Raw genomic sequence first — 574,318 nt, 5'->3', positions numbered from 1 at the left:
GTAGACTCCTTTCTTGAGAAGTTTGGGCTCTGAAGGGAAAAGAGGTAGGGCAATCTGACCAGGCAGATGGAAGGTTAAGACAGGGGAGACTTGAAGGCATTGAAATCCTGATAGGAGGGTCCAAGGACGGAAGGAAAAGTGAAGATGCCAGTGAAGACAAGCATGAGGGTTTGGCCCAGATGCTCATGGTGGAAGAAAAGGTGGGATCCAGATCCCTGCTGTAGCTCACAGAACTGAGATGAAATAGAAGGCACGTGGTTTATTTGTGAGATGGAAGGACACCAGCAGGGGAGTGGAAAGATGGCCCAGGGAGGGAAGGCAGCCAATGAGAGCTCATTATTAAGCCAACTGCCACAGTGGGTGAGTGCTTAATTCTGCAGAGATGTCTTAGAAAATGAGGCAGATGTGCACTTCAGAATTCTTCTGGCCAAGGGCAAGGGGCCTTGGGTATACACATCCCAACACCTGGCAGATGTTGCTCAATGGCCATCCCTGGGGTGTGTTGCAAGGGGTTGTGTGACACTTCTGGCCCACAATACATCAGGGGGAATGGGTTCCAGCAGCTGGAGAGCATCTCTTTGACAAACATCCATATTCTTGCTGTTTGAAATCCTGCTAATGGGCCCAGAAATGGTCAAGATATCCAAGGGGATGTGAGGAGAGCTCTGGCAGTGTCTGGTCTGTGAGTACAGTCAGGGTCTCTTCCTGTGTGTGTCCTCTGTATGCTCTCTGACCACTCTTGTTCCAAAGGGATTTGTTGGTAATACCAATTTTTAAAATGAAAACTTTCAGACGACAAAACAAAACACTTGCTAAGGCAGAGAAAGAACTCAAAATGGGCAGAGAGACAGTCTGTGTGGGTTCGGTCTTGGCTTTGCAAGTTACTAGCTATATGGCCTTGGTTGAGGTCTCTCTGAAGCTCCCTTCACCATATACAACACTAGGCTCTCAGAGCTCTGAGAAAATATATATATATATATATATATATATATACAAATCCCTTACATAATGTATCCTCTGTGGGGAATGGCACTGTTCCTGCAAGTTCTGAGTATAGCATCTCCACTTTTCTTGGGGCACCACTTCCTCAGCCCAGACTGTTGCTGGGGTGGGGCAGACCCCACTGCCAGCTCCAGGGGCAGGTAGTAATCTAGGTCTGGTCAATCACTGTCTGATGATTCATGCTGGTGGTGGGGTGGAGCAGGGACCAACCAAGGGAAAATGCCTCTCACTCTCCTGGAGGACTCTGGGGGTTGCTGGATTGATGATGTATCCATAGTCCTGGAGGATCATCTTTGCTCCCATGTGGAGAGAGCATGATTAAGCTTGGGGTTTTGGCTTACCTTGTGACAACCAACATGCTCACCCACACCCATGTGAGCATGTACATGCGCCTGTCTTGGGTTGGTCTGCTGCCGGGGAACCATACACACTCGTACGTACCAGAAGATAAACAAGAGCCTGCTGCTCCTTGGCTGGCGCCCAGGTCGGGGGTGGAATAAACAATCCCAGTGACTTTCTGAAAAGCAAGCGTGTGTGGCAACAGGCACCATGGAGACAAGCAGACTGTACCAGAGCAGAGACAGCAACCAGCCCCCAGTGCCACCCTGTGCATGCCTGTGATCACACACACACACACACACACACACACCATCATTTCCTACCCTCTCTTTTTGACTATATTATGTTCATATCCATTTCATTAAACACAGTTCAGCCCACCCTCATGACCTAGCCAGCTATTCCCATTCCAGCTTTGCCTGAAGCTGAAGGCTTTGGAGAAGGTCCAAGATCTCAATACAACTGTAGCCACAGTTCTGGACCCCTTCACCTGTACACTGGTCCTGATCTAGGCTGAATTTCAGCAAAGCAGTCCCTAGGGAAGGTGTGTGCTCTGTGTGTATGTGTGGGCATTGGCGATACCATACAAATCCAGCTTTCTGTAAAGTTCTTGCATAAAATTCTTGTGCTTCAGAGGCATGCATACAACACACATTCACATGTTCCTTCAAGAAACACCCAGGCCCTGTACCCCTTAAGACTTGTACCGAATTCAGATGTGCACCTAGCCTCATGAATGCAGTGCATAATGCAAGGTACCTGAGATGATGATAATGATGGCAGTGTATCATTTACTGACTCCTCCATGTTCAATAGTCATCGTTTCATTCTTAAGGAAAACCATCAGTGATGATACAATTATCGCTCCCATTGCACAGGCGAAGAAACTGACTGACATTCAGAGAAGCAGTAACTTGCTAGGGCCAAACAAATAGAAAGGGGCAAAGCTGTGAGTCACTCCAGCTATACCATCACCCTACTCAGATATACATGTAACACCACACACACAAACACACACACACACACACACACACACACACCTGCCACCTCAATCCAGATAACAGATGCTTATGGATTTATCTTTCTCTCCCCAACCTTCTTGCATGGCCTCCAGGCCATCACTGTGTTGGCCTGAGATCATGAGGCTCTCTGCCCTGGGCATACATGAGCACACCCTGTGGCCCAAAGATGCCCTCCTTCTTTGCAACTCCCTTACTCCAAGCAGCTGCAGGCCCTGGCCCGACTGGGGGCGGCCCTAGAATTTGGATCAGTGACTCAGGCTGAATCATGGCCCAGCTGCTCCTTAGCAGCCCCTCCCCCATTCTCCCCAGAAAGCCTGTTTGGAAGGCAGAGGTGGGCCACCGGGGGATGGAGGAGGACAGAAGGGGATAAGCACTTGAGAAGGAAAAATAGGCACAACAGGGCTTCTCAGGCAGCCAACACCTATGAGGTCTGTTCTGCCAGGAACGGGGTCCTCTGTCTAAACACAGGCCAAGGGCTCCCTCTCTAATCCCAGAGCCTGTTTGGGGTCCCTTCCCTTACTTCTTGGCCCTAATAATAGTAGCAACAATAACAATATTAACTATTCCAGTTGATCACTCACATTTTACAGCACTCTACAGATATTAAATTCTCCTATTAGCCCTAAGGAGTGAAAATTAGCCTCCTGACTTGAGAGCTGGGAAAACTGAGGCTCAGAGAGTTTGCATGAATGGACCAATAGCACACAGTTGGTGAAATGACAGAACCAGAAGAAGAGCTCCAGCCTCCTGGTCCAACCTGTGGTCTTGCATTTGGACAGGGTGAGGGCATGATGGGGGGCACCTGGCGCTAAATGGTGGTGGCCATGGGGAAGACATGGTGGGGGTACTGCAGGAGCACGGTTGGGCCAAGTCAGGGCCACTGTATGGGCATTAAGGGGCACGACTGAGAAGGCATGGCTGAGGCATAACTAGTGGCTTGGTATGTGGCAGAACTGTAGATACATTTTTTCCTTTACCATCCTGCAATTAATAGGTTATGGAATTACTTGTGCTTTAAAATCTTTCAGTGTTTCAGACCACGGCTAACAAATCCAGAGCATGGAGTTCCTGAGGAGAAAGCTTTAGTTGTGGGACCTTTGCTTCCTGAAGCCTCAGTTTCCCCACCTGAAAAAGCCACAGGCAGGGTAGACTATTAAGAGGCATGAGTGAAATCACACTCATCATGCCCTTTAGAAGCCTGGAAGGGTTTCACAAAGGGCTGTTTTTCACATTTTGTTTTATTCTTTAAAAAACATCCGTGGGTGATGGGCAGAGGGCACAGTGGGCTTCTGGGAGCCTGGGGGTGGTGCTGAGAGGGGAGTGGGTGACATATCTTCCTTTCCCCCTGCCTGGGCTCCGTCTGGCCTTCCCCCACCCTCAACCCAGAGCTTGTTTCTAGGCAACGGGATAGATGCAGGGATGGTTTGGAGGGGAAAGAGCTATAAATAGGGAAGGGAGAAAACAAAAATAAAGTTCCAGAGAAATCCAGGAAGCTGCATTACTGGGCAGTGGGGGTAGGTAGACAGATGAACAGTGGGGACACAAGGACAGCCCCCAGTCTTTAATCAAGGGGAGGGCCATTCTCCAGTTAGCCACCCAGCAAGGCCTCTGAGTGCTGACATGGGTGGGAAGAGGGTTTCTGTGTGCATCTTAACAGGAGAAGGGAGGTGAGAAGAAGTTGCTCTGGCCCGCTGAGCAGTGGCAAGAAGAAAAGATTTAAACAGGCAGAGTTGAGGGCAGCTTGTCTGGATGGAGGAAAGAACACAAGCAAAGGAAGAGAAAGTAGGGGCCAGTAGAGGTGGACCTGGTGCATAGACCTCTGAAGGCCCCCGATAAGTCTCAGCCTCACTGGCACACACTTTTGCACACAAACCCAGAGGTAGGCCCTTCCTCTACCTGCAACACTTGGTCTTCCGCAGATGTACCCACTCCACCCCCTTTCTGTTCAGTTCCAGTTCCACTTCACCTTCTCAGATACCTGACCCAGCCCCCTTATTTTAGTGTTGCTTTTCACTGCCTCCCTCCCTAGGACTCTATCACATTGCTCTCTTTTATGTTCCTCATGAAACTTGCAATTATCTTGTTGATCATTTTATGATCAATGGGAGGTGAGCTGACAGACCATCAGCCTGCAGGACTGTTCCCTCATGTCACTCGTCACTCACTTCTAAGACAGAGCAGATGTGTAACACACATTGTTGGATGACTAAGTTAAATGGACACAACACACACAGGCAGCATCTATGTACACATGTGAACACAGATACAGACATAGCACATACGCATGCCCATGCCACAAATGTGTGTGCACACAGCTCAAATTCACACACACATAATGTTGCTCCCCATCTTCACGGCATTGCACAAGTGCCTGTAATCTTCACATTGCTGCTTCTCCACGTTTTCCTATTGTGGGTGTGCTTCATTTGTTTGTCTGTCCTCAAAGAGAGAAAATGCTTGTTTTGGAAATTCCAAAGGTGTTGGCCTTTGCAGTCAGTCTTGGGGCTCAGTGTGGCCTTTGCCACTTCCAGCAATGCGACCAGTGAAGGTAGCTGTGACTCTCCAACCTGCATCTCCTCATCTGTAAACTAGGCCTCACAACAAGGAAGCCTTGAGGTCGGTTTCAAGTGAAATTAATGACGATAAGCACCACATCCCTGGGATATAGTGGTCACTTGGGAAATGGCCCCGTGCCTGTCAGGTGGGAGGAGCCCATGAGCTGTGTGGCCTACACACGCATGCAGTCAAGACTGCCGTCTGATACAGGGCTGACATCTTCTACTGACGCTTCTGGGCCTGTGCCTGGAATGCATTTAAAGTGGCCCTGGCAGATGAGAACACTGCTCTCTGTGCAGAGCCATTCTCAGTGGGTCCAGGTGTAGGGCTTGGCACCAGGGAAGGAGGAATAAATCTCCCCTCAGGCTAGGTGGAAAACCTGGTTTTGGCATCTAAAAATGGGGATCAGGTGTGGTTGCTGGATTGGAAGTCACAAACTCTTCTTTATAGGGCAGGCAGTTCGTGAAAATGAAATAAGTGGATAGGTATAATATAATAAGGAGGGAAAGGACCAAGGGACCGTGGCCAACTGGAAAAGGTATTCAGATTTTAAAAATTTAAAACCTGGTGCTGGCAAATGAAACCCACCTAGAGGACATATTTAGACCGAGCGTCATGAGTTTGCCATCCCTCAGGACTGTGAGTTGCACATAGTGACTTAATTCAGCCCAAAGGGATTTCAAGCTCCTCCAATCCTCATTCACTTGAGAGAGAATCCAAACCCACCCGTTCTTCTAAACGCAGACACACACTCACACATTCTCACTGCTCAACTGCCAGCTGCTTCCGGAAATAAAGACCCCCTACACTGCAGGCCAAGACTGGTCTACACCAGGCGCAAACTGGTCTCCCGCCGTGCTCAAGGCCTTTCCAGGATTGGAATCGCCTCGCCTCAGATGATCCCGGGGAGAAGGAGGCACTGATGTTTGGGGGTTGAGTAAATACAGCAATCATCTTCCAGCTTTGGGACTGAAGGTTGAGAATTGGGCTTTGGCTCAGAAGTGAGCCAGGGCTGAAGCACATAAGTGGGAGGGTCTTCGCAGGAGAGGCTGGAGGCCTCTGCGGCAAAGCCCTGTCCGATTCCCGCAGGTCAGGGGCGGGGCCTCTGTAGCAAGAGAGGGCAGGGGCGCTGCGCAAATCGGGGCGGGGCCCGGAGCTTCTGAGCCAATAAAGGTAGCGTTTTCCTCTGCCCGGGGCGGCGCCTCTGCTCAGAACCCACAGGATCACCCCCTTTTCTTCCTCACTCTGAGACGGTATTGGGGGCCCCCTAGTGCCGATCCTGGTCTGCTCAAGGATCCTGGACGCCTTCCTAGATGTCTGCAGATCCATTTCGGCCGAGAACTCAAACTTTCAGGCGCCCTTGTAGGAGGAGTAGAACACCGCCTGCCAGAGCTCTGTCCTCTTCTGGAGCACTGACCCATTTCCCCTCCCCTTTGACTAATTTTTCTGCGTTGGGCAGGTGTAGGTAGAGGCATGCATGTGCACACGTTCTGCAGCGGGAAGAGGTCTGTCTGCGTATAACAGCACAGCTGATTTCTGAAGGCTTCTCTGAGGCACATGTGCAACTAACAGACCGCACGTGTCTGCACGCGTGTGCACGCTTGCGCTGCCCGGGGTACGTACACGCGGGTTCTCGCGTGAGGGCCTGCGTACGTGCACGCGCGTCCCCCTGCCTGTGCGGCGCGGGGCTTCCCATGGCCTTGTACCCCTAGTAAGCACGTTACAGCCCAGCAGGTGGCGCCCCCGAGCCACCTTTCAGCCTCCCGGTCAACTGTGCGTCCCAACCCAGGAGAGACCCTCCTCTACCCCTCCAGGTCTTGGGCAGGGGCGAAGAGAAGAAGTCGAAGTCGAGGTCCCGGAAGCCAGTCCTGTGCCTGGGTCTAGTGTGCCAGATCCCAAAGGACAGAGGGCCACTCTGGGACCCGGAAGCCCACCTACCTCCTCCACCAGGCGCTCAGCCCTGCACATGCGGCGCTGGCTACAGACAGGTTGGCTTTATTCATGGACACACTCCGGGGGGCGGCCGGGCCCGCCCACCCGGGACACGCTCACACTGGGGTGGGTTGGGGACTCTCCATGCCACAATCACAACACACGACGCCCGCTCTCGGACCGGGCCAGCTGAGGGAGGGGCATGGCACAGACTGGCTCCTGGTTTTGGTTAAAAAAAAAGTTCTTGGGGTCGATGTGGGTGTGGGGTGGGGTGCTCTGGGGCTGCCCGGGAGCCCCTCGGAGAGCCTCTGTTAGGGGTGTTGGAGGAGCCGTCACTTTCCTACCTTCGTTTAAAAATACATAGAACATGCTACATTCGCTCAGACGCTGGACAGGATGGGACCAGAAGGGGCCACACTGGTGGGGCGAGACTCCTAGCCGCGGCGGAAGCCCCGGCCCAGTCCATGCCCCAGGGTTGGACGCGGGCAGGTAGGACAGACAGATGGACAGACACACAGACTCCAAGGGGGCGCCTCGGAGAAGGAAGATCTCGTGTTTTGGGGAAAAAGTAGAAGGACGCCCTGGCTCTGGGGGGGGGCGGGGCAGGGACAGGGAAGGAATTGTGCTGCTGGTGGGGGGCCGTCCTGGTCCCTTACGCCTCTGGCTCATATTCCTGATACTCCTCCTGCATCAGAGGGATAGGATGGGGTAGAGAAGAGCAAAAGGGAGGGGAGATTGGAGACCAACAGCCAACTCTGGCAGCCAGATCCCTTCGGAAGACATCGCACGCCCCTCCCCCTGGGCGGAAGGCACCTAGAGTTGGGGGTCAGCAGGGTTCCCTGGGCTCTGTTAGGCCCCATCTGTCCTCCCCTCCATTCTTCCACCCCTGGCAGCCTGGGTTCTAAAGAGGAACGGATTGGTGCTCCATTCTCAATCTTATCATGCAAGGGACGGCCCACCAGGGCGGCAGAATTGGCAGCAATCTTCCTGGACACCCAGAGACACACCCGGCCCTGCTACCCCCTCACCTGGGGTGGTTCCTCATAACTTTCCCCTTCTGGCTCCATCAAGGGCTCAATTAGTGGCTCCTCAGCAGCTTCCTGGGCCACTTCCTCTGGCTGTGGGCAGATAGGGCAAGGCTGATGAGAACAGCAGGGATATCTCCCAAAAGCCTGTGCTGGTAAGCCTCTGGCTGATTGGAAGAGCGGGGAAGGCAAGGACAGGTTGGCAGTGTAAGAATTTTTAATTAAATCTTTTATTTGGAGCACTTTGGAAGTGGGGTGGTGTGAGGGAGTAACCCTTCCTGATTATCACCCGAAGCTGGGAGCAAGGGGGTGAGGGTACAGGCTCTCTGTGCCTCTCCCCCCAGCACCTGGCAGCCTCTGCATGTCCATCATTTTCAACTGGATGGAAGAGGGGAGACCTCACACTCAGTCACCCATTCATCCCTCTCCCCTTTGTGTCTGGCTCTCCTGAATGGCAAGACCTGAGAGAACCCTGGAGATTCCCGTGCAGGGCTGGAGGGAGATGGAGGCTTAGGGACAGGAATGGGCAGGGCCTCTGAGCCATTCTCCTGCCACCTTCCGCTCTTTCCTCCCCCAGGGCCCAGAGTGGCCTGGTTTCTTCGCTGTTGCTATTTTAAGATAAGCTGGAAGCAACAGCTCATGGTGTTGCTTGGATGTGTGAGCTAAGACTTTCCCCTCCCCCTTGCATCTGCTGCCCAGATAGGCACAGATCAGCAGGCATGCATATAGGGGGCTGCCAAATACATGCCTGGCCACTTGCAGGTGAGCACATGTGTGTGCATAAAACACAGGACTGAGCTGTTTGCACATACAGACACATGGAACAGTCCCTGTCTAGGTGGACCCGTAAGTTTATAGCTCCTGACCTGGCTTATTCCTCCTATTGCAGGAGGAATATTTGCTTGCCCCAAGCCACCCAGCTATGACAAGAACCCAGGGAAGAAACATAGTGTTAAGAATCCTAACCTGAGCACATAATTTGGAAGCAAGCTATATGTGCAAACAGAATGGGTATGTACACTGTGGTCTAGTTACACAGTGGAATAGTACACAAGAATGAAGAACAACAATAGCATGTACTTTATGAAGACATTTACATAAAGTTAAAAAACATCTAACTAATTTGTGGTGGTAGAAGTGAGGAAGCAGGTACTCTTGGAGGGGGTTGGCAGGGCCAAGATCGAGGTAAGATAAATGAAGCACATAGGGTTCAATTGCTAGCCAAGTATTCGCTCCTAGGGCCCTATGAGTGGGTACCCTCTCTCCTCCCTTGTCTCTGTCTAGCCCGGCTTTAGGAATAGGGACTTGGAAAGGAGAACAAAGGAAGGGTGCAGGGTTGAGGGGCTGATATTTTGTCTTGATCTGACTGCTGGTTACATAGAGAAAATTTCACAGAGCTACATGCTTTATTGCATGTACGTTGTACTTCAATAAAAAGTCACTTAAGGGTCGAGTATACAGTTCAATGATAGAGCACATGCTCAGCAAGCATGAGACCCTGAGATCCATGCCCAGCACCAAAAACCCCCCCCAAAACCAAAGAACAAATAAAACAACCCCAGCCTGGCCCTTACTAGCTACCTGGCATCAGACAAGTCATTTCGCCTCGAATGAATCACAGCCTCCTGGGATGGAGAACAAGGTAGTGCTGTGTGCCTTGAGGAACTATGGGGAGGAGTCCATGATAATGTATTGAAAGCAAGCTGGAAGGTGGAAATCATCAGATATGCTGGCTCTGATCTTTTCCGGGTTCCCTCACCCCTGGGAGCCCTGGAGGGTTGCTGTTTGGATTGTAACTCTAATCTTGAGTCCCTTGAGAGAGTAGCCATGAGGTTTTCCAAGCACCAGTAGGAGAAAGATGGCCAGAGAGAAATGACTCTGTACAAAGGCCTGTCACAAAGACCCTCGGGATGGCGCATCAGGCCCAGACCTGCCTCTTTTTGTACCCCAGCACCCAGCACAGGTTTGGCCCTGTGTTGGCACAAAGTGACTCCCATGATGTAGACCTAAGCTTATGCTCCCAACAACCTTACAGGAGGGAAGGAGACAAGGGGTCTTTGGCAAGTCACTTCACACTTGAACCTCAGTTCTTCTATCTGTACAGTGGGCCAGTTATGGTGCCTTCCTCAAGGGACACTGGAAAGATTCAATGTGTCCCTCCATGTAAAATGTCTGGGGATCAATGAATGGGAATAATCACTGGTAATATGATTACAGGAAATGGAAATTATACAGATGGTAAAATTTGGAGACAGCACTGGAACCAGAGGTACTGAGTCAAGACCTAGGCTTTGAACAGTGGAAGGAACTAGTCATGCAAAATGTGTGGAGTGGAGTGTGGTATGGGGTCTCCCTGGCCCGATGGATACACTCACCTAGATTGCATCCTGATCATCCAAACCAAACATTGAAGAGTCTCCACTTCCACTGCACATGTGCGGGGACAGACACAGGGACTCACAGGAGGAATGTCTAGACACGTGTCTATAAGTGCATGGGGCACACTGTCCTTGTGGTACACCTCCATGCCCACCTGTGGTTACATGATCCTCTGGGGGCAGACACGGACTGCTTGTATGACCATGAGGCCAACTGGGCCACTCACTGTATGCAAGCCAGGCTCTGTCTGTATCTCAGAGTGTAGCCCCTGGGATTGCAGCATTAACATCACCTGCATACTTGTTAGAAATAAAAATTCTTGGGTCCCACCTCAGACCTAGTGAACCAGAAGTTCTAGGGATGGGGCTGACCTTCTGTATTTTCTTGTGGCCTCCTGGTAATGCTGATACATGTTTAAATTTTAAGAATTTCTCATCTGTATTATCGCTACCCTGCCTAAGAGGACTATTGTGTTCATCTTCCACGTTGTAGGCAGATAATCAGCTCAGAGACATGATGGGATCTGTCCAGGGCCACACAGCCAGGGAGTAGTAGGGCTGTTCCACGAGGCTCAGGAGCTCACAGCTCTTTCCCTACAGTGTGTCCTAATGCAGTCCCCTGGCTTCATGCTTACATGTGTAGCCACTAGCCTCCCCTGGGGAAACAAATGTGACATACAGACCCTCTCACCATACTTACACCTGCCTCCAGGCCTTAACTGTCTGAAATACACTTCTTGCACGTCTGTCTCATCTGTTGGGTGTCAGCTCAGACGTCACATTCTCAGTGAAGACTTTCTGGCTCAAGTAGCCCCCTTGTCCTTTGACTCCATCCTGTTACCTTTGTTGTTTTGTCTTCCCAGAACCTATCCTTGTCTGAAATCACCTTGCTTATTGGGTTGCTTTTTACCATCTCTTCCCACTACAGTGTCACCTGCATGAATGGAGGATCCCATTCACTGCAGGAGCCTCTAGGACAATTTCTCGCTGGCATGGACATTCATTTAATGAAATGAATGACACATGCAGATGTGGCCAGAAGTGGGATGCATGCAGACAGCCAATTCTGGGTCCCTGTCACAGGCAGCACTGCTTCTATGCACACATTCCGCGTGCATAGATGGCCTCATTCTGAGCCCTGTAGAATGGAAGACAAGGATGTTTGTACCCAGGCTGGCTGTGGGTGCAGGGGAGGATGCCTGGTGTGTGTGGGACACATGTGTGCCAGATGGTCACTCACCTTCAGGTCACTGGGGAACTCCTCCTTCTTTACCAGGCCTGTGGCCGCCGCGATATTCCCGGCCCCAGAGAAAACGGCTCCTCCCAGATGTGATGCCTGCTCCTTGGTTTTCTCAGCCACTGGAGCACCGAGGATGTGGGGAAGGGGTTGAGTGGCCAGAGTGAAGGAGGCATAGATGCCCCCACATAACATCCCAGGGCCTTCCCTTCCCAGGTAGCACCCCCCCAGATCATAATAGGCTGGAGTGAAGGAAAGGGGCAATGCCAGGGGTGGGCTGGTACCTGAGGCCACACCCTGTACCACTCCCTCTCTGGTCTTGCTTCCTGCAGGGAGGAAAAAAAGGAGCACATTTAAGGAGTCTGAGCTGAGGGAACAGAATCTAGCAGAGCATAGGAGTTGCAAGGTGGGCAGAAGGATATAGGTGGTAGTGGATACCCTGGCCCCATCCCTGCCTCGCTGGTCCCCACATCATGTAAGTCCTGCCCCAGTGTTAATGTTAAGAAGTGTGATTGGGTCCACATACCAGAAACAGGGGGCATGTTGAGAAATGAAGTTGGAATGGAGACTGAGGCAGAGCCATGAAGGGCATTGAATGCTAGGCTACAGGGAGTTGAAGCTTTAATGTTAGGGACTAGGGGGTACTGGGGGAGGGATTCTGGACAGGGGAGGAGCAGGAGGTGCCAGTCTGAGAAGGAGGACAGTGTGGCTTGCAGGCATGAAGTCTGTTAGAAGAGAGACAGTGACAAGGATGCCTGGGGTCAACAGGAGTGGAGCGGCAGGGCTGGCAAGGAGGCATGGGGGAGGCCAGAGCTGGGTCAGGCCGATGTGGGTTCAGGCCTTCCTCTGTCTCCATCACCACTGCCCTGGCCCATGCCACCCTCTTCTGGTGGCAACACTGTTTCCCAATGGGACCCCATGCAACTTGTTCTGTCCCCAGAGGCCCAAGAGACCTTTCTAAATGGAAGTCAGATCATGTCAGTCTGTTGCTTATGATCTCTCATTGCAATTACAATACTGTTTTGCTCTGCCTCTGCTCTCCATGCATTTGAAGGCCTTCATACCTGCCTTTTCTGCCCCACCCATCCCTCAGCTGACCCCTATTATTCAGGCTCAAATGCTACCTCTTTTTATCCTATCCAAAAACGGCCCCCACCCCTGCCATGTTAAACTGTGTCACCATGAGGAGATGAGGCACCCTTGTTGTGCTGTTCACTGGTACATCCCCAGCACCTGCACAATGCTTGGCACATAGTAGGTGGTCACTAAATGTTGTTCGAATTTCTACAATTCAAATCTGCTGTGATCTTGGGGCAACTTACTAGCCCCATGAAGCCTGCATAAGGGATACTTCTACCTGCTGCACACAAGCAAGCCTCCAGTCACCATATGGGCTCTGAAACACAGTAAGTGTAAATTCCAGCCCATCTTCTCTTTATGTAAATGACCCTATAAGCTCCTTTCACACTTAGGGAGAGTAACCACCTGGCCTTTCTCCTGACACCAGCTGGCAGCTTCGAGGAGGTTGGACAAGAGAAGAAATGGTGATAGTGGAACCACAGGCACTGGGAGGCAGAGGGACCTGGTGAGCAACTCAGTCCTGGTGATGGCTGGAGGGAGGGCCCACAAAAGGCTAGCTTCAGAGTCTATAAAGCTGTGTTTGAACCCTAGCTTCGGGTATAATCAGCTGTGTGACCTTGGGCAAGATAGGCGAGGCCCTAGGAGCCCCGGTGTCCTTGATCTGTCGAATGGGCTGGGAGCATTAAATGAGGTAATGGATGTTATGGTAGTTTGCACAGCACTTGGCCCAGAGCATGGGTTCAAAACCAGGTACTATCAGCTAGGGATTTAGCTCAGTGGTTCCACGCCTGCCTCACAAGTGCAAGGACCTGAGTTCGATCCCCAGTACAAAACAAAACAAAAAAACAACCCAGGTACTGTTAATAATGGTAATAGAAATTTTTAAAAAGGAGGCTCTCTGCTTTGCTCGCTGCAGGGGTCCCTGGTCTTCCAGTGGAACCCCACCTTCATCAACCCTTCACCAACCCAGGCTTCCGTGGGCTGCGTCCCCAGTGACCCCTGCTGACCCCGCCCCATCTGCTGACTCATATTCTCCTGCCCCTCTCTGAGGACCCTGTCCCCACACCCTCAGAGGACACCCAAACCCTGCACCCCAGAAGCCCCGCCCTCGCCCACCGACGTAGAGGACGCCTTCCTTGGTCTTCTCCGCGGCCTCGGTGACCCCTTGCTTGGTTTTCTCAGCGGCAGCCACAACGCCCTCCTTGGCCATGGACAGGCCCTTCATGAACACGTCCATCCTGGCGGCCTGGGAAGGGCGAAGACACGGGCACCGGAGCTCTGGCTCCGCACCCCCACCCCGCCCTTCCGAGGGACGCGATGCCCCCCTCCCCGCGCCTTGACGCCCCTTCTGGGTCCGGAGCCCTTTCCTCCTCCCTGGACTCCCCAGTGCGAAGCCTCAGGGCCGCGGTGAGTCCTAGTGTCCTTGAAACCCGGGACGAGGGAGGGGCCACCGCCTCTGTTATCCAGAGCCCTGCAACCTGCAGCCCCGCGGAACCGGGGTGCCGGGCTCGGCGCGAAGACCCGTGGCCCACCTGTACACACACGACAGTCACACGGTCACAAACACACACCACGGACACGCTCACGTGCACATACAGGACAGGCGGACGCTCAAAGGCGCACGGCCCGTCCGACACACTCCGGCGCGGACGCACGTCCACACGGCCGCTCAGTTGCAAACAGAGACCGACACACGTCCCCGGGGGTGCACACAGCCGCGCACCCACCCTCTCCCTGCAGCCCTGCTCCATTTTCCAGCCCCTTCCCCATCTCTAGCCCCTTCCTCATCCCGCCCCAGTTCCTTCTGGGTCCCCAGCCCATTCCCCACCCGGGCGCGCGGTCGCCTCACCTGGATGCCGGGCCCGGGGTGGGAATGGAGTGGCGGCTGCGGCGAGCAGACCCTGACGCTCAGCTAGGACCCGCTCGGGGTGAGCTCCGGGCCCGCGGGGGATGCGGCCGCGGCCAGGCGCTTGGGTCACGGGTCCTGAGCAGGGGAGCAGCAGTGCCCGGGCCTTGGTGCGATGCCACCAAGGTACTCCTAGCACCCAGCTCGCTCTCACGCTCCGGCTCCTGCTCCGGCTCCGGCGCTGCGGCAGCTCTGAGCTCAGCGCCCCCCCTGGCGGCCGCGCCGCCCCTCCGCCTGACTGACAGTGGGCGGGGAGGGTGACATCTCCGCGGAGCAGACGAGCCTCCCGGGCGGGCCTCTGACGCGCCACTGGGGACCCGGGGACGTGAGGCTTGTAGTCTTTTGGGGGTAGGGGAGGGGGGATGATGTGGCGTGCTGGGAGTGGGGAAGAAATAATGCGATCGGCTTTGGGGTTCAGACGGGCGGAAACCCTAGCTGCGGCTGTCACTGACTGTGGAACCTCAGGCCGCCCCGCTGTCGTTCCTCTTCTCTAAAACACGATGGCTGACTGGATGCGTGATTATTGAGCACTTAGGCAGGTGGTTCGGGTCCAAGGGGTGGAGACAGTGGAAAAGGAAATCAAGGTCCTTGCTCTTGTGGGGGGTCCTACAGGGAAGGAACCCTGAGAGCTCAGGGGATCGGGGATGCAGTAAAGAAGTGATATCTGAGCTGGGACCACATAGGATGGGTGAGATTTCATCTGGCAGACAGGGGGAAGGAGCTGTTAGGCTGCGGAGGTAGCATGGATAAAGGGACTGTGGCCAGAAATGCAGGGTGTGTGTGACAGGTGAAAAAGTGAGGCAGAACCAGCAGCCAGACTGCGCAGGGCCTGGGGGGAAATGCTCATAGGCTGCTGAGAGGGCTGCACTGCAAATTGGCGCAGTTTTTGGAAGGCAGTTTGGCACTGTTTACGGAAAGCATGAGTGCATTCTCCTTTTGAGCCAAAGCTCCCCTTCCAGGAATTTATTCCATGACTCTCTTCTCATACAAGTGCACGCAGACATTTGTGTCGGGATGTTCCTTGCAGCAGGCTTTATTGTTGCACAAAATTGTAGGGAATCTAAACATCCATCTGCAGAGGACTGGCTAGTTAGGGATGGCACATCCACCCAGTGACATGCTGCGCTTTGGTTAGAAAAGAGGAGCTGGACAGGTGTGCAGCGACATGGAAACAGGGGAAGATATGTAGGGTGCTAGATGGTTGTGTGTCGAACAGGCCAATTCTGATACAGAGAAAATTATATATGTACTTATCAATAGTATATTAAATGCATATAAATATATAAATTTTGGTATCAAAATATATTTATATAAATATATACTGGTGTATATACACATTTATCACATATCACACATTATTCACAGGCACCTTATATACAAATATATAAATACAGTTCACCCTCTGTATCTGAGGTTACACCCCATATACACCCCATGTTCCAATTCAACCAATGATGGATCAAAAAATACTTGGAAAAAATTGGATCTATTCTGAATATGTAGGGACTTTTTTCTTGTTATTAATCTTTTAAAAAAATTTTATTGGTACATTTTTATATACATAATGATAACACTCATCAGAGGGAATATGTACCTGTGCATGATATATCTTGCTTCTTTTTTCCCCATTCCCCTCCCCTCCTTTCAGCCCCTCTTCCCCTCCTTATTTACAAAAACTTTGTTTCCCTTTTTTTCTTTCTAGTCTTTTTTTCTTGTCCCTTTCTTCCTTTCCCCTCCTGCTCCTTTGTTCCCCTTCTCATTTGAACATTTTCTTCCCATTTCCCAATATCTATTATACATTCTGGTCCTTAAACTTTCAGTTTCTCACACTAGAGAGACTATGTGGTATTTAAACACGTGTGTCTGATATATTTCACTTAAGTGTATGGTCTCCAAGTGCATCCATTTAGTTAGAAATGTTTCAAGCTTATCATTTTTTATGGCAGAGTTGTACTCCATTGCATAAAAAAACCCCACATCTTCTTTATCCATTCAGCAGCTGATGCTATTTGGGCTGTTTTGAAGATTTAACTATTACAAATGTGCCACTATAAACATGGGTCCACATATATTGCTGTGGTATGATGTTTTTAATTCTTTTGGGAAGATACCAAGAAGAGGTATAGCTGGGTCAAATGGAATCTCTAGTTTTAGTTTTTTGAGAAATTGTCACACTGATTTCCACAGTGATCACACCAGTCTACACTCCCACCAGCAATGGAGAAGGGTTCCTTTTTCCTCACAACCCCTCCAGTACTTGTTATTGGTTGATTTCTTGATAGCAGCCATTCTTTCTGGAGTGAGATGAAATCTCAGCATTGTTTTAATTTGCATCTCTTGAATGACCAGTGATGTTGAACATTTTTTGGTATATTTCCCATTTCTACTTCTTCATCTAAGAAGTCTCTGTTCATTTCAGATGCCCATTTTTGGATCAGGTCTTATACATTTTTTTTCTTTTTTCTTTTTGTGGTACTGGGGATCGAACTCAGGACTTTTTGGTTTCAAGACAGAAGCTGGATGGAAATAAAGTCTTTGTAAATAGGGAAGGGTGGAGGGCATGAAGGGAGGGCTAGGAATGGGGAAAAAATAAGAACCAAGATGCATTATATAAAGGTACAATTCCCAATGAGAAATGTAATTGTGTTGTATACCTACAATGTACCAATAAAAGAATTTAATACATACACAAAAAAAGACAGGTGCTGGAACCACTGAGCTAAATCCCCAGCCCATGGGTCTTTAAATTTGGGGAGTCTAATTTTTTTGAATCCGTTATATATTCTAGATAGTCTTTTGTCTGAGGAACAGCTAGCAAAATTTTTTTTCCACTCTGTGGTTTGTCTCTTTCTGTTGTTGGTTTCTCTTGCTGTGCAAAAGCTTTTTAATAAGATGAAGTCCATGGGCGGGGGATTTAGCTCAGTGGTTCTGGCGCCTGCCTTGCAACTGCAAGGTCCTAAGTTCGATCCCTGGTACCAAAAAAAAAAAAAAAGATGAAGTCCAGGTTGTTGATTCTTTGTGATATTTCCTGTGCTATTGAGGTTTTGTTCATCAAGTCTTTGCCTACTCCCATGTCCTCCAATGTTCTACCTTCCAGCAGATTTAGTGTTTCTGTTTTAGTATATAGATCTTTGATCCATTTCAATTTTAGATTAGAGTATGGTGAGAGATATGGGTCTAAGTTCAATCTTTAGCCCTGTGGAAAGCCAGTTTTTCCAGCACCACTTATTAAAGAGGCTATCTTTCTTCAAGTGACGATGTTTATCTCCTGTGTCAAAGATAAGGTGGCTGAGTATGTTTGGAGTTGTTTCTGCATTTTCTAATCTGTTCCATTGATACTCAGGTCTGTTCTTTTGCCAGTACCAAGCTGTTTTTCTCACAGTAGCTTTGTAGTATAATTTCAAGTCAGAGATTGTGATGTTTCCTGCCTTGCCTTTGTTGCCCAGAATTCTTTGCTATTCTAGATCTCTTCTGGTTCCGAATGAAATTTAGAATTGTTCTAATTCTGTGAGATATGTTGTTGGAATTTTAATCGGGATTGCATTAAATCTGTACAACAATTTTGGAAGTATGGCCATTTTCAATATATTGGTTCTTCCTATCCAAGAACAAGGGATATCTTTCCATTTTGTGATATCCTCTTAGATTTCCTTTTTCAGAGAAGTTTTCAATGTAGAGGTCTTTTATTTCCTTCATTAGATTGATTTCTAGGTATTTCATTTTTTGGATACTATTGTGAAAGGTATTGTTTCCCTAAATTCTCTCTCAGTGAGTTTGTTATTTGTGTACAGGAAGGCTATAGATTTTTGAGTGTTGAATTTGTATCCAGGTATGCTATTGAATTTGGTTATCAAATCTAGAAGTCTTTTGGTGGATTTTGGGGGGCTTCTACATAGAGTATCATGTCATCTGAAAATGATAATAATTGAACTTCTTCCTTTCCTATCCTTATTTCTTTATGTTGTCTAATTGCTCCGGCTAATGTTTCCAGAATGACATTAAACAGGAGTGGTGAGGGCTGGGGATTTAGCCCAGTGGTTCCGTTGCCTGCCTCACAAGCGCAAGGACCCGAGTTTGATCCCCAGTACAAAAAAAAAAAAAAAAAAAAGAGTGGTGATAATGGACATCCTTGTCTTATTCTTGATTCTGGAGTTAAAACTTTCAGTTTTTGTTCATTTAGTATGATGTTGGCTGTTAGTTTTTCATAGATGTCTTTTATTAGATTGAGATAAAGACCATCTATATCAATTTTCTGTAGGGTTTTTATCATGAATGGGTGTTGGACCTTGTCAAACACTTTTTCTGCATCTATTGAGAGGATCATATGGTTTTTGTCATTGGCTATGTTACTATAGTGTATGACATGTATTGATTTGCATATGTTGAAGGATCTTTGCATCCCTAGGATGAATCCAACTTGACCATGATGTATAACCAGTTCTAATATTTCTTTGTTGGTTTTTTGTCTAGTTGATCTATTTATTTGTAACAGTGGGGGTATTTAGGTCCCCCATTACAATTGTATTAGTGCTTATTTGATTTTTCATGTTCATTAAAATTTGTCTTATATAGTTGGGTGCACTAGTTTTTGGTGCATATATATTTATGATTGTTATCTCTTCCTCTTGGATTGTTCCCTTTACAAGGATGCAGTGACTTTCTTTGTCTCTTTTTTTTTTTTTTTGGTACCAGGGATCAAACTTGGGTCCTTGTGCCTGCGAAGCAGGCAGAGAAACCACTGAGCTAAATCCCTGGCCCTTCTTTGTCTCTCTTAATCAGTCTTGGCTTGAAATCCACTTTGTCTGTAAATAGAATGCCCCTGCTTTTATCCAGGTTCCTGTCCCATGGAGTACTGTTTTCCATCCTTTGACTTTCAGTGTATGAATTTCTTTCTTTTTTTTTTTTTTTTTTTTGGTACTGGGGATTGAACTTGGGTCCATGCACCTGCACAGCAGGCGGCGAAACCACTGAGCTAAACCCCCGGCCCCAGTGAATTTCTTTTTTAATTAAATATGTTTCTTGTGTATGTAGCATATTGTTGGGTCTTGTTTTTTAATCCATTCTGCCAGTCTGTTTCTTTTGATTGGTGAATTGAGACCATAAACATTGATGGTTATAACTGATATGTATTGACGTATCCCTGTCATGCTATTTTCCTGTTACAGGCTCCCTTTTTCCTTCCTCTGTTTAATTTCTTGCCTCAAAAGGTGGATTCATTCTGTTGGGGTTCATGGAGTTTTAATCCTTGTTATCTTTTTCTAGAATATCCTTCAGAACACTTTGGAATGCTGGTTTGGTGGTTATGAATTTCCTCACTTGTTTTCACGGAAATATCTTGTTTCTCCATCAATTCTGAAAGACAGTTTTGTGGGATACATCAGTCTGGGTTAGAGGATGTTTTCTTTTGAAATACTTGAAATGCTTCACTCCAAGCTCTCCTTGATTTGAGGGTTTGTGTTGAGACGTCTGCTGTGATTCTGATGGGCTTGCCTTTATAGGTGTGCCGCAGACCAGCTGCAGTCGATGTAGGGTAGGAAGGGGAGATGTCCTGGGACGGCGATGAGAAAGAACCTCCACAAGCAATGTCCAGGTTCCCTCTGAGAAGCCTCAGGGTCTACTTTATTTTTATATCTTTAAGCAATAGCTGGGAGGCATTGGGCGGAACATGTTTACATTTTAAGTTGCCTTAGCAATTTCTATTGAAGTAAAGGTTATTTTTTTTGCTAAACAAAATACAATTCCTCTAAGCTGTTTCATCATGAATACATATTTAAAAATTACAATTGTCCCCTTATTTACCCACACCTAAACAGAACAGAAAGTAACTTAATCAAAATCTTTATATCAGTGGGGGTACAAGCAAGATTTAATCAATTAAGTGTCAAACTTGTGGTCGCCACCTGGCTCTTGAGAAACTGCACAATGGTTAATATAGTTTGCTATTAGCTCTCTATTTTACTTTACCTCTATTCATCTTAACTAAATGTCATTTAGGTTCATAGTCCATGAGCAGGAGATATTTACAGCACTTTGAGAAATATTGAGTAACTTGTCTCCTTGATGCATTTACCTGTTTTAACGTTCTTTCTATTTCCCATTTTCCACTATTTCTTTCATGTAAAGTCTGTCTTTCCAATCTTTTTGTAAGACCCCTTTAGTAAATAGAATGTCAACAATAAGAGGGGGAGTTATAGTAGTGGGGAAACAGAGGGGGTTTCAGGAGAGGTTTCTTTAGAAGTGGATGTGGCAATAGAACTAAGAGAAACTGGAATTTGAGACTTGTGAGCCAGATCAGATTTCAATATATCATTACCAATTTGCCTCATGGAGAATTTGTTGTTAGTCACAAACACAATGACTCCTGTGATCAGAGTAACAATTATAAACATTATGGCAAGAAAAAATAAAACATGAGGGTACGATGTGTTCCACCCTTTCTTTCCCCCAGCTGGAACTTTGTCAAGCAGGATTGGAGGTCGGTTGGGCTTCACCATAGGTGATTTGTTTCTTTTCTCTAATAGCTTTTAATATTTTGTTCTTGTGTTGAATTTCTGAAATCTTGAGTATTATATGCCTTGGTGAAGTTTTTTTGATCATGGATAATTGAAGTTCTGTATGCTCATCTTATCCATATGCCAAATTCTTTTTCCCTGCTTGGGAAGTTTTTTGCCATTACTGCTGTGAGCAGGTTTTTTATGTCATTTGCTCTATCTCCTGCTTTTTCATTGACTCAGTTCAATCTTATGTTATTCTTCTTTGCATCATCTAGCAGCTGGTGGATTGATTTCTTGTAGTCCCATGCTGTTTTTAAGAAATCTTTCTTTTTATGATCAGTAACCACAATCCTGTCTTCTATATCTGATATTCTGTCCTCACATTGGCTCATTTCACTGGATTTTTTTTCTTTTTGGTACCAGGGATCAAACTTGGGACCTTGCACTTGCAAGGCAGGCAGTGGAACCACTAAGCTAAATCCCCAGCCCTCACTGGAATTTTTAATCTCCTGAACATCTGTTTGAATCTGTTTCATGGATTTCATTTCTTTCCTATGGTGGGTGTTCATGGTCTCCATAATTTTCTTGAACTCCTTTATTATTTTTTAAAATCTGTATCTGCTCTAGAGTCACTAAGTATGTCTTTCATTATGGTCACCATGTTTGCAATTGTCTGAGAAATCATTTCTGCTTTGATTTTTTTCTAGAGGCTTGTTTATCTGCTTTGTTACTTCTGCTCTTACCACTTCAGAGAGTGCAGGTGGGTGGCTTTCAGATTGTTCAACCTCATTGCCCCCTTGGATTTGCCTTTGTTGAGCTAAAAGTCTGGGATTGCATCTTGTCTAAGTGTCTTGCCATTTTCTTTTCTTCTTCAATTCCTGTGTTGATGCTTGTAAATTGCTTATGGCAAGTAGCTTTATTGCTAGTATTTAGAACCTTTAGGAAATGACTACTTCTCAGAGATGTCTTCCAGGTTAGCTGGCTTTTGGGTTTTGTGTTTGTTGTAAGATCCTACCTCTTCAATTTATTGACAATGAGAAGTTGCTGCCTATATCACCTAGCCCCTGGTTCTTTGGCACTGGCTTATAGTATTATTTATGGCAATCTCAATCTTGGCATACTAGGAGGAACAACTGATTACAACAATTATGTCACCTTGGCTAAAGTGGTACAGTCAGCAATAACACATCATTAAACATAACCTAGAAAATGACGAACTGTGGTAACTATTAATTTTTCACCTTTTGTCAAGGACCAGAGGAGAATTAAGGCCTAATAGCCTCCTCTGTGAGCACAAAGGAAAAAGGGTGATTGCATATTAGGGAAAAATTAAGACAGCTGAGTTTAAGTTGTTTACCAGAGAATATACCGATGGATGTTGGCAATCAGATGAATCTTGTGTTACTTTGATTGCTCATGCCTGTGTTTGGGTGAATAAAAGTGAGGTGAGCCAAAGGCTTGGGGCTTCTCTGCCTACTAGAGGTATGAGGCCCCTGGATGCCCACATATTAAACTGTCTCCATGTCTCTTTGTTATTCATCCTGGTTTGGGTGAACAAGGTCAGGTCAGGGAGGAACAAAATAGGGGGTCTATGTCCTGGATCAAGGCTGGCTGGGTCAGGTGCAGTTGATGCCCCAATGTGGGGCTAGGGACCTGGGTCACCTACTGTTGGCACCCTGAACAGGGACCTGAGACCCAGAGTCACCTACAACCTTTAGCCATATGAACTGGATTTGTGGTTATATAACAAAATCTAAAACCAGAAAAATGTATACAGTTAATATGCCTTCAATATGGCAATTTTATCCTCAGGGTACAAAATAATTTTTATTTATTTATTTAATTTTTTTTGGTACCGGGGATCGAACTTGGGAACTTGCGCTTTCAAGGCAGGCGCCAGAACCACTGAGCTAAATCCCTGGCCCACAAAATAATTTTTGAATCAATAAATTTTATTTTATTTTGTCCCATTTCCCTCTCCTCAAGCACCCTCCCCTTCCTATGTACAAAAGCTTTGTTTCCATTTTTTCCTTCTACTTTCATTTTTTCTTATCTCTTCCTTCCTTTCTCCCTCCCTCCTCCTTTGTTCCCCTTCCTATTTGAACATTTTCTTCCAAGTTCCCAACATCCATTATACATCTCAGTCCTTATTTCCACATTAAGTTTCTTACACCAGAGAAACAATGTGGTACTTAAACTGATTTATTTCACTTAAGAGTATGATCTCAAGGTCCATCCATTTAGTTATAAATGTCTAAAGCTTATCCTTCTTTATGGCAGAGTAGTACTCCATTGTATTATAAAACCACATCTTCTTTATCCACTCATCAGTTGATGGGCGTTTGGGCTGTTTCCAAGATTTAACTATTACAAACTGTGCTGCTATAAACATGAGTGTGCATATATTGCTATAGTATGATTCTTTTAATTCTTTTGGGAAGATACCAAGAAGAGGTATAGCTGGGTCAAATGGGCCCTCTAGTTTTAGTTTTTTGAGAAAGCATTACACTGATTTCTACAGTGGTTGCACGAGTCTACACTCCCACCAGCAGTGGAGAAGGGTTCTTTTTCCCCCACAACCCCTCCAGCATTTGTTATTGGCTGATTTCTTGATAGCGGCCATTCCTTCTGGAGTGAGATGAAATCTCAGCATTGTTTTAATTTGCATCTCTTGAATGACCAGTGATGTCGAACATTTTTTCATATATTTATGTGCCATTTCTACTTCTTCATCTGAGAAGTCTCTGTTCATTTCAGATGCCCATTTTTGGATTGGGTCTTTAAATTTGGGGAGTCTAATTTTTTTGAATCCTTTATATATTCTAGATAGTAGTCTTTTGTCTGAGGAACAGCTGGCAAAATTTTTTCCCATTCTGTGGTTTGTCTCTTCTGTTGGTTTCTTTTGCTGCCCAAAAGCTATTTAATAAGATGAGGTCCCAGTTGTTGATTCTTTGTAGTATTTCCTGTCTGGTCCCTCACACAGGAAAGGGGTTATAGGGGAAAAACAGAGAAATAGGAGAAGAGGAAGAAATTAGAAGCAAGGCTGGAGGACAAAGGAAGAGTATGAGAACTTTGGGAAATTGGTGAAGAAGACAGGAGGCAAAGAGACAAGGAAGAAATAAAAATCAGAACATAACAACAACAATAAAACTAGAAACAATGTTCACACTCATCTAAAAACAAGAACAAACAAAAAAAAAAGAAAAGAAGGTGAAACAAAAGAAAAACAAAATAAAAAGAAGAAACAAAAGTCTACTCAGGGCATGTCTATGGTGTCACTGGTAGACAGAGTGCCAGACAGAGCCCAGATCTATGATGATTAATCCTGGCAAGACAGCCGTAGATTTATGATGGGGTAGTGGGATAATCCCAGAAAACCTGTACCTGTGGTTTCATTGAAGTTCAGGTTGGTTTCTAGTTGTGAGGCTGTGGAACCCAATTTATTCAGCCTGCAGCATTCTATGTGCCTCCTGTCTACTTGAACTTGATCCTTGACAACCGGATGACTGAACTGGGAACTGCTAGATGGAGCAAGCCCACAGCTGCTCTGAGTTCAGAGCTCAGTTGGCCCCTTTCCAAGATGGCTATTGGCCAATCCCCCTCTCCTGGGGGACATTTGAACCCTAATAACACCAGCTACTGCAGTCTGCTGTGTCCACTGCTCCATTCCACTGGTGCATTTGTCTGTGGAGCCCTCTGGGATTACCAGTAGTCACCGAGCGTCTGTAGGTTCAGGCTGCCCCTCCCACACAATGAATCAGGGGTTAGGGTTCAGGCTGCCCCTCCCACCTCCTTCTTCTGTATTGAGGTTTCTCTCTTTACTTGCCTCATGGGCCTGCTGAGTGGTGGGATTTGAGGCATCACTTTGAGCTGCCCAAAATTTGTTAATAAACTCCTACCTGCTTATATTAGCTAGAAGTGATTTGTGTGGCTTGTGACTAAGAAACTTTGCACATCTAAGTCTGTGATGAAGGATAAAGGGTGAACTAGGAGGGGCAGAGAAGAGGAGGAGAGAAGGACCAGACAAATGGTGGCTACATTTCATATTCTAGGAAATGGGAAATCACTGAGGCTTTTTAAGCACAAGAGAGACCTCATGAGATTGCATTTTACAAGGCTGAAAGGAGGGGAGTTGGAGAAGACCAGGCTTGAAGCAGAAAGGTTAGTGAGGAGGCTGGGGCAGAATCCACAGGAGGGACCAGGAGGGACCAAGAGGGCTGTGCACAGGAAAGCATGGAGAGACTGGAATGGGAGCAGATGGCCAGATCTGGTATCACTTGGAAGATGACATATAGGTGTTGGGGAAAGGAGAAAAGGATGGAGTAGGGAGATTTTCAGCCTTCTGGCTTGGAAAACGGGGTGAATGATCTGCTGCAAAATGATTCAGGCCTTGAGGGGGCAGAGCAGACTTGGGGGCTTGCTTGTGCAGTGAGGGTAGGGTGAGTCCAGTAGCAGCACTGGAGGAGTTGTCTTGCAGAGAGCAGGGTATCTGAGCTTGCAGGTCGGAAAGGTGCTCTGGGCTGACATGGGGAAATAGCTTCGGGCTGGGTGTAGTGGGAAGTGTTTAACAAATGGTACACATGGTTGCAAGGTTAGGCTAGGGTAGGGGTGGGAAGGAACACCTCACTTTGTAAAGTGTGGTGTCAGTATTCTCACCGTTGTTGATTTCCAGCTGTCAGTGTGATGCCACTGAACAAAGAATTGGTTCTGTTCCATGGTACTCTCATGATACAGATAACATAGATTTAAAAATAACCTTAAAGGCACAGATAATGGCAAAATAATGAGGCAGTCAGGATTTATGAGTATTTATTGTCTTTGTTTTTTAAGTGATGTACATATATCTATTAACCTTTTCTTTTTTTTTTTTTTTGGTACCGGGGATTGAACTCTGATCTTTGCGCTTGCGCAGCAGGCAGCAAAACCACTGAGCTAATTCCCCGGCCCTATGTACATATATCTATACATATATCTATCTACCTCTATCAATATTTTTTGAGATGAATTCTCACTATATTAGCCAGGCTGACCTCGACCTTCTTGGGTGAAGAGATCCTCCTGCCTCAGCCTCCCAAGTACTGGGATTACAGGTGTGTGCCACTGTACCTGGATACATAATTTAGTTTTTAATAATGGCTTTAACAACTGACTCACAAAATTCATGAAACTTTAACCATTGGTCTCACGAGCCAGGCCAGATCAGCACAGCACTGGTTTTGGAGTCACAATCAAAGGGGTGGTAATTGTTGCTAGGCTACATGGAGAACAAAAAGAACAGAGAACCCAGGACAGGATCCTTTTGCAACCTTCAGGGGTGGTCAGAAGGAGGGGCGCCTGACAAGAGACTGAGAGGCGCAGTGGAGAGATAGAGAAGCTAGAGAGAGATGGGGTGGAGACCTGGGGAGAGAGGTCAACTAAGTAAGTGCTGTGGAGAGGCCAAAGGAGGCTGGGAGTGAAGAGCTCTCAGATGGCAGCAGCCAGGCTGCTGGGGAGCTTTAACAGCAGTGCAGGAGAGTGCAGAGCCCCAAAAGGGGAGGGGCATCTGAGGAAAGCCTCCAGGGGTGCATGAGATTCAAGCTTCTCAGTCTTTCCCATGAGAGACAGATAACAGACAGGCCTTACAAGTGGCAGTGAGCATTTCCACCAGAGGATTTGGTAAGTGGCAAAGTCCAGAGTATTGAGAGAACAGAAAATAGGTTAAATTCTGAATCAGGCAGGAAGCTCATCTGGCTGTTAATACTGAAGCTCAGGCAACACAGACATGTATTCTTTTACTTAGGGATGTCCAGTGGTAGCCAGGGATGGTGATGCACATCTATAATCTCAGGACTCTGGGAGGCTGAGGCAGGAGGATTTCATGTTTGAGCCCAGCCTGAGTGACTCAGGGATTTAGTGAGACTCTCTCTCAAAATAAAAAGTAAGGAATGGGCTGGGGATATAGCTCAGTTTGAAGGCCCTGTGATCAATTTCCAGTATATAAAAAAAAACTGTCCAGTAGTGAGCAGTCTTCAGATAGTGTGATGACTTCACAATCATCAGTAACTAGATGCCTCCTATTTTTTTGTGGTACTAGGGATTTAACTCAGGCATTCACACTGAGCTGTATTCCCAGCCCTTTTTTATTTTTTATTTTGAGGGGGGCAGGTCTCACTAAGTCACTGAGTTGTACAGACTGAACTTGAATTTGAAATCCCCCTGCCTCAGCCTCTCAGAGTTCTGGGATTACAGACATTCACCACCATGCCCAGCTCCTCCTACCCTTCTTTTTCAAATTTTATTAATACATGTTTGTGGTGCATCACAATACATTCCTTGTGGATAGTTAGTACATGTACTAACACATCTTATTCCTTTTTCATCCCCTTCTTCTCCCCTCCCTCCCCTGCCCTCCATCTCTTGATCTTGTCTCTTTTGCAAAAGATCTATCTCCCTGTTTCCTATTATCTATATTTTATTTTGTTCTTTATTTATATTTTGGGTTTCTTATATAAGAAAAATCATGTGATATTTAAGCTTGTGTGTCAGATTTATTTCACTTAACTTTATTGTGTGGAATTGCATCCATTTTCCTACAAGTGACTCAAGCTTATCCTTTTTTTTTAGTACTGGGGATCGAACTCAGGACCTTGCACTTGCAAGGCAGGTGGCAGCACCACTGAGCTAAATCCCTGGCCCAAGCTTATCCTTCTTTATGGCAGAGTAGTACTCTGTTGTATATAAATATCACATGTTCCTTATCCATTCATCTGTTGATGGACATATAGATCACTTCCTCAATTTAGCTGCTATTAATTGTGCTGCTATAAATATTGGTATGCATGTAATACGGTTACTTGAACTCTTTCAGGAAAATACTTAGAAGGGGAATAGCTGAGTCAGATAGGATTTCTATTTTAAGTTTTTTAAGGAATATCCATACTGATTTCCATAGTATTGTACTAGTTTACATTTCTACCAACAATGTAGAATCCTCGCCAGCATTTGTTATTACTTGATTTCTTTTTTTTTTTTTCCTTCTCCTACTTTATATTTATTTTTTCCCCCCATTAACTTTATTGGTACATTTTAGGTATAAAATACAGTTACATTCATCTTTGGGATCTTGTACCATTACATGAGTCTCTTGGTTCTTATTTTTTTTCCCCTTCCCTTGCCCTCCCTTCACCCCTTCCACCCTTCCCTATTTGCAAAGACCTTGTTTCCATTTTTTTCCTCCTCTCATATTTTTTCCTTTCCCTCTTTTCCCTTCTCCTACCCCTCCCAATTCCCCTGCTCTTTTAGACCTTTTCTTCCTGTTACACAATATCAGTTATACATTTTTTAAATTACAATATTAAGATCTAGGAGACATCACCACAGATTTTACAAAATTTAAAATGATATAGAAAACATATTACAAAAATCTTTTTTGAAATAAATTTGACAACTTCTAAGAAGTACCTTGGAAGACAAATTAATGAAACTAACTCTGGAGGAAATATAAAATTTGAATAGCACCTGTTAAAGAAAGTATATTCCTAGCTTGAAAACCTACCTATATGACAACAACAGGCTCATAAACATTTTAACTGATAGATTATATCAAACAATTAAAGCAGAAAAAAGAAGGAACACTTCTCCCCTCATTTTAGGAACTCAACATTGTGCTAATCCTAAAACTGGATAAAGATAATATAAGAAAAAAGTATAAACATAGATAGAAATTTGTTTAACAAAACAAACTCTTAGAAGTCAGATCTGGCAGTATGTAGAAAGTGGTTTTGTTATAGGGATGGCAGTGCTGGTTCAGCATTGGAAGATCCACCCCCAAAAGTCATCATTTAAACAGAGGAAAGGAAAAAGCCATATGATCCTGTCAGTAGTTGGAGAAAAAGTATTGGATTAAATTCTACAGCTGTTCATGGTACAAGCTATCAGGAGACTAGAAGTAGAACAGAAACTTCTCAACAGATTAAAGACATGTACTCCATACTTCCAGCGAGAACACCTTATATGAATGGAGAAGATACATGCTTTCTCCTTAAGGTGGGGAACAAGGGCAGATATGCTTACTCTTTATCTGTCCATTAAACTTTGAAACCTAGGCCCCACCAAAATAGTCTGGAAATAAAATGACACAAATAGGATAAGATTGGCACGGCAGAAGCAAAATCTTTATATGTAGATGAAATGATCATCTACAGAGAAAATATTAAGAAACCTCTAGGAGCCCCTAGAACTTGTACTTGAATTTAGCAGGATTAGAAAACACAAGGTATATATAAAAATTCAGGTCTATGTATACTTGCTATAAATGAAGAACTGGATATTGAAATTTAAATGTTACATAGGAGTACAAAGGACCTAGAAAAGTTAAAAACAAAAACAAAACAGTGTTGGAAGACGTTTAGTATCTAATTTTAAGACTTCTTCTAAAGCTACAGTAATCAAGGCAGTGTTGGTGTAAGGAAGGACATATAGATCATTGGACTAAAACAGAGAATCTAGAAATAGAACCACACATATATGGTCCACTGAGTTTTGAAAGATTATTTAACATTAGCATTTTATAGAATATAAACTCAATTCAAGAGCCGAGGAAGAGATAGTGTTTGCAGCAAACGGCACTAGAACACCTGGTATCCGTATATAAAAAATTAACCTCAACCCTTTATTTCCATACATGAAAATAACTTGAAGGGATCTATGAACCTAAATAAGAAAGCCTAAAAGTATGAAACTTTAAGAAGAAATTATAAGGGAAAATATTTATGAACTCAGGGTAGGCAAGAACTACCTAGGATACAAAAGATACGATGTATAAAAGAAAAAAATTGATAATTGAGATTCCATCAATGTTTAGAACTTTAAATGACATCATTCAAATGAAAAGTAGTCCTTAAACAGACCATATTTACAATGCATATAACCTATGACCAGAATATATAAAGAACTCTTACAGCTCATTAATAGACTACCCAATTAAAATGTAGACATAAGAAGATGGTAAATAGCCAGTATAGCACAAGGAATGGTGTGCAACTCTAGAATCAGAAAAATACTAATCAGTACAATAACAAGATTGAATTATACACTCATTAGGGAGATGAAGTCAAAAGTTTTAAAAGCCTTGTCATGACTTTTTCTTTTTGTTGGATTCTCCCCCTTTGCGTTTGTCACCCCCAATGGATTCATTCTGCTGGGTTTCCTGGGGTTGTGATCCTCATTGTCTTTTCCTAAGGTATTGTCTAAAATTTTTTGGAGTGCCGGTTTGGTATTCATGAAGTTCCTGAGGTGCTCTTTATCATGAAAGTATCTTATTTCTCCATTAATTTTGAAAGATAGTTTTTCAGGGTACATCAATCTGGGTTGGAGGCTGTTTTCCTTTAGGGCTTGAAATACATCACTCCAAGCTCTTCTTGCCTTGAGGGTTTGCATTGAGAAGTCTGTTGTGATTCTGATGGGCTTTCCTTTGTATGTGATTTGTTTCTTTTCTCTCACTGCTTGTAGAATTTTATTCTTCTGTTGGATTTCTGGAATACTAACTATTAAATGCCTATGTGTAGATTTTTTTTGATTAAGGTTAGCTGGAGTCCTATATACCTCACTTATCTGTATGTCAAGTTCTTTTCCCCTCCTTGGGAAGTTTTCTGCCATCACTTCTGTGAACAGTTTTTTTATGTCATCTGCACTCTCTCCTTTTTCTTCATTGACTCCAATCAGTCTTATGTTATTCTTCTTTGCATCGTCTAGCAGCTACTGGATTGATTTCTCATGTTCCCTTACAATTTTAAAGCAATTTTTCTTTTCCTCCTCATTAATTGCAATCTTATCTTCTATATGTGAAATTCTATCCTCACATTGGTTCATTCTGCTGTGCAGACTTTCAATGGAGTTTTTAATCTCCTGGAAATCTGTTTGTATCTGTTTTATGGATTCCATTTGTTTGCTATGTTGAGATTCCATCATGTTCCTCAGATCCTCTATTTTTTTAATCTGTGTCCTCTCTAGATTTATTAATCATGTCTTGCACCATGAGCAAACTCTTTGCTGTTATCTGAGTAATTATTTCTGATTTCATTTTTCCCAGATCCTCTTTTGCTGCCAGTTCAGAGAGTCCAGGTGGTTGAGTATCAGAATGTTCCATCTCGTTTCCCTTTGGGGTTGCTGTAGGTGATTTGGAAGTCTGTTTTTGAGGCTTGTTTATGTGTCTTATCATTTCCATGGGGGGGATGCTTCTGGCACCCACATGGCTCACCTTCTGTGCCCTAGGAGCTTGGGATGGTAGCAGGGGGAGCTTCCTTCCGGGTGCTGGGACCAGGTGAGCTTCACTGCCCTAGGAGCCCACTCTTTTTATTTTTATTTTTTAAAATTTTAAACCCAGGGAAAAGTTACAATAATGAATAAAACCTGCAGATAGGGCCGGGGATTTAGCTCAGTGGTGCTACCGCCCACCTTGCAAGTGCAAGGACCCAAGTTCGATCCCCGGTACCAAAAAAACCAAAAAACCCTCCAGATAAATCCTCTTACCTAGACTCATCAATTATTAACGTTTGTCACATTTTTCTTTCATGTTGCATGGAATCCCCAGTAGGGGACACTGGGATGCCACTTTCTAACACAACAGTTTCCCAGTGTTGCATGTCGCCTACCCCAACCTTCCTTTAGGGCACAGGATAGCAAAGCCCAGGCTTCCGGGTTCTCTTGGTCAGGCCTGTGCCTGTGACTTCTCAAGGGCCTTCACTGTTTCTGTTGTCTCACTTCCTGGACATTGGCATCTCCATTCTTCTCGTCCCTCTCCCCTTTCAGAGGGTGTACTAAGAATGACTACTGGAGCTTGGGGAGGGAAGGGTGAGAGGACATGGGGAAAACCCTAGTGGGGAGAGCTCCTTGGAGAGGATCCCAGGGATCCCAGTCCTGCCTGGCTTCTGTGAAAATCCAGCTGTGCCTTAACCCTATGCATGGTGCCTGGCTGTGTGACTAAATATTTCTCAGCATTCCTACTGTCCAGAGACCTCAGGGTGGGGAGGAAGGAAGGCTCTCTGCAGGGCAGGCAGCGTACACACCCCACTCCAACAGGGGCCTGGCGAAGGAGCTTGGACAGAGGAGGCCCAGGCTCTGGGAGAGACAAGAATCTCAATTTGGTGGAGGAAGAGGGAGGCAAATGAGCAAAATTTATTGAACACCTACTGTGTGCCAGGTCCTCCAACCATGAAATCATTAAACACTGAAAACAATCCTTCCTAGTAGGCATTGTCATCCCCACAGTATGGATGAAGGGATGAAATGGGGATGGGGTCACTGGCATTTGTTCTCTTCAATCTCGATGGAGCAGAGATGAGGTGTCTCTCCTGGGTATTGCCCAAATTGCAGATATGTGAGAAGACGGATTATTATCATTGTCTTAGGCCCTTATGTTTGGGGTAGTGGTGTGTTTGTTATGCAGTGATAGATACTGGAACACCATGCCTCACCTCTCCAGGGCTCACCAAGTACCACTGAGTTTCCTTTTCAATACCTCTTAAATCTACCATCTCCTCTTCACCTTCTCTGCTACCCTCTCTGTCACCTGGACAACTGGATGAGTGTCCTCATCCATGTCTTTCCGCTCACTCTGCAGCCACAGGTTCCTGTATGGCCAGAGATCCAGAGATCGCACTCCAGGCCAGCTGCACCCACTTGAAGCACTTGGTGGCTCTGCACTGCTCCTGGGGGTGGGACTTATCATCCCCGCCTTCAGGCTTGAGCCACACTCTTTCTCCAGTACCGCATGCTCTGCCCCACAGGCTTGTCACAGACAGTACCATGCTCACCCTTTAGTTACCTCTCATTCATGTTTCAGTCTCAGCTCACTAAATGGATGCCTCTAAGCCAGCTGTTTTCCAAATGGAGTCCCTGAACAGCATCCCCAGGGAACTCGCTAGAAATGAACATTCTCAGGCCCAATCTCCGAAAGCCTGAGGCAGGTAGGGGCCAGGCTTGTTTAGCAAGCCCTGCAGGAGGTTCTGATCCACCCATTTGAGAACTGCCACTCCGAGGCCCCATTACAGGTCATGAACTGTTACTGTCTCCTCTCCCCAAATTCCTTTCTTTCAGAGCTTTGTGCTTGTGAAGACTCAGGCCTTTGTGAGATCATCTGGTGAATGTCCTCCCTGTAGGCCTGAGTGTGTGTGTGTCAGGGATTTAAACCCAGAGCCTTGCACATGGTAGGCCAGTGTTTTATCGCTGAGCTTCCACACAGCCCTCATCTATTGCTCCTTGTTGCATCCCGGCCCCTAGCCTGTGTTAGGCACATGTCAGGGTATGATTAAGCATATAGTTGAGCAGATGTTGACTATCAGCCTTCAGCTGGTTATGGACTCCCCACAGTGTGGGAAGGAGAAGGGATTGGCCCTTTCATGGCTCTGGAACCCTGAAAGTGGTGGAGGGGAGGATAGGAAATGTGTAAAAGCTTGAGGAGGCTATGTCCTCTGCATGAAAGGGGTTGTTCAGAAGGCTGGGAAAGGGTGTCCAGAGACAGGGCTCCTCCCACTTCCCTCCCTAGTCCCTCCCCACCTTGTAGTCCTCAGCTGACTTCCATTGAGCAGGGAGCCCCACCTTGTTGTATGGGCTGCTTGTGATTTACATCATCAATACAACAAGCTTCTGAGGCGCGCATTAGCATTCCCATTTTACAGATGGAGAAACTGAGACTCAATGAGGTTCAAGGCCAGGGTAGGGCAAGCCTTGAAACAGGCCTTGAGACTATGGCTCTGTGCCTTGCCATGAATGCCTGGGGGGAGAGCACTCAGATGGGGCAGGAGAGGAGGTGGGGCTGTGTGGGGCCAAGTGGGACCTTCCACTGGGCAGCCCAGCCATGGGGACCGTGGAACTGGGAGGCGGATGGCTTAAAGGCGCCAGACCTTCCAAATTCTCAAGAGAAACTCAGAGCTGATTTAATATAAAATCTCCCTGTTGCTGAATGTTAGCAAACAATTATATTTTTAAAAAGCTCAGCTGGGTATGATGGTACCTGCCTGTAATCCCAGCACTGTGGGAGGCTACAGCAGGAGCACTGTAAGTTTGAGGACAGCTTGTGCAACCGAATGAGACCTTGTCTCAAAATAAAAAATAAAAAAGAAACCTGCATCTGGTCACCAAATTTGACAAAACAAAAATAAAACAAAACTCAGAAGCTTCCAGAGATAAAGGCCTACACTTTGATGAGATTGGGTGGCTGCACAACAGCAAACCACCCCCCACCATGGCTGTGTCAATGCTGCTACTTCTGCCATCTGTTGGGCAGTCTACTTTAAATTCAGGGTCACCACCCTCAGCAAGACACAGACCCCCAATACTGACCTGACCTTCATTTCTCTGGCCCCACTGTGAGAGGCTGGAGCTGTCTGGTCACAGCTGTGTCCAGGGCCCTGGGCTGCGAGCAGAAGGTGCTCACCAAGTAAATGCTTGCAGATGGAGAATCCTGATCACCAGCCTCCTTTCCAAGCATGCTAGCTCCTCCCCCTCCCCTGCCCCGGGCAGGTGGGCAGGGTCCTGGTGTATTAAGAGCCAGCAGCTGGAGACCCCGGAGATGCTGGGTCCCTGTGGAGCTTGAGGCTTGGCATGGCTACCTTCTGCCATGTAAGTCCAGCTGGCTAGCCCTTCTAGGGCAAGAGACCACCAGCTGGGTGGTGGAAGTAAGTGAGGGGAGTGGCCAGGGCCAGAGCTTACAGCTAGCCCATCCTGATTTTCTTTGGTCAGGCAATTGAAGCTGAGGGTGAAGTCAGGGAGAAGAAGGAGAAAGAGGAGAAAGAGCAAGAGAAGGCAGAAGTGGGAGAATCCACAGGAGAGAAGGCTCCAAAGTCTCCTGGGATCACGACTCCCTTATCTCAGAGGGGAAAGGCTAGGGGTGAAGGGCCCGTGGAGGTCAAGCTGGAGCTGCACCCCCTGCAAAACAGGTAGCAGTGATCGGGCCAGCCTTGGGGCTCTCTGGCTGTATGGTTTTGGACAACCTTTTGCTCTTAGCTTTAGTTCAGCATGTGAAAGGCCAGAGCTGAAAGCCTGGGACCATTTGGCCCTTTCAGCTTTAACCAGCTGTAATTCCAGGTTTAACACCCCATTCCTCCCCCACACTTCAAACTAACCAACTTCAGTCACCTGGGGGGGGGGGTGTCTGTGCCCTAAATCTCATCTCTTAGCTTGTCCTTGAAGAGAAGGGGGGGTGCTCCTTGTTAGCCCAGGTGTTGCCCGGCTGGATACAGGGGCTCCCTGATTCGTCTTTCCCACCAGGTGGGCTCTGTGGTTCTTCAAGAATGACCGAAGCCGGGCCTGGCAGGACAACTTGCACCTGGTCACCAAATTTGACACTGTGGAGGACTTCTGGGCGTGAGTGTCTGTTATTTGGGGTGCCAGAGCCATAGCATTGAAGCTGGGGATTGCTTGCTACACAGCTGTGCCACTCTCCCTGGGGTCTTCAGCATTTGTTGATGATGGGGGCTCCTGCCCAGAGCCATTGGGATTGGGGCACAGCCACCCCTGGAAGTCTTGCTAGGGCTTAGGGAGAGAGCCTTGGGAGTAGAAGCAGCAGGAGGAGACCTTGGCTGCCCTTCCATGGCTTTGTGATCTTAGGCAAGTTCCTTCTCTCTGAACCTGTCTTGGCCAAAAAGTGAGGACTAGGCTGCCACAGAGTGTCCGTGGGAGATCAAGGGAGGAGGCACAACCCCCAGGGGAGGGCTCCCCCTAGCCCCAGGTGTGGGCTTCAGGGGACTTGGGTCAGGGGGCGGCTCCAAGGAGAAGGCGGGCTTCGAGGATCTGGTAAATAGGGATGCAGTTCTGGGCAGCAGCACCCAAGCGTACAGAAGCTAGGAGGTCAGAAAGCCGAGGGAAACTGTGGGTGTGTAAGGAGGTAGGAGGTTGGAGGCCAAGTAGGCCCCTAAAAGCCTGGGCATTCAGCATTGGCAGGGTGGTGGTGGTCTCTCCCTTCAGGATGTACAGCCACATCCAGCTGGCTAGTAAGCTCTCTCCTGGGTGTGACTACGCCCTGTTCAAGGTAAGCTCTGCTCTCAAGTCCTTCCTCCCCCAAAGGACAGGGGCCCGATTGTTCCCAGCTTCGGTGGCTTCCTCCCTCACAGGGAATTTGGGGGTGGGGAAGCACAGACAGCCTAGATCAGGGCAGGGTGTGATTTCTGATTGGAGGAGCTGCAGTACAGAAGCCCAGATGGGACAAAGAGTATCAGACCTGAGCTGCACCTGAAGGATGCTTAAGAGTATAGAAGGGAATGGGACAAGGGTGTCAGAGAAAGAGCCCAGGTCTCTGGTCTTAACTAGGGACAGGCATCAGTATTGCCTGACATCAATGTTTAAAGATCTCCCCAGGTGACTTATACCCAGAAAGGTCTGGGGACCAAGTGCCAAGCCTGGGATGTCCACTCTTGCCCATGGTGATGTCTATCCCAGAGGCTTCCTGAAGCCACCCCTGCTTGAACTCTTAAGGAATTTCATTCATTAAAGTGGACAGCGGTGCACATACAGAAGGCTGTAAAAGGTGACCAGCAGGCTGCAGGGCCTGGGGGCAGGTGGTTGGTAGTGACATCTGCTTATGCAGAGTAGATGGCAGTAACAGAATGTGGCCTACTAGGGCAGAGAGCAGATAAAGTTGCAGGCAAGAGAGCTGGGTCCCCACTTCCCTTTGAACAAAGGGAGGCAGTTGATCTGTCATCCCACCTTGCAGGATGGCATCGAGCCCATGTGGGAAGACAGCAGGAATAAGCGGGGTGGCCGCTGGCTGGTCAGTCTTGCCAAACAGCAGCGCCACAGTGAGTTGGACCGTCTGTGGCTGGAGACAGTGAGTGTCGGAACTGGTAGGGGGTGTCCCCAGGGGAAGAGGCAGAGGCTAGTGTGGGTCTCCAGGTTGCAGTGGTCTCAAGGGTGGCCAGGGTGGTCTCTGTGCCCCAGCGGGGAGGTCTCAGTCTCTGCTTGGGCCCAGTTGCTATGTCTGATTGGGGAGAGCTTCGAGGAGCACAGCAAGGAGGTGTGTGGAGCTGTCATCAACATCCGTACCAAGGGGGACAAGATCGCTGTGTGGACAAGGGAGGCAGAGGACCAGGCCAGCGTGTTGCACATTGGGTGAGGGCTGGGTCCTTTCTAGGAAGAAGGAGGGTAGGGGTAGCTTGGGCCCACAAGGGAGATCTTTGGAACTCTCCTCTCCCTGCCCTTCTTCCTTCCTCATCTGTATATCTGGATTCTAACCTATGTCTAGCAGTACAACTCTGCTTGCATTAGAGTCCTACTTTGGGTTTCTGCATGGGTAAAACACAACAGGAGTAGCTGCAACCGGAGTAGGAATTTGGGGGGCAAAAGATCTGCGCCTAGGTTACGTCTAGGACCCTCTGTTTGACTGTTTCCTTTCCTCTGTGCCCCATCCTCCAGGCGTGTGTACAAAGAGCGCCTGGGCCTCTCTGTGAAGACCGTCATTGGGTACCAGGCCCACATTGACACGGCCACCAAGAGCAACTCTTTAGCTAAGAATAAGTTTGTGGTGTGAGGGGCCCTTGGCACCACTCTTAATCTGTGGGGCAGCCACCTCTGAGTTTCTTACCGCTGTGAGATGAATGGGGAAAGGCAGGCTGTATTGCTGTTCCTGGGCGGCACTGGAGGACAGATAGCCTGGTTTTACCTGTCCTGAAGTACATATAAACACCTTTTTTTGTTTGGGGTTTGTATGTTCTTAATCACTTGGGCTAAAGCAATAGTCCTGGGTCAGCCTGCTAAGTGGCTTGGACCATAGGGACTTGCCACTTTGACCGGCTTCAAATGAACAGTCTTTAATGGGAGTTGGGATTAGGCCTGGAGGCAGGGTAGTGGTGGTGGCAGCAGTCTGAGGTCCAAGCCTTTCTTGGGGCCACAGGGCCATGACAGGGTGGAGGAAATACTTAGGTTTGCTTGTTTTACCTGGGGGCTGGATGGTGGAGAAAGCCCTGAAGAGCCTTTTGTTGTCTCTTCTCTGGACAGGGCCTGCCAGCTGGGGCCAGTGCTGCCTGTGCCTCGCCTGCTTTAGGGTTAGATTGAAGGAGAGGGCATAGACCAGCCCCAGCCCTCAGGACAGGAGCTAGGTGTTGACTGAGGCTCACCCTGGTTTTGTTAGTGGTGGATTCACTTGAAAATGATGACCTTAAGCTATTTTCTGTACCTGTTCTAAATAAATACTTCTGAACAAGCTTGGAATTATTTTTTTGTGAGGGCTCTAACTAAACTTTTGAGTAAGATTCAGTTTCACCTAAATATCGATCTGCCCTGTCCTGTCTTGAAGGAGCTCATGTGAGATTCCCAGGCACTGCGCCCGGGCAGGACCTAAGCTGGTGTGGGGGAAGAGTGAAAGACTGGAGCCCTCAAATGCCAAGGGGTGGGGGACTGGCGCCGGCTGGACCGAAGGGACAAGAACAACAGGCGTGGCACTCACAAGACCAATGTCGCCGTCTGGCCTGAGTTTGGGCCAGTTATCGGTAGAGCTGAATTTCTGTGAGTGAAACGTGATGTGATTAGACTCCGTTGTAATTACACGTGCTGACGTGTGTTAACTTGATCCAGATTCCCATCCGCTCACGCAAGCGGCAGTTACAGCATCTCGGGGATGGGGAGAGGACTGGGAACGCTGGTCCTGAGCCCGCCGTGACCAGCGCCCGCAGCGGGCGTCTCTGGCGGGTCTGAAGGACGCTGGGAGATTGCAGCACCGGCGGGCTCCAGCACTCAGAGGCGGGGCTCCGAGAGGACTGGGCTATGTTGGGGCGTAGCCCTGGCGGAGCGGGGGCTGGGGGGGGTGGAGCCGCGCTTTGGGCGGGGCGGTCCGCGCGCCGGGGGCGGTTCCTGCGGGGCGGGCGGGGCGCGGCGCGGCCAGGAAGCCGCAGCCGCCGGGCTAGGCCCCGGGCGGCTCCCAGCCCAGGGCGGCCTGCGGAGGGCTGGGTCAGGTCCCTGGTCCCCGGTCCCCGGCCCCGGCGTCCGGGCCGGCGGGTGGCCCCTCACCATGCCTGGCAAGCACCAGCATTTCCAGGAACCAGAGGTCGGCTGCTGCGGGAAATACTTCCTGTTTGGCTTCAACATTGTCTTCTGGGTGAGCGCAGGGTCTGCTTCGGGCCCTGTGCTGGGGAAGTGGGAGAAGGAGGCTGAGTCCCCAACTAGGGGAGACCACTCAGCACCGAAGGCTTGGGGCTCGGGAAAGATCCTCGACTCCTTCCACCCCCACGCCTCGTCCCGAGACCACCCGAGGGAGTTGCCTCGAGGCCTGGAAGCCTGGGGGGCGGGGCCCAGTACAGTGGGGGTGGGGGAGTCTCTCGGGTAACCCGGGAGGCGGATCGGAAAAGGAAGCCAGGTTAGCTTGGAGACCCCTGGGGCGCGCTGGGTGCAGCTCGCCCGCTCTCGCCCAGCCTCCTTGTAGGAGCATGAACCCCACCCTTGGTTTAGCCGGTGGGGAGGAGTCTGGCCCATCCCCGCCTCCTAACCCCTCCAAAACCTAGGTCTGGTGCCTCTCCCTAGGCTCTTGCAAAGTTGCTCGGGTCCTGCTCTCCCCGACCTGAGGGAGGTGCTAGGAGATTAGAGGGGAGGCGCAACCGAGTCCTCAGCCCCAGGGAGCAAAGCCCATTCCACAGCTGACCCAGCCAGGCTCGGGGTCGGCTCCGAGAAGGGAGCTGCTACTGACTGTCCCAGGGTAGCATCGGTGTGCACCGTGCGCCCTGCCATGTCATCTTTCCCTTCTCCCTCCCCCATGCCATCTCCAAGGCTGCCACCTCTGCAGTCTCTGCTTCCAAGCCTTGGGTCAAAATGCCAGGCCCTTTCTCTTGTGTTCAGCAGGATTTGGGCTCTGCTCTCTACCCACGTGCCTCTGGGGCTGGCCCCTTCAAGGGAGTCGCTGGGCCTCAGCAGTGCTTGAGAGGGTGTGGGCAGCTGTTCAGGGAACACTGTCGAGGAGAGGAAGTCAGGCAGGCCAGTCAGTCACATGCCTCGCTGTGAGGCCTTGGTCAGGTCCGCGCTCCTCTTCTGGGCCTCAGCTTTCTGGTGGGAGCAGAGGATACTGAAGTTTGCTCCTTAGGGTTCTTACAGGAGCAAATGAGTTCTAATGAGCTATAGTCCCACAACCACCTACGATTTACCTTTTACAGATGGGGAAACTGAAGGAATAAGCACCGAGAGCTTAAGTTATTTACTAGGATCACACAGCCTGGCTGACAGCTGAATAGCGGTGGATGGAGGGGAGGCAGAGCAGTGAGCAGAGGGGACCCTGGGCAGGGCAGTGAGGGGCAGGGCACTGGTGCTTTCTGTTAGGGCTTCCTGTGGGAGTGATGGTCTGATCTGGGTTTTGTGTTGGATGCACAGGCTTTTGTGTCTGGCTGCCAGGGGGAACGTGGGTGACACATGGGGCCTGGATGTGGGGGTCCAGGGATGAGGGTGGGATGTAGCTGGGATGGTGGGGTTGGGAAAGACAGGAAAGCTCTAGGAAAGTCATGAAATGGAGTTGACAGGACGGGCCACTTGGGGGCCAAGGCAGGTGCCTGTAAAACAGGCCCAGAGATATTTTTGTTTCAGTGTCAGGCAGGCCTGGTGTTTCCTGCCGGGAACTTTCTTGTGGTTTCTCACTGCTCCTGGACTCCAGCCCACTTGTCTCCCCATGGCCTCCCATTTCCTGTGGAACTGACTTTGCCACCTTTCAGTTTGGTCCCTGTACCGCAAGACATGGTCTTACCTCGGGGTCTCTGCCTTTGCCCTTCTGCTCCTTTCCATCGTTCAGACCTCAGCTAAAGTGCCCCATCTCCCTACTATATCTTGCTAAAGGAGCCCTGAACTCCTAGTCCCTAGTCTCGTCTGATTTTCTTTAAAGGATCTATTGATATATGACTTTTCCTTGTTCATTTGCCTGTTGTTTATTTACCCTACATGGTGTATTTGCCCTGGGGGCTGAGAGCGTTCATGTTCTATTGGCCAGTGTATTCCCAGGGCTTGGAACAGTGCCTGAGACACTGGGTATCTGTAGCAGGAGGGTGGATATAGGGGTCTAGAGCCAGGGAGAAGTTTGGGTGAAGATCCAGGAGATGGCAGTGTCATGGTAGGATGGAAAATGGGTGTGAAGAGGAGGATGGGGAGAAGGTTGGAACCTGGGGAGTGGGTGAACAGATATGGGGCAGGGGAAGGTATTGTCCTGGGAAGGAGGCTGAGAAGGAGCAGGGGGAGGAAAGGGATTGAGTGAACCAAGGGGAAGGAGAAAGTGTTGGTCAGTCACCTCTCCAAAGGCTGGGGACAGAGCAAGTGGGGCCAAGGTATAAGCAGTGCACATCATCAGGCCCGGTGCCAGAGAGGAAAGGGAAAATGCTCCCAGAGAGAGCACAGCAGTGGTGGAACCTAGGGCCACAAAAGAGGATGGTGGGGGTGGAGTTGACAGGGACCAGCTCCTCATTCTTGGGTGGAATCTCTTTCTCTGAGAATGGATGTCCAGGGACCTGCCCAGGATCAGGCCTAAGAGTGTAGGTGGTCTTGACATTCAGGATTTTTTCCAGCAAGGAGATGAGGCAGGATAGTGGGAAAGATGAGGATAGTGCAGGGGACAGGCAGGGACTGCTCAGGTCCAGAGCTGAATGTGTTCTAGGGTGGGATGGGGCTCATCACGAACTTCTCTGCATTGGGATTTTTTGTTCCTCAGGGGCCACTGCTGTTTCCTGCTGTTCTTGCGGTTAAAGAAGTGGGGTACAGGTTGGGAGTATGATCCAGGTGGTAGAGGTGGTGCTCAGCTGCACCACCCCCTGGGTCTGATCCAATCCCCAGCATCACACATGTGTGCACGCATGTGTGTACATGACATGCTGCATGTTGAGGAGCGTGGGGTGACAGAATTGCAGGCAGGAGGGCTTCGAAATGGGGAGTAGGGGAACTGGGAGCCTGGAGCTTCAGAAGTGGCCTGGAGTTGGAGCAGAGTTTGCTGCTGCTCCCTGTGGGTAGGAGTGTTTCAGCCACTTTCTGTTTCACTTTTAAGTTCCAGAACTGGGCCCCTGAGGTCCGTGCAGTTGCTAGAGGTGGCTTCAGTCCTCCAGGCTGCCATAAGGGGAAGAAGTCCTGAGATGTGTCCTTGGGAAGGTGGGAAGGACCCTGGGTCCATTCCCAGCCTGTGCCCCTCCTCCTGTCTCCCTGGATGGAAGGCCCTGAGTTCTGCAGAAGGATGCAGGAGGGTCGGGGAGGACCAGGTGCTGATGTCTACCCCTGAGCTGTTTGCTGCTGTTCTTGCAGGTGCTGGGAGGCCTGTTCCTAGCCATCGGCCTCTGGGCCTGGAGTGAGAAGGTAGGCAGTGGGGCGGGGTATGGGACTGCCTGTGGGGCCAGGTGCTGGGAAAGGCCACCCCTCACACCTGCGTCTTGTTCCCCTGTGCAGGGTGTTCTTTCCAATATATCGGCACTGACAGATCTGGGAGGCCTTGACCCTGTGTGGCTGTTTGTGGTGGTTGGAGGCGTCATGTCGGTGCTGGGCTTTGCTGGGTGTATCGGAGCCCTCCGGGAGAACACCTTCCTGCTTAAGTTTGTAAGTGCCCCTCCTAACCTGAGATCCACCCCAACCTCTTCCTAGCCAGTTCTTGTAGCTTTGTTGGTGCTTAGTGTGGGGTGGCTTTATTGTTACGCTATCATTATTGTTAGATTCATGTTACCTACATTTATTCTGGTCTTTTCTGTTTTAAGTGACCAAAACCCAGTGCCCTAATCAGAAAAAGATACTTGTTGGCTCATGTGAAAAAAAAGCCTAGGGGTGTGTGGCCATGGTGACCACCACAGTGTCCCCAGGCCAGGTCTCTCTCGCTTTCTCAGCTCTGCTCCCCCTGAGTGGGCTCCATTCCCTGATGGGAGAAGGATGCCCAAGAACAGGCCACAGGCTTCATCCTGCCCTCCTAGGAACCTGGGCTAGAGGCTGAAACACTTTTCTCTCAATCTCTCTCCCAGAGTGCTTAATTGCATCTTCTTTGTTATGATTGGCTGTCTCTGGACCAATCCTTGTGTTCTGGAAGGAAGTAGTGCTCTGATTGGTGGGCTGGTGGCACACCCCCTGTCCTGTATCTAAGAGTAGAGAAAGAGGAAAGATGCATAGTGGATGGTTTTTGAAAAGCAGATGTGGTTACTGGAAGAGAGAAGACTAGGTAAGAACACTCCTGCCTTGTACCATCATAAAACAGTACTAAAAGGGATAAGGGTATATCTCAGTGTTAGAATGCTTGGCTAGCTTATATGGAGCCTTGGGTTCAATCACTAGCAGTATCCCCCCCCCCCCCCACGAAAGGTAAACAGTGCAAAAATGAAAGAGAATGGGAACCAGGGATTCAGGCCTCCCTTGGGTCTTGCTGGAGATAGGGGTGGAGGTCTTCTCTGTGGTTCCCCAGAGATCTGTGTCTCTAGCCCTCACTGTCCATATACCCCAACCTAGTTCTCCGTGTTCCTTGGCCTCATCTTCTTCCTGGAGCTGGCGACAGGGATCCTGGCCTTCGTCTTCAAGGACTGGATTAGAGACCAGCTCAACCTTTTCATCAACAACAACGTCAAGGCCTACCGGGATGACATTGACCTCCAGAACCTCATTGACTTTGCTCAGGAATATGTGAGTATACGAGAGAGGAGCAGATTCCCTTGCACCAGTGCTACCCTTCTCCCACACCGGCCAGCAGGCCCCAGGGAAGAGCCAGGCGTGCCCCTGTCCAAGGAGGTCCTGAGTCCCATGTGCTAGCCTTGTGGGGACACGGGCTTGGGGAACAGGACAGAGGCTTCTAGCAACAGCTCCCAGGCCAGGGCTTGTGACAAACTTAGGTGGAAAAAATTTGACAGAAAAATATAAGTTTCCCCTTCTACTAAACCCTGGGCCCAGAGGATTGGCCAGAGCTACTTTGCTGCTGCCCCTTTAGTAGAAGGGGGGCTCTCTGTTTGTCATTGTCCCCAACACTGTATTTTATTATACCCATCAGCCATCTGCTCTCATTTATGTCATGGTCACTTGTCACTTAGCGAGGGGGCACATTCTCAGAAATGCATCGTCAGGTGATTCCGTCATTGCACAAACACCGTAGCGTGCACTTTCACAGACTCCGATGCTCTGAGGTCACCCATTTCATGCAGCCTCTTGATGCGGTGAAGAGCTTTGGTAAACACGAGAGGAGTGAAGTTGCCTGTGTGAATGTTTTACTGTTTTACAGTCAGCTTTTTTGAGACAGGGCCTTGCTACATTACCAGACTGGCCTCACACTCCTGGGTTTAAGCCATCCTCCTACCTCAGCCTCTTAGGTAGCTCAGACTGCAGATGTGTGCCACTGTACTTGGCTTTAAATAAATAGAAGGAATCCACTTCAAGATAATGATAAAAGGATAACATAGTACGTAAGCCAGTAACATTAATTTATTATCATCATAATTCAGGTATAATGCATGGAACGTAATTGTATGTGTGATATTTTATATGACTGGCAGCGCAGTAGGTTTATTTACACCAATGTTACCACAAACAAAAGAGTTATATGTTGCATTACAGCCTTATGACAGCTCTGAATCAGTAGATAGGTGCTTTTTAACTCCATGTAGTCTATAAGCCCACCTTCACTGGCAGAAACGTTGTGTATGGCTTTCTGTCTTTGACTTCTGAACATAGTTAGAGAACCCCGCAGCAGCTCTGCCCTCATATAAACCTAACTCCTGAGAGGCAGCAGCCAGAGAAACCTCAAGATGTTTCAGAGAAACTCTTGAAACCTAAGATGCCTTCCATCTGCACGTTCTTGCCCACTCACACCACAGGTGACCCCACACTCATGGTCACAGGCAGTTAAATTCCCAGAACCACAAGCTCCGGACAGCGTTCATCACCAGGAGTCAGCCCTGGGGCCTGTGCCAGAGATGACCCGGGGCTGGCGCCTGCCTCGAGAAGTTCTTGGCCCACGGCAGAGGCGGACATGTAGCCGGGGGCTTGTGGTTCAACACAGAGTTGAGACAGACCTACCTTTCACCAGCCCTGCGCCAAGTGTGAGGATTTGGTAATGAAAGAAGGTGGAACTTTCCCTATCGGGGATAACAGTCAGGGGAGAGATGAATGATAAACAAGCCAAGCAGATGAGTGCATGTGTATATCTGAGTGTGAAATTACAAATTGTGGCAAGGGCTGAGAAGGAGAAGGGTGGAGAAGGGAAAGCCTCTGAGTGGTGACCTTGAACCCTCCCAAAGGAGAAGGAGCAGTGGTGTGAAAAGAGGGCGAGATGCTTCTCCAGCAGGGACAGCAGTCTCTGAGCAGGTGTGCGCTCAGAGCCACACAGCCATGTCTTGCTCCGGATGTGGCCTGTGGGCCCCACCATGGCTGCTGCTGAGCCAGAGCCTCACTGCCTTTGCACTCCCCCAGTCCTAAGGAGCCAGCTTCTCCATACCCCACTGCTTCCCTACCCTGGATGTCTAGGCTGCTGTCTGCTGTCTACTCTTTGATGCCTTTGGGCCTAGGCCCATCTGCTGTGGGGGGTGGGGTAGGGAGTTGCCCACCTGCCTGGCTCTCTAGGTCCCTCCCAGCCAGCCCTGTGTCCTTGCTGTTGGGCCTGGCTGTCAGTCTTGGGCCTGCTCACCCAGGGCTCTCCTCTGGCCCCCAGTGGTCTTGCTGTGGAGCCCGCGGGCCCAATGACTGGAACCTCAATATCTACTTCAACTGCACTGACTTGAACCCCAGCCGGGAGCGCTGTGGAGTGCCCTTCTCCTGCTGCGTTAGGGACCCTGCGGTGAGTGGGGTCTGGTGAGGAGGGGTAGGAGTGATGCAGGATGCAGACCCTGCCTGAGAAAAACCACAATAGGGTCCACTGGGCTCTGTGGTTCCTGGGGCCTGGGTGCTGGGGGAGGTCACTTCAGCCATGTGACATGGGCACATGGTGGCCTGTAGGTGCGGCACTGCTCTCTCCTCAGCAGAGCTTGGCTCTAATTATGGTGAGATGGACACAGTGGGATCCTGGGGGGTGGGCACTGGTTCCCAGGCCTCCCCGCACCCTGCATTGCACTAGGTGTGGCACTGGTCAGCCCGTGGGATGCCCCCTTACTCGTCACTAACTGGCCTGTCTCCCCTCAGGAAGATGTCCTCAATACCCAGTGTGGCTATGATGTCCGGCTCAAGCTGGTGAGGGGCAGGGACAGGGCGGGGGGCAGTTGGGGGCACAGGGATGGGGAAGGAGTCCTCACACAAGCTCCTCTGCAAGGCCTCAGGGATTCTGTGGGGAGTGGGTGCTGATGCCCAGGAACCTGTAGGCCTAGGGCTGGTGTTGGGGGCAGTGCCCATGGGTGTGGGCCTTGGTGGGTTGCTCATTCCACCACTTTGTTGAGTACTTGCTGTGTGGCTAACATTGCCCTAGGCCTTGGAGATTCAGTGGTAACAAGACGGGAGTCCCTGACCTCAGGAGTGGAGGGAGTAAGCTCACAGCTGTAAACATGGACAGGACAGTCATGGCAGTTTCAGCTGAGAATGTGGAAAGTCATGGGATAGGGACTGGACACTCGAGGAAAGCTTCTCAGTAGAAGAGGCATCCATGCTGTGCACAGGCCTTGTGAGTGAGCCCTGGGGTGAAACGAGCGTGTTTGGGAAGCTGAAGGACGCAGGGAGAGCAGGCCTGAGATGAGGCCCACAGTGGCAGGTGGACTGAGCCCAGTGCTTGGGTTCCTGTAGGAGCTGGAGCAGCAGGGCTTCATCCACACCAAAGGCTGCGTGGGCCAGTTTGAGAAGTGGCTGCAGGACAACCTGATCGTTGTGGCCGGGGTCTTCGTGGGCATTGCCCTACTTCAGGTACTAACTAGGTGGCCCAGCATGCCCTCCCCATGCCCAGAGCCTGCTACCCCTCCTTCACCTGCCCTCTGTCTTACAGATCTTTGGCATCTGCCTGGCCCAGAACCTCGTGAGTGACATCAAGGCAGTGAAGGCCAACTGGTGAGACTGCCAGGGGCCATGGCCACACACCTGGCTCACCTAGGCCGCTTGTGGGGCCCCCCAGGACCCTCCTACTATGCTCATGGTGGGCAAGGTCCAGGAGGTTTCTGCTTGGACCTCAACCCCGAAGGGGTTCGTGAGCATGGATGTGCTGTCTGCACACAGGGAGAGCCACTGTGGTAGCTGCTTTTCCTGGAGCCTCATGTGCACGGAGGGGGTGTGTACAAGTGTGTATCCACACACATGCACAGGGGAGCCACCATCTCAGCAACCGTTGGGGAGGTGGGCTCTCCAGGGGACTGGGAAGCGTGCAGCTAAGAGGGCATGGCCCGGCAGGTTGGGGGCTGCTGTGGAGAGGTCTGCTTTTGTCCTCCCAGCCCGTGCTGGGACGCACCTCTCTGTGCATGGCTGTGTGGGGCAGGCTTTGAAGCCTGCTCCTCCCTGGGCCACTGCCTGACACAGCTCAGAGCTCTTTTTACCAGCTGTGAACTTGAGGTTGCCCAGGAGTCCACCTTGGCCTGTGTCCCAGACTCTGAAATAGGTCCAAGAATTTTTTCTCTCTTGCTTGCCTCTCAGGATCAAACATGATGATGGCTACAAACTACTCAAATAAACAAAACTTTGAAAACCACTGGCTTATGCCCACCATCTTGGAGGTTCTGTCAGCTGCAGGACCTTGACAGAGCTCTCCAGCCAGGGCTGCTGGCCCAGACCCACCCTCCCAGCAAAGCTTCTTTGGCCTGGGTAGTTTATATATTTGAGACAACCTTTTTCATGTAAAAATCAAGATGCCCAGCGTCTCTTGAAGAATGACCATCTGGCCACACCAGCTCTTCAGTGGCATTATCACCTAGGACATAAGCTTCCGTGGTCACTGAGGCCCCGTTTGGCCTGTTCTCACCTAAGTGCCCTGCCTGACCTCCATAGGCTGGGAGTTGGCCTTCCTCCACCTCTTTGAATTATTGCCTGCAAATACCACAGACTGCTGTGGCCAAGACTGAAGCAAGGCACAGGGATATGAAGAATGGGGAGATTGGACCTCATCCTGAAGAGGGGCTGGCTGCAGAGGGGGTCCAGCCCTGCTGGGGACAGAGGTGGATGCTGGAATGCCCAGGAAGGTGGCTGAGTGGTGGATGGGGATCAGGAAGATTTTGCAAACGAAGTAGCTGGAATCCCAAGGTGTTAGCACCTAGAGGGTTGAAAGGAACCTGTTTTGGGGCCATGGATGATTGTTCTTAGTAGTGATGGCAAACCTTTTAGAGCTTTCAATGATAACAAACATCTGGCTATGGCACATGTGCCATAGGTTCGTCACCCCTGGTTCTTACTAGGCATGGATGGACTCAAGTTCAGAAATCTTCCTGTGGCCTGCAGAGATGCCTTGTGGCCACCAGAGGGTGCACCAGCACAGCATTTCCTGGGTTTGGCTGTTTTCCTCCCCAACCTCACCCTCATCCCGGCAGAGCAAGGTCGGCCCTTCTTTCTAGCGCTTTAGATTCTGCCGAATTTGAAAACTCAGAGCAAAATAACTCAGGCTTGGGAAGTTTGCTTTTCAGCTCTGTGCTTTCACAGCTGTATTTTGAAGGGGTGTGTGAAGCCACCCCGCCTCACCCCTCCTCCCTGGGCCCACAGAAGAAAGGAGGGAGTGGGCTCCTTCTGAGGTCTCAGCTCAGATTCCCTCAGGGCCCAGCAGGTTTTTGCTGAGTGAAGTTGGCCTTAGAGAGCTGAGGCCTGCTTCCCTTTGACAACCACTGTTGATGGGGACAGGATACAGAAAGCAGTTGGTACCATCCAATCGATAGTGGCCTTGGAGGACAGTAGGGTGTGGCAGTGGCAAGGACTGTGGCAAAACACAGATCCCCATCTGCAGGTGCTGGCTGCTGTTCCGCTGAAGCCAGTCGCTGTTATCTGGGAATGCAGGTCTGATGTCAGAAATTTGAGAAGCCAGAAATTTAGATTTTATTGTGAGGTATCTGAATCTGGCAACTAATTAAAAAACTCTGCCAGCTAAACAAAAAGCATAGGACCCACCTTTAGCCCCTTTGCCACTGCAAATCCTTCTGGACAGTCACCTGCTAGGGCTCTCTGCTCAGCCATCCAGGCATGCTGGAGCCACTGCCAACTGGCCAGCTGTGGGGCATGCGCCCAGTGTCATTGCTCCTGGTGCAGGCTAGATGGTGTCATGGGGCCCTGGCAGGCACTGTCTGGTGGGTGGTCTGGACATGCTACAATAAATGCAGCTCAAAACACGGCATAAATGTCTTGTTTTTTTTTTTTTGAGACAGAGTCTCACTATGTCATTCAGGCTGGCCTCGAAATTGTGTCAGTCCTGCCTCACCCGCCTCAGTGTTGGAATTACAGGAATGTGCCATCACTCCAAGCTCTTGCAGTTTTAAATTTTGAATGCTTTTGCTTTCATTTTCTTCCTGAGACCTAACAATGTCCTTGTGAGGTGAAGTTTCTTTTCTTGAAGAAACTGGGACTCAGAGAGGGGAAGGAGGTCCCCCAGGGTACACTGCTGAGGGGAGGTGCACAGATCTGATCCTTCATGCTAGAGTTTTGCCCCGTACTCTTCTACCTTGATACCTCTGGGTAAAACCTGTGTACTTGAAGTATCAACCAATAGGGGCTGTAGCATGATGGTCATTTTTCAGGTGTGCTGAGCACCTACTTAGGTGCTGGAGACAGGAGAGAGAAGGGCAGGGTCCCCGCTGCACTGCATTCTCATGGGGAAGACAAAACAAGTGGTGTGAAGAGCATAAGAATGAGTGTGGGGAGCCTGGAAGGGTCAGCCTCTCAGTGAAGTGCTGGGGAAACCTAGGTTTTGCCTCCAGCTTCTGCAGCGTCCCCAAAGCCACTGTGGGCTTGGTATAAGGAAGCCCAGGGTGGCTGGAGAAGTGAGAGTAGGTGAGGGGCAGAGGGAGTGGGTGAAGAGGGAAGTGAGGGGCCAGGACGTTTGGAAACAGAGTGGGTGAGGTGGGCTGGGAATAATGGATAGGAGCAGTGACCCTGTTGGGGCCCAGAGTGCTCCAAAGCTCAGGACGTCCATTCTTCCACCCACCTGCCAATCTGCTAGTTCCTTCTCCTCTCCCTGTCCCTCCTCAATCCACTGTTGTCCACTCAGGTATGCCCTGGCTGGAGGTTGGGGTACTGAGGCAGGTGTGATGTGCCCCTGCCCTCCCTGCCCTGGTTCTTGGCAGAGGCAGATAGGGAGCAGTTGCAGGGTGCAGTGGGTACATGCTGAGCAGCACATGATGGTCATGCCAGGTGAGGCTTGAGACAAACTTCCTTTCCCGCAATAGGACACAGAGCAGTTCTCTGTACTGTTGGGCCTGCAGCCTCCACAAGTATGAAGGAAACTAAGGCTGGCTCTGCCCGTCCCTCTAGGACCAAAGTCACCCACCCCCTGTCAGCATGGGTGTACACTGGTTGGTAGTGACAGGGAGGATGAAGGGTGTCTGTCAGCTGGGAGTCCCCAGAAGCCCTGGACCTAGCTAATCTAACCACATACAGGGAAGGCTGCCCACAGCTCCCCCGTCAGCTTCACGGGGGGGGGGGCATCTGTGACACTAGGATATCCCAGAGAGAGCCAGAGCAGAGTACCAGAAAGGACAGAGTGCCTAGGTTGAGAGCAGTTTGAAAAGGGAAGGTGGCCCAGGAGGTTAAGGCAAGTGATCACTAGAGGGCGCCAGAGCGCCGCCCCTGCCCCGTACCCTGGACAGCACGGTGGGATTGGCAGCGGATGAGGCGGTCACTGTGGGACAGTTCCTGTGGCCAAGCAAGGCCAGTGCAGTATTCCAGGGGCCCGGGGGGCTACGCTGTTGGTGCCAAATTCAAGCCTTGCCAACTGTTTACCCTGTCTTCTCTAGGGGCCTTGGAGTGAACCACACTGCACACCCGGTGGATGCCTTTCCTGGTGTGCAGAGACCTTTCCTGGTGTGCAGGGCCTGCCTTCTGGGCTGGTAGGCATAATGTCTGCCAGCAGAGCTTCAAGGAGTGTGTGTGTGGTGGACGGTGTCACTTTCTTTAGCATGCTGGAGCAACACACTCCACCATGTGCACTTCCATCCAGCCAGATTTACTAAGCACCCACTATGTGCCAGGTGCTGTTGTAGGGCTTGGGATACAGAAGGGAACAAAACAGATCTGCTGGGCACTCCCACGGAGCTGTCCTGATCAGGGGCCTGCACACTTCATCTGCAAGGAGCCAACCAGGATAAGATTTTCAAGGCATGTAACCACTCAGTTTTTGCCATGTTGGCAGAGAACAGCTCGAGACAAGATGTAAACAAATAGGCATGTGCTGCAGTTATGTATGGAATTTGAACTTCATATAATTTTCGGATGCCATAAACTAGTATCCTGCTTTTGATTTTCTACCATTAAAAAATAGAAAACTATCTCTAGAGCTGGATTGAAACAGGCTGTGAGTCAGACTCACCTATGGGCTAGAGTTTGCTCGTCTCTAGGAAGGAAGGGGACAAACTGAACAGCATAGAAAGGTTTTTCTTTGTTGTGGTGCTGGGACTGAACTCAGGGTCTCTCCAATGCTTGGCAAATGTTCCAACACGGAGCTGCATCCCCAGCCAACAGTGAACATCATAATGGGGAACTTGGGTGGGTGCCATGTGCCATGAAATGTTAGAGCCATGTAAGGCACAGAGGCGGTCAGAATGGGCCTCACTGAGAAAGCAAAATGGAGCAAAAACCTTTTATGATATTTTTGATAGCCCAGATAAGATGGGAACCCCATTCTATCTTTAAAAAATGGCTGAAACTAAAGCCTATTCCCTGTGCCCTTCTGTTCCCCTCTACCTCCTCCATTGTAGGCCACACAGTTGTTCCTCAGTATCCATGGGGAAAGGGTTCTACGGCCCTGTGGACACAATTCACAGTTGCTCAAGGGCCTCATGTAAACTGACGTGGTACTTGTATATAAACTAAGTACATCTTCCCTTATATTTTGAAATTTTTATTGCTTGATAGATTGTGGTATTGGACCCAAGACCTTTGTATATCCCCAGCCCTTTAAATTTTTTAATTTTAATTTTGAGATAGGGTCTTACTAAGGTGTCCAGAATGGGCTGAAAGGGCTAGGGATTTAGCTCAGTGGTTCTGCCACCTGCCTCGGAAGTGCAAGGTCCCAAGTTTGATCCCCGGTAACAAACAAACAAGCAAACAGAATGGGCTCAAACTTGTGATCCTCCTGCCTCAGCCTCCCATGGTGCTGGCATTATGGGCATGTGCCACCACAACTGACATAAATTCACTTTTTAACTCATAAATCAAAATGTGAAAACTGCATATATTAGTACCATGTAATGTTTCAGTGCATGTATATATTGCATAAGGCTTAAATCAAGTTAAACTCATTTATTTCCTCCAACATTTGTCATTTCTTCATGGTGAAAATGTTCAAACTCCTTTCAGCTTTCCACAGTGTACGTTATCATTACCCACAGTTACCCCACTGTGCTGCTGGGTTGAACTTCTTGCTCCTATCTAACTGTAACTTAGTACCCGGGATCAACCTTTCCCCATCCCACCCTCTACCCCACTGTCCTCAGCCTCTGGTGACCAGCATTCTACTCTCAACTTCTATGAAACCAACTTTTTTAGATGAGATCATGGAATATGTGTCTCTCTGTGCCTGGCTTATTTCACTTAATGACCTCCAGTTCCATCCATGTTGCTGGACGTGACAGGATTTCATTCTTTTTAATGGCTACTGCACATTACTTATGATATCAAATATAATCTAAATGCTGTATACGTAGTTGTTATACTCTAATCAATGATGGCAAACTTTTAGAGCTTTCAACGTTAATAAACAAATGGCTGCAGCATGTGAGCCATATGTTCGCCACCACAGAGCTATATTGTTTGGGATAATGACAAGAAAAGAGTGTGTGCACGTTCAGTACAGACACAACCATCACAGACTGCCAAGAACACTGTGATGCTTTTTTTCCCAAATCTTTTCCATCCAGGGCTGGTTAAATCCTTGGATACAGAGGCTTGAGGATATGGTTATGGGCAGCCAACTGTATATCCTTCCAAAACTTTTTAACTCATTTATCCATAGAAAATGTTTAGTATAATTTCCTGTGTGTTTTAAATGTCAGGACGATGTCCCATTTCTGTAGCTTGTTTTCAGCCCCCAGGATGTATTTGGAAGACCTCACTGTGCATATCAGGCAGGCGGTTCACAGTCAGGATCAGCCATGTGTTGCTTCTCCAGCCAGCAAGAGAATTGGGCTTTTCCCACTGCAGAACTCCAGTGAATGCCATGGTTGAGCCGCCTCTCCTGGAGTTCTAGCTGGAGCAGAAGGATGAGGTGCATGAGGTACATGAGGGACATGGGGAGGGGTGGTCCCAAGTCATGGCTGATGGCAAAAGTGGACCCTGCACTCCTTTGCTCGGGCCTAGGTTCTCATTTCTGCTTGTCATCCTGACATTGGTTCAATGTGCAGCATTTCCATAGACCTGGGAACCTGGCACCCAACCTATCAGATGTGTGTAGGACACAATTAGCCCTGTGGCTGTGCCACGGTAATACCTCCCTGGTTCCCTTTGCAGTTCTGTGGAGAGAGGAGGATGTCAGCACCCTGCATAGAGAGCCCTGTGGTGGCCCAGGTGTCGAGCCCTTGGCTGGAGGCTGCCTTGGGTACTCAGGGCCTGGATATATCTGTACACCTGCGTTCTGCTTTTGGGGATGTGCTCTGTGGAAATCAGCTCTCTAGGTCTGCTTCCCACTCCCGAGAGCTGTTTCCTCGAAGCCAGCCCTTCCCAGGCTCCTCCAGCGTGACTCCTGGAGAGGAGGAGGTCCCTGTAGAATTCTACCTGAATTCCAGCAGGCTGACCCATTACCCAACATTTGCAAGAACCTCTGCCTGCCAGGTTGTGCTGGACACCAGGAATTCAGTCGTGACCCCAACATAGTCCATCCCCAAGGAGTTCACAGTCTGGTGCAAGACACAGACACGCACACCACCTGTCTGTGAAAGTGATTCATTTAGAAAGTGATTCCTTCACATAGAAGGTATGCAGGCAGGTGGTTAAAACTGCAAACTGCACAGCAAGATAAGTGTGAAACCTTCTCTGACCCCTGCCCTTCTTCTTCCCCTCTCTGAGGGCAGCCACTGCCACCAGTCCTGTCTGCATCTTTCCAGACATGGTCTAGGCTTTAGAAAGCGGATATTTCAAGAAACAAAGCAAGGCAGAACCAAATCAACAGCATTTTGCACTGACCAGCATTGCTGTGAGATAATTACACATCAGTATGTATAGATCACCCAGTTGCTTTCAACAACAGGAAGCCGATAACGATGGTGCAGACTTACATTTTCTATATGGGGGATGCTCCTTAGGGCACTTTATTTATATTAACTGACTGCTCCTGGTAACAACTCAAGGAGACAAGCACTCTGCTTGCTCCACTCTACAGGTGAGGAAGCTCCATCTGGTGGATGTGGTGTAATGGACTTGGAGGATGTTTCCGGGTACCAATTGTCCTTGTTCTTTTATCTTTGGACACTTGTATCTCTGTAGGATAAATGCTTGAAGACGAACAGCTGGGTTAAAGGGCATGTGCGTTTTAAATTTACATAGCTATTGCTAGATTGCCCTCTGAAGAGGTCATACCCATTTACAGTGTTGCAAATAAGGTGAGGTGGCACCTTCCCCTCCCACAAATGGCCTTTAGCTGCAATTTCCATCTGTGCCAATCTGATAGGAGACAAACGTCTCTCCTTGTGGTTTTGCTTTGCATGGTTCTTATGAGAGAGGTCGAGGGTCTCTTCATACAGCTCAGTGTGATCAAGTGTCCTTGGAATTACACAGAGCGAGGTAAAGGGCCAGAGGGTGGCCCGAGCCTGCAGTGGGTTTTCTGGCTGGGGTGAGGGAGGGGTGTTGGGAGTGTTGCAGGTCCTGGGTGTGAGGTGTAGATGCAGGGAGGGCACTGTTGGCAGAGGGAAGGGCCCGATGAAGCCTCAGGGAGTGGGAGATGAGGAACTTCCACATTGGACCCTCTTTTCAGCAGCTATCACCCTGCTCCTGAGTCCCTAACACCCCAGACTGGCTGTTTCTTGTTTTTGCACATTTGAGCTAACATGGAGTTGGGGAGGAGGGTCCCTTGACTGCAGAGGGCATCTTCCAGCAGGAGCCTGCCCCCCAGCCTTCAGTGAGGTGCCCCCCACCCTGCGACCTCCCTCCCACCTGCCCTGCCACCAGCCGAGCGTACATCCTCATTAGCACGGTTCAGTGGCCAGCTCTGGTAATTGATTTCCCTCTGGCCTGGTGTGGACAGCAGCTAATGGGGATGAATGGGGCGGGAAGTGCCTCCTGGGGACGATCACTGGAGGCCGGATCACTGGAGGCCCGGGCTGGGGTGAAGAAGCAGGGGGAGGTGCACCGAGCCAGTCTGGGATTCACACGCTCCCTGCCCCCTAATCCACACCTACTCCAGCCCTGGGGCAGAAGGAACAGTCAGGTGGGCAGTGGCTGTGGAATTCAGCGGTCCCCTGGGGTGGGAGCAGGTTCTGGGTGCAGGGACCAGGCTTGGAGGCGAGACTCAGGTTCCAGAAGGGCATGGAAGAGGCCGTGAGCACTGGGGCCCCAGGTAGGCAGGCAGAATCCCAGGCAAGTCATGCGTGGGCCCAGGAGGAACACTGAAGCTGCACTGAGCAGCCATGGGTCAGACGTGAGCCAGACAGGTTCACATTGTTCAGTCAATTGACAAATATCTGTTAAGCACTTACTGAGTGCCAGGAACTGTGCTAGGCACTGGATGGACTGGAGGCAGCCTGTATTATCTATAGTCAAGATATTCAATAATATATTCTTCTGTGGGTGGCGGGAGGCAGATAAATCCTCAGAAGAAATAAACAGAGTTATGTGATAGGGGTGGGTGAATGGAGGGGTTATTTAAGATGGGGACTGGGAGATGTCTCTGAAGAGGTCACATGCGCATTCAGCTTAGGGAGGAAGAAAAGCATTCTAGGCAAAGGGGACAGGCAGTGCAAAGGTCCTGAGGTGGGAATGAGCTTGGGGCGTTTGAGATAGTCTTTTTTTTTTTTTTTTTTAATACCAGGGATTGAACTCAAGACCTTGCTCTTGCCAAGCAGGTGTGATGCCACTGAGCTACATTCCCAGCCTGAGCTTGTGGTATTTGAAAAAATAAAGAAGGGCCACAGTGGCTGGAGCATGGCCCCTAAGGAAGAATAAACTGAGAAACTGGTGGCAATAAAGCAAGGAGAGTCATGGTCAAGGCCAAGAGCCCTGTTGCCAGTCTTGAGAGGTCATCATAGCCAGGATCCCTTTCCTGCAGTGGTGTTGAACACACAGAGGCAGAGGAAGGTCGTACCTAGGCCAGTTGGACCCCAGGACCCCAGGGCCCCAGGGAAGCCAGGCTTGGGAAGATGCCGGTCTCTCTGGTCACTGGGCCTGCAGTGGGGGTGAGGAGGCTGCACGGTGCCTGGGTCAGCCTTGGCCAGGCTGCAGCAACACAAAGTGGCCTTCGTGGAGAGGGCGTCTCACCCCTGTGCTGGCCCAGTGGCTTGCATTGTCTGGCTTCTCGCTTGACTTTTGAGCCCACATCAGATTCCGCCCCCCACCCCACGCCAAACCAGGAAATCTGTTAACGAATGTTAAAGTGGCACAATAAAGCTTAATACCAAAGCAGAATGGAGTCAGCCTGGCAGGCAAGCAGGAGCATTCTAGAATTCGTTCAGGGTTTTAGACATAAAACCCACGTATGTTTTTTATGGGCAATTTAAGCAATTTTCAAGGGTAATCTTGACTGTTCTCTTGATTTTTGCCGTATGTGCCGACTTCGCTGTTGAATACCCAAGTTGGATGTGGCTGTTTTGGTGCCTGTGTCGTTGGTTCAGGTGCAACCCGGAACCACCCTGAGCATGTGTTTGCAACCAGGGGAGAGAGTCTCAAAGAAAGCACAACGGATTAGTCCCCTCCTCAGCTGGCAGTTTGCACTCCTATATCCTTGCCTAGATTGTTCCCTCAAACCACAATGCCATCCGCCACCAACCGAGCTCGGTCTCTTTATGTTCTGTTCAAATGTTCCTTTCTTTCCCTGCTGTCCCTGACCTTCCTTGCTCCTTCTCTAGGCATCTGCATACCTCTTCCAGACAAGAGTAAGTACAGTCGGCCTGCAGTATCTGGGGCTTCCACATCCGAGGATTCAAAATAATTGCAGATCAAAACTATTTGACCTAGGCTCATTGGTGTACACTTGCAGTCCCAGCTACTTAGCAGGTGAGGCAGGAGGATTAATTAAAACCAGGAGTTTGAGACCAGCCTGGGCAACATAGCGAGATCATGTCTCTCAAAAAAAGATTGTGTCTGTACTGAACATGTATACACCTTTTCCTTGTCATTATTCTTTAAAAATGTAGTATAACAACTATTTATGTAACATTTGAGTTGTGAACATTCACGGATAAGATGGACCTTGTGATGGGAACATTCGTAGATGCAAACAATTTGTGGAAGTTGCTCACGTGTCTGCCGGACATTGTCATGGTTGTGTTGCCATGTGCTCACTGTACAGTGCGATGGTGTACAGTAGTACAATGCACAATCAGAGCCCAGGATGGCCAGAAGCAAGAGGAAAAGCAGTGATGATGTGGAGGGGACTGCTAGGAAGTGCAAAGTGATATACATTGTATATTTGTGTCAAAGGTGTGTAAAACTCATGTTGGTGGACTTAAAAACAAATCCGACTTTCAAATGTTCTCCAGGAATGGAACTTGTTTATAAGTCCGTGACTTATTGTATATGAGAGGATTTTGTAGGTGCTACACAAATATTATGTCATTTATATGAGAGACTTGAACATCTGTGGATTTTGATATTCATAGGAGTCCTGGAACCAATTCTCTGCAGATATTTAGGGATAAGTGTTTAGCTTTTGGGTTGCAGATCCCAGAAAAATGTGATCTAGGAAAAACATTTGTTAAATTTTAACATCATTTTATGATTTGAAAAAGTCACAATTGTTTAGCAACCAGGAATAAAAGGGAATTTCTTTCAAAAACATTAACTAGACAAATAAAACAAATTTCGTACTTAATATTAAACATGAATAGCAGGCATGGGATAAGGATGCTGACCCTCAGAACTACAGTCAGCAGAGCCGGGGATTTAGCTCAGTGGTTTCGTTGCCTGCTGCGCAAGTGCAAGGACCGGAGTTTGTTTCCTGGTACCAAAACAAAACAAAACAACTACAGTCAGCATTATATTTGAGTCCTAGACAGTGCAATAACACAAGAAAATAAACAAGAAACATAATGATTAGAAAACTAGATACGAGCTAACTCTTCTTGTTTTCAACTAAGTACACACTTAAAATATTTATTAAATCAGTTTTTCTGTGAAGAAAATTCTTAAGGAGGCAGTGGCAGAACTGACACTTTAATAGCAAAACTGGAGAAACTTCACTGGTCCTCAAAAGGTTCTGTTGATCATGGACTTGCTAACAAGATAGACATACAGTGTTTTCCTAAGACCAGAATGGAATAAGAAACACACATACCACAGTTATGCATTAATCAGTTGATGAAAAATGATGTGATCAGAGACTCACAGGAACCTAACCCCATATTTCCCTTGGAGCCATGGTTCAGAATTGGTGAATTCAGTGTTCTTGGGGACTTCTTAGGACATTTCCACAAATATTAAGGCTCCACTGTATATAAAATCATACAGATTACATCAGTCAGCTTTCTGTTGCTGAAACAAAATATGTGAGAACAACTTAAAGGAGAAAAAGTTTATTTTGGATAATGGTTTCAGAGGTTTCAGTCCATGGTCCCTGAGCTCTGTTGTTTTAGGGCCCAGTGGTGAGGCAGAACGTCATGGTGAGGAGTGCATGGTGGAGGAAAATTGCTCACCTTATGGTGACAGGAAGCAGAGGGAGAGAGAATGACTCAGAGAGAAAGGGGCAGGGATAAAATACAGTTCCCAACGTCATGGGCCTATGACCCATGCCCTTCAACCAGGTCTCACTTCCTAAGTTTCTTTCACCTCCCAATGATGAATTAAATGAGAATTTACCAAGGGATCAATCCACTGATGAACCTAGAGCTTTCATGATGCAGTCACCTCCCCAAAGTCCAACCTCTGAACATTGCTACATTAGGAACCAAGCCTTCCACACATGAGCCTTTAGGGGACATTTCACAATGAAATACAACACAATGCAAGGAACACACTGCTGAAACCCCCAACAACATAGACAAACCTCAAAACCATTATGTGTTGTATTTCATTGTGTGGATCTGCCATCATTTCTTCATTTGTTAACCAGTTGATGGAGCATTTGGATTGTTTCTAGTTTTTTGGGGTTTTTTTGGGTACCGGGGATCGAACTCGGGTCCTTGTGCTGTTTCTAGTTTTGAGTAATTATGAAGAAAGCTGCTATGAGTTTTTGTGTACAAATCTTTGTGTGGACATATGTTTCCATTTTCAGCCTATTTTCATATGGGCAAATAAATTTTAGTATTTGTTTAATTCTTTTAATAGCACAGTGAAGTGGTCTCATTTTATACATAAGGAGATGAAGCTTGGAGATATAGTGGCCTGAGGGATGCCACATGGGTAATAGCCACAGTCTTTTCTCTGATGGAGACCTGAGGGTCCCTACTTGGAGTCAGATCTGCAGTGGGACAAGGTCAAGGAATGACCTTGGCCTGCCATAGTCTTTGTGGTTTGAATGTGTTCCCTACAAGCACCCATGTTAGAAACTTGGTCTCCATGGTGTTGAGAATGTGGGACATTTGGGACATGACTGGGTCATGGGACTCTCCTCTTGTGGATGGATTAATTCAATCAGGGATTAATGGCTTATTTTAGGAGAGAACATATATAAAAGTGAGCTCTCTGGCCAGCTTGGTCTGTCTCACCAGTTGATGCCCTCCAGCAAGTTATGGTGCAACAAGAAGACCCTTACCAGATGCCAAGCAGAGGCTGGCACCGTGCTCTTGGACTTCTGTCTCCAGAACAATGAGCTAAATGCTATTTTCTGTAAATTACTCTCCCTGTGGTATTAGTTATAGCAACAGCCTGGGGAAGGAGGGTGCAGCCCCTGGTCCCAAGGCACTGGGCTAGAATCAAAATGACGATGTCTAGGTGGCCTGGACTGTTGGCTTCTTGGGTTTCAGCCACCTGAAATCTACCCCCAACCCCCATTCTCTGAAGTAATACTAGCACCTCTTTCAGGGCTCATTCTCCTCAGTCATGTACACTTTAGTGGGGAGTACCCATCAAGGCCTTCTGCTGTCGAGGTGAAGTCCTGCTGTCCCAGGACTCAGCCAGCCAGCCCATCTCTGCCTTGAGCCCTTGAGCCCTGAGCAGAGGCCTGACACAAGGGCTGAGAAGTGGCTGTTCAAGCTCCAAGTAGCCCTTGCTCCTCCCTCCCCCTAGGTTAGGCTTTCCAGCCTCCCATCAATTCAGCTGCCCCCCACCAAGCTCCCACTGCCTCTGGAAGCTTTCTGTTGCTTGCAGCCAGTTATCTTGTACAGCATAGTTGATGCTCCCCTGCCTTGTGGCCCAAAGACCTCAGCACATGTTGGCCTCTTGGGAAGCTCTGTATCTCAGGACTCTTGCTTCCTGGTCCTTTCTTACAGGAGGCATATGGGGCAAGAGCCATGAGAAGGCCCAGAACAAGTGATTCACGTAGAGAGATGGGCCATGGTGGGCTTTTCCAGGAAGTCTGAACTGGGAAGGCTGAGCAGGGCAGTAAAAAGCCACAGCAGAGAGGAGGACATTCTCAGGGGACTCTGCTTTTTGAATCTGTCCTGTGGACCTTAAAGGGAGCTAAGGGCTGAGCAAACAGGTGCATAACTGTCTCCTGCTGGGCTGGAGGTGGGCTGGTAGCGGTAGAAAGGGAGATGGAGGTGTGAAGAGGGGAGCCCGTGGGGACAGGCAGATGCTAGAGAACTGGGTGGGATGGAGGGGGTATGCAGGCCCCTGCAGAGGACACCCCAAGGTTACCTTGGCCTGTGGCTCTGCTGGCTGGAGCTGCTGCCAGCGATGACAACAGCGAACCAGCAGCCTCTCCGAGTTTTATTATCATTCAAATGAGGATGTGGAGAGGTATTTCATTTGATTGGTAGAATAATAGGAGCCATTTATCTACCTTCTCTCAACCTTTCATATCTGTTTCACTATTTTATGGGATCGCATACATCATAGTAAAGGCAAAAATGTATTTTTTTTCCCTTGACTTGGGTGTAGGGGGGCAGCAGGGCTGGGAAGGAGGATCTCAGAGTGGCTGGCAGGAGCTGAAGGAAACGAAATCGAAAAAGACTATTATTGGTGACAGACAGTTACATCTGAAAAGGAACAAGATGCTCCCCAGTGCAGGCAAGGATGAGGAGCTTAAATGGAAGATCTAACAGCCTTCAGCTCTGGGCCTGCAGAGAGACTGAGGGAGGCCGAGGTGAGGGGCAGGAGTGTGAGTGGAGGGTGGGGAAGGGGAGCCAGGCTGGTCCTTGAAAGAGACAGCAGCAAGGGACTTGTGGCCCAGCTGTTGGAATTCTTTGTCTTTCTGCAGCTATGATAGATTACACATGTCATACAAGGATCTGTTCTCCTTTTGAGAAAGTTAGAATATTACGGGTAAAATCCCCTGTGCCCACCCGCCCCAATCCCAGCCCCTCTATCCTTCCCCAGGCTACTACTATTTAGATTCTCTTTTCCTCTTGATTTTACAAATACTTAAAGATACATTAACAGTGGTAGGACCCCTTTGTGGTTGACCTCACCCCTTTATTAAAAAGTATTATACTGTATCATTCAACTCGTGTCTTTTCACTCCATATGTTTTTGAGCTCTGTGTAGATACATGTGTGTTGTGATCGTTTCTGGAACTATCTTGTGGTCCTCCTGATCAACTATCCCTGTCTGCTCAATAAACACTCAAGTCACTTCCAGCTTTTCACAATTACAGATGATGCTGCAGGGAATATCCTTGTCCTTTTCCTGGGCACTGGGACAAGCTTGTTTTGAAAGCAGGTGAGCAATGAATTTGCTGGAGGGGTGTGTGTGTGTGTGTGTGTGTGTGTTTACACACATTTTCAGATGGAGGAGATGCTGCTCAATTGCTCTCCAAAGTGTCTCCTGCCGGCTAGCTACCTTAGGGTGAGGTACAGACACTACTTGCACTCAGGTGATTCCATGTAGAAATACAGGAGGGTTCTTGCTTGGGGTTGTCTTGGGCAGGATGTGGATGGCAGAGAGAAGAGCAGCAAACATTTGGTTGTTCAGGGTATCAGAGCAGAGCAGAACAAGGGAGACCCCATCTGTGATTTGGTCCTGGAGCTTAAGGTACAACCCCATCAGCTGTGTGGCAGAAGATTCTAGTGTTACAGGCAGAGAACGAAGAAGCACGATCCTGAATGTGACTGTGGGGCCACAGGCACGGGCTGGAGGGCGGGTAAGAATCGGAGAACACTGTGGCTGGCAGGGATGCTAACCAGCAGAGCCAGGGCAGTGGGGAGAAGGGAAAGCCCAAACCTGAGTGGTGCCAACATGAGGCATGGATGTGCAAATCATTATCATAGAGGGGTCCTCTGGGGCCCTGGCTTCCTGCTGGCAGCACAGTGACCAGGAGAGGAGGGTCCCTGAACACGGAGACTGAACTCCAAGGTCCGTGGAGTGTGGAGCTGAAGCTACTTGCTCAGGCTTCTGTCAAGGGGTCAGCGTTTGGTTCCAGGCCTCAGGCACGTGTGTGTATGTGGTGGGAGGAAGTGAGGAGAGGGGGCATCGGCCTGATGGGGACTAGGCTTTCTACCCCAAAGACACAAGTTCCAGAATTTGCTAGTGAGGCAAATTGTAAGGATTAGAAGGTGTTGCTTTTTTAAAAAATTTAGAACAGTTTTGAGATGTAATCCACATACTATATAATTTCCCCACTTAAAGTACACAAGTCAACTGTTTTTGGTATATTCACAGACATGTGTCACCATAATTACAGTAAATTTAGAACATTGCATCACCTCTAAAAGAAACTCTTTAGCCATCACCTTCCTATTTCTCCACCATGGTTTGAATATGGATAATGTCCTCCAAGAGTCTGTGTGTTAAAGGCCTGGTTCTCAGGGTGACACTTTTGAGGAGTACTGTGGGCCTATGTATGGGAAGTGGGGTCTTATGGGAGATCTTTAGGTCATTAAGGGTGTGCCTTTGGAGCGGGTTATGGGGACCCCCTCCATCCTCTGTTCTGCTTCCTGGATAATGATGTAAGCTGTTTGTGCCATCATGTGCTCTTGCTGTGATATGCCACCTTTGCCAGAGGCCCACAGCAACTTTGAGTTGGAACCTCCAGAACTGTGAGCTAAATAAACCTTTCTTCTTTATAAATTAATTGCCTCAGGTATTTTATTGTAGTAATGTGAAGCTGACCGATACACTCCCCAGTCACTAATTTACTTTCTGTTGCTATGGATTGCCCTTGCTGGACAGTATATGGAATCATATAATATGAGATGTTTTGTGTTAGGCTTCTTCCACCTGGATAATGCCCTTAAGGTTTAATCATGTTGGAGCTTGTGTCTGAAAGTTGAATGGAAAGACCATCTTCTGTTTCTCCACTCATCAGTTTATGGGCTGCCTGGCTTGTTTTACTTTTATGAATAATGATGCTATAGACATTCCTGCACACATTTCAGTGTGGACATGTGTTTTCAGTTCTTTTGGGTACATACCTAGGAGTGAAGCTGCTGGGTTGCTTGATAACTGAGAAACTGCCAGACTCCCAGACTCTGTTCCACAGTAGGGGCCCATTTTACATCCTCACTAGCAGTGAATGAGGATGCTGAAGTCTCCACATTTCTCACCAACACTTGTTATGGTCTGACTTTTTGATTTTAGTCATTCTAGGAGGAAGAGTTGGTTTTTTGAGGCAACTTTGAAAGCTGATTGCAGAGCTTGGTCACCTCTGGGCTCCGGGGCCCTTGGAAGTTTATCCAGTGAGAGGTTGGCCTTCTCTCCACTCCCAGATTGGTGCTACTCTGGGTAGGCTTCATCTCAGTCAGAGCCTGACCATGCAAGCAGCTTCAGGCCACTTCCTGAACTGACCTTGGGACGTGGAGCCTCCTGCAGAGCCCCTCTTGACCTTCAGTTGTGAGTCAGCATATTTCTTCTTGTGATTAGACAGTCATAGGGGCATTTGGTCACTTAGAAGCAAAAGATACCCGACTAATGCCACTGGGACCTCTGAGAGGCTCAGCGTCTCAGAGCCCGTCAGGGGCCAGGTAACACTGATGGGACCAGGCAGATGAGACCATTGTCTGGAATCTGCAAGCTAAGGGACTGCTTCTGAGTTCCACTCTCTCCCTGGGTCTCTCCCTTTGATTCCTCAGATGCCCCAGGTGCCTTCATGGACCTGCCCTACAGAGAGGCACCCACCTCTGCAGCCCCTCCTCACAGGTATCCATCCTCCTAGCTCTCAACACAGAGTGTGGCCGCAACCTGCCAGGGCTTATTTTACTGCAGCTGGCCTAAGGTGAGGTCCTCCCTAACATGGGCAGTGGGTTCCTGCCATCCCCTCTTTGCCCCATTGCATTCCCCTAACCCACAGCAACCAGGCCCCAGGCTGTACAGAAAAGCAAAGGGAAACCAAAGAAGGTATGTCTAAAGCCAGGACCCATCACAGAGCATAGACTGGGGTTGGGGGCGGGGGCACTACCTGCCCAGCACATTTTTTAAACCCACCACAGATAGATAAAGGCCAACAATTCTGTGTGGTGGGGAAGAGAAGAATGTAAGGGATGAAATAAATGAGGCGGCTTTGTTGGAGCTTTTCCGTGTTATGACTGTGGGGTTCACCTTTGGGGTTCCCAAACCCCCAGGTGGGTCTGAGGGAAGGTTAAGACCCTTGGGTGCAGCTGGGGATCTGATTTCAGGGGTGCCGGGATCTTGTTTCCTGGGGTGGGGGTGAGGCCCCAGGTATCCTGTGCCCTGTGAGGTATGGTGACAGTGAGTGGGAAGGCAGCCCAGCAAGTACCCCAGTCCCAAAGCCCTGGGACAGCCCTGTTCCCAAGCAGGGCCCAGAGAGGCCTCCCAATTGTTGATGAGGGGAGGTCACACCCAAACCTGCCTTGGCGTTTACAAACAGAGAGCAGATGGGGACACAGAAACCTCATCCGCTGCCAAGGCGGAAGAGAGATGACAGGCAAGAACCAGATGTCCCAGTGTATATCTTGGGGAACCAGTGGGGATGACACTGACCAATGACCCATCTGCCATCCCTCCTGATGTTGTGACACCACTCACATTTGCTGGAATCCAGGGAGAAAGCAGAAGGGGGAAGGGAACCCGGAAGGAACAGAGTCTAAATAAACCAAAACGCTGAGCTGACTAAGACTTAATTTCTGCTGCTAGGCAGAAAATGGGGGTTTGAAATTAAAAAGAATACATAATAGGAAAATGAAGCTGTGGTTTTGGCCTGCATGGGTTAGTGGCCTGAATATTCAAACCCACCATCTGTGGCGTACAACTCAGGACAGGGACCATAGCCCTCTGTGAGGTCATCACCAAGGCAGCCACAGCAGGGCTCTTCTGCCCCTGCCTGGGCCATTCGGGTGGATGCTGGATGTGCCCTCCCCACTGTCCTTCTTCGGGACCCTCTGCCTTGTTGCATGCAAGTCTAGGGGTGGCAGGATAGGAAGGCCCGGGAGAGCATGAGGGGAGCATGTGTCTTTCTGTGCTCTGGGAGCTCCCTGCTTGTGAGCGAGGCTGATGGGAGGGAACAATGGAGCAGGTGAGAGCTATAGCAAGCAAGAGGCAGGCAGGGAACCTGGGATGCCTGAGGGTCACAGGGGAAGCCTGGAGAAATCTGGGGCCTAAGTCAGCACTGCACTCTGTCAGAGACTGGGGCTGCGCGGGGAGGGCAGCTCTGGGTCAGTGTCAGCAGACTTGGGAGCAGGCGTGAATTCTGGGGTTCCCTGAGCCCACCCAAACAAGGTGACTGCACCCTAAACAAGGTGGGCTCCGAAGTTTCTCACTGCCCCACATCATTCTCCTGCACAATTCTTATTTAGGAAAGCTTCCCTCCTAGGCCAGCCCTGACCTCTGGCTTCAGGTGTGCTGCTGTTTCCCAAAGGTTCATGTGGTAAAGGTTTGGTCCCCACAGTGGCACTTTTGGGAAGCGATGGAACCTTTGAGAGGAGAGGCCTAGTGGGAGATCCCTAGGGTCACTGGGGTATCCCCCCACCCCCCACCCCGCCGCGGCTTCCCAGCTCCTGAGGTAAGCAGCTTGCTCTGGCATACACCTGTGTCATGATGTGCTACCCTCGTCAGAGGTCCAAAGTGATGGGGCCCCTCTGTCTTGTACTGGAACCTCCAAAACCATGAGCCAAAACAAAACTTCTTTCTTTATGTCATTATAGTAATATGAAGTTAACACATGTGAATAGGTGATTCAGGCCAGGCCAAGACTATATTTTTGTACCTTTGTTAGAACTATTGGTCTAGAAAGACTGGTTCTCCCCTGGGTGGCTGTGCAGTGAGTACATGGCCCACTGGGCCCTCTCCTTCCTGTTCTCCTTGAGCTAAGCCTTAGACTCCTCAGGACCTTTGCACCTGCTGTTTCCTCCCCCTGGAAATGCCTTCTCCTCTGACCTTCACCATCAGCTCCTTCTTCACACTGGAGACTCAGCCCAGCAGCCCTTCAGTGGAAGGACCTTCTGGATATTCCTCCAAAGCACCCCCAAAACTGCCCAGGATCCTATGCTTACTATTCCTAACAACACTTGCTACCTACCGTCTGAAAGGAACTCCTGCAGTTACTTTTACGTCTGTATTGACCATTTTTCCTCCTCCTCTGATGCCAGGGTCCAAGGGCTGGGACCTTGGCTGTCTGCTCAATGTTGTAGCCTCAGCCCCAGGGCAGAGCCCAGCACAGCATAGAGACTTAGGGTGGCACCAGGCAGAGTCTCCCAGGTTACAAACTCAGGTGAATAGACATGGTCCTCAGATTTTCTAAAACTAACCTTAATTTCCAGCTCTACACTAGAATGCACTATAAATTTGGTCAATTCAGGGTCTCCTCAAGTCCACCCCCTTCTCGCTAGGGTCTAAAGCAGGGGAGGGCCCAGCAAAGGTCATGGCCCAGAGCACCTGGGGCATCTCAGTGGGCTTCCACCCTGTATCCATCTTCCAAAGGTCGCAGGTCCCCCACCCTGGCTCCTGCTGATGTGACCCCAGCCGCTCCTGGTCCAGGGTCCATCCCTTGCCACATACCCTTCCTGACAGCTGGAGAACCCTCACTTTCTCTGTGGCCAACGTGATAACTGTCACTTTAAAGCAAACATTCTGGCATACCTGTAATACCGGCACTCTGGGAGGCTGAGGCAGGAGGATTGCAAGTTAGAGCTAAGCCTGGGCAATTAGCGAGACCCTGTCTCAAAATAAAATTAAAATTAAAAAAAGAAGAAAGGAAGGAAAGGAAACAAGCAAGCGTCGAGGATGTAGCTCAGAGTGAAGGTCCTGGGTTAAAAGAAAAAGAAAAACAAATCAAAACAAAAACCCAAAAAGCAGCAGGACCAACTAAGTATATTCCAGCTTTAGACCCATGGTGGCTGCATTGCAGCTCTGCTCCAGGCCGGAGCTTCCGCATCACCTCAGAAGATGGGCAGTCCAGAGTCCGGAGCCCGCAGCCCCTCGCTTGGCTACCTCCTAGTCTGGGCCTCGCCGCAGCCCGCAGCCTCTGTGCACGCACCTCCCACCTCCCCGCTCTGCTCTGGTCCTTTCTCGCTCTGCTGCAATTTATTATTAAGTCTGCAGTGCGAGCGAGGTGAGCGGGATTCCTGGGAGACAATGCAGCAGCGGAGAGACCCACGCGCCCGGGCCGCCTCCTGCGGCGTGGCCCCCGGGCGATCCCGGACCGCAGGACCCCGCCACCGCTTAGCCGGCTCAGGCCGAAGGCTGGGGGACGGGGGCGCAGGGAGGCGCCTGAGCCCAGCTGGCTCCAGGGGTAGCCAGGGAGGGCATCACAGGGGTAGCCCCTGTAAGGGCGGACACACACCGGCCCCTTCCCCCGGGCTCCACAGGCCCAGGAGGCCGGATCTGCGCCGCGCTCCTGGGATCTAAGGGTTGAAGGTGGGGACTCAGCAGCAGAGGGCGCCAGGCAGGCAGGCGGGGTTTGCACGGACCCCAGGGAGGGTGCGTTCTAAGCAAACTGGGGTTACATTTAAAAACTCGGGAAGTGGGAGCCCCCCAGAGCGAGGTGGGGTGGTGGTGGTCCTGGATTGCTGGCTTCTCGTACAAAGCTGGTTGTCAACACCAGGCAGCCTTCGAGGCAAAATGAGTGCTGCAGCCTCCTTGAGCAGGGACCTGCATCTCACCATAGCCACGGCTCTCCTGCTTGTCTGCTCACCTACCCCGCGAGACCGCAGGGAGAGTTGGGTCTGAGAGGGCTGCTCTGCTTCTGCCCGTGGTCCAGCAGAGGCCAGGAAAGCCCGTGGGGCCAGCTGGTCTGTGTGGGATTCTGGAGGGCAAGACCCCCGCCCCACGCCACCCCAACACCAGGCCGGGCACATAAAGGTGTTGAATAAATACATTTTCACTTAACAACAGAATGGATGGTGAGGACCACCCAGCTGAGACTGAATGAGACTTTGCCATTTGACAAGATGAATTGCAGGTCAAGGAAGCAGAAGTGCAGAGTCTGGGGTCGCTGGAGGAGTCCAGGAGACTGAACACCCAGGGGTTCAGGAAGCTGGGCTGAGGAGCTGGGATTCCAGTCTGCTGGTTGTTTTGTTATCCAGTCACCTGAGCTTTTAAAACCGATCTGGGGACCCACTCCGGATCCATGGAACCAGACTCTAAAGGGGTGGGTGAGTGATCTGGATTTACACCCCCCACCCCCCACCCCCCAGTGGTTTTAGAGGCTCCACAAGCTACAGGCCTGGCAGGGAGGCGATCTGCTCATCCTCATGCCCTGTCCCCATCCCTGTGGGGCTGTCTTTCCAAAGCCACTTGTCACTCTTCCAGTGGTAGCTGGGCCCTGTGGGTCTGTCAGCACATTTTAAGTAAGTTTTAGAAGGAAAGAAAAGTATGAAATGGCTGTGTTTGTTTTGCCTAAGAAAGATCCATTTATTAAGTGCTGCACTTGTTTAAGAAAAAAAAAGCTATTGACAAAATATAAGAAAATAAATTAAAGCAGCAACTCCTTAAAAGGACCCTGTCCAATAATTTGATTTTTTCCCCTTCTTCCCTCAAAGGCCAGAGCGACACAATCGATCTTGCTGTCCCATAGGCTGTCTCGCTACAGCATTTTCTCAAGTGGGAAAAAAAAAATGGAAAGAAAATGAGTGCAATTTGAACACCGTCACTGGCCACCCTGTGGTGGGTCCTAGTTAGACCCTCTCTGCCCCCTGACCCAGGCTTCTTGCCCTCCAGCAGCTCAGCTGTGCCCCCGCCATGGGACCATGGCATCTGGTCAGCTCCTTTTGCCAACCTCACAATCCACAGACCCCATGGGGACCCTGTCTTATCCCCTAGGCCTCAGGTAGGTGGGTTCTTAAACAGATTTCTCATCCTGACAGTCCCTTTCAAATAACTGATATTTTTCATGTGTGCAGTGTGTAGACACACTTTGTGTACATGAGGGAGTCCACTATGCAGCATTTGGCTTCCAATATGCAAGAGCTCAGGTAGAGGCAGCTCCCACATTTCCATCCTGTGGTTACCATCCATTCTGGTCAGTGGCATACAGTGGGTACTTGCCACAATATTAGTGGCACTCTGACCACCCACCTTGAGCACAGTAACATTTGTGGGGAATCAAACCAGCTTGAAAGGCAGCCAATTCTGTTTGTTTAGGTCCAAGGCCCTGGTGTGTCCTTGGGCAAATCAATGCATCCCTGTCAGTTTGTTCACCAGAGAGCAAGGTCGATAACACCCAGGGGTAGTTGTGAGGATGGATTGACTGAGCAGCCGCATGTAATAATAATAATCATTTATAATTGAGATCAGTGCTTGATCTTGTGTTATAATTCTTTGCCAATATTATTCAGTTCATACTACTACTGAAATCTTCAGCTCATACTACTACTTACTTTATTTTACAGGTGAAAAGACTGAGGTGCTAAAAATTAGGTTAACTGTCTATATCTAACTGTAGGAAAAGGGAAGAGTTTTTTCTGAGACTTATATCTAGATGTTCCTCCCAAAGCCTCATGAGGTTTAGGAGGTGGCTGGATCGAGTGTGTGATGTTGGATTGTGGCCGCATCATAACTGAACCAGCCCACTGATTGGTTTAGCATTAGTGGTGGGTGATGAGATTATTGAAGAGGGAAAGTCCCACCCTGGGTGTAGGTGGCACCAAACAATAGGCTTGTAGCCTGGTAGAAATATAAAGGGAAAGAAGGAAGGCAGGCTGCTGCTTCCTTCCTCCTGCCTGCCATGCCATGAACTCTTTCTCCTCTATGATACCCCTCTGTCATGTTGCTATGCCTTGGAACCAGCCAACTATGGACTGAAACCACTACAAACTGTGCTAAAATAAACGTTTCCTCCTTAACTTGTGGGTGTCTAGTATTTTGTCCGATCACTGAGAAAGTAGCCAAGATAGGAGTTATAGAACTCTCCAGAATCCTCAACCTCCTCTTGCCTATTTGTTCTCATTTCCCTCTGGAGAGCTCTTCATTGAGTGTGGTCTTCATGGGAAGCCAGATGGTGCCCATCTAGTAGACATCTGAGAGTAGCTTTTCCCACACTATGAAGCTGGGTGTGACTCAGCTGAGAGCCTCAGGCCAAATTTCAGGCCCTGATGTTCCTAGACCTGGACCCCCAAGCTCCCATGGGAGCCCCAAATATACTTTCCCTTTTTGCTTACTATGGACAGCGTCTGTCTGTAGCTTGCAATCCCAGGACTTCACTTGCAACAAATTAAGGGATTATAGTAACACCAAGAGCAGCCATCTTGCTAGCACCATAATGACACCAAGGGTACCTTTGTGTTGGGTCCCAAGATAACAAAATTTATTATTGTACTTCATCCTCACCACACTCCTACAATTGTCCCTATTTCACAGGCAAGGAAACTGTGGACCATATATTTTTGGATTCTTGGTAGGATCACACAATTAGGAAGAGAAAGAGTAGGTTCCAACTCTGTGCTACTTGAGCACAAAACGTTGTTCATGTCCCTGAATAAGGGGCCCATTAAATGACAGCTTCAGCATGGTGCACATATGCATGCATCACACCTGTTAATAAGTTACTGGGGGGAGGGGCACGGGGATTTAGCTCAGTGGTCTCACTGCCTGCCCCACAAGCGCAAGGACCTAGGTTCAATTTCTGGTACCAAAAAAAAAAAGTTACTGGGGAGGTTCTGGTCGTAGGTAAGATGAAGTAAACACAGTCCACTCTATTTCTCCCCCTGAATGCAGCTTAAAACCCAGACTGAACACATACATGAATTAGCTCTTTGAAGTCTCTGAAAAGAAGACAATATGTCAGAGTAACAGCAATTCAGTGATAAGTTTATTCATTTTGTTTATCCCTCCCTGCATCCCTTGGGCTGAATTCAGTGCAGCCCCAAATCTTGAAATGAGTATTAACATCAAGTGAGAAAGCTCCAGGAAAAACCCCCTGATTTTGGCTTAAGAACCAAGAAAGGGTTCTATTGCTCAGAGAGTATACAGAAGTCTCCTTTTTTTCTTTTTACTTTTTTTGTTCTTCTCATTCCCATCTTCCAAGCAGTCATGTGGCACTGCCAGCAGCAGCAAGAACTTGAAGCTCTAAGGCAGGGGAACCTTCACCCCACTGGAGGAGACCCGAGGGTGGGGACATCCCTGCTGTTTCACCTGCTCAGCTGCCTGGCTTGACACATACAGTCACAGGAAGTGCAAGGTGGAGAAGAAATACCTGAAGCCCAGTTTTCTGGCCTGCAAATGGGGAACCCCAGTGAACTTGAAAGTGTAGGGATCACAGAGAGGAAAGAGCTGGGAAAAGTGACTCCTTAAATGTGTTCATGAACTCCTGGGATTATCCCCAAACTGTACATGATCTGTACATGATATCAATACACACAGACCTGAGAACTAAACTGTGGGATAGATCACTGCCCACTGGACATTGGGTGGCATACACATGGGACAGCTTGAAAGAAGTGCTGCAAAAGCCTTGACAACTGAATTAATTTTGGACTACAACCCACAGGAAGTTAGTAGGACCTTAAAACTTGACCCTAATAGGGTCACTTGGGTGCTAGCAGAAAAATGCCAAAAATCCCTCTGTACAGGAAGAACCAGAAAATCTCAAGGCATTTGGGAAAAGGCAATGCTGAGATACCTTTGCTGAGATGTCAAGCAAAGACTTTTCAGCAGCTGTTATAAAAAGGGGTAAATGCTCTTGAAATAAAGAGAAAGACATAAAGTCTCAGCCAAGAAACAAAAAATATCAAGAAGAACAAACCGAAACTGAGAACTGAAAAATATACTAACTGAAAATTTTAAAACCTTACCTGATAGGCTCAATAGAAGAAAGGTCATGTTAGGATAGAAAAAAATTGTCAGTAAACTTGAAGTTGGACCAATAGAAGTAATTTAATCCAAATAATGGAGAGAAAAAGACTGGGGAAAAATGAACAGTCTCTGAGACCTGTGGTGTAACATTCAGTCACTGGAATCTTGAAAGGAGAGGGGAAAGAATGGGGTCTGGAAAAAAAAAACTGAAGAAATAACACAGAAGATTTCCAAACTTGGGAAAAACACAAACCTACAGATTTAAGAAACCTCGTGAATTCTAAACAGGACAAACACAAAGAAACCCATGCCTAGGCATTTCATAATCACACTTCTAAAAAATAAAGACAAGTTGGGAGAGCTGGTAGATGCCTGTAATTCTGGTATTCAGGAGGCTGAGGCAGGAGGGTCACTATGAGTTTGAGGCCAACCTGGGCCACATAGTGAGTTCAAGTCCAGCCTGAACTACATAGGAAGACCTTATCTCAAAAATAAAAACAAACTAACAAAAACTGTAAAGACAAAGTAGAATTTTGAAAGCAATCAGAGACAAAAGACCTATTTCCCACAGGGAAACAATAAATCAAATGACTGTGGCTCTCTCATTAGAAACCGTGAAGCCAAAGGAAGTAGAACAACATTCTTAAGATGCTGAAAGAAAACAACTTTCAACTCAGATTCCTTTAGAGGAAATGTCCTCAGGAATGAAGGTCAAATGAAAATGTTGAAGAAGAAGTGTTAAGAGGATTTGTTGTTGGGAGGCTCACACTAAAAGATTGCTGGAAGAAATTCTTTAGATGGAAAGTGGTAATAGTAGAAGGATATTTGAAACATCAGGAATAAATGAAGAATAATAGGAACGGTAAATATTTGGATGGACTCAATAAGTTATTTTTCCTCCTGTTGACTCATTTTATGATGGAAAACAAAAGGAATAACATTGCTGTTGTTATTCAGAAGATAAACATAAGAGGAAGAGGATAAAGGGACCTATACCATGACGAGGTCCCATGTTTCATATGAAATGGTCAAACACGAACTCTGAGACTGGGAAGAATTAAGTACTGTATGTCTACTGAAGTTCCTAGAACAACCACTTAAAAAACTATTCAAAGAGGGCCGGGGATTTAGCTCAGTGGTTTCACCGCCTGCTGTGCAAGCGCAAGGACCCGAGTTCAATCCCTGGTACCAAAAAAAAACACCCAAAAACTATTCAAAGAGGTATAGAAAAAAACCCAAAATCTATAAATTAAAATACATCCATTGACTTAAGCCTTATCTCTTACACAAAAATGAACTCTAACTAGGTTATAGATTTAAAAAATTTGGAAGCAAACGCAGAAGAAAATCTTTGTGATTTGGGAGTCGGCAGAGTTCTTAGACATGATATTAAAAGCACAATCCATAAAAGGATAAATTGGACTTCATCAAAATGAAAACTTCTGCTCCAAGAAAGAGACTTGTTAAGAGAGTGAAAAGGCAAGCTATAGACTTTAAGAAAAATCTTTGCAAATTGTATATCCAGCAAAAGATTTGTATCTAGAATGAATATATATCCCTCAAAACCCAACAGGAAGGAAAAAGAAAAAGAACCCAATTAGAAACTAGGCAAAACACTTGAGTGTTAGACCTGATCTGGCAATGACCTGGTTAATAAATATGTTGTCTAAATCCAGGATACAGTCTTAGCAGATACAAAAACCCATAGCCCTCAGCAAAACACACCACAGGTGCGGGCTGTGCTGTCTCCCCCGACACAAGGCGTACTGTCTCCGAGCAGATAGAACACAGGACTGATGTTACAGAAACAAAGATAAGACTACAAAGCACAGCATAGCATCTTCCCAGCCCCAAGCTACCTGATAACATCTATACATCTGCCTTGACCGCTGCATGGACCCCAACCACAAATATTTGCTCTGATCCCCGTATGTGACAGACGGGCCAGACCCTTTCCCATGCCCCTACAAATCTCCCTGCTTTTTATTTGTTCATCACTGATAGCCTCTTGCCCTCACTCCACCTACACCCAGGTGACTAAAGTCTATGCCTTGTTGCTTTCCACTAGCCTGCTTGGGTGGTCTCATTCCTCTGTTTGTCACATTGAACACACACTTGACCAAAGAGGATCTAGGATGGTCAATAGCACATGAAAAGGTGTTCGGCATCCTTAACCATTAGAGCAATAAATTACAAATACACACCTGTTAGAATAGATAAAATAAGAAAAAATCCTGACGTCAGGCGAGGATAAGGATACAGAGTAACTGGAATATTTACATTGTTGGCAGAACCAAAAATGACAGTCTTGAAAACAGTTGCCTGCTTTCTTACAAAGTTAGACATATACGTATAGGACCTAGCAATCCCATTCTTGAAATGAAAACTTAGGTTCCTGTGAAAACCAATACACAAACGTTCACAGGGGCCAGGGATTTAGCTAGCGATTTCACCGCCTGCCTTGCAATCACAAGGTCCTGAGGTCTTGAGTTCAATCGCCAGTACCAAAACAAAACAAACAAACAAACAAAACAGCAGCTTTATGGGTGACTGCCGATAACTGGAATAACCTGAATGTCCTGTAGAGGATGATAGCGAAATTGTGATACATGCATATAATGGATACTACTGTGCAATACAAAGGAACAAACTGTCAGTACATGCAACAAGTTGACCGAATTTCAAAGGCATTCTTTAAAAAACAAAGCTATAGAGGTAGGAAATGGGTCAGTGATAGTCAGGGGTGTGGGAGGTGTGTGACAATTAGGGAATAGCACAAGGGAGTTTTGTGGGGGTGATGGAATTGTTTAGATCTTTCGTTTTGTTTTATTCTAGATCTTGATTGGGGCAGTTACATGAATTAACATGTGTGAGAAAATTCAGATTGTTATGTATATACACAAAAGATAATTCTCTCCTATTTTTAAAAAAATAAATAAAACAAAAATTTGGAGAAGAATAAAATTATTGAGGACTTAACCCCTGCTGGGTTTCCAGAAGTTGTGGGTGTACAAAAATGAAGCTGGTAAAGTTTAAGTTCCTGATGGTCTTATAAACAAAGCCAGTGACCACTTGACTGTCAAAGGATGGAAAAGGATTTGGCTTTCGCCCTAAATGTCACATTCTCCAAGGGGCCTTCCTTGATGAAGTGACTCCCTTGTACTAGTTTCCTACTGTAACAAATTACCACAAACTTAGATGTTTAAAATGACATACATTTATTCTCTTACAGTTCAGGAGTCCAAACTGGGCCTCACTGGGTATGAAGGTATCGGCCAGGATGTGTTCCTTCTCAAGATTCTAAGAGAATCTATCTCTTGCCTTTTCCAGCTTTTCAAGGCTACCTCCAATTTTGTGGCTCTTCCAAGCCAGCAGCAATGGGGTGAGTCCTTCCCATTCTGCTCTCTCTGTGGTTCTCTCTCTTCTGCCTCCCCCCTCCCTTTCTAAGGATCCTGTGCTTCTATTGGGCACAGCAGATCCTTCAAGATCATCGCCCCCAGGGCCAGGGATTTAGCTCAGTGGTTCCACCACCTGCCTTGCAAGCACAAGGTCCCAAGTTTGATTCCTGGTACCAAAAAAAAAGATCATTGCCCCAACTCAAGGTCAGTTGATTCCGGCTGTGCATTGACTACTGGCACCTGCCCTAGAGTCAGCACAGACTGCACAGGCCAAGGGCACCATCCTCCACTTTGGACACCAGTCACACGTTCAGGGGTTCCTGGGCCACCCTACCTTCCGACCAGTTGGCCACAAACTCAGGGGCTCTCACTATCCACTCATATCTGATAATTGGTTACAATGACTCATAGAACTCGGGGAAACACTCATGATGGAAAATCAGAACTGGCAACAGGAGTGACACACAGGGTGAGGGCCAGGAGGGTCACACACAAAGCTTCCATTGTTCTCTCCCTGCAGAGTGAGGATGTGTTATGGCCCTGGCCATCGATATGTGACAATACAGAGTACTGCCAACCAGAAAAGCCCACTAGAGCTTTGGTGGCCAGGGTTTTTGTTGTTTTTTTAATTTTTATTTTTCATGTCAACTCAATTGATGGAATTCATTGAATCACTGACCACGTGGTTGAACTTCACCTCTAACCCCTTTCTCTCCTTGGAGATCAGGCATATATCAGGTGGCTCAAAGCTTCAACCCTCCAATCACACGGTTGGTCTTTCTGGCATGCCCAGCCGCATGCATAGCATAAACTATGAGGCGCAGTCTCAGAGATCCCCTACAGATAACAAAGGCACTCCCACCACCCAGGAAATCCTGAGGATTTAGAGGGAACCTCCAGGAGCTGAGCAAAAAGGCCAAGTGCAAATGGACAGAGGAGGAAAAGGTCAAGGCTGGGAGTGCTGAGTGGACTGCTGGGCCCAGAGTACCGGGTGAGCTGTGGGAGGAAAGGGGTGTCGGGAGATGAGCAAGCAAGACCAGCCTAGACGCAACTGGTGTGTAAGGGCCAAAGCCTGGCGAGTACTCTCTAGTCCCCCCTCTCTCTGATCTGGATGCCAGGAGGGAAACGCCAGCATGTGACAAAGGGGCACAAATCCTGGCATCGGACAGGCATGAGCTCAGTCTCAGCTCTGCTGTTTGTGGCTATAGCCATGGGCAAGGCACCTCACCCATCTGTGGCTGCACATGGTTGGCTCTGTCAACAGTCTTATCCAGCCCACTTCTCCTTTGCTTTCCTCTACCATGGAGATTGGAGAGTCCAGTTTGCCAATCTCCCTTGTAGCAAGTGACACAAATCCGGCCAATGAATTGGCCAGAGGAAATGGAATCTTAGTGAAGGGTGTTCTGGGAGTGGAAAAGGCCCTGTAAAAAGGGGGTCAGAATTGGCCAGATCACAACTTGGCTCTCTTCTCATTCTTCTTCCAGGCAAGGGAACAGCAAGGGCAAGGGTCTTGGGGTAGGACAGCCCAGGAAGGACAGGTGGCCAGGGCAGAGTGTGAGGACTGGAGAGGACAGAGGTGGGACCACATTGCATCACTTGCTGAGCACAGTAATTCATTCCAAATGCAAAAGGGAAGCCACCGGAGGGCTTTCAGGGGGATTCAAGGCAACATCTTGAGTACCTGGCAAACCAGGGGCACTTCATAGATGCCTGCAGCCCAGGGTAGAGGTACAGGGCGGATCCATCCTCCCCTTCTCAGGCCCAATCAGCCCCTGCCCCTTCCGGGTCTCGCCCGCTTCACGCCCACCCCATATCCCCAGCCGGAGACCCCCTCGGGCTGCCTTTGAAGTCTTCCTGGCCCTGCGTCATCCTCCCCCGGGGCCGTTTGCTCCCTCCAGAGCAGGCGAGCATAATTGCTGCTTTCCACAACGACATAAAAATCTAAGAGGCACAATCAATACGGCTCACACACATCATCGTCTTTCATTGCAAACGATAAAAGGCGTAAACAACAGGGGTGGTGGCAGCTCTGAGGCTGCAGTGGGGGCGGGGTGGCCGTCGCCGTCTCACTGCCCATCATTTCTTTTGGGGGGACAGAGTCCCCCCCAGGAGGGAGGAGGAATGTCCCCACTCTGGGGAGTGGCAACTGTCATTAACACCCTAGTGAGGAAATGGGTTTTTCCTTCCAGATTCGGCAACCTCCGTTTTCTTAACTCAGCTTCTGAATTGCAATTTGTCCTCCCTTCGCTATTTGATCTGCTTTTTTCTTGCTTGCCTTCCATCTTTTGTGTCTCCCAAAATAGAGCTAGGAGTGACTTCCTGGAGGCAGAAGGACAGCTGGGGTCTGGCTGGTCAGGAGTCTGTGATTTGACCGTACCCCATTGTAAGCCCAGCCCACCACAGCCAACTTCTTTCCCTCAGAGTCTGGCCTGCCACCCACAGCTCCACTTGGAACGTGCACAGAAACCATTATGTCCTCAGCTCTCTCATCCTCCGGGCGACAACTTCCTCAAACTAGTTACTTAATGAACGTCATCCAATTCCGATTCTGTCTTGCCATAGTCTCATTTACGAAAGCCAATCTGCTTTACGATTTTAACCTCTGGCTAGAAACTGCTCCCAATTTCATGTCATCCATAAACTTGATGAACGATTAGCTTACTGCTCTGCAGTCATTCATTTATTTATTCCACCAGCATATAGTGAGTGCCTACTGGATGCTGGGCACTGGATACAGTTAAAGGAGTTGCTGGCCCTCCCTTTGAGGGACTCCCATGGTAGCCATAGAGCCAAACTGGAAATGGTTAGTATTTGTGTGCTCTGTGCTTGCCTGGGGCATGCTTTCTTCATGGGAGAGAGGGTGCTTAAATCACTTTAAGGTGCTGGAGGAAGATTTCAAACTGGAGCAGAAATGCCATCCCATTAGACGACAGTGTATACAGCAGATATTTCCAAGTGGTGATAGGGTGAACTCGAGCCTAAGGCTGATGAACCTCAGGCTTTGCAGCCATGTAGAACCAGAATGCCTCTTGGTTCTGATCATCCCAACATTAGCTTCATCTTAAGGCTCTGGATGGTGGCATAAGGATTACACCCTCCTAAGTACAAAAGGGAAAATGAAACAATACTCTTCTCTCAACAAACCCAGCAACACCAGGATCCTTGCGTCTCACGGATGCTTATTGGGTTGCAGGTTCAATCCTGACCAATCAAGGTTCCCGGGAGAAATATAAGTGCTCTGATTGGCCAGGGCTGAGTCACGTGGAAGCCACGGACTTTGGGTTGGCATCAGGACCAGTTAAATAAGGCTCATGGCTTAAACGGGGTGGGGGGGGAGTTGTTGGTGATTTCTAAAGGAAAAGCGGGTGGTGTGGCAGGGAAAAGGAAGGGATGTCAGCTCCAGAAACGCGAGGTCCACTATGTGGTCCACCAGTGGGCTGTGACCTCCCAGGTAGTGGGAGGGGGAACAGTTTGGTTCCTTTCTGCGTACTGTGTTCAAGGAAGCAGTCACCAGGCTATCTGGAGACAAGGGTGGGACATCTCATTACTGTGGTCTTCTGTTTTGTCCTGAAAATCAAATCTCCATCCTGTGCTGGATCCCCACACAGCCCGCTGCCAACCCCTTCTACCTGACTTCAGCATTAGGAGAACAGCCTGAGCCAGTTCTGTCTGCTTGATGGGCAGCTCCTTCCCACAGCTTGAGTGATACCCACCTTCTCCACCCGTGATTGCCATTCACTGTGACTTAGCAGTGTGCTGCAGGGAATGGCTCTGGGTTTCTGGAAAGACAGATTCTCTTTTTGGTGCTAGGGATGGAACCCAGGGCCTCACGCATGCTAGGCTGGTGCTCTACCACTGAGATGTGCCCTCAGCCCTAGATTCATGTTCTGGTCTGTAGCAACCAGGATTAGGGTAGGGTGTGAATGACAGAACCACCCAAAAGAGAAAAACAGTGCCGGCAAAAAGAACAGAAGTGCTTTTTCTCTCTTGAACAGTCAAAGCCTAGAGGTGAGAGCCTGCGAGTGGAAGAGAAGCTTCTCAGAGCTGGCAGTGACCAGGTGTTCTTGGTGTCCAGTTATCTTCTTCAAGCAGCATCCATTTCATGGACCAAAAGAGGGCTGTGCAGTTCCAGCTGCCGGGATGAGAAAGGAACAAAGAAGGGCATGCTCTCCCTTGGAGGCCACTTCCCAGAAATGTACTCTACACTTACGGTGTTATGGTCTGAATTTAGTCAAGTAGCCAAAACAGTGGCAAGGGAGGCTGGAAGGCACAGGGGCCTGGATTCCAGCCAGCCGTGGCCAAGCTAGAGGTCAGAGGGAGGCAGAGATAGCTACTGGAGGTAACTAGCAATCTCTGTCCCCAGACCCCTATGTGTGTTCAAAGCTGCAATCCCACCTGCTGTCCTGGGAGAGAGGAATACATTCCCCTGTTTTACAGAGGAGGAGGTTGAGACAGAGAGAGAGATGGGAAAGATTGCCCAGCATGCCCTCTGCTCTCTTTTCTTTGCTAATCCTGTCCTTAGCTCCTGCTCTGTGCCCAGGACACAGTTCTCAGTTGCCCTTGACTTATTCTTAAGAAGGAGGGTCTTTTCTGTCCTGTTTGTGGGTTCAGGTTTCTGGCAACCTAGGCCACCCTGAGAGAACAAGAGGACACCCTTGTCCCCAACAGATGCTCCTGTGGGTCTTGGTATTTGCTCTCCAGCGGAGGCCAGCAGCAAGGCTCAAAGCTTCGTTTCTGTGCAAGAGGGAGGAGTCTTGCCTGCTCTGTGTCCATTTGTTACCAGTGCTGGTTTAGCATCCAGCTGTGTGGGCTCTGTGACTCGGTGCTCCTGAAAAGTGTTTGAGCCTTTCTATTGGCACAGCCCATCTGTAAAGCAGGGCTAGGCCATGTCCTTCAGCTCTCTCAAGGGTCTCTTGGTGGATATCAAGTGCAAAATAATGTGTGTGATATGTCGTGAGAAACTCAGGGAGAGTGGCTGCTCAAACCCAGGGTACCACTAGATGGTAAGTGCCCCGGGCCCAAGGGGTCGCTGTTCTGGGGGCCTGGAGTGAGGAACACCAGTGGGAGAAGCGCTTCCATCTTGAGCGATCAGTTTCCAAGTGAGGCTGTCAGGACCTGGGGAGAGGGTGTACGTGGTGATGCCCAAGCATGAAGGACAAGAATGTTCCCCAGCGAGTGGTGGGCAGGGACAGTTCGAATTGTGGAAGTGTCTGGAGGCAACAAGCAATCAGGCATTGGCCTTAAGTTTGCAGTTTACTTTAGTTCTTAGTTTAGTTCAGTTTAGTTTATTTTGAGTCAGTCTTGCTATGCTGTCCAGGCTGACCTTGAACTCCTAGGTTCAAGCAGTTGTCTTGCTTCAACCTCCCAAGTGGCTGGGACTCCATGTGCACACTGCACTCCCTGGCTTGGTCCTAGGTTTAGAGGTCATCTCCAGCCTGGGGAAGGGACTGAGGAATGGTATACACAGGTGAGGGCCTGGACCTGGGCAGAGAAAGGAAGGAGGCAAGTTTCAAATGGAAGAATGTTTTCCTACAGAGGACATGGAGGGCGTGGGTAACAGCGTCTCTGTGGGGATGGCCAAGTTGGCCCCTGCTGGCCCCTAGTCCACTTTAATGCCCTGGTTCCCCGCTCTGGCTGAGCGAGTCACCACCCTGCATAGCCCTGGAGCCACAGGTGCCTAATACCCTGGGGACCCCCTGCTGTCCTCCACTTCCCAGCCCATCCCTCTGCCCCAGTCTCCTTTCCACAGCTCTCAGCAAGGTGACTCCCTCCCCTCCATCTAGAGCAAACCCTTCCATCCCCACCATCGCCCAGCTTCGTTTTTACACTGGATTTGAGGTCATCAAGATAACATGATTTCTTCCCCATTTGTTGCCTGTCCTGCCACATGGATGTGGGCCTAGAGCCTGCCCACTGCATTTCCTGTCCTCTCCACAGTGACCAGAACAGAGAGGGTGCTGAGGAACTCACCGGTGGACAGCAGCGTTGGTTTGGGTACCCAGAAACAAACTCCATGATCCCATATTCAATGGCAGCTAGTGAACCTGGGAGGTGACTGGAAGGGGGAGTGGACAGGGGACAGAGGTAACTGTTACAGGGAGTGTTGCACTGAGTGGGCACCTGGAACTCTGGCTCTGTGGAGAGCCTGTCTCGGCATTATCCCTCCTGAAACCAGCCGTGTGAGGGGAATATTTAATCCCGACCCCCATCAGTTGCTGGTTGAGAACTGCTCTTGGAGGGATTTGTTTCCTAGCACTTCTGGCCTGCAGTGACAGACTGAGTGGCCTTCAGACACCAGAGAAAGACCTCAGGCAAAGCAGTTGGGCACTGGCAGTGGGAACCTGGGGTAATGTGTGTAGGGGACATCGGGGCCCCTATATTCCCTGCAGTGGACTGAAGCACCAGTGTGGGCAGAGGGTGAGGCCTGGGCCTTGGCAGAATCCAAACCCATTGCCCATCTGGCATTTGGGATCAGGGCCTGACTGCTTTGTGTGATGATGTCCAACCTTTGCTTTCTCTGCATTCAGATGCCTCTGGCTGCAGGTAACCAAGCTGGTGCAAAGTGGGTAAAAATTTTATGTCATACTGCAGGGAGTTTAGAAGAAGACCACCCCAAGGTGCAAAAAATCAGAGGTGTGAGGACCTCACTTCTCTTGCCTTTTCTCTACCCTTGTTGGTATGTCAGCCTTATCCTCACCTTTGTACCCCTCATGGTCACAAATGGCTGCTGCAGCTCCAGGAATCACATCCAGATGCCACAGTGTACAGAGATGGACATATCTCTCCCTGCAATTATCTCATAGGAGAAAAGAAATTTCTGACTTCCCTTTGTGTGTCATTAGCTACAACGGGACTGCACTCTTACCACCCCTAAACAAATTACTGGACCATCAAGAGTCAATCTGCACAACATCAGATGAGAAGGAAATGGACACAGGGTAGGACTCCAAAGGCTGCCAAACACATTTTCCAGCTCTCTGCCAGGGAATGGACAGCTGAGAAGCCTGAGCAGCAGCCTTGGGAGAGCAGAAGTGCACTGGGCATGGCAGGTCCTGACAGCATCGGTCTTGAAAGGACTGTCAGCTTTTGATCTGAAAGAGACCCAGTGCCCAGGCAGATGGTTTTCTGGCCTCCTCAGGTGCTGGCTCTCCCAGCAGCCTCAGGAGGCCAGCCTGGGGCAGGTGGAGTTTGGAGAAGCTGCTGAGGTGGGGGGGACCTGCTCCCCTTTGGCAGGTGTACATTTTCTTTGGCAGCTAATTACTTAGGATGGATGATTCTGACGGCTGCAGGCCCTCCTCCCGCTCCTTCCTTAGCTGGGACGGAACAGGTGGCAGAGAGAGCAGAGGCCTCTGGGCGCTGTGATGCATTGCTCGAGGGCCCATTTGTCACTGGGGTGTTTATACCCGACCTGGGGCCACAGCCTGAGCAGAACAGGTGGTACACTGAGAGGAGGGGGTGGGGCCGGGGAGTCAACCCTTTGGCACTGTCCCCGAGAGTGGCCTGGTCTTGTGACATAGAGAAGTCGCACTGGGACCTGTGGAGGGGGCTAAAAATGTAGGGACCTGTGCACCAAGGCACATGGGAGGGCCGAACTGCAAGAGGCATTTCACCTTTCCCCGTATTTGAAGGTCTTGGTGATCAAAAGCATTAACCCAGAGTAGATTGGCTGTTGGTATTTTGCTGGGGGCGGTGGTGAGAAAGGGAAAAAGCCCTTGGTACTGAGCATTTGCTGGTGGGTAGCCTGCAGACGTTCTCCCCTGGCCAGTTTCAAGACATCCATTGTTTCAAGATAACCAAGCTCGGAAATCTTCCCTACTTAATGATTGTTCAAGGAGCCGGGAAAATCGCTCTCATGTAACTTGTGTACAAGGAGGTTTAGGCCTAGCATCTGATGTATTTATTCACGGGCTCTGTAAGAAACTACAGGCCCTCTCCACGTCTGGAACTGTGTTCCAAGGACTCCAGGCTGACCAGGCCCTGCTCCCCTGAGCACACAGAGGTGGGATACGATCACCTCAGACTCTAGGCGAGGCTCTAACAGAGATCTGAACTCACCTCTGTCTGTCCTGAGGCCCTGTGACCCAAGGCAGTCCGCCCGCAGTGAGCAAGGAGGGGCGCGCTTGAGTCTTTTCTGTCTCCATTCTGGAATTCTCTTCTACTCTCTATCATGTGCTCTCCTTTTGTTCCTTTCCTCCTGTCCCTCACCACGTAAGCCCTTGTCCTGGAGGGCATTGCTAAGGCCCCAAGACGTCCCTTGGGACCAACTGTGACTTACTTCTGGAGGTCAGGAGAGCCACAGAGACCAGGCACAGGCTGGTGCTGCAAGTCTCCAAAGTACCAGCGTGTGGTTCATGCAGACACAGGCGGCTCACGGGCCATCTTTTCCCTAGGTACAAAGACTTCTGTCCTTCAAACCTGCATCCCAAAGTCCAAGATTCCAGGAGCACTTAGGGGTGGGAGTGGGGCAGGCTTCCGGCCCAGGGTGGAATTTTACCTCGGCCTCTTCTTGTGAGGGTGGCTGCTCAGATTCCTGCCTCCTCCAAACTTTGATGTTTAAGGAAAATGTGATGGTCCTGGGTTCAATCCCAGAAGGAAGGAGGGAGAGAAGGAGGGAGGGAGGGGAGAGAAAAGAGAGGAGAGAAGAGGACAAGAGAGGGGAGGGGAGGGGGAAATGGTGGTACTTTTGGAGCCACACAGGGTTCTGCCAATAGTTTTAAACCCCAGGGTTTACATTAGCCTGTGGGCCCAGCTGACCCAACCACTTCCCAAGTTTGCATCTGGGGGAGCCTCTGGAGGGTCCTGTGGTTCTCATTCGGGGTGACACAGGCATGGGCTGTGCTTCACAATGCAGACCCAGCTTTCAGTTATTTTCTGTTGCACCTGAATCTTTAAATCATCCGTATCTCTTGGCGAGCTGGGGCTGTGGCGGGAAGCTGTTAATAATAGATACAAGCGACTGTCTGGTAACGAATTGCTGGAGACGGTAATTAGCATTTTAATTTAGCCATTTTCTTCTCAGTCACCTCTGGAGACCTGGGTTCGAATCTAGAATTGGGGTCACCAGTGGAGGTTTGCCTGAGGCCTCCTCATCTCCCCCATGGGTGTTTGTCTTTGTCACTCGAGCAGCTCCAGCCCAGGGCTGAGTGTGGCCTGAGGGGGGCACTGTCTGTCCAGGCTGCTGAGTGGCAGCGCCAGGCTGTGCAGCAGGGAAGGAGAGGAACAATACTGGTGCTGGGGTCGGGGGTTGGCAGGGCCAGGATGAGGAGCAGGGGCTGGGAGGGGAGAGGGTGCTGAGCAGGCTGTGTGTCCCCCAAACTCCCTGGCGCCAGACTGGGACGGTCAGTCTTTCCTTTTCATAAGCACTAATTTTCTTGATGTTTTTCAAGCCCAGATTTACTGCTTATCTGCCCCAGCAGCCCACAGAGGCTGGAGCGTCAGGAATAAATGGCTTCTCAGACTTGCCTTCGTTCTCCCTCTCTTTCACAAAATAAAATTCAAAACAACAGTAGCAACAATGAAAATTCTTAGTTATCTCAAGTGGCGGAGGGACAGGGAGCCCTGCGGAGCCTGGAGAGACTGAAGGTCATCCAAGTTTATGGAGTGTGGGGGTGACAGCACCCTTCATAGCCCCCTTTCCCAGAGCCCCTGCCTGGACCCCACCTAGGCAGATAGGAGTGGCTCCCACTGAGACAAATCCAGTTCATCAAGCCCTGCCGCCCCAGCTCCACTTCTGCCACTCACGTTTGCTTGAAGATGGTCACCAGGGCTGGGGGTGTAGCTCAGGGTCAGTGCGCTTGCCTAGCATGCGTGAGGCCTTGGAGTCCATGCCCAGTAATGAAACAGAGGAGGAGAGGAGAACAAGGGAACTATTTGTCTTGAAAAATGACCTTTATTTTCCCTCCACACAAAAGCACCTTGATGTATGGAGTGGTGACCCCAGGCCCCCAGAGCGAGGAGCAGGTGTCAAAGAAGCTGATTCCTTGGGCTTTGAATGTCCATGGTGGGTGTAGCAAGGTGTCAAGGGGACTGTTGACCCCAAATGCTCAAAGCAGAGCTGACCAACTCTCAGTGACGCTCTTAGGCCCTCCATGGTGCACATGGAGGAGACAAAAGATGGAGAGGTCTCCATTCTTCTCTTTTAGCTCCTCTCCAAGTGGCAAATGATGGAGGACAAGACTCAGACCAGCCTTTAAAACAAGGCAATGTACTTTTTCCTGGAAACAAAACAAGCAGTAGGTCCCATTTCAGGTAATGCTTGATCCAGCTACCCTATCTTGCCAAAGGGTCTGATTTTTATGGAGTCTCTGCACTGTTTTCCACAGCTTCATCCTAAGGCTAATTTTCTCAGAGTTACAAGTAAGTTGCCAAAACAACTTGAACTCCATGTTTCCTTATACTTTCCAGGACAAAAGGGACTTTCGGGATTCATTTTTAGGGAATCAGAATCCCTCACTGACTTGAATTAGGTCACATGCCTATTCTTGAATCAATTACTGTGGCCAAAGGGAGGGGTGTCAGGAGATCTAGAGCCAGTCTGGACCCACTCTAGAGCTGGGGATGGGGTCAGGTGTGCTGCTGCAAATGTGGGAGGGTGAATCCCCCCAAGAGACAAAGGGCTTGGAGGCCCCATGTCCACTCATCTGCTTGCCACCACCCACCCCGTGCAGAACTAGACAGCTGACCTCCTGCCAGTTGATTTTGGTTATTGTTGTCCTTTTGTTTGTTTATCATAAAGGCTTAGGCTTTGAGGTGCCATGTGGTATCTCAGTGGTTTCCACTCACATGGGCTGAGGATGCTTCTCTACCCCGCTGATGTCAGGCTTGGCTTCATGACTCACTTTGGCCAATGGAGTGTTGGCAGATGTGACATGAGCAGAGGCTTTCCTTCTGTTTCTGTGGCCCATATTGGCCATTTCCACTCTTTCAGCTGCCATGAGAAGAGCTCTCTTCCATGCCCTCAGTAGCTAATGGTCCCCAAATGTGTGACACATGGAACAAATCTGAATCTGACCTATGGCTCAAAGCAGAGCCACCTCAGCCAAACTTCAGTGTATGGTCAAGAAAAAAAGAATGGAGTCCTGCATGGTGATACATGCCTGTAATCCTACCACTCAGGAGGCTGAGGCAGGAGGGCTGCTGTGAGTTGAGGCTAGCCTGGACTACATAGAGAGTTCAAGTTCAGCCTGAGCTACATAGTAAGACCTCATCTCAAAAAAAAAAAAGTGTGTTTTTTTCAGTCCTTGAGATTTTAGAGTTGTTTGTTACACAACATTATTCCAGCAACAGCTGGCTAACACAAACACAAGACATTGCTAGGTTATTGTAGCTTTGACATTTGGGATGTTGGGAGGGGATCAGTATCAGAGAGGAACTTTCAGAATTTCTCCCTGAAGTGAAAAGTCCACTTTGCCCTCTAGAATGGCAAGAGATGTCAGGCCTTCTGCTTTGGTTTGCACTTGGCTTAATCCTCCAAGGATTTGTGTGTGGAAGTTGGCCTCTAGTGTGGTGGTATTGAGGTGAAACATTTTTGGGGGGATCAGGATCTCTAACTTGCAATCCTCCTGCCTCAGCATAGCTGGGATTATAGGCATGTGCCACCATGCCTGGTTAGAGCTGTTAGAATCTGTAAGAGGTGGGCCCTGGTGAAAGGTGGTTAGGTCACAGGGAGTGTGGCCTTTGGAAGGGATTAATGTGGTTCTCTCGGGACTCTAGTTAGTTCCTACAAGAGTTAAGTTGTAAAAAATGAACCTAAAGATGGCCTGGCAGGGTGATCCTGTGGTCCTAGTTGCTTGGGAGGCCAAGGCATGAGGATTGCTTGGGCCCAGGAGTTTGAAACAGCCTGGGAAATAGAGCAAGATCATAATTCAAAAACAAAAAGATAAAGAGAGCTTGGTCCATGAATCTCTCTGGCTTCCTGTCATATCATGTGACCCTTTCTGTAGCCCGTCCTTCATTGTGATGCCTCCACCAAGAGGTCCTCATCAGAGCTGAGGAGATGTTGACACGTTTTTGGATCTCTAGAACTGTGACCTAAATAAACGTCTTTTCTTTGCATAGTGTTCAACCCCAGGTATTTTGTTATAGCAACAGAAAATGGACTGATATACCATCCCTCCATCAGGATATCTCATGACTTTACTAGCCAAGGTGTCTGGGGAAAAGAGAATTCTTTTGCGGGGGAAGATGCCAGAACATGAGGCCATAGAATAAGGAGACACCTTCTGTCCATCCTCCCATCCTGGTCCCTGGACCCTGACAGCCTCTTCCCTGGGGAGAGCTGAAAGCAGATTCGGGAGTCAGGCAGAGAAAGAACCAAGGGGAGGCCCTGGGGAGCAAGTCCTTGTGGCAAGCCAAGGAAAGCCACCTGTTGGGGCTGTTTTAGTCCCTGCCATGGTTGCTTGACTCCAAGCCACCACATGCAGCTGGCATATGCCTAGACTACTGCATTTAAACTAAAGCTTTATAATTTAATCTCCTCTGGAAATGTCATTGAGAGAGTCCAGTTGGAGGGCAAGGAAGAGAGACTGCACACAGCCAGAAGCGCCAGCTCTAAACTTTCGGATTCTGTCCCACACCTGGCTGTGTGCTGGGCCAGCCCTTCCTCAGTGTGACAGGAAGCACTGGCACACATACTAGAAGGTGGTGCTGGGACAGGGGAGAAGAGTCAGCCCACATTTCTGATGAGGAAGACAGGTTCAGAGAAGGGCCCTGCTCAGGGAAGAGTGAGGTGCAGCCCAGCCAGGCCTCCTGATCCTATATGGGGTGTGGCCCAGCTTCCCTCTAGGCTGGGATCAGAGGGCCCCCTGCACCCTAGCTGGGGACATTTGTTGCCATCAGGTTGTTGGGCATCCTTGGTGCCTGCTCCAGGCCGGAGCATGGCAGGGTGTGGAGAAAAAGAGTGTTTTCTTTTCTTTGCCCTCCCATTGGCTGGAGGGTCTGCTTTGGCCTTGATGTCCAGGGCCCCGTTGACGTTGGGCCACAGACTTGGACTCTGGGCAGGTGTAAAGACCTAACTACTACCACTGCTCCACAAACTCCTTGAATAAATGCCTTACCCCTGAAATTCTTCCTTTCTTAGTGTGAAATAACAAAGATACATACTTGACAAGACAGCCGGCCTGCAGCAACCATTTAATAAATAGGAGTCACCACATTTGTTTGTGTTCAGAATTGGCAAGATGGCAGAATTGTTAAGAGCTTGAATTCTGATTTGGACTCTGCATGTAACCTCTCTGAGCCTTACTTTCTTCATCTGTAAAACGGGGATGATACTCACGCCCTCCCAGTGAGGTTGCATAAGGATTAAGTCCACTAAGTCATCCATTCCCAAGTCTGACTTATGCACAGAGTGCTCAGTACTTGTTTACTCTCATCCCTCATGTGCCACCTCTATGATTACCACTCTGTTGGGTGCAGGTGCTTGGGATGGCCTCGGCCTAACCCCTGACCTCCACTGGGCTTCCTCTCTTGTGCCTCCTGGATGGATGCTCCTGATCAGTCAGACAAAGGGACGGAGAAGAGTTGCAACCCAGAGCCAAGGACAGGTGGGGGTGACTCGAAAGTCCTTCCCTGCCCACAGCCGACTGAGGACCCCCAGCTCCTGTCAATACTGCATCGACTTGCCCCAGCTCTTCATATCTCCACATCTCTAACTGGAAGGGGGGTCTTTCCTGCGCAAAGAAGCGTTACCATGGAAACCTCTTGGTGACACAAAACAGCCTTTCCCTCCTGAATCAGCTGCCTCCTTCCCTGTCTCAGAGAAGCCACCACAGTGGGACAGTCAGAGCCCTAAGCCCTCAGCATGCTGGGCCAGAAGCCACCTCAGGGCAGTTCTCTTTACCTGCTAAGCCCTGAAGCCTGCCTCTGGATGGTGCACTGGACAGGAGGTTTGCATTTAACACACATTTAGTAAGTCTGTGATGCATAGTAATGCACCAGCTGCTGCTGGGGCCTCAGCAATGGGGAGGCCAGCCAGAACCCTGCCCTCGGGGCTAGAATTCTTGTTAGCTTCTCCTCAAGTAAAGTGAAAATGAGCCAGACAACTTTGGCCAGGGTTAAGGGCTGTGGAGGAAATGGAGCAAAGCCTCATGGCAGAGGGAGACTGAGGAGGGACACAGGGAAGACCACTCTGGAGATGCCATCTGAGCTGAGCCCAACATGCAGACCGAACCCCAGCCATGCACAACTCTGGGGAAGGGGCTGTGTGGCCAAAGGGGACATGAGTGCAAAGGTCCGGAGACAGGTGTGTTTGAAGAGGATGGAGAGGCTGGTGCGTGGTAGCTGAGGGCAGGCGAGGGGTGCAAGGGCTCACCGAAGAGGGCTTTGGAGGTCAGGAATGGGTACTTTATGTTACCTGTAGTGGGTGCCCACTTGCGGTAGGACCTTAAGTAGAGTGGAAATGTACTGTGATATACATTTTAAACAATTCTTTGGATTGTTTTGGGGCAAGCTGGGCTCCTTACCTTCCAGAGTTCCCTGCCTGAAGCCCCATAATTATTGAGTAAATTGCTTGTTCGGCTGAGAAATGCACTCATAGCGTTCTGCAGCTGGTCTTCCTGGGGCCCCTGGAGGTCCAGAACTGTCTGCATGGGAACTTAAAGGTCTCATCTAATACCACCACCCTTCTCGTGGGGACTTTGATATTTCTGATTGTTGACAGCAAAGCCTCCTCCCTCAGGTCCAGTCAATCATTTTCTACCCCCTCCCCAAAGGCATTGAGATTTCTCTCTGATGAATGGGTAGTCTCGGAACCATGAATCCTTCAGCCAGCCCAGTCCCAAGCACTCAGTCTCTCATAACTCTGTGTTAAGGATGTAGAGTGACACCCGAGACAGCTGGATAAAGGGTGAAATAAGAGTTCTGATAAGTGGGATTGATGGCTGTCCTTGTCCAGGATGGACCGGGGGAAGGGTGGAGGAAGGCCCAGGGTGAGTATTTCCTTCTCTAGCATGTCTGGGGCTCTGAGCTTTCCCATGTGTCAGACAGATTTCCATCACTCCCTGGTCCCTTCAGGAATCTCACTTCCAAAGCCCCAGAGAGCCCTCCCTGCATTCTGATGGCTCCAGAGTTTGAAAAACACAAAATACTTTGCTGGAGGCTGCAAACTGCAGACTAGAAGATGGAGCCCTAGGTGTGGACATGGGCCTCTAGAGGGTGGGATGTCAGGAAATAGGAGCCTCCTCTTCAGGTTCATCTGATTTAGACAGGATTCCTTTTATACAGGGCAGAAAACTAAGCCAAGTTTCCTAAGCCCAAAGGAACCTTATTGGGCTGAATAGTTCAGGGGTAGCTCCTCCTTCAGGTGCTGCTTGATCCAGGACTCTGACAATATGACCTGTCTTTCCATTTATTGGTTCTGAATTGGAATGGACTCTGTTTTTATTTTATTTTATTTATTTATATATATATATTTTGGCACCTGGGATCGAATTTGGATCCTTCCACTTGCAAGGAGGGTGGCAGAACCACTGAGCTAAATCCCCAGCCCCTGGACTTTGTTTTTAGCAGGCTTTCTCCTCATGGTTGCATGATGGTTGCCTGCCAGAAGCTTCCAAGGCCATCTTCTTCCTAATTCATATCTAACAGGAAAGATTTCCTTACTTGAATTAAAGTTCTGGACTGGAATTTCATTGGCTCTGATCATGCTGACTTTGGCCATGTGCTCCTTTATTAATTAGCCTATCACAGTATAATGGGAGACAGGAGATGATGACCTTGACTCAATCTTGAAAATGCATGTGGGGTCAATTCTCCCCAAGACACATGGCTGGGAAATTTGGGGTTCTCTGAGGAAGAAGCTCCTTGCTGGAGAGGCAATGAGCACATGTCCATACCACCAGTTAATTTCATTTCTTATTGCTCCCTCATCTGTCCCCAGGCATTGATCCAAGACCTTTAAGGAAACTCAGGCTCTGTCATTTCCTACAAAATCGTCTGTATCAGTCAGGACTCTTTGGTTGCAAGTGACAGAAACTCAGTTAAAATTGGCATCAGCCAAAAGGGAGTTGTCTCATATGATTGTCAAGTCTAGAGATAGCATTGTTGGCATAGGCCCAGTGGTTCCTGAGAGAGTCATCTGACCTTCATGTTTCTCCATCTCTCAGCTCTTGTGTGCTCTGCACAACTTTACCCTCAGGAGGCCATCCCCAAGGAGAGGCAGGACAGTCCCAGTGGTCCATGGCCCCAACCAGATGGTTTAGCAATCCCTGTGGGAAGACGAACTTTTTCCCAGTGCACCTCCAAGGTACCTCGTGATTCTCATTGGTCCATCTCTGACCAATCAGCGTGGATAAGAGGCACTAGCACAATTTGAATGGCCAGGCCTGAGTCCAGGGTGTGCCCTTTCCACTGTGGGAGAGGAACCCCACCTCATCTGCAGGGACTGAGACCTGGAGGGAAGAAGAAAAGAAAGGAAAGCCTGGAATCTGTGCAGAGGCAGCAGCAGCCTTTCCTCTTTTGACTTTGCCAGCACTGTGATACTCTGCATTATTCTCCCCAAATACCTTCCCTCCCTGCGACCTCGGGCATAGGAATCAGGTCATCTTCCTTTCTTGGGGTTAATAGGTGTTTAATAGACCCTGAAGAACAGAATACAGCTTGAAATTTGAAGTTGCAACCACATTGAGTGTGACTGGAGACCCCAGGTGCTTCATAAATAGCATTTTCAGGAATTACACTTGAACAATAAGATGGGAGTAGGGGAAATGGAGGCCCACAGATGTGAAGCAATTTGCCTGGGTCACATAGCTGGTGAGTGATAGCGCTGGGACCTTAATGTTTGCTGGCTCTGGAAGCCCTGGCTTTACCTCTCTTCCTGTGCTCCTTTCCTGTCAACCCCATCCTTCAGGTGAGATCCAGGGACCTGCAAGCAGCATAAAATATTAGGATCATTGTATTTGATTTCGTACCTTTTCTGACCAATCTTTTGTATGTGGAGAAAGTCCACATCGGTGAGTTTCAGGGAAAAGGGACAGTGACTAGGGCACCTCTTTTGATGTGTACCCCCAGAACTTCAAGGAGGGCCGAGTTCCTTGCAGGATGATTGAATTTGTTGATGTCAGGGTCTTCACACTTGCTGTTCCCTCTGCCTGGAATGTTCTTTTTCCAATTCTCTGAGCCACTTTTTATCACTGGTGTCTCAGCACAGTTGTGAGCTCCTCTCAGAGGCCCTCCCTTCAGTAGTTCCCTACCACTGAGATCACCATGCATTCCAGAACCCTCACAACCTGAACATTTCCTGTTTACCAATCTGCTTTTTATTATCTCATCCCATTACAATCATAAGTTCTAGGGACCCAGGGACATATCTGTCTGATTCACAGAAATAGGGTTTAAATGGTCCCCAGCACATAGTAGGTGTTCAAGAAATACTTAAAAACGGAAAGAGTGAAAGAACAGCCCTGCAGAGTTCATGATGTGCTGTTCCTGATTTCTTTGTGCATTAAATTATTCTTGTATTGTGTCTCACCTGCTGGGCTGCGACTTCCACTTGGCAACTGCATAGCAGTCTGTGAGCTTAGAGGATAGGGTAACACAATCAGGGCAGGAGACATTTTTGCAGTGGGTGCTGTCCTGCTGTCAAAGGTGGTGTCCACATGGAGAACTTGTACCCTGATCTGCAGCAGAAATGTTCCATGGGCCCCCCTGGGTCTGCACATCACCAGCATGTCTTGAGAGGCAGTGTGTGAAGGACTGCACAGCAGCTCCACACAGAAAGCTTTGCACCTCTTCACTGCAGCAGGAGCAGGTGGGTGGAGTGAGGTGGGGCTGGGCACCAGTCTCCAGGAGCCAGAGGGCTTGATCACAGTTCTGGGGCCTCTCAGGTCTCCCCACAAACACTGGAAAAGAGTGACAGCACCCGAATATCTCCTCAGTTACTCTTGAAGCCCTCCAAGTCTCTGATCTCACTATCATGGCTTGCTTTTCTTTGGTTTTCCCACTCTTTTCTTTGGATCCTACCACCTTTGTTGCCTCCATGCCCATTTCTCTATTTCTAGGAGTAGCAGTATTTCTCCTTCATCTGCCTTCTACCCTTCTGTGCCCAGCTGAGAACTCAATGAGAGGGGTGCAGGAGATAACAGTGGATCTCTGCCCTTTTCCCAGAAAGAAGGCAGAGGGTGAAGTCCAGAGCACTTGTACCATACCAGGTGAGGCGGGGAGGCACATCCGGGACAGGAGCCAAATGTCTTATAAAGGCCTTTGAGGCCCCTGCCCTGGTGTCATCTCCTGTGCCCCTGATGGGTCCTCTTCCTGGCACAGGACTTTGCCAAGCTGTTCTTGCCATCCAGAGCATTCCCATTGGACTACTTGTCATTCAGATCCCAGTTCATACACCATTGAAATGTGCATCAAAATATTCTAGACAGCTTATTAAATCCAGATCTCTGTGAAGCCGCCCAAATTTTAGATTCCAGTGGGTCTGGGAATTTGCATTTCCAACAAGTTCCTGGGGTTGTGTCTGAAGTTACTGGTTGAGACTCTCTGCTTAACCTTTTCTTCGTCATTGTACTCACTGCTGTGTAATTATGTTTTGGGTTTTGTTTGCTTGTTGGCTATTTCCACCATAGCAGACTGAATTCCAGGACAGCAGTCATCATGCTGTTTTCATCTTGAGTATCCACAGCATTAGGAATAGTGCCTGGCACATAGTAGGAGCTCAATACATGTTCGTTGGATAAATGAACAACGAGACACATCTTCCCATTGATTAAACAGGAGCTTTCTCCACACTGTGAACTCAAGGGGTCCCTTTGGGCATAGGAGAAAGGTCTTAGGGAATCTGCTTGCATTCAGCATGAGGTGTGGAGCTGTTGTGGTGATAAAAATTCCAGAGTTTGAAAGAATGTTGCCTGTCCTCGGCACACACCCCACTGAAGAGTCGAAGGAGGCTGTTTTAAAGCAGTCAAATGTTGCTTCTTTACTAGTTAGTCTATAATTGTGCTTCTGAAGCTTCCCTTCAATAACATGGGAAACGTAGACAAAATTATTATTATTGTTGTTGTTATCTAATATTTATTATGCACATCATGGAGGATGAGCCATTTCTCTCTTGGTTTCTAATCAGTTTTGGTTCCCAGAAGGCGATCTTGTGAGAAGCCTGTAAAGAAACCACAGTGCACTGGAGCATTGCAACCCACCTGTAGGGAGACTGTGGCTAAGTGCTAAGGTGGTTCCTAGGCCCCAGCTGGCTGGCAACAGAGCTCAGGAGGCCTGGGGGCCCAGAATGCCTTGAGATTGCACATCTGGCAGTCTTCTGTTCTTTTTTTTTTGGTATGGGGGATGGAACGCTGGACCTTTCGCTTGCACAGCAGGTGGCGAAACCACTGAGCTAAATCCCTGGCCCAAGGATTCTGTTCTTAAAGAGAATTCCCATAAGCAAGCGATTTCTGATAGCTCACTACCTCACAAATGCCCTTGCTGTAATACCCTTCCTTAAAACCCAGGGCGTAGGGGTCGGGGATTTATCTCAGTGCTTCTACCACCTGCCTCACAAGCACAAAGTCCAGAGTTCCATCCCTGGTACCAAAAAACCCCAACAAAACAAAACAAAACCCAGCGCACAGAGCTGGCTATGGAGATGGCCACAAAGCCATCCTGGAAACAGAGCATCTGTGAGCAAGGAGTGGTGAGGGAAGAGAACGGCAGTCTGGAGCTACTATGCTGTGGTTCACCTGTCAGGGATCCTCATCCTACAGCCAGTTAGGAATGGACGCTGCCGGGTCGGGGATTTAGCCCAGTGGTTCCCTTGCCTGCCTTGCAAGTGCAAGGACCCAAGTTCGATCCCCGGTACCAAAAAAAAAAAAAAAAAGGAATGGACCCTGCCACTCCTTTCATCTATCCACACTGCTCTGATGCACCACCTCTGCCCCTTCCATCCACTGCGCCCCATCCCAAGCTGGCCAGCCCTTGATGGCCCCAGCCCTCCTGGGAGTGCTGGGAGATGGCCCCTGGGTCTAGGGGAGCTTCCTTGGGAGAGACACATTTCCTGCCTAATGGGAGGTGGCTGGGTTGCTAATGAGCATTCCTGCTAATTTGGAGAAATGATTTAACACCAGGAGGAGCCCAGGGAAAACATCTTCTAAATAGAAAGAGCAGAGCAGGCTGACCCTCCCTCTCTCTGAAGTCGGCAGCTCAGAGCCATTTTACTATTTGGGCCTTTGAATCTGTCTACACCCAGAGGGCCCAGAGCATCCAGAGCTGTCTCCTTAGGAAAGAAGGCAGGGAGGCTGGCGCTAGCTCCTGTTCTGAGCTGAAGTGAGGAGGGAAGCTGCAAAACACAGATCCTTCCCACCCCCCAGCAAGGGGTTTGGAGGCAGGGTCAGGACCGTGGCCTGAGGGGCGCTCAGTTTCCCTGTCTACCTGGCTGTCACCTCAGAGATCACCGGGGACAGCGGGAGGGGGGCAGTGCTGCACACCTGTGTTTGTCCATTCAGTGTGTTTGGAAAGCACCTGCAGTGCGTCAGGTATTATTCTGTACGTTCGGGGTCTGGTGGACAAATTGGGGAGGTCCCTGCTCAGGTTTCACGGGGGAAGACAGACAACAGTCAGGTAAGCAGATAAATGAACAAGAGAGCATCAGGTTAATGCCAGCTGCAATGCAGAATACATAGCAGGGAGATGTGTTGGAGAGCACTGGAGCAGGAGAGGAGAGAGAGGGGACACTTCAGCTAAAACCTGGGGACAGAAGGTCTGGGGGAAGAGTGTGCCAGCCGGAGGGAACAGCCAGACAAAGGCCTGGAAGTGGGAATTGGGGAGAATGCTTGATGAAGCCAAGCAAGGCAGTGAGGGTAGGGGCCAGCCGTGGGAAGGACCTTATTCTGAGGGTAACCTGAAGTCACTGGAAAGCTCCAAAATGGAGAATTCCATGATCTGATTTACATTAGAGAAAAATAAATATCACCCAGAATGCTCTTTTAGCGTGGCAAGCATAGGTGGGAAGTGATAGAAAATTCTGGAGGCTGTAGTAAAACAGGATGGGACTGGACCGTGGGGTAGGGGGAGGTGTACTGCACAGTCCAGTCAGGGATGGATCTGAGGGTGGGGCCTGCAGCATCTGCTGCTGGAGTGAAGCTAGCAGGGGCTAGGGCAGGAGAGCTGTGGAGGAGTTGGAGGAGGAGGCTGGATCTGGAGTCTGGGCCTCCACGTGGGTGAGGCTGTGGGAAGACAGTGAGGAGCTCAGCTGGACTCCTGACTCAGGAGAGTGGGCCTGGGGATCTGTTTTTTATTGTTGTTTTTAAATAATGGAGCCCCCAGGTGATTCTGGTGAAGCTCTGAGCCACTATGTATATTAAAAACATAGCCTGAGGGTTCCAGTTGCCAAGTAAGAGATCAGGATACAAACGTATAAACATAGAAAACCATTTGTCATTTTACTCTTTGCTACTCTCCCAGCCCCAAACCAGGAAAGAGAAGACTTCGATGGGCTGAGAGAAGTCCTTTCCCTTAGGGAGGAAGTGAGTCCCCCTTCTCTGCAGTCCTCCATGCCCCAAAGACTTCTTATACCCAGAAAAATTCAGAAGGTGCCAGGACTCTCTGAGGGCTCTGCAGCCTGCTCCTCAGTGAGGAAATGAGCAGACAAGAGCTGATACCTTGCAACTATTAGTGACTTCAAAAGTCTGATGGAAGACCTCAGTTACACTCAGGAATCAAGGTGAGCTGGAAGACAGTGGCTCCCCTCTGAAGGGTTCATCTGCTCACTTAGGGCTAGGCTGGAAGTTGCCAGCTCAGGGCTCAGAAGACCATCTGTGGCCCTCAGGAACCCACGCTCCTATTTTGCAGTTGCACGTTCCTAGCATGTGGCCTCCATCCTAAGGTGGAGCATTTTACCAGTATTTTAGGATGAAAGCTCTGGCTCTGGGAGTCCTAGCAGACCAGGCTGGGCCACCCATCCCAGAAAAATGAGCTTTAATCAGCATGGATGTGCTGGCAAAGGCAAATAAAGAGGTTCAAGATCTGTCTTTGATGGGTTAACAGAAACTTTAGGGTTTCATAGAAAAGAGGAACAAAGGCAAAGGTTAGGTGCCACGTAGCTGGCAGAGCTGGTCATTCTGGTCAGGCCATGGGGTGGTCTGGCTGAGTATTATCTCAGGGTTGGTTTAGCCAGGTGGCTCTGGATAAGTCCTTATGGCTTAGGGGCCAATCAGATTCCCATAGGACAACTTCCTACTTAGGGGAGCAGTCTCAATTCCATTATGGGATAATTGGTATCACTGTGGGTTGGGAGCAATCTCATTGCGATGTTTTGTGTTCTGCAAGGCTCTGCCTTTCCTGGATTCCAAGGTGGCTGTAGGTTTAGGACAATGATTGGAGACTTCTAGGTGTTACCTCAGGGGGTCTGGAACAGAAAGTTGTAAAAGCTGGCAATGGGATGTCCCTGCTAATCTTGAAAATACCTTATTTATTATTTACTCTTAGCTTGGTGTTCTAAGTTGAAGGAGGCAAGATAGGCTAGATAAACTTAGGGCTAATAAACCTTGTATTATCAATTTTTAGGCACTCTTTAAGTGATTAACGTGCCTATATGCAGAGCTGAGCAAGGATCTGACCCAAAATTTAAGGTAATAAAGGGGACAGATATAAAATGAAGGGAGAGATGCCAAACTTTATCCTATTTTAGTTACCCATTGGGCATCTGTAGGCCCAGCCTCTAAATCCTTGTTATATCCTCATGGCCCAAAATGGCTACTAGACTTTCAGATATCATGTCAGGCTAAAAGGAGAAAAATGCCATGGCAAGGGAGATACAGCTCCTCCTTTTAAAGGAGCCTGCCTAGAAGTCCTACATTGGTTTGCTTACATCTCTTTGTCAGCATTTACTGCAATGACCACAGCAAGTTGCAAAGGAGGCTGGGAAGTGTAGTTTTTAGCCAAGCTCTTTGTCGAGTACTCGGGATGGTATGTTGGAAGGCAGGTAGCCACAGAGGTCTCAGAACATTAGTCGTGATGCCAAGGAAATAAGATCAAGGCATCTCCTTGTTTAAAACTCTCATAGAGCTTCCTGCTCCCTGTAGCCCCTTTGCCGTGGCCTGCAACCCTACTTTATCCACCCCTGCTCCACCTCCCTCCTAATGCACTTCTTCCTGATCTCCTCCTCTACCGAACATGTTGGGCTTATTCCCATCTCAGGACCTTTGTACTTGCTGTTCTCCCTGCCTGTAATACTTTGCCGCAAGGTCCTTGCACAGCCAGCTCATTTCATTGTGGCGGTCTCAGCTCAGATGTTGCCTCCTCAGAGAAGGCTGCCCCCTCATCCCACCACTGTCACTTTCAATCCCATTAACCAGTTTTATTTTTTCCAGAGCACCTAGAATGATTTGACATTTTCTCCTGTGTTTTATGTTTATGTTCTACGTAAGGAGGGAAACTCTTTGCTGGATACACTGTCCCAGAGAGGTGTGCACACTCAGGTGTGTTTGCAGGTAGAGGAGAATCCTTCATTTGTGTTTTCTTCTACACAGTGGTCTATGGGGTCAGATGTAAGATGGCTGTTGCCAAACACTCAACTTCGGTGTGGTCATTCATGTTAGGAATATAGTCATGAGCTGCAAAACCACATTGCAGTCAGTGAGAAACCATGTGCTCCATGGCAGTCTAATTAGATTCTAAAGGAGCTGAAAATGCCCCATCCCCTATGACGGTGCAGTGGTTGTAATGTAGTGCATTACTCACTTGTCTGTGGAGATGCTGATGCAAACCTTCTGTTGTCAGTTGTACAAAAGTATAATGTGTACAATGCAATTATGTATAGCGTGTAGTACTTGATAGTGATAGTGAGCAATTATGTTACTGTTAATGTATTTATTCTACTATGCTTTTTATCGTTAGTTTTAATAAGTGTTTATTTATTTATTTTTGGTACCAGGGATCGAACTCAAGTCCTTGTGCTTGCAGGGCAGGCGGTGGAACCACTGAGCTAAATCCCTGGCCCCTAAGTACGTATTTTTAAAAAGTTTACTGTAAAACATAATGCTGTGCTACAGTTTCTTGACTGTCACTCAAAGGGGTTCAGCTAGCTTGACCTAGACAATCTAGGTTTGTGCAAGTACATTCTGTGCTCTTTGCACTATCAATCGCCTAACAATGCATTTCTCAGAATGTGTCCCTGTTGAGTGACACACGGCTGCACTATGTTGTACTATGCTCACTTGGTTTCAGCCATGGACTGGCCTCATGTTGGAGCTTGTCAGCAGGAGGGAGGGTCCTCTTACTTTCTCTGCGTAGTTCTTTTCATTTTGGAGGGGCAGATGATTATAGATGTGGAGGTGTGCGTATGCTGGCCCACAGACATTCAAAGTACCTCTAGTCCATGCCTCAGACCCAGCAGATATCTGGGATCCCTCTTCACATGCCTCTTTGTCCTCTCTCCTAAATGGGATCCCCTGTGTCTCTGGTCACCTTTCTTGATTTGCATCCTGGTTGTTGTGCTGCACAAACTCCAGTGGCTTCCTGAAAAAGAGTGGAGGAGAATTCAGTCTGTTGTGATCTTGCATGCCTGAAGAAGTCTTTTTCTTTCCTCATTTGATTAATAGTTTATCTGGGTATAGAATCAAGTTTGGAAGTTGTTTTTCTTCAAAATTTTGAAAACATTACTCCATGATTTCTAGTTTCTCTGGAAACTTGCAGAAACATCTTTTGTTCCCAGGCCTCTGAAATTTTGTAGCACTGTGCCTTGGTTTGCATCCATTGTGGTGAGCAATTGTGAGTCCTTTCAACCCAAAAGCTCATGTCTGTTACTCCTGAGAAATTTTCTTGAATTATTTCATTTAGGATTTCTTTCTTTCTGTTTTCTCTTTGCGTAATTCCTATTACTTAGATGTTGGATCTTTTGAATTGACCTTTCAATATTTTTACCTTTCCTCTCATTTTCCATTTCATTGTCTTTTGCTTTATTTTTTAGACTTCCTCACATTTGCCTCCTAATCTTTTTAAAAAATTTGCCCTTTTGTGCTTTTAATTTTTAAAAACTCTTATTGAATTTTCTACTCTCTGAATATTCCTTTTATTAGAACTTCCTCGATTAACATATTTTCTTATCTCCCTGTGGTTAGTAATAATATTGTGTAAAGGTTTTCATCACCTTGCATAGTCTGTTTCTCTACATCATTTTTTTCTATTTGTCTGCTTTTTTCTCTCTGTTCCATATAGAGGTGTACTGTAGTTTGGACCTGAAGTGTCCTCCAAAGACACATTTGTTAAAAGCTTTATCCTAAGCCCATGGCTATTGGGAAGAGGTGGGAATTTTAGAAGGTGGGGCCTAGCAGGAGGCCTAGCAAGAGGTCTTCATGTCCTTGGGCTCATGCCCTTGAAGGAGTAGTGAGTCCCAGTCCCTTCTTGTTCCTTTCTTTCACTTCTTGGTTGCTGTGAGGTGAGCAGCTTTGCACCACTATGTGCTCCCAGTCATGACATGCTGACTTGCCACAGGCCAAAAAGCAACAAAGCCAAGTAATCGTGGACTTAATCCTCTAAAACTGTGAGCCATAATAACCTTTTCCTTTTACAATTCCTTCTCTTAGGTATTTGTTACAGTAATGAGAAACTAACACAAGGTATCCCTCAGCTGTCTGGTGACATGGGGTTTATCAGATCAAGATTAAGCACCAAAAGTCACATAAGAAGCTCCAAAATCTTGATGGGCCACTGGCTGGGGACTGGCCAGGGTCAGAATGTGGAAGTCTTACATTTGAGTCTGCCACATTCCCCAGCGAAAACTCCTTTAGTCTCTCATCTGGAGAAGCACTCTGGTCTTCTGGCTTCTGGCTCTGATGAGACAAAGGAGCTGGGCAGGGGTTCCAGCATCCTGCAGCCCTAGTTTTTAATATGGTGTCTCAGCTCTTAGCTTTTCCTTGCCTCCACCAGACCAGAGTGTACACCCTAGACTTTTGCTGTGGAGGGGAGTGGGCAGTGACAGGAGAGTTGGAGAGAGGTAGCAGTTCTAGTCTCACCAGTTTTCAAAAGCTTTTGCTTGGCTCTTTCTTGTTTTAACTTCCATTCATCCCTGTTTCCAGATGTACCTGGGGCTGCAAGTTTCTGAGGCTTTGAGGGTTCCAGGTATGAATAGACTTGGTTCTCCTCCAGAGAATCAAAGGACCTAAGTCTCTGTGTCCTCTTGATCAATTATTGCTCATCTCTGATTCCAGCTTCCAAAATTGTGTTGCTGCCATCTCCTCCCCTGATCTCTCATGTCAAGTTGATGTTTAAAAAGTCATTTGCTGTAGTTTTAGAGGTAGGGGCGAGAGTGAAATTAGATATTAGTGTTCCATCTGACATCATGTGTCACCCTCCACATCTTGTAAGTAAGGGGGCAGGGGGTGAGTGTTAGAGGCTCCTACACTTGTGAACATCTGGCCCCTCTTGTATATGGGGGAGATCCTCATTTTATGAGGCTGAGCCCCTATGAAAATGCCAGACATATGCTTTCCTGTTGTTCTTAGCAGCTAGGCTGTGAGTCTGTGCTCAAATGCAGCCAGTAAGATTCTCTTCTTGCCCCAGGTATAAGACAAGAGCTAGAGGGTGGAGAAGCAGGGGCAGGGAAGCAGTAGGAACCATGCAGTGTCCTGCACAAGTTGATATGGCCACAGTCAGGGTGCGGCAGCCTTGTCCTCACTGGGTGAGTTCATGAAGGATTTGGACCCTGATACCCTAGAACCTGGGATACACACAACCGGCCAGGGTGGGGGTCTCCTGACATGATGCCATGTCTTCTCCCCATGCTACCAGGGCCTGCTCAGCCCTTCTGAAGGGGTCCTTGCCCAGCCACAAACCTTCCACAACTTCTGTCCTGTTCTGCTTCTCTGCACTGGCCTTTTGCTGCCATTCCCAAGCCTGAACTTTTGACCTCCTGTTCCTTATCCACAGGCAAGACTCCTGTTGGACTTCTATAACAAAATATACACACTGGTAAATTTATAAGGAACAAAAATTTATTTCTCACAGTTTTGAGGCTGAGAAGTCCAAGATCAAGGCAGTGGCAGGTTTGGTGTCTGATGAGATCCTGACCTCCGCTTCCCAAGTGGTGCCTATTGCTGTGTCCTCACATAGCACAAGAGTGAAAGAACAGGAAGGGTGAGCATTTTTATAAGGATGTGGATCCATTCCTGAGGACAGAGGCCTTATCCTTCAATTACCTCTCAAAGGCCCCACCTGTCCTGTCACCACAATGGCAATTAACCTTCACTGGGAGGAGACATTCACACCCTAGCAAAGCTCCAAATGGGCTGCATATCTCTCTGTGCCCTGGGCATCTTTGCACCTGCTGAGTGCCCTCATCTTCAGCCATTATTTAAATATTTTTTAAATGTCCTGTTTCATATGCTTATACTTTGTGTTTCCTATAGAAATATAAGTCTTGTCCCTTCAATGCAGAGCACAGGCCAGGCAACTGCAAAAAGTGTTTTGTTGTTGTTCATTTTTGTTCTTTTTGTAAAACGTTCAAGAACTATTTCCCCACTTTCCTGCTCTGCTGAGGAAATAAAGTCCTTATGAACTCATGTGATTTACAGACACAAATGTTGGTAGTGAAAATTATTCACCCCTACTTGAGCTCAGTTTTCAACAGGCTTTTATTGTGTAAAAACAATATAACAGGAAAGAGGTTTTGGGTTTTGGGGAAAAAATCATCCATATTCTATATGGAGCAACTTTCCTCTTCCTCCTCCTCCTATCCCCCTTCCCTTCAACCCTTTTCTCAGTGTCCATGTGTTTAGTTTACTTCTTGTCCTTCTGCTCTGCCATCGTCTTTCGCTCCCTCCAGCATTATTATTTGTTTCCTTGTATCTCCTGCCTTGAGAGTGCCAGGAGTTTCCCAGGAGCAGGGAAGGTGTCCCAAGAGTCTCTATGTCCCAAGCACACAGCCAGCCAAGCGGCTCATGCCTCTCACAGTCACAGTTTTGTATTCTGGGCTGTCACTGTGCGTTAGGACAGATGCCTTTTCCCCTGTTGCTCTGTAGTTTCCTTAACGATCATTTCTAACGACTCCAGAATATTTCATCAAGTGGATGTTCCATAATGTAGTTAACCAGTCCTCTATTGGGGAACATTTGGGCTGTTTCCAGGGTTTTTTCCTCCCTATTACAAATAATACTGCAACAACCATTCTTGTGCAACATAGTTTATTTCTCCTTTTGAGTAAATTCATGGAATCCCTGGGTCAGGGCAGGCTCTTGCCTCTTAAACCCAATCCAGCCTGCCACAATTGGCTCCCCTGCTCCCAGCTCATGGGAGGGACACAGGCGCCCCCATGGCCTTCTCTTCCTTCAGCATAAACACATCCTGTGACAACACAAATCTGTCTCTCTGCTCTCCTGAGCGGTCAGGGATTGAGTTGTCTTCATTCATCAAATGTTTATTAAAGTGTTATTTATCTCAGACTCTCTAGAGCCTTGTCTTAGTCTGTTCTGGCTGCTATAACAAAGTACCATAGACTGAGTAGCTTATAAACAACAGCAATTTATTTCTCCCTCTTCTGGAGGCTGCAAGTCTAAGATCTGCAGGCCAGTGTAGTTGGGTTCCGGGCTGCATCAGCCAACTTCTCACTGCACCTTCACCTAGTAGAAGAGAGCTCACCAGCTCCCTGGACTCATCTTATAGGGCACTCATGTCATTTGTGAAGGTCCCACCCTGATGACCTCCTTGCCTCCCAAAGGTGCTACCTTCGAATACCATCACAGAGGGGTTAGGGCTTCCAAGTATGAACTGTGTGTATGTGAGAGGGGCACCAACATTCAGCACATAACAAGCCTAAAGCAAAACTGGAATGGCTGAGGCACTTATAGCTTCTGGCTGATCCATCTGCATGTCCCACATCTGCGACTTTTCCTCTGGCATTGGCTCACTGTTTTCCCCTTGAAGAGTTACTCCCCTCCCATCCTATATACACACCTGCAGTGGTACTGAGGTTACTTTTGACCCCAGCATTGGATCTGGGCATCAGGGCTGGTCAATCAGAGAGCACTGCATCCCTGCTCACAGGGACCGGTTCAGGGCACATCACAGGACTCAGTTGGAGCCGATGGCTTGTAACCTTGAGCCATTTGAGAGAGAAGCCCTTTCTTCCTATTGCACTTGGGCTGTGAGGATGATACAGATTGATGATATAGTATTGTTGATGTCATATTTGACCATGATGTCATAATATTGATGGCAGAAATTTGGAGCTGTTTGCAACCAATTGTGGCTCTAGATGGAGCCCCTGCCAGAGAATGGTGCCAACACTGGGTCAGTTGAACCAAGAGAGGCAGAGAGAACATTCCTTCATTTCTTCCTTCTAAATCTATTTGGTTTCACTCTGTGCCAGGTTTGTTCCTGGCCCTGGAGAAATGGCTACGAACAAGATAAAGTCCCTATTCTCATGGAGTTGACAGTCTAACAGGAACAAAACAGTGATGGTGAACTTTTTAGAGCTTTCAATGATACAAACAGCTCGCTGTGGCACTTGTGCCATAGGTTTGCCACAACTGCCCTAAAACAAAAAAGCACATATGTAAACAGGGGAGTAAATAAGATCATTCCAGGAAGTAGCAAGTGTTATAAAGAAAAAGAGCACATGGGTGAGAGCCAGTGGCTGATGGGGGCGCTGCTTTCAATTGGTCTTTTGGGGCCTCTCTGAGGAGCAGGGCCAAGAGCAGGGACTTGGTAACAGGAAGGGATGGTACTGCAGGTGGAAGCAGTTGCCTAGAAATGTCCTGGCCCAAGGTGGAATGGGACAAGTGCACAGATTGTTTTTGTTTTATTTTTAATTTTTGAAAGTATGATAAAATATAGCTAGCAAAGCACTTATTGTCTGCATTAATCAGCTTTCCTTTGGTGTGTCAAAATACCTGAGACAATCAACTTACAAGGAGAAAGGGTTTATTTTGGACCCCTATTTTTATAGGTCTCAGGCCATGGTTGCTTGGCCTTGTTGCTTTGGGCCTGTGGTGAGGCAGAAGCGGGATCATGGTGGATTCAGAGGGCAGAGGAGGCCTGCTTACCTCATTGTGGCTGGAAAGCAAATGGAGAGGAAGAGGAAGGACCAGGTCCCAATATTCCCTTCAAGGGCACACCCTCAATGACCTAACTTCCTCACACTCGGCTCCATCTCTGAAAGGTTCTGCCACTGCCCAGTGCACCACACACTGGGGACTAAGTCTTTAGCACGTGGCCTTTGTTGGACAGTCAAGATCCAAATTAGAGCACTGCTATGGTTTATATTGTGATGTCCCCCAAAGCCTCATGGGCTCATAGGTGGGGATTTTGAGAGGTGACTGAACCATGGGGGCACTGTAGCTAAAAGTGATGTGAGGAGGCAGGGCCTGGTTGAAAGAGGTGGGCCACTGGGGGCGTGGCCTGGACGGCCTATCTCCCTCCTTGACTAGTCCTGTCTCTCTCTGCTTCCTGGCTGCCATGAGGCGAGCAGCTTTCCTCCACCTAGGACTCTTCCACCATGCTGCTGAGCATGCAAGGACTGAAACTTTTGAAACGTGAGCCAAAACAACCTCTCCTCCTTTAAACTTTGTGTATTTTGTCCTAGTGACAAGGAAAGTGACTGAGAGAAGCACCGTCTTCACCATTTTTATGTGTATAGTTCAGTGGATGCTTGCTTTTGTTTTGTTTTTGGTGCTGAGGATTGAACTCAGGTCCTCACACATGCTAGAGATATGCTCTACCACTGAGATACATCCTCAGTCTCAATGCTCAGGTTTTGAACCCCCCGGTCTAGCAGTAACCAAATCAGTCCACCTCCTGATATTTCAGTGATGAGAACCAATAGTCACCCAATTTGGACCAAGTTTGATCTAGACTCCCTGCCACTGACTACCTGAGGCCTGATACAAGAGATATATTATGAAATGAACAAACAGATAAGGGAATAAACGGGAATTATAGGTTGAGTATCCTTAATTCAAAGCTCTGAAGTCTTTCAGAGTATTTGGATTTTGGTTTTTCAGATTGAGGGTATTCAACTGGAAAAGTCTATGCTAATATTCCAAAATCCAAAATCTTTCAAAATCGGAGAGACTTCTGGCCCCAGTATTTCGGACAAGGGATATTCAACCTGTAGAAATTTCTAGAAACATATGCTACCCTCAGCAATGTATCAGTTGCCTGCAGACTCATCTGTTCTGAGTATTATCATCCACCAACCTTAAAGCTCAGAATATGAAATTCAGGGAGGAAACAAGTGACCCAGGGAGAGAAAATGGGGTCCAGGCCTCACCCCCTTCCAATGATTTCTCAGCGTTGATCCTACACAACTGGGTTCAAGGCCTTTGTTCTTTGCTCTGAGCTGTTGTCTTATGGTAGGTTGTGACATTTCCACCTGGAGGTGTTCTGCTAATTGCTCTGGGGACATTTTTATTTTCATATTGAAAGAGAATTTCTGTGACAGTGGTGGCACTGAGGCTGCCGGGAGCCCCTGGCAATATGAGTCAGTCTGAAGAACAAAGAGGCAAATTTGCAGAAGATCAAATGCAAAGGCATTGGGAAAGAAGGAGAGGCTGAGAGTTCCAGATGAAGATAGGATGGGGCCAGCCCAGATTTGTGTGTTTCTCTAACACCTGAGAGCCATGAATAATGGAGGATCCACACACAGCCCCAGGAGTATGGGAGGAGGTGGGTCCCCCTAGCTCCATGAAAATGTCACTTTGCTGTGAAGAAGGGCTGGGTGCAACCCCGCAGGCAGGCAGAAATGAAACAGCAAAGAGGAAGGATGAAGTTAAGGGGCTGGAAATTTTATGTTGCTGCTTTGGCTGCATGCATATGAGCCTTGGAAGCTCCCTCACATAGGGAAAACACAATTTCACTACCGGTTCTCTAAAGTAGGGTCCAGGCATCCCTGGGGACTTAGGGGTGACACAGAGTACATAACCAGTTCTTCTGGACCTCACCTGGTGTACATGGCTCTCTGCCAGACTCAGGAAGGCACCCCGCAGCAAAGTTGGGGTGTAAGGCCTGAGCATCTGCCTGTTCTCTGACTCACACTGAGCCCCTGTCACTCTCACTTATTACCCTCAGCCTGCCTTCCTTTGATGACCCCTTGCCTTTCCCTGGTGCCCAGACTCTTTATGCTCAGCATCTTTCCCTGCACATCTTGCAGGTCCTCCTGGCCTCTGCTCTCCCAGCCCTATTGTGGTCCTCTTCCCCCACCTCCCTCTCTGGAGCTTCCACAAGTCTGAGCAGTTGTGCCATATCTTCTCCCTCAGGCTACCTGCCCTTGGGGTCCTCACTAGGTTTGAAGCCTGGGCCCCATCCTCTCTGCACCATTCTGAGATATCTGGCACCCTTGCCCTGATCCCATGCAGCACTGTCACTCTGGAGACATGGCCCTTCCTTCTAGAAGGGGACTCTCATCCTCCCTTCTGGCCACACAGGATCTGGATCATCTTCCTGATGAGGAAGCCTGCCTCCTTCTGTGTAGCCAGAAGGCTAGAGTTGCTCTGCAGCGCTCCTGTTTCTTAGGGTCAACAATCGTTTAACACCTCTCCGACCAGTCAGAGACGTAGAGAAGCGGGGACTATCCAGTATCACTCGACTATGACAGTCCAAGGGTAGTAGCGGTGCCGGCTGCTACCATACCCTTACCAGCTTGGAGAGGCAGGGGACAAGGGGCAGGGCCCACGTGGCTAGGTAGTGATGTCAGAGCAAAGGGCCAGGGCATTGGTGTCTCCGTATCTTCTTCCTGGAGGTTCAGCCTCTAAGCATCGATGCTTGGGCCTCCTAGAGGCTCTCTGGGGCCCAAATACCCTTTAATAAATGCTCTTTGTGTTTACAGTGGCCACAGTCTGTTTCTATTGCTTTGAATGGTATCCAGTTCTATTCTATTGAAATTCCCTAACTTGTCAATCACTTTTTTTCAGTTTCTGGGTGGCTTCCTCCTACTTATTCTAATATCCCTTTAGTATAAATTTAAAATTGATGCAAAGAAAAATACAAAGTAACTTAATTAGGTCTTTCAAATGATGACTCAAAAATCCGGAAGCCGGCAAAGATTTGACACTATCAAAACTGCAAATGCATATATTCTTTGAACCCACAGTTCCACTCTTGAGGATTTACCCTACTCCTATCTTATTCAATTAATATAGCCTGGAGGTTGAAGATCTTTCCAAATCTGAGCATAGACTTTTCTCTCATCTTCCCTATTTACTGTTGTTTCCATGGCCACAAAATATTCCATTGTGTGGACAGGCCATAGTTCAATGAGCTAGCCCCGCCGGTAGACGCCTAAGCTATTTCCAATCTTTTGCTACATTAGTACAAAGTGGAACAGCACCCTGGGAGGCTGAGGCAGGAAGATTGCAAGATGCAGTCTAGCCTGGGCAACTTAGTGACTTAGCAAGACCCTATCTTAAAATAAGGGCTAGAGAGGTAGCTTAGCGCAAAGGCCCTGGGTTCAATTCTCAGTACAGAATAAAAGGGAAAGAGAGAGAACAAGATAGGCCATTGTCCTAAGGTTTGTACAGGAAAGTAGGAAAATAAGAATATGTCTTCATATTTGTTGTACTTCAACAGAGATGCTTGGACAGGGTAGACACAAACCCCAATAAATATACCTGTCTTTCGTGGTCGGCAGTGAGGAGCAGTTGAGGGGGCTGGGGCGGAAAAGAGCTTTCTCCCCTCACTTTTTAATCTTATTTTCCCTTTGGAATCATGTGATCGTGATACTGTACCTAGTTAAAAAAAAAAAAAAAAAAAAAGACAGAACAAACAAAGGTAAATGAATGCAGAGGTGGAGCCCAGATGTGACCAAAATCCTGAAATGGCAATTTGGTGGCAGACTCGGAACAGCTCTGTACTGTTGGGAAGTCTCACGTCCAGGTGACTCCTTTTATCGCAGAGCCAACAGAGAGCTACCCCGGCACCCGGCTTCAAGGTCACAGTGGCCTGGAGTGTGGACGAGCCCCCCCCCCCCCCCGCTGCTCCCCTCACTCCCGCCTCCCTCCACAGAAACAAGCCTCCAGGGGGCCAGTGTGGCTAGGGATGTGGACGACCTGCCACGTGGTTCCCTCCCCAGACTCCATAGTCCCTGCCCCGGACCGCGGGACTGCGTCCCATCAGCGCTGCGCCCCCATTGTCCTCTGCCGCCCGCGGATGCCGGGCGGGGTGCACACAATGAAAACCCCCCTTGGCAGCCTGAGGGGGACCTGGGCCCTGGGTGAGCGCCGAGGAGCCGCGGAGCCGAGCGGTAGCGGGGGGAGGGCTGAGCTCCGCTTTTTGTCTGCAGCTGCCTTTGTTCGCGAATAAACACTCCTCGGCCTCCTCCCGCCACCTGAAAGCCGATTCTGCCGACGAGAGAAATCGTGTACATTCGCTGCTTTAGCCGTACAAAAAAGTCTGAAATTGCTTGGAGACAGGGCGGGCGGGAGCCCAGGCGAGGCAAGGGCGGGGACGAGCGGGTAATTGCGGGTCATCTATCTGCCTCTGTCAGCGGTGCCTGATCGGCAGAAAGGACGCCGTGAATTTGCTTTTCTCCCCATCTTGCATTACTTACTCTTTCCTCAGCAACAGTGAAACCTTTCCCTAGAACTGCCCTTAAGCAACACAAGCAGAAGTCTGAGCGCTGGCAAGAAAAACAAGCCCCAAATTGGACCAGTGTAAGGAGGGTTGAAGTCGCTTTCTCCCCCACCCTGCTGGCTTTGGGTTTAGAAGCCCTTAGAACCTGCTCAGCCCCACCTGCTGCTCCACACTTCCGGGATAGCTTTCCCTCTGGAGGCAGGGCAGGGCCTACTGCCAGGGGCTCCAGCGAGACCTGGGCAGGGGGTGCAGCAGCTCAGCTCCAGGGAGGGCCTGCCACAGGCAACTTGGCAGCTCTCCACCAGTCCTTAGCTCAGTCCTTAACTTCTCCAAGCCCTCTTGGAGTTTCCTCTTGGAACAGAGATAGCAATCACACGAGATATTTGTTGTTCACAAAAACATGCCAGGCGTGGCCCAAGCGCTATATGTGGAGGAGGTCACCTCTGCACAGGGAGTGCTGTGTCCAGCATGTGGTAGTGCTTGTAAACAGCGACTACGTAAGTCCACAAAGATTCCTACAGTGATGGAGACTTTCAGAGTTAAAAGCATCCCTGAAAACAACTGAGGCCCACCCTTTCTTTTTCACCATCTCAAACGAAAGCCCAGAGAGGAAAAGGGACTCTCCTGGGGTCACACAGCAGATAAGAATGCAAATATCCAGACTGGCCACATGCCTGCCCATAGTTCAGTTCTTTCCAGCTCTAGAGGTGGGGGATGTAGAGTCAGACACAGGCCTTCTGCCCTTGGTCTAGGAGGTGTCAGTCAGTGGAAGGAGGCGCCTATCCTGCTTCTGCTGTTCTTCCAGCCTTGGTTTTAGTGGGCTTACTGTCCTTAGGATCTCCCTGCAAGGAGTGCAGGGGATGGATTTGTCTTTAAGCCTCTGAAGGCTCCCCAGCTCCTCTTTCTCTAGGATTCAGGAGCCACTGACATGCCCTCTCCCGCATTTTTCCAGCTTCCTTTTCTGTCCAGGAGGAGGTGAGGGTACCTGGCCCTCAATGCTGCCCTGCCCATCTCTGTGGCTGTCAGAGGACAGAGGGGCAGGCACATCAAAACCACCAGCCCAGGAGAATGGTTAGGGTCCAAGCTGGGTGTGTGGAGGGGTGAGTCTGTGGGGGAAGGGCTGTCCCTCAGGGAGGGCAGGCTCCCCAACTCCCACAGCCAAGTCAGGCCAGCGGGGTGGGAAGCAGCCAGGGATGGACCCTCTGGGTCCAGCTGGTGGAGCCCATTGCAGGTGACCATGCTAAACTTTGAGAAAGAACTGGAAATCTGGGTTTTTGAAGGAGGAAATGTCCCGGGTTTTAGGCACAGTGCCAGTCACATGTGGCCCATGAGCCACCACAAGTCTCCATGGAACACCCCTTAGGGGGTGGCCTGGGCTCTGAGGACCAGTCCCTCTGTGGGGTGGGGCTGTGCTTGGCCAGGGAGGGGAGGCACCCAGCTTCCTCACACACTGAAAGCTCCTGCAAGAAGAACCCATTTCACCTCGGTGGGAGCTGTGGCCCATGGCAGTCCCTGAGGTCACTGAACAGAACCACATTTTCTTCCAGAGTCTTTGGATTTTAGGGTCTTCTCCTGAATCCAACATGGGGTCACCAGGGTGTTTTCTCCCTTCCTGCATGCAGATCCTTTGATTCGCCCTGCTGCTCCTCTGTGCTGGGAAGGCAGGATGGAAGCCCCCATGCCACCCCCAGCAGGGCCACCTCAGGGATCTGTCCAGAGAGCACTCCTGGCCCTGTGGATCTTTCATCATGGCTCTCATGACGTTGGCATTGTGTTAGTTCACTTTTCATTATTAAAATGAAATACTCAAGGCAAGCTACTTTATAAACAAAATAGGGTCATGTAGCTCACAGTTCTGGAGGTTCAAGGGCACAGCGCCAGCATAGGCTCAGCTCAGGTGAGGACTTCACATGTGACAGTGACTGGATATGTGTGAAGGAAAGGACCACGCTGGCAGATGGGAAGGCCCAAAAGAGAGGCGGGCTCGGGCTCAGCTTTAGAACAACTGGCTGTCCTGAGAACTAACCAGGGTCCGGGAGAACTATCTTGACCCCCTAAAGGCCCCCAATTCCCTGAGGACCTCCCACGAGGCTGCACCTCTTAAAGCTCCTTTGAGCATACTGAAGAATGAGCCCGACACACGAACCTTCAGAGGACCAGCCACATCTAAACTCCAGCAGCTGGCAAGCTGTTTTGCCCTCTTACTTCTGCCCTGGTGGACGTCACTGGCAGGGTTTCCCAAGCAGGACACATCTTTAGGGCCCTGGGGCCCTGCAGCACCCTGATGGCCCCAGCTCCTCATCTAAGCCTCAGTTTCCTAGCCTGTAAATTAGGGCCAAGAATTCATCCAGCCACCTGCAGCCTGCACACTGGCTCCACTCGAGTGTATTCTCTCTCTCTCAGAGACAGCGTCTTGCTATGTAGTTTAGGCCGGCCTTGAACTCACAGCAATCTTCCTGCCTCAGCATCCTGAGTACTGGCATTACAGATGTATACCACCATGCGAGGCACTCTTGACCTGGAAGACTCTCTCAAAAGATGACCCTGTGCCCCTCACTGTTTGCCTGGAATTTCTGTTCCATGTTACCTTATCAAAGAGGCCCCTGGGCCACCCAGGATGGGCCACTGACACCATGAACCCTGTCCCCCCTTGCCTCAGCTTTGATGCTCATCATAGACGTATCACACATGGCAGAACCAATGTTGGCTCATCCTTTCTCTTCCTCACCTCCACGTGAGTGGCCATGAAAAGGGTACCTTTGTCTGTTTTGCTCCCCGATGTCTCCCTAGTGTCTAAAATAGTGCCTGGCACCTAAGAAGGTCTAGAAACCCTTGCTGAATGGATGAATGAATGAATGATTGAACAAGTGAGTTGGTAAAGTACCTTTTGAGTATGTGTGGTGCTGGAACCCAGATCTTGTGCATGTCAGGCAAGGGTTCTGCCACTGAGCCTAAAATGTAACACATGAGCAGCCTGAAATGTAATAATTCTGAGACCCAGAGGAGAGTATGGCTGTGGATAGCTGTATTCACAGACCCTGCCCACCTTGGGAAAGGAGAAAGAAGGAGTGCAGTTAATGATGGGTGCCAGGGGGTATGACAGTCCTCTTTTTTTTCTAGGTACTGGGGATCAAACTCAGGACCTTGCACTTGAAAGGCAGGCTCTATGCCACTGAGCTAAATTCCTAGCCCGAAAGTCCTCCTTTTAGGGATGGGTAGTAGGGGCTGTTGTGAACCACAGAGAGGAGGTGGCTGGTGAGGTATATGGCCTTGGGGTCAGAGCCCTGTTCTGTGTCAGTACCGGTCTGGGGGATCCTGACCCAGGACTATTCAGTGTGACACAGGCCATCGGGAGAATCTTCAGAAAGAGCATTTGCAGGATTAGGAGTTGTTAAGCTGACTTGAGGAAGGAAGAGCAAGGAAGGAAAGGAGACACGAACACAAGGGCAGGATGTGTTGGGTGAATGGACATTCCTCCTCCTAGGACATCATGGGTTCCATTCAAGAAAATGACACGGGTGTGCAAACATTGGATTAAACAATTAAACTGGTTTCAACACTGCAGGACTTGTCAGAGCCTTCAATAGAGCTTTCAATGGGACATAGTATGCCCAGTTCTTCAAACTGATTTGTTTCATGGAGCTCCCTGAGGGCCCCGTGAATCATCTGACTCACTTTGGGAATTACTGATAGGAACAATGCATCCATGGGTGAAGGTAGGGCAGGAGGGATGCTACTGAAAAATGAAGCTGAGGCCCGTTTGTGAATGCTTCGAAAGTCCAGCAGAAGAATTTGGACTTTATCCTTTAGAGAGGTGATACTGACAAGGAATTAACATTCCACTCAGATCCATTTAGTGATTCGAAGGCAGAGGGTGTAACTGAAATGCTATGGGGACATCAGTGAAGAAGTCAGCCTGGTGCTGGGACAAACTAGAACACATGTGCCTATCTAAGGAAGGACAGGCTGCTACGCACAGTCCTACAGAGTGTGACCTGCACAACTGCAGGGAGCACCATTCCGAAAACTACCAAGGGAGTGATGCCTCTTGGAATTGTACAGTGCACATCTCACACACTTGTCCAGAATCAGGGGTTAGAAAAACTCGTGGTCACAAAAGCCTGTACTTCTCGGCCCCATCTGTTACAGAGCAGATGGGCTATAGGACTAGTTGCAGTTGATGAGATTTCAGCAGAAGTCAGATGCATGCTGAAGCTGGGCCACCACCACCTTGCTCTTCTCCTGTCTCTCTCTCCCTGAGACAGCAACTGACCCACCCATGTGTCTGAGGGGCCACTGAAAGATAGCGATGCCCCCAGCAGCCTGGTTCCCTTGGTGACTGTGTGGAGCAGAGCTCCCCGCCCCCCCCGGCCCCCGCCGTGGAAATGGAGCAGGCAAGAGCTCAACGTCGTAGGTCGGTGTGACAAAGCAGGAGACTTGGAGGTGCTGATTGCTGCAGCGCAACCCAGCTTGCCCTGAACCACAGAGATGGTGCTGAGTGTTGTCTCGGCTTCAGATTTCAAAGAGAAATCTTCCAGTATTAAATGTCAGGCACCAATTAAAAATAATACTGAGGGCTGGGAATTTAGCTCAGTGGTTTCACTGCCTGCTGCACAAGCGCAAGGGCCCAAGTTCGATCCCTGGTACCAAAAATAATAATAATAATAATAATAATAATACTTAATATAGCACCAGCCAAGCAGAGCCTGTTTGGGGGCGAGGTGCGGCCTCCAGGCTCCACCATCCAAGGCTGTGCTCTGGGGCTTGAAGAATGGCACCGAGCATGTGAGCTAACTCATTTTCCTGTACTTTTCCAGGCAATCGCAGATATACTTGTGGGCGTTATCAGGACAGAATGAGACTCGCTGGTCTATGATTAACTGGGAGAGATTGCCTGGTTACAAACAGAGGGAGAGCAGGCAATTCTATGGCTCTTTCATAAGTGGCTGAAAGGCAGTGTTTGGGTATTTGAGGGCCTTTGGTCCCGGCTATGAGCTGCTGAATCAGCCTGAAGGGATTTGCGTGATAAAGAACTCAGAGCTCAAATATCTGCTACTTGGAATTAGACCCTGGACTCATCCCCTTATCTCCCCGAGGCTCAGTTTCCTTGTGGGGACTTTGGGGGTCAGCACAGAAACCACCTGTTAGGGATGTGCTGATGGAGGAGGTGAGCCATGTGGGGCCAGCTCAGATTCTGTGTCTGTCCAGCCAGTGACAAAGGTTAGTGTGGCCTCTTCCTCTCCACAAGAGGCTCATCCAGAGACGGGCCATCCTGAGATAAATGCGGGCTTGGTGTCCCTGGAAATGGTCAGTTAGAGGCTGGCTGTATTAGTTTCCTGTGGCTGCTGTCCTAATTACAAGATTACCCCAAGTTTGGTGGCTTTTTTTAATTTAAAAAACTTGTGGCAAAAATCACATAAAATTTACCCTTCTAACCACTTTTAAGGGTATAGATCAGTAGTGTTAAATATATTTATATTACTGTGCAATAGATCTCCAGGACGTTTTCATCTTGCAAAACTGGAACACTTTGTCTTGGTGACATGCTAAACAACACAAATTCATTCTCTCATACCTCTGGAGGCCAGAGGTCCAAAATCTATGCCACTAGGCTCAAGCCAGGCATCAGCAGGGCTGGCCCCTTCTGGAGGCTTGAGGAGAGAATTGGTTTCCTGGCCTCTTCCAGCTTCTGAGAGCCATCTGTGTTCTTAGATCATGACCTTGTCCTTATATTACTCCAACCTTTTGCTTCTGTTGTCACCTTTCCTATTTCTACACCGAAGTCTCTCTCTGCCTTCCTCTTATATGGACACTTGTGATTGCATCTAGGGCACACCTGGATAACCAAGGATAACTTTCCCAACTCCAGACCCTTAACCTGATCACACCTAAAAGTCTGCTTTGCCAGGTTCCAGAGATTTAGGACCTGGACATCTTTGGAGGCCACTATTCACCTACCACCCTGGCCCAGGACAGGCAGGGTATGGGAAAAAGCCTCAGATGGGGCTATGAACTCAGGGGCATAGTTGTTGTTGGCCTCTACTTTGGCCCTGGCCATTTGGAACAGTGCAAGTATCTTCCTCTGGGTTCTTTCCTGGCCCTCTGGAGGGCAGATGATTTCCTTCCATTCTCAGCTTTCTTGGATGACAGCATCTACCAGGGACCATTCAGTGAACTAACAAAGTACTGGGGATACAGGCAAACTGCTTTTTTTTTTTCCCCCTACAAACTTTGTCTTCTAGACAATGAAGAAGACAAGTGTGTGGTACATGAGTTGGTAGTCAGTACTAAGAAGTAAATTAAGTAGGGACAGGGCAAGAGGGCTGGGCTGCCTGCTCTCTGGGCTATGAGGACTCAGGTCACACATATTCCCCCAGATCTTTATATGTGCCAGACACTGACCAGGGTCCCAGGAAACAGCCGTGCGCAAGACAGGCCCAAATCCTGTCCCAGAGGAGTGCCTGTGTCATCAGGGGGACACAACCAAGGAGATCAGATGGATGGGGCTATGATGAATCCACATGGTGCCTGGGCTCAAAGTGAGGGGATACTCAGGGAGGAGGAAGCAACGCCTGGGGAAGAGTCACACATGGAGACTCAAAGGGAGGGAGTTTCAGCTCAAGGGGATAGCAGTTACAATATGCAGGTATGTGCCTGCATGGCCAGCACCATGGCTGGTGGCAGGTGCTTGAAGAACAGTGTTGTTGGCAGTGAGGACTGGGGAGCTGTCTTGAGGCAAGGGTTTACGTTCCATCTGCTGCAGTCCCAGGGAAAGGCCTGCTGATGCCCGGTGGCCACCTTAGGCAGAACAGAGGCAGGACCCCAGCCCCTGTCGGGATGACTCAGACCTGGAGGGCCCTAGCCAGGGAGGACCCCACCTTGGTCCCTCACTCCATGCAGAGTCCTGTTCCATCATGCGGGCTGGTTTCTTTAACAAGACCATCTGTCTGTCTGCTTTTCCTCACTCCACTGAGCCTGATGGGGCTATTCATCTCCCACTTGTCCATCCCTGCCCGGGTCCTGCCATGCCTGCCTGGCTCTGAGGGGAGTCTTAGCAGTTTTGGCCTCTGGCCTTCCTATTTACTCTTCTCATCTGGCCACATCTGGCCTCCAGGCTGAGTCACCAGCTCCATCTGCCTGTTCTCTCTGTTGGATGGCGGCCGTCTCTTTTCTGGCTCCCTCTGAGCCATGTGGCAGCCCACGCGTGGAGCTGGTGCCAGGGTCTGCACACTCGTGGGGATGTGACTGAGCAGCTCTGTGCCAGCCTGAGTGCCAGTAGGGGCCCTCTTGGGGCCAGCCAGAGATCCACATGCTGAATCTCCAAGAGACCAAAGACTACAGGCAGGCCAACGGAGAATCTAAAATATTGGTGTAAAAGTTGGAGAATGCCTGGCTTCACTTGATACTGGGCCTTTCAATTTTGCACCTGAGCATGGAAATGGAGGCTGGGCATACAAGCAAGAATCATAAGCTGGGGGTTTGAGTCCCTGTAGGGCTGTTTCCTAGAACCTAGAGCTCTGAACTATGAATAGGTTACTTCATTTTTCTGAGCTGACTTTATTCATGTATTTTGAAAATTTACTAGTTGAGCTGAGGTGGCAGAATACCGTCCTCTATTCCATAGGCCCTGCATCTATAGGCCCTTTCTCTGGCACTTCAAATTTTCCTTAGCACCACCCTACCCACCCCACCCCAGTCCCATTATGCCTTCAATTTCTGTGATTTGGGCAGGGCTTACAGAGGATGTGTGGTCAAGGGTTAGCCAATCAGAGCACCGCAAACTACCACCCTCTACACTGATTGGTCCAAGGTCAGGTCAACACCAAGCTAGGTCAATTATGGTCAAGTTCAGAACATTTGCTGGAACTTTATCAAGGAAAGAGGTACTCTTTCCCCTGGGTCAGTCAGCTAGCAAGTTGTGGGCCTGGAGCTACTGGTGGCTGCCAAGTGGTGAGAGACAGTCTGCAAGATAAACCAGCGAAGAGGAAAGCAGTGCCAAAACATGGGGATTAAAAGCAGTTCTAACAAGCCCCTAGACCCAGCTGGGCCTGAAGCCAGTGCTACCTCTGGGCTTTTTAGTTACTGAAGCCAACACATTTCCTTTTCTAACATAGTTTCAGTTGGGCTCTGTCACTTACAACCAAAACAATTCTGTGAAATATATAATATGTATCTGCTATATAGTAGGTAATAAATGTCTATTTTAAAATAAGACCTTTGTGAGCCAAAAAAGGCCAATCTAAAGAAATAATATTGATGTAATATTCTTGAAGTGGCAGAATTATTGAGATGGCAAACAGATTCATGGTTGCACACAGGGGCTAGGGACGGTGGAGGGGTTGGAGGTGGGTTCGACGATGGATGAACAGCCCCAGGGGCAGCTCTATAGTGATGGACCAGTTCTGTATCCTGATTATTGGGGGGATTTTACAAATCTGCACAGGTGACAAAATGATATAGAACAATATATACCCATTGTACCAATGCCAGTTTTCTGGCCTTGGTACCATACTGGAGTTAAGATGTAACTACTGGGGAAAAACCCAGAGGAAGGTACATGGGACCCCTCTGTACTATCTTTCCAACCTCTTGAAAATCTATAATAATTTCAAAATTGAAAGTTAAAAAAGAAAAAATTCTTTGAGGGCTGTTACAACTCAGCAGTTCTTGAACCCCACAAGGCAGAAACATGGGTGCTGGAACAGATGGACCCAAGATCAAATGCCTGCACAGCCTTTTACCAGCTCTGTGATCTAAAGTCAGTCATATGTCTTCTCTGGGCCTCAGTGTTCTTGTTTGTGAAATGGGGCTCATCAGCCTTTCCTGTACAGTGGCTACGAGAAGAGAATGAAATAAAGACTAATCTGCCTATCTCAGTCCCTAGCATATAGCAGGTAATACCAGCAGCCAATGAAAGTAGCCAGAGGTGAATATTTACAGTGTAGGGGTCAAGTGAAGGCCTTGCATTGTAAGGGTCAAGATCAGGCTCTGGAGCCAGCCTCTCTGGGATTGATTGCCAGCTCTGCCATTCCCCTGCTGGGTGACACTGGGCAGGCTACTTGATCTGCCTAGCCCTTACTTTCCCCCTCTGTACACTGGAGACAATAACAGTAGCTAATCATAAGTTAGCTTGGGGGATTCATTGGGCAAATGCACCTGAGGCTGTTCCAGGTACATGGCAAGAATGGTGGGGAGCCTGGCTCCATGGGTGGGATGGGGGGCACTGGCCATGTAGTGAGGTCTGTAGCAACATCACCTTTGGGAAGCTTCCCTGAAGGTTCCCCTCCATGGTCCTGCAGGCACAAAGGGAGGTTGAGGGCAACTCTGCCCAGAGAACTCAGGCTCCTGCCTCTCTCCTCTGTCCTCCCTGTGGAGCAAGCACAAACCTGAACTGGATTCTGTGTGGAATGGACTTAGCCATCCAGCCTCCAGGGAGAAAGGAAAGAATATAGTGTTTGTGGTCAGTGAAAGAGACAATAGAACAGTAGGGCTTCAGTGGGTAACTGGAGAAGGGTCGGAAAAATTGTTCTGTCCCTGGATGTGCATTTCATGGTGCTGTCATAGTTTTAGTTTGCCTAAAAATCCATCGTCACCAAGCCTATCCCTTGTTAAACATTGTCTGGTTCTATGTTGTGTTCTTCTTTTCAAAACTAGAGAAGTAACATGTTAAGCCAGTAATGTGTATTAATTTATGACAGGCAGGCTAATGGCAGACTGAGGAGGCTCAGGAACCAGGCGGGAGGGTGCTGAAGGCTCACTCAACCTGCCCTGGCAGCTCTTGGTGATGAGCTATTTAAAGGCCTCCCCTTGATGGCCTCCTTGATGTAGACCTATCTGAACAGTTTCAGAGCTGTAGTCTTTATTTAATGCAGCTCTGAGCCTGGATGCACAGGGACCCTGTACTGAGAGGAGGCTGGCTCCTGGCAATGCCTAAGAGCAAGGTGAGTGTGTGGGGCCCGAGTCGGCAGAGGGGCTGTGCCTACTGTGCTGGGTAGCAAATGGCCATTCTCAACGATTTGGTGCCTACTGGGATGATGGAGCAGGCTGGAGGTGAAAGTCCCCACCTAGAAGTCTGTACTTAGGAAAAGAGCATCTCAATTTCAAATGAGCTGGCAATTGGATGGGATGGGAGAAGTTTTATTGAGCAGAGGCTGAGAATAAACCAGACTGGCATTAGGAAATGAGGAATGTGTTGGTTCATGCAGCAGCCTAGTTTCAGGTGTGGATGGACCAGGGACCCTTGTGAGAGATCACATGCTTCCTGTTGAACATGGTGGGGAGAACATTTTGGGCAAAAGCCCCCGGAGTCTTTCTGGTTGACTGGCTTAGGTCAGTGTCCATTCCTTAAACCACTTTGGCCAGGAGGATGGGATCTGCTGAGGGCCCAGGGAGGTGGGGATGAGTATCACATTCTACCCAACCTCACAGAGGGCAGGGGGCCTAGGCGAGGCCAAGCTAGCTAGGAAGCAGGCAGAATGCCAGCTCATAATGTTAGCCAAGCCTGCATTCACAGGCTTTAACCAACTCTCTCTCTCAATAGCCTGTGCAGGTAGAGTCTCTTCTTCCCACTTGACAGATGAGAACACTGAGGTAGGGCAGCTTGCCCAATACCCAGTAAGAGATCCCAGCCTAGCTTGTATTTTATTCTAAGTTTTTCCTCACTCTTCCTGGTCTCTCCCCTATCCCTCACGCTGCCCCTGATATTCCAGAGCACTGAGACTCCTAGATTTGGGCCCTGGAAAAGATCTTAAGAGTTTGCTCTCTCTGATCTTCAGGATGTGCTCAGGGTCACATAGCTGTGATTAACAGAACAGACTAAAATCCAGGTCTGGCATTGTCACTTACCTCCCTTCTGCCCTTTGGCGTGGGAACCTGTTCTTACCTGTGTGGCCCTGGTCTCCACCCGCTTGCCAGCCTCAGTTTCTCACCACCTGGTGGGGAGGGTAACCTGAAGGCAGCTCCTGAGGTCCCTGTGGCTCTGGCCTATTGCTTGATGGGCTGCACTTTCCCGGGTCTTGACGCCGCGGACACATGCATATGTCTTACTCCTCCTCTACATTTTCCTTTCTCACTAATTGCTTTGTTGTAATTCTTTGAAGGTAATTTTCTTCTGTTACTTTATTTCTACAGTTAATACCCTCCAATTAATTTCCTAGCTCTTGAAAGTTCTCCCACAAGTTGCCCTAAGAACCTTTCCAGTTTAACCACCGCCTGCAATCACATGTCTCTGGCAACACAGCCACTGCTTCACGCCTACTGCCTCCAAGCCACTTCGCCGTGTTGGTTATGCTTGGTCTTCATAATAACCTTAGGAGAACAGCCTCATTTAACAAAAAAGGAAAATCAAGGCTTACAGATGTAAAACAGTTTGCTAAAGCGCCCTACTATAGGAAGAGCTGGGATTTAAACCTCCATCTCCAGGTGCCTTCAGAAGCCAACTGCTCCTGATTTGGGGAGAGCTTGAGGTGGCTGTCAGCTCCCCGGTGCACACCTGTCCTGCTTGAGGGGCAGGGAGCCCTGGAGAGAACTTGGTCGCCGCGCTGGACCTACCTCTGATTCTCTGATGCCCATTTCTGCATCCTGCTCTGAGAAACCCCCCTGGCATGTGAGAGGCACTGAAATCCTGGGTCTCAGCAATCCATGCACAGACAGAAAAAAGACAGTGACAGCTACAGCAGGGAAAGGATTTTTTAAAAAGTGAAAGAAAGAAAAGGAAAAAAAAACCCACCACATTTGCAGAGAAATAAAAAATGATTTCAAATTCTATTTTCCCATCTCTCTCACCACATCCCCTGGTGCTATTTTATCTAGTAAATAGAAGGCCTAGTTGTTATTCTCAATTATGGTATTAATTCTCCGAGTGACCCTGGGCTACTTTCCTCCCTTCTTGGAGCCCGTTACTCTATCACCACCTGCTCAAGGACAAAAAGATGTTCTCCCAGGGAAGAAGCTCCGTTGTCTGAACAACCTGGGCTCTCATTACTCAGCAGGTACTGTGGGGAGGGGCAAGGGTGGCCTTTGAGGGTGGACAGATGTGGTTCCGGGCACCAGCTCTCCTTTGCTGTCTCTTCTTTGCTGACTGCAGACCCCTCCCTCTTAATTGCTTGTGTACTTGTTAGCTTCACGTATCCCTCTGGCAACCTCTCTGTCCTGTACCGTCAGATTCTGGAATTTTACCCTTCCCCTGGTCCCCAGCACTGGGGAAAACATGGACAAAATTTCCCAGCTGGGCACCAACTTCCACCATCATGTGGCTGGTTTGACACTATTTTCCTATTTTTCCAGCTATCTTCCCTCCTTGGGGGACAAGGTTGCCTCAGATGATTGGCCTTGGATTTGTTTACCTCAGCTCTCAACAGCTCCTTTCCCTCCAGTGTCTCCCTCTGTCTCCTCCATCCCACTGTGGCTCCCTAAGCCATCTGGAATTGGGCCCACAATTCCCTCTCCCCCCACGTGTGAGCTGGAGAAGGCCACTTTGAGCACTGTGTGGGAGGCCCAGGCTTCCCACCAACATGGGCAACTGGATTCAGAAAATAGCTCATCAGTAACAAAGAGGAAAAAAATTCCCAAATAATAAACTGCAGAGACCCCAAGCTGAAGATCTGCAAATACAGATGAAAACAACTCCCAGATGAAAAATTCTAATGATTTTTGCTCTTGTTCAGAACTGAAGACTAATTTTAAAATATTGGTCTTCAGGAAAGAAAGGGCTCTGGTGGAAGCCCAAGCTGAGTTCCAGCCTGCAGGAGACAACGTTCAGCAGCCTGGGAGGTTCTGTGTTCACACATGCAAAGACCCCTGCCCAGCCTTCTCCCCTCAAGTACCATGAGGACCTCCAGGGACAGACAGCCCCATGAGATAGGCACCAAGCTTTATCTTTTATTATTGTTTTGCTTTTTTTTTTTTCTGCACCCAAGACCGAAACCAGGACCTCACGCTTGCAAGGCAGGCGGCAACACCACTGAGCTAAATCCCCGGCCCTTTTATTATTGCTTTGAATGGAGAAGGAAATTGAGGCTCCCTGGGATGACCATTCCTGGGCAGATGGGGTCCACATCTGCAAGGGTATGAGGCTCCCAGGTCTTTCTGTAGAACCATGTGGTCCCCTCTGCAGGGACAGAGATTCCTGTAGCTTAAGTAGGACTTTGGGTCAGATCTGTACCAAATTTTCTCCTGAAACCCAAGGTTAACTGTCAAAATATTTACTAAAGCAAGGGGTCATCAGGAAAGACAGGGAAGCAGTAGGTGGCCCTGGAGGCTGGGGGAGGCCACAGTGGCTGGGACAGAGGAGCTGGGGACCCCTGGGAGCTAAATGAGCAGGTACTCACCACTTGGGATGGAAGTGCCTAAATATATTAGCAACTGGGTTTTGCCACCACGTGCCCTGGAGAATGTCAACCCTTCCTGGCTGCAGACAAATCATACACCTATAGAAGCCGAAACTGCCTCAGGTGAAGCTTTCGGTCCTCACCACACAGACGTGAGAGACCTGGAGCAAGAGGAGAGGCTGGGCTCTGCAGTCACTTGCCTGCCTGGGCTCTCCACCTCAGTTTTCTTGTCTTCAAGTTTGGGGAAACCCTAGTTCATGGAGCTTTGCATTGCAGGGTAGATAAAATGACCTTCATCAAGCACTTGGCCTAGAGCCAACCTTTTAGAGATTTCAGTGATAAAATAGCTCCCTGCAGCACATGTGCCATAGGTTCACCACCACTGGCCTACAGCCTTGCAGGAGGCTGCAACTCCAGAATTGTTCTTTGTACTTCTAATTTCCAAGCATGTTCTTCTGGGGCTGGGGTGGTGGCTCCATGGTAGCTTGCTTACCTAGCATGTGCAAAGCCCTGGGTTTGATCTCCAGAGTGGCAAAAAACAAAATGAACAACCAAAGTTGCCCATCTCAGCTTTCCTCCTATAAGATATGTGACCATCCATTTGAGAGATGCAGATGAAAACAACACTGAGATTCTACCTCACCCCAGAAAAAATGGCTGCTATCAAGAAATCAACCAATAACAAATGCTGGCGGGGGTATGGAGAGAAAGGAACCCTTCTCCATTGTTGGTGGGAGTGCAGACTGGTGCAATCACTGTGGAAATCAGTATGGAGATACCTCAAAGAACTAGGGCTGGAAGTCCCATTTGACCCAGCTATTCCCCTGCTGGGTATCTTCCCAAAAGAATTAAAAGAATCATACCACATATGTGCCCCCATGTTTATAGCAGTGCAGTTTGTAATAGCTAAAGCTTGGAAATAGCCCATCAACTGGAAACTGGATAAAGAAGATGTGGGGGTTTTTTTTGTTTTTTTTTTTTAATAAAATGGAGTACTACTCAGCCATAAAGAACGACAAACTGAGACATTTATAGCTAAATGGATGCATATCGAGGCCGTACTCTTAAGTGAAATAAATAGGACACACGTGTAAATACCAAATAGTTTCTCTGGTGTGAGAAACTGAAAGTGTAAATAAGGATTACAATGATTAAAATGAATAATTGATAATTTGAAATAGGAAGAAAAGGTCCAAAGGGGTAGGGGTAGTGGGAGGGGAAGGGGAAAGGGAAGAAGGGAAAGGAAAAATTATGAGAAAAGAAAAAAAATGGAAATGAAATCTATGTAAATAGGGAAGGGTGGAGCGGGTGAAGGGCGCACAGGGAATGGGGAAAAAATAAGAACCAAGATACATCATGTACAGGTACAAGCACCCAATGATAAATGCAAACATATTATATACCTAAAATGTACCAATAAAAGAATTTAAGAAACAAAAAAAGATCTGTGACCATCGAGCAGGGAGCTGAATTAGCATAACAAACAGATCAGCAGCTGTCATTGGACAGAGCAGGGTGCCACTGCCACAGTGGCCTCTCAGGAAGCCTTCAAGGTGACCTGTGAAGCAAATGCATAGGACAGCATCTCTCTCAGGGTTGTGTCTTGTATGTGACAGCAAGGGTGGGACAATCTGTCTGTTCACCTGCCAGGCTCTGCAGCTGGGTTCTGGGGGACCTCTCCAGACCACCCACCTCAGGGCTTGGCTTCCTGGAGAAGGCTCTTTCCAAGTGACACCTGGAGGGGAGCTGGAGCCCTAGTCATCTCCACTCACGTTGTCAAAGCCAGCCCTGTCTCTTCGCGTGAGGCTTCTCATTCTCCCCTGTGCCTGGGTCCCATTGTGGGGATCCCATCACCTTCTGCGTGGTCATGATCAGGCACAGGAATTAGGGAAGAGCTTGAACTTGACTATGTCTTTCCTTCCTCCTGGCTGCCTGGGAAGACACAGAGGGCTTTCAGATTCCATCGACTGACAGCAGACAGTAGCCATGGCGCGACAGGCATTGATCGTCTGTTTTGAGAGGACCAGGGAGGGGACTAGGTTGGGGGTTGGAGGGGGGGATGGCGATTCTGCAGGGAACATTACAGCTGCAGTGCCTCTGGTCTCTGGCCAGGACGATGTTGTGACCCTCTCAGTCAAAGTCAGGTACAGTAGCTCCTATACTTGAGCCCCCTAGGGGTGCTTGTTAATTACAAAGAACCTGGGCCTCACCTCATATCTACCCAGCTGGGGCTGTGAGAATGGCCTTGGGAACAATGACTCCAATGACTCTTTTGCTTTGAAACTTTTGGGAACCTCTACCTTAGACTACGTGTCATATCTCCAGGGATAGAGTCCCCCTTAACTTTCTCCTCCCCGACCCCAGCCTGCCTGGGTTTGAGCCATTTTAGGAGTGGTGAGGGTTTGGCTGGGCGTCTCACATCCCTAACTCAGTTGCTGCATCTGTGGAGTGGGAGGGAAGTCAAACCCGCCTTTTCTGTCAGGTTCCACTGACCCCTGCTTCCGAGGCGGTGGGAGACACCTTGCCCCGGGTCCCTGAGAGCAGCTCATGTAGGCGGTGTCATAGGCAGAAGCCTGTCTCCATCTCATCCCACTCCCATCACATGCCAGGCACTGGGATGAGGTCTGCAGGCAGTGCCTGGGGCTCCAGTCTTGACTGCCACACCACACCTGTGTGATCTGGGGAAAGTTCATTCTCTATGCCAGGACATTGTTCTCCCCTGGGTGGGGAAGGCCTCTGTTTCATGGCGTCAGGAGACAGATGATAAAAATATAAACAAACCAATGAAACAAACCAATAAGTGCAGTGAAGGCAGAAGAAAGCTGGGGTGGAGGGGGGTGATGATTGGCACTGGAGGAGCTGCCTCCCTAGGAAGCTGGCATTTGAGTGAAGACCTAAATGCCAAGTTACTGGCCTATTGTTAACAGCAGCTGAGCATCCCAGGCAGAGGCAATAGCACATGCAAAGGTCCTGGGACAAGAATGAGTGTAGAGTGCTAAGGGAACAGAAAGATGACTAATGCGGCAGGAAGGAAGAAAGAGAAGTATGGGAAGACGAGGTCAGGGAAGTCAGCAGCAGACAGATCTGTGGAGCCTGTGGGTTTACTCTCAGTATGATAGGAAATTCATCCTAGCTGGGAGAATTAAATGGGGTCGGTGAAGGCAAGTACGTGGGCCCAGGTTGGTGCTAGGTGAGTGTTCTTTATGCCCTTGATCTATAATAGCTTCACGGCTGAGACATTATGGTCACATGGTGACTTGGGGTCTCAGTTCACAAGGAACAGCCCAGAACCAGCTGAAGAGTCTCTCAAGACTGGACCCTGGGATCCCATTCAAATGTTGTTATGTGTTTGTTTCAGACTCTGGTTTCCCTGTGCTGGGAACAGGAGGGTAACAGTAAAGCAAACTTCATTTTTTCTTTGTTTCCACAAGCCTAAACCACAGCCAGGGTTGATCAGGCCTTGGAAGTCCTCGAATGTGGTGGCCTTGGGAAGGACAGAGCCCAGTCCTTGTGAGGTTCTGACTCTCTCCCTTCCTGCTTCCTGGTGGGGCTTTGTGTCCAGCAAGGTGAACGTCTGCTGGCCTCACATCTGGGGGTGGGTGGACCAGCCACCTGCCCAAGAGTGTGCTAACCCTCTCCGGAGGCCTGGCTCTGGGGACCGGGACCGGAGTGGGCTGCAGGCACAAGGAATGGGAAGAAAGGAGGCACAGGCAGTGCCGAGAGGGAGGGCGACTGTTGCCATGGAGGGAGCTGCAAGGTATTCTGGGATCTGCATTCTCACTGCAGAGGAGGAGGGGAAGGGGGGTTGGGGTTGGAGAAGGTGATGGGAAAGCCAGTGTCATTCTTTTTGTCCTTGGCACTTTCCTGAATCCTGGCAGACAGCGGATGGTCCTCCAACACATCCGGGGGGCTGGTCCCTCGGCAGCAGGCCTGGCCGCCCACCCTAGCCAGGGCCCCCTTGGTGGTCCCCTCCCTGTCCTGCTGGTCTGCCTCGTGTACAGAAGGCAGCCAGAGGCCCCTTTCCAGGAGGCCTGTTTACCAGCACGACAACAGCAAATTAGTGCTCTTAAAAGGCATTCAGCGTTTATCCCAGCAAATATACTCACCGAAAAGGGGACCTGCAATGCCTTTTCCCTGGAATCTGCTGAAACGGGGTTTGCTGTGCATTTTAATTGACTTCCTTCCACCCACCACATTAAATGCATTTAATCTACTCTTGCAAATGGCTAATTTTGAAAATCCGCTTATCAGAATTAGGTCCTCAACATCCATATTTATTTACTTTTCATTTTCATAATCCCCCCCCCCCCCGCCATATAACTGAATTCTGTTTTCTATTGTCTGGCTCTATCTCACAAGTCCTGGGACCAGGGCGGGCAACAAGGGCCAGGTTAGGAGCAAATTGGAAATGGAAACGTGGCAGGGATGCAAGGGACGGGCTCAGATATTCACTTCGGGGATCAGAAAAGTCTTGGCTGTCCAGGTGGAAGCTCCCTTTGGGTAATTACAAAAAGCAGAGGCTTGAGCAGAATGTCATTAAGAAGATCAGCATGTCTCGATGGGTCACAGGCTTTTGGGGTAGAATTCCGGTTTTTTTGGTTTTTGTGATTTTTTGCTATGCTGGGGATCAAACCCCAGATCTTGTGTATGCCAGGCAAGTGCTCTAGCGCTGAGCTACATCTCCAGTCCCATGGCTCTGTTTTGTCAAGAAGAATCACTAACCACAACAGAAATGTGCAAGAAAGTAGTTGAGATGAACCATTTTTTTCCCCAGTGCCTATGGGAGGAGGGGCAACTTCATGCTAATTGTTTTATAAACATCATCCCTAAGGCTCATAGCAACCCAGCTCAGTGAGTGAGAACTTCATGTTACAGATGACAAAACGCACGCCATGATTCAAACCCAAGTTCACATTCACTTTGCACATTCTCCCCTTTGCATCATACTGTCAAGCGTGCAAGGGCTGCCTTCTCCATTTGAGTATGTTTGTGCAGAATACAGGTCTGTGAGAAACACAGACTCAGTGCAGGGATGGGTTTTCAGAATCTGGAAGACAGTTTCCCTGGGTATAATCTGTGCAGGCAAGAGTGTGGAGTTTGTACGTGGCCTTCTAACCAGATTACAGACTCTGAATGTTTGATAAGAGCAGTTAAACAACTGTGAAGATTGGATAGGCCGGTTGATCTCTGCGGGGCTTAATACTATTTCTGTTGTCCATCCCCACATGCATGAGTTTATTTGGGACATACTTAGAGTAAAAGCCTGAGTTTTATTTTATTTCCTTCTGACATTAATTGGGCACCTCTTATGGACCAAGAGATGTTCTGCAGAATCCTGGGATGGAAGGATGAAATAGATATGTCTCTAGTCAGGGGAAGCTCATATTTACTGGATTTTAAAAGAAAGGCTCAGAACAACAGATACTTAACACATACATGGGAGACAATTTTATTTTCTCAAAGAACAGTTAAGTTAATTTGTAGCCACCTTAGAAAACCGAAGGACTCCAGAAATATAAATACTTTCAGATCTACTGGGAATTTCTAAAGCAGAAGATGTTACTTACATCTTGGTGGCTGAGATTAGGGCTGAACTGTCAGCACACCTGGGCTCAAAGCTTTGGTTGTGCCACATTCATTTCCCAAACTCTGTAAAATGGATGCTATAGTAAATATCTACCAGTAGCATTGTGGAGATTTAAATTAATGTGTGTGGCACTTTCAGTGTACTGTTTAACAAGGACGTACATGTAACAACTAAAGAGTAAGCATTAATAAGGGGGTTGGGGTATAGTTCAGTGGTAGAGCACTTGTCTAGCATGTCCAAGCACCACAAAAAGTAAGCATTAATATGTCCACTAATTTATGTTAATTTACTCAATCAAATTCAGGAAATAGAATTTGGAGATAGAGAAATAAACACCAATAAATAATTTTCCAGCATAAATAACACATTTGTAAAGCTAATTAAATGGGTCTCTGGGCCTTACTGCCAGGTACTGGGTGAGTAGCAAGGTGGATCAAAGATTTGCCCAGGTTAGGATGCCTTCTTCATTCCTCCAGCCCCCATTTTTCACCATTTTGACTTCCCGCTTCTCTCTGGAATAGAGAGATATCCTTAGGATGTACTACAGTACATTGCTTCAGTCCTGAAAATAACCTGTACTTGTTACCCCCATATCTGAGAATAGGAGCTCCGTGCAGAGGATACAGTTTCCTTCCAGGTGAGGGGTGTGTGGGTGGCGTCTGAGGAAGGGAAGCCGTGGGAGCCCAAGTCTGTGAACTCACGGAGGAAGCAGGGAGTGGAAGGAGACACCTGTGGGCGTGGGCGCGGGCATCTGTGAATGAACCAATCTGTGTGTACACAGGGACCAGATGTGTGGAAGAGTGTGGCCCAGGGGAGTGGTGTGATCAATAAAAGCCATGCCATAGCACCCCCTGCAGGCCAGGGCACTGTCCTCCGAGCATCAGACAGACTCATATTATTTACCATGAGGTCTAAAGAGAGAAACTGGAGGACCAAAAGCTTGGGTAGGCTAGAGGGTGCAAAGTCAGGCCACCAAGCCATGACGGGCACTCTGGAAGGATGTGTGTGCTTCCGTGGGGTACGGGTGGACCCGCTTTGGAGGTGGGCAAAGTCGAAGTGCTGTGTGGACCCCAAGGAGGGTGATCCAGCTCTGAATTCTGCAAGCAGTGTCGAGAGCTGCACAGGCTGGGCAGGGAGACCGAGGCCACAGAGGGAGGATAAAGCAGACCCAGAGAGAGGATGGAGTCACCTCTTGCAGTGAGAAGGCCACAGGACTCAGGAAGGGGAGAGGGGAAGGCAGGGTAAGGCTCTGCAGTGATGGTGCTGCACGAATTCCCGGTATTTATAGTAGTATCTGCTGGTTTTGAAAGCTGAGTCAAGCTGCATTTAAAATATGAGGTTACATTCTGGTGGAAAGAATCAGGTCCTTTACTCGTAGATAACATAAAAGCTCCAAAAGGAGGATCTCCATGTAGGGGATGAGCAGCATGGACAACAGGCTCTGGCTGAGAGATCCCCCTCAAATTTCACATCTTCAGCCTTCAGTTCCTGTCCATGAGATGCTGCTTCTTGCTCTAAAACTCTGGCTCAAGCAGAATAAAAAAATCTCCTTTCCTGGATTTCTTTAGCACAACTTGGTACAGCTGAAATTTTTAAAAAATTCTGCATGCTTATACATGTGCATGTGTGCATGGGTGCATGTATGTATACATATACATAACATACACACAACACACACACACACATTTCTGTCTTTTGTTTGAGCCTTTGAGAGTACTAAAAGCATCTTCCTGTGATTCATTCCATCCCCTATACTTATTAGCCAGGTCATTTTTGGGTAATACAAAACCCAACCCAAACTGGTTTATGAAAAAAAAAAAGAATAAATGTACTTCATTGGCTCTAATAACTGAAAAGTCCCAGGATGGTCTTCAGGAACAGCTGGACCTAGGCCTCAAATAGAGGTGTGTTTTTTTTTTTTTTTTCTTTTTTCAAATAGAGTTTTTAGGATCCAGTTTGTCTCTCTTTGAGGTCTACTTCTGCTGAGCTGCTTTCTTGGCTTGGGGCCCTCAGAAGCTCTGAGCGCCCCCCTGTGGCAGCAAGATGACTGCTGATCCTCACACTCCATCTTGCTGGGGTCAACTTCCTAAGGAGGAACGGAAGGCGGATCTTGAATGCCTGCCTAGAACTGGAGCAGGGACCTCCCACAGGTCAGTCACTCTGCCTGGGGTGCAGAATGGGCCAATTGGCTGGATCCCAAACCCTGCCCATTCCCAAAGCCCAAGGGGAGTATGAGAGTCTGTCACCAAGAGTGCTGAGCACACGGAGGGCAATGAAACCTCAGACATCCACCGCAGCCACCAAGGAGGCTCTCCAGAGTAGTGAAACATGGGGCCACAATTCCACGTTTGAGATTGAGAGAGTCGTGTGGTCTCTCTCATCACACCCTCCTCTCCCATGCAGCTGAGGCAGGTGGGGGCTTGGGTTGGGAACCCAGGCGGTATGTTACAACTGTGTGTGCCAAAGGAAAAGGGACAGAGTCAAGGAAGTGCAAGGGGCAAGAATACAGCCCAGGTGGCAGTGGAACCTGCTTGTCACTTTCCAAGGGTTCATTTTCCACCCCTCTCACAGTCATTATCCCAAATCTTCCTCTGTCTGGGTGACTCAGGTACCCATCTCCTGGGGTAGAAGTGAAAATATCAGGTTCCCATCCTGAGGGCCAGATGAAAACAAGACTGGGATCTGGGGCTGGAGCTTTCCTGTTAGATGCCTGTCCCTGGGACCCTGATACTCCAGTATCAGCAGGAGGCCACCCCACCTCTCCCCAGTTCTGGTACTGGAGTGGCCACAGCAACATGCTAACAAGGCTGTACTAGCTTCCTCCTGCTTCCTGCTCATCCCCAGGCCTGGTCCCTTTTACTTCCATCAGCCTCATTGAACCTTTCTGACACATCCACAAAGTCCAGGGCAGCCAGGGCCACTTGGCTCCCAGAGCTCCTTCCCTGTCCACTCCAGAGCTGGTCCAAAAGGAGCTGTACCCAGCCCCAGTGGGAAGAGGACTTCACAAGCCCCTTGCCTGGCCCTGGCTTCCAGTCCTCTGCCAGATTCCGGGGGAGGTAGCTGCTCTTAGACACAGCCCTACCCTCATGGCCAAGGTCAGTTCTTCCAAGGGGCTTCCCGTTTTTAGACTCTCCCAATCATCTTAGTGTCTGGTCTAAATAATAAGCTTGGCCCTGACTCATTGGTGGGACCTTGGCAAGTAGCTTGGTGAATGAGTTCACTCACACTGAGGTTTGAATCAATGTGTTTTCTTCCCCCACCCACTCCTGCACTAACTGGATTTCTTCTCCTTGCCCTGAGGGTGTCTTTCCTCTCCCAGCCTCCACAGTCGAACATGAGTCACTTGCTGCAGAATTAGGCACCCAGGCTGCAGAACCTGGCTCAAAGAGCCACTGGAGGAAGACACTGGTGGATGACAGATTTTGTGTCCCCAGAGAGCACACACCCAGCTGGGGCTGGAGGAAAAGGAAGTGGGAGCAGCTGGGCTCCTGCGGAATGTTAGGTGCCTTCCTTTCTCCCCAGTGCCCCCTTCGTTTTTCTTTTCCAGAAGGACCACCAGGTCAACACATGGAAGCCGAATCACCATCCCCATAGCGCATTCCACATCAGTGCCCTGGATAGGAGTGAGGCTGTCTGAGCTCCGGGAATCATAGCCCACCATCCAACTCAGGACATCTCCAAGTGGAGGGTGGGGACAGTGACATAAAGAGAAAGCCTTGTCCTGCCCCATACCATGTGGGAACCATAGTCACACACTTCGTTAGGACATTTTAGACAACAATGAACCGAATGTTCTATGGTGGTTCTATAAGATGGTAATGGAGCTGAAAAGTTCCCATCACCTAGTGACCTTGGAGCTAACATACTGTCATTGCACAGCGCATTACTCCGGTGTCTGTGGTGATGCTGGAGTAAATAAACTTTGCTGCCAGTCATATAAAAGAGCACACACAATTATGTACAGTGCATATTACTGAATGGCTGGTTTGTGTGTTTGTTCTTCCACACTTTTTATCATTTTTAAGAGCGTATTCCTTCTACTTAGAAAAGAGAGTGTGAGGCAGCAGCCTCACCCATCTTGTATTTACAGCATCTCTTAGTTGCATTGTTTTCTTTTGTGTGCTATTTAAGCTGGTGTTTTTGGTTCATCATGGCCCTAGGTGCAGTAGGCCATGCCATGTGTACATATGCCACATAGGTCTGATGTGCAGCAGGCTATACTGTCTAGGTTTGTGTACACGCTGTGATGTTTGCACAATGACAAAACCTAGCAACGCATTTCTCAGAACAAATCCCTCATTGTTAAGTGACACGTAACTGTAGTTTGAAATTGCTCACGGTAGGACAAAGCACACAGTCACAAAGTAAGAAGCAGCTCAGTGCATCTAAGAAAACAGGTGGGTTGTCTTTGGGGCTGACCTTCCATGCCTAACTCTGGTGTCAGTGGGAGAGTTTCCCACACCCAGCAAGAGGGTGATGTGACTGCCCTGGGAGCTCAGCAGATTCTCATTCACACTGCCCAGAGGTTAGACCTGTCAATCAATGGATGAGGCGTGAGCTGCAGGGAATGAATGCTGCTGCTGGGGGCCAGGGTGCTCACTGGAGGAGCAGAAGGTTTGGAAAGGACAGCACAGAGACCAAACTCCTGCGGTCCTGCAAGCACTTCTTGGAAACGCCCAGGCCAAGGGTGTTCAAGTCTGCCTCACAAACCCCTCAAAACTCAGCTGGAGTTTCCCAAGGTGATTCCAACTTGCTCACCGGACCCCGAGCTCCCTGTGGATGGGTCAGCTCATCATTGGCAGCCCACTGCCCAGCAGAAAACCTGTATTCTGTACATCTTCATTACTATTTGCTAAAGAAATAAGTCTTTCCCTAAACAGACAAAATGTGGCAGGTTAGTTACCATCTGGCACAGAGATTAGGCCACTGCTCACATACATGTCTTGCATTGGTCCTGTCAAAAATCAGACCGAAGTCTATTTACATGTCAAAGTTAAAAGGACCCACTGATGTATTGTTCTGGTGGTTTCTTTTATGAAAACAGCTTTAAAGTGTTCCCTATTTTTTTTAACCTAGAGCTCACTCTAAGTGTGTTCCATTTTGAACTTGGTAATTTATTTGAGGGCTACCACTATATCTCTGCTCTCCGAGTCTTGCAATGGCTCTGGGCTAAAAGCAATAACCAACCTCAGAAGAAGACGAAGAAAGGCTTTGTGTCAGAGTCCACCTCCTAAATGGGAAAAATTCCTGGCAAGCTGGGAGCAACAGCAGCAAGTTGCCTTCTGCCAGGGGTATCTTAGGCCACCTTTCATCAAACAATGCAAACATTTCTGCATAAAAACAACCACAAAGCAGGAGATTTCTGTGCATGTGAATTTGTTGGCAATACCCTGGTAATCATGAGCAACATTCGAATAGAACTTGGGCCAAGTTTCCCCGACTGTGAGCGGAGGTCCTGGTTGTTCTGGATGCATACTGCACTTTCTTACCCCCAGATGAGGAGATCTTACCTCAGGGCTACTCAGGAAGTGTGGTGAGGCATGCAAAAACCTTTGAAATTATAATAGTTATTTGTTTTGTTCATCTATATCAGAAAAAAATTCTAGCACACCAAACCTGTGATTTCATGTATTCTATTGTTCAGGATGAGGAGAAAGCAGATATTTAAATTAAAACAAGTAAGCCCATTTACTGAAAACATGGACATCACGATTATCACGAGTGTGTCATGTGAATGATGGAAGTTTGGGCAGTGTGGCTTTGTGTTATGTTGCTGTGGTCCTCGGTATGGAAGCATACACTTGCTCTGAGCTCCCTGCTCCTGCCTTCTGTTACGGTCATCAAGGCTTCTGAAGCTCACAGGCAGCCAGAAAGCAGAGAATGATAAATATTTACAGTGCAATGTGGAGTTAGGACAGGAAAAGAATTATTTTGTGTTAGTAACAACAAAATTTTTGATCTCATCTACAAAATACGAATAATCAAGCCATGAATTGCAGATCAAAGGAAGCTTTGAAAACATGTGGTGAAGTCCAGCCCTCTTACCCACTTCACAGGTGAGGAAACTGAGTCCCAGGGATGAAAGTGGCTTACCTAAGGTTATGCAAAAAGTTAGAAAGCTCTTTTTAGATCAAAGACAAAAAGCCCAAGTTCCTGGATGTGTAACAAATGCCTGTACATCAATAAGAAGAAAGACCCAGTAGAAAAATGGAAAAAGGGTTTCAAAGAAAACACAAACATCATTAAAATATCAGAAAAGATGCTCAACCTCATGCATAATAAGAGAAATGCAAATTAAAATTATATTGACACATCTGCTTCTAGCAATGATGGACTAGCTTGTATCAAACCAATCATCCTGCTGGGAACAATTAGGAAAACTGGATGAAATATCACAAAAACAACTGTTTGAAGATTTTGGAGAGCTACCAAGGCTCTAGGATTCCAGAGAGAGGGGAGCCTGGTATTTGGTAGTACTCTGCCTCTTATGGAATCTGCTAGCTCCAAAGCTGTGGTTGAGAGGCTAAGAAGAGCTTTGATAACATCACGGGCCTGGGGAGCCATAAATTGAAGCTCGAGGCCTCTTAGACATAAAGACCCTATTTGTACACCACATTCACATCAGGTCAAAGACAGAGGCAATCAGGGAACCAAACAAAAAGTGGTATTACATCCAACAGAATATTACTTGACTTTTAAAAGGAACGAATTTCTCATGTACAGTATGATACAGATGAACCTTGAGAACACAATGCTCAGTAAAATAAACAAGATACATGAAGACAAATGCTGTATGATTCTGCTTATATGAGATACCTAGAGTAATCAAACTCATAGACACAGAAAGCAGAATGGTAGTTGACATCAGGGCTGAAAGAGGGAGGAATGGGGAGTGGTTGTGAATGGGTATGGAGTTTCAGTTGAGGACAATGAAGGTCTGGACATGAATGATGGTGATGGTGGCACAATAATGTGGAATATACTTCATGACACTGAGCTGTTTACTTAAAAATGGTGCAAATGGTAAATTTTATGTTGTGTGTGTTTCAGAACAATTTTTTTTTAAAAGCAAGGAACTGGTAAACAGTGTAGGCTTTCATTTGAGATCCCAAAGGGCTGTACCTAGGAGTAAGAGGAAAAGAAGTGAATGAGCCCTTTTAAAGACAGATTTGAAAGACCCATTTCAAGTCATCCTAATTCCTGATTGGATAAATGCAACTTGAGATCACTGGTGCTCCCAGCTTAGCAGAAATAAAAGTAAGTCTGCCCTGGAGGAAGATAGCAACATCCAGAGTCTTGAATGATCTTTTCCATGTTTGTCTATCATGCCTGATAATTCAACAAAGAACAGAAATATAATAATGACATAAAAATCAAGGGTAAAATAATACATTAGAAATATATTCACAGGGCTCCAGGTATATGAAGTAAAAAATCTGGACTTTAAAATGACTGTAATTAATATCTTGAAAAGTTAAATGACAAGAAGAATTTCAGCAGAGAACTGAAAACTATAAAAAGGAAAATCGAATGGAAATTCTAAAAATGAAAAAAAGCATGATAAATTTGACAGTAGATGTGCAAGATCTGCACATGTAAAATTTAACACATTGCTGAGAGAAATTAAAGGGGATATAAATAAACAGAGAACTGCATTGTGTTTGTAGATTGGAAGATTCAGCATGGTTAAGATGTCAGCTCTTCCCAGACTGATGTACAAATTCAAGGCCAGATATTTTGGTAGAGATTGACAAGCACATTCTGACACTCTTGTGCAAATATAAAGGATCTAAAATAGGCAAACACTTTGAAAAATAAGAATAAATTGGGGAATTTACACTACCTTTTTTCAAGAATTATTTATTATAAAGCTACCAGGATCATGTGGTATTGGGATGAAGATAGACACAAAGATCAATGGAACAAAAGAGAGATCCAAGAAATGGACTCCAGAAGCAGTTGATTTTTAATGAAGATACCAAGGCAATTCATGCAGAAACAATATTCTCTTCAAGAAATATTTCTGCAATATTTGGATAAATATATGCAAAAAACTAAAAATAAATTTAAAAAGAAACCTTGACCTGACCTCACACTATATATGAAAATTAAATGGTCCATGATCTATGAAATTAAAACCTATGACCCTAATAAAATAGACCTTAAAAAATTGGGTCTATGATCCCTGAAATGGATTACAAACCTACAGGTAAAAGCAAAACTATAAAACTTCTAAAAAAGAATTTTAGTGGCCTTATATTTGGTAAAGATTTCTTAAATATGACAAAAACATAAACTATAAAAGAAAAAATGAAAAATTGGACCTCATTAAGTTTGAAATGTTTGCATTTCAAAAGACAGTATTCTGTTTGGCAATGCTTTAAACATACACTTGCCATATGATAGCAATTCTGTTCCTAGAAGAAAAGATACAACCACACAAAGATTCTATGTAAATGTTAATAGAATTATTTATAATACCCCAGGATTTGAAATAATCCAAATGTCCATCAAATGGCAAATACATACGCATAGTATGGTATATCCATACAATGGAATACAACTTAATTCTGAAGAGATACCAGTTACTGGTAAACACTACAAGATAGATGAACTTCAAAAATATTATGCCATGTGAAAGAAGACACAAAAATTTATATTTTATATTATTATGCATATGAAATTTCTAAAAAAGTCAAAACTAAAGATAAATTGATGACTACCTAGGACCCAGGTTGAGGGTGAGGAATCACTATAAATAGATACAAGAGAACCTTTGGGGGTGATGGGAATGTTCCAAAACTGGATTGTAGTGATTGTAGGTCAGAACTGGAACTATTCACTAAAAAATCATTGATCTGTGCACTTATAATGGATGAAATATATGATTTGTAAATTATATTTCATAGAGCTGTTAAAAGTGGGAGGAAAAAAATTAAGACAAGTCATCAACCAAAGGAAAGTATTTCCAAATATAATCTGAAAAAACTCATATCTAGAATATACTAAACACATTAAATTAACAGCTCAGTAAGACAAACTTCCTAATTTCTAAAATGGGCAAAATATTTGTAAAGACACTTCACCATAGATAAGTGTGTGAAAGAACATTCAACAACATTAGTCATTAGGGAAATACAAATTAAATCACAATAGATTCTACCACACATCCATTATACTGACTAACAGTAAAAACATTGATGATAACAAGTGTTGTGGAGGATTTGGAGCAAAAGGAACTCTCATACAAAGGCTTATACATGTTTTTGTTGGGGTTTTTTTTGGTACCAGGGATTGAACTCGGGTCCTTAGCTTGCAAGGCAGGCGGTGGAACCACTGAGCTAAATCCCTGGCCCATAAAGGCTTATACATGAATGAATGTTTATACTGACTTTAGTTGTAACAGTAACAGCTCTGAAAACCCAAAGGCTTGACATCATCAGACAATGGATAAACAATTGTAGCACAATACAATAAAATACTACTCAGCAAGAAAAAAAGATAGAGTATTAGAGTTGGTGTATAGCTCAAGAATATAGTGCTTGCCTAGCATACAGAAGGCCCTGAATTTGATCCCGAGCAATATACACACATGTATACACACACACATGTGCATTCACACACACAATGGAGAAGTGATACAACACTAATGAATCCAAAATAATTATGCTGAGTTAAAAATAAGGCAGGTCCAAAATAAATAAATACTGTGTGATTCCATTTACATAAAATTCTAATTAATCTAGAGTGATAAAAAGAAGATCAATTGTTTAGAAAGAGAGGATAAGGAAGGACAGATTAAGAGCATGAGGAAACTTACTATGACAGGTGAATACATGTCAAATCTGATCAGATTTTATGTGCAGTTTTTTGAACATCAATTATGATTCAATAAAGCTGTATAAAATTGGAACACAATAACAAAATGTGAGAACTAAATAATGGGCTTAGACACCTATGAAGGGAAAATTTTGGAACTGTAATATAGATCAAATCAGATATCCCAGATTGAAGAATGAAGAAAATAAAACATGGAAATTGTAGAAAAGAACCTGGGAGTTACAAGTCATGCTGAAAGGGCTAATATAATAAGAAACTGGAATCCAGAAAGTGAAAGAAAGAGAAGATAGAAGAGAAAGTAAAAACAATATTTAAAAAGATAATGGCTAAGAATTTTCTTAAAAACATACAAAGATAACATGCCATAGATTTGAGCAGAGCAAGGAAAACCACACACACACGCATACACACACGTTTAAAACTACTGAAGATTAAAGACAAAGAGAAAATCTCAAATTGGGCCAGGGATTTAGCTCAGTGGCACCACACCTGCCTTGCAAGTACAAGGTCCTGAGTTAGATCTCTGGTACCAGAGGGGAAAAAAAAAAGAAAAGAAAACCTCAAACATAGCCAAGATAAAATGCTAACTACTTTCAAAGGACAGCAATAAGATTGATAGCTGACTTCACAACAGAAATAATGAAATCAAGAAGACACTGGACTCAGAATTTTAAAATACTGGAAAAAAATAATTACCAATCTCAAATTCCATGAAAAATATCTTTCAGATAATGAAAAGACATTTTGACCTAACAAAAACTATCATTCATTACCAACAGATGCTCACTGAAGAAAATACAAATTTTTCAGTTAGAAGGAAGATATTCCCAGTTGTAAACATCAAGATGCTGTAAGGAAACAAAAGTAATCAAAAATGTAAATATAAGGGTAAATTAAATTATTAATAATTATATAAAATAATCTAAAATGTCTTTTAGGGGTTCAAATAGAGAATTAAAATATAAAAGAACAGCACTATAGAAGGTGAAAAGGGAATAAAAACTAAGTATTCTAAGGACCTTGTAACTCTGGGAAGTGATAAAGTTATTAATTTACATTAGAGTTTAATGGGTCAAGGATGGAATTTTAGGCTGATTACCAAAACTAGTAAGTTGGTAGAGAAGAAAATGAAATAAAAAAATAAGTAATTAATGAAAAAGAAGGTAAAAGACAGGATGGTAGATTTAGACTCAAATATAGAGCCGAGCATGATGGCACATGCTTATAATACTAGTACTGGGAGGCCAAGGCTGGAAGAACATAAGTTCAAGGCCATCCTTGGGTACATGGCAAGTTGAAGGGCAGCCTGTATTGTATAGAAATGCCCCATCTCAAAACCTACCTCCTCAAAAGTTGTTAATATCGGATAAAATGGGCTTTAAGCCAAGTGTGGTGGTGCATGCCTCTAATCCCAGCACTTGGGAGGCTGAGACAGGAGGATCACCGTGACTTTGAGGCCAGCCTAGGCTACATAGATCAAGTCCAGCCTGCACTATATAGCAAGACCTTGTCTCATAAAACAAAAAAAACGGGGAGGGGGGGAGACTTTAAGACATTACTTAGCTAGATATAATGAGACATTTCTCCTTTTTTCGGTATTAAATTCTTTTATTGGTACATTGTAGGTATACAACACAATTACATTTCTCATTGGGAATTGTACCTTTACATAATGCATCTTGGTTCTTATTTTTTCCCCATTCCTAGCCCTCCCTTCACGCCCTCCACCCTTTCCTATTTACAAAGACTTTATTTCCATTTTTTCCATTTCTCAGCATTTTTCCTTTCCCTTCTTTCCTTTCCCCTGCCCCTCCCACTACCCCTACCCTTTTGGACCTTTTCTTCCTATTTTACATTATCGATTATTCATTCTAATCATTGGTACATTTTAGGTATACAATATAATGACATTCATCATTGGAAATTTGCACCTTTACATAGTCTCTCTTGGTTCTTATTTTTCACCCTTGCCCAGCCCTCCCTTCAACCCCTCCAGTCCTCCCTATTTACAAAGATTTTGTTCCTATTTTTCCATTTTCTCATATTATACCATTCCCTTCTATCCTTTCCCCTAGCCCTCCCACTTCCTTCCCCTTTGCCCCTTTTCTTCCTATTTCACATTACCTATTATACATTTAGTCCTTATTTACACTTTCAGTTTCTCACACCAGAGAAACTATTCAGTATTTACACATGTGTGTCCTATTTATTTCACTTGAGAGTATCGCCTCAATGTGCATCCACTTAGCTATAAATGTCTCTAATTTCTCATTTTTTATGGCTGAGTAGTACTCCATTTTATTAAAAAAACCACATTTTCTTTATCCAGTCTCCAGTTGATGGGCATTTGGGCTGCCTCCAAGTTTTAGCTATTACAAACTGCACTGCTATGAACATGGGCGCACATGTATCATTGTGGTATGATTCTTTTAATTCTTTGGGGAAGATCCCCAGCAGTGGAATAGCAGGGTCAAATGGGACTTCCAGTCCTAGTGCTTTGAGGTATCTCCATACTGATTTCCACAGTGGTTGCACCAGTCTACACTCCCGCCAGCAGTGGAGCAGGGTTCCTCTTTCCCCACAGCCCCTCCAGCATTTGTTATTGGTTGATTTCATGATAGCAGCCATTCTTTCTGGAGTGAAGTGGAATCTCAGCGTTGTTTTCATTTGCATCTCTTGAATGACCAGTGATGTTGAACATTTTTTCATGTATTTATTTGCTATTTCTACTTCTTTGTCTGAGAAATGTCTGTTCATTTCAGATGCCCATTTCTCGATTGGGTCTTTAAATTTGGGAGGTCTGATCTTTTCAAGTTCTTTATAGATTCGAGATAGTAGACCTTTGTCTGAGGAAGAGCAGGTGAAGATTTTTTTCCCACAGTGTGGGTGAGACATTTCTTAATAATAAAGGTTAACTCAACTAAGAAAATACAATAGCTCTCTGTGTTTTATGTACTTAATTACCTAGCCTCAAAAGATGTAAAACAAAATAAATAGAATTACATAGAAAAACAGAGGAATCCACAATCATTATTGCAGAATTTTAGCATAACCTTCTCACTGATGTTCACAACAAACAGATGAAAATATCAGTGAGGGGAGGCTGAGGCAGGAGGATTACTGTGAGTTTGAGGCCAGCCTGAGCTACAAAGTGAGTTCAAGGCCACCCTGAACTAATAGCAAGACCTTGTCTCAAAAAACAAAAACAAACAAAAAAATGAAAACGATGCTTGGAATTAACAACAGTAGGTGAGATTAACAACAGAGTAAACACTGCAGAAGAAAATATTAGTAAACTTGAATACATTGTAGCAGAAGTCTCTCTGAAGTGAAGAATGGACAAAAAAGAATTTTTAAAAAATCAGTTTTAGGATGTAGAATATTTGAATAATATGTTTAACCAATTTTGCCTATCTGACACATAGGATACACTGAACCCCACAACTTTAGGTACACATTTTTCAGGTGTAAGAGGGACATTTATCAGAACGAAGCACAGACCCCTATAGGTTGCACACACTTGTTATCTCAGCTACTCCAGTGTGTGAGGCAGGAGTATCACAAGTTCCAAGCTTGCTTGGGCAACTTAGTGATGCCCTGTCTAAAAATAAAATTTTAGAACTGAGGATGTAGCTCAGGGGTAGAACTATTGCCTAGCATCCATGAGGTCCTGAGTTCAATCTTGAATACTTCAATAAACAAAGATAAACCATATACTTCAATAAATACTTCAATAAACCACGGGCCTTAAAGTAAGTCTCAATAAATTTCACAAGATTAAATATCCTGATCATATTGAGATTAGGCTAAAAACCAATAAAGAACTAAATGGAACAAAACTCCCTAAATATTTGGAAATTATATTCTTCTTCAGCAGAGATTAAAATAATCATGAAAATGATATGATATTTCAAACAAAATGATCATGGAAACACAATATATCAAAACTTGTGAGGGGCCGGGGATTTAGCTCAGTGGTTCTGCTGCTTGACCTGCAAGCACAATGACCTGAGTTCGATCCCCGGTACCCAAAAAAAAACAACTTGTGTAGGTACATGGTTAGAGGAAAATGTGTAAAACTTTAAAAGGAAGAAAGACTGGAAATGGTGTGTTAATCAGCTGCTACTGTAACAAATATCTTTATAATCTAACTATAGCTTATAAAGAAAAATGTTTTTATTTTGGCTAACAGTTTTGGAGGTTTCAATCAATCAGTGGTTGGCTGCAGCATTTTAGGGCCTGTAGTGAGGCAGCACGTCATGGTGGCAGCAGGTGGTTCACCCTGGAAGTGAAAGAGAAGAAGAGGAAGGGGCTGGATTCCTAGCATCCCTCTCAAGAGTACATCCCCAGTGACCAGGAGACCTCCCAGTAGAGGCCACTCCTCTTAAAGGTTCCATCACCTCACAATAGCTCTACAGACTCGAGACCAAGACTTTAACCATGGGCCTTTGGGGAACACTTATCCAAACAGCAGCAGTAAGATTGAAAAATAATATATTTATCTGCTAAAGAAATTTAGAAGGAAAGGAATATTAAGAGCACAAATTATGGCTAGAGATGTAGCTCCATGGTAGAGCACATATAGCACAAAGCCCTGGGTTCAATTCCCAGCACTGCATAAAAGAAAAAAGTTAAAAATAAAATAGAACACCCACTTACACAATAGAGAGAATCAGTAAAGATGATGATGATGATGATGATGATGATGATGATGATGATTTTGTACCAGGGATTGAACCCAGGACCTTGCACTTGCCAGGCAGGCATGGCGCCACTGAGCTACACCCCTACCCTAATAAAGATGAACTTTTAAAAGAATTGATAGAAGCTCTTAGAAAGCCTGATTTTTAAAAGAGCACAAGATATGGCACAAATAGCTGACACCAGAAGTGGAAAAAGTGGCATCATTATAAATTCTACAGGTATTGAAGGTAAGAGGGCATTGAAAATAACTATATGCTAGCAAATTGGAAATTTTAGATGAAATGGAAGAATTGTGAGACAACTACAACTTACCAAAACTGACAGGAAAAGAAATAGAAAAATCTGAAAATTCCTAAATGTATTAAGTTGTATTCATAAGTAGACCTTTTCCACAAAGAAAACTCATGACCGATACGTCTTGTTTTTGGGGTGTGTGAAATGCTGGGGATCAAACCCCAGGGCCATACACATGCTGGGCACATGCTCTGTCACTTAGCTGTATTCCTAGCCCCTACCAACAGGTCTTCCTTGAATAATTCCTGCAAACATGTAAGGAAGAAATATCACCAATCTTTCACAAAGCTCACCAGATAACTAAATTATTATCTGAAATAATTTAATGATCAAAATAGAAAATGGAGAAATCCACAATTATTTTATATAAGGGAAGAATAGCCTTTATACCAGAAGTTGCTTAGGAAAAACATAAAATCTTTGTTATGAACATACCAGTCTCATAGACGTATATGCCTAAATAAATTATTAGCAAAACAAATCCAGAAACAGAATAATGTATCACCATGAAATTGGATTTATTCAAGAAATGCAAAGCTGGCTTTAAGAAAAATCAATGTAATTTCCCACACTAATAGAATAAAGAATAAAAATCACATGATCTCAGTAAATGCAGAAAAAGCAACTGATAAGAATCAACATCCACTTACAATTTTACAAAGGTTTTAGCAAACTAGGAATAAATAGAAACTTCTTTAATATGATAAGGGGCATACATGAGAAATGAACATCATACATCATACTTGATGAGTATTAAAAATCTCTGCCTTCGATTATAGATGACAAGGATGTCCATTCTCTCCACTTTTCTTCAAAACTGTAGGAAAGATTCTGGCCAGTCTAGTAAGGCAAGTAAATGAAATAAAAAGTAAAATGATTGGAAAGGAAGAAATAAATCTTTCATTATTCATAGGTAACATAGTTGGGTATGCAGGAAATCCATAAGAAAGTATAGGAATTAATAGCTGCGTTTAGCAAGGTCACTTGATACAAGGTCAGTATTTCCATAGACCAGTAAGAATTTTAAAATGAAAGTTTAAAAAAGAGTAACATTGGGCTGGGGATTTAGCTCAGTGGTGCCACCACTTGCCTTGCAAGCGCAAGGTCCTGAGTTCCATCCTTGGTACACACAAACAAACAAACAAAAAAACAAAAAAAGAGTGACATGTATATGGACATAAAAGTTAAATGTCTAGGAATAAATTTAACAAAACATGAATAAACTTATATGCTGAAATCTACTAAACATTATTGAGAGAAATTAAAGAAGAACTAAATAAATGGAGAGATACAAATTTATGGGTTGAAAGACTCAATATATAAAGATGTTTGTTCTGTGGACCAGGGATTTAGCTCAGTGGTTCCACCGCCTGTCCTGCAAGCTCAAGGACCCGAGTTCTATCCCTGGTACCAAAAAAAAAACCAACAACAAAAGATGTCTGTTCCTGTAGAATTGACCTAGGGTCTCAATAGTTTCAATGAATCTCCATAGGTTTTTTTTGGTGGAAATTGATGGGTTCATTCTAAATGTCACATAGAAATGCAAAGGATGAAAAATGGCCATAACAATCTCAAAGAGGAAAGCAAAGTGGAAGGACTCATAACATCACAACTTAATATAAAGCCACTGTCATTGAGAAAATGTAATATTGGCACAAGGATTGGCAAACAGACAAAGGAGACAGAATAAAGCCCAGGAAGAGCTACACATATACATGTGGGGTTTTGAGTTTTTACAAAGTTGATATTACAAAATGGTTGGAGAAAGATGACCTTCCAATAAATGGTACAGTGTTAGTTGGCTATCCACATGGACAAAATCAGTCTTAGCTCATATCTCATGCCGTATGAAGAGTAAAATAATAAATCCTCTAGAAGATAATACGGGAGAATGTCTTTGTGACACTGGAGAAGGCAAAGGTTTATTAAATGGGGCTCCATGACGCTAACATCAAGGAAAATACTGATAAATTGAACTATATTAAAATCAAGTTCTTCTATTCATCAAAAGAAACTATTGAGGCAGTGGCAAGTCAAGCCCCAGAAGATATAAGTATTTTTGGTATATATCTAAGGACTTCTGCCCAGTATATAAAAAGAGTTCCAACAAATTAATAAATAAAAGATAGAAACCTCAACCAAAAACAAGAGCAAAAATTTTAATAGGCATTTCACAAAAGAGACGCTATAAATAAATATAGGAAAGGAGCCCATCTTCTTTATTCAACTGAGCATTGCAAATTAAAACCACACTGAGCCAGGCACAGCAGTATGCACTTGTAATCCCAGCTACCTAGGAATCTAAAGCAAGAGGATTACAAATTTAAGGCCAACCTGGGAAATTTAATGAGATCTTATCTGAAAATAAAAAGACCAGGGGATGGAGCTCAGTGGTAGCATGTTAGCTTCGCGTGTGTGAGGCCCTGGGTTCAACCCCTAGCATTGCAAATAATAATAACATTAATAATAATAATTACATTGAGATGATTATAAACATTAAAACAATGGTCATTTCCAAGTGTTCCTGAAGCTGTGGATCTGGTGGAATACTTATCACAGCAAGAGTGTAAATTGGAAAAACCACCTTGGAAGACTGTGTAGCATTATCCACTAGTGCTGGACTTACGCAAATCCTATGATCCAGCAATTCTACTTCTAGAAGTACACCCAAAGATCACGAGCACATACTGCACCAAATGATGTGTACAAGCATGTTCATGGCATCACTATCTGACAGAGCTCTAAACAGGAAACAACCCAAATGGCCATCAAATTACACTGAATAAATAAATTGCAGTATAGTCTTTGGTGCGATACTCTACATCAATGAAAATGAATGGACACCTGTACACAAACAATAAGAATGAAGCTCATAGATAGCATGTAGACTCAAACAAGCCTGGGACAGGGTCCATGCTCTAATATTCCACTTGTGTAAGGGGCAAAATTAATGAATGGTAATGGAAGGAAGAACAATGACTAGAGGGAGGATGAGGAGAGCTTCTGGACTCACTGATAGTGTTTTATATTTTGCATCTTGCTGCTGTTAATGAAACCCATGATTTGTGTTCCTTTCTGTAGGTATGTCAGATTTAAACAAAAACTTCATTAAAAAAACTTAGACACCAGAAACTGGCAAAGATCGAGTTGGGCAGTGTGCTGTGCTGGGGGCAACAGGCAATGTCATTTATTACAGACTGTCCCACGGGGGGAGATTCCACAATATATGAACTTATAAATGCCCATATCTGTTTTAAAAACTGGTGGATTTTTTTAGAGCAGTTTTGAGTTCACAGCAAGACTGAGCAGAAAGTATGTTGCATATGTCCCTCATTCTCAGCCACTCCTCCTCTCAGTGGCCCAGATCAGTACGACACATTTGTTTATTGTATTAGTAACTTTCCATTATGGGGACAAAATACCCAACACCTACAACTTAAAGGAGGAGAAGCTTAATTTGCTTATAGTTTCAAGTCCATGGTTGCTGGCTCCAAGGCAGAGACATCGAAGTCAAAGGGTCTGGGGAAGCAGTCACATAGTTCACGGCAGCCAGAAAGCGTGACAAGAGTCCTGCAGCACAGAGGTAAGGGACCAGATGTAAACCCCAAGGCCATGCTTTCATGACCCACCCAGACATACCCAGAAGTATGGTCCACCAATCCCTTGGGCCAATCAACTTGAAACTTTACCCTAACCACCATATCCCACCTCTTCTTAATTTGCTACCTAAACATATCTCCTTAAGCCATATTTACTCTCCAAATAAAGACAATAGCAAGTCCTAATTCTGCCTAACATAATTAATTCAACTAGCCTTTGTACAACTAGAAACACAATAATCCTTTCCCCCCAAATTGGAACAGTTCTGTAAGTTTTTATTTTATTTATTTTTTATTTTTCAGTACCAAGACTCGAACTCAGGACCTTGCATTTGCCAGGCAGGTGCAGTACTACTGAGCTACATCCCCAGCCCACCATAAACTTTTTTTTTTCTTTTTTTTGGTACCAGGGATCAAACTCGGGTCCTTCCGGTTGCGAGGCCGGGGCCAGAACCACTGAGCTACATCCTCAGCTCACCATGAACTTTTAAAAGTTCAAGTCTCTTCTGAGATTCAACATGAATGCTTAGCTGTGAACTTTTGTGAAAATAAAAAACAAGTGACATAAACCCAAGGTACAATGGCACAAGGTAAACATTATCTCCAAAAGGGAAGAATGAGGGACAGAAAAGAATCAGACCAAAGCAAGACCAAAACCCAGCAGGGCAAACATTAAGTCATGCATCTCCATATTGGGCATCCAGGATACACAGTGGTAAAATGTGAATTCCAAAGGGGTTGGGTAAATCCATCCCTGTGGCCTTGCCAATTGCAGCCCATACAGCCTCTCTCTTGAGCTGGCTCTGTTCACATGCTGCATCTTTTTTCAGCTGACATTCCATGTTCCCAGCATCTCCAACTTCCCAAGGTCTCCATTGCACATTTGGTTTCATTCCCACAGCTTCATGTGCTGTCCTCTCAGGAAGTCCTTGCCTGGCCTTCCAGGCCTTCCTCTGAAATCCAAGTGGAAGCCTCCCTGAACCCACGACTCTTGTATTCTGCATGCCAGTAAAACCAGCATCCTGTAGACAATGCCAAGATCTGCTGTCAGTGGGAGCAGTAGTTAGGCTCCCTTAAACCATGGCTGCAGTGACCTTGGAGGGGCTGGATTGTTGAGTACAGTGAAATGAATACAGGGGACCAATTCCATAGAAGGCCCTTCTCAAGCAGGGTGCCCAAGGACTCTCTTCTTAAGTGAAAGGTTTTACACTTTTGCACCCTAAGCCTGCAATAGCTAGGCTTTTTCTGATTCCTGAGATTCGCTCAAGGCATCTTTCTTTTTGTCCCTGTACAAAGTACTTGGTTTCTCTCTAATGACACTAATCTCTTTAGCAGTCATACCTCCTTTGACCCCAACTTTACATACAGTTCCTTCTGAGCCAAAATTTAAGTTTTTAAAATTTTCCTGCTCTGGCTTTTGCCCTTGATTCTCACTATAAATTTGGCTAAAACAGCCAGTAGGGTCTAGGCATAGCCTGAATGTCATAAATTTTTCTGTGTCGTATTAATTAGTCTACCACCCTCAATCTCAGTCTCCCACCCTCAATCTCAGTCTCCCACAAAATCTCAAAAGATGGGAAAAATGAAGACAAATTTTCTGATAGGGCATAACACACATGACCTCTAGTCCAACTGCCAATGGAATCCTTGTTCCCAACTGAAACCTCATGAGCCTGGCCTTTATACTGTTCACTTTCTTACCAAGATTCCAGTCTTCCGAACTTTGATCAGAATTTTATCAGGCTCTGCTTACAGCATTCTAGGACTTCTTTCCCCTGCATCTCCACACCTTTCCAAACTCCTCCTGCTCACCAGTTCCAAAGGCTTCTAAATCACATGATCGTGTATAGTCATAGCAAAAAGCCCACTCCTAGTAAGTTTTCTGTATTAGTCACTTTACCATTTCTGAAACAAAATACCTGATACCTGCAATTTATTTTTTATTTTTTCCTTAAATTCTTTTATTGGTACATTTTAGGTATACAATACCTTTACATTTATCATTGGGTGTTTGTACCTGTACATGATGTATCTTGGTTCTTATTTTTTCCCCATTCCTTGTCCTCCTTTCACCCCCTCCACCCTTCCCTATTTACATAGACTTTGATTCCATTTTTTCCTTTTCTCATAATTTTTCCTTTCTCTTCTTTCCTTTCCCCTTCCCCTTCCCCTCCCACTTCCGCTACCACTTTGGAGCTTTTCTTCCTATTTCAAATTATCAAGTATTCATTTTAATCCTTATTTACCTTTCAGTTTCTCACACCAGGGAAACTATTCGGTATTTACACATGTGTGTCCTATTTATTTCACTTAAGAGTATGGCCTCAATATGCATCCATTTAGCTATAAATGTCTCCAGTCTGTCTTTCTTTATGGCTGAGTAATACTCCATTTTATTAAAATCCACATCTTCTTTATCCAGTTTCCAGTTGATGGGCAATTGGGCTGTTTCCAAGCTTTCACTATTACAAACTGTGCCGCTATAAACATGGGTGCACATATATTGCTGTGGTATGATTCTTTTAATTCTTTTGGGAAGATACCCAGCAGGGGAATAACTGGGTCTAATGGAACCTCTAGTCCTGGTTCTTTGAGGTAACTCCATACTGATTTCCACAGTGGTTGCACCAGTCTGCACTCCTATCAACAATGGAGAAGGGTTCCTTTCTCCCCACAACCCCCGCCAGCATTTGTTATTGGTTGATTTCATGATAGCAGCCATTCTTTGTGAGGTGGAATCTCAGTGTTGTTTTCATCTGCATCTCTTGAATGACCACCATGTTGAACATTTATTCATATGTTTATTTGCTGCTTTTACTTCTTTGTCTGAGAAGTGTCTGTTCATTTCAGATGCCCATTTTTGAACTAGGTCTTTAAATTTGGGGGTCTGATTTTTTTAAGTTCTTTATATATTCTAGATAGTAGTCCTTTGTCTGAAAGGACAGCTGTGTACAGCTGCTAAAAACTTTTTCCCACATTGTAGGTTGTCTCTTAGGTCTGTTGGTGGTTTCTCTTGTAGTGCAGAAGCTTTTTTCTTTTTTGTTTTTTTGTTTGTATCAGGGATTGAACTCGGGTCCTTGCGCTTGCAAGGCAGGTGGTGGAACCACTGAGCTAAATCCTCAGCCAGTGTAGAAGCTTTTTAATAAGATGAGATCCCAGTTGTTGATTCTTTGTGCTAGTTCCCGTGCTACTGAGGTTTTGTTCATAAAGTCTTTTCCTATGCCCATGTCTTCAAGAGTTCTACCTAACTTACCTTCCAGCAAGTTTAGTGTTTCTGTTTTAATATTTAGATCTTTAATACACTTTGATCTTAGTTTAGTGCATGGTGATAGATATGGGTCTAGTTCAATCTTTGGCATGATACCTGCAATTTAAAGGAAGGGAGGTTTAACTTGCTTATGGTTTTAGTCCATGATCAGCTGGCTCCAAGGCAGAGACAGCATGGTGGAAGGGCGTGGTGGAGCAAAGCTGCTTAGTTCATAGCAGCCGGGAAGCAGAGCAAATATGAGTGCCAGACCAGAAGGGATGAGGGACCAGACACAGACTCCAAGCCTGTGACTCCGTGACCCACTTAGAAAATCCTTGGAAAATCCAACCTAACCACCACATTCATGAATCATCATTGACAGCACTGTTAACCAGAGTCCACACTTTCCTTTGGGCTTCACTCTTTGTGTTGTACATTCTAGGCTTTTTAAAAAATTAACAAACCTCATTTTCTAGAGCAATTTCAGATTCATAGATGAATGTACACAGAGTTCCTGTATACCATCCCATGCCCCTTCCCCATGCACACACACAACCTCCAATACCAATGTCCCCCACCAGAGTGGTGCATTTGTCACAATCAATGGACTTACATAAATGCATCATTACCACCAAAGTCTATAGTTCACATCAGGGTCACTCTTCGTGTTGTATGTTGTATGGGTTTGGACGAATCCACAACAGCACATATCTATCATTGAAGTATCATATAGATTGTTTTCATTGCCCTAGAATTTTTCTGTGCATCATCTATTCATCCCTCCCTCACTTTCCCTAAGCTCCTGGCAACCACTGACCTTTTTAATTTTCATTTGTTTGTTCTACTTGTGGTAAAATACATCAAACATAATTTTCATCACCTTAGCTATTGTTAAGTGTGTGGCATTAAGTACATTCACAATGTTGTGCAACCATCAATTTCCAACAAAACTGAATCTCTGTACCCACTGAGCAATAACTCCCTATACTTTTTTCCCTCCAGCCCCCTCACAACTACTACTTTTTGTCCCTATGAATTTAGTGGAGTCATACAGTATCTGTGCTTTCATTGCTGACTTATTCCACTTAGCAAAATGTTTTAGAATTTCCTTCTTTTTAAAAGGCTGAATAGTATTCCATATATGCATCACCACATTTTGGGTCCAAAATTGGATACCAAGCTCACTTCCATTCTTTGGCTATTGTGAATAATTCTGCTATGAATATGGGCATACAAATATCTTCTTTGGTCTTTGCTTTCTGTCCTTTTGGGTAAATCCCCAAAGTGAAATTACTAGATCATATAATTCTATTTTTAATTTTTTGAAATTCTGCCACACTGTGTTCCATAGCAGCTGCATCTTTTACATTCCTACAAACAGTGCACAAGGGTTCCAATTCCTCTATAGCCTTGCCAACATGTTATTTTCTGAGGTTTTTAAAAAACTTTATTTTTAAGAGCAGTTTTAGGTTCACAACAAAATTGAGACATTTACAGAAATGTCCCACGTCTGTCCTGCCCACCACATAGACAGATTCCCCCATTCTCAACATCCTCCACTAGAGTGGTACATTTGTTATAATTAATCAGCCTACAATGACATGTCTTTGGAACCCAAGACCTCTGGTTTACATTAGGGGTCACTCTGTGGGTGGTACATTCTGTGGGTTTGGACAAATGCCTAATGACATGTGTCCGCCATTATAGCATCATACAGAAGAGTTTCACTGTAATAAAAATCCTATATGCTCTGCCTATTCATCCTTCCCTCCCCCTGACCCCTGGAAACCACTGCTCTTTTTACTGTCTCCATGGCTTTGATTTTTACAGAATGTCACAGAGTTAGAATCATACATTATATAGCAGTTTTACATTGGCTTTGTTCACTTAGCTGTATGCATTTAAGGCTCCTTTATGTTTTTTTCATGGCTTGATAATTCATTTCTTTTTAGTGCTAAATAATAATCCATTGTTTGGATGTACTACCAGTTATTTATCCATTCATCTATTGAAGAACATCAATACTGCACTTGGATGCTTCCAAGTTTTTACAATTATGAATAAAACTGTTATACTATTGATGTTTAAAGTGGTTATTGATATAGTTGGATTAATATCTACCATATTTGTTACTGTTCTCTACTCACTGCCTTTGTTCTTTGTTCCTATTTTTATCTTCCACTACTTTTCTGTCTTTTGTGGTCTTAATTGAGCATTTTATCTGATTTTATTTTCTCTTTTTTCTCAATATATCAATTATATTTCTTTTTAAAGTGTTTTTGGGGTTGCCACAGGGTTTGCATTACACACTTAGAACTAGTCCAAGTCCACTTTCTTTTTTTTTTTTTGGTACCGGGGATTGAACTCAGGTCCTTGCGCTTGCGAGGCAGGCGGCAGAACCACTGAGCTAAATCCCCAGCCCCTCCAAGTCCACTTTCAAATAACATTATACTGATTTATGGGTAGTGCAAGTACCTTATAATACAGTATTCCAAATTCCTTTCTTTATCATGCTGTCCTTCATGTCACTCATTCATTAAGCTATAAACACCAATTACACTGGTGCTATTGTGATTTTGAGCAAACTTTTATCTGCTATATCAATCAAAAATTAAGAAATAAGTTTTATTTTACCTTCACTTATTCCTTCTATAATATTCTTCCTTCCTTTATGTAATTCAAGTCTCTAACATATCATTTTTCTTCTCTCTGAAGAATTTCTTTCAACATTTCTTGCAAGGCAGGTTTAATAGCAACAAATTCCCTCAATTTTCGTTTGCCTAAGAAAGTCTTTATTTGTCCTCCACTTCTACAAGTTAATATTACTGAATACAGAATTCTAGGTTAGTAGGATTTTTTCCTTTCAACACTTTCAATATTTCACAACACTTTCTTTTTACTTGTGTAGAGAAGTCTGATGTTTTGTTTTCTTAAAAGGGGATCTTGCTATGTTGCTCAGGCTAGCCTTGAATTCTTGAGCTCAAGTGATCCTCCTGACTCAGGCTTCCAAGTAGCTGGGACTGTAAATGTGTGTAACTGTGTCTAGCTCTAATGGGATTATTATCCTTAATCTTCTATAAGTAAAGTTCTCCCTCCCTCTGCTTCTTTCAAGACTTTTCTGCATCTCAGAATTTCTGTGGTTGAATATGACAATCTGAGGGGTAGCTTTTTTGGCATTTATTCTGCTTGGTGTTCTCTGAGCTTTCTAGATCTATGGTTTGATGTCTAATACTAATCTTGTGAAATTCTCAGTCATTATTGCTTCAAAATTTTTAAATATTTTCTTTTCTTATTCTCTTTTTGGTATTATTACTGTACATATGCTGTATCCTTTGTAATTATCTCCAAATTTGGGGGTGTGCTGTTCCATTTTTCCTGTCAGTCTTTTTTGTCTTTGACTTTCAGTTTTGGAAATGTCTAGTGATATATTTTCAAGCTGTTTCCTCAGACATATGAGTCTACTGATGAGTTCATCAAAGGCAGTCTTCATTCCTATCACAGTACTGTCAATTTCTAATCTTTCTTTTTTGATTCTTGAGTAGCATTTCCACCTCTCTGCTTACATAATTCACCTGTTTTTGTATGTTTATTGTATTCATTATAACCTGTTATGGTTTCTATCTAAAAAGGTTCCCCTAAATTTTTACGTGTGGAAGTTTGTTGGATCACAACAAACTCATCAGAAGATTTATCCATTGATGAGCACAGTAGCTGAATGTGCCATTAGGAGTGGGGCCTGGTTGGAAGTGGGTCAGTGTGGAGGGGTGTGAACTCAAAGGATGTGCTCTTGTCCCTTGTCCTCTGCCCCTGCCCTGCTTCCTGGCTGCTGTGGGATGAACAGTTGTCCTCTGCCCAGGCCCTTTCCCTATTCCCTTTATGTCTTGGAGCCAGCTGATTATGGACTTAATCTTCTAAAAACTGTGAGCCAAAATAAACCTCTCCTCCTTTAAATTATTAGTGTTGGATATTTTGTCCCCGTGATGAGAAAGTGACTAAGATAAAACCCTTTGCCTGTTAACCATAGGTAACCTCTCTATTTCCTGTTTCTCTGTTTATAAATAGAGCTCTCCACATGTTAGGTGAAGGCATTCTGATCTGGTAATTCCAACATTCTTGCCATGCTTGCATCTAGTCTGTTCTTTTTCTTCAAACTGTGTTTCTTTGCTTTTAGTGTGCCTTGTATTTTTTTGTGTGGCAATCTGCCCATGATACATTCAATAGAAGGGACTACTGAGATAAGTAACATATGTGGTGGTAAGGTGTGGGAGGTAGTGAAGTGTTGTATAGTTCTATGGTTAAGTTTCAGTCTTATATTCAGCATAGGTTCTTGGGCTGTGACTTTTTGGATGCTTCAGTTAAATTTAAATGAATTTATCCTAAACTGGCCTCCATACTTGAGTGATAAAATGGCCCAAAGTGACCTACATATATTGTAAACTGCAGCTTAGCTTAATGTACAAACACTTTGTAACTTAAGTATATCCCAGCAATCAAGCACCTAATCCTCAGCCAATCACAGCAGCTGAGCCCTCAGCCAGTTCCAGGTTGGCTGCCAAATTATGATCAAATAAGGCAAAAGCCAATCAGATCATCTCTATATGTCAGTTCTTTTTCTCATTATAAATAGAACTTACCACACTGTAGGTAAAGGCATTCTGAACTAACTTCAGTCTGGAATTACTGCCAAGTTCCAGAACTTTTCTTTACTCAAGTAAATTTCATTAAATTTAACTCACTCGGATTTTTCTTTAACACCTTTCAGTTCTTTCTACTTCTCATCCCCTTCTCCTTTGGTGGGACAGGAAGGACAGATTTGGCTGCAGTTGACTGTTGCTATCTCTTGTGCCATAAGCTAGAGGGAACTCTATTTGGCTATTCCCCTCCCCTTAGGTCAGTTAGGGTCTGGTAAAATAGTTTCTCTTGAGGGTAAGCTCTGATTCAACAGAATGCTTGGACATATTTTAAAATGACTACTTTTTCCCTCCCCTAGCTGGAAACACAGGGAGATTTTTCTCTGATCTTCAGTTTGAGAACCTGACAGAGCTGCAAGAGGTAAAACTCACAAATATGTTGGGGTATCACCTAAGACTGGCCTCTGGAGCTTTTAACCACCAAAATTGTTCACCTTGAGCCTCCATAAATTAGTCTACATTTTCCTATCCCAGAATGGTTCTTCCAGAAGTTTCAGCTAGTGGGTTTGTGCTTTGATGAATCATGACTGTATATCTATCTACCTGCCTATCTCTCTAATTTGGGTCAGTAGTTTGCCTGGTGTCCTCAGTTCTCTGATGGATCTAAGAAGAGTTGCTGATATTCAGTTTTTCAAGGGTTTTTCTTGTTGTATGGATAGGAGAGCTGAGTTCTAAGCTCCTTACTGAAAGATATTAGATGGGATGTCCCATTTCTTTTTTAAATTCTTTTTTTATTATGGACATTTTCAAGAATACATAAGAATGGAAAGAATCATATAATGAATTCCCATGTACCAATCAGTTTCAGCTTTTAGAAACTTTCTGCAGTTCTTGTTTTATCCATTCTTTCTCCTGTACACACACTTTCTATTTTTAACAAATGTAGTTTATTCTCTGACCAACAATTTCACTTCTAGGAATTTACCTTAGAGATATATATGCATGTGAGAAAAATGACTCATGTCTAAGGTTATTTATTGCAGAATTGTTTGGAACAGCAAGAGATTGGAAACAATATGAAAGTCCATCAGCGGAGGTCTAGTTAGACACACTATGAAACACCTAAGCAATTGATAACTACCCAGATGAGGAAATGACTGGGGAACCATATTATGCATCAAAATGGAATATTCTCCAGAACAAACTGTGAGGGAAAAATAAAACAAGAGCTAAAAGGTGCATCTAGCACACTGCCATTTAGGAAACAAAGAGGAAATAGTGATGTGAACATATTTTCTCATGGGTGCATAAAATATATCTGGGAGGATAAAACAAGACAGAGATAATACCAGTTACCTTTACAGAGGAGATCTGGTGCCCTGGGGACAGTGGCACGAGGGAGACTTTCACTATCTGTGCTTTCCTACCTTTTGATTCAAGGGAATGCATTACCCAGTGAGTGAATAAATATTTTTAAAAGAAAGAAAAGAAATACCTTCTACAGCTTAGGTTTGGTAGATAGGGATTTACTAAGTACCTATGATACTTCTAGGCTAACTTATTATCATATTATGCCCCAGCATCCCCATACCCGTTCCACAGATGAGGGGGCCGGGTGAGAGATGAGAGGGAAGAGCATCTCTGAGACAAGCTGAAACCCATAAATGGCAAAGCCAGCCTGGAGCCAGGCTCACTCTGGCTGATCCAGCTCATTTCCCTGTCTGGGAAGCACACAAAATCAGCTTGGCTTGTTGCATTCCCATGTCAAAAGCAGATCAGAATAGTGAATCCTCAGCGTGGACTCAAGTTGCTTCCTGAGGAGTTAAGCCCACTGTGAGGGCCAGGCCAGTGACACCTTCAAGTTCATTGGCTCCAGGGGCAGAATCACCTGGTTCGCTCCCTAGGGACTTTAATTGATGGATTAATCCTAGCACCTCACTTTCCTCACCTGTGAAAACACAATCCAATTTAATTTAGGTAGGAAAAATTGCACAAAAGCCATAACACTCAGTTTATCCCTTGAAATGCAATCAGGCTGAAGGAAAGAATTAATTTTTAATTCCATCTTAATTACTCAGAGAAATAATCTATTGGCAGAACTTGGCCCTGGGATGCCCCTTCCTGCTCTCTGCCTGCTGCCGCCAGCACCCAAGGCTCACTCCAGGCACCACTCAGAGCCAGGCAGGGGTGGAGGCCAGGGCTGGGGCTCCACACAGGTCTCCTTTATCGAGGAGAAAGAGGAGCTGAAGAAACTAACAGATTGTCTCACATGTTAGCTTTCCTTCAGAAAAATCTCAGATATCTTGCATAAAGCCACTAATGGTATTACTGAAATGTACAGTGGGGAATGCACCAGTTCATTTGTGACCCTGGACTAGGCATGGGGGCTACTTCTCTTTCATCACTATGTATTTGCTAAGCAAATATAAGAGGTGTTTCTTTGTTGTTGTTTTGTTTTGTTTTTTTTAGTACCAGGGATCAAACTCAGGTGCTTGCGCTTGCAAGGCAGGCAACGGAACCACTGAGCTAAATCCCCAGCCCCTGCTAAGCAAATATTAATCAAGCACTTTCTATGTGCCAGCTACAATTATGAGAGCCAGGGGCCCCACACACCAGGTCTCTGCCCTCATGGAGGCAACGTTCTGGTCGGGGGAGATAGACAGTAAACCAGTAAGCACAGAAGTAGAATAATCTCAACTGCTGCTAGATCCTACGCAGTAAAAAAATATATAGAACAGTGCCTTGGAGAGTGATGAATGAGGGTTTGCCCCTAGCAGACAGGGAATCAGAGATGATCTTTCCAGAAAGGGGACATTTCTGGGCTGAGGTCTAGGAAGAACACGCCAAGCAGGGGGTATAGCAAGTGAAAAGAGCCATGACAGGGCCAAGAAAACTTGTCAGAGAATAGAAAGGTCAGTGTCATCTAAGGGAGTGAGGCAGGGAGAGGATGGGAGATGATGACTTCATATTTCATTCTTCTATCAGAGGAAGACATGTATGCCCACAAATACCTGCAGTAAGTGCTCTATAAGTACGGGCTGAAGAAACAGCACCCTCTGAGTCGAAGGCATTTGGGAATCAGTTTGCTGTCTTTTTGTCCTTTCCCTGATGCCAAGGAAATTCAAACAACTGCTTACGTCCAGGAAGCTGCCTTTGGCTAGCCCTCCCCAACACTGTTTTGATGTGCTAACAACTCTTAATGAATATACTAATGAGTCACTAAAAATGGCATCATTGGGTCGAGAACAGAACAGTCTGGAGAAGGAAGTGTCCAAAACAACCAGGAGGCTGCCAGGGAGCAGCCACTGCCCCCCTTCAGCCTGCGCTGGGCAGGCCCCTCCCTTTCCCAAGCAAACAGAAGTCGGTTTTCCTGCCCCTGCCTCTTTGGGATGTGAATCCTTGTCTCACGACAGTGTGTTGGGCTGATGTGTTACTACCCCCTTGAGGGTGTTAGTTTAAGAATTGAGAAAAATGAGAGGGGGGAAAAAAGAGGATAAGGATGTGCTTGGACATAAAAACAAAGTGAAGACATACCTTGAGGCTGGCCAAGAACCTAAAGTGCTGACATTTGGACAAAGTTTTATAAAGAGGGCCGTAGGCTAAATCTGACATGAGTGTTTTATTTGCCCTACACAGCAGTCAAAAAAGTTTAGATCGATTTCCTACATGAAATCATCAGAAGAGTTTATGTAAAAATTTGGGGATAACTTTCTCTGGAAAAACTAGAAGCTCTGGCATCCTGGGACCCATATTCCAGAGTAGCCACCTGGGCTCGGGGTTGGGTACTGGCTGTCTCTTAGAACATGTGCTGTTTTCTTTGTCACAGTCCCACCACCCCAAGATCTCCCCATCAGGAGGCCAAGCATCACTGGCCATTTATCACCAGGTTTGCCCAGTTGACTTTCTTGTTGGAGATTTAAGAAGTAAGAAATATACTTCTCCAGCCCTTCTTTCTCAAAAGTAGGCAAATAAAACAGGTCAAGGAGAAGAAGAGATGAGAGAGAGAGATTTCTTAAGGAAGTAAAGACAATGCCAACCTATTTAATATGCAAGGTAAGTATGTCTTCCTCTGAAGAGCCCAGTCCGAGATGACCCAGTGCACAGGCTTCAGCTCACCCCTTCTGGCCTTCAGCGGCGCTGGGGAAGAGTTTGGCCTCTGCTCTAAGTATTGTCACTTCTACACTGGGGGTTATTTCCTCTGCATGGACAACACCAGAAACTATGTCTGCACAATCAGGATTTAAGTGTGTAATCAGCTTTGAGTACACTGCAACATTCTGAAGATCTGGAGTTATTTTCTTAGCGAATGAGAAAGTTATTGTCTTCATTTAAGTGTGGATCAAAATCCCATAAACACATACATTCTTCCCAACAGCTTCCTTGGGTCCAGCTGTGAAAAACATTTGAGACCAACCTGTGCCCTGGGGAGCTAGAAACTCTACTGAGGGCCTGGCAGAAGAGCAGGCGTGGTCTAGTGAGATGTCGGATACAAAAGACCCATTAAGGTGCTTGAAAAATTGACCAGCTGAGTAACTTATTGTTTGAGATTTGAAAAAATAGCTAATGTGTAGTCAGAGGAAAGAAGTTCAACACTGGGTTGCTCACCCAGGCCTGTGGGTCTCTTGGTTTCCCTTTCCAGAGGCCTCTACCCTCTTATGGAGCTGGAATCTGAGGTGACTCCTAAGAGATGCCACCATGTCATAATCCCTACTCCCTGTGAATGTGACCTTACTTGGAAAAAGAGTCTGCACATATAATCAAGTAAGAACCTTGAAATGAGAAAATCATCCTGGATTATCTGGGTAGGCCTTAAATCCAGTGACAATATCCTTATAAAATAAGACACAACGTGAAGAGAAGACAACACACAGAACCAGAGCTATGTTTGGATCTGAAGTATCTCCCAAAGGCCTCTGTATTAAAGGCTTGGACTCCAGAGCAGCACTATGGCAGGTGGCAGAACCCTTAAAGGGTGGGTCCTGGTAAGAGGTCTCTAGGTGACTGGGACTCTGCCCTTGAAGGGGGCTGTGGCCAGCTGGCCCCTCACTCTTTCTGGTTTCCTGGTCAGGAGGTGAATGGTTTTGCTCTGCCACACACTGCTGCCATGATGCGTTGCTTCCCCACAGGCCCAAAACAAAAGGGCCAACAGATCCTGGCCCGAAACCTCCAGAACTGTGAGGAGCTAAAAACCCTTTCCTCTCAAAGCTGGTTATCACAGGTATCTTGCTATAGCAGCCAAAATCTAACGCAAACAGATATTGGAGTGATGTGGCCACAAGTCATGAAGTATGGGCAGCTGCCAGAAGCCAGAAGAGGCAATGGATGGATTCTTCCTGTATTAGGCATGGTTCTCCAAAGGAATTAGAACCAATAAGGCACACACACACAGACACACAGACACACACACACACACGTGCCCACACACAAGTTGGCTCATGTGATTATCTCGAGATCTGCAGGATGACTCAGTAGGCTAAAGACCAAGGAGATATGTTTAAGCTCTAGTTCAAAGCCAGCAGGTTCACCACCCTTGAAGAGCCAGCACCTTAGGCTGAACTTGAAGGCAAAAAACCCCACCACTAGGTTTGAAGCGGTCGGGGAAGAAGAACCTCTTGCTAACTTGGGGGGAGGGTTGGTGTTTGTGTTCCACTCAGGTCTTAACTGATGGGATGAAGCCCACTCACATATCAATTGAAATATTTAGCTCATCCTGAAACACCCTGCAGAAACATGGAGAAGGGTTTGATCCAGGCATCCTGTGGCTCAGTCAAGTTGATGCATAAAATTAACCATGGCATTGCCTTGAGGCTCCAGAGGGCACATGGCCCTGCTGTTGCCTTGATTTTAGACTTCTGGCCTCCAGAACTGTGAAAAAATAAATTTATGTTGTTTAAACCTCCAAGTTTGTGGTGACTTTTTATGGCAGCCACAGGAACTTAGTACAGAGTTCCTGTTCATCTTTCTATCATCCTCATTTTCTGTATATATGACATGTGTTGTGCCCAGTGTTCCTTCTCTTGCCTTTTTCATTTAACACTGTTATTTGAAAATCTTTCCTATACACATCTGCTACAATCTTCTTTTCATGCATACATAGTATTCTACCCTGTGGATGTTCTGTTAATGTGTCTACTCTATGCCTTACTGGCAATACCAGGGTTGTTGTGTAGTGTTCCATTTGATGAGTTTCTATTAATGGATCTACTTGATCCCTTACTAGTGATAGTGTTTCTTTCCAATCTTCTACTACCACAGACAACATTGCAGAGGGCATCTTCTCTCATGAGGTGTGCGTGTGCAGACACACCTGTAAGGCAAATTTCTGCAAGTGGAATTGCCATCTCAGAGTGTATATGCCTTTTACATGTTTAAAGGCATTGCCAAATTGCCCTCTGAGGAGGTTATACCACAGATTCCTTTTTTAAAGTGCATTTTTTCTCATTATAAAAGTAATCTTTTAGTAGAATTCTTAAGTGTGATTTGATTACACCCTGTAACCAAAATCTTTTCTAGCAGAACATAGTCGATGGGAAAATAACATCAATTACCTGAAATTTTCTTGCCAGCCTAGCTCAATTGCCCCTTTCCTGTTAAAGGGGGGTTCTTGCACTCGGTATCTGGTTTTCCTCTGGGTGGTCTCCATTGGGGGCCCTAAGCCAGGGCGTGAGTCTGCTTTTTGAGACAGGACGGCCCTCTGAAAGGTCCCCCCATATCAGTGACTAATCCCAAACTCCCACAGCTCTCCACCTCTGCGCAAAGAAGAGGAAGGGAGACAGAAAGTCACTTCCCTCTCTGGAGAGTCCTATATTTAATGTCGCTGTTCTTTTTGTCCTTGTTCTTATGTTCCTGGACCAGCTTTCAGCTCAGAGAAAAGTTACCTGCACCCTCTTTGTCCAGGGAAGGGCTGCTCACTCCTGAGTTGCCACCCAAACCCCACCCATCTCTCGTCCCTTGGGCAGAGGAGGCTCTGTCCTCAGCTCTGGGCCTGGATCAGCTGCCAGACAGACGGACCCCTCTGCAGTGAGCCCATTCCTGGTCAGCACTCCTATGGTGGGTTTAGGGCTGGAGAAGCCCCTACTGGTCAACCTGTCCAGGCCCTCACTTTAAACATGGGAAAATCCAGGGTTGGGGTGCAGCTCAGTGGTAGAGCCTTTGCCTAGCATGCACACAGCCCTGGGTTCCATCCCCAGCACTGCAGAGAGAGGCAAAGAGGAGAGGGAAGGGGGGAGGGCGGGGATGGAGGAAACTTAGAGCTCAAGGTCTTGAGAATGAATCGACTGGCCCAAGGCCACGCCCACAGTGACCACCAATCCCCTGCTGGTGAAAGGGGTTGAACTCTCCCTTAGAGAAAAAGGCCCAGATGGGGCCCTGCCTTCCTCTCCAGCCCCATCTCCCAGCTCTTTTTGCCTCATCCCAATGGCATGGAGGGCTCAGGGAAATTTGATGTCTGCTTATTGTGATTCCTCATTGTCTTCAACCCTTCACACAGCCCCTGGTGATACCTCAACACCAACCCATGCTCATCCCAACCTCTTCCCTCCTCAGTTTTGCCTTTCTAATTTTTATGACTCATCTATGTATCTCTAGAAGCATAATGTTTATTGAATGAATGAACAAACTAGATGCTAGGTGATGGTCACTGACCTGAAGTAGAAAGAAAGAATCCTAGGTAAGATGAGAAGAATTGAGGTTTTGTTATTTATTATTTATATGCCATTGGACAACTTCTTACCTTCCCAAGGCCTTAGTTTCCTAATCACACCTATAAAAAAGTGGGATCTGGCTGATTATTGGTCAGCTGTCGCTGTGTAACGAGCAACTGTGGACTCTCAGGGGCGTGAACAGCAATAGTGTTGCTTGGCTCAGGCACAGGCATGTTGTCTGGGTGCTGATGGACCCAGTGTGGGCTGCACAAGGAGGTCAGTAGGGCTTGGCTCTGTTCCATGTGTTTCTCATCTTCCTTGGTGTCTTAGTTACTTTCTCATCTCTGGGACAAATTACCTGACACTCACAATGTAAGGGAGGAGAGGTTTATTTTGGTTCACATTTCAGTCCATAGTCAGCTGGCTCCAAGGCAGGAGAGCATGGCAGAGGGACATGGCAGAGGAAAGCTGCTCACAGTATGGTGGACAGGAAGCAGAGAGAGTGAAGGGAGGAGTGGGGAGAGAGTTAGACTCTTCCAGCCATGCCCCCAGTGACGCAGGAGGCTCCACCTCCTAACATCACACTTAGCTATAAACTCATCACTATGAGTATCTCACCCCCATGATCCAATCACCTCCCCAAACCCCCATCTATGAGTGCATGAGGCTTTGGGGGGACGTCTAGATATATAAACCATAACACTTGGGCCAGTGCTAGATCATGTCTTGTGGCTGAACTCAAAGTTCAAGGTCAGGAGGAGCCCTTAGCTTCTCCAGGGAGGATCTGCAAGGGATATGGCTACTGAGACCGGTGAAAGCTCTGGTCAGATCAATCAGCCCCAGCCTACCTGCCTCTGAGATATCGCCATCAGCCTGTCCCCCTCTGAGCATATCTCCCCCTTGTCCTCCTGCATGTTGAATGTCTCCATTCTTTCCTGTCAGCCTGGATGCAGGTCTCTTCCCATAGATATTCTTTGAGCCCAATTTTGTCTCTTCTCCCCCATCTCAGCATGCAGTTTTCACCCTGTACAAAACCTCTGCTAAAATTTTCTTCCTCCTTCAGCAAATCACAGCCGCCTACTTGTTCTCTCAAGCCTGAAACCTGGGGATTAGCCTCCCTCTCCTCCCCTTTGAGCACTCATCAGGCCCTGCAAACTCCTATCCCAGCTCCCTCTAAGCCCTGCCACCTCTTTTCCAGTCTCACCACCCCTGCCCTGGCTTCCTCAGAACCCTGAGGCCAATCCCTGCCCTTCCAAAGGCATCCGTCGTGCTGTTCCCTGCAAGATCCTTATGACAGATCTGATTGTGTCAGGAACACTTTGCTGCCTCCTCACAGCTAACACAGGGCTAGGCAGGAGATGTAAAATGGTGAAAGAAATGGATGAGTGTTAGGGGTTGAATTGTGTCCCCTCCCAAAAGATATGTTGGAGTTCTAACCCCTAAGACCTCAAAATGTGACCTTAATTGAACACAGAGTCTTTACAGAGGTAATCAAGTTAAAATGAAGTCATTAGGGTGGCCCCTAATCCAATATGACTGATGTCCTTTTAAAAGGGGAAATTTGGACATGGAGACACCATAGAGGGCAGATCACATGAAGACACAAAGAGAACACCATCTACAAGAATGTCCAAGGCTGTCAGAGGCAGGAGAGGCCCAAAACAGACTGTTTTTCACATTCCTCAGAAGGAATCAGGCCTGCTGATATCTTGATCTTGAACTTCTAGTCTTCCAAATTGTGAGACAATATGTTTCTGTTGTTTAAGTTACCTGGTTTGTAGTACTTTGTTATGAGGCAGTTCTGGGAGAGGGAAAGGGAAGGATCAAACAAACCAACACAGCAGAGGGAAGTGGTACAGGAGATGATAGGGCATGGGGAGACTGTGGTAAACTGGAGAGCACATGACCTGATGAAAGTGGAAGCTGGCTGGCTGCTTCTGTATGGGATAGCAAGCCTGGCATAACCAGAGTTTTGGACTCTTTAAGGAACCTGGAAATTCAAATTTTTATGTGCAAATGTCTCATCTTTTAACTTTGACCTCAGAGGCAGCCCTGAGCATTGTGGGTCAACCCAAGATGACTTCATAGGCAGGTACTCAGGCAAGAGGGATCTGTGGAGGGAAAGAGGGAATGGAACACCAGGGGTCTCAGAGATGGCTGTGTGCCATGGGGCCTGCTTATCCCTAGGAGTCACATCCTCCCAGGCACTCCCCAGTTCTCCAGAAGGCCCTGGAAGGGAAGCGAGCTTTTTACACAGAGCTGCACGCTATTTACCTACAAAGGAAGAGATACACTGTCGGATGCTTGTGCTCCACCAGTTTCGATCTCTAGATGAGGAGCAAGAGTGTGGAGCCCATCTCCACTGCAGTAGGGGACACACTGAGCCTGGCTGAGTATGTCCTGTTGTGAGAACTCATTCATCTGCTCATTGGATACATTTTCACACAGAACCAACTAAGGAAAAAGCAATGTTCTGGGACAGCAGGGAAAACATGATGAAGACATGGCCCCCGGAGGGACCCTTTGTTACTCTGCCCCGCAGTCATCCTTGCCATGGCCTCCTTGGGGGTGGAGGGCACCTCCTCACCCCTTGGCTTTTGGCCTACCAGAGGGCTTACTGGTGAGTGGGTGGAAGGGACAGCACTAAAGCCAACTCAGGAGATACTGTGTGTTGCCCTGCACCTTTGTGTTTGCCTGGGAAGATACCACCCTGCCGGCCCACTGGTCCAAGGAAGAAGAGACTCATGAAGCTGGGCCACATGGACAATTCACAGTGAGACAGAGTGCTCAGCACCCAAGCCCAGGCCAACTTGTCTTCAGCTGATGCATGTGTGAGGAGAAAGAATTGTTGCTGGAAGCCACTGAGCCTTGGAGTCTTGGCCTATTATATAGCAATAGATGACCCAAATAGGCCTCAGAAAGATTCTACCATAAGGGAAATAAGCCAAATCCCAGGCAACCAGCATATAAGATGGATGGGCTGATTGTTTTCTGTTTGGCACCTAACATAGATTTCCCCCTTGCATTTGCTGCCAAGATGTCCACATCTGAATCCCTGAAGGCTGTGAAAATGTTACATCGCATAGTGAGGGAGGATTAAGACTACAGATGGAGTTGAATTTGCTTTTTAACTGGCTTAAAGGAGCTCTTCCTGGATTATCCAGGTGAGCCTGATGTTATCATGGGGTCCTTAAATAGGGAAGAGGGAGGCAGAAGAAGTCAGAACCAGAGAGATGACATCAGCAAGACATTGCTGGCTTTAAAGATAGAAGGAAGCCACAAGCCAAGGAATGCAGGAAGCCGCTAGAAGCTGGAAAAGGCAAAGCAGCAGATTCTTACCCAGAGCCTCCAGGAAGGAATGCAGCCCTCCTGACACCTTGATTTTAGCCCAGTAAGACTTGTTTTGGACTTCTGGCTTCCAGAACTGTCAAAGAACAGAACAGTCCCCTCTTACCCATGGGGGATACATTGCAAGACTCCAGAAGATGCCTGACATGGCAGGTAATACTGAGCCCTGTACATACGAGATGTTTGGCTACTGTATGTGGCCTGCAGCATTTTGGCATAGAGTTAGCCTGTCCTTCTATGTTGTATGCCCTGGGGCTGCCTTTTCACCACCACTCCTGGATTTTAGTTGTTATGAAATAAAGTGAGGGTTTCTTGAGCACAAGAATTTTGATACTGTGACACACACTCAGGCTGGTAACAGGGACCCTGACTGGGTGACTAATGGGCAGGTAGCACTGCAATGTGGATACACTGGACAAAGGGAAGATCACGTCTGAGATGGGATGGAATGGAATGGTGTAAGATTCGTCAGACCACTCAGATCAGCACACAGCTTATAAATTGTTTATTTCTGGAATTTTCCACTTAATATTTTTAGACTACAGTTGCCATGGATGTCTGAAACCATGGATAAGGAGAGACTACTGATAAGTGTGTATTTCTGTGAGTCACCAAGTTTGTGGCAATTTGTTACAGCAGCAATCGGAAACAGATACAGCACCTTTACCCCCAGCCCCCATCCTCTCTGCTCTTCTCTCTCAGCTGGGAGGCTGACTGTCCCTGGCATTCTGGCCTACACTGGGGAAGGCCTCCTTGGGAAAGAGAGAGGCCAGGCAGCTCTCCCTGTGCTCACTCCCTGCCTGGGCGGTGGTTCTGACAGCAGCTGTGTCTCTGAGCACCTGGTGAATGACCCTTGTCCCTGCTAAAGCTCCCCCTGGGTCTGGTCACACAGTGCCCCTTGTCCCCTTCCTAGCAGGATGGCACTGGCATCCTGTGTGGCTCATCTGGTGCTTCCACACTTCTTGTGTCTTCCCTTGTAACCCTGCCTGCATGCACCTCTGTAAAAGGAACCTTCATTAAACCTCTCAAAGTCCCAGCTGAGCAGCCTTCTGTCTCCTGCAGGAAGCCTGTCTGATTCACAGGATGTGATTACTTTAAAGGAATAGGGGGAGATGCCCATTGACTTATATGGGGAGGTGCAGGAGCATTTGAGGAAGGAGAGCCTTTGATGTGGCATTTGCAGTGCTTCCTAAGCAGGAATGGGAAGAAGGATTCTGGAAGCAGCAAAAGGTTCTGAGCTTGGAGCCAGACCCAAAGGACTTAGATTTTCCCACCCTTTTCCCATTTAATAATGACCTGGAGTGAATCACCTGAGCTCCTGAGAACCTGTTTGTCTGTTCCTAAAATGGGTAGCCATGGTAGCCATGGATATATCTTTCAGGCTGATACAAGAACCAAAGTGGCTAGTGCTTGTTAGGGGCTTGAAAACAGTGACTGTTGGCCCACAGGGACATTCCAGGGTACAGCACAAGCTCAAGGGGCAGCCATCAGACAGGCAGATCCTGTTCTGTCTTGTTTTTTTATCTTGCTTACTGTAACAGACTTACATGACTTAGGGAGCAGCAAGCAGCCAGAGTGCCTGAAAGACTGAGACCCTTCTCGCCAAAGCTGTGTGGGGAGCACACAGCCCAGAAGGCATTTGGAATCAGGGTAAAACCAGATTCAATTCAATTGCAGGTAGGTTGCCATTGAAGACTTCTGAGCAGGGGTGTGACATATGGGAGAGGGAGAGAGGGAGAGAGAGGGAGGGAAGGAGGGAGAGAGGGAGAGAGAGGCAGGGAAGGAGGGAAAGAGGGAGGGAGAGATTTTAAGGGCCAAGGATCTTTGGAAAAATTTCAAAGCCCCCTGTGTTTTACTTTCATTCAGGAAAAGGGGAAATAGGGGAAAATAGAAAATAGAGGAGAATATAATGTGTTGTCTTTGGCCCTTATACTAAATCTTTGCTTGGGCAATGTCCCTTCCAGCTAGAATTCCTTGCCAACCCAGTGGTTGGGAGTGGCTGGGAATAAGCAGGACCACTATGTTGGACACTCTGGGGGACGGGGAAAGCCCATCCTAGGCTTTGGATGGGCCACCTGAGTTGTGCTTATACAGCATAACTGGAGACCCAGGAACAGGGAAGATGGGCTTGGGGACCCTGACTCAGCCACAGTGGGGTGTTTGTGCCACTGAAAGTTCCTACAAGGTTCACTATCACTGGCCTAGAGTCTCCATTCCCTCCCTCTCTGGGGATGGAGATGGGATGATCAGCCAGCCTCCTACCTTTAGCTAACTAAAGGTGCCTCCTTTTTCCCCCTGTGTAAGGAAAGGAAGGAAAAACCTGGGTCAGTCAGCCTAGTTGAGCAGAGCCATCTGGTAAATGTGGCTGGTGGAAAGCATCCCATCACTTTAGAGGTATGGTGTATACCAAAGTGGCAAGATGAAAGCACCATTCTATTTACCCCAGCTCCTCAGAGTCTGGCCCATACAAAGAGGCCAGTCTCCATTAAATCCTGTCTTTGATTTTCTAAAATCTTATTTAATGTAACTATCATATATGACTTTGACATCTTATAAAATGTTGTCGTTATTTTCTTAAAACAACTAATTTGGCATATGTTTCTATATTAGTCAGAATTTATTGTTTGGAAGAGTCAGAAACCCAACTCAGAGTGCCTCAAGAGAACAAGGAAACTGAAGTTCAAGGGTGTAGCCTGCAGTGTCTGCCATAGATGGATCCAGGCATCAAGGTACTGTCATCGGGACTCTTCTCCCTTTCCCCACCCCAGGTCTGTTTCCTCTTCACTCTTTGACAGCCTCTTTCTCCACAGTGGTACCCAGCCACTCCACATATACATTCTGTAGACAAAGAAAGGAAGGAGAAAGGAAATGCCTCATTTTTCACAGATGTGGTAAATGTCCCAGAATGGTGCCTCTTGGCCAGGCCAGGGTCTCGAGTCTACCCTGACATCACAATGTCAGAGATGGCACACTCTCGGTGGCCAAGCTTCAACCAGGTGCCTGGTCCCTGTCCTTAGCCCCCGGGAGGGTGGTTCCAGAGGGAAGGTATTCAGGGAGGAGGAGGGTGGACACTGAGGCCAGCCCATAGAGTGGGGACATTTTATTTTCTTTTTCATTTTCAATAGTCCAATGTGCCTTCTAATACAAGAATGTATGTACAAATATTTACCATTAAAAACATTAAAAAGTAGATCTGACTTAATTGGCTTGATTCTTGTTCACATTGGGTGCCAGAGTGTAGGGAAAAAGTTATGACCTGAACCTTCAGAGACCTGGACAGGGTGAGTTGGACCCATCTGCTTAATACGATGTGCCTGAAGTGACAGATAGCAGAGTCTTTGAACTCAGCAAAAGACCCTCACCCTTTGGGTTGTAGAGGTATGAAATAACAGAGCCAAAAGGCTCTGGTAGGTTCTGGGGCTTCTCAATCAGTAGGAAGTAGGAGAAAAGCCATTATACTGCTAGCGGCGTTCCAAAGCTGTTTTGCTGTATTGGTCACAAGCGACAGAAACTAAATGTGGACTGGCTGAAACATAACAGTAATAGTGATAATAATCATTATAATCACAATAATAATTATTAGTAGTATAACTTCCTAACCCACATAACTTCAGGTATGGCCAGATCCAGACGCTCAGCAAGTCATCAGGAAGCTGTAAGTTCCCATCTCAGGTCTGTTTCCCTCTGCCTTGGCATCATTCTCAAATCCTGAGCAACTTGAGGTTTTATACCTCCACCTCAACAATTCTAGCAGAAAGATAGGGGCCTCTTGCTATAAGCCCAGGATCCACATCCATTGGACTTTAGGTTCCCTGAACGGTTTCAAATTACTCCTGGTATCCAAGGCGATGGGAGCCACACTGATTGGCCAAGCCTGGGGATGTCCCCCTCCCTTCAATAATTGGCTCCTTCCAAAGATCCAGGACTGAGCTGGGAGAGGGACAATGCCTGCAGGAAAAAACAACAGCTGTCCCCACGTGGGGAGGGGAAGGGCACACAGGGTTTGAAGCACAAAAGTGGGCTTCATGCCAAGTGAAGAGGAAGGCAGGTGGCAGTGGAGGGGCCAGTGAGGAAGGGGGGCAGGAGGCCGAGGGGCTGGCTTGCCTGGAGCCTGGGGCCCAGATGGTAGCATCCTCCCTAAAGATGCAAGGTCCTCCCAGTATGCCCAAGGGCAGCTGTGAAGGCAGGGCAGAGGCAAGCAGAGACAGACTGAAGTCCGGGTGAGTACTTTCTGTAAAAGCTGACCCCCTTCTCTAGGCAGAGTTCAGCCCCTTCCAGCCCCTGTGACCTGCACTTTGCCAGGAGCTGCTGATTGGCTTCACATCTTCCCAGGGTCACCTCCAGATGACCAAGGGTGAAGGGGACATTCCTTCCTGGATCTCCCAAACTGGGGCCCTGAGAGTGGGGCATTGCCAGAAGGCCCACCCTGCTTCTGGCCTTGCTCTGGGTACTGAGACACAGGGTGAAGGAGACAGACATGTCCTGGCCCCAGGAGCACACTCTCTAATTGAGGCCAAGGCCACGCCATTTGTCTTTTCACCCAGGCCCTGCCCAGGGTCTGGCTTATGCCCAGGCCTTCAGGAAATGTATGTGGATAGGGCAGCGACTTGGTGGAAATGGCTCTTGCCACCCACAGGGAGAGGAGCTGCTTTTAATCCAATCCAGCCTGTAACTGCCTGGGTAACGTTCACTTCATCACTAACCCTCTCTGGGTCCCTGGGTTCCTCATCTGTCAAATGACGAGTTTGGAGCACTAGCCAGTCCCCAAGTCCCTGTCCAGTTTTAACGTTCTCCATTCTCTGACTCTCTGGCCAGTCTTCCCTATAAAGGTGCCCCTCACTCTGGCAGCCAAGCCTCTCTCCCAAGCTTTCTGTCCCCTGTTCCCCAGCTGCCGCCCATGGACCCCCTTGGTGGCCTGTGAAGGGGCCAGCCCTAGGCCAGGGCAGGCCAAAAAGGCATGGAAGGCACTGTAATTATTGTAAAGAGGAGAGTTTAAGTGTTTAGTTTTATGAGGTAGCCGGCCCTCTCTGTCAGCAGAAAGCCGAGAAGCTCCCAGGGTACGAGTTAATTTCCTCCGTGGCTCGTTTCCTTGCCCACCGTCATTTTTCCTCAGCTGCTTTATGGCTTTTGCAGCCATTTGGAACAGTGTGCGGTGGCAGTGGCTTCATGCACAGGAGTGGGAAGCCTCCTGTGTCACTTGTGCAAGGGCCTAAGGGTGGCCAGGTCCTTCTGGGGCACAGTGGGATGAGTGATCTCTGCACAAGGGACAGCAGAGTGAGAGGGAGGAGGGATAAGCAACGAGGCCTGACCAGGCTGTCCCCAGCTGGGCTACAGCCCCTGGTGCCTCCTTGACAAGCTTGCAAGGAAGAAATCTAAATTAAACGATGGTCAGACCAGCCTTGTGCCATCCCAAGTGCCTCAGTGAAACAGCCATAGACTTTGCCCTGTGGCTCTCATCAGGCAACATATGAGGTGACTGTACCAGCTCTGGTCTCTGATAGACCTGGGTTCAAATCCCAGCCTCACCACTACCACGTGACCTGGATCCAGCGACTTCGCCCTGGGATGTTAACGGTACCTGCCTGGCAGTGCTGCTGGGCTGGAGTGTGAGAATATATGCAAAGCACCTGGCAGGGCGACAGTACTCACAAATGTTAGCTCACTTCCTGAGCCACACTGTCACTGGGTGATTCTCCCCGCTCCTCTGTGCACTGTGGGAGACATCCCCAAGCTGGGGAAAAGCAGGGTTTCTGAGTGTGTGAGCAGCCCCTTGCCACATCAGGCCTGTCCACAAATACGGTATTGTCACAAGGAACACCCGCAGGGACTGCCAAGACAGGCTTCAAGGTACAGACTGTCAGTCCCATGTCAGGATGACTGGCCCGAGCGTGAGGGTGAATCGGCACACCCAGATCACCAAGCTGCTTGGAAGCACAGCTGGGTGCCTGTTAGCTCCAAAGGACACAGCAAAAATGGGCTCCCTCTTGGAGGCTGTTTCCTCCTCCCCAGGCTAGAGATTAGCAGATGAGAAACTGTCACTTGATCTCACATCACTGGATGGCTCTAAGGAATGCTGGAGAAAAAGTGAGGGGAGTTAGCCTGGGGTCTACAAAGAAAGCAACCTCTGGAGTCAGACCTGGGTTGAGCCCACTGTACCCCTGATGAGCTTGAGCAAATCTCAGGTCCTCTGAGCCTCAGTTTTCTCATCTGCAAAATGGACACTGTGGCTACTTCCTAGGTCACACAAAGGAGACTGAATTACAGGAGATAAGGCATGTGGAGGGTCTTGTACATAGGAGAATGTTGGACTGATATTCCACCCAGATGCACTGAGGGGAGGGAGGAGGCTTAGGTCGTCTTCTGAATCCTGCCAGCAGCACTTTGTTCAACCTTGAGCAAGTACTGGTCCTCTCAGCGAAGCTCTTTTAGGCCACAGTTCCTTTTGAGACTTTATTAAGTTGCTGGTCTGCTGCCCAGAAAAGTACACACAGAGGACCCCACAAATTTGGCAAGAGATCAGAAAGAAAAGCGCAGGAATCAGGAAGGCAAAATTTTTCCACAGGATGTGGGAGATGGGATCAAAATATTCAACCACTCACCTGGTGCTGGAAAACTTCAAGAAAAAAGCCAGAGCTGAGAAAGTAGATGAATATTTTTAGTGTTATTTCTCTGGATGGGAAAAATTTTGACTATTTGGAGTTCAATTAACCACCAATTCCATTCAACTCCACATGTTTCCTGAAAGCCAGGCACATGTGGGACACTGCCAAGTCCCTCCACACCTAGCCCTACCAAGTATTCCAGATTCTGCGTTCCCCAAAGTGCAGGACCAAGGTGGAAAGATGATTTTAGGAGGTGTCAGGAGTGGAATTAAGTCACATCACCTGAATCATTTGTGTAGTGAGAAAATGACTCCTGTTCTGTTTCTCTCTAAAACCTTCTCTCAAAGACAAAGTCTTGATTGAGCCCATGCTAGCCTTTAACACCTCTCTGGCACTAACTGACCACCCCCTTATTTAGCGAAAAGAAATCCAACTTCGCCTTATTGCCTTCTGCAGGCAACAGGCGCTTGCTCAAATTTCATCACATTGTTTTGTTTTTGTGGCATTTATTTTAACAGTTGTCTTCTATTTATGGCACGCGATATTGGCTTTCCATTTATGGCAGTGATAAAAAAGCTTCTTTCTACACTTTATTTCTTTAACGATTTTTACAGGGGGCTTATGGAAAGAAAAATATTAAGTAGCACAAGTGGGGCACAAAGATGACCACAATTGTGGCTGTGGACTGTGAAGAATGGAAGGTTGGGAAATACTCATTCCCAGAACATGGACTGCTCACTGTGTGCCAGCACTGCACTAAGTACTGGGTAGCAGAAAACCAGGCAGCAGAAGTCCTGCCCTTGTAGATTACAGTCTAGCTATAAGGGAGGGAGGATCTAACAAATATGGAAAACTCCTGAAGTGTTGGATGGCCAGTGTTTTGGAAGGAGTGTGGAGAAGGGACAGGACATCTTTGCCTGCCCTGGGCTGCCTTGCAAACAGGCTAGCCTGAGCTCTTGGGAGTGTAGCAGTGGCCACCAGCACGCAGGACGTGAGTCTGGAGGCGTGACAGCTAGCCTGGGAAGAATCTCTGCAGGCAGAAGGAGCAGAAGCACCACTCCAAAGAACCTCACCATGCTGCCATTCCCTTCTGATTGAGGCTAGTTGTAGAGTCTCCCACTGGTCAAGATTACCCACTGCAGGAAATGCCACATCGATGCACTGTCCTCCTTTCTTTCTTACAAAAAGCAAAAGACTGTCTGCTGTGGTAGGAAGATAGCCTGGAACACAGATTTACCCTTGCGCCCTGCTGTGCTCAGGGGCTGCCCCACACCAGGAGATCAGGAGTCTGCACGAAGGTGCCCCGCTTAGCTCTGAAATCATCACCTTCTAAGTCATCAAGGTGGCATTGACTTACCGTCAACAATGTGTGGTGGGGCCGGGGATTTAGCTCAGTGCTTTCACCACCTGCTGTGCAAGTGCAGGGACCCGAGTTCGATACCTGGTACCAAAAAAAAAATGTGTGGTGCTAAGTGCACTTTATTTTTCCAATTGTTTGAAAATTGGTCATGTATCTGTGGTCCATCAACAGCCTGGTGGGTAGGAAAGCCGGTTATCAGAACCATGGCTCCTCTACTTAGGAGGTGTCTGATTCTGAGCAGCTTTCTTTACTTTTTTGAGCTTTCATTTGCTTGCATGTAAAAGGAGAGTAACATGTTGAATGAGTTCACACTGTCCTTGGCACACGCAATCAGTTAATAAAGGCATCCTCTTCCTCCCTGTACCTAACTCTGAGGTACCCAGAAAACCTCGCCCCTTCCACAAATGAGAATTGGCAAGAAGAGGAAATGGACAGGAAACCCTAAAATCTGCTCATTCATTCAACAAGTGCATCTAAATCCATGCCAGCCCCATTCCAGCCACCAGAGGTAGAGCAGAGAGCAAAGACAGACAAGGTTCCTGCCCTTGTTTGACCATGTCAGCAAAGCAATACACGAGGCTTCTGCTCATGATAGGACTTCAAAGAGCATTGGGGGAAGCCAGTTCAGATCAGGGATCCAAGGAAGGCTTTGCAGAAGTGGTGATGGTGGGACAAGAAAGAGTGAGCTTTGTAAAGGCTTTGGGAAGAGAACATTCCCAGCAGAGGGAGCAAAGCAAAGTCCCAGAGCTGACTGGGAGAGAGAAAGGCAAGCCATCTACCCCAGCCCTGAGAGAAAGGAAGCCTCTGTGAAGGAGGGAGGTAAGAAAGAAGCCACACCCTGTGGAGCTGAGAAGGAAGTGGCCTGAGGGTGGCTGGGTGGACTGGGCCCTGGAGGAAGCTGCAGCTCCCATTCTGTGCCTGGGGTCTTTGTGAGACCAGGCCAGCCCCCCCCATTCCCCACCCCATCCCACCCGAGGCCCTGAGGCCTGAACTGCCTTCTGAGCAGCTGAATCTTTGACCAGACCCATGGGTACCCACTTGCTGGCTCCTGAGTCCCAGTTCCTCTCCAGGTTGGAAGAGATCTTTATGGCTTGGATGAAGGAAGGGATGAGGAGGAGGGGGCAGAGCAAAGTGTGTTTGCTGGCACCAGAATCACAGCAGAAGCCAATGCTGGAAACCTTCCCAAGTATTTAGAAATTAAAATAATAAAAGAAAACTGAGCATATGGAGTTTGTAAAGTGCTGTCCATCTTCAAGAAAGGACGCAACTTACTCAGAACGCACAGGAAAGCGGAGGTCTGGGAGGACTTGTTGTGGGGTAAGGATGTGCACTCGGTCTTTGGGGAGGGGGAGACAGGGTGAAAGCAGGTGCTGCTCTGGGCCAGGCATGAAGAGCACAGGAATCCCCTTTGGATTGCGCTTTAGGAAAATGAGAGTGAATGTCCTCTAACTTCATGGGAGCCTGAAGTCCCCTTGGCCCAGGAAACATCCACTGCCATCCCCAGTTCGACCCAGATCCTATCTTTCATTCCTCCTCCCCACACCCAACCCCAGAGCAGGTCCTGAAGTCTCAACCTCCAAAACACACCCTAATCCAGCTGATCCCCTTGCTTCTCCCTCCAACCCAGTCAAGCATGCTCAGCTTGCTTGGCCAACAGCAACCACCCCTGCCTGGTCTCTGAACGCATCTCTTCCCGCCTCACCTCATTCAGCCTTGTCCTCTCCATGGCCATCAAGTGAATCTCTCGCTTAGGATAACAGCTCATCTCTTCTCCATGACCTCTAGGCCCTGCACGATCCAGGCTCCATCTTCTCCTGATTTTAGGGTTCTTCCTTATGTCCCTCAAACAGTCCAAGACTGTCTGCCTCAGGGCATTTGCACATGCTGTTCCTGATGTCTGCAGCACTCTTCTCCAACCCTTTCTAGGATGGGCTCTTCTTTTGGGTCTCATCTCAAAGAGGGTCCTCAGAGAAGCCCTCCCTGGTCATCCCATCCAGAAGGCTGCCTGGCCAGTTAATTTTGGCATCACTTTATTTTCATATATACACATCACTATCTAAAATGACTTTTTTCTTTTGATTGAACTATGCCTCTGGTGTATAAATGCTGGAAGCCCAGACCTCACCTGTCCCCTTTCCTGCCACATCTTCCACATCTGGAACAGAGGTTGGCCCAGAGACATCTACCCAGCAGGGATGGAGGAAATGCCAACTCCTCCTGGATTACTTGGGCACCAGCTGGGAGTTTAGGTCACTGGGCTCAGCTTTGTGACTGCTGAGTGGCAGATAGCACCTTCCTCGTGGACAAAAATCAGGGGTTTCTGGCAAGGTCCACATGGCCACAATCCTGGCCACAGCTGAGAGAGTCTGTGGATCGTCAGGCACCTTGGGAGGTGCAGGGGCTCCCCATCCTGACAGAGCTGCCAGACAAAGAACTTTAACTCCCTGGGGGCCTCCCTGCACCCCAGTCTCTCGGTATCTCTGAGCCAGCATCCCAGCTGGCACAAGCTGGGTGGAAGATTTGAACAACAGGGCAAAAGGGGAAGTCGGGTGTCCTGTGGGCACCTTCAGGGGAGGGAAACCAGCCTGTACATGGTCTCGGCAGACTCCAGAGTGCCGCGGCTTAGATGTGTAGAGGTGGTACATTCCCCCCACCCTCCACGAGGGAGGGGCTGGCTGTGCAAGGTTTGGAGGGTCCCCTCCTCGAAGCTCCTCCCCTCCTCTCCTGCAGCCCCACCCCCACCCGGCCTGGCTGCTCCTCTCCCACTCTGCTGCACGCTGGTCTCCACAAGATGGATTTTCCTGGCTGTGCCAATCTTGCTGCCACCTGTTCGCGCTGTGCCTGAGCCAGTAAAATGGCTCAGCTTCAAACCCAGAGCAGCTGGGAGAGTGGTTGCCAAGCCTCATCGTCCCCCTTGCTACCTCTTTTGTTGTAGCAGTGGCAGCAGCTTGACTCCAAGTCATCCTGTCACCTGCTGTCAGTTGGGCAGTCTCTTCCCTCCCTGCCACGCCCCTGCAGACTTGGTCAGCCCTCCTCAGACTGCAGCCCTGCAGGGCCAGGCTGCAGGGTGGGACACAGGTGGAGGGTTCAGAGCAGCCTTCACCCCGACTCCTACCTCAGCCCAGACTCTTCCAATCCTCTTCTTTCCCTGTCACTTCCCATGGGATTCCCCAACTCACTGCTTCCTGAAGCCTTCTCTGGGAACTCAGAAGGGCTGAGGCTAGAGTCAGGAAGGGAGGGGCTCCACCTGCTGAGCCATGATGGGGGAGGGGTGCTCTCTACACCTCTGGGGGGGAAAGGATCTGGAAACCCCCCGTGATGGCAGTCCAGGAGCTGGAGTCCCAGCCCCACTCCAAACCACATAGGCTCCAGTGACCTTGACAAAGCCCCTCTGAACCTGTTTTCCCTAGCTGCCAATGGACTAAGTCTGTGCTTGCCCACCCCACAATGACACTGCAAAGAACAAACGGAGGGCTAGTGACTTAGACTCCTTTGGGAACAAGGCAGGGATATAATTAAACACGTGCGTGGGATTGAGAAATGCAAACTGTAAAGTGCTGTAAGGCCAATGAGCTGTTTTTGCTGGGTTTGCACGTGTGCACGCCTGGCCTCCGGGAAAAGGATGCAGGCTGAGTCTGACTTCTGAAGAGCTGGCTCCAGCCGAGGGGGCATCTGATGGCTGAGAGACAGACACATCAGAAGATAGAGCAAGACACAGGAAGACAGACAAATAAACACAGATAAAATAGCCAGCAAGGCCGATGGCTCTCCTGATGGGAACAGACAGGCAGTGGCAGCAGCCAGGTTCCCGTAGCCTAAGGCCCTTCTCTCTTCTCCCAAGATCCTTCCCAGGAACAGCTGTGCCTCTCTCTCCCTTCCCTTCCTGCTGTCCTCGGTCATCAGCTCACACTCACAGCCCCACGGGCGCACTGGATGGAGTCCACACACGGGCATTGGCACGAGAAGGGGGCAAACCCTCCACACTCTGGACAGGTTGGTGAGAAGGGAGGCAGTCCGGGGCACTGAGGGAGGCAGCTTCCCTGGGTGCAAACTACTTGGAGTCTGAGGAACTGTGCTTTTGTGGATGATAATAGTAGGAAACTGCCGACCATTTCTGAGAGCACTAATCCCTGGGGATGAGTCATCAAGGGGAAGCTGAGGAGGCTGATGGAGAATCCACAGTGTCTGCTTAAGTCTGCCAACCTGCATCTTTCCCCGGGTGCCCGGAGCTGGTCACGGGGGTTTGCAGAGTAGCATCAGTGCTGCAGGGTATGTGGGGTGCCCTGCTCCCTCTCAGCCCCTGCCATGCAGCCTCCCATAGCCACCAGGCTGCTTCTTCTGGAATGAGTGGCAGATCTGTTTTTCCCCTAGTCACCACCTCCCATGGCTTCCCATTTCACATGTAGTAAAGTCCAAATGCTGCTCATGGCTTACAAGGGCCCAGGGTTTATCCCTGCCGACCTCTCTCATGTCCCGATTTTTCTCCCTCCCTCACAGCCGTCTTCTACATCAGCCTTGTTGTTCTCCTAGCCCAGGCCCACCTCAGGGCCTTTGCCCTTGCCATGCCTGTAATGTTCAGCTGCCTGTTGTTGCCTTGATCATCTTATCATTTAGCTCTCATGGGAGAGGCCCTACCCATTCTAATTAATTCCCTTTTTTCCATGGTCACTCTCTGGTTTTTGCTTCTGTTTTCTGCATAGTTCATATCTCTGCCTGGAAATATCTCCTCTGCATGTTTTGTAGTCCATCTCTGCAATACAAGCTCTTGCCTTGTTCATGACTATAACCCACTGTCTGGAACAGAACCCAGCACACAGTAGGTAATTAATAAATAGTACCTCAGGAAACAAGGGAAGTACAGAGGAAGAGGCCCCAAATGGCTAGCATATGCTCCAGAAGCCAACAGAGTGGAAGGGAAGGAGCTCTTGATGGGGCGATGCTGAGACTTCCAGGGAGGTCATGGAGCAAAAGCTCCTCCCGCCAGGGGTTTCTTTGGCTTCTGTGAATCACATCCACCACTGGAAGACGGCATGTTCTGACCCCATCTTACCCGTGAGGCAGCTGAGGTCCCAAGAGGTGTAATCATGCACCCAAATTCATACTGCTTTCAGAAAAGAGGAACATTGTGGCACTATGTCACACACTTTCTCCTCTATGGCATGTAGTTTCTCTGGAGTTGCTCATGGTCACACTCTTACCTGCCCGAAGTGGCAGCAGAGGAGTCATGGACAGTAGGGTCTGGCTTACATGAACCCCAGACTAAAGGGGACAGCAGCCAGGAAAAAGAAGCCAGACAGGCCAGCCCTGGACCTCAGCAGTGAACAAGGACTAAGAAGGAAGCCTTGTGTGCCTCTCTCTTCTCCAGGAATGGCTGAAGGCTTGGGCTTTGCTTCTGATCACTCCATCTTTCAACCTTACTCTCCTCCTCTGTGCAGTAGGGATAATAATGCCTACATCCTGAGGTGCTCTAAGAATAGACTCAAACCTTGTATGTGAGCATACTTTCAAGTCTTTATGAGTTGTACAAATACATACTGGTGAGGACCTATTTGGCCTCAAGTTTCAGAAATCCATATCACCTGGGTCAAACCTCGAATGGGAATTCATGCATTCTTGTAATTGAAATCTCTAGGGTGGGACTTCAGATTTGGCTTCAGGTGTATCTAGTCAAGTAAGGAGGTTTTTCACCAGTAGGTGGCCATTGGCCACTCTAGGTCCCTAACCTGCCATATGATGTACCCCACCTGAAAGGAAGCATCCTCTATATACCCCCAGGCTTCAGCCCCCGATTGGTTCTCATTAATACATACAGGGGCCCCAAGCTGAACCAACCACTGAAGAAGCCAGGCTCCTGGGCAACTCTGATTGGCCACCCTGAAGACAGGGTGGGTGGGGAATGGTTCCATCTGTGAGTAGAGGTTGTCCAAAGGAAATTGGAGTGCTGCTACCAAAGAGGGGGTATGGGAGCCCAGCTGGCACACAACGGACGTTCGCTACAAGGCCAGCGGCAGCATGCTCCAGCAGCTAGTCCAGACCCCTGGAGGATCTGCTCTGGGGCTGCCCTGCAGGGGCCCAGAGAAGCTCCTTCCCCAGGAAGTACTGAGCAGAGCCGCTCTGCAAATGAAACAGAATCATTCCTCAATGTGATTTGTAAACAGTGAAAACACCCATGGAATGTTAGAGATTATCTTTAGTGTTGTTTTTAGAAGGGGAGAGGGGTGAGGCACGACAGGAGTTTGGAACCGAAAGGGACTTAGAAATCATTGGCCGCCACCCCAACCCCCCCCCGCCACCGCCCCCCTTCACAGTTATCACTACTCAGCAGCCAGAAGAAGGCATTCTCAATTCAGATCACATTGTGGTCCTCCTCTGGCTTTTTGTGGCTCTGGAAATAGTCTCAACTCCCCTCCCTCACCTCCAGGGCCTGGGACTCTGGTCTCTGCCCCCTACCTGCCCATTGGACTCCATTCCCTCTCACCACTCCCATGTGCACAGGCCGGTGCACTGCCTGCACCTGGGTTCTGCAAACTCACTGTGCTCATTTCCCTCTCAGATGCTTAGCATTTGCTGTTCCCTCTGTTCCCAATACTTTCCCCCAGGTTTCCCACTGACAGCGGCTGTCTCTTCATTCAGGTCTCTCAGAGACCCTCCCGGGCCACACTTTCATATCGGTGCTCTCCACTTCTCTTGCCCCTCTCTCTCCCCACTACTTTTCCTGTTTTATATTCTTCACCATCTGGATTATCTTGTTGGTTTATTTGTTTGCTTATTTATCGTCAGTCCTCCTGCCTGCTGTCCCCACTGGAGTGCTCAGCTTCAAAAAGAATCCACACAGCACAGGCTTGGCATGCTGGGGGGTCAACAAATGCAGATCGAGTGTCCTTTATTCAAAATGCTTGGGGCCTAGAAGTGTTTTGGATTTGTTCAGAGTTTTGGAATATCTGCATAGACATGAGATATCTTGGAGGTGGGTTTATGTTACATATGTTCCTTATACATAGAGCCTGGAGGTAACTGTATACAATATTTTTAATAACTTTGTGCACAAAACAAGTTTCATGAGATGGAATTTTCCACTTTGGGTGTCTTGTTGATGCTCGAAAAATTTTGAATTTTGGAGCAGTTCAGATTTTTGGATTAAGGATGCTCAACCTATTCTTGTTGAATGAATGAATAGATGGATGAACAGATGGGTTGGTGGGCAGAGGGCAGCGAGTGGGTGGAGATGAGGGTGGGTGGGTGGTGACTGGGTGGACAGGGATCTCATGGAGATGTGGCCTGCCCGGGAGCACACAGCTGGCACCAGCAGCCAGGCGGGCTGAGCCCATGCCCTGCTTAATTTGTCTTTATCCTCTAACCTGCCTTTTGCTTTTTAAAAAATGAATGTGTATCCTGTTATTTCTTTTAGACTGGAAACTGACTTGGGGATCTGATAGCTAAAGACCCTCCAGACTCCACCTTCCATGCCAGCTCACACACCGCGGCCTCAGTGCCACCTGCTCTGGTTACTGACTTCACCTGACTAGAAAGCCCATTAAGCCGATCATTAGGAGGTCAATAAAACCCTTTCCTCTGCGTGGGCACACTACCGCCCTCACCCACTGTCCCCTGCCCATCAGCTGGGCTGTCTGTTACTGATGCCAGGAGCTGAGAGGGAGTTCAGTGGCCCTTCTCTCCTAGCAAGCCCCACAGCCAGCTGAGCACCTTTGTCCTCACAGCAGCTCTCAGGGAGGGGTGTCATCCAGGCCTGCTCCAGCAGGGCTGTCCTTTGAGGTGGAGGATGGCCTGTTTCTCTGAGGGCCCTGCACCTGAGCTGAGCCATGGGCCTGTGAGGCTTTGGGAGATGTCCCTGAGGTGGGGGGACTATGGCGGCCTCACACACCCAAAAGACTTCTGTGAACTGCCACGACATCTCGGTATGGAGGTGGAGGAGGGAAAGAACACTGCAGCGACCTCTCACTTGTTGGGGAGGAGAAACAGTTCTGGGAATATTCCAGTGACAGGCAATGAGCCCTGCTGCAGCAGGGGGAGCAAGTGGGCTGAGGGCCCTGTACTGGGAGATGCCTTTAAGCAGGTCCCAGGCCAGCCTAGCATGGGCTCCTGAGTACAGGGAAGCTCTTCCCCTCATACGGAAAATTCCGCCTTGGTAAAATCTGATTGAAGAAAACATCAACTCTTTATGTTATTGTTGAGTGAGAGGGGAAAAAAAAGCACACTGTGGAAGGAAGCCGACAGCAAGATAGTGTGTTGTAAACAATCTAAAATCAAACAAAAACTACGCCTAGAGAGTTAGACCCACATACATACCTGTATATGTGAAGAGAAAAGCCCAGAAGGCCACTGCAAGACTTCATCAGTGGTTCCTTCCCTGGAAAAGCCTGGGATTTGGGGCATGGTTATTTGTAGTCTGTTTTTGTTTGTTTTACACAAAATAAGGTATTAACATTATATATGTAAAATTGAAAATTAAAATTTAAATATATTCAGCAAGGATGTGACTTAGTGTGAGGGTCAGATCAGCCCTCAAAGGAAGTGGCATGAAGGCTCAGAAAGGGCCCGAGATGGTCCTGGCTGGCATAGGAGGCTCCTCAAGGCATGCTGGGTGCCTAGGCACCTTTCACCTTGGTGAATTCCTTAGGACAGAGCACCCCAGGGTACCACCCCAGTCCTGGCCCCACACAAAGCTTCTTCCAAGATCCCGCTCTGAAATAGGCTCAGAAATTGATTCCAGGACTCAGGGAGCAAGAAGGGGAGAAGTGAAGCACAGAGGGAGTGGGGAGCATTCTGCTTGGCTGAGCTGGTAACGCTGGGGCTGCGGCATCTTTGCTTCTGCCCAGCAGAGTGACAGCATCCTTGTGCTCATGCGAGGGGGGTTATTTTATTAACCAGATAGATTAAGCATCTCTCCTTCTAATTACTAGTTTAATTAACCTTGGCACACAGTATGTACCAACCCCCAAGAGACTGAGTCAGAATTGCTGTGCTGGGCGAACATCGCCCATCTGCTCTGCATTATTGGCTTCAGCCAGCACTCAAGGGGCCTGGGCAGTGGACATTGAGGGCTAAGGGGTCTAGTGGCACCCGGGAAGAGCAGAGTGGGCAGGGGATGTTGAGGACCTCCCAGGAAGGTCTTGCCCTGGATGCTGGATTCCAACAAGGCTGCCTCTGCATCAGGTTTTGTGCAGGTGACGCCCTGGACAGAGTTGACCACAGATAAGTCAAACTGGGCTGCCCTGCCTGGGTCTCCCATAAACCTGCAGCAAAACCAGTGCCTGTGCAAAGCCTGGGAGCCAGAGGCTTGTGTTCAATGACCACTGGCTGATGATGAGGTGTACATGCTGCTTCCTCTACTCTAAGCCTCAGTTTTCTCATCTGTAAAATGAACACAAAGCTATGCAGGTCTCAGGGCAATATATGAAGTTTAGTTGAGAGAACAGAAGTCAAGATGTGCTGCAAACTACATTTGTTTGTTCATTCACTCATTTGGCACATGCTTCTGGAGGGCGCACTGAGTGCTGGCAAAAATAAGCAACACCATGGTGAACAGGGAGAATTTGAAAACCGAGTTCTCTGAGCATTGACAGTGTCTCCCTAAGATCCCAGAATCAGGTCAGTGCACACATCTCCTTTCTGACCTGTAGGCAACGTCAGCCCACATTCAGCACATACTTCCCAGATGCTTGCTCACACATGCCTGCATGGAGACACCTTTCTTCTGCAGCCACAAACAACACACACCCATCTCAGTCACACATGTGCACCATATTCACACATGAAGACAGCTGCATGGCTCCTCTGCTCTCTAGAAGCACAAAGACAGGAAGACAAATTAATAAGGAACACACGGCCTCTGGGAAAGGGGTTTCTATATATTTATCTGACTAAAAGCTGGGTAATATCCTAACCAAGTCTCCTCTCCACCACTGCCATCTTATTGGAGTCTCCTGATGTCTGTGTGTGTGGCTGAAGGTGAGCATGGGCATTTGCATATGTGTGAGAGAAGTGTGTGGGATGTGCTGGTGTGGACGTCCAGATGTGAGGTTTATGTATGTGTATCTGGACAGCTGTGCCTATGTGTGTGTGGGTCTGTCTGTGCATACACATGTTTGTGCATGTATCTGGATACAAGGTGTGTGTTTCTATGAGGGCATATGTGTCTATGGATGTGGGTTTGTATGTGTGTGCATGTCCAAGTGTGAAGTGTGTCTATATGTCCAGGTGTGCATGTATCCCTAGGTGTGAGGTTTTGTATGCATATATGTATGTGTCCCTGGGTGAGGGGTTATATGTGTATCATCAGATGTAGGGTTGTGTGTGTGTGTGCGTGTGTGTGTATCACCAGGTGAAAGATTATGTGTGTATGTGTGTTTTGCCAGGTATGGGATTGTGTGTGTATGTGTTACGTATGGGGTTGTGTGTGTGTGTTGCCAGGTGTGGAGTTGTATATGTACGTGTGTCACTAGGTGTGGGTGTGTCACCACGTGTGGGATTGTGTGTGTTGGTATGTGTTGTGTTCTTGTGCTTCTTAGGACTTTCAGTGGTAAACAGCATTTCTCAACTTACTTTCCACTATTGCCCCCATAAGGACCCTTTGAGAACATTTTTTCTCAATTCCCCGCCCCCTCTGAAATTATATTACCACAGATACGCTACATATGCGTTTATGTACAGTTTATAAATCTGTGCTCTATATACAGAAAGATAATTTTCCACCCACCTCCTCATCCTCAAAGAACCAATGTCCACCCCTGAGGGTGACAAGGCCCTGTGAGGATTTGGGTTGGAGTGTAAAGAATTTTTTCACTTCTGCCATCCCTGCCCAAATGGGTGCTGTGTTCTCTGTCTCTAGGACTCCGCTCTCAAAGTGCAGATTTCTGGCCCCTCTTCCTAAAAAGCCTGTCAGTAGACCTGGGGAAGGGATCAGAAATCTGGTCTTGGCAACCTCCTAGGGGAGTCTGGGGCCCTGCTGAAGCGGGGCGGGGGGGGGTGTTCTAGGGTGGAAAGGTTAGAGCCATTGAGGGACCATTTAGTCTGAGGCAGAGTCTATCTAGAGCCCCTTCTTCATCCTGCAGAACTTGGAAGCTCGGCCATGGAGGCTGAGACCTGGCTGGCAGGACCTCCTATGCCTCAGGCTGCCCACCAGCTTCCCACAAAGCACAGCGAGAGGCGACCCCAGCACCAAGACCACACAGCTGAGGTCTGCAACAAACCTGACTCAGGTGTCTGGAGTCCTGATTTCCACCTGTGTGATAAGGTCATGCTGACCCGGGCCTCACTTCTGTGAGCTCCAATCTCCTAGTCCCAGGGGCTCGGTGTGTGAGGCACCAGGACAGGACGCGGCAGCTCACCCCTGCTTGCCTACCAGCCCAGCCCTGGAGTTGCAATGGGAGCTCCCATCCACACCAGAACCCTGACTGGAAACTGCCAAGGACCTGATAGCAAAATCAATCAAGGATGGAGAACTCCTACCTGGCCTTGCACACTTTGGGTACCAAAGCAAAGCAGTGGCTCTGGGGGATTGGACCAAGGCCAAGCTTCAGCCCTGGGTGTCTGAATGATCAGAACACAGGGGACCGATTGATGCAGCATGCATGGATCTCCAGTGTGAGGCTGCTGCAGGGCAGATGGGAGCCTGGAAGAGGGAGGAGGAGCAGGCAGGCAGGGTGGGCTGGGCTGGGAATAGAAGTGGCTCCTTGAGGGCGTAATGGCACGAGAAGGAAAGATAGGAGAAGGAAAGATAGGATGAGCGTGAATGAAAGATGGAGAGGGAGGAGATAGGGGTGGGAGGACGCTGCAGTCTGTGGGGAAGTGAGAAAGGCATCCTTCTCCTTCTCTTAAGCTTTTAAGGCATCAGAGCATCTTGCTAATTGTTCATCTCCCAGAGACGCTAATGAAATTAACTCTGCAAAATGCTCATCAGGTCATCTGCAGAGGGCACAGTGCCAGGCTTCTGCTTGGTCCACCCCCTTTCTCCTCTTCTCCTCCTGCTCCTTCCTGATGCCTTCCCACCCCCTCCTTTTCAACATAGGCCCCTCTGCAGGAAGCTGCTCACCTCCATACCTGCCTGAGAGTGCCCAGTGGAGACACTAGCAAAGGGGGCTGTAGCCAGGGAAACCTCAGAGCTTGAAATGCCATGGAGCTCAGAGAGCTGGGAAAGGTTCTCATTCTGTGTGTGTGTGTGTGTGTGTGTGCGTGCGTGCGCGCGTGATCACACATGCATCACAGGAGCATGTGTCTCTAATAAAACCATTTGTTAGACTGAACATTCTTTCAATCACTGAACATTCCTGGAGCAGCATTTAGGTTTAGATCTTTGTTCTATCCATTACCTGATGAGTAACATCCACTCTCTGTGCCTCAGTTTTTGTATCTGTATAATAAAGACAATAATAGGGGGCCGGGGATTTAGCTCAGTGGTTCCACCACCTGCCTCGCAAGCGCAAGGTCCTGAGTTCGAGCCACGGTACAAAAAAAAAAAAAAAAGACAATAATAGTATCTACTTACAAGGGGTTGTGAGAACTGGAAGAGATAAACCAGGCAATGAATTGAGTTCTGTCCTACACATGCAGTGAATTCTCAAGAAATGCAAGGCACTGTCCTTTGTCCTGGTGGCTCCAAGGTGAAGGCGGAACAGCCCTGGCACGGAGGCATTCCTAGACCAGCTGAGAGTTCCAGGCACAAAGTTCTCGGCAGCATGGTGCCCGTGGAGGGTGGACATGCAAACGGTCTGCACAGGAGTGGGGTGGAGAGATGGAGAAGTGTTTGTATGCATATGTAACTATATACAAGGGACATGGGCACCTGTACAGATTGTTTATTTGCCTAGTGTGTATGGGTGTGAGCTGGGTGTGGGAAGTGCCTTTGGGTTAGCTGTAAAGACTGAGTGGATGCTGGTATGCTGTGTGTGTGTGTGTGTGTGTGTGTGTGTGTGTATTGAATGGGCTTGTTTCTAGTTCTCTCTCCTCTCTTAACCTTGAAACATCTTTCACTTCTCTTATGACCGAATGGCTCTCACTTCACCCTCACTAAAAATGGAACGCACCATCGGTGTCTCCATTGGCTGTAGAATCTCCCACTGGATAGCACTAAGTCTTGCAAAGAGCAGTCAATAGTAAATGCTTGCCTTGTCCTGGGAAAAGCTCTAGAACAGATTTTTTTGTTTTTGTTTTTTGGTACCAGGGATTGAAATCGGGACCTTTCACTTGCAAGGCAGGCGGCGGAACCACTGAGCTAAATCCCCGGCCCTAGAACAGATTTTTATAAAGGATAATTCTGTATCATTCTTTCTAATGCAAATGATAGAAACCCAAATGAGTTTAAACAACAAAATGTGCTTTCTGTTGTAACTAAAAAATCCAAGGCCATTCCTAGCAGTTTCAGAAGCAACCTAGATCCAAGGGGCTTGAATAATAAACCAGGATTTTGTGCCTCTCTCTTCTCCAGACTCTGTTTTTCTCTACCCAGGCTTTAGATTCATGTCTGTGCTCCTCATGTGATTGCAGTTTCAAGACAAGATCATCTCTTTACTGCTTCAAGTCCAGCAATAAAAGAAAAATTTTCTTCCCTTAGTTCCCACAAAAGTCCCAGAAATGAGCCTCAGCAGGCTGCCTTGGGTCACATACCCATCTTTAAACCAATTACTGTGGTTCAGGGAACAGTGGATAAAAGCAGGTGCCATCTTTCAGAACTGGAGAGGGGTGGCCTCGCCTGGATCTTGTGTACCGAATGTGGGGAGGAGTGGGCCCTCAAAGGAGAAACAGAAAACTGTGTCCAGTAGATGGAAACTGCATACTGAGCAGTAGGCAGATCTGAATGCCTAGATTGGGGTAGGGACTATCAAGGGCCAACATGGATTTTCCAAGAATAAATTCTGCCTGGTGAACTAATTTCCTGTTACACTGGGTTATTGAACTGGTAGATCAGGGGCTGGGGATTTAGCTCAGTGTCACCGTGCCTGCCTTGAATGTGCAAGGTCCTGAGTTCAATCCCCGGTACAAAAAAAAAAAAAAAATTGAACTGGTAGATCAGGGCAAAGCTGGAGCCTTAAGAATCTGGAACTCTGTAGAGTTCTGTTTATTTTGGGGATGCAGCAGTGAAATATTCGTTGAGTGGTGCTGTAGTCAGAGGTTTCTGAAGTAGACGAAAGAGAAATTAAATGTTCACTTTAAGTGTAATCTATAAGGTTGTCTTGAGTGTGGGGCTGCTGGACTCCAACCTGGCTTCTGCTTTCAGCAACTTCTTCAGCAAGAACTTGGTTGAAGTCTACATGACTTCCCAATCTCATCTGAGAATGACAAGAAACTGAAAAAAATAGCAAGTATCCTGCCTGACAGCACCCACATCTTTAGACAGCTCCATATGGAAAAGAGGGATTAGATGTAATACGATGGAATATAATTGGGATGAATTTAAGTCTCTGCATGTAGTTTCAGGAAAAACCAGCGACCTAATGGTAGATAGGACATACTCAGTTGTTGGCAGCACCAATGGTGAAGACTGAGGGTAGTGTTTCTCTAGGTGTGGTGGGTCTTCAGACTATTAGCAGCAGTAAGAAGAGCTGGTAAGGAATGAGGGAACTTGGTAAAAGCACAGATTCTAGATGCCTCCCAGACATACTGAGTCAGAATGAGGCTAGGGCAGGATGTGGAGATTTGCATTTTACCCAGCACCACAAACATTCCAGTGCATCTCCACGTCAAGGACAGCCTCACCACAGGCTCTGAGTTCCCCAACTGGTGGGTATTAGGAATGCAGTGTCACTGGCCAGCACCTAATCAGGACCTTCCCATTTGGCCATCCTACCTGGGGGTCTGAGGCAAGTCTTTTCTGGGCAGCCCTCCAACTTGGATTCATAAGCAGAATTCAAGTGAGAAGTCTACCCCTCCTCCCTGCAAGGTCATCCAGCCTTCTGATATGGCCCTTAGGACCACATAAACGGGGACAGTGGAGCTGAGGCTTGAGTGACAAAAAAAAAATAACCATATGAAGGTCTGAGGGCAGAGTGCTCTAGGAAGAAAAGCAAATTAAGGGGGGAAGAGCTTGGATGCTGGAGAAATGAAAGGGAGGCCCCCATGGCTGGGCCCTAGGGAGAGCTACAGAGGTGGGCAGGGGCCAGATAACACTGGGCCTACAGGCTGTGGTCATCAATTGCTCTGCTTTCCAGGCCCATAGTAACATAGTCGGATTGTACTTCCTGGCTGTCTTGGTTGGGACCATGGGACAAACTCTGGCCAGTGAATTGTGAATTGTGAATTGTGAAATGACACGTGTCCTTTCTGGGCTGAGCAACTGATTGCTGCCAGGTATACCTCTAGAGTTCCTTGTTCCTCTGCCTCTATGACCAACAATGTTCCAGAAAGTTCTATCATCCAGAGTTCTTGAGTGAGGATGACCTGGAGCAGTAGATCCATGATGGACAAACAAGAAATAAACCTTTGTTGATTTAAACTACTGAGATTTGGGGACTATTTGTTACTGTGACATCACCTAATTTATCCTGGTGCTACACAAACCTCTATTCTGGCTGAAGAGAGATGGGCAGAGAACTAAACAAAGCAGCCAAACTGAACAGAATAGCAAAAAAGAAGACTTCCTGTAGCCCAAATCTTATTCCCAAATTCTAATCCCAGAGCAGAAACTACAGGAAGAGGAAGTATAAGGAGCATGGACACTGAATTAAAACCAGAGACTCATCTCACCTGGCTCTGCAGTCCTAGAATAAGGCATTGCTAATGAAGCACTTCTCTTCCCCAGCCTCAGCAACCTTATCTGTACAATGGAAATAGTGTTGATTTAACAGAATTGTATGGAAGGATCAAGTCAAATTATAAATGTAGGCAAGAACATAGCTGTATCCCGCAAACACCATTATAATGTCATCTTATATCCCAGCCCCCAGTCCTATTCCTTCATCCTCAACCACCTGCTTCTAGTGTCCAAACTCCAGGTCCTAATTGTTTCTTCCATACCTTGGGCCTCAAATGCAGGTCCTGCCACTGTTTCACCTCTCCAACTCACGTCTTTCCTGTGGGAGATGATGTCAACGGACACACATGGTGTTCAATTCCTCTCTCTCCCCCTTCCCCTCCCCCTCTCCCTCTCCTATCTCTCCAGACCACCGGACAGATCAGGACCCCCTGACACTGCAGAAATACAAGTAGCCTCCAAAACGAGTTTGAAAAGTAGAAGCTGGTGGACATTTTCATCTGGGCTCACAGGCAGTAACAAAAAAACATTTTTGGTTTTCTTTGGTATCGGGGATCGAACTTGGGTCCTTGAGCTTGCAAGGCAAGCGACGGAACCATTGAGCTAAATCCCTGGCCCCCCCAAAAATATTTTTATTAGTTAAAATTTAAAAATCAAGCTGGATGTGGTGGCTCATGCCTGTAATCCCAGCACTCTGCAAAGCTGAGGCAGGAGGATTGAAAATTTCCAGCCCAGCATAGACTGTTTAGTGACTTAGTCGAACCCTGTCTCAAAATTAAAAAAAAATAAAATAGGGCTGGGAATGTAGCTCTGTGTGAAGGCCCTCGGTACAATAACCAGTGCTGTAAAAGCATTAAAATCAAGATATTTCACATTCAATGGCCTCTATTGACAATTGGGAAGATAGAGCCATACCGGCTCCCAATCCTTTCTCCCAGCACTGGCACCTGGAGCGGAAGAGCTAGCTGCCCTCTTTAAAGGTGCCCTGTCCCCAGTGTTGCCCATCCCTCCCTGGCACCGGTGCACGTGAGGAGCTTTGGCTGACATTTTTTATAGTAGAGTTAAGAGAGAAGCAAAATATTTCTTATAATCCCTCTCTATCAAAAGTGGAAACAAAAGACAGACCGAGAGAGGGCCTCGTGTCTCAAGAAATACAGGAGAGCTCATATGTCTTTGTGGAAGCCAAGACCATTCTTATTTCGCCGAGCCTGCAGCACCAATTTATATTATCGACCGGCCCCGTAGGCGTTCGAGTTCGCGACCCTGCCCTTACCCTTCTCATTCTCCTCCTGACCCAGGGTGGCATCTTCTTTTTTTCTGATCACTCGCCCAATGCACAAGGAGCGCGTTTGTCATTTCCTTTCTCCTTCAAGGGAGCCCTCTGTTTATTTTAACCTGATTAGGGAATGGGGGTGGGGAACAGGAGACCAGCAGCAGTCATTGCTGGAGCTCCGGGAGACGACGTGACTTGCCCAAGGTCGCAGAGCCAGCAGCCAGAGGCGTCTAGACCCTACCTCGGGACTTTTAGCACCCAAAGCCCAGCTCTTTGCTTCACGCCCACGTCTCAGGCGCCTTGCGCTCTCCCGGCGCAAACACAGCGCGACTTGTCTGAGCTGTGCCCTAAGGTTGTCTCCTTCGGCGAACTGCGCGGTGGGTTAGGGAAACCTTGGGTCAAGCTGTTACGCTTGTCCTTGAAGTCCGCCAGGCTGCGTGTTGGGGCTATGGGTGGCCCCGAGTCTGGCCTGCCAGTCTGTGGCCCTGGGCAGCCCTGCGCGCGGGCTGGGGCCCCGGAGCTCTCCCGCAGTCCCCTATCCGAGTCGCCGGCTGGCAGCTTACCGCGGCGCGCTGACAGCCCCCGAGCGCGGCCCGGAGACGAGGAGTAGGGAGAGAGGACTGCAGAGGAACCTGTCCGAGGCACCCCAGCCCTGGTCCGCTGTCCGCAGGCTGGCGCCGCGCCGGGGTCGCCGCAGCCCTGGGCCCCTCCCGAGCCACCTGTGCGCAGACTGGCGGACCCCCAAAATCCCAGATCCAGAGAGTCAATCCACTCCGGGTTTCAGACTCCGGTCCCGGTCCCTGGAGACCGCGAGGGGCGGTGGGAGACCTCCCCTCCCACCACCCAGCCTCTCCCCGAGGGAACCTCAGACTTCGCTCGGAGGTATCCCCGCTGGTGGGGGTGGCCCGCGCGCGCCAAGCGGGGCGGCCCGGCCCCTCCTTCCTTCCCCCGCCCCGCCCCAGCCCCGTTCCGTTATTCCAGTCCGTGTTTTGCGGCGCCCGCCGGCCCGCTCCCCGGCTGCGGGCTCCGCGCGGCGGCTGGCTCGGTGCGCGGCGCGGCTGGCGCTGCGCTCCGCCCCGGCTGCATTGCTGCGCTCCCGGTGCCCAAGGGAGCCACGCGCCGCGTGCGCCCCACAGCCGGCCGACCCGAGGCAGTGCAGTCCGCTGGCATGGGCCCCGGGGGCGCCCCGAGGTGGGGCTCTGGGCTGAGGCGCTGAAAGCCTCCCTCCCGCCCGCGGGGCCCCGCGCCCAGCTCGCCCGCCCGCCCGCCCGCGGCCATGGCCGTCTGGCCCGGCCTGTGGCCAGCACTCTTGGGCATAGTCCTCGCCGCCTGGCTCCGCGGCTCGGGTGAGTCACGCCGCGCGCGCTCTGGGGAGGCTTGCGGGGGACCGTGCGCGCGAACGCTGGCACCTCTTGGTGGTGGGGGGGGCCCGTGACCCGTGCTGCCGGACCGGCTGGGAGCCCCCGGAGGCCAAACTTTGCGAGGCGGGACGCGGGGGCAGCCTCTTGCTGCTGCGCAGCTTCCCCGCGCTCTCTCCCGGAAGCCTGGGTTCTGCCAAGTCCAGGAACAGCTGTCAGCTCACGGGGCTGGGGAGTGTAGACGCCCCACGCCTCCGGGTGGGGGAAGTTTGCTGGTTGCCCGGCCCCAGAGCAGGATCGAGGGTTTGGATCGACCCTGGGGAGCCTGTCTTTGAGGATGCAAAGATTAGAGGGTTTTGACCACATGCCATTGCCCAGAAAATGGAAGGAGGGAAGTGTGTAAGATACCTCTTCCCTGTAGCTTCTGCCCCAACAGTCACTCACAGTTTCCCAGCTTGGCACCTGGCCTCTGCCCACGTCCAGAACACAGTGTCCTCCTCTGTCCCTGTGACACGCTCACACACGCACACACTCAGGCGTGGAGGCGCATACAGCAGCCCCCAGCTCTTGCAGCCTGCACGGTCAAAGCACCACAGCCCCTTTGGCCAGAGCTGCGGCTCCCCAGCCTCCCTAACCCCGGGGCTGGAGTCATGCACAGTGGGCTTCCCCTTCTCCCCAAAACTCCACAGCCCTTGTTTCTCCCTGCTGGCCACCTAACCTGGTCAGTCCTTGGCCCACCTTCTTTCCCTTGGGTGAGGGGGCTTTGGGGGAGGAAGTTCCCCTGCATCCTTTGTCTGCTCTCCTGGAGCCTCCATCTGGGCAGAACTGTGGGGGCCTCCTGATCTCTGCCCCTATGCTCTCAGCAGAGCTGACTGTGAGGGGGGTGTCGTTTGTCTGACCAAGGGGGTATGGGGCTTGAATTATCGATGCCCTCAGAACCTTACTGGGGGGTGGGGGTGGGGGTGGTGAAGGTTTGCCCAAAACCTTCACTTGGCCAGACACAGTTCATCACAAAGGTGTTCTGAGGGAGCTTGGGGTTCCTGAACTGCAAACCCGGACTGATTGGAGATCGATGAGTGAGAGCACAGCAACCAGCTTGGTGATTGAGGCTGATGGCTGGTTCTTGAAGAGTCTGTCTGCGCAGTACATCCTGTACCCACTACCTGACTGCCCTCATCCTGCCCTCAGTCCTCCCTCTGCTCCATCTCACTGATCTCCCTTCCCCATCAGCACCCTCAAATCTTCACTTTAACAAACCTGTCTTCTCCACAGCCTTCCCTTCTAATCCTGACCAAGCTGGAAGGCTGAGCTGCCACTAAGTGTGTGTTCATCCTGCACGCATGTGCATGTTAGGGGTATGCGTGCAGCCCCTCAGATGAACACTCAGGGGATTGTGGGTTGCACCACTGACTGTGGTGAGCTGGAGGTGTTTGCCCTTCCACACATAGGGGAGGTGTTGCCAGACACCAAGTAGGTGCCTAGGAACTGTTTACTGAGTTGGATGTGTATAAGAGGACCGTGTGGTCATGGCTGCATGTAGCCACCTGAGCACGTCTAAGGGCTGTGGATTGACATGTGTGCCTGGGTGATAGAAGGGTTGGCATGGTGTGTGCAGCATCAGTGTGTGTGTGTGTGTGTGTGTGTGTGTGTGTGTGTGAAGGCTGGCCTGCTACACGTGTGTGGCAATTGTGTGCTGCTGCACAGGTGGGCATGTATAGATACGGCTGACAGGTGCTGGTAAGTCAGGCACTGAGGCAGGAATGAGGGATTGGATTGTGCAGGAGGCCATGGGATAGGAGATCTGCATCACCTGTTGGGGCCTGGCACAATGTTGCTCAGGGTTAGCAGGTGAGCATGGGTGCCGCAGGACTGCCTGGAGCAGAGCCTGCCTCTGGCATCAACTCTCAGGACTGTGGTAGGAGCTGCCCAGATGGACAGAGGTAGGAAGGGCCCTGCTTCTCATGTGGGACTGCTTCTTGCTGCCCCCCACAGGCTCTGGTTACATGTGGATACCCAGGCAGGCTGGCCCTGCATTGACCCCAGCTCCTCCCACTCCCGCCCATCAGCTCTTCGGCAACAGCAACAGCGGGTGAAAAATGCATCTGTGAGTGGCTGAGGGAGGGACAGCCAGCTGGGCAGGCGGCAGGGGCCTCCGAGGGCCAGTGAGATGGAACTCTGCAGCCTGCCCTCCCCAGGTCATGCGCCCATCCTCTGTCACCCAATCCAGCACGTCACCACCTCACACAAAGCCTGTCCCTTCAGCACAAATGCACCTGGGCAGGCCCCGTCTGTGCCTGAACACACAGGCATCCACCTGTCTCACCAGATTGTCCCCTTTTTATCCTGCCAGTCACACAGCTGGCACAGCGGCCTCTCTACCCCAGGGGGCTTCCTGTCACAGAGACCCCCACACTCCTGAGGAGGAGGGACATTGGGAATGGCTCCCTTGGAGGTGGGAGCTGAGAGGCACCAAGCTATGACATTGCCCATCCTGACCCCAACAATCTGCCCTTGTTCCTCTTGCTCTGACTCCAGCCCCTTCCTCAAGGGTTGCCTTGACCCCTCGGTCCACTCCCAGCCTCAGGTTGGCATGGCTGGCTGGGGAGTAGGTGATAATTTTCCAGGGCTAAGAGACACCCTGTTCTTACCTTATCTTTTACGTGGGCTAGGCTGGGCTTTGGAATCCTCGGTGCACCCAGGATCCTGACTGGGCTGCCTGCTCCCTCTTTGCCCATGTTGGGAACAGCTACCCTCTGGAGCCCAGGACTGTCGTTGATCTGGACACCAAACACCTGGTTCCTAAGAGCAGTTGCCTTGGCCTCCTCAGGGGCTGGGGCCCCTCCTGACTTACATCCCTTTTTCCTGCCTGGGGCTGCTCTGAGCCCCAAACTTGTAGGCTTAGGCCTAAGCTTAGATGGGGGCCCCCTTCTTTAGGGGAAGACCCCAAAGCTGGGCTTATCTGCTACCTGGGAACATGGGTGTCCATGTCGGGCCTCCTTATTCCAAGCCAGCCCTTTCCTTCTGCCCTTCCTCACAGGGGACCCACCATCCCCTCCCTCCATCTCCCCAGCCTGGGGCTGAAAACCTTTGCATTTCCCTTGGCTTTCCTTTCTCCTTCATGCTTCACATCTAATCTGTCACCAAGTCCTCCACCTCAGTCCAACTTGTGACATTGCTGTGTTCCTCAAGTCCTATGCCTTCCCGCCAACCCTCAGCTCCTTTTCCCCTTACCCGGCTCACCTGACCACTGAGGTGGCCAACCCCACTCATCCCTCTTCTGTGCCTCCTCCTATCACACTAGGTCCTCTGGCATGTGGGTTGGCATCCTGCTTTCTGTGGCTCCCCAGTGCCTGCAGGTGCAGTCTGAAACAGGGACCTGGGGGGCCCTTAGGGAAGCCCCAGCCTCCCTTGCTATGCATCACTGGCTGATCTGTCCAGAGGCTGGGTGCACTCCTAGGCTGGTGTGCTGGGCACTGACAGGACAGCTCAGGTTTCCACACTGTAGCTCCCTTGCCTCACAGAAGCTGGTGCCACCTATCCTGCCAGCATGCTCACCACTTGACCTTAGCCCCGCTGGCGCTGTCCAGACTCAGACAGGCCCCTTTTCTGATGCCCATCCCCACATTGTTCTCTGGAGCTCCACCCCCTGCAATCCAGCTCCTCCCCTTCACAGGGGCCCAGGCAAGCTGATGTGTTTTGGTTGGGCTAAAGAACAGAGGTGTGATTCCTCAGCCCTGGGGCAGCTGCCAAAAGCCTCTGGCCTGAGCTACCTCCTCCTCTTCCAGTGCTTCCCACAAGCAAGGCCATTGTCTATGGCACTGTGGCCCTGCTCTCTGCCCTAGCATGCTCCGAATTATGGCCAGCCAAGTTCTTAGTGTTTTTCTTTGTTTCCTTGATTGGAGTTTGGATTCCCTGGCCAAGCAGGGAGGGCTGCTTATGGCCAGGGATGAGAAGTTTGTCAGTTTCAACAGTGATCCTGTCCTTGTCCCTGAACACAGACTGCCCTAGTCCAGCAAGGCTGGAAATAGCCTCCTGTACAGGGTGGGGATCAGTAAGGCCAGGCTCCATCGTGTGCAGTGATGGTGGACAGGGACACTGTACCCTGGTGCCACACTCACACACAGATGGCAAACCAGCCCACAAGAGGGTGTGTGTTTGTGAGTCACCCACACAAGCTGTATGCCCTGACTGCTGACTGGGGATCTCCCTGCCCACCCCATCCCCACCCTAGCATAGATTTCCCTAGAGTAGGTGTTTTCTTGTGCAAATAGTGTCATTCATAGAGTTGACACCAAGATTTTGGGCTGCTCTGTGCTTCACCTGTGTGCAGCTCCTGGTTCTTGAGGCTGGGCCACTGGGCCCCAATATACTTGGGCACCCAGATGGGAGCTCAGCTTTCCGCAATCAGTTCTTCCAATCCCCCCTCCTTTTTTCTTATCTGCATCCATGGAAGCATCCTTTAGCAGCTGGGAAGCTTTGGCCTCCCCTTCCTACCAGGTGGAGTACAAAAGGCAGGGGTTCTGGAGACAGAGAGGGATGACTTTCCGTCCAAGCCATGTGTCCTTGGATAAGTAACTTTCACTCCCCAGCCTGCTTCTGCATCTGTAGCATGGGCTTGTGTCTCCCTTCTGGGGTTAGAGTAGTAAATTGATGGGCAACAGAGAAAACACCCAAGTGGACCCTAACATCTAGCAGTTGCTCATGGCTTGTCTCCTTTCTCCATTTCCCTAGGTACTTGAGGGCAGTGAGTCAGGACAGAGCTGGGAATTTAAGCTGCACTGGGGCCCAAGCCCAGAGAGAAAAGCATCTCCATAGGAACTCCTTCATTGCTCCTTGCTCCAGCCCCAGGATGGAGCCAGGCAGGAAGATGGGCAGCTTCTAGTTGGAAAAACATATAGCCACTTTCTGCAGGGTCTTAGGTCAATTCTTCAAGTGTCGAAAGAGCAGTTGTTCCAGCCTGTCCTAGAACTGTGTGCTGATGATTAGCTCTTCTACCACACAGGAAGAGGCAACAGAGGGGTGCAGGTGCCCTGGGTGGAACTAAATTCTAGTCTTAGCTCTGCTATTAGGTTGCTATGTGACCTGCACCAATCACTTAACTGCTCTGTGCTGTCTGTCTCTTTGTATACTAAAGGATTAGTCTTGATAACTCCATCCGGGTAGAAGCTGGTGCCCAGGGAGGCTGCCTGGGAATGGGGTTTAGACTCAACCCTCAAAAGCAGGTTCCCCCAAGAACTGCTCACACCTGCCCAGCACCTGCTAAAGACACCAGTGGCCCTGGCAGAGGCTGTTGCATTACCTGGGAGCCAGGTGGCTGCTGGGGCAGAGCCAAAGGTGGCTGTGAGACAGGTGGGAATTGTGAGTTCCAGCTCCCAAGCCAGGAAACTGATCCTGCTTCAGCTGGTGGAACACCCCTAATTACAGAAACAGGCCTTCTCAGGGGCCCCCAAAAGGTCAGGATGCCAGTGCCTGAGCTCCACCCTCTTCCCAGACACTGATGTCAGGTGACACAGTGTTTTAGGCCCCCAGGGGCCAAAACCCCAGGCAGGTGGAGGAGTTTGTGCAATGAGTGAGTTGGCAGGCTCTGGTGTCTGGGTTTGGACCAGAACTAGGACTAGGGTGAGCAAAGGAGTGTTTGAAGTACCAGTCTACGTAGTGCAAGTGCAGAGCCAGTTCCCAAGAGTGAGTGCCCTTGGTACTTCAGTCTCCCCCTAGTCCTGGTCCTGGATTCAACTCATCCCTGCACATCCTGTCTTCTAGCTCAAGGGCCTCAGTTCCATCCCCAGGACCAATAAAAAAAATTAAAAATGGCTTCCTAAAAGACCTAGGCACAGGGTTGCTGTGTGGATTCACCAGCTGATGTGAGCCAGTCACGGCATATGGTAGGTGTTCAGTAAATTCCAGCACCTGAGGACGATGAGTATGCAGGGGTACAGTTCTGGCCTCTCCCAGGGGAGTGAGAGTGTGGCTGTCAGTGGGAGAGAGTGCAGTCTGAGGACCAGGTGGGAGAAGCCTAACATGATGAGGCTCCCATTTGAAGCCTCTATTCCTTGTCATGCCCAGGGCAGGGGGCATACAAGTCCCTTCCCCCTTTCCAGGTGTGGTCATTGACTGAGCCACCCCAAACCGTTTGAGATTGGGAACCCAGAGAGACTCAGAGGTCTGGGGACGATTGAGTGGCAGCACTTCCCTACGTTAGACCTCAAAGGGGGAAGTTTTCCCGGCTCACGTCACTGGGGAAGAGGAACCTGAAAGTCCCTGCCTCTGAGTAGGGCCATGGAGGGCCAGTCATCACCAGACTGGCGGGTCCCCCACAGCCGAGTCCCTCCCCACGCCTGGATGTCACTACTGTGTCATCTAGAAGGCTCAGGGTGACCTTGAGCTTCAGGCAAATATGTGGCTGAGATTTGGGGTGGAGATGAGGGGCGAGCAAGTCTTATCTGGGTTGACTTGACGGACAGCTGCAGTGGCCTTGAGGAGGGAGCTACCTACCGAGGCTGTATCCCATCTCTGGCCTGTACCTTCCCAGCCAGGGCGGAACATGGAACTCTCCGTGCCCCACCCGGCCCGGCAAGCCCAGAGGAAGCCTGCAGGGGGGGTACACCCCAAATTAGACTCCAGCCTTCCTAACTGGGGCGGGACCCGAAGGAGCTGAGGGGCTGCATGTTTTTTCCAGGTCTGCCTTTCTTTCCAGCCCCCTCCCCACCCCTGCCCCCAATTGTGCCAGGCATGGGGCGGGAGGAGGGCCTCCTTGGCGCCCCCTGCGTGCCTGGATCTGCAGCCTCTGAGTCCCCACTTCGTAGTCAAGGTAGCATGGCGGGCGGGGTCCCTCTGGCCAGCGGAGCTGCGGAGCACGTGAGCGGCCGTGGGGCTGCAGGTGCCCGAGCCAATAGGAGCCGGAGCCGAGGGATTAGCAATTAGCTGCGGCGCGCCGGCTGGGCTCCGGGAGGGGCTTACGCCCAGAGGGGGCGTCCGAGCTCTGAGAGGCTCGGCGCGGCAGCCGGGCAGACCCTATCCCCGCCCCGTGCAGGGTAATTAATAAGCGGTAAACTCTTGTGGCCGAGCCTGGGAAGGGGCGGGATCCCTCCGCCCGCCAGCCCGCCCCGCGGCCGCCTGCCGGATTATCGGCTCTTTGTTCGGGACCTGTTAACAAGTTCCTGGCTGAGCGCTTGGCTGCCGCCCGGGGAGCAGGCGTTCCAGCCTCTGGGCACCTCTACTCGGCGGCCTCCGCCCCTCTTCCGACCCCTGAGCCCACCTGCAGCCTCCACCTGCTACCTGCCCTGGCGCCCAGCGAGGTGGGTAGGTGGGCGTGGGCCGGGGACTCCTCTGGCGATCTAGTGTCTGGTGTGGGGCTGATCTCTCTGCAGAAGGCAGGTGTCCCCATTGCCTGAGCACCTCCTGTAGGCCAGGGACTTACAACGCACTGCCATCGTCATTCCCATTTTACAGATGAGGCTCGGTGCTGACTTGCAGCAGAGCTTGGCCATCCTAGGCAAGCTGGAGATTCCAGTCTAGATCTTTGACACCCTAGCACATTCTAAGTGGAGAGGAGCTAAGAAGAGAGAGCTCTGGGGCAGGAAGATAAGGAACCTTCCGTGGGTGTAGACTATTAACATTTTTTATTCTTAATTAATTTGGTGATGGTAGTCATTGTAATTGAGAGCAGTGCTTGGGCTTTGCCTACATCATCTCCTCAAAACCCCAGGACAATCCACGAGGTAGGTGAGGTTAGCCCCATTTATGAGATGAAGACAGTGAGATATCAGAGATCACACTTCAGGAAATGGCAGGGCTGGGACCTCTGTACTGCTCTGCTGTGTCTCCTACCCCGAAACTGTGGGGGTCCAAACAGTGTCCCATGTGACTCTTTGCTGCCAGGACCTTCTCTGGTGCTCCATAGACTTGATGGAAGAAAGCCAGCAGACCCTAATTCTCTGTATAGTCTTGGGTTAAGTCCCCCATCTCCCCAGCTCACTCCCCATCTATATGCTGACCCCACCTGGTTGTGGTGCACCTGCTTCCTAAAACAGGGAAGGGCTGTGGATATGAACCCCACCCCCTAGGATTTGGCTTTCCTCACCTGGAGCTCTGAGCTTTAATCCAAAGAGAATTGTTCAAAACCACTTTCTTGTAATGAGGTGGAATTCTTCCAGTAAGTGCTCCCAGATGGCTCTTGGCTCTTCCTTTGAGGCCACTCTGGATGGCTTCTCCCTTTTCAGTTACTGAAGACAAGGTTCTTGCCTGGCCCTATCTGCCCTTCTCTAGGCCAGGCATCTCTAGTCCTCTCTGTCCTTGGCTGGCATGGTTCTGAGCCCCCCTCCTGATCCCCCACATCCTCTATCTCTGGGTGTCAACACAATAATTACACCCTCCTTGGTCCTAGAAACATCACATTGATAAGTTTCAATGCCCCAGCATGGAGTAGCATGGGATACTAAGTGTATCTGTTCCAAATATTGGAAAGTTCAACCCTCATTGCCTTAAGTGAAAAGAGAAAATTTAATGGTGCATGTAACTGAAAAATTAAGGGTAGCTCTGGTTTCAGGCATAGTTGGATCCAGAGAGAAGAGTATAACCAAGAACCATTCCTTGTTTCTGCTCTTGGAGAATTAATGTCACTCTCCAACAACCTCTTTCTCACAGCTTAAAGTGGCTGCCAGAAGCTCCCAGGGATACAGTCAGGGGAAGAGAGAAAGCATCTCTTCCTCCAACCATCCAACAAATCCCCCAGTCTTCCCCCATTAGTCCAACTCAAGGGCTATATCCAGAATGTGAGCCAGTCACCACAGTCTGGGTTATAGTTATGCATATTACATTGGGCTTTAAACCACCAGTATCATTGTCTTATCACCCAGGTGGCTTCCCACTTCTTGAAGCTTCTTATCCTCCAGGAAAGGATGGGCACAATTATCATACCCAGATTTAACCAGTAAGTCATTAATACATTTTGTCCAATTATTTAATAATCATGCTGACTAACACCAAGGATACAGTCTGCTTAAAGGTAAAGCCTGAGTCTATATCAACATTATTTAATCAGTAGTGCTGGAAAATACAGTAATACTGGTCATTCAACAGGTTTTGCATTCCTGTGGCTGTGCTGTCATCTGGTTCATATATCTCCATTCGCTAATCCTAGGATGTTTTTATCAGGTGCCTGGCTGAAATCCACACTGTGTTTTCAGCCTGGCCCTAATCTACAATGAAGTAACCCTATAATAAAAAGAAGCCGGTCTGGTATACATGGTCCATGGGGATCAAGCATGTCTCCCACTGTCCCTCCTTTCTTTGGTCACCTGCATGAATTGAGCTTTACTAGGATTGTGCCTTGTGTTTGCATCAGGGTCACTGGGCTGTGGTTACTCCAGTGGACATTTGCTGGGTTTTCTATCTGGCCCCATGCCTTGTCCCCTTGTATACAGTTCAGTGGGTGTTTTAGGGGGGTCCTTCATCCCAGCAGCGGGGCCCAGGTGACTTAGGTAAGTGTTTCCTCTGGACTGGTTTCTATCCTGTTTCACAGCCTGCTTTTCTGTCTCTTGTTCCTTCTCTGAACAACCCAGTCCCTCACCAATACTTTTCCTTTTTTGTTTAAACTTGTGAGAATCAGTTTCTGTTGCTCAAAGAACCCTAAGTGGCATAATCAACTGATACAAACTTTCTTCCTTTATTGACAACTAGAGCACAGCTTATGCATCTAGTTCTCCATAACTGCACTCCCACTTTCTCTGCGGGGTTTAACAGGCCCACCTCCCAGGCCTTCCATGTGATTTGTCAGGACCAGGAGACCTGAAGTCATTCACCACAACCTCTCCTAAACCTCCTTCTTGTTTTTCAGTCCTTTCTTATTAGAATTGGCCTTGATTCTCCAGTTCAGTGTCCTCAGGCAGAAAATGGCAGGTGTAGGGAGCCAGAGCTTCCCAGTGTCCCCCCAGCCAGGAGGCTTGCCCTTCCTGGTCCCCTTCCTCCAAGTCTACTTCTGTCCTGTGTGACTTTGGCATCTCCTATGAGCCATAGCTGGACCTGTGCTCAGCATTCTTTGCGTGGTGCTTTGATCCATGCTCTACCACTGGTTTCCACCCATCTTCCCTTGCTGGGTATGTGTAGTTAGAATCTGAGCTTACCTAGTTGTCTTGCTGTTGCCCTAGCAGTTTGCTAGAGACCTGGTTCTCCCCAGTTCTTTGTGGTCACTAAGTAAGAGGTCCATTTTTGACACCCAGCTGGTTTTCTCAAGACCCTTTCCCCTTCAGTCCCCTAGCCCTGCTATGGGGGGCTATCTTTTGTGTGAATAGTCTGAAACCCACCACCCAAAGGCCAGGTTGCCCTTCTAGGAGTATTCAGCATTCCCTCTCCAGCAGTAGTATCCTGGTTAGTGTTTAGAGCCTGGCTCTCTGGGAGGGCTGGGGAATTGAGGGCCAGGGAATTGAGGGCCAGTTTTCATGGTACTGTATTTCTACCATGCCCTATTTCAAGCTACCAAGACATTAACTGGCTTGCACAATTGTAGAAATCTCAGCAATTGACTACCCTGAGCCTGGATGAGCTGGCTCCAGTGTAGCATGGCTGCTGACCAAGGTTGTCCCAGCCCTTTGGAGTGACAACAGGAAGAGTCCAGGGTATGAGCACTGGCTCTTGAGGACTTCCTCAGGCTAGGGGGAGGGTTCCTCCCAGCACTGTGGTGGACTAAGGGATGGGAAGTATGATACACGCTAGAGGGTTGTGCTTACAAGCCAGAGCCCTGAAGCTGAGGGGTTAGAATCCCCCACTTAGATCACCTTAGATTATTTAAGCCTTCTCTGCCCAAGTTTTCTCACCTGAAAAATGTGTATAAGGAAAGATGCCTACCTCAGGGTTGTGAAGATTAAATGAGCCATTTTACATGAAATAGGTATCCCAGGATGGCCCATGGCAAATGCTCCACAAGTGTGAGCTGGTGCCTTTGTGCTGTGAGCATTTGGCAAGCCTGCAACACCTCCTGAACTATGTGTGTGGGGAGCAGGATCATTGGTTAACATAACCAGCAGACAGAGCCAAGGGCATGACCCTGCAAGCTTGGTATCTTGGGAAAGTGCTCATCTGGGGTGATAGGCATTCATGAGGGGGCTTGAGAAGGAAGGCTGACATGGTGAAAGATGACTCACACAGAGTGACTTGGCCAGGTGTGACTCCTGATGGCCTGGAAGCCAGTGTGGGACATGCAGAACAGAGAGAGGCAGGGCCACAGCCACGTATGAGAGCCCACAAGGGCCAGGCAAGGACAAGCCACCTCCTCGTGTGGCTTCAGGGATGGTCCTTAGCTAACCCCTTCCTTCACCCCAGAGTTCTGGGAGCCCTGAAGCCAAAAGTGTAGGAGGGACTCAGGCTGGAACCTTGGCTTGTGGAGGGATCTGGTCAGAGGGCAGTGGGTGGAGGTAGAGGACAGGCAATCCCTAGTGACAGTGCATATGTAGGGGAGGCCAGCTGGAGCAGATGGTGCCTGTGGGGGCCAGCGGGCAACAGGGCTGGCTACATCTTTGAGCTGGGGAGTGACAGGCAGTGAGCAGTGTTTAAGGAAGATTAATCTGGCAGCTTATGGAGGATAGATGGGAGCAGAGAGAGGCTGGAGGCAAGGAGACCAGCCGGGAGGCTGCTGTGGTCATCCAGGCAAGAAATGATGAGGCTTCCCTTCCTACCAAGCAGGCAGCAGGGATGGAGTAAGAGAGATGGATGTGGGAGACATTACAAAAGAGGATGCTGCATCTGGATGGTGCATGTGGGGGGCGAAGAAGAGGGAGGAGGCAAACATGATTCAGAGCTCTGAGCCTGGGGAAGTGATGTCAGAAACAGAAAATAGATGGGGAGCTGGGCTAGGGGAGAAGCTGAAAGAATAAGAGGGCTTCGTGGTCTCCTGGACTCCATCCTGGGGACTCCACTCCACTGGGCTGTGTCTGCCATGTGGATAGGGCACTTGGGTCAAAAGCAGCAGAAACCAGCTCTGGCCAAATTAAGCAAAGGACATATGATAGAGGGTTTGAGGGGCTAGAAGGCACAATGAGCAAGGAAGTCCATTCTTAAAACTATATCCTAGGAGAGAAGCTCCCAAAAGGATGGGGTGGAGATGGGGCTGGCCTAATTCATGTAGGGCATTGAAAGCAGTCTGGGGGTTGGGGAGTGAATTTGCTCCCTTCTGTGTAGCTCTCCAGGGTGGGCTTGGGACAGCTGGTATGAGACACAAGGGTAAGAAAGACCTTTCTAGTAATCGGTGGCATGGGTGGCCTTGGCAATGGAACTATTTGAAACTTTGGGACCCGTCAGGGAGACCATGAAAAGGTAATAGGTGGCCTTGGTGAGGCTCCATGATAGACAGTAAAAGATGGGGCTTTGAAACTGACTTGGACTTCACTCTTAGCCACTCCCTAGTAGTTGGATTTGAGAAGTTTTTTACTCTTTGGGAGCTGGAGGGATGACCCCATTTAGTGACATTTTGTAGTCTGTCTAGCCTCCGTTGTTTTGACTATTTAACATACTCTCTTAGGACACAGCACCTCCACCCTTCTTTGGCGACCTCCCACCATGATATAGTCCTGATGGCACTGTCAATTAGAGGGACCTGCCCCACCCATGGCCCAGGGAAAGCGCCTGACCAGGCTGGGCAAATAATAGGAAGACCTGGACACAGTGATTGCTCAAGGGTGGCCATGTAACCTGGGGTGAGCCATTAGGACCCATCCCATGGCTGGTCCTAACTAAGGGAAAAGGAATTCCTCCCTCTGCCTCTTGGGTTGGCAGAATAAAGTAGGCTGGGATAATGGGCCAGGAGCCATTTCTGCCTTGGGTGGAAGAGCTTGCATGAGGAGAAGAGTGAGGCTGGAGAGATCAGGAACGAGCAGAAGGAAGAGACTGCCCTGGTGGCCCCTGGTCCCCACAGCTTTTCTCAATCCTGCAAGCTATTCTGACAGCCTTCCCAGATCTTGATCCACGAATGTCTGGCTTTAGGCTTATGCTGGTTAGAGGTGAGGTTTGCTGCCCTTTACTTGGAAGAGGCCCTGCCTAGGATCTCAGGAGAAAGATATGACAATGTGGGCAAAGTACCCACCCAAAGGTGGCCAAGTAGCAGCATGCAGGGTGTTTATCCCCCAAGCAGTGGATATTCTAAAATATAGAGAAGTCACATAAAAATTCCAATTTCAGGCTTCCCTTGAAACAGGGAAAGATCTGGGCTGGGCATAGTGATTCATTTATAGGGAAGAGGACTAAAACCTGGCTTCTGTCTTGGCAGGCATGCAGCCCCACTGCCTGTACACCCACCCCACCAGGCTATATATGCCTTTGTTCATGCAGTCCCATCCCATGCACCCTCATTGCCCCATGCAGCCCCTGTCTTGTGCACCCCCAGGCCCTGTGTACCAGCACCACTTCATGCCCCCCTACTGTCCATGGATCCCTCTGCCTATATGCCCCACTACCCTGTACCCCTCCCTGCTCACCCCCATTGCCAGGGAGGCTGCATCCTGCACTCCATGCCCAGTTCTTGGTGCACATCAATATGAGGCCACATGCAGGTCCCTTCCTTCACCTCCCTTCCCTTCCAGTTCTAAGAGCCCATGTTGGGGGCCTTAGATTGCACCTGTTCCATTTGAGGTGACAGGGGACAGTCAGGTGGAACTGTCTGAAAGGTAATTGGAAACCTGAGACTGGCACTTTGAGATGCAGTCACGGCAGGAAGTGGAGATGCGAGACCCATCCTAAGGAGCTAGTCATGATCATTGAGAGCTCAGATTCTGTTCTGAGGGGGCCACTGGGGAATGACTGCTGCAAGGACAGAGAAGGAAGATCTGTGGATGATTCTGAGGAAGAAAAAAGGAGGCCAAGGAACAAGCAGTAGGAGCTGAGGAGGGGTTTAAAGTTCTGAGAAAGCGGGGAGCAGCCACAAGGAAGGCTGCCCAGGTGGACCGCAGCCGAGGCCTGGAGGCCACGCTGGGGGATGGAAATGGGCTGCTTAGGAGCCGGTGCCCAAAAGTATGCCAGGGTGAGAAGCCAGCATTAGCGAGCCAGACAGTGTGTACATGGAGAGTGAGGCCATTTGGAAGCTGTAGACGGTGAAAACCTGTTAGAGCCAGAAAGGCATGGCATCCACAGAAGGCTTCAGGGGAGAAACTTGCTGAGTGTTTGGAAAGTACTTCTACACAAAATGTAGGTAGCCTCAGAGGAGAACTGATTTGCCTGATGTCACGTGGCTGCCACTGCAGAGCCAGATCCCAGCCCCAGCTCTGTGGAAGGCAAAATGGGCAAAAGGGCCAGGACCCAGTGAGCTTTTGAGGGATGCAGAGAGGACAGGCTGAAGGACAGGGCCAAGTGAAGGTAGGTACACATCATTATTAAACAAGCATTTATTGAGCACCTACTAGGCACTGCATTTGGCACTACAGTTGCACAGTGAAAAAGGTGAACATTCCCCTTCCTGGCCAAACCCACACTCTGCTGGGAAAAATAACTGTAAGCAAGCAGATAGATTAAGATAGTGAGGGAAAGTAGTTGGAAGGTAGGCAGAAGGGGCCACATGGCCACAGGTGAGCTGGATGTGGGGCCATGTGCTTAGCAAATGAGCCAGGATGGTCAGGGCAGGCCTCTTTGAGGAGGTAACATTTGAGCCAAGACTGGGAATGACAGGGAGGGGTCAGCTGTGGGCACAGCAAAGGGTTTGTTCTGTTGGGGCACGGAACTGTGGAGCCTGTTGAAGACGAAGCATAATGGCTTCTATCTTTCTGTGTTTATTGGTACTTTGTACCACCTCTGCTTCTGGAAAGGTGCAGCAGAAGAGTAGAGTGGCTGGAAGTTCCTCCGAGAAAACATGTGATGTAGGTCACTGGCAGAGCACATTAGCAGTCCTGGGTCCCAGCATGAGCCTGAGCCTGTCACACTCCTCTGCCCTATTCGCGGCATGAGAAGAAGGACCAGGCCTGGGCTGTCGTGGAGCTGGTCCTGAGGCTTCAGGCAGGGGTCATGATGGAGGGAGAAGGCCCGGCAACTACTATAGCTCTCTAGGCAAGGTCTGGGTGCCTGCTGTCCACCCCCATCTCCCAGTATAAAACACCCACTTATAAAATGAGCTTAAGGAGGTCCACTGAGGTTGGAATTTGATGCAGCATACTTTTTAGTTGAGGTGAAATTCACATAACATTAACCCATTTAAAGTATACAGTTGAGTAGCATTTATTGCATCCACAATGTGCAACCATCACCTCTGTCTGGTTCCAAAACGTTTTCCCCTTTTCCCCAGGAAAACCCCCATTAGGCAGTCTTTTCTCATTCTTCCCTCTTCCCAGCTGCTGGCAAATACTACCTTGCTTTCTATCTCTATAGACTTGTTCATTATGGATATTTCATGTAAAAGGAATCGTACCATTTGGGGCTTTTTGTGACTGGCTTATTTCACTTAGCATACTGTGTTAACAGTTCATCCACGTTGCAGGATGAATCAGTATTTCCTTCCTTTTTATAGCTAACTAATATTCCATTATGTGGATTGACCACATTTTGTTTATCTGTTCATCGCTGATAGACATTTAGGTTGTTTCCACCTTTGGCTCTTGTGAATAATGAGCTATGAATGTTTGTGTACAAGTATTTGTTTTCCGATCCCTTAGATACCTAGAGTGGGATTGCTGGCTTATATGGTAATTCTGTGTTGAACATTTTGAGGAACTGCCAACCTCTTACCCACAGCAACCGTACCATTAGCTAGTTATAGTTATATTTAACTAGCAGTGCATGAAGGTTCCAGGTGCCCCACATCCCGATGCTTATCTTTGAAATCTTAAATTATTGAAATTTTTTTCTTTTTCATCCCTCAGCACTCTCCTTTTCAGTACCCAAGTCCCTGGGTGGCCTGCAGTCACCTCTGCCTGGTGTAGGTCTCCTGATCCAGGATGGGAATCTGAGGAGGCCCACATGGGAACACTTGGCCCTGACACGAGCAGGAGGTCAGGGCTGGCTGTCAGGGGCTGCTGGGCCTCTTCCCGCCCTCTCAGACCTGTTTCCCTCGGGACCCCTCCTTCCTCCTCTCCCACCTCCTCCACACACATACCCAGCCAGGAGCTGCCCTCTCCGCCCCTCTGCTCCGTTTTGTGTGTGCGTCTCATCACCAGGATAAATGTAGCTACAAACAGTACGGCGGGTTGGGTGCTAATTTGTCAGACGCAGTGCGCGGCTGTGATTCCGAATACATTAACATTTTCACATGAAATCATTTCAATTTTTAGTGATTAAGAAGTATTTGTTTTAAAGCATCAGAGTGATTTGCTGAAGGCCTATGGGGGCAGTAGAGGTGGGGGCAAGGGAGCCCCCATTTATGATGTCATTTATGGGCACAAGTACAAGCAGTCGTCACTCTATACCTAACTGTGCCCACCTGAGCCTCCTGGGCCTGGAGCTGGAGGTGACAACATAGCAGGACTGGGAGTGGAGACCATTGATCCTGGTAGCCCCTGGGGCTTAGAAACCTCAACTTCCACCTTCCCCTGGTTTTTCCATGTCTTCCTGGCCTCACTGAAGTGTTATCTTATCAGAGACACCCAGCCTAAAGTAGGGGCACATCACTCTCTGCTTTAGCTTCTTCATGGCATTTATCAACATTGAAGTTGACCTATTTCATTGACTTATTCATTTGCTTATTTTATGCTTCCTCCATTAAAACATAAGTTTTTTGAGGGCAGAGACAGTGACCTAGTCATGCATGAGTGGTTGGCGGGTGGGAGGATGAATGGATAGATAGATAGATGGATGATGGATAGATGGATAGATGGATATATAGATGGGTGAGTGGATGGATGAACAGATGGATGGACCAGTGAGAGCAAGGGTGTATAGTTGTTTAATAGACACAGAAAACCACTCATCATTCTGGGCATCTGTCTTTGAGATAAGCTCCTTCTGGAACTTGAGGGACTCCAGCCCTTCCCAGGTAAGCTACCTCTTATGTGCCAGGCTTCCCAGCACCTGGGAAGTTCAAGTTCATTATCACTGGGTGGGGATATACTCACAGGCCTTCAGTCTCCCTTCCTTCTTCATTACCCCCACTCTTGAGAGCCTGTCTGTGCCTGCCTCTCTGTCATCATCCTCTCTGGGTGCAGTGAGGTCCACTTTGAAGGGTTCCCCTAGGTTTTTGGACAGACTGGCTCCCCCAGGCCTCAGTTCCTGCCAGTCTTGGCTGGGGACTCTTCCCTTCCCTCCTGGGGTCTCCCAAGTAGGGCGGCCTTCTCTGGAGCAGCTCACAATGCAGCCAGAGGCTGGGCAGGTAGGAGGTGCCTGCCAGGCCCTGTGTGGGTATGTTTCTTCTTGTGGACCTGCTCGTGTGTGTCTGTGTATGTGTATGTGATAGGATATGGTCAGATGTTTGCTGAACAAGAATTAAGGTCCTTCCTGCAGTTTTTTCTCTGTGACAGCCACACAGGAGGCCCTTCTGTGTCCTTCTGTGATTCCTAAACTTCCATGATCCCGCTCCCCATTTCCACATGCCCCCAGATCAGACCCCTCCCCCACCCATGCCAGTGAAAGGAAAATAACTGGAAGCTTTTATCGTTCAGCAGAAGCAACATCAGAAAACAATTATTGTTTTAATTACCTGCTGTCGCCGTACAAGACAGGGAGGTTGTAAAGTGTGATAAAATCTTTCATGTTAATGGACTGCCAGCCTGGGCCGGGGCACAATTTATGGGGCTGAAGCTGGCAACTCCAGTCAGCTGGTATGGAGCCCCTTGGGCCCCCCTCTCCCTGTCCCTGGGGCCAGGTCTCCAATGACAGGAGCCCAGGCACCTTTTCTGTCCATCACACTTCTACCCAGGAATGCTCAAGACCAGCAAGTACACAGGGAGGTCCTGGAGGATCTAGTCCTTTGAGGAGTAACCTTGGATTGGCCCCTTCTGCTCCATGGAAGAAGTGCTGTGTTGGACTTGGCCAGTTGTTTCTACATGGGCTCACTCCCTACTCCCCTGCCCTACTGTAGCACCCCACCCTCCAGCCATACCCACCTAGTGCCCTGGCTATGTCTTCGACTCCTGCTCTGCCCAGAGCTGGTCTTCCTCCAAAGCCCTGCAAGCCCACACCTGTCTCCTCCTGTCCTGCCCACTTCTCTTCCGGCAGCCTGACCACTGACCACCGCTTCCTGCCTGAGGTTTCCCATTCTGCTTCACCCAGTCTAGCCCTGTGACTGTACCTGCCATCTCCCCATAGTCCGTCGCAGCACCATCCCTGCTTAAGAACAAACCCAGTTTTATCCAGATAGTTTCATACGTTTCCCCATTGAGGCCTCACAGCAGTGCTTTGAGGAGATGCCATGAATGGGTGCCCCGTTTTACAGATGTGGAAACTGAGGCACAGAGCAGCCAGTTCACTTTGTATATTGACATGTGAGGGCTGGTGTGAGGACTAAATGGGGTAACCATTGTGAAATACTCAGAACAGTGCCAGGAAGGGTGTTTAGGCCCAGTACATTTTGGGATTTGTTTGTTTGTGGCACTGGAGAGTGAACCTCGGGCTTTCATGTTGAGCAATAGCCTCAGCCCCTGTTTATTTTTTGTTTAAAGACACGGTCTTGCTAGGTCACTGAATTGCCCAGGCTGGGCTCAAATTTGTGATCCTCTGAGTGCTGGGATCATAGGTGTGCACAACCATCCCGAAATTATTTTGTTTTTGTTTTGTTTTGTTTGAGATGAGTTCTTACTACATTGCTCAGGCTGGTTTTGAACTCCTGAGCTCACTGATCCCCCTGCCTCAGCCCCCTGAGTAGCTGGGACTACATTGTGCCTGGCACCATTTTGGATCTAATTATAATTTTTATTATTGCCATTCAACTTGGAGTACATCATTTAGCTTTTTGATTACATCTCACTTTTCTCACCTGTAAAAATGAGCATGGCGATCCCTCATCATTACTACAAGTGTGGTTATGGTGGTGGAAGCTTGGCTGTGAAGATGAGTAGGATCTACTAGGAAACCATCAGATCTGAGTTACAGAAAGAAGGATCATTGCAGCAGGCTTTGGTCACCTTTTGGGCAGAGGAGGAGCAGGAAGAGGAGTTAAGGGTCTAGGTCAGGCTGGCCTCTCCCAGAACTCACACCTTTTTTAGCTCTGCCTTTTCCCACCAAGGGCCAAGCACAGGCCTGGCATTTTTGTTAGCCAGTCTCACATTCAGGACATGGGTAAATGGCTAAGGCCCAGGGAACAGGAAGAACTTTTGGAGTTAAAGCTAAGTCAGAGTAGAATGGGGCCCAACTCGAGAGGATCTTTAGGCTGTTGCCTAGGACTAGGTGGGGCTTCTTATGCATCCTTAGGAGCCCAGCTTCCTTTCCAGACAGGTTTTGGTGCAAGCTCTGAGTTTGGCCTGGATGGCCTTGCTTGTTAATTCATTCACTCACCCACTCATTCTTTCATGCATCAGCTCATGTCTTCAACAAATGTTTGTTGAGCACCATGTCCATCTGGGCTCTGAGCTGGATGCTGGGGCTGTCAGGAAGTCCAGTGGAGTTGCACATGTGCCCTCGTGGAGCTGATATTTGAGTGCAAGGGACAGGCAATGCGCCAGTGAACAAATGAAGAAATGAAATAATTGCATGCTGTCGGGCGTGCAGAGGAGAACAAAGGAGCTGAGACAGGATTCCCCCCTCCTCACTCCTCCTCTCTGTCCCTGTCCTGTCTCTGTGTGAGAAGTGGCTCGCAGCTTCCCAGCCCTGCTGAGATACATAGTTGGTATTAGCAGTCCAGCCTGCCCGATATGTCTCCCTGTCTTCCCTGGATTACTTGCCCCATTTTGGCCATCGCTTCCGAACTCTAATATATTACCCAGGGCCAGGGAGGGGCCGTTCATGTAAAGATCTTTCTATGAAATCTTCTCCTCTGAGGACCTCAGGGGAAGAAAAAGTCAGGGGAGGAGGAAAAAGAGAGCAAGAGAGATCTGATTTCAGAACTCCCAAGCAACAGGACAGATACAGAGGGGCCAGAGCTGTTTCCTAACAGCCCTGCTTGTTCAGTGGTATAAATACTTTCTCACCTTTCCTCTTGCCCCCGATGAGTCTTCTCTCCTTCCCTCTCTCCTTACCTGTGTCCCTGAGGGAGTCTGAGGCCACCCAACCCCCAGCCTCCCAGGGAAAATTTGTCGCCAGGTGCTGAGAGATGCTGTCCTTGATTACAATTCAATATGATAGTGCCCCTCTGATTTCCCTCCCAGTTCTCTGAGGAGCCACATACTCATGTCTGGGCTCCTCTGGGAACCAGCCTCAGTGTTTGTGTCTTTTGCAGATGGGCCAGAGTAGCTGGCTGGCTGGACCCATCCTGTGCCAGGGATGGGAGGAGAAATGAGCCAGTATGGCAGTCACAAAGCAGAATTGAGTAGGAGAGGCAGGCTGGAGTGTGTGGGCCCTGGTTGGTACTTGTGTGACTCTTTGTCTGGGAGTCACCATCCCTTTGGGATCTCAGGTGGTATCTGCTTCTCATGGAAGCATTCAGAAATACCAGGCACTGTGGGCAGCCCCATGCTCTGTAGGCAGGATGACCAGGGAGGGGGGGGGGTCTCCATAGGGCTTGTTAGTGTGACAGGCGTTCTCACACATTGTATAAGCCTGTGACCGGGGCCACTGGCCAGGGCCTGGCTTGTACACCTAGCTAGTCGTGGGTGTGGGTACTGGTTATTACTAAGGAAATGTGTATCCATGGGTGAAGGTGACCTTACTGGGTGCTTGGAAACCAGGAATATCCACCTCTCAAGGCCAGCCCTTGGGGCCAGGGCCACCTGCCAGGTCTGCCTCTCTTTTGCCTAAACAGAGGTTGTCTGCCAGTGCAGTGTGTGCTCAATGTGAGTTCTCCCATGAATGCTTCCAAGTGGGGAGGCTGGGCAGATAGCTGGGTCACCGGCATGTGGTGGAGACAGGACCTCATTTAGGGTTCTCTAATGACTGTGGTCCAAATTTCAGGAGGTTCTCTGCTCTCTTCCCAGTAGTTCCAGATGCTTCAAAGTCTCCCATGCATTTCTCTCCTGTGCTGGCATTTCCCTGCCTGGCTCTGTCCCCTTCCCGCCGGTCAAACATATGAAATCACTGGGCTCCTCAAAGGACAGCTTTGAATCTCTTCCAGTGTGCAGGTGTGTGCCTGAGTGTGGAGGGAGGTGTGGAGATGGTTGTAAATACTTGTGCACCTCAGCATGGGTATAGAAGTGCCAGCATCTGTATAAATGGATGCCTTTTAAAAAGTGTGTGCGCATGCGTGTGTGTGTCTTGTGACTGTATGTATCCTAAGTCTTCTGGAGTGTGGATTTCTTGTGTAAATGTGTCTTAAAATTGGACTCATCTGGAATTTGAAGCAACTGTTTTCTCACTGATAAGGAGCTGACAAAGAAAGGAAACAAAGTGTGAATGACTCGAGTCTTCTGGATAAAGAAGTGGAAGATGTGAGCTTGGGCAAGAATTGGAGTGAATCTCTTTTTTAAAACATTTAAGTAAAAGATCTGGAAGAGGACATGTCAGTGAAATCATGAAGTTTGCAGCTAACTCTAAACTCTCCTGGGCAGTAGCAAACTGCCAAGCTGGTGCAGGACAAGAGATCTCGTCTTGAAAGGCAGTGCACTGGGCAAGGAATGGTCAGGAAGTGTTAGTTAAAGGGAACTGATGTGGAGGATATCCAGGAGAGGGGATTTGAAGTTTCTTTTCGGATTAGGGCCTCAGGAGGGGAACAGCAGGCTGGACGCAGTGGGGAAGGGAGCCATAGATGTTTGCTTCTCCCAGCACATGACTGAGGGGTGCCTGCCTCCAGCAGTCTTGCATGCTCGTGGTCATGCCTTCTTAGGGAAGCACCAGCCTGACCTTTGAGGGTGCCTGAGTTCTGTCACAACTTTATGTGATGTAGGTCACTCCTTTCCCTCAGTTTGTACATCTTCGAGATGGAGGCAGTGATTTCCAGAGGCCTTCTTCACAGAAGTGTGACAGCACCTGAGAGCTCACGTAGATGCTGATGTGTAGGTAACTGTAAAGTTCCATATAACTGTGAGTGGTTGTTGTCAAAAGACTTGTGATGAAAAGGCAACTGTCATGTAAAATCAGACTGGCTCACTTGGGACAGTCTCAGACAGCAAGAGGCTGAGAGGGAATGTGGTAGAAATCTATAAAACCAGAAAGGGCCTAGAGAAGGGGCAGGTTTGGCTTCTTCACTAAAACCCAGCCTGACAGAAGGAGCCTCTCCCCACTCCTGGCCCCCAGGAATGCTCAGGAGAGGTAAGTTTAAAACCAGTAACAGGAAATCCTGCTGCACTCAGCAGGGAATAAACTTTGAAAATCATTTCCCCTAGAGGTGATACAGGCTGGAAATATAAATTGCTTCCAGAAAGGTTTAGATAAGTTCATGGATGCCAGAGCCAGGATGGTTCTTGGGCAAAATTAGAATGTGGGCAGGCCTCTGCCCTGTGAGAATGATGTCAGAGAGGAAGTCCCTGCCAGAACCAAATGGCTGGGCCAGACATGACCACCCGATAACCCTGCCTCTGTGTCTATATTTAGGAGCAGCTTGTCCCTGTCTGCTGAGGCCATTGCCTCTCTTACCAGCACACCTATGCTCTGAAACTGCCTTCACTGAATCCCCAGCCCCTTACTCCCATGCCCCCATTGAATTCCATTCTGTGGAGTTTCCTGGCCCCGTTCCCAGATCTCCACTCTTACAGTGCCAACCTCTGTCTCCAGCTTGCCCCTGAATTCTCACCTGCCATCCTAGAAGAGCCACCCTTCCTTCTGTGTACTGCCGTCTAGCATAGGAACCTTACCTGGCAGTGCCTATGAGCTAGCAAGGGCTGGAATCTCCTGCCAGGCCCTCCAGTGAATACTGTTGGCATGCAGCCTGCCTCCCCGGCTGCCTGCCCAGAGCCCGTCTCTGCCTGGCTGCTCTTCCCAGGGCCCCCAGCAGAGGCTGGACGAATTGAGGTTGATGTCCAAGCCCTTCAGGGACCCACAACCCCGGAGAGCGTAGGCACGATGATGAACTGATTATCCACCCTAGGGACAGAGTCACTATCAGAAACAGGCCTGTGTGTGGGTCTGTGCCAGGTTATCTACCTCACACAGAAGATCTTGTGGGACTGGGATTAGCAGGGGAAGCAAGGTGTGTAGTGTGCTTCCCTACTGTGGTTCCTGTGTTGCTTTGAGTCCTTTCCAAGTCTCCACTGCAGGCTGTGCAGCTAGCTGTGAGCAGTGGCGTAGCAACACGGACAGAGAATCTGGCCACAGCATCCCTTTCAGCACAACGGACAGCCTCACGCAGCCCTGCAGCTGCTTGTTAGGCCTGTGTCTTGAGCTCCACTGCCTCCCTTTGCTAGCTCCCCTTCGGAGGTCCCCACTACCACACCTGGAGACTTCTTGAGAATCTATTTATCCATTTGCAAAGAGTTATTGAGCACCTACTGTGTGCTAGACACTATTTTGCCAGTGAGAGTGCATTACTGAACAAAACAGTCAAACACTTGCCCTAGGGCAGTGATGTTGAACCTTTTAGAGATGACTGTCCAGAATGCAACCCAAAACCCACTTATTATTTATTTATTTATTTATTATTTTATTTACTAGTGCAAAGTGCCAGCACTACAATTAAACCTGAACAGTGAGGTTTTAGTTTAGAAAAAATAACTCATACATTAACATCTTTTGTCTTAAAAACAACACGCATGCCCTAGGGAGTCTCCATTCTTTGCTTGCACACCCTCTCCAACCATGTGGCTTCATTTACTGTGCAGTCCTCACCAGAGACTGAACCAGAAGCAGCTGCCTGATCTTGGACTTTCAGCCTCCAAATCTGTGAACTAAACAAACCCTTGTTTTATGAAGTTACCCTGCCTCAAATATTTGTTATAGTAACAAAAATGGACTAATACAGTGGCTCTCTAGCACCATGGAGTATGAAAAGATTATGTTTTCTTACAAACCTGATTCTGCTGCTTAACTCTGGTGGGAGGAATCAGAAACAGTGGGAAGTAGGGACTGATAAAACCGTATTCTGATGGTATCTTGGGATACTAGGAGGACACTTCCCTGTTTAAAAGCGTTCCATGGTTCCCCAGTGTCTGGAGAAGTAAGTAGCATTTCCCAAACCTGTCATTCTAGTTCTTTTTAGAGCTAACTTTCCAGTCTTATTTCTCTTCTCATGTTTCCTACACTCCAACCAAACTAGATTCTCAGTTAAGGATCTTTTGGTTGCAATATGACAGAAAACTCAACTCAAACAGACTTAAACAGTAAGTGGATGTTATTGATTCTTGTAACTGAAAATCCCAAAGATATGGCTGACCTGGGGCAAAACTTGATCTATTGGCTCAAACAATCTCACTCTGGAACTGCTCTTTCCATTTTTCTGCTCTGCCTTCTCTGGTGTTGGCTATGTCCTCAGGGCAGCCTCTGGCATCTCCATACCCCTGTTTTGACGAGATGACTGCAGCATCCCAGCCGTACTTCCTCTCCCAACCCCTTGGACCTCATTGAGTGGCTCATGTGCCCATTCCAAACCAATCCTCATAGCCAGGGCAGGAGATACAATTGGTTTATGACAATCAGAGTCCAGCCCTGGAGCTCGTTGCAGGTCATTTCCACCCAAACCACATGGATGATTGTAGAACAGCAGTGGAGTCCCCAAAGAAAATGCAGCTGCTGTTTGTGGAAAAGGGAGAGATGGAGGCTGAGGAGGCAGCCAATAGGTGTCCAATCGTGAAGCATGCTATTTTCTTTTCTGCTCCTGTGATTTTTCACCTGCTGGAGTTTGTCTGGTATTCCATCCTCTGTCATCCCACCTACTGATACTCCATGCCACCGGTAAGGCCCTTCTCAAATGCTAATGCCTCCCTTATACCACTCCTATCACTCTCATCCCAGAATCACATCCACTTTCTCTCTTTTCTTGCAGCACTTCACTTACTTGTCCCTTTTGTCCTCTCATCATGCTTGAAAACCTCATCCTCCAAAGCAACTAACACATGCTCTTTGTCCCAAATAGATAGTGAACTGGCAAACAGGATGAGTCAGGTGAGGTGGAGTCAGGTGAGGTGGAGCCAGGTTGCTCAGGCACTAGGGTAGCAGAAAAGGATAAACTGAAAGTCAGAAAACCCAGAGCTTTGTGGCAAGAAGGTCCTTGAGCCACAGGCACTGAGCAGAGTGAACATGCCTCCCAGGGCGTGTGTGCTGGAGTCTGGGTGATGGATGGCCACCATCACATTGGCTCAGTGGAGTAGGATAACAGTGTCACAGCCTCAGGAACTCTTCTGTCTGGGCAGTCCCAGAGCTGTCCATGGTGTCAAGTCAACTGCCCAGGCTGTCTCTTCACCACCAGTGAAGGCTTGGACTAGCCTGGTGTGTGGGTAGAATCCTTGCCCCTGAAGCTTCCTGGCAGGGCCAGTAAAAATGTGATGGGAAGGCAGAGGATACACATGGAGGAGGTGACCTAGCCTGAGAGCAGGTACACTTGGGGAGGCTCTCTGGAGTTCCCAGGAGAGAGATGCTAGGAAGTAAGTAGAAGCAAGCCACACCATGGGCTCCTTTCCCTGCGGTGCTTCATTGCTTTCTCCATCCCTTCCAACCATTAACCTTTTCATATGTTGGCCTGGCTGGGGAGAAGAGGACTTGTAAGGAACCTGCTTGGTCTTAGCAAGAGGAGACTGGACTTGAGTGTCAGAGAAGGAAAAGGACTCAGAGGTGTTGGGGGGAAGCTGGGGAGGGTGCAGGGGTAGGGGCTGGACTGTGAGTCAGAGGGAGGCACCAGGTGCCAGAGCCACCAGCGAGTCTTAACAGTTCTCCTAAATGAGTTCACAGTCATATCAGCACATTTCTCTGCTATGCTCCTGGTTTAATAAAAGTCAGGTTCCTCATGGGGGTGACCACACTTCCTCATATCTTTCTATCCTTTCTAGGAGCTGCTGGTTTGGAGCAGAGTTCAGGGTGGTGGAGGGCACATGTGAGGGCCAAGTGGAGATTCTCAGCCACCCACTTGGGGTCCCATGGGGAACTAATAGGCAAGGCAAGGGAGGCTCCTCCACCCAGCCTCCTAATGACCACCCTCCAAATCGTCATCCAAATGGATGCATTAAGTCTAAGCCAACTTCAGAGAAGCCTCATTCTGCACTGGCTCCCACAGATCAGACAGAGGGGAGACTGTGCCCACGACCCCACAATGACTGCTCTGGAAAGGCAGGTGGGGGTAGAGCGGGAGCAAGCTCCAGCCCTCTTTCCCCCTGGTCCTGCTCACGGCTGCCCCCTACTGTCCTTGAGCAATGAGGCTGAAGAGGCTGCGGCACTGACAGTGTGAGTGGGGGGCAGCGGGGCAGGGACTGGTACTTCTGTTTGATTCCCTCACTTTGGTGTCCAAGTTGTTGTTTCCTCCCTGGCGGAAAACCTCATCCACCTCCTCTGCCGTGCAGCATGATTGGAAAGTGTCAGAAGCAGTGCATGGGCTTCAGCTAAACTTGGAAGGTCAAGGGGTTAGCACCTCATGGTAACAATGACTGGCTACATTTGTATGAATAGAGCCATGTGTCTGCCCTAACTGATTTCCTTTGAGAGATAGAGCTGGTCAGTGGCATAGGCAGTTGTGGGTGCCATTTGCGGACAGGGACATGCCAGAGTCTGAGGGACTGGGGCAAGCATACAGCTAGCCAGTGGTGGAGCTAGGGCTCGAACTTGAACATTTAGCTCTGTCTACCACCTGAGGGCCTCATCTGGGCTGAGCCCAGAGGAGCTGAGGCTTCAGCATGGCTCTGTCATGTTTAGCAGTGTGACTTGGAGCAAGTTACTTAACTTCTCTGAGCCTCTGTTTGTCACCTGAAAAATGGGGATAATGATAGTACTTAACACATAAAGTTGTTGAGAGAATTAAGTGAAATGTTAAATATAAATATGTATAGAACATACAGTAAAGATGGAATTTCTTATCAAGGTAAACATATACTCACCATATGCCCTAAAAATCCCATTCCCAAGAAAAATGAAGATGTATGTCCACCAAAGGCTCATATGTGAAAGTTCACAGCAGCTTTATTTATAATCACAAATCTGGAAACAACCCTGGCAAGTAGATAAACACGTTGTGATAATTCATACAATGGAATACTGCTCAGTGATAAAAAGGAGCTAACTACTTATTTCAGCTACAACATAGATGAACCTCAAATGCGTTGTGCCAAGTGAAAGAATCCAGACACAAAAGACTGTATAATTCCAGGCTGGGGATTTAGCTCAGTGGTTCTGGTGCCTGCCTCGCAAACGCAAGGTCCCAAGTTCAATCCCCATACCAAAAAAAAAAAAGACTATATAATTCCATTTCTATAACATTCTAGAAAAGGCAAAACTCTCATGATAGAAAGCAGATTGGTGGTTGCTGGGGGTAGGGAAAAAGGATCAAAAACAGAGGGGCTCAAAGGAACTTTCTTGGTGGGGTAGATAACATTCGTCTAAATTCATCAGACTATAGGTTTAAAGAAGGTGAGTTTTATTTCATACTTCTAAAACCCTGACTTTTAAAAACAGAGCCAGGGTCATACTAAGCCCTAAACAAGCATTAACTGCTCTTATTGTTATTGCTGATACCGTTACTATTATTCAGGGAAGATTCTCAGGACTGGTGGACATCCCAGGACGTCTCTGACCCACCTGGCTGTGTTCAGATGGCCGAGGATTCCTCTCCACTTCTTACTTGGAGGCTGGTCCCTGTAGGTATATGACCGGCCAGACTGGCTCCTGGTGTTTCTGACAGACCATGGGGAGGGCTCTCAACTGTTTCCCTGAGTCTGGTTTCCCTCCTGCTGATCCTGCAAGGCACTCAGTGACACGTTAGCAAGAAAGATGCCAGAAGAAATAAAGTTTGTTATGAATTATTCTACTTGGGGCTAATTATAGGCACAGAGGAGAGGATTATTTACAGAGACAGGAGGCAGGGGTGGGGGAAGGCAGAGGTGCAGGGCGGCGTGCAGACGAGGTGGAGGGCTGGAGAGAGTTAAGCAAATGAGGCTATATTGTGGGGGAGTAAATGCTTCTTTTAAATAAAAGCTGTAACTAAACTTAGGTCGAAGCTAATCAGCCTGTCTCAGGGGACAGTTCAGAGGCCCCAGGCTTTGTCTGATCCTCTAGACAGAGGTAGGGAAAGTGCTTGGTCCCAGGATCCCAAGGTGCATTGGGTCTTCTTGGTGGGATATGAGGCAGCCATAGGATCCCCACCCTGAAATCTCAGGATGGATTCAGGTCCATGTTTGTGCCCATGACCAGCCTCACTGTTCTCTTGGGTTTTCCTTGTATCCAGTACGTGTCAGGGGAAGGCAAGGCAGGAAGACGGGTATTTCTACCGGAAGAGATGGGAGTAGCACTGAAGGTGATCTGAGCCAAATGTAGGCACCACTGGTCCTAGTAGGTGGGCAAGGGAGGGATCGGGGGACTTAGGCAAACTGTGCCACACCTGAAACAGCCAACTGTGGCTCAGGGATGTGTGGGCCTGTTATGGTCCAGCTTCCGCTTCTTCAACAGGAGATGGAAAACCAGTGTTTATGTGGAGCTTCCTAGTCTTCAAATACTGCTTTAGAGTTTAGACCTACAAAATATACTGAGAGCCTGTGGGCCAGGGGTCTTCAGCCTCTGAAATTTGGCCAGGCCTGCTGCTGTTCCAACCAGAACAGAGGCCCCAGCAAGACTGCAGCTCAGTGATTCAGCCCAAGACCCGATCTGCTGGAGCAGATCCTGGAAGACAGACCTCAGTGCCAACCCTGGACTCCCTGCCCAGTGCTCTCCCCCGACTGCAGCCATTACACACCGGGGTCTGCACAGGGCCAGTTGGTGGCTCCTGGCACTGGCTAGAGGAGCCCCACCTATTCAGAGGCCACTGATCTTGCCCTCCCCTGAGAGCAAGCAGTGGACATAGGTGTTTCCAGTTATATGTGCCTGGCTGCACCGTGTTTACTCACTCAACCAGGCAGGGAATGACAGAGTCCTCCTCCTCCCAGGCAGGCTGATCACCCTCCACACCATGCCACCAAGATGCTTTTCACATCCATTCCCTCTCTCCAAGGGCCTGTTTCAAGTCAGGCAGCTCCCTGTGGTGACAGCTGCCACCACCACCCCCAACAGCAAAGTCATTTCAGTGAAGCTCCCTGACCCCATCTGCCCCTCTCCTATCCCTATTCTCTGCTTTCCTATGGACAGTGTTCTGGCTCAGACCAAAGCCTTTCTAATTCAACCCATGCTGCCACCAAATATGTCCCGCCACAAATGCTTTGCCTGTGCTGATCCCCCAGTGTGCACTGCCCTTCACACTTCCCCCTCCCAGCTCCTGCCTGGTCCCCAAGGCCCATACAGGGTGTACATGCCACATTCTGTGCCTGCCGCTTCTCTTGCTGGACAGTAAGCAGCCAAGCACTCTCTGCAGCGCAGGGCTCCAGGCCTGGCACAGAGCAGGTACTCCAGGAATGCATCCATTCCTTCACTGCAGGTATCCTAAAGGTCCATACCATGCCAGGCCTTACTCAGAAGAATGAGACAGCAGGCCCTCTCTCCTGCAGCTTCCCTCCCAGACCCTGGTAGATGAACAACAAAGAAACTAGTCCAGTGGGGACCTACCAGAGGAGACGAGCATGGAGCATGATGAAGGCACTTTTTAGATGAGACGTGCAAGGAAGGACCTTCTGAGGAAGTGCTGTGAGCTAAGATCTGGACAGTGAGAAATGAGCTACCACACCCGTGAGAACAGCATGCTGGGCAGGGGAAACAAGGTACAAAGGTCCTGAGGCAGCACTGAGTTTAAAGTGCTGGGAGAACAGAACAGGCCAGGTGTTGGGACAATGATCTCCGGCATCTGAAGGGACAGGAGAAAAAAAGAGCCACATTCAGCAGGTTTGCAGCTGGGGCTGTGACAGTGCTGTCTGTATGGGATGCTGATCATTTGGGATGGCCACACAGATGGCTGAGAAAGAACAATTGTCCCGAGGTGACAGGTTTGAAAGTCCTGCCGTGAGGATTTGGGGGCCTTCTGCCCTGAGGTCCTTGGTGAAGCCTGGCATTCTCCAGGGATGAGTGAGCAGAAGAGAGGGGCAGGAGGTGGGGGAGCCTCACAAAACCTTGAAGGCTGAGGCCAGGGGCACTCTGGAGTCAGAGATGTTAGGTCCTTTAGCAAATGGAAAAGGCTGAAGCCAAACTGTTAGGGCTGAGTCAGGAACAGGATGAGAAGGGGAGAGCTGAAGGAGAAAGGAGAAAAGACGAAAGGGACCCAGAACGGCAGGAACAAGAGGCAAGGGCCCTGTGAATGGTTTTTAGTCCTTGATGGAGGACAATTGAGCAGTCTTAGAAACCCTTGGACCACTGCACCGAGGCATCTCACGTGGCTCAGACACCCCCTCCAGGAAGCCAGCCCAGATCAGGCCCTTCAGTTTTGTGCTCGCATGTCACCAATTCCTGACCAAACCCTGACCACAGGTTGGAACCTCGAACTTACCATGCTGATGACCTGGCTAGTGTCTGTCTCTCACGAGTGGGGCCAAACCTGGTTTTTCCCTGCATGGAAAAATCTAAACTGCCACCCAGGGCCTGGCACACATCCAGTGGCTAAGGATGGGGGAAAGCAGGCACAGTTCTGGCATGGAGGCCCCAGAGGGAGCCCAGGCTGCCGGGTGGTGAATTGGTCCAGAAGGAGGTCATGCTGACCTTGAAGAGAGCTGGCCTGTGGGCTGTTCTGAGCTGCTGGAGCACATCTCAGCAGGGGCTGGATGGACGGATGCTGCACAAATGCTCTGCCCTCCCAGAGCCTCCACAGGGAGTACCCTGGGAGCCTGGAAAGATGGGACCTGCTGCCCTCCCCACTCCCCATGCCCCCTCACACTCCATTTGTGCCACTCTGGTGGCATTGCGCAGGTTCTGCTTTGGGGGCAGATGAACATCCATGTCTAGTTGATTCTCTGCACATGACAGGCCCTGGTGAGGTCTCTGCTGGGTGAAAGGATGCTCAGATGAAACTGGCCCCTTCCCACCCTGTGCCTCTCTCTGGGATGAGGGTCAGGAGCAGCCTCAGGGGCTGACCAGCTGTGCTAGCTGGTCCAGGTGGGGGAGCAAGACTTGGCTTTGTGCAGCTGTATGTGGCCAGGCATGCTGACCCTGCACCCGCCCTCCAGGGCCACCCCCAGCTTATGGGTACCCCCTCCAAGGAACAGGCTGCCGAGGGTCCCAGGCTGCCAAGCTGGGGGGTGCTGCATCTTCTTGCTTCCCTCAATTCATTTAGATCTATAAGTTTTCTCATTAATATACTTAAAGTTCATTTTAAGGGGAACAAGCACAGAGATAATTGATAATAAACCCTCAGTTAATGCTCTTGGTTTACTGTATGTAATTTATATCCACTGATAGCATCTCTCTCTCCCAATTACCCATTTAGCTGTGGTGATAGCAGCAGTTCAATCAGACCGATACCAACTTTTGTATATTCCAGCTCAATAGCCATAAATACCCACACGGGGAGACTCACTGACCCACTGTATTTTTTTATTAAGATTTAAATATTCATGCAATTATTAGTGATTTATTAAAGAGCTAATGACCTCTTCAAGAGACTCTAAATCTTTACCCAAAGAGACCCTGGGCTTCCCCTTCCCCTCTTCCCATCCCCCCTTTGCCCTTCCCCACCAAAAACCAGACAAATGGGCGGTTCTTCCAAATCCCAGATGACATCATGGCATTGCCTGCATTGCCTGCATTTCCATGGTGACGATAGGCTGGTGAGGCAGAGGCCAAGGATGGAGGTCAGGCCCGGGGAGGGGCTGAGCTTCTGGAAGGCGGGTGCTCATTGAGGACAAGAGGAAGAGGTGGTTGTCCACCAGCCCCTCCATGCCCGACCAATCAGCAGCCTCCACAGTGCAGCCTCCTTGGGCCTCATTTTGGCATTAGCGTCTTCTCCATTCCACTTTTGCCCTTGTCTTTTGGGGACTCTTAGGGAAGGGGTAAATCAGCTTCTTGCTCCCCTGTTACCCCTCTCCCTTCTTTCTGTCATTTTGAGCATTCCACCCTAATTGTATTGAGGACAAGAGGGTGGGCAGGGATCTGGTGTCCTGAGACTCAAGGCCCAGGGAAGGCATCAGTTCACCTTGGACTTCACAGCGAGGCCTGGGCCACCTGTCTCTCCTTCCTCCGTGTTCCCTGCAGCCTCCTCTTTACCCACAAGAGCTTGGAGCCCATTAAAGGGGCAGAGAAGATAATGAACAAACCAGGAAAACATGAAATCAATATCAGGAGAAAAAAGTACTGCTGCCATTAAGTGAAATAAACAAGCTGGTAATTATTTGGACAGTGGGTAATTAAAATGGGGTGAGGGCTCATTACTGTCTCGTCAGGGGTGTGATGGGTGCGGCCAGACATCCTCTTCCCAGCTGGAAGGTCACAGTGGGCCTGGGCTTCTTCCTGCCCAGATTGGGTGAAGGGGGGCACACCTATCAGAGGGTCTCCTCTGTGGGGGCCCCCATCCCTGGCCTGTCTGTGACTCTGTCTCCAGTATTCTTCTTGCTGGCTCACTCTGGATCACGATTTGAAGTCCACACCATTGCAGGCAAAGCCAGCGGCCCCCAGCCTGCTCCCCTGACCCCTTCTCATGAATTCTACTCTGGGGACCCCTGCACCTCTGAAGAGGAGCAGTGCCCTCAAGTCTCAGCTGATAGTGGACATGTTGTACTGGCAGTTAGCTCCTAGCCACCAGGAGATGGGCAGATGACTGTCCAGCCTCTGCCCTGGGCCGGAGGACCTCCTTCAAAGTGTTGGCCAGGGCAGGAAGAGGAGGGGAGAGAGGTGACTGAGAGGGCAAAGCAGGTACAGAGCCAGAGCATGTGGCAGTCTCAAGACAAGGAGAGGTGGCTCCCTCTTGCCCTATTGTAACCCCAATTTGTAAAGTCAAAAGGAACCTTGGACATTGTCCAGTCTGGTGTTGGCCTGCCAACTTGTTTGGCCTACACAGTGTTTAAAATGTTTAAATTAGTTGTCAACATTATAATATGGAACTTTTAACCCAAAAATGGATTTCCACCTTTTCTCAAAAGGAAAAATTCCTGCACATCTTGGCCAGCCTTCCTGAGTGTCAGCAGCTGGCTGGACTGAGCTGATCTCTTGGTTGGCATCGTCACTCTCCACTTCCCCTTGAGTCCCATCCAGCCCCCAGAGGAACCCAAGTGTGTCAGCCCTGGCCAGCACCACCTCCTCTGAGATTCAGAGAAGGAAGGGACTTGCCCTTAGGTCACACAGCTAGGTAGGGAGCCAACAGGAACTGCTGCCCCTGAGCTGAACACTGCTTAAAGAGGGGGCTTAGAGCTGCTGTTTCTCACCACGGAGAGAGGACCATGGAGAGATGTCCCAGAAGAGATGATATTTTGAATTATGAATTAATGGGGCCAGGGCATTGGGAATGGGCAGGTGGCCTACAGGGGAAGTTGGGGTGAGGGCCACAACTCTTGTCAGTGTATGTGGCTGAGTCTGCTGCAGGCATGGGTGGGTGAGCAGGGACAAGACTGCTGCATTGGTGGCATGGGATTATACAGGGAGCCAGTAAACTCTGCCTGTGGTCAGTGGGAATCATGGCAGGACTTTGAAGCATGGAGCAGATTTTCTTTCTAGAAATAGCACCATTGTGGCGAAGTTGAGCATCTCACCAAAAGCCATGAGATAACCCAGGGAAGGTGTGTTGGAAGGTGTAGGGGTAGGTGGCCATGAAGCAGGAGAGGAGTGGGGGGAAATCAGGACTAGAGCAGTGGATGGTAGAGAGCAGAGAGGTCTGGTTGCTCTGAGACTCCTACAGAAGCTGCTTGGGAGGCAGTGGCCTGGCTGATTGTGAGAGGAAACTCTAGGGAGCCGGAGATTTGGGGGAAGCCACTGAGCTGGCTTGGAATATATCCAGTGTGAGTACCCAGGGAAGCATCTGGGAGCAGTGAACATGTCGGGAGAGTGCTCACAAGTACTGGAGCCTGGTTGGGCACCCATGGGCAGCAACTGGTGTGGGGCCCCCAGGAAAGGGCAGAGCACAGTCAGAGGCTGGATGGGTGAGGGACAGCGGAAGTCAGGGTGAGATAAAAGAGCTGTTGTGTGTATCAGCCACTGCCTCTGCCACCACCTGTGGCTGGGGGAACCCATGGGTGGGAACTGGCTCTGTCACTGGGTGACTGCATTTTCCAATTGGGTCCTCTATGGAGAGGGGTCCAGGGCTCAGGTGCTAAGAATGAGAGTCACAGGTGGCCAGAGTCATCCTAGTATGGACATTGGCCACCCCAGCTAGATTTGAGCCGGGGGGAAATGGGCAGTGGTATTTATGCCCATTGACACTAGAGGCCAGTTTGCGGCAGGTGTCCCCAACACGTCGCAGTGTGGTTGGAGCTGCTGGACCTCTCCTTTAGGGCGGGGACAATGAGCCCACCTTAAGCGAGGTTATTTGGTGGGTACTAGCACAACATACCACATGCCACAGCATGGCACCGGCAGATATTTGCTGAATGAATGTGCCCTGGCCCAGGACACTGCAGCCAGCCTGCCTGGGCAGGAATCTATCATTCACTGCCTCACCTCTCCATGCCTCAGTTTCCTCACCCATAAGTTGAAAATTAAAAATAGTTCTTCACCTCCTAGAAGCACTGTAAAGATAAGGATTAAGAAAATGTATGTGAAGTTAGCCACCATTGTTGCTATGACTGTGTGTGTGTGTGTGTGTGCACGTGCGTGCGCCTGTGGTGGCTGTAGCTGTTGGCAGCGGCTCCCACTGGCCAAGGGCAGGTGACTGTGTGACCTTCCTTGTGTCTCTGGGCTCTGGTCCTTGCCCTGCCCACCACCCCAAGCTGCTGCTGCTCCTGAACCACCCTGGCCCCAGCTCTGGTTGGGCTCACATTAAACCACTGAGATATGAAATGCCACCATATCCAGGACAGGGTCTTTAATTAAATTAATTGCAGGCAACATTGTAAAAATGCTGATGGGGTCATAAACAGCAGCATAGGCAGTGCTATTCATCAACCATGTGGACTGGGACTCACCGGGAGCCACACCTGAGCTGTGAGAAGACTGACAGAAGAAGAGCTGCTGTGTGTATCAGCCCTGTTCCCTGGGCACACCAGGCTGCAGCCTTCAGGAGGGCAATGGGAGTGTCTCCTGCCTCCACCTGACTGGGGAGCAAGGGACTTGCCTTTGCCTTCAGGGTGCACTTGTGGAATGCTCGCACCATTCTTGCTTAGCCTGTTAGGTTTACCTGGTAAAGGACTTAATGGAAATGAGGGTGCTTTGGGAGCTGGTAAGCTGAGGTGGGGGTCATCCTCTGGCCTACAGGGCCATGCAGTTCCCCTTGGTGATCCACAGTCAATCTGAGAATTTGGCCCGGCTCTGCCACCGATTGCTGTGTAACCTTGAGCAGATGCTTCCCTTTTCTGAGCTGGTTTCCTCATGAGGAAGACAGGAATACCCCTTTCCCACCTGCTGCCTTCCTCGTGTTCCCAGCACCCTCCTGACGGCCTCCCAGGATCTCCTGCCTGGCAAGAAACTGCACCAGAAATTCTTTTCTGTCTCTTTCAGCTGGGGCTGCCACAGGACCTGGCAGGGCTCAGAGCCTGCATGCCTGCCTTGTACAAGTGGTAACGAGGTGGCTGGGCCAACTGCCCGGCCACTTCTGCCAAACGAGAGGTGGAGGCAGCCACACCTCCGCATCCACACCTCCACAAACACACACACACCACCATCACCACTACCCAAACTAAAAGTACGCCCACAGCCACACATACCACACCAGCAAGAGATTCAAGCAGGAAGCCTGCCTCCCTTCTTTCCTTCCTTCCTTCCTTCCTTCCTATTTCTCCCTGGGCTCTGTGACCACATAATTACCCTGGATTCCATTCTATTTAATTGCAGCTTATTAAATTCTAACCAGCCAATTATCAGCCACAATTACAGCTTAATTCGGGGACACAATAGCTATTTTATCGTTTGTTAATCAAATGCTTATTTAGACCTCAGCTTTATTAACTATTTCTCTGGCCTGAGGCAAGTCCCTTGGTAGGAAGGGGGTCCTGGGTGGGGTCCCAGGAGCCTGTCCCCCCATCACAGCCTTCCCTCCCCGGGGCGGGGCGGGGGGCGGGGGTTCTAAGTCCCCTTTGCTGGCAGGCTTGGAGACGCTTAGTGATGGCAGAGGTGTCCTACCCCGTGTGGGGGCTGGACGTGGAGTGGGAAGGTGGAGTGTGCACTGGTGCATTCAGCACATGTGTATGGGTCAGGCCTTCTGTGGGTCCTGGGACTACAGCAGTGAACAGACAGACGTGGTCCCCACTGTTGTGATACATTTTAGGGGAAAAGGAGAACATAAAGCAAACAAAGTGAAAATCGACTGGGAAAGGGATGGTGGCTAGTGGGGGTTACTTCAGATATGGACTTTGGGAGGACTCTCTGAAGAGGTGACACTGGAGCTGAGACTGAGGGACTAGGGAGAGGCAGCCCAGGGAAGAGGAAGGGGCAATGAGTTGCAAGCAGAGGAGAGGACACATGCAAAGGCCCTGTGGTGGGATAAACTTGGAGGGTTTGTGAAACAAAGGGTTGACATGGGTAGGCAAGGCCAGATACTGACCCAGGAAACACCCGGCTTGCCTGCCTGGTGCCTGGCCCCAGCTCTTTGGCAAAGGTCCCTCTGCTCTTGGTGGGTCACACAGCCTTCAGCTGGCCTGAGCCTCGTGTTCCCCATCTGAAAAGCTGGAGGCAGACAGAAGGAACCTGAACACAACTGCCAGATAACATACCTGGTCTGTGGCAGTTGGGGTGTGACTGCCCTCACTGAGCTGTTGAGGTGGTGCTGTCCCTACCCTGGCCCACTTTGTCCTTCATGACCAGCCCATCTGCATGTCCTCCTTGTGTGCCTGTCCCTGTGACCAGGCCCCTGGAGCCCAGTGGGGAAGAGGGTGACTTCCCTCCGATCTTGGGGAGATGGCTGCTGCTTCTGTGACACTCATGAACGTGTCACCATGGAAACCAGAGTGCAGCATACACACATATGTGCATGAATACAGGTTGAGAAGCAGCCTTCCTTTCAGAGGGACACTGAGAAGGGCTGTCACCCCACCCTGGTCACCCCCACCTCCTGCGTGCTCCTGGATGGAAGAGACTGTCATTGATCCCTCCTTCATTCATTCAACACACCCAAGCCTGGACTCCGACCTGCCCATGCCCTCCAGGGGATCTCGGGCTGTTGAGAGCAACTGCTGGGGGACAGGTGATTGAGGGATGGGTGAGGGCCCTGCGAAGGGGGAGGAGCTGTGCATTCCTGACCCCACCTTGCCTTGTGCAGGGTCGGATCTCCTTTTCCCATTTCACACAGGAAGAAACACAAAGGCTGTGGACATAGGTGGTTTGCACAGGGATCTGGAGCTGGGCCCTATGCGGCCGGGGAAGTGGCTGGTGGGCAGTGCAGAGGGGTTTGAAAGAATTGTGGGTCCCCAGCTTCACCTCCAGGCAAGTGTTGCTGCCTGGGACCTTGTGGCTCTTAGTACGGCTCCTCCCCAGATCTGTAGCCTCTGGTGGGATTGGGGGATCTGGATTCCAGAGTTACGGAACTTTCCTCCTCCAGCTCTTCCCCTACCCTCTACCTGCTCTGTTCTCTCTCTGTCTCTCTGTCTCTGTCTCTGACTCTGACTCTCTCTGTGTCTCTGTCTTTCTATGTCTCTCTCTCTCTCTCTCTCTCTCTGCAGAATGCATCCCTGCATCTTAGAACCTCCTAGTGAAGCTCCCTCACACAGACTTGTCCATGTTTAAATAATAATAACTCACGCAGCCATCTCAGGCTGCAGGATGCAGATGGCAGCAGAGTGTAGATCCTGCCTCCCCTGTGAGGCCACAGGCCTGGGTGAGCCATGCTGGGGCCTGTGCCCTCTGCCCCATCACAGTGCCCAGTGACTTCCACCTCCTCTGCCTCCCTTGGAGACTGCACTCCAGAAGCAGGGTCTCTGCCTCCCCAAGGTCCTGCACTGGCATCCCAGACTCCACTTTCCTTTCCAGTGAATTTTTTGCCTCACTGATTGATTGGAAGGTGATCATAGCTGAGTCCTGGGCAAATAAGAAGTTGTGTTTTCCACGTCCAGCCCTTCATTTCTGGGCTATGATCCTGTTCCAGGGAATGAGGTTCAACAGACACTCTCCAGGCCCTTACTGTGTCTGACCCTGGCCAGGCCCTGGGGAGAGGTAAGAGACGCAGATACTTAGTCCCTGCTCACAAGGCCCTGACCATCTGAGGAGACACATCTGTAGTGGTGGCAGAATAATTTCCAGAGGAGGTATGGCCAGCAAGCCTGGTGGGCAGGGAGGCCTTCCTGGAGGAGAGGGTGTTTAGGCAGGCCTTGAAGGGCGAGCACAAGTCAGCCAGACCAGTAGGAGATGAGCAAGTGGATCAGTGGAATGAAAGGACCCTAATTCCAACTGGCTTCAGCCAAAACGAGAGTCTATTGGCTCCTGTGGCTGGGATCCAGGGGCCTTCAGTTCTGGCGAATCTGAGGCCTCCAGTGCTGGTAGTGGGGGCCAGCTTCTTGCTCCCCTTGTTTGTCACATTCTCCAAGCTCCTGCTGCAGACCATGAATGACCTCCTCTTGCACCTGACCCCACCCTGGCTCACAAGGTGCAGTACAGACCTCTCCTATTGGTGGCCCCAGCGCTCCAGCCTACCCATAGCTTCAAGCCCAGCAGAAAGATTCTTTCTCTCTGCCCAGCCAAGATCCTGGAGTCCCATCTCTTCTGACAGGGGACCTGAATATCTGTCTGGGAACGAGGCCTTGGGGGTTCCCATGGGAAAGGAGTGTGCCCACCAGGGGCCAGGGATGGGATCAGGGGTGGCCCTCTTGGGGGGAAGTCGGGCACTGTCAGCTGTGATGCCCGAGGGAGGCAGACCCCAGGACAGAGTACACAAAAACCCCTGAGGAGGGTCAGATAGCCAAGATATCACCTGATGTGACACACAGGGAGTCCTAGAGGTGAGGCCAGTTGAAGGACACAATGCATTGTCTCGTGGCACTGTCCTGTACAGCTTGGGCACTTGTGTCACCCGTCGAACTGGACACCCAGGTCCCAAGCAGACCACCAAGTGTAAACTTTCACGGAGAGACAGGCTGGGGGCACAGCACCCAAGGGTGAGGGGCACCGCACTTGGCTGGCAGCCAGGAACAGGTCAGGCTAGAGAATGACAGAGACTGCTGTGCCCCAGCCCCTCCTCTGCTCATTTCAAGTCAGAATATTTTTCAGGGAAGTGCATCGGCCCCTTGCGGTGTCTCTGGTGTGGGACCCAGCCTTGCGGGGGCTGCTGGGACTATGAAAGAGCAGGTGGCAGGTGGGGGCTGGCAATGGTGCGGGCTGCTCCGGGGAAGAAGCCCTCACCTCTGCTGGCTGTGGGAGGCCAGGTGACACCCTGCCCCCACCCCTCCTACCCTGCTCCTGGGGACGGAGGCCTCACTCACGAGTTCATTAATAGCTTGATTAATCACACCTCATATTTTTGTGGTGCTTTTAAAAATAAAACATTTGAAAGTGCATTCACACCTACCCTGTGCCTCGGAGATACACAGGCAGCTCTTATCTTCCCAGGTTGCAGGTGAGGAAAGGGGGTGGGAGGATCAGCTTCAAAGAGCAGCAGGTGTGGGTGTGGCTGGGGGCAGCCTGGAGTGAGGGGCCTTCTCCCTGCCCTGGACTGCCTGTGCTCACTTTGCCCTCTCTGGGTCTTCCCACAGACCACCCTTGGATAGATCTTCTAGTGCAAGGAGAAGAATCAGGGATCATTCAGTCACTCAACAAACACTCCCTCACCACTCAGGCTCCTGTCCCATGTTGAGTTCACAGTCTCGATGAGAGAGGCAGCATCAGCACTGAATGTGGCCTGGAAGGAGGCTCAGGAGGTAGGACAGTTACCTGGGTGAGTGACAAGGAGTGAGGATCCAGGAAGACCTCCCAGAGGAGACAACACCTTTGCTGATGCTTCCCAAGTGGGACAGGTCTATCACTGTCCACTCTGGCAACGCCTACAGCAGCTTCCCCATCTGTCTACCCACTGCTGCAACCCCTTCCTCACACAGGGCGCTCTCACTGGGCTCCTGGGGCCCTTGCAATGAGGTCTCAACTCCTACTCCACCCTAAAGGTCCCTGAGGTCTTGTCCTGCCTTCTTCCCTGAAGTCTGAGGCTCCACCATGCTCCCTCTGCTCTGGCCATGCTGCTGGCCTGGCTGTTCCCAGAGAACCCAGCTGCTTCCTGCCTTGGGGCCTTCACTCTTCCCATTTCCTAAAACACTCTTTCACCAGGCCTTGGCATCCAGGCACTGCCCAGATGTTCCTTCCTGAGCCTTCTCCCCTCCAGAGCCCTCTCACCCATACCCTTTCTGAAACATCTTCCCTCCTCCATTCCTCATCACCCTTGTCCACACTGGAAAGTCTGGATTTTTGTTGCATTAGAATAAGTGGGACGTGGAGAGGGGAAGACCACAGGTGGTGAGCACAGGATAGAGGTCACATAGTGAGCGAAGGGAGATAGAGGGAGGGGAAGCTAGCACTGACTGCCCAGGCAGCACCCCGTAATCTCTAAAAGACACCCAGTAGGACCTGAATCTACCACCACTCAAGGCCTTAGTGTCCTTATTGGAGGGCATAGCAGCAGCCTAGAGGGTACCTCCTGGGGCCACCCAATAAATGTCCCCCAGTGGGGGTAGGCACACCAGCGTGGCGTGACGGAGGCCCTGGAGAAGTGAGCTATGTCCCTTATTGGTCACAGTACATTTATTTTTCATTAGCAGTTAAATGCAGACATGAGGGATTGTGCCGGGTTCAGCAGGTGGCTGACGTGAGCAGTGCTCGGTACAGTGATCGATTGGGAGACTGAAGAATCTGGAGAATCGTGCACTACTCTCTGCCTCTCACCCCCAGCCAGGGTCCCTGCCCACCCACCAGGCAAGAGACAGGCTCAGCCATCACCGAGAGCCTCTGTCTGTGATGGAGTTTGGTGGAAGCAGGTACAGATCTGCCCAGGGAGCTTTCTATGATGCTTATTCCCTACCCCAACACCCCTGCTCTGGGGTCCAGCAGTGTTGGCCAGTCTTCTCTGCAGCCCTCACCTCTGCTGGCTGTGGGAGGCCAGGTGACACCCTGCCCCCACCCCTCCTACCCTGCTTCTGGGGATGAAGGCCTCACTAACAGCATCCACCAAGACGCTGTGGCTTGTCCAGGTCTATGCCTAAGAGGTCACTGGACTACCAGCCCCCACTCTCCACTCTCACTCCAGAGCCATCCTCCAAAGCCTCACAGTGCCCACCCCCTGCCATTCATTCTGCAGACCTTAGGGCCTGATGGGCGTGAGACACGGTCCACGCACACAGTCAAGAGCCAGACTTAGCCCTGCTCTCCCTGGGCCCACCGCCTGGGCCAGGCTGGATAGTAGCTGCTGAGGAACAAAAAGCAAATGAAGGGATGGGGTGTAGCGCAGTGATAGAGTAAGTGCTCAGCGTGTAGGAGGCCCTGAGTTCCGTCCCACACATACACAAAAAAGGTCATGAGGCAGTGCCCAGTGGGGACTTTGTGAGTCCAGGGTCAGAGTTGGACTTTGAGATAAGAGACTCAGATTCTGGATCTCTAAAATGTCTAGATGACTCTTTGCTTGTGCTGCATCCCCCACTTCCTGAGCCTTAACCATACCAAGCAAAGGGCGGCTCAAGTCAAGGTCTGGGAATGGTGACCTTCACGTTTACCAGCTGCACATGGGTAAGGGGATAGCTGCTGAGGGAGGCCACCAGAGGGAGAAGGGCACAGCCAGGAGAGGCCAGAGTTTGGACACGGGGGGGAAGGGGGGTGCAGGCAAGGAGCTGGAGAAGGGGCAGCCCCACCCTGCTGTGTCAGAGAAAGTCTGCCACACGCACTGTGCCTCGGACCCAGCAAGGGCACTGCTGTGTCCCTCCTCGGCTTCATAAACTTCCCCCTGCCATCCTAAGGCAAGGTGCCTGCCAGTTCTATGCCTCAGTTTCCTTATCAGCTCCTACCCCCGAAGAGCTGGCTGTGAGCTAAGCTGAAACCCCTTGCACTCATAAATACAAAACTCCTGGGTCTTGACATAAGCTGCGCTAAGTGCCTCACGTGCCTTTTCATTTCACCCTCAAACCCTGACAGCGGGACACCACCTGTCTTCCCATTGTGCAGGCAAAGAAACAAGCTTTGGGAGGGGTGGACTTGCTGAAATCAAACCAGGCCCCTTAGCCTCTTGGCAGCATCCCAGCACCTTTGCACACCCTGTACGGATGTCCCCAGGACACACATGCACCCCATCAGAGTCATGGTCTCGAGAAGGAGTGGCAGACTCCTGCCCTGGAGGGAGAGGAGCCTGGGATTGGGTGCTCGCTTTGGGCAGTTCTGGGGACAAGGAGCTAGGCCTCCCCGTTTAAAACCTCAGTGGATTTTAGACTCCCGTGGGAGAGTGGAGTACCAACAAGCCGTCTGTGTGAGGTGCCTCAGACACCCCCACAGGCCCAAGGTGGTCTCCATTTCACAGATTGCGAAGCCAGTGATTTCCCAAGGTCACCAACCCACTCCCTAAGGTTGCCACTAGCAAGCAACAGACTGGGTTTTGGAAACCTGTTTCCCTGTCTTTACACTCAGAGGCCTCTATTAATTGTGGCTGTGGGGGGAACCTCTGCAGCCCTGGGAGGAAGGCAGGCTGGTGGGGGGCCTGCCTGAGGAGGCAGGGCTGAGGGTGCTCGCACCCCTCTCAGGGGTCCTGCTGGTCGGCAGATGAGCCAGACTGCTCTGGAGGCTTTACCTTCACCAATGCCTCAGAGCCAATTACCTGTGTAATTAGAAACAAATGACTTGTGGGATGGTTAAAATGAGAAGGAAACCCATATTCAGATCTCCTTGAAGAGGTGGGAAGTGGCCCAGGTCCCTGGGACTCCCAGACACACTCCCACCCTGCTTTCTACTCCCTGCTCCCAGTACCCCTGCCTTGCCAGCCCCTTCCCCACACCCAGCCCTTCTGGTCCCTCGGTATCCAGTATCCATATGAGATACCGCTGCCCACCAACCCTTCCTTCAGTCACTGCGTTTTCTGAGCATCTGCTATTTCCAAGGACCAACCAGAAGGGGGTGCTCAGAAGCAGCCACAGGCCAGGGAGCCAGATAGAGAGACACCACCCCAAGCTACCCCCTGTCCTTCCAGAGTCCCCGGCACCTACCTCCAGTTTTCCCCTAAACCTCTCAGGCCTCTGGCCTGCTTCGCCAAATCCCTACAGGTCTACTAGGGAAATAATGAACCTTCACTGCTGCCTTGTGTCCAGGACCTTCTAAGTGCTGTGACTTATGCCCTAGTTTCACTGTGTCCCACCAGTGTGCAGAAGTGTGTGGGCTGCTGCTTCCCTGATGTGCGGAGGAGGACACTGAGGCTGAGAGAGTGGCCAGTGGCTTGAGTTTGCCCAGCTGGGAAGTGGCTGAGCCTTCACTCATTCTCCTCCTCCCCTTCCAAGCTGGAGCCTTTGCTACCTCAGGCAGCTCCAAGAAGGGCCCAGCTTACTTTCCCCTTTGTTCCTGCTATAGGTGCCCAGCAGAGTGCCACAGTGGCCAACCCAGTGCCTGGTGCCAACCCAGACCTACTTCCCCACTTCCTGGTGGAACCTGAGGATGTGTACATCGTCAAGAACAAGCCAGTCCTGCTGGTGTGCAAGGCTGTGCCTGCCACACAGATCTTCTTCAAGTGCAATGGCGAGTGGGTGCGCCAGGTGGACCACGTGATCGAGCGCAGCACAGATGGGAGCAGCGGTGAGGCTGGCTCAGGTGGCTGGTAGGGCAGCAGAGGGGAAGTGAGGCTCAGCCAGCCCAAAGGGACCTGCCAGGGCCTCAGACTGCACATCTGTGAGCAGCAAGGCCAGGAATGTGCTGGGTCTGTGCCCACTCCCTCCCATGTCACCAATTAGGATTCCCAGGCCTGGGACCCTGTGTATATACACAGAGACCTTCCCGGGGAGACCCTACTCCACTAGCTTGATAGGAGAGTAAGAGGATGGTCCCCCCAAAAATGCCCTAGCATTGCACAGCAAGAGGTGGCAAAGGAGTCTCTCTGAGCCCAGGCTGGGCTGGGCAGGGGCAGGGGCAGGGGCAGGGGCAGCCTGGTGAGAATTTCGAGCAAAGAAAAGGGAGTCGGAGAGAGTGAGTCCCAGATGATCAGAGAACTTGCAGACTTCACATTCTGTGATTGATTTCTGCAAGTGTTTGTTCACTCATTCATGCATGCATTCACACATTCTCTGAGCACTTCCTCCTAATGGGAGCACACCCTCAGAGAGGCAGATACGGAGGTGACTTCTCAGGGAAAGGAGAGCAGGCTGCCCAAGGCACAAAGGGAGGACCTTCAGGGGAGGTAAACTGAGGAAGGAATAAGGACTGGCCAGGGAAGGAAGAGGGCAGAAGCATTCCTGACAGGGGGCACAGCACAAGCAAACAAAGGTAGGTGACCAGCATACTGGTCAGGGTCATCAGGGAGGTTCAGGATGTGCAAAGGGACTGAAGTGGTGTCACTGTCCTTGGGGTTTCAGACTGTAGAGCTCTGTGGCCACATCTGTGGGTAACACTCAGGGGTTGCTGACTAGAGGAACAGAGCCAGAGACACTAGGAGAGGGAAGCCTCAGGACTCAAGTGAGAGGCACAGGGTTGTCTGGGCCAGCAGGCACCTGAGCCTTATCCACAGGACCCTGCATTCCTCCTCTCCCAGCCCTGGCCTCAGGCAGCCAGTAGGCCAGAAGGATTGGACAGAGAGCCCATATTTGGTTTCCATTGCTCCCCAAGAGCAGGACCAGCAGACAGGCAAAAGCTGACAAAGACTTGTCTTTTCCATGTCACTTTGCAAAACACCCCACACATAAAGAGCCCTTGGGTTTAGTCCCAAGCCCCTTCCCGCCAAGGCCTCAGCCAGCCCTGAGACACCCAGTGTTCATCCCCAGGCCAAACATCCAAGCTAATGTGAGGCCAGAGCCATCATGCAGCTGGAGACAACCAGGCAGCACTTAAGACTCAGCAATGCCAAGTCCAAGCCGGGGACCCCAGGCCCAGAGTTGAGCCCCGTGCTGCCAGGCAGGTGGGGGGGGCGCTCAGGAAGGGTTCCTCTAGGAGAGGTAATGTACAAGCTCAGGTATGAAACCACCTAAAAGAGTAATTCCCAGGCCAAGGGACACTAGGCCCTTGGGGTGGCTCACATTTGGGGTGGGAAAGTGACCCTGGGGGCAGGCAGATGGCCAGAGAGGGCTGTGTCATAGTAGCTCCATGGGAAGATCATGCATGGCAGATGGGACTGTAGTAGACTGAGGCTATGGCTGGGAGAATTGTTTCAAAGCTCTTGCAGTAATCTGAGTGTGAGCTGAAGAGCCCTGAGCTTAGATAATGTGTCATTTAGTGCTCAGAACTAGCCTTGTATTTTACAGATTGGATGAGCCCTTGGCTATGGCTATGATCTGTCCAAGAACCCAAAAGGGTTCTAACCAGGTCTCTTGGTGTGCAGAAGTCACCCCCACCTTCCTCCACCAGGGTTTGAGGGGGTTGGCCTCCTACCCCCAAGTGTCAGCTCAGCCAACCAACAGGAGTCCCAAGTGACCAGCAGACTTGGCTTTCCCTGCCACCTCTGCACCGTCCCGGCCTAATACATGCCTGCTGGTTGCTACCTCTTTCCTGCAGACCTCCAGTGTTCATTCCACACCTGCTCTATGCTAGACATTGGGTTAGGTACTAGGAATTTGGCCTCTGTGGCCCTCAGGGCAGGTGATCCCACAATGCCTCCCACCTTGAGGAGGGAGCTGGAACATTAGTTGTCCAGTAAAGTTCTGGGTACCTGCAGTGCCTCCCAGGACCACAGCCTTCTATATACACCCTCAGCAGAGGCACCATAGGCTTCTCCATCCTGAAGAACAGCTTTAGGGGCCACATTGGCCCAGTGGGAGGGTCCACTGTGAACCTCAAGTAAGATCCCCCCTCACCATCCCTGGGCTCAGTCTCTTCATCTGTAAAATGGAGATGAGGAGAACCCTTGCAGGTTGGTGGAGGGAAGCCCTGAGATCTCATAGGCCAGTTGGACCTCTCCGTGAGGCTTTTCCTTTCTTCCCACTCCATGCCTGGAGCCCAACACCACTTTGCAGCATGCTGAGTCCTCCCACTGCTGGGGCAGATCGACCAGGGAAAAGACGGGTGAGGAGGGAGCTGCAGCCAGAGACCTGCTTTGCTGCAGCTTTGAAGACCTGTCCTGAACCCCATGGAAGGTTCCGGTCCCTCCCCCGACTGACCCCCCCACACACCCCACTGCCATCTCGAGGTCTCTGGTGTGTGGCTTGGCTCAGAGCCAAGCTCTTGCTTGAATGAGCAGTCACTGACCTGGTCCAGCATACAAATGGTCCCCAGCCCACACTCCCAACAGGCTTCTATAACCTTGCTCCATTCAAGCCAAGCAGAGAAGCAGAGCTCATGGGGACTTGTTCCACTCATAACCACTAAGACCCTCTCCTGCCCTGAACTCCCATCCTCAGGCCTCCTGTGGCCAGTGCATCTGAATGTTCATTGATCCCATTGATTTCTCAACCCAAAGACATTGAGTGTTTGGAGGCGAGGAGAAAGGCTTTCCTTACTTACCCACAAACAGACACCATGGCAGTGGTACCTGGCAGGGGCATAGCCCAACAGGTAACGGTCTGTGGTCAGGCAGCTGAGGTTCACCCAGATCTGCAGCCCCACCTCTTCACGTGTGGGGCTGGAGTAGCGGGATGGGCACCCCCCGGCAGCAAGTGCCCATCCTCTGCCTTCATTCCCCAAGGGAAGGGACCAAAGCCTGAAAATGCTAGAACCCAACTTTGCTGTCACTATAAAAGCCTGAAATTTGCAAAAAGCCAAGCATTGGGAGAATAATTTGTTGTGTGTTAAACTGATTGGTTACTGGAAGCAGATTGAGAAGGTGAGCTTCTGAGCTTGGTCTCAGAGCCCCTAGGCCAACCCTCCATCTCCCAGAAACACTCAGCCGGCCCCCATGCAGGCTCCCCACATGTGCCCTCATTGTTCACACATGGACACACGTCCCAGGCCAGCCAGCCTAGGATTCCACCTCTTCCCTTTCCATTCCTCCCCAAGGCTAGCACTTCACATTTACCAGATGGGGACAGACACAGCTGTACCCAGAAATTGCTCCCAGGGACCAGGCTGCTTAGTTACCTGCAAGGGAGAAGAGCACAGCCCTTGCCATAAGGACAAGGCAGGGCAGGGTTGGGTTCCAAGCTCAGCCCCCAACCCTCTCAGAGCTTGTGGGGCTCAAGGGCTTATTTATGCAGTGGGAAGAAGAGGAGGTGACAGGACAGAAGAGGGGGAGTGCTATTGTCCCCAGGCTGAGATGCCTGGGGTGTGCATGAGGTTGCCAAGGGGATCCCCCAAGCCGCACCTTCACCACAGGGATAGAGGGGCCATGATAGACCTCTCCACGCAGGGAAGAAAAAGTACCTGGTTCAGGATGTCCTGGAGGTCTCCCTCCCCTAACCCCAGAGGCAGAGAAGAGGAATGAGGAGACCTGTCTCCACCCTCAGTTCCTTCTCAGGTGCCTGGTCTCCATGTGCTTGACAGGTAGCTGGTACCTAGGACCCTCTCCTATTCATGGACCCTGTGGGTGCCCCGTGGTTCTCAGCCCCACCCCACACTCAGACATGCACACCAGGTGCCGTAGAGAGCAGAGCCAGGCAGAGCAGGGACTGGTTCCCAGAAAGGAGGAAGTAGCCCAGCAGTAGCACTCTCAGCCAAGGTTGACCCCCCCACTACTGGCCAGGGCGACGGGAGCAAGTGGGCCCAGTGCACAAGCTGGACAGACTCCATGAGGAGAGATCTGGGAAGGGGTCAGGAAAAGACACGTTAGAGAAATTAAGAGAGAAAACAGTCTCCCGGCCTGCCCAGCTCAGCTGCGCTGTGCTCCTCCTGCAATGCAGCTCTAATTGAATTTCTCTGTTAACAATGGAAACACATTGGCTGCCCAGCCTCTCTCCCACTTTCTGATAAGCCAATGACCCGAGGGAAATTGGGGTCAGGAGGAGGAGAAATTGGAAGCAAACAGTCTTTTCTCACTCCTGGGGACACTGGTTTTGGCTGTAGCCCAGAGGAGGGAAGGGGGGTTGTCATCCCTCCTTCCGGTTTGTCAGAGGGACCCAGGCTCTCCCAGCACACTCCACTATCTGGGTCTGGGTGTGGCAGAAGGTGGAGAGCTGAGTCCCAGCTGGAAGGGAGTTCCCCCAGCCCACTCTACTTGGGCAGAGCAGACCCTGGATTCCTGATCACTGGCCAGCTTCCCCTCTGTCGGCTGCCCCTCATCTTCTTCCAGTGTTTCTCCCTGGGGATGGACACCCCCAGCCCACCCCAGGGTGATCACAGAACCCTAGACACACTTCGGATTCAGGAAGTCCTGGGTGTCTATGGCAAGTTTGTGCTCTCTTAAGTGGCTTTCTATCCAGGTGGGAACCATATGACAGAAGAGAGTGGATTGAGTGAGACCAGTATCCCCTCACAGACACACAGTTAGGAAACCCTCTCTAAATCCCAGGGATCTATTATCAGACTACACAGCAGGGCAGTAATTGTGTTGTTAAAGGATGTCATCATATTATCACTTGTCAGGATTTACCCACCAGCCCTCCAGGGAGATAGGCAGCCCCTTCCTCATTCTCTCATGCCCACAAAGTCCCCAGAGCTCAGCATGTCTGCCCTACTCTATCTGCCTGGGGTCCTTAGCAGTGAGAACCTGTTGCCCACGGCCCCACCAAAGCCCCTTTAGGAATATTTCTGTCAGTGACTCCAGGGAGATAGGCCTTGGAACAGAATGAATGGAAATTAAAGAAATTCTACTCCTGGCCTCTAGGGCCTATAAATCAGCACCCCTGTGGGATAACTGGAGTGCCCTCAAGCTGAGGGTTTTCTTTGAAGTCCATTCTTCTGCTGTGGGTGGCACAGGGCATCATCCATTTGGCCAGGGAGGCTCAGTGATGGCCCCTGTGCCCCCAGGGCTGCCAGCCATGGAGGTCCGCATCAACGTTTCGAGGCAGCAGGTTGAGAAGGTGTTCGGGCTGGAGGAATACTGGTGCCAGTGCGTGGCATGGAGCTCCTCGGGCACCACCAAGAGTCAAAAGGCCTACATCCGCATTGCCTGTGAGTCCCAGCCCGCTCTCCAGGGTGCCACTAGGAGATGGGGAAGTAGGCTTCCAGGAAGAAGGGGTCTGGTCAGGAAACTCCATTGTCCTGCCTTTAATGGGTGGAGGAAGTCTGTAGGGACATTACTAAGCCCTCCCCTGATCCCCCTGGGCACTTGGCACTTCCTCCTGCCTTGTACCATGCCCCTGTAGGACCAAGAGATAGAGATGACCAGGCTGAGCAAGCACTCAGGTGAGAAGACACTATTGTTCTTCTTCCAGATTTGCGCAAGAACTTTGAGCAGGAGCCACTGGCCAAGGAGGTATCCCTGGAGCAGGGCATTGTGCTGCCTTGCCGCCCCCCAGAGGGCATCCCCCCAGCTGAGGTGAGAGGAGCTCCCATGCCCACTCCAGGTGGGCAAAGCTCTCAGTTCTCTAGTCTACCTACCTGGACCCCTGAATGCTCCTCTCCCCAGTGGCATTCTGTGCTCTGGGTAGGGCCAGCATGGGCTGGCTGTGCATTCTTTGGCTCCTCCCTAGGTGGAGTGGCTCCGGAACGAGGACCTGGTGGACCCATCCCTGGACCCCAACGTGTACATCACTCGGGAACACAGTCTGGTTGTGCGGCAGGCCCGCCTGGCTGACACAGGCAACTATACCTGTGTGGCCAAGAACATCGTGGCCCGTCGCCGTAGTACCTCCGCTGCTGTCATTGTCTACGGTGGGTCCCAAGCTCCCTAGTGGCTGGGAGAGGTACTGAGGTGCCACTGAGGGAGTGATGTACGGCTGGCAGAGTAGAGAAAGCCATAGAGCTAAGGCCAGGTAGGCCAAACAGTGGCCTGGCCAGGAAGGACAAGGAAAGGGTGTGCACGGTGCTTAGTGATACTAGGGATGTGTCTGGACAGAGGGGTAGGACAGATTGGTGGTCAACTGTGGGAAAGAAGCATTGTGCAGGAAATAAAGGGATAGGAGGGGATCCAGGGAAGGTATCAATCATCCCCTGGTCCCGGGCACACCAGGAGCAGTCAGAGTAGGATGTGGGAGTTGCCCTATGAGAGATCAGAGTCTGGGCTGGACTTGCAAGTGAGCTCATTTCTGTTGGCTGCCCAAGCACCTGCCAGGAAAAGGGTAGGTCCTGCAGGGGATGCTGCCGGGCCCTGGGGCAGCAGGCACAGGAGTGGCCCTCCCTTTCAGGACTTCTCTCCCAGTACAGCCACAGCACACCATTTCCAGCTCAAAGCCCCTGTGCTCATGCCCTGTCCCCTGGGCCAGTATTTGAGGAAGCCCCCGCTCCCTGACCCCAGTCCTTCTCTGTCCGGCCAGTGAACGGTGGGTGGTCGACGTGGACCGAGTGGTCCGTCTGCAGTGCCACCTGTGGGCGCGGCTGGCAGAAACGGAGCCGGAGCTGCACCAACCCGGCACCTCTCAACGGGGGCGCCTTCTGTGAGGGGCAGAATGTCCAGAAAACAGCCTGCGCCACTCTGTGCCCAGGTACCAGCGGCCACCGCCTCCCACATCGTTCTCACCACGTCATCTCCGTGCCCTGGCTCCATCGCGCCCACCAGCCTGCCCCCCCGCCATGGCTCCATCCCACCTGCCTGCCACGCAGGCCCAGGCTAAGTCTGAGGCAGGGATGTAGATACAGTTTGTTCAGAGTCAGGGCTCAGGTACTCTCCAGGCTGGGGGCTTAACACAGGGTCAAAGTCACAGGGTGTAAGGTACAATCAAGGACAGGGTCTGGGGCTCAGCCTGGGGCTGAATCTACCTGTGCCTGGGACCAGAAGGGTCATCATTTGCCTGAGAGCCCTTACTACCCCAGAACCAGCACGGCCTCCCTGGGGTGGGGAGAGCCAAGCAGCCCCTGGCGTCATCCACGCCTCCCTGTCATTAGCATGTGTGTCATTGAAGCCAGCTGGACTCTGGAGGGCGTGCAGATTGGTGGGCCTGGCCCTGGCATCATGCCCAGGTCCAGGTCAGCTTGTCCTGCCTGGTCCAGATGCCCAGTGGGGCTACGCTGGCAGACCGCCTGGGACTGGCTTCCCAGGCTGACTGCCCTGTCTCCTCTCTGCCTGTCTCTCATCTAGTGGATGGCAGCTGGAGCCCATGGAGCAAGTGGTCGGCCTGTGGGCTCGACTGCACACACTGGCGGAGCCGTGAGTGCTCTGAGCCAGCACCCCGAAATGGGGGTGAGGAGTGCCGGGGCGCTGACCTGGACACCCGCAACTGTACCAGCGACCTCTGTGTGCACAGTGAGTCTTCTCTGGGGAGGTGGTGGCTAAACCAGTCATCCTCCTGCCACAGGCTGCATCCCTCTCCAAAGCTCAGGACCCTCAGGGAGGCCCCCTAGTCCTGACGTGTCCACACGAGCCCATGCACGCTCACATGCATCCTGAGACATGTATCAATTTGAACCTTGACTTGTGGACACCCATCTGTTCACCCCAACAACTCTCCTACAGCCTCATGTCCACCCCAACCCCCAGTGTACACACAAATCCTATGGGGATGCCAGGCTTGTGAGGCCTGTTAATTATAAGGCCATAACTAACAATTAAAGATCTCTGTTGGATTTTTTTCTCTAGAACACACCCTTCCCCATTCTTTCAATTAAAAACCTAATTATCTGTGTCAATTCCTTTCTGATGGACATTTCTTCCATTATGCAAAACCCTTCTAAAATCAATATAGCTTCCTCCAAGCAGTCAATCCCCTGTCCCCAGCCAAGCTCCAGGCCTGGGAGAGATAGACAAGGAGAAAGGCCTACAGACTGACCTGGAACCACAGGGGAAGCAGAGCCCACAGATATTAGTTTTCCATTGCTATACTGAAATACCTGAAGTTGTATACTTTGTAAAGAAAAGAGGTTTACTGTACTAAGCATAGGTTTACTATACTGCACTAGCAGGTTTACTGTACTTAGCACATAGTTTTAGAGCCTAAGTCTCTAAATAGCACGGCAGTCGTTCTGGCAGGGGCTCCTTTAGCTACATGAACTAATGGTGGATGGCATCAAGGTGGGAGCTCATGCAAAAGGAAGAGATCACATAGTGAGACAAGAACCCAGAGAGAGAGGGAGAGAGAGAGAGAGAGAGATGATCAGGGAGAAGCTAGTCTTGCTCTTTCATAACAACCCTCTCATAAGAACCTACAAGGGTCCCACAAAAAATACCTCAGTCCCTTCAGAGGACAGCACCCCCATAACCTAAAGGCCTCCTACTGAGCCTTATTTCTTAAAAGTCACACCACCTCTCATGTCACCACACTGGGAACCAAATCTTCAATATATGAACCTTGGGAGTTGCACCCTGTATTGGGGGATACCAGAGGCACCCTCCCAGCCTCAGTTATCCTGGGGCAGTGATCAGGTAGTGGGTTCAGCAGGGAGCAGGTTTATCCTAGTATTCAGGCACCAGGCTGCCCAGTTTGGGGACATAGTTCTTCCCCTCCTCCATTCTTCTGGCAGCCACCTCAGCCTGAATCACATGCCTAGGAGAAATGTGAGTTGCTCAAGAGTCACAAGCAAGGTGGTGGGAGGTACAGAGCTAGAATGCACACATGCCAACATCATACTCCTCGCCCCAAATGTCCAATGCCAAGCCAGTGCTGATGCTCATTTGGAGACCTCATCCTCCTGGCTGTTGGCCACTGACTTCTCCAGAGCCCTGTACTCCTGCCTCTCCCAAGGCCATGCTCTCTTCTGCAGCTGCTTCTGGCCCTGAGGATGTGGCCCTCTATGTAGGCCTCATTGCTGTGGCTGTGTGCCTCATCTTGCTGCTGCTTGTCCTCATCCTCGTTTACTGCCGCAAGAAGGAGGGGCTGGACTCGGATGTGGCCGACTCATCCATTCTCACCTCAGGTTTCCAGCCTGTCAGTATCAAGCCCAGCAAAGCAGGTGAGATAGCCCCTGCCCGCAGCACTCTCACCCAGGACCCCACACCAGTTACCCCTGAGGAGGGGAAACCCTCAGTACCATCCCCTGAGCCTGTCTTTATCCCTGCAGACAATCCCCATCTGCTTACCATCCAGCCAGACCTCAGCACCACCACCACCACCTACCAGGGCAGTCTGTGTCCCCGGCAAGATGGGCCCAGCCCCAAGTTCCAGCTCACCAACGGGCACCTGCTCAGTCCTCTGGGTGGTGGTCGCCACACGCTGCACCACAGCTCGCCCACCTCTGAGGCTGAGGACTTCATTTCCCGCCTCTCCACCCAAAACTACTTTCGCTCCCTGCCCCGTGGCACCAGCAACATGGCCTATGGGACTTTCAACTTCCTCGGGGGCCGGCTGATGATCCCAAATACAGGTAGGAAGGACCTGAGTGCCCCAGGCAGCCCAAGGGGCAAGACGAGCCTCTACTTCCCACCTGGAGGACAAGGACAGCACCAATGTTCCTCCTAGGTCCCTCATTCTCAGCCTGGAGTGACAGAGCTGAGCCACCAAGCAAGGACAGAGCTGTGGAGAGAACTCAGTTGTGTCTGGGAGTAGCATTGGCAGTGGGGCTGTGGCCAGAGCTGTCTCCCTCTTGTTGCCTGTGGACATAAGACTGTTGCACATCCATTTATGCAGACTGCCTCCATGTCCTGGGCTCTGTTCTGGGACCTGGGCTCAGAGGTGGGCCAAGCACCAGCCCCAAGGGGCTTACCTATAGGCGGAGAGATGCCAGAGACAAATGCAGAACAGCCTAGGCCAGACAGGGGGCCTCTTGGAACCCCCACTGCATCCTGGCTTTCCACCCTATACTTCACAGTAATCCCTCTAACAGGGTCCCGGAGACACCCTGCTAGGGAACCCAGGAACATGCTTGTGGCCATCTTGGGAGAATCACTGCAGCCTTTGGTGAGGCACCACCCTAAATTCTCTATTCCCTCAGTGTAGGTGACCCAGTGGGACCCTGGCTTCCTTGCCCCTCTCTGGCTGCTCCTGGTACCTGAACTTAGGCGTTTCTCAGCGTTCACTCCCGATGCCCTTCTCCTCTAGTGATCTTACCTGCTCCATGCCTCCAATCGCTGTGTCTGTGCCAATCACTCTCACTCCTCCAGCCCCAGCCCACTGTTTTCCTGGGTGCCAGAACTGCAAACCCAACTGCCTTCTGGGCAGCTCCATCTGGATGTCTCATGGCACCTCAGATTCCTTGTGCCTGAAGCAGAACTGTCTCCCACCTTCCCTCAGTGCAGCCTCCTTTGCAGTTTTCCCCAGCTTACATCACAGTCTAGTTGCTCAAGCCAGAAACCAGCTGGGGGTCACCTTGGCCTCCTGCTCTTCCTCATTTGCCCCCTAATCCCCATGCCTGCTTCACTCACACATTAGCCCCTCTGTGTTCTCCCTCCTCTATAGTTCGTACCTCCCCTTGCCTCTTATCTTTCCCTGATGCTTCTCCTGGCCCAGGCTGCCACACCCTTTATCTCATTTCCAAACATTCATCCAGTGAATCCAGAGTTGATCATGTCCCTATCCTGCTCAAACCCCTCGTGGGGCTCCCTGCTGCTCCCAGGCAGAGATAACAAGGCTGCTCTAGCCTCTTCCCTCCCACATGTTCTTCTGCATATGGCAACCACATTAGACCCTCAGCACCCCCAACACACCCTGCTTCTGTTTGTACACAAGAGTCCTTCTGCCCCTCCCACTGGTTCATCTGCTGCTTTTTCTCTGAGTTCTGGCCTGACAGCTCTTGCTCTCTGTGCCTCATGTCCCCTTTGGACAGAGAATGATAGTGAACCCCTCGTAGGACTATTAGAATGATGTGCTGAGGTGGTTCCTGTCAGCTCGAACAAAGAACAGGCAAACAATGGCTGCCCAGTGGCCACCGGCCTCCATTTCCCTGGTAGGTGGGGATGCCACCTGTCCCATATCCTTTACTGCAGTTCACCTGTCTTTCTCCCCAGTGGCTAAGTGTCACAAGAGCAGGGTCCATTGTTTCCCTATCCTTCCTAAGTGTCCAGTCTTAGTATTATTGGAATGAACACACAAGGGCGTGTACCTCCCCCGTAGAGAGCATTCACACCGAGATGTCTAGGATTGGCACCAACACCAGCCACACTGAGTAGTAGGGGGAGCATGGGTTGGCCAAGGGAGCAATCACTGTGAATATGGCCTCAATGTCTCTATCTGCCTGGCTCCAGTTTTCTATAAAATACAATCATGCATCATTTAATGATGGGAACGTGTACTGGGAAATGCGCCCTTAGGCAATTTCATCACTGTATGGACATCACAGAGTGGGATTATGAAAATCTAGGTAGCTATGATGTCACTAGGTGATATAACCTCATGGGACCACCATCACATAAGCAGTTAGTTCTGCATGCATGGAAATATGTGGAACATGTCTGTTGCGACATTCCAGCTCAGCCCACCTCAAAGCTCCCCACTCTGGAAAGTATGTTTGCTTTTGGGATAAAGTCACAGAATGTTTGTCTTACTTTCCCCCTGTGCTGAGGTGGGGGGTCCTTTCTGATACAGGGGCTGTCTGTCCTAGGTGGAGGAGAGCTACTCCTTACATCTTCCCTGAAGTGAATTCCAGCCCCTGTCCTGGACATAGCCTGTCCTCTTCCCTCCCACCTGAAGCCTCTTCTCTCCGCAAAGGCTCTGAAACTGCTCCTGCAAGGCACTGGGGCAGAGGCACACACACAGCAGCCAGACCTGGGAGAATCCATCTGTGCCATCCCAGACTAGGAGGGCTGCCAAAGCCCACGGGGTTGTTGAACCCAACTCTGCCTGCAAGGACAGAGATAGTGGCAGGGAGTGGCCGGGCCCTAGAGGGGTCCCTAGCCAAAGGAGAAGGGAGAAGCTGGAGCAGGACAGATTGGCAGTGGTACCTCTAAGTATGTACCATGGCAGGGCTGGAGATGCTTCTGGAAAGACAGTGGGACCAGCAGTGAAGGCCTTTAGATGCCAAGCCAGGAAGCTGGACTTTATCACAGAGTTAGGGAAGGTTTTAAGCAGGGAATGTCCTGGTCCCAGCCAATGCCTTTTGCGTGATACAGAAGGTAGGGACAGCAGACCTGGTGCCTCTGTCCCAAAGTTTTCCGTGCCCAAGCTAACTATGCATGCTTTTCCCACCTGTGTTTCCTCAGCTTTTCCTGGACTCTGACTCAGCTTCATTCCTGTGTGAGTGGTTGGTCACAGCCCCTGTGACCTCAAGCCAGGCTGGTACTGGCCAGTCCCCAACATGAGCCTTGTGGGAGGGCTGGCTAGTGTGGTGTTGGGTGTCTACACCACATAAGCCTGGGCCTCCTCCTGCACTGTTACAGGAATCAGCCTCCTCATCCCCCCAGATGCCATCCCCCGAGGAAAGATCTACGAGATCTACCTCACACTACACAAGCCAGAGGACGTGAGGTGTGGGCTTGGGCCCTGCTGCTGGGGCTGGTAGGGTCCTGTCTTCGGCCTGTCACTGGGATGGCCCCTGCCCGGTCACTGCTGGGCCTGGCTGGCTTGAGGGAGGGCAGGGGGACGAGCCCACCAGCTCTTTAACCTCTCACCCTGGAGTAACTCTGCCCTGACCCCTGGTCCCTAGGACAGGCCACTGACACCTTTCTCTTTCCACACATGTTTCCCCACTTGAGGTTGCCCCTAGCTGGCTGTCAGACCCTGCTGAGTCCCATCGTTAGCTGTGGGCCCCCTGGAGTCCTGCTCACCCGGCCAGTCATCCTTGCCATGGACCACTGTGGGGAGCCCAGCCCCGAAAGCTGGAGCCTGCGCCTCAAAAAACAGTCCTGTGAGGGAAGCTGGGAGGTGAGTATGGGATAGCCCTGAGCCTACCCACCTGAGCACTGGCCTCAAAGTGGAATGTAGCCTCCCTTGCGCTCACCCTGTGCTCTGAGCAGCTGTGGCTCTGCACGGTGCCCCGACCCCTCTCAGATCTCTGGCTGCATCTCAGAGCTCGGGGTGGCTTGTGGGCTCCAAGGCTGGTGGAACTCACCATTGGGCTCCACCTGCAGGATGTGCTGCACCTGGGTGAAGAGGTGCCCTCCCACCTCTACTACTGCCAGCTGGAGGCCAGTGCCTGCTACGTCTTCACCGAGCAGCTGGGACGCTTTGCCCTGGTGGGAGAGGCTCTCAGCGTGGCCGCCGCCAAGCGCCTCAAGCTGCTTCTATTCGCCCCTGTGGCCTGCACCTCCCTTGAGTACAACATCCGTGTCTACTGCCTGCATGATACCCAGGACGCACTCAAGGTAGCAACGAACCCCTCCCCAGTCCCCCAGCCCTAGGCATGGAGGCCCCTTGCCTCAGGGGCGGTAGGGAGGGGTCCTCCCAGGCCCCAGGCTCTGCTGATCACCTGGGGCCCTACAGGAGGTGGTGCAGCTGGAGAAGCAGCTGGGTGGACAGCTGATCCAGGAGCCTCGTGTTCTGCACTTCAAGGACAGTTATCACAACCTGCGCCTATCCATCCATGACGTGCCCAGCTCCCTATGGAAGAGCAAGCTTCTTGTCAGCTACCAGGTGAGAGCCAAGCCCACCACCAGCACCCAAAGAGCTGGAGCTGGGCACACCTGACATCTCCTCTGCCGCCCCCCCCCAGGAGATCCCCTTTTATCACATCTGGAATGGCACGCAACAGTACCTGCACTGCACCTTCACATTGGAGCGCGTCAGCCCCAGCACCAGTGACCTGGCCTGCAAGGTGTGGGTGTGGCAGGTGGAGGGCGATGGGCAGAGCTTCAACATCAACTTCAATATCACCAAGGTGGGCAGGAGGGCCATATGCTGTCACCACCAACCCCCCAGAAATGTTCCACTCCCTGGACCAATTCTGCCCACCCTGCCACCAGCCCCTCTTTCTTTCCCAAACCCGATTCTTCTAGAAACCACTTGGGACCTCCCTCCAAGTGTCCTGGGATGCAAAGGGAACTTGGGGAGGGGAGCCAAACAGTTTAGGAGCAGGAGGAGGAGACAGGGCTGGTGGGAGGCCTGAAGGGCTTCCTTGAGGAGAGTTTTGCACTGGTTCCAGAAGGATGAGCAGAATTTTGACAGGCATCAGTGTGGGAAAGGGCATTTGTGGCAGTAGGGGAGGACAAAGGCCATGAGAAGAGAGCAGTAGTGCTGAATAGCCCACAGGACTAAGGGTGAGGGTGGAAATGGAGGAGAATGAGACCAGAGGGCTCTTCTGCTCACTGGCTGTGATTCTAGGTGGAGAGTGCACTTGTAAGCTTCAAGCTCAAAGCGTAGCACCCTGACACATGACGGAGAGGGTACCTGGGAAGCCCTAGAGCCTTTGCTATCCCCAGGTCTGGAGTGGTCTGGGAGCTCCCCCAGCAGGAGGCAGCAGTGGCCTGGTTCTCACAGGAACCTCTTTCCTGTCTCTCCCCACCTAGGACACGAGGTTTGCTGAGCTGCTGGCTCTGGAGAGTGAAGGGGGGGTCCCAGCCCTGGTGGGCCCCAGTGCCTTCAAGATCCCCTTCCTCATTCGGCAGAAGATCATTACCAGCCTGGATCTGCCATGCAGCCGGGGTGCCGACTGGCGGACTCTAGCCCAGAAACTCCACCTAGACAGGTGGGTGGGAGATGGGTGGGGAGGGGCTGCAAAGGCCACCCACAATCCATCCCAGGCAGGTGGGTTGGCTGGGGTGGACAGGAGACCCTGTGGGCCTGTGCCACATCCTCTAGTGTCTGGGCAGTCAGTGTATTTGGCTGAGGGGAGGCCCTATCTTTGGCTAAGCTGGGAGACAGGAGGTGGCAAGCTGGGGTGAGGCCAGGCCACTGACAATTCCCTCCTTTCCACAGCCATCTCAGCTTTTTTGCCTCCAAGCCCAGCCCCACAGCCATGATCCTCAACCTGTGGGAGGCACGACACTTCCCCAATGGCAACCTCAGCCAGCTGGCGGCGGCAGTGGCTGGACTGGGCCAGCCAGATGCTGGCCTCTTCACAGTGTCAGAGGCCGAGTGCTGAGGACAGCCAGGCCCAAAACGCCTACACTCTCACCAGCTTTGGCACCCGCCAGGGACAGGCAGAAGCCGGACAGGGGCCCTACCCCACAGGGGGAGAGCTGCTTGGACAGGCCCCATCCTGGCCAATGTTGTCCCTTAATGCTGGTCCTTCAGACCCTGCCTGAACTCCAATTCCTTCATGGCCTGCCTTGCCAGGCAAGTACAGCCACCTGCTCACACTTGTCCCAGCCCTAGGTCCCTGGGTGGACAGTGCCTGGAGCCTGGGCCGGGCCCAGCCCATCTGTGTGTGTATATGTGCGTGTGATGCTACCTCTCCTCCTGCCCCTTGCCAGGGGCTCCGCATACACATGGCATGCATGCACATGCTGGGCTCGGACATGGCCCCAGAGCTCCTGCCTAAGCTGGGCCTTATGCAAACATTTCTGTGCCTGCTGGGGAGGGGCACATCTGAGGGACGCAGTTCCAGGCCTGTGGGAGAGAGGCCCCAACCAGAGAGGGGGCTGGCCCTGGATTCAGGCACACAACCACCACACAGGCATGTGCCCACGCATGCTTCGTGTGTTCATCCTACACACACACCCTCCTGGGTCACAGAGACCTGCCACCACCACCACACACATCTCATGCTGCACACCCAGAGGCTGCTCACGTCTCTCACACCCAGTGTCGGTACACACCTGCCTCTCACATGCTGCCCTTTTCCACCCACCCAGGGACACCCGACGGCTCCTCCCCGATCCTACCCCCCTTTCCCCGGCCTCGAGGTGTCCTGCCTGGCGGGGCGTGTGAATATGCAATGGGAGTCCCGGGCTGTACAATGGCGAGTGTGTGTGCCATGGTGTGCCCGTTCCTGGGGCTGGCCGGTACCCCAGCCTGGGGCCTGTCGTGTGAAGCTTGTGTCCTGACTCTGTCTTAAGTGCTTTGAAGCACTTACACTTGGCCTTATGTACACAGCCTTGCCCGGCCGCCGGGGCACATAGGGATTTTAGCGGACGTGAATGTAAATAAATTATATATATATATTGCTAACCCCTGTGCTACTTCTTTTGGGGAAAGCCAAGGGGGTGAGGGTAGATGGCCACAGAGGGGTCACACACAGGCTGTTCTGGGAGTCCTGAGTGGTTGAGTCTAGCTGATAGGCTGGATCCAGTCCTGGTCCACCAAGGTGGTTCCTGGAGATTTCCTCAGACACAGGCCATCTGAGCAAGGCGACAGGCGACAGCAGTGACCAAAGCTGCACCTTTGCCAGACCCATCTTCTGACTGCAAGAAGGTGACCACACAGCGAGGGGCCAGTTCCCGTACTGTGGCAGCCACAAGATTGGCAAAGCTGTGAGGGAGAGGGGCCAAAGTTAGCACAGGCTATCAAGGCTCAACCTGGCCCCACCTCACCCTACCTGGCCACACTGCCCTGCCTGGGCCCTTTATCCAGACTCACTGAGGGTGCACCTTGTAGAGGGTCCCATCCACCCCCACAGACACCGTCAGCTCCTCCAGGCCCCGGTTCTCCCGGATCTTCTCAACAACAGCAGCCACACCTGCCCCGCAGAGTTGGGCAGCCCTCCGGGACACAGCCTGGCACACCTCTAGGACTATCAGGGCATCATCCGAGGTCAGGGACAGCCCCAGATCCTCCAGGATGGCTCGGACCTGTCGCAGGGCCAGGCTGTCGCTGGGGGCCAGGAAGGAACAGAACAAACATAGAAAGGCATGGTCCTGTATTAGCTTCCCTGACACCTCACCTTCAAGACTCCTCCCACTTCATCCTCCAAGTTGGCCCACACACAGCAGGCAGTATTCCCCCAGTGGACAGACAGACTACTTTGGGAGGTGGGGAGGCAATTCAAGCCTCAGTTACCTTTCAATCTCAGAGAGAAACTTGGTCTTGAAGATGTCCCTAGTCTGAAGGCGCTGGGTCTGCTGGCCCTGGAAGAGAACTCCAAGGCTGGTCAAATGTAAGAGGATGTGGCGGACAATCTCTCCCAAGTACATCCCACTGATCATCTTCTCAAACCTACAAGAACATGTATGTGTTTTCCTGGGGCAGAAGACCCCACCCCTGGGCTACCACTGCCAGCCAGACCTGCCCAGACCCAGGGCACACCTCTGCTTGGCAGGATTGATGGATGCCTGGTCCACCCTCACATCAAAACAGGTGCTGAGCATGCCCAAAGAGCCATCATCCCCAAAGGCACCCCACTCCATGTTGATGCACATGTGGCCTGAGTCCCCCGCCACACCTGCCACATTCTGGAGCTCTTCCATGTAGCAGGCATTGGTGCCAGTTCCTGCAGAGGCCAGACAAAGTGGATTCATTTACTGATACAGACAAGGCCCCTCTGAGCACTTGCCACACCAAAATGATAAAATTTAGCATCCCTACTTCCTCTTCCTGCATTCAAAACCTGTCCCTGGTCCTGTTCCTCCCTCCTTCTTGAAGTCCCTAGTGCAGACTCTGCTAGCACCAAGGCCTTAGGGCCTCCATGATTTCCCCTACCAGCACCACCATCAGTGCATCTACCTTGATACCCAAAAGTGCTCCCACAGCACCCATCAGATATGTCATTTCCCTGGGAGGTGTGCAACAGCCCCACTATCTTATCTGTTGGTAAAAAGCCAAAGCTCTCCAGACTGGCCTTTTAGGCCTTTAGTCAAACTAATTGCTAGTGGATCAGTTGGTGGGGACATAGAAATCCACACAAGGAAACCCAATCTTGCCAAAGTTGGTCAATGAATAGTCAACTCTGATAGTATGTGTATGAGCTCTACTAGAAGCCAAAGGGGGAAAAAAAATAGAAGTCAAAGGACAGCATCACGGGAGTCCTGGAGCACAAAGTGGGTCTTGCTGCCTAAAGTCAAAAAAGGTATAGACAAGAAGTGCTGTTGGGGTTGGGGTTTGAATCCAAGAGGTTCAATTTCTCTGTTGAGTAGTTTATTCACACACCAAAATGGATATGCCTTTTCCAAGCACCTACCCATGCCAGGTCCTGTGTTCAAGAAGTTCCCATCCATGAGAGGCCACCATGCACCTTATCCTCTAAGAGACCAGTGTCCAAGAAGCTTGAAAGCCCTCTTCCAACACCTAGCCAAATCCTTTCTTCAGCGTGTTCATTTCAAACACTACTTTCTCGGGACCTGTTCCTTTCTAATTTTGGCCTTGATCCTATCTGTTTGTGGAGTCAGTGGGCTCTTTCTGACTAACATGTGGTACTCTGGGCTCAAACTGCTGGATGGTCAGTTGTAAGAAGACAGATTTCCCCTTCTTTCATATGTTTTCCTGTCCCTTTGTCCAGCTACCAGCTGGCCACAGGGTAGCTACTTAAGAAAGACTTAGAATCTTGGACTTGAAGGATTGACTTAGTTCAACACTCCCCTACACTCAGCCCGGTTTCAAACACTGAGCATGAACCATGAGCCAGGCACTGTGCCACACTACCCCCTCTCACTTCATCTTCATGATGCCTTGAGGCAGGCATTGTTATTATACACATCTTAAGATGAGAAAACTTAGGCTCTAGTGACTTGCCCAAAGTCATACAGGTAGAAATGGCAAAGTTAGTATTTTCACCCAAATCCATATAACTCCAAAGCAGAGATTCATTTGCTAGATGGGCAAACTGAAGCTCAGAAAGATTCAGTGACTATTAATCTGTAGCTGAGTTGGATTAAAAAGCCCAGTCCCAGACTACCAGACCAACTTAGTGTTCCAGGCTCTATTGTGTCAGACAAGAATAATCCCATATCCCCAAATCCAGTGGAGCATCCAACCTGAGAATCAGCAGGAGGCAGCAAATTATCAGGAAGTAGGTCATGAAAGGGCAGGGCTCTCCTTACCAACAATGAGGCCCATCTCGCAACGGGGATCCTCATAGCCACAGGACATCATGGTCCCAACTGTGTCATTGACAATGGCAACCACATTCAGCTCCACTGCCTGCACACAAAAGGATGCTGCTAGTTGCTGGGCAACAGCAGTTGTCATGGCAACCAGCACTGGCCCCAGAGGTCTCTATTGCAGAGAGCCCCTCTTTCAGGAAGCAGAAGACCCTTTGGTCCCTCAAGACCTGCCATAGCCCCAAAGCGTCCCTGGAGGCAGACTCCTACCTGTCTACGCTTGATGGCTTCCCGCAACAGATACACAACATCCTGGCCCTCGCAACCTGATGCGTTGAAACCCTTAGTCCAGTTCAGGAGGATGCCCTGGATGGGACCAAGAGGGGACAGAAAGCTAGGTGTTCCCTTCAAATCTTACTCTGCCTCCCCAAAGCCTACATCCCACCAAAAGCGTATGATTTTTGCCCTCCCAAGGAGGACTCCTTCCCCGCTTTGTCCTACAGTCAAAGGCCTTGCCTTCTACCCCCTCCCAACTCCCCAGGAGGTTTTCAATGTGAAGAAACCTACTAATAATGATTTTATCTACGTCTTCCATTATTAGTTCCAGGATGCTCAGACAGTCTGAGGGTCTGGCCATTTTATGACATTTGCCCAGAAGGAATGGCCCTTCTTAATTGGGTTAGGAATAAACAGACCTGACAAAGTGAGTGTGGTATGTGAGAAAGAGGAGGTCAGAGAAAGCTCAAAGGCCCCAATGCCAGCACAACCCACCCCTTCTGAGAGAAATTGCAAGAATCACTTGAAAGGAAGGAGTTGGGAATGGAGCTGTATCCATGTGAAATTCGCTCCTTTGTTGGGTGAAGGACAAATGGAAAAGCCAGACAGACATCTGTGCAGGCTGGGCAGGGGCAGGACAGACACTGGACTTGGATCAGTGACAAGGGGCTTGACTGGACCTGAAAAGGGTTGTCCTTTTCTTAGTGTGCTTTTCTGAGGAGGCAGGGAGAATGGGAATGAGACTACAGCTGTCAGGGGAAATGACTACTCTGTCCAAGGCAGAAGCACCAAGAGCAGGTCTGAAAATCTTTGGAACAGGAGACTTTTTCCTCCTGGTACTGAGGATTGAACCTAGGGCCTTTGCACTGAGCTACATTCCCAGATCTCTTTTTATTATTTTATTTTTATTTTGAGACAGATCTTGCTGAATTACTGAGTTACCCAGGCTGGGCTCAAACTTGCACTCCAACTGCCTCAGCCTCCCAGAGTGCTGGGATCATAGATGTGCACCACCACCCCTGGCTGTTTTTGTTTTGTTTCACTCCATTGCCCATGTTGGCCACAAATTCCTAGGCTCCAGCAGTTCTTCTGACTCAGTCTCTAAGGGGACTACAGGTATGTGCCACCATGCCCAGCCAGGGAAGGAGATTCAAGAAATACTAGCCAACATTTTCCCCTAATAATATTTTCTTTTATACTTTTTCCAGGGCTGGGGATTTAGCTCAGTGGCACGGCGCCTGCCTCACAAGAACAAGGTCCTGAGTTCGATCCCCGGTACCAAAAAAAAAAAAAAAAAAGAATGGGGACTCTCCAAGTGCAGTGGCTCACACCTGTAATCCCAACACTGGGAGGCTGAGGCAGGAGAACTGCAAGTTTGAGCACAGCCTGTTAGCAAGAGCCTGTCTCAAAAAAGAAAAAAATAAGAGGGGGAATCAGCTCAGTGCAAAGGCCCTGGGTTCAATCCCCAGTATTGAGGAAGAGAAAAAAAAAAGGGCTCAAAAGCTCAACACAGGAATTAAATTTAGTTATGGAAAGTTAATCTAGTTTTTTGCATGCCTGGGCCAGCACACTGAGTCACACCTCCTCTCTCCTCTTGCAAGGAATAATGGAAAGGAGGAGCAAGAATACTTAGCTGGGCAGACCAGCAGAGGGATGGTGGTGACTATGCCATCCAAAGGACTTTGGTGGAAAAGAAGGGAAAGAGCAGAGTGTTGGAGAGAGGTCAGAAAGGAGCAGAGGGTGAAAACTGGACATGTAGGCTGATGATAAAGGAGGGAGAGCTTCATTTCCCATAGGTTTCTAAGAATGCAACAGACACCTACAAGAGCTGGGTGCCCCTCAGCATGAGCAGCCCCTGCACAGAAGCTGGAGAAGTTGATTCTGGGAGCTTGGACCAGAGGCCTGGAAGTACTGTTTCTGTAACAGGCTTCAGGTGTTTGCATTGAGAAGTCTGTGATACATGTTGAAGGATTTGCTGAGGTGCGTCCTGGGTGAGAAAGTTCTGTCTAGATCTGTGCCTGTCACTCTGCCACCACAATTGGGTATCCAAAACTAAGCAAGGCACTGAGAAGGAAATAGCAACAACAAAGAAGAGTGCAGCCTCCCTCCCCTTCCAGAGACAGGAATAAATACAGCTTCGTACAGGACCCCTAAGCCAGACCACCAGTGCCCTGGCTTAAATGGGCAATCTTTCTGAGCCTGTGCTGCTCCCAAATGCCCCGACCCTAACCATAGGCACATGATATCTGGGGAATCTGAGGCTGAGCCCAGGAATGCTCCCCACTACCTTCACTCAGACCACTCCCTGCCTTTTGCTTACACCATGAAGGATATGTGGGTGGGAGCCCCTCAGAGAAATCACTTTTCCTGGCCCTCCTTCTCTTACCTGGTCCAGGCCAAGCTGCTTGCATGGGAAGGAAAAGGTGAAACCCAGGGGGAGGCTCTGTCCCCTCAGGCCCTGCTTCTGCTGGAAGTCCACAATGCAGTCCACGATGTGGTCGAAAAGCTGCAGGTGGGGCGAGTCAGACAGTGGGCCTCATCCTGGCCCTTCCCTACCTCTGATATCAGGGCCCAAGCAATGAGTACCTGCTGCCCAGACCCCTGAGCCACACACTCAGGGATGGAGTAGACCTGGTTGACGATCTGCACACCTCCCTCGGCCACACGCACCAGGAGGACCCGAAAGTTGGTGCCCCCAAGGTCCAAAGCCAGGAAGTCCCCTCGTTCTGTAGGGTAGAGACCCTCAATGCCAGGACAGAGCTGGTACCGCCAGTTTCAGCACACACTGTGACCCCCAGGACCCATATTCCACTCAGGCTAGGTCCTCACCACTGCCATCAGGTGTAGCCCGTACGTATGTGGGCAGCATTCGGAGAGAGGAGGCCTCCCTTCGCAGGCCCTTGGCCATGGCCTCCCGCATCTGTGTCTGCACTGTTGCCAGCTGCTCATGGCTCAACCGGAATGGTGCTAGGGTCTCCTCCAGCAGTCGTCGGTGGGCAGCCAGGCGGGCAGCCACAGCTGTCACCATTGCCACACCCCGGCCACCTCCATCCACAGAAGGGATGAAGGAGACATTACATTCTGAAGCCAAGAGCTTCACTGTCTCCTGTAGGATGCCGCGGAACCTACACAGATATACACCAGGTGGACCCAGCTTGGCATCTGCCCCCCAGGGCTTGATTGAAGGTCCTATCAGTTTAAATCAATTCAATCCTGAATCTGTTCTACGAACCAACCATACATCCTGTCTCTGCATGACCCCTTCCCACATCCACACGAACAGAAGCCTCTTTTCTCTGCTTGGATGTCTCTTGGCACCCCACAGCTCAGTCTGGTCCTTGCTCTGCTTGGATGCCGTTTGAATCCGCAGGCTTGCACATGTGATTGCAAAGTGCCCTCTGACTCTGTATCACAAACACACATGTTTATGGATCATGTTTTCCCAGTACCTGGGGTGCCGTTCAAGCACTTGGCCTCCAGTAGCCACGGTGACCTGGAGTATCTGCTGCTCCCGGCTGCGCTGGAGGCGGGACAGGATGGCGGCCAGGGCAGCAGCACAGAGCTGGGCAGCCCGAGAGCACACGGCTGCACAGACGCGCTGCACAAGCTCAGCATCTGAGGCCTCCGGGCTCAGGCCCAACTCCTGCAGGATTGTGTGGACACGGGCTGCCCCAGTGGTGGGGCTGGGGGTAGGGGACAGAGTGCTGGTTTGGGGCTCAGATAGCCCAGTAGTTTCCCATCCCACCAAAGCCCCATGGGCACCTCAGGGACAGAGTATCCTCCCTCCTCCCAAGCTGAGAATCCTCTTGTTTAAGCTGCTTGCTTCCCCAACTCACTCCTCCATCTCAGCCACGTGTTCCAGGAGGATGCTGCCTTGGCTCAGCAAAGCAGGAGAGGTGTAGCCACCAAACAGGACCCTGTGCTGGGCCAAATGGGCCAGCACCAGCCGCACCAGTTCCCCCAGGTACAAGCCCCCGATCATCTTCTCAAACCTGCAGGTGGGAAGGCTGGCTAAGCCCTGAGCTGCCCTGGCTCCACTTCCAGGACCTCCCAGAGAGGATAATTTTCTTCAAAATCCCCAGACAAGAGAAATCAGAAGCAGATGGCCTCCCAGGGGACAGGTGGAGGTTTGTCTACCACCACTCTTGACTTTGGCTTAGATTCAGGGGTCTCCTGGAGGGGGAATAGGACCCAGGGAAGGCAGAGTCACCCATTCTCATTCCCAACTTTTATCAAGAATAAGGGAGGGCTAGAATTGAAACCTGGAGGTCCTTCTTCTTTGAGTCAGGCCAGAGTCTCACAGGAGGCAGTCTGGAGACCCTCAGAGTGGGTAGGAGGGGCCTATGGGCCTGAGTGCAGGGGCAGCAGAGGGGTGGGTCAGAGCAGCAATAGAGCCTAGAACAGAGTCAGGTTCCCCCCACCAAGTGACCTCTGGGCACCAGGATTCAGGGATGCATGGTCCAGGGCATGGTCAAAGGTGGTCAGCACTGGCCCCAGAGCCCCATCATCATTGAAGGAGCCCCATTCAACGCTGATGCAGGTGCGGCCCCGGTCCTCGTCTAGCATTGCCACATGCCGTGCCTCCTCCATGTAACACACATTGGTGCCAGTGTCTAGTAGGAACAATATCCATCAGGGCCTGGCCTCCAGGTAGCCACATCCCCATTCCTCATCACAAATAGCCTGTGGCTCACCTATGACAAGGCCAACTTCACATGACCCAACACCTGGCTCGCAGCCCATCATCGTGCCCACTGTATCATTCACCACAGCAACCACATCAATGCTGTAGGCCTGGGCAATGGAGAGGGTGGGGGTCAGGGCCAGCATGGGTGGTCAAAGTAGGGAACTGGGTAATGGGCTGGCTTGAGGCCCTGGCTTTGATGGAGACATCCAGAGTCAATGCAACACATATCTGCATGCTCGACACATATACCCCAGTATCCCCGGGAGGCTACTGAGATGGTTGTCCTCCCATCCCACCCCAACTCAAGCCTTCAGGTTCACAGGGGCTCCTCCCACCTCAGCCATCACCTCCAGTGCTCCTCACAGAAACAGGATGAGGGTCCAAGACTGACTGCCTCTTTGAAGATTGCTCCTCCCTTGCCTCACCCACATCCTGACCTGGCTCCCCAACCCACTCCTCCTAGCCTGACTTCTAGCCTCTGCACGGGGCACCCCCACCCCCACCCCTCCCACCACCGCCCGGTTAGCCAAACAGATCTGCCTTTCTCCAGCACCCAGACTTTGGCAGATGTCCTTCTCTGGGACTAGATGTTCCTTTCCAGGCTCAGCTTAGGCACCAGGCAAACAGCCCCAAGTTCTGCTCCCCAACCCTCGTGCTGCCAGAGTCATCCAAACACAGGGACAGTCTTTATTAGAATGTATTTTCCCACTAGACTGTGAGGACAGAGCCCTTAAGGACAGGGTCAAAGCCTTTTCATGTTTGTTCTTCTCTCCCACAGTCTTGAACATTCATTTGAATCTTTTTAACCTGTTTCCTTGCCTATAAAATGGGAATGGTAGCAACATTTACCCCAGAGTTAAACTGGATAATGACTGAACAGGAGAGAAAAAGCAGGACCTTCCAGCAGCACAGGCACAGCCTACAGGGATCAAGCCCAGGTCAGCAAGGGCAGGCCTCCCACCACCCCCTACTTCCCCACTTACCCCCTGCCTCTGAATGGCATCTCTCAGCAATTGGACCACATCCTGGCCTTCTACACCACTGCACCTAAAACCTTTGGTCCAAGAAATGAGGGTGCTCTGGGGGCAAAAAAGCTGGGTTACGCTTCCAAAGGGCTTCATAGGGGCTGCATTCCCTCTCCACCCACTGTCCCTATTGCCCCTCCACCTCACCCTGTCCAGTCCCGTCTGGTGACAAGGGAAGGAGAAGCTGAATCCAAGCTGCAGACCCTGATTCCCCACAGAGTGTGCACCCAGGAACTCAAAAAGGCAGTGAGCAGCAAAGTCAAAGAGCTGTGGGACAATAGGTTACTTAGCTCTACCCACCAGGCCCAGCCACCCAGCCTGGTCCCAGACCTCCCAATCTGGACAGTGAGTGCTCACCTGCTGGCCAGTGCCCAGTACCACCTCCTGGGGGATCACAAACTCCTGGCTCTTGGGCTCCACCCTCTGCCCCTTGATGCCCGTCAGAGTCACCCACAAGACACGCAGTGATGCTCCTGAAGCCCCCAGCTCCAGCACCACGAAGTTTCCTTGCTCTAGGGGCAAGCAGGTCATAAAAAGGTATGCAGGTGGCATCCAGAATCTAGTTAAAGGGACCTCAGAGATGAGGGACAAGGATAAGATCGGTACTCTTTTCCAAGCCTCATCATCCATCTTATTCTGTGCCACCCACCATTGCCATGAGGGGTAGACCCCACATATGTAGGCAGCATCCGGACACCAGGGGCAGGGCTGGCCTCTCCTGTCAGGGCCTGCTCCATGGAGTCTAAGAGGCTGGCTTGGATCTGCTGTAGCTGTGTCCTTGTCACCTTGAATTGCTGCAGACACTCCTGTACCTGGGGAAAAACAAGCCACTAGCTGGAAAGGAGCCTTTTGGACAAGTCATATCCCCCAACTCGAACTACGGCAGAGTCCTGCCATACCTGGCTCACATCCTGCCTCCCAGGCCCTCAGCTTCCCCTGGGCCTGGCTAGAGCTCTCCCTTACACCTGCCTAGCCCACTCCTTGCCTCTTCACACACCCCAACTCTCTTACCACTCATAGCCTTCAACTTGCTCTATGTTTTCAGAAGGCTTTGTTCAGGAGAAAAGTCATAATATTCCTCTTCCTGCTCCGTATCTTGATGGCGTCTTCTTCACTCCTACCTCCTCTACCCTGGCCCTCCACTTCTTTGATGTCAGTGTTTGGCAAGGCTTCCCTACTGTCACTCTGACTGATTGCTCTCCAGCTCCCCAGTAACCAGAGAAAAAAGCTTCTCGATGAGTTGTTGTTGAATGAACAAATGTGTGAACAAATTTCAAGTTCAAGTGTTTGTCTCTCTAACCCACTCTCAAATTCAAGGCTAAACAAGCCTGGCACAGGAGAGTTTAGAAAGGACATGGTAAATGGTCTTTCCTTCAGCTGGTCACTGTTTCTGACACATTGACCAAGCTCCTACCACACACCCAGCACTATTCTAAGTACCACAACTGCTCTTGTAAAGCTCTGATTCCAGTGTGGGAGACAGAAATAAGCAAATAAACATATGATTCTGGTAATGAAGGTGACTATAAAAAGGAGTGAGAACTAGACATTAGAAAGGGATTAAAGGAGAAAGAACTATCTTTAGACGAGTCCAGAAAGGGCTCCCTGAGGAGGTGACTTAAATGAAAGAAGGGAGCAAAGTACTGGGGAAGAGCATGAAGGGAACTTCTCTGGGAGACTGGGCTGGAAGGGGATTAAAGATGGAAGAGAGGGCTGAGAAGGTAGGAGAAGGCAGAGGATGTGACTGTTCAAATTCTTATTCCACCAGAAGCCAGGGTGCTAACAAGCCCCGGGGACCTCACCTCTGTGTACAGACACCTCCCCTGGACATCCCCCTTGTCCCTCTGTCAAAGCCCCAACAACTCCCCTGGATTCATCAGAAAGTCATGGCACAGCGACTCACTCCATAATCCCCTGGTTCACATTTTCCAAAAACCCATCTCCTGTCACACAGGAATTCCATTCCGAGGACCCCCTGCCCAAACTGGACCCATATCTGTGAAACAATAACCCAGGCACCTGGATAATAAGCCCCCACCACCAAGAAGAGCCCAGGAGGAGAGGCTGCCCACTGAGGGAGATGAGAAGGATTCAGTTTCACTCCCTACTTTAGGAAGATATTGGAAAACAGATCCTTGAGGAGGCACATAATCCTAATTGGAGTGCCAGATGTTCCACTATGGTTACACAGCAGCAGATGTTTCCAGCCACCATGCACACTAAGAGGTGTTATTCCTATGTTACAAATGAGGAAACTGAGGCTTAGAGAAAGCAAGTCATCGCCTAGCCCAAGGAGCTATGAAGGAGCAGGTTATAGGTTGTGAACCCAGATCAGTCTCATGCAGATGTTTCTACATCAATGTGAAGGCTTGTAAAAACTACCTATCTTCCCTGAGAAGAACCCAGTGTTGATGAAAATTGCAGGAGGGATACCCCACATGACCTGACAGAAAATCTACATAAAAATCCTCACCCTGTCCCTTCCTGGTTGTGTGATACTTGGAAAGTCACACCTCTCTCTAAACCTCAGTCACCTCATGTGCAAAATGGAGAAAATAATACTATGCACAAATCCCCGAGGCAAGGGACCCTATGTTGTTTGTAGCCCTCAGGGCCATGCTGAGCAGCTGGCTCCAGGCAGGCTCTCAAGAGCTGTTGATTGAATGGTGACATAAGGATTAAAGAGGATAACAAATGTGGAAGTGTAAAGCACTGTTTGGACAGGAGGGGTGCCTTAGTATTGCTTAATGAAAACAGTCAAATTATGCAAAAGTTGATGATTTGGAAAAATCGATATTTTTCTTCCCTTTTCTCTTGACTATATTCAGAGGTTCAAGAGGTGAGAACTAGGAGATGATCAAAGCCACAGGAAAGATAGAAGAACTTCTCTGGCGGACTCAGGTAGGGTGCACACCAGCCGGGAAAATCTACCAGAACTTCCCCTCCCTTCCCTCACAGGAAGAGTGGGAAGACCTCAGCGAAGAGAGTGAGGAGAAAAGCATTAGAGAGTATATGAAGTCCAATGTGGCTTCCATGCTGTTTCCTTTAATTAATTTGCTATGTCAGTGAGTCTGGACCCACTACCTCACCTTTCTGATCAAGTTACCTTTTCTATCAGGGTGTCAGTAGTAGTACCTGTCTCAAAGATGCCGTGAAGACTGAGGAGACAGTAGATGTAAAGCAATGGAGTAGTGCAAAGGAAGTCCATGATGAAATGAATGTAGGGGTTTCCTTTCTTCAGATTATAATGCACAATTGGCCTAGAGGTGTCTAATTCAGCACCCTCCCTGGTGAAAAAAAAAAAGACTTGGGGGGAAGCTGTGGCAAGAGACTGAGATGGGGCTGGACACTGACAACATGTGATTAATCTTTCATTCAACCTAAGGCTGTGGGAAAGGAGCCCATGGTGAGTCCTGGGGTGCTGAGTTGGTATGCAAGACTATAAAAGCTTGACATCCCTGTGAGGTCTTCCAAAACCAAAGGAAATTCTTTTTTTTTTCATTTTTCATTTTTATGTAGTATTGGGGATTGAATTCAGGGCCTCATGCATGCTGGGCAATTATTCTGCCACTGAGTTACATCCCCATCTCCAGCCCCCCTTTTTTTCATTTGTTTGAGACAGAGTCTCATTAAGTGGCCCAAGTTGGCCTTGATTCTCCTACCTCAGCCTCCTGAATATCTGGGACTATAAGCATGTGCCACCACACCTAGCCCAATAGGAATTCTTAAGACCACAGGTGCCTGTAGTGGAGATAGTAGGGCAGATGTGGTTTCTGCACAAGAGGAGGGATGGCAGGAAGTGAGAAAGGAGGTGATGGCAGGCCTTGGATCAAGCCTCAGAGGACAGTTATTTGTCATTCTTGAGGCCCAGCTATGGCTGAACACAGAGGAAATGTTTACAGCAAGGTCTAGGGCACAGGTTGGGCAAGGGAAGCATGAAATGCAGTGAAGTACCATGCCCTACAGTTGGACAAGCCTAGTGAGCAGATGTCAGAACAAGCCAGAAACTGCAAGGAATGAATGATTCAGGAACCCTTTCATGTGTGCCTCTCCTCTGTGCAGGCCCTTTATCTGCATGCATTTATTTAATCCTCCAAGGGGTAGGGAGTATTCAACTTTATTTTTCTCCATTTTACTTGTGTGGAAACAGACCAAGAGATACGAAATGACTTACACAAGCATTTCCTACTTGAGGATATGGTAAGCAAGGGCTTCTGAATCTTGGTCAAGATGATGGAAAGAAAAAAGAAATTTGGAGCAAACTTCAGCTATGTGGTTTATACTACATAATAACTTTCAACAGGAGTTCAGCACTACATTTCTCCCTGGATGCCTGACTGCAGTGGCCATGTGAAGACAGGGACTCGTACAGAGGGATTGGAGAAGAGGGAAAGGGGCTCAAGAACTCAGCTTTTTGCAATAAAATCCTAGGAGGGTCCATTCTAGACATGCCAACCCACTTAGGGCAGGGTAGGGGGGTTGCCAGGCAGCTCCAGCTCCAGCTTCTGTCATGCCTTAAACCCAGGTCACTTCACCTGTTTACTAAGCCCCTAAGCTAATCCCCACCTTCCAGTTGTTTGGAACCTGAAAGGAGAGAGGTATCAGATGAGAGAGGAACAGCTCAGTAAACTGGAAAGAGGCCGAGCAAGTATAAGCCCTGGGGCTACAGCCCCTTCAGCCATCCTACTCTTGGTAACCTTAGATAAGCACAAACAAGCCCCAGTGCTGAGCTTACCAGCTCTGAGCTGTCTGAGGGCTGAAATAAGCCCTTCTGGGGACAGCCTGAAGCTCTTTCCCCAGGTTGCAACCCGGCAGGCTCTACGGAGTCCATATGGTTCCACAATGGAGTCTGGCCACCTATGGGAGAAAAGGGACAGCCAGGGTCAGCAACTTAACCTATAGGTCCTAAAGAGGCCTAAGAGGCCCTAAGAGGCCTCAACTTCATTCCTTCTGAAGGGGACCAGAATTTAGAAGCTCTGACCATCAAAGATCCTTTAGTAATTGACCAGAAGGCAGTTATTTTCCAGAAGCATGTATAATGAGAGAGCCCTGGGGAGGCTGATTTCAGGATCAAATGTCATTCGTTCATCTGTCAATCATCCATTCACATCCACTAGTTCCTGGTGTCTAAAGTGCTGGATTCTGGGCTATAAATGAATCAGATACAGGCCCTACTTAGGGACCTCACAGATTTACCAACAATCCTAGCAAGTCTAGCACCGGCAGTGATAGAGGTGGACACATGTAGTGGATAAATATGCTGCTGTGGCTGGGAGGCCAGGGACGTGCTACAGCCTGAAAGGTGTAAGAACGGAACAAAGATCTGTCACAGAAGTAGGCAAGCTGGTCTACAAGCAGCCCTTCTATGTCAGGGTAAGTTATGTAAATTTCATCCTGAGGATGACAGGGAGATATGGAAAGACTCTGTGCTTTGGAAATCAAATGTGCTTCAGGAAGGGATTTCACTAATGGCATGACTTTGGACGAGTCATTTATGACTTTGAATTTCAGCTTCATCATCTGTAAAGCAGGAGGAAATAATACCCTCACCAGGCTGTCAGGAACACTAAACAGAATAAAGCCTGGGGAGATGCTTTATGAAATGCAATGCTCGGCTCATGGGTTTTGCAGTGTAGTGATGCAGAGTAAAAAAAAGCTCTGTGCTCAGAGCTCAGGCCCAGCTCTCACATGGCAGCTGTATCAGGTCTCCCAACCTCAATGCCTCATTTTCTTCATCTGTAAAATGGGATGTATGGGGCAAATGAGACGAGAGCAAAAGAACCTTGCTCAGAGTGCATGTTCAGATTGATTCAGGTGCTTTTCAGGAGAGGAGAAGGAAAGCATAGAGGCAGGCCAAAGATGGGCACAAAGGCATCTGTCCTCTGAGAACTCCACTTATCCTTGCCAACTTCTGGAAACATAGTGCCTTCCTACCCCTGTAGCCCCTCCCCAACTTCCACCCCTATCACTCCCACCAATTTGCCCTGCACATGGTCACCTATGACTATCTGTCCAATCCTAAGCCTACTCCTCAGTCCTTGTGCTGCTGCATTCTCCCCTTCCTTGGCCCCTGGCTCTCTTTTTAGTCTCTCATAATCTTTGTAACTTCTCTCCTCTGCCTTTAAGCAATGAGGTTCCCAAACTTCTGGCCATCCCTTTCTCTATGCTCCCTTTTCATTCCTGCTTACTCTTCCCAAGGTTTGATTAAAACCCCTGTGTCCGGGCTCCTAAATCAATTCCTTACCTGAACTGAATTCTAAATTCCAATGGCCTATTAGACCTCACTGCTGAGACTCCTCATTCTCAGCAGTTAAAGCCCTATTTATTCCCTCCACTTTTCCCATGCAAAGCAAAACCATTCTCCACCTTGGCTGAAAGTTTCAAGAGGTTTGTTCATCAGCACAGCCAGATATATATCTCTGGGCAGTTGATCTGGGGGTCTGGGGAAGAGCTCTCCCATGTGTTTCACCTCCCCATGCCCACAGCCACTATCTGATTATTTCAACAGGCTCCAAGTGATATCTCTGCTTCTAGCTGGCTCCTATCCTTGCCTTACCCAATCCCAGCACATCACCATGACTGCGCTAAAATAGATATTATCATGTTATTCTGAAACTGTCTTCCCTGAAAAAAGGAAGTAAATCTTCACACTGTGATGGTTCGCACTGCGGAAAGAAAAGTCTAGGACTCTATAGCAGCATTGCAAGCCCCTTACAATGTACTTGATGTAAGCTTCCTCTGGGTACTTTCCTCTAAACTCCAACCACATTGATTACAAACTCCATCTTCTGCTTTCTAGCCTTCGCCCAAATTGTTCCCAAGTCTGAAAGGCTCTCCTCACTAACTCTGTAATGTCTGACTCACTTCTGCATCTTTGATGCCAGTATGGGGTTGGGCATAAGTATGTGCTAATATAGTCTGTAAAACTGGAAGTAGGGGAAGAAGCTTTTATTTGGTGAACCAAATCAATTTCTGATAAATCTCCCCCCAAATCACTTATAACTCAGTTTCCAGATCTGTCAAATGGGAATGTGGAATGTTCATTTTATAATGTCAAGTCTGTTTCAAGGATAAAATGAGGTGAGGCAATTACCTTTGGAAAGGGCTAAGAGGTACATACATGGTGGCCCTCTCCACTCAAGGACCAGCCAGCTCAATTATTCACTCACTCATTCACGCATCCCTTCAGCCATTCAATATTTATTCAGCACATGCCAGACTGTGAAGCTTCCCCTAAGCAACCCCAGCACTTAAACTCTAGGTCAGTGTATTGAGGTCTGTTTCTCCCAGCTAAGAGCTACTGCGGGAGCTCATTGCTCTATCTCCAGAACTCAGACCAGAGTTTGCACAATTTGAACTAAGGGCTTCTTGGTGACCCTTAGCTGAATCAGCTACATAGAATGAACCTTCCTTCTGAAAAGTATCCCAGGGATCCCTGCTGAAGTTGGGATTAGTGGCTTGGTCTTTCAGCTTCCATATCCTCTGGTGTGTGCAAAACACGAAAGGTGAAGACAAGAGGGCTGGGGATGAAGCAGGCAAGAACTAGACAGAGGAAGCACTTACCTGGGAGATGCAGCATTAGTCACTCTCTTCAGGTCTGAGCTCTTCTCTCTCAATATGAGGTACCACAGTGACACTGGTCTGTACCCAAAAGAGAAACTCAGGGGTGACCTGAGTTATAATGTCCCCAAGCCCCGCCCCCTTCCTCAGCCACTCCTTACCAGACACCCACTAATTCATGAGGATGCACTTCCTACTAAGTCTGCTCTACAAGGAGCCTGGAGTAGGCAGAGCTATGATGTAAACTTAAGCAAGATAACCACAAGAATTCAGTCTTCAACTGGGTCAAGGATCCCAGAACATCCCCTTTGCAATGCTGAGGGCTTTGTTCATTTTACAAACACTTGAAGTCCAAGTTTTGAGGTGGTGGCTCATCCCTGGAAAGAAGCAGGAAGAGCCTAGCTTGGGAAATATGCAGTGCAACAGACAACTTTGGAAAATGTGTGAAGTACTAATGAGCAAGAAGTAATAAGGGACTGACTGTGAAGAAGAGTGAGCAGGGAAAGTTGAGGAACTTGAAGAACAGCATGCTGACAGAGGAGGGCATGTACAAAGTCATGGGTCATACACACAGGTGCCTTGGTAGAACAGGGTCAAACTACCAGGGCCCAAAATACATGTAGGTGGGCTACATGGTGGGAGAGGAGTTAACAGCCAGACTAAGAAGTCCAGCCTTTAGGTGTATGCCAGAGATCAGATTCACACTGGGACTTCTCTACTGGATGGAGAAAAGGAGTCAGGCTTCTGCAGAGCTACTGGTCACAAACTATTTTCCCATTGAATTAAGTCCCCTTAAAAGCACAAAATAGGGTCGGGATTTAGCTCGGTGGTTCTGCCGCCTGCCCCACAAGTGCAAGGACCGGAGTTCGATCTCCAGTACCAAAAAACCCCCACAGAACCATTGCAGGAGAGCAGGCACTCTGCAACCATCTTCCTTTCAGGCAAATTAGCGGGCACTTTCAAACTTTAGTAATCTCATCAGCAGTAACTCTTACCATTATCCAGGTATAAGGCCTCCACATGACACCCAGGTGGAGTCCAGGGACCATGGGTCCCATATCAGTTCTGTCGTGATTAGGCCTAGAAACATGGCAGATAACAGCCCTGCTGCAGTTTCCTGGGTACCAATCAGGCATACAATAGGTGCTAAAAGACAGGGAAGTGAAGGATGGTGCTGTGGAAGGCAGAGTGGTTGCTATCTACAACAGAGCATCCTGCCTAGCCTAGGAGTCTAGTCTCTCAACTTTTGTTTAGTTGGGGGAAAGACTATGGAACTGAATACAAAAGGCCCAGCTGTGATTTAAGCAGCGGCATCTGAACCTCTTAAGCCACAGTGAGGGTATGACCTTGAGAAGCAATGCCAGGACACCTTGTGACTGTTCTTGAAGTGCTATATCCATCACCAGGAAGTGGGTATCCTGGCCTAGTCACAGTGCCAATAAAGGTCTGGTTCAAGATTGGTAAAGGGAGGAGGCTGGCTGGACCTGAGGTCTGAAACAAAACAAAACAATATAAAACAAAACAAAACTGGGACAGCCCTGGTTACAGCAGAGGCAAAGGAGGTGCCAGCAGTAGTCATGCAGACACCAGATGGCCACTGAGCAACGGGGGAAGGACAATTGTGACAAGGTTCCCTCAGCTCCTTAGGGCTATCTTCAGCAGTCCAGGAAAAACTACGGAATGGGGAGAAGTATGGTAAAATGGTACCACTGCCAAGCTGGGAGTCCAGGCCCTGCCTGCTGTTGAGTGTGGCTCCTCTCTACCCACAGTGCCTGCAGCCAGGCACACAGGCCCTCTGTAAACTCCCCACCATAGCACCACATCCTTTATAGTCTGCTGGTACCTTGCACCCCTCCTATAAGCACTGAGCGGCTGTTTTGCCTTTGTTCATGATTTGTCTGGAATGACTCTCCCTTTGACCTCTCCAACTTTCTCACCTAATTTTCCCTCTATTGAATTACAGCTCAGACATCAGTTAACAGTGGGGAGCACTTCCCTGACAAGCTCCTATAGGACCTGATCCCAGCTGGGAGCGTGAATACTGATTCCTTAGTATTTTGGATTTGCTAGTATCATTGCATTTACAAATCTTATTTAAATCATATACTTGTTTATCTTATCCTCTGGACTGTGGGCTCCTAGATGTTTCTTATTCACCTTTGGAACCTCAAGGTCAGTTCCAGATCCAACACAGAATAGGTATAAGTAATTTCTGTTAAACTGAAGAGCACTACCACCACCTCAATAATCCAGGGCTTTTGAAATGGAAAGTAAGTAACCTCCTCCTGCCTTCCTGGTACACATGATTTCATCGGTCTTTACACTTGGGTGACCATATTCTTCCACCTTCCCCTACCAACCCTCCCATCCATTTATCACCTGGCATCCCCTCCCCTAAATTCCCACACGCTAATAACTTAGCATCAAAGCTGCCCTGCCTCACAGGCCAGAATGAGCCCATCCAAACCTGAAATTTCCATGGAGTTTTGTGACTCAAGTGGGAGGCTGAAGGAGTGTAGTACAGACAGTATCAGCTCTGGTGTCAGACAGATCTGGGTTCAAATCTATCCCATTTACCAGCTGTTTGACAAAATTCTTCATTTCTCTGAATCTGTTTTCAATGTATATTTGCTTAAGGTTGGATCCCCCAGAAGCAGACCTAACTTGAATATAAATATTTTGGAAGGATCCAGGAAAGGGCCAGGATTACGGTGATGCAAGTGAGATGCCTAAGATGCAGAATCTTAAAAGATCCTCTCAGATGCACTCAAGTGCTAACTGTGAACTTGCATGAACTCAACAATGAAGGCCTCTTACCTAGTTCTGGTGCTAACAGAGAAGTTGGATGCAGGTAGCAAGGGAAAGAAGCCAATAAAAGTAGCTATTGCTGGCAGCTACTGAGGTTCAATCCAACAGGGAATCCCTGATAGAATGTGCCTCAGTTATTCTACCTGAAGGCTGAGGAAGATGGGGTACCTATCCTCCAACTCCTATTTTCACTGGCTGAGTGCTGCCCTAGGGCACTACTTCCCTGGCATTTTCAGTGTGTGTGCCAACACAACCCAATTCCTCAGGCAGTCACAGGTACTTGCAATAGAACCAGGTGGATATGGAGAAGGGTGATTTGCCAAGTGAAGTAAGCCAGGCACAGCCCCTGCTAGAGACTATTATAAGGATGAAATGAAATAACACAGCTACCACACCTAACAGAGAGAAGTCCTGATCTCCCAATTTATGGCTATATGTTGCAAAGTTCATGGAGCTTCCCAGCTCTCCATGAATCAATACCACCAGCAGCACACCTCCTAGGGGCCTCCAGCGAGCCCTAAATGTCCAGGATCCAAGCTTCCTGTGGAAGGTCTACAGGACTAGGGTAGATACTTTTGAGGGTTAACTCAAGAGAACTGTCTTCTCTTGCATCTGGTACCCCACCTCTCTCTGGCCCTTCTACCCCTCACTGCAATCAATGCTACTTATGACACATCAGACTAGCATCATGTTAGTAACAATTGAAGCTACTAACTCACCATCTTCTATGTGATAGATACTGTGCTACAGCCTTTATAAACATTATGTTAGTCCTTAGAAGCCTACAAGGCTGAGTAACACAGTGGAGACTTGGGTAGATCTGACACACTTTCTGCTTTGTCTTCATTCTTTCACTAATGCTCTTCCCCTAGGCCCCAGCATGAGGAGAATAAGACTGTGAACAAACAAGCAGCCCTTACCAAAAAAATGGCTGGGGAGCTAGAAAGTAAGTACTGTTCCCTTAACTCACCATTAGCTAATAATTAAGCCTGTAGTTCCTGGTCTGGCTGATCCATGCCCTCAGGCCACTGACCCAACCATTGTACACTGTTCAATTTTAAGCCAAATAATTCACCTTCCAGAAGCAGCATTTTCCCTTTTCTTATCTTCAGGCAGAGAGATAAACACACTGTTGTTCCCTGTTTATAGAGCTCTACCTCCAATAAATTGCCATTTAATGAGAGGAGATGAGCCAGGGTTAGGCTGATGGGACATAACTGATAAGCTACTTTTCCTGAGGGAAAAAAACCCAGGAAAATAATCAATATTAGAGTCAAAAATATGACATTTTCTGTGCAACCAAAGAATGAAGCATTGTGCTCTTACTGCGATGGACAAAGAGTGGCTTTATTTGTTCCTCAGAGCCTTTGTTTCCTCACCTAAAAATTAGTTATAATACCTATGCAGGTAATTCAGTACCTGTACTATAGTAGTTTCTATTGTAAAAAAGGCTGCTACATAAGGGATGCTGGCTGCAGTATCAGTGTCATCCAAGAGCAAGACATCTATGCAAGAAACAGACAGTGAGCCTGGGACCCTAGGTTCTAAGTAGGACACACAGTGCCCTAATGTCTGTTCTGGGTCTTCTATCTAGTTACCTGTGAACTCCCCAATCTAACACATCCCTCATTTTCATTTTAAAATAAAGGAATAGGTAACTTTGGACATGATAAATAAAAAATTGGGATAATCTGAGTCGTACGTCAATTTATCCTCGCCCAAGAGCCTTTCCCATCAATAGCCACCTCCCACAAGCTTTCATTACATCTTCAAATCGGCTAGCTTTTTTAACACCCTATTTGGTCATCTCCTTCAGGTAGTTACTTCTGCCAGCTGACAGCCTCTCATCTTTGGAGTATTCCTATGCATGGAGGACAGACCACATTGCATGCTCCCAGGCAACGTGGTATAGAATGTAAGGTTTCTGAAATAGAGACTGCTATTGTGGCTATGACCTTTGGCATCAAGAGAACCAACCTTGGTTTGAACAGATGATTATGCTTGGCATCCCCATTAGTTAATCTGTAATATTTTGAAGAAAAAAAATTACATGGGAAACAATAACTGGACTGCTCATTTACAAATCTTGGGAAGAATGGTAGGACATCTCTCTCAAAAGTCCTATGCTCTGGTTGAAAATTTTTAATTGGTTGAGAACAAAATGAACTGACAGCTCACTGAATAAAACAGCAGAATAAATAGTAAGATTCAATGCCCCAGCACCTTCCAAAATAATGTCAGGAACAGTGAAGGAAGTAACCACATAGCGTTCAGAACTGCAACTACAGATTAAGTGAATATAGGCAGTATGTCAAAGATTAGAAATATGAGTTTGAGAACTTTCACTACAATTAAAATATCCCCACTCCAAATTCTACAACACACAGGGAAAAGAAAAATCTCCATCAGTCGAAATGAGATTTCATACATAGATAAATATATTTAAACTTTCTTTCAACTATAAGTAAATTCAAACAGAATGTTACAAAACAGAATACTATACACTATTGTCTGTATAGATCATAGAAAACATAAAAACCAGGATTATGAGTGGGTGCCAGTGATGAAAACTGTAGGATCAAAACTTGCTCAACAATGAACTGTGGAGGACACTATGGTTTAATGAACATGGCCCACCCTTACTTTTAATGGTTTTGTCAATGCTTGGACCCAAAAAGTCAGTATTTTCTCCTTCTTCCTCTGCTTGCTTTGGTCCGTGTCCGGCTACCTTGCTGGACAGTAAGTTGCTTTTTGAAGTCTACTAAGCAATCCGTAGCTTCTGAAATGGAAACAAAGGACTTGATAGGAGATTCATTTAAGCTGAGATGTATAAGGGAGCTCTGCATCTCTCTGCTGCAGCCTGCCTCTTCCTCTGAGGGCAACCTAGAAGGAGAAAACTCAGGTTCAATATACACCTACTAAGCACCAGGTACATATTATGCACTAAACCAGGGCTTTAACAATCTTTATAGTAATACAACCACATAAGTACTATCATTGTGCTTTTACAGACTAAGACACTGGGTAAATCATATAACCTAAAGCCACACAGGAATTGAGAAAATGAGGATTCAGAACCAAATTTCTCACCTGCCTGAAATCTATTTCAGAAGATGAGGGTTGGATGGGGACAGAGAGATAGAGAGGAGAAAGACATAGCTTTTGGTCTACTTGTTTTAATACCATGAATGAATGTAGCTATCCATTCTAAAAGCAAGGATATACTGGGGAGAAGGAAAGAGGGAGGGGGAGACAAAGGGAGTGGGAAGGACAGAGGAGGAAGGAGAAGAATTAATAATCAGACTGCTCATTTATAAATTTCTAGGAAGAATGCCAAGACATATCTCCTAAACGTACTATGCTCTGGATGAAAATTCTTAACTGGCTGAGAATGCTCCTGACCTAGGACCACAGCATGGTGAGAATAGACTGTGGAAAGAAAGGAAGACAGAGAGGAGGGGATAGAGAAGAAGGGATAGTAAGGGAGAGGGAAGAGAAAGGAAGAGAGAGGGAAGGGTAAGAGTGGGAGAGTTAAGAGAGATATCTCTGTTTCAACAGTTTTAAGTATCACACTACACACAGAACCCAGGACCAGGTCTATAGTTTTCAGAACTGATGACAGCTACACTTCAATGTATACCCTTCCTCACTCACCTGAAGCTTCCTATTTCTGAAGACTTGGTCTTTATCTCTCCATCTGTGACAAGAGAGAAAGAGTAATAACGTTAATCACACCACACTGTTGTAGTGCTACCGGTATCCTAGGCACTGCTTTCTGTTAGGCCTATTCAAGTAGTTCACATCTAATGGGGCTGGGGATTTAGCTCAGCAGTTCTGCTGCCTGCTTCACAAGTGGAAGGTCCTAAGTTCGATCCCCAGTACCAAGAAAAAAAAACAAGTCTTCAGGTAGTTCACATCTCCAATCCTCAAGAGCAGTGGATCAGGTTCAGGTGCTATTGAGGTGAACACTTTTGAGTGAAACACTTCAGATTAAATCTGCAAATCTGGAATTGAGCAATAAGTAGTTGCCAAGGGAAATCTGCCACCTGCAGAAGTTCACAACCTGGTGATCTAGAAGCAGCAGGATTATGCTTGCAGAGGTTACCTTTTCATGGTTATGAGAAGACACAACAGATTTGCTTGGTGGGAATGGACTATTAGAACTAAACAGTAAACAAATCTAAGGTTCTCTTTCCATACCCATCTGGTGAAATTTAACAACAGCAACTAATAACAACAGTAATAACAGCCACTAACATTTATCAAAAGCTTACTATACCAGGGGATAGGTTTAGTGCTTTACTAACAATTCTTGCGATCTATAAAGATGGTATTACTAACTCTTCAATGCTCTTGACCAATGCACTCTTTTGTTTTGTTTTTGGTACCGGGGATCGAACTCAGGACCATGCAGTGGCACCACTGAGCTAAGTCCCTGGCCCTTGACCAACCCACTCTAATGCTATTTAGAAATAACAGGCACAAGGAGGGATTACTTCCTCCAACTCCTCAGGAGTATATGTCGGGACACTAAACTAAAGGTAATATATAAGGAGGCATCAGGAGAAGGCAGTAATGTTTGCACATCTGCTTTTCCATGCTTGTTCCTTTAAAAGTCTGCCTGGGATGGGCTGGGGATTTAGCTCAGTGGTTTTGCCACCTGCTGTGCAAGTGCAAGGACCCGAGTTAGATCCCCGGTACCAAAAAAAAAGTCTGCCCGGGGCTTATATCATTCCCCTGTGATTTGGAAATGTTTTTTCCCAGTTCAACGGCAAGTCCTCATCCCAGGCTTATAAAGCCTGAAATAAAACACATGATGAATAAGGTAGGGTATGTCCCCTTTTTCCTTAGGGAGAGATGACCTAAATTAGTCTCAAAAGCTGGCCAACTGGGCCAAAAGACACTTACTTACATAACCCTACCAAGGAGGGGTTGATCATGAGTATCTCCACTGGAAGACCTTAGACAGAAGCCTAGAAAATCCGTCATGGGGGCCTTACCTATGGTCTTGAGCTCAGACTTTTCCAAGAGACTGAGGAGTCGGCCTTCATTGTGGCCTTTTTCCTGTATCAGAGAAAAATAGATGAAAAGGTTACTTCATGGCAGAGTCTAAAATATAACTGCCTTATCTCAGATCACACTTTTTTCCAGAAGAGGTGTGGTACCACAGCTCTAGAGAAGTCTTTCAGTTTCTAATAAATGAAGGTAGACACCCCCCACACACAAAAAAAGCAAACTATAATGCAGATAATTATATCCCTATGCCACAATCCAAGAATGGATAGCAGCATTAAGCCAAGTCAGTCCACCAAAATCATCAGCCTTTAATCTATGACAGATTTTGGGAGATTTAAAATAGAGAGCAACAGTTTTGAGGCAGCTTCTACAGGCAGTGACACCAGAAGAATAAACTGGCTCTTTGGTATAAGTAAGCACTCACCTTATAAACCCCAACTCCAAATCACCACCTCAAAATCACCTCATTCACTGAGAGGTCCCATTTTCCTGGCATGACAGAGAATGGTGTCCTCATCTTAATGTGTGCAGTGATTGCTATGTTAGTGATTCTAAATGGAGTTCCTGCTTTATTTTCATCTCTAAGCCAAGATTTAGTCTTTCTGTTCCCTAATCACAAGGCCCAGAAAGTACATCCATCTTCCCAGTGACCAGGGCCCACACCCAGTAGTTTCCTAAGGGTGGGAACACAAGGAATTCAACAGAATTGATCTCACATGTGTTCCTAGCAGTGAGGTTATGAATCCAATGTCCTACTTAGGAAAGCAATTTGGCAGTAATTTTAAGAGATTTAAAAATGTTTATATCCATTGGCCTAATAGTTCTACTTCAGGAAATCTAAGAAAGTAACTACTGGTACAAAGTTGACTACTATTTTAAACAGTATTATAATATAGAAAGATGGGGGGGAACCTGTATCTTGAATAATGTAATGGTTAAGTGAGCATCCATGTGATACAAACATTAACAGTAATTTTTTGAAATAATCTAAAACAGAAAGATGTTTATACTACACAGTAAGTTTTTATAAACCCACGGTGGAAAAGTATGCAAGTACAGATCTATATATAATATATAGAATACATACACTGTGTACAACATATATTATATATATATGGTGTGTACATATAGTATGTATTATGTGTGTGTGTATATAGAGACAGCAGGAGGGATGAGGAGAGAGGGAGGAAGGAAAGGACTGAGAGAGAAAGAGAAAATGAATTACATTAAACTGCATAGGGGGCCAGGGATTTACCTCAGTGGTTCAGCCGCCTGCCTGGCAAGCGCAAGAACCCGAGTTCGATCCCCGGTACCAAAACAAAAAAAAAATGCATAGGAAAAGAGGCTGGAAGAAAATAGGCCAAAATATTGAAAGTTGTTATCTTTGAGTAGCTAAATTACGGGTAACAATTTTCCCTGGTTTTTCAGACTTTTGAAAAAATTTCCATTATTTTCTACAATGAACATATGTAACCTTTTAAGATAAAGAGGAAGAAAGCTGAGAGGGAGGGAAGAAAATAGAACTTTGGCCTCTTAAATGAGGAGCCTTTCTCCAAACACTCAACACATACCTTTGGGTTCTTCAGTCGCTTCCTTTTCACAGTTGGACATGCTTTACCACTCCCTTCAGGCCCATCTCCTTGGTCACCCCTTGCAAGCTGGAGACAGGAGTCAACATGACATTGATACTCTCCGAATGGGACCAGGGATTTACACAGATAACACTTCTCAACTCTAGCCAATCAGAAGGGAGAAAAAGCAGTTTTAAAATTTGCTTTTGCCTCTGGGCTCCTGGATATGTCTCAAATTGTGTTTTTACGTCTCAAAGTTATTCTGAGGAGGAGACACGTCAACCAATGCAGATTCACTCAGCAGGATCACCAATAAAACTAACCCGATGCCAATCAAAAGGACTGAGTGATTAGCAGTTTTCCCTGGCTGTTTCTTTGTACCCTGCTGCTGCAGCAGTGGGATGGTAATGAAATCAGCTCTTCTAACTATCTCAAACAATGCTGATTGCTCCTCAGACATAAAATATTCTGTCAAACTTCTAAAATTGAGTGCAATCGGTATTTCAAAGGGAAGTTAAAATTTAAACTGAAAAGGGAACACAAGAGCATTAAATCAAAATGACATTTTTACCAGGGTAGATGAACTCATCTGATTAGTAAATCAAGTCTATCTATATCCTAACTTCCTTAATTTTGCAACCTGTAACAACTAGGTGGTTACTAAAAATGTGTCTGCCAGAAGCTTTTACATGATTTCATATACAGTTATTTTTATTGTTTAACAATGTAGTTTTGGGAAAGAGAAAAAAGTGTGTTCTTGAAGTGAGATTTATTGAATATCAGTGAAAACAGAATTTTGGGGGGAAAAAGAAAACAAGACGAGCACTTATTAAGTATTCACTCTCTCTGTGGTCAGTACACAGGGAAGGTCCTTTGAACATAGGTTCTCAATTAATTCTTCAGTACTATTAGTGAAGAACTATTTTTCCTAAGGTACTATAGCTAATCATTATCAGAACCCACATATGCCTGACCTGTAAGATCACCTTAGATTTTTTCTTTTTTCTTTTGGTACCGGAGATCAAACTCATGTCCTTGCGCTTGCACAGCAGGTGGTGAAACCACTGAGCTAAATCCCCGGCCCAAGATCATCTTAGATTTAAGAAGCTGCAGAAAACGTTCTGAAGCATGCTATCTTAAGACTTCTAGCCATCACTATTCGGTAACTACAGCAAAATACCAGCTCTAAGAAAGAATTTCTCTGGAGATCTTTAAAATAAGAGAAATAAGCCTCTCAAGTACTTAATTATTTGGAGGAATGCAAGCAAACTCTGCCTTATGAGAAAAGCAACACTAGTATCCACTTCATGGTTTATCAATGAATGCAAAAGGCATTTAATTAATTCCTAGTACCCGAGACAGTAACACTGTGTAAGAAGGAGACATTTTAGAGTTAGTTAGGCTTTGCCACATCTGTCCACGTGATCTTACACAGTTACAAATAATTTATCTTCATTTCTTTAAAAAAAAAAAAAAAAAAAAGAAGCTGGCACAGTGGTACATCCCTATTATCCCACCTACTCAGGAGGCTGAAGCAGGAGAATCACAAGTTTGAAGCTAGCTTGGGCAACTTTGCAAGACCTTGCCTGGATGGATGGATGGATGGATGGGATGAGAGGGAGGGATGAAACAGAATAGAACAGAAGAAAACGGAACAAACAAGATGGGGATGTGGTTCGGTGTGAGGCTCTGAGCGCAATCCCCAGTACTGCAAAAATACATTCACACACACACATATACATAAATTTAAATAAATAGCTAAACTGCTATTGCTGTCTTACACATTTTATTAGATGCAGAAAATATAAACATGAATGAAAGCAAATGCCTGCCATCAAATAACTCACAGCCTAGCCACGGACACAAAAATGTTAAAAATAAACAAACCTGCAAGACTGTGTGAGGAATACAGTCCTAGAGGAATGTTTATAATGCAGTGGAATTCCAAAGAAGGAAGTGATCAGTTCTGCTCAACTGGATTAGGGATGAAAACTCTGAAATTTAGGTCTAAGATCTTTGTTTCAAATTTAAGTGTTTCTAGGAAACCAACAGCAGAGTGAGAAGAGACAACCTACAGAATGGGAAAAATATTTGCAAACTATACATGACAAGAGGCTAATATCCAGATATATAAGGAACTCAAAATTCAACAGTAAAAAGACAAATAATTTGATTAAAAACTAGGCAATAAGGCTTTGGATCCGGTTCGCAGCTTTGGTATGGAGGGCGCCAGCGCTACGGCTCTGACTAGGCTCTGACTCACTCGGTATCGGGAGGGCGGTTTTTCAGGGCCTACATGAACCAATGGCATCACGCCCGCAGTGGCTGGGGCCGCGGACACTATGTTACTGGACGTCTTTCAACCAAGAAGAAAGGTGGAAACCGCATCCCGGAAAGGTGGAAAGACTATCTCCCAATTGGACAGCGGATGCCTGGGACTTGTTTCATAGCTTTCAAAGTACTTTCGCAAAAGAATTTTGAAGTAATCTTGCTCCAGAAAAACGCTTTTCTCGTTTGGATCTTTTTACACAATCCAAGAGCAAAATGAAGAGCTTGGACTGATTATTGATTTAACATATACTCAGAGCTATTACAAACCAGAGGATTTGCCAGAAACTATTCCTTATTTAAAAATTTTTACAGTTGGGCATCAGGTGCCCGATGATGACACTATTTTTACATTCAAATGTGCTACTAATAAATTTTTGAAGGACAATAAAGATAATGACAAACTTATTGGTGTCCACTGTACCCATGGTTTAAACAGGACTGGCTACCTCATCTGCAGATATTTGATAGATGCAGAAGGCATGAGGCCAGATGATGCAATTGAATTATTCAATAGGTGCCGAGGTCATGGCATAGAAAGAAAAAACTACGTTGAAGATCTTCAGAATGGTCCTGTCAGAAAGAACTGGAATTCCGGTGTATCCAGATCAAGTGGTTTTGAAGACTCTGTGGAACCATTCCACAGCAATAACAAGTCTATTAACCATGGACTGAGGTACAACCTACAAAATCCACCTCCTTTCCGGCGTTTTCACACCCAGTACCGGCAACAATCAGTCAGAAAATTTTCACAAACTCAGAATGTTTATCAGAGAGGCCCTGAGCCCTGTCCTGGTCCTGCTGGAGGACTATTCACAAAGGAGATACTTTTGGAATATGAAGCCAAATGGCACTCAAGCAGCTCAGAATAAGAAGTGGTATTCTGGTGGTTACCAGAGACTATCTTCTCCAGCCTACTGGGGATGGAACAAGTGATACAGGCCTGTCCTGGAATTCTACCTGGTGAACAGAGCTGGACTGAAGATTGCTGGAGTGATTTTCAGTAAAAATCAGGTCAAATTATTTTTCAGGTCAAATGAGGTTTTTTAAAATAACTTTACTGCCTCCTTCTATGTGTTCAAGCATAAAGGAGAACTGTGATAATATTACCTCGTTGCTGATAAATTCACATTAATTATAGCAATGCAAAAAAAAAAAAAGATCATTCCAGTCTTAAATTTTTCTAAAGGAAGATATTTTAGATCTGATAAAAATATTAAGAACTTCCCTGCAAATTTTTAAAAATTCTATCCTTTTTTCTATATATTTCCTTCTGATTAGACTTGTGATATGAGTATGTGTGTATGTGTATGTATGTATGTGTGTGTATGTATATATATATATATATGTGTGTGTGTGTGTGTGTGTGTGTATAAATTTTTAGTGTTTCTGTTATGTTGTTGACCCAGTCATTAAGGGTATCCTTTTTTTCCTCTAACTGTTCAAGTTGTTACTAAAATCTACCTAGAAAGACCGTTTCTTTAAAACCTAGTCACTATCTGTATTAGCTCTGATATTTTTGTGATTAGGTAATTCTTTCTTAAGGCAGTCAGTATTGGGATTTGACCTACTTCCTTTTACTGAATTGCCAGATGTGCCATGAAACACAAAGATGGATGAAAATGTTAGGGATTATTAATTGGGCAATAGAGACAGACTAACCAGCGTGCTGGTTAATCAAAGGATAATATTCCTGACAGGGTAAATGTTATCAAAGGGGTTGAACTATCCAGAAAGCTTGAAAACTTTTATAGATTTATAGAAGCTGCTCAATTAATGGAGTTAAGATATGACCACAGATTTCCTGGAGTATCTGGGAAGACTATTATTCCTCCTCTTTTGAACATAACTCTCTGGAATCTTTCTCCAGTTGCCTCCTTACACTGGAGTGGTGCTTTACCTCAGGAATACACAGGTAGATAACTTGAGAGGATGTTAATAATTTTTAGTTGCAGAGGAAGCTAGAAATCTTAGCTTGCTTGAGAAAGTATGTAAACATCATGACACATAGTAAACCTCAGTGAATATTTGAGGAATACTTGGGCAACTCAGATTCATTTTTTAAAGCCTCTTTTAATTTTGAGGATTTGTATCATAGAATGTCTAAAACTGTATATGATAGTTGTTTCATATATGAACAATGTGTGGATCCTGACCTTAAGGAAGTACTGTAACTCAACTGTTCTCTTTGCCTGTATCTAATTCGGTCATGTTGCTTTACTTTACCTAAATGATAGCTCATAAAGCTTTTCTCTGCTTGCCACATTTAACAGAGATACAGAAGTCCTTTATGTTATAAGCCTACTCTTGTAAAATTATTCTCCAAAAGATATCATGAAGGCTCACAATGGAAGACGTTCAAGCAAAACAGCTATGAGGCAAAAAACCCAAAAAAACAACAACAAAAAACAAAACCATGGATGCATATGGGAATCTACCTAGTCCCATAATTGTAAAGAATGGTTTGGCAAAGTGGGCGTGGTAGTGCTCACTTGTAATCCTAGGGCTTGGGAGGCTGAGACAGGAGGATCACAAGTTTAATTCCTGCCTAGGCAACTCAGCAATAAATAAAAAACGTTGGAGATGTACCTCAGTGGGAATGCTCTGGGTTTAATCCTCAGTACCACAGAAAAGAGGAATGACTTAGCAGTTGTTTCTGAGGAAGACACTTGTATTAGTGCCATCATATGGGCTTTGTCACTTTCAAAATTTTTTTCTAGGGCCGGGGATTTAGCTCAGTGGTGCCCCACCTGCCTTGCAAGCACAAGGTCCTTGAGTTCAATCCCTGGTACCAGAAAAAAAAATTTTTTTTTTTCTTGACTGTTGCCCCCTTCATATGGCCTCATTTTAGTTATCAGCATGCTTGTTAAAAAAGACCTGCCATTTTGTATCTTATGTCCCATTTATTCTTCAACACACTGGTTCTGGTTCTGCTCACACTGCACCATTGAAAAAGCTAAAGGCCTCTGGCTAAAGGGATGAGTAGATCCCTCTTTGAGTTTTTTAGTGATCTATTTAGGCTTTTAAAATTTATTTTTAGTTAAAAGCACATATGAATAGTTTAAAATTCAAATAGCTGTATTGAGATTACCATAAAAAAAGATCAGTACTCTGCCCTAATCCTGATTATTATTTTTCAAAGGCAAACACCTTAAGTATTCTTTTATTACCTTCTGGTATTTGCCTCCATTATTTAAATACTATGCATATATATGTATACATATATATGCATATTCTTGATTTTTTCAATTGTGATACTATCTGTTAAGGAATTTTTACTATGGTAAATGAGGATTTAGCTCTTTCACATCACACTACATTTGTTTTCCAGCTTTTGGCTAAATCAGTACTCTGAGTTCATGTTACTAGCTAAATATCATTCCTCATGTGCCATAGTGTATTGGAGTTATATTTTCTTTCTTATATGCCTTTTTTCCCTCTCATTTTTGCCTAATTTGTTTGCTGCCTTTCCTATGGACCTTATCATTAATTCATTCTCTAAGTCTCTAATAACATTATACAATATTTCAATATGAGTAAATAAAAAAAAAACTAGGCAATAAGGCTAAGTAGATATTTGTCAAAACACATACAAAGCCAGGTATGGTGGCACATGCCTGTAATCGCAGAGATATGGAGTCTGAGACAGGAGGATTGCCCCAAGTTCAAAGCCAGCCTGGGCTACATAGTTGAGTTCAAAGCCAGTCTGAAGTACACAGTGAGACTTTATCTCAAAAATCAAAAGCAAAGAAACAAACAAAAGACACACAAATAGCCAACAAAGTGTATGAAAATATGTTCGATGTTACTAATAATTAGAGAATTGCAAATGTAAAAATATGAAGAGATATCACCTCACTCCAGTAAGGTTAGCTATTATCAAAAAGATAAATGAGGCCGGGGATTTAGCTCAGTGGTTCCACCGCCTGCCTCGCAAGAGCAAGGTCCCGAGTTCGATCCCCAGTACCAAAAAAACAAAACAAAACAAAAAAGATAAATGATGATAAATGCTGGCAAGGATGTGGAGAAAACAGAATCCTTGCTCACTGCTGGTGGGAGTGCAAATTAGTAAAACCATTATGGAAAACAGTATGGAGGTTCCTCAAAAAATTAAAAACAAACATATCATCCAGTAATTTTACTCCTGGATATACAGTCAAGGAAATAAAATCAGTATGTCAGAAAGATATTTGCATTCTCAGGTTTACTACAGCACTATTCGTAATAGCTAAGAAATGGAAATGACCTAAGTATTCAATGAAGAATGAGTAAAGAAAATGTGGTACATATACATAGTGGAATACTATTCAGCCATAAAAATAATAAAATCCTTCCTTTATCACAACAAAAATGGAACTGCAGAGCACTGTGTTAAGTAAAATAAGACAAAGCCAGAAAGACAAATATAATAAACTTGAAATATAAAAAAGTTGATCTCATACAAGTTGAGAATAGAACAGTGGTTACCACAGGCTGGGGAGAGTAGGAGGTGAGCGATGGGGAGAAGTTGATCAATGGCCACTAAGTAAGAGAAATAGGAAGTTCTGGTACACTATTGCACAGTAGGTAACTGCAGATAATATACTGTATATTTCAAAAACTAGAAGGATATTAAATGTTTTCACCAAAAAGAAATGTGAATGTTTGAGGAAATATGTTTAACTTGATTTCAACATTATACAGTGTGAATATATGTATTAAAATACCATGTTTTCGTTTATCAATTTTGAAAAATAAAGAAAAAATCCTGAAAGTTTCTGATCTAATATACTATTGGTAAAATCTTTACTTTCAGGAGGCAGTACCTACATCTGACTCCTTCTTTAGAATGGGCTTTCTCAAGTCAAGTTGCAACCAGCAACCCAAGGAAGTCCATGTTGCCCAACCTTTTGCAACTCAACTTCTGTACCATTACACAACAATATGCTCACTGCCTTCCCAAAGCATCAAAAGCCAATTTACAAATTCAACAAAAACAAAACCTAAGAGCAATGTGGAACTGGAGTGGGTAACAGGATTATTTTTAGAGTACTGAAAAGGGATACAGACATGAACTACACTGTCATAAACAGAATAAGAAAAAAAAATTCAAGCATCCAAGCAATGCAGTGACAGGCAGGCCAAAGAAATACAGGGTGAGATAGAAACTGGTGTCTTTATTTGGTTCAAGCAATGACATGTTAAACAAGAGCTCAGTGAATGCAGCACACCTACTTACTTGTCAATGTCTAGGAAAGTCTGTGCAGCTGTCCCTCTGTCACTCTTGCTCTTGGCCTCTCTTTGTCTCCGAGTCAACACTTTAAAAAAAAAAAAATATATATATATATATATTGTTAGCAGACAATAGACTCTGAATATAAAAGACAAAAACATATAGGAAAAAGCAAAGTTAAAACTCTACTCTGTGAGAAGAAGCACACTGTCTGAAAAGCCTCAAACTTTCTAGTACTGAGGATAACACTTGTAATATGTATACTGAAATTCCCAACCACAAGACATTCTCCTGTTTGCTAAGCCTTGAGATCTAAATATCTAGTTCATTCCAAGAAAGGTTTTTGTGTACTACTCCAACTTGCAGCAATCAAGTGAAGGACTTATACTTTCCCAACCATTATTCTATTTAATGCAATGAAATACTCTACAAGATATAGTACTGATAGCTATATCTGATTACCTACATAAGCTCCAATCTACAAAATTCTGCAGTGTTCCATCTATAAGTAAGAAAACTGCTCTTCAGAAGAGTTATCACTACTAGTCTCTTCCACTATACTAATACTGCCTTCTAATTTTAGTGGGTATAGATGGCTTTACCCCAGATAATGTACAAATATGACTCACACCAAATGATACCTGTTTATAAAATCACAGAAATCCAGTGTATTGCTATGCAATCTGGCTCAGTCTGCATTTACTGAGGGTTGTACAAATTAATTTACTGCCTTTTCCATAAGTCACAAGTTGCATTATAATCTTGGATTTACTCAGTTGTCTGATCCTCTAAAAATGTAACCTCTTTCAGAGGAGGGACTACATCTAATCCCTATTAAGACTTGAACTATAAAACCTTTAAATTGCCTATATTGGCTCTAATCCTTAGGATGATTCTCCAGATTGGTATTACTACTTCTGTCCCATTTTAAAGGGATGGAAACAAAATTAAGAGGTTGACTTTACCAAGCATTCACAGTGGTAAATAGTAAAACCAGGATAGAACCTATATTCATGCTTTACATCTTCTTAGTTATCTGAGACATACTCCAATTTGTCAGTTTTTCTCTGTATGTTTGCCATCCCCAAACTGAACCCAACACTTAGCTAGGAGTCTGACTAGTAAAGAGAACAGAAGAGCCATGAACTACCCTCCTGGATTCACATTCTACTAATCCATTCAAGGCTCTGCTTGCTTTATTGACAATCCTGGTATACTATAGGCTTTAATTGAACCTAAAGGCAATTAAGATTCATTCTCTCCTCTCCCAAATCATCTTCAAATAAAACGTTACCAAGATAAATCTTTTAGTTCTAGAGATAACTAAGTTGTTGGGTATTTTTATCCTCTTAAACACAGTACTGTATATTTGTCCCTATTCTTTTCAGCTGAACAATCCAGAATGCTGTGATCATCTGCAGTGTTGATTCTGTCATTCGATGTTATTAGCTCTTTTCCAGCTCTGTGTCAACTGCATACATGGCAAGCATGCTTTGTATATCTTCATCTATCACTGGGGGAAAAATGAATAAAGAATATAGCCAAGGACAGAAAACTATGGCATGTTATCAGAGAAGCTTCTCTTCTCTCTGGTCTAACTTTCCTTTCTGTAATGAATCATAAATATGCAGGTAATTTGGGGACCTATAAAAAAACTGAAACAGGGCTCTTCCTCTCAAGGAACTTAAAAGTTTACTAAGACAGCACATGCACTCAAATAACTGTAACACAGATATAAAGAGATAGGCACAATAAACACAAATATGAGATCTGTATGGGAAATAAATATCATACACAGAAGCAACTAATAATGTTTTTGCTACAGGGAAAGACGACAGGAACACTTGGGGACTGGGAGAGGGAAGGAGACATTTTTACACTGTATACTATTTTGTACTGTTGAATTAAAAATTAAAAGAAGAGCAGATTATAGACACCCTTAAGCACAGGTTAGAGTATGGGACCTATTTTTAAGGTTCCTTCCAATCCAGAGATTTTATAAGAGAATTAAAAGTACTACAAGAGGAAAACATTCAAGACACAGTTGCAGAATCAGCTTCAAATTCACCTCCTATTAGCCAGCCTATACTTCTCCAACAAGTGTGTAAGAACTTCATGAGAGATTCATAAAGTGCTTTCCTGAAATCAATTCTTAAAAGCTTGGCATATGAAAGCTTACTAAAGATGTATGGTCTGAGACAGGGTGACCTGCAGGGGCAACCACGATGTCATGATGGCTTGAAAAATGAAAAAGAGGGCATCATGCTTCTGCTCTGCCTTCAACCCTGAGATCCAGCTTCTGCAGCTCAAGACAAGTGGAGCTAGCAGATTCCTGCCGGGATACCTGCGGAAGGAATTAAATTGAATAAGCGCTTCCACCCCAGAGGAAGGGGCTTCCGGGCTGCCATTCCACTGCTCCCAGCCCAGAGGTAGGGGCTTCCAGGCCACCTTTCCACCACTCCCAGCCCAGAGAAGGTGAGCCACACAGGCACCAGCAGCACCCCGCCTCCCCCGTCAAAATGAGAAGACATGTAAACAAGCCTCAAAACCAGGCTTCCAGATCACCTACAGCAACCCCAAAGGGAAACAAGATGGAACAATCTGATACTCAACCACCTGGACTCCCTGAATCGGCAACAAAAGAGGATCTGGAAAAAATGAAATCAGAAATAATTTCTCAGATAACAGCAGAGACTGTGCCCACAGTGCAAGATATGATTAATAAATCTAGAGAGGGCACAGATAAAAAAATAGAGGAGCTGAGGAACATGAGGGAATCCCAACATAGGAAACAAATAGAATCCGTAAAACAGATACAAACAGATTTCCAGGAGATTAAAAACACCACTGAAAGTCTACACAGCAGAATGAGCCAATGTGAGGACAGAATTTCAGATATAGAAGATAAGATTGCAATTAGTGACCAGGAAAAGAAAAATTTCTTTAAAATTGTAAGGAACCACGAGAAATCAATCTAGCAGCTGCTAGACAATGCAAAAAACAATAACATAAGACTGGAGTCAATGAAGAAACAGGAGAGAGTGGAGATGACATAAAAAAAACTGTTCACAGAAGTGATGGCAGAAAACTTCCCAAGCAGGGGAAAAGAACTTGACATACAGATAAGGGAGGCATATAGGACTCCAACTAGCAGTGATCAAAAAACATCTACACATAGGCATATAATAATTAGGATTCCTGAAACCCAACAGAAGAACAAAATTGTACAAGCAGTGAGAGAAAAGAAACAAATCACATACAAAGGAAAGCCCATCAGAATCACAGCAGACTTCTCAATGCAAACCCTCAAGGCAAGAAGAGCTTGGAGTGACGTATTCCAAGCCCTAAATGAAAACAGCCTCCAACCCAGATTGACGTACCCTGCAAAACTATCTTTCAAAATGGATGGAGAAATAAAATACTCTCATGACAAAGAGCACCTTAGGAACTTCATGAATACCAAACCAGCACTCCAAAAAATTTTAGATAATATCCTAGGAACAGACAATGAGGATCACAACCCCAGGATGCATAGCAGAATGAAACCAACAGGTGCAACAAGAAACTAAACGTAAAGGGGGAGAATCCAACAAAAAGAAAAAGTCATGACAATGATAAGTCAATACATATCAGTTATAACCATCAATGTTAATGGTCTCAATTCACCAATCAAAAGAAACAGATTGGCAGAATGGGTCAAGAAGTAAGATCTAACAATATGCTGCATACCAGAAACACATTTAATTAAAAAAGAAACTCATAGATTGAAAGTTAAAGGGTGGAAAACAATACTTCATGCAACAGGAACCTGAAAAAAAGCAGGAGTAGCTATCCTCTTTGCAGATCAGGTGGATTTCAAACCAACACTGATTAAGAGAGTCAAAGAAGGACACTATAACCTTGTAAAGGGAACAATCCAACAGGAAGAGATTGACAGTCATAAATATCTATGCAGCAAAAACCAGTGTGCCCAACTATATGAAACAAATACTAACAGACATGAAAAGTCATATATGCACCAATACAATAGAAGTGGGGGACCTCAATACCCCACTGCCACAAATAGATAGATCAACTGACAACAAACAAGTAAGGAAATACTAGAACTCAATTGAACTCTTGAACAAATGAACAGATGTTTACAGAGTCTTCCACCCCACAAAATCAAAATACACATTCTTTTCACCTCCACCCGAGTCTTTCTCCAAAATAGACCACATATTCACTCAGAGAACGTGTTCAAGTAAGTGCAAAGGAATTGAAGTTATCCCCTGTATATTATCAGATCATAGTGCAATTAAATTGGAGAGCAAGAGCAAAAGAACCACAAGAATTTTATAATCACATGGAAACTTAACAACACACTTCTGAATAACCAATGGGTCACAGAGGAAATTAAAGAAGAAATCAGACAGTTCCTTCAATTAAATGACAATGACAATACAACATATCAGAATCTATGGGACACAATGAAAGCAGTCTGAGAGAAATGCATAGCAGTGAATACACATATTAGGAAAACAGAGAAAGCCCAATTAAACAACCTGATGCTGAACCTCAAGCTTCTAGAAAAGGAAGAGAAGCACAAACCCAAAGCTCATTCAAGGGAGGAAATTATAAAGATCAGAGCAGAAATCAATGCAATGGAGACTAAGAGAATGATACAAAAAATTAATGAAGCCAAGAGCTGGTTCTTCGAAAGAATAAACAAAATTGACAAACCCTTAGCCAACCTTATCAGAAAAAGGAAAGAAGGGGCCAGGGATTTAGCTCAGTGGTTTTGCTGCCTGCTGCACAAGCGCAAGGACCCAAGTTTGATCACCGGTACAAAAAAAAAAAAAAAAAAGCAGAAAAAGGAAAGAAAAGGCCCAAATCCATGCAATTTGGAATCAAAAGGATGAAATTACAACAGACCCAGCAGAAATCCAGAAGATCATCAATACCTACTTCCAGAACCTATACGCCAATAATATGGAAAACAAGAAAGGGACAGATTCCTAGATACATAGGAATTACCAAAGTTGAACAAGGAAGACCTAAAAATTCTAAACAATCAGTATCAATCAATGAAATTAAAAATTTAATTAAAAACTTACCAACTAAGAAAAGCCCGGGCCCTGATGGCTTCACTGCTGAATTCTACAAGACACTTAGAGAGGAACTACTGCCACTACTGTTTAAACTCTTCGGTGAAACTGAAAGGGAACCAATACTCCTGAATTCATTCCTGGAAGCAAGCATCACCTTGATCCCCAAAGCAGAGAAAGACACAACTGAAAAAGAGAACTATAGGCCAATCTCACTAATGAACATAGATGCAAAAATCCTTAATAAGATACTGGCAAATAGAATGCAGAAGATCATCAAGATCATACACCCTGACCAAGTGGGATTCATCCCAGGGATGCAGGAATGGTTTAACATATGCAAATCAATCAATGTAATACACTATATCAATAGAGCCAAGGACAAAAACCATATGATAATCTCCATAGATGCAGAAAAAGCATTTGACAAAATCCAACATGCATTTATGATAAAAACCCTACAAAAAACTGGAATAGATGGTCTCCACCTCACTCTGATAAAAGCCATCTAGGAAAAATCAACAGCCAATATCATACTAAATGGTCAAAGACTGAAATCCTTCACACTAAAATCAGGAACAAGATAAGGATGTCCACTACCACCACTCTTGTTCAATATAGTTTTGGAAACATTAGCCACGGCAATTAGACAATAGAAAGAAATAAAAGGAATAAAGATAGGAAATGAAGAACTCAAATTGTCATTATTTGCAGATGACATGATACTCTGTATAGAAGACCCCAAGAATGCCACCAAAAGTCTTCTATACTTAATAACCAAATTCAGTAGAGTAGCTGGATACAAGATCAAAACACAAAAATCAATAGCTTTCCTCTAGACTCACTGAGACAGAAATAGGGCAAGCAATTCCTTTTGCAATAGCATCCAAAAAACTGAAATAGCTAGGAATCAACCTAACAAAAGAAATCAAAGACCTCTTCTCTGAAAACTATAGCACTCTGAAAAGAGAGATTGACGATGATATCAGAAAATGGAAAGACATCCCCTGCTCCTGGGTAGGAAGGATCAATACAGTGAAAATGGCTATACTTCCAAAACTGCGATATAGATTCAATGCAATCCCAATTGAACCTTCATTGACCCTGAGAAAACAATCCAAAAATTTATTTGGAACAAGAAGAGACCTAGAATACCAAAAGCAATTCTAGGCAACAGAGACATGGCAGGGGATATCACAACCCCCAAATTGAAACTATACTACAAAGCTACTGTGATACAAACAGCATAGTACAGGCAAAGAAACAGACCTGAGGACCAGTGGAACAGATTAGAAGATGCAGAAACAACTACAGACACACTCAGCCGCCTCATCTTCGACAAAGGAGCCAAACACCCTCACTGGAGGAAAGATAGCCTCTTTAATAAATGGTGCTGGAACTGGCAGAATGGGTCAAGAAGCAAAATCCAACAATAGGCTACATACAATAAACACACTTAATTCAAAAGGAAACTCATACACTGAAAGGTAAAGGGTGGAAAACAATACTCCATGCGACAGGAACCGGAAAAAAAGGAGTAGCTATCCTCTTTGCAGATCAAGTAGATTTCAAATCAACACTGATTAAGAGAGACAAAGAAGGACACTACATCCTTGTAAAGGGAAGAATCCAAGAGGAAGAGATGACAATCATAAATATCTATGCATCAAACACTAGTGCACCCAACTATATAAAACAAATACTAACAGACATGAAAAGTCATATATACACTAATACAATTGTAGTGGGGGACCTCAACACCCCACTGTCACAAATAGATAGATCAACTAGACTAAAAATAAGTAATGAAATACTAGAACTCAATCGAACTCTTGAACAAATGAACTTAACAGATGTTTACAGAGTCTTCCACCCCACAAAATCAGAATACACATTCTTCTCAGCTGCACATGGGTCATTCTCAAAAATAGACCACATACTCACACACAGAACATGTTTAAGTAAGTGCAAAGGAACTGAAGTTATCCCCTGTATATTATCAGACCATAGTGTGATGAAATTGGAGATCCATAGCAAAAACTCAAAAAATTTCATAAACACGTGGAAATTGAACAACACACTTCCGAATAACCAATGGGTCACAGAGGAAATTAAAGAAGAAATCAGACAGTTCCTTCAATTAAATGACAATGACAATACAACATACCAGAATCTATGGGACACAATGAAAGCAGTCTTACGAGGGAAATTCATTGCAGTGAATACGCATATTAGGAAAACAGAACGAGCCCAATTAAACAACCTGATGCTGCACCTCAAGAACTAGGGCTAGAGGTCCCATTTGACCCAGCTATTCCCCTGCTGGGTATCTTCCCCAAAGAATTAAAAGAATCATATCACAGCAATATATGTGCACCTATGTTTATAGCGGCACAGTTTGTAATAGCTAAAGCTTGGTAACAGCCCAAGGGCCCATGAACTGGAAACTGGATAAAGAAGATGTGGTTTTTTTTATAAAATGGAGTACTACTCAGCCATAAAGAATGAGGAACTAGAGACGTTTATAGCTAAATGGATGCATATTGAGGCCATACTCTTAAGTGAAATAAATAGGATACACATGTGTAAATACCGAACAGTTTCTCTAGTGTGAGGAACTGAAAGTGTAAATAAGGATGAAAATGATTAAAATGAATAATTGATAATTTGAAATAGGAAAAGGTACAAAGCTGTAGGGGTGGTGGGAGGGGAAGAGAAAAGGGAAGAAGGGAAAGGAAAAATTATGAGAAAGAAAAAAAATGGAAACAAAGTCTATGTAAATAGGGAAGGGTGGAGCGGGTGAAGGGCGCATAAGTAATGGGGAAAAAATAAGAACTAAGATACATCATGTTCAGGTACAAGCAACCAATGATAAATGTAAATGTATTGTATACCTAAAATGTACCTATATATATATATATATATATTTAAAAAAGGACTCCTAGTGTTGCTTCTCCAGGTGGTCTAGCCAACTTCATTTCAAAGTCATTTTCAGAAAACGTTTCTTTTCTGTCATTTTTTAAAATAAATGGGCATTTCCAAGTCGTGTGGTTTTTCTAACTACTTTATCACAGGTCGGTAATTTTATATCTATACTGTCCACATGCAGGAAGTTTTCTTTTGAAAGTTTGGGGGAATGTTAAGAGCAGCTTTTTCATATTATATACACAGGCCTTCTTAAACTGGCCAGGAAATCTTCCCAAAGGGTGGTGGGCATTTCCAATTAGCCAAACATGGAATGTTACTTTAAGTCTCTCTCTTTGGCAACTGCCCATGGCCCGCCAGTCTTTCCACCTGTCTTCGGCCTGAGTTTCCTCACCTTCCAGGGTGGATGAGGCCTTTATTTGTCCTCTTCTCAAGGAGGTGCGGTCTCCTCCGCAAGTGGAACAGAGCAGTCACCTCCGGACCCAGATCTGCGCAGTTGTATAGCCAGAAATGGCCGAGCTTTCGGACCCACCTTCTCTGGCCCTTGATGTAACCACATTCTGCTGCGGTCCGGAGGCCGCCATTCTTCTCACCACGCCTCCCTCCAGCTGCTGCAAGGTGCCATGTCCTTGACTGCTGGAGGGAGTTGTGCCAAGGTCAGCAAGGCTGGACCTGGAGACCCTTCGGTCTGAGGGGTTCTGGCTCCAAGGTCACCGCCGCCATCAGGTCATCGAAGTGGAGTGGGGGAGCGGTTCGCCTGTTCTTCACAGCCTGGGCCCAGACAGTGGGCAGTCACAGCGAGGGGTCCAAGAGGCTGCAGGGCAGAGGCGCGGCCCATTCTCGGGCCCCTGGGTCACCCACCGCCATCAGCGGCACTCTGTTTCTCACTGCACTCTGCCGGAACTCTGTGCTATGCATTTATAAGACTGGAGGTACAGTGTTTTTTTTGTTGTTGTTGTTGTTCGTTTGTTTGTTTAATACCAGCATCATCACAAACATGTGAGTAATTTAAAATGGCAACTGACATGACTAGATGATATGAAATTTTCAGCTCCATTACAATCTTACGGAATCACCATCTATGTAGAATGTCACTGACCAAAAAGTCATTTTGTGGTGCATAATGTACACACACAGACACACAGACACACACATACACACACACATATGCACACGGTTTTTGTGTTGGTACTATGTTTATGACCCCCAAATTTTTATGTTAAAACTTAACCCCCAGAGTGATGGTTTTAAGGAGGCAGGGTCTTTAGTAGGTGATTAGGTCATGAGGGTAGAGCCTTTATGAATGGAATTACTGCTCTTTTGAGGTGCTGCAGAAGGCTTACTGGCCCTTGCAATATGTGAAGCTACAGCAAGAAGGGGCCATCTGTGAACCTGTATAAAGACACCCACCAGGCTGTTAGTCCACTGGATCTGAGAGTCCAGACTTGCCAGATTCTAAAATTATGACAAATACATTTTCTTTGCTTATTCACTACACAGATTATATTATTTTGAGCTAACCTAACTGATAGACTAATCTAACAAATTATGGTTTTTGGAATCCATGTAAGACTTGCTCTTCACCTTCAGTGAAGGGCAGTAATAAGACAGTTTCAAAGTTTGTATAATGAAAAGAGGTTTACACAGTGAAAAGGGTCTTGACTTTCACTCCTGGAAGACCTTTTAAGATAAATTTTCATCAGGGTTTAGATTTCAAACATTTGAATTCAATAAAACCACATTAGTAACATTTTTACATTTATACTAAATATGTCAATAGAATTGATGGAACCACACAAACTATTGGGTGACCGGCAACAGTCTGAACAGGCAGCTCTCCTGCTCCGCTGGTGGATTCCAAGGCGCCATCTGTCAGTCTGCTCCTAAGCAAGCTGGACAGCTTTCCACAGGAGGTGAGGATTGAATGAAGAGGCTTACTCTGGAGGATCAGGTGGTTAGCAGGGTCACTGGCTTCTCGTAGCCATTCTTCTCAAGAAGACCTTTCTTCTCTCAAATGCAAGCCATGAAACTTTGAATGAACTATTCCATTAAGAAACACTATGGTGTATTTTATAACAGCCAAAAAAGGGATAAGAACACATAGTAAACTAAATAATGTGTTTGTTAATAAAACAGAACTATTACTTAGTAGAATCAAGGTATAACCTTAGATTGAAAAAAGGGAGTGCATTCTGTTCTGTTGAAAGATTCCCATTTCAAATGCTCTTATAAATTGCTTCATTTGTCTGTGATTGTGTGATCAAATAAATGATTATTCCCTAAAAATAAAAAAAAAATTAAAAAAATGGTGCTGGAAAAATTGGGTTTCAACTTGCCAAAGATTAAAACTAGACCTATATCTCTCACCATGCACTAAACTAAAATCGAAGTGGATTAAGGATTTAAACATTAAAATAGAAATGGTGTATTGCCTGGAACAGAGGTTAGGTAGAACTCTTGAAGACACTGGTGTAGGAAAAGATTTTATGAACAAAACCTCAGTTGCCCGTGAACTAGCACAAACAACAAGTGCAATCTCTTCTTATCAAAAAGCTTCTGCACAGCAAGAGAAACCACCAACAGTGTGAAGACACAATCCACAATGTGGGAAAAAATCTTCACCTGCTCTTCCTCAGACAAAGGTCTACTATCTAGAATCTATAAAGAACTTTAAAAAAAATGAGACCTCCCAAATTTAAAGACCCAATCCAAAAATGGGCATCTGAAATGAACAGACATTTCTCAGACAAAGAAGTAGAAATAGCAAATAAACATATGAAAAAGTGTTCAACATCACTGGTTATTTGAGAGATGCAAATGAAAACAATGCTGAGATTCCACCTCACTCCAGAAAGAATGGCTGCTATCATGAAATCAACCAATAACAAATGCTGGCAGGGCTGTGGGGAAAGAGGAGCCCTGCTCCACTGCTGGTGGGTGTGTAGACTGGTGCAACCACTGTGGAAATCAGTATGGAGATACCTCAAAGCACTAGGACTGGAAGTCCCATTTGACACAGCTATTCCCCTGCTAGGTATCTTCCCCAAAGAATTAAAAGAATCATACCACAGTGATATACGTGTACCCATGTTCATAGCAGCACAATTTGCAATAGCTAAAACTTGGAAGCAGCCCAAGTGCCCATCAACTACAGACTGGATAAAGAAAATGTGGGGTTTTTTTTATAAAATGGAGTACTACTCAGCCATAAAAAGTGAGAAATTAGGGACATTTATAGCTCAATGGATGCACCATGAGGTAATACTCTTAAGTGAAACAAAAAGGACACGTGTAAATACTGAAGTTTCTCTAGTGTGAGAAACTGAAAGTGTAAATAAGGACTAAAAAGTGTAACAGATAATTTGAAATAGGAAGAAAAGGGGCAAAGGGGAAGGGGAAGTGGGAGGGTTAGGGGAAATTAAAGAAGGGAATGGAATATGAGAAAATGAAAAAATGGAAACAAAGTCTTCGTAAACAGGGAGGGATGGAGGGGTTGAAGGGAGGGCAGAGGAAGGGGGGAAAATAAGAACCAAGAAGATTCTGTAAAGGTGCAAATTTCCAATGATGAATGTCATTATATTGTATACCTAAAATGTACCAATAAAATAAAATTTAAAAAAAAAGAAAGATTTCTACATTTCTTAAGGGTTTTCTCCCCCACTCTCTTGTATTTGTCCTCTATCTTTACTACCAAGTATTAAAAACAAACTTGAAAACTACACAGACAGGGCTGGAAAAATAATTGCTTCTAACTCTTTCCATACTCCTCTATTGCACTTAGCACATTTCTGTTCTTATTTATATGTCATTCTCCCTTCTTATACCATGCAATTTCTGAATTCAGAGATGCTGTTTTTGTTAAAACATAAAAATCTGATCAGTGTCTCAGCAGAGTCTGGCACAGATTAGATGCTAATAAATACTCGCCCAATTAAATTATATCAATAGATTCCAGAGGAAAAAAAGCTTATTTTATGAAGACCTATTCCATGCCCAAGAATTAGAAATATAAGCTCTAATCTTTAAACTCTGCAAGGCATATATCATTATTTCTATTTTATAGATTATGAAATATTAAATAACTGGATCAAGGTCACAAAGCTGTAAACAACAATAACAAAAGTAGCACAGGGAATGTTACACAAGTATGACTGGAAAGAAGCAGATATTCTACCAGAGTGGACTGCCTCTCCTGGGAAAGAAGGAAGAGAAAAGTGTTAAGTGATAAGTGACTGGGCAAGTAGAAAAGAACTTGAGGGGAGAGACTTGGCAGATAGCTGGGAACCACACAGCAACTCTGTTATTAAATGTTAGGATCAGAGCAGATTGGACCAGGTCTTGCAGCAACATTTTTCCTTTGAAACTTTTTCTTCAAAGTTGAAAAGAAGTGTTAGTTCCTCTAAAGGAGCCTTTACTTGGTTTATAGAGGCTGAGATGTTCATGTCACATAGATGCATGCAGAGAATTTAGTATGAAATCTATACCCAAAAACGTAGCTGGGCACTGTTAAGATGCAAACAAGTGCCAGGTATGGGGGCACATGCCTATAATCCCAGCTATGTGGGAGGCTAAGACAGGAGGGCCTCAAGTTCAAGGCCATCTTAGACAACTTGCTGAGACTCTTTTTAAAAAATATAATAAAAATGGCTGGGGATGTATCTTAGTGGTAGTGCACTTTCCTAGCACGAATAAGGCCCTGAGTTCAATCTCCAATACTGGGGGGTAAAAAGATGCAAAGATGCCATAGTCCTTGATGATAAAGGGTATTGTCTTTACAGTTAGAATGGTGTCCAAGTTGAGCCTCTACTAAGCTATCTTGCCATATGCAAGTTCTATAACCTCTCTATCAGATTCCTTATCTAGAAAAATTATGTGATAATAGCATCTCCCTCATGTGTTTTGATAAAGATCATATCAGAAACTTCAAATAAAGTAGTAAGAGTATCTGGCCCACAGAAACCACTCCATAAAGATTAGTGGTCATTTATGTATAAAATTCTAATTATTCTTCTTCCACATTTATTGCTTAGCCTTATCCAAAAACATCTGTCCATATTTAAAACTACCATTTACCACCTAGTCTAAGATTTGGGTTTGGTCTTCATCTTAAGTAGTTTCCATATTAATTTGTACAAACAGAATGGACAATAGCCTAAACATTACAAAATAATTATCAATACTATGTAAACATTACCACTTCTGATTCCGAAATTCAAAGGAGCTAAGAAATCAAAAAATATAAACATATGTTTTAGTACTATAAACAGTGAGGGCAATGGCTTCTTGAGGACAGTAGAAATTATAAATACAAAAAAGAGAGATTTGGGAGAATGACAGTGGCTAAACTCTTCTTCAACTTCAAAACCACCTCAGAAGAAAACAGGAAGTGTATTCCATCAAGGGGAAGGATTTTAAGGGGGGGGATCGTGATATGTTTTTATTGTAACAAAATTTTAAACATTTGATATATTTTTGGGACACTTCATATTTTATCACAGATGCTAATAAAATTTTAGTAAGAAAAAAAAAAAAGTAACAAGTAGCCACAGAGCTGTGTGTGTTCCTACAAAGACCACTCTTCCTCCAGCCTAGCACTTCCTCTGTGGGACAGAAGAAAGGCAAGTGCCCACCACCAGTACCTACTGAGGGAGGCACTTTACTTCCTCCCTCCCTTCAACACATAGCCTAAAGAGACTAGTCTCAATACAAAGGCTATTAAATAATTATCCACCACTACTGCCAACATGTGGCTACTTAAGTTTAAATCTCAATTAGAATTAAATACAATTTAAATTGAACTCCTCAGTCCCATGAGGCACATTTCAAGTGCTCAACAGGCACAGGTATTCGACAGCACAGATATAGAAATTTTCCGTCATTGCAAAAGTCCTACTGTAGAATGTTTTTCCTTTAAGAGATAAACAGTATTAATCTCACCATGCCTTAAAGCCATTTACTTTGGTTACTATAAGAAATCCAAGATTCCTCTGACATACCCTCATCACCTTTTATGATTTTCTATATATAAGATGTCATCTGATTGAGTTTATTTCTTCCTTTCAAATATTATGTTTTTTATGCCATTTCTTTCCTAATTGTCTCAACTATACAGTCTTCAGCACCATGTTGAACAGAAGTAGCAAGAAAGGACATCCTTGTCCTATTTCTGATCTTAGGAAAGAGTCTTTCACCTTTAAGTATGATGATAGCTGTGGGTTTTTCACAGATGCTCTCTAACAAGAAGTTCCTGTCCAGTTCTACTTTACTGGGTATTTTATAATGAAGGTATGTGTAATTTGCCAAATGCTTTTTCTGTGTCCATTTACTTGATCACCTGGGATTTTTCTTTGTTTTATGATATCATGTATTATATTAACTGACTTCCAATATTAAACCACCTTTTCAAACCTCTTTTGATGACAAAAAGAGAAGTACTTTTGAAAACTTTCATATCATTCCACTACCAAAACCATTAATCTACTTGCATCTGTACCCTTATATTCTACCTTCTCTATTTCATAGGATATATTGTGCACAAGGCTAAGGCCAACTTTTCCACTTGACCGTGGATTCTAATGCCTCTTGCTTCAGTAATGATTCCTTTCTTGCTATCTACCTTAGTTTCTTTTCTTGTTGTCAAGAAAAAAAACCTGACACCTAAAGTTAAAGAAAGAAAAGTTTATTTGGCTCGCAGTTTGTAGAGGTTTCAGTCCATAATTGGCTGGTTCCAAGGCAGGGTGGCATGGCAGACAGGTATTGCAGAGGAGAAACTGTTCATGGTGGGCAGAAGGCAGCAGAGCAAAGCAAGGGATGACCACAGTTCTTTCCATCCCTTATACCTTATCCAGGTTACTTAGGGTGGGCAGCACTCACACCTTTAATCCTAGTGCCCGATCCTAGCATTGCTCCAAGAATTAATCCCAGTGTCACATACTCTAGATACAGCCACCTCTGAAAAAGCCCCACCTATGACCACATGAGGCTTCTGAGAGGACTTCTAGACACAAACCATAACACCATCATCTCTTCTGAAACATTAATTGCTCTCCCTTTTTTGGGGGGAACTGGGGAATTGAACTCAGGTCCTTGTGCTTGCAGGGCAGGCGGCGGAACCACTGAGCTAAATCCCCAGCCTTGCTCCCTTTTTTTTAAGGTAATTCCCATTAGCATACAAAAATGCTGCAATGTTCCCCACTTGGTTACTTTTAAACTTGCAGACCACTATTTAACATCTCTATTTGGTCAGTCATTACAGCATCCTGTGCATGAAACCAAATTTTTAATTTCTTCCTCCAAACCTGCTACTGCCCCAGTATTACCACTCTCAAGAAATGAAAACATCATTAATCCAATTGTGTAGGGTAAATCTTTGATTTCACAGGACCAATCTCTTTCTCTCACATTCCACAGATTCTACAACATGTCCGCCTTTAAAATGTTCCCAAACCTGACTTCAATTCACAGCTACTACCATGAACCAAGCAAACATCAGATTTTGTCAGGAATAACGCAACCCTCCCCCCGTTAGTCTCTCCAATTCTATTTCTGCTCCTGTTTCTCTACACTATTTTTCATACAGTAGCCAGAGTTAGATTATATCACTCTTATTTTCAACCCCTCTATGGCTTTTCATCATATTTAGAATAAATTATAAAAATCCCACATGATCTGACCACTGCTTATCTCTTCTTTTTCACCTGCTGCTCTTTCTAATTTAGTTATTGTGGCTTTCCTGTAGCTCTAAAATAACATGTCAAACACATTCTTGCTTTAGGACTTTTATATTTATTCCCTTTACCTGGAAAGACTCGGTTCAAATGTCATCTTGTCACTCTTGATTTTTCTACTTAAAAGAGCTCCTGCTCTGCTCTAGCCATTCTCCATCCTCTGTGCTTGCTTCATTTTTCTTAACTTTTATTATGTTTTTCTCACAAGAATATAAACTTCATGAGAGTACAGACTTCTCAGAGACTTCTCTTTTGTTAAAGAAGCCCTCAGCTTATACAACAGTAATTGGATCACCTTGGTTTTACTCTCAATCCCTCCAATCTACCCTCCCATACTGTTCCATAAATAATGTGAGTCTAGCACACCATGGATAGTACCAGAAAGGCTTCCCTAATCCAAGAAGTCTCAAACTCTATATTTGCACAGGACCCTATGTGCACATCTCACACAACATAATAATTATTGCTGTACTTGTTTATCTCCTCTAACAGACTGTCTTTTCAGTATTCCACATTTGTTGGCAAAAAAAATGGCAATTAATGTAAATATTTAATTAATCAATTGGTCAAGATAGTTTCTTATTTACAAGTCTGGTGGAGTATGTTCTTGGTTTTAAGAGGAACAGAATATTTTTACAACTTTGATGCCTTTAGAGCTCAGTCAAAAATAGAAAGACCAGGGGCCGGGGATTTAGCTCAGTGGTACTGCACCTGCTGCACAAGTGCAAGGTCCTGAGTTCAATCCCCAGTACCGCAAATAAATAAATAAATAAATAAATAAAATAAAAATAGAAAGGCCCTATCTGCCCTATCCATTCAAAACATAAATTCTTGTTGTTGCTCTTTCAGGTACTAGACTCAATAATTTTACTCTACTAAAGATAGCTTTTAACTCAGAAATCTGATATGACTATACTGAGTTTCTAAATATAAATGCTTATTGCAAAGCCAAATTTCATTCTTTGCTGCAGGAAAGCCACCCAAGCCACTTGGCCCTTCCCAAGTTGTAGCGATTTCCTTTCAGTTTAAATGGGTTTGCTTTCTTAGAAATATACTAGTATGTTGACTCATGTCCTTAACATTCAATGCTGCTACAGTTAAGTCCTGGCAACTGAAGCATTCGCATGGTTTATTCAACATCTTTCTTCATAAAGATGAAAGTACTCATATAAAAATATTCCTAGCAGTGCTCTAGAGCACTGGAAAAATAGAAGAGTCTATATCAAGAGAAATCCTTAAAGCACACTATTCCTATTTGAGACAAAACTAAAAGGTCTAGAACCATTAGATTTTTTTGACAGAATTCCTCAATCTATGATATACTAGCAGTCTCAGAAAAAGAGGCATTTACCTAGTTCCTACTAGTACTTGTATAACTCAATCTTTTTCTTTTAACAGTTGGAATTTTTATTTAAGCAATTTGACAAAATATATCTACAATTTAAAAATAATTCTTATCTTCTGACCCATAAAGATGTAAATCTAAGGCAATCATCTGAATTTAGATGAGACTTGTGGACAAGGATGGTTTAACCAAAGTATTATTTATAACACTGAAAAATTTAAACAACTCAATGTTTAAAAACAGGATGAAATACTACACAAGAATATAAAATAAATACTGAAAAGACGTATACCAAAATATTAGCCATAATTCTAGAATCTTAGTTTACCCATTGCTGGGACACAATACCCAACACCCACAATTAAAAGGAGTAGAGGTCTAACTAGGCGGCTTATGATTTCAGAGGATTCAGTCCATGGTTGGCTACTTCTAAGGAAGAAGTATCATGGTGAAAGGATATGGCTAAGTAAAGATCCTTAGCTCATGGTAGCATGGAAATTCTGGGGGAATAGCACCAGAGAGGAAGGGCCTGGAACTAATTATCTATCACTCCTAAGGACACATGGCTACTTAAATTTAAATCTCAATTCGAATCATGTAACCTAAATAAATATAAAAACATTAGAGGGGCTTCCACAGCACCACTCCTACCGCAGAGGAGGTGAGCCAATCCCAGTGCCCAGGAGGAAGCTCCCGGGCCGCCATAGCACTGCTCCCAGTGCAGAGGAGATGAGCCGCATGGGCGCCAGCAGCACACACCCCCACTCTGTCGAAATGAGAAGACATGTAAACAAGCCTCAAAACCAGGCTTCCAGATCACCTACAGCAACCCCAAAGGGAAATGAGATGGAACAATCTGATACTCAACCACCTGGACTCCCTGAATCGGCAACAAAAGAGGATCTGAAAAAGATGAAATCAGAAATAATTTCTCAGATAACACCAGAGATTGTGCCCACAGTGCAAGACATGATTAATAAATCTAGAGAGGACACAGATAAAAAAATAGAGGAGCTGAGGAACATGAGGGAATCCCAACATAGGAAACAAATGGAATCCGTAAAACAGATACAAACAGATTTCCAGGAGATTAAAAACACCACTGAAAGTCTACACAGCAGAATGAGCCAATGTGAGGATAGAATTTCAGATACAGAAATTAAGATTGCAATTAGTGACCAGGAAAAGAAAAATTTCTTTAAAATTGTCAGGAACCACAAGAAATCAATCCAGCAGCTGCTAGACATTGCAAAGAACAATAACATAAGACTGACTGGAGTCAAGGAAGAAACCGGAGAGAGTGTAGATGACACAAAAAACTGTTCACAGAAGTGATGGCAGAAAACTTCCCAAGCAGGGGAAAAGAACTTGACATACAGATAAGGGAGGCATACAAGACTCCAACTAGCTGTGACCAAAAAACATCTACACATAGGCATATGATAGGATTCCAGAAACCCAACAGAAGAACAAAATTGTACAAGCAGTGAGAGAAAAGAAACAAATCACATACAAAGGAAAGCCCATCAGAATCACAGCAGACTTCTCAACGCAAACCCTCAAGGCAAGAAGAGCTTGGAATGACGTATTTCAAGCCCTAAAGTAAAACAGCCTCCAACCCAGATTGATGTACCCTGCAAAACTATCTTTCAAAATTGATGGAGAAATAAGATACTTTCATGACAAAGAGCACCTTAGGAACTTCATGAATACCAAACCAGCACTCCAAAAAATTTTAGACAATATCCTAGGAAAAGACAACAAGGATCACAACCCCAGGAAGGCCAGAAGAATGAATCTGTTGGCCGCAACAAGAAATTAAATGTAAAGGGGGAGAATCCAACAAAAAGAAAAAGTCATGACAATGATAAATCAATATGTACTCATTATAACCATCAATGTTAATGGTCTCAATTCACCATTCAAAAGAAACAGACTGGCAGAATGGGTCAAGAAGCAAGATCCAACAATATGCTGCATACAAGAAACACACTTAATTCAAAAAGAAACTCATAGACTGAAAGTTAAAGGGTGGAAAACAATACTCCGTGTCCCAGGAACCCAAAAAAAAGCAGAAGTAGCTATCCTCTTTGCAGATCAAGTGGGTTTCAAACTAAAATCTGAAACACTACTGGTCCCAAGAATTTCATATAAGGGATAGTCAACTTGTATGTACAAATCTATTGTGAACATGTGTTTTCATTCCTCTTAAGTAAAAACTTAAGAACAGAATTGTTGGTTCTTAACAGTAATACAAGTAATTTCTATATTGTTTTCCAAAATGGTTTTATCATCATACATTCACATTAGCAGTATTTAAAACTTCTAACTGGTTCACACCTAAGCTGACATCTGTTCTTTTAGAACTTTTAACTTCATCTCCCTAATGAGTGCATAATACGATCCTGTTATTGTACTGATTAGTATTTTTCTGATTCTAGTGTTGCACACCTTTCCTTGTGCTGTACTGGCTATTTATCATCTTCTTGTGTCTACTTTTTAATTGGGTTGTCTTTTAATGAGCTGTAAGAGTTCTTTATATAGTCTGGCTATAGGTTATATGCATTATAAATATGGTCTGTTTAAGGACTACTTTTCATTTTCTTAACGATATCATTTAAAGTTCTAAATTTTGATGGAATCTCATTTATCATTTTTTTTCTTTTATACATCATGTTTTTTGTATCCTAGGAAATTCTTGCCTACTCTAAATTCATGAACATTTTCCCTTATAATTTCTTCTTAAAGTTTTATAGTTTTACTCTTTCATATTTAGGATCCTTTCAAGTTATTTTTATGTATGGAAATAAAGGGTTGAGGTTAATTTTTTACATACAGATAACAGGTGTTCTAGTACCATTTGGTGAAAACACTATCTTTTCCTCTGCTCTTGAGTTGAGTTTATGTTCTATAAAATGTTAATGTTAAATAATCTTTCAAAAATCAGTGGATCATATATGTGTGGTTCTATTTCCAGATTTTGTTTTATTCCAATGATTTATATGTCTTTCCTTATGCCAACACTGCCTTGATTACTGTAGCTTTAAAGGAAGTTTTAAAATTAGGTAATAAGGGCCAGGGATTTAGCTCAGTGGTTCCGCCGCCTGCCTTGCAAGTGCAAGGTCCTGAGTTCGATCTCCAGTACCAAAAAACAAAAAAAAAATTAGGTAACAAATGTGTTCCAACACTGTTTTTTTTTTTTTCTTTTTACTTTTCTAGGTCCTTTGTACTTCTACATAACTTAAATTTCAATATCCAATTCTTCATTTATAGCAAGTATACATACACCTGAATTTTTATATATATCTTGTGTTTTCTAATCCTGCTAAATTCAAATACAAGTTCTAGCGGCTCCTAGAGATTTCTTAGTATTTTCTCTGTAGATGATCATTTCATCTACATATAAAGATTTTACTTCTACCTTGCCAATCCTATGCTAATTGTTTCTTTTTATTGCCAGACTATTTTGATTTGGGCCTATGTTTCAAAGTTTAATGGACAGATGAAGAGTAGGCATATCTGCCCTTGTTCCCCACTTTAGGGAGAAAGCATTGTATCTTTTCCATTCATATAAGGCGTTTTTGCTGAAGTATGGAGTATATGTCTTATCCATTGAGAAGGTTCTGTTCTACTTCTAGTCTCCTGATAGCTTTTACCATGAACAGCTGTAGAATTTAGTCCAATACTTTTTCTCCAACTACTGACAGGATCATATGGCTTTTTGCTTTCCTCTGTTTAAAGGATGACTTTTGGGGGTGGATCTTCCAATGATGAACCAACACTGTCATCCCTATAATAAAACCACTTTCTACATCCTGCCAGATCTGACTTCTAATAGTTTGTTTTGTTAAACAAACTTTTATCTATGTTCATACTTTTTTCTTCTATTATCTTTATCCTGTTTTATTATTAGCACAATGTTGATTTCCTAAAATGAGGGGAGAAGTGCTCCTTTTTTCTGCTTTAAATGTTTGATATAATTCATCAGTAAAAATGTATATGAGCCTGTTGTTGTCATATGGGTAGGTTTTCAAGCTAGGAATATACCTTCTTTAATAGGTCCTATGCAAATTTTATATTTCCTCCAGAGTCAGTTTCATTAATTTGTCTTCTAAGGTACTTCTTAGAAGTTGTCAAATTTATTTCAAAAAGGATCTTTGTAATATGCTTTCTATATCCTTTTAAATTCTGTAAAATCTGTGGTAATGTCCTCTAAATTTTGATATTGTAATTTTAAAAATGTATAATTGATATTGTGTAATAGGAAGAAAAGGTCTAAAGGAATAGGGGAAGTGGCAGGGGTAGGGGAAAGGAAAGAAGGGAAAAGAAAAAATATGAGAAAAGAAAAAACATGGAAAGAAAGTCTTTGCAAATAGGGAAGGGTGGAGGGAGTGAAGGGAGGGAAGGGGAAGGGGAAAAAAATAAGAACCAAGATATATCATGTAAAGGTACAAGATCCCAATGATGAATGTAACTATATTTTATATCTAAAATGTACCAATAAACTTAATGGAAAAAACCCCAAAACATTAGAGAATAAAATTGATAATTAGACTACCTTAAAACTTTTGCTCATGAAGTTATAAGAAAATTAATAGGCAAGTCACAGACCATATCTAAATATTTGTATAGCATATATTTAACAAAAATAACTGGTGTTCAGGCTATATGAAGAATTCCTGTCTCAATAACAAATGTTAATCAAGTTAAAAACAGACAAAATATCTGAACAAACACTTCATGAAAAATATACAAATAAATCAATAATCACATAGAAAAGTGCTCAATTTCATTAGTCAAATTAATACCAGATTAGTTAAAATTAGGGAGTGGAAACCCAGAGAATATCAAGTGTTGGCAAAGAGTTCTGTAATTTCCACATACTGTTTGTGGGAAATATGTCAAAAACATTACTCTAAATAAAAGAAATATTACACAAAAGAATATGCACTGACCCTTAGTTCTTATCGATTACAAAAATTAAGTAAACATACACTTTAGACTTAAATGTATGACCTGAAACAATGAAACTTTTAGAAGAAAATATGAGAGATGCTTCAGGACCTTGGAAAGGGCAAGGATTTAGCCAGCAGCACTCTAAAAGCACAGGAAACAAAAACAAACAGACAGGGCCTGGGATTTAGCTCAGTGGTTCTGGCGCCTGCCTTGCAAGTGCAAGGACCCGAGTTCGATCCCCGGTACCGGAAAAAAAAAAAAAAAAAAAAAAAAGCAAACAAATAGGATTACATCGAACAAAAAAAATCTTCTGCACAATAAATAAACATCAAAGTGAGTAGACAACTTACAGAATGGGAGAAAATATTTGCAAACTATACATGGGAAAAGAGGTTAACAATTCAGAATACATAAGGAACTCACCACAACAACAATAATAACAATACTAATAGTAATCTTACTAAAAACTGAGCAACAGATCTAAGTAGACATTTCTCAAAAGAAGACAAATAGCCGATAAGTACATGACAATATGTTCAATGTTAGTAATAATCAGAGAAATCCAAATCAAACTACAAAGAGATATCACCTCATTCCAGTTAAAATGGCTATTACCAAAAAGACAAGATAATAAGTGCTGGCAAAGATATGGAGAAAGGGGAACCTCTGTGCACTGCTGGTGGGAATGTAAATTAGTAAAGCCATTATGAAAAACAGTACAGAGGTTTCTCAGAAATTAGAAATAGAACTACCATATGATCCAGGGATCCCACTCCTGGGTATATATCCAAAGAAAATATGAGGTATGACTGAAAAGTAGTGTATGTTTAAAATTTTTTTTTTTGGGTACCAGGGATCGAACTCGGGTCCTTGCACTTGCACAGCAGGAGGCGAAACCACTGAGCTAAATCCCCGGCCCTAAATTTTTAAAAACGTTTACAGTAAAAGACAGGTGCTATGAATCTCCCTCAAAATACTCTCCCTTACTTCATGCACTTATCCCATCGTTCTTGACACTCTCTGAAGACGTTCTGGAAGTTCTTTCTCATGAGTTGTGCTGTCTTGGCTGCCTTGATGTGTTGAACTGATTCAAAACATTTATCTTTCATGGTCATTTTGACTTTGGGGAAGAGCCAGAAGTTGCACAGTGCCAGTCTAGTCAACAAGGTGGATAAGGACACACCACATGTTTTTATGAGCCTGTCTTTCTGTTGCGTAACTCAGTAGCAGTATTCATCATATTTTTTATCATACCTTATAAAGACACAAAACAGGACTTCCAGAACTGCTTCAGACAGTGAGAAGAATGATGGAATAAGCGTATTTGAAGTGAAGGGGATTAATAACAAGATGTCTTTTACTGCAATAAGTTTTAAATTTAAACATTCACCATAATTTTGATCATCTCTTGTAAAATCAATATGTGAAAGACATCTGTATTCCTCAAGTTCACTGTACCAGTACTCCCAACTTAGCACAACTAAGAATGGAAACAACCTAAGTATTCGTCAAAGGATGAATATACATATTGGAATACTATTCAGCCATAAAAAATAAAATCCTGTCCTTTCTGACAACAGGAATGGAACTAGAAATCATTATGTTAAGTGAGATAAGCCAGACACAGAAAGACAAGTATATAATATACATACTTGAAATTTTTTAAAAAGTTTATCTCGGGCTGGGAATTTAGCTCAGTGGTTCCAGCACCTGCCTTGCAAGTGCAAGGTCTCGAGTTTGATCCCTGGTACCAAAAAAAAAAGTTTATCTCATACAAGTTGAGAGTAGAATAGTGGTTATCAGAGGCAGGGGAGAGCAGTAAAGAGAGAGGTTTGGGAGGGGTTGATCAATGGCCACTAAGTGATAAAATTAAAATGGGAGTAAGAAGTCCTAGTGTACTACTGTACAGCAGGGTGATTAGAGATAATGTATATTTTAAAAGGCTATAAGATAGAATTTTGTTTTCACTATAAAGAAATAATAAATATTTGAGGAAATAGGTAGGTTTCATCTGATATAAACATTACACAATGTATACATGTACCAAAACATGACATGGGGGCTGGAAGTATATTTCTGTGGTAGAATGCTTGTCCAACATGAGCAAGACCTGGGTTCTATTCCCAACACTAAAAAAAAACAAAAACACTCAGTACCTAATTAATATATATGATTTTTATGTTTCTATGTATCAGTTAAATTTAATTTAAAAAGAATACATAGATATGATTCCATCTTAGTGAAATTCTAGAATAGATAAAACCAAAATTTTTACAGAAATAAAACAGAACAATGGTTGCCTTTTGGTGAGGGGAGAGGTGGAGAATGCCTAGGAACAGATCTGAGAGAACCTTCTGGGGGAGATGCTAATATTCTATTATCTATTGCAAATACTTGGGCAAATTTGTATTTAATACATTTCACACAAATATTGTTCATGTTTTTCAGGCTTAGGTATTTCAGGGAAAATGAAATGCAATTTGTAATTTACTCTGAAAATCACCTAAACACAACCTGGATTAAAGGATGGAGAGATGGATAGACACAGATGTGATAAACTACTAATGGTAGGATCTAAAAAAGTACACAACTTTATTGTATATTTAAATTTTTCATAATAAATATTAGGAAAAGTATCTTGGGAACCTTCTAGAGTAAAGATGACTAAAACAATATGATGACCAAGTGAAACGATCTACACTGGGTATCTGACCAAGAAAAACAGTAGAAGGTATTTTGGAGACAAGAAAAATGTGAACATAGGATATATCTTAGATAACAGTATTATATCAACATTAAATTCCTTGACTATAACAATGATATTATTCTGTGGGGAAATGATCTTGCTATTAAGTGATACATGCTAATTAAGTATTTAGAGGTAGTGTCATGATGTCTACAACTATTACCATGAAGGAAAAAATGTATATATAGAGAAAAATATATTACATGAGAAAGAGAAAGTAATAAAGTATTCAATTACTGCTTCTTGTACTTTTGAAATTTGAAAAATTTCAAAATAAAGAGAAAGCACAGGTGCCAAACAAATAGTTTAAAGTCTTAATTCTATTCTACCAAGTACTAGCTTAGTGACTTTGAGCAAGTTACTCATTTCTCCCTAAGAATAGCAGAAGCTAACTTGTAAGGTTGCTGCAAAGATCACATGAGGTAAAGAGTATGTATAATGGTGCTTGGTACAAAGCAATAGTGATAGTAGTCATTGTTATTATAAAGAAGACTATGTAATAAACCCATAAATTTCAATTTTAGAAATAAGACGATTCTGTTTTCAAATAAAATCTCATACAAATGGCAATACCCTCTATGTAAAATACATAAAAGCTGAGTGCTAGGTGAGCTGGATAGTGATGGTAAGTGTTACACCAGTGCTCAGCCGGCCCACCCTAACCTTCCCATACCTTCTTAGAAGCCTAGTGATCTACAGAACACATTCTGAAAACCCAATGCTGTACAACAAGGATAGACAAACTATGGGCTTGCCTCCTGATTTTCTAAGTAAACTTCTACTGGACACAGTCACCTGACTCACAAATCATCTATGATGCTTTCATATTATTAAGGTAAAGTTGAGCAGTTGTGGCAGAGACCTAAGTAGCTATGATATGACAGAGCCCAACATATTTACTATCCATTCTTTTGAGAATAAGCTTTCCCCACCCTGTACTGGGGACTGATCCAGGCCTTCACAATGAACTAAATCCCCAGCCCTTTTTAAATTTAATCTTTTTTGTAACAGGGGTCTCATTAAGTTGCTGAGGCGAGACTTAAACTTATGATCCTTCTGCCTCTGCCTCCAAGAGTGCTAGAATTACATGCCTGCACCACCAATGCCCAGCATAACCACTGTTTTTTAAATGTACTTTTTCTGTAGACCTACCTGCATAATGTTGCATAAGGTGCTATAGAAGAAATAAAAAATTATGACAGTTACTGTTAATAAAAAAATTAAGCTTATGTGTGAGTGATTCGGTCTTAGAAACTAACCTGAAATTTCATTCTTCTATAAATTAAGGAGCCTGAGATATGAGCATCAAAATTTTTTGTAATGTGTGAACCTCATTTGGATCCTGATTTCAACAAACCAACTATAAAAAACAATTATGAGACTCAAGGAGGTTTGAAAAGACCCGATGTTTGATGATATTAAGGAACTATCATTAATTCTTTAGGTATAATAAGATTTTAGGTATAATAAGATTAAAGATTTTATCTTTTAGGGATACAAAATAAAATAATGAAATGATATCTGGGATGTAATGTGAAGTAATCTGGGGAGCGAAGGTGTCGGATGGAGTGTACTGTAGATGAACAACAGTGGCTATGAACATGGGGGTTCAAGGTACTGCTACTACTATCTCAATTTTAGTGTCTGAAATTCCTGTAACTGAAAGTACAACGGTCTTTTTGTGAGATAATAATAAAAGTTATTTTATTATTGCCGCTACCTTCTAAAGAAACTAGTGTGGAAGTCAGATGGCAAAGATTCAAGGACCTAGAAAAAGCCCCAAGAGGTATTGTTCTAAAGAATCATTAATGGGAATAAAGTCAAATAAAATCATATACTGTCATCAGACCCTAAATTAAGATAATAATAAGTTCCATATAGAGGAAAAAACTCTGAATTCCTCTGATTTTTACTAATAAATACTTCACCAAGGTTACTTGAAAAGATGACAGCGCATAATAGAAACATGCACATTCTTTTAAACATTCTATAATGTAATATGTACAAAAGACTATATATATGTGAACCTATTACCCAATTTAAGAACTAGAATATTACCAAAAACTGGTTAAATAACAGCATGCTTCTTCCTGATTCCATCTTTCTGTCTCTACCCTGCCCAAGAGGTAGCCTTCTCAAATTATATTTCTTTTGTCTTTATACAAACACATACAGTTTTTCCATAAATTTTTTATATTGGATTTAGTATTCTAAAACTTGCTGTTTTTAAAAATCTGAATGTTCAATGGAGGATTCTTTAGCTCACAGAGTACCACCTTTTTAGTAAAATCTGACTGTACAGTATATCCCAACTTTTGCCACTTTTTAGGTATGTGATCTCAGGGAAGTTACTTCTCTAAGTCTCAATAACCTTTTCTGTAAAGGTTGAATAATATCTGCTTCAAAAGATTAAAACAATACACAAAAAGTACAGTCCCTGGTGTTCCTAAGTGGTGGCTACTAATGGTTATTGGTAGGTATGGATTAGAAAGATTGCCAAATTTAAATCCTTTTACCTAATGGAAAACATTCCTTGTTATCAAGCATTTCCTTTTTATCAGACCCTCAGAAAACTCCTCAGAAACAAATCAGTCTGGGCATGATCAACCTCCACAGCTACCACCAAGAGTAACTGCTCATTTGACCTTTTAACTTTGCACATATGCTTTTACAGGGGTCACTTATGTCACATGGATTCTGTTCACTAGGAAGGAGCTTGAATCCATAACATTTCTTCCAGGTAACTGAAAAGCTGATAAGGTCAATTCTGATGAGATCAGATCTCATGTTTGTGCTCAGAGGTAAAAGACTCTAGTACTCTACCTTGCTGAAACTGAGCTTCCATGGCTTCCTCAAACTTTTCCTAACCTAAGCTTGGGCCCCAACTCTACTGCTTATTAAAAGCCTAATGCTAGGCAAGTACTAAGCCTCTTTGATAGTAGTTTCATCATTGTTAAAACCAAGATAATATTTATTTTACTAAGTAATGATATCTCTTTCTGCAGCTCTAATTCTGTTCAATTCAGATCACTGATCTAGTACTAATTTCTTGAACTTTGCTCTTTCTTCTTTTCTTTTTTTGTTTTGTTTTGTTTTTTGGCACTGGGGATCGAACTCAGGACCTTGCCCTTGTGAGGTAGGTATGGTGCCACTGAGCTAAATCCCCGGCCCTTTTGCTCTTTCTTAAAATGCTCTAGATGCCCGAATTAAAAAGTGTGACTAGATCCTAAAGTGAGAGAACGTCTCTAAAATGGTTTTCAGCTGTTAGTATTACTTCAACATATAATGCTTTGGTATTAACTTGGGTGTTAAAAAGAATTATTTTATTGTTCAAGGGAGGAATAACAGTATCTGGCAGCAGAAAACTGCTAAAAGAGGCTTAGCTCTTTGACATCAAGTCACAAAGAGTAGGGTTAAAAGGAAAGAACAAGATGAGAAGAGAAAATACAATGAGAACTCAAGCAGGCATGGGCAGCAGTCAGACTACCATTTCATATCCCATACCAAACAACTATTTTGTTGATGTACCACAGTGGACCTGACATGAGGAAATGTACCACTAAAAGGTTGAAAGTTGTCAGAAGACAAATGAGACCACAGTAAGGAGGGTGCTGCAATTCTACACTATTAATCCAGAAGGAAGAGTTACATATGTGTGGGCTGGAAGTACTGGCTTAAAAGTTTATCCAGGGCCAGGGATTTAACTCAGTGGTTTCGCTGCCTGCTGAGCAAGCGCAAGGACCCAAGTTTAACCCCCGGTACCAAAAAAAAAAGTTTATCTAGTAGCTAAAAGTTTGGATGCATTTCTATGTCCAATAGGCTAGACACTCAAATATGATATGTTCTCTCTAGAAAACACTGAAGAGTTCTGAGATGAACCCTTTATGGGTGATAAGACCCAGAGCCCAGCTTTTGTTCCAAACATCCTTTTTTTAAATGCCCTTACACCTTTCTTTATATGTTGCTCCTGCCCTGAGACTACAATGTTAAGTGAAATAAATCAAACATACAAGTTTAAATATGTTGCTCCTGCCCTGAGACTATGTTAAGTGAAATAAATCAGACATACAAGTTTAAATAGCGAATGGTTTCTCTTACATGAGAAAACCAAAGTACAAATAATGTAAAGATCAAAATAATAGATAATAGGTTAGATCTTTTGCAATTGGGAAGAGGACTAAAAGATGGAAAGAGAGGGAGGAGAGGAGAACAGGAAGTAAAAAGAATTAAAATGTGTTACGTACATGTGCAAATTCTCCAAGATGAATGTAATCATTATGTACTGTAAACATGTACTAAAGGGCCAAGCGTGGCAGCATATGTCTGTAACATCAGCACTCCAGGAGGCCAAGGCAGGAGGATTGCTGCGAGTTCAAGACTGTCCTGGGATACATAGTGAGTTCAAGGCCAGCTTGAACTACACAGTGAGACTGTCTCAAAAAACAAAACATGGGCTGGCGATTTAGCTCAGTGGCACCGTGCCTGCCTCACAAGCAGAAGATCCTGAGTTTGATCCCCGGTACCAAAAAAAACCCCCAAACAAACAAACAAATAAAACAAAACAAAATAAAATATTGTTTTTTAAAAGTTGCCTGTCATTTTGGTTTCCTCTGTCAAAAATATGAAGACAAAGAATTAAGTATATTTGTATAATTTGTTGAAGTTAAAAATTATAAATAAGCTTATGAATATAAAGAATTTCTAACAGAATGAGACACTTAATAAATGCTTATAATATCAGGAGGAACCAAATGTAAAACCAGAATACACACACATACTAGTGTCCCTTTTCCAAAATGCTTCAAATCAGAAATGTTTCAGTTTTCATATTTTTTCAGGTTTTGAAATATTTGCATCTTGGAGAAAGAACCAAAGTCTAAACATGAAATTCATTTATGTTTCATATACCCCATATGTACATAGCCTGAGGTGATTTTATGTATGTTTAGTGTGCCTGTGGTTGGACTGTGACCTGTCACATGATGTCAGGTGTGGAATTGTGTACGTGTAGCATCATGTTGGTGTTCAAAAAGTTTCAAATTTTGGGACCATTTCAGATTTTGGAGTTAGAATTAAGAATACTCAACCTGTGTGCGTGTGTGTGTGTGTGTGTGTGTACACACGCATTTAGGAGAGGCAAGTGCTTGCTCCACCAAGTGCCTCCAAAATAAATATACCAAAATATGTATGGTAGTTTCAGTAGTTGGTTTTATTTCTTTTACTTTTATATTTGGGGGAAGGGAGTGTATGTTTTTAAATTCCCAGTTGCTCTGGAGATACAGTATGTCCCAATTCCTTTAAATATATCACTTTGGACATCCAACTCCTACTGACTTCTGCACCAGCCTCTTCCTCCTCTTACCTCTCTAGCTTCCTCATTTCATCATCAATGGGAATGAAGTCTTTATTCTTTTTACTTGCTGTCCACACCATCCCTTTCATTCTACATGGATTCTAATACTCTTTTCCTCATATTAGTGCCACTTTTGTTCACACTGATTAGATTTTTCTCCAGGATCAGCACTGCTTCTGCTTCAAGAATAAAAGCTTTGACAGTGTTCACACAAGAGAGGACTATTAGGCAGGCACAATGGGACATGCCTGCAATCCCAGCTACTCAAGAGGTTGAGGTAGGACTGCAAATTCAAGGTCAGCCTGGGCAACTTAATGAGACCTAGTTTCAAAATAAAAAGAGCTGGGGATATAGCTCAGTGATAGAGTGTTTGCCTAGCATGCATGACACTGTGGTTCCAACACAAGAACTGCCACCAGCCCCCCTCCCCACTAAAAAAAAAGAGAAGGAAGAGGAAGAGATGGTTATGATTGTTGTCTGTCCTCAGCTGTATAAATCTAGAAACTTGGTAAGAACTGAGTGACCAGAAAAAAACCTGGAAAGCATCTTTGAGGCAAAAAGCAAGTAATTTATAAAGAACTTATATTCACTAATAAGGACAATATTCAGAGCCCAATAGATGCTGGGGTAAACTTCAGAGAATATCGCTATCTGAGATGCTTACTTTTAACACAAAAAGAAAAGTTAAAAAGCCTATGCCCATTATTAGAAAGAAACCTTTATCATAGTAATTGGAATTAAACCCTTTTTCTGTGAGTGGTCAGTGCCTCTATTTTAGCACTTCAAACTATATTACTTATAGTCATGTCCATGTTGTTTCCTCACTGGACTGCAAATTCCTTGAGTATAAACTTAAGATTTCACTCAGTTCTGTATCACATTCCTACTACCTCTTGACCGCCCTCACTCTCAGCATCTACCACAAGACTGAGGCAGGAAGACAGGGTAATGCTAAAACTAGCTCTGAAAAGAGGCGTGACGTGATCCTGGGACACTCAGAACAATTCTCAGAACCCTGCATGTGGAGTTCTCGTGAGAACTTGAGCAGGTTTTTGATAGGATGTCCTGGATGTTATGCTAGCATGGGAAATATACAAAAGGGACAAAGGCCATTAAGCATTCGGTATCATGCCTCTTCACGGCAGCCCTCCCTATGCTGAAGACTGTATTTTTATTTATTTTTCTCCCCTTTTACTTGGCTCAAACTCGCTCTGCAGAGCCAGTTTTTCCCCTACTCTTCTGGTTTTCTCCTATCTTTAATAAATGTAAAAGTGTATCACTACTTATGCTTGTTTTGTTCAATTCTTTGCCTGGAACAGAAAGAACCTAAAAATCACCTCCAGAAGGAAACTCCAGCACCCCAAAACCTGGTAAAAATATTTCAGTAAAAGAAATACATGAAAAAATTTTAAGTTGAATCATTTGTAAAAAGGGACTTCAGAGACAGTATAATTTTATAGATAAAAAGACATAAATACATATAAATAATATGAACAAACACTAAACTTAGAACTGATTCAGTCCAACCATAACTTAAAATAAGCCCAATTCCATAAGACTGCAAAGGAATAAGAAACAGATTAAAATGATTAGAATAAGCAGTTATACCCTGTATGCTTTCCCCTTCTTCCTGCCTGGAACACAGATATTAGGGCTAGAGATGCAGCAGTCATCTCAAAACCGTACATCCTTAAGTTTAGGATTGGGAAGCCCAAAGGTAAAAACCTAAGTCGTCAATTAGATTACTGAGCCACTATCTCACTTCAGACTTACGTAAGAAAAAGAAATCCCATGTGTTAAACTCATTGTTAACAGTGTTTTTCTTTTATTTTGACTGACAGAATTTTCTAATACTGTAGATACTAAAAGAATTTCAGATAAATAGAGTTCTCCTTTACTTGTTTTGACTTGTAAATGACACCTACTTATCAACTTGGTTATAGTCCCTAGCCCACAAGTAGACAAGTACTTCAGGTAAGGTGTATCACAGTTTTCCTCTACCTGTGGTGGTGAACCTACAACATGTGTTGTTTTTCTTTTAAGACAAAAGATATTAATGTATGAGTTACTTTTTCTAAACTAAAACCTCAGTATTCAGGTTTAATTGCAGTGCTGGCACTTTGTGGTAAGTAAGTAGGTTTGGGGTTGCAGTTTGGGCACTCGTCTCTACAGGTTTGCCATCACTGCTATAGATTCATTCACCTATGGCCTCAGAGAAAAAGAATTCCTACTTTCCACTAAAAGCAAAAAGTCTGTAGTTGCTAGCATACATTTTACTTGCTCCTTTAAAAAGCCTGGTAAATCGAGACAAAAGTAGTCAAAAGATGGACAGGGATCACCTAAACACCTAGATCCAACACTGCCTGAACTTGAACTAGGTTTCCCAATTATTATGCAAACTAAATTATGACACATCCAAAAAGTCCTATAAACAACAGTGGGTTAAAGACAAATTCTCTTAAGAGTTGAAAAAAAAAAGTGCCCCAGCAGATGAAAACAACACTGAGATTCCACCTCACCCCACAAAGAATGGCTGCTATCAAGGAATCAACCAATAACAAATGCTGGCAGGGGTGTGGAGAGAAAGGAATCCTTCTCCATTGTTGGTAGGAGTGCAGACTGGTGCAACCACTGTGGAAATCAGGATGGAGACACCTCAAAGAACTAGGACTAGAGGTCCCATTTGACCCAGCTATTCCCCTACTGGGTATCTCCTCCAAAGAATTAAAAGAATCATACCACAGTGATATATGTGCACCTATGCTTACAGTGGCACAGATTGTAATAGCTAAGGTTTGGAAACAGCCCGAGTGCCCATCAACTGGAAACTGCATAAAGAAGATGTGGTTTTTTTATAACATGGAGTACTACTCAGCCATAAAGAACGAGAAACTAGAGTCATTTATAGCTAAATGGATGCATATTGAGGCCATACTCTTAAGTGAAATAAATAGGACACACATGTGGTAAATACCAAATAGTATCTCTAGTGTGAGAAACTGAAAGTGTAAATAAGGATGAAAATGATTAAAACAAATAACTGATAATTTGAAATAGGAAAAGGTCCAAAGGTGGAGGGGTGGCAGGAGGGGAAAGGAAAGGAAAGAAAGGAAAGGAAAAATTATGTAAAAGAAAAAAAAATGGAAACAAAGTCTATGTAAATAGGGAAGGGTGGTGGGGGTGAAGGGTCCACAGGTAATGGGGAAAAAAATAAGAACTAAGATACATCATGTTCAGGTACAAACACCCAATGATAAATGTAAATGTACTGTATACCTAAAATGTACCAATATATAAATTTTTTAAAAGTGCCCCCATATTAACACATATAATTCAAGTTACATTTGTCATTCTCCAATTACTCTTTCCTTTCATAATGCTTAAACTACATTCACGCTGAATTGCTTGCTCTTTCCTGTACACCCTTCACATGTCTCTATTTATGTAATTTTTGCCTATCATTCTTTTGCATTAATATCCTTCTCTTTCAATCTTTAGTCACATTTTCTCTGAAACACCACAGATTTTATTTGTATATCCTTTAGTAGTTTTGACCTTGTTTTATAGGTATTCATGAGCATGTCTTGTCTACCCAACCGAACTATAATCTCCATGATATTAGAGTCTGCATTTGATTTGTATATTCCCTGACAAGTCAGTCTGTCTCCAAAATCCACGTTATTTCTATTCATTCTATCCTACTTTACAACTGTCTACCTCTCAACAGACAGGCACCAAGAGCAATATTCATACTTCAATTATCCTGGGTACCACAAAAGGTGCCACATTTATACAAATGAGAAAACTGAATAGTATACAAATTACATTCAGAAAGGCAAATACAGGTACTTTATATAAAACAGGAAAGGTCTAACTTTGTTTTGAGAAGTAAGTCTTACTTACAGATGTTCAAGGCAACCCTATTCTAGACCTTAGTCCTCTCTGTTACCTCCTAGGCATTTCTATAAGAAGGATCTCTACCTCCCCAAATCCATCTACCCACCCATCATTATTTTTCTGGAGATAACCCTGAAAAGAGAATCCACTCCACTCCAAGCAATATCCTTACTCTAAGCTATAACCCTCTATCTAGGCTCAAAGTGTATACAATTAATGCCTTCAGCTTCCCTAACTCTTCTATGATCTATTTCTCACTAACCTGTTCTTACTACTTTGACTCTTATACATTGCTTTTCATCTTCTTCTCAGTTCTACCTAGCTGATGGCTTACTTTTATGTATTAGCAGACAAAAACACAAACCTCAGAAAAACTATAGACAGGAAGAAGTAGCCAATAATAATAACAGCTACCATTTACTGACTAGGCACAGTACAAGGTATTTTATAAAGTATCTTGAATTCTTATGTCAGACAAATTTTATAAATGAGGAACCCAATCCTGAAAGAGGTAAGATAACCTGTTGAATATTACTCAATTAGTAAATATTATAGCTGAAATTTAAGTCCTGATATGCCTACTTTCAAAGCCCACATTTTTTCTACTCTTCCAAAAACTGTTGATTCTATTCTCCCAGCTTCCCTTGTCCTCTATGCCTGTATTCTATTTTCCATATAGCAGCCAGAATGATCCTTTGCTTAAATATTAATCCTTTGCTCAAATCCCTCCAATGGTTACTCTCTTGTCTAACAGCCTCCTGCTTTGTCCACCACCTATTTCTTCCTCAATTAGCTATGGTATCACTGTTCATTTTCCCCGAATTTCCTTCAACCATACTCAATACTGTTCAAACTTCAAGGTCTTTGAATTTACTGTATTACTCTCTGCCTGTAATACTTTCTCCTTTTCACCTTGAAACTCTCACTTTCTGTAGGTCCCTGCTCAAATGCTATCTCCTAAATGGCATCTTCCTGACAATCTATTTTAAACTGCTGTCTCCTAACCTCAGTACTCCAATCCTCTTCTTGTTACTTTATTTTTTCTTCTAAATTACTGTGTATTTATTTTTTCACTGTTTGCCTCCCATTGCTAGAACTTAAGCTCCATGAAAACAAGGACTCTGTATATTCTATTCACTATATCTGGTATACAGTAAGTATCGATAAATATTTATTGAATGAATAAATGGGGAGCTTTATCTTTATAGGTATTTAAATAAAAATAATCTCAAATACACTTTCCAGAAAACAAATGCAAAGGCAACTTTCCTTTGTTCCAGTCTAGAACAACTTAGTGACTCTTATCCCCTCAAACATTACCTTTGAATATTTCCTCTATTTTTCCTTAGTTCTGGATAGTCATGCCACTGAACAAACCGAGCAGACAAGCCAACTTAACCAGACTATAGTATTATAATTAAATAAAACTTAAAGTTAATCATATATATATATTTAATGACATACATAATTGTTATTGTGCTGCACGGTAACTAGGCATAAATGGTAGACACTTCATGTAAATGACTCTAATTACTATTTCTTTTACACAGCCAAACCAAGCATGTCTATGATCAGCTTGTGGGGAAAACAGGAAGGAGGGGACTTGACTGGGAGATAAGTCCTCCCTTATTCTATCCCTTAGGAATTGGGCTAATGGTCTCCCAGCCTGGGTTATGAGTCTTTAAGAGCAACTTCCCAGGCCAGGGATTTAGCTCAGTGGTGCTGCTGCCTGCCTCGCAAGCACAAGCTCCCGAGTTCAATCCTTGGTACCAAAAAAGAAGAGGCTTCCTTTAACCAAAGATTTAGAAATGAGGGTGGGGATCTGACCTCTATTTACAGTCATAAAAGGTGAGAAGAAAAAGCAACAATCTTTAATTTGTGTCTCTGGCAAAGAAGACGAGGGCAGGTAAACTGATGGGAAACCCGAGTATAAAGACTACTATGTTTTACATTAGCTGTCCCCTCAAAAAGCCTCATGCACTCATAGGTAGAGCTTTTGAAAAGTGATTGAATCACAGGGACACTACAGTTAAATGTGATCTTAGAAAGAGTTGGTTGACTGGGGTCATGATCTATCCCTTTGCTCTCTGCTTCCTGGCTGTGATGATCTGAGCAGCTTTCCTCTGCCCAGGCACTTCCATCATCTTGCTGACACTTCAAGGACTGAAACTTCTGAAATACAACCCCAAATGAACCTCTCCTCCTTTAAGCTGTGTCAGGTATTGTGTCTCAGTGATGAGGAAAGTGACTAAGACACAGATCAAATTTACTAAGGACATACTATATGCCACATACACTAATAGATGCCTCACATACTAATAAATGTCTCACATAATTCTAACTATTTCCTTAGCCTGCCTATACCCCCAAACTCTGTTCCCAAGAAAGTAAAAGACTAAGCAGACTAGGGGAGGGAGGGAAGGGAAGGCTGAAAAAGGAATTAAGATGTATTATGTACCTTGTACCAACTTCCTACAAGGAATGTAAGCATGCTACACACATATACTAATAAACTAAAATTTAAAAATTTTAAAGACAAAAAAATAGAGACTAAGTAGACTATGGATTTGAGGATTCCCCGTTTTCAAACTCCCTTCACAGGGCCTACAATGTCACCAGAAAGGGTTATTAAGATTAGGAGGAAGCTACTGATTAATGGTTGTTTCCCTTGCTTCCTATTTTATTGAAACCCACAGGTGGATAAGGGGTCCCCTTGCCTTCCTATGGATTTATCCAATTCTACCAAGTTTTCACAGTCTGGACTAAACCCATCCTGTGGGACATCATCCCAATTCATTGCACTTCTCTCTCTCCCACTGCATTTACTTTTGGGACATGCACTTGGGTATAAACCATTCACTTTGTATCATCTTGTAATTAATTTCTTAGGTAAATATTTATTTCCCTCAATAAGACCACAAGCTCCTTATGGGCAGAAATCTTGTCTTAAACTCCTTTAGTAAGCCACATAATGCCCACCACCATTAAAAATGAGGTATTACTGCTGCCTGCCTCGAAAGTGCAAGGACCCGAGTTCGATCCCCGGTACAAAATAACAAGATATTACAAAAGTATTTGGATGAATTCAAGGAATTAAGAACAAGTAGTAGAAAAGAAATCATATTTCTAGTTCTAGGTAGATAAGCTGGCATTAAAAAGAATCTAGATGGGGCCGGGGATTTAGCTCAGTGGTTTCGCTGCCTGTTGTGCAACCACCATGACCAGAGTTCGATCCCCGGTACCAAACAAAAAAGAATCTAGATAGCTTAAAGCAAATGGAACTACAGTGGTTCACAAATGCGTTTGCAAACAATTTTGTTCGCAAACAGAAGTGTTTGGCAAAATTTTGTTTTGGTTTGAAAACTCTGCACTAGGTGACAATACAACCACAGCCATCTTTCCCACATGGACAAAAACGTGACCATCTTTTCCAAAACTGTAGAACAAATTAAGTTCATGAACCGAGGTACCACTGTTGTCTGTGGGAAATAACCCCAGAATACATTATTTTTGGAAAATAATTCCAAAATACAGCAAGAACTTTAGGTGTAATAAACTCAATATCATCTAATTATATAAGGCAACATGAAAGCATTCTAAATATACACCAGTTAAGTAAATAGAGGCAATTCATATTATAGAATATTATGTGGGTATTAAAAACATTTTTGCAAATAACTAGTAAGATGGGAAAGTATGCTAAAAGTTCAAAAAGCAAAATATAAAATTTGACATATAGACATATCTCTATGTAAAAAACATATCTGCAATAGAAAGATTTAAATTTACTAAAAAATAAAAAGGTGGTTTGCAGAATTTCATATACATATATGAAATTCATATATATATGTCCCATTTATGTAAACAGTGCCTAATTCTAAGTAGTTAATAAATGTAAGCCACTGTTATTACAATGAACATGTGCCACTTTATAATCAGAAAAATCAAACTATTAAATTACAAGTTCAGATATTTAATAACTAAGATGTGTGTTACTTCAGAAAAATATAAGTAACATGTGCATTTCTTTCTGGCAATTTTAACTTATAAAATAGTTCACAACTGTCAGGCATGGTGGTGCATGTAATCTCACCATTTGCGAGGCTAAGGTAGGATCACTGAGAGTTCGAGGCCAGCCTGAACTATAGAGTGAGGTCCTACCTTCAAAAAAACCCAATAAACAAAATATTTCACAATTCTACAATTTTGCACACCTAAGTTGTAGGAACTGAGTGGCACTGAGAATGTTGCAACATTTCCAAGTACCTAAGGGTTATATTCAGTGTGTTGGACCAAAGTAGATAGCTACGGTGACATCACTATATTTAGAGTTTAAAATCATAAACAGAAAGGCAGGATCAGGGTATTTCAATGGGTATGATTAACAAGATTTTTTTAGTCAACATCTCACAATATACCAGAACTATGATTTTTGCTATAGTCTTAGATAAACCAATACTCCAGGGTAACTTCAGCAGAGACATGTAGAACAAGAATGTAAATTCAAGATATTTTTTCAGCTGCTGTCTCTAGGTAGAATTTCTATTTAAAAAGAAAAAGATATTTATTTTGAATGAAAAATAGGCAACTCTAGAACTTAATTTCTCAGGTTCTACAAGAGTCTCAATATTTCGAACATATAAATTGAAAGGCAAAATACACTGCTTTGCACTAGCTTCTGGCCTACTTATGGCAAAGTATAAGTTCAAATATTAAAAGAGAGAAGACTTTTCCCTTCCCCTTCTGTGGTACATATAACAAGGTAGTCTACTGAAAGTAATAAAGAACATGAAAGTACTAGAAAATTAGACAGAAAATAACAACTTTGACTTTGAAGTTGTCTGTTTCTCTGTATTGTTTTGTACATGATTACAAAACCACCAACACAAAGAAAAAGTAAGAATCTGTCTGTCATGATGAGTCTTTACCTGCATCTTGCTCCATTAGACCATTGCAGTACATAGCATGTCGCTCAATCTTTGTGGCTGGGAAGCCTTGGTGACACAGTGGGCATGATACCTGGTTACTAGATGAAAAGGTAGAAATAGGTGTTTCCTTCTCAGCATCTTCCCTGTTATCAACCTGAAGAGTACATCAAATGGCAATTGTAAAAGGTTTAGCTTATAAAGCATGTTTTTCTCCAAAAACCCGCAAGAGACTGCATCTTATTATTTCATTTACTTTCAAAGGGACAATACCAGATTACCAAATTCAGGACACAATTAATATGATTAATGTTTACATATTCAGTGCCTGCCAACTGTACACATTAAGCACTATGTACGTATTACACATTTAATCCTCACAATCTTACGAAGGTACTATAAAGAATGTTATCCAAAATAATAAAGTAACTTGTGTAAAGTCACAAACAAATAAGTGGCAGAATTGAAATTCAAATAAAGGACTATCTGGATCCAAAACTTAGGGCACTGACCTCTACCACACTGCAAGGCACAGTCCTCATTACATAAGTTTGCTGTGTCTGGTGTGCTACACACTTTGGTTCTCAACAGCATCTCAAAGATACTTTTTCAATCACATGCATAGCCATACGCGTGCGCGCACACACACACAGAGTGTGATCACTGTGACTAAGATGTAAGGAGTTCAAAAATAAAAAAGCTCTAAGTCAAAAAGAACATAGGATTTAACTTGAGAACCCAGATCTGTGCTTAGAGCAAAAAGACATAACATTTCTTGTGATTTATGATTTTTTAAATTAAATTTTTTTAAATTAAATTTTTAAAATTAAATTAGAAACTAAGACCCAAATATTTAAAAACCCAAAGAAATGTCATTAATTCTGCTGAAGTCACTCTTAAACTCAGTGTTTTATAATCATTACTTCTCCTACAGCTGCTGGTGTCTCTCAGAGGCAGTTGTATTTTACCTGTACAGGATGGTCACAGCCAAGAGCTCTGCAGTGATTAATTCCACAGTATGCATGAACACTGCAGCACTACTGCCTAACACTTGCTTCAAAGGACAGTATGTCCTATCCAATCAATGTGAAGCTGCTCTGCACAGCTACTGCTTTCATTTAAGAGCAAACAGCACCTAGACTGTCATCACACCTTACTACAATGGGAGATAAAATTCTCTTCTGGTACAAGAAAAAAACAGGACCAAAACTGCAATGGGTAGATAATTCCTAGGTCAATTAGGGTTTTGGTCCATAAGCATAGGCCTAAAATCTACCCCTTGTAAGTGTGATGTAGCAGAAAGGCAAACTGGCCACACAAATAACAAGTCAAAGTTTCTACAACTGCCAAAATATATCCTATTTTAAACACATTTGCTTTCTTCAAAACACATACTCTTCAAAGGGGAAAAATAAAGATGAGAAAGGCATTATGAATGATTGAGTTCTTATACTATACCAGGCTCTGCCAAGCACTTTCCCTATCCATCCCTTACGACAAACCAACTGGACAGAAGTATCACAGCTCTGGTGTTAAAGAAGGGGAAATTAAGGCTTGGGAAGGCAAAGTAACCTGCTGACCAAAAAGTTTAAAAGTAAACAATCTAGACTCAACCCTGGGCTTGTTTCACATCAAAACTTTTAGTAATTTCATCTGCCAAGAAGGAAAATCTTCCCTTCCACTTTGTTTCTGAAAGCTGATTCTGAAGGCATTGGGAGACTATCTGATTTTACTCTTCTCTAGGAGGTGGTGAAGAGTTAAGAGGTCTGGAAGTTCTAGGTGCTATTATTCCAAGCTTAGTGATGGAGTTTCTCCAAAATTCAGGTTCTTCTTGTGCATAAATCTTATAAGAAAAAGTTATCTTGTGTATGCAAAGATATTTGAGCAGAGGGGAGGAAATCAATACACTGTACCTCCAAATTGCAAGCAGTGTTGAGTTACTGAAAGTTACTGGTGACTGATTAGTTAGTTACTCTTCTCATTGCTGGGACAAAATACACAACACCCACAGTTAAAGGGGGAAAGGTTTATTTCGGCTCACAGTTTGTAGAGGGCTCAGTCCATAGCTGGCTGGCTCCAAAGCAGGGTAGATGGCAGAGGGGCATTGCAGAGGAGAAACAGTTCATGGCAGGCAGAAGACAGCAAAACCAAGCAAGAGACAAACTCAAGCCTCTTTCTTTTATATCTTATCCAGGTTACTTGCCCTTAGGGTGGGTAGCACTCTCACCCTAAATCCTAGTGCCCTTAATCCTAGCACTGCACCATGAATCAATCCTAGCACCACACACTCAAGATATAGCCACCTCTGAAAAGCCCCACCTTGACTGCATGAAGCTTTGGGGGGACATCTAGACACAACCCATAACATTCGGCATTCAAAAGTTCACTAAGCACAGAGATATTATATAACAAGAATGTCACTGGTGCTCATAGAAGCATTATACTCCTCTGTATTCATTGCCAGCTCTATAAAATATAAAATGTACCTGCAACTGTTAATGTATTCAAGAAGTAGTCTTTCTGTTACTGTCTTACTGTGAATGAGACTACACCAACCACATTCATAAGGCAACTCAGAAAATTTCTGAAAATTCTTATATTAAAAATATTTTCCCCAACACCATTAAAAAGGTCTATTTAAATATTAACTTCTATGGAGAAACCTCAAGGGGGAAAATGCAAACAAAGCATCTTTTATTAGGACTACACAGTCAGGGATTTGGTCTTTACAGAGCTGCTTTTTCTTTTAAAATACTATACAGTGATTCCTCAAAGTGTTACTTGGACACTGAATCTCAAATTACTTAACCACTTAACAGTTTACCCTGAGCATCACTTGAGCAGCAAGTTTGTTTACATACTGACTATCCTGAATGTCACTGGGGCAGGTGTCATTTCAATCATTCAATTCTTATTTGTAGACGATACACTTTTATGTCTAATGATTTGTTTTACATTGACTATTTTTTGCATACTTTTTTATTTAGAATGTTATTTGCCTTTTTTTTTTTAATGGTAACAGGAATCGAACTCAGGACCTTACGCTTGTGAGGCAGGCGGTGGAATCACTGAGCTAAATCCCTGCCCCTGTATTTGCCTTTTATATTTGTTTCCAGTGAAATTTACTAAGTTCTGGTTATTTTCTTTTATTAATTCATATTTATTTGTGAAAAATAACCTATAATTTTGTGCTACAACCTATAAAAACTTACTGTAAGTACATTAGATATAATTTTTATACTTCTCCAGAACTCAGTGATATTCTTTTGCAATAACAAATGGACATGGTTAGGTCACTGAGACTGAATAGGAAGAAGTCCCAAAAGATCTGCAAAAGAAAAAACTGAAAAAGGGAGAAATGTTAGCATATCAGAGAGGAAAAGTCTGTGTTATGAAATGTAAAGATAAAAAAAGTCATCTTCCTTATTGTTGGCTATTTATAATACAGAAGTGATAGAACTTGAAAGACAAAACAAAACTAAAAAAATTTCAGTAGTCAATGGGTGGTATTGACAGAGTTGACCAACATCTAACAAGCTATCGATCAACAAGAAAAAAGTATTATTATAAAATATTTATGCACCTTCTGGATCAAACAATACGGAACTCACTTGCTATTTATCCAAAACAAGGGGGTTCAAAAAGTCATCTACAATTTATATTAGGGATGATAGACCAAATAATTGAAAAATACAGGATAGCAAAACATCAACCATCATCAATGTCTTCACTATTACATTTAGTGGATAGACATTTTATTGAAATTATACCACTCACAGAACAAATGGAAAGGCAAACTTGACAAGTGTAAAGTGTGTTGTTCAAAGAAAGACAATGATGCAAAAAAAAATTCGGAAAGAGACTAGATACTACTGTCCAGATTGTAATGCTGCACTGTGTATTGAATGTTTTAAGATATATTATACACAGAAAAACTATTGAATAAATGTGATAAAATTCTCATTTTTATATTTCTTGTTGTCTTATAAAATTGATGAAAAATATGCAGTTTTTGCTCACCTTGTATTTAAATGGCTAGAGGATTGGTCTTTACCTTCTGGCCTCAAAAGAAACCTCAACTTAAGAAACAAACCCCGTGGGGCTGGGGATTTAGCTCAGCGGCACTGTGCCTGCCTTGCAAGAACAAGGTCCTGAGTTCGATCCCCAGCACCAAAAAAAAAAGAAACAAACCTCGTGAAAATAGTGCCAAGTCTTAAAACTCACAAAACCCTCTAGACCTCCATCCAGTTTATGTGTAGCTTAGACATTTGTTTAGATCCTTCCCCTTACCATAGGACTCAACACAATTTATTTAAAAACCTAATGACTCTGAGTAGCTTTCATGAACTCTTCTGAGGACAGAATCCAACTAAGAATCTGAGAATCCAGCTAACTTTCAGGTATGATATTGAAAAAAATATTATTTCAAAGAAAAAACCAAACTGACTACTGTGCAAAATCAGATCAATAGGGACTACAATTCTGCCATTAGTATCCAACATACCTTCATGATTACCCATGATTAGTAAGGTAATACTACTAAATAGCCACAATATGTATAAACCAGTAAAATAACTATTTCCACATGCATACTTCTACTTGTGCTACATCTCTATTATATGTTTTATATTCTTTACCTAATTTAATCTTCAAAGCAACCTAGTAAAATAAGTATTTATGGGCCAGGGATTTAGCTCAGTGGTTTTGCCACCTGCTGCGCAAGTGCAAGGACCCAAGTTCGATCCCCGGTACCAAAAAAAAAAAAGTATTTATGCCTCCATTTTACATATGAAGAACTAAAATTCAGAAGAGAATCCTCTTTCTGTGACTCTACCATGACATTTGTCAGACCACATTATAATTAACTGTTTATGTGTCTCGCTCCCTTTATAGAACCTTGCGAGAGCAGACTGTTATCTCAGCATCCTAAAACAATGAATAGCACAAGGTATACAAATTATAGACATCTGCCTAATAGATAAAACAATTAATTTGTCCAACATTACAAAGGAAGGGACTGGGATTCAAAACCATGTCTTTTAATTCCAACAAGCAAGTACATTGCACTATGCAATGCCACCTTTTAAGAAACAAAGTATTTTAAGACAAGTGACCCTCTTCAGATTCCAAGGGCAAGAGTCCATATCCTTTATGATATTATTTTTATACACATAAAATATTTACTTCTATCTTTCTAATAAATGAGTTATAAGTAGTAAGTGATTATTAGGACTTAAACATACAATATTTCTAACTTTTTTTAGTGGAAATTTCTAAGAGCACTCAGAGACATCTACAGTGAACAACAGTAAAAAGAGGACATTCTATGTGAGAAAGGATATATACAACTCCACCTATTTGATGTGTAGTAGTGCAGACATGAGCACTATAAATTCTAAATAGGCTTCATGTTCTTTCACCCAACAAAGAATAAGATCCTTTGCAATCATGGATGGTAAGAAATTAGCCTTAATTAACTAAAGGCTGTAGGACTTCTTCTGTATGTTAGGATGGGTATGTTAATAATACTCTGTCCCCACATTCCCATTTATAAGGTTCTGTTTCTTCCCTGGGAAAAAGGACACAGAGACCATTTTTCCATTATCTAGCAGAATCCGTCCTCAGTGGCTTTACTGCAGGGAGTGTCATCATCTTTCCTGCCACCACTGGCATCAGGGAATCCTGATCTGTCAAGTTGTGACAAATCAAGTCCCAGGAAATCAGGCAGTATGCATGACTGATGAAAGCAGAACTTCAATCCAGTTACCTACAATGCAAAGACTGGGGAGGGGACCTAACTTCTACTGCAAAAATTGTTTTCAGAAAATCTAAAGTATAAAAAAAGAGTAAGAGGGCCGGGGATTTAGCTCAGTGGTTCTGTCACCTGCCTCACAAGCGCAAGGACCCAAGTTCGATCCCCGGTACCCCCCACACACAAAAAAAGAGTAAGAGGATTAAGTTTAAGGTGCTCAGGATAAAATAGTGCACACAAATATAACCAAAATCTTACTTCAACAGAAGAATCTGTTTAATTCTCAAGCTGTCTTCACAACAATAGATCTTAAACAGTTTAAATTCTTTAAGAGAATTTCTGGTACTTAAATTGTTTTGTCAGACACAACATAAAAATGCACACTAATATCTAAATCAGAAGCATGAACTTCTACCAATCAGCTTTATGGCTGTTGCCAGATATGTGGAGTTAGTTAGGAAAGGTAATGATGCAAATAGAGATCTGCCTATTTTATCTTGGGTTTGTATTTGATAACATTTAGAAATTAGGGCTGAAAATTATGTTTATGTTACATAGTGATTTTTCTCCAAGATTGTAAATCTCTTATTTGTCAGTATTTAATGGAAAAATGCCTTAGAACTGTGGGAACAAATCTGTGTTCAATTCTATTTCTACCATCAGTAGCAATGTGAATTATTACAAACTGCTTCAACATCCTAAGCCTCTGTTTCCTCATCTGTAATAGAAATAATGATGCATATAAATGTACTCAAGAAATGATAACTAGTGTTATTCTTTGAAATAGTGCTGAGCTGACCTTAACTATAAAAACTTCTCTCTAAGATAAGTGCCCCCAAAGCTAAAACCCTAGGGCACCTAAATCTTTTCAGTCGAGGTCAATATCACATCAGTGAGAAGACAACCACCAGAAAGAAATGACTGAGTGGGCTGGGGATTTAGCTCAGTGGCACCGTGCCTGCCTCAGTGGTCCTGAGTTCAATCCCCAGTACCAAAAAAAAAAAAAGAAAAAAAAAAAGAAATGACTGAGAAAAATTATAGTGGAAAATATTCACCTCCTTATCTCTCATTATTATTTTTACTTCATCCAGGGTCTTCCGGCTACCTGAAGAGTCTTCTCTTTCAAGGTCAAAAGTTTCAGGGGAACTTAGCTGCGTCTCTGTATTTTAAGAAAATTAAAATACCATTAATTTTCATTTTGAGTTTTCATAATTAAACAAACACCTATTTCCCCCTAAAGTTCAGAGTCTGATAATGCTGCAATGACAATATAGATCTAATCTGTTTCTTCTTAAAGCTCCATAGAGTTCACCAATGTTCAGCACATAATTTATTGAGTTTTGACAAATACATAGCACTTTTACATGGTACCATTTATACCATGTCACTACCACCACAATAACAATTAAGGAAAAACAATTTCCAGCAACCCACAAGGTTCTTCTGAACCCCTCTGTAGTCAATCATATGAATCTAATTTATGTTCCTATAGTTTTGCCTTTTCTTTTTAGTTTTTTTTGTTTGTTTTTATTTTTTCAGACAGGGTCTCAGTTTGTAGTTCAGGCTGGCCTTGAACTCACTATGAAGTCCAGGCAGACCTTAAATTTCACAGCGATCCTGCCTCAGCCTCCTCAGTCCTGAGATTACAGGTGTGTGCCGTCATGCCCAGCCAGTTTTGCTTTTCCTATAACATCATTCAATATAATCACATAGTGTGTAGTCTTTTGTGTCCAGATTCTTTTGCTTTATGGATGTCAAAGGCATTCATATTATCATATGTATCAGTGGTTCATTTCTTTTTATTAGTAAGTAGTATTCCATTATGTGGATATATCATAATTTTCCCTATCCAGTCACCAACTGATCTAGTTGGCTTATTTCCACAGTAGTTCTAGTTTCAAAATACATTAACTTTTGACAGAAAATAAAAACCTGTCAGGGTTAATGCTAAGGTTAAAGGGATGATTATAGGGAAAACAGAAACTAGAAACAGAAAAAGATGTGAATTCTAGACAAAGACATGCCTTTATTCAAAATATTCTTTAAGCAGTATCTACTAATTCAAAACTAATTCAACAAATATTGTATTAATAAAACAAGTCTCAAGCATTGTACTAACTACTACTAATATGGCGACGTAAAATGGAGGTACCTTATAGTCTAGTTCGGGGCCAACAAATTACATATAGGTCATGGGCCAAATCCAGCTAGCTGGCTGTTTGGTAAATAAGGCTCTATTATAATACAGCCACATTCATCTTTATATTGTTTATATTGTTTGTGGCTGCTTTTGCACTAAAATGGCAGAGATGGGTAGTTTCAACAGTCTATGGCCCCCAAAGACTAAAGTATTTCTTAGGTTTTTATTTAAAAGTTCGAGGAGAGGAGGGTGGAAGGTGGGGGAAAATAAATGAAAAATAAGTTTCTGAAGTTTGCTAACGTCTGCTCTAGACACCTATTACTAATATAACAAAGGAAGAGTAATTATATTTCAATTAACAACAAATCTGGAAAAGAAATGCTATAAAACTAAATGTTTGTGTCTCTCCCCCAAACTTCGTATGTTGAAATTATAACTCCCTATTGTGATGGTATTAGAAAGTGGGGTCTTTAGGAGAAATTTGGTCATAAAGGTGGAGACCTCAAAAATGTAATTAGTGCCCTTATAAAAGGGATTCAACAAAACTCTCTTGCCATCTTTCTGCCATGTGAGGGCCAGAGAAAAGGTGCCATCTATGAATCAGGAAGTGGGCTCTCACCAGACACCGAACCTGCCGACGCCTTGATCTTGGATTCCCCAGTCTCCAGAACTGTGAGAAATAAATTTCTGTTGTTTATAAGTCACAGTGTATGGTATGTTGTTATTACAGCCTGAACTAACACAAAAACTTTATCTCAGAAAGCAAATCCTGTAAGTTCTGTTGTTTGACACTGCACCTACTATACCTCTAACTGGTACTTCTGTGCTTCAGAAATACAATGAATGGCTAATGTTGGGCAAATAAACTATGAGAAGATTCTAAAGTATCTTCTGAATCATTAAAGAAGGATTAAATACAATTTTTCTAATACTAATTTGTTAGAAATGAGAGAAAGATTGAGATTTCATTTCCTTCATGAAAAAAAGGTTCAGAGTGCATAAATTTCAAAATGTCTTTTTAAGTTTTCCTAATATTATCACAAAAGATATTCAGTCTGGGCCAGGGATTTAACTCAGTGGTTCCGAAGCCCGCCTCACAATCTCAAGGTCTGGAGTTCGATCCCTGGTACCAGAAAAAACGACATTCAGTCTGTTGAAAATAAGAGCTCTTCCCTATTTGGACTATTGCAATAATAAAATGTTTTCAATTAAGTTTTCTGTGAATGGCTGAAACGTCCAACTATAAATACAACTTAACAAGGCACTAGCTCCTGAGAAACAAACAAGTCTGGGAGCATGTACAATGTAGGCAGAATGTTTATGATACTACTTCTTCAATAAACTGAATAACAATATAAAATACTATAATTGTGAATATCAGATCCTTGAAAGTGTCAGAAATATGAGGCAAAAGGAAATAGACTATTACAATCAATTTGTGCTTCAACTATCTAGAACAATTATTTCCAGGCAATTCAGATGCACTGCTTCTCAATTATATATTTAAAAAGAAACTTGGGTGTTGTACTTAGCAAAAGGAGCATTAATGTCCTGGAAACCTTTTGCAATCTCATGTATAAATGGTTTATGTCAGCAAACAGTTGAACTTAGTTCACAGGATAATGATAGCAAGTTATGATCATAAGAACTATCAAACCTCAGTTATCAAGGGCTTCTTTTTCCCTCTTTCATTAAGTAGGACATTCAAGATCATTGTATCTACGGATTCCTCCTGCAAGATCTGATGATGATGTTATATGACATCATCCTAAACAGGTAGACTAAGTGACATCCCAGAAAGATAAGGATAGGTCAGCAGAACATGTCTATAATCCTGCTTCTTCAACAAAGTGAATAACAATAAAAAATACTATAATGATAAATATTAGACCCTTAACACTTTCAGAAATATGAGGCAAAAGGAAAAATAGAATACTACTCAGACAGAAAGGGTAAAGCTTTCTTTTCACAACACAGCAAAGCATTCTTGAGTACTCCTGCCAAAACCAGAGCACTTAGTAGTGAGGTCTCTTGGTGAATATCATTAGGCAGTAATCCAAATACATTTCAATGAATTAAGGAACCACTTCGATAAAAACTAACATAATCACATTTTTAAATAAAGATTTTATGATAGGCTGCCAAATATTTTAAAATATTTACAGGACTTTCCTAGAATACATGTTAACTAAATCTGAGGCTCTGGGAAAAAAAATTGAAATCAAAACCAAAATTATAAAACTATAAATATCTCTAATCCTGAGAGACTATATGAGACCTGAAGGAAAAGCCAGATATGACTTATAGCTGTTTCAACATTATTAGGAAGTTCCTCGATCTCATATGAAAGAAGTTACAGATGAATACAGTCAGCACAACCTTTTAAAATACAAAAAGCAGGGCCAGGGATTTAGCTCAATGGTTCCGCTGCCTGTCTTGCAAGCTCAAGGACTCAAGTTTGATCCCTGGTACCCAAAAAAAAATACAAAAAGCATATAAAATAAAACAAATTCCTTAGAAAGTTGTGGCTTGTAACACAAAATAATTCTTCATATCGTACAATAATTCAACTCAAAGTTCTCTTAGTGGGTATCTTAGTTCATTAAAAAATATTTTGTATATCTAAATTCATCCATATATAACTTTGACTGAGTACCTCTTATACCTAAAGGTATACATCTTTAATTTCTACAATTAATGAAAAACAAATTAAAGTACTTAACCAGGTTAAGCATCTTGTCTAAGATTAAAAATAAATCACAGAGCTGTGCATAAAATTCAATTTTTGGAATATCTACACATAAAAATGCAATGAATGGCAGTGTCAAAACTAAATAGCAGCCAAGCGTAATCCCAGCACTCGGGAGGCTGAGGCAAGAGGATTGCCATGAGTTTGAGGCCAGCCTGGACTACATAGTGAGACCCTGTCTCAAAATAAATAAATAAATAAGTAAATTTTAAAAACAACTAACATAGGGCCAGGGATTTAGCTCAGTGGTTTCGCCACCTGCTGCACAAGCGCAAGGACCCGAGTTCGATCCCCAGTACCAAAAACAAAACAAAACAAAAAATAACTAACATAAAAGACTTGGGAGAAAAATCTACTTAATAACTAAGACTTCAGAATGGATCAACTTTGAGAATACATAAACCAAAACATAAAATTTCTCTGGCTCTGAATGTATAAATTAAGTAAGGGTTATTCCTGATACTCTATTGCCATCTTATAAGGATGATAAAGAGACAAAACAGCCATGCAAAATTCAAAATTAATTATCCCTAAAAAGAACAGGCTGAGCATCAGAGCTAATGTTCACTAAAAACAAATATGTACTTATGTATGTATATATATTCTTCAAATTATACAATACACACACATCAATCACACATAAACTTCCTGAGAATGGTTTGAATAAAGAAAAATTAAAGGAATGAAAAGGTAGGTAACTGGGTATCAGAAATTCAGTAAAATCACAAGGGTTGCTTACCAGGACAAACAGTGATTTCTTCTGCAGAACTCTTTGGCATAAGGAGTAACCTCTTACTGGTCAAAGTAGCAGTGCTGAAAAAGAACCAAACACCAAGTGAATGTACAATACAATAAACCTAAATACAGTGCCAAAGCAATGGTGAGTCATTTACAGACTCACAGGTAATCTAATACCTACTATCCAATACCACAAAAGCACAACAGGAAAGTAAGAAAGCAGCAGTGAAAACACCAGGCCAGAAATAGGGAACATAAACATGCTTACAACTTCACTTCCAGTAAAATCTCTGAATGAAAAGAAACCCCTTTTTGGAGTCTTCCTAAAAGAAGGCTGAAGGGTAAGAATAATCTGTGAATATCACAGAAGACAAAAACTCCAATCCAATATAAAAATGTCAAAGGTGTTTTATCGCCTCCATCTCAGTCTTCTAAAGCCTAGAGATGTATATACTGAGAAGACATTGGAGATACTCCTGACAGCACACTAGCTTTTCTCTCACTTTGCAGTTAAACTTCCTCTTTATCTTTGGATGTAACTTTTCAAGCAACAAAAATAAAACACCATTCCAAACTGTCCTACAGCAGAAATTTGTCCACACAAGTTGAATACCTCTTCAGAGGAAAACTTAATTATGAATGGCTTCCTTCACCCAATATTCTTATTTTCCCTTCCTGTTCATGGAATGCAATCTCTTCCTGATCCAGGAACACATGACTAAGAGATCTGAGCATGTGAACTAGTCCCCTCATGCTTCATAAGCTTTATGATTAGTTTGATCAAGTATGTAAAAAGACACTTAAAAAATACAAATCCTCCTATCAACAAAGAACCACAGAGAAGAGAGAATAGCCACCACTGACTCATGATAAATAACTAAATCCTGACAGGATGCCACAAGTGATTTCTCTCTCGAAATAAAACATCTCATAGCATTTGTTATAAACCTAAGCCAGACACAGTTTATTCTGTGTGTAACATTAGGATTCTATTCAAAGGGTCCATCACAAAACAATTTGCTGACATTTATAAAATGAGCTAATCAATTTGAAGTCAAACCACATTGCCTGCAATTTCAGCTCTCTCCTGGTGACAAAGCATATAATCATTTATTAAAACCTACATCTTCTCTACACAGGCTCACCACAATAAAACAGAGAGGTCTACAGGGAAGAGAAGGCCAACTCCAGAAACTCTTCAAACTATCGTAACAGCAAGAGAATCAAATCAAAGCCATATTTTTCAGCCCAGAAGAAATATCTAGTACTATCTACCAAAAGCCTAAGAAAGAACATCATTTAAATTATAACAAATGGCAACTGAGCCTCAGCTTCTATATGGGAGATGACAGTCAACCAAAAAAAAAATTAAGGTCTTGTGAAATCCCCAAAACTATGAGGCAAAGTGATTGGAAACCTTTGTGCACTTTAAAATCAACCACTATGTATTATTACAGTAAGAAGACTGAGAAGGTATCCACATCAACAAATCAGCAAGAATAATGGAGGATGTAATACAAATATAACTATGGGAAAGATGAAGTACAAGCAGGTTAAAAATGGCAGAGGACAAAGAGTGAGAATGGCATAGATCTGTGTGCCTTGAATAATATGAAGGCTTCAAAGAGGATGTAAGTCTTGAAAGTAGACTTGCAAGGTTTATAAGCCTTGGCAAAGCAGATAAAATAACCATAAGCAAGGGAACAAAGGGAGAAAAGACATAGGAAGAATAAGACCATAAAGAAATCAGTCTAGGGCTGGGGATTTAGCTTAGTGGTTCCGCCACCTGTCTCGCAAGTGCAAGGATACGAGTTTGATACCCGGTACCAAAAAAAAAAACAACAAAAAGAAATCAGTCTAGACACATCAGATTGGCACAGGAAGCTAGTGTAATTAAGAGAATAGCCAGAAACAATCACTTCTCAGAAATAAAAGTATAACAGATTCATGCCAAGATGACTAGAAAAGACAAGAAAATCTCTAATCTATTCAGGCCTCAATATTGTAAGTTTCTATAACATGCATATTTGAGAACTTGGAAATACTAATGATTTCTCCTAGTCTGTGCTTATAAAAGAACTAAAAGTTCTCTGGCAAGTTGTCTTGGCACAGTCTCACCCAAGCAGTTCATTCTCTTTATGTTACCAAAAGAGAACTGAGACCCAAGGCAACATATAATCTCACCTTTGTGAACCAGGTGCAGAGTTGCCTTCTTCAGAAGTTCCTTCAACAAACAGCCCTTGGGAAGACTGCAAAAAATATGTAACATCTAAATATACAGGCACAGATAAACTAGCTTCTCTTCCTTTAAAAAAATGAATTGTTCAATGTCATTGCTCAGCAATTAGAATAAGAATAAACATTTAAGTTTCAGTAAAAACAGTGTGCCCTGCAGAATCAGAGACTGGTATTTAAATACACCTAAATCACCTACTAACTTTGTAATTTTGTCTAAGTCATATCTGAATCTCTTCATTTTAACATAAGTATTAATAAAGTGCCTCACAGACTATTACTGCAAGAATTAAACAAGATAATGTATGCAATGCATTTTGTAAAATACAAGACCTATATCAATATTAACTGGTAAGTCAAGTGAATTATGATTTCAGAAAACTAATTTATAAAGCTTTTTGTATAAGGGGAAAATGTAGAGAAAAGGCCAGTTTTCAATGGAAACACAGCACTGGGAAAAACATTTCAGTCCATGAAAGAAACCTCTCTGAGAACATCTAAGATATAACACAGGACATCCCAAAGGGAAAATTATAAAGATTCTTTTTGCTACAAATCTGCCACTGTAGTTTTTTAATCTGGCCACACTGATACCTTTTAAGAAATGCAAAGATAGCTGGGTGTAGTGGCACACATCCGTAATCCCAGCACTGAGGAGGCAAGGCAGAAGAATTGCCACAATTTCTAGGCTAGCCTGACACAGGCTAGTCTTAACTTCATATTGAAATCCTGTCTCAAAATAAAAAAAGAAGTCCAGGGATTTAGCTCAGTGGTTCCACCACCTGCCTCACAAGCACAAGGTCCTGAATTCAATCCACAGTATGTATAAATAAATAAATAAATAAATAAATAAATAAATAGAAGAAAGAAATGCAACAATAAGTTCTGCATAAGAAAAAGATTATTTCCATTGATTCACGGTAGTTTGTGCAAATGTCAACTTATTAAATGTAGATGCAGAGAAAGGCAGGCACAAAAAAGCAGCTACTGTTACCTTAAAAGTGGACTTCTGAGAAAGTGCCTTGGCTTTGAAGCTTCTTTCAATAAATGTAAAGCTTTTGGGAAATAGAGTATAAAAAAAATCTAAACACTCAGTCATTTTTCTACCACTCAGGTAAATGATGAGATATACTTAACAGGTGGGGGGTACGGTCAAAAGATAGGTAAAGTTGTGCAATGATCAGGACTGTAGTCATCAGGAAAAATGAGAGCTGACCAAAACTGTGAAAGGACTAAAATACAACAGCAATAAATACTTCACAGGTCTCTGAACTCTGCAGTGATTCTCAAAAAAAGTAAACACTGACACCTAGTGTTCATTTAATAGAATTTTGTTGACCGACTTCAAAAGTAATCAATTATAAGGCACTAACAGTTATAAGACACCTCCCTCTCTACCTTAGGTTAATTAAAGCATATCTCAGACTTTCCCAGTATAGTTGTTTGATAATTATTGTGCACCTATTAAGTGGCAGGCCTATGCAAATCATTTTACATGCATTATCTCCTTTAACTTCATAAGAACCTTAAGAGGCAAAAAAACCCCTATTTTAATTTTTTTTTTTTTTTTGGTACCAGGGATTGAACTCAGGACCTTGTGCTTGCCAGGCAGGTGTGGAACCACTAAGCTAAATCCCTGGCCCCAAAAAGCCTGTATTTTAGAAATAAGGAAAATGAAACTTCAAGAGGTTAAGTAATTTGCCCCAAATCACATAAATGATCAAAAGTGAAGCTGGGATCTATCTGATTCCTAAATCCATGCTCTAACCACTACTGCTGTTTTCATAAATCATCTTTTTCCCAAACATTTCAATAAGGTAACCCAAGAATGTCTTCATTTTAGTAAACTAATTTTCCAAATTTACACTTCAAGGGTAGTAATCTTATTCCAGAATATGAAAACAAGATAGCAAAACATGCAAACAAAATTTGACTAGACTACCTAAATCTAAATAAGTGAACAGGAAAACTTATGACAGCAATAAAACTTTAAGGAAGTGGTAGGTTAATCAAGACATTGCATTCTGCCTGAAGAAATATGTTCATGGAAAAGGGATAGTTCACACAGAATTTAAGTAAATCTAAAGTTCCAGGCTTGAGTAGTGTCTTCAGCACAGTGGCTTGTCATCAGCTGGTCATCACACAATTGCCTCTATTGTGGGACAGTAGTAGTTTATCAGGCCTTCCCATAGACTATTTAAACTACCGCTAGAAGTTTCCATTTTCTAATTACTATTTCAGCTTTCCAAGTGTAGTCATCCTAGAAGGAGGTATAGCATACAGCAGATTTGTGTATTCTGGTCACTGAAAATGTCTCCATTCCATTCATAACAAATTTACAAACTGTTACTTGGTATATATACATTAGCTTAATGTTTGGCTAGTAAAAAGTCAATTCTCAAAACTCTACACAGTCTGGTCATTTCTGGTGAACAAGTTTCAACTTCTTGACTGAAAAATTAATGATCAGACTGGAAGGGCCACATCAACACCTCCCTGTCATAATGCCATCAAAGTGATCTCCTGACTTCTGTTAACTTTCCTTGTCTCAGCTATACCAAAAACCAGTTATCATCTGATCCTAAAGTTTTAATAACCTAATTACACACTAAACCATTTGATTCAATGTCAATGTTTTTCTGAGTCCCAATTTCTGGAACTCTCTTGCTATCTCTGTCAAGGAAAGTCTCAAATGTGGGCAGTTCCAGCAAAGCCATAATCCACAGAAAATGTTTAAGAAACACATAAATTCTTTTATCCACAGTGCCTGAAAGCAAAAGGTCAATATAAGAGGCAAAATCACAATCATAAGATATTTATCATTTGCCTATAACATAAGTTAAGTTTCTCTTCTTCTGCAAAGGCACTATTAGCCAGGGATTTAGCTCAGTGGTGCCACCGCCTGACTCGCAAGTATAAGGTCCTGAGTTCAATCCCCCGTACCAATAAATAAATAAATAAATAAACAAACAAATAAGAAAATTGTAAAGGCACTATTCTCTTGGCAAGGCTGTGGTGAAGCATGCATTCCCATACACTGTCAGAGAGAGGAAATGCAGATTTGAAAAATCTTTGTGAAACACAATTTGGCAATAAATAGTAAGTCTATATGTTTATAATGCTAACCTTTTTCTGGCCCCCTGTTCATAAGGACACTGATTTTGAATTTAAAAATTTAATGTATAGAGATGTTTAACACAACAAAAATAACCAGCAATAGAAAAGTGTTTAAAAAATACTATGGCTAATGCAGGAGGATTGCAAGTTTAGGCACAGCACTGGTAATTTAGCAATTTAGCAAGACCCCATCTCAAGATTTAAAAAATGTAGGGCTGGGGATTTAGCTCAGTGTTTCCAGCACCTGCCTTGCAAGGGCAAGGTCTTGAGTTCGATCTCCAGAACCAAAAAAAGATTAAAAAAATGTAAAGAGATGGGGAAGTAGCTCAGTATGAAAGCCCTGGGTTCAATCTGAAAGACTGGAAAATAATATATATTACACATATAAGATATAAATGTATGTGTATTAATCTTATAAGTCATAAGCCAGAATGTTATTAAAAGTGAAATCTATAATTTTAATGTAAGAAAATGTTACATAATGTTAAGTTGAAAATATAGTAATACACCAATATGAGGGCTGGGGATATAGCTCAGTGGCAGATCATTTGCCCAGCACATATGAGCATGCATCCCCAGCCCTGGGGGAAAAATAAAACAAGAAAAAAACCCAATAATACACTGACATGATCTAAACCATACCAAAAATAAAGGAAAAAGGACGAAGGAATACATCTTTGAAATCACTGGGATGTTGGGACTGTGGATGTTTTTAACTTTATAGTTTTTAGTATTTTTCAACATTTCTAAGTGATCTCTAAAATTAATGTTAATGCTTATGTTGGACACTTACTGGGTTGTCTTCCTGGTCTCTTTTTACTGAAGACTGTACCTCACCTCTCTCATCCCATTATCAATGGTCTCACAGCCATTTATATAATTTGATGCATATATCCTTCAGGACATTACTAGCTGAAAGGGTTACTAACACTAAATGGGGCATAAGTTTTTTGAAATTAGAAGTAGGAGGTAACAATTTTCCTGTAACTGGTAATATTTAAGACTGGGAGCTACAGGATCAGTATCTTTTACCTATAATGAGAACAAAGCAAGAAAAACCAATCTGCACAGTGAAAAATAAAAGATACATTTCAGCAATGAGATGCCAAAAATTATAGATGATTTTGTAGACCCAGTACCTTCAGGGTTATAGTTTTGTTTTAGAATTTATGAGATACTGGCTTCTTTATTATGAAGTCCTCCTCCCCCCTCGCCCCCACCCCCACCTTGGTTTTTGGTTTTTAAGACAAGGTCTCACTCTGTAGTTTAGGCTGGCCTTGAACTCACTATGTAGCCCAGGCTGGCCTTGATCTCGAAGCAATCTTCCTGCCTCAGCCTCCTGAGTCCTGAGATTACAAGTGTACACCACCATGTCTGGCAGTCTTTTTTTTAATTACACTAGCTTGGCTTAGCTTGTTGTAGTGAGTAGTGTCAACTAATACTACTATTTGGTGGCCTGTTCATGAAGTCAGAAAACTCCAACATAGTAAGAGCAACTGCTAGATTTTTACCACTTCAAGGACACCCCAAAACCAATGCTGTCAAAATTGCTTTTATAATATTCAGAGAGAAAAAAAAGATATAATACAATCTCACTATGTCAGAAAAAGACCGAAAAAGCAACCTAAAGTCCCAAAATGGTGACTAGTCGGTAAGCTAGAGAAAACTAAAATAAGCAAAATCAGAAATATACCATTACTGGGAGGGAGGATTTAAATTGGGAAGCTACCTGCATTTCGTATCACAAAGGACCACGTCCCCTAAATATATAAAGGATGCTTAAAGGGGGGAAGGAAGGAAGGAAGGGCAAGAAAGAGATGATCACAATATCTAAACAGAAAAGGAAACATAAATGAGTAAATGGGTTTAGACATGTGGAAAAAGTTTAACCTCACAAATAGAGAAATAGAAACTAAGACTACACTGAGATATTATTTTTCATCTTTTACAATGGCAAAAATCAAGAAGTGTGATAATACCGTGTTAGTATGGTTGTGAGCAAGCTATTATTCAAATAATGGTAATGGGAATATAAACGTATACAACCTCTAGGGAGGGCAAACAAAATTGTAAATGTAGATATCCTTTGACCAATCAACTATACATGAAATTACTCTAAAAATATCTCTAATGTGAATGTAATGTTCTCTGCTCAAGAGTAATCACTGTAATACTGTTTATAATAGAAAAATATTAGAAACAATCTAAATGCACACCAACTGGTCACTTGATAAAATATGATTCATTCATACATCCTATATTCCACATCCAAAAGAGTTTAAGAAACTATGTATTGTTGTAGAATGATCTCATAGAGATATTAAATGAAAAAGGCAAGGGCAAGGGCCGGAGATTTAGCTCAGTGGCGCCACACCTGCCTCGCAAGTGCAAGGTCCTGAGTTCCATCCCTGGTACCAAAGGGGGAAAAAAAAGGCAAGGGCAGAAAAATGTAGATAGTATGCTATCATTTGAGTAACAGAAGGTGGGTAAACATATATATATTTTGCTTGTAATATATAAAATATATAAGAATATCCTAGAAGCCCGGGGATGTAGCTCAGTGGCGCTGCACCTGCCTGGAAAGTGCAAGGTCCTGAGTTCGATCCCCCGTTCCACAAAAAAAAAAAGAATATCCTAGAAACTAGTAACATAGTTTGAGTTCACAGAATATGGTTGGCTGGAAGGTGGAGATAGGAGATTTTTTTAAATTTACATCTTGAATTCTAAGCAATACAAACATTATTACCTATTCAAAAACTTAACTTTTTAGAAATAAAATTTTTAAACAAAAAATAATGCTATATCCACATGATAGAATAATATTTCAAGTATACTTATAAATAGCAGAAGTCCTGGGATAAACTAAGAAGAGGAGGAAAGGAATAGTTTTACATAAGTCTTCGTTTTGTTGAAAAATTTTTAAAGTGTATTTTTTTGATACCGGGGATCGAACTCAGGTCCTTGCGTTTGCAGGGAAGGAGGCGGAACCACTGAGTTAAATCTTGGCCCTAAAAAGTTTATTTTTATATGCATAGAAATAATAGTTACTGCCTCTAAATGCCAGTTATTATAGGCATTTTCTTCTTTATAGTCTCCTGTACTTCCCTCATTTCTTATGGTGAGCATGTATTACTTTAATAATGGAGGAGGGGAGACCATAAAAGGAACAATTAGCTAAAATAATCCTTGTTTAATCTGTGAATAAATCATCCTTAATTACAGCATCACTGACCCTTACCTGACCATGACTCGTTGTTGGTTCTTCCTCCAATAAAAGTTTCTGTTTCAAGCTTTTAATTTGGTTTTCTTGGATATTCTTGGTTTTTGAGTGCCAGACAGATGCCCTAGACTCCTGCCTCTCCTCTTTGTCTTCATCTCCCATATCTTCTGAGATGCCTTCATTTTTTTTGCTAGCCTGATCTCCTTGGGCACATTCATTCTGGATCAGAGAAGGAGGGCTAGGTAACACTGGTTCCCCAAACCCCCTTTTTTTAAAGAGCTGCCTCTGAGCCATTTTTAGGCTCTTTTGATAAACCTCCAACTGACAGAGAATGACCTTGGTATACTGGTTAGGGTCTACTCCAGCAGGGCAGAATGGAATACCCCAGAAGTAGTGCACAGTGTCTCCAATGTCCCGGAGACCTTTCACATCTGCTGGGATAGGCAGATAGTGCCTAGATGTGTCCCCCCTACCCTGGGCAACGTGAAGAACAACACAACCCCTCCCAGTACTTTCCTGTGGCTTCCCACACTGTGTGTGCTCAGCCAAGTGGCCAGTACATCTGTCAAAACATTTAACGTTCTCATTTTCAGACACTGGCTGGTTTGACTGGTCCCAGCTTCCTGAGCTGCCAGAGACAGGCTCCTCTTCAGTGTTTTCAGTGTGGTCCCAAGGATCCTCTCTTTCCTCAGCCTCGTTTCCCTGACTGATATGTGAGCCTTTAAACAGTGATGGAGGTACCAGCTGCCATATGCCTGTAGATATTTGAGAAAAAGTAGGGCTAAGGACAAACTTTTATTAAGAGGGGTTGGTAAGCTATAACTTACCAAGAATTACAAAACGTGCCTAAGAAAGGCTCTTCTTTGGGTTTAACCAAAGGTTGGGTTTTCCTTGGAGATAAACATATGTTGGATATTGTGAGATCTCAACTACTTTTTGTTTGAACCTCTTTAATATCACCAAAGGAATTTGGGATATTTCTGTATATCTACTCTCCGTATGAGACTGCTATGATATGGTTATACTTGATGAATGGAAGAAGTCAAAACAGGGAGACATGCCTTCAGTGGTCCCAGAGTCTGTGGTTTTCTCTTGGTGGGACTGTGAAGATGGTCCAATGGCCAGAGGTCGAGTTTTGGTAGCAGAAGCATCAGAAGGCCGGCAACTCTGAAACAAGTGATCCCACACCAGACCAGGTTTATTACTAAAATAGCTATACATGAAAAGTCACAGGAAGAACAAAAATGGGAGGCCACTGTCACTAAGAGTTTCTCCTTTCGAAAATGAAGATATTCAATTCAAATAAATTCCATTACGTATATTGAATGCCTATGTGCAAAATGCTGTACTAGATCAGTACACTACACCCTTTTCTAATACAGAGAGACAAATAGCATAAAAGATGGCTCAGACTGGACTGCTAAATCCACAAAATCAACCCCAGCATGGGCAACAATGCAAGATTTCATCTCAAAAACAAAAAAAGAATCGAGGATGGCTCAGAACCTGCACTAACAAGTATCCTTAACATTTAAAATAATTTCAATTACACATATTGAAATCAAAATTAATCATTATTTGATTATTTTTAAAACTGTCCATTCTTTCTCTCCTTTCCTTTGCTCTCTCCACAAAACAGGAGGTAAACAAGTCATCTTGTTTCCTTCAGGATTCTTGGTACTCTGTAACTTTTCAGAAGCAGTCAACTTACTGTTCTTGTAAGGTATGTACTGAAAATATCTGTGGGGTAGAAGAAAACTCTTTCACATGTTAACAAAACATTTCAAACTAGGTTAGCTAACAATTCAACACAGACTTTAAAAATTGTTATGGTAAATACTTGTTAGTTAAAACTGTAAACTACCGTAACTAGTTCTTAACCCAACTTTAACACTGCAGAAATCAAAGAACATTGCTAATAAAACTCACAATTTGTTTCAACATAACATATTTACATTCAGGCTTTCAGCAATGGCTTTCCTCAAGAGCTCTTCTTCTTCCTCTTCCTGGCTGTTCATATCCCTAGCTTCCTGCTCACTCATTTTGAGAGCCAAAGCAAACTGTTCTTCTTCTGTCATCTCTGTAAAAAGAGAAGGAAAAGAGAAGGAAGGGTACCACACACAGTTAATTAGTAAACAAGCAAAAAACAAAATGATTAAACTTTTCAACTGAAGATACTATAGACCATTTAGCACAAGTTTGTAAACTAATAAATGAGGAAAGCTTCAAAAGGTAAGATATTGGTCAAGGTCATCAGTAGCAGTTACAACAAGAACCGAGTATAGTTCCCGTGAAGGCATAATTTTTGTTTATATCCTTCATTGTTCAATTTCTAGTACAAAAGAGTACTTGGTACATGACAGACAATATTTGGTGAATAAATAGAAAAACCACTCTAGAGATTTTTGCTAAGTATCACACTGCTGCATGCTCAAATTTTAACCATTGTGGTTTTATTCTTCAGAATGCTCTGAATAAAATCCAATAAAAAAAGAACATTACTAGTAACCACAATGTGATCTTCAAATACCATTTTCCATTAAAAACAACTGCAATATATTGGAGAAATGGATGATTCCAAGTCTGGAGCATGAAATGTACAAGATGAGCCAGAATATCTATCAGAGCTGTGAGTGAAGAAACTGTCAGACATCACCAGAAGAACTTGGGAGCCAATTAAAAAAAACAAAAACAAAACTTTCCCTGGCCAAAAATGGAACTGGAGCCTCAATAAAGACAATGAACATAATGGATCAAAAGACACTGAACGCCACATGTGGGAACACATCCCTGTAATCCCAGCACTTGTGAAGCTGAGGCACAAGAATCACAAGTTCAAGTCCAGCCTGGCCAACTTAGTAAGATCCTATATGAAAATTAAAAATAGACAGGTAGATAGGTAGACAGACAGACAGACAGCTGGTTTACTGAGGATGCAGCTCAGGGCAAAGGCCCTGGGTTCAATCTCCAGTGGGGGAGGGGGGACACATCAAATATATCCCAAGCCACTCAATCAATGCCTTGTATGTAATGGGAACGCAACAGATATATGCTAAATGAATGGAAAAACTGAGTGTCTTGGCTGGGTTAAGGAGAAATGAGAATTCCAGATGAGTTTATAAAAATCTAAAGAGTTGAGATCCAATTAAAGAGCCACTAGTCCACTATTTCTATCAGAGGTCTATACAGTGGGATGCTTGGTAGATCTTGCTTCCCAAGGGTCAATTTTTGTCCCCTTGGGGATGGTATCATTCCCATTCAGAACACATGACCCAAGTTGTCATATTATTGGTATAAAATCATTCATAGTATTTATCCTTTTCATTACTGTATAATCAGAAGTGCTATCCCTTCTTTTAATCCTGATACTGTTAATTTGTGCCTTTTTTTCCTACCCTTGATCAGTCTAGTGAGAGGCTTATACATTTATTTATTTATTTGGTTTTTTTTGGTACCAGGGATTGAACTTGGGTCCTTGTGCTTGCAAGGCAGGCAGCAGAACCACTGAGCTAAATCCCCGGCCCCCAACTTTTTTTTCTTCTATTATATCCTCATTTTTTATTTCATTGATTTCTGCTCTTTGTATTTCTTCCTTCTACTTACACTGGATCAAGTTGCCTCTTTGCATTCTAGCTTAAGGTAAAAAGCTTGAATCACTGATTTTAAAATTTCTTTTCTTACAGCACATAAAGCTATAAATTTCCCTCTAAGTGTTGCCTTGGTTGTAGCCAACAAACTTCACTATATTTCCACTTTTGTTAAGGTCATTTCAAATTCAGTTGGGTGCATTTTTTGCTTGGATTCAACTTTGGAGCTCTCTATCCCTGTTAATTTTCTTTTACTTTTAAAATATGTTCAACATTTACATTTTCTCTAGGCTTTCTTTCGGTCCCAGAGCAGTGATGGCAAACCTTTTAGAGCTTTTGATGATAACAAACAGCTGGCTGCACAACACATGTGCCATGGTTTTGCTACCACTGATCCTAGAGAAAGCCAATAACTTTATTGCATTAGGATTTTCAAATGTTTTTCCTCCTCCTGAGAAGTCCCTTCATTCTCTGTAACTGGCTAATTTCTATTTTCCCTTCAGAACTCAACTGAAATATCATCTCCAAATTACAGATTTCTTCAACTTTCCAGATGAGGTCAGTTTTAAGAGGGTTTGTTTTGTTTTGTTTTGTTTTCCAGTATTGGAGATTAGGGGCTGAACCCAGGATCTTTGCACTGACCTACATCCCCAGCCCATTTTTTTATTTTTCATTTTGAGACATGGTCTCATTATATTATTAAACTGCCCAGGCTGGACTCAAACTTGTGACCCTTTTGCCTCAGCCTTCCAGAGTGCTGGGTTTATAGGCACACACCACCTGCTGAATCTGAAACCAGCATAGGGCCCAGAAATCTCTTAACAAGCCTAGTGGTTGAAATGCTCCCTGACTCTTGTGAATCAGTCTTCCCCTCTACCTTATTACTGTGTTGTAAATAAAACTTGCTCAATTATTTTCACTTAAGTGTATTCTCTGTGTTCTTCTGAGGTCCTGACTGACATTATCTTACTATAGTCTCACCTCTTTTGATCTCACCAGCCATATCCACATGGACTTCTGTTAGTCTTACTGTTTTGCTCAAACAGTTCTCTGCACCATTCTCCTCAGCCTTCACCCACCTCACTTCTCATTTGAATTACTTCCACTTAGTTTTGGAAATACTTTCCCTATGAGCCTTTTCACCCTCCCCATAAGCCTGTATGCTAACAATTTGCATGCTGCTCTTGTTGCATAACACCTATCATAGCTTATTTTAATTTCCAGCTTAACAGTGTCACTACTTACCTGCAAACAAGTTGTATAACAGGTATACCATCAGTCAGGACTATTTCAGTTGCAAGTGTCAGGAAAATGACTCAAAATAATGCTACATACATACCCATATGTATTTACATATATGGATGTACATATACACATATAAATAGTTAATTTTAAGCCCTCACATTTCTAAAAATAAAAGTCCAAAAGTGCTTTTCACTTTAAGCACAGCTGGTAAAACTAGGCTTGGTTTTATGCACCTGTAGTTCCAACTACCTAGGAGGGTGAGGCAGGAGAATTCCAAATTTGAGGCCTGCCTAGGCAACATAAATATTGACAGACTGTCTCAAAAAAAAAAAGTGTGCCCTTAATGCAGCCCTATTTTTCACTGCTTCATTACCACATTTGGCTTTAACTTCTTGTCAATAGGGTTTGTTTTGGTTTGGTTTTTTGGTACCAGAGATCGAACTCGGGTCCTTGTACTTGCGAGGCAGGCAGCACAACCACTGAGCTTAATCCCCGTCCCTTGTCAATAGGTTTTATTCTTATGCATTTTCTCTCCATATAGTGACAAAAATGATCCACAATAGTTGTAGGAGACAATTCTCCTCTCCAAGGATATTTGGTAATGTTGAGAGAAATTTTTGATTATCACAAATTATATAGGTGGGGGAGTACTGCTCTTCATATCTAACCTCTTAGGACCAGTAATTTTTGTCTTATGAAGTTGGGTGTACCAACATCCAGTGTGTGGTTACTTAAAATTATCATCTCTTCCTGTTGAACTGTTCCCTTTACCAGTGTGTAGTGGGCATCTTTCTCTCTTCTGATCAGTTTTGGCTTGAAGTTTGCTATGTCTGAAAATAAGAAGCTACTCTTGCTTGGTTTTTGGCTCCAGTTGAATGGAGTATCATTTTCTATCCTTTCACTTTCAGTCTCTGTACTTCTTTTTGGATGAAATTCCTCTAGGCAATACATGGTTGTATTTTTTTTTCATCCAAACTGCTAGTGTATGTCTTTTGATTAAGGAGTTGAGATCATTGACATGGGAAGTTACTATTGTAAGGTGTTTAATGAATCCTGTTTGTCATTGGATTATTTTTTTTCAGTGCTGATTCCTCTTATTTTTTTCCTTTTAACTACCCTCTCAGTTAGAGATCTACTTCCCTTTGGGGTCTCAGGTGCTGGTGACCTCCTTGTCTCTGTCTAGGATTCCTATTATTTTCTGCAGTGCTGGTTTAAGGGTCATGTATGAGCACTTTCTCAAAAAAATGAGAATTTCTTTGTGGAAATAAGACTACCCAATTGTTTTTGTTTGTTTTTGGTACCGGGGATCGAACTCGGGTCCTTGCGCTTGCACAGCAGGCGGCGAAACCACTGAGCTAAATCCCCAGCCCTACCCAATTGTTTTTTAATGTATAATTTTATTATCATTCACTAAACATACATACAAAAATTAAAATTATTCAAAGAAAAACAATGTAAAGGAAAAAACTATAATATTATTCAAATATAATAGAACTCAACCAAAGCAAAACTGAAAAGTACTTAAACATTTTTCCAGATAATTTAAAAAAACATCTCAAACATTAACAAGACATCAAAGGATGTGATTTGTTTTAGAAATATTTTCAAAACTAATACTGAACAAATAGTGGTCTGGAAAAAAAATTCTAATTAGCTAGTAGACTCCACATAGGCCAAATTTTTTAAATTTAAATTTCAATACAGTCATGTGACACATGATGGAACCCAATTTTTTTTTTTTTTTTGGTACCGGGGATCGAACTTGGGTCCTTGCGCTTGCACAGCATTTGGTGAAACCACTGAGCTAAATCCCTGGCCCTAGAACCCAATTTTTTAAAGAAGCTAAAGATTTGAATAAATGTTTCACAAGCACATAAAAAAGTGCTCATTTGTATTGGAAAAATACAAATTAAAACCAGAAAGAGATACTGCTACACTCACAGAACACAGATAAAATGAAAACAACTGACAACACCAAATTTTCTCAATGCTATGGAGCTACTGAAATGCTCATAAGGTGTAAGGAGTAATCTTTTTAGGAAACTACTTGACAATTTGTTATAAAGTTAAAATATATCTTACACTATGAGCCCCAAATGAAAAATATGTCTATACAATGGCTTATATAAGAATGTTTACAGAAGCTTTAATCATAGTAGACAAAAACGAAGTGTCCCATTTCTATCAGTGGGATAAAGGATTTTTAAAAACTAGTTCCTTCATATAGTGAACTTCCTCACTGTGATAAAAAGCTCTGGTACACACAAGAGGTATGACTCTCAAAATCATTATGCTGGGTAGCCTGGCATGGAATGTCAGACATTAAGGAGGATATTTATGTGTAGGGGTGCCCCAGTGCCCAAGTCAGAACCAAAAGTGAACAAAATGACTTATCTACTCTGGGAAATGACTGACAGAGGGTTCTGGGGCCCAAGTGAGATGAGAAGGACATCCACACGGGTAAAGAGGTAGTAGTAGACATGGAGGATCAGCGGTATATGAGGAAACTAAATAATAATAAATTATTTTTTCCAGTTGAGTTCTTCTGTTCATTTAACATTTAACATATATTTAATAAATACCTGCTAGGCGTCAAGACATTATTATTAACTCACAAGTAACTACACACCTGGTCCTTTGAATAAATAGTACTTTAGTTTTCTGAAGTAAGCATAAAACTCTGCCACCTATTTGTGTACTTTATTAAAGTGTAACGCCCTTATCATATAGCAATGTATATTCTTTCCCAGTTTATGGCTCACATAGTAATTTAATTCATATATCACTTAATTATCATCACAACTATGTTGTGATTCATATATATGAATATGCATCCAAAAATGACAAATATATGCGTATGTCACCCAAGCAGTGAAGTACTTCTGGATAAAATTGAAAACTGAATTGAAGGATCCCATTTGTTAGGTGATATAGGACACAGACTGATATGGCTTATATCTGAATTTCCCCCAAAAACCTCATGCACTCAGAGATGAGGCTTGTATAAGGTGACTGGATTACAGGGGCACTACAGCTGGCTTGGGTGTTGGAGGTGGGACCTGGTCAGAAGAGGCAGGTCACCGGGGGTGTGACCTGGAAAGGTCTATTTCCCTTTCCAGCTTCTTTCTTCATGTTCTGCTTTCTGGCTCTCATGAGGTCAGCAGCTATTCCTGTGCCATCTTCCTCTGCCATGCCATCCTGCCAGGGAGCCAGCCAACCACAGACTGAAAAGTAAGCCAAAATAAGCCACTCCTCCTTTAAGTTGTGGGTATTAGGTACTGTTTCTCAGTGATAAGGAAAGTGACTAAGACTCAAAAATAGTGGTGAACTTTTCAGAGATTTCAATGATACAAACAGCCCAATGCAGCATGTGTGCCATAGGCTTGCCACCATTGCTCTAAAGCATCATTTTAAAAAAAAGGATGATTATATATTATGCAGCCGAGAATACCCATAATATTTAAGTATTATTTGAAGATGATCAAAGATGATTCAACATGTACAATGGTTCCTGAATTGTTGGTGGTTTCTGGAGTATAATTCTGTGTAAATGTCCCTAAAGATTGTCATAAATGACCAGGGATTTAGCTCAGTGGTTCCACCGCCTGCCCCACAAGGACCCGAGTTCGATCCCCGATACCAAAAATAAAAGATTGTCATAAATGAAGTCTTTGTTATTTATGCACTATTTGTTATCTTGGAATTAAAAAGCAAAACATGGGGCCAGGGATTTAGCTCAGTGGTTCTGCTGCCTGCCTTGCAAGCACAAGGACCCAAGTCTGATCCCCAGCACCAAAAAAAAAAAAGAGCAAAATATGTACCCTGTTAAAAACAGCCAGGCATAGTAGCATATGCCTGTAATCTCAGCACTTGGAAGGATGAGACAGAAGGATCGCCATGAGTTTGAGGCTAGATTGGGCTATGTAGTGAGTTCAAGGCCAGCCTGAACTACATAGTGAGACCCTGTCTCAAAAAACCAATCAATAGGGCCGGGGATTTAGCTCAGTGGTTTCGATGCCTGCTGCGCAAGCGCAAGGACCCGAGTTCGATCCCCGGGGCCAAAAAAAAACCCCAATCAATCAATTTTTTAAAACTAAATGATGCTCTCATCTCCATTAAAATAAACAGACAGATAGTAATAGAAGCCAGGTTTTTGCATTTTTTGGAGGACTTAGAAACACAGGTACTGGATTAAAACTGGAAGAATCAATATGAACTTAACATTTTCTATAGCAATGATACAAGATGCATGTGGGAACTTGTTTCAATGATAACAAAGCTGAAGCAACAGCACAAATTTATAGGCAAGAGCTTTATTGATAAGGAAGAAAAAGTAGGGAAGGGGCTTCAGCTTGAGAAGGTCTAACAGAGAAGATCAGACTGACCTATTAAAAAAATGAGACAAGCTTTTTATGAGAGCAGTAGGGTGGGGTAGAGGTTGAAAACTTTTCACTGGGTTCTGGTTTTTGATACTTCCTCATGGTTTGGAGTGTCCTCCTAGTGTAAGATAAAGATCAGCAGCTGTCTTTGTCCTAGGAAACATCATGATACCCACCCACATGCCATCCAACCCTGCTGTTAACCTGGTCCTGACTGTAAAGAGTAAGGAAATGGAGAGGGTTTATTCCTTGTACATTGTTAGCAAGAGAGGATCGGAACAAAAGAGATGTCTCACCTTTGGTGGCTAATAGGGCAGGTCATAGATTGAAGCCTGAGAGTCCCACCACCACCACCTCTACTTACTTGTCCCCATAAGGGCTTCTGTCCTATTTCAGAAATAAATATAGATAAAGGGAGTTTTGCTACATTGTCTGGCTTTGTTCTAAATCAGAAAGAGGCATCTGACAACTGGATTTGTTTTCTATGTTGAATTCTAAACTCTGAAGGCAAACTTTGACCTTCCTAAATATTTGGCACAAAAGCCTTTAGTCTCAGAGGTTCCTCCCCACTTCCATGCTTTACTTTCAGGAAACTAGTACTTGAAGAGTTGTGCTAAATAAATTTTTCAAAAGATGTAATGTTTTGCCTAAAGTTAAAAAGGAAAAAAACAAGTCTCTCTAACAGAGAGACCCTCAAAGAATTTATTTTGCATTTGTAAAGCAAGAGATGATTTCTTATGTGAGTATAATTTGCCCTAATTAGAAAAAATACAAAATGTTTTCATCTAGCAACAAAGTATCTTATAACATCCAGCAGTAGTGAAAGTTGTGGCTGCAGTACTCTATTATGAACAACTTTCACGTTAAAATTAAGTGTGGGTTTTCTCATTCAATTCCAAACTGGTTGTTGGAACTTTTAAAAGAGCTGTTAACAGTTGTGAAGCAGGAAGAAACCATTTACCAACATTTAGAACTACTCATCTGTAAACATTTGGTTTTACACTGTAATTTGAACGAATGTAACATATTCTTCTGTAGTAAAACTAACTCAGATTTCTAAGGGCTCTAAAACCAAAGATACTGGTTCTTATTTAAATTGTCTTCTGTAACAGGTTACAGTAAAGTCAGACCAACTTATTAAAAAATAATATAGATATAAATCTGTATGTAAGTATGTATGTATTTACATGCATCTGTACCCTAGTTTTATCCACTGAGAGGGCCCTAGCATAGCAACACCAATAACAGTGAGCACATCCACAGCTACTGCCACATCTTGACTTCCAAATACCATTTTTCAAAGACATTAAGGCTCTTAAACAGCTGATTCCAAGCCTAGGGAAAGGAAGTGCAATATCAGCCTACAATATCTTATTGTGCCAGAAAGCAAGTAAGTGTTCAAGAAAGATGACAGTAAGTCTAGGGAAACATAAGTTGGTTTCATTTTGAATGAGCTCCCACTGACCAAACTGGGGATAATTTAGCACTGTTGTCAGCCAGATCCTCCAAAAAGCAGACACTGAGGAGTGAGAAAGTATAACACAGACTTATTGGAGACAGGGAGAAAAAAAAAAGAGGAAACAGAAGTAGTCAGGAAAAGCCAGCAGACTTAAATACAAACCTGACATCTATAAAAGAAAAGAGGAAAGGAAGTAGGATTGGGCAAGGACTGCCTAACACAGCAATGCAAATCTGACACTCAGCCAACACAGTAGGGAGTTCCAGAGTAGACTGACCATTAGAAAACTCCTATTTTGGGCAGAAAGAGCTGGCCCTAATTTCTCATGTTTAGTTACTGCCTACAATTGCCTGAAAAGAACCCAGCTCTCAGCTCAAAAGTTGAAGCTAAACTGGTGCAGGTGAACATGGCTGCACTCCTAGCTACTCAGAAGGCTGAGAATCTCAAATTCAAGGCCACCCTGGGCAATTTACAAATCCTATCTCACAACTGAAAAAGAAAGAAAGGTGGTGGGGGAGGGGCAGGTAAGGATGTAACACAGTATGAGGCCTTGTGTTCAATCCCCAGTAACCACCAATCCACGAAGACAGGAGATTAGGGCATGGCAAAGCTGGCTGGGGAACCAGGTGATCTGTTAATTATAAAGTCCTGGGACACATGGACACAGGCACAGAGCAGTTCCTAAAGCCCTGCACATCACTTCCTGTAAGAACTCTAGCAGGTTTTCAATAGAATGGCCTAGACCTGATATCAGCCTGACGAGTGGGTGATACAAAAACAATAGTACACACTGAGGTTTTTGGTTTTGTTTTTTTTTGGTATTAGGGATCAAACTCGGGACCACGCGCTTGTGAGACAGGCGCTGGAACCACTAGCTAAATCCCTGGCCCCCACACTGAGTTTTTTGCCACTGTATTCTCTCTTGCATGGTGGCTCACCCTCATGCTATAGGGTATACTTCTTTTCCTACTTTTACTTGGCCCAAACTTGCTCTGCAGAGCCTGTTTCTTTTCCCACCTTTATTAAAACTTTGCTATCATCTGCATTTGTCCTTACCAATTCTTTGCTCAGGGAAGAAAGAACCTAGAACCCACCTCTTTAGCACCCTTAAATCCAGTAACACCCCCTCATACATATAGACACATTGTTATGGTTTATTATCTAGATGTCCCCCAAAGGCTCATGCAGTCATACATGGGGCCTTTGGGAAGTGGCTAGATCATGGGTGCATGATACTAGATTACAGGTGTGGTAAAATGGATTAGTGTACTGACTGGTTTGGTATAGTCCTGGGTGTGGATAATGGGAAGGCCCACCCTGGATGTGGGTGGCAACCAACCAATAGGCTGAATAAAAAGGGAAATGAAAGCTTGCTGCTGGCTGCTTCCTGCCTGCCATGCCATGTACTCTTTTCTCTTCTGCCATGCCCCTCTGTCATGCTGCCCTGCCTTGGAACCAACCAATTATGGACTGAAACCTCTACAAACTCTGAACTAAAATAAAACTTTCCTCCTTAACTTGTAGCTATTGGGTACTTTGTTTCAGCAATGAGAAAGCAATTGCACACACACACACACACACACACACACACACACACACAAACAAAGAAAATGAAGCAGATCTTGGTCATGCTGAAGCTGGAAGCTATCATCAATTAGCCACACTCTTCACAACTAAACAACAAGCTCTTCCTTGAAAGGAGACTGAAGAAGTATAACTCTATGGCTATTATGTGCATAAAAATGATAATAAGTGATTATAACTGACTAAAACAAAGAAAACCATAAGTCCAAATGAATACAAATAAATGAACTGAAAACTTGATGAAGAAAGGCTTGCCTTTCTACAAAGTACTTATTAGTTACCAAAAAAGGGGGAAAATGCAGTTTTACAGTGGAGAAAAGACAGAATAAATCATGTCATCAAAGTGAATACCATCAATTGATTTCAATTTAAGAAAAATTGAGGAAAAATGTTGGACCAAAGACTAGCAGCAAAATACAGCCTCTCCAGGATCTGGAATTTGTACATCTGGAAAAGAACTTGGTGAAGGAAAAAAGAACCAGATCTCCAGGAATCAGGAGAGAGCTGACAGGGAAAACTAGAAATTACAGAGAAGTTGGAGAAACTGAGCAAAACACACTGAAAAGCGGCAGCAGGTTGGAATACTAATCCCAGTACCCTGGGAGGGGGACCTTAAATAGGAAGATAGATTTTTGCAAGTGGGAAAAGCCCATGAGATTTACCCAGTGGGGAGAAGTGGGGAGGAAGGGGTAGTAAAAAAGAATTAACATGTGTTATGGTACATGTACCAACTCATCACGATGAATGTAATCAGTATGCACTATAAACATTACTCATAAAATATTTAAAATAAGACAAACTAAAAATACATACCACCTGATTGAATAGAATGAAAAGAACACAGCATCTTTTGGTGTGAAATGCCTACCAAAGGGCATATTCTGAATCATATAGCAAAACAAGTAAAAAGCATCTTAAAAGAAAACTGGCCTGGGCTGGGGATTTAGCTCAGTGGTTCTGCTGCCTGCCTCACAAGCTCAAGGACCCGAGTTCGATCCCCGGTACCAAAAATAAAAAACAACAACAAAAAAAGAAAACTGGCCTATAATCAGTCAAGGTCATAAAGGTCCAGAAATGACCAAGGAGCTATTCTAGACTGAAGAGGACTAAAAGAGATACACAGTACAACATGTGGGAGCTGGGGATGTAGCACAGTGGTAAAGCTCTTGCCCAGTATGCAAAAGACTCTGTATTCAATCCCCAGGACTGAAAACCACAAAATGAGGTAAAAAACAAAACAAAAATAAATAAAACATGTGATTGCTAAATGACAATTGCTATAAACTGGCCCAAGGATTACATGGTAGTAAAATATTAGTGTTAATTTCCTGATTTTATTGTTTTTATTATCTTTTGAAGGAAAAATGCTTATTTACATAGTCACTTAAGTATGTGGAGAGAAAAATGGATCATTATGCCTAAAAAAGTCAAATGCAAAGGAATATTTATTTATATGATTTCATTTACATGAAATTTATCAACAGCAGGCAAATCAAATCAGTGACAAAAATTAGAAAATGGTTGTTCCTGGAGTTATACATGGAAAGGGGACAGGAAATTGTGAGAAAAGTGACACGAGAAAACTTTTTTTTTTGGTACTGGGGATAGAACTCGGGACCCTGCACTTGCTAGACAGGCGACGGAACCACTGAGCTAAATCCCCGGCCCAAGAGAACTTTTAAAGTGATGGAAAATTTCCATATTCTTGATTTGAATAATGCTTGTGAGGATATATACATGATTGTCAAAACTCACTAAATAATACCTTTCAGATCTTTGTATTTTTACATATTATATTATTTTATATATATTTTTATAAATTATATTTCAATTTTTAAAGACATCAAAGATGGTGTAAGAATATATGTATTCTTTGTGTCAAGAAATATTTTATTCAAAAAATAATTATATTTCACCTTTTTCCTGTTTTTCCTTTCTTATCCAATTTTCATCTTGATCTACTTGGATTGATCTCTTTCTTTTTAGATTTCATGACTAATCAAGACAACAATTCTTTACAACTATGCCATTTCAGCCAGGCATGGTGGCACATCTTGTAATCCCACCACTTGGGAAGCTAAAGCAGCAGTATTGTCTCGAATCTGGGTTACATATACATAGGTAGTTCAAGGCCAGCATGAACTACATAGTGAGGCCCTGTTTCCAAATAAAACAAAAAAAAGAAAAATCTTTTTTAATTAAAAAATACCATTTCAGATGACTCTATAGATATAAAGAGTTTAAAGACAAATATCCCTGGAAAGAATCACTCATGTTATCATTATAAAAACACTACCTGGGTAGCCTGCAGCCAAAGCATAACATATTGAAAGACTCCATAAGTTAAATTAAGTAAGTAAAAACAAAGCTCTGTCCAATTAAATGGTTTATAATAAAATTAAAATAAGGTGATGAAAACAGATGTAGGTTTCTGATATGAAAATGTATGGGTTTTTAAAAAATTTCCAAATCATCACTTAAAATTAGTTGGAAATAATAAAGATGTATTTTAAACAAACAAATACTAACCTAAAAGAACATGAGAAAAGCAGCCTGGTAACAGCATAATGCAGTCAGGAGCTTCCAGTAGACCAGAAAATTTCCCCTGGTCCAGAGTTGAAGAAGAGAGCTATACATTCCAGAGCAGTTGGACTCAAGTTTTGCTCCTTAGCACCCTGAGTCAGGCTCAAGATCCTAGACAAGAATGGCTATGTGATGTATCTGGGCAAAATGAATCAAAGCCTCGTAAGAGATTTCTCTATGGCAATAATGAGCAGAAAGCCTTTAGATCAGTAGGGAACTATGTTCTTCAGATCTCACAGATGTCCCAGAGGTTGCCAAATGCAGTTTGACCAATGATCCAAGGGGTCCCACTGATATGGTTCAACCTAAGAACTCTACACTTGTGACTCAAGCTGAACATGGAAGAAAAAGAATAACACGCTAGGAATGAAATGAGGTTAAATTTCTACCAGTCATACAAAATGTGGTACAGAATTGAAGATTGAATTTAAACACTTGTTTAACAGATTAAAGAGACCTAAAAGAACAGGCAGCATATGACCCAGCATATACCCAAAAGAATTGAAAACTGATATTCAAACACTTGTACACAAATGTTCATAGCAGCACTAATCACAATAACCAAAAGGTAAAGAAAAAAAAAATGTCCATCAGTTCATAAACAAAATATGGTATAATCATACAAGAAAATATTATATAGCCATAAGAAGTACTGATTCATGCTACAATATGGATGAACTGCAAAACTATGGTAAGTGAATGAAAAAGCCACATACTGTATTAAATTATTACATTTATATTAAATATCTAGAACAGGCAAATCCATAGAGGCAGAAAGTAGATCAGGGGTGATCAGACTGGAAGAAGGGGGAATAAGGAGAAATTAGTTAATAGGTCTGTTCTGAGGTAAGGAAAATAAATATTTTCTAATTAGACTGTGGTGGTGAAGTTGTACAACAATATGGATGTATTAAAGAATATTGGATGGTATGATTAAAATGGTAAAGTTTTTATGTGTGTTTTATCCAAATAAAAATACTGGGTAATGCCATTTAAAAAAAAAAGATAGGGCCGGGGATTTAGCAAAGTGGCACTGCGCCAGCCTCACAAGCTCAAGGTCCTGAGTTCAATTCCCAGTACGGGGGTGGGGGGGGGGAATAAACTGGGTGAGGTGACAACTGCCTATCATCTTAGCACTCTGGGAGACTGAAGCAGAAGGATCACAAGCTCGAGCCCACCCTGGGCAACTCTGTGACTTAGTTATGACCCAGCCTCAGAACAGAAAAAGAAATTTTTTTTTGGTACCGGCGATCGAACTCGGGTCCTTGCGCTTGCGAGGCAGGCGGCGGAGCCACTGAGCTAAATCCCGGTCCCCAGAAAAAACTTTTTAAATGGCTTGGGTTGTAGCTCAGTATGAAGGCTAACAACTAACAACTAACCAATGGAAAAGTCAGTTATGTAGCAATGAAAAAGGCATATGTATAAACATATATATCCTTATATACTGTATAAACCAAATAATTTTGGGGGGGGGTACCAAGGATTGAACTCAGGACCTTGCACTTGCGAGGCAGGCAGCGGCACCACGGAGCTAAATCCCCAGCCCCAAGCCAAATAACTTCATAAATGAAGATTTTAGAACAAAGTATAAGCAGTCTGAGTGCCTTGCTGGCTAAACATGCAAACAATTCCCTAGGCACGCCTGAGCTAGCAGGGCACCCATCCCCCAGCAATCTTCTCAAAAGTCTCTGCCCTGGAAAGTCTTTGAAACAAATTTGCATTGTTATATCCCTAAGTCTGTAATGAGTGAGTTCTTGCAAATTCCTGAAATGCCACAAGGAATCTTTCCCTTTGGCACCTGGCTTTTTTTTTCTTTAAATTCTTTTATTGGTACATTTTAGGTATACAATACATTTACATTTATCATTGGGTGCTTGTACCTGAATGTGATGTATTTTGGTTCTTATTTTTTCCCCATTATCTGTGCACCCTTCACCCCCTCCACCCTTCCCTATTTACACAGGCTTTGTTTCCATTTGGCACCTGTCTTATTAACCACAATTTCATTAGCCAAAACTTTGCGTACACTTCTTTTCTGGGAAACTAAAAATCTTTCTACTATGCCTTTTCCTTTTCAATTTTTACTATAAATTAGGCTAAAAAGCAGATAGTAATGTTATGCTACTGCTTAAGTTCTGTGCTGCCTTGAAATTTCTACTGCCAGATAAACTAGTCTACCACCTTTAAACTCAGCTTCCATAAAGTCTCTGGGCAGGGCCAGGGATTTAGCTCAATTGTCTTTGTTAGATTTCCATTACTATAACTATTACTATAACTATTATTAACCACTACTATAATATCTGAGATAAACTTATAAACATAAAGGTTTATTTTGGCTCACAGTTTTAGAGCTTTCAGTCTGATTACTTGTCCCCATTGCTTTGGGATAAGCAGCACTCATTGTGGGAGTGTGGGGCAGAGCAAAATCCTTCATTCAGGTAGCAAAAGAGAAAAGAAGAGACCAGGGTACCACAATCTCCTTTGAAGGCATGCCCTCAATGACCCAAAGAACTCCTACTAGCTCCCACCTCTTATAAAGTTTCCACCATCTCCCAACTTGATTACCAATGTAGGAATCAATCCTCTACCACATGGACCTTTAGGAGATACTTAAGATCCAAACTTTAACAATAGTCTTCCTTAAGTTTGAGAAAATAAAAACTTGTCTAAAAAAGCCTCCTGGAAAGAGATTAGAGGTATCTTCTCTTAGGAATCTGATCATTTTCAATAATAAAAACACTAAACTGAGAATTCGTTCAAAAACAGCCCTAAGAGGGGCTGGGGATTTAGCTCAGTGGTGCCACCACCTGCCTCGAAAGCTCAAGGTCCTGAGTTCAATCTCTGGTACAAAACAAAAACAAAAACAAAAAAAACTCTGCCCTAAGAAAAAAAAAAAAAAGAACAGAAAAACAACAGAAAAAAAATCAACAAAACCAAAAGCTGATTCACTGAAAAGATCAACAAAACTGACAAACCTTTAGCTAGATGGACCAAAAAACCCCCCCTCAAATTATAAAATCAGAAATAAAAGTGGTTACATTTACTACTCATTCTCTAAAAATAAAAACTGATGAGAATACTATTAACAATCACATGTCAACAAGTTGAATAATCTAGATGATGTGACAAATTTCTAGAAACACAAAACCTATCAAGACTAAAACACTAAGAAATCAAGTCTGAAAACATGGCTAACTAGAAGAATCCTGTCAGACTCAGGAAAGATCAACTAAAAACAGGTAATTGGAAGCAGAGGAGGAACCTACAATCTGATACAGAAAATCAACTTGAAAGACACATGATTAAACCAAATGTAGTTAAAAAGAGAGGAAGCAGTTCCACCAGGGCAGGTCCACATGGCCCGCCCCCGACCCGACTCATCCCAGGAGAGCATCTTGAGAACTTTCTAATTAGCTGGAGGGAACCAAGGTGGGCTCCAGAGACTAGTTTCCCAGCACAGACTCTGAGTATTCTAGCCCCTTCTCTCCATAATCCCTTTCCCAAACACTGAGGTAGTTGCACCACTGCAGCACCACCACTGCTTACCGAGGGGAAGCTCTCTGCTACCACATCCTTGACTCTGGGTAGCAAGAGGATAATGGTGCCTGCCTGAGTCACCTCTGACTGACCTAGCTGAGTCCCTACTGACTGACCTCGGTCTGCCTGAGTCTCTGCCTGGTGCCTCACATTGATTCCATGCCTGCTGGGGTCTCCATCTAGCACTCAGCACTGACACCACACCTGCTTGAGTTTTTGCTTGGCACCCTAGGTTTGCTCGAGTCCCCACCAAGTAGCCATTGACCGATTCCCTCCTCGGGCCTGCTGGAGTCTCAGTCTGCTGTCCATCATCAGTCTTACGCAGCCTGGGTCTCCAATGAGTGCCCCAGAACCACCTAGTCTCAACCTGGTGGCCTGGGCCTATCTGAGCTTCCACTCAGCATGAGGCACCCCATTCCCTCTCTGGATGCACCAGAGACTCCACTTTCACCCAGCATCAGTCCCAGCAATACCTAGGTCTGTTCTGGGTAGCCTGGACCTACCTAAGTTTCTACTTGGCACATCAGACCAGTCCAACACCTGCCAGAGTGTCTGGCTGGCACTTAGCACTAGTTCCAGGGCTCCCCAAGTCTCTTCCTGTTGCCCCAGGCATGCTTAATTCTTCATACAGTCCCCTGGAGTCTCTGCCTGGTACCCCACATCAGTCTCAGGCACACCTGGATCTTCACTGGGTGCTCCAGTGTTTGAAGCTGGTCCTGTGTCCACCAGAGTCTCCATCTGGCACCCAGCACTGGTCCCAGGCCTACTGGAGTCTACACCTGGTACCCCAGCCCCACCTGAGTCTCCACTTAGCACCCCAGGCCCACTTGAAGCACTATCTAGCACTCTGAGTTTGTCCTAAGTTTGTCAGTGTTTCTATCAGGCACCCACCAGTGGTTCCGGGCCACCAAAGTATATGCCAGGCATCTCAGGCTCACTTGAGTCTCCATCCAGTATCCATCACCCTACACCCTCCCTGGACCCACTGGAGTCTCTGGCACTCAGCATCAGTCCCAGGTACACATGTATGAGTTCCCACTGAGTGAATGGGGCTCGCCTTAGTTACCACTTAGGTCTCTAGCTGGTCCCACAGTGAACAGAGTCTCCGTCTTGCACACAGTACTGGTCCCACGCCCTCCTGAGTCACTGCCTGGTGCCTTGACACACTTGAGTCTTCTCCTAGTGCCTAGCAACCTGCACCCTCCCCAGGCTGCTTGAGTATCTGACTGGCATCTTGGGTCCACCTGAGTTTCCATCCAGTGCTAGACAATCCCTCTGTACCAATCTAAATCTCTACCTGAAATTCCATACTTGCCTGAGTCTCAGCCTGGCTATGCCTGCCAAATCTTGAGGCCTACAATCTTGAGTCCCTAAACCAAGACCAGGATCAAGGTCAGATTCTGCCTCCTGGCTAATGGGAGAAAAGTGAAAAAAGGGGAAATTCATGTGGCTACATCCAAGCAGACCACAACCAATCACAACTAAGGCAAGAAGGGAACTGTGTGAATACATACAATATAGATATAGATATATAGATATAGATGCAAACATACATACAGGAACATGGGAAAACAAGGCAACAAAAGGGCCCCAAGGTCTTACAACTCCCCCAAGGCAGATCTAGGGGGCACCAATGGAGAGAAAAGCAAATGCAAGGTAGCAGAGCTCTACAAAAAATTTAAAGAATGAAGAAACTTGAGGTGAAAGAGGAAATGACCCAAAAGTTTATGGAATTATCACTCAAAATGCCTAATGTGCCCAATTCAAAAATGGGCATCCGAAATGAACAGACATTTCTCAAAGAAGTAAAACCAGCAAATAAATATATGAAAAAATGTTCAACATCACTGGTCATTCAAGAGATGCAGATGAAAACAACACTGAGATTCCACCTCACCCCACAAAGAATGGCTGCTATCAAGAAATCAACCAATAACAAATGCTGGCGGTGGTGTGGAGAGAAAGGAACCCTTCTCCATTGTTGGTGGGAGTGTAGACTGGTGCAACCACTGTGGAAATCAGTATGGAGATACCTCAAAGAACTAGGTCTACAGGTCCCATTTGACCCAGCTAGTCCCCCAGGAATCTTCCCCAAAGAATTAAAAGAATCATACCACAGCAATATATGTGCACCTACGTTTATAGTGGCACAGTTAGGGTTTAGTTAATATAGAATTTTCAACCTAGATCTATGCATAGGTGTCTGAAATGATGATCCCTAATTATTTCCGGGTAATGAATTTTACAGAATTTTCCTTTTGTCCTTCTTTGTGCTATTGTTATTACTGAATTTTTACAAAGTATAGCTATGTTATTTTTATTAAGAAGTCATTATACTTTTCTGGAATATTCATTTCACAGCTTTAAAAAAGCTGAATAGGGCCGGGGATTTAGCTCAGTGGTTCTGTCGCCTGCCTCGCAGGTGCAAGGACCTGAGTTTGATCCCCGGTACCAAAAAAAAAAAGCTCAATAGCTCTTTTCTATGTAAGATAATATGCATTTATATGCTACAATTCGAAGATATGACATTATTAATCACAACAGTGAACCATATCATAATGAAAACAATTACTAGCTCTGAAGAACATTATTTTGCTATATTGAGCTCTTAAAAGAAAAAGAGACATTAATGAATTTTTTTCCCCCCTGCTACTGGGGATTGAACTCAAGACCTTGCACTTGGCAGACAGGCATGGCACCACTGAGCTACATCCCCAGCCTGAGATTATTGACTCTTTACTGTCAAAAAATGTTATTAGTTGGTCAAAAACTGAAATCCTTCACACTAAAATCAGGAACAAGACAAGGATGTCTACTATCATCACTCCTGTTCAATACAGTTTTGGAAACGTTAGCCATAGCAATTAGACAAGAGAAAGAAAAGGAATAAAGAAAAAAATAAAAAATTTAAAAATTTAAAAATAAAATAAAGAAAAGGAATAAAGATAGGAAATGAAAAAGTCAAATTGTCATTATTTGCAGATGACATGATACTATATACAGAAGACCCCCCAAGAACTCCACCAAAAGTCTTCTAGACTTAACCAAATTCAGTAAAGTAGCTGGATACAAGGTCAACACACAAAAATCAATAGCTTTCCTCTACATGAACAACACTCACTGAGAGAGAAATAGAGCAAACAATTCCCTTCATAATAGCATCCAAAAAACTGAATTTCCTAGGAGTCAACCTAACAAAAGAAATCAAAGACCTCTTTTCTGAAAATTATAGCACTCTGAAAAGAGAGAATGAAGATGATATCAGAAAATGGAAAGACATCTCTTGCTCCTGGGTAGGAAGAATCAACACGGTGAAAATGGTCATTCTTCCAAAACTGCTATATAGATTCAGTGGAATCCAAATTGAAATTCCAGCAGCATACTTCATTTGGAACAAGAAGAGACCTAGAATAGCAAAAGCAATTCTAGGCAACAGAGACTTGGAAGCAGCCCAATTGCCCATCAACTGAAAACTGGATAAAGAAAAGGGGGGGGGGAGATAAAATGGAGCACTACTCAGCCATAAAAAATGAGAAATTAGAGATATTTATAGCTAAATGGATGCACACTGAAGCAATACTCTTAAGTGAAATAAATACGACACACATGTGTAAATACCAAATAGTTTCTCTAGTGTGAGAAGCTGAAAGTGTAAATAAGGACTAAAAGGTATAATAGATAATGTGAAATAGGAAGAAAAGGGGCAAAGGGAAAGCCAAAGTGGGAGGGTAGGGGAAAAGAAGGAAGGGAATGGAATTAATATGAGAAAATGAAAAAATAGAAACAAAGCCTTTGTAAATAGGGAGGGATGGAGGGGTTGAAGGGAGGGCAGGGAAATGGGGAAAAAGTAAGAACCAAGATGGATTATGTAAAGGTGCAAATTTCCAATGATGAATGTCATTATATTGTATATCTAAAATTCACCAATAAAATTAGTTTTTAAAAAGGTTATTAGTAATTGTTTGATTAACACTCTGTATTGAGGGGGGAGTACTGGAGGTTGAATGCATGGACTTAGCACTAAGCTACATCCTCAGCCCTTCTTTCATTTTCTATTTTGAAAGGGCATTTCACTAAATCACTATATTGCCCAGTTTGAGTTCAAACATGAGCTTTTCTTGCCTCAGCCTCCCAGAGTTCTAGGATTATAGACATGAGCTGCTATGCCTGGCTAAATATTAAACATAACCTTCTCAGCCTCAGTACTATTGACATTTTGTGTCAGGCAATTTTTTTTGGAGGGGGCAGGGCTGTCTTTTGCATATAGGATGGTTAGCATCATGCCTGGCTTCTTTCTACTAAATGCCAGTAGCATTCCATCCCTCCCAATTGTAGCAATCCAAAAATGTCTGTAGACACTGCCAGATGTTTCAAGTAGAGAGCAAACCAGCCTGATACTGAGAATCACTATTTTAAATAACTGACCTAAATACAGAAGGATAAAAGGGGAGGAGGGGGAGTTCCAAAGAGAAGACCTAAAACTAAGGGAAAATACAAACTGAGAAAAACCCTCTGGCAAATTAGCTAGTCACTCTGGAAAAAAGGTAACCCAAAAGCAATCTGAAACCTGTGAAAGCATTGCAAATAACTTCAGGAAAAAAAAAAATCCAAACACAACTGCTCATTAGACTAACTCAACTCCCTATTCTGAACAACACAGACAGAAACACACACACACACACACACACACACACTTTAAAGTCCTAACAAACGAAAAGATATGTCCATAAATACTATTTACCTCAATCCCTAGTGTTCTTCTAAAAATGTCCAGCTTTCAACCAAAAATTAAGAAATATACATTAAAATAGTGTCAAGAGACAAAGCAACCAACAGAATCTGACTCAGACATGACCCAGATAACTGATTAATATATTAAAAGCTCTGGTAAAAAATGTGAATCACATGAACAAATGGAAATTTCAATAAAAAAGATGAAAATTATGAAAATAATAATATGAAAATGCTAAAAAGGAAAAATAATAGAAATGAAAAATGGCTTCACTGGACTCAGAAGAGCAAAAAGACACAAAATCAACATTTAAAAAATCAATTGCTTTTCTACACACCAGTAATAGACTAGTTGAGAAATAAATCAGGAAAATAATCCTATTCACAATAGTGTCAAAAAAAACAACCAAGGAACTGACCTAACCAAAGAGGGGGAACACCTCTATAATGAAAACTACACATCTCTGAAGAAAGAAACTGGAGACAACACTAGGAGATGGAAAGATCTCTGTTCATCAATTGGCCAAATTAATTTTGTTAAATGGCCATATTATCAAAAGCAATTTACAAATTCAACGTAATCCCCATCAAAATCAAATCACAGAACTAGAAAAAAATCCTAAAATTCATATGGAAACAAAAAGACCCACAATAGTAAAAGCAATCCTAAGCAAAAAAAGCAAGGCTGGACGTATCACAAAGCTCAATTTCAAACTATACTATAAAGCCACAGTAACAAAAACATCATGGTACTAGCACAAAAAAAATACAGAGACCAACAGAATAGAGGACACAGAAACAAATCCATGCAACTGTAGCCATCTGATTCTTGACAAAGTAACCAAAAGCATTATGTTAGAGAAAAGAAAGTCTTTTTAATAAATGGTACTGGGAAAAAAAGGATATCGGTATGTAGAAGATTGAAACTAAGCTCCCATCTCCTACCTTGTACAAAACTCAATTCAAAATGGATCAAAGACCTATATATAAGACCCAAAACTTTGAAACTGCTAGAAGAAAACAGGGGAAACACTTGAAGCCATACACATAGATAAAAACTTACTACATAGGACTCAAACACCATGAGAAATAACAGTCAAAATCAATAAATGGGACATCAAATTATAAAATCTCTGCACAGCAAGGGAAACAACCAACAGAGTGGAGAGAGCCTATAGAATGAGAGAAAATCTTTGCTTGCTACTCTTCCAACTGAAGTTTAGTATCTAAAATATAGAACACGGGCCGGGGATTTAGCTCAGTGGTTCCGCTGCCTGCCTCGCAAGCGCAAGGTCCGAAGTTTGGTCCCCGGTACCAAAAAATAAAATAAAATAAAATATAGAATAAAAAATAAATAAATACACTCAAATAGCCAAATCAACAAGTGGGCAAATGAAGTGAACAGACATATGGCCATTAAGTACATGAAAAAAATGTCCAACATCTTTAGTCATTAGGTGTGGGGGGCCTTGCCCGCCCGCTAGAACTCTTGAGTGCCTTTTACGGACATATCCGGGCCTGCTGCAAATCTACCCGGCAACAAGGAAGTAGCCCCAGTACCCTCCTCTTGCTCCTCCCCTCTAGCCCTACGGTATATATGTTGTAACAGCTTCTGCAATAAACGAGACTTGATCAGAAACCTGTCTTGTCTCCATCTCTCGTGTCCCCTGTCCCCTCTCATCCTCGCTCCCCCTCTAGGGTCTCCGTTGACTTACCCGCGGGCCGGGACAATTAGGGAAATGCAAATTAAAACTACATTAAGATTCTATCAAGGGGAAAGGAAAGAGAAAGGAAAAATTATGAGAAAAGAAAAAAATGGAAATGAAATCTATGTAAATAGGAAGAGTGGAGGGGGTGAAGGGTGCACAGGTAATGGGGAAAAAAAATAAGAACCAAGATACATCATGTACAGGTACAAGCACCCAATGATAAATGTAAACATATTGTATACCTAAAATGTACCAATAAAAGAATTTAAAAAAAAAAGAAACACCATTGGTCCCCCAAAATCTTCCCAAAGTCAACAACTAAGCCAGAATAAAGAATGTCCTTGAGAAAAATCTAAAAAAAAAAAAAAAAACAAGATTCTATCTCACCCTAATCAGAATAGCTATCATCAAGAACACAAAAAACAATAAATGCTGGCAAAAATGCAGAGGGAAAATGGAACCCTTCTACACTGCTGGTGAGAATGTAAATTAGTACAGCTACTACAGAAATCAGTATGAAAGTTTTTCAAAAAACTGAAAATAGAACTAGTACATGAAAGGACTTAAAGTCAGCATACTATAGGATACCTGCATCATCATGTTTATTGAAGCACAATTCACAATAGCCAAGATATGAAACTAGCCAAGGTGCCAATCAAAGGATGAATAGATAAAGAAAATTTGCCATATACAATGCAGTATTATTCAGCCATAAAGAAGAATGAAAATGTGTCATTTGCAGGAAAACAGAACTACAGATTGTGTTAAGTAAAAGAAGCCAGATTCAGAAGAAAGGTAAGTATCACATACTTCCCCTAATATGTGGAATCTAAAAAGGATGACATGAAAATAGAAGGGAAACTATTACTAGACAAGAGGAAGAGAATAAGGAGAAAGGTGTGTAAGGGATGGTAATGGAGAATTATGCCATAAAGAGATCATCATGTTGATGTGAATTTACTGAGGTAAAATGGTGTCTACTACATCCCATATAAGTGAAAACAGCAGGTTACAAAACAGTATATATGGCACTGACAATTTTGGGGGGGGTACCACAGATCGAACTCAGGACCTTGTGCTTACAAGGTAGGCGGTGGCACCACTGAGCTAAATTCCCAGCCTGCCGATTTTTTATTTTGAAAACTGTATTAATGTTCAGAGATATCAAGAAACCATCTAGAATGGTGCTCACTTCACGGTTTTAATCCATCTCTGGCACTGAGATGCCGAGCGCTTTTCTTTTTGTTTAAAAATATGTTTTGACTTGTGCTATTATAAAAAGTTTCTAAGCAGAGGAAGTTAAGAATTGCTCTAAGTATGTGAGGTGATGGACATGTTTAATTAGCTTGAACATAGTAATCATTTCATGTGTATGTGTCTCAAAACATGATGTTTTAGGGGCCAGGGATTTAGCTCAGTGGTTCCACTGCCTGCCTCGCAAGCGCAAGGTCCCAAGTTCGATCCCCCATACCAAAAAAAAAAAAGATGTTTTTACACCTTAAACATTAAAACTCCTTCAGAAAATGAAGTAGGTTCAAAAAAAATGAAGTAGGTTTAAAACAGGACAAAGTATCCAAGAGCTATGAGATAATAGCAAATAATCTCAAATATGTATAATTATAATCTCTGGTAAAGGAGCAATAGAATGGGGCAAATATTTAAAAATAAAATGGCTGTGTGGGTGCAATGACATGTATCTGTAGTCCCAACTACTCAGAAAGCTGAGGCAGGAGGATTCCTTGGGCCAAGGAGTTCTAGGCCAACCTGCCAACACAGTGAAAATGCCTCAAAAAATAAATTAAATGTAATAAAAATAAAATAGCTGAGAAATTTCTAAAGTTAATAAAATATCACGGATGTAAAAATAAATAAAAATATATATATTCTACTTCACCGCCCACCAAAAAATTCACACCTAAACACATATTTAAACTGACAAAAAACAAATATTGAAAGCAGCCAGAGGAAAAAGCTAACATACAAAAAAATAAAGATGAGAATCAAAACAGACTTCTCATTAGAAACTGCAGCCAGAAAACAATGAAGTGAGTTCTTGAAAAAAATGAAAGAGCTATCAACTCAGAATTCTATAACCATAAGATATACCATGTATAAGTACCAAATACCCACAAAGAATGTAAACATTATGTCATAAACATAAGCTAAGAATAACAACAACAAGAATGAAAAGGGGAAAGGGGAATTTAGAGATATAGAGAGGGGGAGTAGACAGAAAGTGGAAAGAGATTTAAAAAAGAAACAAGCAGTGTTGCATAAATATACCTACTCCTCAAGATGAATGTAAACGTCATATACTACAAACATGTACTGATAAAATAAAAACTGAAAAAAAGAAAAATGTAAAGATTTAATATACTACTTTCAATATCAGGAAGAATGAGGCAGAACAAAGAAAGAGAAGACGAACAACACTGTAAGCCAACTACACCAAGAGACACCAAACACCACCAGAACACATACTTTCCTAATGTGCACAAACAATATTCTCCAAGATAAATCATTTGATGGCAATAAGCAAGTCTCAAATATACATAAAAAAGATAAAAATCATTCAAAGTATGTGTGTTAGGTTTCCACTACTGTGAGAAATTCTTGAAACAAATCAAATTAAAATGAAGAATGGTTTCTTTTGGTTCACTATTTTAGAGGTTTCAGTCCATGGTCACTTAGTGCCTTTGAGCCTATGGCAAGACAGTACAGTACAGAATTATGAGAATGCATGGCAAAGGAAACTCTTCATCTTACAGCATTCAGGAAGCAAAGAGAAGGAGAAAAAGGGTGAGGTCCCAATATTCCCCTCAAGGGCATGTCCCCAGTGATCCTACTTCCTCTAACTAGGCCACACCTCCCAATGATGTCACTTAAGAAAAAATTGGGGGAATATACAAATACATGGAAATTTAAACATTCCTAAATAATCAATGAGTCAAAGAAAAATTTACAAAGAAAATCAAGCTAAGCATGGTGGTACACACCTATAATCTCAGCACTGAGAGGTTAAGGATAGAAAGACTGCAAGTTTGAATCCAACCTGTGCATAGTGACTTGGTGAGACCCTGTCTCAAAACTTTAAAATAAAAAGGGCTGGGAAGATAGTTCAGTGCGATGACCCTGGGCTCAATCCCTAGTACCAAAAAAAATTTTTTTTAGAAAATATTTTGAGGTGAATGAAAATGAAGACATAACATATGTCTTCAAAACTTACGAGATAGGGCCGAGGATTTAGCTCAGTGGTTTCATTGCCTGCTGCGCAAGTGCAAGGACTGGAGTTCGATCCCCGGTACCAAAAAAAAAAAAAACAACTTATGAGATAAACCAGGTATGGAGGCAGCCCTCTGGGAGGCTCAAGCAGAAAGGATAGAAGGTTCACAAGTTTGAGCCCAGCCTCAGCAACTTAATGACTTAGTGAGATCCTGACTCAAAATAAATAATTAAAAAGGGCTGGGAATGTAGCTTAGTGGAAGGCTCTGGGTTTAATCCTCAGTACTACAACGAACAGAAGAAGAAAAAAAAAAACTTACAAGATAAAACTGAGGGAATTTTTTTGTTTTTGTTTTTATTAATTTTTATTTAGGAAGTAGAACTTTTACTTTATTCCAACATTTTCTTCAGAGGTAGACTTTGTTTTTATTTCAATGAGTCCTTCTACTCGAGCAAGAACACTTTCAATCAAATCAAATGTGAAAAGAGCTGAATGTAGGACCTTAAGCTGCATTTTAAGAGACATATTGGGGATCTCTTCTCTACCTACTGTTACAGAACAAAGGTCCTTACACTTTTGAACTACTTGGTTATTTTCTTGGCTATTTTTAATTTCTGCTTCATAGTGTGCTTTTGACATATTAAGTCCTGTATGAAGTGGCTTTAAGAAATTATTCTCAATCTTTCCAAGTTCTGTCCACAATCCAGTTTGTCATTTTCATCATCTTTGATAACCAAATATTTCAATAAATTTAATGCAGCCATAATCCTATCTGAGTTTTGTGGTAAATCTGTTTCAACACCCTCTGGGAGAAACAGTACCAAATCTAAAAGAGCAATCAGCTGTGGTCCTGTAAACCATTTGTTAGGTATTTTCTTAAATGACATATCAATTTGATTTTTGATATTTTGAATAATAAAGGCCTCTACACCCGAGTGATTACTTGTATTCAACAAGCACCTAAATAATGTATATTTGCCTTGTGAAGCCAACTTGTTAATATACAACTGAAGCATGACTAAACCTTTTTTTCTCAATGTCTCAATGGGGCAAAGTGTCATTACTTTGATTAAGTTCTGAGGTACAGTAAGGAAACTCTTGATTTCTAAGTACTGGTAAAGTAGACTGTTATCTTCTATTCTCAATAAACCATTCTTCAATAGTTCCAATCCTTTGGACAAAAGAGACTCTTCTGTTCTTTGCAAAAAGACTTCAGTATGCTCCATATTAAACTGCAAAATGTATGAAGGGCTTAAAACCACTGGCAGCTGATCAATTTGGATGCCCTGAACAAATACTAGATATGCCAGAGAGGCCAGAGTCTGCTAATTGTTTTGTCTTCTTCTTCCTCAAATTCAAGGTAATTCCACATCCTCTTTTTCCTTCCATGATTAAAAATAATTTTTGGAAAAGGGTATCCAATTGCTGATTAAAAAACCCTATTATTTCTGATGCAAAACATCTTAAGGGATCATTTCCTGCTTCTTCAGATTGTTCAAGGAGTTGTGCTGTCAGCAAAGGGTGTTTCAAGCTTTTAAAACAAAATTTCAGTAATTCATCCTTTAATTTTTTGTTTTCATTTTCCTTGTTTTTCTTTATCATCAATGACTTCTTCCACAAAAGGTTTACTGAACTCTATTAAGGCCTTGCAACACTGACAAAGGCCATAGTCATCTGTTTGTATTTGTTCTTTTGAGTAAGGAACAGGAAGAAGAGACAGTTGACTCCAAAGGGTAGATAATGCTAATCCAACTGAATATGCCTTGTTGTTAGGAAGTTTTTGAATCACTGTTTGTAATGGCTGAAGTAAAAGTAGAATAATTTGGGATATGTTTTCCAGAGGGTTCTTCAATCAGTTCGAGCAAAGCCAACAATAATTCCTTTGGATTACATAACTTTACCAGTAAATCAAGAACTAGAAAGTATTTTTTTCTTTTATCATTTTATCAATCCTTAAAAGACACCGAACAACAGGACCAACAAGGTTCCAGCCCATGGTTTTGATGATGACCTTATTCTTTTCATTTTGAATAATTTCTAATAACTGATCTATGTGCCCTTCTTCTGAATGCATTTTTGGCCTGCTAACTGAAATAGGCCAAAAGCTTCTTCTTCAAAGTCATACTCTTCTAAGATTTGACATTTCTTTCTTATGGACTGGAGCTCTTCCACAGCCATTCCTAATTATTTTTCCAAGTTTTGATTCTGAAATACCTAGCGCGCTGGACAGAGACCTGCATCCAGGGGAAGCTATTTCTCCCGATTTCTGTTCCTAGGTGATCCGGTCGTTTCCCTGCAGGAGGCCTAGTCGACCTGCAGCTCACCGCCAACCGTGAGCCTAGACGGCCCCAGGCCCCAGACTTCTCAACGTCTACTTACCAGCCAGACCTCGCAGCCCTCTAAACTGAGGGAGTTTTTACAGCACAATTGATAGCTGTATAAAGCCTGTACTAAAAAAAGAAAATAAATCTCAAATCAATAACCTAAGCTTCTATCTAAATGAAGGAAAAGAGAATAAATTAAAGATAATAGAAGGATGAAAATTAAAAAGATTACAAGCAAAATAAGAGAACAGAAAAATAAGAAAATCTGTAAAATGAAAAGCTGGTTCTTTAAAAAAATTCAACAAAACCAACAAACTTTAAGCTAGACTGAGCCAGAAGACAGAAGGCTCAAATAACTAAAATCAGAAATCAAAGTACAGCCACTACTATCTAACTTACAAAATAAGGTTGTCCACATGGAAATACTAGGAAAACTTGTATGCCAATAAATTAGGTAACTTAGGTGAAATGGATAAATTCCTTGAAAGACACAAACTACCAAAACTGACTCAAGAAATAGTAAATGTCAATAGAATTATCACAAGACATGAATTAGTAATCAAAAAATTACCTACAAAGAAAGGACAAGGACCAGATAGCTTCACCAGTGAACTTTGCCAAATGATTAAAGAAAAATTAAGACCAAAAAAAAAGTATAACTTGAGATTAGAAGCCAAACACACAAAAAAAGAAAAATTAAGACCAAGCCTTCATAAACTCTTCTAAAAAATAGAAAATGAGGAAACACTGGCCTATTCATTCTATAAGGCCAATACAAGCCTGATACCAATTCCAGTCAAAGACACAACAAGAAAACTATAGACTACTGTAATTGCTTACGAATCCAGATGCAAAATCTAACACCTAATACTAGCAAACCAAATCTGGCAACATATTTTAAAAGTATATAGAGGTCCTGAGTTTGAACCCCAATACAAAAAAAAGTATATAGTATGACCAAGAGGCATTCATCCCATGAATGGAAGGAAGGTTGAGTTACTATGATAATTATGTAATAAACCAAATCAACAAAATAAATCACAAAATCCACATGATCATTATAATCAATACAGAAGCACACACCTGTGATCCCAGCACTTGAGAAGCTGAGGTAGGAAGATCAATCACCATGAGTTTAAGGCCAGACTGAATTACATAGTGAGACCCTGTATCAAAACCCCTCCTCCCCCCGAAAATACAGAAAAGGCATTTAACAAAATTCAACACTTCATGATAAAAACATTTTAAATGGCTAAAATGGTACATGTTACACATAGTTTATGACAATTTTTAAACTATTTTAATGAGCAAAGGAAATAAATTAGGTATTTCTGCTAAAAAATGATATATAAATGGTCAATAAGCACATAAAATAATTTTCAACATAATTAGACATTAGTGAAAAAAGGTGGTGCACACCTATAATTCCAGCACTCTGGGAGGCTGAAGGAGGAGGATCATAAATCTGACCTCAGCCTTGGGAACTTAGAAAGACCCTGTCTCAATAAATAAAAAGGGCTGAGGATGTAGCTCAGTATAAAGGCCCTGTGTTCAATCCTCAGTACTAAAAAATAAATAAGCGGTGGGGGGGAGTGTAAAATGGTGCATTCCTTTCTAAAAATGTTCTGGGGGACAACCATGACAGTGCACGCTTGTAATCCCAGCACTTAGAAGACTGAAGCAGGAGGATCACAAGTTCAAGCCTGGACTACATAGTGAGGTCAAGAACAGCCTGAACTACATAATGAAACCCTGTCTCCAAGAAATCAAAAATAAATTAATTAATTAAAATGTTTTGGGGATGGGGATGTAATGCAGTGGTAGCCTGTGCTTCCCCAGCATGCACATGAGGCCCTGGGTTCAATCCCCAGTACTTCAAAAGTAAAAAGACAAAAAAAAAAGGGTTTTCCAATTCTTCAAATGACTGACTACAGCATTATTATGTGACCTAGTAATTCTGCTCGTAGGTATATATCCAAGAGAAATGAAAAAAATATGTAAAATTTGTACATCCGTCAAACTAGCCACAAAGTAGAAACAACACAAATGTCCATCAAATGATTAACAAATATGGTATAGCAATGTAATGAAATAATATTTGGCAATGAAAGAATGAAGTACTGACACATACTAAACCATGGATGAACCTAAAAACTGCTAACTAAAAGAATTTAGTCATAAAAGACCTCATATTACAGTATATGATTCCACTTATATACCAAGTCCACAATAGTATATTTATGAAGAAAATAAATATCTACAGAAACCAGATTAGTAGCTGTCTAGGGTTGGGGAAGGAGAGAGGTTTGTAAAGATATGAGGTTTTTTCCTTCAGTGTAAATAAGGACTGAAAGGTGTAATAGATAATGTGAAATAGGAAGAAAAGGGGCAAAGGGGAAAGGGAAGTGGGAGGGGTAGGGAAAAAGAAAGAAGGGAATGAAATCAATATGAGAAAAAGAAAAAATGGAAACAAAGTCTTTGCAGATAGGGAGGGGTGGAGGGGTTGAAGGGAGGGGAGGGGAAGGGGGAAAAATAAGAACCAAGATGGATTATGTAAAGATGCAAATTTCCAATGATGAATGTCATTATATTGTATACCGTAAATGTACCAATAAAATTAATTTTAAAAAAAGATATGAGGTTTTTTCCTTCAGTGTTGAAAGTATTCCAGAATTAGATTGTGGTGACAATTGCACAACACTGTTAATATACTACAAACCACTATGCACTTGTCTTGTTTTTGTACTACTAGGGATGAAAGCCAGGGCACTCTGCCATTGAACTACATCTCCATCCCTTTTTACCCTTTTCTTTTTTTGAGAAAGAATTTCACTAAGTTGCCCAGATAGGACTCAAACTTGAAATTCTCCTGCTTCAGCATCCGTCAATACTGGGACTACAGGATGTTTTTAACAGGTGATTCAGACAATATGTGAATTAATATCTCAATAAAGGAATTCAAAAAAGTGGAGAAATGAAGACATTCTCACACAAAGAGAAAATTCCTTACCAAAATGCAGCATAAAGTCTTGGCAACAGTATATGTCCAATTGCTATCCCCTTTTATTTTCATCATATATTTTCCATTTATATATATAATAAACATGTTGATAGTATTAGTTGTTTTTCAGAGCAATGTAAATGAAAAATTTTAAATTCTGCACTTTGCTTTATGTGTGCCATTTCAAGCACTGTTTTTGTGTGTACTTAATTGTTGTGTACATCCAAGGCTCTGTCCAGTATCATACTCTCTATGCTAGAAGATCTTCCTCGAACATTTAAATGGAGTGTAGGCCTTTTGGCAAGGAATTTTCTTCCCAAAGTGAGCCAAGTGTGCCTTGCCCTTTTAAAATTACATTTTTAATTCCAATGCTCTTCCTCTAACAAGTCAAGCATGTAATCTGTAGGCAACTCCATGTGCAATTTCAGGAATTTAATGAAATCTTAAACAGGATCCATATATATCCTTAAGAACTCTTTATCTAATTAAAAAACCACTGTTAATTCAACTAAAAAATCAACACGTACGTGCAATTTTTCTTTTAGCCAAACACTTTGCTCTATTTGATTGTTTTGTCTTCATTTTCTGCAACTCAGTTTTCTCCTTTGCTTCCTGTTGCAAAAGAACAAAACATTATCAGGGTGGCTGCCATGAAGAGTAGTAATTCCTCTTATCCCCTATATACTTACTTATGGCTAAGAGCAGTCTCTGAAGAGTCCATGATTATTATAAATGTGCACATGATAGAAAAGGCTCTTTCTTCCATACCCCTTCCCAAAAAAGCATAAAAGATCTGGAAGCAATAATACTATAAAAATTAAAATGTATAATAAATTGATAGTATCTGTCACATATACAGGCATGTAAAAACAATCTTCAAAACACTAGTCAGCATTTACTCAAGACTAGAGAAGCTTGATTCAGTGCTTAAAAAATAATAATGTTTAAATCATGCATATATTTATTTTTAAACATTCTTTGGCCACTAGGTAGTAAAAAAAAAAACAACAAGAGAATCAAATACATCAACCATGTGTCTTCTCAAAATTTAACAGAGGCACTGAAGAAAGCAAAAAAAAAAAAAAAAATCAAAACAACAGGAAATACTCAAGACAATAAAAATTAGCTGAAAGAAAGTGGCTAAAATAGAATATAGGGAAATGACCCTGAGGCAGGAGATTAGAACATGGTCAACTGGCTGGGCAAGTGGATGTGTCCCGTCGATCACAACGATCTAGGACACACAAAGAAAACAGTTCCCAAGCCCTGCACCTGGGACCAACCAGAAAGTACTATCTTCAAATTTTCTGGCACAAAATCAAGCAGGTTTCTGTTAGAACAGCCTAGATCTGATGTCAGCTTGAAAACTGGGGGACACAAAAGATGTCAGCCATTAACCTCATGGCCACTGTGAACTCTCTCTCAATGGCTCGATCACTCTGCAGAGTATACTTCTTTTCCTACCTTTAATTGGCCCTCTCTCACTCTGCAGAGCATACTTCTTTTCCTAACTTTAATAAATGTAAAACTTCCCTACCTTTTTTGCATGTTTTGCCCAATTCTTTGTTCAGGATACCAAGAACTTGAAAATAATCCCTGAAAAGGGTCTACTGAACCACAAACCTGGCAACAACCTATACATAAATATTGTAAATATTAAATATATAATTTAAATATTCTATATAATGTATTATAACTATTAAATATTGGAAAGTACATGTAATTTATATATTATATAATATATAAATGTTATGTATATGCCATTTCATGTTGTATATGTATGACATACATATATAGAGAACAGAAAAACAGTATCAAACATGCAAGAACTTGAGAAATGCTATATACTCCTAAGCCCTTCTTGACAATCTAACAAAGAATGAACATCATTCAACCAGAAAATGACTAAAGAAAAACTGGCCAAAGAATTGACAATCAATTTTAATGTATTTAATTTTAGATATAAGACCAAAACAGATAAAAGAAAAATGTGTAAGTTTATATCTTCTAATAATAATCAAATGATGCAACTAATAAATGAGAGAAGACAAGCAAAAAGTAAAATAAACTCATTGAAAGGCATGCTATAAAATACTTTCCCCAAAATATATGCCAAAAACAAAGAACACATAAAAAGAAATATAATGTAAGCATGGTGGTGGTACACACCTGTAATCCCAGGACTTTAGAGGGTGAGGCAGGAAGATTGCCTCAAGTTCAGCCTGGGCTACCTGTTGAATTCAAGGCCATTTTGAATTACATAGTGAGGCCTTGTTGCAAAGAAAAAAATATATATGGTGTATACAGTGTATGAGGTGTGACTGAAATATATGGTGCATGGTGAAATTTTTTTTTAATCTATTACAATAAAACACACATTGCCATTAATTTCCCTCAAAATGCTCTGTCTTGCTTTGAACATTCACTACCCATGGTCATTTTAACTTTGGGGAAGATGCAGAAGTCACATGGTGTCAGATCTGGTACATAAGGTGGGTAAGGAAGGACACACTAATGTTTTTATGAGCCTGCCTTTCTGACTGACAGCCTTTGGCAGCGGCATTTACTGTATGTTTCATCTACTTCATAAAGACACAAAAAAGGACTTCCAGAACTGCTTCAGAAAATGGTTAAGACTAATGGATAAATGTGTTCAAAGTGAGGGAGAGTATTTTGAGAAGAATTAATGGCAATATATTTTTAATATAATAATTTTTTTAACTTTTTAACATTCACTGTATCTTTTGATCACAACTCATATATAGCAGAAAATAACAAGATGCAACTCAAGGCTCTATACAAGAGATTCAGCTATGATAAAGTAATCCAAAATGGCTAATAAGGAAAAGTGCACAAGATAATGGTAACTGTTTGAATCTCAATCTCAATCTCTCTGCTTACCCTACAGAAAAAACCACAAGACCAACAAGGACTATAACACCATGTGTGACCAATCAGCATTATTAGGAAACAGAATATTGCAGGAGACCAGCTTGAAATCGCACTGAGCGGGCTTTAGGTATTACTAAATTGGCTTATGAATTCAGCTATTGGTTAAAATTATGAGTCATTCCAAGGCAACCTCAGAGATGCACTGCTACTAAGAGGATATAGGGTTGGGGATGTAGTTCAGTGATAGAGCACTTGCCTAGCATGCTCAAAGCCCAGCATTGAAAAGTTTAAAAACATAATAATAAGATGATAAAGGGTGGTGCCTTTCATATTCACTGAAGGAAGAGAAAGAAGAAATCAAAATTAAGAATCCTTTAGGGGAAAAAAAAAAGAATCCTTTAGAAGAAAAAGAAATGAGACATGTCAACCTCTCTTCCCCCACCACACACCAAATCTTAAAACCATCCTGAGGAAAAAAAAGACATTACTTACAAAGAAGAAAAAAATAATATGAACAAAGTCAGACACTTGTTGAAAATAACACAGGCAACAAAACAGTGAAGTCTTTTAAAGTACTTAAAGAAAAAAGTTGTTAACCAAAACTTCTAAGCCCAGCATAATCTTCCATAGTGAAAGCTACTGAACATATTCTATATTTTGGACTGGTTCTTAGAATAGGTAAAGGACCTTAGTGGAAAAACTGGTGAGATCTAAATGAAGTCTAGAGTTTATCTTTTAGTAACGTAACAATGTTAATATCTTAATTCTGACAAGTTTACTGTGGATATGTAAGATGTTAACACTAGGAGAAGGTGGAGACTCAATATAAAAAAGCCTTAACTGTATCAATAATCACATAAAACAAACTGTCTAAACACCTAAATTAAAAGGCAGAGACTGCTAGATCAAGGAATAAAGGAATACTCAACTATATATACTTCCTACAGGAATACTTTCTTTTTCCATTTTGTAGTGTTAGGGAAATGATGGCAAACCTTTTAGAGACAAGTGCCCACATTACACCCCAAAACCCACTTATTTATCACAAAATGCCAACACTGCGATTAAATCTGAATATTGGGATTTCAGTTTAGAAAAACAACTCATACATTAACATCTTTTGTCTTATAAGAAAAACAGTAAGTGTGCCATAAGTTCACCACCACTGTGCTAGGGACTGAACACAGGGCCTTATACTGTAGATCTTAGGCAGGTGTGCAACCAGTGAACTACATCCCCAGTCCAGGAAATACGCTCTAAATGCAAAGACATAAATAAGTAAAAGAAAATGGAAAAAGAAACATTATGATCAGACTATTTTAAAAGCTGAAAGCCAGGTTCATGCCTGTAGCCTCAGCACTTGGGAGACTGAGGCAGGAGAAATCTTGAGTTTGAAGCCAGTCTCATGGTTAGAATGGGGGGGGGGGGGGGCTGGCTAGCTGTATAGCCACAACATAATGGAAATAGCAGCAACAAGGAAGCAAACATAAATACAAGGCCAGCACTAAGAAAAGGTCATCCAGTAAAGACAAAATATCTCTGCAGTACTCTACATTAAATAACTAGGTTTGGTGAACTTGGATGTTATGGCTTGGATCTAGATGTCCCCCCAAGCCTCATGTGGTCATAGGTGGGGCGCTTAAGAGGTAGCTGGATCTAGGGTGTATGATGCTGAGATTAATGCAATGTGACTACTAAATTAGTTCACTGATTGGTTTGGCATAGTTCTGGCTGTTGATAATGGGAAGACCCACCCTGTGTTTGGGTGGCACCACACAAAGGGTGGGTAACCTGGATGAATATAAAGGGACAGAAAAAAGGCAGACCAGCCACTGCTTCTTCACTACTTCACTGCTTTGCTCCCTTCTGCCCACCATGAACTGTTTCTCCTTTGTGATGCTCCTCTGCCATGCCACCCTGCCTTGGAGACAGACAACTATGGACTGAAACTTTAACAAACTGAGCTACAATAAGCTTTTCCTCTTTTAACTTTGGGTGTCAGGTGTTTTTATTGGTGGGGTGTTTTTTTTTTGGTACCAGAGATCGAACTTGTGACCTTGCACTTGCAAGGCAGGCAGCAGAACCACTGAGCTAAATCCCCAGCCTGGGTGTCAGGTATTTTGACTCCAATGAGAAAAGTAACCAAGACACTAGAATACAAAGAATATTTGAGAATAGTTTTCATTTAAAATATTTATAGTGGGTGCCACCTGCCTCGCAAGCGGAAGGACCCGAGTTTGATCCCCGGTACCAAAAAAACAAACAAACAAACAAACAAAAATATTTATAGTGGTGAAAGTTCTAAAATAGTTCAATTTTTGGTGTTTAAAACTTAATTTTTGGTGTTTAATTTTTGGTGTTTAAAACTTGTTTTAGAGAGAGAAAAATCTAATCTTTGTTTTGAAGTAATTAAATATTATTGTTAACTGTATTTGTATAGTACTAACAGCTACATATACAGTAACTGGAATAATCCATTCAGAAAATATTAAAATTATTTTCCAGACATTATGATTGTCTTAGCTACTTTTTCGTTACTGAGACACAATACCCAAAACCTACAACTCAAAGGAGGAAAAGTTTATTTTGGCTCACAGTTTGTAGAGGTTTCAGTCCATAGTCATCTGACTCCGAAGCAGCATGGCATGGCAGACTGGCATGGCAGAGGAAAATAGTTCATAGCATGGCAAGCAGAAAGCAGAAAACAAAAAAGGGAAAAGTATACCCCTCCAGGCCAAGCCCCTCAGTGACCCACCTCCTCCCAACATCACATATAGCTATAAATTTATCAGTGGACTAATCCATTAATGAGTATCACACCCCCATGATCCAATAACCTCCCAAAAGCCCTACCTATGAGCATAAGAGGCTTTAGGGGGACATCTACATAAAACCATTATCAGTGATTGCAGCTTTTTTTCCTTTGTGGTGCTAGTGATCAAATGCAGGGCCTTGTGCGTGGTAGGTAAGTGCTTTATACTGAGCTGTACTCCTGGCCCTGTTAGCATACTTTCAATTATGGTGAATATGCTAATGTGTAATTCATAGTACAAAAAAGTTAATTTCTAAACTGGGTATAGCCAGCCATAGTGGGAGAAACCTGTAATGCCAGCATTCAGGAGGCTGAAGCTGGAGGATCACTGTGAGTTCAAGGCTAGCTGGAACTACATAGTGAGACCTTGTCTCAAAAAACCAAAAATAAATGATAAACCAGTTGTGATGGCACTCTGGGAGGCTGAGACAGGAGGACCACAAGTTCCAGCCCAACTTGGGCAAGCTGATGACTTAACAAGTCCCTGCCTCAAAATTTAAAAAAAAGAAGATGGTGGGAGGTTGAAGAGGTATCACAATGTGAAGGTTCTGGGTTTAATCTCTAGTACCACACACACAAAAAAGTCATATCACTGAAAATGCTAAAACTTTCACAAGCTTGTATTCTTTCCCAAATGCTATGGTTTCTGTGCACAATTTTCATAAATTTTGGATTTATACTCTTTTCATTAATTAGGGGTTTTGTAGAAGTTGAGGAATATTACACTACATAAAATGTCACTTATATATAAGCCCTGATTTCCTTTCATTAAATTAATTTTAATCTAGTCTATATAATGCAACATCCTGCTTCTCTATAATCATGTAGTCTTATATGCCTCTTTTGGAACATCAAACATTCAATTAAATGTGAATCAACAATTCTACAAAGTTCATAACTAATGCTAATTTTTTAGTTTTGTCCCTGGGACATAACTTGGCTGCAGAGAACAAAATGAGTTACATTAAAATGAATTTGGCTTTAAGGTTATTAATCCTTTTTGAATCTACTAAGATATTATATAAAGCACCAGTAGATGAAATTTAAAAACATATGATAAGTTTATTTTTGAGAAATGTCTCAAGTTTTTTTTAAGTTACAATCACTAACAGTCACTCAAGTAGTATTTTTGAATTGGAAAAATCAATCCATGATATTTGTTCAGTTAAACAGTTATCCCTTAGTGCTATAGTTTGGATCTTAAATGATCTCCAGAGCCGCCCCATATGTTAAAGGGTTGGCCTCAGAGTGGCACTATTGGGGACAGCAAACTTCTAGGAGGTGAGGACTAATGGAAGGCCTTTAGGTCACTGGGGATGTGCCCTTACAGGGGATTATTGGATCACAGACCCTTCTCAATTTCCTAATCATGAGATGAACATTTCGCTCTGCCATGTACTCCTGCTAAGATGTGCAGCCTCACCACAGCCCCAAAACAACAGAGCCAATCTAACACAGACAAGAACATCCAAAACTATGAGTCAAAATAAACAGAAAGCTTACACACTCTATATGCACTAGGGACTGATTCCAGAAATCAATCCCCTGCCCCTTGTGAATATGAAAATCTGAGAATGGTCAAATCCCTTTTATAAAATGGCATACTATTTGCATATAACATCCTCCCATATATAAGCACTTTAGATTACATACTATGATGTAAATGCTATGTAAATAGTTGTTATACCATATTGTCTAGGAAATAATATGAAAAAGTGTACATGCTCAGTAGAGAACCAACCATCTACATTTTTTTAAACCACCTACATTTTCAATCCACAGATGTAGAATCTTTGCATACAAAGAGTCAACTGTGTAAGTAATGCCACATAACAAAACTGATCTATTGGAAAACATAAGTATCAGAAATTTTATTCTCATTTCTATATCAAATATGTGACAAGATTATAAAAAGTGAAAACATCCATTGGTTCAAGGCAACAGGTAAGAGATTGATAGTTTGAATATTAACATACATGAACTAAATCAAGAGGAATCAATGTTAACATAAAATTTAAGAATATATCACTTAAAGAACAGCATTTATAAGACATTTTTTTTTTTTGGTACTGGAGGTCAAACTCGGGTCCTTGCGCTTGCGCAGCAGGTGGCGAAACCACTGAGCTAAATCCCCAGCCCTACATTTTAAATATTAGATCATTTGGTAGCTTTCAACAGTTACAAGATATTTCACATATATTGAAACCAAGTAAATGAAGGAAAAAGGTACTTAATACAAAATACAGTTACAACTTTAAGTCTGTTTTATCAGTTTAAAAAGAGTGTTGTGTATGACATGCATTAAATTTTGGGGGGTTTTTTTGGTACTGGGGATTGAACTCGGGTCCTTGAGCTTGCTCAACAGGCAGCGAAACCACTGAGCCAAATCCCCGGCCCTGATATGCATTAAGTTTTGACCTCATGGATAACTATTTTCATCTACATAAGAAATATTTCTATTACTTCAATAATTGGATTTTCTGCTTTTAAGAGTTCTTAGTTATGAAACATAGTTCTTAACTATGAATCTATGAACCATTGTTTTGAGAGAATTCTATTACCTTATATAAACTAGCTATGCGTTTGGTAATATAATTTTAAATTGGACAGATTTACTCTATTCTAGTTAAGTCACAAATGTTAAAATGTAAACTTGTTTTGATTAAATAATTTTTCTATTAAAGAATAAAAAAAAAAAAGAAGCTGAAATAGCTATAGTAATACTAAAAAACTAGGTATCAGCACCAGGGGTGCAATGTGGGTGTACAGCACTTGCCAAGCATATGCAGGTAGTACTGCATATCCCCAGTTCAATCCCCAGAACTGAAAAATAAATAAATAAGTAAAAAATTAAAAAGTAGAGATTAGAACAAAGAATATTACCAGTGATAAAGAAGGTTGGTTCAGAGTCAGGCATGGTGGCACATGCCTGTAATCCCAGCACTCAGGAGGCTGAGGCAGGAGGATCATCTGGAGTTCAAGACCAGCCTGAACTACACAGCAAGACCTTGTCTCCCCCCTAAAAAAAGTAATGACACCAGCAGGTATAGTAGCACAAACATATAATCTCCACTACTCAGTAGGCTGAATCAGGAAGAACAAAAGTTCAAGGTCAGCCTGGGAATTTACAGAGATCCTGTCTCAAAATAAAAATTTTTAAAAAGGGACTGAGTCTAGTTCAGTGACACAGCCCTGGTACCATAAAAAATAGAAACAGAGAAACAGAATGGGGGGGGGGGGTTGTCACATATGGTATACTTGCTATGTGCCACTTAATATACATTACCTTATCTAAGTCCCTCCCAAAATCCCATGAGATTATCAGTGACCCCACTTCACAGGAGAAAAGTGAGGTTCAAGCAGTTTAAGATCAGGAATAAAGCCAGCTCTGTGCTGCTATAAAACTCCAGGTGTCCTTTTCTTTTCTTTTGGATTTATTGCTGTTATTTTGTTTGGTTTGGGAGGGGAATTGTTTTGTTTTTGTTTTTTGTAGTGCTGGGGATCACACCCATGACCTTGCCCATATCTGGCAAGCCCTCTACCTCTGAGCTGTGTTGCTAGCCCTATTTTGTTTAGCATGAAAGAATGTTAGAGAAAAAAAATAGGGTTCCTGTTTGCATAACTGAGCTTTATTCCTTGGCAAGGAATAAACATTTATAAACATTTATAGTGATACCAACTATCATTTATTAAAGTATCACTGTAGGAAATTTTACTTACATTATTTCTAATCCTCACAATACTCCAGGACCGGGGATTTAGCTCAGTGGTTCCGCCACCTGCCACGCAACCGCAAGGTCCCAAGTTCGATCCCCGGTACCAAAAAAACCCCTAAAAACAATATTCCATAGAGCATTACTTGTTTCACAGATAGGAATAAAAAGTTAAGAAAATTCACATACTAAATGGCAATCCCAACAAAAAGGTTGAGGTTTACAAAGGCTCACCTTTGTTCTTTTATGAACCTGGGGACAATAAGAGAATAGGAGATTGTATCAACTCAAGTAACATTCAGCAGAAACAAGTTATGTCAACCAAATCCCTAATGATGGCTATTACTTTTTTTCTCCAATGCTAGGGATAGAACCCAGTGTCTTGAACACGCTAGGCAAATGCTCTACCTCAGTTATATCCCCAGTCCAATGGTATTACCCTTTATGCATGTGCATCCGTGTGTGCATACATACTTACTTCTTGGCTTCTTTGGTAAAATAGCAGAAGTAAAATCAAATGCAGGTATTTTTTGAGAGCACATTCTTGCAAAAGTCAAATATTAATGAGTTATGAAAGATACAGAATTGCTGCCCTCTGAGAAATCATGATCCAGTGATACAGGTAGAAAAAATATAGTGGCAATTTCAAAACAGTACAAGAGATGGCCAACTGATGCAGTCTTAGAAGATCTGTACTAATTCCCAGAGGAACTACTAAACTGAAGAACAAACTAGAAAGCATTTCAGGCAATGCAAGATCAGAAGATATACTAAATAAGTAATTTGCTTTTCAACTCATGAAGCCAAAAAACAGTGTTCCCTAAGATGGCTCTACCAACTGCTTCTCTATATTCTAAACAGAAAAAAATCTTTTATTTTAAAAATGAACAAAAATATATCATTAGAAGAACGTAAGAGTATATATTGAAAATTAGTTGATAGCCCAGTTTGGAAACAATTTCAACTTTACAAAACACACAATTCCTATACTATTTAAATTATCATAGGACATAAAGAAAGTGGTGAAGATGAAAAGCTTTCTTCTCATAGCATAACTCTAATACTAAAACTGATGGAGAGGGCTGGGGATTTAGCTCAGTGGTTCCAGTGCCTGCCTTGAAAGTGCAAGGTCCTGAGTTCAATCCCCGGTACCAAAAAAAAACAACTGACAGAGATAGGCCAAAGAAAAGCATAAAACAACACTAAGAATGTACATGCAAAACTCCTAAGTGGTGTACTGAGAAAGTAAACTGAATATCATATTAATGTAATACATCATAATCAAGTATGATTTCTTCCAGAAATGGAAACATGTTCCAACATTATAAAATGTATTCTTATAAAAATATATTAATTGATGAAATCTTCAATTTATTAGGGATGAAAGGTTGCAGCCTGTTTGGCCTAGCACCCAGTTCTCTGGTACTAGATTGTAGTATTGTTTATGATGACCAGACAATCTAGGTATTGGCATATAAGGAAGATCAACTGATTACAACAATTATGTCACCTTGGCTAAAGTAGTACAATTAGCAATAATAACAGCATCAAGCACAAACTGAAAAATAAACTGTGATAACTATTAATTTGCCACATTTAACTATAGGTACAAGATTTATACTTGTATAATAAAATCTAAGACAAATCAAAAAATCATGTACAGTAAATATCCACTCAATAGAGTGATTTTATCCTAAGGGGAGAAAATTTTAAAGGGATAAAAGGGAAAAACAGAGAAAGAAAAGAAAGAGATTAGAAGCAAGGCTGAAGGACAAAGGAAGGCTACCCAAGCCTTAAGAAACTGGTGAACAACACAGGAGGGTAAGAAAGAAGGAAAGAACAGGGCCGGGGATTTAGCTCAGTGGCAGCATGCCTGGCTCACAAGCGCAAGGTCATGAGTTCAATCCTGAGTACCAAAAAAACAAAAAAAACAAAAAAAAGAAGGAAAGAACAAAAAAATAAGAACAAGACAAAAAACCTAAAATGTTCACACTCATGAAAAAAAGAAAAACCAAAATGAAAACCAAACAGACTGAACTAAAATTGAAATGGATTAAAGATCTAAATATTAAAATAGAAAATGCTGAACTGGCTGGAAGAGAGGTTAGGTAGAACTCTTGAAGACATTGGTGTAGGAAAAGATTTTATGAACAAAACCTCAGTTGGCCATGAACTAGCACAAACCATCAACAAGTGGGATCTCTTCTTATCAAAAAGCTTCTGCACAGCAAGAGAAACCACCAGCAGTGTGAAGAGACAACCCACAATGTGGGAAAAAATTTTTACTTGCTCTTCCTCAGACAAAGGTCTACTATCTAGAATCTATAAAGAACTTAAAAAAATTAGACCTCCCAAATTTAAAGACCCAATCCAAAAATGGGCATCTGAAATGAACAGACATTTCTCAGACAAAGTAGAAATGGCAAATAAACATATGAAAAAATGTTCAACATCACTGGTCATTCGAGAGATGCAAATGAAAACAACACTGAGATTCCTCCTCACTCCAGAAAGAATGGCTGCTATCATGAAATCAACCAATAACAAATGCTGGCAGGGCTGTGGGGAAAGAGGAACCCTGCTCCACTGCTGGTGAGAGTGTAGACTGGTGCAACCACTGTGGAAATCAATATGGAAGGGCCAGGGATTTAGCTCAGTGGTTCCCAGTGCCTGCCTTGCAAGCGCAAGGTCCCAACTTCAATCCCCAGTACCAAAGAACTAGGACTGGAAGTCCTATTTGGCCGAGCTATTCCCCTGTCGGGTATCTTCCCCAAAGAATTAAAAGAATCATACCACAGTGATATACGTGCACCCATGTTCGTAGTAGCACAATTTGTAATAACTAAAACCTGGAAGCAGCCCAACTGCCCATCAACTGGAGACTGGATAAAGAAAATGTGGGGGTTTTTTATAAAACAGAGTACTACTCAGCCATAAAAAATGAGAAATTAGACATTTATAGCTAAATGGATGCACACTGAAGCAATACTCTTAAGTGAAATAAATAAGACACACATGTGTAAATACTGAATAATTTCTCTAGTGTGAGAAACTGAAAATGTAAATAAGGACTAAAAGGTATAATAGATAATGTGAAATAGGAAGAAAAGGGACAAAGAGGAAGGGGAAGTGGGAGGGTAGGGGATAGGAAAAAAGGGAATGGAATTAATATGAGAAAATGAAACAATGGAAACAAAGTCTTTGTAAATAGGGAGGGATGGAGGGGTTGAAGGGAGAGTAGGGGAAGGGGGAAAAATAAGAACCAAGAGAGATTATGTAAAGGTGCAAATTTCCAATGATGAATGTCATTATATTGTATACCTAAAATGTACCAATAAAATAAATTTTTTTAAAAAACCAAACAAAAAAAAAGAAGAAAGAAAAACCCAAAAGCAAAGAGAAGGAAAAAAAAATTTTCTCTGTTATTTCAAGCCTGTGTTTATCTACTGGAACCTACAGTTTTGGGGCAGTAGCCAACTGAGGGCATGGCTTTACTCTCACTGATAGACAAAGGAGATAGTCAGAGCTCAGATCCATGCCAAACAATCACCAGCAAACCTTTAGTAGGATTAGGGCTGGTTGCCAGTTCTGGTACTTTCAAATTGACAGAAGTTCAGGCTCATCCTGGCCTCTGGTCATGGAATTAGGGCCTAAGTCATTTAGCTTATAACTGGGTGTCTCTTGCCCACCTGACCACAGCTCTTTGACCCTGGACATCTCTCATGGTTGTCCCCTGCCCGGTCACTGTGGGAGTTTAATGCTGGTACAAGAAATGGCAAGGCAGCCAAACATTCAGGTTGCACCATGGATACTGCCAGATGCTTTTAGCCATAACTACAGGGAGAGTTGAAAGCAAAAACAGAGCCAAGAGATGTTTAAAAAAAATTTTTTTTCCATTTGACCAGAAAAAAATCATGTGTAATTTGAGGCCAAGGAGAGAATGATTAACACCTTTAAAAAGAAGCCAAGCCAGGCATGGTGGAGTATACCTATAATCCTAGCACTCAAGATGCTGAGGTAGGAGGATCACTGCAAGTTTGAGGCCAGCCTGGGCTACACAGTGAGCTCAAGACCAGCCTAAACTAACACAGAGAGACCCTGTCACACACACACACACACACACACACACACACAGGCCAAGTCGTTTATACCAGGACAATAAAAAAAGATAACATGAGATGTCAAGATGACTTGACATCTTAAGATTGGCCAAAACCCACACATCACAAGCTCAAGGGTACAAAAGTATAAACTTTAGAGCCGGGTGCAGTGGTGCATGCCTGTAATCCCAGCTCTGGCAGGCTGAGGCATGAGGATCACCATGAGTTCAAGGGCAGCCTGGGCTACACAGTGAGTTCAGGGACAGCCTGAATTAGATAGCGAGACCTTGTTTCAAAAAAACAAACAAAAAATATAAACTTTTAAAGATTTTTCTTTGAAAACACATCCCCAGGGCACCCTACTTATTCAGGATGCATCACAGATGACATGACAGGGAAGAGTATGTTTTTGTACCCAGTTCTTCCCCTCTCTCTCTGCTTTCTGGCCACCAGGGGTTGAGCAACTTTCCACCCTTTCACCCTGCCACTTCTGCTCTAGAACCAGCCAACCCACTAAAACCATGAGCCAAAATAAACCTCTCCTCTTTTAATTTGTAGGTATCAGGTATTTTTACCTAGCAATGGGAAAATGACTAATACAATAATATGTAATTTTTTTTTTATTATCAAATTGGGAAAAATTTAGGGCCAAGGATTTAGCTCAGTGGTTCCGCCGCCTGCCTTGCAAGTGTAAAATCCTAAGTTCGATCCCGGGTACCAAAAAAAAATTGGGAAAAATTTAAAAAGTAGTACTAGTCTTGGCAACGGGACAAGAAAATTAAGAGGTGATTAAGTATAGAAATGAAGCTAGAATTGCATAGATTCTTATACAGTATGGCATGTTAAAATTCTAAATTGATTTTGTAAAGATTATGCATCAAAAAAAATTTTTTTTCATAAAGTATATAGTAGTTTATTTGGATGGTTTTAAATGAGTTCATTGTGGTGTTCAGGATAACTGGAGCAACATCCAATGTCTTAAGTGCAACAATCTTATTGCTAGGCAATGGCTTTGGCTTTAGGTATGAAAGCCTCCCGGTATTTTATCAGCTGCAGCCAAAAATTTTTAAGCAAACAAGTACAAAAATTTACAATCTGAATTCTTAAAATTGTAGTAAGTTAACTGAAATATACAGAATATAAACCTAAGGCAGAAAAGCTAGCTTCAGATTTTGTTGTAATAAACCAAATAAAAGATGATCACAAAAAAAAAGGAAATGGTAGAGTATCATTTAACCAATAAAAAATACAGCATTCAGTGCCTTAGTTACCTTCTTGCTGCTGGGACAAAATATCCAAAACCCACAATTTAAAGGAAGAAAGGTTTGTTTTGGCTCACAGTTTGTAGAGGTTTTAGTCTATAGTCAGTTGGTTCCAAGGCAGGGCAGCATAAGAGAAGAGAAAAAGCTCATGGCAAAGCAGGCAAGAAGCATAGAGGGATTAAGGGAGCAGGATACTCCCTGCAACCCACCTCTTTCCACCAGGCTTCCCTTCTCAATATCATACCCAGATATAAACCCATCAGTGGACTAATCTGGTACCACACACCCATGATGCAGTATCACACACCCATGATCCCAAAGCCCCATCTATGAGGACATGAGGCTCTGGGGGAACAACTAGATATATGCCGTAACGTGCAATAGTAACCCAATAGGTATGAAAGATGAGAAGAGAGAGGAGTCAATGATGATTCTGAGTTTTACAGCTTGAAACAAATGAGTGGTTCTACTATTAAATAAAATGGAAGATAGAGAAAAAATTTATATAGGAAAACATGATGCCTTAGTTCATTACCTACTGAATATAACCTACAGTCAAGTGGAAAAATTCAATAAACAAATAGAAATAGGGAATAAAGGAGAAAGGTTAGGATCTAGCAATGTTCTGTCCAATAAAGCTTTCAATGGTGATGAAAATTTCTAGCCACATTGTCTAATATAATAGATATCAGCATCTTGTGGTACCTTTGTTCACTTGACTATAATGAGTACAATAGAGGAACTGATTTTTTTTTTTTTTGGTACTGGCAATCGAGCTCAGGACCTTGCACTTGCGAGGCAGGCACGGTGCCACTGAGCTAAATCCCCAGCCTGAGGAACTGATTTTTAATTTTTATTTAAATAGCTACAGGTAGCTTGTGGCTACTATATTAGACAGATCACTAGAGATGTAAGAACATTCACAATTTCTTTTTCTTTCTTCTCTTTTTTTAATGTTTTTGCAGTGCTAGGAATTAAATCCAAGGCCTTCTGCATGCTGCACAAGTACTCTATCACTGAGATACATCTATAGCTCCAGTTATACGTTTTTTTTTCAGTATTGAAAACTGAACCCAGACCCTTTGGACTGAGCTATTACATCCCCAATCCTTTATTTTTTATTTTGAGACAGGGTCTCAGTAAGTCACTAAGTTGCCCAGGCTGAGCTTAAACTTGAGATCCTCCTGCTTCAGCCTCCCAGTGCTGAGATTACAGGCATGTACCACCATGCCTGGCTTGCACTCTCATTTTCTTTCACTTTCCAGACACATGAAAATTTTTTTTATTCGATTTAGTCTAATCAACAGTCCTAAAATATCACACCGGGTTAACCTATAACAAAACTGAAGAACTATAATCCAATCTATTCTCAACCAAACAGCATTATTTAAATAATTTATAAGGGGCCAGGGATTTAGCTCAGTGGTGCCACCACCTGCCTCGCAAGCGCAAGGTCCTGAGTTCAATCCCCAGTATCAAAAAAATAAATAAATAAATAAATATTTCATAAATCCATTTCATGTCAAAACAAAACTAAGTAAAAATTACACGGTCCTGAGAAGCTAGCAGGACAATACAGTTACAAAACAAGCCAGTCACAGATAAAGAAGCCTAGGTTGAGACTTACAGCTTCACTTTTAAAATACTGACCTCTCCATCACTATCAGATATCACAATGAATGCATCTTCAACTCTACGCTTCCTCTTCACACTGACAGAACTGGTTTCTACATCCTTCTCCAGGTTCTGAGATTCAGAAGCTTCTTTAACTTTTTTCTTTCTCCGTGGCATCCTTTTGTCTGGAATACAAAGTGAAATAATTTATTCAAAGTATAAGTTTTCTAAAAGCTATTCAATTTGTTCGTGTAAAAGAAAAAGATACTCATCTAATGGAAACAAAATTGGGTTTCATTAAAACTTGTTTTTCTATAGAGGAAAAAATATAATAACCTCATTTCGGGTAAAATTTCAATAGCAGTAATATAATAATTCTATCATGGTTCTTTATACATTAACACAGACAACTGGTTTTACATTAACACAGATAACTGGTTTCTAGATTAAACAAATTATTAAATTTGCCTAAAATTTTTTTTATTTATATTAATGCCTCAAACTAATAAAGGGCTACCAAAAACCCATAGCTAATAAGCTAACATCATATCCAAAGGTAAATGACTGAAGGCTTTCTCCTTCAGATAAAGAGCAAGATGAGAATGTCTGCTTTTCACTGGGCACTGTGACCTATTCCTATAATCCCAGATACTTGGGAAGCTGAGACAGGAGAATAGTGAGTTGGAGGTGAGCCTGAACAACACAGCAAGATCCAGTTTCAAATAAAAGAGAAAAGAAAAACAACATAGGTTTCCATCACTGAAGACTGCACTGGAAGCTCTAGTCAGTTAACCAGGGAAAAAAAAATTTTTTTTAACTTTTAAATAAGAAAGGAAGAAGTAAAACTATCACCATTTGCATACGACATGATCATGTATTAAAACAAATTTTTTAAAAACTGAAGAATACACTAAAAACCATATAGTGATCAAGTCTGTCAAGGTTGCAAGACACAAGGTAAAAATCAACTGCATTGCTATATTAGTAATAAACAATCTGTATCTAATTTTTTCTTAAATTCCATTTCTAATAAATTTAACAAAGGAAATGTAAGACTTAGAACTGAAAACTTTAAAATACCACTGAAAGCCAAATGTGGTGGTACACACCTGTATTACCAAATTCTGAGAGGCTGAAGCAAAAGGACTGCAAATTCAAGTCCAGCCTGGGCAACTTAGCAACTTAATGAGACCCTGTCTCAAAATAAAAAGTGAAAAATGCAGATTTAACACAGCATGAAGGCCCTGATTTCAAACTTTAGTACTACAAATTTAATTAAATAATTATTGTTGAAAGGGGCTGGAGATATTGCTCAGAAATAGAGCTTGTGTCTAGCATGTGTCAGGCCCTGGGTTCAATTCTAGCATCACCAAAACACAAGCAATAAAAGAAGCAGAAAATTTTTACTTCATCTGAATTATTGTGCTCCAAACTATAAATGGTTTTATGGGTTACTAGATTGGATCCCCATATCAAGAGACGGGCAGACAGAGAATGTAACTATATATGTATATACACTTGTACACACCTTTTTGAAAAAAATAAAGGGGATGTAAATAAATGCAAAGACCTCCCATGTTCATGAAATGATTCGATACTATTACTATGACAATATTCTCCACTTTCCTCTATAGGTACAATATAATCCCTAATAAAAGCCCAGTTGATTTTTCTGTAGAAATTACCTGGTCCTAAATTTCACATGGAAATGTAAGGGTCCCAAAACAGATAAAAAAAATCTTGAAAAGAAAAAAAAACTGGAAAATTCAAACATTCCAATTTCAAAACTTAACTACAAGTCTCAAGTTCTGGACTAGGACTATGGCTCAGTGAAAGAGTGCTTGCCCAGCATGTGCAGGGACTGGGTTGGATCCTAATACTTGAGGTGGGGGAAGCAATACAAGAAATAAAAAATTAGATTTCATGTAATTTTGCATGAAACCATAAAACATCAAAAAAGGAGGAAAAATTAAATAGGAAAAATACTTGCAAATTATCTAATGAATAAGGATTTGTACCCAGAATATATAAAACTCATAACTCAATAGTAAAAAGGCAAATAGCCCAATCAAAAAATGGACAAAGGACATGAATAAATATTTCTCCCAAGATGATACACTAATGATCAAAAAAGCACATGAGGGCCAGGGATTTAGCTCAGTGGTTTTGCCGCCGGCCTTGCAGGCAGGTGCAATGATCCAAGTTCGATCCCCGGTACCAAAAAAAAAAACAAAAAAGCACATGAAAAGATTCTCAGCATCATTTCTAAAGTGAAAGAAGTGACACCAAGCCTGGTGGTGTATGCCTGTAATCCCATCACTCTAGGAGGCTGTGGTAGGAAGATTACAGATTCAAGCCAGCCTGGGCAATTCAGCAACACAAGAATTTGCCTCCAAATAACAAAGGGCTGGAGGTGTAGCTTAGTGTGAAGGTCCTGGGTTCAATCTCCAGCATAAGAAAGACAGAAAGGGAGGGAGGGATGGAAGGAGACAAGAAGGCAGACAGGCAAAAGAAAGCAGGCAAGCTAAGATTTCATTTGTATGATATATATCCAGAATAGGCAAATCCACTGAGACAGTAAATTAGTTATGGTTAGGGGGTAGGGAAAGGAAAATACACAATGGCTGCTTAAAGACTTTGGAGTTTCTTTTGGGGAAAAATTAAAATGTTCTATAATTAGAAAGTGTAATGATTATATACCACTGTGTATTTATTAAACACTACTAAAATTATATACTTACAGTTAAAATGGTAGCTTGTATGTTGTTTAACATATTTTTACCTCTATTTTTTTTTTCAGTACTAGGGATTGAATCCAGGACCTTTTCACTGAGCTACATCCCCAACCCTTTCTGAAATTTTTTATTTTGAGATGCTAAGTCTCCAAGTTGCACAGGCTGGACAACTTTGTGAGCCTCCTGCCTCAGCCTCCCAGGGTACTGGGATTACAGGCACGTAACACCATGCCTAGCAAATCTCATCTCAGTTTTTGTTGGGGTTTTTTTGCGGGGGAAGGGGTGGGTACCAGGGATCAAACTCGGGACCTTCCACTTTCGAGGCAGGTGATAAACCCACTCAGCTAAATCCCCTGCCCTCACCTCAATTTTTTAAAGGAAGGTGTCTCAGGCAGGCATAGTGGCACATGCCTATAATCCCGGCACTTGGAAGACTGAGGCAGGAAGATCAAGAGTTTGAGGCCAGCTTGGGCTACACAGTGAATTCAAGAGCACTTGGCCTATAGAATGAGATACTGTCTCATATAACCAAAAAGAAAAAGGGGGGGAGCTCCAATTGGTTTTATTTTCTAGAAGAGGTAGTCACAGACTTAAATAGAGCAACCTTAACTTTACTACAAATTTCTCAAATTGATTAACCATTAAATTATTTCTAAGGAAATTATTACATCTTACTATCAGGAGTCTACAATCTTAGCATTAGGGATGCTAAAAATCCTTCAGGGATAAAAGATTGTAGGGCTGGGGATTTAGCTCACTGGTTCCACCGCCTGCCTCATAAGCACAAGGACCTGAGTTCGATCCCCAGTACCCCCCCCAAAAAAAAATGACTGTAAATAAGCATTGCTAGCAATAAATCACAAACCCAGATATAGCCAACTGATAAATAATTCCCCGTATGAATAGAAACACAAACACAAATTTTTTTAGCTAACACATAAAAACCATATGTATTAATTGGTATATGATGTAATGTTTGAATACATGAGTACATTCTGTATGCTTTAAATTTTACTGGTACATTTTAGGTATACAATATAATGACATTCATCATTGGAAATGTGCACCTTTACATAATCTCTCTTGGTTCTTATTTTTTTCCCCATTCCCCTGCCCTCCCTTCAACCCTTCCATCCCTCCTTATTTACAAAGACTTGGTTTCCATTTTTTCATTTTCTCATATTAATTCCATTCCCTTCTTTCCTTCCCCTACCCCTCTCACATTCTGTAATGTTTAAATCAAGTCAAACATAACTATCTCCCTGAAATACTTGTAATTCTTTCTTTCAGCTTTTTGGAATGCATGATACACTGTTATCTCTAGTCACCACAGTGTGCAATGGCACACCAGAACTTATTGCTCCTAATTGTAACTCAGTACCCACTGATCAACTTTTCCCATTCTTTCTGACCCCCACTCTCCTTAACCTCTGATAACCATCATTCTATTCGCAACTTCTGAGATCAACTTTTTTTCACATATGAGTAAGATCATATGGTACTTATCTGTGTGTGCCTTGTTTCACTTTAACATAATGATCTCAGCTCTATTTGGGCTGTCACAAATGACAGGATTTCACTTGTTTTATGGCTGAACAGTATTCCACTGGGTACATGTACATTTCTTTACCCATCCATTCACTGATGGACAGGTTGTTTCCATTTCTTGGCTATTGTGAATACCACTGTAGTATATGAGTGCAGACATTTCTTCAACATACTGATTTCATTTCCTTTGTCTATTCATATACTCAGGAGTGAAACTGATGAATTTTATAACAATTTTTTAATTTTCTGAAGACCTTCCATACTATTTTCAGTCATGGCTACACTAATTTACATTCCCATCAACAGTGTGCAAGGGTTTCCTTTTCTCCACATCCTCCCCAGCACTTGTTATCTTTCATTCTTTGGTATCAAATATTTTTACAGGGATGAGGTGATAGCTTATAGTGGCTTTGATTTGCATTTCCCTAATGATTAACATGTTCCCCGCCAGCTTGAACCACTGATATGTGCATGACTGTCCCACTGGGCAGCTTTTACTACTGGTGGTAAAAATGGATCTCCTCACTTTTATCAGTCTGTAATATGACATCTGATCCGCTAAATCAATGTCTTTCTTGCATCATTGTAATCAAAGATCCCCTGAGAAGTAGTACAAGTCACCCAATAGAACAGTCATACATGTACCATCAGTGGTTCAGGGGAAACAGTAGAATTCAAATCAGAGCCACTCAGCAACAAGACATACAAATTATGGCCCCATGGAGAATGTGTTAATGATATTGAGTATTTGCCTTTGCATGTCTTTTCTTTTTTTAATTCAATGAAATGTTTATTGAGCAAATACAAAATAAATGATCTAAGGGGTTTTAATCTGAAGATACAGGGCCAGGGATTTAGCTCAGTAGTTTCGCCCCCTGCTGCGTAAGCATAAGGACCCAAGTTTGATCCCTGGTACCCAAAAAAAAAAAAAATCAAAATGATTAAACAAACTTTGGCCGGGGATTTAGCTCAATGGTTTTGCTGCCTGCTGCGCAAGTGCAAGGACCTGAGTTCGATCCCTGGTACAAAAAAAAAAAAAATCTGAAGATACAATAACTTCATACATTCAGAGGGCTGTCACACAAAGAATGAAAGATTTGTTCAGCATTTGTTCAAATTCTATAGCTTGAAACAAAGGAAAATATAAGTGAGCAAAAAGCTAAAGGAGAATTACACAAAGTGTAGGACTTATCTTTTTTTTTTTTGGTACCGGAGATCGAACTCAGGTCCTTGCGCTTGTGCAGCAGGCAGCGAAACCACTGAGCTAAATCCCTGGCCCTTGTGTAGGACTTATCTTAATAGCTTTTTTCCCACAAAATGTGTTCCACACTTGCCTTTTTTTTTTTGTCTCTTCTTCTAAAAGGACATATAGTACTTACTAGAGTTTAGTACTTCTCATGAACTTAATGGACACAAGGTCTCACTGTGCAGTTCACGTTGGCCTTGGACTCACAATGTAGACCAGGTTGGCCTCAAAATTATAGCAATCCTCCTGCCTCAGCCTCCTGAGTGCTGAGATTCAAGCATTCACCACCCCGCATGGCTTAAACTGCATTTTTATGGTGAGCTCTCCACTGCTAGCAATGAATATATTCATATTATTGGAAAAAAAAAATCTAACACTGCCAGGGATTTAGCTCAGTGGTTCCGCCGCCTGCCTCGAAAGCGCAAACCCCAGTACAAAAAAAAAAAAAAAATCTAACACTGTTTTACTATAAAATGGTCTATTTGTTCCTCAGCTACATTTCAGCATTCTACCTCAGGGATTCCTAGGGGGTAGGGAGAAGAGAACATATTCTCCAGAGGATGAATCACAATCCCAGCAATTCAGATACAGCCCTTGGGAAAAGTCTTCCTCTAACCCTAAATGTATCACTAGAACTATCAATCAGTGGTGCGGATGGGAGTGTGATGTGTGCTGAGGCAGGGAGAAGGCCGAAAGCTACTGCTCCACATGAGTCAGTAGAGCTTATTTATAAATCACTAGGAAATATAAACTAACTGCATAATACTGATTAATTCCAACCAAATTGTTACACAATACAAAATGAGAATTGCTTCAACTATTCAGCATAATGTTTAACTACTTAACAGTTTATCCTGAGCATCATTTTATTATAGACAGCTAAGTTAGGTAGTATTATAGGCAGTCACAACAGGACTAGGCCCTCAAAGAAGTCAGTGCAGAAAATGGGAACACATTACAACTGTGGTGGTGGTGCATTTGTTGAAGGCCAGCCCTCAAGACAAAGATGAAATGACTATACCTACTCAAGGATAAACAATAATGACTGGTATTCCCTATAGGAATCAATCACCTGGGTGGGGGACAAAGACCTTACTTAACCCATTCCTTCCAGGAAAGGTCCTTGTTTTTTCCACGTACACTTGCTACATGACTTGCTTCTCCACTGAATCAATACTACCTCACCAACTATCCTTGTAGTCTTATTGATTGACCATAGTTTTGTCCCACCTTATGCCCACCTCTTGATTTTGCTCTATAAAACTTCTTTGAGCCAGGGATTTAGCTCAGTGGTTCCTGAGCCTGCCTCAAAAGCTCAAGGTCCCAAGTTTGATCCCCGGTACCAAAAAAAAAAAAGAAGTGCACTCATGGGCAAACTACTTTCCAGGTGTCCCCTTCTGTCTCTCTTAGACAGAAGCTATCTCTCTCAATAAATATTTCCTACTCTTAACCTCTATTGTTCCTAGAATTCATTCTTCAATTTTAGAGAACACAAACTCAAGAGTATCAGACATCTAACAGGCTGGGGGTTACAATATTTCCCTTATGTCATTCCTATAACATATACCTGTATCAATTTCAACCAGTCGATTCTTGTATTGAATAAATCTGATAAAATTCTTTGTATTTCCTGTTATATTATCTTATAAAAATCAACAAAAAAATGCACAATTTTTGGTCATTCTGTATTTGAATAATTGGACTGGTAAGTGTTTAAGGATAAAATACATACAATTAGTGAGGTTAAAATGGTAGAGTAGTGCTGGGCCTGGTGTTACACACCTTAATCTCAGCACTCAGGAGGCTGAGGCAGGTGAATCACTGTGCCATATAGAGTTCAAAGCCAGTTTGAACTACATAGCAAGACCTTGTCTCAAAAAATATTTTTTAAAAAGACAGCAGGGCTGGGGATTTAGCTCAATGGTTTCACCGCCTGCTGCACAAGCACAAGGACCCGAATTCGATCCCCGGTACCAAAAATAAATAAATAAAATAAAAAAACTAAAAAGATGGCAGAGTGGTGAGTAGCAGTAAAACTTAGCCTTGCCAAGATCAAGAATCCAGATACTAGAAAAAAACAACTTGAGAAAGAAAAACAGAGAAGCAGATCACTGGGAGTTGGGAAGGAACTGACAGGAAAATTAAAAGTCACAGATAAGTTTAAGACCACAACACAGAGAAAGAACAAAACAGTCTGGACTCTTCCCTTTGCTCGTGGGGAGGGGAGGCTAGGCTGGCTCTGTATAAATAAGCAAGGTGGCCAGGGATTTAGCTCAGTGGTGCTGCTGTCTCGCAAACACAAGGTCCTGAGTTTGATCCTTGGTACCAAAAAAATAAATAAATAAGCAAAATAAGCACTGGGGGCTCCAGGAAGAAATAGCAGTGGCAGACTGATACGGCAACATGTGCTCTAGGGGGAACTCACAGTCGTGATCTGCAAGGACAGTGTGGGATTTTGCTCCGAGGGGGTCTCCTTCTAGGGCAAACAACAACCAGATGGTGATCCCAGCATAGGCCCCTGCCATATTGCCAAGTGCTTCATTGGAAGCCATCCCAGGAAGAGGTTGAGTGATTGAATCTGAGACTCAGAATAGCTGGGGGACAGCTTCACTTCAGCATTCCCACTGTTAACCCTCCCATAGTGACTGGGTGAGAGAGCTACATATATGGGAGACAGCTACAGACAGGGAGACCACTCTGAGAGGTTTGAGCTCTGGCTGGGAAAGACACAAGATCCATCCCCCACAGGGGTAGGCCAGACCTGGCTACAGATACACTGAGTACATGAAAAGGTTTCCAAAAGAAAGCCAGGAAATTGAAAATTTTATTTAAAGTATGGATAGAAGACGAGACCAAAGTGAGGACAGACTATCAGAATTAGATGATGGGGATGCTTTCAAAGACCAATTACTCAGAGATACCTTAAAAACAACAAGAGAGTGTGAAAAATGGATCCAACAGCTGCTAGATGACACAAAGATGACAAACCTAAGACTAACTGGAGAAAGTGAAAAATCAGACAACAGCACAAATGGCATTAAAAAAAAAAAACCTGTTCACAGAAGTCATAGCAGAAAACATTCCAAATACTGTATAGGGAAAGAAATAAACATACAATAAGTGAGGTACATAGAACCTGAAAGAGCCACAATCAAAAGACATCTCCATGTCATATTATAGTCAAAATACAAGGTCCAAGACAGGACAGAATCTTAAAAGCTATTACAGAAAAGCAACAAATCACTTAAAAGGTAAATCCATCAGAATTAAAGCGGATTTCTCAACACAAACCTTAAAGATCAGGAAAACTTAAAGTGTTGCAAGCCCTAAAAAAATAACAACTTCCGAGGGCTGGGGATTTAGCTCAGGAGTGCTGGAGCCTGCCTCCCAAGCACAAGGTCCCAAGTTCAATCCCCAGTACCAAAAAAAAATAACAACTTCCAACTCATATTTATGTAGGAAAAGGGTTCCCTGTAGGTAGCGAAAAGACAGGATGAAGGCCTCATTGAGCTTTGTTAGAAGTTAATGGGAAGAAAATGTTCAAATGGGAAGGGGAACAAGGGAGGGGGAGGGAGAAAGGAAGGAAAGAACAAGAAAAAAAGAAAAAATTGAAGGAAAAAATGGAAACAAAACTTTTGCATATAGGGAGGAAAGTGAAACTGCGGGGAGGGGGAATGGAAAAACAAAGAAGAGGCAGGATATATCATGTACTGGTGAAAATTTCCTATGATGAATGTTATCATTATGTATATCTAAAATGTACGAATAAATGTTTTGCTTAAAAAAAAAGAAGTTAGGGCCAGGGATTTAGCTCAGTGGTTTCATTACCTGCTGCACAAGCGCAAGGACCCAAGTTCAATCCCCAGTACCCCCCCCAAAAAAGAAGAAGTTAATGGAAACCAAGAGAACAAAATAAAAGAGTTAAGTACAGAAAAGGAAAAATTATTTGCAGGTGACATGGTTCTCTACATAGAAGACCCCAAAAATTCCACCAAAAGACACCTAGAATTAATAACCAAATTCAGTAGTATAGCAGTATACAAAGGGGCCAGGGATTTAGCTCAGTGGTTTCGCCTGCTGTGCAAGCGCATGGACCCAAGTTCGATCCCCAGTACCAAAAAAAAAAAAAAAAAGAGTAGCAGTATACAAAGTCAACATACAAAAATCAATAGTGTTCCTGTACACCAATAATAAAATCACCATTGCTGCTGGCTGAGCCTGAAGATGGCCTTTCGCCTAATCCCTACTCCCTTTCTCCTTCATAGATTACAGTCACACAGTCTAAGATTATAGATCCTTGGTGGCACAGCCCCAGGAGACAGTTACATTATGTATCCTTGTTCTTTTTCTGCAGACACCCCATCTCGAGATAATCATGTCTAGCCTAGGCCACATGGGCCACATGGCACTAGTTACCCCGTCTTCCAACATCATAAATAAAGAGTGCACTGGACGCTAGGCGGCCATTAGCTCATCAGACTATGGTCCCACCTGGTCCCAGCTATAAAGCTTAATATTGGTATGTATCTTTCTTTTTTATTATTTTCCAATTTTTTCTTCATCTCCCACCCTAAGTTGTGAGGTCACAGCACACCTTGAAAGAAATCAGAGAAACAATACCACTCATAGTAGCATCAAGAAAAATTAAATACTAGGATTTAATCTAATCAATGTAGTAAAACACTTCTACAACAAAAAGTACAGTACTTGGAAAAAGGAGATTGAAGAGGACATCAGGAAATGGAAAGATATCCTTTGTTCCTGTTAAGTAGAACCAATATAGTCAAAACAACCATACTTCCCAAACTGATACACAGATTTAATGCAATCCCAATCAAAATATCAACAGCATTCCTCACAGAATTAGAGAAAACAACCCTAAAATTTATATGGAACCAGAAGAGATCTTGAATAGCACAAGCAATCCTGGGCAAAAACAGCAAGGCACACATTATACTACAAAGTTACAGTGATTTTAAAAAACAAAAGTGTTACATAGGCATAGACAAGGACTTTCTGAACAGAACGCCAAATGCACAAGAAACGATACCAAGAATCAACAAATGAGATCATATCAAATTTAAAAGCTCCTGTATGGCAAAGGAAACAACCAAGAGAGTAAAGAAACAACCTACACATTAGGAAAAAAATTTTGCCAGCTTTTTCCCAGCTATTCATCTATTTGTCCAATAGAAGATTAATATCTAAAATACATAAAGGGCCTTCATCCGGAGCTTCTCTCCGCGGGTAGGCCAAGCAGCGTGAGGCTCCTCAGCTGTGTTCCGGTTCCTGTCCGCGGCATGGTGAGGTCCCGGGAGCGGCTTGGAGCCTCGCCTTCATCTGGTGCTCGGCTTAGCCGCTCGGGCGCCTGCAAGGCCCAATTCCATCTCTGCCCCCCCTTATGGCTCTTCTGCTACCTGGTCCCTCACTACAGAGGCACAGGGGATTATCCTTCACATAGTTAAATGTGATAGATTAATAACTACCACAAATTGTCATTTTCTAAGCTGCGCATGATGCTATGGTATTGCTGATTGTAACATTTGGCCTAACGTGTCGTGATTGATCTAATCAGTTTTCCTTCCTGGTATAAGGAAAATAAAATAGCCTCAGAGGCATTAGAGCTTCAAAACCTAAACACAAGCCATATCAGGAAGACACCTCTGAAAAGCAATCATTCCGTTAGGGGTTTTAAACACAAGCAACAAAGATACCTGCATTAAGCAGTTTTGAAATATCAACCCAGGAGTTAAACCAAGGACAGTACCAAAAACAAAAACGAGAAGACATTTAAGCAAGGCACAAACTGGCGCAGGCCATGGTCATAATCTCGCTGCTTGACACAGCTCCAGTGAAACCAAGACTATGGCTGAAACCATGACTCCCATCTTTTGCTTTCGCTTTCCGCGGTAGTAATTACCTCGGTGCTGTACTCCCCAGGAAATCACTGAAAGGATAAAAGTCATTACTTCAGAAATGGTTAATATGCCGGGATTACAGGAAGAAATTGTAAATCCATTTACAGAAAAGCCCCTCACTCATACCTCCATGAGTAGTGGGGACATGACATCCATATGCCCTGACTGTACAAAGGGAAATTGGGACATCAACAAATTCATGACGCAGTTATGGCTCTTGGAAGGTCACCCTTGGCCAGCACCTATATAACCGCAGGGCACACAACAATAAGGTCACCCTTTGCCAACACCTATATAACCGCAGGGCACACAACAATGAGATCGGATGAAACTTGGCCTAATGAAGTAGCCTGACCTTGCTAAAATGCTTCTTGTTCCTCAAATGTAAATCTGATAAGTTAGCAAGAGTTCACATAGTGCCCGGAAGGGTATTTAGAACTAGGTGATCTAAAATAGTTTTTTTAGATGATACCAGCTTTTCTTTAACTCTGTATGAAAACACACTGTGTATGGACCCACGTGCTTACCAAAGCCTTGTGTAATCAAAACATATATAAGTAAAGTGATTTCGGTATAACTCAGACAGACAAGCTGAGCTGCCGACCCTCCACTCAGTGTCTGTCTCATTCTCTCATCACCAACTCCACACCTCCTCTCAGGACCTGAATCCACTGTGTTGTGCCAGTCACAAAGTCCCCAAAGACCACCAAGGAGCCAATTCCGATGCAAACACACAAGGGTCGTTTATTCAAGCTCGAGCAGGGGCTCCCAACTGTCACCGACACAGCGGATCAGGATTGAGCCCCAAATCTCCATTCAGTAGGGTTTTTACTGTGGTTACAGAAAGGCTTGGGGAATTCCAGCTTGGCAGTTACATGACTGGTTGGCATTTGGTAAGTAACGGGTGGTTAATCCTGATTGGTTAGGTCCGGCTGGCTAAACTGCAAACGTTTGTTTAAGCAAGCAAAAAGAGCATTTTGGAACATCGGGTGGTTTCCAAGTATCTACTGATTGGCTATTGCTAGGGGTGATGGCTCAATGCTGCTGGGGGGAGGTGGCCAGGGTACATCTTGTGGTTTTTCTCAGAACTGGAGTTCATGCTCAGGCCATCTACTCTAAGATGGAGTTGCTCAGGCCTCTCAGCTGGAGCTGGACTCCGGCAACAAATGCAGGCTTCCACGTCACAAAAAGGAAATTCTGGGGGAAATGAGGTGGAAAGGTTGGATAATCAACCACCTGGACACCCTGAACTGATAGCACAGGAAGTAACAAAGCAGATATATGAGGCTCTAGAAAAATTCAAAGCAGAAATAATCTCCCAGATAAATACAGAGATGGTGAGTAGAGTGAAAGACATGATTAGAGGCTCTAGAGCAGAAACAGACAAGAATATAGATAAGATCAGAAACACGCTGGAAGCTATGAATGCCCAGCATAAGAAAGAAATGGAAACCATGATGCCCAACATAAGAAAGAAATGGATTCCATGAAACAGATTCAAACAGATATTCGGGAGATTAAAAACTCCATTGAAAGCATCCAGAGCACTCTAAGAGAATCTGAAGACAGAATATCAGATATAGAAGACAGGATCGCAGTTAAGGACCATGAAAACAGATTTCTTAAAGATAGTAAGGGACCGCGAGAAATCAATCCAACAGCTGCTAGATGATGCAAACAATAACATAAGACTGATAGGAGTCCACAAAAAAACAGAAGTACCATTGACATAAAAAACCTGTTCACGGAAGTAATAGTAGAAAACTTCCCAAACAGAGGTAGAGAATTGGACACACAGATAAATGAGGCATATAGAACTCCACCCAGCCATGATCAAAAAAAATCTACACCTAGGCATATAATAATCAAGATCCCAGAAATCCAACAGAAGAACAAAATTCTACAGGCAGTTAGAGAAAAGAAACAAATCACCTACAGAGGAAAGCCCATCAGAATCACGGCGGATTTCTCAACACAAACCCTCAAATCAAGGAGAGCCTGGAGTGAAGTATTTCAAGCCCTAAAAGAAAATAACTTCCAACCTAGACTGTTGTATCTGGCAAAATTATCTTTCAAAATCGATGTGGAAATTAGATACTTTCACGACAAAGAACACCTGAGAAATTTCATGAACACCAAACCAGCACTCCAAACAATTTTATGCAATATCCTAGAAAAAGACAATGAAGGTCACAACTCCATGAGGGCCAACAAAGAGAAGATACCACGCAAGGTAAGGCACTAAAGGGAAAGGGGGAAATATAAGAAAAGACCCAACAACAATAAAAAAGCATGGCAAGAATGAGTCAATATCTCTCAATTATAACTATCAATGTTAATGGCCTCAATTCACCAATCAAAAGAAACAGACTGACAGAATGGATTAAGAAGCAAAACCCAGCAATATGCTGTATACAAGAAACACACCTAACTCAAAAGGAAATTCATAGGCTGAAAGTAAAAGGATGGAAAACAGTTCTCCATGTGACAAGATCCCAGAAAAAAGCAGGGGTAGCAATCTTATTTGCAGACAAAGTAGATTTCAAACCAAAACTAATTAAGAGAGACAAAGATGGTCACTACATCCTTGTGAAGGGAACAATCCAAGAGGAAGAGATGACAATCCTAAATATTTATGCACCAAATATGAATGCCCCCAACTATACAAAACAAATATTAATGGACATGAAAAACCAAATAAGCACTAACACAATTGTAGTGGGGGACCTCAACACCCCTCTATCACAAATAGACAGATCATCTAGGAAAAAAATTAACAATGAAATTCTAGAACTTAACCAAGCTATTGAACAAATGGACTTAAGAGATGTTTATAGAGTGTTCCAACCCACAAAATTAGAATACACATTCTTTTCAGCTGCACACGGGTCATTCTCCAAAATAGATCACATGCTGGCTCACAGGGCAAATCTAAGTAAATGTAAAAGAATTGAAAGTTATCCCCTGTATATTATCAGACCATACAGTGCAATAAAATTGGAGATCAATAACATAAGAAACCGCAGAACACCCACAAACACATGGAAATTGAATGACACTCTCCTGAACAACCAATGGGTCACAGAGGAAATTAAAGAAGAAATTAGACAGTTTCTACAAGTAAATGATAATGCCAGTACAACATACAGGAATCTGTGGGACACAATGAAAGCAGTTCTACACAGGAAATTCGTAACAGTGAATGCCCATATTAGGACAACAAAAAGAACTCAGTTAAATAACCTAGCGCAGAACCTCAAGCTCCTAGAAAAAGAAGAGCATAACAAACCCAAAGCTCGTACAAGAAAGGAAATTATAAAGATCTGAGCAGAAATCAATGCAATGGAGACTAAGAGAATGATACAAAAAAATCAATGAATCGAAGAGCTGGTTTTTTGAAAGAATAAAAATCAATAAACCTTTAGCCAACCTTATCAAAAAAAGGAAAGAAAAGGCTCAAATCCATGCAATTAAGAATGAAAAAGGTGAAGCCACAACAGATCCAGCAGAAATTCAGACGATCATCAATAAAATATATAAAGAACCCAAAAAATTAATGGGCAATTTAAATGAATAGACACTTCAAACAAAAAATACAAATAATCTGTAAGGACATGAAAACATGTTTCACCATTAGAGTAATGCAAATTAAAATAATATTGAGGGGGCTGGGGATTTAGCTCAGTGGTGCCACTGCCTGCCTCAAAAGCACAAGGTCCTGAGTTCGATCCTTGGTACCAAAAAAATAATAATAATAGTAATAATAATATTGAGATTCCACCTTACTCCAAGAAAGTATACCACCAAAAACTCAAGAAATAACAAATGTGGGCAAAGCTGCTGGGAAAAAGAACCCTTCTTAAACATACTCAGAAATGCTGAGGTGCTTAATTCACCTAGTAAACTAAAAATAAACATTTTACATTTCTGTATCAGTTTACAGTTTTCTGAAGGTATTTCTTGAACTCTATCATTGAAGTCATCAGATTGGCTCTGATAAAGAACTAAACCTGTGAAAGGAAATATTCAGGGCCCCTGAAACTGGTTTTCTTGGGAGAACCATGTTTGTGGTGGAGTCAGCTTGCCATCCTTGTTCTACCATTCAGAGTCTCTTCTACAGGAAGTCCAATGGAGGCTGCAAAACCATTGGCAATTATCAAAGTAAATACTTGAGAAACCAGGGCAAGGCCCCATCTCCCCATTGCATTTCTAGGTCCTTTCGTGACTGACTGGCCCATCTCAGACCACTAGTGGGCACTGATAGTCATAGAGATCCCAGAGAAACATACCTGCCAGATTTTTCTGTCCTATTGACCAAATTCCCCCAACTTCAGAATTTGCAGGTTTTATAGCAGGTAATATAAATGCATTATTCATGTTGGTAATGAATTCCCTTGTCTTGCTCAACTTTTCCTTTCAGCTTCTTTTGATATGTCATTGCATAGCAAATATAAAGCTAGAAGCGAACCATACACTAGAAGGGGCCGGGGATTTAGCTCAGTGATTCCACCGCTTGCCTCGAAAGCACAAGGACCCAAGTTCAATCCCCAGTACCAAAAATAAATAAATAAATAACCATACACTAGGGGCATGGTGGCCTTTTGAAAAGGAACACATTTCCTGTCATTGTAGTCAATGAAATCTTCCCAGCTGGTATTACTGCTGTACCTTGCCAATGGCCAGACCCCAGATTGTCTCTTGGGACATCGTGGCCTATCTCCTTTTGGGAAATGCCTATATAGGTCTATTGTCCCCTTTTTAACTGGGCTGCTCTCTAGGTTTTGGAGTTCTGCACACTTTCTGAACTTGTCAGACATTTACTTGCAAATATTTTTTCCAATTCTGTTGGTTGTTTCTTCACAGCTGTTTCCTTTACTGTGCAGAAGCTTTTTAATTCGATGTTATCCCATTTGTCTATTTTTGCTTTTGTTTCCCATGCTTTTAGGGTCTTGTCCAAAAAATTCTTGCCCATTCCAAAGTCCTGACATGTTTTCTTCTAGTAATTTCACAGTTTCAGGTGTCATCTTTAAGTCTTTCTGTAGCCCATATAGAGTTGATTGTTCTAATTGTTGAGAGACAGTAGTTTATTTTCTGCATGTGGATAACCAATTTTCCCAGTATTTATTAAAAACACCTGTCCTGGGCCAGGGATTTAGCTCAGTGGTTCCAGCGCCTGCCTTGCAAGCACAAGGTCCAGAGTTCGATCCCCGGTACCAAAAAACAAAAAAACAAAAAAACCTGTCCTTTCTCCAATGTGTGTTCTTAGCACCCATGTCATAAATCAGTTGGCTGCAGATTCATGGATTTACTTCTAGGCTCTATTCTGTTCCTGATATGTCTGGTTTTTTCCCAATGCCAAGCTGTTTTGACTACTCCACCTTTTTCAGTATATTTTGAAGACAGGTAGTACAATCAGTCCTGTACTTTGTTCCTTTTTTTTTTTTTTTTTTTGGTACCAGTGATCGAACTCAGGGCCTTGCACTTGCGAGGCAGGCACCAGAACCACTGAGCTAAATCCCCGGCCCTGTACTTTGTTCTTTTTGCTCAAGATGGCTTTGGTTATTTAGGGTATTTTATGATTCCACATAAATTTTAGGATTTTTTTTTCTATTTCTGTGAAGAATGTCATTGATATTTTGATAAGAGATTGCACTGAATCTGTAAATTGATCCGTGTATATAGACATTTTAGTATTGATTCTTCTAATCCGTAAACACTGGATGTCATTCCACATTTTTGTGTCCTCTTCAATTTCTTTCATCACTGTTTTATAAGTTTCATTGTAGAAATCTTTCACCTTTTTAAATTTATTCCTCGCCTTTTGGGTTTTTTTTTTTTGAGGGTGACTTGTTGTTGTTGTCATTGTCATTGTTGGAGTTTGGGTGAGTTGTTTCTTCTTATTGTAAATGGGACTGCTTTCTTGATTTCTTTCTCAGCAAGTTTGTTTTGGTGTATAAAAAAGTTAGTGATTTTTATATGTTGGTTTTATATCCTGCAATTGTTTTTCATTTTAGTTTCTAGTTACATTTTTGGGGGTTTTCTACATATATGATTATGTCATCTTAAAACAGTGACAATCTGACTTGTTTTCAATTTCTTTGTTCTTTCTTTCCTGGCTTGAACTTCCAGCATTATGTTGAATAAGAGTGGTGAGTGAAAGTGCGCATCCTTGTCTTGTTCCAGATGTTAAAAAGCTTTCAGATTTTCCCTGTTCAGAATGTTAGCTGTTGATTATAAATGGCCTTTATTATGTTGAGATATGTTCCTTCTATACCTAGTTTGTCCAGCATTTTCATTATGAATGGATGTTGAATTTTATCAAGTGCCTTTCTTTCTGCATCTATAACATAATCATATTGTTTTTGTCCTTCATTCTGTTGATATGATGTATCTTATTTATGGATCCGCACATACTAAACTTTCTTTGTATCCCTTAGGCGAGTCCCACCTAATCATGGTGAATAACCTTACTGAGCTATTGGATTTGGTTTTCTAGTATTTTATTGAGGACTTCTGCATCTTTGTTCATTTAAGGATATTTACGTGTAATTTTTTGTTGTTGTTTTGTGTCCTTAACTGGTTTCAGTATTACGGTTATGCTGGCCTCACTAAATATGTTTGGAAGAACTTCCTCTTCTGTTGTTTGGAATAACTTGAGGAAAACTGACATTAGCTCTTCCTTGCGTGTATGGTAGAATTCAACAATGAAGCCATCTGATCTTGGGCTTTTCTTTGATGAGAGATTTTACTAATTAATCTCGTTTTTTGGTCTATATAGGTTTTCTATTCATGATTCAGTCTTAGTAAGGTATAAATATGTTTAAGAATTAGTCCATTTCTCCTAAGTTATCAAATTTGTTCACATATAGTTGTTCATAATAATCTCTAGTGATTCTGTGGTGTTAGCTCTAACATGTCCCTTTTCATTTCTGGATAGATATCAGATATTAAATTGTCAAGAACAAACACGACATCTGATTTTAGCCAAAAGGTCAAAAAGTGGTAAATTTTGAACTTCTGATCCCCAATTTACATCCTTCTGTATTATCTATCTCTTAACACATTAATGTTCATTATTAATATAGTTATTACACCTTCTAATTATTTTTAGTTTTTATATTAAATATACAAATCATTTATATACCATCCTATTAGAGCATTCAGGATTTGTACAATTTTTTTACAAGTGAGTTGTATACCTTCCCATGTTTTCTTCTTACTCATTAACATCTCTTTCTTTCAGTTTGAAGTTTTTGGGTTTTTTATTTTGTTTTTCCTGCACTGGAAATTGAATCCAGGGGCACTCTACCACTGAGCTACTTTTTTTTTAGGTACCAGAGATTGAACTCAGGACCTTGTGCTTGTGAGGCAGGCACGGTGTCACTGAGCTAAATCTCCGACCCTTATTTTTTATTTTGAGACAGGGTCTCATTAAGTTACCTAAGCCGGCCTCAAACTTGGGATCCTCCTGCCTCAACCTCACAGATATGGCCATGCCCACCACACAGACCATAAATAATATGTATTTGATGAGTATTTCAACTAATCCTAAGAAACCTGAAAAGTATAATTATTTTGAGAAAATAGAGGTTCAGAAGGTAACTTACTCAAAGAAGACACATATACTTTTGTCTCTTGACTCCAAAACCTTACTCCTAATATTCCATTACTTCACATAACCTCTAACTAGAACTGCTACATGATGCATGGTATTCACACATAAATATTTGCTGAATGGATGGGTAGCATAAAGCATATATTTAAATTTATTAAATGCTATATAAAGGGGCTGGGATATAGTTCTGCAGTAGACTGCAGGTTTAGCAAGCGCAAGGCCTTGGGTTCCATCCCTAGCACCAATAAATAAATGCCATTAAAGGGCACAGGATAAAATTAAAGGTATAGGGCCCGGGATTTAGCTCAGTGGTACCCACTGCCTGCCTTGCAAGCACAAGGTTCCAAGTTCAATCCCCAGTACCAAAAAAAAAAAAAAAATTAAAGGTACAGATGCACAGAGCTGAAGAAACTTATATGGATATAAAATGTATAATTACCCTTAAATCTAAAACAAAAGCATAAGTAGGACACAAACATAGGGAATGAATATGGAAGAAGCATAATGCCCTAGGAAAATGTTTTATATGAAGTGTTTCCAACTTATTAAACATGTCCTGTACCATTAAGGTGGTTTTTCTTGTTTTGTCTTGTTTTTTGGTTTAGTTTGGGTTGAATCAGAGCATTACTATGTAGTTCAAGCTGGCCTTGAACTCACTATGTAGCCTAAAACTCATAGTGAGCCTCCTGAATGCTGAGATTACTCATGTGCCACCCCACCTAGCTTGACTGAGTTATTTAAATTGACATGCTCAACTTTGATAGCAAGGGCCTAGCTATACCACCAAATAAAATACACATAATTTCTTAAAGGCATATAAACAAATACCCTTCTCCCTGGCACAGAACCACTAGAGTCAAAATGGGTTTTCAAAGAATCATAGCCGATAAGGAGGGTTAATAAGAAGCATTAGAAATACCCCACAGAGGGCCGGAGATTTAGGTCAGTGGCACCCAGTCTACCTCGCAAGTGCAAAGTCCTGAGTTCGATCCCCAGTACAAAAAACAACAAAAAAGAAATATCCCACAGATGCAAATTCTAAAATTCTAGTGCTTTATGAGATTTAGCCACCTTAAATTACTGCTCCCAGGGCCGAGGATTTAGCTCAGTGGTTTCACTGTCTGCTGCACAAGTGCAAGGACCCGAGTTAGATCCCCAGTACCAAAAAAAAAAATTACTGCTCCCACAGAAATTCTAAAAGTAAAAAAGGGTCCTGATTGGCCAATTTTTTGTTTTGTTTTGTTTTTTGAGACCAAGTCTTGCTGTGTAGTTCAGACTGGCCTTGAACTCACAATGTAGCCCAGGCTGGCCTTGAACTTGAGGCAATTCTCCTGCTTCAGCCTCCTGAGTGCCAGTGGGATAACATGCATGTGCCACCACACCTGGCCTTGATTGCCCAATTTAGCAAGAAGCCAGCATATCCTTCAACCACTGCTGGTTGGTTGGTTGGTTTTGTTTTGTTTGAGACAATGTCTTGCAATGTAGTTTAGGCTGGCCTTGAACTCACAGAGACCATCCTGCCTCCGCCTCCCAAGTGCTAGGATTATAGGTATACACCACTATGCCCAGCTGTTTTGTTTTGTTTTGTTTTTAAATTGATACCTTTCAAAATGAAGAGCTCGCTAAATAATGGCTTATCTTCACTTACTTGAATTAAAGCTATAGAAAGAATTACACTAACTGCCTGTGAAAGAGGAATGAGTCTGGATGCCAAGAGTAATCATGATAGTGATAAAGACTGTATCTCTAGAAGAATGCAGAAAGTAACCCAATAAAGAGACTTGAATTTATTTCACGGGTAGCATTTTTGGTGGTGTCCTTGAAAATCTCCAATTTGGGATATTTTCTGTCATTTTCTTTCAGCATATCCATCACCTTGATGTATCAGAACAATCACTGACAGGATAATTTTAAATCTTAATATTCTAGGTACCAAACCTTTCAAAACAGCTTTGAAAACTTAAGAGTGATAGAGACTCTATGAACAATTCTTTATGAATGACTCTTACCCATAAACAAGTCAGTATTTACGAAATGTGGTATTGGGCTGGGGATTTAGCTCAGTGGTTTCGTCGCCTGCTGCGCAAGTGCAAGGACCTGAGTTCGATCCCCGGTACCAAAAAAAAAAAAAAAAAAAAGAAATGTGGTACAAAGGTTTCTTTAGCAACTGATCACAATGAGCCTAAATGCTTCTGCAACTAGGAAAACAAAAAGGTAAATGCACACCTATAAATACATATATACATACACACAATATCTTGTTTTCTGGTTTATAGTTGGCTTCAGTTTAGGATGAGAGTGTAACAACAGAATCCAAACACACTTTGAGCAATAACTACAGTTATTTATTGAGTGAGTCCTTGGACACTGTCTAGGTACCTCACACACGTCAGAGGTTATTTCTCCTGATAACACCAAGTAGATGTCCACATCAGTACTTAACATGTGAGGAAACTCTAACATTTGATATGTTGGTAAAGGACTATGCTGGGTATTTAAACTTAAAGCATCTGAATTCAAAACCAGACTTTCCTTGACTTAACTACAAAGCACTGCCTCCCGTGACGGAAAAAAGGAAAAAATAAAGGCAGAAGCATAAGTTTTCATTTTTTCTTCAGTGCTACTTATATCTCAGTATAATATAGCGACTAAACACAAATCAGGCTGTCTGGATTTATATGCAACTCCATCATGACGAGATGTATGTCCTATCTCACAAGGCTGTCCCGAGGATTAAGTGAACGCCTATGTGTAAAAGGCTCAAAACGCTGCCTGTCACAGTACACAGGAGAAACGCGGCAGTTCTTCTGGAGGCATTAAGCGTAAGGTAATAAGGATTTCCAAGGAAATCCCCCCTCCCACCCCAGGCGAAGAATTACTGGAAACAAATTTCACCTGACAACCCAAAGTAACTAGAAGGGAAGATGGGGGCGCGAGGAGCCATTAGCGGAGCGGCCTGCGGGGACTCAGCCAGCTTCCAGGAGTCATCGTGAGGGAAGTGGGATCTCAGCTCTTTTGGTGGCGAGCGGGAAGTGGCGACCTGTACGTCTCGCAGCACGCAGGCCGCCTTCCGCATGAGGGGACCGGGCAGGCAGCCGAGGGGGAAGCCCACCGCGGGGTCCCAAGGCACCTCAGAGGCGGTAAGAGCCCACGGGAGCGCCCGTGGGGCCCACCTGGGCATCGTGAGAGGCCCCTGCAGCCGTCCGGAGAAGCCCACCCCGGCGTCCACAGTACCCTACCTCGGAGAGGCCTACCTCGGTGTCAGGAGACGCCCCAGGGGTGAGGAGCCAGCCGAGGCCACGCTGAAAGGAGAAGGCGTTGAGAAGAGGGCAGGTAGGAAACGAACGGAGACAGCAAATACTCGCCGCCGGGCTCGTGCGCTCCGCAGCGCCCCTCCCCCCGTTCGCTGGTGGTCGGAAGCGGCAGCAGGGCGGGTGGGAGTGAAGGTTGTCAGGCGCGCTCGGCGAAAGCACCGCGGGAAAGGGGACGCGATCTCCCGCAGAGCGCAGGCGCAGGACGGAACCAATCGCATCACTAGGGGGAGCCGCTGCCGGAACGTAACAACTCTGCGAAATTGGATTTGAGGCTGCGAGGCAGTCCCGGTTGGTCCCTGTATGCGCGGGCTGAGTTATTTACTAGGCTCTGCGATGGTTGAAGGGGAAACCATGGATAACAACAGGACACCTAAACTGCTACGATGAACCCTTCAAACTCTGACCACTGCCTCGCCAAGCCTCCTCTGGGTCTTTTTTTTTTTTTAATACTGGGGATCGAACTTGGGACCTTGCACTTGCAAGGCAGTCACTGGAACCACTGAGCTAAACCCCCAGCCCTTCTGGCTCTTTATTTTCATAGGAGTACTTAAAAACTATCTCCTTGGAGAGTAAAACATTAAGGTCTGATCATTTCAGTGGAGGGAGGAAATCTTGGAATGTTACTCAAAGATGGCGGGTGGCAGTGTAAAAAACAGCCACTTGTTTTTATTTCATTGGTGCACTATATATATATATATATATAATGATCACAATCATCATAGGGAATTTGTACCTACACATAATATATCTCGATTCTTCTTTTTTCCCCAAATCCCTCCCATCCCTTCAACCTCTTCCCCCTCCTTATTTACAAAAGCTTTGTTTCCACTTTTTTCATTGTATTCTTTTTTTTCCTTTTCCCTTCCTTATTTTCCCGCCTCCCCCCCCCCTCTGTTTCGCTCCCCATTTGAACCTTTTCTTCCTTTTTCCCAGTATCTGTAATACATTTTGGTCCTTTCAATTTATTACACCAGAGAAACAATGCAATATTTAAACATGTATGTTTAAATGTCTGATATGGTCTCAAGGTATATCCATTTACCTAGAAATGTCTCAAGTTTATCCTTCTTAATGGCACAGTAGTACTCCATCCATTGATGGGCATTTTGGCTGTAGAACAGGTTACTTTTGAGGATAATTCAACGTGATGAAATTTCAAATGTGTGGTCCATGACCCAGCAATTTCATGTCTAGAAAAATATAGAAACTTCAACAAGTATGTCCACAAAGATATGTTATAGAAAGACAGCATATTTGCAAAAAATGTGAAAACAGAAATGTCCAAAAGATATGGATGAGTAAAGCAAAAAATGTTCCTATGATAAAATACAACAAATAAAACTAAAAAAAGATTCCTATATGCAACATTTGATAGCTTTAAACAATATGAGGTATTGAAAGAATAACATGCCAATAAGTGTGTGATAGCGTTCTCTGCTAGATAAAATGGCTCTGGCAGCCCCACATCCTAAATAGCTCTTCCCAGCACATAATAAATCACTCAGGGAAATAATAACCTAAATTTCCCACCACGAAGTTCTCCCGCTTATGGTCCTTCCCACCGAGAAATTCAAACTTGCCAATGGATTTAAACCTCACCTCTGGCTACAGCCAAACATCTACCTCCACTATGCTCTCCACCATGCCTCTTGGCCATATAAGAGGTCACCTAGCTAGGCTGATGTTCTTGCCATTGTTCAAGACAGCCCGGCACCTGTCCCCTAATAAAGGCCTTGTCTTGGGTGTTCGTGTTTTCAGCTCATTCTCATTCTATAAACATAAATAGTATTGCTTCATGTTTTTATACTTTATGAAAAAAAATATATGTACAAGTATAGGGAATGGGCCAGATGGATAGATGCATCATGGTAATGATATGGAGATGGCAGAGGGGTAGAGAAGAAGAGGGGACAAACAGGACATCAGAAAGATAGCAGGAATTCTTCTAAAAAAAGAAAAACCTAAGGGCTAGGGATGTAGCTCAGTGGCACCACGACTGCGTCGCAAATGCAAGGTCCTGAGTTTGATCCCCACTGTGGTTATCTCTTTCAGTTAGCCAGAGTGCTAACTGAACCAGTGATAAGTGGGTGAAGCCTAGTTGGAGGAAGTGGACAAATGAGGCATGACCTTGAAGACTATATGTGGTCCTTGGCTCCTTCCTCTGGGTCTTTTCCCGTGCTTTCTATTTGCCAGGTGCCATGAATTGAGTATTTTACTCCACCAAAAATAATAAAACACACCAACATTATGTGCACCCTGATATGGCAGTATTGATGCCAAAATTACATAAGCTTGAATCTCTTAAAACTCAAGACCAAGAGATTTCTGGAATAAAAGAGTTTGTCAAGTCACTACAAATGCTAGCCAGAATGAAAAGACCAGTTCTGGAATAAGTACTGCAGCTCCCCATCAGCACAGGTGGGTAGCACTTGGAAAAATGTCCAATGAACCAGAGCTAAGAGCTTTTCTCTTCTTTCTTCCTTCCTTTCTTTCTTTCTTCTTTTTATTCCAAGTACTTTTTATCCCAAGTACTGGGACTTGGACCCAAAGAGCACTGAATTACATCCTCAGCCTTTTTTTTCTTTTTTGTACTGGGGATCAAACTCGGGTCCTTGGACTTTCGAGGCAGGCGGCGGAACCACTGAGCTAAATCCCCGGCCCCCCCAACCTTCTTTTTTTACAGTTTCCCTAAATTGCCCAAGCTGATCTATAACTTGCAACCATATATCTCAGCTTCATTCCCCAAATTTTCATTAGGAAAATGCGCTTTTTTTTTTCCCAGTACCAGGAATCAAACTCAGGACCTTGCACTTGCCAGGCAGGTGCAGCACCACTGAGCTAAATCCCCAGTGGATAAATGCTCTTTGTGCTAGGTGAGTTTTTTTATAATGAAAAATTGAGGGAAGGAAGGTATAAGTTGTGAACATTGGACAAGAGATAAGAAGGGCAGAATAGGGCATGGACAGCTTTGGGATAGAAGGGTAGTCCATATGGAGAATTGTTGTTTCTAGATTGGATAGGGTTGTAAACAGAATGTTACGGCAATTAGGAGATTGTGATGGGATTCAGGAATGTGAAATGGTCTTTTGTTCTCTTCCAGCCTATAGTTTAAGTGATTATTCTCCCCCTTTCCTTCTCCCTTCCACCCTCTGGCTGTATGTAATTAAATTCAGGACATCCCAAAATTTTTCTTTTCAAATCTAATAGCAAAACAGAGACAAATCCAAATGAAGGACATTCTATAAAATAACTGGTTTTAGCCATGGATTTAGCTCAGTGGCACCATGCCTGCCTCACAAGCACAAGCCCCTGAGTTGGATCCCTGTCCTGAAGGAAAAAAACTGGTTTTAAGCCCCATACTCTGGGAGACTGAGGCAAAAAGATTTCAGGTTTCAGCTCTGCCTGGGCAACATAGTGACTTAACAAGATCCTGTTGTAGGGTAGTTCCTTTAGAAATGGTCCGCCAATTAAAAGTATTCCAGGGCCAGGGATTTAGCTCAGTGGCATCACACCTGCCTTGCAAGCACGAAGTCCTGAGTTTGATCCCCATGGTAGGGGGAGTATTCCAGGTCCTTCTTGCCTCAAAGAATTGCATGAGAAAAACCAAAAACGGTGCCAAAAGTTTATTTAAAAGTCAAGAGGTGCGCACCTGTAATACCAGCACTTGGGAGGCTGAGGCAGGAGGATTGCTGCAAGTTTGAGGCCAGCCTGGGCTACACATTGCGTTCAAGGCCAACCTGAAGTACATAGTGAGATCCTGTCTCAAAAAAAAACAAAGAAAGAAAAATGAGGGATGAAGAGGTAAGGGAAAAATTAGTTCTATAGAGTGAACTTGGGCCAAACAGGAGAGAAAAGGATAAAAAGAGCAAAAATACGCAAGAACCCGAGTTCGATCCCCAGTACCAAAACATTTTTTTAAAAAGCAAAAATAAAAGTACACCCCGTGTCTGGGAGACAGCGTGGGCTACTGTGAAGAATCATGATATCAGGCTTCTTGTGGCCTCTGTGGCCTTAAATGTTATCTACATCTCGTGGGATCCCGCAAGAAGCTCTGTTAACTGGGTAGTTCCTTTAGAAATGGCTCCCCAGTGAAAAGTATTCCAGGTCCTTCTTGCCTTGAAAAAAGAATTGGACAAGACAAGGCAATAATGGTGCCAAAAAGTTTATTTGAAAAGTGCAGCTTATAGAAGAAACCACCTCTGCAGAGCGAACTTGGGTTGAACGAAGTGAAAAAGAGGGTAAAAGCAAAAATAAAATACCCGCCACATCTGAAAAACACAACACAGGCAACCATGCAAACCCACACACAACAGCAGTCTTCCATGATGGCCATGCTTTTGGCTGTCCACATCTCATGGTAGCTCTCCAGAAGTTCTACATTCATTGCCCAGGATCTTGTGATTGACAGTTCCCACTTATTTCCCCAGCCACCTTTGCCACACCCTACCTCCTATATCACCTGTTTCTGGGGGGAAAAAAAAAGGAATTGGTGATGTAGCTCATTATGAAGGCCTTCAGTTCAATCCCCAGTACAGCAAAATAATAATTTTTAAAATTATTGGTCTGTACTCTTTACATCAATATTGTTAACGATGAAAATTGAGAAATTATCCCAGAGTAAAAGAAATTAAAGAGATAAGACAATTGAATAGAAGATACTGTGTACAATTTTCTTTCTTCTCTTTCTTTCCTTTCCTTCCTTCCTTCCTTCCTTCCTTCTTTTCTTTTACTGGAGATGAAATCCAGAGCCTCAAGCATGCTAAGCAGACACTTTCCCACTGATACATCCCTAGCCCTGGTCTAGAATTTTCTTCTATTAAAAAGGACATTATTGGTGTAGTAAGTTTTTTGGGTGTCTTTGTTTTGAGGTGAGGCTAGAGAAACAGTAAGTGGTAGGAAAGGCTGGATTTGTATGTAGTTTATTAGAAAGAACAGAGAAAATTACTTAGTACGTGAGGGGGTCAAGAGGATGGCAAGGAGGTGGGCATGGTGGCACACACTTGTAATCCCAGCACTTGGGAGGCTGAGGAAGGAGGATCGCCACAAGTTCAAGGACAACCTGGGCTACACATTGAGTTCAAGTCCAACCTGAACTACATAGTGAGTTTAGTTTTAGTTTAGTTTTACTTTAGTTGTTAGTTTAGTTTTAGTTTCGCTTAGGCCTTTGTTCTTTGTCTCTTTATTTTTTGGTCTCACTCCCCTAGGTCTGCAACAGTGACCTCTGGCAGTTGTTAGGGGTATGGGGCATTGTTTATTTGAGGTGTTTTTTACTTGAGGGGGGCACTGGCATAACAACAGTTAGGGTCTACCACTGTGAGGTTTAGAAGTCAGGAGTGTCGGAGAATTTGTTTATTTTTATTTGTAGTTTTATAGTTGTATATTTATAGGTTTTAATATCTTAGATTTGACTAACAGATTGAAACTATTTGAAAAGCAATTCTCTGTGGTAAACTTGTTTTTGTTATTGCCGTTTGAACAATACAGTGTAACAATCTCTTATAAAGTATTTATATTGTCTGAGGTATTATAAGTAATCTAGTGATGATTTAAAGTATATAGGAGGAAGTGTACAGGTTGTGTGTAAACACGATATCATTTTATGTAAGGGATTTGAGCATCTGTAGATTTTAGTATTTGTTGGGGTCTTAGAATATTGGTTACTATTGGATATCAAGGGGCTACTGTAGTTAAAAAAAACCTTCCAGGTATCATCATATTGCTACCAGAGTGGGGCTTAAATATCAACTGAGGCAGCCTGATTTTAGAATTTTATGTCTATGTATTATATCTCTCACTATTTTAGGCTGGTTGGCATAAAAGTAACTTTTTGTTTTTTGGTAGTGGGGATCAAACTCAGGACCTTGCACTTACAAGGCAGGCGCAGTGCCACTGAGCTAAATCCCCAGCCCAGTAACTTTTTTTTTTTAAGGAACAGACATAGCCTTTCTATGTTTGGCAGTTAGGAGGTTATCTATAAGATTGACTATTTTTTGTTTTGTTTTTTCAGTGCCGGAGATCGAACTTGGGTCCTTCCGCTTGTGAGGCAGGCAGTGGAACCACTGAGCTAAATCCCCAGCCCATAAGTTTGACTTTTGAAGATTGTTTCATCTGATGTGAATTATTTAAAGAGAACAATCTTTGTTTGTTTTTTGTTTTTGGTACCAGGGATCAAACTTGGGTCCTTGCGCTTGCGAGGCAGGCAGTCAAACCACTGAGCTAAATCCTCAGCCCTAAAGAGAACAATCTTTACAAGCATGTAAGTTCCTTAGCTATAAGAAGAAGACTGAGGGCCCTGTGTTTTTGAAGGACAACTTTAGTGGAAAAATTATAGTTTTTATTATGGTTGTTTAGCCTTATTAAGCTATAATAGTGACAAGCTACAGGTGTAGCTGGAGACTGTTAACAGCAGTCAACATGGTAACTTGGTTCCCCTTGGTATATCTAGTTTAAGTCATTATTGATTTTTATATATTTTGTTGGTTATATTTTTGTTAGGTGTTTAAAACTAAGTTAAAGAGACACTTGTTTGGGTGGGTTTTGTTTTTTGTTTTTTGCTTTTGGATTTTTTTTGAGAAAGGGTCTTGCTCTGTAGTTCAGGCTGGACTTGAACTCACTCTGTAGCCTAGGCTGGCCTCTAGCTCACAACAATCCTCCTGCCTCAGCCTCCTGAATGCTGGGATTACAGGTATGCACCACCACACTTGGCTTAATGTAAGACTTGTGTTAATCAAAATTAATCTCTTGTTGGGGCCAGGGATTTAGCTCAGTGGCACCTGCACCTGCCTCACAAGCACAAGGTCTCAAGTTCGATCCCCGGTACCAAAAAAACAAACAAAATTAACCTCTTGTTATATATTAAGGTTAGTTAAGGCTCTTTACGGGTTACTTTTGTGACTACATACACTCTCTTGGCTCTTTTGCCAATGTCATCTGTCAGGATAGTAATAGTCTTACTTGACCATATGGCTTTTTGTAGAGTCATGGAAAACCTGTGTGTGTGTGTGTGTGTGTGTACTTGTTGTTTTTCCCCCTGGTATTAGGGATCGAACTCAGGACCTTGCACTTTCCAGGCAGGCGTGGAGCCACTGAACTACACATCCCCTGCCCTGTGGACTCTTTTTAGTGTACTGTATATTCTTGATTTTTGTCCTTTGGAGTCTAATAATCTCCCTGTTTAGGAGGTTAGGTGATTCAACAGAGTTGTAAGGTTTATTTTTATTTTTTGGTACCAGGGATCAAACTCAAGACCTTGCGCTTGCAAGGCAGGCACCTGAACCACTGAGCTAAATCCCCGGCCCCTTGTTGTAGGATCTTGTAAAGAGGTTTTTTTATGTCCTGGGTTTTTGTTGACTTACAGTGGTAGGGTCAAAATGTTGGCTGCTTTTTTTATTTTTTAGCCCAGTTGGTTATTTTAGTTTTGATTTTTAAGTCTCATTTGTTGAACACCTAAGAGGTTAGTTATATCAGTATTGAAGTAGGAGCAGTAGGTTTAACTATTATACTCTTATCTGGATATCTGGATATGAAGCATACTTGAAATATAAAATATGACCAGAGACTATCTTTTTTAAACTGTGATTGTCTTAGAAGCCAAATTTATATAGAATAGTATCAGGTAAGTTATAAAGTTTTATAGGAAACATTGATACCAAGAACAAACATAACAAATTAGCATAACAATTTTCCTGACATTATTAAGTTAGAAACATTGAGGTTTTTTTAATTTCTAAAAGTATCTATAGAATATATACTTTTCAAATTTTATTTTAACTTTTGAAAATATATATATATTTTTAAATTTTATTTTAACTTTTGAAACAGGGTCTCGCTATGTAGTCCATGCTGGCCTTGAACTCACTATGGACCCAGGGCTAGCCTCAGACTCTCACTGATCCTCCTGCCTCAGCTTCCTGAGTGCTGAGATTACAGGCATGTGCCACTCTGCCCAGCTTAAATTTTTATTTTAGTATAGAATATCTTATTATAAAGAAGAGCTGTAGGGCTGGGGATTTAGCTCAGTGGTTTCACAGCCTGCTGCGCAAGTACAAGGACCCGAGTTCAATCCCCGGTACCAAAAAAAAAGAAGAGCTGTAGATTATTAAATGGGATATTTATTATCTTTTTTTTTACAAAGTCAAGTTTGAGGTCCAGTCTTTTTAGTTTTTTAACTTATATTTGGAGAAAAATCAACCTTTAAAATCTTTTAAATTGGCCTTAAGTTCATAAAATAAAACCTACAGGTGACTTTTGGGGACAAATAATGAGCTATTTATAAGCATTTAAGATATATTGTATGTCTTTAAGACCTCTTTTGTATATTTTGGAGGAGAAATAAAGAGAGAAAGAAAAGACAAGATCTTCTTTAGGTCTCCTGAAGTCAGGGTGTATGAGTTATCTTGAGGTCACACTTGTATGTGTAGTCCACCCTGAACTGAGGTTAGGTCATAGCCACTTTACTTTTGGTCATGACTAGCCTAGGCATCTTTGTTAGTTGTACAGAGATGTTGTTTATATCTAGAATAAGTATTGGTTTTGGCACATACAGTAGTTATTTTAATTTTTATTAACAGATTAGGAAGGCAAGAAAAAGAAGTTGTACACAGTGGCTGGACTTTTACTTAAAAATTTACCCTAAAGAACTTTATATTTAGGGACCTGTGACATATGTAAGGAACTCATAGAGAGTTTTAAAAATTTGGATATTTCTTAACAACTGTAAGTCATACTATTGTAACACAATCATATAATAAGTACAAAAAGTTTTACCACCACAAACAACTTTAGTTAGAGAGTCACAAACATAGTAAGATTTTTTTTTTAGCTCTGTATCTTTGAAGGCCTATACACATGGAAAATATGAATATATTAACTGTGAGGTTAGCAATATTTAGCATCACAGCTATAGATAGAAGTTTTTGTATATATTTAGTTTTTATATTTAAGGCAGCATACAAAACAAACATATAAACAAAAAAGGCAGCATTTAGACTTTTTTTTAAAACAGGTTTATAGGGTGTAACTGCACTGACAAGAATTAGAGAACATCTTTAGAGGTCTTGAAAGTTTAGGAAACAGTGTTATTGACCACAAACAGACTTACTCTCTTTGTCTTATTTATATAATAATAAAATGTTTAATCAAAGTCAATAAATGTAATCAAGTTTGAAATGGCAGGACCAAACATAACGATGTCAAATTTTGTTCATTTTGTTTCAGGACTAACTGTATATTGTATAAAAAAGAATGTTCCTTAGTTATTTTGTATGTATTAAACTTATATAGTTTTAACTCTATAAACTTAACTTTAAAGCTTAGACTTACAGCACAAAATTATGTTTATATATGTACACACATATATACATTATCAAATGTGTTGTCATAACCAAATAATCATAAACTGATTATTTAAAATATAAGTCAATATTTGATTTAAATTTTAAAACTCAATTTTAGTAATCAAAAGTTTAACAATGGAGAACACAAGAAACTAAGTATCTTATAGAACCTTGCTTTTAAATCTAGTGGGTTTTTTGGTACCCGGGATCGAACTCGGGACCTTGTGCTTTCGAGGCAGGCAGTAGAACCACTGAGCTAAATCATTGGCCCTCAATCTAGTTTTGTAAGTTTAATTAAAAGTATTTTAATATCTTAAGAAAACCTCATCATTTTAGACATAGAAGATTTAACCTTTTGATTATAGCCAACTTACATATATTATAATAATATATTTAATAATGTTTGTTGGAGTATGTCATAAGACTGGGAAAAAAATGGAGAAATCTCATTAGTGGATAAAAACTGAAAAATTGGCTTAGGCAACTGTTTGTTTGTTTGTTTTAATCTGTAGAGGGGAATCTTTTCTAGCAGTATTTTTTAAGCCCACAGAGTCCTGGGGGAACTCTCCTTAACTTTGACCTTTGTCCTCGAAAACCTTTCTCAGGGAATCTAGGGGGTTATTTTGTTAGATATTAGCTCTATGAAAGTTAGGATGGGGGTGAACACCAGTGACATTTGGAACAGACAGTGGGAGATTGAAATGTGGGTTAGGATCCTAACCTGATCCTGGCCCAGTAAATTTATCAAGACATATCTGAAGAGGGAGATCTGTCACACTACCAGAGAGAGAGAAGTCCAACCCTGTAGCTTGATTATTAATGGAAGGTTAAGAGAGGGTTCTAACAGTCATCTCAGGTCACCCTAGGAAAGAGGGGATATGTGGAGATCATCGAGTGTTTTACCTCTCACCAGATAAGTGCAGACCTCTCTGCTAGTTACCTGTTTGAGCCATCAGAAACCAGCTTCCACTGGGGGCCTCTGAGTACCCACCAGGGACTAGGCCTGGCCAAGGTTCCACAGTTGCTATCCCAGCTTTCACCAGTTCCAAGGAACCAGAGATCTGTCTCTGGAAAGGAATCCAGATCCCTGTCTGGCTAACATTCCCACTGGTTTCAGCAGGAGGTACTGAGGAACCTGTTTTCTGCTTTGCAAGTGGCAGCTGGTCTAAGAGCTTTTAACTACCTGGCTGAGTTTCCACTGTTTCTTAGCTTTTTATAAAGAGACAGAGAAAGAGAGAGAGAGAGAGAGAGAGAGAGAGAGAGAGTGTGTGTGTGTGTGTGTGTGTGTGTGTGTGTGTGTGTGTGTGTCTGTCTGTCTTCTGTCTGGCCTTTCCGCCACACTTGCCTCTCCATTGAGAAGACAAAAGCCCCATGTTAGGTGCTAAAGATGTAACCACCTCTTTTTGGGTTCTTATTCTGAGGTGAAGCAGAAGAATGTGACAAAACAGTAAGTTTTGAGGAAGGCTAGTATTATAGCTGTCCCAGTGAAAAAGACCACACCACAAAAATATCCAAATTAAAGGAGTCTTTTTAATTAGCTGACCACCAAAGATGAGCTCTCCCATCCTCCTTGGGACTGATCAAGCAGGGAAACCTAGCTTTTAAAGGGAAAAAAACCACACAATGGTATATCATGATCTCATCTTTGAGCAAACACAGGAGAACAGAAGCAGATTGCAAGTTAGATTAAAATCCAATTTGGGGGACCTGGCAGGGAATTCCTATCTTTATGGTTAGGGCTGCAGTATAACATGTCCTGTCCTTTGTTCTTAACCATAAGGTAAGCTATGTGCTGGTTAACTTATCACTTTGAACAAGCAGTCCGGGGAGGAAAAGGGGTAAAGTTCAGGTGCAGGCTATTAGGGGGTTCTGGTTAACTCGCTTACTTCAGCTGGGTGTGTGTGTAGTTTATTAGAAAGGACAGAAAAAAGTCCCTCATAGATAAGGAGGGCAAAAAGATGCCAAGGAAGCACCTGAATCTGGTTTATAAAGCTTTTTGGAGGGCAAAGGGGTAGAGTGTGTATAAAAACCCAGGTGGCTGTTTTATTGTTGTTGTTTTAGGGTTTGTTTTTTTTCTTCTTCTTCTTGAGACAGGGTCTCGCTATGTAGCTCAGGCTGGCCTTGAACTCAATATGTAGACCAGGGTGGCCTCAAACTTGAGGCGATCCTTCTGCCTCAGCCTCCTGAGTGTTGGGATTATAGGTGTACACCACTACGCCTGGCTGTTTTAGGGTTTTTGTTGTCAGTGGATTTTAGCAGTCTTTTTTTGTTGTTACTTTAGGGGGTTTTTTGGTGGGGAGAGGGGTCTTATCTTTATTATTAGTTTACCTAGTTTATTTAGCTTTGTTTATGCCTTTGCTTTTCTCTATTTTTTGGTCTCATTGGGACAAATAACATTTGAACAAGATCTCTAGATTAGGTAATACTATTGTGTCAGTGCTAATTTTTTGCTTCGATAACTGTCCTGTGGTTATATATGAAAATATCCTTGTTTACAAGCATGAATCACCACACCTGGCACATTGGAGAATTTTAAATGATCTCAAATGGTTAAAAAATAGTATGTATAAAGTAAATGTAGAGAGAATAATAAAACTAATGAGTAAACTAGAAATCTGAAATTTTTCATTTGGAAAATTTGAACAAAGGATATATGTGAATTCTTTATACTAGTCTGTCAACTTTAACAAAAGTCTAAAAATATGCCAAAATACAGAATTAAAAGAATAAGAAGTAAATACATGATGATTCTGAAATAAGACTTCAATTGCCCAAGTTCAAAATTTGACTGTATCAGACCACTTCATGGTTCTAATTAATTGATTTTTAAATAAGTTTTAATTTAAAATTTAAAAATGAAGCCCTGGGTTCAATCCCCAGTACCACACACACCAAAAACAATGTATATGAATAATTACCATTTTATCTGTTTCAAACACTTAAGGATATATATACAGAATCATGCTTAGGGAAAGATAAGAATTCTGCTAAGCAAAAGGGACAAAAAGTGACTAGTAACTTGCCCACAGTCACAACTGTAAACAAAGTTGGGATTGTAAAACTCAGAGAATTAATCTATATGAAAATGTTCAAATTAAACAAGCAATAAAAAATGTGTGGCATCACTAATAATTAAAGAAATACAAAAGAGTCTCACCACAATTTATTAAATAAGCAAAAAAGAATAAAATTGACAAAATTCAATGCTAACAGGATTGTGAGAAAATAAATATATTTGTGCACTGACAGCATATTATAAACAAGTATAATCTTTCCAACAAGAAATTTGGCAGTAGCTGTCAAAAGTCATAAAAATAATCATACTCTAACCTGAGTAATACCACATTGGGGAACACAACTTAAGAAGATCATTCAAAGGAGAGAACAGATTTAAACAAAGATGAACAGTATGTTACAGCTGAAAACTAGAAACAATCCAAATGCTCACCCAGGGGAGAATGGCTAACTTGAAATAGTCCATAGTAGAGCAATACAATAACAAATTATTTTATTACATTACCACAGGGAATATCAACTATGTTTGATAAGAACTCTTTCAAGTATGAGTAAGCCAAAAACAGTAGAATGAATCCCAAGAGACCCATACACAGTGCTGACAAGTAATAGATAATTCAGTATGAAGAAGCCAAAGAAACTCTAGTGTGTATAATTAGCAGATGATTTGGAATTAGAGCCTTTTCAAAAATATGAAATGTATGCTGGAAGTGCTGGCACACGCCTGTAATCCCAGCACTGTGTAAGACCGTGGGCCTTACCAAACACTCCAAGGAGCTGACTGCAGTGAGCACATCCAGGGATCCCAGCGGTGCCTCCAAAATATAAGACCATGGGCCTTACCAAACGCTCCGAGGAGCTGACTGCAGCAAAGAACACCTGGGAGGGAACACATCGGACAAGTTGGAAAGTAAAACAGACCTTTATTAGTCTGGCCAGACGGCACTCCCAAAGCAAAGTAGCTTAAAGAGGCCCCTGGCTCAGAGTCCGGGGCTGTTTTTATAGGGGGTTGAGGGGGAGGTTAACATGTAGATTTAAGAGAAAAGAAACAAGGGTTAGTGGTCTACTGTCACGTACTGATGGTCGGCACACACACACACTAATGGTCACGACTGTCATGTACTGATGGTCGGCAGACACACTGATGGATTGTCCTACAGATAGTGGGTCCGGGAACGTCCGTTCTCCGGGCAAACAAGGAGTTGAGTAATTTACCTTTAAAACTCTATGTCTGTTACAAATTTTATCTAGCTTCCCAGAACTAACAAGCTTCTTAATCATTAGCTCACATTTAATTGCAGTCAGGGCTACAAGAATTCTAAGATTACAAGGTTTTTGCAGTCCCACAACTGGGGAGGCTGAGGCAGGAGGATCAACATGAGTTCAATGCCAGCCTGGGCTACATAGTGAGTTCAAGGCCAGCCTGAACTATACAGTAAGATTCTGTCTCAAAAAAAAAAAAGAAATGGGAGAGGTGACCCCCACCAGAAGCCAGTGATTACAATGAATCAATTCTGATGCAACAATGTAAATAGTTCTTTCTTTTTAATAATGATGTCTTACTAATAATGAGAGGTAATTACCATTCCATAAAATATCCCTATTTAGTAGAGCGACTTTCAACATGACAGTGTGAAGAGCCCTTCTGACTTGGACTTCAAGTGATATTGGTGAAAATTACTTTTTTTTTTTTTTTTCGTACCGGCGATCGAACTTGGGACCTTGTGCTTGTAAGGCAGGCACCAGAACCACTGAGTTAAATCCCTGCCCTGAAAATTACTTTTAAAAACAACCATTTTGAATAATCCATAATGTAAAATAGGAAGAAAAGGTCCAAAGGGGTAGGGGTAGTGGGAGGGGCAGGGGAAAGGAAAGAAGGGAAAGGAAAAAATGATGAGAAATGGAAATAAAGTCTTTGTAAATAGGGAAGGGTGGAGGGCGTGAAGGGAGGGCTAGGAATGGGGAAAAAATAAGAACCAAGATGCATTATATAAAGGTACAATGCCCAATGAGAAATGTAATTGTGTTGTATACCTACAATGTACCAATAAAAGAATTTAATACAAAAAAAAAACTCATTAAAAAAAACAACCATTTTGAGCCCCTCCAAAAAAACCCCTAAGGGTAAAAAAAAAAAAATAAAGAGTATCTACTCAAAAAAATCTACAAAAGATACTTACTTCCAGGAAGATGGCAGAGTGGTAAGCAACAAAGAAAGAGCTTCTCTGAGATTTGGAGTCCAGATACTGAAATGTAGTAATATGAAGAAAAGAAGAAGGGAAGTGAGTCCCCAGGACCAAGGAAGTATGTGAAGAACTGAAGCACACAGGGACAACAAAGAGAGAGTTTTCAATGAAGAAGTAGGAGGTGACACATAGCACTTCCTCCCTGAACCTGGACTCACTCCATAGGTGGGGCGGTTTGAAGCTGCAGATACACAGTGACAACTGGTGACCCCAGAGGCTTCCACAGAGAAACACACCAGTGGAATGGAGCAGTGGACACGGTGGACTGCAGTGGCTGGTGAGTTATTCGAGTGAGTTCAGATATCCCCCAGGAGAGATTGATTGGCTGGTAGCCATCTTGGAGAGAGGCCAAATAAACTCAAAACTCAGAACAGCTTCAGGGTGGCTCAATCTAGTGACTCCCAGTGTCATAGAAAGGCTGCAAAGTTCAAATTGGGATGAGTTCAGGGAGCCAAGTTCAAGCCAGCAGGAGGCACAATGACTGTTGCAGGCTCAACAAATCTGGTTCCAGACTCACAGCCAGAAGCCAGCCTGAACATCAGTGGAACTAAAGGTGCAGGATTGCAGGGATTATCCAGTACCTCACTGTAAAGCTATAGCTGGCTTGCTGGGATTGATCAACTCTGATCTGGACTCTGTCTGCCCACTTTGTCTACCAGTCACAGCAGAGAAAAGACTTCAAGTGAACATTTCTTTTCATATTTTCTATTTTTTCCCTCTTTTCTGTTTTTTGTTTCTTTTGTTTGTTTGGTTTGTTTTGTTGGTACTGGGGCTTAAACTCAGGACCTTGTGCTTGCAAGGCATGTGTGGCACCACTGAGCTAAATCCCAGCCCTGTTTGTTCTTGTTTTTATATGAGTGTGAACACAGTTTCTAGTTTTTTGTTGTTGTTCAGTTCTGTTCTTATTTTTATTTCTTCCTTCTTTTTTCCCTCTTCTTCCTCTTCTTCTATTTCTCTATTTCTTCCCTCCAATTCCTTTAACATTTTCTACGCTGAGGGTAACATTGCCATACGAGGGCTTATTTACTGCACATGATTTTCTGGTTTGTTTTAGATTTTGTTATATAACCACAAATCCAGTTCATATGGTTAAAGGCAGCAAATTCATAGTTACCATAGTTTGTCATTTTCTAGGCTGTGTTAGATGCTATTGTTATTACTAATTTTACTACTTTAGTCAAGGTGACATAAGTGTGCTAATCAGTTGTTCTTCCTAGACTGAGATTGCCTGAGAATCATAAAAAATATTACAGGCCAATGCCAAAGAACTAGAGGGTGGGCCAAGTAGGCAGCAACTTCTCATCAGCAATAAATTGAAGAGACAGGATCTTGCAACAGACTCAAAACCCAAGAGCCAGCTATACCTGGAAGACACCTCTGAGAAGTGGTCATTTCTTAAGAGTTCTAAATACTAGCAATAAAGCTATTCACCATAAGCAATTTACAAGCATCAACCCAGAAATTAAAATTTTAAAAAGTAAAAAGAAAACGAAAAGAAATTTAATCAAGATGCAACCCCAGACTTTCAGCTCACCAAATGTAAACACAGGGGGAAATGAGGTGGAAAAATCTGAAAGCCACCCACCTGGACTCTCTGAAGTGGTAACAGGGGAAGTAACAAAGAAGGTGAATGAGGCTGAAGAAAGAATCAAATTAGAAATAATTTCTCAGGTAACTACAGAGATGGTGACCATAATGAGAGACATGCTTAGTGACTGTACAACAGATACAGATTTTTTAAAAGTAGAGCTCCATATATTATCCCTATATCATATGTCCTATCTCACTTGGAGGTCTCCGATCAAGATAACTTGATGGAGGTAAGAGTTTGGTTCTGTTTCACAGATCCTGGATTGTGACTCACTTAGGTAATCAAAATTGTCTTGAATTTTTGTGCCTTATGTCTTGAATTTTCGTCAACTGTGTATGATTTTATGCCTTATTTCTCTTTTATACATTGTCTTTGGTTAAAACTGTGGCAAATTTAAGTTGAGAACATGGGAAGATATTTCCCATCAAAGAAAATGACATTTTACATTTTATTCCTGTTTTGTATGTGTTGCATTTGGACTTAGTTGCTGAATTCATTGGTGTTCTTGACTTGTTTGACCTTGACTGTTGTGGTTTGCTATCTCAGACAACAGCATTGGGGAAAAAAGTAGTGTTAGAGTGCCCCCAGTGGTCTTTGATGCAAAATGGGTCCTTTTTATGATATCTAGTTTGTATTTAGAAAATATACATGCCTATTAATAAATCATGGGATGCTTTCTGCCAGTTAAAAGACAGTAGATCAGCAGCTGTTCTTAAGACTTGGGGGACCTGTTTCAGTGAGACAGACAGGGAATGTTGAGCCTGCTCTGCCTCAGTTTCCTTTCTGGTGTGATCTTCCACTGGTGAGGAGACAATCTTAGCTTTTGAAATTCCCCATTCTCACCTTTCCAAGCTGAGAATGACAACTCATGAGCAAGCTATCTCAATAACTCACTGTGAGCATGAAAAGACTTCCTTTTGCTGATCTCCTTTCTGATTGTTCCCTGCCATTTTATTATTTTCCTTTTTTTAAAGACACGTAAAATGAGAGAGAAAAAAACCCTAAAGTGTTTCCTTTAGTGTTTATTATTTACCTTTTCCTCCTAAGAACTTTTAAGTTGAGCCCATAGAAAATGAGAGTTTTTGCTAATGCTGAAGACAGGGAAATCACCTTGGATGAGGAACTCATACCCCATTTCTAGGTTAAATGAGACATGGGAATTTTGCCCATCCAGAACACACATGAAAGTGATGTCCCCACTTAGTGTTCTGGGCAGCAGTCTTCCTCAGAAGACTGAACCTGAGACCCTGTGGAAAGAACTGACTTCTGGGTAAAACTAGAAGGAGCTACTTCCCAAGCATGACATTTAAGGGACCAAAACACATTTAGTTTAAGAGATAATCCTCAACCTCCTGGCTCTCTGTGTCTCCCTTCCTAGGTCTGATTCTCATAATTTATATGTGTAGAGAAGGAAAATACTTTCACTAATAAGTTGTGGACTGAATGTTGACCAGACAGGCAGCTAGATTCCTTTCTGGAGACAGATCTCTGCCTCTGTGGACCAGTAAAAGCTGTGAGTACAACTGAGGGGTCATGGCCAGGAATACTCTGTCATGGATACCCAAAGGTTCCTCAGTGGAAGCTGGATCCCAACAGCCTGACTGGGTAACTGGCAGAAAAATCTCCACTTATACATCATCCTTATCTACACTCCTCAGTGAGGAGAGAAGTAATTCTCTCAGCAATCTTCTGGTATCCTCTGCCCCAGAATGACTAGAGATGACACTGTTAGAGCCCTCTCTTAAGCCCCTTTAAGAGTTGAGCTACATGGGCTGGGGATTTAGCTCAGGGGTTGTGGTGCCTGCCTTGCAAGCGCAAGGATCCAAGTTCGATCCCCAGTACCAAAAAAAAGAAATTAGTCATCTCAAAACCACAATGAGATAATATTTCACAGCCATTGTGATGGTTATTATTTCAAAAATGGAAAATGACAAGTGTTCATAAGGATTTGGAGAAATTGGAGCCTTTGTGCATTGGTAGTAGGAATGTAAAATGGTGTAGCCACTATGGAAAATAGTTTGGCATTTCCTCAAAAAGTTAAACATGAGTGGGGAAAAGGAACCCTTCTCCACTGTTGATGGGAATGTAGACTGGTGCTACCACTGTGGAAATCAGCATGGAGATTCCTCAAAAAACTAGGATAGGAAGTCCCCTGCTGGGTATCTTCCCAAAAGAATTAAAAGCATCATTCCACAGTGATATATGTGCACTCATGTTTATAGTGGCAGTTTGTAATAGCTAAATCTTGGAAACAACCCAAATGCCCATCAATGGTGACTGGATAAAGAAGATGTGTTTTTGTTTTTGTTTTTTTGGTACCAGGGATCAAACTCGTAACCTTCCTCTTGTGAGGCAGGCAGTGGAACCACTGAGCTAAATCCCCAGCCTAGATGTGATCGTTTTATAAAATGGAGTACTAGAAAAGGTGAGCCGGTCCCAGCACCCAGAAGGAAGCTCCCCCACCACCATCCAATGCTCCTAGGGCAGAGAAGGTGAGCCACGCAGGTGCCAGAAGCAACCCCCCACCACCACCGTGGAAATGAGAAGACATGTAAACAAGCCTCAAAAATAGACTTCCGGATCACCTACAGCAACCCCAAAGGGAAACGAGATGGAACAATCTGATACTCAACCACCTGGACTCTGAACTGGCAACAAAGAAGGATCTGGGAAAAATGAAATCAGAAATAATTACTCAGATAACAGCAAAGATTGTGATCATAGTGCAAGACATGATTAATAAATCTAGAGAGGACACAGATAAAAAATAGAGGATCTGAGGAACATGATGGAATCCCAACATAGGAAACAAATGGAATCCATAAAACACATGCAAACAGATTTCTAGGAGATTAAAAACTCCATTGAAAGTCTGCACAGCAGAATGAACCAATGTGAGGATAGAATTTCAGATATAGATGATAAGATTGCAATTAGTGACCAGGAAAAGAAAAATTGCTTTAAAATTGTAAGGGAACACGAGAAATCAATCCAGCAGCTGCTAGATGATGCAACATAAGACTGATTGGAGTCAATGAAGAAAGAACAGAGAGTACAGATGACATAAAAAAAACTGTTCACAGAAGTGATGGCAGAAAACTTCCCAAGCAGGGGAATAGAACTTGACATTCAGATAAGTGAAGTATATAGGACTCCAGCTAGCCTTGATCAAAAAAAATCTACACATAGGCATATAATAGTTAGGATTCCAGAAATCCAACAGAAGAACAAAATTCTACAAGCAGTGAGAAAAAAGAAACAAATCACATACAAAGGAAAGCCCATCAGAATCACAGCAGACTTCTCAATGCAAACCCTCAAGGCAAGAAGAGCTTGGAGTGATGTATGTCAAGCCCTAAAGGAAAACAGCCTCCAACCCAGATTGATGTACCCTGCAAAACTATCTTTCAAAACTGATGGAGAGGGGCCAGGGATTTAGCTCAGTGGTTTTGCCACCTGCTACACAAGTGCAAGGACCCGAGTTCAATGCCCAATACAAAAAAAAAAAAAAAAACTGATGGAGAAATAAGATACTTTCATGATAAAGAGGACCTCAGGAACTTCATGAATACCAAACCGGCACTCCAAAAAATTTTAGACAATGTCCTAGGAAAAGACAATGAGGATCACAACCCCAGGAAACCTAGCAGAATGAATCCATTGGGCATGACAAATTAAACGCAAAGGGGGAGAATCCAACAAAAAGAAAAAGTCATGACAAGGCTTTTAAAACTTTTAACTTCATCTCCCTAATGAGTGTATAATTCAATCTTGTTATTGTACTGATTAAACTAGAGACATTTAGAGACATTTATAGCTAAATGGATGCATATTGAAGCCATATTCTTAAGTAAAATAAATAAGACATGTGTAAATACCAAATTGTCTCTCTGGTGTGAGAAACTGAAAGTGCAAAGGAGGACCAAAATGTATAGATAATTTGAAATAGGAAGCAAAGGTTCAAAGGGGAAGTGGGAAGGGGGGGTGAGGGGAAAGGAAAGAAGGGAAAGAAAAAAATACAAGAAAAGGAGAAAAAAATGGAAACAAATCTTTTGTGAATATAGAGGGGTGGAGGGGTGGCAGGGAAGGAAGGTGAATGGGAAAAAACAAGAACTAAGATATATCATGTACAGGTACAAATTCTCAATGATGAATGAAAATGTACCAATAAAGTTAATTTTTAAACAAACAAAAAAAGTTTAACATGAAATTACCACACAATCTTTCAATTCTACTCCTAGGTATTTTTGGTAAGAAGAACTGAAAGCAAAGACTCAAACATACATAGACAGCAATATTGATAGCACCACTATTCACAATATCCCAAAGTGGAAAATCTAAGTGTCCCTGAACAGATGAAAAGATAAAAAAAAGTACTACATCCATACTAGCAAATATTATGTGACCCATAAAAAGAAATGAAGTACTGACACATTCTCTAACATGGATCACCTTTAAAACATTATGGTATTTGAAGTCTGGTATGCTGGATGCCTGTAATCCCAACATTCTGGGAGGCTGAAGCAGGAGGATCACAAGTTCAAGCCCAGTTTGGGCAACTTAGTGACTTAGCAAAGATTCTGCCTCAAAATTAAAGAAAAAAATTTAAAGTGCAGGGCCATTGGTTCAATCCTCAGCACTACACACACACACACACACACACACACACACACAGAGCTATTTGAAAGAAAAAAAAATCACAAAAACTAAAATATAATTTTATTCATTAATATGAAACACCCAGAACAGAAAAATCTATAGAGACAAAAAATACATTAGGAGGTATTTAGAGCTGGAAAGGGAGTGGGAGGGGGATAGACAACAGCTAACTAGTAGAAGATTCTTTTGAGGTAATGAAAATCTGAGATTGACTATGGTGATAGTACATATCTATAAATATACTAAAAACCACTGAATTGTACGCTTTAAATGGATTAAATGTACAGCATGAGTTATGTCTCAATAAGGTTTTTTTAATTTACTGATTTAAAATACACAATTTTTTGGTATATTTAGAGTTATACAACCATTATTGTAATAACACTTTAGTCAGCACAAGAAAAAGGGCCACACATTTGCAAGTATTTTAAATGATTACATTCTAGTTTCTTCATTCATTTACTCAAATTTATTGAGCTGCTTCTGTCAGGCACTAGGCCAAATGTAAGAATAAAATATGGGATAATAACCAAGTCCTTGCCTAAGGCTATTATCAAGCTGATTCTAAAATTTATATGGGATATAACTGCTATTATGGTTTATATCTAGATGTTACCCAAGAGCCTCATGTGCTTATAAGTGGGACTTTTGGGAAGTGATTGGATTATGAGGCATTACAGCTGACTTGCTGTTAGAAGGTGGATCTGGTTGGAAGAGGTGAGTCACTGCAGCCATGATATGGAAAAGAATATCTCCCTTTCTGGCTTCTCCCTTCACTTCTCTATCCTTCCTTTCTGCTATGCAATCTTCCACCATGCCACTGGCCATGCAAGGACTGAAACTTCTAAAACAAGAGTCAAATAAACCTCTCCTCCTTTAAATTTAGGGTGGCATGTATTTTGTCTCAACAAAAGCAAAATGACTAAGACAGATTTTGGTACCAGAGAACTGGAGTTGTCACTGTCACGCTATCTGACCATCTGATTCAGCGGGCTTTAGAAATAGCTCATGGGAGGAGTTTGGAAAGATTTGGAAATGCCTGCTGGAAAAGGACTAGAATGCTGTAAGCTGACCTTGACGGGAAATTCTGGTTGCAGCTCAGAAGACCAGAATGCTAATAAAAAGTCAGATGGTAAAGGCTAGGGTCAGGAGGTTTTAGTTGGAAACAAGAACTCCATTGGAAGTTGGATTTTAGACCATGTCTGTTATGCTCAGCAGAAAATTTTGCTTATGTGCTAAGGCTTTGTGGGAGACTGAGATTAAAGGCGGTGGACTAATTAATCTGATGAAAGAAACTTCAAGACAGCCCAATGTTGGGGCTGTGGCATGAGTATTGTTGGCAGCTTTTAGCTAGGCTATATTGAGAATCAAAAGCAAACAGTACAGCTAAGAGATTTTAAAAGTTTTCAGTTTTACCAGAAAGGAATAGCTAGCAAAGCTGAAGCATAGAAGAGCTTGGTTGCTGAAAATATTATCATTAAAAAGAAATCACTCTAGGGCCGGGGATTTAGCTCAGTGGTTTCACCACCTGCTGCGCAAGCACAAGGACCTGAGTTCGATCCCTGGTACCAAAAAAAAAAAAAAAAGAAACCACTCTAGGTATTGTGGCACACACTTGTAATCCCAGCACTTGGAAGGCTGAGGCATGAGGATCGCCGTGAATTCGAAAGCAGCCTGGGGTACTTAGTGAGTTCAAAGCCACCCTGAAGTACATTACAAGACCTTGTCAGAAAGAAAAAACAAAAAGCAAAGAGGTGAGAATTAAAAATGACAGAATAAGGCTGAGGATTTAGTTCAGTGGTTTCACTGCCTGCCGCGCAAGCTCAGGGACCCAAGTTCCATCCCCGGTACTAAAAAATAAATAAATAAATAAAATAAAAAATGACAAAATAGAGATTGGTAGCAAAATACAGCTTGATGGGACCTGGAATCAAGACTCCTGGAAAACAATTTTGTGAAGTGAAAAAATAGAAGTAAACCACCAACACAGCTAAGAGACAACCTACAATGTGGAGAAAAAATTTTAGCAGCTGTACCTCAGACAAAGGACTACTATCTAGAATATACAAAGAATTGAAAAAAATCAAACCCCCCAGATTCAAAGACCCAATTCAAAAACGGGCATCCAAAATGAACAGACATTTCTCAAAGAAGTAAAAGCAGCAAATTTTCAGTTTTGTTTTGGTTGAGTTCTACTGTATTTGAATATTATTGTAGGGTTTTTTTCCCTTGCATTGTTCTTCTCTGAATGGTTTTAATTTCTGTATGTGTGTGTTTGATAATAAAGTTATTTTTAATTTTTTTTAAAAAGCAGCAAATAAACATATGAAAAAATGTTCAACATCACTGGTCATTCGAGAGATGCAGATGAAAACAACACTGAGATTTCACCTCACCCCAGAAACAATGGCTGCTATCAAGAAATCAATCAACAACAAATGCTGGCGGGGCTGTGGGGAAAGAGGAATGCTTCTCCATTTTTGGTGGGAGTGCAGACTGGTGCAACCACTGTGGAAATCAGTATGGAGATACCTCAAAGAACTAGGGCTAGAGGTCCCATTTGACCCAGCTATTGCCCTGCTGGATATCTTCCCAAAAGAATTAAAAGAATCATACCACAGCGATATATGTGCACCCATGTTTATAGCGGCATAGTTCGTAATAGCTAAAGCTTGGAAACAGCCCAAGTGCCCATCGACTGGAAACTGGATAAAGAAGATGTGGTGTTTTTATAAAATGGAGTACTACTCAGCCATAAAGAATGAGAAACTAGACACATTTATAGCTAAATGGATGCATATTCAGGCCATTACTCTTAAGTGAAATAAATAGGACACCTATATGTAAATACCAAATAATTTCTCTAGTGTGAGTAACTGAAAGTATAAATAAGGATTAAGATGATTAAAATGAATAATTGATAATTTGAAATAGGAAGAAAAAGTCTAAAGGGGTGGGGAAGTGGGAGGGGAAGGGGAAAGGAAAGAAGGGAAAGGAAAAATTATGAGAAAAGAAAAAAATGGAAACAAAGTCTATGTAAATAGGGAAGGGCGCACAGGTAATGGAAAAAAATAAGAACCAAGATACATCATTTACAGGTACAAGCACCCAATGATAAATGTAAATGTACTGTATACCTAAAATGTACCAATGAAAGAATTTAAGAAAAAAAAATAGAAGTAGACTCAGGTATGGTGGTACATGTCTGTAATCTTCACACCTGGGAGGCTAAAGCAGGAGGATTGCTGTAAGTTCAAGGCCAGTCTGAACTGTACAGTGAGACCTTGCCTCAAAAAAATTTAAAAACTTTTAAAAGAGGTAAATATCCAAGTATTGGAATGGAGCACATAGGAAAACTAGAAACTGCAGCAAAGCTGAAGAAATGGAGCACAAAGAATAAAGCAGCCTGGAAAGCTGATCCCAGTTCCTAGGGAGAAAGACCTGTCTCCACTAACACAAAGTAAACCCAGAGAGGGTCAGCAGCCCCAGGAAGAAACAATGGACTAGACTGTCAGTGCTAGCTTGAAGAAAATCCCATGGCTAACATAAGTAGCAAAAACAGCATGGAGTTTTACTCTTAAGTGACTTCTTCTACATGGTAGGCTAGAGTTGGAGAAGAAACCCAGTGCAGTGCCTACCATATTTGAGAAGGGTTAATCAGGAGTCATTTTGAAAAGGGGTTACTTAAGATGGAATTTTAGAACAACTATATTTTAGAGTTTCTGGTGTCACCCTACCACAGTAACTGGGTGGGAGTCAACCACCAGAGTCAGTTGCAGAGAAGGGATGGACTAAACATAGACCCCACCCTGAGAAGTTTAAACTCAGGCCAGGAAGGGTGTAGAGTCTTGTTCTACATGGTGAGAACCCAGGCCAGTCCTGTGTGGCCTTTAGAGGATGAGTCTGAAAGTGCTGGTATTAAATCCAGTAGTCTGCCTGAAACCATCCCCTGCTGCCTACCACCAGCAGAGAACTCAGTCATCTATTTTTTCTCCACATCTACCAATGTAAGCAGGGATATGGCTGAGCCTGGATAGTTTCCACAGCCTAGAGTTTATGGATAGAGGGGTCTCTGGAGTAGGGGCAGAAAGAGCACCTCACAAACCCACAGACCATAAAGCTAGACAGAGAAAGCTGTGACCAGGAGCACAGAGTGGGGCAGGAGACAAGGGCATGGCAGGCTGGCTGGTAAAGTGGTCATGACCTGTTAATTGCAAAGTTCCAGGACACAGAGACAGAATAATTCCCAAAGCCCTGCACATGGACTTCTTGTGAGAACTCAAGCATTTTTTAATAGAACAGCCTAGACCTGATGTAAGCCTGAGGAGTACAAGACACACAAAGGACACTTGCAATGAACTCTCTGCTGTGTTTTCACTTTCACAGTAACCCACTCAGCAGAGTATACTTCTTTTCCTACTTTTTTTTTTTTTTTGGTACCGGGGATCGAACTCAGGTCCTTGCGCTTGTGCTTGCGCAGCAGGCGGCGAAACCACTGAGCTAAATCCCCAGCCCTCCTACTTTTATTTGGCCCAAACTCACTCTGCAAAACATTTCTTTTCCTACCTTCAATAAATGTAAAACCTTGCTACATTTTTCATTTGTCTTGACCAATTTTTTGTTCACAACACAAAGAACCTAGGAAACACCTCTAGGCAGAAATTCCAGCACCCCAAAACCTAGTAACAAGAAGAAGCTGCCAGAATGACTGCAGGCCTAGGGTGGAAAACATGGACTGACCACGCCTAGTGGGAAAGGCAGGGCAACATCTACCATTCACAAAAACATGACCAAGGAAACAAAATACCAGTGACTCATTATCCCTCCCTCATACCTGGTGGACTCCAATACTACAGACCCTGGAAAGAAACCCACTGAAAAACATAAAGCAATTTTTACTCCTTTCTTTCTTTTTTCTTTCTTTCTTTGTTTTTATTTTTATATTTTGGTACCAGGGATCTAGATGATCTCAAGCAAGAATAATCTCTTTCTCTTTAACCTTGCTACCACTTTCCCCTTCTCTAGGCTCCTCCCATATTGTCCATTCCTGTTCCTCCAACACAACTCACTTCTGTCTCTTCCTGAAATATTCATCCCCAGCAGTTTGCATAGGCATTCCTTTCTCCTCAGTGGGGTCTTAGCTCAAGGCATTTATTCAGATACATTTCCTGAACACCCTAATGTTTCTCCCTCACAATTCATGCGATGTTTCCTTATTTTGTCCTCTCCTTAGCAATTATTACTATGTCAACTTTTTTATTATACTTTTCTCCAGTACAGTAATAAAAATACAAGAGCTAGGGGCCCAGGGATTTAGCTCAGTGCTGCACCTGCTGCGTAAGCGCAAGGACCCAAGTTCGATCCCTGGTATCAAAATATATATATATATATATTTATTGAGATTTTTTAAATTTTATTTTATTTTATTTTATTTTTTGGTACCAGGGATCGAACTTGGGTCCTTGTGCTTGTGCAGCAGGCGGAGAAACCACTAACCTAAATCCCCGGCCCCTATTTATTGAGATTTATGATGAGGTAGATGATATTTAGGGCACTGGAGTACAGTAATGAACAAGACAGGGAGATGAACAAGTAAGCTCTAGTATTTTTTTTCTTTTTTTGGGGGGGGGGTTGGTACCGGGGATCGAACTCGGGACCTTGCACTTGCGAGGCAGGCACTGGAACCGCTGAGCTAAATCCCCGGCCCTCAATAAATATTTTAATACACAAGATCGAAATAGGTAATTACAACCTTCACTCACACAACAAATATTTTGTAAGTACTCAGGAGGATCTAGGCTCTATTTCAAGGTGCTGGGGATTTAGCTATAAACAAACTAGACAAAAATCCGTGCTTTGCTGGAATTTGTCTTCCAGTAGAAATATAAACAATAAATAAGATTAAAAACTAAAACATATACTATGCATGAGAAATGTTAAGGAGGAAAAAAGGCAGGAAAGGAGGATACGGACCAGACTGAGTGGAGGGGTAAGAGAAGGAGAGACGGAGTTATTGGGATATATGGGAGAAATACATTATAGGAGGTTACTGGGGAGAGAATTAAGGGTTTGAGGACTAAGTAACACATTAGATGAGCTCACAGTGGTTAAGGGAAATCCATTGTATATAAGACCTTCTTGGTCAAAGTAAGGACTTTGGCCAAGAGTGAGATGGAGAGCCACTGAAGGATTTGAGCATGAGAATGTCATGATCTGACTTGTTGCATGTCATTCCCTGGTGCCCCAAGGCTGGAAATACCTGAAGGGTTAGGGAAGGGACCAGCAAGGATACTATGATAAATAACCTAGACAAGAGATGGTGGCTCCAAAATACTGGGGGAGGAGCAGGTCTGGAGTTAGATAAAATTTTGTTTGACATTTAACGTTAGAGAAGCCTATTAGCCATCCAAGTAGAAGGGTCAAACAGGCAACTGGATATATGGATCTGGTGTTTAAGGGGTAGTCTGAGCTGGGGGTTGGCAGTTGGAATTGAAAAAAATGGAAATTTTTTTTGTTTTTTTGTACCGGGGATCAAACTCAGGACGTTGTGCTTGTGAGGCAGGCGGCGAAACCACTGAGCTAAATCACTGGCCCCAAATGATACTTTTTATTTACAGTAATTGATGAGATTGGGGCACCTTCAGGGTGGTATGGCCTTAGAGTAGCAGTATCTGAAACATGATGGAATCCTGGCTCTGCCACTTAGTAGTAACGAACTCTTGACTAAACCACTTCTAGGATCTGGGCCTTAGTTTCCATACTAGTAAGACGGGAGAAATTTTTCCATGTAACAGGATTCAATAAAAAGGAAATGAGAAGGGTCAATGGCTCACCGCGAGCAAGGTGAGTGTGAGACCAAAGCGACTCCATTTTGCTAAAATCCACCATTCCCCTAGCTTCGCAAATTAATGGTTAAAATGTGTTTGCTCTGGGACAGAAGATACAATCTGTAACAAACCAAAGTTCCTAAGTTAATTACTCAGCCATCTGTTTGCCCAGGAAATGAACGTTCCGGGCCCCCTATCCATAGAACAATCTGTAGATGTGCTGTCAGTACGTAATGGTCGTGACTAATAGTCAGTGTGTCTGCTGACCATCAGTACGTGACAGTCGACCACCAACCTTTGCCCCTCATTTCCCTCGTAAAACCTACATGTAACCACCCCTCAACCCGCCCCCCCCATGCACCTGGCCAATCAAAAATGTACACTTCATGCTTGCTAATTGTCAACCAATCATGTAACTGCTAAATGGAAAATCTCCAAACCTTGCTGTAACCTCTATAAAAACCCCGCTAATTTGAAATTCAGGGTTCTCGATCTTGATCCGCTGCGTCAGTGACAATTGAGAGTCCCTGCTCGAGCTTGAATAAACGACCCTCGTGCGTTTGCATCGGAATCGGCTCCTTGGTGGTCTTTGGGGACTTCACAATCTGGGCACAACATTTGGGGGCTCGTCCGGGATCCCCAAAACCCCAGGATCCCCATACCGGAGGGTCAACACTGGCCGGTGAGTGTCTGATGTCTCTTTGTTTGTCTGTAATTTGGGGGCCCAATTTCTGGTTAGGTCGGCAGACAGTCTAGGTGGACGCGCTGCGAGAGTCGCCGACCCGGGATCCTGGAAGACGTTCCGGATCCTTCTGGAGGGGACGGAGTGCCCCATGGGTATGAGTCTGTAAGACTCCTGGAGGGACGATGCGGGTTGCTCCCGCGGTACGGCGTGAGGCCGTCGTCCCATTTCTGGTACTGCCTCCGATTGGGCGGAGGCCAGTTTTGTCTTTTCTTATGTGTTTTTTTTGTTGTGTTTGTTTGTCTGTTTATTGTGGTGACTTGGACTGAGACGATGGGACAGACTGTGACTACCCCTCTATCCCTCATGAGGAACCATTTTAAAAAGGTTAGAGAGCACGCTCATAACTTAAGTTTAGAAATTAAAAAGACTAAATTCATCACCCTTTGTAACTCAGAATGGCCCGCCTTTGGGGTAGGTTGGCCACCCCAGGAGACCTTTGATCTAGGGACCACAAAGAGAGTCCAGGAGGTCGTCTTCCATTCTCATATGGGACACCCTGATCAAGCTCCCTACATTGTCACTTGGAAGAGTCTAATCTGCGACCCACCCCCATGGGTCCAAGCCCTTTTTGCCTCCACAGAAACAGCAGCCGGAGGTAATCCTGACAGCCTGTGAGAAGATTCCAAGAGGGCGCGACAACAAAAGGCAAACCAAAACCAAGCCGACTGCGCCGCTTTACCCGGTCCTCCAAGGAGGGACCGAGGAAGATCTCATTCCCCCCCCCCCTTACTCTCTCTCTTCTCCCCCACGACAGCAGGCAGAAAGAAATGACCCGGCCCCAGCCAGAACTGGGGAAGGAGGGCCGGCCCCGGGTGCCGGCAACCATGATGGCCCCACCCAGAATACTCGCCACCGGTGTGCCGCCTCGCCGGCAGGCCTGGCAAACTCTACTGTTTGTCCGCTGAGAGCGATAGGGCTCTGATGAGCATGGTAACCAGCCTCATCATTACTGGTCCTTTGCCACCAGTGACCTTTATAACTGGCATACTCAGCACACCAAATTCTCTGATAACCCTAGGGATTTGATTAACCTGTTAGAAACTGTCTTGTTCACCCATCAGCCCACCTGGGATGATTGTCAACAACTTCTCCAAGCCCTTTTCACCTCTGAGGAGAGAGAAAGGATCCAAGGGCAAGCCATAAAATCAGTGTTGGGAGAAACAGAGGGGCCACTTGATGAGCAACACTGGGCCCGTGTTAAGGCACAACTTCTGTCCACCCGTCCCCCATGGCAAGTTAATTCCTCGGGCGGGAGAGAAGCTCTCCAAAACTATCATCAGCATCTCCTAGCCGGCTTGAGGGGAGCCGCTCGAAAGCCTACCAATTTGAACAAGGTAAGCAAGGTCCTTCAAGGACCTGAGGAATCCCCTTCTGCCTTTCTGGAGCGTCTGTTAGAAGCATACTGTATGTATACTCCAATTGACCCAGATGCCCCTGCAAATTGACAGGCAATTAATTTGGCTTTTGTTACTCAGTTGGCCCCAGATATTAGAAAGAAACTGCAGCGGCTGGAAGGATTTGAGGGAGAGAATAGGAAAAAGTTGATGAGTGTGGCGATGAAGGTGTTTAACAATAGGGATCCTTTTGAGGATAGAATGGCTAAAAAGATAGGAAAGGCAAACATTACAGCCTTGGCAGATGGAGGTTTTATCTGAAAGGAATACAGAGAAAATTAAAAAAGAGGATAAAAGTAAAGTACAGCCCTTGTTAGAGAAGGATCAATGTGCATATTGCAAAGGGAAGGGCCATTACAAGAGAGATTATGAAAAGTTAAAAAGAAAGAGAGAGAGAAAGAGACTAAGAAAGAAAGAGATGGGGTTCTTCTAGTAGATAAAAAAGATTGACGAGGCCAAGGTGGGGATCTCCAAACACATCCACTGACTCCAGAAAGCCGGCATCTTGATCCCGTGCTAGACAGCCTGGAATAAACCACTGCTTCCCGTGAAAAAGCCCAACACCTCAGACTTCAGACTGGTACAGGATTTATGAAAAGTAAACAGCCAGGTGGAGACCGTTCACCCAACAGTACCAAACCCCTATACTCTGTTGAGTCTCATCCCTCCCGGTCATGTGTGGTACTCAATATTAGACCTTAAAGATGCATTTTTCAGCCTGCCTCTAGCACCTGTGAGCCAGCCCCTCTTTGCCTTTGAATGGACTGATCCAGACACCAGAACAACCGGACAGCTGACATGGACCCGGCTGCCGCAGGGACTCAAAAACTCCCCCACTCTGTTTGGCAAAGCTCTCAGCAAAGATCTGCAAGAGGTAAGAAAAGTGTTTCCCCAGGCGACTATTCTTCAGTATGTTGATGACCTCCTGGTGGCAACTTCAACTGATAAAGAATGCATTGCAGCCACCAAAGGCCTCCTGAAAGCCCTCCAGGAACTGGGATAGTGGGTGTCCTGAAAGAAAGCTCAACTCTGCCAGACCAAGGTAACCTACTTGGGCTATATTCTTGAAAAGGGAAAAAGGAGGCTGGCAGAATCGAGAGTATCGGCAATTCTCCAGATTCTGAAGCCAGGCTCAAAGAAACAGGTGCGAGAGTTCCTAGGTGTGGTTGGCTATTGCAGGATTTGGATTCCTGGCTTTGCTGAGATTGCTAAACCCCTGCATGAGGCCACTGCGGGAGGAAATACGCCCCTCGAATGGACTGAGGCTTGCCAGCAGGCATTTCAATTGCTTAAGACTGCACTTGCATTGGCACCAGCCCTGGCATTGCCAGACTTAAACAAGCCCTTTACCTTGTATGTGACAGAGAAAAATGGGGTAGCTAAGGGAGTGATTACTCAGCTTTTGGGGCCATGGAAGCGGCCTGTGGCATACCTCTCAAAGAAGCTCAATCCAGTGGCCCGAGGGTGGCCTAATTGTTTGAGGACAATAGCAGCAGCAACTGCTTTAACCTGAGAGGCTGACAAATTGACCTTTGGACAGGATTTAACTCTGATCACTCCCCATGACATTGAGCCCTTGTTGAATAGCTCACCTAGCAAATGGCTGTCTAATGCCAGACTGTTACAATATCAAGGACTCTTATTAGAACAGCCATGCATTAAGTTTGCCACCACCACTGGCCTCAGTCTGGCTACTCTACTCCCAGAATCTGACAAACAAATGCCCATCCATGATTGCCTCGAGACTCTTGAAAACTCGAGGGGAGGACATCCGGACTTGACGGACCAGGCCCTCCCTTGTGCAGAGATAACATTCTATACTGATGGGTGCAGTTTCGTTCGTGATGGTGTACGGTATGCTGGAATGGCGGTGGTCAACCAGGACCAACAGGTGGAATGGGAGCAGGGGCTACCTCAAGGGACATCAGCACAGAAAGCTGAGCTGATTGTGGTGAAGCCCAACCGACCTCCAAGGCTGCTTGACAAAGTTCCAGCTTGGGGAAAAGAAGGGTGGAACACATCGTACCCTCATGTTTTATTTTTTTTCATGCCATAATGTTTAAAATTGTTACTCTGGTCACAGGAGTCATTGTGTTTGTGACTAACAACAAATTCTCCATAAGGCAAATTGGCAATGATGTATTGAAATCTGATCTGGCTCAAAAGTCCCAAATTCCAGTTTCTCTTAGTTCTATTGCCACATCGACTTCTAAAGAAACCTCTCCTGAAACTCCGTTTTCCCACTACTATAACTCCCCCCTCTTATTGCTGACCTTCGTATTACTAAAGGGGTCTTATGAAGAGGTTGATAGGACAGACTTTAGATGTAAGAAATAGTGGGAAATAAGAAATAGAGAGAAAGTTGGGATAGGTAAATGCATTAAGGAGGCAAGTTATTCAATATTTCTCACAGTGCTGTAAATATCTCCTGCTCATGAACTATGAACCCAAATGACAGTTAGTTGAGGTATAGAGAGGTAGAGAGCTAATAGCAAACTATATTAACTGTTGTGCAGTTTCTCAAGGGCTAGCTGGTGACCACAAGTTTGACATTTAATTAATTAAATCTTGCTTGTACCCCCGCTGCTATAGAGATTTTAATTAAGTTACCCTCTGGAGATTTTGATTAAGTTACATTCTGTTCTACTTAGGTTTGGGAAAATAAGGGGACAATTGTGATTTTTAAGAAATGTATTCATGATGTTCAATGATATGAATCAGTTTAGAAAAATATATTGTTTAGTAAAAATAACCTTACCTCACTAGATGTTGCTAAGGCAACCTAAAATGTAAACATGTTCCGCCCAATGCCTCTTAGCTATTGCTTAAAGATATAAAAATAAATCAGACCCTGAGATTTCTCAGAGGGAACCTGCACATTGCTTGCAAAGGTTCTTTTCTCACTCGCCTGTCCAAGACCTCTCCCCTTCCTACCCTGCATCGACTGCAGCTGGTCTGTGGCATGATTGCTTTAACTAAGGCTCTGGAATTGGGAAAAGGAGAAAGGAGAAATACATTCACTGATAACCATTATGCTTTTGCCACCGCCCATGTACATGGGGAGATTTATCAAAACAGAGGGCTGCTAACCTCCGAAGGGAAGGAAATTAAAAATAAGACTGAGATATTGGCACTGCTACAAGCCATCTGGTTGCCCCAAGAGGTTGCCATCATCCATTGACATGGGCACCAAAAGGGGTCAAGCCCTGAGGTGATTGATAATAATGCTGCTGATCAGACAGCAAGACAAGCCACCCAAAAATCAGTGGGGAAGCAAATGGTTCTGCTTCCCACACTGGTACTCCCAGAAAAACCTAAATATACAGACAAGGAGATAACGGAAATAAACAGGAGACGCTGGATTCGAGGAAGACATGGGTGGTGGATGACTAAGGAGGGAAAGGTGGTGCTCCCAGCCGCTGTAGCAGACACGTTGCTGCGAGAACTACATGAGTCCACCCACCTCAGCAAGAAAAGGATGATAGCTGCCTTACAACCCCATTTCGTCAGCCAGGGATTAGCCCAAAAGGCCCAAGACATGGTGAGACGATGCCCCACCTGCCTCAAGGTAAATGCTAATCGGGTAACCGGGCTCCCTGGGGTCTGACACAGAGGACTAACTCTGGGAGAACATTGGGAGTTGGACTTTACTGAAATAAAGCCTGGCATGTATGGGTATAAATACCTGCTAGTTTTTGTGAATACATTTTCAGGATGGGTAAAAGCATACCCCACTAAAAAGGAGACAACAGAACAGTTAAAAAGCTCCTTACAGAAATAGTTCCCCGTTTTGGTTTGCTCTTAGCTCTGGGGTCCGACAATGGTCCAGACTTTACGGCTAAGATATCTAAGTTAATTAGTAATATCCTTGGAATAAAGTGGAATGTACACTGTGCCTATAGGTCTCAAAGTTCAAGACAGGTAGAAAGAACAAATCGAACTTTAAAAGAGATTCTGACTAAATTATGCTTGGAGACTGAACTAGGTTGGGTAGAGCTTCTCCCTTTTGCCCTCCTCCGAATGAGGTGCATTCCCAAGCCTCCCCTCAATCTGTCCCCCTTCCAGATTGTTTATGGGCGATCTCCCCCAATCATTCCATTAATAGATGTAAAATTGAAGGAAAAATTTTCCCACCTTTGACTCCTTAAATCCTTAAAAGCAGTTCATCAGCTTCAGTCAGAGCTACATGAGACATTACGAAAGAAAATGACTAGTCCAAATGAAAAACCTCTACAACCTTTACCCTATAGGCCGGGAGATTTGGTTCTTATTCGCAGGTTTGATTCCAAGACCCTGGAACCTCATTGAAAGGGACCGGTTCCTGCTGTCCTGTCAGCTCCCTTGGCGGTGAAGGTGGCTGGACATTCTGCCTGGATACATCGAAACCATCTGAAAGCAGGACCCCCCCCCCCAACCGTGGATGTCAAAAAGGACAAATGGAAGGTTATCAGCCAACCAGGCGACCAAAAGCTAAAACTGGAACGGGTTGGAGATGTTTCACCTTAATGATAACATTCTCTGGGACACTGGCATTATTGCCGCCAAGAGGACTAGATCACACAAAAAATGTATGGATTCAATTGGCAAACTCGCTTAACTTGTCTGAATTCTGCTCAAATGTTGATGTAAATTTCCATTATGTACTGGGAAGCTGTCTCATTCCGGTATGTACCTCTTTAGAATTAATATGACCCTATACCCTATTTAAAGACATCCCAGGAAAAAAATCTTACTTACCTGGATAGTTATAATTGGGGGCATAACACCTGCCGTAAACCTAAAAATGCTGTCAAATTATATACACCCAAGGTAATTATGTCAAACAAAACTGAATGTGCTATGTATAAAAACTGTACAACCAAATGTCTGAGGATAAAACAGTCAGAAGAGATGTCCTGCCACATAGAACAAAAAATTGTGTGTAACAATTGCCATATCTCCCTGCCCACAAGATGGTTTTATACCTGTGAAAAAATAACCTTTAATTATATTCCAGCAAATTTAACCAAGACCAGTTGCTGTTTGAGTCGTCTAGCTGTAGTGTTGCCAGAGTCTCGTTCATCAGAGAACGCATTAACACTATACAGCTGATGGTACTCAGGTCCCAATACCAGCCAGTCTCTACAGACCTAATAAAATTAACCCCCAGAGGCCTATGATTGGCCCTCTATAACATCATGAGAAGGGGGGAATGTGAGACCAAAGCGACTCCATTTTGCTAAAATCCACCATTCCCCTAGCCTCGCAAATTAATGGTTAAAATGTGTTTGCTCTGGGACAGAAGATACAATCTGTAACAAACCAAAGTTCCTAAGTTAATTACTCAGCCATCTGTTTGCCCAGGAAATGAACGTTCCGGGCCCCCTATCCATAGAACAATCTGTAGATGTGCTGACTGTCAGTACGTAATGGTCGTGACTAATAGTCAGTGTGTCTGCTGACCATCCGTACGTGACAGTCGACCACCAACCTTTGCCCCTCATTTCCCTCGTAAAACCTACATATAACCGCCCCTCAACGCCCCCCCACGCGCCTGGCCAATCAAAAATGTACACTTCATGCTTGCTAATTGTCAACCAATCATGTAACTGCTAAAAGGAAAATCTCCAAACCTTGCTGTAACCTCTATAAAAACCCCGCTAATTTGAAATTCAGGGTTCTCGATCTTGATCCGCTGCGTCAGTGACAATTGAGAGTCCCTGCTCGAGCTTGAATTAAACGACCCTCGTGCGTTTGCATCGGAATCGGCTCCTTGGTGGTCTTTGGGGACTTCGCAATCTGGGCACAACAGTGAGAACCCTGAACCAAGAATCTCACGAGGCCGTCTGGAGGGAGGGGACCTTACTGTGGAAACGACTACAGGTTTCCAAAAACACCACACTCGCACGAAAATCCCCGGAGGCAGCAAATCAAAACAAACTTCAAGGCCAGAGCCACAGCACTGGCTGCAGCGCCCAAACATCGCGAGATCTGCTGGCCAAGGCAAATCCCCCCTCCCCACACACAAACACCTCGCGCGCGCCGTTACCCCTCAACATCTCGCGATACCAAGGCGCAGGAGCCGCTGTCTACTAGCTTGGACTTGCAGGAAAGATGGAGTATCCTGCGTTGGGCACTGTGGATGCTGCGGATGGCCGAAGGGCCGAGCCATACAACAGCTCGGGAGAGCGGGAGGGCGGGGAACCGGACGGGGTGCGCTTGGACCGCGAGAGGGCGCGCCGCCTGTGGGAAGCAGTGTCCAGTACTCAGCCGGTGGGGAGGGAGGAAGGTGAGTCCGAGATTAGAAGCTGAAACCCCTCACCCGCCTGCTCCGTTTGCGAGGAGTGGCGCAGACAGGGGGCGGGACTGCGGTCCTACCCCTCGGGGCTCTGGTCACACCCCCTGGCCCCCGACCCGCCTTCTTGCGTGACGCGACCCGGGAGTCCCCAACACGGCATCGTGCGCGAAGGTTCCAGGCTTGTCTCGCTCAGGTCCCAGGTTATTTCCCCTCTCTCTAGGATTGCCCTCGCGGAGACCTACATAATCTTTTCTGCCGTACTGGCGGCCAAGCCAAGTATTTCTCCTTGACTCTCGTCTCATTCTCCAGAATTCCCCACCTCCATTGTTTCTTGCCCTTTTTCTCTCAAGCCCTACACTAATGAGGGGATCTGGAAGGCCTTCCTTCCTCCTGGCTTTGGTGTTTGTGCGCTGGCTTACTGCTGTTTCTAGGTATCTGGCCTCTTGCTGGGATCTTATTCTAAGATGAGGGCTAGGTGCCTGAGAAAGTGGCCTAGCTATGCGTTTTGGTTCCAGAACAGTGTACCCAAGGCCACGCCGTGTCACTTCTGGGCTAAAGCTTCCCAGCTTACTCTGTTTAATCTGAGACTGGGTAAGATGGGAAATAAAAAAAAAAAAAGGATGGGAAATTTTAAGAAAAGGATGAGAAGAGCTGGTCTGACCATCTTGTGTGACCCCCTTCAGCTGTCTTAGAGCTGCTACTTGACGCTAACCCAGATACACAGGAATTGTATTTGGGCTTCTTTGCTAATCTTGTCAGGTATCTACAGGGAAATCAGTTTTCTTTAATGACTTTGCTTGCTTAGCAGACTAATCTTGAAAAGTTTAGTATGTTTGTAAACTGCCCTTGGATAAAATTGAATTTTGACCACATTCTAGGAAGAGATGTTTAAGTTTGTCTATGTCTGCAATCTAATCTGTAAGTCTAGCCTGACTTCTAAATAATGTGCATACTATTTCTTAGCCCCTATATCTTTTTAAAATATACTTGGTACAAAGTTGTCTCCCCTTTCAATTTTCATTTTATTAATTTGACAGACATTCACTGATGCTTGCTGTTTTACCCGAACTGACTGGCCATCAGAACTAGAGATGAGGGGCCCGGGATTTAGCTCAGTGGGTTCCACGGCCTGCCTCGAAAGCGCAAGGACCTGAGTTCGATCCCCGGTACCCAAAAATAAAAAGTAAAAAGAGAACTAGAGATGAGTAATTTACTGTCCTTGCACTGAAGGGGCTTAAAGGCATCAAAATGTATAAGGTTCCAGAAAAAAAAAAAAAGTATAATGTCCCAGTGTAATGTAAGAGATGCAATGAATAAGAATGTCTAAGAATTGGAGAACACAAAAATAAAGTGACTTTGGTTTATAGGGAAGGCATGCCCTGGACTTTGAAGTAGAGAAAACAGCAGCTGTGCTCTGAAAAAAACTTGTCTCCTTATATGTGTATAAATATGGTGTCACTATTATGATCTAGATCATTTCCCTATTCTCACTTCTCCTGCTATGAGATCTAGGTAGATATCTACAACACTCTATGTTCTACTCACTTTTCTCTCATATCACTTTCATTAAACTATAATTTATATTCATGTGTATATGTTCAACCATTGTAAGCATACCATTGAATGATTTTTAGTAAAAGTATAGAGATGTATACCCATAACCCCAAGTTGTGGAACATTTCCATCACCCCTGTTAGTTTATTTGTGCTCCTTCTCATTAAATCCCTCCTCCCATGTCCTGCCCTAGGTGACCACTGATCGGTTTTCTGTCTCCATAAATTTTCCTATCTGAACATTTCATACAAGTCGAATCATACAATATGTACTCTTTTAAGTTTGGCTTCTCTTAGCATGTTTTTGAAGTTCACCAAGTCATAGTGTGTATTAGTACTTTCTCTTTGTTGCTAAATAGAATTTCAGCGAATGGATATACCACATTTTGTTTATTCATTAGTTGCAAACATTTGGAACTCTTGTGAATAATGCTCCTATGAATGTGCTCAAGTTTTTGTGTGGACATTCATTTCTCTTAAGTATATCTCTAGGAGTGGAATTGCTGGGTCATGTAATAATTCCACCTTTACCTTTTTTTCCCTTTGTACTAGTTATTGAACCCAGGGCCTCATGCATGTTAGGTATGTGTTCTACCACTGAGCACTTTTTAATTTTTTCTCATTTTGAAACAGAGTCTTGCTAAGTTACTCAGGCTGGCCTCGAACTTGCAATCCTGCCTTAGCCTACTGAGTAGCTGGAATTACAGGCATGCACCAGTACACCCAGCTCCAGCAGACTTTAACATTTTGAGGAACTGCCAAACTATTTTCTAAAATGGCTTCACCAGTTTACATTTCTTCCAACAATTTATGAGGATTTCATTTTCTCTATCTCCTCCCCAATATTTGTTATTGTTATGTTTTTAATGTTAGCCATTCCAAAGGGCATTGCAGAAAAATATTTGCCAACTTTATTTAACAAAGAATTCATACCTAGAATATATAAGGAACTCAAAAAAATTCACACTAAAAAACCCCAATTAGACAAATACACAAATGGGCCAAAGATCTGAACAGACATTTCTCAAGAAATACAGATGGCTAACAATTATATGAAAAAACATTCACTATCACTAGCCATCAGGGAAATGCAAATCAAAATTTCAATGATGTATCATTTCACTCCACTTAGAATGGCTATTACCAAAAAACAACATGGTGGTGAGGATGTGGATAAAAAGGGACTCTCATGCACTGATGGTAAGGATGTAAATTAGTATAGTCATTATGGAGAATAGAGGTTCTTTAAAAAACTGAAAAAAAAAACCTGAAAATAGATCTACCATACAGTCTACATATTCCACTGCTGAGTATATATCCAAAGGAAATAAAATTAGCACACAAATACCTATATGCCTCTGTTTACTGCAACACTATTCAAAGTAGCCAAGATATAGAATCAATCTAGATGCCCATCAACAGATGAATAGGTAAAGAAAATGTGGCATATATACAAAATGGAATATTTTCCCATAAAGTATGAAATTCTGTCATTTTTAGCAAGGTGCATGAATTGGAGGACATTATGTTAAATGAAATAAGCCAGACACAGAAAGACAAGCACAGCATGTTCTCTCTTATATGTGGAAGCTAAGAAAAAAGTCAACTTGAAGATATAATAGAGATAATTATGGGCGAGGGGTTTAGCTCAGTGGTTTTGCGCCTGCCTCGCAAGCGCAAGCGCAAGGTCCCAAGTTCGATACCTGATACCAAAAAAAAAAGAGAGAGATAGCTAGAGATTGGGAAGAGAGGTTGAATTTCCATCAGTCCATGCTATATGCATAAGTTAAAATATCACATTGAGCTGGGTGTGGTAGTGCATGCCTATAATTCCTGCATTCTGGGAAGCTGAAGCAGGAGGATAATAAGTGCAAGCCCAGCTTGGGCAATTTACCAATGTAGTGAGACCCTGTCTCAAAATTAAAATGTAACAGTGTGTTCATCAGCTACAGACTATGTGTGCAACAGTAAGTCTCCTACGATAAAAAGAGGAGCTGAAGAATTCCTATCACATAGTGATATCATAGTTGTAACATGCAATGCATTATTCTCATGTTTGTGATGATGCTGGTATAAACAAATTATTGCATGTCAGTCTTAATGAAAATATAGCATACTGTCATCCCAGCACATTGGGAGACAAGTGGGAAGATCACAAGTTCAAGTCCAGCCTGGGCAATTTCGTGATTTGGCAAAACTCTCTTAGAATTTTTTAAAAGGGTGGGCGGTGTAGCTCAGTATGAATGCCCTGAGTTCAGTCACCAATCACCAAAAAAGAAAACAAAACATATATACTACTGGATGATAATAATGAACAACTATGTTACCAATTTATATATTTAACTTTCTTACTGTTAGAGTGTATTCCTCCTTTGGGGAGGGTAGTTTTGAGACAGGGTCTCATTATATAGTTCAAGCTGGCCTTGAACTCTCTACATAGCCAAGGCTAGCCTCAAATTTAACAGCAATCCTCCTGCCTCAGCCTCCCAAGTGCTGGGATTATAGGCATGCACTACTACGCCTGGCCTATTTTTCCTTATTAAAAAAAAGTTGACTATGGCTAGGCCTGCCTTGCAAGCACAAGATCCTGAGTTCAATCCTGGGTACCAAGGGAAACAAAAAAGTTTACTGTAAAAACAGTATGCTATGTTACTCTGACAGCAGTCTCATAAGTCTTGTTTTTACTGCATTACTTGATTGTGTTAAGAGTGACTGACCTATTCTGTCTAGATTCGTATAAGTATACTCAATGATGCTCACACAATAAAATTACCTAATGATGCATTTTTTTAGAAAGTATCTTCATCATTAAGTGAAACAGAATTGCATATTTATAGAAGTGTGCAACTATCACCACTACCTAATTTATCTAAGAACATTTTTATTACTTCGGAAAGAAACCTATACCCAGAAGTAATCATTCCTGGCAATTCCTTATCCCTTTCTATGGGTTTGCCTATTCTGGACATATCATGTAAATAGAATTGTATATGTGGCCTTTAGTGTCTGGCTTTTCACTTAGCATAATAATGTTAAAAGGACAGTTTTGTTGGGTATAGAATGCTTGGTTGATGATTTTGTTATTTTTCACTACTTTGAATATGTCATTCCACTGCCTTCTGGCCTTCATTGTTTCAGATGAGAAGTTAAATTATTAATTGAATTATTCCAGTGTACATGCTAAGTCATTTACCTTTTGCTGCTCTCAGGATCTTCTTTGTCTTTGAACAGTTTGAGTATGATGTGGCTAGGTGTAGATCTTTTAGTATTTATCCTACTTTGAGTTCTTTCAGTTTTGTTTTGTTTTTTGTTGTTACTGTTTTTGGGGGTTTGTTTTTTTTTTTTGGTATCAGGGATCGAACTCAGGACCTTGTGCTTATGAGGCAGGTGCCAGAACCACTGAGCTGAATCCCCGGCCCTTGTTTTGTTTTTTGAGACAAGGTCTTGCTATGTAATTCAGGCTGGCCTTGAACTCATTATGTAGCCCAGGCTGGCCTGGAACTTGCATAGATCCTCCTGCCTCAACCTCCCAAGTGCTGAAATTACAAGAGTGCACCACCACACCTGGCTCCTTCAGATTTTTGGATGTATAGATTGAGTTTTTCCATCCAATATGGGAAGCTTTTGATTTTTTTTTTTTTTTTTTTGTACCAGGCATCAAACTCGAGTCCTTGTGCTTGTGCAGCAGGCGATGAAACCACTGAGCTAAATCCCTGGCCCAGCTTTTGAATTTTTTTAAAATTATTTTTCTACTCTTTTCTCTCTTCTCTCCTTCTGGGATTCTCCTTACATGTATGTTAATATACTGGATGTTTTCCCATAATATCTGAAGCTTTGTTCATTATTCTGCAATCTTTTTTCTCTTTTTTTTTTATATATAATATACTCTGCAGGATGACATTTTATTATATTTCTCATGGTAGCTCTCTCTTCCATTTAGAAATTAGAGACTATCTTTTTTTTTCCTCTCCCAGTACTGTACTAAGGATTGAACCCAGGGACTTTGCACTGAGCCACACCCCCAGCCCTTAGTTAAATGTTTATAAAGCATTCATAATTGCAGCTATGTACATGACTTCTGAAAATAACATTTTTAAACATAGCTGGGGATTTAGCTCAGTGGTTCCACTGCCTGCCTTGCAAGTACAAGGTCCCAAGTTCAATCTCTGGTGCCAAAAAAAATTTTTTTTTACATAATATTTCTGTTCTGTAAAAATAGCCTACATACATATGATCAAAACCATGTTGTTTGAAGGGGCTACGGATTTAGCTCAGTGGTTCCACCACCTTCCTCACTGAGTTCGATCCCTGGTACCAAAAAAAATAAATAACCTTCTTGTTTGGGAAATTTTCTATGCACAGTTATTTAAAAAAACACCACAACAATGATATCAATATTTCCACTGTTAAGTGGTTGCCTCCTAGTGTTTAATTTCTGTAGCTAACCTTACAAATTCAAAACCCAGGTTCTAAAAAACTGCATGTAGGGCTTTTTTTTTCTTTTCTTTTCAGTAGCAGGGATCGAACCGAACACAGGACCTTGCACTTGCGAGGCAGGCATGGCACCACTGAGCTAAATCCCCAGCCCATAAAACTACATTTGGGAAATGCTCCCCCCAGCCCATATGTTTATGATGGCAAAGTAAAATCATGAAAACAATATGATATCATAATTAATATAAAAGCCATGCTACCAAAATATAGAAAACAAACCACCTGTTTTTTAATTCAAATGTAAATTTAGGCCTCCTTTAAATTGTATCAAAATCTCTAGGGAACATCTAGGCAACCATAATATACAGATAGATTTTGTACAGTCAGTAGGCCAGTCAGAAGTTAGGGGTTACCCAATGATGAGTGTCATCATACTGTATACATAAAATGTACCAATAAGTTTAATTAATTTAAAAAATAGTGGTTAATCACAATTTATATGAATACAAGGCAAATGGTTTGTTCAAAACACCCATGTATTTACTGGGAGTGGTCAAAGCAGGGAAGGCAGTAATGCATTATTTTTTGAAATACATGTGGTCTTTATTGTAAGCTCATTACATCAAAAGAACAAAATGGGCTTAACATTTCACTTAAGATAACTCAGCATTAATAGTTTTTACAGAAACAAATACCTTAGAAGCAAATCAAACTGCCTTAATAAATTGCAACTGTGCTATTGAAAACTTCTTAGAGGGTGATGGTCAAAATCCAAACTGTAGGACAATCTTCAGGAAAATTAGAATGTAAAATGTTTGGTTCAGTTTAGATATCATCAGTGTCTTCATCATCATCTTCAGTGTCATCAACCTGAATTTCGTCATCATCTCCAAGACCAAATGTGTCAGTTTCACTGATCTTAGCATGCTCAGGAAGCTTGCCATATGCTTTCAGCTTTCTTGCTTCATCTGTAATATATTTTAGAATCACATCAGCTTTGTTATCATGGTAGTCTTGAGACCAACCAATATGATGTCTGAGGTATTTTTCTCAACTTCCCTCTGATGTGATATAGGCTCTTCACACCATCGAAACACATCACTTCTAATCGTCTGTTTCCCAACATCATGATTACCTGAGCATATTTTTGCCCATTCTCTTTGAACACCCGTTATCTTTTTTCAGGTTCAGTCTCATTCTTACCTCTTTGTCTATTTTTACCTCCTTTACCTTTATTCTTATGCAGCTTCTCTGACTTCTTCCTGGGTGGTGAAGGCCTCTGCGACTCCTCCAAAGGGTCCAAGGGGTGCAGCAAAGGAGCGCAGGAGAATCTCACAACCCGGCTCTTCCAGGTCTTTCTCTTTTTTCTTTAAAGTGTATATTTCTATTAATCTAGTCTTCAAGTTCATTGATTCTTTCTTCAGCCACTTTGGATTTACTGTTGAGTTCCTGTGGTGAATTTTTCATTTCATTCATTCTTTCAACTCCAAAATTTCCATTTGGTTCTGTTTTATACATATTCTAAGTAGGAAACTTTTTAGTACCACATTATCAGTGCTCTTACATTTACTTTCATCTAATTCTTTTTTTTTTTTTTTTTGATATCAGGGATCGAACTCAGAACCTTGTGCTTTTGAGGGAGGCATGGTGCCACTGAGCTAAATCTCTGGCCCCACATTTACTTTCTTAATGCCTTTTTTATTGGCCAAAAAATTGAGCTATTGCCAGGCATGGTGGTGCAAGCCCATAACCCTGGCACTTGGGAGGCAGGAGGATCACCACAAGTTTGAGGCCAGCCTGGACTATGTCGAGAGGGCATTGCTCTCTGAGAGAGAGTCAGTGAGAGCAAGACAAAGAGAGAGAAAGAGAGATCTATCAACGTGGGCTCAAAAAATAAAAACACCAACCAAGACTGTAGCCTTAATAAGGCCAACTGTCTGGTCATTATCAAAGGACATCCTACCCATTAGACTATTTATATATACTGTCTAACCACCTAATCCATAGGCAGATTATATTCAGCCTCCCTTTCCTAGAATCTTTTTGTTACTTGCTGCTCTCTAACTATAGCTCTACCTAGAAATTCACTGCCTCTCAATAAACAGGGTTCTAAATAGGTTTCATCTTTCTCTGAGGACCACCAGCAATCACTGATAAATTTCCAAAGAATTAAATTATAAAGGTTTTCATTTTTTTTTTCCCGTTAACTTTATTGGTACATTTTAGGTATAAAATACAGTTACATTCATCATTGGGATCTTGTACCATTACATGAGTCTCTTGGTTCTTATTTTTTTCCCCTTCCCTTGCCCACCCTTCCCTATTTGCAAAGACCTTGTTTCCATTTTTTTTCCTCTTCTCATATTTTTTTCCTTTCCCTTTTTTCCCTTCCCCTACCCCTCCCAATTCCCCTGCTCTTTTAGACCTTTTCTTCCTGTTACACAATATCAGTTATACATTTTTTAAATTACAATATCAAGATCTAGGAGACATTACCACAGATTTTACAGAATTTAAAAGGACATAGAAAGCATATTACAAAAATCTTTTTTGAAATAAATTTGACAACTTCTAAGAAGTGCCTTGAAAGACAAATTAATGAAACTGACTCTGGAGGAAACATAATATTTGAATAGCACCTATTAAAGAAAGTATATTCCTAGCTTGAAAACCTACCTTATATGACAACAACAGGCTCATATACATTTTAACTGATAAATTATATCAAACATTTAAAGCAGAAAAAAGAAGGAACACTTCTCCCCTCATTTTAGGAAATCAACATTGTGCTAATCCTAAAACTGGATAAAGATAATAGAAGAAAAAAGTATGAACATAGATAGAAATTTGTCTAACAAAACAAACTATTAGAAGTCAGATCTGGCAGGATGTAGAAAGTGGTTTTGTTATAGGGATGGCAGTGTTGGTTCAGCATTGGAAGATCCACCCCCAAAAGTCATCATTTAAACAGAGGAAAGCAAAAAACCATATGATCCTGTCAGTAGTTGGAGAAAAAGTATTGGACTAAATTCTACAGCTGTTCATGGTAAAAGCTATCAGGAGACTAGAAGTAGAACAGAACCTTCTCAACAGATCAAAGACATGTACTCCATACTTCCTCCAAAAATGCCTTACATGAATGGAGAAGATACAATGCTTTCTCCTTAAGGTGAGGAACAAGGGCAGATATGCTTACTCTTTATCTGTCCATTAAACTTTGAATCCTAGTCCCCACCAAAATAGTCTGGCAATAAAATGACACAACTAGGATAGGATTGGCACAGCAGAAGCAAAATCTTTATATGTAGATGAAATGATCATCTACAGAGAAAATACTAAGAAATCTCTAGGACCCCCTAGAACTAGTACTTGAATTTAGCAGGATTAGAAAACACAAGGTATATATAAAAATGCAGGTCTGTGTATACTTGCTATAAATGAAGAATTGGATATTAAAATTTAAAAGTTATGTAGGAGTACAAAGGACCTAGAAAAGTTAAAAACAAAAACAGTGTTGGAAGACGTTTAGTACCTAATTTTAAGACTTCTTCTAAAGCTACAGTAATCAAGGCAGTGTGGTATAAGGAAAGACATAAAGATCATTTGAATAAAACAGAGAATCTAGAAATAGAACCACACATATATGGTCCACTGAGTTTTGAAAGATTATTTAACATTAGCATTTTATAGAATATAAACTCAATTCAAGAGCTGAGAAAGAGCTAATGTTTTCAGCAAATGGCGCTAGAACACCTGGTATCCATATATAAAAAATTAGAGGTTTTCATTTTTTGACACAGGATCCCACCATAATAGCAAGGGTGGCCTCAAATTCAGTCCTCCTGTCTCAGTTTCCCACATAGCTGAAGTTAAAGGTGTGTACAACTGTGCCTGTCTTAATTATAGATTTTATTTTGTTTTGTTTTGTTTTGTATTACAGATGTAATGGGAGATTGAACTCAGGGCTCCAAGTATGCTAGGCAAGCACGCTACCACAGAGCTATATCCCCAGTCATTTTTTATTTTCATTTTGAGACAGCAGGGTCTTGCTGAGTTAGCCAGGATGGCCTCAAATTGCAATCTTCATGCTTCAGTCTGAAGAGTGGCTAGGATTACAAACCTGTACCACTACACTCAGTTTAAATTTTAAGGGTTTTTTTGGGAGGGGGGTTGATTTTTATGTTTTGTTTGGTTTTGGTTTGGGATCTTTTGAGACAGGGTCTCACTGTGTAGTTCTAGCTGGCCTTGAACTTACTGTGCAATCTAGGCTGGCCTCAAATTTGATGGCAGTTTTCCTGCCTCATCCTCAAATTCTGGGATTACAGGCATGCACCACCATACTGGCAAAATTTTAAGTTTTAAGGCCATATCTAGGGCCAAGTAATAGCAAACAGTGTGTACTATTAGTTGGAATATAGGAGGTGGTTTATTCATTCTGGAACCAGTCATCCTGGACCTAAATCAAACTAAGACAACTTGAGATACCAAAGTTGCCCAAAGACAGTTATAACTTGGATTAAAATATTGTAATAATTTTGAGATATTTTGCTTTCCAGATACAACTTCCCCTAAATTTATTAAGTTTATGAATTATCTCTCTTTTGTGTGGGAGTGCTAGAGATTGAAACTAAGGCCTTGTGTATTCTAAGTGTGCAGTCTACCCCTGAGCTACACCCCAATCTCCTGGTTTATGAATTATCTTGCTGTTCCATACAAGTTCTCTATGTCTGCATTTCATTGACCCTGGTGAAAATCAGCTCTATGATTCATACTCTCAATTTCATCTCTATTTCTTTACCCCATATACCTTGTAGTTTAGCTATATAGTAAATACAGATTAAATTCTGGTAATCATAACTTCTCATATGATTTGGAAGGCAGACATATAGTAAAGACCATATTCCTATATCTCTTTGCTATTGTTGTTGTCAAGAAAGGTCATGGCCCTGGGTACAGTGGCACATGCCTGTCATCCCAGCTACTGGAGAGGTTTAGGCAGAAGGATTGTAAATTTGAGGCCAGCCTTAGCAACTTAGTAAGACCTTGTCTCAAAATAAAAAAGGCTGGTAGAGTGCTTGCCTAGCATGCACAAGACTGTGAATTCAAACATAAAGAAAAAGAAAGGTCATGGAACTATGAGATCTTCCAATATCAGTATTCTAGTGTCTGTTCACTAGCTTCATAGGTTGAGGGGTAGGTTAAGTTAATGGTGAAAGTTGCTTGCTTCCAGCAAAGCTGAGAAGGAAGTCTCAGAGATTCATTATTAGCCTACTGAAACATTTTTACATTTGTTTTTAGAGAGCCCCAACCTAGTACCATTCCTGCTGCCTCTCAAGTACCTAAGTGCCTGTATCAAACCTTTCTGATGTGCTTGCTGGGTTGGAGTTGCATGGGGATATCAGAGCAAGAGTTATATGTAGTCAGGCTACTTTCTCAGAATTCTGATGCTTGTGTTCTTTTTTCTTCTTTTGTTGCCTTTAGCTTCCCACAGCTTCATAGAACTCTCTGTTTATTCAGGTCAGAAATTTGTGGAAGGCTTGACTGGATAGTTCTAGATCAAGGTTTCTTAGGCAGTTATAGTCAAATGGTGACTAAAGCTAAAACAGTGGGTGGGGGAGCTTCTGGAAGAAAGCCAATAGTCTCTTGCCATGTGGTGTCAGGGCCTTGCTGTATGGTCTTTATACATGGATTAGTTGGGGTTTCTCACAACCTGGTGGCCTCAAAGTAGTCAGACTATTTACAAGGTGGCTGAAGACTTCAAAAGCAAATACTGTCATTTGGTTCTTTTGTAATCATTTTTCTCCATGTGTCTGTGTTACTTACTGGTCAGCCGGTAATTTGTCAGTGCTTGTTCACAACTCCTGGAGCCAAGGACTTGATTGGTTTTTTGTTTTGTTTTTTTAGACACAGGGTCTCACTGTATAGCCCAGGCTGCCCTTGAACTTTGAATCCTTTTTGCCTCAGCCTCCCAAGTGCTGTCATTAGAGGCATGTCCCACCATGCCCAACAAGGCCTTTATATTCTACTGTTGAATTTGTGAGTTGATAGGGAAGTATAGTCAGAGTTCAGGCAATTTTGAGGTCTGTTTTGGCTTTTACTTCCCACTCGGTCCTTTTGCATTCAAGTATATTAGCTGCAGGATAGGCCAGAAATATTTGGCTAACTTTGAGCCTCTTGAATCTCCCTTGCTACACAGTCTTACCCAGGGACATGCTTGCCTCAACTATAACTACTGTAAGACCGAGGGCCTTACCAAACGCTCCGAGGAGCTGACTGCAGTGAAGGACACCCGGGGATCCCAGCGGTGCCTCCAAAATGTAAGACCGAGGGCCTTACCAAACGCTCCGAGGAGCTGACTCCAGCGAAGAACACCCGGGAAGGAACACACCGGACAAGGTGGAAAGTAAAACAGACCTTAGTCTGGCCAGACGGCACTCCCAAAGCAAAGTAGCTTAGAGAGGCGACTAGCCCAGAGTCCGAGGCTCTTTTATAGGGGGTTGCAGGGGAAGTTAACAGGTGAAATTTACAGAAGAGGTACAAAGGTTAGTGGTCAGCTGACACATACTGATGGTCAGCAGATGTTTGTAGATTGTTCTATAGATAGCGGTGTCCGGAACATCAGTTTTCTAACAAAGAGTTGAGTAATTTACTTTGGGACCTTATGGCTAGTGTCCCGGAGCTAACAAGCATCTTTATCTATTTACTCATATTCAATCACAGTTGGGGCTAGGGGAGTTTTATGATTACAGAGTTATGCAGTCCCACACTACAACGTTAGACTCGTAGAACCTTTGGGTCTTCCTGCTTACCTCCCTTTGAGACCGTCACTTCTCACAACTGTATGGCTGAATGTGGGCCTTACTTGCCAAAGTCAAATAGTAATATCCCTCCTCCATGAGGAAGATAGTGGTTCTCACAACCTGTCCCTTCCTGGTAGATTCTGTGCACTGAGTATGAGAGGAACTGAGAGTAGCTTTGCATAAAAAAACCACAGATCGATGCCTGCCTCGCAAGCGCAAGGTCCCGAGTTCGATCCCTGGTACCAAAAAAAAAAAAAAAGAAAGAAAACCACAGATCAGGCGGGGGATATAGCTCAGTGGCCTGCCTCACAAGCGCAAGGTCCTGAGTTTGATTCCCGGTACCAAAAAGAAAAAGAAAAGAAAACTACAGATCTTCATTCTTAACAAAGTTCAGCAGTTTTGTAAGCATAATTGCTTCTGTTGAGTGCCTGAGTGCTGAAGTGGTTGTTCTGTCCAGTTATATAGTTGCTTCAGGGAGAAGATTTCTTTACCTTATAGCCAGAATCCCTACCCCTCTACTCACTTTGTTTTACATTCAACTTTACTTGCTCTGCCTAACTTCAAAATTTGGAAGGTCCCAAAGCTCTTACCTTTAGTGAGATTATTCCTACCTCAGCCAAGGCTTTGTTATCCAGGCCTAACAATTAAGCACAGACTAATACTGTGTTTCCTACAGTGTGGAAGTGGTGTAACATATTAGGCAATTTTAGATGTTTCAGTCAGATCCAGAGCATTGAGAAGTCAGACATGGTGGTACATGCCTGCAGTCCCAGCTGCTTGGGCAGAAAGATCATGACTTCAAAGCCAGCCTGAGCAGCCCTTTAAAAAATAATAATACAGGCCCAGGATTTAGTTCAGTGGTTCTGGCGCCTGCCTCTCAAGCTCAAGGTCCCAAGTTCAATCCCCAGTACCAAAAATAAAAAAAAATAAAAAATAATAATAATAATAATAATAAAATTAAATTTAAAAGGAGGAATAAGAAAACTGCTCTTTTTTCAAGTCTTTTAGTCTCGATTCTACCTGGGAAGAAGTCTTAGATACTACCATATCCTTTTTTTTTTTTTAGATACTACCATATGTTAAAGCCTCTTTTTAGCCAGGTGTAGTGACATACATCTATAATCCCAGCACTTGAGTGACTGAGTGAGGCAGGAGGGTCACTGTGAGTTTGAGGTCAGCCTGGACTACGTGGTGAGTTCATGGCCAGCCCAAACTACATAGCAAGTCCCTGTCTCAAAACAAACAAAAAACTCTTCACAGTTGCTACTCCCTTATTCTTCCTTTTTTTGGTATGTTGCCCAGGTTGAATTCCTGGGCTCAAGGGACCCTCTTACCTCAGCCTCCCAAGTAACTGGGACTCCTGGTGCACATCACCATGTCTGACTTCTTCTTCTTCTTCTTAGGGAGCACACCAATCCTCTGGCACTAATATCTAGATAGAATTTTTTCATTTTTCTTGTATTTATTTTTATTAATACCTATGTAAGTCTGTGATCTAAAGATTCTCCATCCTTTTCTTGTGTCTGTGTGTGTGTGTATATGTATGTGTGTGGTACTGGGAATTGAACCGAGGGCCTTGTGTATGCTAGGCAAGCATTCTATCACTGAGCTAAAAGTCCCTTTTTGAAAGGAGTTAGTAAAGAAAATTGGCATGCATAAAATTATAAAATAAGTAATAGTACAGGTGGGGTTGGACCTTAGCAGAGTCATAGATACAAAGGAAGATGCAGGTGTAACATCTTGTATGTACTGGTATGCATTTCATTACTCAGTGCATGTGTTTGAGACAGAGTTCAAAGCCAGTGCTGTCGAGGTACTGTTTGTTAACTCAGATTTTTTTCTTTTCCCCCCTCTGTAGTGGAGCACATGATCCAGAAGAATCAGTGTCTCTTCACCAACACCCAGTGTAAGGTTTGCTGTGCCTTGCTGATTTCTGAGTCCCAGAAGCTGGCACATTACCAGGTATGCTATTGTACTTTAGCAATGCTTTATTTTTCCAACCTAGTGCCAAGCCCTCACTTCTCCCTGGCTTACGTGGTGAGAGGTAATTCTTTCTTTGCCACTAGATACTTACTGCCTTCATGCGTATTGGCTTGTATTTGAAGACTGATTTGATTTCCCTGAGTCTCATCTCACCTCTCCAAATCAGAAATCTTCTATGTGTGTCTTTCTTTGCAGCTTGACATAGTAGAAAGTATGAGGCATTGCTTTAAATTAACCTAAATTTGAATCACAACTCTGCTACTCATCTTGGGCAAGAAACTTCACCATTTTCAGCTTCAATTTCTTCATGTATTCATAGACTGTTGTGAAGATTAAATTTAATAGCATGTAAAGTGCCTTGCACAAAGTAGGAACTCAATAAACTTTCTTCCCCCACCTTCTCCTCAGAAGCTTTTGAGAGGATAGATTGGATAAAAATCTAATGTTTTTGAGTGCCTTCAATGAAATGGCATTTGGCTATCTTTGATCTTTTTCCTGGGTTCTTGCAGAGCAAAAAACATGCCAACAAAGTGAAGAGATACCTAGCAATCCATGGAATGGAGACATTAAAGGGGGAAATGAAGAGGCTAGACTCAGATCAGGTAATACAGCTGCCATGCTGAGACCGCCCACTTCCTGATGAAGCCAGCAAGCAGGTTGGTGCGGTGAAAAAGTCACACTAACTTGGCTGCAAATCCCAGCCCTGTTGTGTATTTTGGCCACGTCTTACTACTTCTCTGAGCTTTAATTCTTCCTCTATAAAAATAAGGATAGCATCCTCTCAGGATTTTTTTCTAACTAAAACAAGAAAAGTTTTATAAAAAACACCCAACACAGAACCTGCCACATAGTAGAGGCTCACTAAATGGAACTGTTGTTATATATTACCACCAAATGGTTTGGTGGATCAGGGCAAGAAGCTGCTCAAGAGAAAGTAGAGGGAAGCCAGGCTGCATACCTTCTTGAGAGCCATGGAAAAGAACTGAGATCAGCACTTGAATGTTTTGGATAAATTAGTTAAACCAATGCCTGCAATGATTGAGAAATGATTGCATTTATTTTTTGACTCAGAATTACTATGAGGATTATACTGAAACAATCCCTAGTCCCTCAGGCATACCATAATTTTTGTTCTGTGAGAGGCTGTGCACTTCATGGAATAAGAAGTCAGCAGACCAGGCTCTGTGACTTACTAAGTAGGCAAGTTACTCAGCCTCTCTGCACTTTACTCATAAAGTGGAGATAATTCCTACCTCTTAAAATACCCTGAGGTGGGTGTGGTGGCGCACACCCATAGTCCCAGCATTTGGGAGGCTGAGGCAAAAGGCTTGCCGTAAGTTTGAGGCCAGCCTAGACTACCTAGTGAGTTCAAGGTCAGCCTGAACTACGTAGCAAGACCCTGTTTTAGAAAAACAAAAAAACCACAAGATACTGTGAGGCAAAATTCCAGTTCCTAGTAGATGTTCAATAAATTAAGGGTTTACTGCCTTCTATTATAGAAGCCAGTGATTAGATGGACAGACCTTGATTGTCCTTCTTGGAATTCACTGACTCATCCCCTGTTTGCCTTTCTTATTATTTAGAATTCAGGAAGGCAAGATCAACTCTGTGACCTTGCACAAGTCACTTTCTCTCCTTGTACTTTAATTCCTTCAACTTCTGATAGGGTGACTGAGTAGTTCAAATGAGATCACAGCACCCACTGCCAACAAAGAATTACTGAGCCCAAAACATCAAGAGTACCAACGTTGAGAAATGGTGAATGAATACCTTGTTAAGATATAATTTTTCTCAGAAAAATTGGCAGATCTTAACATAGGCTTGAAATACATTTTCTGTCCTAACCTTAATCAAGAAATAAAACCCAGTGATGTTTGAAGATTTCTGGGTGTCTACTGTATGCCAGACTCCAGCAGCATAGAAGGTTGGGAAAGAAAGAGGAGTCCAACAGTCCATGCCCAAATGTTGTACTTGAGTTCTCAGAAAGGGCTCCTAAACTATGACACTGTCAGTTTAGGGCAGTGACGGTGAACTTTTAGAGCTTTTGATGATACAAACACCCTGAAGTGGCACACATGCCATTGGTTTGCCACCTCTGGTTTAGGGTATTAGCCAGAAGTATAGAAAAGGTCTATTTAGTGCTCTGGGATTACAGTGGAAAAGCAAAATTAATTCTTCCTAGAATGCATACACAAAGGGGCTTGATAATTGTTTGCTAAATGGTTTTTTTTTTTTTTGAGTAAAAATCTCCCAGATGAAGAGCTAATATTTAAACTGGGCCTTGAAGGCCAAGCAAACATACTAAGAGGCAGAAAAGGAAGGAAGAACATTCTAGACAGTAAGAATACCCCAAACAAAACATGGAAGCAACAGAAAAAAAGTGGGGAATGATGAGTAGGGCCTGGGACAAAGTAGCTGGAGAAGAATCCAGAAAGGTAGGTTGGGAGTTAATATGTGAAGGGGATCTTAAATACCCAGTATCTTATGGGCAGTGGGAAACCATTGAAGATTTTCTGGCTGAGTAGTGGTATGATCAGACCTGTGTTCTTTCTCCCAACCAGAAGAGCAACAGAAGCAAAGACAAGAACCAGTGCTGCCCCATCTGTAACATGACCTTTTCCTCCCCTGTTGTGGCCCAGTCGCATTACCTGGGGAAGACCCACGCAAAGAACTTAAAGCTGAAGCAGCAATCCACTAAGGTGGAAGGTACTGGTTTTCCTGAGTAGTGCTTTGTTGGTACCCCTCCTGTCCTCTGGGCACTGTTGACAGGTGCTCCCAGAAATGTTCATTGGGGCCATGGACGTGGAGAGGTTGGACTGCTTTTGAGAGCCCTTAAAAATATCAAAGTAGATCTGCTTCATTGGAGTGCAGCCCCAGAGTGCTCACCTAACCTTCCTTTCTTTGCTTCTATCAGTTTTTCTCAGTAGAAGCTTCTTAGCCTAAGCTTTTGTCCTGACCAATAATTGTAATTCAGAAGTGCCAAAGTCTTCCAGGCCATGCACACAGTGAGAATGTTCTATCCGCTACCTCTCCCACTTAGATTTTTTTCCCTCTTAGCATCCACCTGCTTTCATTACTATATGTTCCAAGTTAAAAGCTAAATCTTTGTCCTTTTCCGTGTGCTCAAGTTATGCCCTGCTCACTTTAATCCTCAAAAGCTGCCTGTTCCTTCAAGACAGGGACTTGCCTTCCAAAGCAGAATACTTCAGTGCTGTCACTACCGCCCACAAAGCTGTTGCACCTGCCATGGGTTAATTCCCAGTGCAGTGACTTCTAAAATAGCTTCCTTTATCTTGTCACCACTGGGTCTTTGCCCTCACTTTCATCTCATTAACTCCTGCCTTGCTGGGGTTTTTAACCTCTGCTAACTGTAATTAGTTAAGAGTCAGAGTTCTTTGATCTTTATTTCACTTTCTGCTTGGTAATTTTTTCTCCTCTACTTTGGACCAAGAAGTAGACCACACTATTTATAGTATTTATTTTCCTTTTTGTTTTATTGTATTACAAAAACAAGACGACAGTGTTTTGAAAAACTTTGATGATAGGGTGGAAAAATCATTCATAATTACACTCTCTTATCATGTCCATTTCTCGTTATTCATGATATTAACAATAAAATATGGACTTTGAAGATACACAAGCCCAGGTTTGAATCCTGGCCCTGCTATTTACCATTTGTATGACTTCTTTGTGTTTGAGTCTCCTCACCTGTAAAATGTTAATGCTGTTTACTTCATAGATTGTGAGGATAAAATAATGTACATGGAAAAGGTAGGACATAATAGATATTCATAAATGACAACCTATACTATTATTATTATTTTCACCATTAAGATAGCTGGTGAGGCTGGGCATGGCAGAACATGCAGGTAATCCCAGCACTCTGAGAGACTCTGGGCAGTTTGGTGACTTAGCACAGCACCTGCCTGGTAAGCACAAGGTCCTGAGTTTGATCCCTGGTACCAAAAAAAAAAGTAATCAAAAAGGCTGGAGATCGTAGCTCACTAAGAAGGCCCAGGGTTCATTTCCCCCGCACACACTAAAAAAACAAGATAGCCAGTGAGTAGAATTCCCTCATAAAATGCCATAGCTGATTGGGCATCCACCACTTGCAGCATGCTGTTGGCCTTGCCAGTTGTTGATTCATCAGTAACTTTTATGAATGCTGACTGCTTTTGCCTAAAGTTAATGTTGATACCAATATGGTACCACAATGTGTAAACATTAGGCCAAGGGAAACTAGCTTAAGAACTGAACTTTAATTAGGTCATAGACCTATCTTTTCACAAATGGGAAAATTCTCTGGATGCCTGATCCCAAAACTTCCATACTGGGCCGGGGATTTAGCTCAGTGGATCCGGCGCCTGCCTTACAAGCACAAGGTCCTGAGTTCAATCCCCAGTACCAAAAACAAACAAAACAAAACAAAAAAACCAAACAAACCAAAACTTCCATACTAAAGATATTTTCCATATTCACTTTCAGCCTTTGTCACATGAAGATATGTTTTTATGTAGTTGTAATCATTGTACATGAATCATTTGTATCCTTGTACTTTTCATTTAACTTTTTAGTTGAAACATATTTCCATGTTATTACACATTTATAACTCTAATCCTGGGGGCTGGGGATTTAGCTTAGTGGTTTCTCTGCCTGCTGCACAAGCACAAGGACCAGAGTTCAATCCCCGGTACCAAAAAAAACCAAAACTCTAATCCTGAAATTAAACATTTTTCTAATATAAAAGTAATATAAACATGTTGTAGGAAATACAAAAAATACAGATAAATGTAAAAAAATTGTAATAATTTACCATTCCGTGATAACTACCATTAACATTTTGGAGTACTATTTCTCTATAATCTTTTGTTGTGTATGCGTGTGTATTTGTTTGTATATATTTGTTTTATGTGTATGTAGATGAGCTCTATGTATATACACTTATAAACAGAAGGTGAAATAACTTTTTTATAAAAATGACACACACTTGGGCTGGGGATTTAACTTAGTGGTTCCACCGCCTGCTTCAAAAGTGCAAGGACCCAAGTTCGATCCCCAGTACCAAAAAAAAAAAAATGACACACACTCATTGTGAATAATTCTAGAACAAACAATGCAGATTTTACAAAGGAGAAAGTAAAATATTACCCAAATTCTAACACCAAGAGAAACACTGTTAATTTTTGGGTGACATTTCGTACTGGTATCTTCTAACAGTGACATGACCATATTGTACATGTAATTTCTTTTTCTATTTTATCATTTAATATAACATTTGTGTTTCCCTCTGTTACTAAAAACTTTTTGTAAGCATTTTAAGTGACTGTATTATGCCACATTTAGTAATTGCTCTCATGATGAACATTTACCCCACCTCCCCATTCTTGGTGTTACAAATGACACCAACAGTAGACATCCCTATGCAATTCTTTTTCCATATTTCAGGTTATTTCCCAAGACACCATAGCTTTCACTGGTTTGGGATGTCCATTAAGCAGTTTTTCCAGCTTTTCTTAACCATTCACCTCTGAGCCTCCTCTTTGGTGTCTTTCAATGATTTCTGTCTTTTTGTTGTTGTTGTTTTGTGGTGCTAGGATTGAACCCAGGGCCTTGTGCCTACTGGGCAAGCACTCTTCCACTGACCTACATTCCCTAGCCTTATCTTTATCTCTCAGTGACCATTAATATCTCTTTTCTGATGTCAAAGCAACTATATTCATTGTAGAAAAATTGGAAAATACTGAAAAACACTCTTTAGTCTCTATGCTTTTGATCTTTTTTCCATGCAGTTACCTATATGTTTTTGTTATTTTATAAAATTGAGATAAGAAAGAGATTGTTTTTTAACTTGCTTTTTTTATTCAACACCACACTGAATATTTTCTCATGAAATATTCTATTTTTACTTTACTTTTTCAGTGACATATTGAAATACAATTAATAACCAGAGAAATTGAGATTTCCTATATTGGAAGACTGTCGTGGGAAAAACTAGCAAACTCTTCTGGCTTGCTAAAAATCCTCAAAACATCCCAGTTGAAATAGTATAGGGATGAAAGGGCATCTGAGTCATCATCTATCTGTGAGTGTTGCTAAGCCCTACTGCTCCTCCATTACTGGTGGGGATTCTGGGTTCCACATTTTTCTAAGAGTGGTTGCTAAATTAACACCATTCTAGCCACATGGACTTTTTACTGAGTCATGGCATTCACCTTTTAATGTGGCAGCACAGTGTGCAGTCAACATCAGGACCCATGTAGACCCACAGGAGGCTCACACATATGCCCTCACCAAGCTCTGATTAACTGAACATTGAGCAGAGTCAGGGATGTTCTCTCAGGGTGAAAACTGAAGCCTTCAGATCTTGTCATATTCTGGCAGCTTGGCAAAGAGATTATGGGCTTTAGGGTCACACTGACCTGGGTCCGCTCACTAGCTAAGTGATCTTGAACAAGTCATTTTACCTGTATGAGCCTCAGTTTTTTTTTGTAATATGGAAAAATGATACAGCCCTCATTGGGGTACTCTGAGTAGTAAGGAAAAAAGATATGTCTATAAACTATGTAACTAAATGTTATCCTCTTAGCCAGGCGTGGTGGCACATGCCTGTAATCGTATCCCTGGGAAGGCTGAGGCAGGAGGATTACCACAAGTTCAAGGCCAGCCTGGGCCATATAGTGAGTTCAAGTCTAGCCTGAACTACATAGTGAAACTCTGTCCCCAAAATAAATAAATGTTTGTATGTATGTTATCCTCTTCTCAGCCTACAGTGTAATGCAGCCTAGAAGATATGGCTGGTATGGGTGCCTGGCCCTGTATAAGCTCAGAACCTCAATGTCTACGTCAGTGCATTGGTACTACCTAGGTCTGTAATTGGAATGCTTTGAGGGTAGGAATTAAATACCCAGACCTCTTATCCCACTTGCTGTGAAATTCCAGGAAGTCCTGGGATGAAAAGACTATAAGCATGCATCTCTAGTATATTATAATTTGGCAACTTGATGGCAGAACTTCCCAACCTCTTGAGAGTAAAAAAGAAGATCAAGACTTATGTACCTAGAGTAGTTAAAGCTGCTGAAAGAATTAGCTGCTCTTTGGGCTCCCCCAATTCTTCCCGTCTTCCCAATTAGAGAAGTTGTTCACCGTGTGATTCACACAGGCAGTGCCACATCTGCAGGTGTGATTAACTAATGACGCTGCCTTTCTTTTTCTTCAGTGTACTCAAAAGCCTGGCACCTTTTGAGTTTTTTCATTGTTTCTGTTTGTACTCTCCCAGTGCAGCTCTGTCAAAATGCCTTACAAATCCTTTCATTGTGTCCTCCACCTTAGCCTTGCACCAGAACAGAGAGATGATAGACCCAGACAAGTTCTGCAGCCTCTGCCATGCAACTTTCAATGATCCCGTTATGGCTCAACAACATTATGTGGGCAAGAAACACAGGAAGCAGGAGACCAAGCTCAAACTCATGGCACACTATGGACGACTAGCAGACCCTGCTGTCACTGACTTATCAGGTGAGAGGGCCCAGGTTACATCCAAGCTGGGTCAGAGCTTGATCACTGGGATTCCAGGGTCTAGCCAACTCTTTGCTTCTCCTCCTTAAGTCTTCTAAAGGAGAGTTTGCAAACTCAGATGCCTACAAAAGTGATGCAGAACATTTTTTCTTTAATGTTCTAAATGTTGCTGAGAGCCGGGGATTTAGCTCAGTGGTTTCACTGCCTGCTGTGCAAGCCCAAGGACCCGAGAGTTTGATCCCTGATACCACAAAAATAAATAAATAAATAAATAAATAAATTAAGTAATTGGCATGGTTAATGTTGCTGAGAGTCAAACCCAGACCTTCACACTTGCTAGGCAAGCACTCCACCACTGAGCTAAATCCCCAACCCCCAGGCAGAAAGTTTGTTTGTTTGTTTGTTTGTTTGTTTTTATTGTTATCAGGCAAGAAATTTAAATGAGAGCCAGGAAGGGAGATGGTCAGCTAAAGAGTGCACGCCACTCCTAGCAAACTCTAGACTGTTGTTACCATATATTTCAGTTTTTCAAAACACTATTGAGAGGGCCAGGGATTTAGCTCAGTGGTTCCGGTGCCTGCCTCGCAAGTGCAAGGTCCCAAGTTCGATCCCCAGTACCAAAAAAAAAAAAAAAAAAAAACACTATTGAGAGCCAGATTTATATAGGAAATTCTCTGATTTCTTTTGTCAGTGCTGGGGCTCAAGCTTAAGACCTGACTTGCTAGGGAATCTAGGTAGGCACTCTATCATTGAACTATATCCCCATCCTAAATTTCTCCGATTTTTAAATGTGCAACCAAATTTTTTAAATTTTTGAGCCAGACATGGTGATGCACATCTATAATCCTGCCACTTGGGAGACTGAGGCAGGAGGATCATAAGTTCACAGCCAGTCTGGGCTACATAGCAAGTTCATGGCTAACCTGGATTATGTAATAGCAAGACCCCCATCTCAAAACAATAACAAAAAAAAAAAAACCCAAGCATGCTAGTGCCTGCCAGTAATCCTAGCACTCTGAGACAATGAGTCAGGATGATCACAAGTTCAAGCCCAGCCTGAGCAATTTAACAACTTAGCAAGACGCTATCTCAAAAAAATAAAAAAGAGTTGGGGATGTAGCTCAGTGCAACAGCTCTGGGTTCAATCCCCAGTACCTCCCCCACCAAAATTTTTTTTAAGTCCCGTATGAGTAAAACCCTATCTGCATGCCCAGTTTGGGCCAAGGGCCACTAGTTTATAACCTCTGCTTTAAACTCTTTAAGTGTCCATATTTCTTATGTGAAAACCTCAACCTCTACCTCTTCCCTCAGCAGCTGGGACTTACCTGTATCCCTGGGATAGTGTGGTAAAGAAGAGACTTTGCTGGCTCAGAGAATATTGGTTATATCTTTGACCTTGAGATGTTAGTCAACATCACAGGAGTAGGCATTCACAAACAATTAGGGGCCCTTCCCATTACAGTAACTACTCACAGCCTATAGTAAATGTATCCGTGTGAAGGTTATTATCTCATTCAGTCAGTAAATATTTATTGAATGGCTATTGTATTCCCTCACTGGAGTATAGTAGTAACCAAAACTGACACAGTCTATGTCTCATGGAGATACAGGAGCACTGGGGCTTTCTCAGGAGTTAAGACACATAATAATAAGAGCAGATAGACTCTGGGAGGTAAAAATCTAAATAGAAAAGATAAGAGTACTCTCAAGGTGTGTGTGACCTGGAGGACTTTAGCAGCCCATGGAGGTGCAACCATGTGGTTCACATTTGAGATCCCCTCAGCATCCAGGTGTGGAGCAAGTTGGCCTCAGGGAGCCTGCTGCTAAGAGTCATCTGTGCTCTTCCCATAATCATAGGGAGGGTGATCAGCCAGATGCCATAGATGTTCCAGACCACATATGGACAAGGGGAGATCATACTTCTCTAACAATTCCCCAAACACCAAAGGCAACCATACACACAGTAAGGCACCAAGACCATACTGACATAGATGAAACAGGTACAAAGCATGGTCAGGGAGCATAGGGAAAAAGACTATGGGCCAGATCCTTTAGCAGGGTACCAATGCCAGGGAAAGAACCTGCTATATAAACCTCTTCCAGACTGGGAATGGATAACTGGTGTTTACTTACTGTTTCTTCATGTAGGCAGGGATCACTTCCATATGCTAAGGATTCTGGAAACTCAAGAACCAAGCTAGTAAGAACCCACATCATAATGCTGTCCTTTTTTTGGCCTTGAATTGATAGGAACAGCATTATATCCAGCTGGTTTGACCAAGGATTTCCTTGCAGCAGACCTTTCTAAACTCATTCCAGCTCCTACCCCTCCTTCATTCCTCCCCCTCCTTTATTCCTTCCCTCAACCCCGTCCCATCCTTCCCTCATCTGTTTTCCACTAGCAACTCAAGCATTGCAGTGTTTGTATTGCTGACTTTAACTTGTGTCCATTCTGTTTTTTATCTGAAGCCAAAGCCTCCTTCCTATATCTTTCACCCTCCTCCATTTTTCTAATGCTAAATTATCCATACTAAGTGTAGCTTTGTTTGTTTTTGTTTTGTTATTTGCTTAAGGCATCTGAGTACAGATCATCCAAGGTCTTTAATGAAAACCTAAGCAGGATGATGGCATGGTTAAGAGTTTGATTTCCATCACCCTTAGGTAGCAAAGATCTGGGACCCACTGATCTTCCAATTCTCTTTCCCAATATCGTGTACATTGTCAGAAGTAATTTTTTCTCACAAACACATGGGATAGATGACTCCCCTGCCCTATGCTGCATAGGTGTTCCAGGCATAGAATTGTCCAATGAAGAAAAGATAGATTCTGGGGCCGGGGATTTAGCTCAGTGGTGCTGCACCTGCCTCGCTGTAGGGAATAGGGAAAGGGGACGTTACTAGAACTCTGCAGTAAGTCCTAGTCTCCTGCAAGACAGGACAGCACAAGGTGAATTAATATATAGACAGAAATGAGACTTAGAGCCCGCCCCGGCCACGCCCCCACGCAGAGGCCCGCCCGGGCGGCGGGGTCAGACAAAGCTGTTAATGAATGGGCGCGCCCGCTGTGCCGCTGTGGAGCCAAGGCGCCGCAGGAAATCCAGAAGGACTGTGTGCTGACAAGGTGGCAAGGGTCCTGTTATAAGACCGCTGTCCTTACCAAAGGCTCCAAAGCCGTGCCTCCAGAATGTAAGACCAAAGGCCTTACCAAAGCTCCAAGGAGCTGAAGTGGAGCACACCCGGGGATCCCAGCGGTGCCTCCAGAACGTAAGACCAAGGGCCTTACCAAATGCTCCAAGGAGCTGACTGCAGCGAGAAGAACACCCGTGAAGGAAGAACACCCGGGAAGGAACACACCGGACAAGTTGGAAAATGAAACAGACCTTAGTCTGGCCAGACGGCACTCCCAAAGCAAAGTAGCTTAGAGAGGCGTCAGTCCAGAGTCTGAGGCTCTTTTTATAGGGGCTTGCAGGGAAGTTAACAGGCGAAATTTACAGAAGAAGGAACAAAGGTTAGTGGTCTTACATTTGTATGTTAATTAGCCTGATGTGTACTGATAGTCAGCAGATGCTTTGTAGGTTGTTCTATAGATAGTGGTGTGGGGGGGGACAAAGAGTTGGATAATTATGGCTGATAGGATCTTATCTAGTGTCCTGGAACTAAGAAGCATCTTTATCTATTTACTCACATTCAATCACAGTTGGGGCTAGGGGAGCTTTATGATTACAGAGTTATGCAGTCCTACATTGTCCTTAGCACCAGAGGCAAGTCTGGCCAAAAGTAAGTATGTCCACACCTCAAAGGACACATTCTACAGGGCACTCCCAGGACACAATGCTTTGGGCCCTACGGACGACTCATGCCAGGACTGCATACTGTTCAGTGATGTTTGTGATTGGCTGTGTCCACAGAGACGTCCCGGAAGATGGAACGGATATGAAACATGGAGGTGGTCTGCACTTGGGCCACGAGTGAGCATTTGGACCAATTTCTCATTAACCTGAGACTTTAGCATGGCGAAGCAGCAGGATAGTTATGATTGGTCATGGAAAATAACCAGGAAACTTGTCCCAAAGGGGACGAGGATTTTGTTTCTGATAAGATAAATTTCAAAATAGAAGAGGAAGACGATGATCAAATCCCTAGATTGATCATCTAGAAAGAATGGACTTCCAAAGTGAGCAGGAGGACATGAGGCCAACAGACAGTGGGGATAAGCAGGTAGATGTTGGGGCTGCAGGCTGTGCCTGTCGGCCCCCCGGGAAGTACCTGCCCACAGAGAGTGAGGATGAGTATGGGGCCCTGTTCTCCCAGTACAGCAGCACCCTGTAAAATGTGGCCATGGAGGCCGTGACTCAGAGCCTCCTCTCCAGCCGCCACCTGAGCTCCAGAAAGAAGTCTCCAGCCTGGACGCATTTCTTCATCTCCCCCCGAGACAGCACTAAAGCCATCTGCAGGTACTGTGTGAAGGAGTTCAGCAGGGGCAAGAATGAGAAGGACCTGAGCACCAGCTGCCTGATGCCACACATGAGGCGTGCGCACCCCGCCAAGCTGGTGCCCGAGAACCAGAGCCTAGCCAGGCGATCCTTCCCCACGCCCTTACTCCTGCTCCCACCGCAGCCCGAGGACACGGGTGACCTAGGCGCCACACTGTCCCCTGTCAGTCTTGTCCCAGACATGGCGCCTAAGATCCCGTCCCCTGACCGAATAAAGGAGGAGTGTGTGTCCGCGGTGCCCTCGGGAGGAGTCACAGACAGGTTTGGCAGAGAGGAGGCCCTAGCGGGCTGCTCCCCACACCTGCCTTCAGTGCGCTATGATGAGGCCGCTGCAGACGGCATGGCTGAGAGGAGCCTCCTGCTTCCCAGGAGCATGGCTGGCTCCAGGAGGAGGTCCGCCATATGGAAGCACTTCTGTCTGTCGCCCCTCGACAGCTCCAAGGCTGTGTGTGTGCACTGCATGAACAAGTTCAGCAGGGGCAAGAACAGCAAGGACCTGGGCACGAGCTGCCTCATCAGACACATGTGGCGGGCACACCGTGCCATTGTGCTGCAGGAAAATGGGAGTGGCCCCGGCATCCCGCCCCTGTACTCCACGCCCCCTACACTGCTGCCCACCTTGCTGCCCCCTGAGGGTGACCCTAGCTCTATGGCATCCTCTCCAGGAAAACCCATGGGGGAGTGCCCATCCACTGCCTTATCCCCAGACCAGCTAGCCGAGGACCTGCCACTGCATCCCCATCCTGGGGACACACTCCAGGAAGATGCGTCCGTGCTGTCATCCTCTGACAACGTCGCTGAGGCCTCGGCTGTGTCCTCCCACAAGAAGCCGCGCACTGACGGGCTGAGTCCCAGGAAGTTTGAATCAGGGGCCATCTTTCAGCAGAATAAGAAGGTAATGAGGAGACTCAAGTTAGAAGTCTGGCACCACTTCTCTCTGGCCCCCACGGATAGCCTTAAGGCTGTGTGCCGCCACTGCAGCTGTGCCATCAGCCGGGGCAGGAAGGGGGACGTGGGCACCAGCTGTCTCATGCGGCACTTACACAGGCGCCACCCTGAGGTGGTCGGTGTGCAGAAGGATCTCCTGGGTGCCAGTCTGACCAACTCTCCATATGCCACGCTGGCTTCTGCCGAGAGCTCCTCCTTCACGCTGAGTATCTTGCCAGCCACAGTCAGCAAAAACCACCAGGTCCTGTTTCCTGTCCACAGCAAGAAGACCTCAAAGCTGTGGAACCACTTTTCCATCTGCTCCACGGACTCCACCAAAGTGATGTCCCTGCACTGTGGCTGCACCATCAGCCGAGGCAAGAAGCCCACCAACCTGGGCACCAGCTGCCTCCTGAGACACCTGCAGCAGTTTCATGGCCATGTTCTCAAGACTGATACCTCAGAGCCCGTGCTATCCTGTTCTGTGGCTGGGCAGGGGCCGCTGAGCTCTGAGGTGTCAGGAGCTTCCTCCTTCAGTGACTCCAATGAGAAGCTTTGTGACTCTCACCCAGTTGCCAAAAAAAATCACAAGTCTCATCACTGAAATGATTGCACTTGACCTCCAGCCATACTCTTTAGTAGACAATGTTGGCTTCAACAGGCTGCTCAAATACTTGAACCTCAGTACTCCCTCCCCTCCCCTTCCTACTTTTCCAGGACAGCTATCCCAGGTATGTATGACAATGTGAAGCAGATCATTATGTCACAGTTGAAGGAAGCAGAGAGTAGGGTGGTCCACTTCACCTCTAGGATCTGGATGAGCAACCAGACCCGTGAGTACCTGACTCTCACAGCGCACTGGGTCACCTTCACATCCTCTGTCTGCCTGCACTGCGAGGACCACCACTGCTCAGCTCTCCTGGACATATCGCAGGTCAATTGTAACTACAGTGGCAATAGCATCCAAAAGCAGCTGGAGTGCTGGTGGGAAGGCTGGGTGACCTCCCTTGGCCTCCAGGTTGGCATCACAGTCACAACCCTAACATCGGGAAGACACTGAGGCAGACCACTCAAGCGTGCTGTGCTTCAGGCACACGGTGAACCTGATTGTGAATGAGCCCATCAAGAGCCAGAGGATGGTGCAGAACCTGCTGAGTCTGGCGCGGAAGCTGTGCGAGCATGTGCAGCAGTCTCCCAGGGCCAGGGAGAAGCTGGCAGAGCTGCAGAGGGAGTATGAGCTCCCACCACACCCACTTATCCAGGACATGCCATCCCGGTGGAACACGTCCTTCCATATGCTAGAGCGGCTGCTGGAGCAGAAGAGGGCCATCAATGAGATGTCCATTGAGTGCAACTTCTGGGAGCTCATCAGCTGCGACCAGTGGGAAGTCATGCAGTCTGTGTCCCATGCATTGAGGCCCTTTGACACCGCCAGCCGAGAGATGAGCACACATGCATCCACTCTGAGCCAGGTTATCCCCATGATCCACATCCTCAGCAGGAAGGTGGAGATGCTATCTGGGGAGACGATGGGCATTGACACCATGCTGAAGTCACTGAAGGAAGCCATGGCTAGCCACCTGCCCGCCACCCTCCACGACCCCAGGTACGTCTTGGCCACGCTTCTGGACTCTCACTACAAGACCTCCCTGTTCACGGAGGAGGAGGCAGAACAGTACAGGCTGGACTTAATCAGGGAGCTAGAAATACTGAATTCTACCTCAGAAGACACAGTTGCCTCCTACGGCTGTGACTCAGGGTCCTCGCCAGGAGCTTCCGGCGGGGAGGACCTGTGGTCCCTGGTGGCCAAGGTGAAGAGAGGTGGCAGGGAAAAGCCACCCGAGGACATGGTGCTTGCCTATCTGGAGGAGGAGGTGCTGGAGCACGGCAGCAACCCCCTGGCCTACTGGAACCTGAAGCACTCGTCCTGGCCTGCGCTGTCCACGCTGGCCGTCTGCTTTCTGGGCTGTCCTCCAAGCACAGTCACTTCCGAGAAGCTGTTCAGCACCCACACAGAGAACAGCAGCTTCGGCCAGCCCAGGCTCATGATGGAGCATTTTGAAAAACTCATCTTTTTGAAAGTGAATCTGCCCTTGATATACTTTCAGTATTGAACCCACCACAGAGCCGCAGACCAGAGGTGCTCTTCGGAGTGCAGTTGTACCCGGCTGTGACCCACCCAGCAGGGCCATGTGGGATACTGGGCCAGCCTCTAGGGCCACCCGTCAGCTCTCAGGTCGTGTCCACGTGTGCCTTACTCCTCCTGCAGCCAGGCATTTTCAGAAGTCCACTGGCAACAGCCTCTCCCTGATGATGAAATAGGATGATCAGGTTTTAATTCATAACTGTAAAGTTTTTTAAAGTTAGGGGTTAGTAATTTGTTTTACTAGAATGGAAAGAAGACATAAACAGTTTTATTCTGCACGTCTTTTATTCAGTTGTGTAAAAACCACAAATCAGGTACTGTATTTCAGTTAACATTGCTTTAATTGCAACAGAACAGCTTTTGTGGCTGTCCAAGGAAAGGTGTGAACAGGAGGTGGAGTTCGAGCCATCTTGACTAAGCAGTTCTCAGCTATAGGCTGTAAGGTCGAGCAGAGAGAATATTATGGGAAGCTGACTCTTTAACGAGGAGAGGGCATTTTAAATGAAACTGAAGTGAGGGGTCGCAGAGTGTCCGTCATTTGGTCACCAGAATATTCCATTCCGGGTTTTGTGTTCAGGTTTTTACATAGTTAACTCAGGTACCCCAACTCTGTATCATGAGGTCCTCGAAATTGGATCCAAGTTTGTAAACTTGTGCTTATGATTTAGCCAGTACCTAAAAATGAGACGTTTGCAGCAGACAACCTGTTGATCCAATCTCTGTGCGGCTTGTTCAGCACTGTGCTCTGAAGCCATCCCCTACACATCATGTACACGGATCCCCCAGTTTGAGCAGTTACGGCTAAGATCCCTTTTAGAGGAGATGGCTTCTTAAAACAGGGAAGGTGCTGGTCATACTGCAGTTGTGAAAATAGCCTTAGGCATTTAGATTTTTTATGCTAGGGAAGATCCAGCCATCACTTGGGTGTTTAGAATCCCAGTGACATCAGAATGAAATATCAGTTGTCAGATTCTTTTTTAACAATCAATATGTCCTCAAAGTTTTTGTGTTAACCTCTGAAAAAGGGTTCATTTTCTCATTTCAAATCAATTTAATATTGATCTTTTAGAAAAGCTGTCATTTTGTTAAAATATTGTACCTATACTTAATCTAAATTTGGATGGACTATGCTTTAATGTATTTATAAATGGTGAACTCAGTTTCTGAAATTAAATTTTTTATTTGCAAAAAAAAAAAGAAATGAGACTTAGAGAAGAAACTGAGTTTTGGCCTGATCAAGGCCGCTCTGGATGGCAAAGACCCCAGACCCCCAGCTTGCCTCACCTTTATTCAGAACCTCTGGCAGAAACAAAAGTAGCAATTGACTCAGAGGGAGCAGCAATGATCCTAGAACAATGAGGAACTACACAGATGAAGATTAGGTTCCTCCCAGGATGTCTCTACTGGTGTGGTCTTGCCCTGGAGCATGATAACATCACCGGACCATTGAGGTCTTAGGTGTGACTGGAGGTGAAAATGGAGTTATATCTGGACATGCTGTAGCCAGGAAAACTAGGCCCTAATCATGATATAATTATGAAATGATTTTTCCCCCAAATCATGTAGAATTGCTCCTGACACCTCACAAGCGCAAGGTCCTGAGTAAAATCCCCAGTACCAAAAAAAGAAAAAGAAAGATAGATTCTGAAGATAAAACCTCACACATGTTGCTGATGTCTGCAGAGCATGAACAGAATGTGGCTCAAATTGTTTACACTAATGACCAGGTTTGTCTACCCCAGCAAATGGTATACATGGCAAATGGTGCCTCCTACACTTTAATAGATGACCCCATAGCACACACTGGTGGAAGTGTGTCTGGAAGTATGTGTGTGGAAGCTGTGCAGAGTCTGGTTACAGAGCCAAGTCTAACAGGATGCTACAGCTCAGTAGCCTCATTACTGGTGCATAATAACCAGGTGCTACCTTCAATTGAAAGAGTAGGTAGGACCAACCCATGGCAATTCTGCAAAACTTTACAGATGGACTGGAGGCAAAGAGGAAAAGGATAAGGATACTGAGGAAAAGAGGAAGAAAATAATGAAGACATAGATCTGAATGACTGGAAGCCAGACCACCCTGGCCCTTTCACCCACACAATTTATGGTTTTAGGAGTATAATAATGCATACTCTTTAGTTTGACCAAAGCACGCCACCTTGCATCTGATCCCCAACTGGCTCTTACTCATTTGAGTGAGAGCAAATCTCTGTGTTCCTATTCATGTACAGGTTGCTCAAAAGTTATATTCTCAGTTTGGCCTCTAAGTTTTCTTTTCTTTTTCTTTTTTTTTTTTTGTTTAAGGCCTCTAAGTTTTCTCAGTTTGGATCTAAGTATTCTCTTAGTTTTCTCTAACTGTTCTCAGTTTGGATCTAAGCTGAAAGATAGCTATGTTTATCTAAAAGTTCTTCTTGATAAAGGAGATAGAAAAGATAAGGATTGCATGAAGACTCATGGTTTGAGTTATCTGATGAAACCTTTTGTGATAGATGATGTTTGTATATACAGCCTAGATTCACCTGGAGCAGAATCTGATAGTCAACCTGTAGGACCACTGTCTTAGTTACTCTTCTTGTTGCTGAGACAAAATACCTGATACCCAAAGTTAAAGGAGGAAAGGTTTATTTCAGCTCTCAATTTGTAGAGGTTTTAGTCCATAGTTGACTGGCTCCAAGGCAGGGTGGTGTAAGACCGAGGGCCTTACCAAACGCTCTGAGGAGCTGACTGCAGCGAAGAACACCCGGGAAGGAACACACTGGACAAGTTGAAAAGTAAAACAGACCTTTATTAGTCTGGCCAGACGGCACTCCCAAAGCAAAGTAGCTTACAGAGGCAACTGGCTCAGAGTCCAAGGCTGTTTTTATAGGGGGTTGCAGGGGAAGTTAGCAAGTAGAACTTACAGAGAAGAGAAAAAAATGTTGATGGCCAAAAGATGTTTGCAGATTGTCTTATAGATAGCTGTGTCTAGAACATCGGTTTCGGACAAACAAGGAGATGGGTAATTCACTTAGGAACTCTATGTTTGTTACAGATTTTATCTAGTGTCCCAGAACTAACAAGCACATTTTAACCATTAATTCACAGTCAGTCACTATGTTGGGGCTTGAGTGGAGCTTTTATGATTACAGAGATATGCAGTCCCACATTCCCCACTGATTTTTATAATTTAAGTAATCCTACGTATAAGTGTGGGCATCCATCGTATACAGTAGCATCACAATATTAAGCATATGTACACAACTATAACTATGAGGAAGAGTTGTTTTTAACCATTGTAGATTGGGCAACCATTTAGTTAGCCAGTGGAACAAGTCCCATCCTACTTTTTCGTCATGTACCCTTTTAGCCAGATCTTTCAACTGTTTTATCTTTTTTTTAATTCCTAGACTATTGTTGGTCAGATTAAAACAACACATATTTTTGATTCTTTCACAATCTTGATGATGAAAGAGTAACAAATAGTCTATAGCTGCTCTATTATCTAAGATTGCCTGTCTCTGTTCTTGTAACTCCTGGCTAATTAATGTCAAGGCTGATGAGGTAGGATTTAACCTTTGACCACTTTGTATGCTAATTTTCATACTGCCTTTTTAGCATGGACTCCTATGGAAGGCAGAGCAACAAAAAATGTTATCACAGATATCACTTCAGCATCTGTCAAAAGACCTACATCATCATCACATCCTGGTGCAGTATAAGGTGACCAATGTTTAGTTCTATTTGGCATAATCAAATCAGTTCTATCTGGTAAAACTACAGCTAGACGACTCAAGCAGCAATGGGTCTTGGTTAAATTGGCTGGAATATAATTGAAAGTTATACCTTCACAGGTATAAAACCATCCTGTTGGTAGGGAGATATGGCAATTGCTATATACAATTTTCTGTTTTATATGGCAGGGCATCCCTTCTGACCAGTTTATTCTCAGACACTTGGTTGTACAATTTTCATATATAGCACATTTGGTATTATTTGACATAATTACCCTGGGTGTATATAATTTGACAGCACTTTTAGGTTTATGACATGAGACAGGTCCCCAATTATAACTATTTATATACGTGAGTTTTTTTTCCTGGGATGTCTTTAAACAGGGTATAGGGTCGTATTAATTCTAAAGAGGTGCACACTGGAATGAGACAGCTTCCCAATACATAATGGAAATTTACATCAACATTTAGACAGAATTCAGACAAATTAAGCGAGTTTGCCAATTGAATCCATACATTTTTTTGTGTGATCTAGTCCTCTTGGGGGCAATGCTGCCAATGTCCCAGAGAATATTATCATGAAGGCGAAACATCTCCAACCCACTCCAATCTTAGCTTTTGGTCACCTGGTTGGCTGGTCACCTGGTTGGCTGGTAACCTTCCATTTACCCTTTTTGACATCTGCGGGGGGTCCTGCTTTCAGATGATTGCGATGTATCCAGGCAGAATGTCCAGCCACCTTCACCGCCAAGGGAGTTGACAGGACAACAGGAACTGGTCCCTTTTAACATGGTTTTAGGGTCTTGGAATCAAACCTGTGAATAAAAACCAAATCTCCCGGCTTATAGGGTAAAGGTTGCAAAGGTTTTTTATTGGAACCAGCCAGTTTCTCTCGTAATGTCTCATGTAGCTCTGACTGAAGCTGATGAACTGCTTTTAAGGATTTAAGAAGTCGAAGGTGGGAGAACTTTTCTTTCAATTCTACATCTACTAGCAGGATGATTGGGGGAGATCGTCTATAAACAATCTGGAAGGGGGGGCAGATTCAGAGGAGGTTTGGGAGTACACCTAGTTCGGAGGAGGGCAAAAGGGAGAAGCTCTACCCAACCTAGTTCAGTCCCCAAGCACAATTTAGTCAGAATCTCCTTTAAAGTTCGATTTGTTCTTCCTACCTGTCCTGAGTTTTGAGGCCTATAGGCACAGTGTAGATTCCACTTTATTCCAAGGATATTACTAATTAATTTAGATATCTTAGCCATAAAGTCTGGACCATTGTCGGACCCCAGAGCTAAGGGCAAGCCAAAATGGGGAACTATTTCTGTCAAGAGCTTTTTGACTGTTACTTCAGCTGTCTCCCTCTTAGTGGGGTATGTTTCTATCAATCCTGAAAAGGTGTCCACAAAAACTAACAAATATTTACACCTATACATGTCAGGCTTCATTTCAGTAAAGTCCAATTCCCAATGCTCTCCTGGAGTTAAACCTCTGTGTCGGACCCCGGGGGGCCCGGTCACCTGATTTGCATTTACCTTGAGGCAGGTGGGACACCATTTCACCATGTCCTGGGCCTTTTGGGCCAATCCCTCGCTGATGAAATGAGGTCGCAGGGCAGCCATCATCCTTTTCTCGCTGAGGTGGGTGGACTCATGTAGTTCTCACAGCAACGTATCTGTTACAGCACCTGGGAGCACCACCTTTCCCTCCTTAGTCATCCACCATCCATGTTCTCCTCGAGTCCAGTGTCTCCTGTTCATTTCCACTACTTCTTTATCTGTGTATTCAGGTTTTTCTGGGAGTACCGGCATGGGAAGCAGAACCATTTACTTCCCCACTGATTTTTGGGCAGCTTGTTTTGCTGCCTGATTAGCAGCATTATTACCAATCACCTCAGGGCCAGACCCCTTTTGGTGCCCATGGCAATGGATGATGGCAACCTCTCGGGGCAACCAGATGGCTTGTAGCAATGTCAATATCTCAGTCTTGTTTTTAATTTTCTTTCCTTTAGAGGTCAGCGGCCCTCTATTCTGATAAATCTCCCCGTGCACATGGGTGGTGGCAAAAGCATAACAGCTATCAGTGAATATATTTATCCTTTTTCCTTTTCCCAGTTTCAGAGCCTTAGTCAAAGCAATCAGCTCAGCCCTCTGTGCTGATGTCCCTTGAGGTAGCCCCTGCTCCCATTCCACCTGTTGGTCCTGGTTGACCACCACCGCCCCACCATACCATATGCCATCATGCACAAAACTGTACCCATCAGTGTAGAACGTTGTCTCTGCGCAGGGGAGGGCCTGGTCCATTAAATCTGGACGCCCTCCCCCCAAGTTTTTAAGAGTCTCGAGACAATTATGGATGGGCATCTGTTCATCAGATTCCGGGAGTAGAGTAGCTGGATTGAGGCTAGCGGTGGTGGCAAACTTAATGCTTGGCTGTTCTAACAAGAGTCCTTGATACTGTAACAGTCTGGCATTAGACAGCCATTTGCTAGGCGAGCTATTCAAGTAGGGCTCAATGGCATGGGGAGTGATCAAAGTCAAATTCTGTCCAAAGGTCAATTTGTCAGCCTCTTGGGTTAAAGCAGCTGCTGCTGCTACTGTCCTCAGACAAGTAGGCCACCCTCGGGCCACTGGGTCAAGCTTCTTTGAGAGGTATGCCACGGGCCACTTCCACAGTCCCAAAGGCTGAGTAATCACTCCCTTGGCTACCCCATTTTTCTCTGCCACATACAAGGTGAAGGGCTTGTTTAAGTCTGGCAGTGCCAGGGCTGGTGCCGATGCAAGCACAGCCTTAAGCGATTGAAATGCCTGCTGGAAAGCCTCAGTCCATTCGAGGGGTGTATTTCCTCCTGCAGTGGCTTCATGCAGGGGTTTGGCAATTTAAGCAAAGCCAGGAATCCAAATTCTGCAATACCCAAGTGCCCCTAGGAATTCTTGCACCTGTTTCTTTGAGCTCGGCTCTGGGATCTGGAGAATTGCAGATACCCTCAATTCTGTCAGCCTCCTCTTTTCCTTTTCAAGAATATAGCCAAAGTAGGTTACCTTGGTCGGACAGAGCTGAGCTTTCTTCCAAGACATCCGATATCCCAGGTCTTGGAGGGCTTTCAGGAGGCCCTCAGTGGCTGCAATGCATTCTTTATCGGTCGATGTCGCCATCAGGAGGTCATCTACATACTGAAGAATAGTCGCCTGGGGAAACACTTTTCTTACCTTGTGTAAATCCTTGCTGAGAGCTTCCCCGAACAGAGTGGGGGAGTTTTTAAATCCTTGTGGCAGCCGGGTTCATGTCAGTTGTCTGGTAGTTCTGGTGTCTGGGTCAGTCCTTTCAAATGCAAAGAGGGGGCTGGCTCACAGGTCTAGAGGCAGGCTGAAAAATGCATCTTTGAGGTCTAATACTGAGTACCACACATGAGCAGGAGGGATGAGACACAACAGAGTATAGGGGTTTGGTACTGTTGGGTGAACGGTCTCCACTCGGCTGTTTACCTCCGGCAAATCCTGTACCAGTCTGAAGTCTGAGGTGCCAGGCTTCCTTACAGGAAGCAGAGGTGTATTCCAGGCTGACTGGCAAGGGATCAGGATGCCAGCTTCCTGGAGTCGGTGGATGTGCTTGGATATCCCTACCTTGGCTTCCAGCCGAAGGGGGTGCTGCCGCACACAGGCGGGGGTGGCAGAGGCCAACAATTGAACCACCACCGGGGCATGGTGTTTTGCCAGCCCGGGTGGATTGGTTTCAGCCCATACCCGGGGAAACTTTTCCTGAAGGTAGTCCCATTTCTGTTCAGGGGGCTCTGCACCCTCCTTTAGAAATTTAAATTCATCTTCTAGGGGAACCGTTACCATAATGGCAGAGGATGGCTTGAGTTCAAAAGTCCCTCCTTCAGGCTCAAAGGAAATAACAGCCCCCAATTTTCGTAGCAAATCTCTTCCCAACAACGGGTATGGGCACTCTGGGATGACTAAGAAGGAATGAGTAACAGTGCCTCTTCCCAGATTTACAGTTCGTTTAGTGGTCCAAGGATAAGAAGCCGACTTTCCTGTGGTTCCGGTAATGGAGGACTTTAGGGAAGAAAGGGTTCCAAGGGGAGTCTTTAGGACAGAATGGGCTGTGCCAGTGTTCACAAGGAATTGGACATCTGTCCCCCCTATTTCCAAAGTCACCATATGTAGAGGACAGGGGCAGGGGACGTTACCAGAACCTCTGCAGTTAGTCCTGGTCTCCTGCGAGCCACGGCAGCACACGGCGAATTACAGGAAAGGTAGAAAAATGAGACCGAGAAGAAGCTGAGCTTTGGGTCTGATCAGTGCTGCTCTGGGCAGCAAAGACAAAAGCCCCCAGCTTACCACACCTTTTATTCAGTATATCGGGAGAAACAAATGTAACAGATGACTTGCAGAGAGTTCAATAGTTCACATTGGGATAAACAAGGTGTAACGGAAGGCTTGCAGAGAGTTCAGTACATCTCCGGCAAACAAGATGTTAATCAGTCCAAGAACAATGAGGAACTGAGCAGATGTTTGTTCTCCCAGGATGTTTCTTGTCCTGGAGAATCACAGCATCACTGGATCACTGAAGTCTCAGTTGTGACCAGAGGCCAAACTGGAGTTATTCTGTAGCTGGTCTGTAGGCAAGAGAACTAGGCTAACCAAATGATTTTTCCCTAGAATTATGTAGCATTGCTCCCAACAACCATAGGCTCATTAGGGTCAAGCGGCCATGAGCCTCAGCCCCGTCAGTCTTCCTCATCTACCAGGAGAACTCCATTTCCTTCTTTCTTATTCTCCTTCTCTCTCTTTCTTTTCAACGTTTCACAATCCCTTTTATAATGGCCCTTCTCTTTGCAATATGCACATTGATCCTTCTCTAACAAGGGCCGTACTTTACTTTTATCCTCTTTTTTATTCTCTCTGTATTCCTTTCGGATAAAACTTCCATCTGCCAAGGCTGCAATGTTCGCCTTTCCTATCTTTTTAGCCATTCTGTCATCAAAAGGATCCCTGTTATTAAACACCCTCATTGCCACACTCATCAATTTTTCCGTATTTTCTCCCTCAAATCCCTCCATCTGCTGTAATTTCTTTCTAATATCTGGGGCCGACTGAGTAACAAATGCCAAATTAATTGCCTGTCAATTTGCAGGGGCATCTGGGTCAATTGGAGTATACGTACGGTATGCTTCCAACAGATGCTCCAAAAAGGCAGAAGGGGATTCCTCAGGTCCTTGAAGGACCTCGCTTACCTTGCTCAAATTGGTAGGCTTTCGAGCAGCTCCCCTCAAGCCAGCTAGGAGATGCTGACGGTAGTTTTGGAGAGCTTCTCTCCCGCCCAAGGAATTAGCTTGCCATGGGGGATGGGTGGACGGAAGTTGTCCCTCAATACGGGGCCGTTGTTGCTCATCAAGTGGGCCCTCTGTTCCTCCCAACACTGACTTGATCGCTTGCCCTTGGATCCTTTCTCTTTCCTCAGAGGTGAAGAGGGCTTGGAGGAGTTGTTGACAGTCATCCCAGGTAGGGTCATGGGTATGAAAAACAGATTCTAGGAGGGAGATCAAAGCCTGGGGTTTTTCTGAAAAAGGGGGATTTTGATGTTTCCAATTATACAAGTCACTGGTAGAGAAAGGGATATAGACATAATGACCTTGCTCTATTTCCCGAAGAAGCAAAAGAGGTATCAAACCAGCCCCTTCAGTGGGAGCCCCGCTGGGACCATAAGCGGCCCCTGTTCGCATGTGGGAGGGGGAGATTACAGAATCCGGAGATTTTTCTTCTTCTGGAAGAGGAGGGTAGAAAGGGTTTCAAGATCTGGGGCCAGCTTTATCAGAGGAGGAGGGAGGCTCCACATAGGGTGGAGGTCTTATGAAGGGATCTAAGGGATCAGGATCTTGTGAGAGCACTGGCCTGGGAGCCCGGGTTTTGGACCCTCGGGGTTCCCTTGGAGCCATAACCAGAATGCGAGTGTTTGTTCACAAGGAACAATACTGCAACCAAGCCAGAGGCTCTTGACAAGCCTGAACCCAGATATTTATATATGGGAACTGATCAGGATGACTAGGGTGACTGGTGACCCTTTTCCATACAGCCCCACAGAGGCTTGGGTCAAAAGAGCCCTCAGCTGGCCATCCAACTCCAAAGGCCAGCCATTCCAATTGACACAGGGAGCGAAGTTTTCCGCGAGAGAATTTAACCCCATATTCGTCCTCCTGTTTGGGGGGAAAAGCCAATTTAAAATTAGTGAGAAAACAATCCAACAGAGTATTCTTGGAGCAGGATCCTCCCATCTCTGCCCTTGATGATTTGGGAAGAAATGCAAAATTAAACATACAACGGATAGGACACTAACGTATGAACGACAAGATGAACAGGCGCCACAACAGAAATGAAACCAAATCTTCCCTTGTTCCTTGTCAGGAACCTTGGGGTCAGGGGAGGTTTCCCGGCTCGTCAGCCACCTCACTCTTGACTTAACAAATGGTTGCAACCAGCCAAAAAACTTACCTCCGGAGGTTTTCTTGAGGTCTGTGCCTGAGAGCCTCCTGCTGGATCCCGCCACAGAGTCTCGGCTGAACCGGGGTTCCTTACCCAGGGATCTCGCTGGGGCCTCCAAAATGTAAGACCAAGGGCCTTACCAAACACTCCGAGGAGCTGACTGCAGCGAAGAACACCCGGGAAGGAACACACTGGACAAGTTGAAAAGTAAAACAGACCTTTATTAGTCTGGCCAGACGGCACTCCCAAAGCAAAGTAGCTTACAGAGGCAACTGGCTCAGAGTCCAAGGCTGTTTTTATAGGGGGTTGCAGGGGAAGTTAGCAAGTAGAACTTACAGAAAAGAGAAAAAAATGTTGATGGCCAAAAGATGTTTGCAGATTGTCTTATAGATAGCTGTGTCTAGAACATCGGTTTCGGACAAACAAGGAGATGGGTAATTCACTTAGGAACTCTATGTTTGTTACAGATTTTATCTAGTGTCCCAGAACTAACAAGCACATTTTAACCATTAACTCACAATCAGTCACTATGTTGGGGCTTGAGTGGAGCTTTTATGATTACAGAGTTATGCAGTCCCACAGTGGCATGGCAGAGGGGCATCGCAAAGGAGAAATTGTCTATGGCAAGCAACCAGAAAACAGCAAAGCAGAAAGGAGCAGTAGGGAAATACCAGGAGCAGCAACAGCAGCCAGCCTTTCTGTCCCTTTATATTCCATTCAGGCTCCTCACCTTTTGAATAGTGCCACCTACACCCAGAGTGGCACACCCTTAGTCCCCTATGAATGCTTGAGGTTGTGGGGGGGGGGGATATCTAGGCAGATACAAGCCATAACAGCCACTATATGTGTTATACAATGGCAAAGAACACGGAGCCTGGAACTGGAGATGTAGCTCAGTGGTAGAAGGTGCTTTTTTCCCCATGGTCCTGGGTTCAACCCAAAAAAGGAATCAAAGCAAGAACTGAAGATTTGGTATGCTACTTCCTATGCTGAATTCATAAACAAAAAACAAAAAAAATCAAGATATTTCTGAGGAAGAAAGGAAAGTTCTTTGAAACCAAAAAAAAAGGCACAGTGGATTATGCCTATAATCCTAGCTACTCAAGAGGCTGACGCAGGTGGATTGTGTGTACATGGCCAATTTAATGAATTCTTGTCTCAAAGTAAAATGGGTTGGAATGTAATTCAGTGAGAGAACACACCTGGACTGAATTCCCAGTACCACCAAAAAACAAAACAAGACCCAAAAGACAAGAAAATTGGTCCTCCTATGGAGGTAACTGCAAGTTTAGAAGCTCGCAGCAGTTGCAACAGCATCTCAGTTCTGACGATGCTTAGCAAAAGAAGAAGCTAAGGAAGGAAATAAAGAAAGAGATTTTCTGGCCCAGGTCAATGACCAGGGTGACCTCCAAAATTTATCCCCTTGGAAATAGCCAGCAAAAATAGGGAAGAGGGATGAACGGACACAAGATTTGCTACTTTTCCCACACAGGAGCAGTTTGATAAGGCTAAACCAGCTACTCTGAATGGGTTGTATCAGCCAGAACTATCCCAGTCCCTCAGCTGCCATGGGAAACTAGTCTCTGGAACATGCACCAGAAACTCTCCAATCTGCATCTGTAGCCACAAAGACCATGGTCCCACCCATAGCAGTTTGACAGCCAGTGACATGCACAGACCCAAATGCATCTGAAACACAACTCTTTGGCATCTATTAATTTGGAGACTTTTTAAATGTTTGCAGTGTGAAAGCCTTCCAAGAATGAAAAGGACAAACCAGACCAAGAGCGGCTTTTCGATGAGCAGGAGGAAAACTGCCTATTGACCTGTGATCTCTGCAACAAAGGCTTTAGCAACATTGCCTCCTCAGGAAGCCATGTGAAGGTCCATTTAGACCAAAAGACTTACTCTTGCATTGTTTGCCCCAAATTTTTTTCCCTCTGATTTGTTAAAAGATCATGTGACCATTCATATCAATGGTGACTGCTTCATCTGCCCAACTTACAAGGAATGTTTCCCAGGTTTCACCCAGGTGAAAAATATGTACAATTTCTACTCAGAAAAGATGCACCAGTACACAGTTATGACAAGGCCTTCTGTCACCTCAGTGGGCTGTGACTCCATATGCTCTGGCATTCAGACTATAAAGACATCCTGTGTTCTTCCTGTGGGAATCAATTTAAGCAGAAAAGACAAACTATGGAAGCATGGGCAAAGAATGCATAATCCTGAGAAGGAGACCACGATAGCCAACTACAGCAGCTCCAAGATGTCCAAACCTCACATCACATCCATAGATTATGAGGACTTCACGTTCAAATGCCACTTGTGTGTGGGCTTATAGGAACAAGTCCTGCTGGCAAATCACTTATCAAAGAGGCATCCAGACATAAAGATAAAATAGGTGTCAGGGTTAACTCGACCTATCATAAAATTCAACCATAATTACTTTTGTCAATAGTATGATACATTTTGTAAAAGTGCCAGCAAGCTTAAAGCCCACATTCTGACCACTCAGCAGCCAAGCTCCTGTCAAGCATTCAGAAACTTTATCCTGTTGGTCCTGGAGAACCAGACTCTATGCTTAGTACCACACTCAGCAAGTTCCATAGCTACCTTTCCTGGCTGTTGCCAAAGTCCCACAGTGTAATGACCATAAATATCCTAGAGTCCAATCCAGAAAAATTTGCTAGGTGGAGAATATTCGACTTTTTCCAAGGCCTATTTCAGTTTTTATAACTTACATATGGCCCTGGTGGGGTTCTTTTTTATGTGAACCACCAAGATAGCTCTACTGTCCTTAGTTATTCCTATCACTGAATGGACTATGCATTTTATACCAGTTAGGATTTTTTTTTTTCAGTTGGGATTTTTTTTGAGGGAGTGGCTTTTGTTTTTGTGATGCTGAGGATGGATCTTAGGACCTTGGATATGCTGGACAAGTACTCTACCACTGAGACACAACCCCAGCCTTGTCCCAGTTATTTCAAGTTCTAAAATGTACGGGGGAAAATATTATGAAAGGACCTCTTTTTCCTAAGTGTCTTCTTCCTCAGCCCTGAAGTGGAATAAAGACTCTAAAACTGAATCATGCATTAACCAGAAATGCAGGTCAACACTGCTTTAACGCCAGAAATTCTGCATAGTCATTCTAAGGGAATAGTTTTGAGGAGGATATGTATTTGAAGAGATGGCCCATTTGTATTCAAAGACCCAACTTGGGAAACATTAACCAGCATTTATCTAAAGGCACACTGACACTGTAGACTTCATTCAGTGCAATATGAATATGGTGGAGTAAATTGGGTATAAATTTCAAATTTTTATTATTTGATTGGTACCCACAGTAATAGATATTTCATCATGTAGAATTCTTGTTATTCTGGGAAAATCTCTTGTTTTAACTCAGAATTTTCCTTTTAAAGAAAAACTTAATATACCTAGGGCTGAAAAGCATTTCATAGATGCTAAAGCTCACCCCTGGTTGACAATATTGGATCTATCTAGTTATTTAAATATGAAAATTTATTGTACATTCATTGAGTTGTAGTGTTCATAGCCTTGTGCCTCCCCCTCAGCAGGTATAAAACTAATAAATTTTTAATAAAAATAAATCTAGACAGAGGAACATGGGTATCATGTCTTCTCTTATGTTAATATATACATGAAGTGTGGTCAACAAATACAATGAATGCTTAAATTTTTAAACTGTATTACAGTAAAAGGCATATTCCTATTAATCTCCCTTAAAATACTCCCCTTTGCTTCACATTGTCCATCATTCTCGCCATTTTTTGAAGCAGTTCTGCAAGTCCTCTTTCATGGGTGTCTTTAGTTGTGCTGTTGCTGTTGTGGCTGCCTTGATGTCCTGCATCCATTCAAAATGTTTACATTCGTGGTCATTTTGACTTTGGGGAAGAGCCCAAAGTTGTACAATGCCAGCTCTAGTGAATAAGGTGGATGAGGACACACCATACTGGTTTTTTTTGTTGTTTTTTTTTTGGTACCGGGTATCAAACTCGGGACCTTGCACTTGCGAGGCAGGCGCCGGAATCACTGAGCTAAATCCCCAGCCAGCCATAATGTTTTTATTTGTCAGAAATTACCATAAATATTTGACCAACACTGAGTGGTCAAAAATATAGTGAATGTTTAATTTTTTTTAACATGTTACACTAAAAGATACATTGCCATTACTCCTCCTCAAAATACTCTCTCTCAGCCAGGTATGGCAGTACATGCCTATAATCCCAGCACTAAGAAGGCTGAGGCAGGAGGATCACTGCTAGTTCCAGGCCAGCCTGGGCTCCATAGTAAGTTCAAGCCTAAACTACATATTAAGGCCATGTGTTAAACAGAAAACAGAGCTGGGGATTTAGCTCAGTGGTGCTGCCACCTCCCTCGAAAGCACAAGGTCTTGAGTTTGATCCCCGATACCAAAAAAAAAACAAACCAAAAAACAGAAAACCTGCTTCTCATTTTTAACACCCTTATCCCATCATTTATGGCAATATGTCTTTTACTGTAATAAGTTTTTTTTTAATTTGAACATTCAGCATAATTTTGATAACCCCTTGTATATCTTTGTGTATCATAATTTAATCCCTGTAATAGTCCTATAAATAGGTATGATTTTCCCACTTTATAAATAAGAGTGAAACTATGACTTTTCAAGGTCATAGTGCTGATACAACTTCAATGTTGATAAGTGACAATATCATGGGTCTCTGCCTCTGGCTCCCCCTCGATCCTCCTCCCCCCAGCTCCAAGTGTACTTTGCAGGAGACTTTCCAAGTACAGGATGTCTAACAAAGGCTCTAAGACAACTCTGATTCACAGAGGTGGGATGCTGACCTAGAAGACTATGCAAGCAGGGATATCTCTGACAGGGATACTGCCTCAGTAAATGAGTTAGGTTTGATAACAACTTGACTCCTCTTTGCTGGCTTCTCTTAAAGGTTGGGTTTTTTTTGTTCATTAGTCATGTAACACTTACTGATGGATGCTGTGGTCCAAGCCTTAGGGTAGGTACTTTCATATTTAGTTACCTGATTTAATACTGACAGTAACTCTGTGTGCATTTTTTTTAGTACTGTGAACTGGAACCCAGCACTGACACATTGAGTTACATGCCTGGGCCTTCTCTGTGTGTGTATGTGGTACTAGTGATTGAACCCAGGGCCCTTGCACTGAACTACATCCCTAGCCCGTTTTTGTTGTTTATTTTGAAACAAGGTCTCACTAAATTGTTAAATTGCCCTGGCTGGGCTCAAACTTGGGATCTTCTTGCCTCAGCTTCTCAGAGTGCTGGAATTACAGGTGTACACCACCACACCAGGCTTATTGTGCAACTTTGATTATCCACATTTTATAGATGAGAATTTTAGGATCAGGAAGATAAACTGGTCCACCCAAGATCCTACACTAGAGAGTGGCAGAGCCAAAGCTATCCTCGAAACCCAAGTCGATAAGTCTGTGCTGGATCTAGAGCATGGTTCCTAGAGGGCTGGCCCCTAGCAAATATCTCATGGCAAGTAGTGGGCAAATGTAAGATGATCCAAAATCTACTAAGCAGATCTAGCAATACTTGGTTTTATACTCCAGGCTCCTACTTCTCTCATATTTGCTCACAAAAGCAAAAACAAAAACTTACATATCATTTAAGCAACCAAATCTTTTTAGCCCCTAGGTCACTTAAGGTCCTCCTCTGGGTTACTAGAATTCTCCTCTGCTTCACTTCATCACTTACTCCCCTACTTAGAGCCTTGCCTCCCACACAGCAAGTCTATTTCCTCTGCCCATGCTGGTCTCCTGTTTCTTCAACTCATATATATAGGAAGGATTTTTCAGAATCTTACTAAATTCACTCTTAACTAATATGCACTAGGCATTATACATAAGACAAATATTATCCGTGTTCTTATGGAGCTTAGAGACTAGCACAGAAGACAGATATTGAGCAAATAATTGTAAGTGTGATTAGCTTTAGAAAAGGAGAAAAATGTTAGACTGTGTGCACATAAAACAAGGGGAGATAAGATGAGGGAGCATTAGGGCCAGGGATTTAGCTCAGTGGTTCCACTGCCTGCTTTTGGAAGCACAAGGTCCTAAGTTCAATCCTGGTACCGAAAAAGAAAAAAAAAAAAAATGAGAGAGCATCAGCAGTGTGTGATGATGCACTCCTGGAATTCCAGCACTTAGGAGGCTGAGGCAGGAGTATTGCTGAGAGTTTGAGGCCAACCAGGGCTACATAGTGGGTTAAAGGCCAGCCTGAACTACATAGTGAAAACCTGTCTAAAAAAAACAAAAAAAAAGATGGGGGAGCATCAAGGAAGGCCTATTAGAGGGCAGTGGGGATAGTGTGGGGCACAGCAGTGCTGAGGAGGTGAGCAGGTATTCAGTAATGGCAGTATGGATCTTGAAAGATTTAGGTCTTTATCCTGAGAGTATTGGGAAGCCACTGGAAATTTAAGCATCGTAGGTAGATCACTGTGGTTACAATGTAGAGACCATTCTGGTTACAATGTAGAGTAGGGTGGAACCGTGATGGAGAGAGACTAGCTATAAGGATATAGTAGAAGTTCATACCGGAGAAAACAGGAACTTGGAATAAAGCAGCAGTGGAGAGGGTGGACAAAGAAATAGATGGAGTCAAAACTTGGACATGCTAGGGCACTCCTGTAATCCCAGCTGCATGGGAGTGGAAGTCAGCCTGGGGAACTCAGTGAAACACTGTCTCAAAATGGACTAATGGGGCTGGGGATTTAGCTCAGTGGTTCCAACACCTGCCTTGCAAACGAAAAGACCCAAGTTCCATCCCCAGTACCAAAAACAAACAAAATGGACCAATGAATAAAAAGAGCTGGGGATGCAGCTGGGTTCTCCCTGGGTTCAATCCACAATGCTGCCCCCCCCCAAAAAAAAAGGTGAATTCAAGAGGTATATAGATAATAGAATTGTCAAGATTTGGCCATTGGGAGAATAAGTCAAAGATGGTGCACAATTTTAGTCTTAAGCAATTAGATCACCAGGTTTTATCAGTTTGGTTTTTTGGAAGTTTTGTTTGCAGTACTTGGGCTTGAACTCAGGGCCTCATGCATGTTAGGCAAGCAGTCTACCATTGAGCTACATCCCCACCCTTTTCTTTAAATTTTATTTTGAGCCAGATGTGGTGGTGCACGCCTGTAATCCCAGCACTTAGGAGACTGAGGTCAAATGAGGACAGCCTGAACTACATAGTAAGACCCTGTCTCAAAAACAAACAAAACACAAAACAATTTATTTTGGGGCTAGGTCTTGCTAAACTCCCTAGGCTAGCCTCAAACTTTTGTGATCCTCCTGCCTCAACGTCTGAAGGAGCTGGGATTACAATCATGTGCCACCACCCCTGGCATGTGAGTGTCCTTGACATTACCAAACTCTACACTTTAAAATGATTTAGATCACTGTGGTACCTTCCTATAATCCCACCTACTCAGGAGACTAGGCCAGAAGGATTGCAAGTTTGAGGCCAGCCTGGGGAACTTAGTGAGACCTTCTCAGTGATAAAGCACCCCTGGGTTCAATTCCTAATATCAAAAATAATAAATAATAGTTTAGATCACAGGTGTCTAACCTTTTCACTTGCCTGGGCTGCATTGAGTGAAGAGGAATTGTCTTCAGCCACATATAAAATATATAAAATAGTTAATGTATATAAGCAATAAAACTTCCTTTATTTTTAAATTTTTTATTATAACTTTTTAAATAACACAATAAGCCAAATTTTTTTCTATTTTTTGGTACCGGGGATCGAACTCGGGACCTTGTGCTTTCAAGGCAGGCGTTGGAACCACTGAGCTAAATCCCCAGCCCCAGCCAAATTTTAATAATTAAATAAGAAAAGATGTGTGCTTAATAACAGTAAGCACCTGTCTTCACAGACACACGTATGTGTAAGTAGGTTTGTTTGTTCAGTGGTACTAGAGATTGAACTTAAGGCCTATGCCTGACCTTATATACCCAGCCCTTTTTATATTTTTTACTGTGAGACAAAGTCTCACTAAGTCACTAAATTCCCCAGGCTAGGCTTGAACTTCCAACCCTCCTGCCTCAGTCTTCCAGAGTGCCGGAAATACAGGTCTACACCATCTGACCTGGCTTAAAATACAGTACTGTTAGTAATCACTGCATTTTATTTACTGCACAAGTACATGTAGCATGTGATACACTCAAGTTTCCATTGAACTAAGTGTGAAGTGGGGAGGTAGCACTGCACTGTGCTGTCCCCTACACAACATTCCATTGTCATTATTACCTACAGAATTTACACTTGAGCACTGAGCAGTCAAGTCATGAAAAACATAACTAAAGACATGATAATATTAAAAGTTTATTGGGCTGGGGATTTAGCTCAGTGGTCTCTCTGCCAGCTGGGCAAGCACAAGGACCCGAGTTCAATCCCCAGTACCAAAAAAAAAAAAAGGTTTATTATCTTGTGGGGCTGCCTTAATAGTTTTTTCGGGGGTTAGTTTTTTGAGACAGGGTCTCACTGTATATTCTAGGCTAGGCTTGAATTCACTATATAGTCCAGGCTGCCCTTGAACTCACAGCGATCCTCGTGCCTCAACCTCCCAAGTGCTGGAATTATAGGTATGTACCACCATGCCTGCCAGAGACTACATCACAGTTTTTGTTTTGTTTTGTTTTGTTTTTGGTACCGGAGATCGAACTCAGGTCCTTGCACTTGCAAGGCAGGTGGCGGAACCACTGAGCTAAATCCCCAGCCCCTACGTCACAGTTTTTCAGGACTACATGCAACCCATGAGTCATGAATTGACATCCCTAGTTTAGATAGTAAATTTTGTTATGTGTATAATTTACCACAATTTTGAAAAGTGGACTGGCCTGGGAGTGTAGCTCAGTGTTAGAGCCCTTGCCTAGCATGCATAAGGCCCAGGGTTCCCTCCCCAGCTCCTAAAAAAAAAAAAAATGAGTAAACACAATAAAATAAAATCATCACAATGCTCAAGAGACTAAGGTAAGAGGATCACAAGTTTAAGGCCAGCCTGAGCAGCTTAGTGAAACCCTGTCTCAAAATAAAAACAGGGCTGTGAATGTAACTCAGTGATAGAGCACTTACCTAGCATGCATGAAGCCATGAGTTCAGTCCCCACTAGCGCGCGCGTGCACACACACACACACGTACACAATAATAAATAATGAAATAATAATACTAATAGTAAATGAAAGAAAAAGAATGAACCCTCCAGAGTGCTAGTATTAAAACATTAAATATTAAAAAGTGAAATAAAACAGGATATAATAAAAAAGAGACTAAGAAGGAACAATCAGATGAGAAATTCAAAAAAAAAAGTGTGCCACACGGAAAGCTAAGGGTTAGAAGTTTGAAGAAGGGAGCAATTACCAGTTCTGTTAGATGCAGTTTAAAGTCAGCTAAAAGGAGGCCTAATAAGCTTCCGTTTGTCTATTAGATTGAGATGTTTGGAAGCATTTCAGTTAATTACAAAATGATTAAGAGGCAAGGGGGCCCAGGGATTTAGCTCAGTGGTTCCAACGCCTGCCTCGAAAGTGCAAGGTCCCAAGTTCGATCCCTGGTACCAAAAAAAAAAAAAGAGGCAAGGAGATGGAAAAGCGAATACAGACAGCTTTTTCCAGAGGCACAACAGCAGCTGGGCATGATAGAGCACACCTGTAATCCCAGCACTGCCGAGGCTGATGCAAGAGGATCACAAGTTGAGGCCAGCCTGGCCTACACAGTTGAGACCCTGTCTCAAAAAAAAAGCAAAATAATCGCTTCTCGGCCTTTTGGCTAAGATCAAGTGTTAAAAAAAGCAAAATAGCCAGGCCTGGTGTTACATGCCTATAATCCGAGCACTTGGGAGGCTAAGGCAGGAGGATGGCCACAAGTTCAAGACCAGCCTGGACTACAGAGTAAGACCCTGTCTAATAAAAACAAAAAAAAGAACAAGAAAGGAAGAGAGAATAAAGGTAACACAAGAAGAGAAAGTGGGGTGAAACAAATGCTTCTTCCATCAACTTGAGATAACTGACATTCTACTTTTCTAAATAAGCCAGATATATATATTTTTTGATACCGGGGATTGAACTCGGGTCCTTGCGTTTGCACAGTAGGCAGTGAAACCACTAAGCTAAATCCCCGGCCCAAGCCAGATATTTTTAAATAAGCAGGTGGAAATTCACTAGTATAGACAGTGGGCAAATTTTTTTTAACATAAATTTTGCAGTTGCCCCAAATGATTTGAATCTATCTTACAGATAATTGTATAGTGTGCTAAGATCTCGTATACAACAGAGGACTTAGGAAAGCCAAGAGACTTGTATAGAAGGAAAAATGGGGGCTTTAAAGTCAGACCAGAGGATAAGGTCCAGCTCTGACCCCAAGTAAACCACTAAACCTCTCAGCTTGTTTCCTGCTCTGAAAAATGGACAAAAGCACCTCACCTATAAGATATACAAATCCAAGGACATAAATATACAAAGACCTGACATGGTCCCTCATACTTAAATAGATAAGAAGAGTGGAGGGCCCGGGGATTTAGCTCAGTGGTTCCACCGCCTGCCTCACAAGTGCAAGGATCCAAGTTTGATCCCCAGTACCAAAAAAAAAAAAAAAATGAAGAAGAAGAAGAGTACTTGCCTGGCCTGCGTGTGGCCCTGGGTTTGATCCCTAGCACTGGGTTTTGAAATCTGGGCATCACTGACTCCTAAACTAGTAGTAATTGTGAAGTCCACACCAGCCCCAGATCCAATTCCTGACCTTGGGAAAAGAATGGTTTCTGATAGTCTATTGTAATATCTTTTCCCTGATACTGTTTGTTTTAGTTACTTTTCTTTTTTCTTTTTTTTTGGTATCAGGGATTGAACTTGGGTCCTTACGCTTGCGCAGCAGGCAGCGAAACCACTGAGCTAAATCCCCAGCCCCTAGTTACTTTTCTTGTAGCTGAGACAAAATACCTGCACCCAAAGTTAAAGGAGGAAAGGTTTATTTGGCTCACAGTTTGTAGAGGTTTCAGTCCATAATTGGCTGGCACCAAGGCAGGGTCGATGGTAGAGGGGCATCGCAGAGGAGAAACAGTTGATGGCAGGCAGAAGACACCAAAAGCAAGGGACAAGCAACAAACTACAACTAACTAGCAGTAAGCCTCTTTTGTGTCCCTTATATTGTATCCAGGCTATCCACCGTTAGGGCAGGTAGCACTCACACCTTTAATCCTAGCACCCTTAATCTTAGCATTGCACTGTGAATCAGTCACACACTCTAGATCCAGCCACTTCTGAAAAAGCCCCACCTATGACCACATGAGGCTTTAGGGGGCATCTAGACGCAAGCTGTAACAGTGTTCTACCATGATACTGACCTTAGATGTCTAGAAAGGACCTTGAATTCTGATTGCAATAGTTCTCCTATTGCAATAGTTGAATGTGTCTTCCAGAAAATACCTAAATAGATTTTTTTTTTTAATGTAGCTGGGAGGGCCGGGGACTTAGCTCTGTGGTTCTGCCACCTGCCTCGAAAGCAGAAGGACCGAGTTTGATCCCCGGTACAAAAAAAAAAAAAAAAAAAAAAAAAATGTAGCTGGGAACATTGACTAACTCAATAACTGCAGCTGCAATAGAAGACTGTTTAAAAGATAATGTTATTGAACATTGACTGGGGCTGGGGATTTAGCTCAGTGGTTCCAGTACCTACCTCCCAAAGGGAAGGGCCCAAGTTCAATCCCCAGTACCAAAAAAAAAAAAAAATACTCTCTGCCTTTTCTTCTTTGTCAGCATGATTCACAGAGCCCATAAAGTGAAATAATAATAATGATAAAAATTCACATTTGTTGAACACTTACTATGCATAGAACTTTAAATCATTATAATAAACTTAAGAGATTGATACTAATATAAAACTTGTTTTATAGGTCAGGAACCTGAGCCTCAACAGAGCCCCACTTTACACATAATAAAAACATATCTCACTGGACATGGTGGTATACACCTGCAGTCCCAGCACTTGGGAGGCTGAGGCAGGAGTATCGCCATGAGTTTGAGGTCAGCCTGGGCAACGTAGTGAGTCCAAGTCCAGCCTGAGCTACATAGCAAGACCCTGTCTCAAAAAATCAAAAAAAAAAAAAAAAAGGAACACATCTCAGGGAGGTTGTGTAATTGGCCTATGGTCCCACAGTCACAAGACCAGGCCACAAATGGTATACTCAAGATTTGCACCTAGGTGATCTTACTCCAGAGCTGTGACTTTAGGGTGGCAAATGGTTCAAAACATATCAGAGCCAAGAAGATTTTTCAGGTACATGTACAACTGCTTGTACAGCTAGCACCTGGCATGCTAGAATAAGTATAACCTTGTAATCAACCAGGCCTAAGTTTGCCACTTACTAGCTCTGTGCTCTTGGATATAGCACTGTGGTTTATTTTCCTCATCTATACTATAACAGTTGTTGTCAGGCACTGTGGCACACACTTATAATCCCAGCTACTTAGGAAACCAAGGTAGAAAGACCTTAAATGTGGGCTACCTGGGCAATTTATCGAGACTCTGTCTCAAAATCTCAGAACATACTTTTTTCAGTAGTGGGGATTTGAACCTATGGCCTTCTCACTGAGTTATATTCCCAGCCCTTTTTTTATTTTGAGACAGGCCCTTGCTAAGTCACTAAATTGCCTAGGCTGAACTTAAAACCTGCAATTCTCCTACCTCAGCCTTCTAGACTGCTGAGATTACAGGTATGTACCACCATACCTGGCTTCAAAATAAAGAATTTTTTTAAATAAAGAATTTTCTAAAGGGCTGAAGTTTTGACTCAATGGTAGAGCACTGGTCTAGTGTGCTTGAGGCCCTTGGGTTCAGTCCCCACTACTGCAAAAGAAATAAAAGTTACGATTTTCAAAGGATTATTATGAGGAGCAAGCAAAATTTTATGAAATGTATGGCCTATGTAAACTTGGTAAATAGTACTGTAGCAGTTTGTATTATGTTGTATTATAATTATAAGTTGGGGTGTGATTGGTTTGTAGTTGAGAAGAGCTTAAGGATCAGAGAAGGGAAGAGATTTAGCCAGATCACATAAAGACGGAGCCACCAGTCCAGACTTCTGTTTTGGCTCCTGATGCACTGATAGCCATATGAAGAAAAGCCACTTTGTCACAGGAGCAGTCCTGGTAGTGAGACACAGTGTCTGTGAACCCCAAGGTAAAAAGACAAATTAATTTTCATAACAGGTGCACTCACTAATTACTGTTATTGCAAGCCCAAGGAGAGTGGCACTTTCCCAGCAATCTCTCAGTGAAGGGCGTCCTTAAGGGGCCCTTTTAGCACTCTCAAGGTGGGAAAGACAGTTACACCAAATGTCACCTCTTTGTTCTGTCATTTTATTTACCCAACAGACAATATAGTTGAGCTCTTTGCTAGGACAGGGGACACAGGAGAACAAGGAGGTCCCCAACCCCAAGGAACACAGAGGCACAGTCTGTTCCTCTTGAGCACTGACACAGGATTCTCATCAAGGCCACTCAACCAGTCCCACTCGGTCCTAAGAGCATTGGCACACTCTATGCAAAGCAGCAGTCCCCTCGTCCCTTCCAGTTCAATAACCACGTATCTTGATTTTGATGTGTTTCAGCCGGGAAGGGCTACCCCTGCAAGACGTGTAAGATAGTGCTGAACTCCATAGAACAGTACCAGGCTCACATCAGTGGCTTCAAACACAAGAACCAGTGAGTAACCATTCTTTGAAATTCAAGGATCTCCAGCAGGAGCTCAGGGCTTCAGTCAGAACAAAGCCAGTCTCTGGCCTAAATGGAACCCTGGTAGCCTTTTCTCAGTCAACAGAAGATCAGTCAGTTAAAAGGAAAGCGTTGCCAGGGATTTAGCTCAGTGGTTCTGCTGCCTGGCTCGAAAGTGCAAGGTCTGGAGTTCAATCTCTGGCACCAAAAAAAAAAAAGGAAAGTGTTTCCTCTATAATTTTAAAATTGTCTCCTTTCTAAATTTTCCTCCCATCAGCTTCCCACAGCCTTTGGGCTGCCTGGGCTGAATGTTTTAGAAGTGAAGTATAGATGATTTCCTTTGTGGTCCTCTAAGAGTACTTGGATGTCCTGGCTGGTACCAGTCTGACTAAGGAAGCATGAATCTGTACACTCACCCAACCCCCACTGGCCTGAAGCCCTAAGTCTTCACTGCCATCTCTGAAGCAGGAGCTCCCTCTACAGGTTATTACCAAACACCAACATCTTTGAGCAATACCGAACAGCTTCCAAGTAGTGGCCAAGACAGACCCAATTACTCTACGAATGACCTTAAATTCTGATGGGAGAAAACCAGCTAATAAAAGTTGTGATAAGGCTGGGGATTTAGCTCAGTGGCACCGCACCTGCCTCACAAGCACAAGATCCTGAGTTCCATCCCCAGTACCAAAAAAAAGTTATGGTAAGTGTGTTGAAAAGAAACAGTGAGGGCCGGGGATTTAGCTCAGTGGTTTCACCCCCTGCTCGGAAGCACAAGGACCCGAGTTTGATCCCCAGTACCAAAAAAAAAAAGAAAAGAAACAGTGAATAACAACGAAAAAAAGAAACAGTGAACATAAAGTGATAATAATCTTTTTTTTTTTTTTTTTGGTACCAGAGATCAAACTTGGGATCTTCTGCTTTTGAGGCAGGTGGCAGAACCACTGAGCTAAATCTCTGACCCCATAGTGATAATAATCTTGAAATTGCCAGGTGTGGTGGAACACATCTGTAATCTTACCACTTGGGAGGCTAAGGCAGGAGGATTGCTGTGAGTTCAAGACCAGCCTGGGCTACATAGTAAGGTCAAGGCCAGCCTCAGGTACATAGACCCTGTCTCAAAAAAACAAAAATTAATTAATCTTGAAAGTGCCTAATCCTCATTGAGCCTCTCCTGCTGTAATGAGCCAAGTAAATTCTCTCAAGTTATCCTCGAGACAACCCTAACTGGAAGGGATTATTGCTCATTTTACAGATGTAGGCAACCAGCATTCAAAGTGATACTGAGAGAGGGCTTGATTCAAAGTAAAGCCCATCTGGTTCACATCGTACTCCTCCCAGGATATCATGCTGAGAAGGAGGTTGTGTCACTATGTGATAGGAAGAAGATAGAGCCCAACCAGAAGGGCCCTGTGGCTCTGTCCTCTCCTCTCTAAAAGGAAATGTATAATATGAACACTGAGTTACAGGACAACCTTCTGAGATGGGTATCATCATCCACATTTTACAACTGAGGAAAGTGTCAGGCAGGCAAGATTGCCGAATTGATTGCTTTGAATTCGGTGGTTGATTCTGTGTTGCTTATTGAGCCTAATGAATTGAAAATGGCAGAGGGCTGGAGATGAAGCTAAGTAATAGAGTGCTTGCATAGCAACATTCAGTCCCTAGTACCACAAAAAAATAAGAGAATACGAAAATAGTGCTTGGGCCGGGGATTTAGCTCAGTAGTTCTGATGCCTGCCTCGCAAGCTGAGGACCCAAGTTTGATCCCCAGTACCAAAAAAAAAAAAAAATAGTGCTTTTTTCAGCAGTATATATACTGAAATCAGAATGATACAGAGAAGATTAGCATAGTCTCTGTGCAAGGATGACACACAAATTTCATGTTTTAAAAAAGAAAGTAATGGGCTGGGGATTTATCTCAGTGGTTCCGGCGCCTGCCTTGCAAGCACAAGGTCCCAAGTTCGATCCCCAGTACCTAAAAAAAAAAAGTAATGCAGCTGGGCATGGTGGCACACACCTATAATCCCAGCATTTGGGAGGCTGAGGCAGGAGGATCTCTCTGAGTTCGAGGCCAACCTGAACTACATAGTGAGACCCTGTCTCAAAAAAAAAAGAAGGAAAGAAAATGATGAACATGTAGAATGATGGAATAAAAAATATCTTTGGTCCTCTCTATTCTGCCTGGAGTCTCCTGTCCCATGCTGGAGCAAATCTTCCTCCTTATCTGTGGCTAATTGGAGAACTGTTGGGCTTATCTTAGGTGAAATGAGGCAAGCCCCAGCATCCCAGCCTGGCCCTCACACAGCCTCCAGCATACCTGCCTTGAAGTCTGGCTAGTGGCAATTTCAGTAGACAACCTGCCCTACTTGAAACTGCTAGTGCTGTTTATTGTTCTCTTCCTAAACTTCTTAACTGTGTGACCTTGGCCAAGTCAATAAACCTCTCTGAGCTTCTACTTATTCTATAAAATTAAAGCTACAGTTTGTTGAATAAATCAATAGTTCATTATCATTAACTTCTCACCAACAGCTCTAAATTGGGACACCCCCCTTTTACAGCCAGAGGAAGCCTAATGTGTTAAGTTAGTGGCCCATAGTGGCGTAGTTAGTTGGAGTTAGACCAAGGATTCATATCCATTTGATTCCAAACATCATGTATTTTGGCCTATCACTATCAAATGGAACTGATTAACCTGATCTTATAGGCTATGTGAAGTTTAGAGATCATATGTGTGAAGTACTAGTGTTAATAAGTTTGTTTACTAAAGATAAACTTTGATTTTTTTCAACAAACATTTCTTCAGCACCTATTATGTACCAGGCCCTGTTTTTGGCACACTGGGGTATAGTAGGAACCAAAACCAATGTTACCCCTGACCCTTTGGATCTTCCCTCTAGAGATGAAAGCTGACCCTAAACAAATCCATAAACAAGTGAGACAATATCAGGTGGTGCTAGATGCCCAGAAGAGATTGGAGCATGAAAGGAGAGCCACTTGGTTTTTTTTATTGGGTTGGTTTGGTTTGGTTTTTGTTTTGTGTTTTGTCCAGTACTGGGGATTGCACCCAGAGCCTTCACACTGAACTGGATGCCCAGCCCTTTTTTTAAATTTTGAGACAGGGTCTCACTAAGACATTAAGTTGCCCAGGTTGGGGTTGAACTTAACGATCCTCATGGCTCAGCCTCCCAGAGTGCTGGGATACAGGTGTGTACCACCGCACCCAGTCTGGAGAGCCACTTTTGACTGAATGTTAGGGGAAGGATGGTACAGAATGAGCCTGGTAAATTAAGAACCATCCAGGTCCTCTAGGGCCCTGTAGGCAGAGTAAATGGTTTGGTATAGTAGAAAGGTATGGGCTGCAAACCTGAACCTACCACTTAAAAACTTACTTTGGGCCAGCCATTTAAACTTTCTGAACTTTAATTTCCTTATATATAAAATGGGGATCCTGTTCCTTAGCGGGTAGAATTGCCATGAGGATGAAATGGGATAATGGAAGCAAAGCACCAGTGTCATGCCTAGCAGTAGGCCTCAGTAAAGGAATGCTGTCTTATTGTTCTAAGGTACTAGAAGAACTGTACTACCTTGAGGACAGGCTATTTTGTTTTTTCTTGGTACCGGCGATCAAACTTGGGACCTTGGGCTTGCGAGGCAAGTGGTGAACCACTGAGACAGGCTATTTGGCACACCTTTACAAGTGTGCCATTCACTGACCCAGTGCCTTTGTTTCTTCTCAAATTACAGGTCACCAAAAACAACGGTATCACCCTTGGGCCAGATTCCAGTACAGAATCAACTCATTCAAAAAGATTCAAGCACCTTGGAAGACTAAAGATGTTTCTGTCCAACAGCTCGTGTTGGACTAGCCATGAGCCAGCTTCCTGTGACTGTGGTCAGCTCCTGGCTCCCTCTTTCTCCTTTCTTACACCAGGAGAAGATGTAGTCCTAAGCCTCTGATTGGCCCAGGGAAATCCACTCCTGCTCCTCCTCCTTGGTATGGACCCTGTAGGTCATTACAGGGAGGCAGGGGTATTAAGAAGATTGGAGTAGTAGTTTGAAGAATGGCCTTCCTCCTTCTTCAGCCCCTCTGGGCCATATATTCTGTGGCCCCAGTGCCTATTTTCCTCTCAAGGTCAGTTTTGGGCAAAAATTCCTGCAGCTAAAGACCAGAATTGTCCCTGGGCTCCAGGCATCTCTGGTGGAACTGGAGCTTTCATGCAGACTTTGGCAAGAAAGGAAATAGTTAGATGGAAGTGGCTGCCACATGGAAGCTTAGAGCTTATATCACAATCTTCCCGCACAGACACCCTCCCAAAGTACAGGCTTTCCTGAGCCTTGGACCAGATGCTGCCCCGCTGTGCAGTTCTGCCAACTGTGATGTGTCCTCCTGGAGCACTGACACTGTTCTGGCAGAGCATTCCCATCCCTCTTGCCATCTCCATGGTTCCTGATGGTGCTAAGGATCTGTGACAGCTAAGGACAAGCTGGAGCTGGAAGAGGCCTCAGTGCCCAGTGGAACCATAGGAAGCTCCAATGGGGACCTTTTGCCTCCTCCATTAGAGGTCCTCTGGCCCAAGGTCATGTGGGAAGTCCCCCACCTGCTACTTTCCTTTATGGTTTTGTGCCCTTAAAAGCAAATTGCCTCACGCCAGCCAGCTGAGAGATTCATTGCTACCTTTCAGCCCTATTAAACCTTTCCTTCCCCTTGTGCAGTGGATCACAATGCCCAGGTTGCTGTGGTGCTATCCTTCACTCATCATCCACAGAGAAACTCCCGGGTACCAAGGAGACAGGGGGCCCCCCAGGGAAAGAAACAGAAAGCTGGTGCAAGTTTCTACAGTAAGGAGCTGGGCAGTTTATAATCCCAGCACTTGGGAGGCTGAGTCAGGAGGATTGATGCAAGTTTGAGGCCAGCCTGGGCTACATAGTGAGCTCAAGGCCAGCCTGAACTACATAGTAAGACCCTGTCTCAAAAAAAGTTTCTACAGTGAGGAAACATGTTTCCTGGACCCCAAACCCAGGTTTCTTTCAACTTCACTGTTCTGTGGCCTGGTACTTTCCTGGGAGAGCAGTTTTTCCATGTAGCTTTTGAGCGGGAATTCCAGGGAGTGTCATCTGAGGCTCCTCTTCATTGGATTAAAGAAGCCTCCAGCTGCTGTTGTGGCCTCTCCTCCACTGTCTATCCTTCACCTGTGAAATGCTTTGCGGTGTGTGTGTGTGTGTGTGTGTGTGTGTGTGTGTACACATGTGCCTGTGCACTTATGCTCTTTGTCTCTTGATCACCACAATATCCAAATAAAGACCATCTTCCATGAGCCAGATTGCAGCTTAACAGACACAAGGATTATGGGGCCATATTCCCCTTGGAACTAATCTATCTGTCTTGATACCCCTCTCCCCACACACTTAGATTCCCAGGCCCCTCAGTACTGATCTTAGGAGTTAGGAGAAAGACAGATGTCAGATTGCTTGATAGGTAGATCCTGGTAGTGGCATGGTCTCACAAAGTAAGCAGCCACTCAGGCCAGGGGTGGCAGCAGCACCTGCAAAACAAATTGGGCAAAGCTCAATGTTTAATTTATATTCCAAGCCTCCCCATGCTGGAATTTACCCAATTCCAAAGTATTAGACTGTTTATAACTAAGAAAATCAAATCAAAGTGATTAAATGAAAAAGGAAATGTATTGATTGACCTGATGAAAATTCCAAGCACAGCTGGCCATGGTGGAGCATGCCTGTAATCCCAGCACTCAGGAGGCTGAGGCAGGAGGATCGCTGTGGGTGTGAGGCCAGGCTCAACTACATAGTGAGACCCTGTCTCAAAAGAAAAAAATCCCAAGTTCTGACTGTCATCAGGAATAATTTCATCTTGCTCTGAGTGGCCTCTTTCTCGGGCACATTCCAACAGGGGGCATGATGGCCACTGGCCACTCCTGGTTTGTATCCTGATATATCAGTAACAGTAGTGGTTATCTTTGACAAAGGGGCCAAACACCTTCACTGGAAGAAAGATAGCCTCTTTAATAAGTGGTGCTGCAAAAACTGACTTTCCACATGCTGATAATTGAACCTAGACCCATATCTCTCACCATGCACTAAACTAAAATCAAAATGGATCAAAAATCTAAACATTAAAAAAGAATCTGCTTGAAGATAGAATAGGTAAGACTCTTGAAGACATAGATATAGGCAAAGATTTTACGAACAAAACGTCCATCAAGGGCTGGGGATTTAGCTCAGTGGTTCCGGCAACTGCCTTACAAGCGCAAGATCCCGAGTTTGATCCCCATCCATCACACAGGAAATATTATAAAGAACAACTAAGATCACATAAAAAGCTTTTGCACAGCAAAAGAAACTACAATAGAGCAAAGAGACAGCCCTTGGAATGGTAAAGAATTTTTACCAGCTACTCCTCACACAATGGACTAACATCTAGACTATAACTCAAAAAAAATCAGACCCCCCCCAAATTTAAAGACCCAATCCAAAAATAGTCATCTGAAGCAAATAGGCACTTCTCATGAAGAAGTACAAACAGCAAATATATGAAAAAATGTTGAACATCACTGGTCGTTTGAGAAATACAAATTAAAACTGGAGATTCCATCTCTTCTAAAGAATGGTTATCATCAAGAAATCAGTAACGGGCCAGGGATTTAGCTCAGTGGTTCTGGCGCCTGCCTTGCAGGTGCAAGGTCACAAGTTTGATCCCTGGCACCAAAAAAAAAAAACAAAAACAATAAAAGAAATCAGTAACAGGGCCGGGGATTTAGCTCAGTGGTTTCGCTGCCTACTTCGCAAGCGCAAGGACCCGAGTTCAATTCCCCAGTATCCCCCAAAAAAGAAGGATAAACGAGTTGTTTTTAGGTATGTGGATGCACCTTGAGACCACAATTTTAAAAAATAAATCAGACACAATTTTTTGAGCAAGGTCTCCCTATGTAGTTCAGGCCAACCTTGAACTCACTTTGTAGCCTAGGCTGACCTTGATCCTCCTGCCTCAGCCTCCAGAGTGCTAGGATTACAGGTGTGCACCACCATGCCTTGCCAGACACACATTTAAATACTGCATTATTTCTCTTGAGTGACAAACCCAAAGGGTAAATAAGGAGCATAATGGAGGATAAATATTGGGAAGTAGGAAGAACATGTTCAAATGGGAAGACAAAAGGGAGAAAACTAATGGAAGAAAAAAATGGAAACAAGGCCTTTTTTGTTTGTTTTCTTGAGATAGCATATTGCTATATATTTCAACTTGGCCTTGAACTCACTGTGAGCCCAGGCTGGCCTCAGATTTGCAGTGATCCTCCTGCTTCAGCCTACCAAGTGCTAGGTTTACAGGCATCTGCCACCACATCCAGCACAAGGCTTTTGTAAATGGAGAAGGGGAAGAAGGTTGACAGGAGGAGTGGGGAATGGAAAAAAGAAAAAAATAATAATTAATATATATTATGTACAGCTACAAATTCCCTACAATGAATGTGATCATAATGTATAACAAATATGTACTAATTTTTTAAATAAAGTAAAAAAAAAAAATGATGGAAGAAACATCTCTATCTACTAGCCTAACTAAAATCCTGGAATTGACTCAGTTCCCACCCTAAACTAGTCACTGTGGCTAGGGGTGTCAGAGCTCTGATTTGAGGCCTAGTAATGTGCCTGAATCCTGGGAAGAAATCAGCTCTGCCTAAAGCACATCAACTGAGAAAGGGTAGAGATGCAACCGAGAAAGAAAATTGTAGGCTGGGCATGGTGGCACACACTTGTGATCCCAGCACTTGGGAGGCTGAAACAGGAGGGTTGCTGTGAGTTGAAACCCAGCCTGGGCTACATAGTTCAAGGCCAGCCTGAACTACAAAGCAAGAACCTGTCTCAAAAAACAGAAAGCAAGTTGTAAGATTCTTGCCAGACTAGAGGGACAAAAACAGTGTTCTCTGCCAAATCCAGGAACTGTTTTTATCAGCCATTTCCTTTTTTCTCTAACTTCGAGATATAGCATACATTTAGCAATGTACACCAGGGCCAGGGATTTAGCTCAGTGGTTCCAGCGCCTGCCTCACAAGCGCAAGGTCCTGAGTTCGATCTCTGGTACCAAAAAAACCCCAAAAAAGCAATGTACACCAATTTTTAGAGTGAAGAGTCATCATATATATAAATATCTGACCACTCACCTTCTAGATCAAGATATACAACATTTCCTGGCATAGGCAATCCCTGGGTTTCAACCCCAGCACCAAAAAATAAAAGATACAGCATGTTGCCAGCTTCCCAGTTTTGTTCATTGCTCTAATCAGTCACAGTCCCTCAGAACCACTGTGTTGACTTATATCACCATAGCTAAGTTTTGCTTGCTCCTAAGTTTTATAAAAATGGGATTATACATATATCCTCTTTTCTACAGCATTATATCTGAGGCTCACCCATGTTACTGTATCAGAAGTTTACTTTTTGGTAGCCAGGCATGGTGGCACGTGCCATAATCCCAGCACTCTGGAGACTGAGGCAGGAGGATCGCTTCAAGTTCAAGGCCAGCCTGGGCTACATAGTGAGTTCAGGGACAGCCTGAACTACAACTGGAGACCCTGCCTCAAAAAAGGGGGGGAGGGGCCAGGGATTTAGCTCAGTGGTGCCGCTGCCTGCCTTGAAAGCACAAGGTCCCAAGTTCAATCCCGAGTACCCCCCCCCCAAAAAAAAGACCACAGGACCCACAGTATAGCAGTTAAACATCAGAAGCAGCTCCTGCCAGTGGTTCTAGTGGCCAGGGAAGTCTCACAGAGAGGCATCAGCTCTGGAGAGGCAATCTGGTGCAATGACAAGGAACTCAGACTTAAAATGAGGAAGCCAGGGTTCAGATCTCAGCTTGTCCCTGGCTGAGTAGTGTATGTATGACCTTGGTTAATTAACCTATACTTCAGGGTGAGACACTAAAAGGATAGCTAGCTGTAACCCCAGCACTCAGGAGGTTGAGGTGGGAGGATCGCCACAAGCTCGAGGCCAATTTGAGCTACATAATGAGTTCAACGCCAGCCTGAACTACATAGCTAGACCCTGTCTCAAAAAAACAAAAAATAAAAATGGATAGCTAGATATGAAATAATTATAGTATCTGATATGTGGTAAGTGCTATCTAAATAATGGCTGGTGCTGGTTTGGGAGGTTTGTTTGCGGTAAAGGGGATTGAACCCAGAGTGCACTGAGCTACATCCCCAGCCCCTTTTATTTTTTGACAGGGTCTTGCTAAATTGCCCAGGGTGGGCTCAAACTTACAATCTTCCTGCCTCACACTCCCAAAGTGCTCCTTTGAACTCTTAACAGTCATCTTCCATTGCTGGGGTTTTAACTCAAGTCCCTCAGGCTCTGTAGCCAGTGACACGTGAGGAGAAGAAATGGAATCATGTATAAAATAGAATCAAGATGAAATGGGAACTGGGCATGGTACACCTGCAGCTCCAACACTCTGGGAGGCTGAGGCAGGAGGGTCAGAAGCTCAAGCCCAGGCTGGGCAATTTAGAGATTTAGTAAGATGGGATTGGGCATGATGGCACATACCTGTGACACTGAGGTCAAGGCCAACCTGGACTATGTAGTGAATTCAAGGCCAGCCTGTACTACATAGCGATAACCTGTCTCAAAATAGAAAATAAGCTGGGGGTGCAGCTTAATGCAAAGGTCCTGGGCTCAGTCCCCAGTCCCTACTACTGCTAAATAAATAAATATTCACACCGGATGTGGTGGCACATGCCTGTAATCCCAGCACTTGGGAAGCTGAGACAGGAGGATCATCAGGAGTTCGAGGCCAGCCTGGGCTAAATAGTGAGACCCTGTCTCAAAACAAACAAACAACAAAAAAAAAAGTCATGCTTTCAGCCCAGAACTAGATGCAAAGCAAGTTTGGGGGCTATAAATAACCCCTCAGTGTGGACACCAATCTGTACATGTACCCATATAGCAGCCATGAATACGGATGTGAGGGACACTAGCCTGGGATTCAGGGGTCCTGGATGTTGGTCTAAATGCTACCACCAGCTTGGCATGGTGGTACATGCCTGTGATCCCAGTTCTGGGGAGGTTGAGGCAGGAGGATCACTGAGAGTTCAAGGCCAGCCTGAACCATGTAACAAGACCTTGTCTCAATCCATTGATGGCACCACCAACTTCTATAAAATTCAACTCTATAAAATGGAAGTTGGAAGAAATCACAATGCCCTGCTGGATTCCTGAAGAAGTAGTGATGGACAGTTAGGAGTTCTCCCCAAAACAGATAAAGAAGAAACCCCTTCCCTGGGAGTGGCCCAGCCAGATGAGCTGATGTCATCCCATCCAGACCCATGGTGCAGAGTCACTGGTGTCCACCCCTAAACAGCCTCCTCTGCTCCGTGCCAACCTGGAATTACAGTTCCCCCACTCCCTGCTCACTGTCCATATCCGGTGCTTCATCCTAGAAATGTCACAGTGGCCCCGCCAATGGGCCGGCTCTCCGCACAGCGAGCTCAGTGACCTCTAGGTGGAGAATGTGCCTTTGTGCTGAGCAGGGCAGACCTACCTTGGGGCCTTACTATTGATTCAATGCCAGAAAGAACAGGGTAACTTTTCTGAACCTCCATTGTATTTGATGTTTCATTTAACCCTCCAAACAACTGGAAAAGACTTGATTTCACAGGAGAAACCCAGGGCAAAGAATTGGCAGAGCTTGTACAACCACGCAGCCTTGGAGAGATGTCCCCCATGCTCCCAATTATTTCTTTGCATTTTCTGTGGTTTCTGCTTCTTCAGGATGCCTTGCCCTTCCCTTAGGACATTGGTCAGGGGACATCTCTCTTGGAAGGCTATAATTTAGTGACCTGCCTGGGAGCCACCTGATGTCCAGCCTGATCCTGTTGTTTATGCTTTTCCTCCAGGGCATATCTGTGCTCTGTCCTTAGACCCTGTGGTTCAGAGGCAGTGATCTTACTCCCCGACTGTAAAGGATGAGCCTGAGACCCAGCCTGAGCTGTCAGAATCAAAAGTCCAGAGTGATTTGCCAACATTGTAAGGGTGATCTGCCTGATAATGAAGTCAGTGCAGAGGCATCACCATGACATAAGACATTTCTTTTTCTGATTTTTTGGTTTTTCTTTTTGAGTTTTTTGTTGTTGTTTTGCTTTGTTTTTTGTAATGAGAATTGAACCCAGGGCCTTTGCACTGAGCTACATTTCCAGCTCTTTTTTTTGCTGTTTTATTTTGTTTTGGGTACCGGGGATTGAACTCGGGACCTTGCAATTGCAAGGCAGGTGCCGGAACCACTGAGCTAAATCCCCAGCCCTCCAGCTCTTCTTTTATTTTTTATTTTGAGACAGAGTCTCATTGTCACTAAATTGCCCAAGCTGGGCCTGAACTTGGGATCATCCTGCCTCAGCCTCCCGGAGTACTAGAATTATAGGCAAATGCCCTACTGAGAAGGCACTGTCTTCTGATGAGTACCTGGATCTAGTCATTCCTGAAGCTAGTATCCCCAGGAGTTTTTAGTTATGACTTTGACTGAACTCCATTTGAACTTGGTTTCCTTCTTCCTTTTGTTTTTTTTTTTTGTCGTTGTTGTGTATTTTTGTTTTTTGGGGGGGGTTTTGGTACCGGGGATCGAACTCAGGATCTTGCACTTGTGAGGCAGGTGGTGGAACCACTGAGCTAAATCCCTGGCTGTTTTCTTTTTTCTTCTTTCTTTTTTTTTTTTTTTTTTGGTACTGGGGAATCAAACTCAGGACCTTGCGCTTTCAAGGCAGGTGGTGGCACTACTGAGCTAAATCCCCGTCCCTTCTTTTCTTTTTTGTGACAGGGTCTCCTATGTAGTTCAGGTTGGCCTTGAACTCAGTATATAGCCCAGGCTGGCCTTGAATTGTCAGCAATCCTCCTGCCTCAGCCTCCCAAGTACTGGATTAAAGGTTATAATTTGTTTCTATTCCTTTTGATCCACAACTCTGCCTAGGGAGTTGGGACATAGCTCAGGGACTGGGTGCTTGCCAGGGACTCTAGGTTGGGTCCCCATATTAAGGGCTGGGGATTTAGCTCAGTGGTACCAGGGCCTGCCTCACAAGCCCAAGGTCCTGATTTTGATCCCTGGCATCACAAAAGAAGAAGAAGAAGAGGAGGAGGAGGAGGAGGAGGAGGAGGAGGAGGAGGGAGAAGAAGAGGAAGAAGAAGGAGAAGAAGAAGAGGAAGAAGAAGAAGGAGAAGAAGAAGAACAACAACAACAACAACGAAGAAGAACTACCTAGAACTTGATCCCCTTGTTTTTTCAAACTGGAGAACTTCCCTCACCCTAAAAATATCACTGACCCCCAAGGTGGAGTTGGCTAGCTACCCTTCTTTGCTCTCAGATTCCCTGTGATCTCCACTGGTATTAATTTTTGGGGGGGGGGGGTACACCGAGGATCAAACTCAAGACCTTGTGCTTGCAAGACAGGCGGTGGCGGAACCACTGAGCTAAATCCCCGGCTCTGGTATTAATCTTGATTTACTGTTATGATGATCTATTTAATTTCTTTCTTCTAGCTGGGCATAGTAGCACAGACCTGTAATCCCAGCACTTAGGAGGCTGAATCAGGAGGATTGCTTCAAGTTTGAGGCCAGTTTGAGCTACATAGTGAATTTGAGGCTAGCCTAAACTACATAGTGAGACTCTATCTCCAAAAAACAATTCCTGGCTTCCTCTTTTTTTTTTTTCTTTTCTTTTTTTTTTTTTTTTTTTTTGTGGCTTCCTCTTTTACATTAGGAACTCTTTGAGGGCAAGAACTAGATCTTATTCATTATACTGGACTCCTGTTACCTAGCATAGACTCGTGATTACTTTGTTTTCTTTTGTTGCCATGCTGGCAGTCAAATTCAGGTCCCCTGAACATTAAGCAAGTGCTCTTCCACTGAGACACACCCCCAGCCCAGGTAAGACTTCATGTAGGAGATGAACCTCTACTGCAGGGATGGCAACCCTTTTAGAGACCGAGTGCCCAAACTGCAACCCAAAACCCACTTATTTATAACAAAGCGCCGACATTGCAATTAAACCTGAATATTGAGGTTTTGGTTTAGAAAAAACAACTGTTATCTGTGTTGGCTGCTGGGGTGGCGTGGCTCACAAGCCAATAGAGAGGGCTCTGTGTGCCCACCATGACATGTGTGCCATTGGTTTGCCACCACTGCTCTATTGGCCACGAAGATCAAAAGAGCCAGCTTGCTGGGAAAAGAGGAGGTTAGTGAGATGGCTTAGAGAGGTGGGTTGTGAGGTAGAACAGATTGATTTTTGTTTTGTTTGGGGTTTTTGTTTTGTTTTTGATAGTACTGGGGTTTAAGGCCATAGCCTTTGCACTGAGCTACATCCCACCCCCTTTTGTTTCCCCCATTAAGATTATTGATACATTTTAGGTATAAAATACAGTTACATTCATCATTGGGATCTTGTACCATTACACGAGTCTCTTGGTTCTTATTTTTTTCCCCTTCCCCTGCCCTCCCTTCACCCCCTCCACCCTTTCCTATTTGCAAAGACTGTTTCCATTTTTTTCTTTTCTCATATTTTTTCTTTTCCCTTCTTTCCTTTCCCCTACCCCTCCCACTGCCCCTGCTCCTTTAGACCTTTTCTTCCTATTACACAACATCAATTATACATTTTTTAAATTACAATATCAAGATCTAGGAGACATTACCACAGATTTTACAGAATTTAAAAGGATATAGAAAGCATAGTACAAAAATCTTTTTTGAAATAAATTTGACAACTTCTAAGAAGTGCCTTGGAAGACAAGTTAATGAAACTGACTCTGGAGGAAACATAAAATTTGAATAGCACCTATTAAAGAAAGTATATTCCTAGCTTGAAAACCTACCTATATGACAACAACAGGCTCATATACATTTTAACTGATAAATTATATCAAACATTTAAAGCAGAAAAAAGAAGGAACACTTCTCCCCTCATTTTAGGAAATCAACATTGTGCTAATCCTAAAACTGGATAAAGATAATAGAAGAAAAAAGTATGAACATAGATAGAAATTTGTCTAACAAAACAAACTATTAGAAGTCAGATCTGGCAGGATGTAGAAAGTGGTTTTGTTATAGGGATGGCAGTGTTGGTTCAGCATTGGAAGATCCACCCCCAAAAGTCATCATTTAAACAGAGGAAAGCAAAAAGCCATATGATCCTGTCAGTAGTTGGAGAAAAAGTATTGGACTAAATTCTACAGCTGTTCATGGTAAAAGCTATCAGGAGACTAGAAGTAGAACAGAACCTTCTCAACAGATCAAAGACATGTACTCCATACTTCCTCCAAAAACGCCTTATATGAATGGAGAAGATACAATGCTTTCTCCCTAAGGTGTATCCGACCTCTTTTTATTTTTTATTTTGAGACAGGGTCTTGCTAAGTTGCTAAGTTGCCCAGGCTGGGTTTGAACTTGGAATCCTCCTGCCTCAGGCTCTCAGAGTGCTGTAGGATAGATTGTTTTTCTGTTTTGGTTTGGCTTGGGATTTGGGGGGGAGGGGGTTTGTTTGTTTGGTTTTTGGCTGTGGTTTTGTTTTTTTTTTGTACTGGGGATCAAACGCGTGTCCTTGTGCTTGCCAGGCAGGCAGTGGCAACACTGAGCTAAATCCCCGGCCTCTGGTTTTTTGGTTTTTTGACACAGGATCTCACTATGTAGTTCAGGCTGGCTTTGAACTAACTAGTAGCTCAGGCTGGCCTTGAACTCATAGTGATCCTCCTGTCTCAGCCTCCCAAGCACTGGAATTACAAGTGTGTACCACCATGCCTGGTTGAGAATAGATTGTTTTCATAATGACCTCCCATGCACGTTTCCTATGCCCTCTTTTTTTTTTTTTTTTTTTTTCTCTTTTTGGTACCAGAAATTGAACTCAGGACTTTGCACTTGCCAGGCAGGCACAGTGCCACTGAGCTAAATCCCTGGCCCTCCTGTGCCCTCTTGCAATGTGACTTTGTCATTGCTCCCATTAACATAGGGAGATCTATTTCCCAAACCTTTGAAACTGGGCTGGCCTTGTGATTGTCTTTGACCAGAGAATGCAATGACTGATGTGACATGTGGTGACTTTCAGGGCTAGGATTTAAGAGTCCTCATAGCTTCCACTTCTGCCACTGTGAAAGGAAGTCTGGGTTAGACTGTGGTAACAGGAAGAGAACACATGGAAAGAGAACCCAACAGCCACCTCCATACACATGAGGAAAGCCAATTTAGACCCTCAGTGCAGCCAGTCTATGGCATAGGCAACCCCAGTGGAGAACAGTCGATCTGCTAAACTGACCCCAGCTAATCCACAGGATTTCAAGAGAGAATGAATTGTTTTAAATAACAAAGTTCGGGAGTGTCTTATTATGCAATAAAGCTTTACAGAATCACCAGGTATAGTCATCATAGTTTATTTCGTCCATCCGGTTATCTATTTACCTTTCTTCCAATGATAGGATTTTCCTTGAAGAAACCCATCCTCAGTTTATGTGATCTGGGTGAAAGTGTCCTTCATCCTCCTAGCTTTCCCTGGAACCATTGAGAAGGCATTTCAAAATGGAAAAGCCTTGAGCCCAGAGCTGTTCGTGGGCTTCGTCACCTCTTGGGGAACAGTTGCTGGAGAATGGAGCCATAGGAAAAAAAAAAGCAGAAGACAGAATGAATCTTGACTACTTTCTTGGGCCCCCATGATTAAGGTGTTCTGAAGCCTGATCCATGCCTGGACTTTAAAATTGTGTGACCTAATAATTTCATGTGAGCAATATATGTTACTTCCAACTGAATGAAAATGCTCCTCCAGTTTTACAGGGACTAAGAAGCTCCAGGGCAGAGGGTTCTTAGGTGGGACAGAGGAGAGGGTTCCTAGGGAGTATGGGAAAAGGAATTTATTTTTCCTTAGCTCCTACTGTATGCCAGGATACTAAAATGAGATGCAGGCCTGGGGATTTAGCTCAGTGGTTCTGGCACCTGCCTCGCAAGCGCAAGGTCCCGAGTTCGATCCCGGGCACACACACAAAAAAAGTGAACATTAAAATGAGATGCAAATTTCTATCCTGTAGGACTTCTGGGTATGTATGACTCATCACAATTGTGATAAAGTGCTGCAAAGGGAAATTCCAATTCAACCAGAGCATATGACAAGAAAACTGAGCCTAGCCTGAGGGTGGGGCAGAAAAGATTTTGATTTGGTTAGGTTTAGTTTGGTTTGGTTTGTTTTTTTTGTGTGTGGTGCTGGTGATCAAATCCAGGGTTTTGTGCATGCTAGCCACATGTTCTACCACTGAGCTATATTCCTAGACCCCACAAATCGTTTTATATCTCTCACAAGCTAAGGACCTGAATTCAATCCCCAATACCAAAAAAAAAAAAAGTTTTATATCCTTCCTTTCAAGATGTCAAGGGTTTTTCGGGTTTTTGGGTTTTTTTGGTTTTTGTTTTGAGACAGGGACTTGCTATGTAATTCAGGCTGGTTTTAAACTCATTATGTGGTTCAAGCTGGCCTTGAACTCTTGGCAATCCTCCTGCCTCACCTTCCCAAATGCATGCACCAACACACCCAGCTTCTCAAAATGTCAAGTTTAACCCTCCCCCCTCAAATGTGATTGTAATTAGTGACTGACTTCTAGCCAGTAGAATAAGACAGAAATGGCCATTATGACTTCTGAAGGTATATTGTAAAGACAGTGCAGCTTGTCTTTCTGTCTTGGATCACTAGCTGACATGTAGTAGAGAGCTCAGGCAACCCTGTGGAAAGGCACTTGTGGAGAGAATGGACATCTATCAACGACAAAAATGCTCAAACTTTAGTTAGGGTCCTGAGCCTTCTGCCAGACCTAAGCACTTCCTTGTAAAATCCGGTTTTACCAAATAATCCTGCTAAATCAGTTTAGCAAGAACTCCCTGTCCTCGGTATGGGTGTCCTTTATTGTCCTCCATATCTGATTGGATTCCTGGCTTGCTTTCTACCACCCTCCAGCTGGTATCTGATCTCCTGGCCTGTCTTTAGCAAGAATCCCATGAGGTCTGTTTCCTCAGACACTCTATCCAGTAACTCTCACCTGCCCCTTAACTATAAATTCCCACTTGCCCAAGTTGTGTCCAGAGTTGAGCCGAATCTCTCATTCCTACTGCAATGTCCTTGTGCCTATCTCAGTGGTCCTAAATAAAATCTTTTTACTGTGCCTTAATAAACATCTTTGAGGGGCCGGGGATTTAGCTCAGTGGTTCCAGCTCCTGCCTCATAAGCGCAAGGTCCCGAGTTCGATCCCTGGTACAAAAATATATATATATATCTTTGAGAAGTTTTTTCTGTAACACCAACAGCCAGATAAATGATTGTTTTGGTGGTGGTGGTGGTGGGTGTTTTTGCAGTTTGCAGTGCTGGGGATCAAACTCACATTGGCCAAGTGCTCTACCACTGAGCTACATCCCTAACTCAAATGGTTGTTAAAGTCCCTAAATTTTAGAATAATTGGTTATGCTGCAATAAATAATACATATCTTTATTCTTAAAAGCAGTGGGGAGCTGGGTGTGGTGGCACAAGCCTGTAACCCAGCACTTGGGAGGCAGAGGCAGGAAGATCTCCATGAGTTTGAGGCCACCCTGGTCTCTATAGTGAGTTCAAGGCCAGCCCAGAATACATAGCAAGATTCGGGGTGGGGGGGAGCAATTTTGGAGCTGATGAGGAGATTGGTGATGCAGAGCCTGTTAGGTGGCCAGGTGTGCTGATGCATACCTGTAGTCCCAGCACTTCGGAGGTTGAAGCAGGAGGATTGCCCCAAGTTCATGGCCAGCCTGAGCTACATAGTGAGACCCTGTCTCAAAAACAAAATAAAGCTCAGTGGTGCTGTGCCTTCCTGGCAAGCACATGGTCCTGAGTTCAATTCCTAGTACCAAAAAAAAGTAAAGAAAAACAAAATAAAGTGTCGTGGTGTACGTAGGTAATCCCAGCACTCTGGAGGCTGAGGCAGGAGGATCACCTGGGGCTGGAGACCAGCCTGGGCTACATAGTGAGTTCAAAGGCCAGCCTGGAGTACCTGGGGAGACTGTTTCAATAAATAAATAAATACAAACAAAAACAGAAACTGTTGGGTGACTTCCAATGCTGTGTCCTTCCCACTTTTTTTTTTTTTTTTAATGCAGTGCTAAGATTGAACCCAGAGGGCCGGGGATTTAGCTCAGTGGTTTCGCCACCTGCTGTGTAAGTGCAAGAACCCGAGTTCGATCCCTGGTACCAAAAAAAAAAAAAAGATTGAACTCAGGGCCTTGCACATGCTAGACAAGTGCTTCACCACTAAGGTACATCCCTAGCCTCCCCTTCTTTTTGACAAATTTTGGTTTTGTTAAGAGAGGCAATGTGTGGAACAGAATGGATATACTGTCCAGCCTCTTTTGCAGCTAGGTGTGGCCTTGTGTCAGTCTAACCAAAGATATAAGGTTTTTTTTTTCTTTTTGGTACCAGGGATCGAACTCGGGTCCTTGCGCTTGCGAGGCAGGCAGCAGAACCACTAAGCTAAATCCCCAGCCCATAAATTTTTTTTTGAGACAAGGTCTCACTGTGTAGTCCAGGCTGGCCTTGAACTCATGGTCATCCTCCTGCCTCAGCTTCCCAAATGCTGGAATTATAAATATGCACCATCACATCTGGCCTAAAGCCATCATTTTGCAACCATAAGAAAAAGTCTAGACTCTCTAGACTCTAGAGAATTGAAAGGACCCACCTTTACATACCTCCAGACTTGGAGCTAAGTGAAGGATAAATAAATTCCTATTTGGAGGTAGAGAACCTTCTAAGCATGCCCAGGGCCCTGGTTCTAATCTCCAGCACTGCAATAAACAAAAAATGAACTCTTGTTTTGTTTAAGCCCTTGTCATTTAGGTTTTCTGTTCTTTGTGCCAAAATGAAAACCTATGTGGTCTAGGTGGGTGTCATAGAGAAGAGTATGTGCTCCTTTGGGATTTGTTTCTGTTTCCCTTCCGACCACTGACCTGCTACCACTTCCTGGCCAGTCTCTGCCACTTCCCAGCTGTCCTGCCCACCTACAAACAAATTCGACTGCCAAGAACCAATGAGTGTGAAGTTTGTAGCCCCAGGTCTTGAGAAAGCTGAGTCTAACAAACCTTGAAAACCCCTACACCAGCAGTGGCAAACCTATGGCACTCGTGCCGCAGCCTGCTGTTTGTTATCATTGAGAGCTCTAAAAGGTTCACCATCACTGCCCTAGACTTTCCCTATCCTAGCAGCTAGGACATGACACAGACTTATTTATTTTATTGTTATTTACTTTTTGGAGACAGGGTCTTGCTATGGAGTTCAGCCTGGCCTTAAACTCAGTATGTAGCCCAGACTGGCCTCAAACTCATGGCAATTGTACTGCCTCAGCCTCCCCAGTGCTGGGCTCACAGGTGTTCACCACCATGCCTGGCCCCGACAGACCTATCTTGTCTGAGATAAATGGAGAAGAAGACTACGGATGCTGCTAAGACTCCAGGGAACACCAGGACTCAGCAGATAGAGCCTCAGAATCCTGCATCCATTCCCTTCCATCCACCTTGATCTGTGGCTCCAGGGCCCCTGCCGGCCTTCACAACTGTGCCCTGGTCAACCTGCAGCTTGGGCTTTGCAACTCTACTTTGTTGTCTCTGGAGTGTACAATGTATACAGATGTGAGAGAAGGCAGTATGAAGGCTGAGGGTGGGATCACCATCACAGTCCCTCCATCGTGTCCCTTTTGTGTTGCTAGGCTTTTGGGTGGGTCTTGATCCCACAGCTGCTAATATTCGAATTGGCCATGCTCTACTGAGTACAGACTGTGTGCAGGCACCTGGCATTGTGCTTTACATATGCCATCTCGCTAAGGCCTCCTGGAAGAAGTGTTATTCCATTTCATGGAAAGTGAAACTAAAGCTTGAAGTTAAGTGATTTGTGCAAGGTCACAAAGGCAGTTAGTTTTCAGGACTCAAACACAGATCTCTCTAATACCAACCTTTAATCATTCATCCTGTATCAATTTCACCTCCTTTTTTTTCTTTGTTTTGTTTTGTTTTGTTTTTGTAACAGTCTCACTGTGTAGTTTAGGCTGAGCTTGAACTCACTATGTAGCCCAGATTGGCCTTGAATTTACAGCTATCCTCCTGCCTCAGCCTCCCGAGTGCTGATATTATAGACTTGTGCCACCACACCTGGTGATTTCACCTCCATTTTGACCAGGTCTGGCCAGACCTCCCTGGAGCCTGTTAGAGAGGCCAGAGCAGCAAATGAGTTGGAAAAATGGTAAAGTACTGTACTAGCAATTGTCAACTCTGAGTACCTAATGTGTAGTATTATCCTATGTGCTTTTTCTATACAGTAACACATCAATTAAAAATGGGGATGTGGGGCCGGGGATTTATCTCAGTGGTTCCACTGCTTGTCTTGCAAGCCCAAGGTCCTGAGTTTGATCTCCAGTACCAAAAATAAATAAATAAATAAATAAATAAATAAATAAATAAATAAATAAAATGGGGATGTGAAGCCAGCCATGGTACATGGGATTACATGCCTGTAATCCCCGCACTTGGGAGGCTGAGGCAAGAGGATCTTGGTGAGTTTGAGGTCAGCCGGGGCTACACAGTGAGTTCGAGGCCCCTCTGAACTACATAGCAAGATGCTGTCTAAAAAAAAAAAAGAAAGAAAGAAAGAAAGGGAGATGTTCTCTTTTTTTGGCACCAAAGATCGAACTCGGGACCTTGCACTTGCAAAACAGGCGACAGAACCATGGAGCTAAATCCCCGGCCCAGGAGATGTTCTTTAAAAATGCATCAATAGACAATTTATCATTGTCTAACATCTTTGAATGTATTTACACTGACCTAGATGTTGTAGTCTAACGGCACACCTAGACTATATGAGATGTAGACAGATGATAGATGATGGATAGATAGATAGAGCACAGCCCATTGCTCCTAGGCTACAGTCCTGTACAGTGAGTTATTGCACTAACATGCTCACATAAAAAATAAAAGGGCTGCAGATATAGCTCAGTGGTACAGCAACCCTGGGTTCATTCTCCAGTACCACACATGCCTACACACAGAGTGCACAAAAATACTAGATGATGCAAACTTTTTGGCCCCAGCTCCATTATAATTTTTTTTTTTTTTTTTTTTTTTTGGTACCAGGGATTGAACTTGGGTCCTTGTACTTTCGAGGCAGGCAGCAGCACCACTGAGCTAAATCCCTGGCCCCCACACCATTATAATCTTACGGGATCACCATGACCTATGCAGCCTGTGGTTGACAGAAACATCCTTATCGAACATATGACTGTATTTTAAATTCTTTCTCAAAATAAAAATTGCTCTAAAAGAAAGAAATGAAGAAAAAAAAAATGATCTGGGCAGGATAAGAGGATGTGGCCAGAGCTCAAACCAGGCGGGAGCTGGAGGCAGGCCGGAGCTGGAGCCCTGCCTGGGCTGGGGCCTGCACTGGCTCAGAGATAGCGCTTCCGCACAAGAGCCCCAGTGTTCCCCAGGCCCTGCCGAAATCCAAGAGCAACACCACAGGCACAAGGCAACCTCGCCTTTCCCCCAGCTACTCCATTCCCAGGCAGGTGGGGGGGCTGGGGGGGCCTGGCCTTAGGAGACCCTCCAAGCCCAGCCTGGCACTCCAGCAGTGCAGAGTCTGCAAACCCCTGCCTGGGGCCTGATATATTATAGGTGCCCCATCTCCCTCCCATACGCACACCTGCGGTGACCCCACCTTCTGGGAGCCCTGGGTTGGGGTATAGCTCAGTGGAAGAACTTGGGTTTTGCATGTGCATGACCCTGGGTTCAATCCCCAACACCAGGGGAAAAAAAAGAAAAAGAAATAAGAAAATAAGAGAACTTAAAAAAAAGAAGGGCATGGTGGCGCACAGCCGTAATCCCACACTGGGGAGGCTGAGGCAGGAGGACCTTCACAGATTCGAGGCCAGCCTGGACTACTTACTGAGTACTTACTGACAGGAGGACCTTCACAAATTCAAAACCAACCTGGACTACACAGTGAGAACCTGTCTCAAAAAAAAAAGAAGACTAAGAAGAAAAAGAAGAGGAGCCAGGCATAGGCATGGTAGCGCACACCTATAATTCCAACACTCTGGGAGCCTGAGATAAGAGGACTGAAAGTTTAAGACCAGCCTGGGCAATTTAGTGACTTATCAAGACCCTGTTGCAAAATTAAAAAAAAAAAAAAATGCTGGAGATGTGGCTCAATATGAAAGCCCAATACCAAAAAGAAAGGAGGGGTTTAAATTAGCTTAAATAAGAATGCCAACACAAAGTTTCTGATGTGGCCAGATGCATGGCATGCACCCGTAGTCCCAACTACTGTGGAAGCTGAGGCAGGAGGATCCCTTGAGCTCAAGAGTTCCAGGCCAGCCTGGGCAACATACTGAGATGCCACTGAAAAGAAAAAAGAAGAGAGAGGAAACATAGTTCAGTGGTGGAGCACTTGCCCAGCATGTGTGAGACTTTAGGTTCAAGTCCCAGTGGGAGAGAAAAATATGTGAACCTCTGATCCAGTTCTGTGGCCAATGATCCTGGCAGAGTTCTCCCTCTTTCCCCCCAAAGTCCAGAGTTGATGTTTTGACTCTGCTACTCATTTCATTTGTGTGCTAGTTGACCTCAGAAAAATCATTCCAACTACCTGAGCTTCTGCTTCCTCACTTAAAAAACAGTGAAGGAACCAGGGTACAGTGCTGTGCTTGGGAGACTGAAGAGGACGCTTGTAATCCCAGCACTGAGGAGTCTGAGGCAGGAGGATTGCCATGAGTTTGAGGCCAGTCTGGGCTTCAGAGTGAGTTCAAAGCCAGCCTGAACTACATAGTGAGACTCTTTTTTAAAAAAAGAAAAGTTTGAGTCCTGCCTAAATAACTCAGCAAGACGCTGTCAAAATAAAAAATAAAGGCTGGGGATTTAGCTCAGCAGTTCTACCACCTGCCTCGCAAACGCAAGGTCCGGAGTTCGATCAGTACCAAAAAAATAAAAATAAAAATAATAAGGGTGCCCAGGGATGTAGCTCAGTGGCACCACACCTGCCTGGCAATCACAAGGGTCCTGAGTTCAATTCCCAATACCAAAAAGAAAAAAGAAAAAAAGGGATTAAGTATGTAATTCAATGGCAGAGTGCTCCTGGGTTAAATCCCCAGTATAAAAACAAACAAAAAACAAGATACCTAAGCCATTTGGCTTGGTGGAAGGATCAAAGGATATAATGCATATATAACACCTAGTGTGGTGTGGTGCCTGGCACATAATGGGAGCTCAGCCAAGGCAAGGACTTTTTCCTTGTTTAGTGAAACCCATTTCCATCTAACTCATTTCCTCCAATATCCCCAAGAAGAAAGAAGCTGGAGTGTGCCCATTTTCTGGATGGAGAAACTGAAACAGGCTTAAAAGCATGATTTTAGGGTAGCAGGCTTTTACCTCTGCTGAGAAATACATAAACAAGAGGGTGGTACAGCCACTGGAGAGATCTGGAATGTCTTTGAGAAACAGACTGCAAATGCCACAGTGAACAGACTCATGTTAGCAAGACAATGAGATGGTGAGAGAAAGACAGGTTCCTAGCCACTCCCAACTCCTCAATGTGAGTCCTCCGGCAACTGTTTGCTTATCTGCCCACAGGTGGGGTCCAACTGACTGCTTTATCTCCAGGACTGAAAGCAGTGCCTGCCACATAATAAACCTTCAGTGAGTACTGATCCACTGAATGAGAAAATGAATGAATGGTCTAGCGAGAGAGCCTCAGACTCTGCAGCGGGTCAGTCCAAGAGGTTGTGAGTGTGGGAAGAGCATCAGACGAGAGATGTGGGGATATATCCTGGGGACTTGGGGTTGGGGCTCGCAGTCTGAGGGACATGGGGATTTCGAAACAAGGATGTTGCCCCAACCTGACCACAAGTCTGCTTTGCCTGGGAAATGCCTCACAATTTAAATGAAAAGTGTGGTGTGGGGTTCAGCTTCTGCTGGTAGCTCACCCTGCCTTTGGCAATCCAGTTCAACAAGGGGAGCCAGCCTCAGCCCGCAGAGGGGAGCTGAGCCTCCCCAGCCATCCAGGTGGTCTAAAAAGGCCACCTCTGGACCACAGCTCCCTGGGCCAAGAGCCACATTCTCCCTGGGAGCTCTGGCAAGACAGGACCGTGGAGGAGGGGACCCAGATAAACTTTTTAAAAGACAGCCAGTGCTGTTCTGATTTATCTTTGGGAGGAGACCATTCTTTTTTATTTTTTGAGAAGGGAAGGGGGAAAAAATGTAATGCTTTAATGGGCCTTTTAGTTATGCAAAGAAATGCCACTACCTGTTGGGAAGGAGGGTAGAAAGAGATAAGACTTCTCTGTATAACAATAGGAAAAGAGCCCTGAGTTAGATCCCCTGAACAAAAAAAAAAGGGAAAAGGAGTTGCTTTACAGCCAAAGTCCACCCCCCAGAGAAGATAACCTGGAGCGAGCCTGAGACTCGCACGTTTCCTTTCCTCCTAAGGAGCCCTCAGAGGAGCAGCAGTTGGGACTTCAGGGGAGGGATGAGCAGAAGTCAGAGGCCAGCTGGCCCCCTGGTTTTGCCACAGCCTAGGTGCTAAAGACAGAAGACCTTACAGGTGAGTCAGACCTGAGCCAAGTGGGAGTGGAACTATATGGGGGGCCCCTATGAGGTGCTGGGCACTTGAGATATAAGGGTGTAGTCTGCAGTTCCTGCCTTCTAGGAGCTTAACATTTCCCAATTGTTTACAGAATTAACTGCTCTGTTACAATTCTGGCAAATGTGTTGAAAAACTAATGGGTCATAAATACAGTGGTCCCTTGCTTCATGAACTTAATTCATTCCACTGTTCTTGTCACAAACTGAATTGGTTGAGAACCCAATTAAACTTCCCCATAAGGTCACCATTGAACCTAACCACTGAATTCGATTCAGTTCTCATCCGATGGACCAAGGCACCACTGTAATCACATACTAACATGAGAACCCTACTTTTCGCAACAACCTCTTGAGGACAATACTATAAGGTACCCATTTCACTGATGCGAAAATGAAGACCGAAATGGAGCAATCTGCCAAGGGCACATGTGGTGGTGCTGAGATTTGGGCCCATGCAGCCAGGCCCTGCAGACTACCCAGGAAACAACTTCACTGTTTCCTTCTCTGTCCTCAGAAGAAAGAAGGCATCAAAGGGGAAGTCCAGAGAGCTTTCCAGAGGAAGTGAGCTGAGACCTAAGAATGAGCTAGAATTAGCCAGACCTAGAGGGGAAAGGGCATTCCAGGAAGAAGGACTGTTGGGTGGCAGCAAGGAAATGGTGAATGAAAGCTTCATCTGCAGATGTGGACAGGGACCGTGTCATGACAAAATCCGTCTATAGAAAGAGGTATGGGAAACTATCAAAAAATTAAAGGAGAGGGCCAGGTATTTAGCTCAGTGGTTTCACCGCCTGCTGCGCAAGCACAAGGACCCGAGTTCAATCCCCGGTACCAAAAAAAAATTAAAGGAGGTGGTTGTAATAGTCCGATAGGGCTGGCGATGAGACAAGGTCTTGCTATGTAGTCCAGGCTGGCCTCAAAATCACAGCAATAACTCAGCCTCAGTTTCCCCAGCGTGCACCACCAAACCCGGCTTTCTTTCTTTTCTTTTTTAAACAGGGCCTCACTATGTAGTTCAGGCTGACCTTGAACTCACTATGTAGCCCAGACTGACCTCAAACTTGCGATCCTTTTGCCTCAGTCTCCCAATTGCTGGGATTCCAGGCATGCGCCACCGATTTGTATTTTAAATGTCATTCTGAAGGTTGCTCAGGAAACAAATAAAGGGGAGTTCTCCTAGATAGGAGATTGCACGGAAGGCAGAGGCCCTCTGGGCCAAGATCTCGTTCCCAGAATGGTGAACAGAAGGGGATAGAGCAGGCAGCAGACTAGAGCTTGGAAGCCTGGTCAGGGCCCTTAGAGGGGCGAAAGAGGCGAATCTAAAGGTGTGCATAGAAAGGTGGGCAGGGTCCCAACATTGGGTGACCTGGTCCGGCACTGAGCACCGCTGGAATCTGGAGCCGGCTGGAGCGGAGCGGGGACCGGGTGGCCGGGGAGCGCGCCTCCCACGGTAGAGCTGGTCCAGGAGGGGCGGGGCCGAGGTGGGAGGGGCGGGAGCGGCCACGCCGCCTGGCCGGGACATTCCTGGCTCTCCCGCCCGGAGCCGAGGAGCTCAGGGCCTGAGTCTCGGGACCCCGCTAGGCGGTGGGGCTGTGGCCGGCCGGAGCTGGGAGCGAGGCTGCGGAGGAGCCAGGTGAGCCCGGACCGTGTGCCGGGAGGGGCGCCGTGCAGGTTCTGGGCGAGCGGGACCAGCCGCCAGGGGGCGAGCGGCGGCCTGGCTACGAGGGCCAGCCCCCTCCCAGCACGGGGTACCTGGGCGTCTGCTCGGCAGGGTGGGAGGGTGGAGGGGGCGGTAAATCAGTAACCTGCAGTGCACACAGGGCCTTTTGTCCCGCTCCGTCCAAAGAGCACCCCGGCCGCGGAGTTGGTTACTTATTGCCCACCCGGGCGGGGGCGGGCCAGCTGTCTGCTGCTCGGCGTGGGGACCCGCTGCCTCGCACCTCCCCCGAGGGTGACCTGGTAGGGTGGAGGGAAGAGAGCGCTGGTCCCTGAGCCGCCGACTATGCGCGGGCTTAGAGATGAGAAAACCCACGCTCCTAGAGGTTCCGTCACTTGCGCAGGCTTCTCCAGCGCGTGAGCGTGGGAGGCTACGGACCCAGAACTGTCAGACGCCAGAGTCAGGCCTGGAACCGACTAAGGACTCCGAGGTTGTCAGGTCAGGACAGCCCGGCAGTGGGAATAAAATCGCGGGGGCCTTCGCCCTCCACTCCTAGCTGGAGCTGTGGACCTGAAAGCTACCCTCCCTGCTTAACAGAATGTGCTAGAGGCTTTTGCAGAGAAGGGACCAACAGAACCTGGGAACTGAGCTGGGCTCAGTCAGAGACGTGATATCAGAACCAGGTAGGTGGAGGAGAGAAATGAGCACAAAGAAATAGGCAAGAGAGTAGTTTTGAAAGCTTCTGTAAGAGCTGAAGAGGCAGTGTGACCATTGGGTGGGATGGTGAGGGAGGCCAAGATGCCCATAAACAGTGTGAACTGGATCCTGCTGGACACAGGTGGCCCTAAGGCCTTGTAAACTGGGGTGGAAGAGGTGACTTGGCAGATTCTTTTCTTTTTTTTTTTTTTAAGCCCTGCTTGAAGGAGGAAACTGAAGAGTCCAGGGAGATTTGAAAAGTCCCCAAACAAGAGATAACTGATCTGCCCTGGGGAGGGGGAGGGGAGGCAAGATAGACTAGAAAGGGACTGAGGGGGCAGAATGGACTGGAAGTGTGGTGGCAGTCGCTGAGAAGTGGGGTGTAATGGACTTCCTGGGCAGGGTTCCCAGTTTGGTAAAGTGTGGAACGCATCTTTTAAGAATCATGCATTGATTCAGAGACACTAGTGCCTCCTGGCTGTTGCATGGCCCTAGATAGCAGTCAGTAGAACCCGGGGCTGCATGGGTCACCTTATTCCCCTGCTTAAGCCGAGACTCAGTTCTGAGTATTCCATTTGGTACATAGACATTTGGTAGCATTTGGAAGAGTAACAAGATGGGGTGGATGTATATGTAACACCTGACAGGAGCAGTTCCAGACCAGTGATGACTGGCCAAGGGCAGACACAGGTTGACAGTCATGGGGAGAGTGGTGAGGAAAACATTTCACCCACATTCTATGCACCTAGATACTTTGATCTTTTTTGTGTGTGTGTACTGGGGATCAAACTCAGGACCTTGGCACTTTCGAGACAGACATGGCACCACTGAGCTGAATCCCCAGCCCGATGCTTTGTCTTTTTTATCCTCAGAGCAGTCCTTTAAGGATAAAAACCCAGAGCAGGACAGAGACAGGGACTTGGAAGTTGGCAAGAGTCAGGATTTGAACTTGGCAGTCTGACACTTAGCATCTACATTCTTTACAAAATAAGGCTGTAGTTGTAGTTCAATGATAGAGCACTTTCCTAGTATGCACAAGGCCCTGAGTTCCCTCTGCATCATGGCAGCAAAACAAAGATAACCTAGTAGCTGAGTGTGGTGGTGCACAACTATAATTCCACTATTCAGGAGGCTGAGCCAGGAGAATCACATGTTTGATGCTAGCCTGAGCAAATTAGAAAGACCCTGTTTCAAAATAAAATTTTCAAAGGGACTGGGATGTAGTTCAGTGGCAGAGCATTTGCCTAATATGTGCCAGGCCCAGGTTAAATCATCAGCACTGAAAAAAATAAAAGATGCCTTAGATGGCATTCAGACACAAAAAGCAGAAGTATTCTCAGGATGCATTTCTGGTTCAGAATGAGGGGGAATGTCCTTTTTGACCTGGAATGTGCTGCGGTGGTAGTTGTGAGCACCCAGCCACTGGAGGAATCCAAAGCTGAACATGGAAATGACAGCAATACTATAAAGAGTAGGGGTCAGATCAGATAGCATCCAGATGCTGAAGTTTGGCTTGTATTACATTTCATTTTTCCCCCTTTGGTTCTTCAGCAATAAATTCATTTATTTAGCAAAAACTAAATGATGTGTGCTGAGAGAGAGAAGATATGTCGCCATCTCTGCTTTCCTGCAAGGAAAGAATCCCAAAACTGCTTTCTGTGAACTCAGGCCAGGGTCTCAGCAGGACCCGAGAGCAGGAAGCCCAACCTTGCCTCCCTGCAGAACCTCCTGTGGGGAGGCCTTGGGCTCTGGCAGCAGCAGAGATGAACCAGTCTCTGCTCTGCTGCAGCCTGGTTGGGGGCTTGGACAAGCCTGCTGACCATTTCCTGCCTCGGTTTTCTCATCTGCATAATCAGGGAAGAGTACCAGCAAAGACACAGGTGTACAATGAGCTCTTTTTCCTCCCTGTTTTAGGAAGACAGTCAGTGAGAAGTCCAGCCTGAGTCCCCATGAGCAGCAGGAAGGAGATGCGGCTGCTGTTGGCCCTGTTGGGGGTCCTGCTAGGGCCACCTGGGGCTCCGGCCTTGTCCCTTGAGGCCTCTGAGGAAATGGACCTGGGTACTGCCTCTAAAGTGGGAGAGGGTGGCAGGGTGGGATGTGTGGACACCAGGAAGGGGCTGCTAGCTAAGCAAAGCTGGACAGGATCCTGGTCCTGGCCCCTAGAAGGTGGCAGCAGGGCAGAGCTCAAGCAGAGATTCAGTGGCTGGCTCCCAGCCAACATCTACCTATCTCTGTGTCTACAAGAGAGGACTGGCCTTGCAGGGCTCCAAGCTGGGCTGCAGAGCCAGTGGTGAGCCTCTTGGCTGTGTATGTGTGTGTGTGTGTGTGTGTGTTTTGTTTTGTTTTTTTGTTGTTGTTGGTACTGGGGATTGAACTCAGGATCTTGTATTGCGAAGCAGGTGGCAGAACCATTGAGCTAAATCCCCAGCCCGTGTGTGTGTGTTTTCTGTGCACTGGGTGTGTGTGTGGAAGGCCCAGGCAGCATGTGCCGTATATGCACTATGAGTGATGTGCCCCAGAAGTGTGGCATGTGTCCTACACATAATACCTGTGGCATGTGCCATGTGTCTGTGTGTGTGTCTTGGGCAGTGGTATGTCTAGCATGTGTGCCAAGTATCGTGTGTGTGACCTGCCCCAGAAGTATGACGTTAGCCCTATACATAGCATCTGTAGCATGTAGTAATGTGTTGAGAGGAACAGCAGCTTGTTCAAGCATGTGTCAGAGTGCTTATGCAGCATGTTCTCTGTGTCAGAGGGCTGCCTCAGATGGGACTGAGGGGCTCACTAACCTGCTGTCTACCCTCAGAGCCCTGCCTGGCCCCCAGCCTAGAGCAGCAAGAGCAGGAGCTGACCATTGCCCTTGGGCAGCCTGTGAGGCTCTGCTGTGGGCTGGGTGAGCGCAGTGGCCACTGGTACAAGGAGGGCAACCGCCTGGCACCTGCTGGCCGGGTACGGAGCTGGAGGGGCCGCCTGGAGATTGCCAGTTTCCTACCAGGGGATGCTGGCCACTACCTCTGCCTGGCACGCGGCTCCATGACTGTCCTGCACAAACTCATCTTGGTTGCAGATGGTAAGAGGGGGTGGCAGAGGGTTAAGGGGTGCCTGGAAGAGAGACCACTCCGTCTTGGAACTCAGATACCTCCCTCTGTCCCTAATGTAGATTCCTTGACTTCAAGCAACGATGATGAAGACCCCAAGGCCAGCAGAGACTCCTCAAATGGGCATATTTACCTCCAGCAGGGTTGGTCTGAGTCCTCAGTGTCCCCAGTGCCCATCTGGCCACTGAGAAGAAGAGATTTGTGTGGGAGCTGGTAGTCATCTTTGGGGCACTAAATATGTCTTCCTCTTTCCCTCTAGCACCCTACTGGACACATCCCCAGCGTATGGAGAAAAAACTGCACGCAGTACCTGCCGGGAACACCGTTAAGTTCCGCTGTCCAGCTTCAGGCAACCCCATGCCCACCATCCACTGGCTCAAGGATGGACAGGCTTTCCGTGGGGAGAATCGCATTGGAGGCATTCGAGTGAGTCTTGCCTTCCAAGATTATTTGCCTGCCCATTTTCATTCTCCCATCAGTCCTTCATATGTGCGCATAAACCTCATGAGGAAGGCAGCTGTGGGACCCAGAGGGAGCCCTGGACCACAAATCTAGGCAGCTGTGGTTCAAGATCCCACTGTACACACCAGGCATGTTGGCACATGCCTGTAATCCCAGCACTAGGGAGGCTGAGCCAGGATGATAGTGATTTTGAGGCCATCCTGACAACATCCCACACTGTCACTCTCTGGCACATGATTTAACCTCTCAGCCTTGGCAATTTCATTCATAAAGTGGAAAAAATCATTGACAAGTAGGTATCAATAAGCTTCAGGATCTCATTCTCCAGATGAGACCCTACAGGGTCAATTCCATGCTATCGTGAGGAGGCTGAGATCCAGAGAAGGCAAATACTGGCACGAAATGGCACAAGTATGGAGAGGCAGAGCTAAAACTCAAATTTCAAACCCAGAGCTCAAGGCATTTTTCTTGGCCTAAGGTCCTGGCCTTGGCTTGACCCCTACAGGGCCTAGGTAGCTTGAGAAGAGCCTTGTGGGGCAGATCTAGCTTCCTCATGGCCTAGCTTTCCTGGGTGGACATGGGTTGCTGGGCCCACATGGACATCTCCACCCTCAGCTTCGCCACCAGCACTGGAGCCTGGTGATGGAAAGTGTGGTGCCCTCGGACCGTGGCACATACACCTGCCTTGTGGAGAACTCTCTGGGCAGCATCCGTTACAGCTATTTGCTGGATGTGCTGGGTGAGCGGATGGGCAGGGGCAGTGGTGGGCATGGGAGACTGACTCATCTTGGGCTCACTTCTGCCTGGGGGAGGGAGGGTGCCCAAGTGGACTTGATCTTAGATCAAGCCCAGTACTTCAAAGTGACCAGGTGGATCAGAGGGAAGCACAGGGTATGTGGGCCTGGAGGACCCGGGGTTGCATAGAGGAAAGGTGAGAGAGGCATCTCGGCAGAGGGACAGACCAAGTTAAGGCCCTAAACATGAAGAATGTGTGCATTATGGGCCGGGGATTTAGCTCAGTGGTTCTGGTGCCTGCCTCACAGCGCAAGATCTTGAGTTCGATCCCTGGTACCAAAAAAAAAAAAAAAAAGTATTCTTCCCAAGAATGCATGCATCTGTAAGGAGGTGTATTGCTGGGGTGCACCATTTATGTGGGGAGCCAGGAGGTGGAGGATTTTGAGTGTTAGGGTGAGAATCTGTCTTGGACCAAAAGCCAATGGGAGGTTAAGCAGGGTAAGCAAGAGAGGGATGTGCTCTGAGCTGCACGTCTAGAAGGTCCCTCCTTTGAACTGGAGGATAGCTGGAGGCAAGTAAACAGGATGCTTTTGTGGGTGCCACTGGTGAGGGTTGACGGCCTGGCCTGGCCCCCAGAGCGGTCCCCGCACCGGCCCATCCTGCAGGCGGGGCTCCCGGCCAACACCACAGCTGTGGCAGGCAGTGATGTAGAGCTGCTGTGCAAGGTGTACAGTGACGCCCAGCCCCACATCCAGTGGCTGAAGCACATCATCATCAATGGCAGCAGCTCTGGTGCCGACGGCTTCCCCTATGTGCAAGTCCTGAAGGTGCACTTCCCACTCATGCCTTCTCCAAACTGGGTGGGTGGGAAGGGCCCTCTCAGCCACTCTGTGGCCCCAGGCCCTGATATGACCCACATGCCTGTCTCATCCCCAGACAGCAGATATCAATAGCTCAGAGGTGGAGGTCCTATACCTGCGAAACGTGTCAGCAGAGGATGCAGGCGAGTACACCTGCCTGGCTGGCAACTCCATTGGCCTATCCTACCAGTCAGCCTGGCTCACGGTGCTGCCAGGTGAGCACCTGAGGGGGTAAGAGAGGCTGCAGGATCTCAATGTGGTTCACCAGTGGGCTGTGGCTGTCCTCCTTGGCCTATGGGGTCTGGATGCAGTGTGTAGATTTGTGATTTTGTTTGTTTGTGGTGCTGGGGATTAAACCTGGAGCCTCATACGTGCTAGACAAGTGCTATACCACTGAGCTACACCCCTAGCTGGGATTTATTTGTTTGATTCTGTATGTGACTGTGTTATGTGACCTTCTAGGGCAGTGATGGCAAAGCTTTTAGAGACAAGTGCCCAAACTGCAACCCAAAACCTACTTATTTATTGCAAAATGCCAGCACTACAATTAAACCTGAATACTGAGGATGTAATTTCGAAAACACAGCTCATACATTAACATCTTTTGTCTTAAAAGAAAAACAAATAACATGCATGCCATAGGTTCGCCACCACTGCTCTAGGGGATGGATGTGTGGGACCGGATATAACTGCAGCTTTCTTAGTGTGTGTCTGTGTGTGTGTTGGCAGCTGTGAGGACCTGAGCTGGGGGGAGGGCCTGGCCAGTCCGACCACTGACTGATCATTTTCTTTGATTGTGTGTGTCCATCTGCGAGGGCAGAGGAAGACCCCATGTGGACAGCGGCAGCCTCCGAGACCAGGTATACAGATATCATTCTGTATGCATCGGGCTCCCTGGCTTTGGCTGTGCTCCTGCTGCTGGCCGGGCTGTATCGTGGGCAGACGCTCCACAGCCGGCACCCCCGCCAGCCTGCCACTGTGCAAAAGCTGTCTCGCTTCCCTTTGGGGCGACAGGTACCATGCCCATCCCCCGTCCCATCCCCACAAGGCTCTCAGCCTGACCCCAGCAGATGGAGCCAAGTCTTCCACTTTGCAGTTCTCCCTGGAGTCCGGCTCCTCAGGCAAGTCAAGCTCATCCCTGGTGCGAGGCGTCCGGCTCTCCTCCAGCGGCCCTCCCCTGCTTGCTGGCCTCGTGAATCTAGACCTACCCCTGGACCCACTGTGGGAGTTCCCCCGGGACAGGTACACCGAGAGAGTGAGGACGGAGGTGCAGGCTGGGCAGTGACCCCCAGAGGTTTGAGGCATGGGCTTTCTTATCTCTAGGCTGGTTCTTGGGAAGCCCCTGGGCGAGGGCTGCTTTGGGCAGGTGGTGCGCGCAGAGGCCTTCGGCATGGATCCTACCCAACCTGACCAAACAAGCACCGTGGCTGTCAAGATGCTCAAAGGTGCGTGTGGTACCCGGGCGGGGGGGGGGGGGCACTGTGGCACTGGGACTCATAGAAGGGGCTCACAGTCTGTGAGCGCTGGGGCCTGGAAGAGGCTGCAGGATTCCCCCTTTGGGCCTGTGACTGACTGCCACTGACCCTGGCGAGTCACTCCTGAGCCTGTTTTTCCTTATGTCACTTGGAGTAACTACTGGTCCCTACCTCTTACCCTGAGGTTCATGGAACGTGCCTGGCACTGAGTCAGGGCTCAGTAAATCTTAACCTTCAGAGTGATGATGACTGAGGATTTGAGGTGACTGGGGCTTTCTATTCCCCTTGGCTATGGCCTGTGTCAATCAGCCTTAGCCTCGTGTCTGCTTGTCAGCTTCACAGATCACCTACCCTGTGGTTTCCCTTAAATAGCCTCAGCTTTCTTGGGCCATTTCTAGGTCTGTCCTTCTGGGGATAGGAGAGGATCCTTCTGCTTACAAGTCTCAGAACCCAAGCAGCAGTCCTAATGTGTTCTGCAAGACACTTGGAGGCTGCCCAGTGGACCGTTTTGCTGTAGTCCCTGAGCCCCTTCTGCAAGAATGGCCCAAATCAGGCCAGGAATTTAGCTCAGTGGTTCCGCTGCCTGCCTCACAAGCACAAGGTCCCGAGTTTGATCCCTGGTACCAAAAAAAAAAACCAAAAAAAAACACATGCAAAAAGAATGGCCCAAACCACTGTTCTGCTCCATCTCTCCCTCCTCTCTGCACAGCTGGGGCCACCTGGCACTTTCTGGGAGGCAGGGATTGAGAAATATGCTTTATGATGTTGGTTTGTGGATGAGAGAAGTGTTATGTCACTGTCTAGGGCCACAGGTCAGCCCTGGGAGAGCAGCCTTCTTGCCATCTTCTTCCAGCTGGCCTTACCAGCAGCTCCCTGAATTTCCAGCCCAGGTGGACACCAGGTCCTCGTCTGAGACACACTTCAGGGTGCCAGCCTGCTTCCTGCCCCTGGGAGCTCACCCAGAACGGGGACTAGTGCCATCCCTCCAGACGAAGTTTCCTTCCTGTTCAGAGCACTTCCCTAGCTCTCATTTCCTAGACCTGCTCTCTAAAAGGAGAGCAATTTCCAGATCCTTGATGTTGTATTTTTGCAACTGCTGTAGGAGGTAGGGTATGATCTACTGTTCTGTTTTGTTCAAGACAATCCTGACGTTTAGAGAGGTTAGGAGACATTTTGAAGGCCACACAGCCTGCTCTGTGACCTGTACCCAATCCTGCAACCTTCCCTGCCCCAGCCAGCTTCCTCACCTCAGCTTTTACCCTTACAGACAACGCCTCTGACAAGGACTTAGCAGACCTGGTCTCTGAGATGGAAGTGATGAAGCTGATTGGCCAACATAAGAATATCATCAACCTGCTGGGTGTCTGCACCCAGGAAGGTGGGGCAGGGACCAGGCTGGCCATGGGGTAGTTGGGGTGCAGGCCGTAGCCTCAACAGCCTCCCTGTCCCCCACCCCGGCCTCCCTCTAGGGCCCCTGTATGTGATCGTGGAGTGTGCTGCCAAGGGCAACCTGCGGGAGTTCCTCCGGGCCAGGCGTCCTCCAGGCCCCGACCTTAGCCCCGAGGGGCCACGGAGCAGTGAGGGGCCCCTCTCTTTCCCTGCCCTGGTCTCCTGTGCCTACCAGGTGGCCCGAGGCATGCAGTATCTGGAGTCACGGAAGGTGCGGGAAACAGTGCTCTAACTCCTCCATCTCCACACGCTCACACTGGGAGCATGAAATCCCCAATTTCTGCTTTTCCCCTTTTTCATCACCCTGTCTGCAGGAACCCAAATCCTTGATGTTAGATGGAGTAGGTTTTCCTTTCTCAATCTTGACTTTCCTTGGATCTGTAAGGTGGTGGATGAGTCCAACTCCCCAGGCTGACTGTGAGATGCTGTGTCATGGCTCCCAGCCATGGGAGCTCATAAACCCTTCTGTCCGTTTCTGTCTCCTGCTCTGCCCCAGTGCATCCACCGGGACCTGGCTGCCCGAAATGTGCTGGTGACTGAGGATAATGTCATGAAGATTGCTGACTTTGGGCTGGCCCGTGGCATCCACCACATAGATTACTACAAGAAAACCAGCAATGTGAGGGAGGCTGAGCCGGGGCGGGGCGGGGGGGAGGAACGGGGGGGGGGGACGCACAGGAGACAGGAACCTGAGCAACTCAACACAATGCCCTCACCTCTCCCCTCCAGGGCCGCCTGCCCGTCAAGTGGATGGCACCAGAGGCCTTGTTCGACCGAGTATACACACACCAGAGTGATGTGTGAGTCCTGCAAGCAGGAGTCCAGGACATCTGCCAGCAGGCATTGTCCTGCGCCACAGAAAGAACAAGGCAGTGTCACTGGTCCCTAGGAGTTGTGCACTCATGGCTCCTGAGAACACAGTGATTCAGCAAAGTAGCACAAATGAGCTTGTAGAAACACTGCCCGTAGGTCAGGTCCCATAGAGGAGTTGAGGCTATCAGAATAAGAATCTTTTCTTGCTGGGTGTGGTGGTGCACATCTGTAATCCCAGCACCCAGGAGGCTGAGGCAGGAGGATCGCCACAAGTTTGAGGCCAGCCTGGGCTACATAGCAAGACCCAGTCTTAAAAAACGAGGAAAAAAGTCCATTATTCATCAAACCAGAGTAAGTTATGAGGCACTTCTGGGAAAAGGGCTCCTTCAGATCAGGCCTGAGCAGATCAGACTCCAAAAGAAGTCCAGTCCCAGCCCCAGTAGTAAGTAGATCATGCCAGCGGTATCCCCATCCCAGCATCAGGAGCAAGAAGACAGCTGTGCCCTGCTGAGCACCCGTCCTGCCTCCAGGTGGTCATTCGGGATCCTGCTGTGGGAGATCTTCACCCTCGGGGGCTCCCCGTATCCTGGCATCCCCGTGGAAGAGCTGTTTGCACTGCTGCGGGAGGGGCATCGGATGGACCGGCCCCCAAACTGCCCCCCAGAACTGTGAGGCCATGTCCCACCCTCCCCCGCTGTGCAATCCTCTGCCTGCCCTGACCCTGGCCATGTGGCAGCACTGTCGCCACTGCTGCCTTTCCCTCCTTTGGGCCTAGTGAGGAGTCCTAGCCTGGCTCTTGTGCCCTTTTGCCCATTGGACTTGCCCAGCCCTCATCAGCCACAAGGACCTGATAATACCCTTCCCGAGGCCTGGGCTCCTCTAAGCACCCTCCCACCTCTCCCAGGTATGGGCTGATGCGCGAGTGCTGGCATGCAGCACCCTCCCAGAGGCCCACCTTCAAGCAGCTGGTGGAGGCACTGGACAAAGTCCTGCTGGCTGTCTCTGAGGAGGTACTGCTTCCACCTTGTGTCATGACTTCCCTCTGCCTGCTCCCCTGGGGCCTCCTAGCACCTGACTATATGGGATAAATAACAGCATCTCCTCAGGTTGGCTGCAGGGCTGATCAACTCTTTTCTCTGCAGTACCTTGACCTCCGTCTGACCTTTGGACCCTACTCCCCCTGTGGTGGGGATGCCAGCAGTACCTGCTCCTCCAGTGACTCTGTCTTCAGCCACGACCCTCTATCCCCAGGGCCAAACCCCTTCCCCTTCCTGGGAGTACAGGCATGAGCAGGGCCAGAAGATTGTGCAGGCAGGTAGGCCAGTGGCCTTGGGCCTCCTGGCTCAGCCAAAGCCTGGCACAGCATTTGAGTTTGGCAGCCCCAGGTACCTGTCCTCAGAGTGCTGTCCCATTTCTCTGTCTCCTTGGTTTGGTTTGGTTTGGTTTGGTTTGATGTGTTTTGTTTTGAGACAAGGTCTCACTATGTAGTCTGGGCTGGCCTTGAACTCCCAGCAATCCTCTTGCCTCAGCTTCCTGAGTGCTGGAATTACAGGTGTGCACCACGACACCTGGCTGGTTCCTCTTTGAGAAGGTTCATCTGGTACATCCTCGGGTTCCTAGGTAAGGCTCTGTGCCCTATCTTTGGTTCCCAGTGCAGAGTTCAACCATAGTCTCAAGGTCCTGCCTTTGCCTTGGAGTTATGGTGCCAGTATCCTAATTGCCTGAGAGTCAGGAAGGTTGTGCTCTACCTCCTGACCTTGGCACTCAGTTCCTGTCCCAGGGGGTTGGCTGACCTAGCCACAGAAATGCTGTCCTAAAGTCAGGTATGGTGGCGCATGCTTGTAATCCTAACACTTGGGAGGCTGAGGCAGGAGGATTGCTCTGTCTCAAAAAAGAAAAAGAAATGCCATCCTTAACCTTCCTGCTTCACATCAGAAGTCACAGGCCTCTGAACTCCATTTCCCTAAGTCTCCTTCACCTCCCCCTACTACTTGTCCAGTATCTTGGTGGAAAGAGCATTGGTTCTCGTGCCCTTGAGAGACTGGAAGCCTTCCCGAAACACAGGAGCAGATGATCTTTTATAAATTATTTTTTGGAAATAAACCTTTGTGTGCCTGGTATCTCCCTGAGTGGCATGGACAGGAGTCCCCAAGCTGGGAATGATGCCTGGGTCACAGACTGAGGGCTGCGTGCCAGGCTAGGGATGCATCCACCTCCTGCTGTCCCAGGACAGACCCACATATACTGCCTGTTCTCTGGGAGAGAGAACCACCTTGTACCAGTACCACCTTGTGTAGGCAGTGGTGTGAGTACGTACCATCCATAGGTCGGGACCCCTGTACCTTCACACACAACTGTTCTGTCTCCCAGGGAGCTGGCAGCCCCTTCCCCCATCCTCTCAGCATTAACCAAACTTTTAACACAGCATGAAAACCTGAAACCAAGCCTCCAGCTGCTGCTTGCTCCCACGCTCTGCAGACTTATGCTTGGGGTTTGTGGGGGCTGTGCCCACCCTGCCCTGGCCAGTCTCCCAGGCAGCAGCTGGTTGCCGCCTGGCTGGGCTGCAGCTGTCCCTGCTTGCACAGTCCTCTCCCAGGGAGGCTGTCACGGCCGTATTCTCAGACCCGTCTCAGAGGGATCAGCTTCCCAGACCTCAGCCGGGAACCTTCCTTAGCTGTATCTTGGCAGTTACTGCTGTGCCCCAGCCCCTGAATCTCAAGGTCAGCTGTGGGGAGGCCTGAGGTGGTGCCTGATCCAGTGCTTGGTGCTCTGCCCTTTTCCTGCAGGCCCAAAGCCTGGAAAAGGCCTGCTTTATGGAGTCTGCCTGCATTGTTTGTGTGGGCTCCTAGGAAGTGGTGGCTGAAAGTGCATTTAGGGCCTTAAGAGATTGGACCAGAATGTGAGGCTGGATCATCAGCTGGGGCCTGACCTGGAAAACTGATCAGTAGCTCATGAAGGGAGTAACGTCCCTTGAAGGGCTAGTCTCCTGCACTCTCTGGCTCACTATGTCCCAATCTGCACTACCTGTTCCCCCTCCCCGATCATCCTCCAGGGGTCTGCATCTGACATGGCCATGGTCCAGAGACCAGGAAAACGCCCTGACCACCTCCTTTCCCTCAGGAACTGTCTTCCCTAATGGGCTGCAAACGGTACTGGATTTGGAGCTAGGAGGATGAAATCCTGCCACTCTTCAGTGTCTGGCTGTGGTACCTGAGTCCAGCACTGACGCTTCTCTGATGGTCACATTCTTCGCCCAGATGAATGAAGTGCTCCTGCTCTGCCTACCTCCCAGGGCTTGGAGTACTTGTGATGGGGAAGGGTGTGGTGCACAGTCCATGTGGTTTATGCTGCAGTAACTCACTTAGGCTGAGGCTTTTGTGACCCTGCATGCACCCCTGCCCAGCCCAAGGTCTCCAGTGTCCCTTTTATTCCCCATTCTCCTGCAGGTAGTTCCAGAGCAGGATCCCAAAGAAGCTCTTGGCTTATGCTTCTTTCTGCACTGGCTCCCTAGTATGCCCAAACTTTCTGACTAAGCTCCACTCCCAAACTTAAAGTCTTCCATTCGAGGCTACTGACCAGTAACCTGTCCTCCACCAGCACAGCTATCAGGACAGGTTGGACCCCTCAGACATGCCTGGGGAGGGAGAGTGTTTTGGGATTAGAATAAAACAGTTCAGATACCATGAGCCCCCCAGTGCCAGGGTCAGCCAACCTAGTGGTCTCCCTCACCACCATTTAATGGTGGCGAAATGGAGAAATGTGCCAGGTGTGGTGTTATACACCTGCAGTCCCAGCTACACGAAAGGCTGAGGCAGGAGGATTGCAAGTTTGAGACCAGCCTGGGCAATTTAGGGGGGACTATGTCTCAGATTTAAAAATAAAGGCTAAAGACATAGTTCAGTGGTCCCTGGGTTCAATCCCCAGTACCAAAAACAAACAAAAACCACCTTTATAGTTGAGGGTGTAGCTCAGTGGTAGAGCACTTACCTAGCATGTTCAAGGCCCTGGGTTTGAAACCCAACCCTGAAAATAAAAAAGAACGGGGTTCTATAAAGGAGCTAGGTGACATCCCCAGTTCCCAACAAATCCTCTGCACATTGAAAACCACAATCAGGTCACTCAGAGTGACAGGGCCAGCTGCTGCCTGGTACAATAGTTCCTGAGGGCCAAGAGGAACCCAGCTGCCCAGCCTGTGTCCCCTCCCTGGCAGCATCACTGGCAGGCACATCCTTGCTGAGGCTGTTCCACATTCCTGATGTCCCTTGTCAGAAGGAGACAGATGCTGCTAATTCCCCCGTGTAGGCTTGGCTGCTCCATCTCGCCAGCCTTTTCCAGCCTGCCCTGGGCGCCGTGCAGCAGCTGGGGCATGGTACCCTTGATCTGCCCAAGTTCTGAGCGGCTTCTAAGCCAGTGAAAAGCACTGGGCCTTTCTCCAAACTCCACCACTCGCTGGCTACTTGTTTCAATCAGGGCTCTAGTGAGAGCAACAGACACCCCCTCTGATCTGGGAGGTCCTGGCCAACGGACGCGAAGCTGCTGGCTGGGGAATGGGCACCTGGGAGAGAGGATCAGGTTGTGTGCATTGAGGGATGGAGGATGTACTATGACTGAAGTTACCCTCTCAGCCTCCATTTCCCTACAGTAACAGAGGAATGAATGATAATACCTGCCTCAGAGTCCTTCAAGTGCTTAGTAAACAACAGCTGTTGCTGCATGGAGATTAGGAGGGAATGGACTCCAGGGCTGGGTTGCTATTCGGAGCTGGTGATCTCATTCCCTTCTCATGGCAGCCCTGCCAGGAAGGTCTTCTTGTCCCCATTTCCCAGATGAGGACAATGAGGCCCAGAAGGAGTAAGTGACTGGCCCAAGGGCAGAGATGAGAAAGTAGAAGAGCTGATGCTCAGGGCCAGGTGCTCTGTCCACCCCAAAGTCCACCCTCACCCCAGAGGTTCTGGGTAAGGCCCAAAGCAGGGGCAGTCTGTTAGCGGGATGTCCGTACAGATGGGGTGATGGACAGTCACACCACTCAAGCACTATACACCCAGGCCTAGAGCTTCGGGCTCCAGCCCTGTGACTTTGCATCCCTCCATCTCAAGGGTCTCACACAGGCTTTTCCTTCCTGGGACACTGTTCCTCTCAGCTCACACCTGCCCACGCCCTATTTGTCCTTCAGAGATTGCACAAATGTCCCTTCTCAGGGCAGCATCCATGGGCCATTCCAGGCCAGCTTCCAGGCCAAGTCCCCCTGTTTGGGGGCTTCCTCACTGTAATGAAGGACTCCCCTAAACTGTGCCCACCAATAAGCAAGCACTGCTTAGATGGCGCTCTTTTCGGTGGTTGTCTTTCTGGTGGGAATCAAAGTCTTGGCCTCACAGATGCTAGGCAACTGCTCTACCACTGAGCTACACCCTTGGCCCCTAGATATTTTTGGTTTTTGTTTTGTAATTTTGGGAGACAGAGTCTCGCTATGTAGTTCAGCATGGCCTGGAACTCACTATGCAGCCCAGGCTGGTCTCAAACTCATAGCGGTCCTCCTACCCCAGCCTCCCAAGTGCTGGGATTACAGGTGTGTGCCACCACACCTCGCTCCCTAGATAGTGGTTTGGGGGTTTTTTTGTACCAGGAATTAAACCCAGGGCTTTGAGTTTGCCAGGCAGGTGCTGTGCTGCTGAGCAACATCCCCAGCCCTAGATAGTGTTTTTGTAAGCAGACATTCTCAAACTTTAACATATATCACAGTTACCTGGAGGGTCCCACCCTATAAATTTATATTTAGTAGGTCGGTTGCACAGCCTGGGAATTTGAATTTCTAGTCAATTCACAGGTGGTACAGATGCTACTGGAGAAGTGGGGGCTTCACACCTGCAAACCACAGTTTAAAGACTCACTACATAAAATCAGGGTGGTAGTGCATGCCTGTAATTCCTGCATTCTGGGAGACTGAGGTACAAGGATCCCAAGTTTAAGCATAGTCTGGGCAACTTAGCCTTAGCGAGACCCCATCTCAAAAAAGAAGCCAAGCATGGTGGTGCACGTCTGTGACCCCAGCACTCAGGAGGCTGAGGCAGAAGGATCACTGCAGTTCAAGGCCAACTTGGACTACATAGTTCAAGACCAGCCTGAACTACATAGTGAGACCCTGTCTCAAAAAAACAAAACCAGGGATTTAGCTCAGCGGTTCCAGTGCCTGCCTTGCAAGTGCAAGGTCCCAAGTTCGATCCCCGGTACCAAACAAAACAAATCAAGCAAGACCCTGTCTCAAAAAAAAAAAAAAATCAAAAACAAACAAAAAACCAAAACCAGCTGGGCGTGGTGGTGCACACCTGAAATCCCAGCACTTGGGAGACTGAGGCAGGAGGATCACTGCAAGTTCCAAGCCTACCTGGGCTACATAGTGAGTTCAGCACAAGCCTGAACTACAAAGAGAGACCCTGCCTCAAAAAATCAAAAACCAAAACCAAAACCAAAAACCAAAACAAGCCAGGGATTTAGCTCAGTGGCACCATGCCTGCCTCACAAGCACAAGGTCCTGAGTTCCATCCTTGGTACCAAAAAACAAAAACAAAACAAAAAATATATATAAATAAACATATAAAGAGCTGGGAATCAAAGAATTAAAAGAATCATACCACAGCGATATATGTGCACCTATGTTTACAGCGGCACAGTTTGTAATAGTTAAGGCTTGGAAACACCCCAAGTGCCCATCAACTGGAAACTGCATAAAGAAGATGTGGTTTTTTTATAAAATGGAGTACTACTCAGCCATAAAGAACAAGAAACTAGAGTCATTTATAGCTAAATGGATGCATATTGTGAGGGCATACTCTTAAGTGAAATAAATAGGACACATGTGTAAATACCGAATAGTTTCTCTAGTGTGAGAAACTGAAAGTGTAAATAAGGATGAAAATGATTAAAATGAATAACTGATAATTTGAAATAGGAAAAGGTCCAAAGGTGTAGGGGTGGTGGGAGGGGAAGGGGAAAAGGAAGAAGGGAAAGGAAAAATTATGAGAAAGAAAAAAAAATGGAAACAAAATCTATGTAAATAGGGAAGAGTGGAGGGGATGAAGGATGCATAGGTAATGGGGGGAAAAATAAGAACCAAGATACATCATGTACAGGTACAAACACCCAATGATAAATGTAAATGTACTGTATACCTAAAATGTACCAATAAAAGAATTAGAAAGAAAAAAAAATAAAATAAAGAGCTGGGGATGTAGCTTAGTGGTAGAATGCTTTCCTGTCATGGATTAGGCCATGAGTTCAATCCTCAGTACTTTAATAATAATAATGATAATAAGGGGTTTTAGGGGGTTTTTATTTATTTTTTATTTTTTATTTTTTTGGTACCAGGGATCAAACTCGGGACCTTGCACTTGTGCGGCAGGCGCTGGAACCACCGAGCTACATCCCTGGCCCCTAATTTAGGGGTTTTTTTTGCTACTGGGGATCAAACTCAGGACTTTGAGCTTGCCAGGCAGGCACAGTGCCACTGAGCTAAATCCCTGGCCCCTGTTTTTATGGTTTTGGGGTGTTGGGTTTTTTTGGAACTGGGGATCGAACTCGGGTCCTTGTGCTTGCAAGGCAGGTGGTGGAACCACTGAGCTAAATCCCCTGCCCATGGTGGGGGGGGGGGTTGAGGCAGTGTTTCACTATGTAGTTCAAGCTGGCCTTAAATTCACTACATGATGCAGAGCGTCATGGTGCATGCCTGTAATCTCAGCACTCAGGAGGCCAAGGCAGGAGAATTGCTGCAAGTTTGAGGCCAGCCTAGGCTACAGAGTGAGTTCAAGGCCAGCCTGAACTACATAGCAAGACCCTGTCTCAAAAAAAAAAAAAAATCAAAAACAAACAAAAAATTCACTACATGGTTCAAACAGGCCTCAAACTTGCACGGATCCTCCTGCCTCAGCCTCCCAAGTGCTGGGATTACAGGTGTCCACCACCATGCCCAGCAATAATTTTTTTTTTTTGGTACCAGGGATCGAACTCAGGTCCTTGTGCTTGCCCAGCAGGCGGCAAAACCACTGAGCTAAATCCCTGGCCCTAATAATTCTTTAAATAAAAATAAAAAAGAGGGCCGGGGATTTAGCTCAGTGGTTCCGGTGCCTGCCTCACAAGCGCAAGGACCCGAGTTCAACCCCCAGTACTAAAAAAAAAAAATTTCAATGGTACAAAAATGTTTTCAACAAATGGCTGTGGATGTAGCTTAGTGGTAGAGCACATGCATGAGGCCTTGGGTTCAATTGGAAAAGAAATTCTTTTCAGTGAAAATCAATCTCCCACCCTTGCTCCTACTCTTTCCCCTCACCAGGAGAAACTGCCCCATTTTCTGAGTCTTCCTCCATGGTCCCCCTCGTTTGCCTGCAGAGCCCTTGATCCAGTCTAGCTGTCACAGTTCTTGCTCTCCACCCCCAAGCTCCAGTCCAGGGCAAAACTGGGTACAGTAAAATGTTTGGTAGAAGGGACAGAGGTGACCCATTCCCAGGTCCGGGTCCAGTCAGGTGTGCACATAATCAAGTCAGTACCCCCTTCACTCCCAGTGGCCCACCGCTTCCCAAACTGGGAGCCCCATCCGCCCCTCCACCCGCTGCAGGATTTGGCCTAATCCTGGAGTATATGCGTGCAGCAGCTGCAGCTCTCTCTGGGGAAGAGGGCTCTCCCCTCTAGAGGAAATCTCCTTTTCATTCTCTTGCTATGGAAACCTGACCTTCCTCGGCACCTGGGCCCTGAGGCTGGGGCTTGTCCCCAAGAAGTGACTGAGGAGGGGGCGTGAAATCACCAACAGCTGAACTCACCCAGCTTTCTCCACATCCTCCCCAGCCCCATCTTGCTCACATTCCACAGCTCCAGCCCTTTCCGGGCCTCCATGCCAGGCTCACATTGTTCTTGTGCTGGTACTGGGGATCAGCCTGACTTGGCCCAGCTGAGCTCACCACCTGGCGCTGAGGGGTACAGTTGTGGGCTTCCTACAGCTCTGAAACCTCCAGGTCACCCTTGCACTATTCAGGACTCAGCCAAGTTGATCCCTCCTCAGGAACCCACCCTCCCCGGCCTAGTGCTTCACCTGCACTCACAACTGCAAGGCCAGGGTCTCATTGGATACCACCTCTGAGAACTCAGGCCCAGGGCAGAGCAGACCCAAGGCCTATCAAGTGACCAAATGCCTGGCAGGGGAACAATGGGGCTCCTGCTGGGGAGGTTCTTGGTGGAGGCCCTCTCCCCTAACAGACAAGGGCCCCAGGAAAGCAGGAGACCCAGTTCTCTTTCCTGGAAGGCAGAAAAGGAGGGGTGGCTGGCAGAGCTGGGACAGCCAGATCCATTTTGTTGTTGGGTTTTTGTTTGTTTATTTTGGTTTCTAAGACATGGTTTCCCTATGTAGTGCAGGCTGGCCTTGAACTCACTATGTAGACCAGTCTGGCCTCCAACTCATGGCAATCCTCCTGCCTCAGCCTCCTAGGAGCTGAGATTATAGGTATGCACCACCATGCCCAGTGTGTCAAATCCATTTTGGACAGCACAGATTTAGTCTTCAGAAAAGGGCACGGGGCTGGAGGAGGGCTCAGTGGTAGCTTGTTGCCTCGCCTATGTGAGGCCCTGGGTTCTATTCCCAGTATCACGAACAAAGGAAAAGGGGAAGCCCTCTCGGGTCTGGTTATAGCTGGGGAACATGCTGCAAATGCTGCAGCTCCTGCTTGCAGGGTTGTGGACCCCTTTCCGAGCAGCCCCTGAGAAATGAGTGATGGACGGCCAGCTCATCTGGTGAAAGTCACCCCCAGCCACTGGTCACTCTTGAGCACTGGAAGTGTGGATCATGTGACTGAGCAACTCTATTATTTTATATATATATATATATATATATATATATTTTTTTTTTTTTTTTTTTTTTTTGCCATTCTGAGATCAAACTCAAGGCTTCATGCATGCTAGGCAAGCACTCTACCACTGAACTCCCCAGCCCTGATTATTATTTTTTTATTTATTTGTTTGTTTTGCATTACTGAGAATTGAACCAAGGGCCATCACCCTGACCTACATCCCCACTCCTTTCCGTTTCTTATTTTGAGACTCCTAAATCACTAAATTGTACAGGCTGGGTGCCAACCTGGGATCCTCCTGCCTCAGCCTCCCAGAGGGCTGGGATTAAAGGTGTGCACCACTACACCTGGATAGCCCTGATTACTTTATTATTAATTTTAAATATAAATTTTAAAAGTCATGTTAAAAAAATATAATAAAAAAATAAAGAAATGTAGGTAGATATTTTAGGGGCCAGGGATTTAGCTCAGTGGTTTTGCTCCCTGCCTAGCAAGCACAAGGTCCCAAATTCAATCTCTGGTACAAAAAAAAAAAGTCATGTTGTTTTGGTTTTTTAAATTTTTTTTTTTTTTTTGATACCAGGGATTGAACTCGGGACCTTGTGCTTGTAAGACAGGCGCCAGAACCACTGAGCTAAATCCCTGGCCCTTTTAAAAAAAAATTTTTATATTTATTTTTTAATTTTTTGAGACAGGGTTTCGGCATGTAGTTAAGACCAGCATTGACCTCACTCTATAGCTCAGGCTGGCCTCAAACTCCCTGCAATCCCCCTGCCTCAGCTTCCCAAATCCTAGGATTACAGGCGTGTACCACCAAGCCCTGCTTTGTTTTGTTTTCTCAAAACAGGGTCTTCCAGGGCTGGGGATTTAGCTCAGTGGTTTCGCTGCCTGCTGCGCAAGCACAAGGACCCGAGTTCGACCCCCAGTACCAAAAAAAAAAAAAAAATCCCGGGTCTTCCTATGTAGTTCAGGCTGGTCTCCAACTTACTTTGTAGCCCAGGCTGATCTCCAACTCTCAGCTATTTTCCTGCCTCAGCCTCCTGAGTGCTGGGAAAACAGACATGAACCACCACACGCAACAAAATTGCCATGTATTGGACCATACATCTCTAGACTCTTCCCAAAAATCCAGTTCTAGCTGGGCGTGGTGGCACAGGCCTGTAATCCCAGCACTCAGGAGACTGAGTGCCAGTTTGAGGCTAGTCTGGACTACATAATGAGTTGAAGGCCAGCCTGAACTACAGACCCTGTCTCAAAATCTCAAAGAAAATGCTGTTGTAAGTGTCCTGATAGGGAGTGGGCAGGCACAATGCATGCTTAGCATGTATGAGGCCCTAGGCTTGATCCCTAGTACCTCAAAAAAAAAAAAAAAAAAAAAAGGCCCAGTCACACAGCTGTAATCCTAGCACTTGGAAGGCTGAGGCAGGAAGATCACTGTAAGTTTGAGGCCAGCCTGGGCTAAAAAGGATGTAATATACTGATAGGAAATTGTCTCTGTCTTACAGACAGGAGTGGAAATTATAGGTAGCAGCAGTGCATATACAACACTATGCTTACAATCATGTGAACATATAACTGGGAATGGTAGGCAAGTGGGAACAACTGCCTACCATCCTGGTTGCTTCCCAGGAGGGAAACTAGGTAAGTAGAATAGGGCAGGGAGAGACTCTTTCACTGTATATGTCTTTGTTTCTTTTGAATATGGTACCTGGCTCATGTATGACCAAAGGCAAGGGCTATAGCTCAATGGCAAAGAACATGTTCAGTATATACAAGGTCTTGCTTCAACCCCCAGCACAGCAGAAGGGGGAAGAAATGAACTTTCCTAAAAAAAGAAAAGAAAGAAAAAACAAACAAAAGAGTGGGGTGTAGTGGTGCACATCTGTAATCCCAGCACTCAAGAGGCTGAGGCAGGAAGATCATTTTGAGTTTGAGGCCAGCCTGGACTACATGGTGAGACCCCTGTCTCAAACAAGAGAGAAAGAGAGAGAGAGAGAATTGAGAAGAAAATTATCCCCTGTTAATCCACAACAATTTCCAAAACTTCCCAGGCCAGAACCAGTCTCAGAAACTTCAGGGCCCAGCACCCTGTGAAGCAGCCACATATGAGGCCAAACTGCCCTCCTGCCTTCTTTCCCCACCAAGCCAGGCTGGAACCAAAGCCCGCCCAAGGCAGCCTGCACTGGCTCCTAACCACTCCCAACTCTCCTTGCTAACCCTTGCCCCATCTTGTCTCCAGCCCCCAGACCTTCTTTCTGTTTTTCTACCACCCCAAGGCCACCTGCACCCAGAGCCTTTGCACTTGCCAGTCCTCCTGCCTGCAGTACTGTCCCCATGTTATTATGGCTGGTTCTCAGAACAAAGGCCTCCTCCTAAGAGTGGCCTCTCCTGGCTAACATCCTCCCTCTGTCATTCCATATTTCAGCCCTTTCCTTGCTCTCTCCTGCTGTTATCTTGTCTATTAACTCTTTACTGGCTGTCACTCACTAGAAGGTGACCTCTGAGAAGCCAAAAGCTTGGCTTTTTTTTTAAGAGTAGGAAAGGTGTGCCGGAAATTTAGCTCAGTGGCACCACCCCTGCCTGGCAAACTCAGGGTCCCAGTACTGAGAAGAAAAAAAGAGTAGGAAAGGTTTATTGGGGAATAGAAATAGCTCTGAGACACAGGAGGGGTCCCAAGTGGAGTGGGTTGCCCTAGGGTTGTCTTGTCCACAGGTATACCTGCAATACCTACAAAGGGAGATAGGAATAGTTCAATGGTAGTACATGTGTTTAGTATTCATGAGGTTCTGGGTTCAATCCCCAGCACCAAAGGGGGAATAAATTTATAATAGTCTCTGGTATATAGTATGTGCTTCATGGATGTTCATGGAATTTCCAAAATTTAAAATTCAAATTCCAGGCTGACAACCAGATCTCAAAGAGGCTATAAAGACTTTTTAGGACCTGTGACATTGCCCCTGAAATACACCTGCTACATCCTGGAGGACCACAGTGATGAGCCTCAGTGTCCACAGAGGGATCATCAAACTCTTTCTTCCCCATTCTCCAACCCAGAGCCCGGTGCTAATGTGGAGCTAGTGACTGAGACATGGCCCAGGATTCTCACAGGCCTTGAGGGACTCCCAGGCTTGAAGTGTCTGCTTGTGAGCCAGGATACCACCAAACACCCAGTGTCAAGGACAGCAGATGGGATGAGACCAATGTCTAAGGTACTCCTGAAAATACACAAGAAAAATACAGATACCTCCAAATACAAACACAGAGAAGGTATGAACAGGCAAAGGACTAAAAAGGAAACCCAGAAGCCAACAAGTATAGGAGAGATACTGAAACTTGAGAATAATGCAAGAGATGCTCTCATTTTGTACCTATAAGACTAGGAAAGTTGGGGCCAGAGATTTAGCTCAGTGGATCTGCTGTCTGCCTCACAAGTGCAAGGACCCAAGTTCAATTCCTGGTACCAAAAAAAAAAAGACTAGGAAAGTGGGGCACAGTGCTGCATGCCTATAGTCCCAGTACTCGGGAGACTGAGGCAGGAGGATCACTGCAAGTTCAAGACCAGCCTGGACATAGTGAGACCTTGTCTCAAAAACAAAACAGAGGGCCAGGGATTTAGCTTAGTGGTTTCGCCGCCTGCTGCACAAGCGGAAGGACCCGGGTTTGATCCCCAGTACCAAAAAACAAAACAAAACAAAACAGGGCTGGGGACATAGCTCAGTGGTTCTGCCACCTGCCTTGAAAGAGCAAGGTCCCGAGTTCGATCCCCGGTACCAAAAAAAGGACCAGGGATGTAGCTCAGTGGTGCCGTGCCTGCCTCGAAAGCACGAGGTCCTGAGTTCGATTCTTGGTACCAAAACTCAAAACAAAACAAAAAACATAAAAAGCTGGAATATGTGTTTGCAGGGCTGTGAGGGCCTTCCTGGACTGTGGAGAAATCATCCTAGAGCTGTCCAGGAACACTCAGCTAATTATATACACACATGCCCCAAGATTGGCAACTTTGCCCTAAATATATAATCCTGCTCCTCCAAAATACCTCATACAGGACCATCCCTGGAATATAGATCGAGAGGTCAGAGGCCACCTGGGGCCTGTGACTGGGAGATAGATCAATCAAATGTGGAGGGCCCAGGAGTGGGGTTCAGTAGTAGAGCACATGGCTAGCATGGCTGGGATCCTGGATTTGACCCACAGTACAGAAAGTAAGGAAAGGAAGGAGGGAAGGAGGGAAGGAAATAAAAACCCAAGAGCCCAAGGAATAAAGCCCAAAGGAAGGGACTCTGTGAGGGTCAATGACACTTCCAGGACAAGGCCATTGGCACCCATCATAAAGGATGAAAAGCTCACCAGACAGGAGGGTGTGTGTCTGTAGGAGTGAGCACTGGGGCTAGAAGGATGGAGCCTCAGTGTTTCCTGAGTACTCATTCTAGGTGGGTGAAGAAGCTAGACCTGATCTCTGCCCCCAAGAGTTTCAAATCTGCAGGTGGAGCTAGGCATGGTGGCACACACCTATAATCTTAGCAGTGGGAGGCTGAGGCAGGAGGATCGCTGCCAGTTTGAGGCCAGCCTGGGGTACACAGTGAGCTCAAGGCCAACCTGAAGTACACAGTGAGACCCTGTCTCAAAAAAAAAAAAAAATTCTGCAGATGGAGACATACATTAAGCAAACAGCCATGCAAATGCTGACTATCATTAATCACAGAGCTCTGAAGGTCGCTTGCTGGACAATCAGGACTGAACCCAGCCAGGCTCCGGCAAGGGCTCCATGGGGGTTGGTAACTGGATCAAAGACAGCACTTCACTGTACGCTAAGTGAAAGGAAAGGCAGAGGGAACAACACTATCTGGAAAGGTCGGGAGGGAGGCAGGAGAAGCAGAGAGAACCTGAAGCCCAATCTAGCCACGGGGACAGAGCACAGCATGTCAGTGATAGGAGAGGGTGACAGGCAGGCAAAACCCTGGGAGCACATGAGGTTGCTGTTCAACTGCAGCCAGTGATCAAAGCAGCCGGAGAGCCAGGCCTAATAGGAGGGAGCCTCGTGAAGCACCTGCTGTGGTATCTAGTTGGAGGCAGAGCAGGCAACTGGACAAATGAGGCCATCCAAGGGAACAGAAATAATGTGCCAAAGAGCATTCACAGAGAAGCCGAGTATGGTGGGGCACAGCTGCAATCTCAGCACTCTGGGAGGCTGAGGCAGGAGGATTCCAAATTCTAGTCCAGCCTGGGAAACTTAGTGAGGCCCTGTCTCAAAATAAGGGCTGGGGACATAGCTCAATCCAAAGGCCCTGGATTCAATCCCCAATACTAGAGAAGGAGAAGAAGAAGGAGAAGGAGAAGGAGAAGAAGAAGAAAACAAATGAATGACCTTGCTAATGAAGGTGGGGAGGAGGGATAAGCAGTCAAGGTGATGTAGCTCATGCCTGCAAAGCCAGCATTCTGGGAGCCTAAGGCCAGAGGATCACAAGTTTAAACCCATTCCAGGCAATTTAGCAACTTAGAAAGACCCTGCCCCCCAAAAAAAAAGAAAGAAAGAAAAGAAAAAAAGAAAAGCAGGCCAGCAATGCAGCTCAGTGAGAAGGCCCTGGATTCAACCCCCAGTACTAGGGGCTAAAACAACCTTCTAGATGTGGCTGGGGGATGCAGCCCACAGCATTTGCCTAACATGCAGGAAGCCCTGGGTTGACTCACCAGCACGCATAAACACAAAAAAACCCCAAAAACTTGTAGATGGGAAAGTGTTAAGAGCTGGGTGAGTCAGAGATATATGCACACCCATGTTTACAGTGGCACAGTTTGTAACAGCTAAATCTTGGAAACAGGCCAAATGCCCATCAACCAATGAATAGATAAAGAAAGATGTGGTTTTTATACAATGGAGCACTACTCAGTCACAAAGAAGGATGAGTTTGAGACATTTATAGCTAAATGGAGGCACCTTGAGCCTCTACTCTTAAGTGACATAAATCAGACAAGAATGTTTAAACACTGCATTGTTTCTCAGGTGTGAGAAAGCAAAAGTGTAAATAAAGACTAAAATGTACAATAGACATTGGCAAACGGGTAGAAAATGTTCAGTTGCGAAGCAGAACAAGGGAGAGGGAGGGGGAAAGGAAAGAGACAAGAGAAAATAGAAGGAAAAAGTGGAAACAAAGCTTTTGTAAATAAGGAGAGGAAGAAAGATGGAAGACAGGGAAAGGGAATGGGGAAAAAAGAAGCAAGATATATCATGTACAGGTACAAATTCCTTATGATGAATGTGATTGTTATGTGTATCTAAAATGTACCAATAAGTGTTTTGATTTAAAAAGAAAAAGAGCTGGGTGAGCAGTAGGTGTAGTGGTGTAAGTCTGTAATCCCAGAACTCCACTAAGGAGGGGGGAAAATAAGACAGGAGGATTTTTTTTTTCTTTTTTTGGTACTGGGGATCGAACTCAGGTCCTTGCTCTTGTGCAGCAGGCAGTGAAACGGCGAAATCACACACGAGGATTTCTAATTCAAGCCTGGCCTGGGCTACAGAACAAGACACTGCCTCAAAAAATTAAAAAAAAAAAAAATCCTAAACCACAGGGCCAGGGATTTAGCTCAGTGGTTCTGCTGCCTGCCTCGCAAGCACAAGGTCCCGAGTTCGATCCCGGGTACCCCCTCCCCCCAAAAATAATCCTAAACCACAGTCAGGTGTAGTGGCACATATCTGTGATCCCAGCACTTGGAAGGCGGAGGCAGGGGGGTTGCAGCAAGTTCACGATCAGCCTGGGCTACACGGTGAGTTCCTCAGCCTGAACTCCATAGCGAGACCCTGTCTCAAATAAATAAATAACAGATTTTAAAATTTAAAAAATAATGATAATGATAGAGTTGGGTGAGCAGTTGGAGTCAGCCTGTTAGGGGGTACAAATGGACGGCAGGACAGACACATGGTGAAAATGGAAGGAAGCCCGGCTCACGTACTCTGCTTGACCCTTAAAAAAGTAACGGGGAAAAGAAAAAAAAAAGGAACAGGGAGGAAACACAAGCCCAATTCCACCGTCCTCTTGCCTTCCGCCCCCACCACCTCCAGCCCCTGTCCAGTCTGTGTCCCGGCGGCTTCCTCTCCTGTCTTCACCCGCCTCTTCTATTCTCTGGTCTCCGCCCTGTGAGGCTTTCCAGAGCAGAAGGGCTGCGGGGAACACACCGGCGTGCTGGTGCCACCTTCTGGCAGCTATGGGAAGTGCCGCATCCCCGTCCGCCTGCTGTGGGTTAGAGGTCTGGGCGGCGAAGCTGCCTTCCCCAGCCGCGGGCCATTAGTCATTCCTGGGGGACCGTTCAGAATGGGCCCATAAAGCCACCCTAACTTTCTCTGGAAATGTGAAAGGTAAAAGTAAAACTGCCACAGTTCACAGCTCTCCACTGACCTCAGGATTGTTTCCAAGCTCCTTTCTATCTTCTTTTATTTATTTATTTATTTTTCTTTCTTTCTTTCTTTCTTTCTTTCTTTTTGGTACCAGGGATTGAACTTGGGAGCTTGTGCTTTCGAGGCAGGAGCCAGAACCACTGAGCTAAATCCTCAGCCCTCTATCTTCTTTTATAGCAGTACTGGGGATTGAACATGGGGCCTTCACACTGAGCTGCCATCCCCAGTACTTTTTTCTTTTTTCTTTTGAGACAGAGTCTCACTAAGTCATCATATTGCCCAGGCTGGGCTCATACTTGTTTGTTTCTTTGTTGTTATTTGAGACAGGGTCTCTCTATGTAGTTCAGGCTGGCCTTGAACTCATTATGTAGCCCAGGCTGGCCTCAAACTCTCAGCTATTCTCCTGCCTCAGCCTCCTGAGTGCTGGGATTACAAGCATGTGCCCCAACACACAGCTTGCTTCCACACATCTTCAAACATAAAAGGCCTCAGGACTCTGCATCTTTATTAGTTTCAGCCTCCCTCCTGAGTCCCACACCCCCACACACCCCCACACGGATACTTACACATGGCTACTTTCACCCAACACAGGGGTTGTTTTCTCTTCCTAGAACACTCTCTCCCTCCCCATTTGATCTTCCAAACTCTTACTCCTCTTTCAGACCTCAAAGTCCTCTCTTCCAAGAGGAGACCTAGTACTCCTACACAAGTCAGGGATGAGGGTGAGGGAAGTGTCTCAAACAGTAGGAACAGCCGCCTGTAGTCCTAGCACTTGGGAGGCTGAGGCAGGAGGATCACCATGAGTTCAACGCTCCAGTCTGAACTACATAGTGAGTTCAAGGCAAGCCCCTGTCTTTAAAAAAAAAAAAAGTGGGAACAGCATGTGCAAAGGCCAAGGAGACCAAAGAGGACCAAAGTGGCAGGTCTGGAGTAAGCCATGCTGAGTTCCAAGAGAGGGTGACTGGGCTGGCCGGGCTCCTGCAACAGATCTCCCGGCTGGTGAGAGGCTGAATCCCCAGTGAACAGTGGAAGGTCAAGGTTTTCAGCAACAAAGGACACTGTCAGCCGTGTGTCTGCAAAGGCTCACACCAGGCTGCCAGGTGGATTTGGGGAGAACAGGCAGGAGAGGGCACAGTAGAGAGATGGTGTAGGCTTGGGCCCTCGAGCCCACTCCACGCAGGTTAGGTCCTGAAGTGGGGTTCCCAGTCCTTGGCTCTCTCCTTCCTAGATAGGGGACAGGTCTCCCTGACAATGCTGAGAGGACCCCAGCTCACCCCAGTGTGCGCCATGCTAGCTCCCGCTGCCTCTGTGACCAGCCCCCAACAGCCAGCTTCTCATCCTGGACCAGGAGGCCTCTAGTCACTGCCTGCCCCTCTGAGTCAGCACCTCCCAGTTCACAGAGGAGAAACCTCAGGCTCACAGTTGAAAAGTCTGCTGTAAGTGGCAGAGATGGGATTTGAACTGGGAGCTGTCCTCCCTGCCACACTATGTGGCCATCAGTTATAGGTGTGGCTCTGTCACCCCATGACCATGTGACCTTGGGCAGGTAGTTTACCTCTCTCTGTCTCCGTGCTCTCTTCTCTAAAAATGGGGACAAGAGCTGGGTGTAGTGGCACACGCCAGTGATCCCAGCACTCGGGAGGCTGAGGCAGGAGGATCCCTGTGAATTCAAGGCCACTCTGGGGTACATAGTGAGTTCAGGGCCAGCCTGAACTACAAAGGGAGACCCTGCCTCATAAAACCAAAAATAAGGGCTGGGGATTTAGCTCAGTGGTTCCGGTGCCTGCAAGCGCAAGGACCCGAGTTTAATCCCTGGTACCAAAAAAAAAAGAAAAAGAAAATGCAAAAAAACAAAAATAAATAAATAAATAGTAAAATAAATAAAAATAGGGACAAGGGTGGCAACCCCACCCAGTAAGCTCGGTGAAGAGCATGAATGCCCATAAACGCCCAGCACAGCACACAGGAGGCACTCAACAAATGGCTGCTTTTCTCATGAATACTGTCACAGGAACTTAACACATTCTTGGGGTACATGTGCTCAGGCTCCTGAATCAGGGAGAACAAAGGGAGCTCCAGAAGAGCCAGGAAGGGAAAAGCAAACAGGCAGTGTCCCAAGGCAGGTCTGGAGTGAAGTCATGCTAAATTCCAAGCACAGAGTTGGTGTTAAGGGCACCAGATTGACGGAGCCTTCAATGCCACACTCAGGAGCCACCCAAAGGTTCTACAGTCAGAGAAATCATAGCCAGTGCCCTGGTGAGTGATGATCTGATCCCACTCCCAAAGGTGACACCACTGGCCTTGGAGGCCTGAGGGATCTTAGTGAAGAAGAGCACTGGCTAGCAACCGGGAACTCCAGAATCCAGGGAATTCAAATCCAGCTACGCCTTCCTGAAACTACCCCCTGTAGTTCCCCTCCTGGTCACGTGGCGGCAACAGTGGGTCATGAAATCTGCTTCTCCCTCAGCCAAAATGAAAGCCAAAGAGACATGGGAAGAATTCTTATAATATTTTTTTCTATGAGGTTGAGTCCCTGCCTATCCTGAATTTATAGATGGAAATGATGGTTCACAGAAGCAAAATAGGAACTCCAAGATCCCAAGAGCACCCAACCAGGATTTGAACCCCAGTCTGTGTATTTCCCAGTCTGGCCACTGCAGCTGCCTGTGCTAGGCAGCAGTCCTGGTCCAGACTCCTGCCCCCATCCCGCGGCAGAACTGCTTTAGCTAAGCAGACAGAACAAGTAATGTTGGACAAGGCAAGGACTTTTTGGGGGGGTACTGGTAATCAAACTTGGGTCCTTGCGCTTGCGCAGCAGGCGATGAAGGCAAGGACTTTTACTTTCGCTCTTTCTATCTCTGAGGTTTAGATTACAAACATAGATTTTGCAATGGAGGTGAAAGTAATGTGATGGTTTCTACCTCTGAGGTAAGAGAGGCTGATCTGAGGATGTGGCCTCCCCTCCTCCCCACACCAGCCTAGGCTCCTGAGACAGAATTCCCAGGCCCTCTTAGCTTCAAAAGAGGGAGGGAGCCATTTTGGTTGAACATTTCCTCCACACAAACATTAGGCCAAATATTCTTTTTATATACATTCAGCACCCACTGTGTGCTGATCACAAGAGGCATGGTACTCCAAGTTCTAGACCTGTGTCAAATAATATTTATAGACTTGGATATAAATATATTTTTAAAAAATTTTTTGCCAGGCATGGAGGTACATGCCTGTAATCCTAGCACTCGAGAGTTTAAGCAGGATTGTCATAAATTCAAGGCCAGCACTGGCTACATAGTAAGTCCAAGGACAGCCTGACCTATAAAGAGAAACACTATCTCAAATGAAAAAAAAAAAAAACAACTTTATTTCAGTTAAACCATGTGATGCATGTCTGTAACCCCAGCACTAGGCTGAGGTAGAAGGACTGAGTTCAAGGCCAACCTGGGCTGTGTAGAGAGAACATGTCTCAAAAAATAACAAGTCAGGGGCCAGGGATTTAGCTCAGTGGTGCTGCTGCCTGCCTCACAACCCCAAGGTCCTGAGTTCGATCTTTGATACCAATAAAAAAAAAAAGTCAAAAGGAAAAATATGAGAAAAGAAAAAATGGAAAAAATTGAAACAAAGTCTTTGTAGATAGGGAGGGATGGAGGAGTTGAAGGGAGGGCAGGGGAATGGGGAAAAAAATAAGAACCAAGATATATCATGTAAAGATACAAGTTCCCAATGATGAATGTAACTGTATTGTATACCTAAAATGTACCAATAAACTTTGTTTTGTTTTGTTTTGTTTTGGTACTGGGGATCAAATGTACCAATAAACTTAATGAAAAAAAAGTCAAGAGGCAGGGATTTAGTTCAGTGGCACCGTGCCTGCCTCAAAAGCACAAGGTCCTGAGTTCCATCCCCAGTACCCCCCCAAAAAAGTCAGGGCCAGTGGGCACATACCTGTAATCCCAGCACTTTGGAATGCTGAGGCAGGAAGATCATAAGTTCAAATTCTGCCTGGGTGACCTAGTGAGACCTTATCTGAAAAATTAAAAGAAAAAAGAACCAGGGATGTAAGTCAGTGTGAAGGCCCTGGGTTCAATTTCCAGTACAGCAAACAACAACCTGTTGTTGGCGAACACCTCTAATCCTAGCATTTGGGAGGCTGAGACAGGAAGATCACTGAGTTCAAGGCCAGCCTGGGCTACATAGCGAGACGAGACCCTATTTTAAAAACAAAACAACAACAAAAGGGCTGGGGATGTAGCTGAGTGTGAAGCTCTGGTTTCCATCCCAATACTGAAAATATTCTTTATTTATTTATAAACAAGCACACTTTTTCTCTTTTGGGGGGTAGTTGTGAAGATAGAACCTAGGCCCTTCATTAGAGTATACTAGGCAAGCACTCTACCACTGAACTACACCCAGTCCAATACATACAGTACTTATTTATTTTTGTGGTGCTAGGGATTGAACCCAGGGGCTCACACTTGCTAGGTAGGTGCTCTACCACTGGTTACAGCCCTGGCCCCTATTACATATTTATTGAATAAATGACTTAACATTGTTGGGGAGTTTTGTTTTTTGTTTTGGAACGGGGGATCGAACTCAGGACCTTGTGCTTGCAAGGCAGCCGCAGTGCCACTGAGCTAAATCCTCAGCCCTACATTGTTTTGCTTTGCAGTACTAGGGATTGAATCCAAGGCCTTCACACTAAGCTACATGCCCAGTCCTTTTTTCATACATTAAGCCAGAGATACCTGACACATCCAGGTAGTAGAGCTCTGCGCCAAATCAGGGCTAGAGTCTGAGGCTCAGGCATTGGTGGGACTTACGGGATGCAGTGATGAGTAGATGAGACCCCTCAGGATCTCTGGGGTGGGGCACTGGGACACTTGTTCGCTGGGCAGGAGAAAGGCAGCAAAGATCATTTCAATGTCACCAGATTTGTCTAGGTGTGTGATCTGAAACCAGATTACAGTGGGGTGTAGAGGGAGATGAGGGCAGTGGAAACAAGGACAGGCAGAGTTTAGAAGAATCCAAAAGTGGTGGCACATGGCTGAAATCCCAGCACTATGGGAAGCTGAGGCAGGAAGTCAGCAAATTTGAGCCCAGCCTGGAGAAATGAGCAAGTTAGCAAGGCACTGTCTCAAAAGAAAAAAAAAAAAAAAGGCGGGAGACTGATAATCCCTTTCTGTAGGCTGTCAGGAAGGAGCAGAAGATAGGGAAAGGTTGGAACTCTGAAGGGGAAGAGGTGGGAGAGAACAGTGACACAAAAACAAGAGGAAGCACTAGGGTGGGACTCAGAGGGCTGGACGGCCATTCCAATTCTTCTTAGCTCCCTCACAGAGCGCTAGAGAAGCAAGCGCCATCTGAACCTGGGGTATCTTGGGCTTTACAGGGATTGGAAACCCCACCCTGGCGGGGCCCAGGGCACAAGGACTGCCTCTGAGGCACCCCAGCTCTACAGCTCGCAGGGTGATGGCCTGACCACCGCTGATTGGCCCTAGGCAGTCATGTGACCGCATCGACCAATTAGAGGCTCTCTCCCAGGAACGCAGTTCCACTTGTGGCCGGGAGTGGCACCCGGCTGGCCGCATGGCCGCTGCCTTCTGGGCCAAGTGCACCGTGCTGAACACGGTGACAACCTGGAGGGCCGAGCTCCCTAGTTTTCTTCTGCCGGCTGGAGGAGGAGGAGGCGCCCTCCTGCCCTGAGTGCCAGGACAGTTTGTCCTTTTGCTAAATCCCTCTTTTCTTTCTCTCTGGCTTCTGTGATAGACTCCTGTGCCCTTCTCTTCCCAGGTCCAGTGTAGTACTTCAGCAGATTTGGAGGCAGGCAGATCAAACTGAATCACTTGCTTACCTATTGTTTAGCTTTGTTAAACCTTAGGTTCCTCCTCTGTAAAACGGGACTACGATAGTACTAATACCTACTTCACTGTTCTTGGGAAGAATTGCCTGGCCCACATTTTTCATGATTAGGGATATTCCTGCCCTTCATAAACAATCCCACCACATTTGGCCGTGTGTTAAGGCTACTTTTTCTCTTTTCCCGTACTAGAATGTGTACTGCTTGCCAGTGGGTGTCCCACATGCTTTTTTTTTTTTGGTACCAGGGATCAAACTTGGGTCCTTGTGCTTGCTCCCACATGCTTTTTGAATCTTCCCACCCCATAATTGCTTCATTTGATCTAACAGGAAATTTACCTACACAAACTGGGTGTAGTGGCACGTGCCAAATCCCAACATTTGAGAAGTTGAAGCAGGAGGACTGTGAGTTCGAGGCCAGCCTGGGCTATATAGTGATTTCAAAACCAGCCTAAACTACATAGTGGAACCCTGTCTTTAAAAAAACAAAAATAAATAAATAAATAAAATAAAAAACAAATCAGGTCTTGTGGGCCAGAATCTGTGCTCAGAACTTCACTGTGTGCTGCCTCTAACAAAAGCACAGGCAGTTGACACACTGAAGATCTACCACACAGAAGTGAGGTCAGGCTAACAGGGCAAGACTTCTATGTGGAGGAACCAAAGGAGACCAGCATGGCTGAGGGGTGGAGAGTGAGGGATATGAGGCAGGAGATCAGCCTGGACATAAAGGTAGTATGTACCAGGAGTATTGTGTTGTTGTTTTGGGTTTGTTGTTGTTTTCTTGAGACAAGGTCTCACTATGCAGTTCCAGCTGGCCTTGACCTCACTCTATAGCCCAGGGTGGCCTCAGCCTCCCAAGTGCTGGGATCACAGGTGTGCACCACACCCGCCCAGCTTTTTCTTTATTTTTTGTGGTTTGGGAGATTGAACCCAAGATCTTCTCAGTGAGCCCCAACTCACTCTCAACCCCTTTTATCCACCCCCCACCCCCCCCACTGGGGGTTGAACTCAAGACCTTGCACTTCCGAGACAGGCACTTGTGGCACCACTGAGCTAAATCCCCGGCCTGCAACCCCACCCTCCTTTTTTGTTTTGTTTTGTTTTTTGAGGCAGGGTCTCCCTTTGTAGTTCAGGCTGGCCCTGAACTCACTATGTAGCCCAGGCTGGCCTCCAACTTGCAGAGCCTCAGCCTCCCGAGTGCTTTACAGGCATGTACCACCACGCCTAGCTCTACCCCTTTTATTTTTGAGATAGGATTTCTCCAGATTGTCCAGGCTGGGCTCAAACTTGCCATCCTCTTGCCTCAGCCTCCTACAGTGCTGGTATTAAAAGTGTATGCCACCATGCCTGGCTTCCTGGGATGTTACTGACCTCTCATTGCCAAAAGCTTGGGAGGCAGAAGGAATTGGGACCCTCTCTCTTCACATCCATCCCTGCATGACCTTGATATCCAGGGTCCAACATAGTCTCAAGTTCCCCTACTGCACTCTGGGCAGGACTGCAGAATCCATCTCAAGTGCTTGTTGTCAAACATCAGGGCCATCACTAATTGACTCTCCAGGTGAGGGACTCACAGTTTTTGGGGCTGGGCATGATGATGCATGCCTGTAATCCCAGCACTCTAGAGGCTGAGGCAGGAGGGTTTCAGTGAGTTTGAGGTCACCTTGGGCTGGCTACATAGTGAGTTTAAGTCTAGTCTGAACTACATAGTGAGACCCCTCTCAAGAACAAACAAACTATATTAGTACAGGGTATTGAAGGTACCCCCGTCACCCTGAGCTACATCCCAAACCCTTTTATTTTTAGAGTATAGGACAATTTTTTTTTTCAGTTTTAAAATTTTTATTGGCACATTTTAGATATACATAATAACATTCATCATAGGGAATTTGTACCTGTACATGTTGTATCTTGCTTCTTTTTTCCCATTCTCATCTCTTCCCTTCAACCCCTTTGCTTCCTTATTTACAAAAGCTTTGCTTACATTTTTTTCTTTCTATTCTCTTTTTTCTCCCTTGTCCCTTCTTTCCTTTTCGCCTCCCTCTCCCTTGTTCCCCTTCTCATATGAACATTTTCTTCCCATTTCCCACTATCTATTATACATTTTGGTCCTTATTTACACTTTTGGTATCTCACACCAGAGAAACAATGTGGTATTTAAACGTTCATGCCTAATTTATTTCACTTAAGAATGTGGTCTCCGGGCTGGGGATGTAGCTCAGTGAGATAGCACCTCCCTGGCAAGTGCAAGGTCCTGAGTTCAAACCCCAGGACCATGAAAAAAAAAAAAAAGGGTGGCAAGGTGCATCCATTTAGCTATAAATGTCTCAAGCTTGTCCTTTATGGCAGAGTAGTACTCCACTGTATTAAAAAAAACCCACATCTTTATCCATTCATTGGTTTATGGGCATTTGGGCTATTTCCGAGATTTAGCTATTACAAACTCTGCTGCTATAAACATAGGTAGGAAGATACCAAGAAGGGGAACAGCTGAGTCAAATGGAACCTCTAGTTTTAGTTTTTGAGGAATCTCCAGACTGATTTCCACACTGGTTGTACCAGTCTACACTCCTACCAACAGTGGGGAAGGGTTCCTTTTCCCTGAAAGCCCCTCCAGCATTTGTTATTGACTGATTTCTTTTTTTTTTTTTTTTTGGTACCAGGGATCAAACTCGGGTCCTTGCGCTTGTGCAGCAGGCGGCAAAACCACTGAGCTAAATCCCCAGCCCTGATTGATTCCTTGATAGCAGCCATTCTTTCTGGAGTGAGATGGAATCTCAATGTTGTTTTTATTTATTTATTTTGTTTGTTTGTTTGTTTTTTGGTACCAGGGATCGAACTTGGGTCCTTGCGCTTGCGAGGCAGGTGGCAGAACCACTGAGCTAAATCCTCAGTCCATCTCAATGTTGTTTTAATTGGCATCTCTCGAATAACCAGTGATGTTGAACATTTTTTCATATATTTATTTGCCATTTCTACTTCTTCATCTGAGAAGTGTGTATTCATTTCAGATGCCCATTTTTAGATTGAGTCTTTAAATTTGGGGAGGTCTGATTTTTTCTGAGTTCTTTATATATTCTAGATATTAATCCTTTGTCTGAGGATTAACCCTTTTCCCACCCTGTGGGCCAACCGCTTCTTTTAAGACAGGGTCTCACTAAGTTTCCCAGGCCAGCTCAAGCTTTCCATTATCTGCCTCAGCTTCCCAGAGTGTCAGGGTTATAGGCTTGTGCTACCATGCCTGCTCATCTCATTGTTTTTGTCCACACACTGACCCATCTGGAAATACCCATCTCCCTAGGATTCTCCTCCTCAGATTTCCTGAGATTGTGTTTTTGTTTTCAATACTGAGGATCAAACCCAGAAACACTCTACCAAAGAGCTACATCACTGACCCATGTTTTATTTTATTTTATTTTATTTTTTGGTACCAGGGATCGAACTTGGGACCTTGCGCTTACAAGGCAGGCAGTGGAATCACTGAGCTAAATCCCCAGCCCCCATGTTTTATTTTTATTCTGAGACAGAGTCTTCCTAAATTCCCCAGGCTGGCTTTGAATTTACAACCTTTCTCTTCAGCCTCCCAAATAGCTGGGATCACAGGTGTAGGGCACCGTATCCAGCTCCCAGAGTTTTCTTACTGCCTTTGTTCTCTTTATAAAGACTTCAACCTCACAAGCACAAGGTCCTGAATTTGATCCCCCATACCAAAAAAAAAAAAAAAGACTTCAGGTCTCATCTCTGTGATGACCCTTGGAGTATTCTTTCTTGGCTGGTTCTTTTTTCAGATGATTTGTTTGTTTTTGAGAGACAGGGTCTTGCTATGTATTCCAGTCTGGCCTCCAACTCACAGCAATCCTCCTGCCTCAGCCTCCTGAGTTTTAGGATTATAGGTGTGTGCCACCATACCTGGCTTCCAGTTTTTTTTTTCCTGTGGTACTGAGGATTAAACCCTGTACCTGTCTCACAGAGCAGGAGGCACTTGGTAGGCAAGTGATTTATCACTGAGCTACATCCCCAATACTTGTTCCACAATTTCAAACCACATGTATGTCTAACCACTGGCATGACATATTCTGTGGGTGTTCTTCAAGGGCTCTTCAGACCTAACATACTACATCAAAAGCACTTGCTTTACAGAAGAACCATTCTTGCCTAAAACTTTAACCCAGGGCAGGCATGGTGGCACAAACCTGTGATCCCAGCCCTCTGGAGGGTGAGACAGAAGGATTGCCAAGAGTTCAAGGCCAACCTGGGCTATGTACTGAGTTCAAGGCTAGTTGAATTACATAAGATCCTGTCTCAAAAACAACAAAAGTAGGGCTGGGGATTTAGCTCGGTAGTTCTGCCACCTGCCTCAAAACCCCAAGATGCCAAGTTTGATCCCTAGTACCAAAATAAATAAATAAATAAATAAATAAATAAATAAAAGTAGGGGCTGGGGATTTAGCTCAGTGGTGCTGTGCCTGCCTCCCAAGCGCAAGATCCTGAGTCTGATCTTGGGTACACCCCCCGCAAAAGTAGAGATTAAATGACACTATGAGGAAGAATCAGCCAACTGCAGAACATAGAGCAGTCTCAGAATAACTGGCCCACTCACTTCAAAAGTTAAATGCTGCTGGGCATGGTGAGGCATACCTATAATGCCAGCACTCTGGGTGGCTGAGGCAGGAGGATTCTGAGTTCAAACCCAGCCTGGGCAATTGAGCTATTTAGCAAGAACTTGTCTCAAAAAAATAAAAAGACATGTGGATGTAGCTCAGTGCAAAGGCCCTTAGTTTAATCCCCAGTATGAGGTATAGGAGGGGTTAAATGCTATAGAAAGCTTGAGGTCGGGAGCATTCTAGATTATAAGACAAGATATGAAAGTCAGGTGCAGTGGAATGCACCTGTAATCCCAGCTGCTTGGGAGGCTGAGGCAGGAGGATTTTGAGTTGGAAGGGCAATTTGGCTAACATGATAAGATTCCCATCTCAAAAATAAATAAATAAATAAATAAATAAATAAATAAATAAATATGGATAAAAGGACCAATGTATCATCCATCTACCTAAGACGTTTTGAAGAAATTCTAATTTGGAAAAGGCATTAGATATTAGGAAGTTTTTTGGTTTTGTTTTTGTTTTTTGGTATGGGGATCAAACTCAGGGCCTTTCACTTGCAAGGCAGGAGGTGGAACCACTGAGCTAAATCCCCAGCCCAGGTAGTTATTTTTAGATGGTACTGTGGTTATCTAAGAGACTGTCCTACTGTTTTGGAGAATTTTGCTAAGTGTTTAGGTGAGAATGTCCATAAATCACTTTGAAATGATTGAGAAAAGTGTATGAAGAGGCTAAATGTGGAGCCCAGTGATAGACATTGGCCAAGCATGAGTGATTCAATGCCCAGCGGCCCCTCTGCAAAGAGAGAAAGAAGGAAGGAAGGAAGGAAGGGAGGGGGTGAAGGAAGGAGTGGAGAAAGAAAGGAAAGAAGGAAAGAAAGAAAAATCATCTTTTATTTGTTTGTTTTTGTTTTGTTTTCACTTTTTGAGAAGGATCTCACTGCGTGTGCCACCACAAGAAAGAGAAATTCTATTTTAAAATGTGTGTGAGGGCCGGGGATTTAGCTCAGTGGTTCTGCCACCTGCCTCACAAGCCAAGGACCCGAGTTCGATCCCCGGTACCAAAAACTAAATAAATAAAAAATGTGTGTGCTGAACATGGTGATGCACACCTGTAATTCCAGCACACAGGAGATGGAGGCAAGGAATTGCCCCTAGTTCGAGGCCAGTGAGGGTTCCATAGCAAAACCCTGCTTCAACTCCCTCCACCAAGAAAAAAAGGAAGATTTACAAAATGCTAATATATATTGAGTCCAGGTGGTATATGCATATTTTTTTTCTGTATACTTCACAAATACACACACACACACAACTTTTTGTTGTTGTTGTTATTGTTGTTGAAGACAAGGTCTAACTATGTGTCCCAGATTGGCCTGGAACCCGTGATCCTCGTGCCTCTACCTCCTCAGTGCTGGGATTATATTCAGGCATGTGCCACCATGCCTGGCTAAAAAATTTAATATATTTCCTATGTGTCCCCCAGTTGTATTCCTCATCTGGTACCCTTCCTCCTACCCAGAATCTTCTCCTTAACTCCCCGGAACCCTGGACCAACTTGGGCTAGTGCCCCAAGGTCATTCAGTTGTCTTTAGCCTCTACAAGCCTCCAGCCCATCCCTTCTGACTCAATTTCTGATCTCACTTCCTACTTCTCTAAGGAAACAGGCATGGTAGCACAGATCTGTAGTCACAACACTTGGAGGCTGAGGCAGGAGGATTGCCGTGAGTTTGAGGCCAGCCTGGGCTATGTAGTGAGTTCAGGACAAGGCTGGACTACATACCAAGACCTTGTCTTGAGAGAAAAAGAGAGGCGGGGGAGACGGAAGGAGAGAGAAAGAAAAAGAAAGAAAGGAAGGACAGGGGTGTAGCTTAGTGTGAAGGCCCTAAGTTAAATCCTGAAAACAACAAAAGAAAAGAAGTTATGAAGCCAGTCTACAGGAAGCTGTGCTGAATTCCCTGGGGATGCCCCACGTGGGAAGGAGCTGGAGGCTGTGTGAGCAGAGACTCCCGAGCAGGCTGACAGGAGTCTTGGCCCCTGGAGAGCTGAGAAGGGACAGCCAGTTTAGGCCCTGAGGTGGAACTGCTTACATAACACTGAGTTCTGTCTTTAAAAAAAAAAAAGCCCTCCCTCCCTGTCCCAGTCCCCAAGGACTTCTGGCCTTTGTTTTATTCAGTTTTGTTTCTCAATCCTGGGTTTTGCCTAAAGTCTTCGGTCAAGGGATGTGAAGATTTTCCTGATTATTCTGCACACAGCTGGTGTTAAGAGAACAAATTCCCAGGCATTAAACTTCCACATGACCTCCTCCTCCCTTCGGCCTGAGAAGCCCCTTTCCTGGGGTCTCCTTTCTGGTGGCTTCCTACTAAGAAAAGAAAAGCCACATGGCACCCAAATGCATCTCCTTGTGAAGGTGGCGGGGCAGCTCAGGAGAGAGAGGCCTGGGAGAGCCAGTGAGGCTTTCCAGGTTTCCCCCTCAATCTCACTTGAGGCTCTGACCAGGTCTGTGTGCTGGAATTAGAATCCAGCAGGGGACAGTCCTCAGGGATGCAAAGTAACTCCCTGTTTTGTTCCTCCGTCAGCCCTCTCCCCCTTTCTTCCCTCCCTCCCTCCCTCATTCTTTCTTTTTCTTTCGACAGTCTCACTGTGTAACCAGGCTGGCCTAGAACTCACAATCCTCTTGTCTCAGCTTCCCCAGAATCTGGATTACAGGATTTGTTTGTTTGTTATTGTGGTATTAGGGAATGAACTACACTGAGCTACATCCCCAGCCCATTTTTATTTTTTATTTTGAGGTTCTCACTAAGTAACCAAGTTGCCCAGTCTGAGTTTGAACTTGTGATCCTCCTGCTTCAGCCTCCCAGAGTTCTGTGATCATAGGCATGCACCACCACACCCAGCTACAGTGTGCTCTATTTTAAAGACATCTTTAGGTCATGGTGGTGCACACCTGTGATCCCAGCACTTGAGAAGCTGAGGCAGGAGGATCACTGCAAGTTCCAGGCCAGCCTGGACTACATGGTGAGTGCAAGGTCAGCAAGATCCTGTCTCAAAAAAAAAAAAAAAAAGTGTGAGTAGGTATATGCATAGTCTCTCCAAATTACTCTTCTCTTCCTCCTCCTCCTGTTGTTTTTGAAGTCCTGGAGATTAAACTTACTGCCTCTCACATGCTAGGCAAGCTGTCTACCACTGAGCTATATTCCTATCCCCTCAAAATTTTTTGTAAGAAGCCAGGCCTAGGGCTGGGGATTTAGCTCAGTAGTTCCGGCACCTGCCTCGAAAGCGCAAGGTCCTGAGTTCGATCCCCTGTAACAACAACAAAAAAAGAAGCCAGGCCTGTAGTTCCAGCACTCTGGGAGGCTGAGGCAGGAGGATCAAAAGTTGGAGCCCAGCCTGGGCATTTTAATGACTTAGTGAGACCCTGTCTCAAAAGAAAAAAGAAAAAAAGGTACTGGGGATGCTAAATCCCAATACCCTAGCTTCAATCCCCAGTACCACAAGAATAAAATCCTTTAAATGGGTACTTGATCTGTGGGCTGGAGGTATAGATCAGTGGTAGAGTGCTTGTTTACCATGTGCAGGACCCAGGGTTCAATCCCCAGCACTGAAAAAATGGAAGACCATCCACTGATATCCATACTTCTCATTTCTTTACCTCTTTTCATTCATTCTTCAGTCAACTGCACACCTGAAAAAGTTTTCTAGTA

General features: G+C 44.9%; 8 protein-coding genes, 1 non-coding gene and 5 pseudogenes across 39 annotated transcripts; 9 read left to right on the top strand and 5 right to left on the bottom strand.

The window, feature by feature from the left end:
- Window positions 1-6,898: 6,898 nt before the first annotated feature.
- Window positions 6,899-14,983, bottom strand: Sncb (synuclein beta). The gene is made up of 6 exons (XM_004836323.3): window positions 14,421-14,983; window positions 13,688-13,817; window positions 11,776-11,817; window positions 11,495-11,613; window positions 7,880-7,969; window positions 6,899-7,536 (listed from the first exon to the last, which is right to left on the bottom strand). Exons 2-6 carry the CDS (start codon window positions 13,806-13,808, stop codon window positions 7,504-7,506), a joined length of 405 nt encoding a protein of 134 aa, XP_004836380.1. The 5' UTR covers window positions 13,809-13,817; window positions 14,421-14,983; the 3' UTR covers window positions 6,899-7,503.
- Window positions 14,984-28,542: 13,559 nt separating this feature from the next.
- Window positions 28,543-37,640, top strand: Eif4e1b (eukaryotic translation initiation factor 4E family member 1B). 2 transcript variants are annotated; one of them, XM_021239121.2, is made up of 7 exons: window positions 28,547-34,570; window positions 34,691-34,887; window positions 35,219-35,314; window positions 35,915-35,978; window positions 36,660-36,773; window positions 36,915-37,054; window positions 37,358-37,640. In XM_021239121.2, exons 1-7 carry the CDS (start codon window positions 34,553-34,555, stop codon window positions 37,470-37,472), a joined length of 744 nt encoding a protein of 247 aa, XP_021094780.1. In that variant the 5' UTR covers window positions 28,547-34,552; the 3' UTR covers window positions 37,473-37,640. The 2 variants fall into 2 exon arrangements, with proteins under 2 accessions (XP_087050931.1, XP_021094780.1); XM_087194805.1 differs by having other exon boundaries at window positions 28,543-34,570; window positions 36,660-37,054.
- A 1,181-nt stretch (window positions 37,641-38,821) lies between these two features.
- Window positions 38,822-49,131, top strand: Tspan17 (tetraspanin 17). Its single transcript, XM_004836321.3, has 9 exons — window positions 38,822-39,035; window positions 42,194-42,244; window positions 42,335-42,481; window positions 43,373-43,543; window positions 45,558-45,683; window positions 46,025-46,072; window positions 46,616-46,732; window positions 46,812-46,873; window positions 47,450-49,131. Exons 1-9 carry the CDS (start codon window positions 38,949-38,951, stop codon window positions 47,484-47,486), a joined length of 846 nt encoding a protein of 281 aa, XP_004836378.1. The 5' UTR covers window positions 38,822-38,948; the 3' UTR covers window positions 47,487-49,131.
- A 143,327-nt stretch (window positions 49,132-192,458) lies between these two features.
- On the top strand, window positions 192,459-252,841 carry Unc5a (unc-5 netrin receptor A). 4 transcript variants are annotated; one of them, XM_004836312.3, is made up of 16 exons: window positions 192,459-192,761; window positions 236,331-236,552; window positions 241,800-241,943; window positions 242,207-242,310; window positions 242,465-242,645; window positions 243,248-243,415; window positions 244,009-244,173; window positions 245,628-245,816; window positions 245,925-246,227; window positions 249,175-249,262; window positions 249,490-249,658; window positions 249,865-250,098; window positions 250,217-250,366; window positions 250,446-250,610; window positions 251,239-251,417; window positions 251,648-252,841. In XM_004836312.3, the coding sequence occupies exons 1-16, from the start codon at window positions 192,692-192,694 to the stop codon at window positions 251,811-251,813; spliced, it is 2,697 nt and encodes an 898-aa protein (XP_004836369.1). In that variant the 5' UTR covers window positions 192,459-192,691; the 3' UTR covers window positions 251,814-252,841. The 4 variants fall into 4 exon arrangements, with proteins under 4 accessions (XP_004836369.1, XP_087050918.1, XP_087050919.1 ...); XM_087194792.1 differs by having other exon boundaries at window positions 249,175-249,292; XM_087194793.1 differs by lacking the exon at window positions 243,248-243,415 and having other exon boundaries at window positions 192,460-192,761; window positions 249,175-249,292.
- Window positions 252,814-274,224, bottom strand: Hk3 (hexokinase 3). Of its 4 annotated transcripts, XM_004836315.3 has the most exons (19): window positions 269,197-274,224; window positions 266,369-266,490; window positions 262,283-262,445; window positions 261,991-262,145; window positions 261,781-261,900; window positions 261,592-261,687; window positions 260,616-260,715; window positions 260,351-260,534; window positions 259,758-259,913; window positions 259,371-259,604; window positions 258,751-259,046; window positions 258,508-258,647; window positions 258,308-258,427; window positions 255,916-256,011; window positions 255,646-255,745; window positions 253,916-254,099; window positions 253,670-253,825; window positions 253,250-253,483; window positions 252,814-253,141 (listed from the first exon to the last, which is right to left on the bottom strand). In XM_004836315.3, the coding sequence occupies exons 1-19, from the start codon at window positions 269,210-269,212 to the stop codon at window positions 252,997-252,999; spliced, it is 2,817 nt and encodes a 938-aa protein (XP_004836372.2). In that variant the 5' UTR covers window positions 269,213-274,224; the 3' UTR covers window positions 252,814-252,996. The 4 variants fall into 4 exon arrangements, with proteins under 4 accessions (XP_004836372.2, XP_087050916.1, XP_087050915.1 ...); XM_087194790.1 differs by lacking the exon at window positions 253,250-253,483; XM_087194789.1 differs by lacking the exon at window positions 253,250-253,483 and having other exon boundaries at window positions 253,670-253,737.
- A 192-nt stretch (window positions 274,225-274,416) lies between these two features.
- Uimc1 (ubiquitin interaction motif containing 1) lies at window positions 274,417-453,149 on the bottom strand. 17 transcript variants are annotated; one of them, XM_087194797.1, is made up of 16 exons: window positions 445,285-445,430; window positions 394,832-394,980; window positions 378,930-379,014; window positions 346,996-347,120; window positions 346,102-346,207; window positions 345,059-345,795; window positions 338,653-338,717; window positions 336,470-336,543; window positions 333,601-333,651; window positions 331,897-332,000; window positions 325,093-325,246; window positions 286,135-286,213; window positions 278,589-278,751; window positions 277,002-277,065; window positions 275,656-275,698; window positions 274,417-274,884 (listed from the first exon to the last, which is right to left on the bottom strand). In XM_087194797.1, exons 2-16 carry the CDS (start codon window positions 394,970-394,972, stop codon window positions 274,680-274,682), a joined length of 2,196 nt encoding a protein of 731 aa, XP_087050923.1. In that variant the 5' UTR covers window positions 394,973-394,980; window positions 445,285-445,430; the 3' UTR covers window positions 274,417-274,679. The 17 variants fall into 17 exon arrangements, with proteins under 17 accessions (XP_087050923.1, XP_087050920.1, XP_087050922.1 ...); XM_087194794.1 differs by lacking the exon at window positions 445,285-445,430 and adding an exon at window positions 418,214-418,344; XM_087194796.1 differs by lacking the exon at window positions 445,285-445,430 and adding an exon at window positions 417,097-417,374.
- Window positions 280,872-282,003, top strand: LOC106010740 (RNA/RNP complex-1-interacting phosphatase pseudogene; annotated as a pseudogene).
- LOC147822940 (glomulin pseudogene) lies at window positions 353,690-378,923 on the bottom strand (annotated as a pseudogene).
- On the top strand, window positions 453,077-513,787 carry Znf346 (zinc finger protein 346). 4 transcript variants are annotated; one of them, XM_004836302.4, is made up of 7 exons: window positions 453,077-453,251; window positions 467,906-468,009; window positions 468,540-468,632; window positions 470,592-470,736; window positions 475,360-475,545; window positions 506,945-507,038; window positions 510,792-513,787. In XM_004836302.4, exons 1-7 carry the CDS (start codon window positions 453,077-453,079, stop codon window positions 510,877-510,879), a joined length of 885 nt encoding a protein of 294 aa, XP_004836359.1. In that variant the 3' UTR covers window positions 510,880-513,787. The 4 variants fall into 4 exon arrangements, with proteins under 4 accessions (XP_004836359.1, XP_021094658.1, XP_004836361.1 ...); XM_021238999.2 differs by lacking the exon at window positions 510,792-513,787 and adding an exon at window positions 486,704-486,808; XM_004836304.4 differs by lacking the exon at window positions 468,540-468,632.
- On the bottom strand, window positions 460,073-460,616 carry LOC106010494 (eukaryotic translation initiation factor 1A, X-chromosomal-like; annotated as a pseudogene).
- On the top strand, window positions 484,652-485,376 carry LOC147822939 (PR domain zinc finger protein 10-like; annotated as a pseudogene).
- Window positions 494,569-503,995, top strand: LOC147822938 (uncharacterized; annotated as a pseudogene). Its single transcript, XR_015444896.1, has 2 exons — window positions 494,569-494,574; window positions 495,043-503,995. The product of XR_015444896.1 is annotated as an uncharacterized LOC147822938 (transcript).
- LOC147822937 (U6 spliceosomal RNA) lies at window positions 508,840-508,947 on the top strand. The gene has a single exon (XR_015444916.1). It is a non-coding gene; the product is annotated as a U6 spliceosomal RNA (small nuclear RNA).
- Window positions 513,788-533,197: 19,410 nt separating the features above from the next.
- Window positions 533,198-545,050, top strand: Fgfr4 (fibroblast growth factor receptor 4). 4 transcript variants are annotated; one of them, XM_013078197.3, is made up of 20 exons: window positions 533,198-533,335; window positions 533,763-533,857; window positions 533,957-534,042; window positions 535,970-536,113; window positions 536,862-537,125; window positions 537,216-537,296; window positions 537,413-537,579; window positions 538,231-538,354; window positions 538,987-539,177; window positions 539,287-539,425; window positions 540,031-540,224; window positions 540,307-540,452; window positions 540,534-540,655; window positions 541,953-542,063; window positions 542,155-542,345; window positions 542,631-542,753; window positions 542,864-542,934; window positions 543,478-543,615; window positions 543,852-543,957; window positions 544,090-545,050. In XM_013078197.3, exons 4-20 carry the CDS (start codon window positions 536,005-536,007, stop codon window positions 544,234-544,236), a joined length of 2,424 nt encoding a protein of 807 aa, XP_012933651.1. In that variant the 5' UTR covers window positions 533,198-533,335; window positions 533,763-533,857; window positions 533,957-534,042; window positions 535,970-536,004; the 3' UTR covers window positions 544,237-545,050. The 4 variants fall into 4 exon arrangements, with proteins under 4 accessions (XP_012933651.1, XP_012933652.1, XP_012933640.1 ...); XM_013078186.3 differs by lacking the exon at window positions 533,198-533,335 and having other exon boundaries at window positions 533,639-533,857; XM_021238812.2 differs by lacking the exon at window positions 533,198-533,335 and having other exon boundaries at window positions 533,671-533,857; window positions 540,031-540,070; window positions 540,225-540,452; window positions 544,090-544,422.
- Window positions 545,051-574,318: the final 29,268 nt, after the last annotated feature.

Source organism: Heterocephalus glaber, unplaced genomic scaffold (assembly GCF_053883595.1).
Source record: "Heterocephalus glaber isolate CG9 unplaced genomic scaffold, H.glaber_assembly_v1.0 deba00001606, whole genome shotgun sequence".
Taxonomy (NCBI): Eukaryota; Metazoa; Chordata; class Mammalia; order Rodentia; family Bathyergidae; genus Heterocephalus; species Heterocephalus glaber.
This window is presented reverse-complemented; position numbering and strand designations above follow the sequence as displayed.

Excerpts from the sequence above, each read along its gene's own strand:
- Sncb (XM_004836323.3), bottom strand. The coding sequence starts at position 13,808 with ATGGACGTGTTCATGAAGGGCCTGTCCATGGCCAAGGAGGGCGTTGTG. Across the intron at positions 11,818-13,687 it reads GGAAGGCGTCCTCTACGTCG|GAAGCAAGACCAGAGAGGGA; the intron begins GTGGGCGAGGGC and ends TCCTCCCTGCAG. Across the intron at positions 11,614-11,775 it reads GGTACAGGGTGTGGCCTCAG|TGGCTGAGAAAACCAAGGAG; the intron begins GTACCAGCCCAC and ends TCGGTGCTCCAG.
- Eif4e1b (XM_087194805.1), top strand. Across the intron at positions 35,315-35,914 it reads ACTGTGGAGGACTTCTGGGC|GATGTACAGCCACATCCAGC; the intron begins GTGAGTGTCTGT and ends CTCTCCCTTCAG. Across the intron at positions 37,055-37,357 it reads GCCAGCGTGTTGCACATTGG|GCGTGTGTACAAAGAGCGCC; the intron begins GTGAGGGCTGGG and ends CCCATCCTCCAG.
- Tspan17 (XM_004836321.3), top strand. The coding sequence starts at position 38,949 with ATGCCTGGCAAGCACCAGCATTTCCAGGAACCAGAGGTCGGCTGCTGC. Across the intron at positions 43,544-45,557 it reads TTGACTTTGCTCAGGAATAT|TGGTCTTGCTGTGGAGCCCG; the intron begins GTGAGTATACGA and ends TCTGGCCCCCAG. Across the intron at positions 46,073-46,615 it reads ATGATGTCCGGCTCAAGCTG|GAGCTGGAGCAGCAGGGCTT; the intron begins GTGAGGGGCAGG and ends GGGTTCCTGTAG.
- Unc5a (XM_087194792.1), top strand. The coding sequence starts at position 192,692 with ATGGCCGTCTGGCCCGGCCTGTGGCCAGCACTCTTGGGCATAGTCCTC. Across the intron at positions 192,762-236,330 it reads CGCCTGGCTCCGCGGCTCGG|GTGCCCAGCAGAGTGCCACA; the intron begins GTGAGTCACGCC and ends TTCCTGCTATAG. Across the intron at positions 241,944-242,206 it reads GGCCTACATCCGCATTGCCT|ATTTGCGCAAGAACTTTGAG; the intron begins GTGAGTCCCAGC and ends TTCTTCTTCCAG.
- Hk3 (XM_004836315.3), bottom strand. Across the intron at positions 259,605-259,757 it reads CACGTGGCTGAGATGGAGGA|CCCCACCACTGGGGCAGCCC; the intron begins GTGAGTTGGGGA and ends CCCTACCCCCAG. Across the intron at positions 256,012-258,307 it reads AGCAGCTTGGCCTGGACCAG|GGCATCCTCCTGAACTGGAC; the intron begins GTAAGAGAAGGA and ends GGTCCCATCCAG.
- Uimc1 (XM_087194794.1), bottom strand. The coding sequence starts at position 418,262 with ATGGAGTACTACTGTGCCATTAAGAAGGATAAACTTGAGACATTTCTA. Across the intron at positions 394,981-418,213 it reads TAAACTTGAGACATTTCTAG|ACAAAAGGATGCCACGGAGA; the intron begins GTAAATGGATAT and ends TTTGTATTCCAG. Across the intron at positions 345,796-346,101 it reads AGACTCTGGGACCACTGAAG|GCATATGGCAGCTGGTACCT; the intron begins GCATGTCTCCCT and ends AAATATCTACAG.
- Znf346 (XM_004836302.4), top strand. The coding sequence starts at position 453,077 with ATGGAGTATCCTGCGTTGGGCACTGTGGATGCTGCGGATGGCCGAAGG. Across the intron at positions 470,737-475,359 it reads GCAATCCACTAAGGTGGAAG|CCTTGCACCAGAACAGAGAG; the intron begins GTACTGGTTTTC and ends CCTCCACCTTAG. Across the intron at positions 475,546-506,944 it reads TGCTGTCACTGACTTATCAG|CCGGGAAGGGCTACCCCTGC; the intron begins GTGAGAGGGCCC and ends GATGTGTTTCAG.
- Fgfr4 (XM_013078197.3), top strand. The coding sequence starts at position 536,005 with ATGAGCAGCAGGAAGGAGATGCGGCTGCTGTTGGCCCTGTTGGGGGTC. Across the intron at positions 536,114-536,861 it reads CTCTGAGGAAATGGACCTGG|AGCCCTGCCTGGCCCCCAGC; the intron begins GTACTGCCTCTA and ends GTCTACCCTCAG. Across the intron at positions 540,656-541,952 it reads GGCTGTCAAGATGCTCAAAG|ACAACGCCTCTGACAAGGAC; the intron begins GTGCGTGTGGTA and ends TTACCCTTACAG.